This window comes from Myotis myotis, unplaced genomic scaffold (genome assembly GCF_014108235.1).
Source record: "Myotis myotis isolate mMyoMyo1 unplaced genomic scaffold, mMyoMyo1.p scaffold_m19_p_1, whole genome shotgun sequence".
NCBI lineage: Eukaryota > Metazoa > Chordata > Mammalia > Chiroptera > Vespertilionidae > Myotis > Myotis myotis.
This window is the reverse complement of record NW_023416313.1, coordinates 116,563,745-117,140,460: the sequence shown is the minus strand read 5'-3', so window position 1 is coordinate 117,140,460 and position 576,716 is coordinate 116,563,745. Positions and strand designations below refer to the sequence as shown.

Here is a 576,716-nt window from a genome sequence, read left to right as displayed (position 1 = left end):
AGTCCCCTCAGATAGGCTTCCCATACCAGGGTAGGGCCCCTCCCCCAGGGGCTGCTTCACTCACAGTGAGAACTTGAGGAGACAGTCTCCGCCCAGCACCGACCGACCCCGTGACCGAAGATAGTCCACCAGGCTCCCCTGGGGCAGGAGAGACAGACCATGGCCCACAGGTTAGACTTGCCCTCTAGTCCTTGGGAACAGTGGACCCGAGGCTGGGTAAAGGGTGACACCCAAGGAAGGTGTTAGGAAAGGAGAGGAACATGGAGGAGGTGACATGAATACTAGGTTCTACAGTTGGACACTGCTGAGCATTCTCTTAATTCTCATCACTCTCTGAGGTAAACTTTGTTAGTATCTCCATTTCACAGGTGAGAAAACGGAGCTTAGAGGCAATACAACTTGTCCAACATCGAAGTGAACAATGATGAGCCAGGACAAAAGCTGAGCTGTGGGGACTTCAGAACTCAATTGGAAAGAGGGGCCCAACGATACAGCGGGGGCCTGAGGCAGTTGGAAAGCCCACGTATTCAGCTCCAGCACAGGGGTGACTCTTGGGGCTGGTGCACACCTTGGCCATGTACTCGGTGACGATGTAGAGTCCGCCCTTCTCTTCCACAATCACGCCCAGAAGCTGTACCAGGTTGCTATGCCGAAGTTGCCTGGGGCAGGATGAAGTGATCAGAGCCTGCCGAGCCATCTCACCCTTACCCCTCATTGCAACCTTCCTATACACCCCCTACCCAACTCACGTCATGACCGAGGCTTCAGCCAGGAAGGCCTGGGCAGTGGCATCGTTCTTAATGCATTTGACAGCGACTTTGTTCCCTCGGTAATCGCCCAGCATCACATCTGTGTGGAGAGTGTTTGGTGTTATTCCCAGACTCCCCACAGTCCCTCGGCCCCTCGAAGGGCTCCCAACTCCTCTTGCTCACCTCCAAACTCCCCCTTCCCAATGGTCTGCAGCAGCTTCAGGTCCTTCATATTCAGCGCCCAGCCACCTGGTAGAAGGAAAGGGGTCCAGTGAGGGGTGATGAGCCTGGAGCAGAGTTCACAGCAGGAGAGACAGAGGCCGACTATAGTGTGTGGGGTTCCCTGGAAGTCTCCAGAGCATCTGGGATGGGAAGTGCCAAGAAGCCTGGGTAGCAGGAGGCAAGTAGGCAAGCGAGAACTGGGGATGGGGGTGGCACTCACTGCGGAAGAACTCATCCTGGGCTGCCACTGTGCCCTCCATGACCTTTGGCTTGATGAGCCGAGTGCAGAGTCCATCTGCATCTGAGGTATAGTGCTGCAGGGTACAGGACAGGCCATCATCAGCTGCTCACATGCACTGCCCTCATCTGACCACCAGAGGGAGGCAGAGGCTCATACCAACCAGCCCCACGTTGCTTTGGTTGGGGAGGGCTCTCTATTTCCGGCATGGCTTGGGGTTAGGGAGGCCCCAGACTGACAAATGACCCACTGGCCATGCCACCTCACACCCAGTTGCTGGACACATCCCCCATTGTTGCTACCACTCTGGTCCTCGCCAGCATTCCCTGACTCAGTCCAGACACCAGTCTGTAGCCAGGCATGCCCAGGACTCTTCCCTGCCAGAGGCCTAGCCAGACAGGCAGGGGAACAAGCTGAGAGTGAATTCTGGAGGCATCTGGGAGGCTGCCTGGAGCTACAGGGACACGTGGGCATATCCTTGAAGGTGCATGAGTCCAGGGGGACCCTGGCCATTAAGGTGTAGCTCATGAGGTCATGCTTATATACACACCTTGGACATGTAGTTCTGTTAAGTGGCTGGAAGGAAACTAGTTCCAGGATTTAAATCCTGGCACCTCCAATTTATAGTTATGTGACCTCAGGCAAGTATCTTAACTACTCTGAACCTGGCCAATGAAATGGGGATAGTGCCCTGGCTGGTGTGGCTTAGTTGGTTGAGCGTCATCTCATGCACCAAAAGGTTGCTGGTTTGATTCCTGGTCAGGACACATGCCCAGGTTGTGGCTCAATCTCCGTTAAGGGGCGTGTAGGAGGCAGCCAATCGGTGTTCTGTTCTCACATCAATGCTTCTCTTTCTCTATCCCTCTCCCTTCCTCTCTCTCTAAAAATAAATAAAAATATTCTTAAAAACACACAAAACTAGTACTTAAGAAAAAAGAAATGGGGCCCTGGCCAATTTTCTCAGTGGTTAGAGTATCAGCCTGAGGACTAAAGGGTCTCAGGTTCAATTCCCAGCCAAGTGCACATACCTCGGCTGCAGGTTCAATTCCTGGCCCAGTTGGGGTACATGAGGCAGGCAACCAGTCGATGTGTCTCTCTCATATCGATGTTTCTCTCTTTCTCTCCCCCTCCTCCCTCCCTTACATTTTCTCTCTAAAGATCAATGGAAAAATTATCCTCAGGTGAGGATTAAGAAAAAAAAGAAAAAGAAATGGGGATAGTGCCACCCTCCCTGTGGTGGCATTGTGGGATCAGAGATCTACCCTGGCACATAGTAAGTGCCATCCAGTCTGCATGACAGTCCCGAGGTCACAAAGCCAGAAGCAGTGGGACTGGCGCCAACATCCAGGCCTGTGGGTGCTGCAGCTCACCTCCACCAGCTGCATGAGGTTCTCGAAGTACACCTCCTCATCAATGCTGAGCTTGCTAGCGTGGTACATGATACGGTAGTGCTCCACCTTGCCATCACAGCTCACGCACAGCGTGTAGTCACCAGGGTAGTTGGTGCTCTCCCGCACTAGGAACAGGCCCGTCTCTGGTGGGCAGAGAAGCCGTTCTGCCTGCTCCCGTGTGATCTTGCCATGGAACCAACTGGGGGACGACAGGGCAGGGGTCATGGTGGCCCAAGGGTAAGGAGCCTGGTGCCCCTGCCAGTCTCCTCCTGCATCTGCCAGGCTCCACTTTCTGAAGGCCCTCCCTCTGTCCTAGACCCATCCTCCCGCTTTGAGGTCCAGCACCCATGCCCTTCCCCTTATCTTGAGAAGCCCTCAGGACATTTCAGCCCTTTCCTCTGGTCTCCCAGTTTTCCTGACTCTTTCCTGGGGGAACCAGGGTTCCTCATCCTCCCTCCTCCCCAGACTGGGAGAGGATCCCCCAGGTACTCACGGCATGAGGCTAAGTTTGGTGCCGACCTTCACGCCCTCCCGCTTTTGGACATAGTTGGCTGGAATGATGCCCTCACGGCCCACCTTGTTCTTGGCTTTGTACCAGTTGGGGTCCTGGGGGAAGGGCAGCCCAAACACGCTCTCAGGCCCACCCTCCTCTGCAGGGAACCAGGACCCAGAGGGAATGCCCAGAGGTGGGAGAGGGTGGGGGTAGACATGTGAGGTCCCTGATTACCTTGGTGACGGCCACAATGGTAAGCACATCTCCCTTACAGAAGGGAAGGTCCTGCTCAGCAGTGCCATGGAAGTTGTACTTGGCAATACATTCTGTACCAGATGGCCAGGCGGCCTGCAGGACAGGCAACAAATGGGCAGGTGCAGCCTGGGGCCCCTCTCCACCCACATGCCCACAAACCCTCGAAGTCATAGCTCTTGCGGGCCAGATGAGGTGCTACCTCCTACAAGAACTTTGGGTTCCTTCCAGTTGATATTCTCCACTGACTGAGACCTGAGGGCCCTGTGACAGTGGACCCTAGAATTCTACTTTGTTGAAAGCCAGGGTTAGGACAGAGGGCTGGGAAAAAGCGGAATGAATTGATCTGAGTCCTTTTTTTCTGCTTAGCATCCCCATGGGGGATGGGGATGCTCAACTGCCCTAGGCCCCGCCCCCATGGTACCTGTATTGCTGACATCTTCTCAGATCTGGCGTCCCGGTGTCACAGGAAGGCCAACCTGTCCCTTGGTACCATGAGAGCTGTGGGGAGAAAAGGAAGATTGAGAAGTATGAGAATATGCCCCCCGCCCAAGTCACTAAGATCCCACTCCTTTCCCATAGCAATATAAACAGATGCCAAAGCCAGCCAGAGCTGGCACTGGGAGTGAGGGAGCCACCAACCCTAGGCCCATAGACTGTCAGGCCTTACAGACTGACAGAATAGCCAACAGAGGCAAAGGAGGTTCGGGGGCTGAGTAGCACCAGTGCCACCTGCCCCAGCAGCCCCAAGCCCGATGCTAGCTAACTGGTCGGCAGGGGAAGAGGGCCTAGGGAAGTTCTGTGAACCTGGGGAAGGTGCCATCTGACTTGGGAAAGTCACCTGTCCTCTGTGAGCTTCCTAGTTTCTGTGTCTATAAAAACTTGCCCAGGCAGTATCTTTAAGCCAAGGTACACTGACCCTATAGCCTGGTAATCCCACTTCAGGGTGCACACCCAACAGAAAACAGGGCAGGTGTCCACTGAAGCAGGCACAGGGCACTCACTGCAGCACGATTTGTAATAAGCCTCAAAATGGACAGCTGCCCAGATGCCTCCGAAAAGTCAGATGGATAAACTGTGGTATACCCACGGAATATAACACTGTGCTGTGATGAACATCGATAAGCTACAGCTATGAAACAACATGGATAAGCCTCTAAACATAGTGTTAACCCATGGTGCAGGACGGTGACTGCCATGGGAGGAGGCAGTGACAGGAAGGGGCTTCTGGATGCTGTTGTGCAATTGCCTGAGCCCAGATGGGGTGGGTTCACTCTGTGGCAATTCACCGTGTTGGACCTGCCATAAACCTTGCAGGGTGCAGGGGCTTCAGATGGCAATGGGAGGAACCAGGGTTTACTTTCGGGGGTCATGGGGCCTCAGCAGCAGAGCGTGTGATCTCAGAGACCAGAAAGAGCCAGGGAGGTAGAACCGGGAGAACCACCCTACTTACAGGCCTCACTCCTGGTTCTAGAGCAGTGGTTCTCAACCTTCCTAATGCCGCGACCCTTTAATACAGTTCCTCATGTTGTGGTGACCCACAACCATAAAATTATTTTCGTTGCTACTTCATAACTATAACTTTGCTACTGTTATGAATCGTAATGTAAATATCTGATATGCAGGATGTATTTTCATTGTTACAAATTGAACATAATTAAAGCATAGTAATTAATCACAAAAACAATATGTAATTATATATGTGTTTTCCGATGGTCTTGGGTGATCCCTGTGAAAGGGTCGTTCGAACCCCAAAGGGGTCTCGACCCACAGGTTGAGAACCGCTGCTCTAGAGTCAGGCAGACCTGGCACTATCAAGTGTGCAACTCGGGTGAATGACTCAACCCTCTGAGCCTCAGATCCCTCACTCTGAAAGGTAGGGACTGGGATCCCATGCAAGCAGGCTGTGGGAGGAGTAGAATGAGGCCCTAGACTTGGAAGTGTCTGGCAGAAACACCCCACCTCTCTTCCCTTCCCCAAAGGTCAGCCTACCAACCTGTGCTGACAGGAGAATGACCCATGCGTGCGCCCCCCCGCCCCGCCCCCATTCATACAACTGAGCTGCCTGGGGTACAGAAACCACCCCTGGGCTCTTGTGGTTCACATATTGTGGGAGCTGTGAGCTTCTTACCTCCATTTTATGGAAGCAGAAACAAAGGCTCACAAGGTTGAAAACAACTTGCCTGAAGTCACACAGCCCAGACCTTGAATTGGAGCCCCCAACCTCAGGCCCTTCTAAATAGGGGCTCTGCTTACTCTCCACATCCCACACCTCCCTCTGCCCCCAAAACAAGCCACTGCAGGAGGGCTTAGAGGCTGTGGCATCATTAGTCACCCTCTCAGCTGTCAGTTTGCAAACACTCCTTTCCCAGCCTGCAGCTGCTGCCGCCTCCCCACTGACTTGATGATAATAAAAATAATAACAGGCCCTGTTTTCTGAGCACTTATTCTGTGCCAGACCTTGTCTTTGGCATGCTACGGCTTGTCAAGTCCTCTAACAACTGAGAGAGGCTACCCCATTTTATAGATGGAGACCCCAAGCGAGGCCAACAGGCAAAGTGGCTTTGCCTGAGGTCACCATCTCTCCCGGTGCCTCCCTTGCCGACCATGCCATGACCCCACTGGTCTAGGAGAGAGAGAATGTAAAGGAGAAGCAAGTGATGCTTAGAGAAGGGACAAGCCCAGGAAGCAGTAATCTGGGTGGCCTTCCTTGAGGGACTGGGCTTGGAGAGGGAGGAGCCAAGTTCTCCCCTTTGCTGTACTGGCTGCAACCTGACCACCCAGTGCTCCCATCAGTACAAAGGGTTGGCGACAACCCTGCAGCTCTGGGACTTGCCAGCTCTCCAGTGCCTCAGCTACACCTGCTTTCTACCTGCTGTTCCCATGTCCTGCTTTGGCATTTTCTTCCCACTCCCTCCCCCCAAGGAAATTCCACTCAACTTTCAGGGAGCAAAGGAAATGCTTCGGTTGGATATGTGCCTAAAAAATGTAGTGGGACAGGCCACACAGTACCGTTTGTAGTAGCAAGAGATTGGGAGACAATCTTTTTATGTCCATTAATAAGGGGCCAAGTAAATAAATGACCAGGTATCCCTAAAAGGGAACAACATATTTCAGCTAATGGGGACAGAACAGATTTGTAGCTGCCGATACACAACACTCTTCATGACAGAGTAAATAGAAAGGGCAAAAGCCAGCCCAAGTTATTATTAAAGGAAAAGCTGTTAGACACAGCTTCCAAATACCAGCCCACCAATTAATCAGAAGATAAAAAAGCCCCTTCACAATAGGGAAATCTGGCAGACATCTTGCTAACCAAATGGTCAAATTAAGCATCACCAATAATAAGAGAAGCGATGAGTGCCTTCTGCTATGATGCTGAGAAGGACACAGATTCTGGTGTAGTATCTGTAGAGCTATTGAACCTGATTCACTCAGGAGGATGCTATCAGATGGAGCCCAAATACTTGGCCTGGACTTTTTTTTCTTCTTAAATGTATTTTTATTGATTTCAGAGAAGAAGGGAGAGGAGGAGAGGGAGAGAAACATCAATGATGAGAGAGAATCATTAATCAGCTGCCTCCTGCATGTCCCCTACTGGGGATCAAGCCCGCATCCCGGGCATGTGTCCTGACCGGGAATTGAACCATGACTTCCTGGTTCATGGATCAACACTCAACCACTGAGCCACACTGGTCAGGACTGGCCTGAACTCTTAAAGTCAATGTCAAAAAAGACAAAACAGCCAAAACCGGTTTGGCTCAGTGGATGGAGCGTCAGCCTGCGGACTGAGGGGTCCCAGGTTCGATTCCGGTCAAGGGCATATACCTGGGTTGCGGGCACATCCCCAGTGGGGGATGTGCAGGAGGCAGCTGATCGATGTTTCTCTCTCATCGATGTTTCTGGCTGTCTGTCGCTCTCCCTTCCTCTCTGTGAAAAATCAATTAAAAAAAAAAAAAAAAGACAAAACAAACAAACAAAGGCTGGGGAATGTTCTAGATTAAATAAGACAGGAAAGGAGCAGGATACAACAACAAAATGATAATTATGTGAGGTGAAGGATGTGTTAACTAATCATATTGTGGTAACTTTTTGCAATATATACAAGTATCCAATCATTACACTGTACACCTTAAACTTACAATGTTATATGTCAATAAAGCTGGGGGGAAAAAAGAAAGGTGACAATATTCAATGAGTTATTCTGAATGAGATTCTGAAATAGAGGTAAAAAATAGCTATAGAAATCATTACAGGACAATTGGGAAAATGGAAATGTTCAACAATATTAAGTGTGACCATGGTACTGAGATTATGTTAGAGACCCACACTAAAATACTTCAGAGTAAGCCCTGGCTGAGTAGCTCAGTTGGCTAGTGTTGTCCCAAAATGCCAAGGTTGCAAGTTTGATCCACGGTGAGGGCACCTACAAGAATCAACCCAACCAGTGAGCCCTGGCCGGTATAACTCAGTTGGTTGGAGCGTAGTCCTATACACCAGAGGGTGGTGAGTTCAATCCTTGGTCAGGGCACTTACCCAGATTGCAGGCTTGACCCTTGTTGGGGTACATACAGGAGGCAACTGATCGATGTTTCTCTCACATCGATATTTCTCTCTCTTTCTCTTTCTTTCTCTCTCTCTCTCCCTTCCTTTCTCTAAATATCAATAGAAAATTTTAAATATCAACCAATGAATGCATAAATAAGTGGAACAACACATGGACATCTCTCTCTAAAAATCAATAAATAAAAAATAAAATAAGCCCTGGCTGCTATAGCTCAGTGGTTGGAATGTTGGCTTGTGCACTGAAGGGTCGCAGGTTTGATTCAGGTCAAGGGCATGTCCAATCCCCACTCCAGGTTGGGGCACCTGTGGCAGGCAACCAACTGATGTTCACATCATGTTTCTCTCTCTTCCTGCCACTCTCTCTAAGAATCAACGGAAAAAATATCCTCTCCTTGGGTGAGGATTAAAAGAATACTACTAATAAAATAAAAATAGAATACTTGGGGGAGTAAAAGGTATGATGCTGCAACTAACACTCAAATATATCAGCAAAAAAATACATATATACACATGTCTATGTATATAAAAGAGGTAACGCAAATGAGGCAAAATGTTTAGAACTGGTGAATCTGGGTAAAGGATATATGGGTTTTCATTATACTACTAGGGGCCTGGTGCACCAAGATTTGTGCACTGGGGGTGGGTCCCTCAGCCCGACCTGCACCCTCTCCAATCTGGGAGCCCTCAGGGGAGCCCTCTCCAATCCGGGAGTTTCTGTCTTTGCAATCATATGAGCGAATTGTCTGAGACCCCAACCCAGTTTGGTTTTGTGCTCACAGAATAATAGAGGTATTTTTTTTTTCTTTGTTTCATTGGTAGAGATTTCCTGGAAGTTTTAGGATATCTTACCTTTATTTTTTCCTAGACACTCTGCTTTTACTTATGTCTCTCACCTTTGCTTTCCCTCCATCTCCCACCAAAATAGTAACTAGCTCCAAGCTCACTTTGCTCTAGTGCAGTGGTTCTCAACCTTCCTAATGCCGCGACCCTTTAATACAGTTCCTCATGTTGTGGTGACCAACCATAAAATTATTTTCGTTGCTACTTCATAACTATAACTTTGCTACTGTTATGAATCGTAATGTAAATATCTGATTTGCAGGATGTATTTTCATTGTTACAAATTGAACATAATTAAAGCATAGTGATTAATCACAAAAACAATATGTAATTATTATATGTGTTTTCCGATGGTCTTAGGCGATCCCTGTGAAAGGGTCGTTTGACCCCCAAAGGGGTCGCAACCCACAGGTTGAGAACCGCTGCTCTAGTGTCTAGGAGATCTGTCTGCCACCAGAACTACAATTCCGTGCATTCCTGGTGCTCCCCACGCTCTGGGCTTCTGCTTCAGGTCCTGGGGCTGCCAACAGAACTACTATTCCCAGAATTCCTGGTGCTCCCCGCATTCTTGGTTTTCCCTTCCTGCTCTGTCTCAGTCCCACGGCCTTCCACTCTGCCAAGTCCTCTAAGCCACCAGCTCTCCCTCTCTGCTCTCTGTCTAGCAGCTTGGGGAGCCAAGTTCCCCAAGCCACTCCACTCCCTGCCAGCTCTCCCGCTCTGCTCTCTGCCCAGCACCTGTGTATGTAAATTAACTCACCATCTTTGTTGGGTTAATTTGCATACTCACGCCTGATTGGCTGGTGAGCATAGCGGAGGGACAGTCAATTTACATGTTTCTCTTTTATTATATAGGAGGATTATTTCAGCTTTTTGGTAGGTTTGAAATATTCAAAAGGTCATATAAAAGAGCAAAGTGCAGGGGAAAAAAAGAGCAAAATGCAGAATGTCATCCTTGGTATATTACAAGTTGTATTTTTCAAAGTGACATACAATTCCTCTCTAAACTCATATATGCATAGATTATCTTTGAAAGATAGAGGAAACTAATAAGAAAGGTTGCCTCTGAGATGGGAAGGGGGAGTATTAAGTTCAAGGGAAACTTACTTTTCACTGTATATTTGCTATTTTGTCCTTGCCTTTTTTTTTTCTTCAAACAACGCATCTATTACGCATCTATTACCTTCCCCCTAAAAATAAGACTGAAAATAACTTTTTGAAAGCCACCTCTGTCAGGAGCTTTCTGTGATCCCCCAGCTGTGCTGGCCTGGGAACTCTTAGGGGAAAAACGGGGGGCTGACTCATGTCCCCAGCATGGGCTGGGCCCAGGGTGCTGAATGAATGAACCAACAAAAGAAAGGGGGAAGCTAGGATGGCTGTACCACACTGAGGTCCCGTAACCAACAGGACTATATTTAACCCTAAAGGACAGCAGCTGTCACCCCACCCCCATAGGACTGGGGGACAGGGAACTTTGTAACTTTGTTAAGTCAATGCTTCACTTTGACTTCCTGCCCCAAACTCTGCTCCTAGCAGTACTTGTGCTGGGGTCCTGGGAACAGGCTGGGCATTGTGCCCAAATACTGAGGTCAGTGGCCACAGCCTCAGGCAGGCCTTTCTTGGGAGCCCAGGCTGGTGGGGGCGGGAGCCCAGAAATTCCTGGGCTGCCATTTCCCTGCCTTGGAGGCAGTTTTAGACCCCCATAGCCAAGCACATGCTGAGAGCCCTGGGAGGTCAAGGGGCTCCTGCCCTGCCCCCCTTCACCAAAACTCCACTGCCTAATGGGGTATGGGAGCCTTCAGTAACTGTTTATACCCAGCTAAAAATACCCACTGAAAGGGGAAGTGCACAAGAGACCTAGGGGAACTTGGGGCCATGCCCCCAGAGACTCTGATCTGCCACAGGACCCAGCTAGAGTCTGGGTGTGGGGCACGGGCAGCCACTGGAGGCAACAGACAAGTCCACCTTGCCTTCTCATTCTTTGAGTCAGTTTTTCAGGAGCCTCCTTGTGCACCCAGCCCTATGCTTGGTGGGCCAGGATGGGCAGGAGGAGGAAAGGGTCCAGGAGGTCTGCCCTTAGGGCCTCAAGAACTCCACTCAATATCCTCCTAATAGTCAATCATGGTCAAATGTGCTCAGTGCCTCAACAAACAGGATAGACCTGGGCAACCTGGGAAGGCTTTCAGGTGGTAAGGGAGGGGAGCTGCAACTGGGAGGATTTTAGGTGGAAGTGAATTGAAGGGGTGTGTGCTAGATCAGGCCAGGCTTAAGATTCCAAACTGTGGTACAGAGGGAGTTAAGGCTGAAGAAGGCTCAGCGTGGGGCACACAAAAGCTTTGAAGCCAGCCCAGAGGTTTCTGACAGGTCACAGAACAGATACAAGCAAAACTGAATTTCCGATTTGGGCATGCCCCTCCGAAAGGGCAGTGCACCTGAGAAGGGTGGGGCACTGCCAGCAGTTGGGCTGGTTTGGCAGCAGTAAAATCAGCCCCACCTCTGAAAAAGCTTTGGGCACTGGGGTGCCCCTGCCCATACACCAGGCTATGGGGGTGAAAGGTTCTGGCTGACCCAAGCAGGTGGTCCCAGAGCCCTCAGCACCCCCACTGCAGATGTCTCAGGGTTGGGCGGCAGAATTGGGCACCAGACCCTTGGAGATACTTATACTTCTCTGGGGATCAGGGAAGAGCTGGAAGGATGCTCTACTTTGGCTCCAGTGTATGTTGCCCAAACCCCATCTCTGGAGCTCCCACAGCCTTCAGCACCCCTTCCTTAAGGGGAGGTGCCAGTTTAATGGCTGAAAGTGTTAAAAAACAAAATTACAGCAACTCACTGGCTTTTTTCCTGCCTCCAATGGCTGGCTCAGTGGGACTGGTAGTCCCATCTAGAGGTTTGGGAAGTGAGAGGAGGCCAACGGGAATTTCATTCCCCAGGCCGCCTTGCAGCTGGAGGCTGATACTCATGGCTCAGAAAGGTTTCTAATTACCACTCAGGGCCTAATTATCTGCATGCACTGGGCAGCAGGGACTGGGGCCTCCCCAGGGCCCTCCTCAGTCCTGAGCTTAGGCTGTATAGTTTGCATCTTCATTTGCCTATTTTACATACAGCCTCTCAGCACTGACCTCCAACAAGCCCTTAGAAATCATAGAGTGTACTTGTTCTTCACCCAAGTTATGGATGGGGAAACTGAGGCCCAGAGGCCCATGAGCTGTCTAGAACTTTGACCTAGATTCCTGGTCTCCCAATCTCAGAAAGGGATCCTCAGAAAGGAATACAGCTCAGTAGGGAAAGCAATGGGGGTTCAACACAGAATATAAGCTTTGTTGCCCACGTGAGGGAGAAGCGGGGTTCAACACCCTCCCCCAGCAGGATGGGCTACAAAAATGAAAGCACAGAATGAGAGCCTACTGACCCACCCAGAGTTAATTACTTAATCCTCCAAAAACCCTGTGAGATTTTTCTGATCTATTTGTCAGAGGAGGAACCAGGCTATGAGCAGAGTCACCCAGCTTCCAAGAGGCAGAGCAGGGAGCTGAGCTCAGATCTGTCTGAATTTGTTCAGGGGAAAAACCTTCAACTTTTCCTTGGGCAGTACAGATGACACCCTGAAAACGGACAGATAGGTGAGGAGGGTGCTGACGGGAGGTCTGCCCAGAGGTTGGCCCTCCTGCTCAGGAAAGCACAAGTTCCATCTGTGCCCACTCCGTACGTGCCACACCCTGCCTCGCAGAGGCCAAGAGTTTGTCTAGGGCCACACTGCAACTAGAGAAGTCAGCAACCCTAGGGAGGGTAGAAGCTCCCAGCAAGGGACTCTGCCCCAACCCTGCCTCTTCTGCAAATGCTTCTTGATTTTCACGGCCCTTCCCCTCCAGGAAGCCCTCCACTATTACAGCCTACGCAGATCCTCAGCTCTGCCAGGAAGTCGGAACCACAGGCCTCCCCTAATTGACTCCTCTCTCTGTCTGGTCTCTCCTACAATAGGCCAGTAGGGGAGCTTCCAGGGTTCCTTCTTCATTCTCCCCTCCAGGCTCCCTGAAGTGTGGACAACACGGACCACAGATGCCTGAGTTTCAGTGAGGACCAGGTACTGGGCAGGACTGAAGAGCAGCAGCTGGGTGAACGGGCGTCAGAATGACACCAGATTTTCACCCACCACAAGGCTTCCAACTGTGTGGACAGCAGGACAGGCAGAGGGGGCATCAGGCAGCCTCTCTTCTGTTTGCTCCTGCAACTCTGGGTCCAGACCACAGAGGGTGAGGGTGGGGGTGGGGGAGGCGGAGGGAAGCTGCGGTTGGAGGCCCAGCCCCACCGAGGCGTACACAGCTAGTGTGCGAGAGAAACTACTCTCATCATAGTACCTCAAAACCAGGAAGAGAAACTGAGCAGGCAGAAAGGGCAAGCTGGGCTGCATGTGGCCCTCAGGTCCCCGGGGCCTGCCAAGGGTAGCTCCCGGAAAGTCACCGACCACTTCTCCCTTCTGGGCCTCAGTTTCCCCAAGGAAAGAATGGGATCTTTCCCATTCTGCCCGTCTGCCCGACTAGTGCAGGCTGCATCCCGCTTAAGAGACTCCACAATTGGTGGAGCAGTCCTGATACCCCAGTGGACTGTGGCCTCTCCCAGGAAGCAGGGCCTTGGCCTTTCGAAGCTAGCCCCGCCCTGCTCACTTCACCCCTCAGCCATGCAGGGAGCACACGAGCTCTCTCTTCACCAGCCCTTTATTTTTAGGTTTGAATTTGACTTTAATCATTACTTAGCAGATTCTATTTCCAGCCATTGGATGAAGGGACCCAGAGGAGGGGAAGAAGGGAAGCAGTGCTGCTTGTCTGGTGTGAGGGGTGGCCTGCTGCTCCGCCCATCCTGCCCAACCAAGAAGTGGGGACCGAGAAACACCCAAAGGGCTTACCCAAGCCGGACCAGCATCTTTAGAGGACCCACCCTGTGACCTCATCCCAGCCCAAGCTATGGGACAGGAGGGCAGCTGTAATACCCACTTCCCCTGTACCAAGACCAGGGAGGAGGGAAGCACTTCACAGGCAGAAGAGTGGCAGCCAGAGTTCAAGGTCACATGCGTGGGGGACCTCTGCATTGAATGGGCCATTTTGGGGAGGATCCTCTGCCTAGTTAGTCCTGAGCCATCCTACGGTCATCTGGGACAATGGTCTCCTAAGGCCTGGGAGTGACAAGCTGAGACTGGTTTCCTCCTACTGTCCATGAGGTGGCTCCAGGAGGGGCACTCCCAAATTCTCTAGTTTCCACAGAAGCAGAACAAGAGGAAGCAAGCAGTGTCCCAGCAGTGCACACCCAAGTTAGACCTGGGGAACACCTGCCAAAGAGGAGGAGGGCACTAACACACAAGACTTCCCCAGGGATTTGTGGACATCGATGTCCTCTTTCAACTCCCTTGCAGGGAGGCTCTAAAAACCCTACCTCCCCCATAGCTTTCTTTCCTCCCCCGGCCACCTGGGAAGATGAGGTTGGCATGGCTGTACCAGGTTGGGGCTCAGAATGCTTAAGTTCCTTGCCCAAGTCTGTTTTCCCAGGGAAAGTAGGCCTTTATCTCCAATGGGGAAACACAGGGCTTCCCAAAATGGCCTAGGACCATGGTTGGCAAACTGCGGCTCGCGAGCCACATGTGGCTCTTTGGCCCCTTGAGTGTGGCTCTTCCTGAGCCTTAGGAGTGCCCTAATTAAGTTAATAACAATGTACCTACCTATATAGTTTAAGTTTAAAAAATTTGGCTCTCAAAAGAAATTTCAATCATTGTACTGTTGATATTTGGCTCTGTTGACTAATGAGATTGCCGACCACTGGCTAGGAAGTAGCTGAAGGTGGAGACAAGAGGCAGCTGAGCTCACAGAGGCCTCATCCACTCAGTTCTGATGCTGGGCAAAGAGGAGAATGGGTAGGGTCAGGTTCCAGAAACCAACCAGTATCCTATCTTCCCAGAGCCAGGCCCATGATCTCAGCTGGCAAATCACACGGTGATGGGGAGGGGGAAGGCAGGGAGGCCAGAGTAGTCCAGAGCCTCAGGGACAGAAAGAGGGTTTCAGAAGTGGCTCCCCCCGCCCCCCCAGCAGAGACCAGCCCTTGGCTGGGTGAGCCATCAGCTAAGCCTGCCCCAGCTGTCTTCCCCATATGTTGAGGCAGCCTGTGGTGGGCACTCCGTCAACAGTGCCAACCCCTTCTGACAAAGTGCCTATAGAAGCCAGGGGCTGTGCCAGCACTTTCTAGCACCTTGGTTAGTTTACACTATCCACCCCCTGCCCCCCAAGCAGGTATCACCATCCCTGGTGTATATACAAAGGAACTCTGGCTCAGAGGGTGACCTCTTCAAGGCCCCTCCACCAGGCCTAAATGGCATGGCTGGGCCTGGAACCTACGTTGATTGGGAGCCAAGTTGCCCACTCTCTCCAATACTCCTGGCTGCTTTGGGGGCCTGTAGGAACTACCACTACAGCAACAGGTGGGCAACAGGTGCACATGCTCAGTAAGAAGGTCTGGGTGAGGTTGCTGTGGTAGCTACTAGTATTTGGAAAATTCTATAGTTTTTAGAGGCAAAGCTACACAGACCATGTAGCAATATGAGAAAATGCCCATAGACACAGTATTAAGTGAAAAAAGGTGTCATTGCCTGCACATTCAAATGACAATAGTGACGAAGAAACAACCAGGAAAGACTGGCAAGGAATTCCAAAATGCTACAATCTGTAAAAAAATAGTGGGTGATTTTTGTTTTGTTTTCTAAATCACCTGTAGTGAGTGCTGTTTTGTTACTTTCTAAGTTAAGAAACTAATACATACATAGTTTTCTCACAATGAGCTCAGATTTGCTTTCCTGAGCTCCACCTGCTCCCCATCTCTGGTCCTTCTTTTGCCATGGGACACCCTTCTGTTAAGAAGCAGCCCCTCAGATACATTAGGGTCTCTTCCTACCATGTCTTTCCCAGGCCAAACACCTCTGTTTTGGAGGGACTATGTGTCAAGGCTTTGAAATTCCTCAAAAGATGAAACTCAGAACTAGACCCAGGCTATCCTGCCCGCTCAGGCCTCATCCCACTGTGGATCCTTAGCCTCAATCCCTGCCTGCTCTCAGATGCTCCATAGGGCTCAACCTCTTGGGGCCTGGTGTCCCCTGCACTGGTGCTGGGGACCATTTTCTGTCCTTCCTTGCCCCCAACCCAACTCAAAGAGAAAAGGAGCCACTTCTGAGAAGGAGGGAGGCACCAAGCTTACCAGATAAAAAACACATCCCTGCACACATGCTAGCGTGAAGCCAGACCCTTTACTATGAAGGCCTTAGGACCCCAGCCACACCAGTACAGGTCATAGTTGGGTGGTATAAAAGCGCCTAACCACGTCAGGCCTCAGCTCCAGCCCCTCAGGCTGGAAAGAAAATTACGGCTAGGTGAGGGGAGCCCTCACAGGCCAACCACATCTGGATCCCTTCCACTTTGCATGTCAGGATGACCAGAAAAAACAACAACTTCAAAAATCAAGGGTAGAGGCCTGAGCTGGGCTCAGACATGGCTCAACATCCTCCAGGGAACCGCCCACCCTTTTCAGGAGCAAGAGGATCCTGCCACACTCCCAATCTCCTTCTTGCTGCCTTCACCATTCCTGCTGAGGTCCCACCTAAAAAGACACTGGAACCCTCATGGTGTGGGGAGCGTGGAAGAGGCCCCTGGTGCCCCTGACAATGCTCCTATGCCAAGGCTATAGGGTGCTCCCTTTGGAAACAGGGCTCTCACTTTCCCATCTGGATCCCATTCACATCCTGAGCCTGGCTGTCCCTGTGCTAGCTAGGACCAAGGTGTGGGACAGCTGGATTGGAGCTGACCATCAAGCTGTTTCAGCTCAACTCTAGGGCCACACTAGATGGGTGCCCCCACATATTCACCACATCCCCATCGGTGGGATCCAGCCGCAGGCACCAGCAGGGAAATCCCATGGCGGAGCAGATGCTGTCTGAGCCCTACCCAGCAGAGCTGGGGCCGGAAGTTCTCTCCCTCCTCGCCAGCCTCTGTGGGGCACATGCACACTGCATAGGGTCCCTTGGGCCAGGCTGGGAGCCTGTGTCCCTGATGGGTGAAGGTGCCTGTCTGGTTGCCCTTCAACCTACAGAAGCCCTCCACCTGCAGTGTGGGGGATGCAAGGACAGAGGGCAAAACTACCAGTAACATCCCCCTTTGAGCCTCAGTTCTCTGGTCTACAAAATGGGAGAGAAGCTGAACCTAGTTAAGCTCCAAGAATCTGGTGGCTGGACACGCCCCTTCCTAACACCTGGCCTTGGCCCTGAGAAGTCGAGGAGAATGGGCTGACCAGACTGCTAGGTGGTGGGACATGGTCCTCACACCCAGTGTTACCTCCACCTCAGACCAAGGCCCTACCCAGTGTCCCCACCCAAGGCCAGAGGTCCCTTGGCTTAGGCTGATCTGGGAGGCTCAGGGTGACAAGTTCACCCTCTGGGCCCTGGGCTTCCTGGAGCCAGCAGAGCCTCAGCTGAGGGAGGGAGGGAGTGAGGGAGCGGAGGAGGGGTCAGAACCAGACAGGCCAGGGAACCTGCAGGGGCCAGGACAGGGCACAGCAAACTGCCCTTTCCCCAGGCCCCTCCCTCCGGGTCCGGCCAGCCTCCACAGGGGAAAGAGGGGGCACTCGGGGCCGCTGAGACCAGTCTGTGGGGCGCAGAAGGCAGCAGCCCCTCTGGCGCTCCCCTCCGGCAGGCTGACAGGGACTCCCGGGAGAATTCGAACCCAGGAAGGAGGGGCAAGAGAAGTGGGGGATGGGAGTGGACGCGAAGCCAAAGCAGCGGCATGGGAGACCTACCCTCGGCCCCGGGAGGCGCTCCCACGCCCACCTCCTCCAGGCCTGCCCGGCACTCACCTCTCCGGGGAAACTGCGGTCCGAGCCACCTCGCTGCGGGCAGCATCAGCGGCCTGCGGGACGGTCCATGTGGCCCGGGAGCGGGGAGGGGAGCAGGGGTCCCGGGGTGCGCGGGGCGAGGAGGTCTCGGTGCGAAGAGGGCAAGGAGGGGAGGCCAGACGGAGGCAGGGGGCCGACCGCGCGGCTGGGGTCGGGGAGGGAAGAAAGGCGGGGGAAGGGGGCGGGAGGGAACGGGGGAGGAAACAATGTAGCCGGCTCGGCCCCGGCAGAGTTCCGCTTCCGAACGCCGCCACAAGGGTCGATTTCGGAGCGTCGGTTCCTCCGTCCGACGCTGGATCGGGGGCCGCGGGGCTCCCCGCGCTCCCCGCCGCGGAGGCTCCGGCGGCCACAGGCTGGCTGGGGCGGAGGAACTCCCGGCCGGTGACCGGCCCCGACGGCGGCGCGGCCGGGCGGACGCCCAGCTGGGACCCCGCCCCAGCAGGACCCCCAGGCACGGCGCGGGGTGGGGCGGGAGCGGGAGGGCGGCGGCGGGCTCGGCGGCGGCGGCCGAACGCGGCTGGCCCAGGGCTCGGCAGGGAGGAAGCGCGCAGGCCCGGCCGGAGGAAGCGCGGCCCGGATCCTCCGCCCGCGGCAGTGCGCCTGCGCGAGGGAGCCCGCCGGACGTGCGGCGGGGCGTGGGCCGGCGGGGCGGGAGCCGGCGGGCGGCGCCCCCTGCCGGGCGCCGGGGGCGCGGCCGGAGGTGTGTCCCCCACGCCCGGCCTCCCCCTGCCAGCGGGGTGAGGGCTGGCGGAGGACCCTCGCTGAGGGCCGCCCCGGCCGCCCCGGGGCCACCTCAGGCTTCTCTGGGCGCAGCTCCGCCGATGGAGACGGGATTGAGGCCGGGCCTGGGGCCCTCTCCTCTGATCTGCTTGTGGAGAGTGGGCCTCACTCGCAGCATTAAGCGTTTATTCATTCATTTCCAGAAATGTAATGGCGCTAACGACGTGACAGGCCCGGTTCTGGAGTCTACTAGTAGGACCACTTCATGACTGCCAAGGAGTTCTCAGCAGTAAAACTGATCGGCCAACAGACAATCTCAAAGGAATAATTGATAGAAGTGGAGAGGTGATGTACCAGGTCCACAGGAAGCAGAAAAGAGGGGCGGGCGGCGCGGGGGCGAATGGGGAGACTTCATAGAGCTGGAACTCCAGGCAGGGGAAACAGCATGGACAAAGGCAGGGAGAGATGAGAGAGCTTGATGATTTGGGGAATTGTAAATAGCTCAGGGTGGATGCGGTTTTGTAGTGCGGGTCCAGGAAAGCGGTGGGAGATGGGGTCCCTGGAAGCCACAGGGACTAGAGAGATACAAAGAGCCTCGTGGGACTTTCTTAGACTTTGTTTTCAGCCTAGAGCTAATAAAGAAATGTCAGTAGCGGTGTGGCTTTTGGAAAGTTACTTAACCTCTCTGTGCTTTAAATCCCCATTTGGTAAAATGGGGGAAATAACAGCACCACAGTTTTAAGATTATGTGAGACAGGAAATGAGTAAATACGTTTAAAATGCTTCATGTGCTGTGGCTGGCACATGGTCAGCTCTCAATAGTACCTGTTATTGCATATCATTATTAACAAGAAACAGGGAGGTGATCTGCTTTGAATTACAGGAGCAGGGTCTGTGTGGGGGGCACATGGGGGGGGGGCGGTGGACAGTGAAGGGGGAGAGATCAGAGACTCCAGTGTAGGTAGGAGGTGTCAAGGCACTTCATAGGGACTGGGTTGGGTGGACAGAGAGTAGCGGTATTCTCAAGTGGGGGAAATGAGTTGTACTGACAAAATCTTGAAATTCAAAAATTAGGGAGGGGCTGAGGGGGTGAACAGTAAAGGGCCCTGTGGGAGAGTGTGGCTGCAGATTGTAGAGGCTTACATGCCAGAAACAGGAGTTGGGTGTGCCTCCCCAGACAAACCACAGGTTGGCCCTTTGACCCAAAGCACCCCTGGGCCAGCTTCCCAGGAAGGGGCCAGCCTTTCAAGGAGGGAAGTAGTCACATCCCTGCCCTTGGAGGAGACATCCAGTAAATCTGAGAGATAGCTATGGTTGGTATAGTGGAGAAAAGCATGAATTTGGTATTCAAATCTTTTTTTTTTTTTTGCAGAATTTTATGATTTTATTAACACAAATACAATGTGTACGCAATCTGTCTATTCATTTTCTTCACTGCACAGCCTGGCATTGAGATTGGTGACTCTGGTGGCTGGGCTGCTCTTTCCACAATGGCTTTGCAGTTCTTTGAGGAGACGTTGTGAGCAGTCTCAGCACAGTGAGATCTGTTGCACATCAGCAGCACTTCAAGCTTCTTGACGTAATGGACCAGAAACTTCTGAAAGCCACGGGCAGCATGTGCTTTGTTTTCTTGTTGCTCCCATAACCAATGTTGTTCAAGATCTGGCCCTTGAATCTTTACGCACCCTATTGTCAATGCCTCTGCGTTTCGGCCAGTTCTGCTTAATTTTGACATATCGGTCTGACTGGTGCCGGATGAACTTCTTGGTCCTCTTTTTGGCAATCTTGGGTTTCACGAGGAGTCTGAGGGCAGCCATGGTGCTGAGTAGGAGACAGCTGCCACCTCCGTAGGCAGCGCTGAGGAAGAGCTAGGATTCAAATCTTAAAGTTAAATCTCAGCTGAACCATTTACTAGCTGTGTGACCTTGGGTTAGTTCTTAAGGTCTCTGAGCTTAGTTTCCTCTTCTGTAAGATCCTGCTCAAAATACACCTCTCATGAGAGATGGTGCAGATTCAGCAAGATAACAGCCTGGGGGTGAGAGGGATGGCGAGGATGCTCAGCTCCTTTGGTTCCCCTTTCTCTCCTCTGAGGTCAAGATGGAATGATAAAGTGGGGGCTGATGGGGCCACCTCTCAGCCTAAAAGAAAGCATTTCAGCAGCTCTGCAAAGGCTTCTAGAAGGAGAAGTTGACAGCTCTCCTACCCTGCCTGAATCAGCTAGCAAAATAGGAGAGGACTGCGGGGATTTGGAGAAAATGCTCTAATCCCTGTCCCAATTTTGTTACCAACCAATCTTTCCTTAAACTTAAATGCATTTGACTCCCGTGGCCCAGAGCATGAACTTTGGAGTCAAATAGACTTGCATTTGAATCCTGGCTCCACCTCTTCACAGCAGAGCAAAACAAATTTTAAATTTCCCTGAACCCCAGGCACAGGGGACAAATCAATAAAGGGCTCTGTCCCACAGAACTACCCTCTAGTGCAGCGGTCGCCAACCGGTGGTCCTTGGACCGCTGGTGGTCCGTGAGGTCCAAAAGGCTGGTGACTGCTGCTCTAGTGGAAGAGCTAATTAACTTCCAACCTCCCCATTCATTTGCTTATTCTATAAATACTGAGCACCTTCTAAGTGCTAGGCACTGTTCTGGATGCTGGAAATGGGGAAGTGAGCAAAGAGTGAGCATGAGTCTTGCTTAAGAGGATAATTCAATAAACAGGGAAATTAGACACTGTGGTAGGAAGGCAACGAGTGCTTGATGGAGGAGAGCAGACTGGGGACACAGGCGTAGATGGTTTAGCACCTTGAGGGACAGTAACAAGGCCGAGATAACAAAACCAGTAAGTGGGAGAGAGTAGTATGAGAGGAAGGGCCAGATTCTGTAGGGTGCTGTGAACCAGGACTTTTATTACACGAATTTGGGTTTTATTATATGAGCAATGGGGAGCCATTAAAGGATTTTAAGTAGAGAAGTGACATGAATGAGTGAAGGTCAAGAGACCAGAGAGGATGTTTTGAATAATCCCACCAGTGTTGATGAGAGTGGGCTCTGGTGGATAAAGGAGAGCCATGTGACTGCTCTTGGTGAGGGGCTGTGAGGGGAGTGAGTCCACAGGAGAAAGCAGGCCTGGTCCTCAGGTGTGGCTGGAGCACTGGGGGAAAGTATGGTGCTCTTTACTGAAGTGGGAGGCCTGGGAGAGGCTCAAGCTGGGAGTAATGCTCAGGAGCTGGATTTTGGGCAAACCCAGTTGAAGATGCCTCTGAGAAATGGAGGTGTCAAGCCAATGTTTGGAGCCATCTTTTATAGACCAGGCTCAGAATAGAAAGAACTTTCCCAGAGCCCACTCCCAGGACGAGGGTAGGATCTGAGGACCTCCAAAACCGGGAACACCAGCTTCCCGTGTAGTGGAAAGGAAATCATTAGAGTAGGGGCCTTAGGTTTTAGGATTTGGGAGGAAATTTAAGAGGAGCCCTGTCCCAGCCAGGTAGGTTCAAGCACTAGCTTTCTCAAGCTGGGCTACCTGTCTGGCATGAGGGAAAGGAGAAAAGAGAGGCTGGAGATCCCTGGATGTGGGAAATGGAGCTCAGGACTTTGGGCTGCATTTTTATTATAGGACCCATCTGGGCCAGCTTGATGCTAAACTGGGTTGGCTGTTGATGGCCGGAGGTCCTGAGCTTAAGCACCATTTGGGTGGGCTGCGCTCTGCTCCCAGGTTCTCCTGGATAGGGAAGGGCCTCTCCTCCCTGCTTCATTACTCCTCCCCACCCCCAGCATCTACTTTGAGATGACAGTTTAGAGAAGCTGGTGTGAAATAGCTTGAAACTCAGTCCTGTCTGTGCGTCCCCAGGGGCAGAAAACAGGAAGCCAAGATTAAAGGCAGATTTCCAGCAAAGTCCCCTCGACTTCCTGCAGAGCAGGTGCCCAGGCTGAGCTGACTGTGAACAGCTTCCCTTGCTGAAAGCACCTGGGGCACCCTGCATGGCTGGCCCTCCTGCTATGGGAGCTGTTCTTTGGCCCTGTCATCACCTTTCCCATCGGGGAGCTCTGCCAAGCCCTTGGGGAACAACCTCCACCAGAAAAATACTGTGGGAGGTGGAAGGAGCAGTCACTGGGAAAGGCCTGGTGCTGAGGACACGGGTGGGAGGGCTGGGCAGGGAGACCAAGCAGAAAGGGCATGGGCTTTGCAGTCACTCAGACCTGGTGTGAATGCCAGTTTCCTGCTGCAGGGACTCATTGACCTGTGGAGGTAGGTCAAGGGGCAAAGCAGCAGAAAGGGGGGGAGGAGGGTTTAAGGAAGGTGGCCAGGGAGCCTGGACCAATGTCCAGGGCTGAGGGTCCCTAGGGACGGCCAGAAACCAGGAGAGAGGAAGTGGTCATAGTGGCCCCTGCCATCTGCATGTCAGGGGCTCCTTGGCTGGATTACCAAGCTGATATCCACAGCTGCTAAAGGCTCAGGGAATCAGCGGGGTGGGGTGGTGGTAGGGGTGGAGGGAGAGAGCCCTGTTCTCCCCTGTGGCCTCTTCCCCTTCCTGATCTGCAGGAGAACAGGCTTCCATGAGCTTCACCTAGTTAAGAAACAGCCTGCCTCATGCTGAGGCATCATTCTCACCCATTTTATCTTAATAGCTTCTGGGTTAGAGTCCTGGTCTCCCCATGCCCAGCTGTATGCCCTTAAGCAAAAGTCACTTAACTGTTCTGAGCCTCAGTTACCTCATCTCTAAAATGGGAGTGAGAGGCCCACCTCACAGGGCACTTATAATGCTAAACTGAGATGAACTAGTGAATCGCTGGCACAGTGCCTAAGGCACACTTTCACTCGCTGGCAGTTAGGGGAATATTTTCTCTCTGACCCCTTTAATAGGCTGTGTAGTCTCAGCTCTCCCCTGCTGTCCTCTAAAGCATTCAAGTCTAGTTCCCTGAGGCCTTTGTTCAATGGAAGCCTTCTGTCATTCATTCACCCAATATGGAGGGCGTGTTCACTCCTTTCCAGGACCTAAGCCGCTAGAATTAGGCAGGCCCAGAAACTTCCTTGGTTCTTAACTGGAGTCCTGGGCTTGCAAAACCTCTTACAGGTTGAGGCTTTCCCCTGAGAGCTTCTCAGAGACCTTCACCTGCCAGGTGTCATCTCCGAGCTGGACCAACACACCCAGAAGTCCCCAAGCTCTGCCTTGTGGATTGGAAACGCCAGTTGGTGCTGTTTTGGCTTCATGGGAGCTGTTTGGAGGAAAGCAAGAAAAGGGTCCTGGGGTTCTCTGCGGATAGAAATGGCCCAGGATGGGAGGAATGAGGAGCAGGAGCAGGTTTGCCTGGCTTGAGCCTCAGGCCAACCTTTTGCAAATCACATGCAAATCCTCTTTGCCAGGTGCTGTATCTGTGAATAGGCCTGGTGCCAACATTTGTCCCTGTCAAAGGTTAGAGCAGCTTTCAAAAGTCCCCTCCCTCGGTTGGGAGGGGGGTGGAGCTGGATAGGAAGGGAACCTTCCCTGAGCCAGAGGAGGTTTCAGAAGCCAGCTGTGAGACAGGGGAGGGGCCTGGAGGGCCCTTCTTCAGGGGCTCCTGTGGGATGTGATGTGTTTCTCCCCTTTGGTTGTACAGCCCCTCAGAGTTTAGTTCTAAACAATGTGCTGGGCGGGAGGGAGCTCTCTGAGGACAGGGACTGGCTCCTTTTCCTGTCTCTGCAGTGGTGGCACTGAGCCTGTAGTAGTAAATGTATGCTGAATGTGTAAGTGAGTGACTGGATTCTCCTTGGATCTCTGCTATCATGCCTGCCACAGTCCTGGGGCTCCCATATCAAGGAGAAGGCCTTTGCCTGCTACCCCATTGTCCTTCCCCACAGCCTATCCTCTTGGACCCCTTCTCCTCTCCTCTGGGTCTCCAGGGGCACTCTCTTGACATACGGGTAGCTGCCTAGAGGTCCATGTCACCTCCTCCTCTAGCCAGGACCAGTTCTGGTTGGAGATGTGGCCCTCTTAACCCTCAAGACTTCCCTGGCCCTATGCAGCTTTAATTCCTCAGCCATGGTAGTGCCACCAGCCCTCTGCTACAACCCGCCCCCCCTCCCCCAGCTCCACCATGTGGCCAGTCACCTGTCAGCAGCCTTAGAGGGAGGGCAGGTGTCTGAGTCTGGGAACCAGGGTCCTAGGTGTTTGATGTCCACACTGACCTAATGTTGGTTGAATGAGTGAAGGATTGAAGTTGGGGTGACAGGACCAAAGCTTGGAAGAAGCTGGTTGCTTCTCTGAGCTTGTGGTGCAGAAGAAGCATAAGGTTTCAAGTCAGTTAGGGTGAGGGTTTGTGACAGAGAGAAGCAGTGACACAAAACATTAGGGACACTTGGAGATTATTTTCAGTGGCAGCTGAAGGCTAAGAAGCCAGGCGCCGCATCCTGTTCAAACCACACAGGAGGCCCAATCTTAGCTGTCTTCTTTGAGTCCTGTCTTTTCTGCCACTTCTGTGAGCAGTGCGTTTTTTAGTTTTTTTAGTTTTTGCTTATGTTAGCTGAAGGTCGGTTTCTGTTGTTTGTGACTTAGAATACTGCCTCTCAAGCCCTAGCCCCACCCCTATCGTGGTGGTGGGAGGATGAGGTAAAGTCCTGCATGGGAAGTTCCAGATTCATAACAGCGATTAGACAAAGGCCATTGTCTTCCCTTTGCACTCCCTGTGATGACTTGCCTTCCACCCTCTTTTTGAAATAGAGACCTGTGATCTCATCAGTTCTGAGGGGGAACAGTGCCTCCTGGTGGCCAGAGTGCAGACCCCAAGGAGAAGGGAAAAAATTGGGCTGCAGGCGGAGCAAAGTCACAAGGCCCGCAGCTCCAGAGTCAGGCCAGAAGAACAGGCATATGTCTGTCCTGGAAAAGGTTGGCTGTTAGGAGCCTGGGGAAGAGCCTCTCCCAGGCTCAATTAGGGCCAGAGGCAGAGCTGACCGTCTCCAACTGGGAGTGTCACAGGCCTGGCTGGGGTAGATGAGGACAGGGAAACAGGGCCGCTAGAAGGGGAGGAGATAAGGCCACTTCCTGAAAGCATGTGGATTGGTTATTCCTTCACAGAGAGGCAGTAACCAGCCTTTCTAGAAACCCCAGTGACCCATGTCTGGCTCTGCATGGTCTTTTCCAGATGGGGTGCTGGTAGGAGACAGCCAGATCAGCCCCTGGCTGCCAGGATTCCCCAGGGTTTCCCACCTTGAGCTGCTTTAGGATGCCAAGGCCCCCACCACACTGGCCTCAAAGTATTTGGCCTAGCCTCAGCATTGCTGACAATTTTCCTGAATACCAAGAGCAAGTTGAGGATGAGAAGGAAGGCATACTTTCTCTCTTTTTATATTATATCATATATATATATATATATATATATATATATATATAAAATATATATTTTTAAATATGTTCTTATTGATTTTAGAGAGAGAGGAAGGGAGAGGGAGAGAGATAGAAAAATCAATGAGAGAGAAATCTTGATTGGCTGCCTCCTGCATGCCCCCCACTGGAGATTGAGCCCACAACCTGGGCATGAACCCTGACGAAGAATCGAACTGTGACATTCAACTATTGAGCCATGCTGGCCAGGCAGGCACACTCTCTTGAACTGTGTGCTGGGTCTTTTTATATTTGATCTCATTTGGTCATTATCCTTCAAGCAACACAGTAGCATCTAGATCTTATCTGTATGGCAAGGAGGCCCACAGAGGATGATTTGCAGCACCATCCCAGTGCCTGAGCTGTCTCTTCTGGCCCATGATGGGGGCTCTCAGACAGCAGTTCCAGAGGTCCCAGGCCCCAGGTCCTGAGTTGCTTGGCAGTGAAGGGGCTGTGAGCTGGGGGAGAGGTTTCCATCTAGGCACAGAGGAGCTGCTGGTACAGAGCAAGAGGGTCTGGATGGAATGGTCCCGGGCCTCAAGGTGGTAGGCAGAACTGGGATGGAGGGACATGAGGGGCAGGTTGGGGACAAACTTCTTGCTGCACAGTCTGCTCTGAACCTTCTCGGCTGACCTGGCTTGGGCCCAGGTGTCATGTGTGGGTACAAGGAATTCTGAGCTTCAGGAGCCATCCAGCAAGCCTGAGGTCAAGCTCAACTCTGAAGATTACTGGCAGGGCCATCCTAGGCGAGTGACCTCCTCTCTGCATCCCGTCCCCATCTGCCTGGTGAGCATGAGCACACTGCTTCAACAGTGTTGTGAGGACTAACAGGGCAAAACACCAAGTGGGGCAAGTGCTCAGGGAATGAGGCTGATTCTCAAGCAGAATCAAGGGCCAGCTGGGTTCCAGACATCCCCACGATTCTAGAACTTAATTCCTTTGAATATAGGAGCCCTGAGAAGAGGTAGGTTGGGGTATATATGCATGTAGAACTGACTACTGCACCTCTGCCTGTTGGTGAACTTGTAACCTTTGTTTGCTCACCTGTTGCTCCAGGTAAGTGAGTAGTGTGAGAGTCCCAGTGCTCTTTATGCCCCAGCATAGAAAGGTGATGGGTTAATGTCGGGGGTAGTGAGCTCTCTGCCCCTGGAAGTAAGAGAAATAAGTTGGACTTTTGGCAGGGAATTGGACCAAGGATTTCTATTCAGGTGGGCTGTAATGACCAAGTCAGGGAAAGAGGGAGAGGGAGTAGGGAGAGTCCTCTGGCCGTTTTTATTGAATTCTCCAGAGTTTCTGAGTAGGAAGGACTGGAGACTTGTCTTGAAGCTGCATTTGCAAAGTAAATTCACTTTTCCTTAGATTGTCTGTTTGGAATGGGTCCTCAGGGCTGCAGCGATGGTCAGCAGCAGTGGAAAGCATGTGCTTCTCTGAGAGGCCACGAGGGGACAGACCAGACCGCACTCTCACGGCTCCAGCTCCAAGCAGTAGGGTGTGGCAGGTCTTGGCCAGAGAACTGAGAACGTGGCTGCCTGCAGGAAGAGGGCTGCCAAATTGGACTGCTACAGGGGTTGGAGTAGGAAGGGACACTCTCATCCCTGCAGGTCATAGCACCGGGACGTGGCCCCTGTACCCCAAGCAGCCTGACTTTTTCTTTTACAGAGGGGCAAGGTGGCAAGGTTTCCTTTGAACAATGAGTCCTGCTATTGGAAAAAATTTGCAGACTTTGAAGACTACAATTGTGGTGAATGTTAGGTCTGACAAAATAATTGAATTGATGCCCCTTCCCCTGGGAACTGACCTTTAGGCCACTTCACAATGAACATTCCCTTTTGCTTAGACCACATTCCACTTGCTAAGACCATTATCTCTCCCCTCTGGACTTTCCCAGCATCTGGACCCAGTCAGAGAGTTCCCTGCCAAAAAAGCCCCCTCCCCCCCAGAGTCCTTTAAAACCTCTGACTCCTCCTCCCTGGGGGCTGGCACCATTTTGGGGCTCAGCCCGTCTAGTCTTCAGATGACCTAATACATTTATAATCCCTTACCACCTTTGGCCTCGTATGTTCCTCCTTCAGTGACCCCAACATTTGGTGCTGAAGCCCGGGAGGGTTCCACAGGGAAGGGGAGCCATCATCCCGGCTTCAGTCATCCCAAGTTGCTAGTCAGAGAATGGTGGGCAGCAGCAGCTCATCCTGGGCTTATCTCCAAATCCTATTTGGGTGACTCAATCACCGGCCTCCATCCCTGGCCTCGATTAAGCCTCCCTCCCTTACACCCACTCCCAACCCCAGTCAGCCAAGGAGGATGTCAGATCAGGAACCTCTCCTTCTCCATTGCTGACCCTCCATCCCACACCGGCCAATCTTCTCTAGGTAATTGACGTTCCACAATTTCCCTTGTGTTGAGTCTTCTGCCCACTTATTCTCACTGACTTCTGGAAAGTCCTAGCGGTAGGCCAGACGACTCCTCCGCCGTTCAGCCTCTGGTCCTTCTGCACTGGGGACACTCAGTCTGGAGGGTTGGCCCTCGTTTCTCGTGGTGGTTTGTTTAGCAGTGGGGACACCTGCTCTAAGTAGTCACCTTTGGACTTGTGGTCTGTCACTCACCCTTCCCCTCGTGGGCCACACTTATCCTTCTTATCATGGGGAACACTCCCTCCACACCCCCTAAAATGACTCCTCTTGGCTGTCCCTTAAAAAATTTTGACCGCCTTAGACTCATGGGGGGCGGGGCTGAGATCAGGTCCAAACACCTCATTTTCTTTTGTAACACTGGCTACAATATAAACTAGATAATAAGTCTCAATGGCCGGAAAACAGCACTTTCAATTTAACACATTGCCCGATTTAGATAATTGCTCTCACTGCAATGGAAAAATAGATTCCTTACATCCAGGCCTTTCTCACCCTTCGGTCTTGACCCTCTCTCTGTCAGTCCAGCTCTACCCATCAAATCCTTCTTTTTCACAAACATCATACCCCTAACACTTCTGATTCTGAATCTACTTTTGACCCAGAAGACCACTGACCTCCATCCCCTTGCGCACCCTCGCTCACCTGCAGTAGAGTCCCATAACCCAGACCCTCCTAACCAGCAACCACCTTCTCCCCGGCCCCTGAGAGCCCAAGTCCTAAGAACACGAGCTCCAAAACAGCCTTATTCCACCTAATACTTGTTCTCAGGCCACCCAAAGACCACCTTCCTCAACAGCCTTTCTATTCCCGAGCCCATTCTACCCCTGAGGGAGGGAGCAGGAACTGAGGGCATAGTCCAAGTCCACGTCCCATTCTCTATGTCCGACTTTTCCCTGATTGAAAAAAGACTAGGTTCTTTTTCCACTGACCCAACCACCTTTACTAAGGAATTTGAGTACCTGACCCAGTCCTATGACCTGACCTGGCATGACATCTATGTCCTCCTGTCCTCCTCTCTCACCCAGAGGAGAAGGAGCGCACCTGGCTAGCAGCTCAGGACCATGTCCATGCCCTCCATAGACAGGACACAGTGGCAAACCCAGTTGGTGCTAACACAGCCCCCCGAACTGAGCAGAGATGGGACTATCAGGTTATTTCTCCAGGGCGCCGGATCTGTAGCCATATAATCACCTATCTCATTGCTGGATTCAGAAAGGCTGCCCATAAGACGGTCAACTATGACAAACTTAATGAAATCACTCAGGGTCCTGATGAAAACCCAGCTCTCCTCTCCCACCTCACAGAGGCCTTACAGAAATTTACCACTTTAAACCCCACCTCCCCAGAGGGAAACCTTCCTCTGAACACTTATTTTATATCCCAATCAGCCACCGACATATGCCATAAACTTTGAAAAATAAACACAGGTCCACAAAACCCTAAAAAAGACCTCTTTGACCTGGCCTTTAAGGTATTTAATAATAGAGATGAGGAGACCCAAATCCAAAAGCAAGGGTGAGATCAGGCCAAGACTGAGGCCCAGAGGAAGCCTTCCAGCTCCTAGCTAGTGCTCTCACAAACCCCAAATGAAGTGCCGGTCCTCCAACTAAGGGTAAGTCAGGAGCTAAGCCTCCTCCAGGCCCATGCTTCAAATGCAACAAGGAAGGACACGGGGACAAGTCCTGCCCAAACCTGAGACCCAAGCTTGGGCCCTGCCAAGGTATGGAAGAGAAGACCACTGGAAATCAGACTGCAGCCTGGCCTCTCCAGGTTGGACCTCAGCCAGTCCAGCAATGCTGCCCTCTGAATCCAGTTTGGAGCTCTCAGAACTCCTGGGACTGGCCACTGAAGACTGAAGCTGCCCAGGCCCTGACAAGGCCCCACAGGCTTACATCACCAGGACAGAGCCTCAGGTAAATATTGTGGTGGCAGGTAAGCTACTCACCTAATATATATATCTCCTATATAATAAAGCGCTAATATGCAAATGGTCGCCATGCCCTCACGTCTTACACCTTCATGCCCTCACGCCATCACACCGTAACTGGTAATTAGCCATACCTCCGCTACCCTTCCCATTGGCTCAGACACTCAACACTGGGGAGAGAAGAATTGGGACCAGCCAGGCACAAATGAGCTCGCAAGAGAGGAATGGGGACCAGCCAGGCTGTGGCCCGGGAGAGGGACAAGCCGCACGCCCTGTGGTCCCAGGCACCAGCGGCTGTGGCCCAGGTGAAGCCACCTGCTCATGGTCCCCTGTGGCTGCGCCAGCCTGGGCGAAGCCGGCCTGGGTCCTGGGTGCCTGTGGCTGGCCAGAGGGAGGAAATCCTGGGTCCCGGGTGCCTGCGACTGGTCAGAGGAGAGAATCCTGGGTCCCGGGTGCAGAGCGAGGCAGAGGCGGTTAGGGGTGATCAGGCCAGCAGGGGAGCAGTTAGGGGCAGTCAGGCAGGCAGAGGTGGTTAGGGGTGATCAGGCAGGCAGGCAAGCGTTTAGGAGCCAGCAGTCCCGGATTGTGAGAGGCAGTCAGACATCCCCTGAGGGGTCCTGGATTGGAGAGGGTGCAGGCCAACCTGAGGGACCCCCCCCGCCCGTGCACGAATTTTGTGCACTGGGCCTCTAATATATATATATATTTTAGAGGCCCGGTGCATGAAATTCATGCACTTAGGGGGAGGTCCCTCAGCCTGGCCTGTGCCCGCTAGCAGTCCAGGAGCCCTTGGGGGATGTCCGACTGCCACAGAGGTGGGAGAGGCTCCCACCACCGCCACTGTGCTCACCAACCATGAGTCCGGCTTCTGGCTGAGTGGTGCTCCTCCTGTGGGAGCGCACTGACCACCAGGGGGCTGCTCCTGCATTGAGCGTCTGCCCCCTGGTGGTCATGCACATCATAGTGATTGGTTGTTCCGCCGTTTGGTCGATTTGCATATTAGCCTTTTATTAGATAGGATATATATATATCCTATCTAATAAAAGAGAAACATGGTAATTAGCCATACCTCCGCTACCCTTCCCATTGGCTAATCAAGGCAATATGCAAATTAACTGCCAGCCAAGATGGCGGCCGGCAGCCAGGCAGCTTGAAACTAACATGAGGCTTGCTTGCTTCAGTGACAGAGGACTCCAACGTTCCCCGCCTGCCGCTGCAGGCCTCTGAGCTTGCAGTTTGAAACATAGTTACAAAAATAGAAGCTAAACAAAAACCCAGAAACCAGCTTTCAGCTAGCCAGGATCTCAGACCTGGAGTTGATACAGAGTTTCGATTGTAAAACCGAAACAAACCAGATACCTGCTTTCAGGAGCGGAGGCCTAAGAGTTGGAGCCTCAGAGCTAAAGATGGCTCAGAATAAAAAAAAAGGAAAAGAAAAGAAGGAGCAGTTGGGAGCTTCAGTCCCAGCCTGAAAACAGCCCTCAGCCCCTCACCCAGACTGGCCAGGAACCCCAGTGGGGACCCCCACCCTGAAGGGTGTGTGACCAGCTGCAAACAGCCATCATCCCCTCATCCAGGCTGGCCAGGCACCCCAGTGGGGACGCCCACCCTGATCCGGGACAACCTTCAGGGCAAACCAGCCAGTCCCCACCCATGCACCAGGTCTCTATTCTATATAGTAAAAGGGTAATATGCCTCCCAGCACCGGGATCAGAGGAGCCGTGAGGTCTCCTGGCACGGGGATCAGCATGACAGGGGGCAGTGCCCAAACCCCCTGATCGTCCTGTGGCTCTGTGTGTGACAGGGGGCGGGGCCACAACCTCCCTATCTGCCCTGCTCTGTTCCTGACAGGGGAAGGCGCCCCAACCCCCTGATCGGCCCTGCTCTGTACCTGATAGGGGGGAGCTCCCCAACCCCCCGATTGCCCTGCGGCTCTGTGTGTGACAGGGTGCAGCGCCCCAACCCCCCCACCCCATGGGCCCTGCTCTGTGTGTGACAGGGTAGAGCCATAACCTCCCCATCGGCCCTGCCCTGAGTGTGAGAGTGGCGGCGCCCCAACCCCCTGATTGGCCCTGCTCTGTGGGTGATAGAGGGCGGTGCCCCAACCCCCTGATCCGCCCTGCTCTGTGCGTGACAGGGGGGAGCTCCCCAACCCCCTGATTGGCCCTGCTCTGTGCGGGGTGGTGGCCGCAACCTCCCCATCGACCCTGCCTTGAGAGTAACAGGGGACGGTGCCCCAACTCCCCAATTGGCCCTACCCTGAGCGTGACTGAGGGTGGCATCGCAACCTCCCGATCCGGCCTGCTCTGTGCATGACTGGGGGCGGCGCCCCAATTCCCCAATCGGCCCTGCTCTGAGCCCGACCAGGGGCTGCACCTAGGGATTAGGCCTGCCCTCTGCCACCCGGGAGCAGGACTAAGCCAGCAGGTTGTTATCTCCTGAGGGGTCCCAGACTGCGAGAGGGCACAGGCCGGGCTGAGGGACACCCCTCCCCCCCGAGTGCACAAATTTTTGTGCACCGGGCCTCTAGTATATATATAAAATTACATAATCCTATCTAATAAAAGAGAAACATGGTAATTAGCCGTACCTTCGCTACCCTTCCCATTGGCTAATCAGGGCGATATGCAAATTAATTGCCAGCCAAGATGGCGGCCAGCAGCCAGGCAGCTTGAAGCGAACATGAGGCTTGCTTGCTTCAGTGACAGAGGACTCCAACATTCCCCGCCTGCCGCTGCTGGCCTCTGAGCTTGCAGTTTGAAACGTTGTTACAAATATAGAAGCTAAACAAAACCCCAGAAACCTGCTTTCAGCCAGCCAGGATCTCAGAGCTGGAGTTGAAACAGTGTTTTGATTATAGAACCCAAACAAACCAGATACCTGTTTTCAGCAGCCAAGGCCTAAGAGCTGGAGCCAAGCCTCAGACCTAAAGCTGGCCCAGAATAAAAAAAAAAAAGAAAAAAAGGAGCGGTTGGGAGCTTCAGTCCCCCGCCAGCCTGAAAACAGACCTCAGCCCCTCACCCAGACTGGCCAGGCACCCCAGTGGGGACCCCCACCCTGAAGGTTATGTGACCAGCTGCAAACAGCCATCATCCCCTCATCCAGGCTGGCCAGGCACCCCAGTGGGGACCCCCACCCTGATCCAAGACACCCTTCAGGGCAAACCAGCCGGCCCCCAATCAAGCACCAGGCCTCTATCCTATATAGTAAAAGGGTAATATGCCTCCCAGCACCGGGATCAGCGGAGCCGCGAGGCCTCCTGGCACCGGGATCAGCATGACAGGGGGCAGCGCCCAAACCCCCTGATCACCCTGTGGCTCTGTGTGTGACAGGGGGCAGGGCCACAACCTCCCTATCTGCCCTGCTCTGTTTCTGACAGGGGAAGGCGCCCCAACCCCCTGATCGGCCTTGCTCTGTGGGTGATAGAGGGCGGCGCCACCCCCCCCCCCCCACGGGCCCTGCTCTGTGTGTGACTGGGTAGAGCCATAACCTCCCCATCGGCCCTGCCCTGAGTGTGACAGGGTGCGGTGCCCCAACCCCCTAATCTGCCCTGCTCTGTGTGTGACAGGGGGCGGTGCCCCGACTCCCCTATTGGCCCTACTCTGTGAGTGACAGGGAGGAGCTCCTCAACCCCCTGATGGACCCTGCTCTGTGCATGACAGGGGGGAGCTCCCCAACCCCCTGATGGGCCCTGCTCTGTGCGTGATAGGGGGTGGCACCGCAACCTCCCCATGGACCCTGCCTTGAGTGTGACAGGGGGCGGTGCCCCAACTCCCCAATCAGCCCTACCCTGAGTGTGACTGAGGGTGGCATTGCAACCTTCCGATCCGCCCTGCTCTGTGCATGACAGGGGGTGGCGCCCCAACTCCCCAATCAGCCCTGCTCTGAGCCCGACCAGGGGCTGCACCTAGGGATTGGGCCTGCCCTCTGCCACCCGGGAGCAGGCCTAAGCCAGCAGGTTGTTATCTCCTGAGGGGTCCCAGACTGGGAGAGGGCACAGGCCGGGCTGAGGGACTGCCCCCCTTCCCCCCAAGTGCACAAGTTTTTGTGCACCGGGCCTCTAGTAATATATAATTGATTTCAGAGAGGACAGGAGAGGGAGAGATAGAAACATCAGTGAGGAGAGAGTACCATCAATCATCTGCTTTCTGCATGCTCCCTACAGGGGATGGAGCCCACAACCTGGGCATGTCCCCTGACTAGGAATAGAACCCTGACCTCCAGGTTCATAGGTCAACATTCAACCACTGACCCATATAGGCCAACCTCAACCTCCTTCTTAATTGACACTGGGGCCACTTATTCTGCCCTCCCCAAATTCGCTGGGACCCTTGTCCCCTCCTCAGTCTCTATTATAAGGGGGTTGATGGATTAGTCTCACAGCCATTAGCCACCTCACCTCTACACTGCATCTAACTAGACACCTCCTTTGATCCACTCTTTTCTCATTCTACCTTGGTGCCTGACAGGGGTTACAGCATATCCTCTCATAAAGCTCACTTGTCCTGAACCAGTCACCTACCTTGGTTTCACTGTTACCCCACAAAGTCATTACCTTAGATCAGTGACGGCGAACCTTTTGAGCTCGGCGTGTCAGCATTTTGAAAAACCCTAACTTAACTCTGGTACCTTGTCACATATAGAAATTTTTTGATATTTGCAACCATAGTAAAACAAAGATTTATTTATTTTTCTTTTTTTTAATTAAATCTTTATTGTTCAGATTATTACATTTGTTCCTCTTTTTTCCCCCATAACTCCCCTCCTCCCAGTTCCCGCCCCACCCTCCGCCCTCACTCCCCACCCACTGTCCTCATCCATAGGTGCACGATTTTTGTCCAGCCTCTTCCCGCATCTCCCACACCCCTTTCCCCCCCAAGAATAGTCAGTCCATTCCCTTTCTATGTCCCTGATTCTATTATAATCACAAGTTCATTCTGTTCATCAGATTATTTATTCACTTGATTCTTAGATTCACTTGTGGATAGATGCATATTTGTTGTTCATAATTTGTATCTTTACCTTTTTCTTCCTCTTCCTCTTCTTAAAGGATACCTTTCAGCATTTCATATAATCCTGGTTTGGTGGTGATGAACTCCTTTAGCTTTTCCTTATCTGTGAAGCTCTTTATCTGACCTTCAGTTCTGAATGATAGCTTTGCTGGATAAAGTAATCTTGGTTGTAGGTTCTTGGTATTCATCACTTTGAATATTTCTTGCCACTCCCTTCTGGCCTGCAAAGTTTCTGTTGAGAAATCAGCTGACAGTCGTATGGGTATTCCCTTGTAGGTAACTGAGTTTCTTTCTCTTGCTGTTTTTAAGATTCTCTCTTTATCTTTTGCTCTTGGCATTTTAATTATGATGTGTCTTGGTGTGGTCCTCTTTAGATTCCTTTTGTTTGGGGTTCTCCGCGCTTCTTGGACCTGTAAGTCCATTTCTTTCACCAGGTAGGGGAAGTTTTCTGTCATTATTTCTTCAAATAGGTTTTCAATACCTTGCTCTCTCTCATCTTCTGGCACCCCTATAATTCTGATGTTGGCACGCTTGAAGCTGTCCCAGAGGCTCCTTACACTATCCTCGCATTTTTGGATTCTTTTTTCATTTTGCTTTTCTGGTTGGGTGTTTTTTGCTTCCTCGTATTTCAAATCATTGACTTGATTCTTGCGCTCCTCTGTTCTGCTGTTGGGAGTCTGTATAATATTCGTTATTTCAGTCCGTGTATGCTTAATTTCTAGTTGGTTCCCCAATATAACATCGAGGGTCTCATTAGTTTTCTTGTAGATCTCATTAAGTTTATCTGCGGCTTCTAAACAGTTCTTGAGAGACCTTAAAAGTGTGGTTCTGAACTCTATATCTTCCATTGACAATTTTGTCCTGTTTCTTTGTCTCCGCATTTTGTTATGCTTCCTTGGTGCACCCCCTAGTGGTCTTTGTGAGCAGTCTTGTAGTTAAGCCTTGATTGTTGTAGCTAATACCAGGGAGGGTTTGACCTCCAGGCCAAGTGGCTGTGAGAATCAGCTGTGTCTGCAGTGAGAGAACTTCTGTCCTCTAGGGAGGTGCTAATCTAGCCTTTGCCTGAGGCTATCCGGCAAATGCCTCTGTGCAGAGCTTGGGCAGGGCTGGTCGCACAGGATCAACAGGGTGGGCCAGAGAGAGCAGTTATGGCGGCTCTCAGTCCCGTCCCCAGGGGCTCTGCCCCTCCGAGTCCCAGCACCCGCTGCAGACCTCGGAGAGAAAGCTGCACTCGCTCTGACCGAAGCCAGACAGTCCCGCTTCTCCCATTTGAGTCTGGGTCCCTAAAGACTCGCCTGTATCTGGAGCTCAGAGTCTGCGACTCCCTCCCGATTGAAAATGCCAACCGCGTCCTCTGCCGCCAGCCCGCTCCGCGCACTCCGCACCTCAGAACTTGACTTCAGCACTGCGCCTCCTCTGAGTGTCCGTATGCGTTTCTCTTTCCTCCTAGTTGTAGGACTTCCACTCAGCCAGCATTCCTGTGGTTCTGGGTGATGTCCGTTCCGTTTTTTAGTTTCACTTTTGAAGTAGTTGTTCAAGGCAGCAAACTCCTGCGTTAACCTATGCCGCCATCTTGGTTCTCCAAAGATTTATATTTTTATATTTATTTTATATATTTAAATGCCATTTAACAAAGAAAAATCAACCAAAAAAAAAATGAGTTCGTGTGTCACCTCTGACACATATGTCATAGGTTCGCCATCACTGCCTTAAATCATAACTGCATTACCTCCTCCATGACTGTCCCCTATTCTAGACAAGAAATACTCTCCTTTCTTGGGTTCACTGGGTACTTTCACCTCTGGGTTCCCAACTGTAGTTTTCTTGCAAAGCCCCTGTATGACACAGTGAAGGGACCCCTCATTGAACCTTTAGATCCCAAGGCCAGCATTCTCACTCTTTAATGCTCTGAATACTGCTCTCACCTCAATGCCTTCTCACCTCCTCCCCAAAGAACAACTTTTTAAAACATATATTTTTTTATTGATTTCAGAGAGGAAGGGAGTGGGAGAGAGAAATAGCAACATCAGTGATGAGAGATAATATCACTGATCAGCTGCCTCCTGCACACCCCCAACTGTGCCCTGACTGGGAATTGAACTGTGACCTCTTGGTTCATAGGTCAACACTCAACCACTGAGCCATGCTGACTGGGCAAGAACAACTTTCTTTGCAGCAAAACTGCAAACACTTAACAGTCCAGCTACTATCAGGAGCTGAACTCATTATCACCCAAACCTTAGCATGTTATCTCCAAGGAACAATGTGGCAGTTTTAAATCCACGCAGCTGGAGGCCTGGAAACTGCAGTCCTAGGACAGGCTGGGGGGCCTGCTCTCTCCTCCCCCTGCCTTTTCTCCAACCTCATATGCCTGTATATAATTTTCCAAAGTCTTTGGTAACTTAAAAGCTTTGGAGCATTGCTGGATTAAATGATAAACATCTAAATATTTTTTTTCAAAATATATTTTATTGATTTTTTACAGAGAGGAAGGGAGAGGGATAGAGAGTTAGAAACATCGATGAGAGAGAAACATCTATCAGCTGCCTCCTGCACACCCCCTACTGGGGATGTACCCACAACCAAGGTACATGTCCTTGACTGGAATTGAACCTGGGACCCTTCAGTCCGTAGGCCGACACTCTGTCCTCTGAGCCAAACCAGTTAGGGCTAAATATTTTTAAATAACATAAAATACTAAAACATTGAATACTAGATAAGTTTTAAATTCACCTGCTGAAGATACATTTTCTTGAAAGTAAGAGTGTGTTTAAAATTGTCAATCTAAGAAATGCTGGTTGTTCCCTTTTTGGCTAAAGCTGGTTATTTGTGAACTAGAGGCCTGGTGCACAGATTTGTGCACTGGTGGTGTCCCTCAGCGTGGCCTGCAGGGATTGGGCCAAAACCAGCTCTCTGACATCCCCCGAGAGGTCCCAGATTGCAGAGGGTGCAGGCCAGGCTGAGGGACCCCACCGGTGCACGATTGGGGCCAGGGAGGGACTGTGGGAGGGCTCCAGGGTGTGTCTGGCCAGTCTTGCCCAGTCCCGATTGGCCAGACCCCAGCAGCAAGCTAACCTACTGGTTGGAGCATCTGCCCCCTGGTGTAAGTGCACATCATAGCAACTGGTTGAATGGTTGGACACTTAGCATATTAGGCTTTTATTATATAGGACTAGAGGCCCAGTGCACAAAAATTTGTGCACTCGGGGGGGGGTGTCCCTCAGCCTGGCCTGTGCCCTCTTGCAGTCTGGGACGCCTCAGAGGATGTCCACTGGGGGAGCGGGCCTAAGCTGGCATCCCTCTGGCAGCCCGAGAGCCCTTGGGGGACGTCGACTTGCCAGCGAGGAGCAGGCCTAAGCTGCAGTTGGACGTCTTTAGCGCTCCTGAGGAGGCAAGAGAGGCTCCCGCCACCACCGCTGTGCTGGCAGCCGTCAGCCTGGCTTGTGGCTGAGTAGAGCTCCCGCTGTGGGAGTGCACTGAACACCAGGAGGCAGCTCCTGCATTGAGCGTCTGGCCCCTGGTGGTTAGTGTGTGTCATAGTGACCAGTCATTCCCAGTCGTTCTGCTGTTAGGGTCAATTTGCTTATTACCCTTTTATTATATAGAATGAGTAGAAAGGTTTATGAAAGTTGTAAAAAAAAAAAAGTGTGTCCAGCAAGTCAGGAGCTGATCACCCCTGACTTCTGAAGGGACCCCTTTTCTCCAAGTAAGCTCAAGCAACCCCACCCAGGTTCTCTCCTGTTGCTTATGTCCTTAGATCAGAGCCTAGACTTTCTTTATTTCCACCGCTCATTCACAGTCCTTGACACTATCATTGAAAGACTCAACAGGTCTTCCTGCTTGGTATATAGGACCTTCCTTCCCCTTTTCTAGCCTTCTTAAAAGTCATACACTGCAAAGGACACCAAGTCAGGAATGATCCCATAATACAGAGAGATAACAAAGCAGACCAAGAGACCAAGACAGCAGCTCAGAGGAAGCCTCCATCTCCCCAACTCTTAGCTATACCCCATCTAACACCCAAATACACTCCAGAGGAACTTCAGCCCCTATTAGCTCTTGGGGCCACTTAGGAAGATCCATGGTTAAAATTTCAGGGAAAATATATCCTTCCCCAGGGACAGACCCGAGATATCTTATGGGCTATCCATAATTCTCTACATATAGGATACAGACCTCTTTTACAACTCCTAAAACCCCTCATCACATGTCCTAGCCTAGCCCCCCTACTGCAAGATACACTGAAACCTATTCTACTTGTTACTCAGTATCACCCCATGGACAGGTTAGTTTAGACCTCCTTCTTACCCCACTAATCAGGCTAGGGGCCAAATCCCTGGAGAAGATGAGCAAATTGACTTCACTCACATGCCCTCTATTAAAAGAACCAAGTATCTCTAAACCCTAGTAGATACCTTCTCAGGCTGGGTAGAAACATTCCCCACTACTTCTGAAAAGTCCTCTGAGGTCACTCAAACTCTCATTCAGCATATGATTCCCAGATTTGGCCTACCCACCTCATTACAATCAGATAATGGACCTGCTTTCATATCTCAACAGGTCTTCCCCACTCTGAATATCCAGTGGAACTCACACATCCCCTACCAGCCCCAATCTTCATGCAAGGTAGAAAAGGCAAATTCCTTAATTAAGTCTCACCTAACTAAATTAACTCTCAAAACTAAAGAACCTTGGAGTACTCTCCTACCTCTAGCCTTATGCATATCAGTGCAACCCGCCCCCCCCCCCCCCACCATGCACCCTCCTTTTTTAGTCCCTTTGAACTTATGTATGGAAAACCCTTCTTATTAGGAAACTTCCCTTCCACAGAGACCCCTCTAGGAGACTATGTCCCCATTTTAAATCTCATCCAACAATTACTGGGAGAACATGCTGATCAAGTCCTCCCTCGACCTTTTACGGGAGACATCCCCCTACTCCTCTACAGCCAGGGGACTGGGTCCTCCTAAAGGAAATTCATCCACCAAATAATTTACAGCCCCGATGGCAAGCCCCTTGTCAGGTACTCCTAACTACCCCAACTGCAGCTACACTATTGGGGCACACCCCATGGTTCCACCTTTCCAGATTAAAACCCATCCCCGGAACACCACCATTGCTCGAGCTGGAGTCCCCTAAGTATCACAGACACCAGATCAGGCCCACCAGACTCCACCTTACCCGCATCCCAGAAGAAGAGGACGAATGAGCAAGCAACCCTGCACGTGCCCCCTGTGCACTGACCCCAATAACCCTGACCTCCCTGCAAGCCCACCTTCTCTCCTAATACAAACCATCCAGGTCCTAGCTACTGTCCCCTCTCCCTTTGCATCAGGACTCTCACCTTTTTTAAAAATATATATTTTATTGATTTTTTACAGAGAGGAAGGGAGAGGGATAGAGAGTTAGAAACATCGATGAGAGAGAAACATCGATCAGCTGCCTCCTGCACACCCCCTACTGAGGATGTGCCCGAAACCAAGGTACATGCCCTTGACTGGAATCGAACCTGGGACCCTTCAGTCCGCAGGCTGACGCTCTATCCACTGAATCAAACCGGTCAGGGCGGATTCTCATCTTTCTATGGAACTCCCTTCTCCAAGGGGACTTCGATTACCCATGGGCTGAGATTTCCTTCTTTCTAGATCCCAAACATACCCTTTCCCCACCGGGGGACGATCCCAACCCTGGAAGTGGGGATTAGCTCTCCTTCTCATCCTATCCCAGCCCTCCTCCCCTACTCCCGTAAGGAAATTTCTCACCTCCACTCATCTCAAATGAACACTTAACCTTACCCATTCCCTCCTAAACCAGACCAATCCAACCATAGCCAGGAATTGCTGGCTCTGCCTTTTCCTCTCCTCTTCAGCATATACCACCATCCCTATACCAATTAATAGATGGAATCAGGCAAAAATCACTCTCACTTATAAAAAGGAAAAGGGAACTATATTTCTCAAAAAGGCAGACACCCTCTAGGTAATTATTCTACAGCCCAGGCAAATCAAGCCTCCCTTTTTTCCACACTTATATTCAGTTTCTTACTAAGTAGCTCCTTCCTCCATCCTGGTCACAGGTCCTATCACTCTACACACCCCACTAATCACCTAAGACCCTTTATGCTTTACAAGGTCACAGGGCAATATAATAATAAACCATCTCTCACTATCAGCTTGTAACACCACAGTTAACCTAAAACTACTGGACAGCCATTGGTCCCAACAGGTTGACTACCAGGTCTCCCCAGAGCCAATGGTTATTTCCTACAGCCGGTCCATTTTACTTCTTATCAACCATCCAGGCCTGAGGCTTCAACTGCTCCTTACCTTCTCTTTGGCTTCTCCCTTAGATAACAGCCCATTCTAGTGTTCCCGCCCACTTTCACTGCAATAGAATCTCAACTACTCATCTGTCACCTCTTATTGGTAGCGCCATGGTGACTACCTTCTTGGTTTGGAGCATGGAACTGTGGAAAAGGAACCTCATACCCTTTTGTCCACCTCTTCTCTCTATATCTTTCAGCTTGTCTCCGTAATAAGGGATTTTTTGTCCTCTGTCGGGAAAACACATAGATCTGCCTCCCAACCAACTGGACAGGAACCTGTACCCTTGTCTATCTCTCACTCCATATAGATGTAGCCCCCAATAATCAGTCTTTACCTGTTCCTGTAACCAATCATATCTGACACAAAAGGGCAGTCCATATAATCCCTTTCCTAATAATCTTTGACATCACAGCAGGGGTTGGAACTGGCATAGGGGGCTTAACCACTGCTCTATCGTATTTCAAAATCCTATCTCAGGACCTACAAGAAAGCCTAGATGACATTGCCAAAAATTTTGTTCAAATTCAGTATCATATAGACTCACTAGCAACTGTCACCCTCCAAAATCAGAGAGGACTAGACCTCCTAACTGTGGAGAAAGGGGGTCTATTCCTCCTTCTGGAAGAAGAATGTGTGTGTGTGTGTGTGTTTTTAATTGTTTTATTGCTTAAAGTATTACAAAGGGTATTACATATGTCTCCTTTTTTCCCCCGCCCTTGACAATCCCCTGGCCTCCCCTACCCCCCAGTGTCTTGTGTCCATTGGTTATGCTTATATGCATGCATACAAGTCCTTCAGTTGATCTCTTACCCACCCCTCTCCTGCCCACCCCCCCCCCCCGCCCTCCCCGGCCTTCCCGCTGTAGTTTGACAGTCTGTTCGATGCAGCTCTGCCTCTGTATCTATTTTTGTTCATAAGTTTATAATGGTCTTTATTATCCATGAATGAGTGAAATCATGTGGTATTTTTCTTTCATTGACTGGCTTATTTCACTTAGCATAATGCTCTCCAGTTCCATCCATGCTGTTGCAAATGGTAAGAGTTCCTTCTTTTTTACAGCAGCATAGTATTCCATCGTGTAGATGTACCACATTTTTCTTTTTTTCCTTTTAAAAATTTTTTTTTTATTGCTTAAAGTATTACAAAGGGTATTACATATGTGTCCTTTTTTTAAAAAAAAAAATTTTATTGATTTTTTTACAGAGAGGAAGGGAGGGGGATAGAGAGCCAGAAACATCGATGAGAGAGAAACATCGATCAGCTGCCTCCTGCATGCCCCCCACTGGGGACGTGCCCACAACAAAGGTACATGCCCTTGACCGGAATCAAACCCGGGACCCTTGAGTCTGCAGGCCAATGCTTTATCCACTGAGCCAAACCGGTTCTGGCCATATGTGTCCTTTTTTCCCCCCCGCCCTTGACAGTCCCCTGGCCTCCCCTACCCCTCAGTGTCTTATGTCCATTGGTTATGCTTATATGCATGCATACAAATCCTTCGGTTGATCTCTTACCCCCTCCCTCCTGCCCCCCAACCCTCCCTGGCCTTCCCGCTGCAGTTTAACAATCTGTTTGAGGCAGCTCTGGCTCTGTATCTATTATTGTTCAAAAGTTTATAATGGTGTCTATTATCCATGAATGAGTGAGATCATGTGGTATTTTTCCTTCATTGACTGGCTTATTTCACTTAGCATAATGCTCTCCAGTTCCATCCATGCCGTTGCAAATGGTAAGAGTTCCTTTTTTTTTACAGCAGCATAATATTCCATCGTGTAGATGTACCACAGTTTTCTAATCCATTCATCTACTGATGGGCACTTAGGCTGTTTCCAGATCTTAGCTATGGTGAATTGTGCTGCTATGAACATAGGGGTGCATATATCCTTTCTGATTGGTGTTTCTGGTTTCTTGGGATATATTCCTAGAAGTGGGATCATTGGGTCAAATGGGAGTTCCATTTTTAGTTTTTTGCGGAAACTCCATACTGTTCTCCACAGTGGCTGCACCAGTCTGCATTCCCACCAGCAGTGCACAAGCGTTCCTTTTTCTCCACATCCTCTCCAACACTTGTCGTTTGTGGATTTGTTGATGATAGCCATTCTGACAGGTGTGAGATGGCACCTCATTGTTGTTTTGATTTGCATCTCTCAGATGATTAGTGACTTTGAGCATGTTTTCATATGTCTCTTGGCTTTCTGAATGTCCTCTTTTGAAAAGTGTCTATTTAGGTCCTTTGAAGAATGTGTTTTTTAAAAAAATACATTTTATTGATTTTTTACAGAGAGGAAGAGAGAGGGATAGAGAGTTAGAAACATCAATCAGCTGCCTCCTGCACACCTACTGGGGATGTGCCCGCAACCAAAGTCCATGCCCCTGACCGGAATCGAACCTGGGACCTTTCAGTCCGCAGGCCGATGCTCTATCCACTGAGCCAAACCAGTCAGGGCAAGAAGAATGTTTTTATATCAATCGGTCTGGCCTAGTCAGGGATGCCACCCCAAAATTAACATAAAGGGGCACAAAGATTAGAGAATGACAATCAAATTCATGGAAGTGCTGGCTAAAGAATATAAATTGGTATACCTGGCTACTTCTCTTCATAGGACCATTAACATTTTTATTCCTCATCCTCGTTTTTGGCCCATGTTTTCAGCGCCATTTTTCATCTTTCCTTCAGGATCACTTTTGAGCTTTCACCAACCAGTTTCTCATGGAAATCATATTGTTGGAACCCCTTACTCTAGCCATAAGGACTCTATACAATGTTCCAGCTGGCTACAAGGTCTATCCCCCTATGATCTTGACATACCCCTCAGCAGAAAATAACTATGGAAGATATGACTTTGTCCCTATTCCATAAAACAAAAAGGCTAGAATTTTAGGTCTGACCAAATAATTAAATCGATACCCTTCCTCTGGGAACTGACCTTTAGGCCACTTCACAATGGACATTCCCTTTCACTCAGACCACATTCCACTTGCTAAGTCCACATTCCACTTGCTAATACCAGTATCTTTCCCCTCTAGACTTTCCCAGGATCTGGACCCGCCCAGAGAGTTCCCTGCCAAAAAAGTGAAAAAGCCCACCTACAGTTCTTTAAAACCTCTGACTCCTCCTCCCTGGGTGCTGGCACCATTTTGGGGCTCAGCCCATTTGGTCTCCAGATGACCTAATCCTATCTAATAATAGACAAACATGGTAATTGACTGTACCTTCGCTATGCCTCCCATCGGCTAATCAGCATGATATGCAAATTAACCGCCAACAAAGATGGTGTCCAATTTGCATATGTAGGCTCCAAGCGGTGGAGAGAAGACTGAAGTCGAGCTGGAGCCGTGAAGACGGAAGACTGAAGGCAGCTCCGACCGGAGTGAAGGCCTGGGTCCTGGGTGCCAGAGGAAAACCTGTTCTGGCAGCCAGGAGAAGGGAAAGCCTATTGCACGAATTTCTTCATGTAACAGTCCTCTAGTAAATTTATAATCCCTTACCACTTTTGGCCTCATGCAATCCTCCTTCACTCACCTAACAGTGAGTGCCTAGGAAGCTTTCCAGCTTGGCATTTAGGGACATTTCCCCCTCCTCTGGGGAAGGAGAATGTGAGAGTATGGCTGCTGGGAGGAAGGGGCCTAGTACACAGGAGAAGAACCCTCCTACTCCCTCTCCCCAGGCCCTGCCTCTTCATGGTGGTGGCATGCCCCAGTGGAAAACATGAAGAAGGAGGGACTTCAGGAACAAGGATGAGTCTTCCTGGAGTCCTCGTCATCTCCTGGGTGTGCAGACCATTTTGCTGGCTTTCCAGTATCCTGGGCTTGCACAGCTCTCCAGGGAAACACGTTGCAGAGAAGGGAGACTCACATGGGGCACTGGAGTCTATTTGTCCATTTTTATTGGATTTTTTTGAAGGCGCTCTTTGTATATTAAGAGCATGGAGGGCAGGCCTATGTGTAGGATGTGCTCACTTCCTGGCCCGAGGCTCTGCACTGGCCTAGCACAGGCCCATTGCAGGAAAGTAGGCTCAAGAACTTCCACTCCTCTCGGGTGTAGCTTGGGGTGAAGGGAGCCCCTTGTCAGATTCCTCAGGTGCATCCCAGGTATGAGGACAAGGGTCAGAGAGTTCAACCAGACCCTGGGATGGCAAAGAGGAGATCCTGCTCAGTCCCACCTATTGTTTGCCTGCCAGGCTGTGTGGGAGCCTGGCAAAAGCGAGACAGGATCCTGCAGCCCTAAGATGGTGGTGGTGGCTGGGAGGGGGTCTGGCCAGGAAGAATGATGGCTGGGTTTTTAGCCTTGCCCATATACCAGCTTCCTAGGTGCCTATCTAGATCTCAGTTTCCCCATTTGTGCCATGGGTTTTATTTATGCACTTATTTATTGCACATTTATCTAGTGCTCAGCTAATGGCTTGGAGTCCTTCCTCTTCCACTTACTTGCTGGGCAATGTATGTGATGTCTCTGGGCCTCAGTTTCCTTATCTGTAAAAGGAGTAAATAATAAGGTTATTGTGCACTGCATAGGGTTCTTGTGAGGATTAAATTAACATGATGCAATAAGGAAACTAGGAACTGGCTGCTATCTTCAGGGAGTGCTCAGTGTAAACACACTAAAAATGCTGCACACATGAACCTGCAGGTACACAAGGACACACATACTCGCATGCACTGATGTTTGTATACAAAAGAAACAGCATTTTAGGAGAGGTACATTTCAAAGGCTGGGGCAAAGTAGTGTAGTCTGGCTCCAGGGCCAAGGTGACCATGGTAAGTTAGCAGCTCAGCTGTCTGGGCTGTGTCAGTGCTCATGGCATGTGTGTACATGCTTGTACATGCTTGCACATGCATAAAGTCTCTGATTATTTTCGTCCCTCAATCCCTGAGCTGGAAGGGGAGGGAGGGCAGAGCCAGGGCAGTGGTCAACTTCTTTCCCCTTAACCTCCTGCAAGAGGTAGGTCCTCAAATACACAGCTGAAATAGCACTGAGTTCATGGACTCAAAAAATATAAGTGACAGTTCTGGCTCATCCACCTTCCTTGGAAAGCCACCTCCCCTCTCTGAGCTTCTTTCTCTCCATCTCTAAAATGGGGTTATTTCACAGGTGAGTCTATGCTTTCCCTGAGAGGTAATTTACCCATGGGCATACAGTAAGCCATTTTCTGCCTCCAGACCTTTACACATATTGATTTCTCTGACTAGAACTCTTTTTCCTCTGCTCTTTCTATTTAATTCTACTTCTTCTGAAGCCTGCCTTGATCAACCCATCTAAAGTCATCCTCCCTATTTGTCTCTTCATAGCACCCTTTACAATTTGTAACTTGTTATTTAGTTGTATGTTTACTTTCTGTCTGCCTGCCTCTTCACTTGACCATATGCTCCCTGAAAGCAGAAGATAAACAGGTTAACACTGTTCACTGCCATATCTCCAGCACCTAGTGCATGGTAGATGTTCAATCAATATCAAATAAATTCCTTTTTTGAAATAGGAATCTATACCTGTGGTGCAAAATCCAAAAATTACAAAAGGATAAACTCTCTCAAAGACATCTATTGCCTTCTCTGGAGAAGAAACTTGCTTTTTCTTATATATTCTTGCAGGATAGTCTCTGGATATATTAGCATACTGAGGTTAAAAACATAAATGGTAACAAAACTAGTTACTCTGATCTTCCATATCAAGCATATTATTATGAATCTATCATACTTTATTTAGTCACTAGTACCCCGGTGCACGAAGTTCGTGCAGTGGGGGAGGGGTGTCCCTCAGCCCGGCCTGCACCCTCCCCAATCTGGGACATCCCTCTCACAATCTGGGGCTGCTGGTTCCTAACCGCTTACCTGCCTGCCAGCCTGCTTGCCCCCAATTGCCCCCCACTGCTGGCCTGCTCACCCCCAACTGCCCCCCCTGCCAGCCTGCTCACCCCCAACTGCCCCCCCCCACCGGCCTGATCACCCCCAACTGCCCTCCCCTCCTGTCCTGATCACCCCTAACCAGCTTTGCCTTGGCCCTGCCACCATGGCTTTGTCATGAATGACATCCGGAAGGTCTCCTGGTCTAATTAGCATATTGCCCTTTTATTAGTATATACTAGAGGCCCAGTGAATGAAAATTCATGCACTGGAGGGGGGCTCCCTCAGCCCGGCCTGCCCCCTCTTGTTGGGAGCCATTAGAGATATTGGCTTAGACAAAGCCATCTTAAAAACTATAAGTTTCTGGCTCCTCCAGAAACTCCTAATTACCAGAAACCACCTGTGTCTTGCAATTTGGCCAGCAGTTAAAAGATAAACTACCCTCACACAGCCGCTAAATCACATATCTCCACTGATAAGCACACAGCCATCCAGAGTCTGCTAAATCACACATCTCCGCTAATAAGCACAGCCATCCGGAGCCTGATAAATCACTAGTAATAGGTTACTGCCCATAGACCCCTTTACCCACCCCCCTTCCCTAAAACAGTATATATCCTGCCGCTGTGAGAATAAAGTTTGAGGCTTGATCAGAACTTGTCTTGCCTCCATTCTTTCGTGTCCCTTGTTTCATTCTCCTAGGGTGTCTCTTCGTTCCCCCGTTGTTGTCCCGCGGGTCGGGACAGTCTGGCGCCCAACATGGCAACTTGGGAACCCCCTGCGAGAACGTCTGCTTGAAGCGCCTGGCCAGGCACCCCTTAGAGTCGCCGCGCAGTATTGACTCGTGAGTGAAGACTCGGCATCTTGATCGCCAAGGTTTCACCCGCCTGTGAGACAGATCATTGTGAAGGTAAGCAGACGAAACTTTTCAAACAAGAATTTCAAAATACCTCTTGAGAGCCTTCACCCTCTTTGGCTGGCCCTTTTAGTTTTCTTGATCTCCCTCTAGTCCACTAATAAGCGCTTCACCTCGCCGTTCGGGGAAGAGTGAAGGGTACCCGAAACCGGCAGTGAAAACTCTGAATCACTTGGAAGAGTAATTTTTCTCTGGCCCGACCTGTGTCACCCTCTCTGGCAAACTCTGAGCTCGCTATGTCTTAGTGGTTGCCATCCTGGTATGGGGCTTATACATCCCAACCTATGACACGCGAGCAGAGGCCGTAAGGTAAAAGGATCACCAGAGATTTAAGAAATTTCGAGCTGACCTGGCACGGGGTTTATACGTCCCAGAGGCTTACGTGGAGGAGGAAATCTTGAGAACTACCCAGCCAAAATAATGGGCAACTCATTGAACTCTCATGAGGTATTTCTAGAGGGGCTCAGGGAGTCCCTCAGGACACGGGGAGTAAGGGTTAAGAGAAAGATTTAAGCATTTCCCAGGGGGCTCAGGGAGTTCCTCAAGGCGTGAGGATTTCGGGTTAAAAAGAAAGATTTAAGGAATTTTTTCACTTTCGTCACTGACCTTTGCTCATGGTTTATTATAGACTTTTGATTTGCATGTTTAAAGTGTTAAAATTTTAGAAGGTAATCTTTTATAGTTTTTGCATGTTATTATAGAACATAACCCTTGGTTTCTTGAAAAAGGTACATTAGATCTTAAAAGTTTGCCAAAAAGTTAATCAGAACTTGCCAAAAATTGTTTCCCCTTGTGGAACACGGCATTTCATTTCCTAGAGGCTTTAGCAGAGGTCAAGGAGGATGGATCTCCTCCCCCTTGCACCCTCCGCTCCTTAAGAGAAGCAGAAAGAAAAAAAAAAAATGGGAGAAATGGCCTTCATGGCTCCCTCCACCTCCATGTCCTAATCCTGAAATGTTTAATTTGCCGTTAATAAAATCACCTGTGCAAAAAGGCCAAATTATAAAGAAATTGGAATATTAAAAGGTACTCCTTAAAATCAGGCTGAAAAAATAGTGCCATGGTCATCTTAATGTGTTTTCTTATCTTAATTTGTATTTGGAATCTAAAATCTGTAATAAGAAATGAAACCCTGCTGTTGAATCTGCCTCTGGTGTGGAGAGATTCAAAGGTGGCAAGAGAGAGCAGAGTTACAAGCTCTCCCGCAATGAGATTACTTAATGTTTTATTTAAAAATTACCGGAGAACATCTTATGACAACCAAACCTTGACTAAGATAACTTTGGGTGCTAGCCGTGACTTTAGAAAGCAAAATAGGAAAAAATTTAAAATGTCTTTTTCTATAAGCATGACTTTGGGGAAAATACGCCATCTGAGTCATTTGCTAAAACTTCCCCCAAAGCAGGATGTGGGGGAAGGGAAGAAGGAGCAAGTGGCGATCCAGTGTGGACGCCCCCTCCCCAAGTATTCTAAAATTAAAGTCCTTCTTGTAACTGAAAAAGCTTTTACAAATTTAAAAATGCATCCGGGATTTCTGTGCACATGTAATGGGAAAAGGCCAGTTTAAAAACGAGTGCGCATAGTTTTGAGCTGAACTTGACCTTTTGCTGAGTACAGAATAAAAACCCGAGACTGTTTTGGTCTTAAAAATGGCAAAGATGAACCTGAGAAAGAAATGCAGATAGGTTTCCCAAGGCGATTTAAAGTAGCTCTTTTGAAATTTCCCACCCTAAGGCAAGTACCACCAGGAAGTTGATAGTCAAGTTTACATGTGAATAGCTATGGTTTTGTTTCTTGACTTCCCCAACAGGAAAATTGTGACCATTTTAGCAGCTATGCCAGGCTTATTGGCTGGAAACTTAAAACTTTTAAGTGCAAATCATCTAAAAGCATTGAAATTTATAATACTGAAATGTTGATCTAAATATGCCTAATATGAGGTCTAAATGATAGAAGTTAATCTGTTAATTGAAAATGCCTTTGCTTATTAATCTGATTGAGAAGAGAGGATTGATTTTGTGACCTCAACTGAAGATTTTTAATACAAAAACCAGTTTAAACTTAATTGATATTCTTTAAAATAATTATCAAGGGTATAAACAGCTAATGAGATTTCTGTTTGTCTACAATATAATGTTGGCCATCTAACTTTTAGGGGTTTTGGTTTGCTCTGTCAGAGAACAGTGGACAGCCACAATGTTGAGCTGCCTGACTTGGCAGCCGCCATGTTGGCTGCATGGCCTGCCGCGCCCCTGGGGGCTGCCATCTTGGAACAGCCCCTCCCTCTGACTTAGCCAATCACAAAAGGAGTGTCTGCTCACTGAGGCAGGATGGGATTTCAGGGGTGGAGTTTTAAGGCGGAGTTTTACTGCGGAAATGCGGATGGGGCAAAAAGTATGCTAGCCTCGCGGATTTATTTAACACTTAATAAATTAGCAATCACGGTCTTAATATAATTTCAGTGGTATGATAGCAGTAGAACCACAGTTATACATAATATCATAAACAAATTAAGAGTAATTGATTCCATGGTCAAGACTAAATCCTATTATGTTGAGAACTGTTTTTAAGTGTTGAAAATGTTTTCCTAAGTTTTACCTAGGTTACCCAAGAAAGATTTTTCTTTTTTTCTGTGTCTCTTAAAATGTATTGCTAATCACCTAAGAATTAAGGCTAAGAGTTCTAGCTACCTGGAAAGCATGGCCTTGGTGTGATAGGAAAAAAAAAAAAAAGAAATGTTAAGTGAATAATATACCAGTGAGCTGGGACTGGTCACTAATGATGGATTGTGAGAAGGGCTGAACATGGCCTAATTTCTCCTTCCTTGGTACCCCTGAAACGTCAGAGGATCCAATGTGTTTAATCCTCTTGAAGGACATTGAATGGTTCTTTCCTTCCTCTTTAACTTTTAGGGGATTGTATAAATGGATTACTGATGTAGATTATCAAGAATCTCTAGGGGTTTTAGAAAGATAGAAAAGAAGCATTCCTAGACAGTTTTCTACTGCCTCTGTTCAGGGACTTGTTCTGTATCTTGACACAACTGAAACTGATTTGTTGGTATTTTGTGGTATAAATGTGGCATGCACCTCAAAGTTCTTAATGGGGAATGTATCTAGTTATCATGTCTATTTAGTCTTGATTTCCTTGTTCAATATGAGTACCGTTTCTATCTGGATGAGACATAGGTCAAGAATCCTGTCCTGGGACGTGGGAAAGGGAGGCCCCCACATCTGTTCCTGTCAGGCCCCCATCAGGGGACTTGGGCGGTGTTCCTGTTACCTGCTCAAGATCCCAAGACTGTATTTGTTTATATAAGTGTGGAAATATCTTCTGTGCTAGGTTGGGATTTTGGAATTCTGGGGTAGATTTAAAAGATATTTGTGACTTTGCTAGTCTGATTGGGACATTTAAGGGTAGGGCTCACAGTTCCTCAGGGCAGAGATTCCATGGGCCCTTCCCCCTGCCTGTGCTGAATTAAATAATACAGGCCAGTGTCATTTAGCTTGCTGGTTAAAGGAAAACAATGGACCTTAGAATCTGTAAAGGTTGGCGGGAATGAAGCTGGTCAAATGTACTGAAAGAGTTTGGTACCTGTTGCTGCTAGCAAAGGAGGGGCTGATACCCACTTCTAGCGCACTCCCTTGAAAGAGGCCTGGTTGCTGCTCTGCCACAAAGGGAACTGGTAGAAAGACAAAAAAGCAGAGTGCTGTAACTGATAAACAGGGTTACCTAGAAACCATCAGGACTTTGAAGTTCTCCAAGAGAGGAGGAATCTGACTCAGAGACTGGTGAGGACTGGGTGGCTTTTCTTTAACAATCTCTTTCCTTGAGAGGGCTCCAGAGGGTGCACGAGGACATTTGGCCGCGCCTCCGCGCCATCTACGGGACCAGCCCAACCCCAACTCCTCATCAGCACAGACCAGGAGATTGGGTCTACATCAGAAGGCACTGCTGGGAGACCCTAGAGCCACGTTGGAAGGGTCCCTACACTGTGGTGCTGAAGACCCCCACCGCTCTCAAGGTAGACGGCGTCACGACCTGGGTCCATCCGGAAAGACTTCATCACCAAATGGAGCATCGATTGATCAAGATCAACACAACCCGCTCAAGCTCAAGCTACGGAGTGCTTGACCTGCCTGATGCCGGTAACATGACTCGCGATCGCTCCTGTCACCAGGAGCCCCCACAATACTGTGTAATACACTTAGATAATGCCTGCATCTTCATGGACATGGCTCCAAAGAGACAAGGACCATTTATAGGATCACATGTTTAGTGGTAGATTTGGCTACCTGAAGCGGCCATGATGCCAATATTATGTTTCATTGTATTGATATGTTATATTAACCTTTGATTCTTTTGCAGGTTTGAATGTATGTTGGCTGTCCTGGAAGGGAGCTGTGTGGGGTGACCCCCAAAAGTAAAGGGTGCCCATCAGGTTTTGGTCTCTGTTGAGAGACAGCTAACAGTTGACAGCCTGTAATACTGTCTTGCAGGCCTGAGTCACCATGCCCATGTCAGGGGTAGTAAAGCTGGAAAAAGCCTGTTTAGACTAGAAAGTCTGAGGCATGGTTATGCATAGAAAGAAGGTTTTATACCAACAATTACTGTTTTGTTTTAAATCCATGAAAAGAAATTAGCAAGGAAAGTCAGAAAATCTTAGAGTAAATCAGTATGTTTTTCTCCTTATGTAATTCCTCCGAAATCTGGCAATGCTAAGTAAGTACGTTTCTTTGCATAGATTCAGTAAGACTGGTTCCTAATAGTGGTTTTATTAACGGAAAACTTTGACTGGAGTATCATGTTTTAAAGAGCCCTATCTGAGCTCTAAAGACTTGAAGCCAGTAAGAATGCCACAAAGAAAGCCTGGTATCCTGCCTGGGAGCCCTGAAGACGGCTGGCGCTGGAGCGTCAGGCCCATGCCCTACCATCACTGGCGGTTAGTAAGAGTAGAATGGGAGCAGTAAAGATGCCTCTGCATCCCTGCAGAACCCCCACACACTCTGGGCCGCAACGAGTAGGAGGGCTACTGAGATGGGCCTTAAAGCCTGGAGCATGGGCTCAGGTGGAGTTGCTACAGGTGAGGGATTCACCTAACTCAGCAGATACTGCAGGCAGGCCTGATGGCAGCTGGATGGCTTGGCTTCCTGGCCCTACGGGGCACATTAAGGTTCAACCATGAAATTCCAGCAAAGGTAGTCAGTTACCATTCTTGTTGTGTTTATGCAAACATCAGGACAGTAAATAAATTAATCTTGATTTGGCTTTTTAATAGCCATGGAGGAATTTTAAGAAGAAAAATCCTATTTCAATAGAAGTTGTTAAAGCTAAAATGGTTTCTTTCCCTTCCACCGGACCATTTGTTACGTGTATAAAATAGTTCAGTTGACAATCCCAGCAACAACACAGCACTGGTAACTCTTACGCAGCCAGCTCTGGGCAGTGAACTTCCACTGGACAGAGAGGCCCTGTAGCCTCAGAGGCCAACCCCAGAACACTGCCACCCAGAGGCTGACCCACAAACTGACTCTTTGCTAAACACAAAATAAGGCAGTCTGGGAAACAAATGCGGCTTGCTTTAAAATAAGGACTGTGGTTTACAACACAGAGGAACAGTGTATCGCAGGGAAACTCAACACTCTCCTGAATACCTGGCAGGTCTAAGGCGAGCCACACTGAAGAATAGAAGAACCGAAGGACCTTCACTACTGCAATATTTTTTTTTTTCTTTTCTTTTTTCACCTTTTAACTAATAAACCAATTTTTTTTCTTTTTTTTTTTCTTTTTTTTCTTTTCCTCTTCTTCTTTTTTTTTTTTCTTCTTTTTTCCATCACCTGATTTTACCCTTTTAATTACTACCTTCTTATTTTTAACCAGTATTATTACTGCTACCATTTTACCATTTTTTTTAAAGTGCCATTTTATTTTCTCTTTATTTTATTTTGGGATTAGTGTTCTCCATTCTATTTTCATCGTTATATTATTGGTTGTTTCTAGTTTGCATTTATCTCCAGGGAGCTGTTGCTGGAATTTGTTGGGATTAATGGCTGTTCTATAGGAGCATTCTCCTCATATAAAAAGTCTTTTCCACTTCATTCTCTCTTTTCGCTCTTTTTTTTTCTTTTCCTTTCTTTTCTCGCTTTTACTTTCCCCCCTCCTTTTTCCCACTTTCATTTTTGCACTCCTCTTTTTGGTCCCTAATTTTCTTTTCTTTTTTCTCTTTTCTCTTTTTCTCTTCCTTCTTCCTTATCCCCTAATTCTCTTAATTCAGGTGGTCACCTTTATTTGGGGTTATTAATATCGTGAATATATTTGTGTATAGTGCCTGGTACGTGGTGCCTTGTTGTGTTGTATTTTGTGCCTTTAAATCAACACAGCAGATCCAAGCAACAGCAACCTCCTGAGCACCACACCCTCTGCTGAGGAACAGCAGCTGTACGTGAAACCTCGCCCCACCAGCCAGAAGAGCCACCACAGCTGTGAACAGCACCCACCAGAGGAGTTGCTGCCAACTGAAGAGCAGCTGCTACCGCAACCGCCCGAAGAGGAACCGCAGACCAAGGAGTCACTGCCACCAAGGGAGCAGCCACTGAACGACTCAACGTCTAGATATGTCAGTGAGATCAAACATGGGTAGACAAAGAAACCCCCAAAGGAAAGAGAAGGAGGACTCTCCAGAAAAGCAGCTAAGTAATACAGAGGCATGCAACATGACAGAAAAAGAATTCAGAATAAGGGTCCTAGAGTGCATAAACCGGATGGAGGAAAAAATAGACAACCTCAGCAAGAAGCAAGAAGAAACAGATGAAAAAATCGATAACATATGGAAGAAGCTAGAAGAAACAGATGAAAAAATCGATAACATATGGAAGAAGCTAGAAGAAACAGATGAAAAAATCAACAACTTAAGTAAGACCCAAGAAGATATGAAGAGTGATATAGCTGCAATGAAAAACTCCATTGAAAGTATCAACAGTAGACTAGGAGAAGCGGAGGACCGAATTAGTGATTTAGAAGACAAGGAAGCAAAACACACCCAAAATGTACTGCAATTGGAGAAAAAAATGAAAAGACAGGAGGAGAGCCTAAGGGAGCTTTGGGACAACATGAAACGAAACAACATACGAATAATAGGGGTACCAGAACAACAGAAGGATGAACAAGGATTAGAAAACCTATTAGAAGAAATAATATCAGAAAACTTCCCTGAGGTGGGGAAGAAAAAAGTCACACAAGCCCAGAGAGTCCCAAACAAGGTGAACCCAAAAAGACCCACACCAAGACACATCATAATTACCATGGCAAATGTTCAGGACAAAGAGAGAATCTTACAGGCTGCAAGAGAGAGACGGAAAGTTACATACAAGGGATCTCCCATTAGATTGTCAAATGATTTCTCAACAGAAACACATCAGGCCAGAAAAGAATGGACGGAAATTTACAAAGTGATGCAAAGCAAAGGACTGAATCCAAGAATACTCTATCCAGCAAGACTATCATTCAAACTTGAAGGGGAAATAAGAAGCTTCACAGACAAAAAAAGGCTAAGGGAGTTTATCACCACCAAGCCAGCAATGCAAGGAATGCTAAAGGGACTGGTATAAAAATAAGAAATAAAAAGCTCAGAAAGAAAACAGCCACACAAAAACAGAAATGCCTACAAACAACTACCTTTCAATAATAACTTTAAACGTAAACGGACTAAATGCTCCAAACAAAAGACATCGAGTGGCTGAATGGATAAAAAAACATGACCCATACATCTGCTGTCTACAAGAAACCCACCTCATTAGAAGGGACTCACACAGACTGAAAGTGAAAGGATGGAAAAATATCTTTCAGGCAAATGGAAAGGAAAAGAAAGCTGGGGTAGCAATACTTATATCGGACAAAATAGACCTCAAAGTGAAGGCCATAACAAGAGATAAGGAAGGCCACTTCATAATACTAAAGGGATCAATACAACAAGAAGATATAATCCTGGTAAACATATATGCACCCAATGCAGGAGCACCCAAATTCATAAAAAAACTCCTGGAAGATATCAAAGGAGACATCGACAACAATACAATCATAGTAGGGGACTTTAATACACCACTGACAGCACTGGATAAGTCCTCTAGACAAATAATCAGCAAAGATACAGCAATCCTAAATGACTCACTAGATCAGATGGACTTAATAGACATCTTCAGAACACTTCACCCGAAAGCCAGGGAATATACATTCTACTCAAATGCTCATAGGACATATTCAAAAATAGACCATATATTGGGTCACAAGCAAAGTATCCCCAAATTCAAGAAAATTGAAATCATAAAAAGCGTCTTCGCAGACCACGATGGCATAATATTAGAAATAAACTACAATAAAAACAACCCAAAATACTCAAACACCTGGAAGCTGAATAGCATGCTATTAAATATTGATTGGGTTACCAATGAAATCAAAGAAGAAATTCGAAACATCCTGGAAACTAATGACAATGAAAACACAACAATCCAAAACCTATGGGACACAATGAAAGCCGTCCTGAGAGGGAAGTTTATAGCTCTACAGGCCTATCTCAACAAACAAGAAAAAATGGTAGTAAATCATCTAACTCTACAACTCAAAGAATTAGAAAGAGAGCAACAAGAAAACCCCAGAGTGAGCAGAAGGAAGGAGATAATAAAGATTAGAGCAGAAATAAATGACATAGAGACCAAAAAAACAATACAGAAAATCAATGAAACCAAGAGCTGGTTCTTTGAAAGGATAAACAAGATTGACAAACCTCTATCCAGACTCACCAAGAAGCAAAGAGAGAGGACCCAAATAAACAAAATCAGAAACGATAGAGGCGAAATAACAACAGACCCCACAGAAATACAAATGATTGTTAAAAAATACTATGGACAGCTCTACTCCAACAAACTAGACAACCTGGAGGAAATGGACAAATTCCTAGAAAAATACAACATTCCAAAACTCAATCAGGAAGAATCTAAAAATCTCAACAGGCCAATAACTATGGAAGAAATTGAAGCAGTCATCAAAAAGCTTCCAGCAAACAAAAGCCCAGGACCAGACGGCTTCACAGGGGAGTTTTACCAAACATTCAAGGAAGAACTAAAACCTATCCTCCTCAGACTACTACAAAAAATTCAAGAGGAAGGAACACTTCCAAGCTCATTCTATGAAGCCAGCATCACCCTAATACCAAAACCAGGTAAAGACAACACAATGAAAGAGAATTACAGGCCAATATCCCTCATGAACATAGATGCCAAAATCCTCAACAAAATCTTAGCAAATCGGATCCAGCAGTACATCAGAAAGATCATACACCATGACCAAGTAGGATTTATCCCAGGGATGCAAGGATGGTACAATATCCGCAAATCAATAAACGTGATACATCACATAAACAAATTGAAAGAAAAAAACCACATGGTCATATCAATTGATGCAGAAAAAGCATTTGACAAAATTCAACACCCATTTTTGATAAAAGCTCTCAGCAAGGTGGGAGTAGAAGGATCATACCTCAACATAATAAAAGCCATATATGACAGGCCCACAGCCAACATCATACTCAATGGACAAAAACTAACACCATTTCCCCTAAGAACAGGAACAAGACAGGGATGCCCCCTCTCACCACTCCTGTTCAACATAGTACTGGAAGTGTTAGCCATTGCAATTCGGCAAGAAGAAGAAATAAAAGGCATCCAAATTGGAAAAGAGGAAGTAAAACTGTCCTTATTTGCAGACGACATGATATTATACATACAAAACCCTAGAGACTCCATCAAAAAGCTACTGGACTTAATACATGAATTTGGCAATGTAGCAGGATACAAAATTAACCCCAAGAAATCTGAGGCATTTCTATACACCAATAGTGAACTTTCAGAAAGAGAGATTATAAAAACAATCCCGTTTACCGTCGCACCAAAAAAATTAAGCTACCTAGGAATAAACTTAACTAAAGAGGTAAAAGACCTCTACTCAGAAAACTACAGGACGTTGAAAAAAGATATAGAGGAAGACATAAACAGATGGAAGAACATACCGTGTTCATGGATTGGTAGAATCAACATCATTAAAATGTCCATACTACCCAAAGCAATCTATAAATTCAACGCACTTCCCATTAAAATACCAACGGCATACTTCAGAGATCTAGAACGAACTCTCCAAAAATTCATCTGGAATAAAAAAAGACCTCGAATAGCTGCAGCAATCCTGAAAAAGACCAAAGTAGGTGGGATCTCAACACCAGATATCAAGATGTATTATAAAGCCACTGTTCTCAAAACTGCCTGGTACTGGCACAAGAATAGGCATATAGATCAATGGAATAGAATAGAGAGCCCAGAAATCGGCCCGAACCAATATGCTCAATTAATATTTGACAAAGGAGGCAAGAACATACAATGGAGCCAAGATAGTCTCTTCAATAAATGGTGCTGGGAAAATTGGACAGATATATGCAAGAAAATGAAACTAGACCACCAACTTACACCATACACAAAAATAAACTCAAAATGGATAAAGGACTTAAATGTACGACAGGAAACTATAAAAATTCTAGAAGAATCCAAAGGCAACAAAATCTCAGACATATGCCGAAGCAATTTCTTCACTGATACAGCTCCTAGGGCACTTGAAACTAAAGAGAAAATGAACAAATGGGACTACATCAAAATAAAAAGCTTCTGCACAGCAAAAGAAACCATCAACAAAACAACGAGAAAACCCACTGTGTGGGAAAACATATTTGCCAATGTCATATCCGATAAGGGCCTAATCTCCAAAATTTATAGGGAACTCATACAACTTAACAAAAGGAAGATAAACAATCCAATCAAAAAATGGGCAAAGGACCTAAATAGACACCTTTCAAAAGAGGACATTCAGAAAGCCAAGAGACATATGAAAACATGCTCAAAGTCACTAATCATCCGAGAGATGCAAATCAAAACAACAATGAGGTACCATCTCACACCTGTCAGACTGGCTATCATCAACAAATCAACAAACGACAAGTGCTGGAGAGGATGTGGAGAAAAAGGAACACTTGTGCACTGCTGGTGGGAATGCAGACTGGTGCAGCCACTGTGGAAGACAGTATGGAGTTTCCTTAAAAAACTGAAAATGGAACTCCCATTTGACCCTGTGATCCCACTTCTAGGAATATATCCCAAGAAACCAGAAACACCAATCAGAAAGGATATATGCACCCCTATGTTCATAGCAGCACAATTCACCATAGCTAAGATCTGGAAACAGCCTAAGTGCCCATCAGTAGATGAATGGATTAGAAAACTGTGGTACATCTACACGATGGAATACTATGCTGCTCTAAAAAGGAAGGAACTCTTACCATTTGCAACGTCATGGATGGAACTGGAGAGCATTATGCTAAGTGAAATAAGCCAGTCAATGAAGGAAAAATACCACATGATCTCACTCATTCATGGATAATAGGGACCATTATAAACTTTTGAACAATAATAGATACAGAGGCAGAGCTGCCTCAAACAGATTGTCAAACTGCAGCAGGAAGGCCGGGGAGGGTTGCGGGGCAGGAGGTAGGGAGGTAAGAGATCAACTAAAGGACTTGTATGCATGCATAGAAGCATAACCAGTGGACATAAGACATTGGGGGATAGGGGAGGCTAGGGGACTGTCTAGGGCGGGGGGATAAAATGGACACATATGTAATACCCTTTGTAATACTTTAAGCAATAAAAAAAAAAAATTAAAAAAAAAAAAAAAAAAAAAAAAAAAGAATAAAAATATTAAAAAAAAAAAAAAAAAAAAAAATAGTTCAGTTGATAGTTCTGTGTGCTCACTACGGGCCCCTAGCGACGGTGAAATAAAAGTGCAGTCCGTCTCATGATTGAGCCGGAAGTTCCAAGACAAGGGGGGAATGATGGGGCAGAGGCCATGTGCTCAGAAAAGTGCCTTCGTCCCGAGCCCAGGCCCCTGCTGTCCACGCCCAGGATTTAACAAGACCCGACTTGCGCCTGGCCAATCGGCAGGGCCCACAGCCGGCTCCCCTCCCCTCACTATTCTCACGGGTGGCACTCGGTTTCCGGTCGCTGCGTCGACTGGAGGCCCGGGTCGGGTTAGCTAACTCAATAAAGGACCTTCTGCTTTTGCATCGGACTGACTCCCTGGCATGGTTTCTTGGGGATCTTGAATTCTGGGCATAACACTCACTACTGCATTTTAAATTAGGCTGGAGGTGGGGCAGCGTGTGCACCTCGTGTATCAGACATAAAGCTTTACTGAATTTACTAATCCTTGTAAGCAATTGAATCCTAGTAAAGTAAAATTCTTCTAAAAACGTTACTGAAGGCTTCCCATGATCCCTCTGTATATGCAAATAAGCCGAAAGGGAACGCTGTTTAAAAACATTATTTTAAATTTAATAAAAAGAAAAAATTTTAATATTTTGAAATATCTTCCACTAATATTTACAGAATAATCTAATGATTTGCTGTTAAAATACCAGATCTGAAAATAAGTACAGTCACCATAAATGTTTAATGACTTTGACTTGGAATACATGGCCTTGTGGCACTATCAGTCAACATCCAAGAAGTAACCCTATAAGTTACTTGGTGTAAAAAAAAGAAAGATTTTTCTTTTTTAAGGTAAAGTTCTCTAAGTGTAATCCAGCAGGAGGAAGACAAACCAGACAACCAACAGCCCAGAGACCACCTGGGGCATGGTAAAGTGAAGTATGTTAACAATTAATTCAGGTAAAAACTGTAATTCAGATAACATGCCTAAGTTTTACCTAGGTTACCCAAGGACTCTAGATAATGTGTTGTAGTTTGGATGGCATGCCGTCTCTGTTTCTGTAAATTCCTTTTTTTTGCTAACTAGGTTCCTCATTCCAAACCTTGAGTTTAAAGTTAAATTGTCATGACCTAGAGCAAAGAATATTCTTACATGATATTATTCTACAAAGTTTCATTAATAATTTTTGATGCTTTACAACAGTATCTTGTGCATTTATCCCAAACAAATTTACAAATGAATTTGAATGTTTTACATGAAGGGATTTATTCCTTTCCACTGTGTGGAGGGCCTCCTGGGGAAGGCACTTAAGCATTCTGTATTGACCTCTCTTGACTTTTTTTTGCCAAAAGGAGCTGTAGCTACCGGTTCCGCCGGATTAGGGACAGCATTACACACCTATAATAAATTATCTAACCAGCTAATTGATGATGTCCAAGCTCTCTCAGGACTATCAATGATCTCCAAGATCAGATAGATTCCTTAGCTGAAGTAGTACTACAAAATAGAAGAGGGTTAGATTTGCTCACAGCAGAACAGGGAGGAATATGCTTAGCCCTACAAGAACGCTGCTTCTATGCCAACAAATCCGGGATCGTCCGAGACAAAATAAAGAAGTTACAAGAAGATCTAGTGAAAAGACGGAGAAAATTATTCGAGAACCCCCTTTGGAGCGGATTGAACGGACTCCTGCCCTACCTGCTTCCTGTTCTTGGCCCCCTATAAGCCTTCTCCTAATCCTAGCTTTCGGCCCCTGGGCTTTTAGAAAATTAACAGACTTTGTAAAACAGCAGGTTGATAGCGTCCTGGCCAAACCCATTCAGGTACACTACCATCGTCTAGCCATGTTAGACCGTGAATGTGATTATAATGAATGCCAAAGCTCCCTCCCTGCGGGGACAGCATGACGCCAGAGGGATGCTTGCCTACTCCCCATAGAAGGAGAAAGGCATGGGCACCGACCTGGGTGCACGGCAAAGCACTGCAAGGGAAGGTCACAAAAAATTTTTTCGACCTCCTCTGGATTTCCCTGTGAGCACACCTGGTTTGCATAGAGGTTGGTATCCATACATAACTATCGGCTCTGCCTCTCCTCCCCAAAAGATACCAAGAGCCACTGACGATGGGATCCCACCATCCCACGGGAGGAACCAGGTCCCTACTCCCCCAGTCGGTTAAAGCCCACCCTTAATAAAGAAAAAGGGAGGAATTGTTGGGAGCCATTAGAGATATTGGCTTAGACAAAGCCATCTTAAAAACTATAAGTTTCTGGCTCCTCCAGAAACTCCTAATTACCAGAAACCACCTGTGTCTTGCAATTTGGCCAGCAGTTAAAAGATAAACTACCCTCACACAGCCGATAAATCACATATCTCCACTGATAAGCACACAGCCATCCAGAGTCTGCTAAATCACACATCTCCGCTAATAAGCACAGCCATCCGGAGCCTGATAAATCACTAGTAATAGGTTACTGCCCATAGACCCCTTTACCCACCCCCCTTCTCTAAAACAGTATATATCCTGCCGCTGTGAGAATAAAGTTTGAGGCTTGATCAGAACTTGTCTTGCCTCCATTCTTTCGTGTCCCTTGTTTCATTCTCCTAGGGTGTCTCTTCGTTCCCCCGTTGTTGTCCCGCGGGTCGGGACACCCTCTCACAGTCCAGGAGCCCTCAGGGGCAGGAGGCGACCTGGTGATCAGGGGAAGGCGATGCCCCATCACACCTCCGCTGCTGCCACTGTCGGCAGTGCAAGACTTGGCCAGCCCTGGTTACCTGAGTCTCGGGTGGCCCTGGGCAGCTGAGCAGCTGCATCCGAGGCTTGCCTGCACCTCTGGCCAGCCCTGGGCAGCTGGGGGGCTGAGGGGACTGGAGGACTCTGGAGGCAAGTGCAGCAAGGCTGAGGGGACTGGGTGCTGCCATCTTGTGGCTGTGGGCACTGCCATCTTTGAGGGTGGGGCAGTCAATTAGCATATTCCCTCCTATTGGCTGTGGGTGTCACCATCTTTGCAATGGCACGAGGGTCAATTAGCATTTTCCCTTCTTATTAGATAGGATTTAAAGTTTATTGGAATGAATAGAATGCTGCAACAAAGATCCTTCAATGTGTTGTCATTTGTGTAAGCTTAACTGAAAGGTAAGTTTCTAGAAGTGGAATTACTGGTTCAAAGAGTATGTACTTTAAAAATTTTGACAAATATCGTCAAATTCACTTTTTAGAGGTCATAATGAATATGAGTGGCTGTTTCTCAATACCCTTGCTGACACAGTGTGTCATCAGACATTTATTTCATCTTTGCCAATCTGGTGAAAAATTGCATATAAATTTTAAACTGTATTTATCTTGTTAGACATGAGGCCAACTACTATCTCTTTATATTTTAAAATTCATTTGTATTTTCCCCTTCTGTTAACAATTCATTTTATTTGTCCATTTTTTTCCTTTCTTTTTTTATTAATTAAATCTTTATTGTTCAGATTATTACATTTGTTCCTCTTTTTTCCCTCCATAACTCCCCTCCACCCAGTTCCCACCCCACTCTCCTCCCTCACTCCCCACCCACTGTCCTCATCCATAGGTACACGATTTTTGTCCAGTCTCTTCCCACATCCTCCTCACCCCTGTCCCCACCAAGAATAGTCAGTCCACTCCATTTCTATGCCCCTGATTCTATTATAATCACCAGTTCATTCTGTTCATCAGATTATTCACTTGATTTTCAGATTCACTTGTTGATAGATGTGTATTTGTTGTTCATAATTTGTATCTTTACCTTTTTCTTCTTCTTCCTCTTCTTAAAGGATACCTTTCAGCATTTCATATAATACTGGTTTGGTGGTGATGAACTCCTTTAGCTTTTTCTTATCTGTGAAGCTCTTTATCTGACCTTCAGTTCTGAATGATAGCTTTGCTGGATAAAGTAGTCTTGGTTGTAGGTTCTTGGCATTCATCACTTTGAATATTTCTTGCCACTCTCTTCTGGCCTGCAAAGTTTCTGTTGAGAAGTCAGCTGACAGTTGTATGGGTACTCCCTTGTAGGTAACTGACTGTTTTTCTCTTGCTGCTTTTAAGATTCTCTCTTTGTCTTTTGCTCTTGGCATTTTAATGATGATGTGTCTTGGTGTGGTCCTCTTTGGATTCCTTTTGTTTGGGGTTCTCTGCACTTCCTGGACTTGTAAGTCTATTTCTTTCACCAGGTAGGGGAAGTTTTCTGTCATTATTTCTTCAAATAGGTTTTCAATATCTTGCTCTCTCTCATCTTCTGGCACCCCTATAATTCTGATGTTGGTACGCTTGAAGCTGTCCCAGAGGCTCCTTACACTGTCTTCGTATTTTTGGGTTCTTTTTTCATTTTGCTTTTCCGGTTGGGTGTTTTTTGCTTCTTCGCATTTCAAATCGTTGACTTGATTCTTGTGATCCTCTGGTCTGCTGTTGGGAGTCTGTATAAAATCCTTTATTTCAGTCAGTGTATGCTTAATTTCTAGTTGGTCCTTTATCACAACCTCGAGGGTCTCATTAGATTTCTTGTAGGTCTCATTAAGTGTATCAGCAGTTTCTAGAAAATTCTTGAAAAACCTTAAAAGTGTGGTTTTGAACTCTATATCCAGTAGTTTGCTTTCCTCCATTTCTGTCATCTGTGTCCTTTTTCTTTGTCTCTGCATTTTTTATGCTTCCCTGTGTTGATACAGTGGTTTTCTGTGCTAAGTGTCCTCTTGGGCCCAGTGGTTCAGCCTCCCCAATTACCTGAGGAGGACACTCTTGGTGCACCCCCTTGTGGTCTTTGTGCACAGTCTTGTTGTAGTTAAGCCTTGATTGTTGTAGGTATCACTGGGAGGAATTGACCTCCAGGCCAATTGGCTGTGAGAATCAGCTGTGTCTGCAGTGGGAGAACTTCTGTGCTGGAGACACCCCTCCGTGGCAAGACTTGCTTCAATGGGGCTTTGGTGCTCACTGAGTCTGCCTCCTGAGTGTGTCCTTTATGTTTCCATGGAGCTGCAAACTGGATGGTCCCACTCTGACCTCTGGGTACACTGGCTCCTGGATCTCTAAGGAGGTGCTAATCTAGCCTCTGCCTGAGGCTATTCAGCAAAAGCCTCCCTGCAGGGCTTGGGAGGGGCGGGTCCCATGGGATCAACAGGGCGGGGCTAGCAGTTATGGCTGCTCTTAGAGGCCCAGCTTCTCAGTGTCTTGGCAATCGCTGCAAGCCCCTCTGAGAGAAAGCTGCCCTCGATTTCCAACCGATGCCAGACAGTCCCGCTTCTCCCATATGAGTCTGGGTCCCCAGAGACTTGCCCAGAACTGGAGCCCAGAGCCTGAGACTCCCTCCCAATTGAAAACGACAACTGCGCCCTCAGCCCCCAGCCCGCTCCGTGTGCGCCTCTGTACCTTAGTATTTTACTTCCGCACTGCACCTCCTCTGAGTCTCCGTGTGCTTTTCTCTTTCCTTCTAGTTGTAGAATTTCCACTCAGCCAGCCTTCCTGTGGCTCTGGATGATGTCCGGTCCGTCTTTTAGTTGTATTTTTGAAGTGGTTGTTCGAGGCAACAAACTCCGGTGTTTACCTATGCCGCCATCTTGGTGTTCCTCTATTTGTCCATTTTTAATTGTTTTTTTTTGTGAAGGAGCTCTTTACATATTAAGGACATTTACCTTTTATCACTGTATCATACAGAGTCCCAGCAGGAAACCAATGACATGCTCAAATCAGTTTAATTTGAGGAAGGTTTAAAACGGGCATATTTACGGTATGTAGACAGGGAATAGGTGGAGTCTAAGTGATAGTCAGCTGCCTGAAGGATGCCACTGGAGGGAGCAGCTACTCGAGGCCCAGGGAGAAAGACCTGCATGGAGAGCCATGCCTGAGAGGATACATCTCCTGTTGTTGGAGCTTCCATCCCATGAACCTAATTAGAAACCAGACGGCAGGGGAGTCTGTGGGATGAGCCCTGCAGGTCAGCCTCTCATTACAGAGAACAGGGGAGAGAGGGAATCTGGAGGAGCAAAAGGGACGATATCCAGCACATGCCCATTGTATGTCTTTGGAGTTGATTTATGCTTCTTTTAAATTATTTATTTTTATTTAGTAGAAGCAATAGTTTCTTTTATAGCTTTTGGACTTGCGTGAAATTTAGAAAGGCCTTTTTCATTCTCAGATAATAAAAAATATGAATTCCATGTTTACTTCTGGCCTTTTATGGTTTTATTACTAACATTAAAATTTTAGTCCATTTGAATTAATTTTGATGTTAGGAGGGAGATAGACATCCAATATTCATCATTATTTATTCAATAATATATCTTTCCCCCAATGATTTGAAATGTTACCGATGAACAAAAGCTTGTGTATGAATGGATGAATGAATTGGTAGCATTGCTGGGAACAAAAACTCACTGTTATACCATCTGCTCCACAGCACTAGACCTCATAGTTACCCCTGGGCCCTGCCTGGATTTCATCCCCACAGCCCTTCCACACACATAGTGTCCTTTGAATCTCCACAGTGGAGGTGGTATGGGGTCCACAAGATAATGTAGTTCCTGGGATGGTACGAATAAGCTGGTGGAGAGTGGGAGTAGGAGTGGGCATACCTATAATGCTGCAGAAATAGGGACACCACTCTCTGGGTGCATGCACAGGGGCAAGCGTGGGCCTGAGTTAAGTGTATACATGTGCGTGACTTTGCTAGATGTTATGTTCAGGTGGATCAGCACACCAGCCAGGTATGTGCGTGCTTGCAGTTGGGTGTGTGTTTACAGGTGTGCCTGCCATGTCCTGTGCCCTTAGTGCCAAGGGAGCCACTCACTTTCCAGCCTGAGAGTCCTTGCCCTGAGATTCAAGAAATCTCAGTTCCTGGATAGGAGGTGGGGTGGATATGGGAAGGCAGGGTAATCAGGCAGGTTTACAAAACCTGTTTCTGCTCTGGCTCACCGGCAGTGGTCATACCTGAGAACCTGGAATCTGGACCCAGTGATGCCACATCTCTGGATGGGGGAGCAGAGACCCTGCTCAGAGCTTTGGAGGGCCATGCTGTGGAAAATGAGTAGCTGGTCAAGATCCAGGCAGAGCCCAGCTTCCACCTGTACATCAAACAAGGCAGTTCTCAGGGTTAGAGTGTCCACCTCACCCCAGGCCAGGAGGGCCCAGCTATAGGAAGGTCTCATTCAGTCCACTCCCCACACACAGATTCTAGGTGGGGAAACAGATGCCTAGAAGGAATCCTAGAGTCTCTGGTCAGCAGCCCACCTGGTGTGAACCCTTCGAGTTGGATGTGGACAAGCGTGGTGGAAGAGCAGCACCCCACTGTCACTTTCCTTGATGCTTCCCCTGAGGGTGGAGGCACTGGGCCCCCTAGAGGGAGGGTGATTGTGTGTGTGTGTGAGAGAGAGGGAGAAGGTGGAGATCTAGGCAGAGGTGCTGCTACACAAATGAAACCCTAAGTTCTGGAAGGACTTTGCGGGGACAGCATCCTCGCCACCCCCAGCCGTGTGCTCTGTGCTCACTGGAGGGATTTCTGGGGCCCTGACCTCATCCCTGTCTGCTGTGTAGGAATTTTAGCTGAGCCTCCAGATAGTTCCTTCTCTCTCATCTTTCCTGGCTCAGCCCCTGAGCCCCTGAACATCTCTTGACTGGCTTCCTGCACTCAGTCCCTCAGTCAGTTGGTCAATACTCATAAGACTGCTCTAGTTAGGCCACATCCTGGGGCACAGCTGAAAGAGAACAGGACCCTGGACTCTTGCAGGACTCAGCACAGACCGTGGGGAGGAGGTCAGGGATGCCCCTGAAAATGGGGGTCAGAAAGGCCAGACCAGGTGGTAGGGACAGAATGTACAAGAGTGAGAAGCGCTCCTCTTGAGGAGCCTGGGGTGGAGTGAGGGCACCAGGCTTCCCTGGGTCGGGTGTCAGGGGGGCGGGGGCCGGGGGACGGTGGCCTGTTCCACTGGGAGTTAAGTTTCCTTCTGGCAGCTCCTTCTCACGCAATGGGCCGGAAGGGTTGGGGGCCCATTGTTCCCTGGCACGCCAACAGTCCCAGCTTCTGGGTGGGGGAGCAGTGGAAGGAAGTGGGCTGAGTCCAGGCCCTGGCAAGACCCCAATAGTAAGAGGGTGCAGGGTCCTGGGAATGCCGACTTACACATGTGTTCCTGGTGTAAGCACAGTGGCACATGCCATACATGTCATGGGTTTGGTCCTATCCTGAAACTACCCTTCCCGGCCTTCCTGGTGTGTGTGTGTGTGTGTGTGTGTGTGTGTGTGTGTGTGTAACACCTGGTACTTTACACACTCATCAAGCTTCCCTTCAACCCCTGTGAGGTTAGGTTTACCTTGCACAGTAGCAAGATGAGAAAATCTAGACTCAGAAAGGTTATGCACCAGGCCCAAGGTTAGTGGAGGAGCTGGGGTTTAGGCCTCTGTGTAAGCCAGCCTCCTGCCTTAGCCTCTTTTCCTTTCCCAGACCATGCTGGGCATTGGACTCATTAATTACTGGCCCAGGATGGAGTAGGGGGTGCAGAGGTGAAGGACTAGAGGTGAAGGGGTGGCCTTGGGAAGCGTATCAAGTGTCACCATATTATCTTTCTAAAATCAGAAAAATCTGCTGGCACATGGAGCCCGCAGGGAGAGCACAGGTGGCTTCAGTGGAGACCAGAGGCTGCCTCCTTCATTAGAGTGAGGTAATGGGCACTTGCATAGCCTTAGAGCCCATCACCACAGCTGCACATGTTTGAATTACAGCCCCAACTCCAGACGGATCCTGCGAACCTGGTGTTATGTCATGATGAAGGAGTAACCAGAGTGCAGGATCTTGGGAGGCTAATTTTGAAGAGGGGATCACTGAGTGATGCGGAAGAGCTCAGGGTGTGAATACCTCAGTAATAATGATAAGGATAAGGTAGAGGGCAGATTCATAAACTGACTTTTTAAAAAACCTGTTTTTATTGATTTTTAGAGAGAGAGGAAGGGAGAGGGATAGAGAGATAGAAACATAGATGAGAGAGAAACATCATCAATTGGCTACCTCCTGCATGCCCCACACTGGGAATTGAGCCCGCAACCTGGGCATGTGCCCTGACTGGGAATGGAACCAGATTTTCTGGTGCATGGGACAATGCTCAACCAACTGAGACACACCTGTCAGGGCATGGACTGACTTTTTTTTTTTTTTAAACCACATAAGCTTTGGACTAGGAAAATACAGCTTCTGCTTGATTTCCCTCCTCCCCCACAGTGCATTCACTACCCTTCTTTCAGATAGTCTGCTACCTCCTCAGATTTCTTTGTCCATTGGAAATCCTTCTGTGAGGAGCAAGTTGCCTTAAGACTGAAACTTATCTGGGCAGATCTGGAGGGTCCTCAGGGACTGGGTACATTTGCATAGGGACCCAGGGAATCCTGGGAGAGATGCCATCCTGAGGGAAAAAGGAGCCAGACAGGACCACCTGGCCCAGTATCATAGCCTCCTTCAGTGAAGGAGTGAGTTGGTTTGGAGTAAGAACACCTGTGGTTTTTCCTCTAATTTGTGAGGAGGTCTGGGAGGACTGAGGGCAAGGTTGCTTTGCACTGAGGGTATGAGGATGGTTGGGCAAGACAGGAAAATGACAAATAGAGGCTCTTGAGTGGCTCTGCTAGTTTCCCCCTGTGCCATTGTCTCTCTTGGCAGGGCCCACCTCTGAAATCACAGTGTGTAGTGACTATTGGGACTTTTGATGGACATGGTTGCAAGGGGACTCAATTATTGACTAACATGTGACCTCTGACCTATATGGCCTGGCGCAGAAAGATGGCTTGAACTGATCAAGTGCCTCTCTCAACAACTTAAACTAAGTTATGTAAAGGGTGGTAGTGATACTTGAGATAAAAGGGTCTGAATTGGACATGCTGAGAGGCTTAGACAAGTCACTTAATTTTCTTTGTGAGGCAGAGGTGGGATTCCCAGCCCAAGGCTTTTCCCATCATTTCATCTTCACCAAATTTACCTCACCCCAGTGGGCCACCTCAAAGTTTTCCAGACCCTCAGGGGATTTTGCTTATAGTGTTAGGTGAGGCTGAGAGTGGGCTCATTGTTCGTGGCTGGACCCTCAGGTTTATAGGGCTGGAGAAGACCTAAGAGGTGGCTGAAGATGGAGAGGGCGAGGGATTTAGCCAATTTCACCCACACCTACAACTTGAGCTCAGGGCTCCGAACCCTCCAGCTAAGTTCCCTTTCCACCTCTCTACATGGTTCATTGATCATGTTGCATTTCTGACCTGCCCTGTTCTATCCAGGCAGTCCTGACTGAGGAGTGAGGCAAGGTACAAGGAGAGGTGTGCTGGGCTGCATATCTGGCGCTTTGGCCAGATGGGTCATGCTGTGCTGTCTGTTCCTAAAACACATAGATAGGAAGGTACTGACATCAGGCCAGGCCTTGAGATATGGCTTCATGGCCCCTTCCCAGCATGCTGTACTCTCTGTTCCTAGAACACATAGATAGGAAGGTAGTTACTGTAATGATGCTGTACTGTGTCAGGAACTAAGGTTTTGTAACTTTGTGGTTTTTGCAAATAAAAATGCTGTAACTCCTGTAGTCTGCACTGCAGTTCAGCCTCTGCTTCAGCAGGGTGCTGTAACTGTAGTCGCTGGCCAGCTTAATAAAGGCTCCTAAATTTAAATTCTGAGTCAGTGGTCTATCTCGCTGAGTGAACCCATAACAGAGGCTCTGCACAAGGTGTAGAGAACACCTTGTGAATCCCTCCCCCACCAACTCCCAGATCATGCTTTCTCAGCCTTGGGCTCCTTATCTCTAAAGGGGGTATAATGGCTCCCACTTCCTAGGGTTGTTGTGAGAACAGCCTGGGGTGATGAGTGTCAAGGACATGCCCAGGAAGGGGCAGGACAGAACTCTTCCAGCCTGCCTGCAGCCTGCTGTGGGGGCAGGATTGGGGAGCCGGGAGGGGAGGGAGAGCAAAGTCTCCATGTCCTACTTTGGCTCTGGCCAGAGAGAAGCCCTAGGCCAGCCTGAGTGAGTTAAATATTGGCCAGGTATGCGTGAGAAGCTTAGGTCAACGCCTGATCATAGGGAGCCAGATGGGGCAGTGACTGTTGGGTGATGACTGGGCCTGAAACTCCCCAGTGATCTGGGCCTTGGTGGAGTCTTGGATTGACAGTCTGGCAATGTCTGTCTGTTGCTTGTTGGGGTCTTTATATGTGCCACTAGGGGGCATCAATGGAGTTTTCCACTGGTTCTGGGCTCTGAAAGATAGGACCATGTCCCCTCAAACTGGAGCTCCCAGAGTAAGGCCATGTCTCCTTCCTCAGACCAGGCCATGTTTCCTGAGATTCCCAGGATTGGGCTGAGGCCCCCTCATCAGATTGGGACTCTCACGGCAGGCTTATTTCCCCTTCAGAGCCCCAGGTGGGACTGTGTCTCCTCCACAGTTTGTGATGTCCAGGACAGGGTCATGCCCTGCTCAGCCCCAGGTTCCCAGGACAGGACTCTGTCTTCTTCCTCAGATTGGGGTCTCCTAGGGCAGAGCTGTTCCTCCTCTGATTGACAGGTGAGCTGAGTCTTCTTTCAGATGGAGGAACCCTGAAGAGTTGGGTTTGGGTTTGAGGACAGGCATGAACACAGGCAGGTGGAGCTCAGGGGAGGTGCTTCCTCTCTCCAAGATTTCAGCTGATTTTACTTCTTAAATTTATTATTTTTTTCAAAGCCACAGACAGCTATGATTACTTCCAGAATGTTGGGGTAATTATGCCACTGAATGAACATGTTGGGAATGAAGGTATGGCTCATTTTCACCTAATTTCAGAGACTCATGATTTGTAGGACAGATAAAGCTTAGTCATTTTATTTTATTTTATTTTATTTTATTTTATTTTATCTTTATTGATTTCAGAGAGGAAAGGAAAGGGAGAGTGAGATAGAAACATCAATGATGAGAGAGACTCATTGATCTGCTGCCTCCGGTGTGCCTCACACTGGGGACTGAGTCCACAACCTGGGCATGTGCTCGAACTGGGAATCGAACTGCGACCTCCTGATTCACAGGTCAACACTCAAACACTGAGCCACTCAGGCCGGGAAAAGCTGAGTCTTGATTAGTAATAAAGCAAAAATAAACTGATACTATGTGGTGGAAAAAGGATCTCTTACCATTTGCGACAGCAAGGATGGATCTGGAGATTATTATTATTTTTTTTTTAATTGATTTTTTACAGAGAGGAAGGGAGAGAGATAGAGAGTTAGAAACATCTATCAGCTGCCTCCTGCACACCTCCTACTGGGGATGTGCCCGCAACCAAGGTACATGCCCTTTACCGGAATCGAACCTGGGACCTTTCATTCCGCAGGCCGACACTCTATCCACTGAGCTAAACCGGTCAGGGCGATCTGGAGATTATTATGCTAAGAGAAATAAACCAGCCAGAGAAAGACAAATATCACATGATTTCATTTATATATGGAATCTAATGAACAAAATAAACTGACGAACAACAATAGTTTATTGTTACTAGCCTTTTTGTTCTTGTAATTGATAGACTTTATTTTAAAATTCCCATCCCCCCTCCCCACCCCTTTGGCAGCCATCATCTTGTTCTATATTTCTATGACTCTGTTCATGCTTTGTTCATTCATTTGTTTTGTTGGTTTTTTTATTTTATTTTTTTATTTTTAGATTCCACATGTAAGAGGCATGGATTCATGGATCAGACTGACTGATCTCAGAGGAGGACAGAAAGAGATTAACCAAAGAACATATATGCATATATGCATAGTCCATGGACACAGATAATAGTGTAGGAAAGGCCTGGGGTGGGAACAGGGTGGAGGGGAGCAAAGGGGGGGGGATGGAGGACATCTGTAATACTGTCAGCAATAAATAAAAAATAATAACAAGCAGAAGGAAGGCTTCAGCAAGATTGGAGATGGTATATAGTAGATAACACTTCTTGCCGGTCAAAGGTGGTATTACAGTTTACCCCTATTAGTCTTTGTGGTTTCTACTCAGAGAAGTAGTAGGAAATGAGGACCAGCAGTTCTGTTTCTCATATGTAGGCAACTTAGACAGGGGTGCTGGCAGGGTCAAAACTTGGTCATGCACAGGATATAAAACATAATGAACAGCTCTCTCATTTCGTAAAGAACAACGCGAACTTACTATACACTTAGAACTTAGGGCTTTTATGAGATCAACTAATCCCACTCTCTGCTTCCATTTTGCAGATGAAAACACTGGAGGTGAAATTAGGGAGCATCAGAGTGGGAAAGGGAGGCTCTGCCACTGTGGAAGTGAGCACAGCGTGTGCTCCACCCCAGGAGTACAGAGAGGAAGTCCTGGGTCTTTTTCTTATGTTTTGGCAATAGTTTATTGTTACTAGCCTTTTTGTTTTTGTAATTGGTAGACTTTATTTTAAATTTCCCATCCCCCCACTCCTCTCCCCTTTGGCAGCCATCATCTTGTTCTGTATGTCTATGACTCTGTTTCTACTTTGTTTGCTTATTCATTTTTTTTGGGGGGGGGGGCAGGGTTTAGATTCCACATATAAGTGAAATAATTTGGTATTTGTCTTTCTCTGTCTGACTTACTTTATTTATCATAATACCCTCTTGGCCCATCCATGCTATAATAGGTAGCACGATTACATTCTTTTTTATTGCTGAACTAGGGGCCCAGTGCACGAATTTGTGCACCTTGAAAGAAACTGTGGGCTGCGAGGCTGAGGTGTGCACAGGGGCAGGTCTCAGCCTATCCTCTGCGCCCTTTCCTGGCCCCTTCCACCACAGCCCCTGGTCTCCTCTCTGCAGGCAGCCCTGCTCCCACCACCATCCCTCCCACATGCTGATGGCGCCGGCCAAGCTTGCACCCTCTGATGGCACAGAGCAATTGGGGCCCGTGCCAGCAGTGGGTGTGAACAGCAGCTGTTGCCCTGATCGCCCCTCAGGAGCAGGGGGAGGTGGAGAATCCCTCAGGGATGATTAGGGCCAGCAGCAGGTGCTGGGCACCAGCAGCAGGTGTGAGTGGCAGCTATGGTGCTGGCTGCAGGTGCAAGAGGGGCTGGCACTGGCAGTGGGTGGGAGAAGCAACTCTAGCGCTGGCAGCGGGTGCGAGTGGGGCTGTTGCCAGCAGTGGGTGTGAGAGGTGGCTGCGGCCTCAATCACCCCTCAGGAGCGGGGGCTGGGGGGGGTGGGGGTGGAAAAGTCCTGAAGGGCAATCAGGGCCGGGTGGGACCGCGGTGCATGGGAGCAAAGAATTTTCAGTAACAACCAGAGGCTCGCCTCAGTGACAACGACTGGTGCCCACCTTGGTCTGGAGCCCTGCTCACCTGCTCCACCATCCTGCTGTGGCCGAATTCCACCATGTTCTGCACGCACCCTCTGGTGGTCAGTGCATGTCATAGTGACCGGTTGTTCGGTTGTTCCATTGCTTGGTCTATTTGCGTATTAGGGTTTGATTATATATATATATATATATATATATATCACATCTTCTACTATTATTTTTTAAAAAATCTTTATTGTTGAAAGTATTACATATGTCCCCTTATTTCCCCCAATTGACCTAGCCTGCCCCCACCCCCAGGCATCCACCTCTTCTATTGATCGACATCTATATGGTTGCTTCCATATCTTGGCAGTTACTAGTAACACTGCAATAAACATAGGGATGTATATATTTTTTAATTAGTGTTTTTGTTTTCTTTGGAGAAATACTCAGAAGTGGCATTGGGTCATAAGGCAGTTCAATTTTTTTTTCCAATCTTCACCTGAGGATATTTTTTCCATTGATTTTTTTAGAGAGAGGAGAAGGGAGGGGGGAGAGAGAGAGAAACATCAATGTGAGAGAGACACATCTATTGGCTGCCTCCCGCAAGTGCCCTGGACCTGGGGGATCAAATCAGCAACCCAGGTACATACTCTTAACAGGGAATTGAATCTGTGACCCTTTGGTGTGTGGACCCATGTTCTAACCACTGAGAAACACAGGCCAGGGCTGGCAGTTATGTTTTTAATTTTTTATGGAAACTCCACAGTGGCTGCATCAATTTGAATTCCCACCAACAGTGTGAGAGGGTTCTCTTTTCTTGAACATCCTCACCAGCACTTGTTGTTTGTTAATTTATTGATGATAGCCATTCTGACAGGTGTGGCTTCAGTTTGTATTTTCCTGATAGTGATGGTCAGCATTTTTCACATGTCTGTTGGCCATTACTCCTCTTTAGAGAAATGTCAATTCAGGTCCTCTGCCCATTTTTAAATTATATATATATTTTTTGGTTTTAAGTTGTATGAGTTTTTTTATGTTCTGGATATTAACCCCTTATTGGATGCATCATTTGCGACTATCTCTCCCATTCAGCAACTGCCTTTTCATCTTGTAGATGGTTTCCTTCACTGGCAAAACTTTTTTGGTTTGTGGTTATCATGAGGTTTATGTATATTATTCTCTCTATAGCATTCTATTTTAAGCTGATAGGAATTTAAGTTCAAATATATTTTCTAAGGACTACATTTTTACTCCTCCTCCAGGCTTTGTGTTATTGATGTCATGTTTTAGATCTCTTTGTGTTGTATATCACCTAACTATTTACTGTAGTTTGAGTTTGATACATTTTTATTTTTACCTTTAACTATCTGATTCACTGTATTTATTAAATATTTGACTTTAACAGTGAGATTTTTTCCTTTTTCATATTTTTTTATTTCTTGTTATGGCCTTTCCTTTTTTGCTTAAAAAAGACCTTTTAATATTTCTTTTTTTTTAAAGGGGAGAATGATGATTTTTATTTTTATTTTTTAAAATATATTTTATTGATTTTTTACAGAGAGGAAGGGAGAGGGATAGAGAGTTAGAAATATCAATGAGAGAGAAACATCAATCAGCTGCCTCCTGCACACCTCCTACTGGGGATGTGCCTGCAACCAAGATACATGCCCTTGACTGGAATCGAATCTGGGACCCTTGACCAGTTAGGGCTAATATTTCTTGTAAACCTGGTTTAATAGTGATGAATTTGTTTAGTTTTTTTTTCTCTGGGAAACTCTTTATTGCTCCTTCAATTCTGAATAATAAACTTGCCAGCTAAATTATTCTGGGTTATAAGTTTCTTTCTTTCAGCACTTTAAAGAAGGCCTGCCACTCCCTTCTGGCCTGTAAAGTTGCTGCTGAGAAATCAGCTGATGGCCTTATGGGGTTTCCTTTATATGTAACTCGTGTTTTCCTCTTTCTTCCTCCCATTGTCTCTTTATCTTTAACTTTTGCCATTTTAATTACAATGTATCTTGGTATGGGTCTCTTTGAGTTCATCTTTTCTTGGGTGGGCGGGGAGTATTCAAAATTAGGCCTTTAATTTTTGAATTGTCACCAAAGCCTACTTGGGATTTCAGGCACATGGTTAAGTGACAGAGGAAAAGTGGTCGTAGGAGACAGGAGAAGGGCTACATGCAGTGCTGACCATTTCCTTAAGGGAAGGAGAATCAGCCACAGAAGAGAATACTGTTGGTTTTGCTGTGCTAAGTAAAGAAAAGGAAGGGGAGGTCAGCATAGAACCTGGGATGATTCTTGCACATAGAAGCATCCTGATGGTGGCGGTGATGGCTACAGCCTCTGTGCCTTCCTCACTGACCTCCACAAAGGACTTGTGCATGACCGTGGACAGAAACAGTTATCTCATGGATAACATTTTGGAAAATATGCCCTGTCCCACTCAAAGGCATTGACCATGCCCAGAGAGTAAAGGACATCCTCCATGCCGTCATTCTCCTCCAGTTTAAATCTAGAGAGGGCGAAAGCAGGGCCGGGGTGGCAAAGCCTGGCCATGCTGAAGGGACGGGTGGCAAAGGTGCTGGCGTGGTAGCAGAGGCCTCTCATCCCAGCAGAGGTGGAGGAACATCCTGCTCAGGTGATGAGGAGCCTCTGAGTACCCAGCAAGGAAGGCGCCCCTGGACGCCTTCATTGTTTGACCACAAGGGCCCATTCTCACCCAGACTTGCAAATTCGAGGATACCTCTCTCTGGAAGGTCAGAAAAGGGGATTGTAGTGCAGGGAATTCTCAGAAGGAAGGAGCCACATACCTGGAACTGGAAGAGCTTGCTTCCTGGGAACGTGCCTATCTGTTGTGTAGGAGGCAGAATGTCACACTGACTCTTCAAGGGGAGCCTGCAGGGGAAGGAGACCAACATGCAGTATCTCACCCTCTACTACAAGGTACAGCGTGCAGTCCTTTCTTTTTTTTCTTTTTTCTTTTTTGTGTGCAGTCCTTTCTTTATAAATGAAAAGTAGAAGACCATTCTACAAGAGAAGGATTCCAGGGGCTTAAAAATGCAAAGATTGAAAATCATGTGGAGGAACTCAAGGAATGTTTAGAAGATCAAAAGTCCCCAGTGACAAGCACAAAAAGCAATTATTTTTGAACTTTGTTTTTCTTCTCAGTGCTGTTTGCATTGATTTCCCACATGTAGTCCTTTTGCTCAGGAAGTCTTGTCTGTCACAGAGGTTGGAAAATAAACTACCCCAAACGTCATGGAAATGTTGAAAGAAGGCTTGAGTTTCTCATGTTTGAATTTTCTCTTGTTTGACTGGAAGGGGTTTTTGTATAACTAAAACCTCAGTGCATAAGGGAGACTTAGAAGGAACACATAATTTTGCGGGCGGTCATGAAAAAAGATGCACTTGGGGTTAAGTGGTCATTCTCTGGATTTGACTCCAGACGTGGTAAAGAAGCCTTTGGGGAGTCAGTCACCAGATTCATCAACGACTTCCTGTAGTGTCTTAGCTCTCATGTCACAGTGAAGCATTAGAAAAGCCTACACTTTTTGTTGATAGAGAGCCAGTTGAAATATTATTGATAGAGTTATAGTTTTAGGAAAAATTGGTTTGATTATTAGCTTTATTACTATTAGGTATATGAACTTGGGCAAATCACTTAGCCTCTGAGTCTAGCTTTCTCACAAAATGAGGATATTAAGCTCACCGATTTCTGAGTTTCTAGCTAGTTCTAGAGTTCTATATTTCTACATAGTTGAATTATATGCTGTTGCTGGGAGTATGACTAACATCTTTGAAGCTACTAATTTTATGTCATGCTATAAAGTCCAAAATTGTTGTTTTCAGAATATATTATTTGACCTACAGTATGTCCAAATCAATTTAACAAAAACCATCTTATAACAGAAAAAATAAATCTAGGGAGGAACACTTCCACCTCTTCTTCATCCATCATATCTGGCCTCGTCCATAATACGAATTTCTCCTGAATAAGTTATTTTCCACCATTTCCAAATTGACATTTTCATCAGGAAGCATGATGAACATCTTCAGCTCTTTGCCAACATAAGGCAGCACCATAATTTTGGTGAATATTTCTCCTGTGTAGGCCACATTAAAGGTAGTCATTTGCACAGGTTTCTCCTCATTCTTGCTGACTTTAAGTGGTCTTTCCTTGGTTTGCTGTTTGTTAAACGGATTATTCCTTAGGAGAACATGGAATTCATGAGAACTAGACACGTAACTTGACTAACTCAATTTGGAGACAGCAACTCTAATTTTACTTTCTGTCTTGTTAGCCATCTAGGTGTTTATGTGTTTTCTAGCCTCCTTTGTAGCTTTGAAGAAGTTGATCTCTTCCATCTCTGCTTCATAGAGTTTGAGGCAGGAAGATGAGTTGAATCATAAGATTTTTTTCTCCAAAGAGCCTGTTGTCAGTTCTAAGTAAGTACTACATGCCAGTCCTGTTGACTTCAACGAGAAGTGATTGGACATATTCACTTCTACCATTACTTTTACTTAAAAAAAGTGCCTGGACCATCTGGGCTGTGGTGTTTCCCTTTGCCCCCATGAAGAACATGGCCAAGGCAGAGGAGATTCTCATGGGTGAGAAAACACGTTTTTTGAGTGATCTTCAGAAGGCTTTTCAAAAGGTATGAGGCAAAAGTACCATTTGCTTCCGACATAGTATTCGTGATGGTGAGTCCCAGATGTCAGTAATGCAGCCAGAGCGAGCGGAGCAGGTTCTGAGTTCATCTTGTTGGAAACTTTCTCTTTTCCTGGACTTGGGTGTCTGTTTCCTTTCCCAGGTTAGGAAAGTTTTCAGCCATGATTTTTTAAAATAAAGTTTCTGTTCCTTTCTCCCTTTCTTCTCCTGTTGGAAATCCCTATAATGTGAACGTTTGAGTGCTTGATGTTGTCCCAGAGGTTCCTTAAACTATCCTCATTTTTTTTTTAATGTGCCTCAGGCATGAAACAGCTCTGGCCACCAAGACAGGCATCAAGCTAGGATGAACTAAGGCCTGCATGTCTGCTCTGCCCCTGATTGATATAAGAGCAACACCACCAATCAGGTGTCTCCTTGCCCATTGCCAGGGGGTTATCCTCATTTTTAAAAATTCATTTTTCTTTTTTGCTGCTCTGATTGGTTGATTGCCTTTAGTCTGCTTTCCAGGTCACTGATCCGTTCTTCTGTATTAGCTAATCTGCTATTGATTCCTTCTAATGTATTTTTTATTTCAGTTATTGTATTTTTCAGGTAGGCTTGGTTCTTTATTGTACTTTCTAACTCTGTTGAAGTTCTCCCTAAATTCCTCAATTCCACTCTCAAGTTTGGTGAGCATCCTTATGATAATTTCTTTGAATTCTTTTTTTTTCCTTTGAATTCTTTATCAGGCAAATTAATTATCTCCATTTCCCTAGGATTTTGTTTTTTTGTGTTTTTTTTTCCCCCCTGGAGATTTTTCTTGTTCCTTTATTTGAGATTCTTCTGTCTTTTCATTTTGTTTGACTTTCTATGTTTGTTTATATAAATTACACAAAATAGCTACCTCTCCCAGTCTTTAAAAAGTGGTTTTATATAGAAGCAGTCTCTGCATCAGCTAACTGTGCCAGATGGTTTTTGAAGGTTAGTTGGGGCTGAGCAGGTGCCTATGGCACACCAGAGCACTGGCCCACAGAGCCAAAGAGGCTCCAGGTGGGAGGGCCAAGTGTGTGTAGTAATGCCCGGTTGATCCTGCTTGCTGCCTTTGTTCAGGGACAAAATGGGCTTGGGAACATACTGCAGAGACCTTGCAGGTAGGTCAAAGCACCTGGATGGAGCCCATACCCACCCTATGGAGGTGAAAGGGGACATAAACAATGGTGCTCAGAGGCACCTCTGACCTTGGAGAACTCCTGTAGTCCCTGCAGAGCTCCTGTGGCTCCCAGCTTCTCTATATAGTCTCTACTTTCTTTGATGTATAGAAAGTGGTCTTGTGAAGAAGTAGGCTTTATTTATTTTTTAAATATATATATATATTTTGATTTCAGAGAGGAAGAGAGAGGGAGAGACAGAAACATCCACAAGGAGAGAAAATTATTGATCCAATTCCTCCTGCATGCCCCCTACTGGGGATTAAGCCCCAAACCTGAGCATGTGCCCAAACGGGAATCAAACTGTGACTTTCCTGTTCATAGATTGATGCTCTATCACCTTGCCACACCAGCTGGGTGTAAACTTTATTTTTTTGGTTATAGAAAAATGAGTGGAAAACAGAGATTCCAATATATTTGCTCTCCCTGCTCCCAGTTTCCCCTATTATTAACCTCTTGCATTAGTAGGTGCATATGTTAACATTGATAAAACAGTATTGATACATTTTTATTAACTAAAGTCCATAGTTTACAGTCAGGTTCACTCTTTGTGTTGTACATTTTGGGGGTTTTGGCCAATGCATAATGCCATGCATCCACCATTATAATATTATATAGAGTAGTTTCTTCACTGCACTAAAAATCCTCCGAGTTCCACCTGTTCATCTCTCCTTCCTCCCACCCCACCCCACCCTTCTCACTGGTACCCTCACCTCCTGGTAACTTCTGATCTTTTAACCGTATTCATAATTTTGTCTTTTCCAGGATGTCATATAGTTGGAATCATAAAGTAGGTAACCTTTTCAGATCAGCTTCTTTCACTTAGCAATATGCATTTAAAATTGGTCCAGAGGAAACCACAATTTGCTAAGGAGGTTGTGCAATCTCTGGAGGACATAGTTACCATAGGGAATCCTACAGTCCCTCTTCAGAAAGAAAGAAAGAAAGGAAGGAAGAAAGAAAGAAAGAAAGAAATGAAGGGAGGAAGGGAGAGGAAGAAAGAGAGGGAGGGAAGGAGGGAAGGAGGGAGGAAGGAAGGAAGGAAGAAAGGAAGGAAGAGGAAGAAAGAGGGAGAGCAAGAGAGAGAGAGAAAGAAAGTTGACCCATATGGGTCTTTTCATGGCCCTGACAGCTCATTTCTTTTCTTTTTTTTTTTTTTTAAATATATTTTATTGATTTTTTACAGAGAGGAAGGGAGAGAGATAGAGAGTTAGAAACATCGATGAGAGAGAAACATCGATCAGCTGCCTCCCGCACATCCCCTACTGGGAATATGCCTGCAATCCAGGTACATGCCCTTGACCAGAATCGAACCTGGGATCTTTCAGTCCGCAGGCCGACGCTCTATCCACTGAGCCAAACCGGTTTTGGCAGCTCATTTCTTTTTATTGCACACATTTAATTGTGATTGAGCCTTTTATTATTATTTTTATTTAAGAGTTTTATTTTTATTGATTTGGGAGAGAGAGAAAGGAAGGGGGAGGGAGGGAAGGAGGGAGAGAAAGAGAGAAACACACACACACACACACACACACACACACACACACAGAGATTTATTTCATTGGTCAATTCTTGTATGTGTCCTGATGGGGGATCGAACAACCCACAACCTTGGGGTATTGGAATAATGCTCAACCAATTGAACTACTGGGCCAGGCGTGTTACTTGCCATTTAAATATTGTCATAAGCCGTAGCTGGTTTGGCTCAGTGGATAGAGTGTCGGCTTGCGGACCAAAGGGTCCAGGTTCGATTCTGGTCAAGGACACATGCCTGGGTTGTGTAAGGAGCATACAGGAGACAGCCAATTAATGATTCTCTCTCATCATTGATGTTTCTATATCTCTTTCCCTCTCCCTTCCTCTCTGAAATCAATACAAATATATCTATTTTTTAAAAGTGTCACATTGGCAATGAAAGCTTGGCCTAGAAGTGATACAACTTAAAAAAAATTGTGGTTAAAATATACGTAACAAAATCTACCATTTAAACTGTTTTAAAGTGTATAGTTCAGTGCATTAAGTACATTCACAGTGTTGTGCAACTATCCCTACTATTCATTTCTAGAACTTGTTAAAAAATATATCTTTATTTTTTATTTTTAGATAGAGGAAGGGAGAGGGATAGAGAAATAGAAACATCAATTGGCTGCCTCTTTCACACCCCCTACTTGGCACTGAGATTGCAACCCAGGCATGTGCCCTGACCAGGAATCTAACCAGCGACCTCGAGAGAAACCAAGATGGCGGCATAGGTAGACACTGGAAATTGCTGCCTCGCACAACAACTTCAAAAATACAACTAAAAGAAAAACGGACATCATCCAGAACCACATGAAGGCTGGCTGAGTGGAAATTCTACAACTAGAAGGAAAGAGAAAAGCACACTGAGACTCAGAGGAGGTGCAGTGTGGAAGTAAAGTGCAGAGGTACCGAGGTGCATGCGGAAAGGGCTGGCAACTGAGGACACGGTTCTTTTTCAATCAGGAGGGAGTCTCAAGCTCCTGACTGCTCTGAACTCCTGTTCCAGGCGAGTCTCTGGGGACCCAGACTCATACTGGGAGAAACTGGACTGTCTGGCATTGGTCAGAACTCGAGGGCAGCTTTCTCTCAGAGGTACTTGTAGCGATTACTGGGACACTGAGAAGAGGGGCCTTTTAGGGTAGGACTGAGGAGCAGCCATAGCTGCTTACTCTGCCATGTTTATCCCCAGAGATCCCACCCCACCCAAGCTGTGCACAGAGGCTTTTGCATATGAAAGGCCTGGCCCTTTGCAATCTGAAAATTACCTAACAAACTGCAGCTGGGTCAGAGAAACCCAGAACATCCAAAAGAAGGCCCAAGGCCCCACAGCAGCTTGCATTGCTTCACAGCTGGGCTCCTGCTAGGTAGCCTCAGGCAGAGGCCAAATTAGCACCTCCTTAGAGATTCAAGAGCCAGTGTACCCAGTGGTCAGAGTGGGACCATCCAGATTACAACTCCTCAGATCCATAAGGGACACACTCAGGGAGCAGACTTGGTGAGCACCAAAGCCCCACTGAAGCAAGTCTTGCCCCAGAAGGGTGTCTCCAGCAAAGAAGTTCTCCCACTGCAGACACAGCTGATTCTCACAGCCAATTGGCCTGGAGGTCAATTCCTCACAGTGATACCTACAATCAAGGCTTAACTACAACAAGACTGTGCACAAAGCCCACAAAGGGGTGCACCAAGAGTGTCCACCTCAGGTAATTGGGGAGGCTGAGCTACTGGGCCCTATAGGACACCTAGCACAGAAAGCCACTCAATCAACACAGGGAAGCATAAAAAATGCGGAGATAAAGAAACAGGTCACAAATGACAGAAATGGAGGAAAGCAAACTACTGGATATAGAGTTCAAAACCACACTTTTAAGGTTTTTCAAGAATTTTCTAGAAACCATCAATAAATTTAGTAAAACCCTCAATAAGTCTAGTGAGACTGCCGATAAACTTAGTGAGACCCTTGAGGTTATGAAAAAGGACCAACTAGAAATTAAGTATACACTGACTGAAATAAAGAATATTATACAGAGTTCCAACAGCATACTAGAAGATTCCAAGAATCAAGTTAAAGATTTGAAAATACGAAGAAGCAAAAAACACCCAACCGGAAAAACAAAAAGAAAAAAAGAATCCAAAAATATGAAGATAGTGTAAGGAGCCTCTGGGACAACTTCAAACGTACCAACATCCAAATTATGGGGTTCCAGAAGGAGAGAGAGAGAGCAAGATATTGAAAACGTATTTGAAGAAATAATGACAGAAAACTTCCCCTACCTGGTGAAAGAAATAGACTTACAAGTCCAGGAAGTTCAGAGAACCCCATACAAGAGGAATCCAAAGAGGACCACACCAAGACACATCATCATTAAAATGCCAAGAGCAAAAGACAACGAGAGAATCTTAAAAGCAGCAAGAGAAAAACAGTCAGTTACCTACAAGGGAGTACCCATACAACTGTCAGCTGATTTCTCAATAGAAACTATGCAGGTCAGAAGGGAGTTGCAAGAAATATTCAAAGTGATGAATGCCAAGAACCTACAACCAAGATTACTTTACCCAGCAAAGCTATCATTCAGAATTGAAGGTCAGATAAAGAGCTTCACAGATAAGAAAAAGCTAAAGGAGTTCATCACCACCAAACCAGTATTATATGAAATGCTGAAAGGTATCCTTTAAGAAGAGGAAGAAGAAGAAAAAGGTAAAGATACAAATTATGAACAACAAATACACATCTATCAACAAGTGAATCAGAAAATCAAGTGAATAAATAATCTAATGAACAGAATAAACTGGTGAATATAATAGAATCAGGGGCATAGAACGGGAGTGGACTGACTATTTTCGGCGGGGGGAAAGGAGTGTGGGGGGTGCGGGAAGAGACTGGACAAAAATTGTACACCTATGGATGAGGACAGTGGGGGTAGGGGGTTAGGGCAGAGGGTGGCGTGGGAACCGGGTGGAGGGGAGCTATGTGGGGAAAAAAGAGTAACAAATGTAATAATCTGAACAATAAAGATTTAATTTAAAAACAACAACAACAACAACAAAAACCCAGCAACCTCTTGGTTCATGGGTCAATGCTCAACCACTGAGCTGCATCAGCCAAGCCATTTTTAGAACATTTTTCTTTTTTATCATTCCACACAGGAACTTTGTACTTATTAAACAATAATTCTGCATTCTACACTCCCTCACCACTCCTGGTAACCTCTATGATGCTTTTTTTCTCTATGAATTTGCCTATTCTAGGTACTTATACTAGTACTAGAGGCCCGGTGCACAAAAATTTGTGCACTCGGGGGGGGTGAGGGGGGGTCCCTCAGCCCGGCCGGTGCCCTCTCACAGTCTGGGACCCCTCGGGAGATAACGACCTGCTGGCTTAGGCCCACTCCCGGGTTGCAGAGGGCAAGCCCAATCCCTAGGTGCCTGCCCCGCACCCCTGGTCGGGCTCAGAGCAGGGCTGATTGGGGAGTTGGGGCGCGCCCCCTGTCATGCACAGAGCAGGGCGGATCAGGAGGTTGCGATGCCACCCTCAGTCACACTCAGGGTAGGGCCGATTGGGGTGTTGGGGCGCCGCCCCCGTCATACTCAAGGCAGGGTCGATAGGGAGGTTGCGGCGTCAACCCCTGTCACGCACAGAGCAGAGTGGATCAGGGGGTTGTGGTGCCACCCCTGTCACATACAGAGCCGGCCGATAAGGGGGTTGGGGCGCTGCCCCCTGTCATGCACAGAGCAGGGCCAGTCAAGGGGTTGGGGCTTCATACCCTGTCACACACAGAGCAGGGCCCATGGGGGGGTTGGGGGGCTGCACCCTGTCACACACAGAGCAGGGCCCATGGGGGGGTTGGGGAGCTCCCCCCATCAGGCACAGAGCAGGGCTGATCAGGGGGTTGGGGCGCCTTCCCCTGTCACGAACAGAGCAGGGCGGATAGGGAGGTTGTGGCCCCGCCCCCTGTCACACACAGAGCCGCAGGGCAATCAGGGGGTTTGGGCACTGCCCCCTGTCACGCTGATCCCGGTGCTGTGAGGCTTATTACCCTTTTACTATATAGGATAGAGGCCTGGTGCACGGGTGGGGGCTGGCTGGTTTGCCCTGAAGGGTGTCCTGGATCAGGGTGGGGGTCCCGCTTGGGTGCCTGGCCAGTCTGGGTGAGGGGCTGAGGGCCGTTTTCAGGCTGGCGGGTGACTGAAGCTCCCAATGGCTCCTTTTTTCCTTTTTTTTTTTTTTTATTCTTGGATTTATGGCTGTCACTGGAGCTGAGAGCCATCTTTAGCTGTGAGACCTCGCTGCTGAAAGCAGGTTTCTGGCTTTGTTTACTTTCTGTATTTGAAACTTTGTTGCAACTCCAGCTCTGAGATCCCGGCTGATTGAAAACAGGTTTCTGGGGTTTTGTTTAGTTTCTATATTTGTAACAATGTTTCTTAGCAGCTCAGAGCCCAGCAGCAGCAGGCGGGGAATGTTGGAGTCCTCCATCACTGAAGCAAGCAAGCCTCATGTTAACTTCAAGCTGCCTGGCTGCCGGCCGCCACCTTGGCTGGAAGTTAATTTGCATATCGCCCTGATTAGCCAATGGGAAGGGTAGCGGATGTATGGCTAATTACCATGTTTCTCTTTTATTAGATAGGCTAAGTGGAATCATACGATATTTGCCCTTCTGCATATGACTTATCTCATTTAGTATGTTTTTAAGGTTTATCCTGCTGCACCAGAATGCATCAGAATGTTTCTTTCTGATGGATGAATAATATTTCATTGTGTGCCTATAGCACATTTTGTTATCTGTTGTTGGACATTTGGGTTATTTCTACCTTTTAACTATAGAAAATAATGCTGCTATGAATTTACTGAACAAATTTTTTGTTTGAACAACTGTTTTTAATTCTTTGGGGTACATACCTAGGAGTGGAATTACTGGGTCATATGAATTCTATGTTCAACTTTTTGAGGAACCACCAAACCATGTTACACAGTGACTGCACCATTTTATGTTCCCATTAACAATACACAAAGGTTACAATTTCTCCCACATCCTCACTAACACATGTTATTTTCCATTTTTTAGTTTAGATATAATTAACATGTAATGTCATATTAGTTTCAGGTATATTACAAATAATTCAATATCTATAATATGCTAATTAGATGTGCTAATTAGACGGGATGACTTTTCGGATGAGCTTCTGGACGAAGCCAAGGTGGCGGGGGACAAGCCCCTTGCACGAATTTCATGCCTCTAGTTAGTATATATTGTGAAGTGATCACAATAAAGTTAGGTAAAATCCATCATCATATATAGTTACATTTTTTTTCTTTGTGATGAGAACTTTTAGTATCTATTCTCATAGCAACTTTCAAATATACAATATGGTATTATAGTATTATACTGTATTACAGTATTATAGTATTACTAGTGGCCTGGTGCATGAAATTTGTACGGGGGGGGGGGGCGGGCGGTGGTGGTGGATGTCCCTCAGCCCGGCCTGCACCCTCTCCAATCTGGGACCCCTCGAAGGATGTCCTACTTCCAGTTTACAGGGATTGGGCCTAAACTGACAGTCAGACATCCCTCTCACAATCCGGGACTGCTGGCTCCTAACCACTCACCTGCCTGCCTGCCTGCCTGTCTGATTGCCCTTAACCACTCTGCCTGCCGGCCTGCTTACCCCAACTGCCCCCTGCTGGCCTGCTCACCCCCACATCCCCTCCCCGCTGGCCTGCTTGCCCCCAACTGCCCCCCTGCTCACTCCAAATTGTCCCCCATTGCTGTCCTGATCACCTCCTACTGACCCCCACTGATGGCCTGCTTGCCCCCAACTGGCCCCCCTGCTGGTCTGCTTACCCCCAATGGCCCCGCCCCCCATCAGCCTTATTACCCACAACTGCCCTCCCCTCTTGGCTTCTAACTGCCTCTACCTAGGCCCCGCCACCATGGCTTTGTCCAGAAGAACGTCTGGAAGGTCTCCCAGTCTAATTAGCATATTACCCTTTTATTAGAATAGATAGAGACCTGGTGCACGGTTGGGGGCTGGCTGGTTTGCCCTGAAGGGTGTCCTGGATCAGGGTGGGGGTCTTGCTGGGGTGCCTGGCCAGCCTGGGTGAGGGGCTGATGGCTGTTTTCAGGCTGGTCAAGCCCCCCAGTGGGAACCCTCACCCCATGGAGGTGTGGCCAGCCTGGGTGAGGGACTGAGGGCCATTTTCAGGCTGGCCATGCCCCCTGGTGACCCAAGCTCTCAGCCTCTCCTTTTTTTGTTTTTGTTTTTGTTTGTTTTTCAGTGCCTCCTTGAGCAGAGGCCAGGCAGGCTGGAAGCAGGTATCTGGGATTTATTTATCTTCTATAATTGAAACTTTGTAGCCTTGAGTGGAGCCCAAGGCCGGCCAGGGCAGGCGGGAAGCTTGGCTTCATCCATCGCTGGGGGCAACCCAAGCCTCCTGCTCGCTCCAGCTCCATGGCCGCCGCAATCTTAGTTGGGTTAATTTGCATACTTGCTCCCGTTGGCTGGTGTGTGTAGCAGCGTGGCAGAGTGATGGTTAATTTGCATGTTTCTCTTTTATTAGTGTAGATTACTATAGTCATTAGGCTCTATATTACATCCCTATGACTAATTTATTTTATAGTTGGACGTTTATTATTTTTAACCTCCTTCACCTATTTCTCCCTCCCCCACTTCCCACCCCCTGCCTCTGGTGATCACTAATCTGTTCTCTGTATCCATGAGCTCCTTTGTTTGAGCTTTTTTTTTTTTCCTTCAATTCCACATATAAGTGAGATCATATGGTATTTTTCTTTCTCTTTGACTTATTGAATTTAGCATAAAACCCTCAAGGTTCATCCATATTGGCTCAAATGACAAAACTGCATTATTTTTAATGGCTGAATAGTATTCTATTGTAGATATACTACATTTTTTCCCCTCTTAACATTTTTAAAAAATATATTTTATTGATTTTTTACAGAGAGGAAGGAAGAGGGATAGGGAGTTAGAAACATCAATGAGAGAGAAACATCGATCAGCTGCCTCCTGCACACCCTTATTGGGGATGTGCCTCAACCAAGGTACATGCCCTTGACTGGAATCAAACCTGGGACCCTTGAGTCCACAGGCCAACGCTCTATCCACTGAGCCAAACCGGTTAGGGCCCCTCTTAACATTTTAAAAAATAAAGTTAAACAGTGAAACAAATCTCACAAGCTGCCTCCCTGTTCATCCCTCCACCTCCTTCCCTTCCCCATAGTCTTCAGCACTGACTCCCTTTCCTTCACCCCACTCACAGACACAGGGCATCCAACTGAGCAAACTAAACTGCTCTAAGTACAAGGAGACATGATGAAAGGAGGAGGTGAATTGTGTCCACATCCAAGGTTAAACGGAACAAGTCAGCATTTTATGGGTTCTAGATTGTTTCCTTTTATTAACCAAATTGAAAAAAAAGAACTTCCCTGGACAGATACTTCAAAGCTGAAGCCCCCAGGACCACCAAAGAATGCCTCGAAGATATTGTTTGCATCAAAATCACCCATATTCATGCCCTCCTCCTCCTCTAGGTCCTGTCCACTGTCATAGCGAGTCTTTTTCTTGGGATCAGAGAAGATGGTAAAAGCTTCTCCTACTTCCTTGAACTTTTTCTTCTCCTCCTTCTGAACTTCCACAATGGCTCCACTGTGCCGATGTGGACGGTGCATCAAGGCCCGTTTCCAATAAGCTTTCTTGATCTTATCCTCAGAGGCTTTCTTGTTCACTCCCAGAATCTTGTAGTAATCTTTTTTATATATTTGGGGCCTATCCCTAGGGCTTCTGTGTACAGTTCATATGCTGGCTTGTCATTTCCTTTTTTAAAGGCTTTATTCCCATCTTCTTTGCTTTCAGTGCTTTGGCGTTTGTGCAAGCAACACAGGCCTTTTCATGGTCAGGAGCCATCCTGAGAGCCTGTACAAAAAACTGAGCCACCTTCTCAATATAATCTTCATAATAAGGACAAAGACCTCATGCATACAGAGCATCCGCATGCGTGGAATCCATTCATAAAATGTCACTGGCCACATATTGTGCTTCTGGATAATGCCCCAGCATTGCTAAACATTCTGCTTTGAGGATTTTTGTTGTTGTTAATTCTTACCTGAGTTCCCCCCCGCCCCCCACTGATTTTTAGAGAAAGTGGAAGGGAAGGGGGGGGCGGGGAGAGAGAGAGAGAGAGAGAGAGAGAGAGAGAGAAACACCGATATGAGAGAGACACATTCCCCTGCACATGCCCCAATAGGGGCAGGGATTGAGCCTGCAACCGAGGTACAAGATACATGCCTTTGACCGGAATTGAACCCCAGACCCTTCAGTCCTCAGGCTGACACTCTACCCACTGAACCAAACTAGCTAAGGACTGCTTTGAGGATATTGAAGTGATGGCAAGCAAATTCTAGGCATGATCCATGCAGAAAACCACTTTCTGAAAACCCCACTTCTCAAAATCCATTTCTACTGTTCCCTCATTTCTCTGACTGCATTGGCATTCTGGAATGCCTGTGGCTCCTGAGCATTTTTGTGATCTAATTCTAGGGCTCTCTGGAAACTGCAACATGCTGCCATGGCAGTCCCTAACGATAGGTGGCATTTGCCTTCTTGTAGATGTCTCTAGATGAAACTGTCATCCAACCTCACTGACTGCTGTGCATTTCCAAGAGTTTCCTGGAACCTTCTGAGCATTATCAAGGTAGCTGCTTGATTCCCATAATAGCTAGCATTTTTAGGACACATATCTATGGCTTTTATATAATACTTACAAGCTTCACTGTAATCTTTCTTGGTATAGTATGCATTTCTTTGTTCCTTGAAAGACTCTGCTTCCCTGGAATGACCTCTGAGTAACTTCCACATCACTCAGCACTGGAGAAAGGGGACAAACATTAGTGGAGTAAGGGAGAAATGGGCTCTCAGAAGGACTCTGCATCAGACCACAAGGCACCTAGGCAGCCACTGACCATTGTTTTCCAATATTCTAAAATCTTTTTCGCTTTTCTTCATCAGGCAGCTCTGGTTTGGTCGCTGCCATTACCACATCACACCCCAGGGCAGCCACCATCTTACGGCCTAGACCAGAGAGTCCACATTTTCTTTATCCATTCATCCATGTATGGACATTTAGGTTGTTTCCATATCTTAGCTATTGTAAATAATGCAATGAATACGGGAGTGTATATGTCTTTTTGAGTCAGTGTTTTCATTTTCTTTGGATAAATATCCAGAAATGGAATTGCTGGATCATATGGTAGTTCTATTTTTTTAATTCATTTTTTCCTTTTTATTTTTTTCTTTATTGATTAAGGTATTACAAATGTGTCCTTATTCCCCTATTGTCCCCCACCCCCCAGTCCTGCCCTCACCCTCACCCCCTGTTGTCTGTGTCCATCGCTTATGCTTATATGCATTCATACAGGTCCTTTGGTTGATCTCTCCCCCTTACCCCTACTCTCCCCTACCTTCCCTCTGAGGTTTGAGCATCTGATCGATGTTTCTCTGTCTTTAGATCTGTTTTTGTTCATTGGTTTATGTTGTTCATTATAATCCACAAATGAATGAGATCATGTGATATTTATCTTTCTCTGACTGACTTATTTCACTTAGCATAATGCTCTCCAGTTCCATCCATGCTGTTGCAAATGGTAGGAGTTCCTTCCTTTTTACAGCAGCATAGTATTCTATTGTGTAGATGTACCACAGTTTTTTAACCCACTCCTCTGCTGATGGGCACTTAGGCTGTTTCCAAATCTTAGCTATTGTAAATTGTGCTGCTATGGACATAGGGGTGCATATATCCTTTCTGATTGGTGTTTCTAGTTTCTTGGGATATATTCCTAGAAGTGGGATCACTGGGTCAAATGGAAGTTCCATTTTTAGTTTTTTGCAGAAACTCCATACTGTTCTCCACAGTGGCTGCACCAGTCTGCATTCCCACCAGCAGTGTATGAGGGTTCCTTTTTCTCTGCATCCTCACCTGCACTTGTCATTTGTTGTTGATAGCCATTCTGACAGGTGTGAGATCGTACCTCATTGTTGTTTTGATTTGCATCGCTCGGATGATGAGTGACTGTGAGCATGTTTTCATATGTCTCTTGGCCTTCCTCTTTTGAAAAGTGTCTATTTAGGTCCGTTGCTCATTTTTTGATTGGGTTGTTTATCTTCCTTTTGTTAAGTTGTATGAGTTCCCTGTAAATGTTGGAGATTAAACCCTTATCGGTGATATCATTGGCAAATATGTTCTCCCATGCAGTGGGTTTTCTTATTGTTTTGTTGATGGCTTCTTTTGCTGTGCAGAAGCTTTTTATCTTGATGTAGTTCTATTTGTTTATTTTCTCTTTAATTTCCATTGCCCTAGGAGCTGTATTGGTGAAGATAATACTTCGGCATATATCTGAGATTTTGCTACCTGTGGATTCCTCTAACATTTTTATGGTTTCCTGTCTTATGTTTAAGTCCTTGGTCTATTTTGAGTTTATTTTTGTGTATGGTGTAAGTTGGTGGTCTAGTTTCATTTTTTTGCATGTGTCTGACAAAATTTCCCAGCACCATTTAATGAAGAGACTATCTTGACTCCATTGTATGTTCCTGCCTCCTTTGTCAAATATGAATTGAGCATAGTGGTTTGGGTCAATTTCTGGGTTCTTTATTCTATTCAATTGGTCTATATGTCTTTTCTTGTGCCAGTACCAGGCAGTTTTGAGAACAGTGGCTTTGTAATACATCTTGATATCTGGTATTGAGATTCCTCCTACTTTGTTCTTCTTTCTCAGGATCGCTGCAGCTATTGGGGGTCTTTTTTTTATTCCAGATGAATTTTTGGAGAGTTCTTTCTAGATCTGTGAAATATGCTGCTGGTATTTTAATGAGGAGTGCATTGAATCTATAGATTGTTTTGGGTAGTATGGACATTTTAATGATGTTGATTATACAAATCCTTGAACACGGTATGTTATTCCAACTGTTTATGTCCTCCTCTATCCCTTTTTTCAACATCATGTAGTTTTCTGAATAGACGTCTTTTACCTCCTTAGTTAAGTTAATTCCTAGGTATCTTTATTTTTGCGCAATGGTAAATGGGATTGTTTTTTTAATCTCTCTTTCTATAAGTTCACTATTGGTGTATAAAAATGCCATAGATTTCTTGGCATTAATTTTGTATCCTGCTGTGTTGCCGAATTCATTTATTAAGTCTAATAATTTTTTGATGTCTTTAGGGTTTTCTATGTACAGTATCATGTCATCTGCGAATAATGACAAATTTACTTCTTCTTTTCCAATTTGGATGCCTTTTATTTCTTCTTCTTGTCTGATTGCTCTGGCTAGCACTTCCAGTACTATGTTGAACAGGAGTGGTGAAAGTGGGCATCCCTGTCTCTTGTTCCTGTTCTTAAGGGAAATGGTTTTAGTTTTTGTCCATTGAGTATGATGTTGGCTGTAGGTTTGTCATATAAGGCTTTTATTATGTTGTGGTATGATCCTTCTATTCCCACTTTGCTGAGCGTTTTTATCAGAAAAGGGTGTTGGACTTTGTCAAATGCCTTTTCTGCATCAATTGATATGATTATGTGATTTTTGTCTCTCAATTTGTTTATGTGATATATCATGTTTATTGATTTGCAGATATTGTATACTAGCCTTGCATCCCCGGAATAAATCTCACTTGGTCATGGTGTATGATCTTTCTAATGTAATGCTGGATCCGGTTTGCTAGAATTTTGTTGAGGATTTCAGCATCTATGTTCATCAGGGATATTGGCCTGTAATTCTCTTTCTTTGTAGTGTCTTTATCTGGTTTGGGATTAGGGTAATGCTGGCTTCGTAGAAGAGCTTGGAAGTGTGCCTTCCTCTTGAATTTTTTGGAATAGTCTGAGAGGGATTGGTTTTAGTTCTTTGAATATTCGGTAAAACTCCCCTGTGAAGCCATCTGGTCCAGGGCTTTTGTTTGCTGGAAGTTTTTTGATTACTGTTTCAATTTCATCAGTAGTTATCAGCCTATTTAGATTTTTTGATTCTTCCTGATTGAGTTTTGGAAGCTTGTATTTTTCTAAGAATGTGTACATTTTGTCGAGGTTGTCCAGTTTGTTGGAGTAGAGTTGTTCATAGTATTTTTTTTTATTACCCTTTGTATATCAGTAGGATCAGTTGTTACTTCACCTCTTTCATTTCTGATTTCGTTTATTTGGGTCCTCTCTCTTTGTTTCTTGGTAAGCCTGGTTAGAGATTCATTAATCTTGTTTATACTTTCAAAGAACCAGCTCTTGGTTTCATTGATCTTTTGTATTGTTTTTTTGTTTGTTTGTTTTTTGTCTCTATGTTGTTTATTTCTGCTCTGATCTTTATTATTTCCTTCCTTCTGAATATTGTGGGCTTTTCTTGTTGCTCTCTTTCTAATTCTTTAAGTTGCAAGGTTAGATAATTTACTACCAGTTTTTATTGTTTTTGGAGGTAGGCCTGTAGAGCTATGAACTTCCCTCTCAGGATTGCTTTCACTGTGTGACATAGATTTTGGATTGTCGTGTTTTCATTGTCATTTGTTTCCAGGATGCTTTTTATTTCTTCTTGATCTCTTTGGTAACCCAATCATTGTTTCATAGCATGTTATTTAGCCTCCAAGTGTTTGATTTTTTCCCCCCATTGTTTTTATTGTAGTTAATTTCTAGTCTTATGACATTGTGATCTGAGAAGATGCTTTTTATGATTTCTATCCTCTTGAATTTGAAGAGACTTTGCCTGTGTCCTAATATGTGGTCTATTTTCGAAAATGTCTCATGTGCACTGGAGGAGAATGTATATTCTGTAGGTTTGGAGTAAAATATTCTGAAAATGTCAATTAAGTCCATCTGATCTAGTGAGTCATTTAGGATTGCTGTTTCTTTGCTGATTTTTTGTTTAGAGGATTTATCCAGTGGTGTCAGTGGGATATTAAAGTCCCCTACTATGACTGCATTGCTATCGATCTCTCCCTTGATATCTTCCAGAAGTTTTTTATGTATTTGGGTGCTCCTCTATTGGGTGCATATATGTTTACCTGAGTTATATCTTCTTGTTGAATTGCTCCCTTTAGTATTATGTATAGGCCTTCCTTATCTCTTCTTAGGGCCTTTACTTTGAGGTCTATTTTGTTAGCTATGAGTATTGCAACCCCAGCTTTTTTCTCATTTCCATTTGCCTGAAAAAATTTTTTCCATCCCTTCACTCTCAGTCTGTGTGAATCCTTTGTTCTGAGGTGGGTCTCTTGCAGACAGAAATATATGGGTCATGTTTTCTTATCCATTCAGCTTGTTTTCTTATCCATTCATCTATGTCTTTTGATTGGAGCATTTAATCTATCTACATTTAATGTTATTATTGATAAGTACTTGTTTGTCATCATTTTTATTCTTAATGTTTGTGTTTCTTCTTACCTTTCAGTTTGTTCTTTTTACAGCAGTCCCTTTAGCATTTCTTGCATTGCTGGCTTGGTGGTAATAAACTCTCTTAGCCCTTTTTTTTTGTCTGTGAAGCTATTGATTCCACCTTAAAATTTGAATGATAGCCTTTCTGGGTAAAGTATTCTTGGATTGAGTCCCTTCTTTGCATCACTTTGTATATTTCATTCCATTCCCTTCTGGCTTGGTGTGTTTCTGTTGAGAAATCAGTTGATATTCTAATAGGAGATCCCTTGTAGGTATCAACTTTCTGTCTATGTCTGGCATCCTTTAAAATTCTTACTTTGGTCCAGCTGGTGTGGCTCAACAGTTGAGCATCGACCCAGGAACCAGGAAGTCGCTGGTTCGATTCCTGGTCAGGGCACATGCCCAGGTTGCAGGCTTGATCCCCAGTGTGGGTCCGTGAAGAAAGCAGCCAATCAATGACTTTCTGTCTCATCGATGTTTCTATCTCTCTCTCCTTTTCACTTCTTCTCGCTTGAAAAATCAATAAAATTTTTTTTTTAAAAAAAATTCTTACTTTGTCGTTGGTGTTTGCCAGTTTAATTATGATGTATCTTGGTGTCAGTCTTTTGTGGTTCATCTTGTTTGGGACTCTATGTGCTTCTTGGACTTGCGCAGTTTTTTTCTTGCCAATATCAGGAAAGTTTTCTGTCATTATTTCTTCAAAACAGGTTTTCTATTCCTTGTGTCTCTTCCTCTCCTTCTGGTACCCTTATTATGCAAATGTTGTTTTGTTTTGTATTGTCCCAAAGCTCCCTTAGGCTCTCCTCTTGCTTTTTAAATTTTCTTTCCAGTTGCTGCTGTGTTTGTGTGCTTTTTCCTACCTTGTCTTCTAATAAGCTGATGCGGTCCTCAGCCTCTTCTAGTCTTCTGTTTAAGCCTTCCATCATGTTCTTTATTGCAGCTATGTCATTCTTCATTTCCTCTTGGTTCCTTTTCATGTTGGTGACATTCTCATTCAGCTCCTTATAATTCTTGTTGAGTTGTGTGTATTTGTCCTCCAGCTGTTTGAGCATCCTTATAACCATTACTATGAATTCTTTCTCTGACATGTTACTAGTCTCAATTTCATTTAACTCCCTTTCTAGTGATTCCTCTTTTTCTTTCCTTTGGGGATTGCTTTTTTGTCTTCCCATGTTTGGCTGTAATGTTTTAATTGTAGATCTGATTGCTTTGCTACCCAGGTTCTTTTGGGGATGGTGCTACTGGTGTGATCTCTCAGGTCTCCTGGGCTTGGTAATCTAGCATAGCTCCCTACTTGAGCTATTTGGGTTCTCTTGATGTAAGCCTGCGAGCTGGAAAGGCGCAACTGCAGTGTCTAGAAGTCAGCAGCCATGGAGGGCGGTGTCCCAAGTTTTGCTGTCTTGCACCCTTGGTGGAAATCTTGCATGCCCAGCGGGGACTCACAGTGGCACCCAGAAGCTATCTGTTGGGGTGGTGGGGCTCAGGTGGCCTGTGCTCTAGAGAGGCGTGACTGTGGTGTCCAGAGTTCTGTAACTGTGGGGTGGGGAGACTCAGCTTTTGCTGTTGCTGCTTCCGTGGTTGGATACACGTGCCCCCTGTGGCAGCTCACAGGGGCACCGCGGTGCGTTTGCCATCAGGGTGTACTGACGCACGCTGAAGGGCCCTGGCACTGAAGCCACTTGAGCAAGGTGTCTGTGAGCAGGTATCCCGGAAGAGGGTATTCAGAGTTTCTACAGCCCAGTATTGCACCCCTGTTTGTCCAAGATTGCACCTAGCCAGGGCTCACAGAGGCTCCCAAGTGCGCCCTGTGCATTGATGGGCACAGGGGGCCTCGGTAGTTCTATAATTAATTTTTTGAGGAGTCTCCATACTGTTTTCCATAGTGGCGGCACCAATTTACATTCCTGCCAACAGTGTGAACAAGAATTCCCTGCTCTTTCCAACACTAGCTATTTCTTATCTTTTTGATAATAGCCATTATAACAGGTGTAAGGTGATATCTTACTGTGGTTTTGGTTTACATTTTGTTGGTGGTTAGTGATGTTGAGCACCATTTCATGTACTTGTTGGCCATCTGTATGTCTTCTTGGGAAAAATGTCTCTACAGATAGCCTGCCCATTTTAAAAATTGGATATTTTTCCTCTTAAGTTGTATAAATTTTATACAACTTAGTAAATTGCTTTTCATTTTGTTGATTAGTTTTCTTTGTTGTGCAGAAGTGTTTCAGTTTAATGTAGTCCCACTTGTTTATTTTTGCTTTTGTTGCTCTTACTTGTGGTGTCAAATACAAAAAATCATTGCCAAGACTGATGTCAACAAGCTTACTGCCCATGTTTTCTTGTAGGAATTTTATGGTTTTGGGTCTTATGTTCAAGTCTTTGATCTATTTTGAGTTAACTTTTGTGTATGGTGTAAGAGAGTGGGCCAGATTTATTCTTTTGAATTATTGCTGTTCAGGTTTTCCAACATCATTTATTAAAGAGAATGTCTTTTTCCCATTGTATATTATAAATGAGTTGACCATTTATGTGTGCCTTTAATTCTGTTACATTGATCTATGTGTCTGTTTTTATGCCAATACCATAATGTTTAGATTACTATATCTTTGTGGTATAGCTTGAAATCAGGAAGCATGATGTCTCCAGATTTGTTCTTTTTTCTCAATATTGCTATGCCTATTCAGGGTCTTTTTTTGATTCTATACAAATTTAGGATTGTTTGTTCTATTTCTGTGAAAAATGGCATTGAAATTTTTATAAGGATTGCATCAAATCTGTAGTTTGTTTTGGGTAGCTAGTATGGACATTTTAACAATATCAATTCTTCCAATCCATGAGCATGCAATACCTTTTATTTATTTGTGCCTTTTTCAATTTCTTTAATCACTGAATAGTATATTAGCTGTGGGCTTGTCATATATGGCTATTATTCAGTTGAGGTGTGTTCCTTCTATATGCACTTAAGTGCCCATCATATATGAATGCATAAGGAATATATATATATATAATATCCTAATATATAAAAATCTAGGGTCCATAACGACCGACTGAAGGCTCCACCGAACACCAGAAGTCAGTCCTGAAGTCAGTGCTGGTTTGCCCTGGCGACCCAACACTGACTGCCGCTGGTGCAGGTGTGGCAACCCAGCACTGACTGCTGTGGGGGCTGCAGATCAGGCTCAGAGAGAGGCCCAGAGAGAGAGGCAGGGTCTGATCCGCAGCCTCCATGGCAGCTGTTGATCAGCTGTTGCCTCTCTCTTTCTCCCCGGACTTTTCCAGCAGCTGCGCCTCTGTTTCTCTCGGGCCTCTGTCGGGGCTGCTGATCAGCCCCACCTCTCTGATCAGGCCCGGAGATAGGACCAGAGATGATGACTGGCATAGAAACTGACCAATCAGAACCAAATCTGGGTGTATTGTGAGGAGCCAATGGCTGCCTAGGAGGTGGAGCTTTTGACGCTGACTGGCATAGAAACTGACCAATCAGAACTGACTGGCAGGGGAGGGTGGTTGGGGGCAAGATCAGGCCTGCAGGGGAGGGCAGTTAGGGGTGATCAGGTAGGCAGAGGCAGTTAGGGGCGATCAGGCTGGCAGGGGAGGGCAGTTGTGGGAGAGATCAGGCCAGCAGGGGAGGGCAGTTGGGGGCGAGATCATGCCGGCAGGGGAGGGCAGTTAGGGGCGATCAGGCGGGCAGGCAGAGGGGTTAGGGGCAATCGGGCAGGCAGAGGCAGTTAGGGGTGATCAGGCAGGCAGGCAGGTGAGCGGTTAGGAGCCAGTGGTCCCAGATTGTGAGAGGGATGTCCGACTGCTGGTTTAGGTTGGATCCCATCCCCAAGGGGTCCCCAATTGGAGAGGGTGCAGGCTGGGCTGAGGGAACACCTCCATGCATGAATTTTGTGCACCAGGCCACTAGTACTTATATATAAAACTAAGCCATAAAAAATAATGAAATCTTGCCATTTGTGACAACATGAATGACCTAGAGGATATTATGCTAAGTGAAATAAGTGAGAGAAAGATAAACTTATATGATGCAGCAGAAGCAATTCTAAGATGGAAGTTCATAGCAATAAATGCTCACATCAAGAAACAAGAAAATCTCAAATAAACAACCTAACTTTACAAATACTGTATTATTTCACTTATAGTAGAATTTGAAAAACTAAACAGATGAAAGAACAAAACAAATAGACTCATAGACAAAAACAAACTAATTGTTGCCAGAGGGTTAAGTGGTGAGAGGATGGGTGAAGGGGATTAATAAGTACAAACTCAACAAAATAACAAAGCAACCAACTGAATGGGAGAAGATATTTGCAAACAACAGCTCCCAGATATGTTATTTATTTATTTTTATAAATATTCACCGTTGAAAGTATTACATATGTCTCCCTTATCCCCCATTGACCCCCTCCTGCCCCTCCATCCCCCTAGGACAGTGGTCAGCAAACTCATTAGTCAACAGAGCCAAATATCAACAGTACAATGACTGAAATTTCTTTTGAGAGCCAAATTTTTTAAACTTAAACTGTACAGGTAGGTACATTTTTATTAACTTAATTAGGGTACTCCTAAGCTGGCCTTTGCTAAAAACGTCCTCAATCTGATTGAGGTACGTTCACTGAGGTCGACCCCTTCCAACTCTCCCATCCACACTTGTCTTGTATACTTGTTTCAGATAGACGAGTGTGGATGGGAGAGTTGGAAGGGGTCAACCTCAGCGAACATACCTCAAAACAGTGTACCTCCCTCGGGCTGCATATACCGTGGCCCTCCTGTGCCATGTCTCCCGTCGCCCGAATGACCGACACCCCCCACTTCTTCTAATGCCACTTCTTCAAAATAGACTCGCCCAGGCCGAAAACCAACTTCTGCGCATGGGCCACTAAGTTTCAATCACACTGTAGGTGTGCGCCACACATGGTATTTTGTGGAAGAGCCACTCTCAAGGGGCCAAAGAGCCGCATGTGGCTCTCGAGCCGCGGTTTGCCGACCACTGCCCTAGGCCTTTACCACCCTATAGTCTTTGTCCATGGGCCATGCATACATGCATACAAGGTCTTTGGTTGATTAACTTCCACCCACCCACCCTCCCCTGCTTTCCCTCTAAGATTCTCCACTTGTTCCATGCTTCCATTTCTCTGGATACACTTCGTTCATCAGTTTATTTTGTTACATAGATTCTACATATGAATGAGATCATGTGATACTTGTCTTTCTCTGACTGGCTTATTTCACTTAGCATGATACTCTTCAGGTCCCTCAAAGAAGGACTGTCTCAAAGAAGGATCTCTTTTTTACAGCTGCATAGTATTCCATGGTATAAATGTACCACAGTTTTTTTATCCACTCATCTACTGATGGGCACTTGGGCTGTTTCTAGATCATAGCTATTGTAAATTGTGCTGTGCATACATTCTTTCTGATTGGTGGTGTTTTTGTTTTTTAGGATATATTCCTAGAACTGGGATCAGTGGGTCAAATGGCAGTTTCATATTTAATTTTTTGAGAAAACTCCATACTGTTTTCTTTCTTTTTAAAAAAATATTTTTTATTGACTTCAGAGAGGAAGGAGAGGGAGAGATAAAAACATCAATGATGAGAGAGAAGCATTGATTGGCTGCCTCCTGCAAATGCCCTACTGGGGATTGAGCTGCAACCCAAGCATGTGCCCTTGACTGGAATTGAACCTGGGACCCTTTAGTCCACAGGTCGATGCTCTATCCACTGAGCTAAACCAGCTAGAGCCAGACTGTTCTTTTTTTTGTTTTTGTTTTTTTAGTTTTTTTTTAAATTAAATCTTTATTGTTCAGATTATTACATTTGTTCCTCTTTTTTCCCCCCATAACTCCCCTCCTCCCAGTTCCCGCCCCACCCTCCGCCCTCACTCCCCACCCACTGTCCTCATCCATAGGTGCACGATTTTTGTCCAGTCTCTTCCCACATCCCCCTCACCCCTTTCCCCCCCAAGAATAGTCAGTCCATTCCCTTTCTATGTCCCTGATTCTATTATAATCACAAGTTCATTCTGTTCATCAGATTATTTATTCACTTGATTCTTAGATTCACTTGTTGATAGATGCATATTTGTTGTTCATAATTTGTATCTTTACCTTTTTCTTCCTCTTCCTCTTCTTAAAGGATACCTTTCAGCATTTCATTTAATACTGGTTTGGTGGTGATGAACTCCTTTAGCTTTTCCTTATCTGTGAAGCTCTTTATCTGACCTTCAATTCTGAATGATAGCTTTGCTGGATAAAGTAATCTTGGTTGTAGATTCTTGGTATTCATCACTTTGAATATTTCTTGCCACTCCCTTCTGGCCTGCAATGTTTCTGTTGAGAAATCAGCTGACAGTCGTATGGGTATTCCCTTGTAGGTAACTGAGTTTCTTTCTGTGGCTGCTTTTAAGATTCTCTTTTTGTCTTTTGCTCTTGGCATTTTAATTATGATGTGTCTTGGTGTGGTCCTCTTTGGATTCCTTTTGTTTGGGGTTCTCCGCGCTTCTTGGACCTGTAAGTCCATTTCTTTCACCAGGTGGGGGAAGTTTTCTGTCATTATTTCTTCAAATAGGTTTTCAATATCTTGCTCTCTCTCATCTTCTGGCACCCCTATAATTCTGATGTTGGTACGCTTGAAGCTGTCCCAGAGGCTCCTTACACTATCCTCGCATTTCGGATTCTTTTTTCATTTTGCTTTTCCGGTTGGGTGTTTTTTGCTTCCTCGCATTTCAAATCATTGACTTGATTCTTGCGCTCCTCTGTTCTGCTGTCGGGAGTCTGTATAATATTCGTTATTTCAGTCCATGTATGCTTAATTTCTAGTTGGTTCCCCATCATAACATCGAGGGTCTCATTAGTTTTCTTGTAGATCTCATTAAGTTTATCGGCGGCTTCTAAACAGTTCTTGAGAGACCTTAAAAGTGTGGTTCTGAACTCTATATCTTCCATTGACAATTTTGTCCTATTTCTTTGTCTCCGCATTTTGTTATGCTTCCTTGGTGCACCCCCTAGTGGTCTTTGTGAGCAGTCTTGTAGTTAAGCCTTGATTGTTGTAGCTAATACCAGGGAGGGTTTGACCTCCAGGCCAAGTGGCTGTGAGAATCAGCTGTGTCTGCAGTGAGAGAACTTCTGTCCTCTAGGGAGGTGCTAATCTAGCCTTTGCCTGAGGCTATCCGGCAAATGGCTCTGTGCAGGGCTTGGGTGGGGCGGGTCGCACAGGATCAACAGGGTGGGCCGGAGAGAGCAGTTATGGCGGCTCTCAGTCCCGTCCCCAGGGGCTCTGCCTCTCTGAGTCCCAGCAACCGCTGCAAACCTCGGGGAGAAAGCTGCACTCGCTCTGACCGAAGCCAGATAGTCCCGCTTCTCCCGTTTGAGTCTGGGTCCCTAAAGACTCGCCCGTATCTGGAGCTCAGAGTCTGCGACTCCCTCCCGATTGAAAACGCCAACCGCGCCCTCCAGCCCGCTCTGCGCACTCCGCACCTCAGAATTTGACTTCAGCACTGCGCCTCCTCTGAGTGTCCGTATGCGTTTCTCTTTCCTCCTAGTTGTAGGACTTCCACTCAGCCAGCGTTCCTGTGGTTCTGGGTGATGTCCATTCCGTCTTTTAGTTTCACTTTTGAAGTAGTTGTTCAAGGCAGCAAATTCCGGCGTTAACTTATGCCGCCATCTTGGTTCTCCAAAAATAAGAGTTAATTTTTAAAAATCTAAATAAAGGCAGTCAACCTGTTTTAGTTTTCAATAGGTAGTCAATGTTTGCTGAATGATGATGTCTAAACGTTGGTGAACGCCTAGGAGTGTCTCTTTTTTGGTTTTTAAAAATATATATTTTATTGATTTTTTACAGAGAGGAAGGGAGAGGGATAGAGAGTTAGAAACATCGATGAGGAAGAAACATCGATCAGCTGCCTCCTGCACACTCCCTACTGGGGATGTGCCCGCAACCAAGGTACATGCCCTTGACCGGAATCAAACCTGGGACCCTTGAGTCTGCTGGCTGATGCTCTATCTACTGAGCCAAACCGGTTAGGGTGGCCATACTGTTTTTCACATTGGCTGCACCAGTCTGCATTCCCACCAACAGTGTACTGAAGGTTTCCTTTTCTCCACATCCTCACCAGCACCTGTCATTCTGACAGGTATGAAGTGATACCTCATTGTCATTTTTTTTTTTTTTAGAAACTATTTATTTTCCATCAACCTTATTTCCGTTCCGTTCTGTTAAGAATTTGTGGAAGAACAGCTTAGGACCACTCAGTGGTTGTTCCTACCCATTCAGTAGCCTGAGCAGTGGGAGCTGCAGACCAGTCTTCAGTGGCAGGCTGAGCACTCCAGTTTTCAGTAGGAAACTGCTGAATGGGTACAGAGGGCACCTGCAAGCCTTCAGACCAGTCTGTAACCTCAGGCTGAGCAGCAGTGAACTCAGGAGCAGGAGCAGTCCATTCACCCTGAAATTCCTCCTTGGTCAAAGCCTTTTCAGCAGCGGCCTGCTCTTCCTTTTCAATCTCTTCAGGATCTCTGTAGAAGTAAAGATCAGGCATGGCTTCCCACGGGTGTTCACGGGAGATAGTGCCACGCATGCGGAGTGCTTCCCGGGCCAGCATCCACCACATCAGACCCACTGAGTGAGCCCCCTTGTTGTTGCAAGGGATGGCGATGTCCACATAGCGCAGCGGAGAGTCTGTGTTACACAGAGCAATGGTGGGCAGATTAACGTAAGACGCCTCTGTGAGAGGCTGGTGGTCAGCCCTGGGATCAGTAACCACCAGAAGTCTTGACTCCCGGAAGGCTGCCTGCATCTGGTTGGTGAAGGTTCCAGGAGTGAAGCGGCCGGCAATAGGAGTGGCTCCAGTGGCAGCAGCAAACGTCAGCACAGCTCACTGGCCAGTATTCCTGGACGATATGACACTGACGTCAGCTGGGTTTTCGATGGCAACAATGGCACGAGCTGCCAGCAGAAGCTTCTCCCAGGTTCTCTTCAGATTGATGATGTAGATGCCATCACTTTTCCTTTTGTAGATGTACTGTTCCATTTGGAAGTCAAGGTTGGTGCCACCTAAGTGGGTTCCTGCTGCAAGGAACTTGAGGACATCCTCCTCCTTCGTTTGCAGGACATCAAGGGCTCCGGACATTGTGAAAAGTTTCCCTTTAAGTTACGTGGGAACCGAGAACAACGCCGTATGGAGCCCTCCCTGGGTAGTGCGGAAAGCTCATTGTCGTTTTAATTTGCATCTCTCTGATGATGAGTGACTTTGAGCATTTTTTCATATGTCTCTTGGCCATCTGTATGTCCACTTTGAGAAGTGTCTATTTAGGTCCTTTGCCCATTTCTTTTTTTTTTTTTTTTACAATAATAGAACTATTTTATTAAACATATGGATGTACTTATTTTGTACAAAACACGGTGACATTTCTTTCTCTCCTCTGCCACACGAGGCTACCACTCTAGAACTTCCTATTTACCAAAACACTTGGCAGCAGTCATGACAAGTTGAAGAAAAGTGCAATTCTGAAAGTAACACCACATAGCCAAAATGGGGAACAAAACCAGGCAGAAGTTAGCAGGTTTCTTGGCTAGCTCTCTGCTGACAGACCCTAATCGTACTCAGCAGGTAATATTTTAGGAATAGAGACTCCTGAGTATTTAAGTAATACTGCCCAACTCTATGGCAGCATCCCTCTTCTACTTCCATCTATCCAGATGGTATTATAACTAATAATTTGTAACTTCTTTTAAGAAATTCCAGTTTGGCTCACACACCTATGAGCTGCCTATCTCACTTTGAATTTCAAAATAACAGAAGAGCAGTAAGTTTCAAAATGATGTCAGTTGAGACATTTTATGGATGAAACCTACTTTCTAGAAGTCAACTGTTCAAAACATATGCACAGCTGGACACAACAGACTGAGAAAATAGGTCCTGCTGGAAAATATGTTGGGTACCAATTAGATCCAGTTATTCTGCATCTGTGGATTTAAAATGATCATCATCCACAGTGGAATAGATGTGTCCCTCGTTGCTTAAAAAATCCACAGCTTGCTTGATTGAGGCTATAGGCATGTGTTGAAGCTGATTCTTGAGGTCGTGAAAGTTCAACCCTTCAGGTCTTGGGCAAGCCTTAATCAAATTCAGCACCTGGTTTTGGGCCACAGTGAGGCCATTTGCCGGTATGAGGCTATTCCCACCAAAGCTCCCTGCTTCACTCATTCCGGGATTGCTGATAGGCGCTCTCCCGGCTGAGGGCTAGCTGTTAGCTTTGGTCAGCATCATGTGTTCATTCACTACTTCCAGAATATGTGCGGTGAACTCATTCATCTCCTCCAAGGGCATGATCTTAAAGGCCACCAGGCTTTTTTTGTTCTGAAAAGATCTCAGATGGCCAGTCACTTTCACATACGTTTCTGGAGGAACCACAGTGTTTTCACCACTGGCATCATCTGTGTCAACCCACTGGCGAACATCCATGGGTGCAGCTGTCATGTCATCTATTTTGTAAACAATGTTGGTTGGAGCCTTCTCAGCATGTCTGGTTATCCCCACAATAGTGACCTGTGATATCTCAACACTTCCAGTTCTGAACACTTCATCAACCAGAGTGGCAGAAAGCAGCTGAGATATGGTACAGGGTACAATGTGCTGGGCTCGGGTTCTTGTTCCACATCTTGGTCACGACTCCCTCAGGAAAGACGCTCAGAAGGCTCCGGTCCATTGGGTTAGCCGGACCCCGCAGAACCCTGTTGCGGCTGCAGCTCCTTTGCCCATTTCTTAGCTGGATTGTTTGTCTTCCTTTTGTTAAGTTGTATGAGTTCCTCATATATTTTGGATATAAACCCTGTATCAGATGTATCATTGCCAAATATGTTCTCCCATACAGTGGGCTCCCTTTTTGTTTTGTTGATGGATTCTTTTGCTGTGCAGAAGCTTTTTATTTTGATGTAGTCCTATTTGTTTATTTTCTCTTTAGTTTCCTTTGCCCTGGGAGATGTATTAGTAAACATATTGCTACGAGATATGTTTGATTTTTTTTCTGCCTAATTCTTGTAGGATTTTTATGATTTCCTGACTTATATTTAAGTCTAGTTTAGTTTTTTTTGCATGTATCTTTCCAATTTTCCCAGCACCATTTATTGAGGAGACTGTCTCTGCTCCATTGTATGCTCTTGCCTCCTATTTCAAATATTGAGTATAATAGCTTTGGTCGATTCCTGCATTCTCTGTTCAGTTCCATTGATCTATATGCCTGTTCTTGTGACAGTTCCAGGCTGTTTTGAGTACAATGGCTTTGTAGTATAACTTGATACAGTGGGACCTTGACTTACGAGTTTAATTCGTTCCGTGATGGAGCTCGTAACTCAAATTACTCGAATGTCAAATCAAAAGTGAACGAGTGAGACACATGATGCTGGGCTGAAGTTGTGGCAGTCACTGTGACATTTGCTGCGCCAACTAGCGGTGGGGTATCTGAAGCTGTCTCATAACCCGAATTTTAGCTCGCAACTCAAAGGAAAAAATTGGCCGAGAGACGGCTCATATCTAGAAAAACTCGTTAGTTGGGACACTCGTAAGTCAAGGCCCCACTGTATCTGGTATTGTGATTCCTCCAACTTTGTCCTTCTTTCTCAGAATTACAGCAGCTATTTGGGGTCTTTATTTGTTTCCTATAAATTTTTGGAGTGTTTGTTCTAGTTCTGTGATATATGCCATTGGTATTTTAATAGGGATTGCATTGAATCAATAGATTTCTTTGGGTAGTATGGACATTTTAATGATGTTGATTCTACTAATCCGTGAACATGGTATATTCTTCCACTTGTTTATATCTTCTTCTACCTCTTTTTCAATGTCCTGTTGTTTTCAGAGTACAGATCTTTTACGTTCTTGGTTAGGTTTATTCCTAAGTATCTTAATTTTTTGTTGCAATGGTAAATGGGATATTTTTTTAAAAATTTCTCTTTCTGAGAGTTCACAATTGGTGCATAAAAATGCTATGGATTATTTGGTGTTAATTTTGTATCCTGCTGCATTTCCAAATTCATTTATTAAGCCTTGTAGTTTTTTTATGGAGTCTTTAGGGTTTTTTTATGTACAGTGTCATATCATCTGTGAATAATCCATTTACATTTAAGGTTATTATTGACTAGAGGCCCAGTGCACAAGGTGTTTTCCAATAGAGTGGGTCAACTGGTCTCCCACCTCCCTCACACCCCCCACCAAGGCAAAACTGCCTAGATAACAATTGTCTGCATGAGAAAGATGACCTCCACAGCGTGAGGGAATGACTTAGCTCAGGAAACTGAGGTGCCTGCCTTCTGAGCTCTAACCCCAGTGCCCCTGATGCTGACTTTTGCTCACACAGCTCCAGTCCACTCTGCCCTCCCTCTGCTGGAGCACAAGGTGAGTGGTTCCACAGGGAATTTTGTGCATTGGCCCTTTAAGAGGATGCCTGCATTTCCGGTTGTCTCTCCCTGCCAGATAGCAACCCTGCTGCTTTTCACAGCCAGATGTTCTGTAGGTACCCTTCTCAGTTCTGGTGCCTTCTGCTGAGGGGCCCAGCTTAGAGATTAGACCCCAGAGTTCTCAGTGGCAACTCCCCACATCTGAGATATCTATCTGGAACTTCAGTTGCTGTCTGTGGGAGCCTGGCCAGCCCTTTCATGCCTCCACTCCTCCTAACAGTCTGTGCAGTCTCTACTTTCCATCCATGATTATCAGGGTTCTCTCCAGTGAGTCTTCAGTTGATTATTCAGGAAGTTTTTCTGTATTTTAGTTGTAATTCCAGTTTGGTCCAGGGAGCGTGTCTGTACAGCATACACTTACTTTGTCACCATTTTAAATCTCCCAATGGTAAAGTTTTCATTCTTTTTTTAAGGCCGAGTCATATTCCATTATATACATCCATATCCATATATAGCATAGCATTTTTATCTACTTGTCTATTCATAGGCACTTGGGTTGCTTCCATATCTTGGCTATTGTAAATAATGCTGCAGTGAACATAGGGGTGCATATATTCTTTTGAATTAGTGTTTTGGATTTATTCAGATATATACACAAAAGTGGAATCACTGGGTCTTAAGGCAGTTTCATTTTGAATTTTTTGTGGAACCTCCATACTCTTTTCCATAGTGGCTGTGCCAATCTGCATTCCCACCAGCAGTGAATGAGGGTTCCCTTTTCTCCACTTCCTCACCAACACTTGCCATTTGTGGACTTGTTGATAATAGCCATTCTGACAGGTGTGAGGTGATATCTCATTGTGGTTTTAAAATATTTATTATTTTATTTTATTTTTTTCAATAACATTTATCTCCCCTATACCATACTCCACCTCCACCCACACATCTCCCCTCCCCACAACCACCACACTGTTGTCCATGTCCATTAGTCCTTTCTCTCCCTTTTTTCCTTTTTTTTTTCAATCACAGCCTCCTACCAAACTGTCAGCCTGTTCTCTATATATGAATCTGTCTCTATTTGTCTTGTTAGTTCAGTTTGTTCACTAGATTCCACATATGAGTGAAATCATATGATACTTGTGTTTCTCTGACTGGCTTAATTCACTTAGCATAATATTCTGCAGGCCCATCCATGCAGTTGCAAAAAGTAAAATTTTCTTCTTTTTTATGGCTGAGTAGTATGTAGAAAATTTGCTCTGCTAGTCTTCCGGTCATTCCCAGAGATATCTGTTATATATGTAGTTGTTAGTTATGGTGTCAATGAGAGGAAGTGAGCTCAGGATCTTCCTACTTCACCATCTTGAACCCAAAGCCAGGAGCCTTGTTTTGGAATGCCAATTTAACTTCATAGTGATATGTTGTTTCTTGTGATTGGTACATTGCCTATGCAACAAATTTGTCTTCAGATCACTCAATCACTGCCCCCACTCCTCTTATTACAATCTTTACTTTAAAGTCTATTTTGTCTGATATAAATATAGCCACCCCAGCGCTCTTTTGGTTTTCATTTTCATGAAATATCTTTTTTTAAATATATTTTTATTGAGTTAAGAGAAGAAGGAAGAGGGAGAGAGAGATAGAAATATCAATGAATGAGAGAGAATCATAGGTCGACTGTCTCCTGCATGATGGTTCGAGCCTGTAACCCAGGCATGTGCTCTAGGAATTGAACCGTGACCTCCTAGTTCATAGATTGATGCTCAACCACTGAGCTACACCAGCCTGGCTGAAATATCTTTTTATATCTTTCACTTTCAGTATCTTCATGTCCTTATATCTGAAGTTAGTCTCTTGTAGGCAGTTTATGACGGGTCTTGTTGTTGTTGTTGTTTAAATCTCATCATCTACTCTATGCCTTTTTTTTTTTTTAAAGAGGTCTTTTTATTTGTAACATTTACAAGTAACATGTTCAGTAACATTAACATTGCATAAAAACAGAGATTAAGTGAATATTTCCCTTGGCCCTTCCTCCAAGCCCATGTCCCTCTCCAGAGGTATTCACCCAACTTGGCTTGAAATGTATTCTTTTTTTAAAAATATATTTTTTATTGATTAAGATATCACATATGTGTCCTTATCCCCACGTTATCCCCTACCCCCCCCCCCCCCCCCCCCCGCTCATGCCCTCACCCCCCCCCCGCCCCCTTGTCCATGTCCATTGGTTAGGCCTATATGCTTGCATATGAGTCCTTTGGTTGATCTCTCCCCCTTACCCCCACCCTCCCCTACCTTCCCTCCAAGGCCCAACAGTCCAATCAATGCCTCTCCGTCTCTGGATCAGTCCTTGTTCATCAGTTTATGTTGTTCATTATATTCCACAAATGAGTGAGGTCATGTGGTATTTATCCCTTAAAGGATATCCTTCAGCATTTCATATAATCCTGGTTTGGTGGTGATGAACTCCTTTAACTTTTCCTTATCTGTGAAGCTCTTTATCTGACCTTTAATTCTGAATGATAGCTTTGCTGGATAAAGTAGTCTTGGTTATAGGTTCTTGGCATTCATCACTTTGAATATTTCTTGCCACTCCTTTTTGGCCTGCATGGTTTCTGTTGAGAAATCAGCTGACAGTCGTATGGGTACTCCCTTGTAGGTAACTGACTGTTTTTCTCTTGCTGCTTTTAAGATTCTCTCTTTGTCTTTTGCTCTTGGCATTTTAATTATGATGTGTCTTGGTGTGGTCCTCTTTGGATTCCTTTTGTTTGGGGTTCTCTGTACTTCCTGGACTTGGAAGTCTATTTCTTTCATCAGGTAGGGGAAGTTTTCTGTCATGATTTCTTCAAATAGGCTTTCAGTATCTTGCTCTCTCTCTTCTTCTGGCACCCCGATAATTCCGATGTTGGTATGTTTGAAGCTGTCCCAGAGGCTCCTTACACTATCTTCATATTTTTGGATTCTTTTTTCGTTTTGCTTTGCTAGATAGGTGTTTTTTGCTTCTTCGTATTTCAGATCTCTGACTTGATTCTTGGGATCCTCTCGTCTACTGTTGGATCTCTGTATATTATTCTTTTTTTAAAAAATATATATATATTTTATTGATTTTTTTACAGAGAGGAAGGGAGAGAGATAAAGAGTTAGAAACATCGATGAGAGAGAAACATCGATCAGCTGCCTCCTGCACATCTCCTACTGGGGATATGCCCGCAACCCAGGTACATGCCCTTGACCAGAATCGAACCTGGGACCTTTCAGTCCGCAGGCCGACGCTCTATCCACTGAGCCAAACCGGTTTCGGCTGTATATTATTCTTTATTTCAGTCAGTGTATGTTTAATGTCTGACTGGTCCTTTTCCATTTTTTTGGCATTCTCATTAAGATCCTTGAAGGTCTCACTAAGTTCCTCAGAGGTTCGTAGAAGATTCTTGAGTAACCTTATAACTGTGGTTCTGAACTCTATGTCCTCCATTAGTTTGCTTTCCTCCATTTCTTTCATTTGTGACATGTTTCTTTGTCTCCACATTTTTGGCTGACTGCGAGGACCCACTGTGTCTATAAGAAGAACTGCTGTGCTGGAGACACCCTTATGAGGTAGGACTTGCTTCAGTGGGGCTTTGGTGCTCACTGAGTCTGCTTCTTGAGTGTGTCCCTTATGGATGTGAGGAGTTGAAATCTAGTATCTGACCTGGAGTACCCTGGCTCCTGGATCTCCAAGTCAACCACTGTGTGAGTCCACCCAGCAGGGGCTACAGCAATATGAACAGATTTCTCCTCTTTGTTTGGAGTTTGGAAGTTTTGGAGCTCTCTGATTCACTGCAGTTTGTTAGGCTGCAAAAGCGCAGGTGCCTCCTTTGTGCCACCGAGCACAGCTTGGGAGGGGATGTAAATTGAGTGGGGCAGTGTCTCAGAGAGTCCCCAGGGCAGAGCAAACAGCAATGGTGTCCTCAGCAACGCCGGGACTCCGACTCCGCGACTCCCCGAGTGCCGTGCGCCCCCACAGCAACAATGATCCCTGCGAGCAGCTCTGTGAGAAAGTCACCCTCGCTTTCCGACCCGCTTCTCCCCGTAGGAGCCTGGGACCTCAGGGTCTCGCTGTAAATGAGTTCACTGCATTCGAGAAGCTTGCCCCCTTCCGACTGAAAAAAACCGCACACCAATGTGCAGCAGCCTCGCACGTGCCTCCGTACCTCTGTTCTTGGAGCCTCTCCCCTCCTACTCGGTCTCAATGTGCTTTTTTCTTTCCTTCTAGTTGTAGAACTTCCACTCGGTCAGCTTTCCCATGGTTCTGGATGATAGCTGTTTTGTCTTATAGTTGTAGTTTCAATGTTGTTGTGGGGGGCAGCACGTACAGGTTTGTACCTTATGCCGCCATCTTGGTCCTCTCTACTCTATGCCTTTTGATTGAAGAATCTAGTTCATTTACATCTAAAGTAATTATTGATAGGTATGTATTTATTGCTTTTAAATATATATACACACATATATATACATATATATGTGTGCATATACACATTTATTGATTTCAGAGAGGAAGAGATGGAGAGACAGAAAGATCAATGATGAAAGATCATTGATTGACTGCCTCCTGAACACCCCCTACTGGGGACTGAGCCCGCAACCCGGGCATGTGCCCTGACCAGGAATCAAACCATGACCTCCTGGTTCATAGGTTGATGCTCAACCACTGAGTAACACTGGCTGGACTATATGATAAGACATATCACCCGAGGATATGTTTTTTTATTGATGACAGAAGAGAGACAGACAGAAACATCGATGTCAGAGAGAAACATCGATCGGTTGCCTCCTGTATGTGCCCCAACCAGGGATTAAACCCCCAACCTGGGTATGTGCCCTGACAAGGAATTGAACCTGCCCTTTTGGTGCATGAGACGATGCTCCAACCAACTAAGCCACACTGGCCAGGGCACTAATTTGTTAATTGTTTTGTAGTTTTCTGTTTCTTTCTTCTTCTCTTGCTCTCTTCCTTTGTGGTTTGATGATTTTTTTTTGTAGTTGTATGTTTAGGTTCCTTTGTCATTATTTTGTGTGTATCTATCTTAGATTTTTTTCATTGTGGTTAACATGAGGCTTACATATAACAGCTTACATTTATAATCATCCAGTTTCTGGGTTTTTTTTTCTATTATGAAATAGTTATTCTCCTAGCTTCCAAAACCTTTCCTCTTGGCCTGACTCTGCCTTTTCAAAGACCTGGTCATATCACTCCTCTGCTTAACCAGTTTAATGGAGACTCATTGACTTTAGGATTGAGTAAACACTCTGTAGAGTGGCACTTAGGAGCAAACCCCCACTAACCTCCCCATCTTCCCCCCCGCCCCACACACACACTCAGATGTCACTTTGCTCTTTAGTAATCTGCCCTCTACTCTAATCACACAGAATTCATGCAGAATTCTCCCAAATGGTTTTGGGGGAAAAACACCTAAGTGGATCATCAGGTGGGTAAGATGGAGTTGATTAAGAAGATAAGGGCAGAACTTAAAGGACAGCCAGGACCTGGACATTCTTTAGGTGGAGGGCCACAAATAGAAAGATAATCAATTTGGCCAGACAGAAAAGAGAGCAGAGAAGACGGAAATTCTCTGTTGGAAGATAATTCTTTGGTGAGCTCCACCCTCTAGAACAGGGATGGGGAACATCAGGCCCACAGGCTGTATCAGGCCTGAAAAATCATTTGGTCTGGCCCTGCCAAGGCAGCTGCAGGTGGGACTCAGAATTCAATAAATCTGGGAGCTTTTTTCATAGTAACATAAAGTTATATTAAGTGAATTATATAAGCAAACAATGTTATAATCATCCAAATGGCCCTTGGCAGAAAAAAGGTGCCCCACCCCTGCTCTAGAATGACAATAGTAGTTGAGAATAGTCCAATTTGATATTGAGGAACTCTCACAGCAGTGAAGCCATGAGTTATATGCAGGAGGCCATGAACTATAGGGTCATTTCTGACTTTTCTTTTCTTTTTTTTTTTATTGCTTAAAGTATTACAAAGAGTATTACATGTCTCCCTTTTTCCCCCCTTGACATTCCCCCGGCCTCCCCTACCCCCCAGTGTCTTGTGTCCATTGGTTATCCTTATATGCATGCATACAAGTCCTTCAGTTGATCTCTTACCGCCCCCCCCCACCCCCCAACCCTCCCCAGCCTTCCCGCTGTAGTTTGACAGTCTGTTCAATGCTGCTCTGCCTCTGTATCTATTTTTGTTCATCCTATCTAATAAAAGAGAAACATGGTAATTGGTGTACAACCGCTACCCTTTCCATTGGCTAATCAGGGCGATATGCAAATTAACTGCCAGCCAAGATGGCGGCCAGCAGCCAGGCAGCTTGAAACTAACATGAGACTTGCTTGCTTCAGTGACGGAGGACTCCAACGTTCCCTGCCTGCTGCTGAAGGCCTCTGAGCTGCAACTCTAAGAAACTATGTAACAAATATAGAAGGTAAACAAAACCCCAGAAACCTGCTTTAGTCCGCCGGGCTTTAGCCAGCAGGATCGCAACATTGTAAGCAAAGGCCAGAAACCTACTTTCAGCAGCAGAGGCCTAAGAGCTGGAGCCAAGCCTCAAAGCTAAAGCTGGCCCAGAATAAAAAAGAAAAAGAAAAAAAGGAACGGTTGGGAGCTTCAGTCACCCCCAGCCTGAAAACAGCCCTCAGCCTCTCACCCAGACTGGCCAGGCACCCCAGTGGGGACCCCCACCCTGAAGGGTGTGTGACCAGCTGCAAACAGCCATCATCCCCTCACCCAGGCTGGCCAGGCACCCCAGTGGGGACCCCCACCCTGATCCAGGACACCCTTCAGGGCAAACCAGCCGGCCCCCACCCGTGCACCAGGCCTCTACCCTATATAGTAAAAGGGTAATATGCCTCTCGGCACCGGGATCAGCGTGACAGGGGGCAGAGCCCAAACCTCCTGATCATCCTGTGGCTCTGTGTGTGACAGGGGGCGGGGGCACAACCTCCCTATCCACCCTGCTCTGTTCGTGACAGGGGAAGGTGCCCCAACCTCCTGATCAGCCCTGCTCTGTGCCTGATAGGGGGGGAGCTCCTGAATCCCCTGATCGCCCTGCGGCTCTGTGTGTGACAGGGTGCGGCGCCCCAACCCCCTGATCGGCTCTGCTCTGTGTGTGACAGGGTGCGGCGCCCCAACCCCCCCCTCCACGGGCCCTGCTCTGTGTGTGACGGGGTAGAGCCATAACCTCCCCATCAGCCCTGCCCTGAGTGTGACAATGGCGGCGTCCCAACCCCCTGATGGGCCCTGCTCTGTGAGTGACAGGGGGCAGTGCCCCAATCCCCTGATTGGCCCTGCTCTGTGCGTGACAGGAGGTGGCGCCGCAACCTCCCCATCGACCCTGCCTTGAGTGTGACAGGGGACGGTGCCCCAACCCCCCAATCGGCCCTACCCTGAGCGTGACTGAGGGTGGCATCACAATCTCCCGATAGCCCTGCTCTGTGCATGACAGGGGGTGGCGCCCCAACTCCCCAATCGGCCCTGCTCTGAGCCCGACCAGGGGCTGCACTTAGGGATTGGGCCTGTCCTCTGCCACCGAGGAGCAAGCCTAAGCCAGCAGGTCGTTATCTCCTGAGGGGTCCCAGACTGCGAGAGGGCACAGGCCAGGCTGAGGGACCCCCCTCCCCCCCGAGTGCACAAATTTTTGTGCACCGGGCCTCTAGTCAGTTTATAATGGTCTTTATTATCCATAAATGAGTGAGATCATGTGGTATTTTTCTTTCATTGACTGGCTTGTTTCACTTCGCAAAATGCTCTCCAGTTCCATCCATGCTGTTGCAAATGGTAAGAATTCCTTCTTTTTTTACAGCAGCATTGTATTCCATTGTGTAAATGTACCACAGTTTTCTAACCCATTCATCTGCTGATGGGCACTTAGGCTGTTTCCAGATCTTCGCTATGGTAAATTGTGCTGCTATGAACATAGGGATGCATATATCCTTTCTGATTGGTGTTTCTGGTTTCTTGGGATATATTCCTAGAAGTGGGATCACTGGGTCAAATGGAAGTTCCATTTTTAACTTTTTGAGGAAACTCCATACTGTCTTCGATAGTGGCTGCACCAGTCTGCATTCCCACCAGCAGTGCACAAGTGTTCCCTTTTCTCCGCATCCTCTCCAGCACTTGTCGTTTGTGGATTTGTTGATGATAGCCATTCTGACAGGTGTGAGATGATACCTCATTGTTGTTTTGAATTGCATCTCTCAGATGATTAGTGACTTTGAGCATGTTTTCATATGTCTCTTGGCTTTCTTTCTTTTTTTTTTAAATTAAATCTTTATTGTACAGATTATTACAGTTGTTCCTCTTTTTCCCCCCCATAACTCCCCTCCACCCAGTTCCCACCCCACCCTCCACCCAGTTCCCACCCCACCCTCCGCCCTCACTCCCCACCCACTGTTCTCATCCATAGGTGCACGATTATTGTCCAATCTCTTCCCTCACCCCACACCCCTTCCCCCCACCAAGAATAGTCAGTCCACTCCCTTTCTATGTCCCTGATTCTATTACAATCGCCAGTTCATACTATTCATCAGATTATTTATTCCCTTGATTTTTAGATTCACTTGTTGATAGATGTGTATTTGTTGTTCATAATTTGTATCTTTACCTTTTTCTTCTTCTTCCTCTTCTTAAAGGATAACTTTCAGCATTTCAATAATACTGGTTTGGTGGTGATGAACTCCTTTAGCTTTTTCTTATCTGTGAAGCTCTTTATCTGGCCTTCACTTCTGAATGATAGCTTTGCTGGATAAAGTAGTCTTGGTTGTAGGTTCTTGGCATTCATCACATTGAATATTTCTTGCCACTCCCTTCTGGCCTGCAAAGTTTCTGTTGAGAAATCAGCTGACAGTCGTATGGGTATTCCCTTGTAGGTAACTGATTTTCTTTCTCTTGCTGCTTTTAGGATTCTCTCGTTGTCTTTTGCTCTCAGCATTTTAATTATGATGTGTCTTGGTGTGGTCCTCTTTGGATTCCTTTTATTTGGGGTTCTCTGTGCTTCCTGGACTTGTAAGTCTATTTCTTTCACCAGGTAGGGGAAGTTTTCTATCATATTTCTTCAAATAGGTTTTCTATATCTTGCTCTCTCTCATCTTCTGGCACCCCTATAATTCGGATGTTGGTACGCTTGAAGCTGTCCCAGAGGCTCCTTACACTATCTTCATATTTTTGGATTCTTTTTTCATTTTGCTTTTCTGGTTGGGTGTTTTTTGCTTCGTATTTCAAATCTTTAACTTGATTCTTGCGATCCTCTGGTCTGCTGTTGGGAGTCTGTATAATGTTCTTTATTTCAGTCAGTGTATGCTTAATTTCTAGTTGGGCCTTTATCACAACATCAAGGGTCTCATTAGATTTCTTGAGGATCTCACTACATTTATCGGCGGTCTCACCAGTCTTCTTGAATATCTCACTACATTTATCGGCGGTCTCACCAGTCTTTTCAAAGGCCTTATTAAGTGTATCGGCGGCTTCTAGACAGTTCTTTAAAGACCTTAAAAGTGTGGTTTTGAACTCTATATCCAGCAGTTTGATTTCATCCCATTCTGTCGTTTGTGTCCTGTTTTTTTGTCTCGGCATTTTTTATGCTTTGCTGTGTCGATAGAGTGCCTTTCTGTGCTAAGTGTCCCAATTACCTGAGGTAGACACTCTTGGTGCACCCCCTTGTGGGCTTTGTGCACAGTCTTGTTGTAATTTAGCCTTGATTGTTGTAGTTATCACTGTGAGGAATTGACCTCCAGGCCAATTGGCTGTGAGAATCAGCTGTGTCTGCAGTGGGAGAACTTCTGTGCTGGAGACACCCCTCTGGGGGTAGACTTGCTTCGATGGGTCTTTGGTGCTAACTGAGTCTGCCCCCTGAGTGTGTCTTTTATGGTTCCATGGAGCTGCAAACTGAATGGTCCCACTCTGACCTCTGGGCTTCCTGGCTCCTGGATCTCTAAGGAGGTGCTAATCTAGCCTTTGCCTGAGGCTATACAGCAAAAGTCTTCCTGCAGGGCTTGGGTGGGGTGGGTCCCATGGGATCAACAGGGCGGGGTTAGCAATTATGGCTGCTCTCAGTCTTGCCCTCAGAGGCTCTGCTTCTCAGTGTCCCAGTAATCGCTGCAAGCCCCACTGAGAGAAAGCTGCCCTAGGGTTCTGAGCGATGCCAGATAGTCCTGCTTCTCCCATATGAGTCTGGGTCCCTAGAGACTTGCCCAGAGCTGGAGCTCAGAGCCTGAGACTCCCTCCCGATTGAAAACAACAACCACGCCCTCAGCCGCCAGCCTGCTCCGCATGCACTCCGCACCTTAGTATTTTACTTCAGCACTGTGCCTCCTCTGAGTCTCGGTATGTTTTTCTCTTTCCTCCTAGTTGTAGAACTTCCACTCAGCCAGCCTTCCTGTGGTTCTGGTTGATGTCCGTTCCGGCTTTTAGTTGTATTTTTGAAGTGGTTGTTCAAGGCAGCAAACTCCAGTGTTTACCTATGCCGCCATCTTGGTTTCTCCTCTCTCTCATCATTGATGTTTCTCCTCTTGGCTTTCTGAATGTCCTCTTTTGAAAAGTGTCTATTTAGGTCCTTTGCCCATTTTTTGATTGGATTGTTTATCTTCCTTTTGTTAAGTTGTATGAGTTCCCTATAAATGTTGGGGATTAAATATAATCATCCAGTTTTTAAAAATAGCTATTCCAGTAGGTGACATGGTATCTCATTGTGGTTTTGATTTGCATTTCCCTAATAACTAATGTACTTATCCATTTGTATATCTACTTTAGAGAACTGTTCATTCAGTGTTTTGCTCACTTTTGAATTGGGTTTTGGGGTTTTTGTTGTTGTTGTTGAGTTGTAGGAGTTCCTGATTATATTCTTGATATTAATCTCTTATTAGATATATTAATTGCAAATATTTTCTCCCATCCTGTGCCTTATTTTTTCATAATTTTGATAGTGTCTTTGATGAGACCTGGGACTTTTGCATGTAACCCAAGCATTTCTGGGGAGTTTATCCTCCCCTAGCTGTGGATGAACAAATCAGGACTGTGTGAGAAGTAAGATGTTCTATTTTTTGAAGATGGGACATGAGGGATCCCCATTCAGCCATCTGGGTTTGGCCCACAAGACTGGGTCCTTTCCTCCCTGTTTCCTTTAAGTGTTCAAAGACTTGGATCATACAGGAAAAAAGATAAGAGAGAGTAGGGAAAGATTTACTCTTAAATGACTGAGGAAACAAACATGAGCCCAGTCTCAGTACTCAAGAAACCATACATGCTACAACATGGATGAAACTTAAAACCATGTTAAGTAAAGAAGCCAGTCACAAAAGACCACTTTCTGTGTAATTTCATCTATATGAAATGTCCAGAGTAGCCAAATCTACAGAGACAGAAAGAAAAGTAGTAATTTCCTGGGGTTGATAGGGCAGGGAAGGTGGGTTAGGGTGGAATAGGGAGTGACTGTTAATGGGTATTCCCCCCCCCCCCCCCCCCCGGTGATGAGAAGGTTCTAAAACTGATGGTGGCTGGTAGCACAGCTCTGCAAATATACTGAGCGCCACGGACTGTACATTTTAGGGAGTGAATTCTATGGTATGTGAATGATGGGGAGCAAAATAAGCCACCCTAAAACATTCCATTTTGGCACATTGATTATTTTGAGTTAAAGATATTTAAGAAACAGCTAATAAAAAGGGCCTCTCTGCCCCTCCTTTGTCTCCCTGAAAGCAGGAAATAAATCTTCTATGTGAAGATACACTCCCTATATCAGGAGGGTAGGAGCCATTCTTATTACCAGAGATAGGGAATTCAAGGCTAAGAAGGCTTTATAAACAAACGTTGTTACTTCTTTATTAATTTGCTACCCCAAACTCAAACTCCTTTGTTTTGTCAAATCTGTACAAATAACTCTTCATTTGCTTTAAAGGTATAAAAGCTGCTTGCATTGGTGACTTCTTTGAGTCTCATATTTCTATGGGCTACTGTATGTACAAAATTAAATTTGTTTTTCTCCTCTTAATTCGTCTTATGTCAATTTAATTTTTAGACCAGCCAAGGAGCCTAGAAGAGAAGAAGGGGGAAATTCTCTTCTCCTGCATGAATTATATGTCAATAAAGCTGTTATTAAAAAAGAGAAGGAAAGGAAAAGGGCCGAGGCCCATGGGTGACTGCCATCCTTCCTTCTGCCTCAGCGTGCTGGTGTCTTCTTCACTTGATGGAGAAGCGTAGCTTTGCCTGGACATGCTCACAGTGGGCATGCTCATGGTCAACCCGTAGATGGGGGTTAGGTCCACTTTCACTCCTGGTAGCACACTGAACTCCAGCTGCTGCAGCAAAATGGCCAGAAAAAGGAAGACCTCCCACTTGGCCAGGATCTCTCCTATGCACCGGCGCTTGCCCATGCCAAAGAGCATCACCTTCTCACTCAAGGTCTTGTTGATGGTAGTGCCATCAGCAGTGAGGAATCTCTCTGGCCGGAACTCAGATGGGTCCCCCCACAGCTTCCTGCAAGAGAACCAGAGGAGTTGGGATCTTTGGACTGGGAAGCCCGGGGAGGACAGTCCTGGGTGGAGATGTCTGAACAGACTTCTGTTGATACCACCAGTGTTAGAATAGATAGCAATAAGAGGAGAGTGGGGGAAAGGGACCAAACTGTACTTTAATGCTTATTTCTTTTACATAGCTCTTTCTAAAATGATCAGCCTTGAAAATAGTGCTTTTTAATATTAAATTATCTTCATTCTAATTAATATAAAAGGGGAACCCATATTATATCCTGATTTGTGCTTATTGTTTTGGAGTAATTTTTTTAAAAATTAATTAACTCTAAAGAGAGCGAGAGGAAGGGAGAGAGAAAGAGAGAAAAACATTGACTTTTGTTGTTCCACCCATTCATGCACCCACTGTCAATTCCTGTTTGTGCCCTGACCAGGGATCAACCCACAACCTCAGTAGATGGGATGATGCTCCAACCATCTGAGCCACCTGGCCGAGGTGGAGTAATTACTGATAGCCTCCCACACTCAGAAGTATCCCTGTTTGGATGGTAAATTATGTGGTCCCCCTACCTATAGACTAAAGTGTGATTTTCCATACAGAGGTTCCTAAGCCACTCACATCAGAATCACCTGAGTATTCCACCTTAGCTACCAAAGTGGAATCTTGGGGGATGGCATGCCATAATCTGTAACTGACATCCTGGTTAATTCTTTTTTTATTAATCCTCACCTGAGAATATTTTTTTCCCACTGATTTTTAGAGAGCGTGGAAGTGAGGGAGAGAAGGAGAGAGAGAGAGAAAGAGAGAGAGAGAGAAACATTGATGTGTTTCACATCGATTGGTTGCCTCCTGCATGCACCCAACCAGGAACAGGGATCAGCCCTGAAACCCAGGTACATGCCCTTGACCAGGAATCAAACTGGCTGCCCTTTGGTGTGAAGGCTGATGCCCTAACCACTGAGCACACCTATCCAGGGCCCTGGTTAAGTCTTATTGCACTGAAGTTTGAAAAACATAGACCTAAACTTTGTCACCTAGAGAAAACTATACAGCAATTGAGGCACCATTCCTTTATTATATAACCATTTCCTAGAGGGACAAACAGCCTTCTTGACTGCTGAGCTGCATACATATTTTAGTGGGGGATGTGTACTCACTGATCATAATTGACATGCCATTGGTTTATGAAGACATAACGTTCCTTGGGGATATAGAAGCCACTCAGTGTTGTGTCCCTTGTTGTGCTGAAGAGGAAAGAGGGCTCTGTCAGGCTCAGGAGCCGGAAAACCGGGGTACATCTCTGGGTGCTTCTTGCTCCTACCTCTACCGCACCCCAAGAGCCTGCCCACCACTGGAAGGAAATGTCAGAAGGAGGGAAGAGGGGAAATTATCCTTCCCCTTCCTTGGCTCCTGTTTTTCCACTTCAACAAGTGTGTACTATACTTCTGTTTGTGCCCAGTTAATGCACTTGGCCATTCTCTGGAGTACTGGGGAGTTCCTAGCCTGGCTGAGGAGTCAGGACTCTCACTCTGAGAATAAATAGATCAATATGAGGGCAGAGGAAGTGTTCACTATCTCTCTTAACATTGTTAAAATCCCAGGACACAATCAAGGACAAATGGCTGTAAGTCCTACAAGATTTCAGAAACGAAGCTGTTTCAGCTAGATGAGTCAAGAAAGGTTCTAGAGGAGAGGAAGTTTTGTCAGGATTGACCTTGGGCAGGGATAGGATTCTGGTAGCCAGAGAAGAGATTACAAGGCATTTCAAGCAGAAGGCCCAGCATAAGCAAAATTGGAGGCTGGCTAAATTATGCTTGTAAAGGGCCAGACTGGTTACATTGAGAGTACTTAAAGGGAGAGAACGCAGCAGAGGTGAATGAGCGCTGAGGTCAGGAGTGTGATTTTCTCCTGAGAGCTGGGTAGTTTTATTGTGTTTGGACAGAATAGGGGTAGACTAGAGGCCAAGAGCCTGTGAGGAACCTGTGTCATGGTCAGGAAGGAGAGGCTGAGGTCTGAGCCAGGGCCAGAGCTGAGAAACTAGGAAGAGAGGTGGGAGGGCAGAATAGGCAGGCCTCACCTGTGGGGGATGGTGAATGGGGACGAAGGAGGAGTGTCGGAACGTCTCCAGGATGAAGGCCTCCGTATAAGGCAGCTGGGGTCTGTCAGAGAGCCAGGGACACCGTGCCCTGCCAACCACTGTGTCTGCAGGGCACAGCGGACAGACAGGGCTTAGGGGTTGCCCTGACTGCTCCATGGTGTCCCCTATTATACCAAGTGCCACTCAATGTGGCGTCACTCTATATCTATTTACATGTTGAGACCCACTAAACCTCCCTCAGCACCTCCTAGACAAGGGTGGACAACATTATATGCACAAGGTTTGCATGTAACAGCTGTATATAGATTGAACAAATGATCTGGGATCCCAAGGCTTCTCTATGCATTCCCAGTTCCTCCTGGATCTTCAGCTGTATCTCAGGATTTGTCACAAGGTACATAAGGCACCAGGAGATGGCTGTTGTGACCGAGTCAAATCCTGGGCAGCGAGGGGCAAGGTGAGGAAGGAACAAGAAACCAATATTTACCAAGCACCCACCATGTATGTAATAAGCATTATCTTCCTCTGTCTCCCTCTCTTGACCTCCTGCCCCCAACCTTGAGTCACTGGTTTCATAATTAGTTGCTGGAATTATAGGGGCTGAGACTCATAGGCCAGAGAGCCCTTTATTGTTCAAATGGGGAAACTGAGATCCAGAGAAGGAGAAGGACTTAGCTGAGTTTCCCCTGGGAGTTGGTGGCACAGCCTGGGCTCAAACCCTGAACATGGGCCAGATCTCTATGTCCTGCACCATCTGGCATGTGGTTCAATAATTATTTGATGGACTTGGGTACTGGGAAGTGCTGTGGGTGAACAGCAAACACTGATGGATGGAGGGGCAGGGGCCTGGCTCTTACCAGCCCCAAAAATGTCGTTGATAAGGTTGACAATCTTCCCCTCAGGGATGAAGCCACCACTGGGTCTGGAGTCCTTCTTGCCGTGCTTGAACAGGGCACCTGTGATATCCTGAACACTGTCCCGAGGGATCACAAGTTTACAGGCACTCCGCACGTCCAGGGCCAAAGGCTGGACCTTGCCCCCAACCCATCTGGCACTCGCTCCCTCCCCCAAAACCTCCAGTCATTGGGTTAGGCTCACAGCAGGAGGGCTTAAGGTATCATTTCATGCCCCATTGACCATCCCAATAACCGTAGGGGTCCAATTTCAAAGGAGGAGGTTAGTGTGAGTAAGGGAAGCAAAGTGACACCAGAGCTGAGTGTCAAGGTTCAGGTTCCTGCAGAACAAAAACCTTCTCTCTCTGCCCTTTGAGCTGCTCTGAGAAGGAGGCTATTGTTATGAGGAACCTGAGACCAGAGTGGGAGAAGGAATAATTAACTTCAGTTCACATAGCTGATTCCCAGGTGTCCCAGAGCCTTCCTAGGCCTTGGCTACACATCAGCTGTGTGGGTACTTTGGAGCTGGGTAAGAGAGAGCACACCCAGGCTCTGCAGAGTGCCTTCTCACTACCTGTGTGCTGGGCTAACCTTGTCGAAGTTCTGATAGTGCTTCTGGATCATTATCTGCAGGAACTGCACGATCCTCTGGTTGAAGGCCTTGAAACTCTGCAGGGTGGGGTTGGGCAGGTATTTAAGGATAGGGAAGAAGTCCACGGGGTTCCCAGTGGAGGCAGACTACACAAACTCATGGCTGTTCTTCACAAGGCTGAGCATCTCCTCACTGCTCTGGGGCAAGTGCTGCCCGAAACACATGACACCAATGACTTTGGCCACTGACACCACCACCTGATTATAGGGATCAAAGCGCCAGCCCCTGCCATCAGCTCCTGGAACTTGCTGATGAGGACCTCAGCCTCCTTGCTCACATGTTCCTCCAGGTAGCAGGAAAATGAGGAAGCTGGGTCTGAGGCAATGGAGAACCTGTTGAGGGCATTCTGGGCCAGGCGCCGGCGGGCAGCCCACACCGGTCCAGAGTCCGGCTTAAAGGCCATGCTCTGGCCATCAGTGATCAGGGTGAAGCTGTAGAGGTCAGGCCGGCCCTTGAAATCATCGCCCTGCCGCACCAGAGCCTGCCGGATGGTGTCCAGGCCACTGAGCACCAGCACAGGTGTGCAGCCAATGCGGATCTCTAGCACGTCCCCATAACGCTGGCTCAGTCGTGACAGCGCCAGGTGTGGGTTCTTCCCCAAGGTCAGCATGTGTCCAAGCAGGGGCCAGCCCCAGGGCCCTGGAGGACTCTTCAAGCCTTTGGGGACCCGAGGCTGCCAGGCTCTGAACACCCAGAATACTAGGCAGAAGGTGGTGGAAGCCAGGAGAAGTTCCATGGCCCAAAGGGAATTGAACCAGGACAATGCCATCGGTACCAACTGCAGGAGAAGAAAGAGGAACCAGACTGGATCAAGATCGAGCCCTTCTTTCCTTCCTTCACTCAGTCAATAAACACTGGCACATGTTCTGTGCGTGGCTCTCAGCTAGTCACCAGAAAGACTGTTACATGTACCATGGATTCTGCATGCCAGGAGCTCACCCTTAGTGCATCACAGAACCTAAAGGCTAGAAAGTGTCTGAATTCCCAGCCATAGCTTTCCCTTCTCCTGTCACCTCAATTTCCAATTCTGAGGCTGGGGTAGAAGCAAGTGGCCACTTCACAATGGGGAAGCACCCCCTGCGAGTCCCCAGCATAGGGTGTATGCTGAGCATTGTGTCAAAGGGGCCCCACCAGTGCTGGCTTCCTGCTGATACTGCCTCATACCCAGGAAATAGAGAGGTGTTCCTATCCAGCAAAACAGAGGGGCCAAGGTCCCAGGATTGATGCAAATGGCTTATAATTCCCCTCTCTCGGAGTAGTCTTTATCAAGAACAAGAAGTTTACCTCCTCCTAAGATGCCCCACCCATCTTGGAGGCTGAGGTTGGACTGCAGCCAGAGGGAACCTCCCCATCTCTTCACATCAATCACACTAAGGGTCCTTAGAGATGGCTTACTTAAAAATGGAGAAACTGAGGTCTGGAGCTAGGCAGCAAGGACTAGAACTCGGGCCTCCTATACCTCACCGAAGTTCCCCCCCACCCCTCCACTTCCACTGTTCCCAAGATATATGGTTGGGGTGGGGGTCCCAGAGACTGGGAATGAGCCCAAGAATGGTACCTGTAGAGGCAGGTGCTTGAGATCCGTAAGGTTATGGGGACTGGTGCAGAGCTTCTGGCTCCAGGTGTTGGTGCCTTTTATAAACACCTATATTGACCCAGCTGTCCTGGTCACCTGATAGCAATGTCACTGAATAAAGTTGGAAGGATCAGACGATGATCTCTTGGCTCCACCTACTACCCAGGCCCAGGGACAGCTCTTCAGGATAGATGCTGTGTCTCTGGGGAGGAATGTCCAGCTCCTTTCAGGGTCCCAGGTTGGGGGAGATTATTTCTCTCGAGGACAAGGCAGGGTGCTGGAAGTGAGAGGCCTCTGGACTAGTCCATCCTTCTTTCCACTGTGCCCATAGTGAAGGACCCTGTTGGGCACTGAGTCCGGGCCAGTCAGAAGGCTCACTGTTCCTCTTCAGAAGGGTGTTCTGTAGTACTCTTCCAGCAACCTGCAAAATCAGATAAGGAATAAGAGTGTTCCAGCCACCTCTGAATTTCAGCCCAAGTCCTTATTCTGAAACCAAGAGATGACAAGAGAGGCATTCTAAAGAGAGGCTCCTCACCCTCCTCCCTCCCAGTAAGAGATGGTAAAACTGAATTAAGAAAATTCATGCTGTGGGCTGTTCCTCGTGGCAATTGTCTTACACTCTTCAAAATGGTCAATGTCATTAAAAAAAGGGCAAGGGCCTTTTTCTAAGCAAAGAGACTAAAGAGACATAACCACATGCAATATGTGAACCTCAATTGAGTCCTGAATTAAAAAATATTTTTAAGCTACAAAAGACATTTTTGGGACAATTTAAGACACACAAACAAGAACTGGAGATGACATATTATGGAATTAATGTTCTTCAGTCTGAACATAGTATCATGATTATGTGGGAGAATATTTTAGAACTTCTTAGTAGATTAATGAATACTATGGTGTTTGAAGATAAAATGCCATGATTTCTGAAACATAGTTTTAAAGAATTCTGTTTTAAAATGTATATCTACCTGTATATCTATAGAAAGGAGAAAGAGAGTAGACATCACAAATGCCAGGTCTCCATGAACGTCTGTGAAAGTATGTGGGTGTTCATTGTATTTAGGTGAAAGGCTGTGGCTTGGTAAGGAGTCCCATAGCAGTTCTCTCCTCCCCCTGGGGAAGGAAGGAGGCACCTCCCCATCTCACAAAGCCAAGTGAAGGGAATCCCAGGAGGCCCAAACTTTAAGAGTGGAATGCCTGCTGGAAGGGGACTCCCCGGCCCTGAGTCCAAGTGGGTGGCATGCGGATGAGGGACACTGTGGCCTATGTGTACTTAGCACACACTTTATAGCGCTGGATACTTATGGGCCCAGCATTGTTCTAAGAGCTTAATATGTATTAACAAAACATATTCTCAGTAATCCTGTGGGATAGAAATTAATACTATTATCATGTTAAGTGAGGTAATGGAGGCATAAGGAAGTTACATTAACAGAGCGTTAGAGTTGGGAAGTCAACCTTTAGAACAGCAGTTCTCAACCTGTGGGTCGCGACCATCGGAAAACACATATAGCATATCAGATATTTACATTACGATTCATAACAGTAGCAAAATTACAGTTATGAAGTAGCAACAAAAATAATTTTATGGTTGGGGGTCACCACAACATGAGGAACTGTATTAAAGGGTCGCGGCATTAGAAAGGTTGAGAACCACTGCTTTAGAAGAATGTGCTCTGAATGATACACTCTGCTCCAGCTTGACACATATCCCTGGAATTGGAAATATGTGAACATAGAGACTGCATGGAACAACATGTGAAGGTGAGGGTAGCGGAAGGCAGCCTACATGGCCAGAACTGGGTAGCTTATCAGGATGTGAGTCTCCTGATGGGAGACTCATGCCAAAGGGAACTGGACTTCAGCTGCATGAATGAGACTTCACTGCAGAAGGGGTCACCAGCAGTGACAGACTATAGGGCAGGCCCTGTGGGAATGAGCTGAGGGCAAGCAAGAGGTCAGCACAGTTTGCACCACTGACGGCGCCAGCCCCACTCACATCCACTGCTGGAGCCAGCCCCAATCATTTCACGCTGTCAGCGTGTGTGAGCAGGGCCGGCACCATCAGCATGTGGGAGTGGAGGCAGCAGGAGTGGGGCTGCCAACAGACAGGTGACCAGGGGCCGTGGCAGGAGGGGCAGGTGCAGGCACAGAGGATGGGCCAAGACCCAGCCCATTGCCTACCATAGCCTTGCAGCCCACAGTTCCTTTCAAGGTGCACGAATCCGTGCACTGGGCCCCTAGTATGTATATAAAACCCTAATATGCAAATAGACCGAATGGCAGAACAACCCCAACAACCAAACAACTGGACGATATGACATGCACTGACCACCAGGAGGCACACGCAGAACATGGTGGGTGTCAGCCGCAGCGGGATGGTGGAGCAGGTGAATCGGGGTGCCAGACCAGGTGGGGCACTGGTTGCTGTCATCGGGGTGAGCCTCTGGTGGTTACTGAAAATTCTTTGCTCCTGTGTGCCACAGTCCTGCCCAGCACTCGCACCTGCTACCGGTGCCGGAGCCACCGCTCCCACCTGCTGCTGGCCCCAATTGCCCCTGAGGGCTTCCCCACCTCCCCCTTCTTCTGAGGGGTGATCAGGGCAGCAGCCTCAGCTTGCACCGCTGACAGTGCCGGCCCCACTCACACCCACTGCTGGTGCCAGCCCCAATCGCTTCGTGCTGTCAGTGGATGTGAGTGGGGCCCACGCTGTCAGTGTGTGGGAGCAGCGGCGGCAGCGGGAGCAGAGCTGCTGGTAGACAGGGGACCATGGGCTGCAGCGGGAGGGGCCAGGTGGGGGCACAGAGGATGGGCTGAGACCCACCCCTGTGCCCAACGCAGCCTTGTGGCCCACAATTCCTTTCAAGGTGCACAAATTTATGCAGTGGGCCCCTAGTAATCCTATCTAATAAAAGTGTAATATGCAAATTAACCATCAATCCATGACAAAGATGGCAGTGCCCATAGCAGCAGGGGGGAGGGGTGTGTGAGAGGGGGGACACTGGCGGCAGCACCCTGGTGATGCGAGCCCAGTGTCCCGCACCCCTGGCCACGTGGAGGGAGGGGCCTCTGGCCAGAGGCCAGGGCACAGGGTGCTGGGCTCATAATCACCACCAGCGACACGAGCCCAGCATCCCGCGTCCTAGTTGCATGGAGGGAGGGGTCGGGGGCACAGCATCCCACGCCCTGGTTGTGTGGAGGCAGGGGCCTCTGGCCAGAGGCCTGGTGTGGGACACTGGCATCATTGCAGGCCGGGCTGAGGGACCCCCACCTTCCCGTGCACGAATTTCATGCACCGGGCCTCTAGTATTATAATAACTACTAGTGGCCCGGGGCGCCAAAATTTGTGCACTCAGGGGGTCCCTCAGCCCGGCCTGTGCCCTCTCGCAGTCTGGGACCCCTCAGGGGATGTCTACCTGCTGGCTTAGGCCGGCTCCCCGGGGGATTGGGCCTAAGCTGGCAGTCAGACTTCCCTCTAGAAGCCTGGGAGCCCTCAGGGGATGTCCACTTGCCAGCGGGGAGCAGGCCTAAGCTGCAGTCGGACATCCTTAGCGCTGCTGAGGAGGCAGGAGAGGCTCCCACCACCACCACTGTGCTGGCAGCCGTCAGCCTGGCTTGTGGCTGAGCAGAGCTCCCCCTGTGGGAACGTACTGACCACCAGGGAGCAGCTCCTGTATTGAGCATCTGCCCCCTGGTGGTCAGTGTGTGTCATAGTGACCAGTCATTCCCAGTCATTCTGCTGTTAGGGCCAATTTGCATATTACCCTTTTATTATATAGGATGTATGGTATCAGGTGTATTTTAGAATTATTAGGTTGATCACCTGGTAAGTTATATAATGTCTAATCACTGTATTGTACACCTGAAGCTAATGTAATAGTGTATGTCAATGGTAATTGAAAAATAAAAATAAAAAACTTTAAAAAATTTACTATCTCTCCTTCACCTCTCTCTCTCTCATTTTAACTAACTAAATTCATTGTTTATTCATATTTCCTTAGTTTTTACCTAATGACCTTTTCTGTTCCAGGATCCCACCAAGCAGATAGCACATTACATTAAATTATCATGTTGCTTTAGCCCCCCCCTCTCCACTCCCCCCCCACCCTGCCCCCCAGCCCCTAGGTTTTGATGTTTCTCAGACAATCCTTTTTTGATGACCTGGACAGTTTTCAGTACTGGTTGGGTATTTTGTGGGATGTCCCACTGTTGCAATTTGTCTGTTGTTTCTCTCATGGTAAGGCTGAGGTTATGGGTTATTGGTAGGAAGACCACAGAAGTAAAGTGTCATTTTCATCACATCATGTCTAGGGTACATACTGTCAACCTAACTTAGGACGATTGATATTGGCCTTGATCAGGTGGTGGAAGTAGTGTTTACCAGGCTTCTCCACAATGAGGTGACTCCTTTCTCCCCTTTCCATTCTGTGCTCTTTGGAAGGAAGTCACTATGCATAGCCCACACCTAAGGAGTGGGAGTTCTACTCCCCTCCCTGGAGGACGGAGTCGTTTGGAATTCTATGTGAGAGACTATCTCATTATTTTTAAGATTTTCTAAAAACTTTTTATTAAATTACAAGGTATAAAAAATGCAGATATGTGCACAGTTTGATGAATTTTGACAGTTTTAACAAAGCCATGTAACCAGCCTCAGATCAAGATTCAGAACATTGTCAGCACCCTCCAGGGTAACCATGACCCCAACTGCTAAGAGCTTACACTAGTTTTGTTCTTTATATAAATGAAATCATTCTGTGTGTACTTTTTTTGGCATGGATTTTAAAACATTAATAGATTTTGTTTTTACAGCAGTTTTAGGGTTATAGGAAAATTAAGTGGAAACTCCAGAGAGCTTCCATATGCCTCCATCCCCAGCATGGTTCCCCCTAATATTAACATCTTGTATTAGGGTAATGCATTTGTTACAATTGGTGAATAAATATTCACACATTATTACTAACTAAAGTCTCTAGCTTACATTAAGGTACTCTTTGTGTTCTAAGATGTTTTTTCACCTTTTTTTATCATGGTAAAATATAAAACAAAATGAACCATTTCAACCATTTTTTAAAATCCTCACCCAAAGACATGCTTATTGCTTTAGAGAGAGGGGAAGGAAGAGAGAAAAACATCGAAGTGAGAGAGAAACATCAATCAACTGCCTGCCATAGGCGCCCTGACCAACAACCTAGGTATGTGCCCTGACCAGGAACTGAACCTGAAACCTTTCAGTGGCCAACACCCCAACCGAACCACACCGGCCAGAGCCCATTTCAACCGTTTAAATGTATGATCCAGTGGGCAGCATGCACTCCTGTATCTGGTTTCTGTCACTTATTCTTTTTTATGAGATTCATTGATAATGGTGGGTGTAGTTATAGTTGTTGTATGGTGTTTTTGTTATAATATGAATACACAACAGTTTATCCATTCAATGGTTGGTTGACATTTTGGTTGTTTTCCATGTTGAGCTGTGTTGAGCCTGGCTGCTCTGAGCATTCTTGCACGTGTTTTGTGTGTGTTTCTGCTGTATATGGACTCAGGAATTGAAATGCTGGGTCATAGGCAGGGCCTAACTTGGCAACAGTAGATTCTATCAAACAATTTCTCAAAGTTGTTTAGCCAATTTTATTCCCAGCAGCTGTGTATGAGGGTGTCAGTTGCTTTTCATTCTCACCACCACTGGATTATTTTCAACTGTTTTCATTTCAGCTGTTCTGGAGTATTATGTATTGACCATTTCCCTTTTAAAAGTTCCTCGGGTTCCCCATAAATTTCAGGATAAAAACCAAACTCCTTTGCTTAGCAGTTGAAAGCATCAACAGCTCTTGCTCGTCTATCTGGCCCTGTGTGTCACCATGTCCTCCTTGTGCCCACCTCCACTGTCCTTCTCCATATGTTGATGCCTTTACTTGAAACCCTACCCTGTATTCTCCAGCCAACTCCTGCTCATTTTAAACCCTGCTTAGCTGTCACCACATTGACTGGGTCAAAATCCCTCCTGTGAGTTTGTTCAGGCCCCTCACTGCCCTCCTCAACAGTACCCAGCATACTGTCTCCCTTTGGACTGTGAGCTCCCTGAAGGTTGAGGTAACTTCTGCTTTCCTTCATATCTCTAGTCTCTAGCACAAGGATGACACACAGCTTGTACTCAGAAAAAGACTGTTGAGTCAATTGCTGTTCATAAGTAAGAATGCTAACCTACACAGAAGCTTTGCAAAAACTCTGCTTCAGGCATTTCCTGCATTAGTTTTATGGAAATTGCAAATAATTCTTATAATTAAAATTTATTGAGCATCTACATTGGGCATCTCTGTTTTAGCTTCATAGTAACCCTATGAGGTAAGTACTACCATTAGCCTCATATTGTAGTTGATGAAATGGAGTCCTGGAGATGTTAAGTAATTTTCTTCAGAGCCAGAATGTGGGGGAAAGCAATTCAGAGGGCATGGTGCAGGGGAGAGGCACATTCAGAATTCACTATTCAGAGGCAAGGAGCCCAGGGAAAGGCAGGGTGTGACTAAGGTTAAGGGGAGAGGAAGGGTAAAGAGCACCCCTAGGTCACTCAATATATTTATTCAGTGTACATTCATCAGCCAGGCCAGGTGGCCAGATTGCAGCAATTGGCAGCCCCTTCCTCTTCTTAGTGGGGCGGGTCCTCCCTTGTGCCCTTCACCATTCTCACTATTCCATTCTTACCTCTGTCGCAGCTAGTTTTGGGCTAGCCAATCCCTAACCCAAACTCTAATCCAGGTGGAGGGCCCCTTGAGGGCAGAGGCTGAGATGCATTCATCTCAGCCCAGACCTGATACAGAGGAAGGACTTTGTGGCTATTCTTGCTGTGGGAAGCGTAGGTGAATAATTAGAGCTGGGAGTCTCACAATCTATTGGGTAGGGACCTGGAACTTCAGTCCTGGACTTCCAATTCACTCACTGCCTGTTTCAATCAGAGGCCCCCATCCTCAATATGACCAAATGGTTCATTTCATTTTCTTGCTCAAACATCTTCCCTCTGGGTCACAGCCGCAGCCAGAAACCTGGGAATCCTTGAAGATTGCTTCTCTGTCACCTCCCAACAAATTCTCAAGATTCTGCCTCCTAAGTACTTCTTGAGTCTGACCCTTTCTCTCCATTACTGTGGCATTCAGCTTCTCAGATTCTCACTTCCCACCTGGACTTTTGCAGGAACCGCCTACTTGGCCTCACTGCCTCTAGACCAGTGTTGTCCAAAAGAACTTTCTGTAATGGTGGAAATGTTCTCTGTTTGTGCTACCTGTGGTTGTTGAATGAAATGTGGCAAGTATAAGTGACATACTGAATTTTAAATTCAATTTCATTTTAAATTTAAGTAGTTTCTTGTGGCTACTGGCTACTGTATTGGCCAGCATAGCTCTAGGAGCCCTTCCCACCTCATCCCTCTCTAAACCCTGCTCCATACTACCACCCAAGTGAACTTTCTGAAATTGCATTTAAAACCAACTCCAAACATCTAAGCTCAGCATGTGAGCCATTTCCTACTCTTCTCGCCTCATTTCCTATCCTACTCCTCCCTCCCTTTCATGCATTTTTTTCCACCCATCAGAGGGAACATCTTATAATTCTTTTAGTTTTCTGCCTTTGTGCATTCGTACATGCTGTTCCCTCCCAACTACTTCTTCCCCATCCAACAAACACCCTGAAGGAAATGCATTGCTTCCAGGTTAGAAATGCTAATTCATACTGCAGTACAATGATGCATTAATGACAAAACACTCATCCATCCATTAAAATAGATCCTCCAAAAGTCAGCTCCAAGCCCATCTCCTCTGGAGTGTCCTGACCCCTACTCTGGTTCAGATCCTCTTCCTTTGGGCATAGCTCTCTCATGGCCTTTACACCACAGTGCCATATTGCTTTGGTTTTATTTCCACTGTTCTCAGAGGAAACTTACAGCAGTGAGTAAGACAGGCCTTGCTTTCAGGGAGGAGACTTACAACTAGCAGGCAGGCAGAGGGATGAGGTAATTGCAGACCCAGGTTGCGCTGAAAATCCTCTACTCCCCCTGCTTCTCTGCCCTGCTGTGTGCACTGAGAGGCTGACCTCTGCAAACTGTGTCAAGGGGCTCCCCCATATTTTGGTTTCTTGTTGCATTCAGTCAATGGACAGCATTGGCATGAGATGGAAGTAGGGGAGGAGAGTGAGAGTGGGATATTTTTTCTTTAGACCCTCCCTGCAAAGTCACCATGGTAAGCCACAGCTCCTGCAAGGCAGCTCTTCTCTTCTTACAGTTTCTCTCTCTCTGGGTTCTGGAACAGTTTCTTCTTCTTACCCCTTCAAGCCCAAGACGATGAGGGCTCCTTTCTGTTACTAATCATATGGTACCACACTATCCTGTCTTGGTTTCTCTATACCTTGCCCACACCTTTGTAAATAGTCCCCTTATTAAACTCTCCTCAATGACCAGTTTGAATGGACCTGTTTCTTGCAAGGACACTGAATAAAATAAAATGGTTCTTTGCAAATTTCTGCTCCACCATCATTGGAAGGTCAGCCTTTCTCCCAGGCTGGCTCTCTTATGGCTACTGAGTTTCAGCCATCACATCCAGACATGACAAAGGCCAGAGGGGCAAGAGTGCATCTCTTGCCATGTATCCTTTGTAAGAGTGAGAAAACCTTTCCTAAAAGCTATCCCACCAGATTTCTCCTGCATGGTCAGAATCATGTCACAGATTCCAAGTTTAATCCAAACACCAACAAGGCAACTGAGGCCACGATGACTGGTTCAGACCAGCCAGGACCACTGCCTGAGTCTGGGAGTTTGAGGACAACCTCTGCACAAAGCACATAGCTCTGGAAAGGAATATGGAGGATACCTGGATAAAATGGGAGCGGGGAGAGTGTTGGGAAGAAGGAAAAATCAAGGTGGGGAGATGGCTACTAGATGTCTACAGGTGGTGGAACAGTTGGGAGAGGGTCCCCAAGTTGGTTGAGTGGCCCTTCACTGGTTGGTGGGACAGCCAGGCTGTGCCCTGATAGGTCTAAATGACACCATCTTCTTAGCAGAGACTGAAGAAGCACATCCAGAAGCATTTGGCTGACAAAGTAGGTTCCTCAGAGACCCTGATTTGATGAGAGTTCAAGAACAGTCACTAACAGCAAACCTTTGTGTTTAATATACAAAAGGGCGTCTTTAACTTGGAACATTAGCATGGCCTTGAGCATGCCCTTCAGGAAGTCAGCATGTCCTCAGACCTGCTTTCACAACACACTGGCCTGGAAAACATTTCCCCAGCAATAAGGTATTGCCAACCTGGGCACAATTAATCAAGTTCTGATATATAATATGGGTATAATCAACCAAATTGATAGTATTGAAAGAAGAAGAGAAAAAAGGAAAAAGAAGGTCTACCTTCATCTCTACTACCCTCCATCTAGAGCCAGCCCAGAACCTCTGGGCCACTCCTCTCCCTTCTCTGAGAAGTATTCCAGGGTCTGTATCTTTGCAGCCCTTCCCACCCACCAACCCATGGAGGTCTCCTGTCTCAATCCTGCAGAGCCCTCTCTGCTGAGAGCATTTATAAAACCTGCTGTTTACTGATTATTGTTGTGGGGCCAGATTGTGGAGAGAGGAGCTGTAGTCTGTTGAGAGAAACCAGGAGGCTTTGAAATTGAAAGAGGTTGTGAATTTCTGGTGATTGTGACCATGTGCTCAGCAGTGAGGCCTAGCTCGGATGCTGATCCTGGATAGCAGTGAAGGTGGTATAAGGCAGGATGCCTAAGCTGGGCCAGGTTGTGATGAGCTTCCTAAGACAGGACTATGTCTGTCTTCTGGCAGCAAAATGACACTCACCTAGCAGATGCTGAAGAAAATATCTGGGCTGACCCAATTTGGACCCAGAATTTCACCAAGCCTCTGCTATGTCAAACTTGGTGTATTTTCCTATTTGAGAGTTTGACATGTTTCCATTCATTTATTTACCAAATATTCATTTAGCATCCACAATGTGCCAGCTTGTATTGATAAAGGATTGATAAAAAACAGGCAAAAGCCCCTGCTCTGCTGGAGCTTACATTCTAGTTGAGGGATATAGACCATACACAATATGAAAGAGTAAAGTCTGAAGTTTCTAAGTGCTACAAATAAAAATCAAGTTAAGGAAAGGGAGAGAGACTATGAGTCAGGGTAACAGTTTTACATAGAATGGTTAAGGAAGGCATATGGAAAAGGTAATATCTGAGGAAGCAAGACGTGAGGGTTTGGGGATAGTTTTCATGTGGAGGGAACAGCAAGTGCAAATGCCCTGAGGCAGAGTGCTAGATGTCTTCTACTTGCTTCTCCAGACTCACTCTCTACCCCTCTACTCTCGGTTCTGGAGGACTGACTTGTTTTTTTTAACAGTAATTATAAAAAAATATATGTTTTTATTGATTTTTTTTAGAGAGGGCAAGAGAGATAGAAACATGGAAGAGAGAGAAACATTAACACCGATCTCGGCTGCCTCCTGCCTGCCCCCTGCTGGGGATTGAGCTTGCAACCCAGGCATGTGCCCTGACTGGGAATTGAACCAGAGACCTCCTGGGGCATGGGTTGATGCTCAACCACTGAGCCACACTGGCTGGGCAGGATTGACTTCTTTGTATTATAGTAATGGGCTCCTTACCCTCTGGCTTCCAATTAGTTCAATCCATGGAAAGAAGGTACAAGTGGGACATCAGAGGGCGTGAATAGAGTGAAGTCAGAGTAGGCTCTGCTCTCTCCCTGTAGTGTCTTTGTGTGCCAGCTGCAACTCTCTACTGAAGACCACGGCTACTCTCTATAGTCCCTCTATGGCCATCTTCTCTGGGTTCTGCTTTCTGTTCCTTCCTCTTACCACATCTAGCTCTGCTGTTGCTAACCCTGGGGTGATGCATTGTCCCTTACTAACTTCTCTAAAACTTTCCCATAGCTTTGTAAATTGTCCCTTTATTAAACTCTCTTTAATAACCCAGTTGAGTCTTATGTTTCCTGTAGGAACTGACCCTGACAGAGGCTGGTAGGGATCTGCCTGGAGTATGTCAGGAACATCAAGGAGGTGTTTGTGCCTGGAGAGGAATGAACTGGGGAAGGGAGAGTAATAGGCAAGGAGGTCAGAGAGGTCATGGGAGCCACATCTGGAAGGGCCTTGCAGGCTATTGTAAGGACTATTTCATCATAAACTTCCTTCTGAAAATTTCAACTTGGCCCATCCTGAACTTGGGGAAGGAATGGCATCTCTTTTTCAGCGAGGAGCTGGGACAGCAAATGGGGCACCAGGAACTTGATGACATCTGCTTTCTTCCTGGGCATCCCCTATCCAAGGAGCTCCCAGCAGACAAGGGGGTTGAGCTCTGCTTCCAGCACAGTCTCAGCTGATAACCTCTGCTTCACTCAAGAGTTCTCCTCAGGCAATCACCAGCCAACAACTCTTCAACACCACCATGGAGTCTTCTGGAGATAAAATTTGCTTCCTACAGGGGTGCTGTTGGTGGCATTTTTGGCAGACCAGTGGGAAGCAACCAAACAAGGGTAACTTCCTTCATCTTCTGTCCAACTTGTCCAGGTTTTCTTGGGGCTGTCTCAGAGAGCACTGCGGGGTAAGCTTCTCTGGCCTGCAGGTTTGGGTTATAAGTCTTTCAGCTGTAAGTCCTCAAATCCAACTCCTACTAAAAGAAGAAGAGGAAGAAGAGGTGAAGATGGAAAGGACAGGGGATGAGGTAAGGGAGAAGGTGGTGGTGATGTTGATTCATATAACAGATATGCTCTGTGGGTGAACCTCATTGGCTTCAGAAATAACTGGATCTAGGTGCTCAATGTCATCAATTCTTTCTCTCTCTCCACCTCTCCATTTTGCTTTCCCCTGAATGGGCATCATTATAAAGTAGGCTTTCTTTAAAGGTGGCCATTGGTAAGCCCAGACTTATTTTCAAATTAGCTTAACTACCCTGCAGAAAGAGAACCTCTCTTTTCCAACAATTTCAGAAAAACCCTTGTTGGTTTCTCATTGGCCAGGCCTGGGTCATGCACCCGTATAGTCTGGGGTGTGGTCAGCTCCATCAAACCTATTGGCTAAGAATAGGTGTGGGCTAAAGAACAGAAGTGATATTACCAGAAGAAGAGAGAATGGTTGCTGGGCATACAATACCACTCAGATGGCCACTGTTACTAGCATAACCACATAATCGAATGTTCAAGACAGGACTCTTTTGAGAGTGAAAGAGGGCACTTTTAATATTTATATCAGGACAACAGGCTTAGACCAAGTCTAAGAGCCAGGGAGCTGGGGTTGGGTTGGGGACTGCCACACTGAGCCCTGGATCCTGCAAATCAAATCGTTTTGGCTCTCCTGCTCCCCAACATAAGAGGGAGAAGGCGCTTGGGGTTCAGAGGTCAAGTGGGATAGAGGGTGGCTGGTGTGTGTGTGTGAAAACACATTGGGAAGCAAGTCCTAATTCTATACAACCACTCACACTGTATTCTTCTCAAACAGCTTCACCCAGCCTCCCACGCCCATGTTTTGCTCTTGTTATGTCCTGTCCTCTTGCCAGAAATGTCCTTCCTGTACTCTTCATATTCCATAATGCTTCTCTAGTCCCCCACTCTCCCAGAGTCCCTTTACCTGCTCCCTCCATCCCAGCTTCTCACAGCTCCTGAAGTATTTCTAGATTCAACATGGGTTGTATGTCCTGCCTCCACCATGCAGTAGAGCTTTGTTGTGGGTTTTGCTTTCTCCCCATCCCCCTGCCACATAGCCCTCAATGCTGCTGACTGCAGATTCTAAGCTGGACCAGTCTGCTGGGTCAAGACCTTCAGCAGTCTCTATCCCCCCAGCCCAGAGCCGTCTCTGCTCCCTACTTTGTTTTCCTGGTATTGATCGCCAGGGAATCAGCCAAAGAGCTTCTCACGCAAAGGCATGCAAACTTTGACCCAGAATTGTCTATTCAGCTCCTGGCCAAGGTTCTCTAACCTCCTGCCTGTCTCCCTCTTTCTTTGCCCAGTGCTCCTGAGCACCCCCACCATCTGGGGAGCTGTTCTGTGGAGATAGGACTGGGTGAGAAGTGCAATGCTTTCCTTAACCCTCATTGCACCAGACTTATGTCCAGGAGTATGGGGAGATGGGAGCCCTGACCCAGGGGCTAAGGCTGTACCCCTTTGGCCTCCCAGTGTTTTGCTGGTACTCTGGGACAATAAATCATGGTGGGAAGAGCCCTGGCCTGGAAGCAAAGGCTAGAGCTCTGGACTCTGCTTTGATTTGCCATATATCCTTGGGCCTTCTCCTTCCGGTGTCAGTTTCTCCAGCTGAAAAGTGGGAAAGGAATTGGCTTAATTAGCTAATGAATTTATTTGGGATCAAGAGTCCCTTAAATGCCCTAGTCAGTTTGGCTCCGTGGATAGAACATCCGCCTGTGGACTGAAGGGTCCCAGGTTCGATTCCAGTCAAGGGCACATGCCCAGGTGTGCAGGAGGCAGCCGATCAGTGATTCTCTCTCATCATTGATGTTTCTATCTCTCTCTCCCTCTCCCTTCCCCTCTGAAATCAAGAAAAAAAAATATTTTAAAAAAGAGTCCCTTAGAGAATGTGAGCAAAACAATGCCTCTTCTATCAAACAAAGAGGTTTTTTGGATCCTTGGTCAGGAGCCTCAGCAGGTGGTCCTCTCATCCTGATGAGCAAGTTGTGATTCTCTAAAGCTTGGGAATTGGTGCGGACGCTAAGGAATCTGGGAGTGCCTTCCTCCCCACTTCCTTGTCACAGCTTCCATGCAGGTTCTTTCTCTTCTGTGGCTCTTGCTCCAACTGGGATTGAAGGGCAGAGCTTTCTTGGGTATCATCATGTTTTGTGGGCTGAGCCATAGATGTAGAGGAAGGGATGAATGGAACAATGCTGGATGAACTGGAAGCCCAGCAATAGTTCCTTTGTCTCCTGTCTGTTCTGTTGCCTAAATTCCACCATTATAGCATCAGTACTTTGGGCTCAGCATCACCCTGGTCATAATACAGTTGGATTTTTTGTTGTTAACCCTCAACCAAGGATATTTTTTCCATTGATTTTTTTTTTTTAAGATTCTTAAGTAAATCTTTATTGTTCAGATTATTACATTTGTTCCTCTTTTTTCCCCCCATAACTCCCCTCCTCCCAGTTCCCGCCCCACCATCGGCCCTCACTCCCCACCCACTGTCCTCATCCATAGGTGCACGATTTTTGTCCAGTCTCTTCCCGCATCTCCCACACCCCTTTCCCCCCCAAGAATAGTCAGTCCATTCCCTTTCTATGTCCCTGATTCTATTATGATCACAAGATTATTTATTCACTTGATTCTTAGATTCACTTGTTGATAGATGCATGTTTGTTGTTCATCCATTGATTTTTTTTAGAGAGAGTGGAAGGGGGAGAGAGAGAGAGAGAGAGAAACACCAATGTGAAAGAGATATCAATTGGTTGCCTCCTGAATGTACCTCGATAGGGGCCAGAGATGGAACCTGCAGCCAGGTGCATGTCCTTCACTGGGAATCGAACCCATGACCCTTCAGTGCAAGGGCAATGCTCTAACTTCTGAGCAGCACTGGCCAGGGCATAATACAGCTAGATTTAATTCCTTTACCAGTTATTAATATCTTGCAAGAAATTGGCTTATCAGATCAATTACCCACAGGTTGGCTTTCTGTGCTTGGGCATAGAGGAAGGAATGACAGGTTGGGTCGGAGTCATAGCAAGGGTCAAGTGTTCTGAGTATTACCATGGAGAAGCGCTGGAAACAGACCAGGGGACACCTAACTTGTTGTGGAGAGGATTCAGGGGGGCTTCCCAGAGGAAGTGGTGTTTAGTTGAGACTTAAACAAGAGGAAATTAGAAGTAGAGGTTGATAGGCCTGATAGGTTCTGCTAAAGATCCTGTTTGTACCCAGATGGGAGCTAATGAAGGGGCAAGGTGGTGATGGAATGAGATTTTGCATTTTTGAAAAGACCACTTTGGATTCGACAGGGTGGAAAAAGAATTGAGGGGAGTAAAAGGCAAATGGGAACTAGGTTTGGAGGCCATTAATACTCTGGGGAGCGATGATGAGGACCTACAGGACAATGTGGCAGCGGGGCTGGACAGATGTAGAGAAATGTGCCCTTGCCTATTCTCAGCATAGAAGCCAGAGTGACCTTCATTGACTCAGACTCTACAATGTCTCCGTCTCACACAGGAAGTTCCACTTTCTCAACAGCGTGCTCCCTGCACTTGGGGCAGGGATGTCCCATGAGCATCCCATCCCCTTGGGGGCACTAAATTTCAGCAGAACTTCCCAGTCACAAAACACTGTACATTTCCAGTGCCCATGGTACTGCCCCTCCCTCAAGAACCACTGTTCAGGGCCTTTGAACGTGCTGTTCCCTTTCCAAGGTGCGCTCTTCCTCCTGGTATCTGTGCACCTTGATTCTTGAGTCCACATTTCTCTCTCTGCCCAGTGTCATTTTCTCTGTGAGGACTTCTCTGACCACCCTATTTTCAACTGCATTCTGCCCCCGTGTGATTCCTACCCCTTCTCTGCTTTTTCTCTGTAGCATTTGTCACCCTCTGATATTCTCTGTGCTTATCTGCCCCCCTCCCGCCACCGAAATAGAATTTAAGTTCCATGTGAGCAGGAAGTTGTCAGTTTGTTCACTTGCACATCAATCGCCAGCACCCAGAACAGTACCTGGCTCACAGTAGGCGGTTGGTGAAATGTTTGTGCAATGCATTAAGTGGCATCTGGCGGAGTGGGAGGTCAGGGGCCAGGATGCGGCTGTTTTCTGGCCTGGGCCAGCACAGGGATGGTGGTGCCATTAGATGGGTAGGGGAGCATGGCTGGGCGGGGGAGGGGGGGAGGCGGTATTGTGATTAGTTGGGGACAGGTTGTGCCTGGACATTCCACATGGGAAGGATTCGGCAGGGGCCAAGGACAGCTTCGGAGGCAGCCAGACAGGCGAGCCGGGCAACGCTGGGGCTGCGTGTCCTGCTACAGGCGTGGGCCAAAAATACGGATACACGCAGGCGCCCGCCTGCAGGCAAAGGCCCAGCTCCGCACGCAAACCTGGGCCCTTTGCACCGCCCCACCTCCACATCCAATAGCACATCTGCCAGGCTCTGCCACTCCTCTCCCTCCACCCTGTAAGAGCCCGCCCCGGCTCCCCTTTCCCTGCTCGCGTGACTGTGCCGGGACCCCACCAGGGCAGCGACGATGAGCAGCTGGATGTCTGCGCGGGACTCCCAGGCTTTCTCACGCAACCGCCGGGCACCTCACCCCCGGCCAAGTGGGGCCGGGGGGGGGGGGGGGGGGGGGGATGGGCCACGTGACCTCTGCCCCCTGGAGGGAGGTTCCAGACACACGCACGCTAGCCTGGGGAGGTGTCTGTGCCCGGCGCCCCTAGCCTGGGGAGGTGTCTGTGCCCGGCGCCCCGTCCTCAGTCTCTTGGCCCATTCCCCTGCCCGGCCCCAGGGCCTCTCTCTAACCCCTTCCTCACCAACCGGGAGCTAGCCAAGCAGCCCCCCTCGCCGCCTGATTTTTCTGCCCGGCCAAAGCGCTAGCAACCCGGGAGCCGGGAGGGAACTTCGAGGGCGGGTGGGTCCCGGCGGGAGGTGGCCCCTAGAGGCGGTACCGAGTAACGTGTGAGCGCTCGGAGAGAACGCACGTTCTCCGTTCCCGCTCCCGGGGCAGGGAGCGCGGACCTTTTTGCTAGGTGCCGGGGCTCTGGGGACGCTGCGTGGGGGAAAGGGCAGCCCATCGGCGCCGCTGGCCTTCCGGCCCCGGTGACCTGGGAGCAGGGTCGCCGCGCTTCTCACGCGAGCCCGGACTCAGTAAACCGGGAAAAGGAGGTCACCACCCGGCAGCCCCGCCCCTGCTGGTTGGCCTCGGTCCGCTAGTAGTGAGGGGAGGCACTTACAGGTCCAGTGGGTACAAAAATGAGGGTGAGGCGTTCCCATGCCCTCTTTTCGGGCTGTGCTGGGACTTCTCCCCAAACCCCCGCCTCACCTGGGCTCTGCGCTGTCCAAGGGGTGCCTTGGAACTGGAGACCCCAGGTGTCCCCAGCCCTCACCCTTTTACGTGCCGGCACATGGAAGAGGCGTCCCCATAGTGGGTTCTTACCGGTCCCTGTGCCTCCGCTCCCCCACTTCCCATCCACCCTAGAGCGACTATTCCCCCTCAGGCCGCCCCTCCCTCAGTTGCATCCCTGAGCCAAGGGGCGTGGCCACGGGCAAGCTGCCTATAAAGTTGGTTGTGCCTTCACCCTCACCCTGAAGGTGACAGACAGTTGCTTGGAGCCTTCCTTGATCTTCTTTGGGGTCCTGGCTTCTGAGACAACTCTTCCCAGCTCAGTTCAGCACCTCCTCACAGCCACAGGTGAGTGCTGGGACTTCTGGCCTGCCCCTCCCTCCCAATAGAAGGAACATTTTAATGCCTCCAGGTCTTCCCAGGTAGTCACTGATCTAGCACCTCAAAAAAGGCTAGGAGTGGCCTTAGTGACTAAGCAGTCCAGCTCCCTAAAGGGGCAACTGAGGCCAAGGGAAGGGCAGAACTTGCTGAATGTCCCACAGCTAGTATCAGAACTCTAGATCCAGAAGGACCCCTTTCAGGCTCCAGGACCCAGACTCCAGCTTTATCCCCCAGTGGCTCTCTAAATGCCTGGGCCTTCCCCATCAGAGTCACCTGGTTATGTGGAATAAGAACACAGTTTACCTAAACTGGGTGCATATATAGCCTCTCCTCAGGTTGTGTGATGAGGAGGGCTTCTCCCTGGGTGGTGAGGGTGAATGGAGGGGGCAGGTTGTGTTCTTACCAGCTGTACCTGCCTTATCTAAAAGCTACCCCTGGCTGGCTCTACCCTCCCAAGGCATGGCTTGTCAGAGCCAAGATGTGCTGACTTGGACAAGAGATCTGAGCAAGAGTCCCGGGCACTGCCCAGAGGCCTTCCCTATCCCGTTGACTGTCTTCTCTGGCGTCTGTTGGGGAGCAGTGTGAGAGACTGTCAGCTTCAGGGAGCTTGACCACCAGTCCTTGGTAACTCACCCGTCACATATCTCTTGGGCTCTTACCATCTTACTAAGTATGGCTAGAGGTCCTTGGGGCACCCAATGTGTGCAAGGGGACACCATGGCATACCAAGGCCTAGCAGTGTTCCCAGTTCACTTAGGGAGCCAGGACTTTTGTATGTGTGCTTTGGGATCCAGCTCCTCCAGGAAGCCTCCCTACACAGACAGCTAAAGTACTTGAGGTAGGAACCATACAGCCAACCTCCCCGTCTTGAATGGCTCTCCAGTGAGAATTGAGCCCAACAAAGACTCTGGCCTAGATTTCTGTGACTGGGACCTTAATCTAACTGGTCTCCAAATGCTTTTAAATAGAGAGCTGGGGCTGAGAGCCATGTGGCTTAGGCAGTGGTCTTCTTATCCCCTGTTCCCTTCCCACTCTATTCCAGGGTCTGGCAGGATACCCTAGACCCTGGAGTTGAGCAGGAGAGAACTGAGGGTTCTGGGAACACTCTTCAAAGGGAGGTAGCTATGACAGGAGCTGAAAATCTCCCAGGGAACTTTGCTAAGAGGTCTGAATCCTAGCTCAGTCACTGGTTGCTGGGTAACTTTAGCCAAATCAGTGCACCCTCTGAAGATCAATTTCCCCAAAGGAGTGGATGATGCCTGGTTCTCCCCAATAGCAGTGTTTCCCTAAGTGTGGTGAGCATTACTCAAGGGCATTTAGGTGATGCATATCAATTATGTGTTTATTTTAACATATATTAGGGGGAAAATCAAACCTGTACTTTCACACAGATATGATTGTTTGGGATGATGGTAAGTGGGTAGATTTAAAGTTGATTTTAAAAAAATGTGAAGAAAATAATAGTGCAGGTGTATATGGAAATCACGAAGTGACGTTGGAAAGCGCTGTTTTAAACTGGTGCACAAATAAGAGAGGGTGTTCTGGAATTAAATAATTTGGGTTGGACATGTGGATCCAAAACTTCCTGGCTATGTGACCTTGAGCAAGTTACTTACCTTCTCTGAGCCTTACCTCAGCCTATCTCATAGGCTGTGGCCAGGACTGAATGAAGAATATGGAAATTCTTGGCACACAGTGGCAGCTCAATAGCTTCTCCCACCTCCTCCTCCCCTTCATGCTCAGTGAGCAGTTCTAGATAAGGTTTTCTCTTAATCAGCATGCTGATACTTTAGGACATGGGTTCCTCCTATGCCCCTATATGATGTCTTGATCTTTCCCTCCTGCCCACCTTTCAGTGGCCACCTTGCCATCTCTACGCTGATCATGCTTTCTGTATTTGGACTCTCCATCCCCATCTCGGCCACAGAACTTCTCCTGGCCTCCACCACCTTCTGCCTAGTATTCTGGATGTTCAGAGCCTGGAGGCCTGGGGTCCCCAAAGGCTTGAAGAGTCCTCCAGGGCCCTGGGGCTGGCCCCTGCTTGGACACATGCTGACCTTGGGGAAGAACCCACACCTGGCGCTGTCACGACTGAGCCAGCGTTATGGGGACGTGCTAGAGATCCGCATTGGCTGCACACCTGTGCTGGTGCTCAGTGGCCTGGACACCATCCGGCAGGCTCTGGTGCGGCAGGGCGACGATTTCAAGGGCCGGCCTGACCTCTACAGCTTCACCTTCATCTCTGGTGGACAGAGCATGACCTTTAACCCAGACTCTGGACCGGTGTGGGCTGCCCGCCGGCGTCTGGCCCAAAATGCCCTGAAGAGTTTCTCTATTGCTTCAGACCCGACTTCCTCATCTTCTTGCTACTTGGAGGAGCATGTGAGCAAGGAGGCTGAGGTCCTCATCAGCAAGTTCCAGGAGCTAATGGCAAGGGTTGGACACTTTGACCCCTACAGGTATGTAGTGGTGTCAGTGGCCAACGTCATATGTGCCATGTGCTTTGGTCAGCGTTATGACCATGATGATCAAGAGCTACTTAGTATAGTCAACCTGAGTAATGAGTTCGGGGAGGTGGCTGCTTCCGGAAACCCAGCTGACTTCCTCCCTATCCTCCGTTACCTGCCCAACTCTGCCCTGAGTATCTTCAAGGACGTGAATAAGAAGTTCTACATCTTCATGCAAAAGATGGTTAAGGAACACTATAAAACGTTTGAGAAGGTACAGACTGGGGAGAGGCAGGTGGGTGGTGAGGAGCAGGTAGGGTCAGGGGTCAGGTGGTCAGTGATAACTGGAGCAGCATGGGGTTTGGCAGACTCTCAGGGGCCTTCACCCTGGGATTTTGAAGTTAGTAATGGACAGGACTCCATCCATGGAGGGGAATAGAACGTTTTCTTGACCAGTCCTTTTATCCTTCTAACAGACAGCAATATTTACTGAATAGCCAGTCCATGCTGTACCCTAGGCCAGTTATAGGGACTAGGAAGAATTAAAAAGTTAGTCTCCTGGCCTCATGGGAGAGAAAAGGGTAAAGAGGCCTGGCCAGTGTAGTTCAGTGGTTGACCGTTGACCTATGAACCAGGAAGTCATTGTTTGATTCCCGGTGAAGGCACATGACCAAGTTGTGGGTTTGATCCCCTGTGGGGGGGTGTACAGGAGGCAGCCATTCAATGGTTCTCTCTCATCATTGATGTTTCTATCTCTCCCTTTCCCTTCCTCTCTGAAATCAATAGATACATACAAGGGTAAAGAGCACGTCCAGATGATAATGGTATCAGACTCTGTCTGTCAGGTTTCTCTTGAGTTGGGGCAGGAGAGAGCCTTGGTCAGGCAGAGAGAAGCTGGGATGGCAGCCTTGGGTGTGTGAGTGGGGGTGTCATCTCTTGAACAAAGATACTAGGGATAGTAAGAGACCAGATCTGGATGGAGAGGTAAGTCTGGGTTTGGGATCTTGCTCACCCGTGGGCCTTCTGTGCTCAGGGCCACATCCGAGACATCACAGACAGCCTGATCAAACATTGTCAGGACAAGAAGCTGGATAAGAACGCCAATATCCAGCTGTCAGATGAGAAGATCGTTAGTGTCGTCTTGGACCTCTTTGGAGCTGGTATGAGCTACCCCATTTGCCTTTCCTGTACTCAACTGCCCCACCCCATCAACCACCAAGCTTCTCCCTCTGTTCTTTTCTGGCCAGGGTTTGACACAGTCACAACTGCCATCTCTTGGAGCCTCATGTACCTGGTGACAAGCCCCGGTGTGCAGAGAAAGATCCAGGAGGAGCTCGGTAGGTGGTGACCTCCTTCAAAGTGCTCAGTGCAGGGGACCCAGCCGTGGTATGGGAGGCATCTTCATCTGTCCGTCCGCTGTGCCCCGCAGACACAGTGGTTGGCAGGGCACGGCAGCCACAGCTCTCTGACAGGCCCCAGCTGCCCTATCTGGAAGCCTTCATCCTGGAGACCTTCCGACACTCCTCCTTTGTCCCCTTCACCATCCCCCACAGGTGAGGCCCCATGGAACTTCTACCTGATACTGGGCCTTACTCAGTCCATGCACTTGATCAGGGCTGGTGGGAGGGACATGGTATGGGGGGTAGAGGGATCTCATTGTGGCCCTGAGCTTAACTGAGCTTCTTCCCTCCCCAGTACTACCAGAGACACAAATTTGAGTGGCTTTTACATCCCCAAGGGGCGTTGTGTCTTTGTGAACCAGTGGCAAATCAACCATGACCAGTAAGTTGAAACTCCACCCTCTTCTGAGTTTCAGACCCTGCTGTCCCTGGCCATTTGCCTATCCCCTACTCTTGTGGGCTGGGGTGCAACCTCCTGCTTCTGAGCTGCTTCTTCAGTTACTCGCTCTGATTACAGGAAACTGTGGGATGACCCATCTGAGTTCCGACCAGAACGTTTTCTCACCCCCAATGGCACTATCAACAAGGCACTGAGTGAGCAGGTGATTCTCTTTGGCCTTGGCAAGCGGAAGTGCATTGGTGAAAACATTGCCCGCTTCGAGGTCTTTCTCTTCCTGGCCATCATGCTGCAGCAGGTAGAATTCAGCATACCACCAGGCGTGAAGGTGGACATGACCCCCATCTATGGGCTGACCATGAAGCATGCCCACTGTGAGCACTTCCAGGTGCAGGTTCGCTCTTAGGTGGCTGAGAGCCCTGCAGAGCCTTGTACCTGTAAAAGCTACTCAGGCTTGTGTCTCTGGTGGTACTAACTTAATGTGATAGAAAAATTCATATCCACATATCTAGAAATGTGTAGGAAACATCTTCCTGAGCTAAATAAAGATATTATGCAGAAGTGGAGATTTTTGAATCTTGAATTAAACCATTGCTCATCTACATTCCCACCCTGCTCTCAATCTTGTGTCTAGTTTTACTGTAGGAGAAGAAAAGTAGGTGGATAGGAGGTAAAGCCACTCTTCCCAGGCAGCTCAAAATCTGGTTGGGGACAGAGCACACATTAATTAACAGCATTCTCTGGACCAGGCACTGGGGGGGTATAAAGTGAGTAAAACATGGCCCCTGCCTTTGAGCGCCTCCCAAGTTACTGACTCATAAACACATTATCCTACTCATTGTGATCAGGCAGATACATATAGGAGGGTGAGGTCCAGAGCCTTGGGGTGAGGGATGGTGGGAAAGATTACTGGGCTTTGGGGACAACTGTGAATAGTCTTCCTTGAAGGTAGTTTCCCTTGGGTAGATTCTGGTCAGTGTAGAGAGAGAGAGAGAGGTTCAAAAGTTGTGGTCTATTCCTCACTAGTCATATCTGGCTCAGGTCCTGCAGCCATATTAGAACCCAAGGCTAATCATAGATGGAGAACAAGGCCTTTGGTTGTCAGCCACATAAGCAGACTGTGGCCCAGATTTCTTTTTTTAAATATATTTTTATTGATTTCAGAGAGAAAGGGAGAGGGAGAGAGAGACAGAAACATCAATGATGAGAGAGAATCATCAATCAGCTGCCTCCTGTGTGCCTCCTACTGGGGATCGAGCCCACAACCAAGGTACATGCCCTTGACCGAAATCAAACCCGGGACCCTTCAGTCCACAGGCTCTATCCACTGAGCTAGAGATGCCCAATCATTCTTGTACTGATTTATTTTTTTACTTAAAAAATAACTTGTTTCCTGTGCTATAACACAGATGAGCCTGAGAACATCATGCTAAATGAAAGAAACCAGACACGCCGAAACCGGTTTGGCTCAGTGGATAGAGCGTCGGCCTGCGGACTGAAAGGTCCCAGGTTCGATTCCGGTCAAGGGCATGTACCTGGGTTGCGGGCACATCCCCAGTGGGAGATGTGCAGGAGGCAGCTGATTGATGTTTCTCTCTCATCGATGTTTCTAACTTTCTATCTCTCTCCCTTCCTCTCTGTGAAAAATCAATAAAATATATTTTAAAAAAAAGAAAGAAAGAAAGAAAGAAAGAAACCAGACACAAACGGCCACATATTATATAATTCCAGTTATATGAAATGTCCAGAACATGCAAATTCATAGAGACAGAAAGTACCTTAGTGGTTGCCAGGGGCCAGGGGATGGAATAAAGGAAGATACAAGGTTTCTTTTAAGAGTGATGGAAATATCCTGGAATTATATAATGGTGATGACTGTATAACCTTTTTATGCTATTTTTCAATTACAGTTTACATTCAATATTATTTTGTATTATTTTCAGGTGCACAGCATATACTAAAAACCACTGAATTATGCAGTTTAAACTAAAACACTAAAAAATGAAAGAGTTTGTCAACCTTTTTTCTAAAAAAAAAGTGAGAAAGGAATGGGGATAGTATATACACAATTTATGTAAAGTTCTCAATAATCATATTAGTAATAATATTAGTATTTCTATTTTGAGACTACATGGTAATTTAGGGTAAAATAAATGAGCAATTAATAATGAGGATATTCTAATTCATAATTCCCTGTATCCTTGAGAACCAGGATTTTTGGTATGGAAAAAAAGAGATACAGATATAATATAGAAAAGGTTAAGTTAAAAGGTATATATGTTGCCCGGCTGGTGTGGCTCAGTGGTTGAGAGTTGACCTATGAACAAGGAGGTCACAGTTCAATTCCCAGTGCGTGCCAAAGGCAGCCAACCAATAATTCTCTCTCATCATTGATGTTTCTATCTCTCTCTCTCTCTCCCTTTCTCTCTGGAATCAATAAAAAAATATTTTTTAAAAAGCATAAAAGGTATATATATAATGTATATGTATATTTCTAAGTGTTAGAAACAATGGCCAACTCATAGCAATGAGCATTCCTAATGCCTAGATTACCATCCAGGGTTTCTTGCAAGAGAAACACTGGTTACAGATATGGGGTAAGAAATGTAAAAGATGAGCTTAAAACAGTTGCACAAACCACAAAGCAAATATGCCACAATATGACCATAAGTGGATTAAGCCATTCAGGAGCCTATGGAAAAGGCTCCAACTGGCCAAAGATAGAACAATTCTGAGTGTCATAAAAATATTTCCACTGATTAAAACCCATCAAATATGTTTGAATCCATGAGCTCATAAAAAATCAGCTGATTACCTTCAGCAGAACCAACCTACTTATCTTGAAAAGTGAAAAACCAAGGCAAAAAGCAAGCATTTATTCTACCTTTTCTTTTTTTTTCTTTGATTAGTTAAATCTTTATTGTTCAGATTATTACATTTGTTCCTCTTTTTCCCCCCCATAATTCCCCTCCACCCAGTTCCCACCCCACCCTCCGCCCTCACTCCCTCCCCCCCCCCCTGCACTGTCCTCATCCATAGGTGCATGATTTTTGTCCAGTCTCTTCCCGCATCCTCCTCACCCCTTTCCCCCTCAAGAATAGTCAGTCCACTCCCTTTCTATGCCCCTGATTCTATTATAATCACCAGTTCATTCTGTTCATCAGATTCTTTATTCACTTGATTTTCAGATTCACTTGTTGATAGATGTGTATTTGTTGCTCATAATTTGTATCTTTACCTTTTTCTTCTTCTTCCTCTTCTTAAAGGATACCTTTCAGCATTTCATATAATACTGGTTTGGTGGTGATGAACTCCTTTAGCTTTTTCTTATCTGTGAAGCTCTTTATCTGACCTTCAATTCTGAATGATAGCTTTGCTGGATAAAGTAGTCTTGGTTGTAGGTTCTTGGCATTCATCACTTTGAATATTTCTTGCCACTCACTTCTGGCCTGCAAAGTTTCTGTTGAGAAGTCAGCTGACAGTCGTATGGGTACTCCCTTGTAGGTAACTGACTGTTTTTCTCTTGCTGCTTTTAAGATTCTCTCTTTGTCTTTTGCTCTTGGCATTTTAATTATGATGTGTCTTGGTGTGGTCCTCTTTGGATTCCTTTTGTTTGGGGTTCTCTGCGCTTCCTGGACTTGTAAGTCTATTTCTTTCACCAGGTAGGGGAAGTTTTCTGTCATTATTTCTTCAAATAGGTTTTCAATATCTTGCTCTCTCTCATCTTCTGGCACCCCTATAATTCTGATGTTGGTACACTTGAAGCTGTCCCAGAGGCTCCTTACACTGTCTTCGTATGTTTGGATTTTTTCATTTTGCTTTTCCGGTTGGGTGTTTTTTGCTTCTTCGCATTTCAAATCGTTGACTTGATTCTTGCGATCCTCTGGTCTGCTGTTGGGAGTCTATATAATATTCTTTATTTCAGTCAGTGTATGCTTAATTTCTAGTTGGTCCTTTATCACAACCTCGAGGGTCTCATTAGATTTCTTGTAGGTCTCATTAAGTTTATCAGCAGTTTCTAGAAAATTCTTGAAAAACCTTAAAAGTGTGGTTTTGAACTCTATATCCAGTAGTTTGCTTTCCTCCATTTCTGTCATTTGTGTCCTTTTTCTTTGTCTCTGCATTTTTTATGCTTCCCTGTGTTGATACAGTGGTTTTCTGTGCTAAGTGTCCTCTAGGGCCCAGTGGTTCAGCCTCTCCAGTTACTTGAGGAGGACACTCTTGGTGCACCCCCTTGTGGTCTTTGTGCACAGTCTTGTTGTAGTTAAGCCTTGATTGTTGTAGCTATCACTGGGAGGAATTGACCTCCAGGCCAATTGACTGTGAGAATCAGCTGTGTCTGCAGTGGGAGAAGTTCTGTGCTGGAGACCCCCCTCCGGGGCAAGACTTGCTTCAGTGGGGCTTTGGTGCTCACTGAGTCTACCCCCTGAGTGTGTCCTATAAGGGTCCAAGGAGGTGCAAATTGGATGGTCCCACTCTGACCACTGGGCACACTCACTCCTGGTTCTCTAGGGAGGTGCTAATCTAGCCTTTGCCTGAGGCTACCCAGCAAAAGCCTCCCTGCAGGGCTCGGGCGGGGCAGGTCTCACAGGATCAACAGGGTGGGGCTAGCAGTTATGGCTGCTCTCAGTCCTGCCCTCAGAGGCTCTGCTTCTCAATGTCCCAGTAATCGCTGCAAGCCCCTCGGAGAGAAAGCTGCCCTCGAGTTCTGACCATTTTTAGTGTACAGTTCAGTGGTATTAAATACATTCACAATATTATGCAATGGTCACTAACATCCATCACTATAGCACTGAAACTCTATACCCACTAACAATAACTCTTTATTCCCCTCCCCACATAGATTCTGCCTCTATGATAGTGGCTTTATTTTGTTTTATCATGTTCTCAAAATAACCCTGTATGAGAAAAAGAACTGAGAACAAAGTGGCCAATGAGTATCAGGCCAGCCTATAAAAATACTGAGGTCTAGCTGGGAGCATCAAATCAGTTCCAGAGATTAGGGTCTGTTCTTTCTCAGTCCTCTTTTTTGGTCAAGTACAAACAAAGGGAGGCCTCAGAACATTCATCCAGATTTTCATCATTGCCAGGATTTTGCTGACTAAGATCACTCTGCTGATTAAGAAGAGCATACACTTCTATAATTGACTGTAGTCTATAATTGAACCAGGGTTAATCTTTTCTTCTGTTGCGGGATGTTATTGGGCCATCTGTTGTGACAATGGCTACCCCACTAGTAGGACCCTACTTAAGATTCTAGACAGGCCATATTGGCCAATTGTAACTTAGAAAATTATCAGGATCAAAATGACTATTAGTATTTTGATAGGCCTGGAAGCCAAGGACCTACATTATTAAAACCCAGGCGATGAAAACATGTTCCAGAATTCATTTGGGCCTATTGTAGGGAGTCAGTGGCTTTTTATATTTTCCTTGTATTTATTTACATAGGTTCAGCAGGCATATTTGCTATAGCCCAGACTTCCCCTTGCTTGACCAAGAGGAAATCACAGACTGTATGATTGTCTGACAACTTTAGTCAATGAATTTAAACTAGCCTGTTGGGCTTCAGAACAGAAGTGGGATCATATATTACTCTGGTAGGTCAGAGACAACTTTGAATCTTTTCTAGTTGTGCTATTCCCACTGTGAGAATTGTAGCTGCAGAGTACCCATGAAGATGGAATCAGTTATCCTTCATCGAAGTTCTTATGAATAATTTGTGTTTGCCTCATTTTGGAGGCTTCTGAGTGTCTTTTTAAGGAAGCATGATATACTTTAGTGTCTGCAAAAATAAACACTTATGTTTGGCTGTGGAAATGTAAAATGATGTCGATGCTTTGGAAAACAGCTCCTCAAAAGTTTAAATATAGAGTTACCATGTGACCTAGAAATTCTACTCTTCGATATATAACCAAGAGAATTAAAACATATGTCTACACAAAAACTTGCTCATAAATGCTCATAACAATGTTATTCATTGCTGGAAGCTGGTCCATCCTTGCTGCTTGACACAATCGCTACAGGGAAGAAACATCTGCACAGCATATGTTTCAAGGGACCTGGCATACTGTTCTTAATATGTTTACTCCCCTTCTTAGCGCTATGTGTTCTAACCAGGGCCACCTCCCCGAGAAAGGTTGTTTCCCCAGGTGGGGATTTTTGCCTGGAGTTAGGGATTAACAGGACTAAGGAAGGGAATAAATCAGTAAAACCCCTTAACTAAGTGCCAGGCAGGTAGTTTAATCACCTTAACTATGAACAATCACGCTTAAGCTACATAATCTTTACTTAGGATAATCTACTTCAGTTACTTCCTTGTAGCTTAACAGAAGAGTAGAATAGTGACCTTGGAATGGAGATAACAAACTAGCCCTAACCTTTGGAATAGAATGGATAGGATTAAACTCAACTGAACTAGATGGAGATGGGATTTTTGGCAAAGGTCAAATGAGAAACTATAGACATGAAACAAGGAACTGTAGAAGGTCAAGGGAGGACCCAAAACATATGATGATGTAACTATAGAGGCATGCTTATAGGATCAAATGGTATAAATACAGCTGTAACAGGAGAATAAAGAGAGAACCTGGCTATGCTGATCAACTGAACGCTGTCTCCATGTCCTTCATTCTTCGCCAACTCCATCCACACCTTTGGGAACCCTTGGTCCGCTGGGGCCAGACCCTGGCAATTCATAATAGCCAAAATAACAGAAATAACTCAAATGTTATTTGAGTTATTGGATAAACAAAATGTGTAATATCCACAATGGAATATTATTCAAACTTAAAAACAATGAAGCACTGATACATGCTGTAACATGGATGAGCATTGAAAACATTATGTTAAGTGAAAGAAGCCAGACCACATATTATATGGAGGAATGGGGAATAACTGCTAATGTGTACAGAGTTTCTATTTGAGGTGAGAAAAATGATCTGGAATTAGTGGTGATAGTTGCACAACTTCATGACTATAGTAAAGAAAACACTGAATTAGAGACTTTAAAAGGGTGAATATTATGGTATATGTACTATATCTCAAATTTAAAAATTACATCAGGGACCAGGAGGCCAGGACAAATGAGTCTTATAGAATGTTGAAGCTGTTCATATTTGGTCTACGGGCCAATCAGAATCTTCTGTGCATACTAAGTGTAACATATAAGACTGGCTAAGCAGTGGTTCTCAACCTTCCTAATGCTGCGACCCTTTAAGACAGTTCCTCATGTTGTGGTGACCCCCAGCCATAAAATGATTTTCGTTGCTACTTCATAACTGTAATTTTGCTACTGTTATGAATCGTAATGTAAATATCTGATATGCTATATGTGTTTTCCGATGGTCGTGACCCATAGGTTGAGAACCGCTGGAAGAGTTATTTGGGAAAGACTGTATTTCCAAATGAAGGTCTCTATTACTTGGCAAGTTTAATAAATTCACTTTTGTCTTTCAGTTAGTCTCCATTTTAAATTTTCTTCAAAACGAAGGCCCCACATGGTGGCAATCCCACAGGACCCTCAATTCTTGAGCACTCAATTCTGACCTTGTGTGCCCTTTATTGATAACTTCCAGTTTGCTGTTGGGTGTATCTCAAGGACAATATTGAATTTCAAGTATTTCTGTTGAGTCTCACTGCTGTATTTTGTTATCCTAGGATATACTAGGCTCCTTTGTGCTTCTCTCTTTCTTTAACACTTTAGAGAGTTCATTAGGCAATCCTTTACTAAACCTGTTTATCATTTCATTGTCAAATGATTTTTTTTCATTCCTTAGTAATTCCTTAAATTACTAAGAGGAAGGGAGGGGAGAGAGAGATAGAAACATCAATGATGAGAGAGAATCATCATTTGGCTGCCTCCTGCATGCCCCCACTAGGGATCAAGCCCACAATCTGGGCATATGCCCTGACTGGGAATTGAACTGTGACCACCTGATTCATAGGTCAACATTCACCCACTGAGCCATACCAGTTAGGCCATTCCTTAGTAATTTTTGTTTTGATTGTTTTAAAGGAGCATTTTTTAGGGAACACATAACGGCACAGATCTAATAAGTCCCTTTCCAAGCTGGCCCTCAAGAGCTTTAATAACTTTTTAATATAAGTATGTCCCATGCAATATTTGGGACATACTTATAGTAAAAAAAATTTAATTGTTTATCTAAAATCCAAATTTAACTGGAAATCCTATATTTTTATTTGCTAAATCTAAAAATCTAATGGTACCCCATAAAGATTATATCATCTTCAAACAAAAGCATTTTTACTTCTTCCTTTCCAATGTGAAAGGCTCTGGCTGAATTTCCAGTACTGTGTTGAGCAGGAGTGGTGAAAGTGGGCAACTTGTGTTGTTCCTGATCTTAAAGGAAAAGTTTTTCTCCTTTCACCATTGAGTATAATGTTAGCTGTGGGCTTTACATATATGGCTCTTATTATGTTGAGGTATGTTCCTTCTATAGTCAATTTGTTGAGTGTTTTTTATTATGAAAATGAAAGGATTTTATATTTTGTCAATGCTTTTCTGCATCTATTGAGATGATTATATAATTTTCATTTTTAATTTTGTTAATGTGATGTATCACATTTATTGATTTGTATATATCAAACCATCTTTGTGTCCTAGGGATAAATCCCACTTGATCATAGTGTATTGTTATGGGTTCACTCAGTGAGATAGACCACCGACTCAGAATTCAAATTTAAGAGCCTATATTAAGCTGGCCAGCTGACTACAGTTACAGCACCCTACCAAAACAGAGTCTGAACTGCAGCCCAGACTACAGGAATTACAGCATTTTTATTTGCAAAAACCACAAAGTTACAAAACCTTAGTTCCTGACACAGTACAGCATCATTACAGTAACTACCTTCCTATCTATGTGTTCTAGGAACAGAGAGTACAGCATGCTGGGAAGGGGCCATGAGACCATATCTCAAGGCCTGGCCTGATGTCAGTACCTTCCTATTTATGTGTTTTAGGAACAGACAGCACAGCATGACCCGTCTGGCCAAAGCGCCAGATATGCAGCCCAGCACAGTATGATACTTTTAATGTGCTCTAGAATTCAGTTTGCTAATATTTTTGTATTTTTAAATCACAGTTGATGTACAATATTATATTAGTTTCAGGTGTACAAACCCACAATTAAACATTTATATAACTTAGGAAGTGATCACCCCAGTAACTGTAGTGCCCATCTGACACATGTAGTTATTACAGTATTACTGACTATATTCCCTGTGCTGCACTTTACATCTCCACGACTATTCTGTAACTACTAGAGGCCCAATGCACAAAATTCATGCAAGGCGCTCGGCCCTCACAGCCCTGGCTACCTCAGCCCTCACGGCCCCTGCCCACTGGTTGTTCCGGAAGGTCGTTCTGCCATCTGGTCTAATTAGCATATTAGTTCTTTATTATATAGAATTAATTTGTACTTCTAAATCTCTTCACCTTTTCACCCATCCCCCAACTCCCCTCCCATTTAGCAACCATCAAAATGCCCTCTGTATCTGTAAGTCTGGATTAAAAACCCAGAAGTGGAATTGTTGTGTCCTTCTTTGTTTCTTATTATAGCCTTTAAAAATATACATATTTTGCCTGGTATAAGTATTGCTACCCCAGCTTCTTTTTTCAATTTTTATGAAATATTCTTTTTCATCCCTTTACTTTCAGTCTCTGTGTGCTTTTCAATCTGCAGTGAGTCACTTGTAAACAGCATATGTAAGGGTCTTTTTTAAATTATCCATTCAGACATTGTATGCCTTTTGATTGGAGTATTTAATCCATTTGCATTTAAAGTAATTATTGATAGATATGTATTTATTGACATTTTATTATTTATATTTTAAAATGTTTTTATTGATGAGAGAGAGAGAGAGAGAGAGAGAGAGAGAGAAACATCAATGTGAGAAAGAAACATCAATCATTTGCCTCCCATATGCACCCCAGCCAGGGATCAAGTCTGCAACCTGGATATGTGCCCTGACTAGGAATTAAACCAATGACTTTTTGGTGCATGGGGCAATGCTCAGTCAACTGAGCCACACCAGCCAGGACTAATCACATTTGACCTTTTTCTTCCTTATTCTTCTTAAAGAAGACTTTTTAACATTTATTTTAATACTGGTTTGGTGGTGATGAACTCCTTTAGCTTTTTCTTATCTGGGAACCTCTTTATCTGTCCTTTAATTCTAAATGATAGCTTTGCTGGGTAGAGTAATCTTGGTTATAAGTCCTTACTTTTCAACACTTTGAATATTTCTTACCAATTCCTTATGGCCTGCAAAGTTTCTGTTGAGAAATCAGCTGACGGCCTTATGGGCGCTCCCTTGTAGGTAACTAACTGCTATTCCCTTGCTGCTCTTAATAGTCTCTATCTTCCACCGTAGGCATTTTAATTATGTATCTTGGTGTGGGCCTCTTTGGGTTCATCATTTGGGATTCTCTGTGCTTCCTGGACTTGTATGTCTATTTCCTTCACCTGGTTAGGGAAGTTTTTCCATCATTATTTTTTTTTAAATATTTTTATTGATTTCAGAGGAAGGGAGAGGGAGAGAGAGATAGAAACATCAATGATGAGAGAGAATCATTGGTTGGCTGCCTCCTGCACACCCCCACTGGGAATGGAGCCCGCAACCTGGGTATATGCCCTGACCAGAAATCTACCCTTGACCTCTTGGTTCATAGGTTGATACTCAACCACTGAGCCACGCCGGTCATGCCCATCATTATTTTTTCCACAAAGGTTTTCAATTATTTGCTCTCTTCTCTTCTCCTTCTGGCACCCTCATAGTGTGAATGTTGGTACACTTGAAGTTGTCCCAGAGACTCCTTACACTATCTTCATTCTTTTTGGTATCCTTTTTTTCTTTTCTGATTGCGTGTTTTCTGCTTTTCCAAATTACTAATTTGCGTCTGTTTCACCTACTCTACTGTGGATACCCAGTAATGTATTCTTCATTTCTGACTGGTTCTTTTTTATGCTTTCTATCTCCATTTTTATGTTTCCTATCTCTTTGTTGAAGTTCTCACTGAGATCATTGAACATCCTTATAACCAGTGCTTTGAACTCTGCATGTGGTAGATTGCTGGTCTCCATTTTGTTTAGTTCTTTTTCTGAGGTTTTGTTCTGTTCTTTCATTTGGGACATGTTTCTTTTCTTCCTCATTTTGGCTGCCTCCCTGTGTTTGTCTTTATATATTAGGTAGAGCTGCTATGTCTCCTTGTCTTGGTAGAACAACCTTATGTAGTAGGTGTCCTATAGGGCCCAGTGGCACAGTCTCCCCAGTCTCCCAAGCTGGGCACTCCAGGTGCCCCTCTCCCCACCCCCCATGGGCTGTGTGTACTCTGCTATTGTAGTTGAGCCTTGAATGCTGTTGGCACTTCAATGGGAGGGATTTACCTCCAGGCCGATCAGTGCCAAGGATTGGAAGTGATCTCCTGTGGAGGATCTGTTGTGCATGCAGGTCAGTTTCCCCGTGTGCCCAGCCTGGAGCTACCAGGCATGAGCTACAGAGCTATCTACAGGTGGCTGCTACTTGTGCTGGGCTTGGCGGTGCCTGGAAGAGGCCAAGCTGCCAACCAAAGCTGGTTGCCTCTAGTGCCAAGCCTGGGGCCACTTAGCAAGAGATATGGAGTACACAAAGGCCAGATGCTGCTTGAAAGATTTTAGGGACGTTGCAGCATGAGCCAAGATAGGCTATTGGTATGGAACAGCCACTGGAAAGGGCTTGGATGGGGCCCACAGGTTGGGTGGGGCAGATTTTCAGGGATTCACCAGGGTGGGTGAACAGTGATAGTCAAGTTGATAGAGACTCAGATATGGTGCCCTGATGGCTGTGGGGAAAAGGGGCGGGGGGGGGGTGCTCAACAAAGGAACAATGGCTCTGCCAGCACTTCTGTCTGGGAGAAAGCTGTCCTAGTTCTCGCCCTGATGCCAAACAATTCAGTTCTCCCTTGTATATCTCTGGCAACTTTGGAGTTGCAGTTGTAGCACTGAAACTCAAAGCAAGTGAGTTCAAATAAGTCCATCTGTGCCCTTTAAGAGAAATACCTGGGACTCCAGGATCCCTCAGTCTCACTCAGCCACAATCTCTGCTTGTTTTTACAGCCAGAATTATGGGGGCTCCTCTGCCTGGCACTCAGACCCTTGGCTGTGGGGTTTGGTGTGAGACTGGGCCCCCTGGCTCCTCAGAGGGGGGTTCCTCTACAGCCAAAATAACCCTCCCTATTACCACCCTACAGGGTGTGGGAACAGACAGTTTGGCATCTCTGCCCCTCCTATCAGTCTCAGTGTGGTTTCTTCTTTATATCCTTAGTTGTAGGACTTCTGTTCAGCTAGATTTTAGGCCAGGGGTGGGCAAACTTTTTGACTCGAGGGCCACAATGGGTTCTTAAACTGGACCGGAGGGCCAGAACAAAAGCATGGATGGAGTGTTTGTGTGAACTAATATAAATTCAAAGTAAACATCATTACATAAAAGGGTACGGTCTTTTTTTTTTAGTTTTATTGATTTCAAATGGGCCGTAGTTTGCCCACGGCTGTTTTAAGCAGTTCTGAATGATGGTTGTAATTTTGATGTGGTTGTGGGAGGTTCCAAGTACCACTTTTACTTATGCCACCATCTTGACTGGAAGCCCCAGTTTGTTTATATTTTTAGAAGAATTTTTGCCTCTATATTCATCAAGGATATTGGTTTGTAGTTTTATTGTAGCATCCTTTCCTGGCCTAGGTATCAGGGTAATGTTGGCCTGATGAGTTTGGGAGTGTTCCCTCCTCTTCACTATTTTGGAAGAGTTTGAGGATTGGAGTTAGTTTTTCTTAAGGTGTTTGTTAGAATTTGCCAGTGAAACCATCTGATTCTGGGCTCTTTGTTGAGAGGTTTTTGTTTACTAATCCAATCTCTTTTTTTTTAAAGATATATATTTTATTGATTTTTCACAGTGAGGGAGAGGGATAGAGAGTTCGAAACATCCATGAGAGAGAAACATCAATCAGCTGCCTCCTACACACCCCGCATTGGGGATGTGCCTGCTCCCAAGGCACATGCCCCCAATCGGAATCGAACCTGAGACCCTTCAGTCGGCAGGCTGACGCTCCATCCACTGAGCCAAACTGGCTAGGACCCAATCTCTTTATTTATTATTGATCTATTCAGATTTTCATGATTCAGTCATGTGGGTTTTATGTTTCTAGGAATTTCTCCATTTCTTTGAGATTATCTTATTTCTTGCATCTGGTCGTTGTAGTCTATTATGGTCCTTTGTATTTCTGTGGTATCAGTTACAATGTATCCTCTTTCATTTCTGATTTTATTTATTTGAGTCTTCTCTTTTTTTCTTGGTGAGTCTAGCTAAAGATTTGTCCATTTTATTTATTTGTTTGTTTTAAAACAGCTCTAGTTCCGTTTATCATTTCTATTGTTTTTCAGATCTCTGTTTCACTTATTTCTGCTCTGATCTTTGCTATTTCTTTTTGCTAACACTGGGCCTAGTTTTTTGTTTTTACTAGCTCCTGAGGCATAAATTTAAGTTGTTTATTTGAGATATGTCTTTTTTGTTGTAGGCATTTATTGCTGTGAACTTCCTTATTAGGACTACTTTTGCAGCATCACATAGGTTTTGGTTTGGTGTGTTTCCATTTCTGTTTGTTTCTAGATATATATTTTTTTCACTTCCCTTTCATTTGTTCTTTTGACCCATTGGTTGTTCAGACTTGTATTGTTTAATTCCCACATATTTTTTAATTTCCCATCTTTCATCCTTTTAATTATTTCTAGTTTCATACTGTTGTGTTTGGAGAAGACAATTGGAATTATTTTAATATTCTTAAATTTGTCATCACATGTTTTGTGACCTATTCTGGAAATGTTTCATGATTTATTCTGGAAAGTGTTTCATGGGCACTTGAGAAGAATGTGTATTCTGTTGCTGTTGGATGGAATATTCTGTTAGGTTTATTTGGTCTAAACCCGTGGTCGGCAAACTGTGGCTCATGAGCCATATGCGGCTCTTTGGCCCCTTGAGTGTGGCTCTTCCTAAGCCTTAGGAGTACCCTAATTAAGTTAATAACAATGTACCGCCCCTCCCTGAGGTCAAGGGCCTATTCTGCCTCCCTGCAGCCGCCTGCCTCCCCCCGCCTCCTGCTCCCCCCATACCCCTGCCGCCTGCCATGCCCAGGCCACCCGCAGCGCCCTGACTCCGCTCCCGCCACTGCTGCCTTGGTTCTGTTCCTGTCTCCGCTGCCTCTACTTTGCTCCCTTCTGCAGCACTTGGCTTCCTTCTACGTATGTTGTCTTCAGTCTTCACTCCCAGCCAGTATATGCAAATTAACCGCCATCTTGGTCAATTAGCATCTTTGTCTTTTATTAGTGTAGATAATCATTACATCTTCCTGATGAATTGACCCTTTTATCATTATGGAATGATGTTCTTTGTCTCTTGTTAGTGTTTTTGGCTTAAATTCCATTTTGTATAACTATCCAAATATCTTTTTCCATCCCTTAAGTTTGAGCTTATGTGTGCCTTTAAAATTGAAGTGAGTCTCTGTAAGCAGCATATAGTTGGGTCTTTAAAAAACAACAACAATTCATCGATGTCTTTGAATTGGAAAATTCAATCCATTACATTTAATTATTGACAGGTAGGAACTGTTATGTAATAATGTCCAAAACTGTAGAAAAATTTTATAAGAGTTTATTTGAGCCAAATTGTTGCCAATGTAAAAACATTTTAGAGAAATTTTTTACATTGACAAACCTGTAGAGAATTTTATTTGAACCAAACTGACAACATATGCCCAGGGAGCAAGATCTTGAATGCCCCAGAGAATAACAGTTTTGCAACCTCTTTTATGCATTTGAAATTAAGGAGGTAGCAATTTACATGGAGGTAGGAGAAAGCAAGGTGGGGATTGGATTACAGGATAGTTAACAAGATTGTGTGCTCCCTTGAGGGTGGTTACATCTTACAGCCCTCAACCCCTCACCCAGACTGGCCAGGCACCCCAGTGGGGACCCCCACCCTGAAGGCTGTGTGACCAGCTGCAAACAGCCATCATCCCCTCATCCAGGCTGGCCAGGCACCCCAGTGGGGATCCCCACCCTGATCCAGGACACCCTTCAGAGCAAACCAGCCAGCCCCACCCATGCACCAGGCCTCTATCCTATATAGTAAAAGGGTAATATGCCTCCCAGCACCGGTATCAGCGGAGCCGAGAGGCCTCCCCGGCACCGGGTTCAGCGTGACAGGGGCAGCGCCCAAACCCCCTGATTGCCCTGCAGCTGTGTGTGTGACAGGGTGCGGCGCCCCAACCCCCTGATCAGCCCTGCTCTGTGGGTGATAGAGGGTGGCACCCTAACCCCCCCTACCCCCACGGGCCCTGCTCTGTGTGATGGGGTAGAGCCATAACCTCCCCATCGGCCCTGCCCTGAGTGTGACAGTGGCGGCCCCCCAAGCCCCTGATCCACCCTGCTCTGTGTGTGACAGGGGGCGGTCCCCCAACTCCCCTATCGGCCCTACTCTGAGTGACAGGAGGGGGATCTCCTCAACCCCCTGATCGGCCCTGCTCTGTGCATGACAGGAGGGAGCTCCCCAACCCCCCTGATGGGCCCTGCTCTGTGTGTGACAGGGGGGAGCTCCCCAACCCCCTGATTGACCCTGCTCTGTGCGTGACAGGGTGAGGAGCCCCAACGCCCCTGATGGGCCCTGCTCTGTGCGTGACAGGGGCCAGCGCCCCAACCCCCTGATGGGCCCTCCTCTGTGCGTGACAAGGGGTGGCGCCGCAACCTCCCCATCGACCCTGCCTTGAGTGTGACAGGAGGCAGTGCCCCAACCCCCCAATCGGCCGTACCCTGAGCGTGACTGAGGGTGGCATCGCAACCTCCCAATCCGCCCTGCTCTGTGAATGACAGGGGGCGGCGCCCCAACTCCCCAATCGGCCCTGCTCTGAGCCCGACCAGGGGCTGCACCTAGGGATTGGGCCTGCCCTCTGCCACCTGGGAGCAGGCCTAAGCCAGCAGGGCGTTATCTCCCGAGGGGTCCCAGACTGCGAGAGGGCACAGGCCAGGCTGAGGGACCCCCCCTTCCCACCCGAGTGCACAAATTTTTGTGCACCGGGCCTCTAGTTATATAATAAAATAGGTTTTCAGAATATAATAAAGTAGGTTTCCAGAATGTGTATGTTAAAAAATTGTCAAATTTCTTAGTTTACCTATTTTTACTTATATAGACACTAGAGGCCCAGTGCACAAATTTGTGCATGGGTGGGGTCCAGCCAGCCCAGCCCCAATCAGGGCAGATCGGAGGAGATGGTGGGAGGTTGGCTGGCCTGCCCGGCCCTGACTGGGCCCAATCAGGGCTAGGCTGGCTGGGTGGAGGGGCCGAGGGCGATTGGCCTTCAGGCCTTGCCCCTGATTGGGGTGGGGGGTCAATCAGGGGCCGGCGGCCAGGAGAGGGGCCACAAGCAGTTGGCCAGTTGGCCCTGCCCCCTATTGGGATGAGGGGGGTGATCAGGGGCAGAGCCTGCTAGGGGGCCCATTGGAGGCAGGGCTGGCTGGGAAGAGGGGCTGCAGGACAATTGGGTGGGGCGGGCTGATCAGGGGAAGGGCCAGCCGGGTAAAAGGGCTGAAGGGCCATGGGAGGTTGGCCGGCCAGCCCCACTCCACAATTGGGACACTTTGCTGGCTGCAGTGGGCGTCATAGCAAGTGGTCGTTCCACTCGTTACAGCATTCTGGTCACTGGCTTTATAAATATACACTAGAGGCCTGGTGCAAAAAAAATTGTGCACTCGGGGTGGAGGAGGGGTCCCTCAGCCCAGCGTGTGCCCTCTCACAGTCTGGGACCCCTCGGGAGATAACGACCTGCTGGCTTAGGCCTGCTCCCGGGTGGCAGTGGGCAGGCCCAATCCATAGGTGCAGCCCCTGGTCGGGCTCAGAGCAGGGCCGATTGGGGAGTTGGGGCGCTGCCCCATGTCATGCACAGAGCAGGGCGGATTGGGAGGTTGCAATGCCACCCTCAGTCACGCTCAGGGTAGGGCCAATTGGGGGGTTGGGGCGCCGCCCCCTGTCACACTCAAGGCAGGGTCGATGGGGAGGTTGCGGCGCCACCCCGTCACACACAGAGCAGGGCAGATCAGGGGGTTGGGGCACCGCCCTCTATCACCCACAGAGCAGGGCCGATCAGGGGGTTGGGGCGCCGCCACTGTCACACTCAGGGCAGGGCCAATGGGGAGGTTATGGCTCTACCCCGTCACACACAGAGCAGGGCCCGAGGAGGGGGGGTTGGGCGCCGCCCTCTATCACCCACAGAGCAGGGCCGATCAGGGGGTTGTGGCGCCACCACTGTCACACTCAGGGCAGGGCCAATGGGGAGGCTATGGCTCTACCCCGTCACACACAGAGCAGGGCCCGTGGGGGGAGGGGGGGAGGAATGGGGGGTTGGGGTACCACACCCTGTCACGCACAGAGCAGGGCCGAACAGGGGGTTGGGGAACCGCACCTGTCATTTACAGAGCCGCAGGGCGATCAGGGGGTTCAGGAGCTCCCCCTATCAGGCACAGAGCAGGGCTGATCAGGGGGTTGGGGCGCGTTCCCCTGTCACGAACAGAGCAGGGCGGATAGGGAGGTTGTGGCCCCGCCCCCTGTCACACACAGAGCCACAGGGCGATCAGGGGGTTTGGGCGCTGCCCCCTCACACTGATCCCGGTGCTGGGAAGCCTCGAGGCTCTGCTGATCCCAGTGCTGGGAGGCATATTACCCTTTTACTATATAGGATAGAGGCCTGGTGCACGGGCTGGGGCCAGCTGGTTTGCCCTGAAAGGTGTCCTGGATCAGGGTGGGGGTCCCCACTGGGGTGCCTGGCCAGCCTGGGTGAGGGGATGATGGCTGTTTGCAGCTGGTCACACACCCTTCAGGGTGGGGGTCCCCACTGGGGTGCCTGGCCAGCCTGGGTGAGGGGATGATGGCTGTTTGCAGCTGGTCACACACCCTTTAGGGTGGGGGTCCCCACTGGGGTGCCTGGCCAGTCTGGGTGAGGGGCTGAGGGCTGTTTTCAGGCTGGCGGGTGACTGAAGCTCCCAACCGTTCCTTTTTTTCTTTTTCTTTTTTATTCTGGGCCAGCTTTAGCTCTGGCTCCAGCTCTGAGGCCTCTGTTGCTGAAAGCAGATATCTGGTTTGTTTGGGTTCTATAATCGAAACACTGTATCAGCTCCAGCTGAGATCCTGGCGGGCTGAACGCAGGTTTCTGGGGTTTTGTTTAGCTTCTATATTTGTAACAATGTTTCAAACTGCAAGCTCAGAGACTGGCAAGACAGGCGAGGAACGTTGGTTTCCTCTGTCACTGAAGCAAGCAAGCCGCATGTTAGCTTCAAGCTGCCTGGCTGCCGGCCACCATCTTGGCTGGCAGTTAATTTGCATATGTCGCTGATTAGCCAATGGGAAGGGTAGCGGATGTATGCTAATTACCATGTTTCTCTTTTATTAGATAGCATTAGAGGCCCGGTGCACAAAAATTTGTGCACTCAGGTGGGGGGGTCCCTCAGCCCGGCCCGTGCCCTCTTGCAGTCTGGGACCCCTCGGGAGATAACGACCTGCTGGCATAGGCCTGCTCCCGGGTGGCAGAGGGCAGGCCCAATCCCTAGGTGCAGCCCCCTGGTCAGGCTCAGAGCAGGGCCAATTGGGGAGTTGGGGCACTGCCCCGTCATGCACAGAGCAGTGCCGATCAGGGGGTTGGGGCGCCGCACCCTGTCACACACAGAGCCAAAGGGCGATCAGGGGGTTGAGGAGCTCCCCCCTATCAGGCACAGAGCAGGGCTGATCAGGGGGTTGGGGCGCCTTCCTCTGTCATGAACAGAGCAGGGTGGATAGGGAGGTTGTGACCCCGCCCCCTGTCACACACAGAGCTGCCGGGCAATCAGGGGGTTTGGGCGCTGCCCCCTGTCTCACTGATCCCGGTGCCAGGAGGCCTGGCGGCTCCGCTGATCCCGGTGCTGGGAGGCATATTACCCTTTTACTATATAGGATAGAGGCCTGGTGCACGGGTGGGGGCCGGCTGGTTTGCCCTGAAGGGTGTCCTGGATCAGGGTGGGGGTCCCCACTGGGGTGCCTGGCCAGCCTGGATGAGGGGATGATGGCTGTTTGCAGCTGGTCACACACCCTTCAAGGTGGGGGTCCCCATTGGGGTACCTGGCCAGTCTGGGTGAGGGGCTGAGGGCTGTTTTCAGGCTGGCGGGTGACTGAAGCTCCCAACCGTTCCTTTTTTTCTTTTTCTTTTTTATTCTGGGCCAGCTTTAGCTCTGCGGCTTGGCTCCAGCTTTTAGGCCTCGGCTGCTGAAAGCAGGTATCTGGTTTGTTTGGGTTCTATAATGAAAACACTGTTTCAACTCCAGCTCTGAGATCCCGGTGGGCTGAAAGCCATAACCTCACTCACAGAGCAGGGCCAATCAGGGGGTTGGGGCGCCACCACTGTCACACTCAGGGGAGGGCCGATCAGGGGTTGGGGCACCGCACCCTGTCACACACAGAGCCGCAGGGCGATCAGGGGGTTCAGGAGCTCCCCCTATCAGGCACAGAGCAGGGCTGATCAGGGGGTTGGGGTGCCTTCCCCTCTCAGGAACAGAGCAGGGCAGATAGGGAGGTTGTGGCCCTGCCCCCTGTCACACACAGAGCCACAGGGCGATCAGGGGGTTGGGGCGCCGCCCCTGTCACACTCACCACCCCCTGATTGGCCCTGCTCTGTGTGTGACAGGGTGCGGCACCCCAACCCCCCCCCCACACACACAGGCCCTGCTCTGTGTGTGACGGGGTAGAGCCATAACCTCCCCACTGAGGTTATGGCATTTTATATTAACAGGGTGTTAATTTTCAGGTTTCTGGGGTTTTGTTTAGCTTCTATATTTGTAACAATGTTTCAAACTGCAAGCTCAGAGGCCGGCAAGGCAGGTGGGGAACGTTGGAGTCCTCCGTCACTGAAGCAAGCAAGCCTCATGTTTGCTTCAAGCTGCCTGGCTGCCGGCCGCCATCTTGGCTGGCAGTTAATTTGCATATCGCCCTGATTAGCCAATGGGAAGGGTAGTGGACATATGGCTAATTACCATGTTTCTCTTTTATTAGATAGGACTAGAGGCCCGGTGCACAAAATTCATGCATTGGAGTGGGGGTCCCTCTGCTGGCCTGCGCCCTCTCGCAGTCTAAGAGCCTTCAGGGGATGTCCAATTGACGGCTTATGCTTGCTCCCTGTCTCCGTCACTGCTGCTGTGCTTGCCAGCCATGAGCCTGGCTTCTGGGAGCGCACTGCGGGAGCGCACTGACCACCAGGGGGCAGCTCCTGCATTGAGCCTCTTTGCCCTGGTGGTCAGTGCATGTCACAGCGTCAGTAGTTCCACCGTTGGGCCAAAACTGGCTCTCTGACATTCCCCAAGGGGTCCCAGATTGCAAGAGGGTGCAGGCTAGGCTGAGGGACCCCACTGGTGCATGATTGGGGCCGGGGAGGGATGTGGAAATTTGGCCAGCTGGGGAGGGGCTGCGGGAGTGCTCCAGGGCGTGTTCGGCCTGTCTTGCTCAGTCCCAATCGGCCGGACCCCAGGAGCAAGCTAAACTACCGGTCAGAGCGTCTGTCCCCTGCTGGTCAGTGCACATCATAGTGACTGGTTGACCAGTCAACTGTCTGCTCCCTGGTGGTCAGTTTACATCATAGTGAGCAGTTGAGCAGCCTTAGCATATCATTAGCATTTTATGCTTTGATTGGTTGAACAGCCAACTGGATGACCGGACACTTAGCATATTAGGCTTTTATTATATAGTATAGATGTTTATGTAATTAAAATTAAGTATGTATGAAAAGTTTAATTTCACAGAAAATTCTTCTATATGTAGTACTGTAATACTGTATTTAGACTGAATAGGTCTAGTACATGTGTGCATTCATCAGACACAGAGAGTAAACAAATGCACAGGGCTGGGGCATGGCTTAGCACAGGTGGGAACATCAGCCAGTTGTGTTAAAACTGCTGCAGAAAGTCATGCCACAGGACAACAGAATCAATTATCTTGTGCGATAAGGTGTTATCATGTGCTAATCATTTGCCAAACTGTTTACAAGGGGTAACACTTGGATTTAAATATGTTGACCACAGTTGTAAATACGTCAGAGAAGTTGCTACAGTGTTTTTCCCAAAATATGGCATATTCACTAAAATTTGTTAAAAATAACACTGAATTCATAACAAAAACAATAACCTGTTAATTATAAGCCAATCTTGGAAAAGGCATTTTTTAAAAAAATATATTTTATTGATTCTTTCATAGAAAAGAAGGAAGAGGGATAGAGAGTTAGAAACATCGATGAGAGAGAAACATCGATCAGCTGCCTCCTGCACACTCCCCGCTGGGGATATGCCCGCAACCAAGGTACATGCCCTTGACCAGAATCGAACCTGGGACCCTTGAGTCCGCAGGCCAACACTCTATCCACTGAGCCAAACTGGTTTGGGCAGAAAAAGCATTTTTATATTAACAGGGTGTTAATTTTCATATGTGACATACAGACCAGAAATGTTGCCTGTTAAATCTGAAGTCTGCTGAAACAAGGTCTGAAAAATCAAGGGTTTACTGTATCTCAAATGTGTCAACCTAAATGTACAGAAACAATGGACAGGGTTTGCTTAGAGCAAATATAAAGCTTCTACTAAAAATTTATATATGTCTGTGGTATGCCAGAGACGGAACCTGCAACCCCAGGTACGTGCCCTTGACCGGGAATAGATCTCTCGGCCCTCTGGTGTGAGGTCTGATGCTCTACCTACCGACCAGCACAGGCCAGGGCTTTTTATGTTTTGATGTCACAATTTACATGTTTTTATTTGTTTAGCCATTAACAAATTATTGTAGCTATAGCTATTTTTAATCCTTTTACCCTTTAATTTTACATTTAAGTTTAGTGGTTAATATACACAATATTACAGTATTAGAGCATTCTGAATCTGACTATATCATTACTTTATCCAATGTGTTGTATATTTTCATGTTACTAATTAGCATATTTTTATTTCAGCAAGAATTCCTTTCAGCATTTCTTGTAAGGCAGGTCACGTCCAGTGGCAAATGAACTCCTTCAGCTTGTCAGTGGAAGTCTTCATCTCATAGAAGACATTTAAAACTAGTGACCTGGTGCACAGATTCATGCACATTGAAAGGAAATTAATTAGAAGGTGGCTGGCAGGGTGGGACTGGGTGAGATGGGCTGGACATGCCCTGGAGCCAACCTCCCACGGTCCCTCCCCAGCTGGCTGCACCTGGGGTGGCATCGTGGCTCGAAGGGCATCTGTGGAGTGAGAGGGGTCCCTCCGGCAGGTAGGGTCCCTCGGCCTGGCCTGCGGGGATCAGGCTAAAACCAGCTCTCTGACATCCCCTGAGAGGTCCCAGAGCGTGATAGGGCACTCTGCAAAGTTGCTGTCATACAGGGTGTGGAACGCAAATGCAAGTGTGCAGTAAAACAGATTTGGGGACAACAATGCCCCAGCAACAACAAACCCATGGCTGAAAGTGGAACTGCGCAGCCCCACGAGGAATTGGGCTCCCTCCTCTCTGGTTTCGGGGTGTGTCACACGAGAACCGCCACTGCCAAGTCACTGCAGCTCGGCAGCTCCTGCATTGGGCATCTGCTCCCTGGTGGTCAGTGAGCATCATAGTGACCAGTTGGACAGTTGGACACTTAGCATATTAGCCTTTTATGTACTATAGAGATAGCAAAGCTGAGGGAGAACCAAGATGGTGGCATAGGTAAATGCCTGTACTTGCCATCTCCCACACCACATCAAAATTATAACTCAAATACAGAATAACCATCATTCAGAACCACCTGAAAGCTGGCTGAATAGAAGTCCTACAACTAGAGAAGAAGAAAGCACATTGAGACTAGTAGAAGGGGCAGAGGCATGGAACAGGCTCATCCAACACCCACGTGTACTGTTTTTTTTAATTGGAAGGGAGACTGTCTCTGCAAAGGCTGCCCCTGAGGAGCAAGGGGTCCCAGCCCCACACCAGACCCCCAGCCCAGGGTTCCAGAGCTGGAAAAAGACATCCCCACAACTACAGGCTGTAAAAGCCAGTGGGGATGGTGGAGACCTAGGTGTTCCATTTAAAGGGCTGGGGCACCAACTTACTCAGATTCCCAGCACTGGGAGACTTTGGGGGACCCAGACACATATGGGGAGGAACAACTATCTGGCATCAGGGCAGGAACTTGGGGGCAGCTTCTTCCAGACAGGGGTGCTCTCAGGGGTCATTGTTCCTGTGCTGGAACCAACCCTGTTGCAGGGCTAACTGGAAGTCATATCTGAGTCTCTATCAGCCTGAAGCATACTGTTTACTCAGCCCTGAGGATTCTCTGAGACCCCATCCCATCCAATTTGCAGCCCACCCAAGCAGTTTACAGCAGCTTTTCCATATGAATGCCCTGTCCTGGCTCAGGTTTCAGACTTTGCTAAAATCTCTCAAACAAGCTGCAACTGGTGACAGCATGCCCCAAACCTATCAATAAAAGGCCCAAGACCTGGAACTAGCACCAGCCTTCCTTGCTTCACAGCCCAGCCTTGACTGGGCACCTCCAAGCCCAATACCAATAACAAATAGCAGCTGTCTGCTGATCTCTCTATAGCTCCTTCTGGGTGGCCCCATGCTATGGCTGACTTTGCACCTCCCTAGAGGCCACAGAGCCAGTGCACCCCATGGACAACTTCAGACTATACCAGATTACAACTCTATACATCCACAAGACACACACTCAAGGGGCATGGAACAGGCTCATCCAACACCCACGTGTACTGTTTTTTTTAATTGGAAGGGAGACTGTCTCTGCAAAGGCTGCCCGTGAGGAGCAAGGGGTCCCAGTGGGAAACAGACAAAATGCAGAGACAAAGAAACAGGTTATAAATGAAAGAAATGAAAGCAAGCAAACTACTGGATACAGAATTCAATATCATGGTTATACCAGTAAGATTACTCAAGGACCTTCATGAGACTTTCAAGGATCTTAGTGAGAAAGTCAAAGACATGAAAAAGGACCAGTCAGAAATTAAGCATACACTAACTGAAATAGAGAATAATTTACAGGGCTTCAACAGTAGAGTAGAGGATTCCAAGAATCAAATCAATGATTGGAATATTAGGAAGCAAAAGACACCCAATCAGAAGAGCAAAAAGAAAAAAAGAATCCAAAAATATGAAGATAGTGTAAGGAGCCTCTGGGACAACTTCAAGCATACCAACATTCTCATTATAGGGGTTCCAGAAGGAGAGGAGAGAGAGCAAGATATTGAAAACCTATTTAAAGAAATAATGACAGACTAAAGTGATGGTGGCGGAATAGGCAGGTGCGTCCCGGAGCAAATAGAATGAGCAGCTGAAACAGATAACATCCACCCCCAAATTGGCGAAGTATACTCAGCTGGTGAGACAGTCTGCAGCCGGGAAGGGCAGAGTTCCCCTGGAAAGGTAAAAACCAGGGACCTGGGCAGGAAAGTTTGCCCGATCTCTGAGCCCAGAGGGTCAGAGGGAGACCGCACGACACCCAGCTGCGTTGCTTGGTACAGGCACAGCCCCTGATTGGGGAAAGGAAATCTGCAAGACTGTTGGCACCAGGGGATTTGAGATCTGGGTTCCATAATTATGGAGGACTGAGCCTAAAGGGGGCAGCCTGAAGCGCTGACCAGACCATGCAGTGGGGGTAAGAGAGGAGCTTACAGAGACTCAGTCTTCCTCGTTTCTGCGGCCGGCATTTGTTTGTTCGTTTTCACTGAACCCCGTTCATAGGACATTTCAGATACAGACACTCACCCATGCTGAGAAGCAGGAGAAGGTGCAGACGAGTGGAATCTGGGAAGAGGCTGGGGAGAGAAGGGGGTCCAGGAGAGGTGGCAGCAAATTGAGTGCTGAGTCACGCCTGAGCCCAGGACTTGGGCAGCCATTTTGTCCTGAGGATATAACTCCTCCCTCCAGACCCCAGGCAAGGAATACAGCCACACCCAGATTCTACCCTGAATGATATGAAGAATTAACAAATCTGATTAGTCCCTGGGAGTTAACAGGGTCTGGCCTATAGAGGGCCCTTCAGTCCTGGCAACAGAAAAAAAAAAATCACTGACACTCCAGAAAACTGGAATCTTAAGCCAGCCAAAGGAATGACATTTCAATTTTTCATTTTTATTTTTTTATTATTATTTTATTAGCTCTTTTTTTTTGCTTTTTTCTTTGTTTACCTTTTTTTGTTTGTTGCTCTTTTTTTGCTTTTTTCTTTGTTCTCCTTTTTTGTTTGTTGCTTTATTTTCTACTTTTCACATTATTTTTTCATCATTCAATTTTATTTTATTTTTACTTGTTATTTTCTATTTTTATACCATTTTTAAATCAATTTTTTGTAAATATATTATTTTGTTTCCTTTCTGTCTCTTCTTATCCACTCATCCCTTTTCTACCTCCACTATACTGAAGTGAGGTCCTCCCCATATTTATACTATTCTCAACCTTATTTCTTATATATCAGCTCAGCCTCTACAGATTCTGCCCCCACCCTCTTTACTGGGTGTTTGGTGTTTGTATTTGTTTGGTTTATCTATTAGTTCTGTGGTTCTCTCTCTCTCTCTCTCTCTCTCTCTCTCTCTCTCTCTATATATATATATATATATATATATGTATGTATATATATATTCCTTTTTCTTTTACCTCCTATCTTTTTTTTTCTTTTTCTCTATCTCTCTCTTAGATATCATTTGTACTCTCTTTTCTCTCCCCTAATTCTCTTTTCTCAGGTGGTCACTTATTGGGGTTATTGGTGTCATGAGTACATTCATGCTTTGTTCCCCTTGAGTCATGTCTTGTTAAGGTGAATTTTATCCTGTCTGGCTAAAGTGCTACAGAGCAAGCCACATAACCAGACACCTGGAGAGGAGGAGCAGCGACGTGTGCAGCTCACTCCCGTTCAGAGAGCAGCAGCCGTGCAAGCAGCCCACTCCCATCCAAGGAGCAGAAGATTTGCAATCAACCTGTCCAAGTCCAAGGAGCAGTAGCCCCACAAGCAGCCCACCACATCAGAGGAATAGCAGCAGCATGCAGCCAGTCCCCATTCAAGGAACAGCAGCCACGTGAGCAGTCTGCCCCAATACAAGGAGTAGCAGCTACGTGTATAGCCCGCCCCCATCCAAGGAACAGCAGCCTCATGATCAGAACACCCTCTGTCTGAGGAACAGCAGCTGTGTGAGAAGCCTCCCCCACCAGCCAGAGGAGCCACCACGGCTGTAAACAGCACCCACCAGAGGAGCTGCTGCCAACTGAGGAGCAACTGCTACCACAACTGCCTGAGAAGCAACCGCAGCCTGAGGAGACACAGCTACCCAAGGAGCATCCCCTGAACGACTCAACATCTAGATATGTCGGAGAGATCAAACATGGGTAGACAAAGAAGCCCCCAAAGGAAAGAAGAGGAGGACTCGCCAGAAAAGCAGCTAAGTGAAAGAGGCATGCAACATGACAGAAAAAGAATTCAGATTAAGGGTCCTAGAGTGCATAAACCAGATGGAGGGAAAAAATCAACAACTTATGCAAGATTCAAGAAGAAACAGATGAAAAAATCAACAACATATGTAAGAATCAAAAAGAAATGGATGAAAAAATCAATAATTTATGTAAGAACCAAGAAGAAATGAAGAATGATATAGCTGCAATAAAAAACACCATTGAAAGTTTCAACAGTAGACTAGGAGAAGCGGAGGACCCAATTAGCAAATTAGAAGACAGGGAAACAAAACACACCCAAACTGAACTGAAATTGGAAAAAAAAATTAAAAGACAGGAGGAGAGCCTAAGGGAGCTATGGGACAAAATGAAACGAAGCAACATATGAAAAATAGGGGTGCCAGAACAACAGAAAGAGGAACAAGGGTTAGAAAACCTATTGGAAAAATAATATCAGAAAACTTCCCTGAGGTGGGGAAGAAAAAAGTCACACAAGCACAGAGAGTCCCAAACAAGATGAACCTGAAAAGACCCATGCCAAGACACATCATAATTACCTTGGCAAATGTTCAGGACAAAGAGAGAATCTTAAAGGCTGCAAGAGAGAGACAGAAAGTTACATACAAGGGATCTCCCATTAGATTATCAAATGATTTCTCAACAGAAACACATCAGGCCAGAAAAGAATGGATGGAAATTTACAAAGTGGTGCAAAGCAAGGGACTGAATCCAAGAATACTCTATCCAGCAAGGCTATCATTCAAAATTGAAGAGGAAATAAGAAGCTTCACAGACAAAAAGAAGGCTAAGGGAGTTTATCACCACCAAGCCAGCAATGCAAGAAATGCTAAAGGGACTGGTGTAAAAAGAAGAAATAAAAAGCTCAGAAAGAAAACAGGCACAAAAAATAGAAATGGCTACAAACAAGTGCCTTTCAATAATAACTTTAAATGTAAATGGGCTAAATGCTCCAATCAAAAGACATCGAGTGGCTGAATGAATAAAACAACATGACCCATATATTTGCTGTCTACAAGAGACCCACCTCAGAATAAGGGACTCACACAGACTGAAAGTGAAGGGATGGAAAAATATTTTTCAGGCATATAGAAATGAAAAAATAAGCTGGGGTAGCAATACTTATATCAGACAAAATAGACATCAAAGTGAAGGCCATAACAAAAGATAAGGAAGGCCACTTCATAATACTAAAGGGATTGATACAACAAGAAGATATAACCCTGATAAACATATATGCACCCAATGCAGGAGCACCCAAATACATAAAAAAAACCAAAAAAACCTGGAAGATATCAAGGGAGAGATCGACAACAATACAATCATAGTAGGGGACTTTAATACACCACTGAAATCACTGGATAAATCCTCTAAACAAAAAATAAGCAAAGAAACAGCAATCCTAAATGACTCACTAGATCAGACGGACTTAATTGACAACTTCAGATCATTTCACCCCAAAGCCACAGAATATACGTTCTTCTCAAGTGCACATGGGACATTTTCAAAAAAAACCACATATTGGGTCACAAGCAAAGTCTCCCCAAATTCAAGAAGATTGAAATCATACCAAGCATCTTCTCAGATCACAATGGCACAATATTAGAAATAAACTACAATAAAAACAACCCAAAATACTCAAACACTTGGAAGCTGAATAGCATGTTATTAAATATTGACTGGGTTATCAATGAGATCAAAGAAGAAACTAAAAACATCCTGGAAACTAATGACAATGAAAACACAACAATCCAAAACCTATGGGACACAATGAAAGCAGTCTTGAGAGGGAAGTTTATAGCCCTACAGGCCTACCTCAAAAAACAAGAAAAAATGGTAGTAAACCATCTAACTCTGCATCTCAAAGAATTAGAAAGAGAGCAACAAGAAAAGCCCAGAGTGAGCAGAAGGAAGGAGATAATAAAGATCAGAGCAGAAATAAATGACATAGAGACCAAAAAATCAATACAGAAAATCAATGAAACCAAGAGCTGGTTCTTTGAAAGGATAAACAAGATTGATGAACCTCTAGCCAGGCTCAACAAGAAGCAGAGAGAGAGGACCCAAATAAACAAAATCAGAAATGATAGAGGTAAAATAACAACAGACCCCACAGAAATACAAATGATTGTTAAAAAATACTATGGACAACTCTACTCCAACAAACTAGACAACCTGGAGGAAATGGACATATTCCTAGAAAAATACAACCTTCCAAAACTCAATCAGGAAGAATATAAAAATCTCAACAGGCCAATAACTACGGAAGAAATTGAAGCAGTCATCAAAAAGCTTCCAGCAAACAAAAGCCCGGGGCCAGACGGCTTCACAGGGGAGTTTTACCAAACATTCAAGGAAGAACTAAAACCTATCCTCCTCAGACTACTACAAAAAATTGCAGAGGAAGGAACACTTCCAAGATCATTCTATGAAGCCAGCATCACCCTAATACCAAAACCAGGTAAAGACAACACAATGAAAGAGAATTACAGGCCAATATCCCTCATGAACATAGATGCCAATATCCTCAACAAAATCTTAGCAAATCGGATCCAGCAATACATCAGAAAGATCATACACCATGACCAAGTAGAATTTATCCTAGGGATGCAAGGATGGTACAATATCCGCAAATCAATAAACGTGATACATCACATAAACAAATTGAAAGAAAAAAAGCCACATGGTCATATCAATTGATGCACAAAAAGCATTTGACAAAATCAAACACCCATTTCTTTTTTTTGAAATATATTTTATTGATTTTTTATAGAGAGGAAGGGAGAGGGATAGAGAGTCAGAAACATTGATGAGAGAGAAGCATCGATCAGCTGCCTCCTGCACACCCCCTACTGGGAATGTGGCCAGCAACCAAGGTATATGCCCTTGACCAGAATCGAACCTTGGACCGTTGAGTCCGCAGGCCGATGCTCTTTCCACTGAGCCAAACCGGTTAGGGCAAACACCCATTTCTGATAAAAACTCTCAGCAAGGTGGGAATAGAAGGATCATACCTCAACATAATAAAAGCCATATATGACAAACCCACAGCCAACATCATACTCAATGGACAAAAACAAAAACCATTTCCCCTAAGAACAGGAACAAGACAGGGATGCCCACTCTCACCACTCCTGTTCGACATAGTACTGGAAGTATTAGCCATTGCAATTAGACAACAAGAAGAAATAAAAGGCATCCAAATTGTAAAAGAAGAAGTAAAACTGTCCTTATTTGCAGATGACATGATATTATACATAAAATAACCCTAAAGACTCCATCAAAAACTATTAGACTTAATAAATGAATTTGGTAATGTAGCAGGATACAAAATTAATGCCAAGAAATCTATAGCGTTTCTATACACCAATAGTGAACTTACAAAAGAGAGACTAAAAAAGCAATCCCATTTACCATCACACCAAAAAAAAAATTAAGATACCTAGGAATAAACTTAACTAAAGAGGTAAAAGACCTCTACTCAGAAAACTACAGGATGTTGAAAAAAGAGATAGAGGAAGACATAAACAGATGGAAGAACATACCGTGTTCATGGATTGGTAGAATCAACATCATTAAAATGTCCATACTACCCAAAGCAATCTATAAATTCAATGCACTTCCCATTAAAATACCAACGGCATATTTCACAGACCTAGAACGAACTCTCCAAAAATTCATCTGGAATAAAAAAAAGACCCCAAATAGCTGCAGCAATCCTGAGAAAGAAGAACAAAGTAGGTGCGATCTCAATACCAGATATCAAGCTGTATTACAAAGCCACTGTTCTCAAAACTGCCTGGTACTGGCACAAGAACAGACATATAGATCAATGGAATAGAATAGAGAGCCCAGAAATTGACCCGAACCAATATGCTCAATTAATATTTGGCAAAGGAGGCAAGAACATACAATGGAGTCAAGACAGTCTCTTCAATAAATGGTGTTGGGAAAATTGGACAGATACATGCAAAAAAAATGAAACTAGACCACCAACTTACACCATACACAAAAATAAACTCAAAATGGATAAAGGACTTAAATGTAAGACGGGAAACCATAAAAATACTAGAGGAATCCAAAGGCAACAAAATCTCAGACATATGCCGAAGCAATTTCTTCACTGATACTGCTCCTAGGGCATTAGAAACTAGAGAAAATGAACAAATGGGACTACATCAAAATAAAAAGCTTCTGCACAGCAAAAGAAACCATCAAGAAAACAACGAGAAAACTCACTGTGTGGGAAAACATATTTGCCAATGTCATATCTGATAAGGGCCTAATCTCCAAAATTTATAGGGAACTCATACAACTTAACAAAAGGAAGATAAACAATCCAATCAAAAAATGAGCAAAGGACCTAAATAGACACTTTTCAAAAGAGGACGTTCAGAAAGCCAAGAGACATATGAAAACATGCTCAAAGTCACTAATCATCCGAGAGATGCAAATCAAAACAACAATGAGGTACCATCTCACATCTGTCAGAATGGCTATCATCAACAAATCCACAAACGACAAGTGCTGGCAAGGATGCAGAGAAAAAGGAACCCTCATGCACTGCTGGTGGGAATACAGACTGGTGCAGCCACTTTCTTCTATTGAGAAATCAGCTGACAGTCTTATGGGCACTCCCTTTAACTGACTGCTGTTTTCTAGCTGCTTTTAAGATTCTTCTCTTTAGCACTTTAATTATGATGTGTCTTGGTGTGGTCCTCTTTGAGTTCCTCCTGTATGGGACTCTCTGTGCTTTCTGGACTTGTAAGTCTATTTCGTTCACCAGATAGGGGAAGTTTTCTGTCATTATTTCTTTTTTTTTTAATGTTTATTTTTTTAAAAAATTGTTTTATTAAAGTATTACAAAGAGTATTATATATGTCTCCATATATATATATATATATATATATATATATATATATATATATATATATATGCGGCAGCATGGATGGAACTGGTGCAGGCCAGAAGGGGATGGCAAGAAATATTCAAAGTGATGAATAGTAAGGACCTACAACCAAGATTACTCTACCCAGCAAAGCTCTTATTTAGAATTGAGGGTCAAATAAAGAGCTTCACAAACAAGAAAAAGCTAAAGGAGTTCATCACCACCAAACCAGTATTACATGAAATGTTGACGGGTAGTCTTTTAAAAAGGGAAGAAGGAGAAGGAGGAGGAGGAGGAGGAGGAGGAGGAGGAGGAGGAGGAGGAGGAGGAGGAGGAGAGAAGAAATAATATGAACAATAAAATGGCAACAAATATATATCTATCAACAATTGAATCTAAAAATAAAAATAAACAAGAAATCTAACAGGGAACTCATACAACTTAACAAAAGGAAGATAAACAACCCAATCAAAAAATGGGCAATGGAACTAAATAGATACTTTTCGAAAGAAGACAGAAAGAAGGCCAAGAGGCATATGAAAACATGCTCAAAGTCACTAATCATCCGAGAGATGCAAATCAAAACAACAATGAGGTACCATCTCACACCTGTCAGAATGGCTATCATCAACAAATCAACAAACGACAAGTGCTGGCAAGGATGCAGAGAAAAAGGAACCCTCGTGCACTGCTGGTGGGAATGTAGACTGGTGCAGCCACTATCGAAGACAGTATGGAGTTTCCTCAAAAAGTTAAAAATGGAACTTCCATTTGACCCAGTGATCCAACTTCCAGGAATATATCCCAAGAAACTAGAAACACCAATCAGAAAGGACATATGCACCCCTATGTTCATAGCGGCTCAATTCACCATATCTTAGGTTTGAAAACAGCCTGAGTGCCCATCAGCAGATGAGTGGATTAGAAAACTGTGGTACATCTACACGATGGAATACTATGCTGCCATAAAAAAGAAGGAATTCTTACCATTTGCGGCAGCATGGATGGAACTGGAGAGCATTATGCTAAGTGAAATAAGCCAGTCAGAGAAAGATAAATATCACTCATTTATGGAATATAATGAACAACATAAACTGAGGAACAAAAACAGACCCAGAGACAGAGAAGCATCGATCAGACCGTCAAACTTCAGAGGGAAGGTAGGGGAGAGTGGGGGTAAGAAGGAGAGATCAACCAAAGGACTTTTATGCATGCATATAAGCCTAACCAATGCAGGTGAGGGCATGAGCCGGGGGGTGGGGGGTAATGGGGGTATAAGGACACATATGTAATACCTTAATCAATAAAGAAATTTTTAAAAAAGGTATCTAATGAACAAAATAAGCTGATGAATAAAATAGAATCAGAGGCATGGAAGCATTGGACAAACTGATGAATCTCAGAGGTAAGGGGGAAGTGGGGAGGGAACAGATTAACCAAAGATCTTATCTATGCACACAGACAGTAGGGTGGTGGAGGCCTGGGGTCTGGCAGGAACCTGGTGGAGGGGGCCAAATGGGGGAATAAGAGGGCACATCTGTAATACTCTCAACAATAAAGATTTTAAAAGAAAAAATAAAATAGTAAAGCCTACCCACCCTGTGTGGCTCAGTGATTGAGCGTCAACCTATGAACCAGGAGGTCACGGTTCAATTCCTGCTCAGGGCCCATGCCCAGGTTGCAGGCTTAGTCCCCAGGAGGGGGCATGCAGGAGGCAGCCAATCAATAATTCTCTCTCATCATTAATGTTTCTCTCTCTCTCTCTCTCTCTCTCTCTGTCTCTCTCTCTCTCTCCCTTCCTCTCTGAAATCAATAAAAATATATTTAAAAACCTTAATAAAACAGCAAGGCCAATGTGATATACACTATCTAATAATATGTTAATAAGATTAATTATTTTTTAAGATTGAAAATTAAAACTTTTAATAATATTGTCATCCAACATTGTTGGATATGACTAAATCTTTAAATATATACATACAGTAATGTCAGTAAGCAAAAAAAATTAAATGTTATAGGAAAAGGGGGACTTATAACTAAGGAAAAATTATGGCCCAAAGTATACAATTTGTTTTAGTTATGAAGAAATAAAGAATTGTTCTTTGTCCACTGCACACTCAACTCAGATAACAAAATTTTATTTTACCTCACTTATGTACAGACCCTCAATTCTCAAAAATCTAATTTTTGTTCTTTTATGCTGCCTAGATTGTTTTATTTTTATTTATTTTTTAAATATTTTTATTGATTTCAGAGAGGAAGGGAGAGGGAAAGATAGAAACATCAATGATGAGAGAGAATCATTGATCAGCTGCCTCCTGCAAGCCCCACTCTGGGGATCGAGTCCACAACCAGGGCATGTGCCCTGACCAGGAATTGAACCGTGACCTCCGGGTTCATAGGTTGATGCTCAAACACTGAGCCATGCTGGCCAGGCTGCCTAGGTTGTTTTAAATAAAACAGCAAGAATTCTTCACTTCAGAAAAGACTAAAATTCTTAAAGATTATCATGTTAACTTTTATTATGTTTATTTTCAATAGTTATTATTATTCTGGTTAATGAGATAGCCAAGATAACATATTCATTGTTCTTGTGGCCAGTTTGTTCTAACAACATTTTTTACATTGCATTTACAAAATTCAAAATAATAAAATATTAAGAATTTTTGGGACTAGACCACCAACTTACATCATACACAAGAATAAACTAAAAATGGATTTTAAAAAAGGGCTGGGGGAAAAAAAGAATTTTTGGGATAGTGGTTGGTGGTTATACAAAATTGTGAATGTACTTAATAACATTTAATTGAGCCCTTAAAATGGTGAAGTTCATGTTCTGCATATTTTACCATAATTTTAAAAAAGAATAAGTCTTACAAAAAAAATAAAAAGAAGAGCAAGTCTTTTATACCTAAACTGACTAAGGTTTCCTCAATGTTCACTTGGGAACCAGAGAAATTTGCTTCTCATCAAAGGAAGAATAATAAAAGTTTGTGTAGTTAATTTCCAGATTTTATTTAACTTAAATTGTTGAGAAAATTATTTTGTTTTCCAAATCCAGATGAAAATAAATTAAATTTGCCACATCAAAAGAGAAGTTCAGTTTTGATATTATCTATAATAATAAAAGGGTAATATGCTAATTATACTGGACGTCCTTCCTGAGGAAGCCAGGGCCGGAGGGAAGCCAGCCATTCCCGGGTGCCTGCTGGCAGCCGGAGGAGGGAAGCCCGGGTCCTGGGTGCCGGAGGGAAGCCGGTGCCAGCAGCTGGGGGAAGGAAGGCCTACTCTTGCACAAATTTTCATGCATCGGGCCTCTATTTATAAATATTTTTCAGGGACTATGTACTTTTTTTGTTTGAGAATAGACATTGTCATGTTGACCTGTAGCAACAGAAACAATAACTACACACAGATTGATGAATAATTTTTGTTTCTAGGTTTAAATAACATTTTCCGTTGGGAACAATCATAAAAATACTTTGTGGTGTAAATGACTGACTAAAGCTTTATAAACTGGTGTGTATTATTCTCAATAGAGGATTTCACTTTCTAAGTCTAGTATTGTTGATTATTAAATTAAGCCAGAGCCATTTGGTCAAATAGTTTCCGTTTTGTTTCCTTATACTTGCCGGGTCCCTGCTATAAGTTATAGATCAGAAACCGAGTCTCCTAGAAGGAACATCTAAAAGTCTCAATAGCCAGTCAGTGTGGCTCTGGTTGAGCGTCAACCCATGAACCAAGAGTTCACCAGTTTGATTCCTAATCAGGGAACAAGCCCTCGGTTGCAGGAGGCAACTGATCAGTGTTTCTAACTCTCTATCCCTCTCCCTTCCTCTTTCTCTAAAATAATTAAAAACATTTTTTAAGTGATTTGTTTAAGAGAAAAAAATGTCTCAGTAATCATCACAGACACTTGCCAGACTATACTCAGTGTCCAAGTCAAGGTATCCAGGACCTTTTTAGTACTAGCGGCAGAGACATCATGGAAATAAAACACTCAAACCCAACACTTTTTAATCAAGACCATGCCTATAAATAGGGCTACTAATTTACCTTCTAATTATTTTAACTATTTTTAATTTTTGTGACCATCCTAATTCTAGGAATGACTCTTTATATAGAGACTAGAGGCCTGGTACATGAGATTCATGCACTGGGGGGGGAGGGGGTCCTCTCAGCCCAGCCTGTGCCCTCTCGCAGTCTGGGACCCCAGGGTGATGTCCACCTGCCAGCAGTCAGACATCCCTCTCGCAGTCCGGGACCCCTCACTCCTTACCACCCGCCTGCAGGGGAGGAGTGAGCCCAGCTTCTGGCTGAGCGGCACTCCCCCTGTAGGAGTGCACTGACCACTAGGGGGCAGCTCCTGCATTGAGCGTCTGCGCCCTGGTGGTCAGTGCACATTATAGCAACCAGTCATTCCACCGTTCAGTCAAATTGCATATTAGGGTTTTATTATATAGGACTAGAGGCCCAGTGCACAGATTCGTGCACTGGTGGGGTCCCTCAGCTTGGCCTGCAGGGATCAGTCCAAAACCGGCTCTCTGACATCCCCCGAGGGGTCCAGATTGCAAGAGGGCACAGACCAGGCCAAGGGGCCTCTAGTATGCATATAAGATCTTTGGTTGATGTCTTCCCGCCCTCCCCCTATCCCTTTGATATTCATCCGTCTGTTCCATGTTTCCATGCCTGTGGTTTCTGCTCCTGCACTGAGCGTCTGCCCCCTCAATGGGTGGTCAGTGCGCGCCATAGCTACCAGTCAGCCGGTCACTTAGGCTTTTATATATATAGATAGTTCATTTTTTAGATTCAGTAGCACCTCAGGAAATGTAACTTGTTGGGAATATCACTTGTCTCCAAGAATACTGATGAGAGATCCCTTCTATTACAATATTTTGGCGTGGCCCAGTGGTTGAGCATCGACCTATGAACCAGGAGGTCATGGTTTGATTCCAGGTCAGGGCACATGTCCGGGTTGTGAGCCTGATCCCTGACGTGGGGCATGCAGGAGGCAGCCAATCAATGATTCTCTTTCATTATTGATGTTTCAATCTCTGTCTCCCTCTCCCTTCCTCTCTGAAATCAATAAAAATATATTTAAAAAAATAAAAATGCCATCAGCTACAATTGTGATAGGGCTCATTTATGGAAATTATTTTCTGTTTCTGATTGGTCCAAAATTAATAACTTTATTGAAGAAAAAAGTATATAATATAGGCTGATTATATTGAGGGGGAAAAACTAGTTATAATAGTTCCAAAAATATTTTAGATATATAGCTTGTGTTAACTTATGCAAATATGACATAAATACTTGTTGCAAAGGTTGATAGATTTTTGTAAAGCCATGTAATATAAAATCTTTCTGATTGTGCCACATCACATGAAATACCAATAACACTTACAGTCAACTAATTGATCAAAGAAAATGTCTTTGTGTTGGCAGGACTAAGTATACTCTTTTGTCACTGAGTATATCACTTCAGGCATATTTTTTATAATAATTCCCAGACATCTAAAAAATATAAATTTAACAAAATTGCAGATTGTGTTTGTGTTTATGCCAAAGGAATATTGCTACACAATGGGGATGTGAAAGGGAGTGAGGAGCCTGATATATAGGAATTTTTTATGCCATTCTTGGATTTTAATATTTTTCCACTCTCTGATAGTATCTATAATAATGACTTAATCTGTTCTCACTGACATGCCTGTTCAAGTACAGACTATCTAGGAGGAGTCCAAAAAATTATTGTCCAACACTTTGTGAGTGTATTTGCTCCTTGGTTTGGTATACCTGCACTTGAACATTATACACAAATTTTTTCTTCATATGGCATTCATTGTATTAAATTACAGAATCAGACTGAGCTACTTGGCTGAATACGGTAGTGTCTGTTCATTAGCAAATGCCTTCTCTTGTATATTTGGATAAATATTTCTGCTCAAGTAGAAAGGTCTTTACACAAAATATAAAAATAAACTACTTTGCTTTTAAAATTACTCTTTTGGAATCAATTCTCATGATTAAGTGTTGGGAAACCTTGAATTATGGTTCAGAGGTGCTTTTCAAACCCTTCTTATAGTCTAATTGACATCTTTACATCAGAGTCATCTGATGCTAGAACTCCAGAGTTTTCAAAGCTACTGTGGAGCCACTATTTGCAGAGAAGGAAAATGGATCCACTAAATTATCAAATCAATTTAAACACCTGATGACCAACTGGACACAGAGAAGGAATACACACAGCTGTCAAGATCTAAGAACATGAATCAGAATTTTGTGGTCTCTCCTTATTTAAATTAAAAAGGATCAAAGGCCATAACCGGTTTGGCTCAGTGGATAGAGCGTCGGCCTGTGGACTGAAAGGTCCCAGGTTTGATTCCAATCAAGGGCATGTACCTTGGTTGCGGGCACATCTCCAGTAGGAGGTGTGCAGGAGGCAGCTGATTGATGTTTCTTTCTCATCGATGTTTCTAACTCTCTATCTCTCTCCCTTCCTCTCTGTAAAAAATCAATAAAATATATATTTTTAAAAAAAGAATAAAAGGACAAACAGGGTGTTGCTTCTGATAATGAACCTCAAGGCCATAATATTAGGAATCATATTTATTGAAATCATATCAACATCAGGGACAGTGCTGAGAAATATTGTTCTTTTAAATCATAAGACCCTGAGATTTTGCTGTTTAAGATCATATTGGGGGGAAAGAAGAGGAATGTTGGAGAAATTACACTACCAGATTGAGAAATTACACTACCAGATTTCAACACTTACTACAAAGCTACAATATTCAAAACAGTATGGCACTGGAATAAGGATAGACATTTAGGTCAATGGAATATAACTGAGAGTCCAGAAATAAATCCATATATCTATGGTAAATAAATTTTTAACAAGGGTGTCAAGGCAATTAAATGGGGAAAAGAATAGTCTCTGCAACAAATGGTACTTGGTATCCACATGGAAAAGGACTTGGGCCCTAGCCAGTTTGGCTCAGTGTACAGAGAATTGGCCATGGACTGAAGGGTCCTGGGTTCGATTCTAGTCAAGGGTATGTACCTCGGTTGCAGGCTCAATCCCTGGCCCTGGTCAGGGCATGTGCAGAGGCAACCAATCAATGTGTTTCTCTTTCTCTCTCTCTCTTTCCCTCCCTTCTAATTTCCTAAAAATCCATGGAAAAATATCCTTGAGTGAAGATTAACCAAAAAGAAAAAAGAAGTTGGACCCTTACCTCCACCATATACAAAAATTATCTCAAAATAGATCAAACACCTAAATATAAGGGCTAAATCATAAAGCTATTAGAAAAAAAAAGAGACAAATCTTTGACAGCAGTTTCTCGGATATGACACCAAAAACACAGTAAGAAAGACCAGATACATTGGACTCTATCAAAATTTAAAACTTTTCCCGGCCAATGTGGGTCAGTGGCTGAGTGTCAACCTATGAACCAGGAGGTCATGGTTCAATTCCTGGTCAGGGCACATGCCCGGGTTGTGGGCTCGATCCCCAGTGTGGGGTGTGAAGGAGGCAGTCAATTAATGATTCTCTTTCATCACTGAGGTTTCTATCCCTCTCTCTCCTATCCTCTCTGAAATCAATAAAAATATGTATATATTTTAAAAAGTTAAATATAGAATTACGAAATAATCCAGCAATTCCACTCCTAGATATATGCTCAAGAGAATTGAATACTGTTATTCAGATATGAACTTGTACATGAAAGTGTATATAAATGTGGTATATCCAGCCCTAGCCAGTTTGGCTCAGTGGATAGAGCATCGGCCTGCGGCCTGAAGGGTCCCAAGTTTGATTCCAATCAAGGGCACATGCTCAGGTTGTGGGCTCGATCCCCAGTAGGGGGCGTGCAGGCGGCAGCTGACAATGATTCTCTCTCATCATTGATGTTTCTCTCTCTCTCCCTCTCCCTTCTTCTCTGAAATCAATTAAAAAAATAAAATAAATAAAAAATAAAATGTGGTATATCCATACAGTGGGAGGTTATCCTATATAACCCAAATATGCAAATCAACCAAATGGCGGAATGACCGGCAGAACAACCAGTCATTATGACACACACTGACCACAAGGGGGCAGACGCTCAGCAGAGAAGCTGCCCCCTGGTGGTCAGTGTGCTCCCACAGAGGGCGTGCAGCTCAGCCAGAAGCCAGGCTCAAGGCTGGCGAGTGCAGCAGTGGTGGTGGGAGCCTCTCCCGCCTCCGCTGCAGGTGGGCGGTAAGGAGCAATGGGACCTGGACTACGAGAGCCCTGGACTATGACAGGGATGTCTGATTGCCAGCTTAGGCCTGATCCCCGGGAGGATAGGGCCTAAGCCGGCAGGCAGACATCCCCCAAGGGGTCCCAGACTGAGAGAGGGTGCAGGCCTGGCCAAGGGACACGCCCCCCAAGTGCACAAATCTCGTGCAATGGGCCTCTAGTCTACATATAAAAGCCTAAGCGGGAGGAAACCAAGATGGCGGCATAGGTAAACACCAGAAATTGCTGCCTCCCACAACAAATTCAAAAATACAACTAAAAGACAAAACGGACATTATCCAGAACCACAGGAAGGCTGGCTGAGTGGAAATTCTACAACTAGAAGGAAACAGAAAAGCACACTGAGACTCAGAGGAGGTGCGGAAGTGCAGAGGTATGGTGGCGCACGCGGCAGAGGCTGGCGAATGAGGACACGGCTGTCTTTTTGAATAAGGAAGGAGTCACAAGCCCCCGACTGCTCTGAACTCAAGGCCCGGGTGAGTCTCTGGGGACCCAGACTCATACAGGGAGAGACTGGACTGTCTGGCAGCGGGCAGAACTCAGAACTTGAGGGCGGCTTTCTCTCTGAGGTACTTGCAGTGATTACTGGGACACTGAGACGTGGGCCCCTTAGGGCTGGGCTGAGGATCAGCCATAGCTGCTTGCTCTGCCCTGTTGATTCCCTGAGACCCTGCCCAACCCAAGCTGCGGCAGAGGCTTTTGCATATGAATGCCCTGGCCCTTTGCAATCTGAAAATTACCTAAGAAACTGCAGCTGGGCCAGACAGACCCAGAACTTCCAAGAGAAGGCCCAAGGCTCCACAGCTGCTTCCATTGCTTCACAGCTAGGCCTCATTTGGGCACCTCCAAACCTCAAATAAGGAAGGGAAATCTGAAGATCTCTTCGTAGCTCCTGGTGGGTAGCCTCAGGCAGAGGCTAAATTAGCACCTCCTTAGATCCAAGAGCCAGTGTACCCAGTGGTCAGAGTGTGACCATCCAATTACAACTCCTCAGATCCATAAGGGACACACTCAGGGGGCAGACTCTGTGAGCACCAAAGCCCCACTGAAGCAAGTCGTGCCTCATAAGGGTGTTTCCAGCACAGAAGTTCTCCCACTGCAGACACAGCTGATTCTCACAGCCAATTGGCCTGGAGGTCAATTCCTCCCAGTGATACCTACAACAATCAAGGCTTAACTACAACAAGACTGTGCACAAAGCCCACAAAGGAGTGCACCAAGAGTGTCCACCTCAGGTAATTGGGGAGGCTGAGCCACTGGGCCCTATAGGACACCTAGCACACAAAGCCACTCTATCAACACAGGGAAGCATAAAAAATGTGGAGACAAAGAAACAGGTCACAAATGACAGAAATGGAGGAAAGCAAACTACCTGATATAGAGTTCAAAACCACATTTTTAAGGTTTTTCAAGAACTTTCTAGAAACCGCCGATAAATGTAGTGAGACCCTCAAGAAATCTAGTGAGATCCTCGAGGTTATGATAAAGGACCAACTAGAAATTAAGCATACACTGACTGAAATAAAGGATATTATGCAGAGTTCCAACAGCAGACTAGAGGATCACAAGAATCAAGTCAAAGATTTGAAATACGAAGAAGCAAAAAACACCCAACCGGAAAAGCAAAATGAAAAAAGAATCCAAAAATACAAAAATAGTGTAAGGAGCCTCTGGGACAGCTTCAAGTGTACCAACATCCCAATTATAGGGGTGCCAGAAGATGAGAGCGAGCAAGATATTGAAAACCTATTTGAAGAAATAATGACAGAAAACTTCCCCTACATGGTGAAAGAAATAGACTTACAAGTCCAGGAAGCGCAGAGAACCACAAACAAAAGGAACCCAAAGAGGACCACACCAAGACACATCATTATTAAAATGCCAAGAGCAAAAGACAAAGAGAGAATCTTAAAAGCAGCAAGAGAAAGATAGTCAGTGACCTACAAGGGAGTACCCATACGACTGTCAGCTGACTTCTCAACAGAAACTTTGCAGGCCAGAAGTGAGTGGCAAGAAATATTCAAAGTGATGAATGCCAAGAACCTACAACCAAGACTACTTTATCCAGCAAAGCTATCATTCAGAACTGAAGGTCAGATAAAGAGCTTCACAGATAAGGAAAAGCTAAAGGAGTTCATCACCACCAAACCAGGATTATATGAAATGCTGAAAGGTATCCTTTAAGAAGAGGAAGAAGAAGAAAAAGGTAAAGATACAAATTATGAACAACAAATACACATCTATCAACAAGTGAATCTAAAAATCAAGTGAATAAATAATCTGATGAACAGAATAAACTGGTGATTATAATAGAATCAGGGGCATAGAAAGGGAGTGGACTGACTATTCTTGGGGGGAAAGGGGTGTGGGGGATGCGTGAAGAGACTGAACAAAAATCGTGCACCTATGGATGAGGACAGTGGGGGGGGGGGGCGTTTGAGGGCGGAGGGTGGGGTGAAAACTGGGTGGAGGGGAGCTATGGGGGGGAAAAAGAGGAACAACTGTAGTAATCTGAACAATAAAGATTTAATTAAAAAAAAAAAGCCTAAGCGACCGAACAACTGGAATGACCGATCACTATGATGTGCACTGACCACCAGGGGGCAGATGCTCAATGCAGGAGCTGCCCCCTGGTGGTCAGTGCGCTCCCACAGCAGGAGTGCTGCTCAGCTCACTGACCCATCCTAGTGGCCCACTGTCCTGGTGGCCCACCAGTCTGGCAGCAGCCACTCACTCCTTCAGTAGTCCTGCAGGTCCAATCTCCAGAGAATGGGCCAGGCACCAACGGACCAGTGCTGCCAGCACGATCCTGACAGCGCTGCCAGCCTCCTGGAAGTCAGCCTCGGGCATTGTAGCCACTTCCCTTCCCTAGATGCTCCACAAGGAAGTAACAATATAAAAGCGGCTGCCAGGTGGCTTCTGACAACCAGCGTGAATGTCAGTGGGACGGATCCGGATCCCAGGCCAGCAAGGGCATCCGCCCGCCAGGAGGACCGATTGCGTCTCATCCCCCCCACCTGCAGGGCCCCACTCGTGTACAAATTCGTACACTGGGCCTCTTGTTAAGCCATAAAAAGGAATTAAGTACTAGCACATGCTATAAACACAGATGCCTTGAAAACATGCTAAGTGAAAGAAGCCAGTCACAAAAAATACATACAAATATTGTGTATATAAAATGTCTAGAATAGGCAAATCTAGAGATATCCCATATCTGTTAAGCAGTCACTTCCAATTTTCCCCTCCCCCAAGCCCATGGTAACCTCTAACTTACTTTCTGTCTCCATGTTTATCCATGCTTTTGTTGTACATTTAGGTTGTTTCCATTATTGGCCATTGTAAATATTGCTACTATGAACATTATTTTACAGTATTTTGTTTGAATATATGTTTTTAATTTGAGGGGGTCTATATCTAGAAATGAAATTGTTGGATCATATGGTTATTATGTTTAACTTTTTGATGAACTGACAAATTGTTTTAAACAGTAGCTGCACCATTTTACATTCCTACCAGCAATTCATGAGGGTTCCAATTTCTCCACATCTTCACCAACACTTATTTTCAGTTTTGTTTTTTATAATTATGGCCATTCTTGTGGGTATGAAGTAGTATCTCATTGTGGTTTTGACTTGTATTTCCTTACTCATTAAAAAACAAATAGTTATTCCAATGACTTTCCAGCTTAAATTTTGGAGGCTAACTTTCCTTAATAGTGATGTAACCGGACAACCAAGAGGTCTGGGTTACCTGTCACTACTTCAGCTAATTAAGCAGGGACAGTGTTGAATCATATATGAGCATTCATTCCAATACTGCTGGCAGTATGGGAGAGCAGCAGGTCATCCATAAAAATCTGCTCTGCCTCTCCCCATAAGCCAGCTGCTTATATTGGGTAGGACAAAGATTATATGGGAAAGTAGGAATTTCAGGTATGGGAAAGTGGGCATGGGATAATCATTACAGGTTACAAGTCATGCGAGCTGGGGTGGAGAGTGTCACAGAGAGCAGGTGCCTCGATTACAGATAACAGGGGCTGGGGATTGTAAAGAGCAGGTGACTCCAGGACTAGATTGTCTCAGCCACAAGGTTCTCAGGAGGAGGATGGACTGCATTCCAATGTTAGCTCCCATGTCCCAGGGTGTATAACTCCCAGCAAGGTTAGGATGTGCTCTTTCTAATCAGAACAGAACCATCATGGTTAACAGAGCATGATTAGTATCCTATATAATAAAAGGGTGATATGCAAATTGACCCTAACAGCAGAACAACTGGGAATGACTGGTCACTATGACACACACTGACCACCAGGGGGCAGATGCTCAATGCAGGAGCTGCCCCCTGGTGGTCAGTGTGCTCCCACAGGGGGAGCTCTGCTCAGCCACAAGCCAGGCTGATGGCTGCCAGTACAGCGGTGATGGTGGGAGCCTCTTCAGCCTCCTCAGCAGCACTAAGGATGTCCGACTGCAGCTTAGGCCTGCTCCCCGCTGGCAAGTGGACATCCTCCGAGGGCTCCCGGCTGCCAGAGGGATGTCTGACTGCTATCTTAGGCCCAATCCCGCAGGGAGCAGGCCTAAGCCAGCAGGTGGTCATCCCCCGAGGGGTCCCAGACTGCGAGAGGGCACAGGCCGGGCTGAGGGACCCCCCCCTTGAGTGCACAAATTTGTGTGCACCAGGTCTCTAGTCTATAATAATCTATAATAATAAAAGTGTAATATGCTGATTAGACCAGACAGCCAAACGACCTTTCAGATGTCATTCTGGACGTCCTTCTGGACAAAGCTGCCATGGCGGGGGCTGAGGCAGAGGTGGTTAGGGGTGATCAGGCAGGCAGGCAAGCAGTTAGGGGTGATCAGGCAGGCAGGCAGAGTGGTTAGGGGTGATCAGGCAGGCAGAGGTGGTTAGGGGTGATCAGGCAGGTGGGCAGTTAGGGGCAATGAGGCAGGCAGGCAGGTGAGCCATTAGGGGTGATGAGGCAGGCAGGAGAGTGGTTAGGAGCAATGAGGCAGGCAGGCAGAGTGGTTAGGGGTGATCAGGTAGGCAGGCAGGTGAACAGTTAGGAGCCAGCTGTCCCGGATTGCGAGAGGGATGCCTGACTGCCGATTTAAGCCTGATCGGGCCTAAATGGAGTCGGACACCCCCCGAGGGGTCCCAGATTGCGAGAGGGTGCAGGCTGGGCTGAGAGACCCATGCACGAATTTTGTGCACTGGACCTCTAGTTTCTTATAATTGCAGCCGGTCCCCAATATTCTATTTCTGCCCCTAACAGTGATACTGTTATAATAACCTGGTTACTATTTAACAGGAAAAGAGTAAAGGGAAGACTAGATAATATAGGCAAGCCATTTACACAGCTTTGACAGGAAGCTGCAGTTAACACTCTCCAAGTCAGTTTCCTGCTGATCAGTGGAGGAAGGAATTGGACAAAGGCAGTAAGGTCTGGGTAATGTGGGAAGGTGCTTACCTGTCAATCACTGGGAACAGGTAATTGCCCAGAAGAGCTGTGGCCACTGTGAGGGCTTCAAACCTGAATATTTAAACTCCTAGACAAAAGGAGTTTCCTCTCTTGGCTCTCTGGCTCACAGGCCTCCTCGTTCTCCTGTTGCAGGGGATGTGCTCTCCTGCCCCCAAATGGCTCACAGTCATGTGGGACCCACATAATGGACTAGTGGACTTTTTTTAATCCTCACCTGAGAATATTATTTCCATTGATTTTTTTTAAGAGAGAGTGAAAGGAAGGGAGGGATGGGAAGAGAGAGAGGTGGAAATATCAATATGAGAGACACATTAATTGTTTGCCTCCCACAGGCACCCACCCCACACCAGGGAGGTGGGTGTCAAACCTACAACACAGGTACATGCCCTTGACTAGGAATCAAACCCTCCACCCTTTGGTGTGCAGGCTGACACTCTAACCACTGAGCAACACCGGCCAGGGCTGAACTAATGAACCTTAATTATTTAATGCTAAATTGGACCCAGATGCAACATGGAAAAGAAACTCTGGACACTGGCTTTGTTTTTTGGCTTTGCTGAATCCACAGCTGCCCCCTTTTCAGGACTGGTTTAAGGGACATGGGACATTACAACTCAAGAAATATAACTCCATGCAAATAAAGCCTTTTACCACGTCTCATTCTCCTGTGTGAATTTTAGAAAATTCTTTTTCTGAAGATATTGCACTACCCCATGCTTACTAATGTCGGGGAAATTGGATCCCCTAATTTCTCTGGTAACAATAGAGTACCAATATATTCAAATGTTGATAATGCTGTTACATTGAAGTTCCACGAATTCACAATTTAATATCATATACACTACATAATCAAATTTTCAATTTCCACAGCACATTTAACAAAGTAACTAGGAATACTGAACACCAAAGATGTTACAGAATGTGCAGAATTCTAACAGGGAGAGCCAAGATCAAGTAGGTTTCTTTAGGAAACAATTCTACCAAAAACATGGGAATACAAGTAATTTAAAATGTTTTTTAAAAAATAAAATACTCAAGACATTAAATGCACTATTGATTCCAAATTGCCACTTAGCATGCTTTGTACTATAGTGTTATCACTGTAATTAGCCAGCTATTAATAACGGGAAAGGAGCAAAAAAGGCGGCCAGACATTATAAGCATGACCATCCAGGAAGCTACAGTTTCACACTTCCCACGGAACCACCAGTCCACTTCCTGCAAACCACTGGAGGCTGGGGTCCAAACAAAGGCGAGATGGATGCACGCACAGTGAAGCAGGTGTGACATAGGGAAGAGGCCAGTCTAGCCTGGGTAACCACGGATTGGCCTACTGAAAGCCCATGAAAATTTGGGAGTACATAATCTCCCGAACAAAGGAGCTCACTATTTTGGTTCTTGTGGCTCTTTTGCATTTGCCTGTGTTCCTAGAAGCTACATGACCCAGGATCATGAAGACCCCACACACAATGGAGCGATGGACTGCAGCTGGAAACAAACTAAGCTAGCCTGATGCTAGATTGGACTGTGCCCCCACATGGAATGGAAACTCTGGGCAATGGCGTTAATCCTAGCTCTGTTGAAAGCAAAATGGGGCTTCTTCTATAATAGTCCAGAGGGAAATGGGACCTTGGGAACTCAGGGGTGTAATTCCACAGAAATAAAGTTTTCTACAATATCTCATTCTCCTGTGCCAGTCTCAGAAAATTATTTTTTGTGACATCGCAAGAAACCCACTGTTAGGTCTGATCAAATAATTGAATCCACTTCACAATGGACATTCCACTTCACTTAGAACACATTCCACTTGCTAAGACTACATTCCACTTGCTAAGACCATTATCTCTCCCCTGCAGACCTTTCCAGGATCTGGACCTGCCCCAAGAATGCTCCGCCCAGAAAAAGCCCGCCTAGAGTCCTTTAGAATCTCTGACTCCCTGACCCTGGGTGCTGGTGCCATTTTGGGGCTCAGCCCATCTGGTCTCCGGATGACTTAATAAATTTATAATCCCTTACCACTTTGGCCTCGTGCATTCCTCCTTCGGCAACCCTAACACTCACATCCCCTTGCATCCCATGAGGAAACAGAGAGCTCCCCACTGATAATAATGAGATATAAAAACTGCCCCATCTATGGAATGCTAAACTGACACCCAATAAAAGCCTCCCATATTCAGTATACCACTATTTCCTGGTTGTACCAAAAAGATAACTAACCAGCAAATGATTTCACTTCTTAAAAAAAGCATTTACACTTAAAAAAATGGGATGAGGTGGAATTCCCTCCTTCTTAAATATGTTTCTAGAGCTACTAAAAAACTTGCATTTACAAAATAGTTGATAAAAAAAATATTCCTCTGGACTGTACAAGAAGGGAGAGAGAGACCATCAATAAGACATGGTATATGCTATGAATCAGGCTTGGCTTCTTTCTCTCCTGCTTCATCAGAGTCTGAACTCTCCTCATTTTTGTTAGGGTCACTGAAGGAGGAACACACAAGGCAAAAAGGGGTAAAGAATTATGAATTTATGAGGTCATCTGGAAAACCAGATAGGCTGAGCCCCAAATAGGGGCCAACACCCAGGGACAGGGAGTCTGAGGTTTTAAAGGACTCTAGGGGGGGCTTTTTCTGGGTGGAGAATTCACTGGGCGGGTCCTGAGGGGAAAGATAATGGTCTTAGCAAGTGGAACGTAGTCTTAGCAAGTGAAATGTGGTCTAAGCAAAAGGGAATGTTGGTTGTAACGTGGTCTAAAGGACAGTTCCCAGGGAAGGGGGTGTTGATTCAATTATTTGATCAGACCTAACAGTTTTTAATTTCTCCATTCTCTGCAGATACATCTTTAGTGTCCTGGTTGGCCACTTCAATCTGTTTTTCCTTTGCTCCTCTTTTCCCTTTTGTTTGCCTCTGTAGGTTTATCCTCTCCTACTGCCTTTTTTGGCTTTGTTTCCACTTTTGAAGGAGCAGGTTTAGCTGACAACCTCCCTGATGGCTCTTGAACTCCTCCTTCTCAGCTGAGCTGAATTTCCTCTTGGCATTGTGGAGGAGGGTGTCAGCCAGTGTCTGTGGGCCACACTCCCCTCCCCAGCCTTTGTGAACCTGGGCTGCCTAGTTGGCTGCTTCTCCTGTTGTTCACACTACTTGGATCCACCAAGGTTTACTATTCCATCTGTTTTCCTAATTTCTTAGTGATTATAAAAATGATTATGACTGAAAAACTTTAATGGCATGGAAAAATACAATAGGCTTTGAGTAAAAAAGCATGGTACAATACTAAATATATAATATAATCCTATCTAATAAAAGAGAAATATGGTAATTAGCGTACGACCGCTACCCTTCCCATTGGCTAATCAGGGCGATATGCAAATTAACTGCCAGCCAAGATGGCGGCCAGCAGCCAGGCAGCTTAAACTGAACATGAGGCTTGCTTGCTTCAGTGACGGAGGACTCCAACGTTCCCCACCTGCCGCTGCAGGCCTCTGAGCTGCAACTCTAAGCAACTATGTAACAAATACAGAAGCTAAACAAAACCCCAGAAACCTGATTTCAGCGAGCTGGGATCTCAGAGCTGGAGTTGATACAGAGTTTCGATTATAGAACCTAAACAAACCAGATACCTGCTTTCAGCAGCTGAGGCCTCAGAGCTGGAGCCAGGCTAAAGCTGGCCCAGAATAAAAAAAGAAAAAAAGAAAAAAAGGAGCAGTTGGGAGCTTCAGTCCCAGCCTGAAAACAGCCCTCAGCCCCTCACCCAGACTGGCCAGGCACCCCAGTGGGGACCCCCACCCTGAAGGGTGTGTGACCAGCTGCAAACAGCGATCATCCCCTCGTCCAGGCTGGCCAGGCACCCCAGTGGGGACCCCCACCCTGAAGGGTGTGTGATCAGCTGCAAACAGCGATCATCCCCTCATCCAGGCTGGCCAGGCACCCCAGTGGGGACCCCCACCCTGATCCAGGACACCCTTCAGGGCAAACCAGCCAGCCCCCACCCATGCACCAGGCCTCTATTCTATATAGTAAAAGGGTAATATGCCTCCCGGCACCGGGATCAGTGTGACAGGGGGCAGCACCCAAACGCCCTGATCGCTCTGCGGCTCTGTGTGTGACAGGGGGCAGGGTCACAACCTCCCTATCGCCCCTGCTCTGTTCCTGACAGGGGAAGGCGCCCCAACCCCCTGATCAGCCCTGCTCTGTGTCTGATAGGGGGGAGCTCCCCAACCCCCTGATTGCCCTGCGGCTCTGTGTGTGACAGGGTGTGGCGCCCCAACCCCCCCACCCCACGGGCCCTGCTCTGTGTGTGATGGGGTAGAGCCATAACCTCCCTATCGGCCCTGCCCTGAGTGTGAGAGTGGAGGCACCCCAAACCCCTGATCTGCCCAGCTCTGTGTGTGACAGGGGGCGGTGCCCCAACTCCCCTATCGGCCCTACTGTGAGTGACAGGGGGGAGCTCCTCAACCCCTTGATGGGCCCTGTTCTGTGCATGACAGGGGGGAGCTCCCCAACCCCCTGATGGGCCCTGCTCTGTGCATGACAGGGGGGAGCTCCCCAACCCCCTGATGGGCCCTGCTCTGTGCGTGACAGGGGGGAGGTCCCCAACCCCCTGATTGGCCCTGCTCTGTGCATGACAGGGGGTGGCGCCGCAACCTCCCCATCGACCCTGCCTTGAGTGTGACAGGGGGCGGTGCCCCAACCCCCAATCGGCCCTACCTGTGCGTGACTGAGGGTGGCATCGCAACCTCCCAATCCACCCTGCTCTGTGCATGACAGGGGGCGGCGCCCCAACTCCCCAATCGGCCCTGCTCTGAGCCCGACCAGGGGCTGCACCTAGGGATTGGGCCTGCCCTCTGCCACCTGGGAGCAGGCCTAAGCCAGCAGGGCGTTATCTCCCGAGGGGTTCCAGACTGCGAGAGGGCACAGGCTGGGCTGAGGGACCCCTCTTCCCCCCGAGTGCACAAATTTTTGTGCACCGGGCCTCTAGTCTATACTAATAAAAGGGTAATATGCTAATTAGATTGGATAGACCGGATATGTTCCGGATGTCCTTCCAAACAAAGCCATGGTGGTGGGGGCTGAACCAGAGCAGTTAGGGGCGATCAGGCCAGCAGGCAGAGGGGTTAGGGGCAATCAGGCAGGCAGGCAGAGAGGGCTAGAGGCAATCAGGCAGGCAGGCAGGCAGGCAGGCAGAGGTAGTTATGGGCGATCAGGCAGGCAGGCAGAGGCAGTTAGGGGCAATCAGGCAGGCAGGCAGAGGGGTTAGGAGTGATCAGGCAGGCAGACAGGCAGAGTGGTTAGGGGCAATCAGGCAGGCAGGCAGGTGAGTGGTTAGGAGCCAGAGGTCCTGGATTACAAGAGGGATGTCCGACTGCCAATTTAGGCCCAATCCCGCAGGGGACATCCCCCAAGGGATCCGGGACTGGAGAGGGTGCAGGCTGGGCTAAGGGAACATCCCCCATTCACGAATTTTGTGCACCAGGCCTCTAGTATCATGTATATATGTGTGGGAAATTTTCAGTAAGGCTGCATTCCAAAATGTTAACAGTTGTCATTATTTCTGAGATTTGAGATTACTGATGATTTTTCTTTCAAATTTTTTCTGAAATTTCCAAGGCTCTAAAATGAGCATTTTTAAATTTTGTAATCATGGGAGAAATTAAGGTTATTATCCTTTTTAAAATCCTAACCTTTATATAGCATTTTATAGTGTGGGATCTGATTTCATGTACATTACCTCACTTATAAAATGACATGTGACAGTTTAATACCCTTAAGTAAAAATGAGATCACATAAAAGAAAGATAATCTTATGTCAAATAACTATTAATTTAGAGCTTGCTTATCCCCGAAACCTATATCATATAAGTAGGGTGACTTAGAATTTATTGTCTAAACCAGAACATATTTGAGAGTAAACGGAGGGATACTAATCATTATGACAGAGTACTGGGCATGCACTGGGCAAACTGGGACATATGTTCCCCCTACATGTAAGTAATGAAGACCCAAATCCCAATGTTGGATCCACCGTTAACTTGCTAAACCTTCACCTATATTAATGGGCAGTAAAGTAGATAATTTCTAAGATTCCTTTCAGTTCTGTCATTCTGGAACTCTATTATATGTACTGTCAAGTCAAGGACTATAAAAAAAGAGATTGGATTAGTAAACAAAAACCTCTCAACAAAGAAGAGCCCAGAATCAGATGGTTTCACTGGCAAATTCTAACAAACATCTAAAGAAAAACTAACTCCAATCCTCAAACTCTTCCAAAATAGTGAAGAGGAGGGAACACTCCCAAACTCATCAGGCCAACATTACCCTGATACCTAGGCCAGGAAAGGATGCTACAATAAAACTGCAAACCAATATCCTTGATGAATATAGAGGCAAAAATTCTTCTAAAAATATAAACAAACTGGGGCTTCCAGTCAAGATGGTGGCATAAGTAAAAGTGGTACTTGGAACCTCCCACAACCACATCAAAATTACAACCATCATTCAGAACTGCCTAAAACAGCCGTGGGCAAACTACGGCCCGTTTGAAATCAATAAAACTAAAAATAAAAAGACCGTACCCTTTTATGTAATGATGTTTACTTTGAATGTATATTAGTTCACACAAACACTCCATCCATGCTTTTGTTCTGGCCCTCCGGTCCAGTTTAAGAACCCATTGTGGCCCTCGAGTCAAAAAGTTTGCCCACCCCTGGGATAGAGCATTGACGCCTATGGACGGAAGGGTTCCGGGTTTGAATCCTGTCAAGGGCATATGTCCGGGTTGCAAGCTCGGTCCCCAGTAGCGGGTGTGCAGGAGGCAGCCGATCAATGATTCTCTCTCATCATTGATGTTTCTATCTTCCTCTCTGAAATCAATAAAAATATTAAAATATAAACATCTTTATAATGCCTGTCTTCACTTCATAACCTCACCTGTCTGCCTTAATTTGGATTGTCATTATTTGTCATCTGGTCTTACTCCCTTGCTTAAAGTTTTCATTTGTTTCCCATTGCCTTTAGGATAAATCTAAGCTCCTTAGAAACCAGAAAGCCCGTTGGGATTTGGTTCCTGCTTATCATTCTAGATCAATCTATCATCACTTCCTCATTTTACATATATACTTTATCCAGTTGAATTACTTGTACTTCCCTGGATGGGCCAAACTTACCCACATTTCCTTGGCTATCTATGCACTTCTCCCTTTACTGGAATAACCTTTTTCACCTAATTAATTTAACCTAACTAATCCATTTTTATCCTTTGAACCTCAGCAAAATGTCACATCTAGAAAACTCTGTGCTCCTGTTAGTGTCTCCTTCCCCACTTGCTTGTTAGGGTCCCCTCCTATATGCTGTTATAGTACTTGGTGCTTTTGTATCATGCTAGTTGTAATTCTGTTTTTCCCTCTGGAATACGAGCACCTTGAAGGCAGAAACTCTGTCTTTATTCCTGTCCTAGTACCCAGCACAGAATATGACACCTAGAAGGCAGGCCCTCTATAAATGCTTACTGAATGAATCAAAGACATATGAAATGAACATTCTATTTATATATACTTTTTAAAAAATATTTTTTAAATCCTGACCCAGGGACATGTTTTTTTGTTTTTTGAAAGAGAGAGAGAGAGAGAGAGAGAGAAAATCAATCTGTTGCCCCACAATCTGGGTATGTGCCCTGACGGGGATTCGAATCTGCTATCTTTTGGTGTATGGGAGGACGCTCCACCAACTAAGCCACACCGGCCATGGCTATATATACTTTTTTTTTAATTACTGGTTTTTTTTAATGTAATTAATAAGCAATTTATGTGTCAATTACTATAAGGTAGAAGGAGTTCTGAAATCAGTTTCTAGTTTTTGCTGATAAAACTCCTTAAATATGTGTGACCATGAAAAATGCTGAGCCTGGTTTTCTCCTCTTCCAAGCTCTGTGGAACCTTTTCTGGATGCCAAGATATGTCCTGGGATTGTCATGTCCTAATGGCAGGGCCTTATTGCCAGTCTTGGGTTACTTATGCCTTTCCTCAACCTTCACTTTAAGTAATCTTTAAACAGGTACTGACTGTATTGCTATTAGGAGGTTTTGTTGTTAATACTCCCTGTAGAATGCTGGTATTCTGCTCCACTTCTTAAGCTGGGAATTTTCTCTTTGTGGGGGCACTTGGCCTTGCTAATGGTATCTGAGTTCTTAGTGTCCTGACCTGTCTCTAGTCCTGAATTCTGCCCTTCTGTATTCTTCACCATGCTGAGGTACAGGAAGGATTGCTGCAAACTCCCCTTTTTGCGGGTGTAAGTGGGAAGTAACTCTGATTGGGATCCAAGTTGTTAAAATGGGTTTCCCCACTGATTGACAGTACACATGAAATCATAATTTTTAATAGCTGTAACACACTTTTCTGCATAAGTAACCAATGCCCCATTCTGAATGGCCAGCTCTGTTTTTGGTGAAGTGGGAGCTAACTTTTCCTAGGGCAGTGGGTAGATGGAATGCTCCTAAGAAGCTCCATTTCAGAACTCTTTTAAACAATTTTAAAAGTGTTTAAACATTTTTAATTATATATAATCTTTGTAACAATTCAGAAGTATATGCAGTCATGTGCTGCTTAACAACAGGAAATGTTCTGAGAAATGCGCTGTTAGGCTATTTCGTTATTGTGTGAACATCATAGAATGCACTTCCACAAACCTACTGCGCACCTAGGTTATATGGTATACCACTATCGTTTATTTGGTCTGTCGTTGAATGAAATGTTATGTGGCTCATGACATAGTAAAAAGTGAAAATCTTCTTCACCTATTCCCGTACTCCCATTCCATACCTCTCCCCTAGGTAGCTACAGTTTAGAGGGTATCTATCCTTTCAGACTTTTCTCCATGCATTTACACATGTAGTTTTTTTGTTTGGGGAACATCACATATGTAGCTTGTTTTCACAAAAATGAGATTGTAATGTACATATTGTTCTGTGACCTTTTTTAAAACTCTTCTTTCCAGGTCAGTAGCTATTCATTAACTTATAGCAGCTGCCTACTATTCTATTGTTGATTAATTGCTCAAAGCTCCCAAAGTGAGCTAATTTTATCAAACCAGGAAGGCTACTTTTGGTTTTGTTGAGATTAGATCTCAGCCAGTTAGCTGTTTTGTTTTTCCCTACAAGTACTCTTTGAAATCTATGAATCTTTTTTTTTTACTTTCCTTACTAATTATGCTTATTTGCAGTTATAATTTGCTGTCACATTTTACTATAATAATCGTTAAATTTGATTCCAGAATGCCTCACACATGTGCCATAAACAAACACTACTACACTTTCAGTGTAATGTTAAACTTATCCCTGGCTGCTACATAGCTCAATGTGTTCCTATTTTAACCATTTCATAGCTAATATTATTTGAGCTATATTAACATATCAAATGAGGCTGCATTGGCCTTGGTAAAGCTGAACAGTGGCCAGTGTGTTTAAATATTTGTTATTTAAAAACTTCATCATGGTGGCTTTTGAACATACATAAAAGTAGACAGTATGATCTATAATAATAAAAGCATAATATGCTAATTAGACTGGTCGGAAGTGGACGACCTTCCAGACGAAGCTGGGGCTGCGAGGGAAGCCCGGGTCCCGGGTGCCAGAGGGAAGCTGGTGCCAGCAGCCGGGGGAAGGAAGGCCTACTCTTGCACGAATTTCATGCATTGGGCCTCTAGTATTATAATAAAGCCCTATATACTATAACCCAGCCCCAAGAACCATCAACCCATGACCAATCATTTGGGAATATCAACCATGTTCAGGTACACATTATCTCACTTAACTCCACAGCAACTTTGTTAGCTATTATCTTAGGTTTGTCTCGAATTGCATAGCTTGTTTGTAATAAATAAATTCAACTCAGGACTCAACCCTACTGCCAATATACCAGTGGATCCCAAACTAGAAGGAACCTTTAGCATAATAGATGCCAAGGTCTCTCCAGTCCTACTAAAACTGAATCTCTGGTAATGAGGGAGGGGAAGGGAGAGTCCTTGGAAAGTGAAAATTTTATAAAGTTCCTCAACTGATTTCGAAGAACCAGTTTTGAAACCACTACCCTACCCAGTGCTGCCTGCTCAAGCAGTGGTTCTCAAACCAGGTATCAGACTTTAAGATGATCTTGTAAATTCTAAGTTCTACAATTCCTCATTATATTTAATGTTGGCCCTAAACACTTGCGTTTCATAAAAATCAAGACTACCAAAATAAAATGCCACGGCGGGCGGGGGGAGGGGGGGCGGCGGGGGGGGGGGCGGGTGGAGAGAGGAAAGAGGGGAGGAGAGGCATTTTCTCGTGCAACTAACTAGTACTGGGGGCGGATGCGGGGGGAAGGGGGACAATCACGCACAGATTGGCTGACACTAATCCCCAAATGGGCCAAAGGTGATAAATTCTGATCAACCACAAAGGGACTTCTAGTTTCCTTTAATCCATCCCGGGGCCTACTTAATTGCGTCCCACGGCTGCAACTGACCAAAGATGGGGCTCACGTCACAACTCCTCGTCCCCAAAATTCTCTGCTCTTGCTCGGAGGTTAGCACAAGGGGAGCTAGAGGGAAAGCGGGAGCTTGTCACCAAGTCTTCCAGAAAGAGCGTAGTCCCCCAGGCATCCAGGCCGGGATGGGGGTAGGACCCCAGCCAAGCAGGTCTCCAGCCGACATAAGCAGGCGGGGCAAGCAACACCGGCCCTCCCGCGGGCTCCCAAGCTCTTCAATTTCCCGGCGACCCGCCCCTAACCGCCCGCCCTCGTTTCTAAGGCGTCCCACAGGAAGTGACCTCACGACGGTGGCGTGGATACGCAGGGACTTCCGGCGGCCGCGCCTGTGGGGGTGGGTTGAAGCAGCCCCTTGGTCTGTGGGTTCCTCCTCGAGTTTGGGCTGATTGGCGTGGTGTGCCGAGGAGGCGCGGACCTGACGGCTTGGAGGTGGGAGCCAGGGGCGGAGGCTGGTTTGTGGGTGCTGGTGGGAGAGGGCTTCCGGGGTTGCCAGGTGGGTTTGCTTTAAGGCTTCGAGATTCCAGGCTTCCTAGACTTTTATAGAGGCGCGCACGTGCTCGAGGCCGCGTCCGGCGCGCCGAGGGCCAGGTACTAGGGGTGGCCTCGGGGGCGTGGTTTGAGGTGGAGGCCAAGGACCGCGGGATTCTAAGCAGTTTGGGAATGGAGTGGGTGTGCAGCTTTAAGCGGCCTGGGCGCTTGGTTAGCCCTGTTGATGGCTGCTGCAGCTCGCCCACTCATTGCTTTGTGCCTCAGTTTCCTTTTGCACAGTAGAGTAGGGTGGCCGGGAAGAGCGCGAGTGCCACATCCATGGCTGATGGCTTGAGGACAGAGATGAACTGGGGTCTGGAAGGGAGAGGTGGCTGAGAAACTAATGGTACCTGCAGGGCCCAGTTTCTGCTGAATCCTGGGAACTTCCCCATGATTCTTTCCTGCTGTTGGAGTAAGGCTGAACTTCTTATTATCAGTGCTCTTTGTGTGATATTGGTTGACTTTAACAATAATTGACTTATAAGTGGTTAAAATATTTTGCTGTGTGGGAGGCATAGTCCTCGCCTGCTTGGCCAGTTAGTTTTCAATAAATCTCCCAATTCCAGAGCTAGCTGGAATCATAACAATCCTCTCCCCTGGTATCAGGAGAGGAGCTGAAGACCCAGAATGGTTTTGTTCTCTTTCGTAGCCATTGGCTAAAGTGATTTCATCCTGCCGTCTGTATACTTGGTCTTAATCTCATGAAAGCATAAATGACAGTTTTCTGAGTAGGTCCCTATTTCAACTGGAAACCCCCGAATGAGTCTAGTCTTTTTTTTTTTAATGAATAGCAGATTAGGTGTACTAAGCACAAAATTCCTATTTGTTGGTTTTTCTGTGAAGATGGTTACAAACAACAACTTTTGATTACCAAGAATATTTTGTTGGAGCTTCCTTGTGAGGGTAGGGCTTTGGGACTAGCAATGTCTCTCAAACAATATCTCCTTTGACTGTGACCCACAGCTAGATACATATTACATCATGACTCAGTATGTCCCCTGCATGCATAAAGTGTGTGTACACACACACACACACACAACAAAAATTTACCCTTTCTACATATGATGCACTCGGACATTACTTCATTGAAAGAAAAAAAAGTTGATTGCAACTCACTAAATTGACTGATTGCTAAAACCTATAGTTTGAAAAACATTGGACTAGAAAATGTTTAAGTTCCTCGTGATTCCTGAGATTCTGTAGTTAATTCAGAGTGGAAAATGTGTAATTTTTCTGTTGTTCTCAGCCAGAGTAGCCAGGTTACTAGAATTCTTATAAATTCAGATCAGCCGGACAGGGCATCCAAATTGGTAGCTCAAAGTGGATATAATATCCATAGTGATAGTATCAATTTTAGCAAGGCATTTAAGTCTTTTATGATGGCATGATGGGTGAGATGGGGGAATTTGCCAGATTGTGGTAAAAGTAGATGGAGTCATGACATTGAGTATCTATGTTTTGAGGGTTTGATTTATGGATACAAGACCGCTGGGATCTGATGATCTGAGTTGAGGCTCTGTCACTTTCTTTATACACAGAATGTCTTTATAGTCTTATCTGAAAGGTATGCTTAGCAAATATGTGGCCTTGATGAAGTATCATCTGGCTAATCTCAAGATTTGCCCAGTGCAACTTAATGGAATGGAAGGATCTTATAAATGTGAGGAATTCCACTTGGAGTCCAAAAAATTCAGTTATACCAGTTAATGACGGGAGAGATGTGACCTAGGAGGGGCTCATGTATAAAAAGATGTGGAATCTCAGTCATCTGAGTCAGTGGTATGGTTAGCCTGTGAGAAGAACTGGTGTGACCTGAAGTATTAGATTGCATTAGGAAAATGTAAGATCAAGGAAGGTTGTTGCATCACTTGACCCCAGCACTGGTTGGCTCACACCAGGAATTTTAGGCTTAGGTCTTAGTACTCTACAAGAATAAAGAAATTGTGAGGTTAGACATTAGAAGGAATTGGAATTTGTCAAATTATAAAAAGTAATTTTTTTATTGGTTGTCTGAGATGGTGAAGTTGCTTTGGCATGAGTGATCCTTTTCCCCATCATCATTTCATACATATTCAAGGTCAGTGTGGTCTTAAAATATTTTTGCTTGAAAGTTTCTAAAACATTGGGAAATCTCTTACTTTTAAGTTGGCATCTGAAATTTTTCATCATAAACTTAAGTAGTTTAAACATTTAATTTTTTAAAAAAAATTTTTATTGATTTCAGAGAGGAGGGGAGATGGAGAGAGAGATAGAAACATCAAGGATGAGAGAATCATTGATGGGCTACCTCCTGCATGCCCCCTACTGGGGATTGAGCCTGCATCCTGAGCTTGTGCCTTTGACCACAGTCGAACCTGGGACCCTTCATTCCTCAGGCCGAGGCTCTATCCACTGAGCCAAACCTGCTAGGGCTAAATATTTAATTTTTAAAAGTTAAAGATATGCTCTGGGTTGGAGTGTTAGCCCATGCACCTAAGGGCTGCTGGTTCAATTCCTGTTTAAGGGGACGTCCTTGGGTTGCAGGTTTGATCCCCAGTCCCCATCTGGGCACTTGCAATGTTTCTCTCTCTCTCTTCCTCTCCTCCTCCCTCCCTCCTTCCACTCTCTCTAAAAATCAATAGAAAAAATATCCTCAGGTTAGGATTAACAACAATACAAAGTTAAGGATGCAATTTCTTATATTGTAAATGTTGACTTTGTAAAAATAATACAAAGCTAAATAAAATAACAATTTGATGTTTTTAAAATATACAAATAAAGCTTTATTACATTAAAAACCCTCTAAGAGCCCAGCTGGTATTGCTCAGTGGTTGAGCATCGATCCACCCATGAACCAGAAGGTGACAGTTCAATTCTCAGGGCACATGTCTGGGTTGCAGTCTTGATCCCCCGTAGTGGGTATGCAGGAGGCAGCCAATCATGATTCTCTCTCATTATTGATGTTTCTATCTCTCTCCCTCTCCCTTCTCTGAAATCAGTAAAAACATATTTTTAAAACCTTCTAAGACAGTGGTTCTCAACCTTCCTAATGCCTCGACCCTTTAATACAGTTCCTCATGTTGTGGTGACCCCCAATTTCATTGTTACAAATTGAACATAATTAAAGCATAGTGATTAATCACAAAGACAATATGTAATTATATATGTGTTTTCCGAGGGTCTTAGGCGACCCCTGTGAAAGGGTCGTTCAACCCCCAAAGGGTCGCGACTCACAGGTTGAGAACCGCTGCTTTAAGATATATATAAATGGTATATTATATTACTGTGCTTGACTTTCAGATGTTAAGCCAGTCTTGTGTTCCTGTAATGAACCCCACTTAATCATGGTGTATAATACTTTTTATATGTTGCTGAATTCAATCGATAATAATAAAAGTGTAATATGCTAATTAGACCAGACGTCCTTCCGGACATCCTTCCGGATGAAGCCGGGGCTGCGAGGGAAGCCGGGGTGCTGGGTGCTAGAGGAAAGTCGGTGCTGGCAGCAAGGGAATGAAGGCCTACTCTTGCACGAATTTCATGCATTGGGCCTCTAGTTTACTAATATTTTGTTAAGAATTTTTGTGTGTGTTCATGAGGGATATTGATATGAGGTTTTCTTTTTGATGTCTTTGTTTGGCTTTAGTTATCAAAGTGATACAGTTGACCCTTGAACAATATAGGTTTGAACTTCGTGGATCCGCTTATACCTGAATTTTTTTCTTTTTTAAATATACTTTTACTAGAGGCCCGGTGCACAAAAATTTGTGCACTCGGGGGGCAGAGGGGGGTCCCTCAGCCCGGCCTGTGCCTTCTCATAGTCTGGGACCCCTCAGGGGATGACCACCTGCTGGCTTAGGCCCGCTCCCCGGGGGGATTGGGCCTAAGATGGCAGTCAGACATCCCTCTGGCAGCCTGGCAGCCCTCGGGGGATGTCCACTTGCCAGCGGGGAGCAGGCCTAAGCTGCAGTCGGACATCCTTAGCGCTGCTGAGGAGGCGGGAGAGGCTCCCACCACCACTGCTGTACTGGCAGCCATCAGCCTGGCTTGTGGCTGAGCAGAGCTTCTCCCGTGTGAGAGCGCCCTGACCACCAGAGGGCAGCTCCTGCATTGAGCGTCTGCCCCCTGGTGGTCAGTGTGTGTCATAGTGACCATTCATTCCCAGTCCTGCTGTAAGGGTCAGTTTGCATATTACCCTTTTACTATATAGGATAGAGGCCTAGTGCACGGGTTGGGGCCGGCTGGTTTGCCCTGAAGGGTGTCCCGGATCAGGGTGGGGGTCCCCACTGGGGTGCCTGGCCAGCCTGGATGAGGGGATGATGGCTGTTTGCAGCTGGTCACACCCCCTTCAGGGTGGGGGTCCCCACTGGGGTGCCTGTCCAGCCTGGGTGAAGGGCTGAGGGCCGTTTTCAGGCTGGTTGGTGACTGAAGCTCCCAGCCTCTCCTTTTTTTCTTTTTTCTTTTTATTCTGGGATTTATTTACTTTCGATGGCTGTCACTGGAACTGAGAGCCGGCTTTAGCTCTGAGGCCGGCTCCAGCTTGAGGCCTCGGCTGCTGAAAGCAGGTATCTGGGCTTTGTTTAGCTTCTATAATTGAAACACTGTTGCCATCACTGCCTCTCTAAGCTCCGAGGCCGGCTGGCTGAAAACAGCTATCTGGAGCTTGTTTAGCTTCTATAATTGCAACATTGTTTCTTAGATTGCAGCTCAGAGGCCGGCAGCAGCAGGCGGGGAACCTTGGCTTCCTCCATCACTGGAGCAAGCAAGCCTCCTATTCATTTCAGCTGCCTGGCTTCCCGCCGCCATCTCGGTTGGCAGTTAATTTGCATATTGCCCTGATTTGCCAATGGGAATCGTTCAGGGGCATGGTCAATTTGCATGTTTCTCTTTTATTAGATAGGATTGATTTCAGAGAGGGAGAGAGAGAGAGAGAGAGAGAGAAAGAGAAAGAAACATCAATAATGAGAATCATAGATCGGCTGCGTCCTGCACGCTCCCCTACTGGAGATCTAGCCTGCAACCCATGCATGTGCCCTGACCGGGAATTGAACTGTGACTTCCAGGTGCATAGGTCAACGCTCAGCCACTGAGCCATGTGTTTTTTCTATAAATTGGCCTCCATATACCTGGGTTTCTGCCTCCATAGATTCAATCAAGTGTGGATTGAAAACAGTATTTTCAATTCTCAGTTGGGAATCTATCAATATAAGTCAACTGTATGCATTGTTTATGCCATTTTATGTAAGGGACTTGAGCATTGGTAGATTTTGGTATCCTTGTGGGTGTGAGAGTGTCCTAGAACCAATCCCCTGTGGCTACCAAGGGACAGTGTTAAGTTTTTTGGGAATCAAAAGTTCAGAGATTTTAGACTGCCCTAACTCCCTCATTGTTCAAGATCAACTGTACTACCATGGTAAATTAGTTGGGAAATGTTCCTTCCTTTTATATTCTCTGAAAGAGTTTGTCAATTATTTCTTTCTATATGTCTGATAGTATTTACCAATGAAGTCCCTGGGAAAGGACTTTTATGGGTAGATTTTTAATTACTAAATCAATTTCTTTACTTGATATAGGTCTATCCACATTTTCTTTTATTCTTAACTCACTTTTGGTAATTTGTATCATTCTGGGAATTGGTCCATTTCATGTTTTTTTCATTTTTCTTTTTGAACTTGTATCCATCCATTTTCACAAAATTTTGTCTTAAAGCAGAAGTCAGCAAACTTCTGTAAAGGTCCAGATGGTAGGCTTTGTGAGCCATGTAGCTTTTGTCCTAACTCTTCAACTTTTTCATTGTAGTGCAAAAAACAGCCACAGACAACAAGCAAACAGCTGAGCATGGTTGTGTTCCCATAAAACTTTATTGGTAGTGAGCAAGATTTGGCCCATGCACTGTACTTTTCTGATGAAGTAATAAATGTTATGGTTAAAAATCTTTTATTGATAATTCAACTATCCAGGCAGATCAAGTTTATGAAAAGTAGTGTGGAAATTGATTCTCTTGCTTGCATATGCTCAGTGGTTAGAGTGTCAGCCCATCCATGGAAGGGTTGCAGGTTCGATTCCAAGTCAGGGGCAAGTCCCTGGGTTGCAGGTTAAATCCCCAGCCTGGGTCAGGACATGTGGGGGAGGCAACCAATCCATGTGTCTGTCTCACATCAATGTCCCTCCTTCCCTCCCTCCCTAAAAATTAATGGAAAAACATATCCTCGGATGAGGATTAACAAGAACAACAAAAAAAGAAGTAAAAGTCTTTTCACATTTGATTAATTTCTGGTATTTTAAAAATTCTTACTGTAGCTTTTCATTCTGCATCTATCCTATATAATAAAAGGGAAATATGCAAATTGACTCTAAAGGCAGAATGATCATAATGACTGCTGGACCAGTCACTGTGAGGCTCACTGACCACTTTTGGTTTTTTTCCCCGGCCGGCAGGCTCTGCTCGCCTGATAGGAACTGGGAACCACTGGCAGGAGATGTGGGTGGTGCCAGACCAAGGCCCCCACCCCCACTAGTTGCCCCACACACAGCGCAACCCACAGCAGGGTCGGGGCCGGCAAGCGGGCAGGAACAGCCAACTTCTCAGTCCCTTACCCCGGCTGTCAGGCACCGAGCACCCAATGGCGAAAGGGGAACTAGGGGTGGGTGGCAGCAGGGGGTGGGGCCAGCTGTGGGCAACCAGGGAAGATGGCCCTGATCTCAGGCCAGGCCTAGAGACTGTACCCACGCACAGTCTCTTTTAGTCTAAAATAAGCATCAGAATAGAATCATGATGGGCATAAATGATCAGAAAAGAAATTCATACTTTTGTTACATTAAGTAGTCAAAGGCTGATCAGTCTGGGGAAAATAAGCCTGAAGTACATATGTGTATTTTGTTTCGTTTACTGTCATCAGTGTTGTGGAAATTGTGTTGTATGGGAAATTTACCTGATTTATTAAATTTTTATAGATATATTGATAATTGTTGCAACTCAGTGAGGATATGTGAAGGTTTATTATGCTGTTCTACCTACATTTTTGTAGTTTGAAATTTTCTATAATAAAATGTGAAAAAAAAGTCTTATGGATAAGCCTGCTAATGCATTGCTTCTTTTATTTCTGTTCTGTCAGGATAGTTTTGTGATACTTACTCAATTAGATCACTAGAGAACTACCTGAGTTTGTCTTTAGGTTTTTATATTTTTGATTACCACAGGAGTGCTTTCTTGCTTCTTTGTATGCTTTTTTGTTATTTTTCCTTTTTTATATTTTATGTAGATATATTTCTAAAATTAATATTTAAAACCGCTTGAAATGCTACTCTATTTTTTATTTTCATGGAAAACACTAAGCCAGTGTTTCATTTTATACTTAATATTGTAAGATACATATATACTCATATACTCATCTGCTATTTCCTGACTCTGTGTCTAGGGCACTGTTAGATGTCATATCTTATATAGGATTTTGCATAGAGTATGCTTAAAGGATAATTGTATTTTTAGAACCATTTCCAAAAAACAGCAGGCATTTAAAAAAATATATTTTCATTGATTTCATAGAGGAAGGGGAGAGGGAGAGAGTGATAGAAACATCAATGATGAGAGAGAGTCACTGATCAGCTGCCTCCTGCACTGGAGATTGAGCCTACAACCCAGGCCTATGCCCTTGGCCGGAGAATCGAACCTGGGACCCTTCAGTCTGTAGGCCAACACTCTAGCCACTGAGCCAAACTGGCTAGGGCCAGCCAGGCATTTAGATACAAATATTTAGGAACTCTAGACTTTGAGTGATTAACTTCTGTCAGATTTATTATGTCTAATTCATTCATTGATTATTTATTGAGTTCCGTTTCTATTCTAGGCATTCTTATTGACTGAACAAGACAGTCAAGGTTCCTTGCCTTCATGGAGCTTACAGTCTAGTGGGGTGACACAACATAAACAAATAAATAAGATAATTCATATGGGTGATTTCTTCTGAGCTCATGCAGAAGGTAAGATGCTTTCGAGTGTTGGGGAATAGATTGGGTATCCAGGAAAGCCTCTTTGGGATGGTAACATTTTAGCAGATACCCGAAAGACAAGATAGAACTAGCCATTCACAGAGTTGGGGAGAGTGTGTTCTGAGACTACCTGGTGCAACGTTCTGGAGGGAAGGAACAAGCTTAACATGTTTGAGGAACAGTAGTAAGACCAGTGTGTCTGCAGGACAGTGGAAAGGGAATGGTGAGAGATGAAGCTGTGTGAGGTTAGCAGAAATCACATCATGTAGGGATGATAGTTTTATGGAAAAGAAGGTTGTCTTGATTACTAGTACAGTTGCTAAGCAAGATCATGACAACTGATTTACATTTGAAAATTTGCTCTGGTTGCTGTGCAGAGAAAGAATAGAAGGAGAGGCAGGAGTAGTAGAGAGACCAGTTAGGGGACATACGCAATCATGAGATTGTGGTGGTTTACAACTAGGTTTACAGTTGTAATACAAATAAATAGTACAAGATTAAACTCTGCACATATTCACAACTATAAACCTGCTTTTGCCTGCCCCTTTATGTACATTCATGTACAAGTCTTTGTGAATATGTTTTCATTTCTCTTGGATAGATCCTAGGAATGAAATTTTGGGTCATGGGAGTGTGTTTCATATTATAAGAAACTGCCAAACTATTTTCCAAAGTGGTTGTATCATTTTACGTTATCAGCATTGTAAGAGAGTCCCAGTTACTCCACATTGTCACACACTTTTGGTATTACCTGCCAGTTCCTTTTATTTTAAGTCATTGTAGTGGCTATAAAATGGTATCTTAAGGCGTGTGTTTTTTCTGATTTGATAATTTTTTTATTATAAAATTTACCATTTTAACCATATTTAACTGTTACAGTTTGGGGCATTGAGTACATTCACATTGTGCAACCATCATCACCATCCATCTTCAGAACTTTTTCATTATCACAAACTGAAACCCTGTCCTCATTAAGTCAACCTCCCATGCCCTACTCCCCCAGCCCTTGGCAGCCACCATTATATTTTCTGTCTCTCTGAGTTTGACTACTCTAGGAACCTCATATAAGTGGAATCATACTAAATTTGTCCTTTAGTATCTGGCTTATTTCACTTAATGTCTTAAAGGTTTATCTATGTTGTAACATATATCAGAACTTCCTTTTTAAGACTGAATTATATTATTCCATTCTATGTATATGCCACATTTTGTTTATTCATTCATCTCATGGACATTTGGATTGTCTGGTGTTTTAATTTGCATTTACTTAATAATTAATGATGTTGAAAAGCTTTTCATATGTTTCTTGGCCATTCAGATAACTTCCTTTGCTTGCTTTAAAAAAATGTGTCATTTTCTTATTGCTGATTTATAAGCTTTCCTTATACATTCTTTTTTTCCCCCTTATTTTTATTGATTTCAGAGAGGAAGGGAGAGGGAGAAAGAAATAGAAACATTAATGATGAGAGAGAATCATCGATGGGCTGCCTCCTGCAGGTTCCACACTGGAGATTGAGCCTGCAACCTGGGCATGTGCTCTGACTGGGAATGAGTTCCTGGTTCATAGGTCAACACTCAACCAATGAGCCACGCCGGCTGGGCTAAATTTTCCTTACATATTTTTGATACATTCCTTGGATCAGAAACTTTTGTTGTGATTATTTTTCCTTGACTGTGGCTTACCTTTTTGTTTTTTTTCTTCTCATTGTTTTGGGGTGTTTATAAAGAAGAAAGCAGGCCCATTTTTTACCATCATAAATCTGAAAGCTTTCTTGAAGTGCTTCACTGCCTGGGAGGTAGTCTCCAGTGGAGTGATTTGGGGATGAGGCAAGATGATATGGAATACCTTCTTAAATATTGCAGTACCATTATTTTAAATGTATGGCTATCTAGCCTGGTGAGCGTGGCTCAGTGATTGAGTGTCAGCCCATGAACCAGGAGGTCACGGTCCAATTCCCGGTCAGGGCACGTGCCTGGGTTGTGGGCTTGATTCCTGGTGCGGGACGTGCAAGAGGCAGCCATCAGTGATTCTCATTATTGACGTTTCTATCTCTTTCTCCCTCTCCCTTCCTGTCTGAAATCAATAAAAAATATATACTAAAAGAAAGGTATGACTATTTAAACCTATCCAGAGAATGATTTGGTTTGTAAAAAAATAGTTTTCTGCTCTGTTACATTGTAATATGACAAAAGGTGATTTTACCTTTGAACTGATTGAGCCTCTATCCTAAGACAATAATTTAAGACAAGCACTAAATGAAATTGATCATTGCTGTATTTTTTATAAATGAAAAATGGAATTATCTGAATGTGCAAAGAAAAGAAAGGAGTAGTATATACAACATAGAAAATATGCCTTTGTACTAAGAAGCTGACTTTCTTTTTAGAACCTCCCTGAGGATATGTTTTTATTAATTCTTAGAGAGAGAGAAACAGACATTGATTGGTTGCCTCCTGCCCATCACCCAACCAGGGATGGAACTCTGGACCTAGGTATGTGCCTGACCAGGAATAGAACTCGCAACCTTTCGGTGTACGGGACAATGTTCCAACCAACTAAGCCACCCAGCCAGAACCTAAGAAGCTAACATTTTGTTCTGGTTACAAGTGTGTAAAATATCCAGTATAATATCTGGGTTGCAAATACCCCATCTGTAAAATCGTATAGTAAAATAGCTACCTCATTGGGTTGTCTTGCGATTGGAAGGAAATAATGGCCCCTAACGTTTTAGCTCATGCCTGAAATGGTAAGTATGCAATAAATGCAATCTCTGCTGCTTTTTCTTACACAATATGATGGTATGTGTAAATGGTTGTGGGATTATGTGTGTAATGGTTGTGGGATTATGTGTGTTCCAATCACCTCTTATTTTCTTGAAGGTGATTTTTCCCTTTTCTGTTACCTACCACATTAAATTATCAACAAATTCTATACTAGTATAGGTCTTGAATCCATCAGCTTTATTCCACCTTCATTGATGTCATCTATTCTAGCTTACTCCTGGAGCTGTCTCCCAGCTGGTCGCACTGCATCTTTTTTTGCACCTCTTACAGTTTGTATTCTTTTTAAAAAAACAACCACCAAAAAACCCCAGAAATTTATTCTCTCACAGTTTTGAAGGACAGAAGTCTGATCTCAGAGTGCCATTTAGCAGGGTTGGTTCCTTCTTGGGGACTCTGAGGGAGAAGCTCCTCCATGCTCTTAGCCTCTGGTGATTGTGGCCATCCATGGCTTGCGGCAGCATCACTCCAGTCTCTGCCTCTTGTCTGACAGACATGGCATTCTCTCTGTATCCAGTTTGTATTCTTTTTCTTTTCTTTTTTTACATTAAATCTTTATTGTTCAGATTATTATATTTGTTCCTCTTTTTCCCCCCATAGCTCCCCTCCACCAGTTTCCCACCCCACCCTCTGCCCTCACCGCCCCCCCCACTGCCCTCATCCATAGGTGCACGATTTTTGTTCAGTCTCTTCCTGCATCCCCCGCACCCCTTTCTCCCCCAAGAATAGTCAGTCCACTCCCTTTCTATGCCCCTGATTCTTTTATAATCACCAGTTTATTCTGTTCATCAGATTATTTATTCACTTGCTTTTTAGATTTACTTGTTGATAGACGTGTATTTGTTGTTCATAGTTTGTATCTTTACCATTTTCTTCTTCCTCTTCTTTTTTTATTTTTTATTTATTTTTTATTGCTTAAAGTAATACAAAGAGTATTACATATGTGTCCATTCCCCCCCCCCCCCCGCCCTAGACAGTCCCCTAGCCTCCCCTATCCCCCAGTGTCTTGTGTACATTGGTTATGCTTATATGCATGCATACAAGTCCTTTGGTTGATCTCTTACCCCCCTACCTCCTGTCCCCCAACCCTCCCCGGCCTTCCCGCTGCAGTTTGACAATCTGTTTGAGGCAGCTCTGCCTCTGTATCTATTATTGTTCAAAAGTTTATAATGGTCTCTATTATCCATGAATGAGTGAGATCATGTGGTATTTTTCCTTCATTGACTGGCTTGTTTCACTTAGCATGATGCTCTCCAGTTCCATCCATGCCGTTGCAAATGGTAAGAGTTCCTTCCTTTTTAGAGCAGCATAGTATTCCATCGTGTAGATGTACCACAGTTTTCTAATCCATTCATCTACTGATGGGCACTTAGGCTGTTTCCAGATCTTAGCTATGGTGAATTGTGCTGCTATGAACATAGGGGTGCATATATCCTTTCTGATTGGTGTTTCTGGTTTCTTGGGATATATTCCTAGAAGAAGGATCACAGGGTCAAATGGGAGTTCCATTTTCAGTTTTTTCAGGAAACTCCATACTGTCTTCCATAGTGGCTGCACCAGTCTGCATTCCCACCAGCAGTGCACAAGTGTTCCTTTTTCTCCACATCCTCTCCAGCACTTGTCCTTTGTTGATTTGTTGATGATAGCCAGTCTGACAGGTGTGAGATGGTACCTCATTGTAGTTTTGATTTGCATCTCTCGGATGATTAGTGACTTTGAGCATGTTTTCATATGTCTCTTGGCTTTCTGAATGTCCTCTTTTGAAAGGTGTCTATTTAGGTCCTTTGCCCATTTTTTGATTGGATTGTTTATCTTCCTTTTGTTAAGTTGTATGAGTTCCCTATAAATTTTGGAGATTAGGCCCTTATCAGATATGACATTGGCAAATATGTTTTCCCACACAGTGAGTTTTCTCGTTGTTTTGTTGATGGTTTCTTTTGCTGTGCAGAAGCTTTTTATTTTGATGTAGTCCCATTTGTTCATTTTCTCTTTAGTTTCAAGTGCCCTAGGAGCTGTATCAGTGAAGAAATTGCTTCGGCATATGTCTGAGATTTTGTTGCCTTTGGATTCTTCTAGAATTTTTATGGTTTCCTGTTGTACATTTAAGTCCTTTTTCCATTTTGAGTTTATTTTTGTGTATGGTGTAAGTTCGTGGTCTAGCTTCATTTTCTTGCATATATCTGTCCAATTTTCCCAACACCATTTATTGAAGAGACTATCATGGCTTCACTGTATGTTCTTGCCTCCTTTGTCAAATATTAATTGAGCATATTGGTTCGGGCCGATTTCTGGGCTCTCTATTCTATTCCATTGATCTATATGCCTATTCTTATGCCAGTACCAGGCAGTTTTGAGAACAGTGGCTTTGTAATACATCTTGATATCTGGTATTGAGATCCCACCTACTTTGTTCTTTCTCAGGATCGCTGCAGCTATTTGGGGTCTTTTTTTATTCCAGATGAATTTTTGGAGAGTTCGTTCTAGATCTATGAAGTATGCCGTTGGTATTTTAATGGGGAGTGGGTTGAATTTATAGATTGCTTTGGGTAGTATGGACATTTTAATGATGTTGATTCTACCAATCCATGAACACGGTATGTTCTTCCATCTGTTTATGTCTTCCTCTATATCTTTTTTCAATGTCCTGTAGTTTTCTGAGTAGAGGTCTTTTACCTCTTTAGTTAAGTTTATTCCTAGGTAGCTTAATTTTTTTGGTGCGATGGTAAACGGGATTGTTTTTATAATCTCTCTTTCTGAAAGTTCACTATTGGTGTATAGAAATTCCTCAGATTTCTTGGGGTTAATTTTGTATCCTGCTACATTGCCAAGTTCATGTATTAAGTCTAGTAGCTTTTTGATGGAGTCTCTAGGGTTTTGTATGTATAATATCATGTCGTCTGCAAATAAGGACAGTTTTACTTCCTCTTTTCCAATTTGGATGCCTTTTATTTCTTCTTCTTGCCTAATTGCAATGGCTAACACTTCCAGTACTATGTTGAACAGGAGTGGTGAGAGGGGACATCCCTGTCTTGTTCCTGTTCTTAGGGGAAATGGTGTTAGTTTTTGTCCATTGAGTATGATGTTGGCTGTGGGCCTGTCATATATGGCTTTTATTATGTTGAGGTATGATCCTTCTACTCCCGCCTTACTGAGAGTTTTTATCAAAAATGGGTGTTGAATTTTGTCAGATGCTTTTTCTGCATCAATTGATATGACCATGTGGTTTTTTCTTTCAATTTGTTTATGTGATGTATCACGTTTATTGATTTGCGGATATTGTACCATCCTTGCATCCCTAGGATAAATACTACTTGGTCATGGTGTATGATCTTTCTGATGTGCTGCTGGATCCGATTTGCTAAATTTTTGTTGAGGATTTTGGCATCTATGTTCATGAGGGATATTGGCCTGTAATTCTCTTTCATTGTGTTGTCTTTACCTGGTTTTGGTATTAGGGTGATGCTGGCTTCATAGAATGAGCTTGGAAGTGTTCCTTCCTCTTGAATTTTTTGTAGTAGTCTGAGGAGGATAGGTTTTAGTTCTTCCTTGAATGTTTGGTAAAACTCCCCTGTGAAGCCGTCTGGTCCTGGGCTTTTGTTTGATGGAAGCTTTTTGATGACTGCTTCAATTTCTTCCGTAGTTATTGGCCTGTTGAGATTTTTATTTTTATTTTTATTTTTTTTTATTTTTATTTTTAAAATATATTTTATTGATTTTTTACAGAGAGGAAGGGGGAGAGAGATAGAGAGTTAGAAACATCGATGAGAGAGAAACATCGATCAGCTGCCTCCTGCACATCTCCTACTGGGGATGTGCGCGCAACCCAGGTACATGCCCTTGACCGGAATCGAACCTGGGACCTTTCAGTCCGCAGGCCGACGCTCTATCCACTGAGCCAAACCGGTTTCGGCTGTTGAGATTTTTAGATTCTTCCTGATCGAGTTTTGGAATGTTGTATTTTTCTAGGAATTTGTCCATTTCCTCCAGGTTGTCTAGTTTGTTGGAGTAGAGCTGTCCATAGTATTTTTTAACAATCATTTGTATTTCTGTGGGGTCTGTTGTTATTTCGCCTCTATCGTTTCTGATTTTGTTTATTTGGGTCCTCTCTCTTTGCTTCTTGGTGAGTCTGGCTAAAGGTTTGTCAATCTTGTTTATCCTTTCAAAGAACCAGCTCTTGGTTTCATTGATTTTCTGTATTGTTTTTTGGTCTCTATGTCATTTATTTCTGCTCTAATCTTTATTATCTCCTTCCCTCTGCTCACTCTGGGCTTTTCTTGTTGCTCTCTTTCTAATTCTTTGAGTTGTAGAGTTAGATGATTTACTACCATTTTTTCTTGTTTTTTGAGATAGGCCTGTAGAGCTATAAACTTCCCTCTCAGGACTGCTTTCATTGTGTCCCATAGGTTTTGGATTGTTGTGTTTTCATTGTCATTAGTTTCCAGGATGTTTTTAATTTCTTCTTTGATCTCATTGGTAACCCAATCAATATTTAATAGCATGCTATTCAGCTTCCAGGTGTTTGAGTATTTTGGGTTGTTTTTATTGTAGTTTATTTCTAATATTATGCCATCGTGGTCTGCAAAGATGCTTTTTATGATTTCAGTCTTCTTGAATTTGGGGATACTTTGCTTGTGACCCAATATATGGTCTATTTTTGAATATGACCTAGGAGCACATGAGTAGAATGTATATTCCCTGGCTTTGGGGTGAAGTGTTCTGAAGATGTCAGTTAAGTCCATCTGATCTAGTGAGTCATTTAGGATTGCTGTTTCTTTGCTGATTGTTTGTATAGAGGACTTATCCAGTGCTGTCAGTGGTGTATTAAAGTCCCCTACTATGATTGTATTGTTGTCGATCTCTCCTTTGATATCTTCCAGGAGTTTTTTTATGAATTTGGGTGCTCCTGCATTGGGTGCATATATGTTTACCAGGGTTATATCTTCTTGTTGTATTGATCCCTTTAGTATTATGAAGTGGCCTTCCTTATCTCTTGTTATGGCCTTCACTTTGAGGTCTATTTTGTCTGATATAAGTATTGCTACCCCAGCTTTCTTTTCCTTTCCATTTGCCTGAAAGATATTTTTCCATCCTTTCACTTTCAGTCAGTGTGAGTCCCTTCTAATGAGGTGGGTTTCTTGTAGACAGCAGATGTATGGGTCATGTTTTTTTATCCATTCAGCCACTCAATATCTTTTGGTTGGAGCATTTAGTCCGTTTATGTTTAAAGTTATTATTGAAAGGTACTTGTTTGCAGCCATTTCTTTTTGTGTGTGGCTGTTTTCTTTCTGAGCTTTTTATTTCTTCTTTTTATACCAGTCCCTTTAGCATTCCTTGCATTGCTGGCTTGGTGGTGATAAACTCCCTTAGCCTTTTTTTGTCTGTGAAGCTTCTTATTTCCCCTTCAAGTTTGAATGATAGCCTTGCTGGATAGAGTATTCTTGGATTCAGTCCTTTGCTTTGCATCACTTTGTAAATTTCCGTCCATTCTTTTCTGGCCTGATGTGTTTCTGTTGAGAAATCATTTGATAATCTAATGGGAGATCCCTTGTGTGTAACTTTCCGTCTCTCTCTTGCAGCCTGTAAGATTCTCTCTTTGTCCTGAACATTTGCCATGGTAATTATGATGTGTCTTGGTGTGGGTCTTTTCGGGTTCACCTTGTTTGGGACTCTCTGGGCTTGTGTGCTTTTTTCTTCACCACCTCAGGGAAGTTTTCTGATATTATTTCTTCGAATAGGTTTTCTAATCCTTGTTCATCTTTCTGTTGTTCTGGCACCCCTATTATTCGTATGTTGTTTCGTTTCATGTTGTCCCAAAGCTCCCTTAGGCTCTCCTCCTGTCTTTTAATTTTTTTCTCCAATTGCAGTACATTTTGGGTGTGTTTTGCTTCCTTGTCTTCTAATTCACTAATTCAGTCCTCTGCTTCTCCTAGTCTACTGTTGATACTTTCAATTGTGTTTTTTATTGCAGCTATATCACTCTTCATTTCTTCTTGGGTCTTAAGTTGTTGATTTTTTCATCTGTTTCTTCTAGCTTTTTCCATATGTTATTGATATTTTTATCTGTTTCTTCTTGCGTCTTGCATAGGTAGTTGACTTTTTCATCTGTTTCTTCTTGCATCTTGCATAGGTAGTTGACTTTTTCATCTGTTTCTTCTTGCTTCTTGTAGAAGTTGTTGATTTTTTTCTCTATCCGGTTTATGCACTCTAGGACCCTTAATCTGAATTCTTTTTCTGTCATGTTGCATGCCTCTGTATTACTTAGCTGCTTTTCTGGAGAGTCCTCCTTCTCTTTCCTTTGGGGGTTTCTTTGTCTACCCATGTTTGATCTCACTGACATATCTAGACATTGAGTCGTTCAGTGGCTGCTCCCTGGGTGGCAGTGACTCCTTGGTCTGTGGTTGTTCTTCAGGTGGTTGCGGTTGCAGCTGCTCCTCAGTTGGCAGCAGCTCCTCTGGTGGGTGCTGTTCACAGCTGTGGTGGCTCTTCTGGCTGGTGGGGGGAGGCTTCACGTACAGCTGCTGTTCCTCAGCAGAGGGTGTGGTGCTTCGGAGGCTGCTGTTGCTTGGATCTGCTGCGTTGATTTAAAGGCACAAAATACAACACAACAAGGCACCACGTACCAGGCACTAAACACAAATATATTCATGATATTAATAACCCCAAATAAAGGTGACCACCCAAATTAAGAGAATTAGGGGATAAGGAAGAAGGAAGAGGAAAAGATAAAAGAGAAAAAAGAAAAGAAAAGTAGGGACCAAAAAAAGGAGTGTAAAAATGAAATTGGGAAAAAGGAGGGGGGAAAATAAAAGCGAGAAAATAAAAGAAGAAAATAGAAAGAAGAAAAAGAGCAAAAAGAGAGAATGAAGTGGAAGAGGGGAAGAGACTTTTTATATGAGGAGAATACTCCTATAGAACCGCCACTAATCCCAACAAATTCCAGCAACAGCTCCCTGGAGATGGATGCAAACTAGAAACAACTAATAATATAACGATGAAAATAGAATGGAGGACACTAATCCCAAAATAAAATAAAGAAAAAATAAAATGGCACTTTAAAAAATGGTAAAATGGTAGCAGTAATAATACTGGTTAAAAATAAGAAGGTAGTAATTAAAAGGGTAAAATCAGGTGATGGAAAAAGAAGAAAAGAAAAAAAAAAGAAAAAAATTGGTTTCTTAGTTAAAAGGTGAAAAAAGAAAAAAAAAATTTGCAGTAGTGAAGGTCCTTCGGTTCTTCTGTTCTTCAGTCTGGCTCGCCTATAGTCCTGCCAGGTATTCAGGAGAGTGTTGAGTTTCCCTCGATACACTGTTCCCTCTTCCTCTTCTTAAAGGATACCTTTCAGCATCCTATCTAATAAAAGAGAAACATGGTAATTAGCGTACGACCGCTATCCTTCCCATTGGCTAATCAGGGAGATATGCAAATTAACTGCCAGCCAAGATGGCGGCCGGCAGCCAGGCAGCTGGAAGCGAACATGAGGCTTGCTTGCTTCAGTGACGGAGGACTCCAACGTTCCCCGCCTGCCTTGCTGGCCTCTGAGCTTGCAGTTTGAAACATTGTAACAAATATAGAAGCTAAACAAAACCCCAGAAATCTGCTTTCAGCTAGCCGGGATCTGAGAGCTGGAGTTATACATTGTTTTGATTATAGAACACAAACAAGAGAAACTAAGATGGCGGCATAGATAAACACCGGGAAATTGCTGCTTCCCACAACAATCGATAAATGCATCAAAAACACAAGGTGGACACCATCCAGAACTACAGGAGGGCTGGCTGAGTGTAAATTCTACAACTAAAAGGAAAGAAAAGCACACTGCGAGCGGGAGGAGCTGCGGAGGTGAAGTGCAGAGGTACGGGGGCTCGCGCGCGCGGAAAGGGTCTGGCACCTGAGGACGGGCTGTCTTTGTTAATCCGGAGGGAGACACAAGCTCCCGAGGGCTCTGAAATCCGGTTCCGGGAAGTCTCTGGGGACCCAGGACTCATACGGGGAGAAACTGGACTGTCTGGCAGCGGGCGAGCTTGAGAGCGGCTTTCCCTCAGAGGTGCTTGCAGCCATTGCCGGGACACTGGGACTCGCGACTCCTTAGGGCGGGGCTGAGGCTCCGCCATAGCTGCTTTCTCCGTGCTTTGATTTCTTGAGACCCCGCCCCGCCCAGGCTGCGGCAGAGGCTTTTGCATATGAATGCCCCGGCCATTGCAACCTGTAATTACCTAACCGCAGCCGGGCCAGATAGACCCAGAGCTTCCAAGAGAAGGCCCAAGGCCCCACAGCAGCTTGCATTGCTACACAACTGAGCATCATCAGGGCACTTCCAAACTCCAAAAAAAAGGAAGGGGAATCTGCAGTTCTCTTCGTAGTTCCTGCTGTGTAACCTCAGGCAGAGGCTAAATTAGCACCTCCTTAGATCCAAGAGCCACTCTACCCAGTGGTCAGAGGGGGACTATCCAGATCACAACTCCTCAGATCCATAAGGGACACACTCAGGGTGCAGTCTCAGTGAGCACCAAAGCCCCACTGAAGCAAGTCTTGCCCCAGAAGGGTGTCTCCAGCACAGAAGTTCTCCCACTGCAGACACAGCTGATTCTCGCTGCCAATTGCCCTGGAGGTCAATTCCCAGTGATCCTACAACAACCAAGGCATAGCTACAACAAGACTGTGCACAAAGCCCACGGGGGGGTGCACCAAGAGTGTCCACCTCAGGTAACTGGGGAGGCTGAGCCACTGGGCCCTACAGGACACCTAGCACACAAAGCCACTCTATCAACACAGGGAAGCAGCCAAAATGCGGAGACAAAGAAACAGGTCACAAATGGCAGAAATGGAGGAAAGCAAACAACTGGATATAGAGTTCAAGGCCACGTTTATAAGGTTTTTCAAGAATTTTATGGAAACTGCCGATAAATTTAATGAGTCCCTCAATAAGTATAGTGAGACCATGGAGGACATGAAAAAGGACCAACTAGAAATTAAGCATACACTGACTGAAATAAAGAATAATCTACGGAGATCCAACAGCAGACAAGAGGATCCCAAAAATCAAGTCAAAGTTTTGAAATACAAAGAAACAAAAAATACCCAACTGAAAAAGAAAAAAGAAAAGAGATTCCAAAAATATGAAGATAGTGTAAGGAGCCTCTGGGACAACTTCAAGCATACCAACATTAGAATTATAGGGGTACCAGAAGAAGAGAGAGGGCAAGATATTGAAAACCTATTTGAAGAAATAATGACAGAAAACTTCCCCCACCTGGTGAAAGAAATAGACTTCCAAGACCAGGAAGCGCAGAGAACCCCAAACAAAAGGAATCCAAAGAGGACCACACCAAGACACATCATAATTAAAATGCCAAGAGCAAAAGACAAAGAGAGAATCTTAAAAGCAGCAAGAGAAAGACAGTCAGTTACCTACAAGGGAGTACCCATACGACTGTCAGCTGATTTCTCAACAGAAACCATGCAGGCCAGAAGGGAGTGGCAAGAAATATTCAAAGTGATGAATAGCATGAACCTGCAACCAAGATTACTTTATCCAGCAAAGCTATCATTCAGAATAGAAGGTCAGATAAAGAGCTTCACGGATAAGAAAAAGCTAAAGGAGTTCATCACCACCAAACCAGCATTATATGAAATGCTGAAAGGTATTCTTTAAGAAGAGGAAGAAGAAAAAGGAACTCTTACCATTTGCCACAGCATGGATGGAACTGGAGAGCAGATAAATACCACATGATCTCACTCATTTGTGGAATATAATGAACAACATAAACTGATGAACAAGGACTGATCCAGAGACGGAGAGGCATTGATTGGACTGTCGGGCTTTGGAGGGAGGGTAGGGGAGGGTGGGGGTAAGTGGGAAAGATCAACCAAAGGACTTACATGCAGGCATATAGGCCTAACCAATGGACACGGACAAGGGGGGGGGGGGTGAGGGCAAGAGCGGGGGGGGGGGGTAGAGGGTAACATGGGGACAAGGACACATATGTAATATCTTAATCAATAAAAATATATTAAAAATAAATAAATAAATAAAGCAAATATGACGTTAAAAAAAAAAAGAACACAAACAAACCAGATACCTGCTTTCAGCAGCAGAGGCCTCATAGCTGGAGCCAGAGCTAAAGCTGGCCCAGAATAAAAAAGAAAAAAGAAAAAAAAAAAAGGAGCAGTTGGAAGCTTCAGTCACCCGCCCGCCTGAAAACAGCTCTCAGCCCCTCACCCAGACTGGCCAGGCACCCCAGTAGGGACCCCCACCCTGAAGGGGGTGTGACCAGCTGCAAACAGCCATCATCCCCTCATCCAGGCTGGCCAGGCACCCCAGTGGGGACCCCCACCCTGAAGGGTGTGTGACCAGCTGCAAACAGCCATCATCCCCTCACCCAGGCTGGCCAGGCACCCCAGTGGGGACCCCCACCCTGATCCAGGACACCCTTCAGGGCAAACCAGCCAGCCCCACCCATGCACCAGGCCTCTAGTCTATATAGTAAAAGGGTAATATGCCTCCCAGCACCGGGATCAGCGGAGCCGCGAGGCCTCCCAGCACCGGGATCAGCGGAGCCGAGAGGCCTCCCAGCAACGGGATCAGCGTGACAGGGGGCAGTGCCCATACCCCCTGATTGCCCTGCGGCTCTGTGTGTGACGGGGCAGGGCCACAACTCCCTTATCGGCCTTATTCTGTGAGTGACAGTGGGGAGCTCCTCAACCCCCTGATGGGCCCTGCTCTGTGCATGACAGGGGGGAGCTTCCCAACCCCCTGATGGGCCCTGCTCTGTGCGTGACAGGGTACGGAGCCCTAACCCCCTGATTGGCCCTGCTCTGTGCGTGACAGGGGGTGGTGCCCCAACCTCCCCATCGACCCTGCCTTGAGTATGATAGGGGGCGGTGCCCCAACCCCCCAATCAGCCCTACCCTGAGAGTGACTGAGGGTGGCATCGCAACCTCCCGATCCGCCCTGCTCTGTGCATGACGGGGCGGCACCCCAACTCCCCAATCGACCCTGCTCTGAGCCTGACCAGGGGCTGCACCTAGGGATTGGGCCTGCCCTCTGCCACCTGGGAACGGGCCTAAGCCAGCAGGTCGTTATCTCCCGAGGGGTCCCAGACTGCGAGAGGGCACAGGCCGGGCTGAGGTACCCCCCTCCCCTCCCGAGTGCACAAATTTTTGTGCACCGGGCCTCCAGTTTCATATAATACTGGCTTAGTGGTGATGAACTCCTTTAGCTTTTTCTTATCTGTGAAGCTCTTTATCTGACCGTCAAATCTGAATGATAGCTTTGCTGGGTAAGGTAATCTTGGTTGTAGGTTCTTGGCATTCTTCACTTTGAATATTTCTTGCCGCTCCCTTCTGGCCTGCAAAGTTTCTGTTGAGAAATCAGCTGACAGTCGTATGGGTACTCCCTTGTAGGTCACTGACTGTCTTCCTCTTGCTGCTTTTAAGATTCTCTCTTTGTCTTTTGCTCTTGGCATTTTAATGATGATGTGTCTTGGTTTGATCCTCTTTGGATTCCTTTTGTTTGGGGTTCTCAGTGCTTCCTGGACTTGTAAGTCTATTTCTTTCACCAGTAGGGGAAGTTTTCTGTCATTATTTCTTCAAATAGGTTTTCAATATCTTGCTCTCTCTCTTCTTCTGGCACCCCTATAATTGGGATGTTGGTACACTTGAAGCTGTCCCAGAGACTCCTTACACTGTCTTCGTATTTTTGGATTCTTTTTTCATTTTGCTTTTCCAGTTGGGTGTTTTTTGATTCTTTGTATTTCAAATCATTGACTTGATTCTTGCGCTCCTCTAGTCTGCTGTTGAGAGTCTGTAATATTCTTTATTTCAATCAGTGTATGCTTAATTTCTTGTTGGTCCTTTATCACAACCTCGAGGGTCTCATTAGCTTTCTTGAGGGTCTCATTAAGTTTATCGGCAGTTTCTAGAAAGTTCTTGAAAAACCTTAAAAGTGTGGTTTTGAACTCTATATCCAGTAGTTTGCTTTCCTCCATTTCTGTCATTTGTGTCCTGTTTCTTTGTCTCTGAATTTTTTTATGCTTCGCTGTGTCCATAGAATGGCTTTCTGTACTAGGTGTCCTATAGGGCCCAGTGGCTCAGGCTCCCCAATTACCTGAGGTAGACACTCTTGGTGCATCCCCTTGTGGGCTTTGTGCACAGTCGTGTTGTAGTTAAGCCTTGATTGTTGTAGGTAACACTGGGAGGGATTGACCTCCAGGCCAATTGGCTGTGAGAATCAGCTGTGTCTGTAGTGGGAGGACTTCTGTGCTGGATACACCCCTCCGGGGCAAGACTTGCTTCAGTGGGGCATTGGTGCTCACTGAGCCTGCCCCCTGAGTGTGTCCTTTATGAATCCAAGGAGCTGCAATCTGGATGGTCCCACTCTGACCACTGGGCACACTGGCTCCTGGATCTCTGAGGAGGTGCTAATCTAGCCTCTACCTGAGGTTATCCAGCAGGAACCAGCTGTGACCTAATGCAAGTTGCCCTGGGCCTTGGGCCAGCTGCAGTTTGTTAGGTAATTATCAGATTGCAAAGGGCCAGGCCTTTCATATGCAAAAGCCTCCGTGGCTTAGGCAGGGCGGGGTCCCTGGGGATCAACAGGGTGGAGCGAGCAGTTATGGCTTCTCTCAGCCCTGCTCTCAGAGGTCCTTCTTCTCAGTGTCCTGGCAATCGCTGTAAGCACCCCCGAGAGAAAACTGCCCTCCAGTTCTGACCGATGCCAGACAGTCTAGTTTCTCCCGTATGAGTCTGGGTCCCCAGAGACTCACCTGGACCTGGAGCTCAGAGCTTGAGACGCTCCCCCAATTGAAAGAGACAACCGTGTCCTCAGCCGCCAATCCTCTTCGCATGCGCCTCTGTACCTCTGTATTTTACTTCTGCACCGCGCCTCCTCTGAGTCTCGGTATGCTTTTCTCTTTCCTTCTAGTTGTAGAATTTCCACTCAGCCAGCCTTCCTTTGGTTCTGGATGATGTCCATTCTGTCTTTTAGTTGTATTTTTGAAGTGGTTGTGTGAGGCAGCAATTTTCGGTGTTTACCTATGCCACCATCTTGGTTTCTCATCTCTAGTTTGTATTCTTTAATGGTGGCCTTTGATGAACATGAATTTTTATTTGATGAAATCTAATTTATCAGATTTTTTTTTCCAGGATTAGCACTTGTGTTTTGTCTAAGAAATCTTTACCCCAAAGTCACTAAGATACTGTACATTTTGTTTTCCTAGTAGCTTTAGTTTTTGCTTTTATGTTTAGAGTAGAGGTCCGGTGCACAAAAATTTGTGCACTCAGGAGGGTCCCTCAGCCTGGCCTGTGCCCTCTCGCAATCTGGGACCACTCAAGGGGATGACCACCTGCTGGTTTAGGCCTGCTCCCCCGGGGGGATTGGGCCTAAGCTGGCAGTCAGACATCCCTCTGGCAGTCCGGGAGCCCTTGGGGGATGTCCACTTGCCAGCGGGGAGCAGGCCTAAGCTGCAGTCGGACATCCTTAGTGCTGCTGAGGAGGCAGGAGAGGCTCCCACCACCACTGCTGTACTGGCAGCCATCAGCCTGGCTTGTGGCTGAGCAGAGCTCCTCCCATGTGGGAGCACATTGATCACCAGGGGGCGGCTCCTGCATTGAACGTCTGCCCCCTGGTGGTCAGTGTATGTCATAGTGACCAGTGATTCCCAGTTGCTCTGCTGTTAGGGTCAATTTGCATATTATCCTTGTATTATATAGGATAGAGGCCTGGTGCATTGGTGGGGGCTGGCTGGTTTGCCCTGAAGGGTGTCCCGGATCAGGGTGGGGGTCCCGCTGGAGTGCCTGGCCAGCCTGGGTGAGGGGATGATGGCTGTTTGCAGGCTGGCCAAGCAACCTAGCGGGGACCCTTTCCCCATGAGGGTGTGGCCAGCCTGGGTGAGAGGTTGATGGCTGTTTTCAGGCTGGCCACACCTCCTTCAGGGTGGGGGTCCCTGCTGGGGTGCCTCGCCTGCCTGGGTGAGGGGATGATGGCTGTTTGCAGGTTGGCCAAGCCCCCCAGTGAGGACCCTCACCCCATGAGGGTGTGGCTAACCTGGGTGAGGGGCTGAGGGCTGTTTTCAAGGTGGCCACACCACCTTCAGGGTCGGGGTCCTCACTGGGGTCCCTGGCCAGCCTGGGTGAGGGGCTGATGGCTGTTTGCAGGCTGGCCACAGCCCCTTCAGGGTAGGGGTCCCCGCTGGCGTGCCTGGCCAGCCTGGATGAGGGGCTGAGGTCTGTTTTCAAGCTGGCCACACCCCCTTCAGTGTGGAGGGTCCTGCTGGGGTCCCTGGCCAGTCTTGGTGAGGGGCTTATGGCTGTTTGCAGGCTAGGCACAGCCCCCAGCCACCTAAGCTCTCAGTGGAGGCTGGCTGGAAGCAGGTATCTGGGATTTATTTATCTTCTATAATTGAAACTTTCTTGCCATTTGCAGAGTCCACAGCTGGCCAGAGCAGGCAGGAAGCTTGGCTTCCTCCATCGCCGGGCAACCAAGCCTCCTGCTTGCTCCAGCTCTGTGGCTGCCGGCCGCCATCTTGGTGGGGTTAATTTGCATATAGCCGCTCTGATTGGCTGGTGGGTGTGGCTTGGGTGTAGCGAAGGTACTGTCAATTAGTATCTTTGTCTTTTATTAGTGTAGATAGTTTATTTCAAATTAATGTTTGTATCTGGTGTGGGATAGGAATAGGTTATTTTTCTCACGTATCCATCTACTTATTCTATCACCATTCATTGAAAACTACTTTGATTTATCCATTGATTTACTTTGGTACCTTGATCAGAAGTCAGTTGACTGTATGTGAATGGGTCTACTTCTGGACTCTATTCTGTTTCATTGTCTGTCTATTCTTGCAATAATATCACACTGATTTCTACAGTTTTATAGTAAATCTTGATAGAAGGTAGTGAAACATCTAACTTTGCTTCTTTTTTTTCATAATTGTTTTGACTTTTCTATTTTGCATTTCCATATACATTTTAGGACCAGTTTTTCAGCTCCAAAAAGGCCAGATGAGATTTTTATTGATACATGTATTTGATTCACTTGGGCAGACTTGACAACAGTAAGCTCCTCAGTCTATGAATGTGGTATATTTCTCCATTTATTTAGATATTTAAAAAATTTTTCTCATCAGTCTTTCTACTGGAGATCCTGCACATTTTTCATTAGATTTATTCCTAAGTGTTTTATGTTTTTTAATACCATTATAAATAGTATTTTTAACTTTGACTTTCAGTTTTTTGTTACTATTCTATAGAATACAGTTGTCTACTTTATACTGACCATGTATCCTGTGACTTTGCTAAATTCACTTATTAATTTTAGTAGGATTTTTTATTTTTTGGTACATTCCCTAGGGTTTTTGTATACACAGTCGTATAGTTTACAAATAAAGACTGTTTTACTTTTACTTTTCCAGTAGTTATGCTTTTTAGTTCCTTTTTATTGCAGTGGCTAGGCCTGACAATATAGTTTTGAATAGAAATAGAAGTGATAAGTTTGGACATCCTTGCCTTGTCCCAGTCTTAGGGGGAAGTATTCATTATTTCACTATTAATACGTTAACTGTAATTGTTTTGTAAAAGCCAACCCCTTTTTGATATCATGAATGGAGATTGAATTTTGTCAAGTGATCTTTCTACATTTATTGATATATATAGTCATACATGATTTTCTTATTTTGTTAGTGCTGTAGAAGACATTGGTTTTTTATTATAAATTTTATTTGAGGTCATTGCACATGCATATGCATTTGTAATAAATAATACAGAGAGATTCCATATATCCTACCTGATTGCAAAAGTATAGCACAATATCACTACAAGGATATTGACATTGATATGATTAAGACACAGAACATTTTCTTTACCAGAAGGATACCTCATGTTGCTCTTTTATAGCCATACCTGTTTCCCTCCTGTTGCTGCCCCTTCCCTAACCCCTGGGAACCATTAATCTCTTCTCTATTTCTATAGTTTGTCATTTCTAGAGTGTTCTACAGATGGAATCATACAAAATGTAACCTTTTGGGGTTGGCTTTCATTTTTTCCCATGGTATGGATGTACACAGTTTGTTTAACCATTCACTTGTTAAGGTCATCTGGGTTGTTCCCAGTTTGGGGTTATTAGGAATAAACATGATAAAAACATTCATGTGCCCTAACCAGTTTGGCTCAGTGGATAGAGCGTCAGCCTGCAGACTGAAGGGTCCCAGGTTCGATTCCGGTCAAGGGCATGTACCTTGGTTGCGGGCACATCCCCAGTAGGGGGTATGTAGGAGGAGCTGATTGATGTTTCTCTCTCATCGATGTTTCTAACTCTCTATCCCTCTCCCTTCTCTGTAAAAAATCAATAATAAAAAAAAATGAACTCTGATTTCTAAAAATAAATAAATAAATAAAATTCATGTAAAGATTTTTGTGTAAACCTGAGTCATTCTTCTGAGATAAATGACCAGTAGTGCATTTTCTGAGTCATGCAGTAGTTGCATGTTTAGATTTTTTATAAGTTGCCAAATTGTTTTCCAGAATGGCTGCACTATTTAATATTCCCATCAATAATGTATGAGTAATCTAGTTTTTTCACATTCTTGTCAGCACTTGGTATGATCAGTATTTTTTAATTTAGCATAGGTGTGTAGTGATACCTCATTATGGTTTTAATTCGCATAATGGTTGATGATGTTGAACATTTTTTCATGTGCTTTTTAAAAAATACTTTTTTTAAATTGATTTCAGAGAGGTAGGGAGGAGAGAGATATAGAAACATCAGTGATGAGAGAGAATCATTGATCGGCTGCCCCCTGCGTGCCCTACACTGGGAATCAAGTCCACAACCCGAGCATGTGCCCTGACTAGTAATTGAACCGTGATCTCCCGGTTCATAGGTCGATGCTCAACCACTGAGCCACGCCAGCCGGACTCATTTGCTTTTTTCTTATCTTCACCTAAGGATATGTTTATTGACTTTAGAAAGAGTGAGAGCAAGAGTGGGAGGGAGAGATAAGGAGAGAGAAACATCGATGTAAGAGAGAAACATTGATTGAGAAACTCTTGGTGCCTCCTATATGCGCTCCGACGGGGAATTGAACCAGCAACCTTTTGGTGCACAGGAAGATGCTCCAACCAGCTGAGCAACCCAGCCACGGCTTCATGTGCTATTTGTATATCTTTGTTGAAATATCTTTTCATTTCCCTTTTGATTGGATTATTTTTGTTCTGTATTTACTATTGGGTTTTTAGACTTTAAAAAAACATATTTTAGATACTAACTAGCCCCTTGTTTTTGTCCATACGTAGTTTGCAAATCTTTTCTTCCAGTCTGTAATGTGTCCTTTTTTTCTCCTAAAGTCTTTTGCAGAATAAAAGTTTTTAATTTTCAAGAAGTCCAATTGATCCCAGCCTGTGTGGCTCAGATGGTTAAGTGTCTCCCAAACACCCGGAGGCCACTGGTTCAGTTCCTGGTCAGGGCATATATCTCGGTTGTGGGCTGGATTCCCAGTAGGGGCATGTAGGAGGCAGTCCATCGATGTTTCTCTCTGTCTCTCCCTTTCCTTCCTCTCTCTGAAGTAAATTTAAAAAATAAAATTAGTCCAGTTGATCAGTTTCTCTTTTTATGGATTGTGCTTTTGGTGTCAAGTCTTATAACTCTTTACCTCACCAAAGGTTTCTCATATCTTTTTCCTGAAAGTTTTATAGTATGATATGTAAGTTCAAGATCCATTTTGCGTAAATGTTTATTAAAGTTACGAGACTTAGGTCAAGGTTTATTTTTATTAGTGGATATCTCTTTGCTCCAGTACTATTTGTTGTAAAAGCTATGTTGCCTCCTTTGGATTACTTTTGCCAACTACTGATCTTCTTACTGTCTCCATAGTTTTGCCTTGTCCAGAATGTCATATAGTTGGAATCATACAGTACATAGCCTTTTTAGATCAGCTTCTTTTACTTAGTAATATCCATTTATATTTCCTTTCATGGCTTAATAACTCATTTCTTTTTAGGGCTGAATAATATTCCATTATCTAGATATACCACGGTTTATTTATCTGTTCACTTACATGAAGACCTTTTGGTTGTTTCCAGATTTTGGCAGTTATAGATAAGGCTTTTATAAACATCTGTGCTCAGCTTATTTATTTATTTATTTATTTACTTATTTATTTTTAAAGTATCAGTTTTTGTGGGTTTTTAAAAAATATATTTTATTGATTTTTTAAAGATAGGAAGGGAGAGAGATAGAGAGTTAGAAATATCAGTGAGAGAGAAGCATTGATCAGCTGCCTCCTGCACACCCCCTATTGGGGATGTACCCGCAACCAAGGTACATGCCCTTGACCGGAATCGAACCTGGGACCCTTCAGTCCGCAGGCTGACTGACGCTCTATCCACCGAGCCAAACCGGCTAGGGCTGTGCTCAGCTTTTAAAAAACTCATTTGGGTAAATACCAAGGAGTATGATTTCTGGACTATACAGTAAAAGTATATTTAGTATTGTAAGAAACTACTAAACTGTCTTTCAAAGTGGCTGTATGTACCATTTTGTATTCTCATCAGCAATGAATGAGAACTCCTGTTGGTCCATATCCTCACCAGCATTTGATGTTGTCACTGCTTTTAGATTTTGGCCATTCTAGTTGGTATGTAGTAGTATCTCATTGTTATTTTAATTTGCATTTCCTAAAGACATATAATGTGGAGCAACTTCTCATGCTTATTTGCCATCTACATATCTTCTTAATGAGGTTTCCTGATATTTTGCCCATTTTTAAAATCAGATTGTTCATTTTCTTTTTATTTAATCTTTCTTTTTTAATTAAAGCTTTATTGTTCAGATTATTACATTTGTTGCTCTATTTTCCCCCCATAACTCCCCTCCACCCAGTTCCCACCCCACCCTCCTCCCTCACTCCCCACCCACTGTCCTCATCCATAGGTGCATGATTTTTGTCCAGTCTCTTCCCGCATCCCCCTCACCCCTTTCCCCCCCCAAGAATAGCCAGTCCACTCCCTTTCTATTATAATCACCAGTTCATCCTGTTCATCAGATTATTCACTTGATTTTCTGGTTCACTTGTTGATAGATGCATATTTGTTGTTCATAATTTGTATCTTTACCTTTTTCTTCTTCTTCCTCTTCTTAAAGGATACCTTTCAGCATTTCATATAATACTGGTTTGGTGGTGATGAACTCCTTTAGCTTTTTCTTATCTGTAAAGCTCTTTATCTGACCTTCAATTCTGAATGATAGCTTTGCTGGGTAAAGTAATCTAGATTGTAGGTTCTTGGCATTCCTCACTTTGAATATTTCTTGCTACTCCCTTGTGGCCTGCATAGTTTCTGTTGAGAAATCAGCTGACAGTTGTATGGGTACTCCCTTGTAGGTAACTGACTGTTTTTCTCTTGCTGCTTTTAAGATTCTCTCTTTGTCTTTTGCTCTTGGCATTTTAATGATGATGTGTCTTGGTGTGATCCTCTTTGGATTCCTTTTATTTGGGGTTCTCTGTGCTTTCTGGACTTGTAAGTCCATTTCTTTCACCAGGTAGAGAAAGTTTTCTGTCATTATTTCTTCAAATAGGTTTTCAATATCTTGCTCTCTCTCTTCTTCTCGAACCCCCATAATTCGGATGTTGGTACGTTTGAGGTTGTCCCAGAGGCTCCTTACACTATCTTCATATTTTTGGATTCTTTTTTTTGTTTGTTTTTCCGGTTGGGTGATTTTTGCTTCTTTGTATTTCAAATCTTTGACTTGATTCTTGTGATCCTCTAGTCTGCTGTTGGAACTCTGCATAATATCCTTTTTTTCAGTCAGTGTATGCTTAATTTCTAGTTGGTCCTTTATCATAACCTCGAGGATCTCACTAGATTTCTTGAGGGTCTCACTAAATTTATTGGCGGTTTCTAGAAAATTCTTGAAAAACCTTAAAAGTGTGGTTTTGAACTCTATATCAGGTAGTTTGCTTTCCTCCATTTCTGTCATCTGTGACTTGTTTCTTTGTCTCCGCATTTTTTATGCTTCCCTGTGTTGATAGAGTGGCTTTCTGTGTTAGGTGTCCTGCATGGCCCGGTGGCTCAGCCTCCCCAATTACCTGAGGTGGACACTCTTGGTGCACTCCTTTGTGGGCTTTGTGCACAGTCTTGTTGTAGTTAAGCCTTGATTGTTGTAGGTATCACTGGGAGGAATTGATCTCCAGGCCAGTTGGCTGTGAGAATCAGCTGTGTCTGCAGTGGGAGAACTTCTGTGCTGGAGACACCCTTTTGGGACAAGACTTGCTTCAGTGGGGCTTTGGTGCTCACTGAGTCTGCCCCCTGAGTGTGTCCCTTATGGATCTGAGGAGTTGTAATCTGGATGGTCCCACTCTGACCACTGGGTACACTGGCTCTTGGATCTCTAAGGAGGTGCTAATTTAGCCTCTGCCTGAGGCTACCCAGCAGGAGCTATGGAGAGATTCCTTTTCTTTGTTTGGGGTTTGGAGGTGCCCAGATGAGGCCCAGCTGTGAAGCAATGCAAGCTGCTGTGGGGCCTTAGACCTTCTTTTGGAAGTTCTGGGTCTCTCTGACCCAGCAGCAGTTTGTTAGGTAATTTTAGATTGCAAAGGGCCAGGCCTTTCATATGCAAAAGCCTCTGCACACAGCTTGGGTGGGGCGGGGTCTCAGGGGATCAACAGGGCGGAGAAAGCAGGTATGGCTGCTCCTTAGTCCTACCCTAAGAGGCCCCATGTCTCAGTGTCCCGCGGTAATCGCCGCAAGCATCTCTGAGAGAAAGCTGCCCTCGAGTCTGCCCAATGCCAGACAGTCCAGTTTCTCCCCGTATGAATCTGGGTCCCAAGAGACTAACCCGGAACTGGAGTTCAGAGCATTCGGGAGCTTGAGCCTCCCTCCGGATTGAAAAAGACAACCGCGTCCTCAGCTGCCAGCCCTCTCCACATGCGCCACGTCCTCAGTTACTAGCCCTTTCAGCATGCGCTTCCGTACCTCTGCACTTTACTTCTGAACCTCCTCTGAATCTCAGTGCTTTTCTCTTTCCTTCTAGTTGTAGAATTTCCACTCAGCCAGCCTTCCTGTGGTTCTGGATGATGTCCGTTTTGTCTTTTAGTTGTATTTTTTTTTTTAATATATTTTATTGATTTTTTACAGAGAGGAAGGGAGAGGGATAGAGAGTTAGAAACATCGATGATAGTTGTATTTTTGAAGTGGTTATGCGAGGCAGCAATTTCCGGTGTTTACCTATGCTGCCATATTGGTTTCTCCTTTGTGTTTTATCTTTATTTCTTGATTAGTCTACTAGTAGTTAAAGATTTATGAACTTTATTGTTTTCAAATAACTAATATTTGGTTTTGTTTATTTTTCTGAATTGTTTCCTATATCAGTGATTTATACTTTTTATTTTCTTTCTTATTATTTTAGAGTAATTTCCTCTTTTTTTTCTAGCTTCTTAAGATGGAGTCTTCAATCTTTGGTTTTGAACTTTTTCCTTTTCTAATATAAGTACTTAAAGCTCTAATTTTCCCTTTAAGCACTGTTTTTATTTTTTTAATATGTCTTTATTGATTTTAGAGAGAGGAAGGGAGAGGGAAGAGAGATAGAAACATCGATGAGAGAGAACATTCATCTGTTGCCTTCTACATGCTCCCACCAGGGATCAAGCCTGTGTCCTGGGCATGTGCCCTGACCAGGAACTGAACTGTGACCTCCTGGTTCATAGGTCGATGCTCAACCACTGAGCCACACTGGCCAGGCTTTAAGCACTGTTTTCAGTTTATTCCACAAATGTTACATTTTCATTATCACTGAGTTTCAACTATTTTCTAACTTCTCTTTTGATTTCTTCCTCGACCCATAGGTTATTTAGAAATGTCTTGCTTAATTTCCAAATATTTGAGATCTTTTGTTTTCAATTTCAAATTGAGTTTTGTTGTGGACTGATATCAGTCCTTTGAAATGAATCGATAGTGGTTTAAGGCCCAGCATACATTGGAGAGCATTCCATGTAGACGTAAAAATAATGTATATTCTGTAATTGTTAGGTGTAGTGTTCTGTAATGCCTTCAGCCAGCTTTTAAAGAAAAATTTTGTCCAGAATTTATCATTATTTCAAGAGGGTTATTCTGATATGAGGTACTCTGATATTACTAATATTTTTTTATATATTATTTCCTCATAATAAATTCTTTTTGAAAGCATTCTAATGGCAGACATATTAAAATATAATAGGTTATAAACAGGTTATAGTTTGTGTGATTTGATAGCTGGGTAAATACGTATCTATCTAGTACATGTGCTTTAAAGTAATTGTAAAGTCTATATATATATACGTATTATATGGTACTGTTTTTTCATTAATATGCAAACTCCTTCTGGAAAAAGTTTTATTTTTTATGTTTTATTACATCAATTAAGGATATGACAGAATACTAGTATATATTATTTAGCACACATGATACAGAACCTGACATAATTCTTTACTGAATTTAATTAAAGATTTGTCTATTTCTTAAGGTATACTGCCTGGTTTCTTCTCTCCACAGTGGTCTCACATCTGAAACATGGCTACGGATTGGCTGGGCAGTATTGTGTCCATCAACTGTGGAGATAGCTTGGGTGTCTATCAGGGAAGAGTGTCAGCAGTTGATCAGGTCAGCCAGACCATTTCTCTCACCCGGCCTTTCCACAATGGAGTGAAGTGCCTTGTGCCAGAAGTCACCTTCAGGTGAGTATCCTGACTGATTCTTTCAAATCTAATCTGGTGATCTGGTGGTCTGAACCTAGGCCAGATGGCCAATATTCTCTTGTGTAGCACTGCTTTTGAGTACAGTCTTCTTGTCAAAGGTGAGATTTTGCAGTCCTGCTGCTGTTTCAGTAAGCTATCATAATTGGCTTTCAGCTAATGGTTCAGGGTTTGTGAAATGTTTTTCTTATCTCTATCAAGCACGCATATATTTAAATGGATGGGTCAAATTCAGAATAATCTTTCTGTTTCCTTTTATGGCTTCAGATTTTACTTCTCAGTTTTGTATCACTGTGCTTTCTTACTCTGAGGTTGTTACTGGTTTTCCCTTGTATAACTGCAGCTATCTGTAGATTTGTATCATAATTTATCTCCAGAAGCACAATGTAGCCAGTAGTTAAAGTTCTTAGCTACAGGGATGTATTTTTCTTAGTGTTTTCCAGCATATCTGAAGTTCAGTTGTCTTCACATCCCTCTTTTTACCAATGTGGCAAAATTATGTTAATTAAAAATAAAAATAAAAAAGACTATCAGACAAGAGCTTCCTTAACTTTCTGAATAATACCCACACATAACCTTTTCTGTAGGTGTATCCAATCTTATTTCTTACCTCCTCTGAAGTCTCAATAGAAATATCTCCTTTGTGTTCAGGACTCACCTTATCATGTGTGCTTTATATGCTATCCTTTTCTATCATCTTTGAGACCCTGTCCATCTTTTGTGTCTTTAGTTTCAACCTTTATACTATCTCTTTCCTCTCTGCATTCTAACATTCCCAGGCTTCCCCTGTAGTACACATTACCCCCCCAACCCACATACAACTTGCATTTGCAACTATCATTTCCTTCTCTTTACACCCATAGTTCTTTTCAGAGCTAAGTAGTCTGCCTTCATTCCCTTTGTGGCCTCATTCTCTAGTCCAGTGGTTCCCAACGTGGGGCACAGACCCCACAGAGGGGCAATTTGATTTTTAAGGGCGGCAATTCGAGAATGAATTATTAACAGTCAATTTTTTGCATTTCTTATGGTTCCAGGGGCCTCATATACAGTATATAAATACTATGACATATTTATGCATTTCAGTTTTCTATTATATGTTTTGAATCTTTATTTGCTATTTTTTTCATATCACTTCATATTATTTTCTAAACTATTTTTAGTGATTTCTTCCTAAGTATTTCAGCTGTCCTTTCATTCTTTTATTTTTCTCTCTCATTGATGCCATGTTCTTTGGAAGCTTGTTTAGACCAAGTTAATGGCCTTTTAGGCTTCCTCCACATGAATAGAAGTTTACTTTTTGAATAATAAGAATTATATGTCATGGGGGAGGGGAGGGCTCATCAGAATTTTAGAGATGCTTAGGTGGAGCATGCCCAAAAGAAGGTTGAGGACCACTGCTCTAGTCCCTCCTTACTTCCCCCCCCTTATCTTACTTTACCATTTTGCTGAACTAGCTCTTGCTAAGGTTACAGATGACCTAATTGCCAAATTCATTGGTAGTGTCTCAATTATAATCTGTTCCAATGCTCCCTAACTTTTGAAGTGTCCTCTTCTTTTAGTTTCTCTATCACCTCTTTGAATTTTCTTTCCATGTTTTCCTTCATTCCTTTATTATTTCTATTTTTATAGATTCTTTTTCTTCTACTCACTTTTAAGATTGGGTTACTCAAATTTCTGTCTTTGATTCTTTTCTCATGCTGTACTCTAGACAATCTCATGTGTACCTTGTTATATATTAATGAGATCCCAAATCGTTTTAGTAGTAATAATAAACATTTATTGAATTTTTAATAACTAAATACTAGACTTAAATATTTGCATATATCATGCCATTTATCCCCATGAGAATATGTATAAACTGGCCATTGTTACTGGTGACTTCTCTGTTTGCCTATATCTGTGGTGAGCAAACTGCAGCTCGCGAACCACATGCGGCTCTTTGACCCCTTGAGTGTGGCTCTTCCTAAGCCTTAGGAGTACACTAACTAAGTTAATGACAATGTATCTACCTATATAGTTTAAGTTTAAAAAATTTGGCTCTCAAAAGAAATTTCAATCGTTGTACTGTTGATATTTGGCTCTGTTGACTAATGAGTTTGCCGACCACTAGCCTATATCAAATCTTTAATTTAGACCCATTTTCTGAGCTTCATACATTTTGTCTTCTGGTCATTTTGAGGTGGCTATCCTTAAATCTTCAATTTAAGATTTTCAAAGCTGTCCTGACTGGTGTGGCTCAGTTGGTTGAGCATCGTCCCATGCACCAAAGGGTCACTGGTTCGAATCCTGGTCAGGGCATATACCTGTGATTCAGGTTTGATCCCCAGTTAGGGTACTTGAGGGAGGCAACTGATCGATGCTTCTCACATTGATGTTCCCCTCTCTATTTCTCTCTCTCTCTCTCTCAAATCAATAAAAATATATTTTTAGAAAAGATTTTCAAAGCTGAATTTGTTACCTGCAGATTTCCCCTCAAAAGATCTACCCTTAAGAGGTGACTAATGACACCTTCCACCCAAGTTAGAAACTTAAGAACCATAATAAATTGTTTCTCTTGATCTTCCTGTCACCAAATCCTGTGAATTCCAAGTGTCTCATGGCTCTCTTTTTCCTTCTCTCTTTTCATTGTCACTTGCCCTATTTATCCCCTCCTACTTCTTGCCTGGTTTCCTAACTCGTTTCTTCACCTACAGCCACCAGAAAAATCCAATGTGATTATGACTGGCCCCTGATTAATTACCTTCACAGGCCTTACCTCCACAAACATCTTTCCTTTTAGTCAAACCATAAAATTTGCAGTTCATTAAATAGGACACATTTTGTTAGTCTCTGAGCCTTGGCCTGAAATGCCTCTCTTGCTTGGGCAACTCTTATTTTCCGTACCCACCCAGACTTAACATATGTGTTTCATCGATCTCTGCCAAACCAACATCTGCATTTTCCTTTTGGGTTCTCTAGTCTCTTATGCACACTTATGTCATAGTATTTAACACTTTTAATTATCTACTTGTCTTTTCTGCTGACCAGACTGTGAGTTCTTTGTAGGCATGTATTGCTTTTCATCTCTATAATCTCATGTAGAGTGCAGGGCTTACCACATATTAAGTACTATGTATATGCCTACTGAATGAGCAAGTGCGTAAATGAATAAAAAAAAAGCTATTAAGCAATCTGGAAATCTAAGATACTAATAATAGTTTTGTGATTAACAGTAGGGTTCTTTAAAGGCTAGTGCTTTGTCTGTTGAATATTGGTGGCTGAGTCTTGTCTTTAGTGATCTACCACCTTTCCTAGTTTTTACCTTTGATAACTCATTGAAATGCAACCTTGCAAAGGTATAGCTCAAGCATGTCAAACTTGCGACCCGCCGGCCACAAGTGTGACATGCTTGGTTGCTATTGATTTCAGTTTCATCACTGTTACCACTATTATAGTTTTGAGAGTTGGATTCTTTTGTGTATTTCAGGGCAGGTGACATTATGGAGTTAAAAATTCTGGAGATACCAGGTCCTGGAGAAAACCAACATTTTGGAGACCTTCATCAGACAGAATTAGGCCCTTCTGGTATTGGGTACCAAGTGGGTATCAATCAGAATGGCACAGGCAGGTTGGTCAAGAAGCCAACCTCTTCCAGCAGTGCCCCTCAAAACATCCCTAAGAGGACAGATGTGAAGAGCCAGGATGCTGCCGTTTCCCCGCAGCAGCAGCAGTGTTCCAAGAGCTATGTGGACAGGCACGTGGAGCCTTTGAGTCAGTCCAAAAGTTTCCGTCGTCGGCACAACTCTTGTAAGTTGGAGCAAGTTGATATTTCTTCTTAACCTGATGTTTGAGGGCTGTAAGTTCTTATCTATTGCTATTCTTTAAACAAATCCTTTACAAAAGGATGCTGGCAGAACTTCACAAAAATATAGCACAGTTCTCTTATTCCAGAGCTATAAGATAATAAGGGAAAAGAAATAAGCTGTTAGATGACCTGCTGGCGTTGCTCAGTGGTTGAGTGTCCACCCAAGAACCAGGTCAGGGTTCGATTCCTGGTCAGGGCACATGCCCGGGTTGCAGGCTTAATTCCCAGTAGCGGGCGTGCAGAAGGCAACCAAACAATGATTCTCTTCATTAATGTTTCTATCACTCTCTCCCTTTTTCTGAAATCATTTTTTTTTTTTTAAAGAAAAGAAATACTCTGTTAGAGACTCATACCAGTTTCCTTTCTTTAAGAAAAAATCTGCCTGGAGTTCACATAGACAGAAGTGATATTGTTTTTAATCTGGTAACTGATGGTCATAGTGATGTCTGAGTTGGATTTGCACTGGGGCTGTTCCAAAGTATTCTTAAATAACTTTTCTTCTTGTGATTTGGCTCTAATCCTCGATAGAGGAGAGGAAGGCACTTGCCTAGAAACCTCTGTGACCTTAGTTTCTGACAGACTGACAATTTAAAATTTGCTGTACTCACTGTCCCTACTGGCACATCCAGAGAGTATGCACTGGTGTCTATTGATTTCCAGTTTTATTTAGCACTAACAAATTGTTGAATGTTATTTGCTCATTATACAACCATAGTTAATTCACTGATTTGCTCTGAAATAATCAAATCTTTTATATAATAGTGAATTATAACAGATTCACTAGAATCTGTGTGGCATTGATGTCAGGGGTCATCATTTTTAAGTTTTGAAAATATCTGATTCTGTGAATAAAATCCTGAAATTTTCAAAATTAAGAAAAATATATGTATTTCAAGGTACTTTTCTTCAGTGCTTCTTTTTTTTTTGTTTTTTTATTAATCCTCACCTGAGGATATTTTTCCATTGATTTTAAGAGTCTCATGTTCTACCGACTGAGCTAGCCGGGCACCCTTTTCCATTGATTTTAGATAGAGTGGAAGGGAGGCAGAGAGGGGAGATAAGAGAGAAGGAGAGAGAAACAATCGATGTGAGAAGGAGAGAGAAACAATCGATGTGATTGGAGGCAGCCAATCAAACAATTGATTGGCTGCCTCCCACACATGCTTTGATCAGAGCCCAAGATCAAACCTGCAATCTAGGTATGTGCCTTGACCGGGAATTGAACCCAAGACCTTCAGAGCCTGGGCTGATGCTCTAACCACTTAGAACATTGATCAGGGCTTTCAGTGCTTCTTATATAACTATCTGAATTGACAGTGATTGAAAACCTGAGACTAAAATTGAATTACTATTTTTGTTTCCTTTCAAAAACTGTAGAATGCTTGAAAAGAAAATGAGTCTTTTCTCTCTTTTTTTAATGCATATTTTTTATTGTTGATAGTATTACGAATGTCTCTTGTTTATCCCCCCTTTTTTACCTGCCTCTGCCCAGACTCAACCCCCCCCTCCCTGGTCTTCACCACCCTATTGCCTGTGTCCATGGGCTATGCATATAAGTATATAAGTTCTTTGGTTTATATCTTCTTGTCCCCCCAATCCCACATCAAGGTATGTTCGTCTGTTCCATGCCTCCATCTTCAGGTCTTATTTTATTGGTCAGTTCATTTTGTTCATTAGATTCCACAATTAAGTGAAATCATGTGATACTTGTCTTTCTCAGACTGGCTTCAGTTAGCATAATATGCTCCAGATCCATCTATGCTTTCCCAAAGGTAAGAGAGCCCCCCTTTTTTTTTAAAATATATTTTATTGATTTTTTAAAGAGAGGAAGGGAGAGGAATAGAGAGTGAGAAACATCGATCAGCTGCCTCCTGCACACTTCCTACTGGAGATGTGCCCGCAACCAAGGTACATGCCCTTGACTGGAATCGAACCTGGGACCCTTCAGTTCACAGGCCGACCCTCTGTGCACTGAGCCAAACCAGTTAGGGCAGGGGTCCTCAAACTTTTTAAACAGGGGGCCAGTTCACTGTCCCTCAGACCGTTGGAGGGCTGGACTATAGTTTAAAAAATGCTATGAACAAATTCAGCAACAGGCAGCGGCGGCAAAAACACCCGGCGGGCCGGATAAATGTTTTCAGTGGGCCGCATGTGGCCCGCGGGCCGTAGTTTGAGGACCCCTGGGTTAGGGCAAGAGAGCCTCTTTTTATAGCTGCACTAGAGGCCCAGTGCATGGATTCATGCGCTGGTGAGGTCCCTCAGCCTGGCCTGCGCCCTCTCACAACCCAGGATCCCTCGGGGATGTCAGGCTGCCAGTTTCGGCCAGGCCTGCAGGGATTGGGCCAAAACTGGCAGTCTGACATCCCCCGAGGGATGTAGTAGTGCACAAAGCGGCAGGCAGCCAGGGAGGACCCGAGCCCAGGCCAGGCACCGTGCCACTCTCACTCATCCTGGCCCTGCTGCACTTGCTGCTGCCGCCGCTGCTTGGTAGTGCTGCTGCGGAGGTGGAAGATGCTCACGCCACTGCAGCTGCACTTGTCAGCCATGAGTCCAGCATTTGGCGTCCAGCGGTCACCTGAGCAGCATGCCCCACTGCAGGAGTGCACTGACCACTAGGGGGCATTTCCTGCGTTGAGCATCTGCCCTCCGGTGGTCAGTGCGTGTCATAGCGACTGGTCAACTGGTCATTTGGTCGCTTAGGCTTTTATATATAAATGTCCCACAGCTTTTTTGTCCATTCATCTACTGATGGGTACTTGGGCTCTTTCCAAATCTTAGCTATCTATATATATATATCAAAGCCTAAGAATGACCGGTTGACCGGTTGCTATGATGCGCACTGACCACCAGAGGGCAGACGTTTAATGCAGGAGCTGCCCCCTGGTGGTCAGTGTGCTCCCACAACAGGGGTGCTGCTCAGCTGACCAACATCCAGGTGGCCCACCAGCCCAGCAGCAGCCACTCACTCTCTCAGTAGTCCTGCGGGTCCAATTTCCAGAGAATGGGCCAGGCACCGATGGACCAGCGCTACTGGCACGATCCCAACAGTGCCGCTGGCCTCCCGGAAGTCGGCCTTGGGCACCGTGGCCACTTCCCCTCCCTAGACGCTCTGTAAGAAAGAAATGATATAAAAGCGGCCGTCAGGTGGCTCCTGACAACTGGCGCGAACATCAGTGGGACGGATCTGGATCCCAGGCTGGCAAGGGCATCCCAATGCCCACCCAGAGGGCTGATCGCGTCCTGGCCCCGCCCCCATCCCATTCGGGACAGGCGCCAGACTGGGTGCAGCAGGGCCGGGATGAGCAGGAGCAGCAGGCAGTGTTGGACTGTCCGTTTCAGCCCAATTCCTACAGGACACGCCGAGTGACCCCACCCGTGCAAGAATTCATGCACCAGGCCTCTAGTTGTAAATAACACTGCTGTGAACATAGAGGTTCATATATTCTTTCTGACTGATATTTCAGGATTTTTAGGATATATTCCCAAAAGTGGGATCACTGGGTCAAACAGACATTCCATTTTTAATTTTTTCAGGAAACTCCATATTGTTTTCCATAGTGGCTACACCAATCTGCATTCCCACCAGCGGTGAACTAGTGTTGCCTTCCCCTACCCACTGCCCGCATCCTCACCAGCCAGGATGCTTGTAGATTTTTTGATGATAGCCATTCTGACTGATGTGAGGTGATATCTCATTGTAGTTTTAATTTGCATTTCTCTGATGATTAGTGACTTTGAGTATTTTTTCATGTCTCTTGGCCATTTATGTCTGTCCTCTTTGGGGAAATGTCTATTCAGATCTTCTGCGCATTTTTTTAAAATAAATTTTATTGATTTTTTACAGAGAAGAGGGGAAAGGGATAAAGAGTTAGAAACGTCAATGAGAGAAAAACATTCATCAACTGCCTCCTGCACACTCCCTACTGGGGATGTGCCTGCACCAAGGTACATGCCCTTGACTAGAATTGAACCTGGGACCCTTTCAGTCTGCAGGCTAACACTCTGTCCACTGAGCCAAAATGATTCGGGCTTCTGAGCATTTTTATTTTTTTAATCCTCACCCAAGGATATTTTTCCATTGAGTTTTAGAGGGAAGAGAGAGGAAAAGACCGAGAGAAATAGCGATGTGAGAAAAACACATCAATTGGTTGCCTCCTGCACATGTCCCAAACAGGGCCTGGGCTGGTAAGAGCCTGCAACCAAGGTATGTACTCTTGACTGGAATCGAACCCAGGACCCTTCAGTCCACAGGCTGATGTGCTATCCACTGAGCCAAACCAGCTAGGGCTCTTCTGCCCATTTTTTAATTGGATTGTTTGTTTTCCTTGTTGAGTTGTATGAGTGCTTTTTATATTTTGAACTAGAGGCCCAGTGCACAAAAATTTGTGCACTCGGGGGTGGGGGGTCCCTCAGCCCAGCCTGTGCCCTCTCGCAGTCTGGGACCCCTCAGGGGATGACCACCTGCTGGCTTAGGCCTGCTCCCCGGGGGGATTGGGCCTAAGATGGCAATCAGACATCCCTCTGGCAGCCCAGCAGCCCTCGGGGGATGTCCACTTGCCAGCGGGGAGCAGGCCTAAGCTGCAGTCGGACATCATTAGTGCTGCTGAGGAGGCAGGAGAGGCTCCTACCACCACCACTGTACTGGCAGCCATCAGCCTGGCTTGTGGCTGAGCAGAGCTCCTCCCATGTGGAAGCGCACTGACCACCAGGGGTCAGCTCCTGCATTGAGCATCTGCCCCCTGGTGGTCAGTGTGTGTCATAGTGACCAGTCATTCCCAGTCTTTCTGCTGTTAGGGCCAGTTTGCATATTACCCTTTTACTATATAGGATAGAGGCCTGGTGCACGGGTACAGGCCAGCTGGTTTGCCCTGAAGGGTGTCCCAGATCAGGGTTGGGGTCCTGCTTGGGTGCCTGGCCAGCCTGGGTGAGGGGCTGATGGCTGTTTTCAGGCTGGCCACACCCCCTTCAGGGTGGGGGTCCCCACTGGGGTGCCTGGCCACTCTGGGTGAGGGGCTGAGGGCCGTATTCAGGCTGGCCAGCGACTGAAGCTCCCAGCTTCTCCTTTTTTTCTTTTTTTTTTATTCTGAGATTTATTTACCTTTTATAATTGAAACATTGTTGCTGTCACTGGCGCTCTCAGCTCTGAGGCCGCAGCTGGCTGAAAGCAGGTATCTGGGGTTTGTTTAGCTTCTATAATTGAAACATTGTTGCTTTGGGGCTCAGAGCCGGGCCACGGCAGGCGGGTAACCTTGGCTTCCTCCATCACTGGAGCAAGCAAGCCTCATGTTCGCTTCAGCTGCATGGCTGCCGGCCGCCATCTTTTTTGGCAGTTAATTTGCATATCACCCTGATTAGCCAATGGGAGGCGTAGCGGAGGTACGGTTAATTACCCTTTTTGTCTTTTATTAGATAGGATATTAACCCTTATCAGATGTATCATTAGCAAAAATATTCTCCCATACAGTGGGTTCCTTCTTCATTTTGATAGTGGTTTCTTTTGCTGTGCAGAAGCTTTTTATTTTGATGTAATCCCATTTATTTTCTCCTTTATTTCTTTTACCCTAGGGCAGTGGTCGGCAAACTCATTAGTCAACAGAGCCAAATATCAACAGTACAACGATTGAAATTTCTTTTGAGAGCCAAATCTTTTAAACTTAAACTATATAGGTAGGTACATTGTTATTAAATTAATTAGGGCACTCCTAAGGCTTAGGAAGAGCCACACTCAAGGGGCCAAAGAGTGGCATGTGGCTCACGAGCTGCAGTTTGCCGACCACAGCCCTAGGGGATGTATCAGCAAAAATTCTGCTATGCGAGATATCTGAGATTTTACTGTCTATGTTTTCTTCTAAGATTTGTATGGTTTCATGGCTTATATTTAAGTCTTTTATCCATTTTGAGTTTATTCTTGTGTATAGTGTAAGTTGGTGGTCTAGTTTCATCTTTTTGCATGTGTCTGTCCAGTTTTCCTAACACCATTTGTTGAAGAAGCTTTACTCCATTGTATGTTCTTGCCTCCTTTGTCAAATAATGGATTATAATGGTCTGGGTCAATTTCTGGGGTTTCTGTTCTGATCCGTTGGTCTGTATGGCTGTTCTTGTGCCACTTCGAGGCTGTTTTGGTTATAATGGTTTCGTAGTATCCTATATAATAAAAGGGTAATATCCAAATAGACTGAACGGCAGAACAACTAACTGAACAACCAATCAAAGCGTAATATGCTAATGATACGTAAGGCTGCTCAACTGCTCGCTATGACATGCACTGACCACCAGGGGGCAGACAGTCACTGGTCGACCAGTTGCAATGACGTGCACTGAGCACCAGGGAGCAGATGCTCCGACCAGTAGGTTAGCTTGCTGCTGGGGTCCGGCCAATCGGAACTGAGCAGGATGGGCCGGACACACCCTGGAACCCTCCCATGGTCCCTCCCCATCCCAATTATGCACCAGTGAGGTCCCTCAGCCTGGCCTGCACACTCTCACAATCTGGGACCCCTCGGGGGATGTGGGAGAGCTGGTTTCAGCCCAATCCCACAGGCCATTCCCCTTGGGAGGGCACCAGATGCAAGGCTCATGGCTGGTGAGTGCTACTGCAGCAGTGTGAGCCTCTCCCGATCGATCAGGACTGATTGGGCGCAAGCCCTCGGCAGGCACAATGGGGCCAGGATGAGCAGGAGTGGCAGGTAGGAGCTGCAGGCGGCGTTGGACTGTGGGTTTTGGCTTGATCCCTGCAGGCCACCCAGAGGGACCCCACCCGTGCACGATTTCGTGCACTGGGCCTCTAGTAGTTTAATAATCTGGTATTCTGATCCTTCCAATTTTGTTCTTTCTTGTGATTGCTTTTGTGGTTCCATATAAAGTTTTGGAGTATTCATTCTAATTCTGTGATGTATGCCATTGGTATTTTAATAGGGATTGGGTTGAATCTAGATTCCTTTGGGTTATATAGACATTTTAATGATTTTAATTCTTCCAATCCATGAACATGGTATACATTTCCATTTTTTTGTATCTTCCTCTATTTCTTTTTTCAATGTCCTATAGTTTTCCAAGTACAGGTCTTTTACCTGCTTGGTTAAGTTTATTCCTAGGTATTTTATTTTTTGTTGTTGCAATGATAAATGGGATTGTTTGTTTAGCTTCTCTTTTGGAGAGTTCATTATTGGTGTAAAAATGCCATCGATTTTTGGATGTTGATTTTGTATCCTGATACCTTGCCAAATTCATTTATTAAGTCTAATAGTTTCCTGGTGGAGTCTTTAGGGTTTTCTATGTACAATATCATGACATCTGCGAATAATGAAAGTTTTACTTCCTCCTTTCTAATTTGGATGCCTTTTATCTCTTCTTCTTGTCTAATTGCTGTGGCTATGACATTTAGACTTTAACTTCATTACTTTGCTTTATTCTCTCTTTAAAAATAGACTTTTCTTTCTTTACCAAAAATGTTTACTTTTTTGTTTTTTGTGTTTTTTTTTTTAAATAAGCCTTTATTGTTGAAAGTATTACGTATGTTCCCCTTTTTCCCCCCTTAACCCCCTCCAGCCTGCCCCCATACTTTTTTTGTTAAAAGTTTAAATACTGAAGCAATTTATAATCTCATATACTTGGAGATCATCTTTATTAACCATTTATATATTATTTTTCTACATATTTTCTCCCTGTCATTAGCATGGTGCATTTTTTACAATTAATGAACCAGTGTTGGTACATTATTATTAATTAAAATCTATATTATTCAAACTGCCTTAGTTTTTGTTGTTATTGTTATTTTGTTAATCCTCACCTGAGGATATTTTTTCCATTGATTTTTTTGGAGAGAGTGGAAGGGAGGGAGGAACACAGAGAGAGGGAAAGACATTGATGTGAGACACATTGATTGGTTGCCTCTCGCACACGCCTGCAACCCTTCTGTGCAGAGTATGGTGCTCTAACCATTGAACACATCGGCCAGGTTACCTTAGTTTTTTCTTGTTGTTTTTTTTTTTAATATATTTTATTGATTTTTTTACAGAGAGGAAGAGAGAGGGATAGAGAGTTAGAAACATCGATGAGAGAGAAACATCAATCAGCTGCCTCCTGCACACCCCCTACTGGGGATGTGCCCGCAACCAAGGTACATGCCTTGACCGGAATCGAACCTGGGACCCTTCAGTCCGCAGACTGACACTCTATCCACCAAGCTAAACTGGTCAGGGCCCTTAGTTTTTTGTTAATGTCCTTGTTACATGTTCCTACCCAGCATACCACATTACATTTAGTAGCCATGTCTCCTCTTGGCTCTGATGGTTTCTCAGACTTCTGTTGTTTTTGATGACCTAAATAGTTTTGGTAAGTACTGGTCAGATATTTTGTAGAATATCACTCAATTGATATTTGATGTTTTTCTCATTATTTGACTGGTATTTTGGGGAGGAGATCACAGAGATAATGTCATTTCATTAACATCACATCAAAGGTATCTACTATGAAAATGGTTTATGACTTTTGATGTTGACTTTGATTGCCTGGCTGAGGTAGTATGTGTCGTGTTTCTTCTGTAAAGTGACTTCTTTTCCCCCCTTTACAAACTGTGCTCTGTGTAAGGAAGCCACTCTGTGCAGCCCACACCTAAGGAACGGGGAGTTATGCAGAGAATCTACATAAATTTTTTGGAATTCTTCTGTACCAGACATTTCTCCCCTATGTATTTATTCAGTCACCTATTTTTATCAACATGGACTACATTTAATACTGCTTTATTTTAGTGCTCTTCGTTTTAGCTTTGGCCACTAGGAAACAAATAACAACAAACAAACTAGTTTTTTTACCAGTAGTTCTTTACTTTCTGGCACTACAAGAGTCTCCAGGTTTATCTTCTGTATTTCCTGTCCCAGCTCTAGAATCAGCCATGTCTCTAAGGAGCCCTATTTTCTTTTATTGAACAATGTACTAGAAACCATGATCTGGGTGCTGGGCATGTGCATTGCTACTGGGTGTTGCCCTTTAAGCTGACAGAGCACGGAAATATATATGCATATTTAACCAGTGTATATACACATACCATAAGTATTTACATATGTAACTTCTCTACTATATATGAAGCTAAACATGAGTCTGTATAGAATAGATACCTGCAATTTTAATCTATTAGCATGTAGGTCATTCTAGCCTCCTTTTCTTATGTGTAACTCCCAACAGTGAAACACCTGTCTCCTACCTTCTGCCATCCATTGACTTAAATTATCCTCCAAAAAGGAAAAATATATATTAAATTCCAGTATACATGTATAGCAGTATCAGAATTATTAATCCATACCTCCATTGACTTGTTTCATGTTTGTAACAGATTCTGTCACATTCTGCATTCCATCCTTAGATCCTCCAATCTCTGTAGTTTTGTCTTTTCCAGAATATCACATAATATTCTTTAATTTTTATTTTTCAATTACAGTTTACAATCAATATTATTTTAGTTTCAGGTAAACAGCATAGTGGTTAGACCAGTGGTTCTCAACCTCCTGGCCTTTTAAATACAGTTTCTCATGTTGTGACCCAACCATAAAATTATTTTCGTTGCTACTGTTATGAATCGTAATGTAAATATCTGATATGCAGGATGGTCTTAGGCGACCCCTGTGAAAGAGTCGTTTGACCACCAAAGCCCAAAGGGGTCGCGACCCACAGGTTGAGAACCGCTGGGTTAGACAATCATACTTTACAAAGTGTTCAATACACATGCTTATTGAAATATTATCAACTATATTCCCTATGCTGTACTTTACATCCCTGTGACTGTTTTGTAACTATTAATTTGTGCTTTTTTAAAAAATATATTTTATTGATTTTTTACACAGAGGAAGGGAGAGGGATAGAGAGTTAGAAACATCGATGAGAGAGAAACATCGTTCAGCTGCCTCCTGCACACCTCCTACTGGGGATGTGCCCGCAACCAAGGTACATGCCCTTGACCGGAATCGAACCTGGGACCTTTCAGTCCGCAGGCCGACGCTCTTTCCACTGAACCAAACCAGTTAGGGCTAATTTGTACTTCTTAATCCCTTCATCTTTTTCATCCAATCTGCCCCCAGTTCAGATTATAACATAATTAAAATCATACAGTATGTAGCTTTTTTAGACTGTCTTTTTTTGTTGTTGTTAATCCTTACCCAAGGATATTTTTCCATTGATTTTTAGAGAGAGTGGAAGGAAGGGGGAGACACAGAGAGAGAGGAACATCGATGTGAAAGAGACACATCGATTAGTTGCCTCCCACACATGCTCTGACCAGGGCTTTGGATCGAGCCTACAACCAAGGTACGTGTCCTTGAACAGAACTGAACCCGAGACCCTTCAGTTTGCGGGCCGATGCTCTATCCACTGAGCCAAACCAGCGAGGGCCAGACTGTCTTCTTTCACTTAACAGTATGTATTTAAGAGTCTTACATGTCCTTTTGTGCCTTGATAGCTCATTTTCTTTTATTGTTGAACAACATTTTGTTGTATAGATGTTTGTTTACTCATTTACCTATTAAAGGATATCTTGGTTGCTTTTAGCTTTTGGTGATTATGAATAAAGCTGCCATAAACATTTGTGTGCAGGTTTTATGTGGATACTAGAGGCCCAGTGCAAAAAATTCATGCACGGGGGTGGGGGGGGCATCCTCAGCCTGGCCTGCCCTCTCCAATCCAGGACCCCTCAGGGGATGTCCGACTGCCTCTCCCAATCCAAGACCGCTGGCTCCTAAACGCTCACCTGCCTGCCTGCCTGATCGCCCCTAACCTCCTCTGCCTGCCTGATCACCTCTAACCACCTCTGCCTGCCCTGCCTGATCGCCCCTAACTGCTCCCCTGTTGGCCTGATTGCCCCTAACTGCCTCTGCCTTGCCCCACACCCGGGACTCAGGATTCCCTCTAGCCAGTCGCAGGCACCTGGGACCTGGGCTTCCCTCCCTCTGGCTGGCTGCAGGCACCCAGGACCCAGGTCAGTTTCGCCTGGACCGGCCGCAGCCGCAGGGGACTGTGGTGGGCATCTTCGCCTGGGCCGCAAGCGCTGGCGCCTGGGACCACGGAATGGGTGGCTTGTCCCTCTCCCAGGCCACAGGCACTGGCGCCCGAGACTGGCGGGTGGGCAGCTTGTCCCTCTCTCAGGCCACAGGTGCAGCCACTGGCACCTAGGACCACGGGTGGGCAGCTTGTCCCTCTCCCAGACCGCAGGCGCAGCCCCTGGCGCCCAGGACTACTGGGCATGCAGCTTGTCCCTCTCCCGGGCTGGTCCCCATTCCTCTCTCACGAGCTCATTTGTGCCTAGCTGATCCCCATTCTTCTCTCCCCAGTGTTGAGTGTCTGAGCCATTACGGTGTGAGGACATGACGACCATTTGCATATTTGCTCTTTATTATATAGGATAAGTTTTCAGATAAATTACATAAATCCCTAGAAGTGTGATTGCTGGTTGTTCGTAAGACTCAGTTTTTTCTATTTTTGTTTAATACTAACCATTATAGCAACTCTCTTTGAGGACTGCAGTTTACTTCAAAACAAGTAATTTATTTCATCTTTAACAATTGCGTGGGAAATGTCTGTGGCCTGGGAATTTGATCATGAAATGTGGCTCAGGATTGGTTTGTGATAGAAGATAGAATTACATCTATTTATCTGTTCAGTGGCCCTGTAAGATGAGTAGAAAGGTATACCAGAGATTGACTTACTTGGCATTTATTTAGCATAGTAAGGATTCCAAGGAAGTAGATTGGTTTCTTCCCACCACAATTGTAATGTAGATTATCAGTATTTTCCTCATTTAGATTTAGATTTCTTAGTAGAAATCTATAAATAGAATTCCTTCTGATATATGTACAGATATTAATATTGAGACTAGTAGATTGATAAAACTATTGGAATATAGTAATTCCAATTCTGGCTTGTAAGTGTCCTTTCAAGGTTAGTAAGAATTGTTAAGGGATTACCTTTCAGCCAGCCGGGATCTCAGAGCTGGAGTTGAAACAGTGTTTCGATTATAGAACCCAAACAAACCAGATGCCTGCTTTCAGCAGCGGAGGCCTAAGAGCTGGAGGCAAGCCTCAGAGCTAAAGCTGGCCCAGAATAAAAAATTTAAAAAATTAAAAAAGGAGCGGTTGGGAGCTTCAGTCACCCGCAAGCCTGAAAACAGCCCTCAGCCCCTCACCCAGAGTGGCCAGGCACCCCAATGGGGACCCCCACCCTGAAGGGTGTGTGACCAGCTGCAAACAGCCATCAGCCTATCACCCAGGCTGGCCAGGCACCCAAGCGGGACCCCCACCCTGATCCAGGACACACTTCAGGGCAAACCAACTGACCTGCACCCGTGCACCAGGTCTCTATCTTATATAGTAAAAGGGTAATATGCCTCCCAGCACCAGGATCAGCGGAGCCGCGGGGCCTCCCGGCACTGGGATCAGCATGACAGGGGGCAGCACCCAAACCCCCTGATCGCCCTGCGGCTCTGTGTGTGACAGGAGGCGGGGCCACAACCTCCCTATCCGCCCTGCTCTGTTTATGACGGGAAGGTGCCCAACCCCCTGATCACTCTGCGGCTCTTAGTATGACAGGGTGCGGCGCCCCAACCCCCTGATCGGCCCTCCTCTGTGTGTGACAGGGTGCGGCGCCCCCCCCCCCCCCACGGGCCCTGCTCTGTGTGTGACGGGGTAGAGCCATAACCTCCCCATCGGCCCTGCCCTGAGGTGACAGTGGCAGCGCCCCAACCCCTTGATCGGCCCTGCTCTGTGGGTGATAGAGGGCGGTGCCCCAACTGCCCCCCACGGGCCCTGCTCTGTATGTGACGGGGTAGAGCCATAACCTCCCCATCGGCCCTGCCTTGAGTGTGGCAGGGTGTGGCGCCCCAACCCCCTGATCTGCCCTGCTCTGTGTGTAACGGGGCGGTGCCCCAACTCCCCTATCGGCCCTACTCTGTGAGTGACAAGGGGGAGCTCCTCAATCCCCTGATGGGCCCTGCTCTGTGTGTGAAGGGGGGAGCTCCCTAACCCCCTGATGGGCCCTGCTCTGTGCGTGATGGGGGGAGCTCTCCAACCCCCTGATCGACCCTGCTCTGTGCATGACAGGGTATGGAGCCCCAACCCCCTGATTGGCCCTGCTCTGTGCGTGACAGGGGGTGGCGCCACAACCTCCCCATCGACCCTGCCTTGAGTGTGATAGGGGTCAGTGCCCCAACCCCCCAATCAGCCCTACCCTGAGTGTGACTGAGGGTGGCATCGCAACCTCCCAATCCGCCCTGCTCTATGCATGACAGGGGGCGGTGCCCCAACTCCCCAGTTGGCCCTGCTCCTAGCCCGACCAGGAGCTGCACCTAGGGATTGGGCCTGCCCTCTGCCACCCGGGAGCAGGCCTAAGCCAGCAGGTCGTTATCTCCTGAGGGGTCCCAGACTGCGAGAGGACACAGGCCAGGCTGAGGGGCCCTCCCCACCCCCCTGAGTGCACAAATTTTTGTGCCCCGGGCCTCTAGTAGTATCATAAAATAAAATACAAAATATTTTAATATCACTATTCACCATTTTTCTATAGTAAAATTGTCAGAGATGAAAGAAAATTAGTAAAATGTATATGAAAATAATATATAAATTGATTAAAAAATAAACAACATAAAAACAATAGACATGATATAAAAATAACAAAAACATAAAAACAACATTGATAAAAACAATGATTGATAAATTGATTAGTAAACCAACAACAACATAATATAACAACAAAGACATGATATAAAAATAAAAAAAATAAAAACAACATTGATAAAAAAAATTGATAAATTGATCAAAATTATCTAATATCTCCCTATACACCACATTAAGAGTAAAAACACTTTCAGAATGCTTGACTAATTTCCCTTGTGATGAAGTATTTACAACTTTAACTTCACACGCTCTTCGAACTTGAGAGAAAGGAACATATAACTCACCATGTCGGAAAATGGGTTCAGGTAGGAATATTCCTACTCTAACTAGAGTTTGTCCTTGTGATTTATTAATAGTCTCGAAAATGCTGGCATCACGGGAAACTGTCTTCAAATTAATTTAAATGGGAGGCCAGTGTTAGATGAGGACAAATCAATTTTTAGAATCAGAACAACCTCTCCTTCTGCAGGTGCTGTTAATACATCAGCTTCGATTATGTTAGCTTGCAATCTTTTGATAATAAATCTAGTACCATTACAAACACCCCATTTACTATTCAGATTTCTCAGTAGCATGATGATGGGGAAATTTTCCTTTTCAGCATCATCTGTTGAATCAATGGAATCATCACTCAAATATGTGTGAAAATCTCCATCGAGTATATCCCAAATTTCTTCATTTAATTTATGAACGTGCTCATTTTTAGGACAAAGAATCGCACGTTTATATATATTTTTAATATTATCTATAGATATACTATTTCCAAAGATAGCTTCAATAATAGACCCGTTACAAATCATTCCACGGGGGATTTCAATAATACCCATTCCTAAATGGAAACTGCTATCAAGTTTGTCATCTCCAAGTTTTACTAACCATTCACTATAAGCAAAATCCTCTGATCTCATATTTGTTTTCAGAGACAACTGTCTGAAACATCCCCAGACACTACAGTACTTTAAACTTGTTTGTACTATAGCTGATCACAACACTGAGGCATTGTCGAAAATCCCCTCTGAGAAGGAGAACTTTCCCACCAAATGCAACATTCAAATTCATAATCTCTTAGTAGTCTATCTATGGCATTTATAGCATGACTGGATGCCATGGTGCATTCATCAATAATGAAAAGTTGGGCCTTTTTAATGGGTTTAGCAACTTCACTCTTTATATCAAGTCTAGAAATTGAAGTTTCATTTCATGGAATTTGTAATTTATATTGGGAATGAAAGGTTCTTCCATCGAGAAGTAAATTTGCAGCAATTCCTATAGGCACTCTAGGTAAAACAGTACCACCATGACCTTTAATATAATGTTTTAAAACTTTATAAAGATAGGTTTTTCCACTATTGCCTGGACCATCCAAGAAAAAGCATTTGGGGTGTACAATTTTGCCGGAGTCCAACCCCAGCAGGTCCAGGGGTTCCCAAAGGTGTGGATGGAGTCGGCGAAGAAGGAATGACACGGAGACAGTGTTCAGTTGATCAGCAGCCTAGCCAGGTTCTCTAGTCAGGTTTTCCAGCCAGGTTCTGGTCTGGATCTCCAGCGAAGTTCTGCTGCTGTTTATTGTCTTGTTACATCCGTATTTATCCCAGTTGATTTTAATCCTGTCAATTTCTATTACAAAGGTTAGGGCGTTTCTTATCTCCATTCCAGGGAGTAAAGATTATGTAGCTTAAGCATGATTGTTTATAGTGATTAACTACCCGCCTGGCACTTAGTTAAGGAGTTTCATCCCCTCCCTGACTTCAGGGAAAAATTCCTACCTGGGGAAACAACCTTTCTAGGAGAGGCATCCCCTCCCTGACTTCAGGGAAAAATTCCTACCTGGGGAAACAACCTTTCTCGGAGAGGTGACCTTGGTTAAAACACACAGCGCTAAGGGGAGCAAACATATTAAGAACAGTATGCTATATACACCAGGTCCCTTGAAACATATGCTGTGCAGATGTTTCTTTCCTGCAGCGACTGTGTCAAGCAGCAAGGATGGAACGGCTTCCGGCACAATTTGATCTTCGATGGCTGAAGTTATAGTCTGAAAGGCTGCCAACTGTTCATCATTTGGAGTGTACAGTTTGACCTTCGATGGCTGAAGTTATAGTCTGAAAGGCTGCCAACTGTTCATCATTCAGAGAATTGATCAATGTTTATTTTTAAACTAGAGGCCTGGTGCACGAAATTCGTGCACTGGCGCAGGCGGGGGGCGGGGTGTCCCTTAGCCCAGCCTGCACCCTCACCAATCTAGGACCCCTTGGGGAATGTCCGACTGCCCTGTGGGATTGGGCCTAAACCAGCAGTCAGACATCCCTCTCACAATCTGGAACTGCTGGCTCCCAACCACTTGGCTGCCTGCCTGCCTGATTGCTCCTAACCACTTCTGCCTGCAAACCTGATCACCCCCTACCACTCCCCTGCCCACTTGATCTATGCCTAACTGCCCCATGCTGGCCCAGGCACCCCTAACTGCCGTCCCCTGCTGGCCTGGTCCCCCCCAACTGCCCTCCCCTGAAGGCCTGGTCCCCCCCCCTCCAACTGCCCTCCCCTGCTGGCCCGGTTTCCCCCAACTGTCCTCTGTAAGCCTGGTTGCCCCAATTGCCCTCCCCTGCAGGCCTTGTCGCCCCACAACAGCCCTCCCCTGCAGGCCTGATTGCCCCTAACTGCCCCCCCTGCCATCCTGATCACCCCTCACTGCCTCTGCGTGCCGGCCTGATAACCCCTAACAGCCCCCCCCCCGCCAGCCTGGTTGCTCCTAACTGCCCCCCCTGCTGACCTGGTCACCCCTAACTGCACCCCCCTACCAGCCTGGTCACCCCTAACTGACCCCACACCCCCCGCCGAACTGGTTGCCTCTTACTGTCCCCCCCCACCCCCTGCCGGCCTGGTTGCCCCACGCAGCCTGCTGTTCAGTCATTTGGTCATCCCTCATTAACCCCCCTGCTGGCCTGGTCGCCCCACGCAGCCTGCTGTTCAGTTGTTTGTTCATTCCTCATTAGCCCCCCGCCGGCCTGGTCGTAGGCAGCCATGTTGTGAGGGCATGAGGGTTAATTTGCATATCACCTCTTTATTATATAGGACTAGAGGCCCGGTGCACAAAAATTTGTGCACTGAGGGCGGGAGGGGGTTCCCTCAGCCCGGCCTGTGCCCTCCCGCAGTCTGGGACCCTTGTGAGATAACGACCTGCTGACTTAGGCCTGCTCCCGGGTGGCAGAGGGACAGCCAAACCCTAGGTGCAGCCCCTGGTCAGGCTCAGAGCAGGACCAGTTGGGGAGTTGGGGCACCGCCCCCTGTCATCCACAGAGCAGAGCGGATTGGGAGGTTGCGATGCCACCCTCAGTAACACTCAGGGTAGGGCCGATTGGGGGGTTGGGGCACAGCCCCCTGTCACACTCAAGGCAGGGTCGATGTGGAGGTTGCGGCACCACCCCCTGTCACGCACAGAGTAGGGCCAATCACGGGGTTGGGGTGCTGCCCCCTGTCACGCACAGAGCAGGGTCGATCAGGGGGTTGGGGAGCTCCCCCCTGTCACGCACAGAGCAGGGTCAATCAGGGGGTTGGGGAGCTCCCCCCTGTCACGCACAGAGCAGGGTCGATCAGGGGGTTGGGGAGCTCCCCCCTGTCATGCACAGAGCAGGGCCCATTAGGAGGTTGGGGAGCTCCCCCCTGTCACTCACAGAGTAGGGCCGATAGGGGAGTTGGGGCACCGCCCCCTGTCACACACAGAGCAGGGCAGATCAGGGGGTTGGGGCGCCTTCCCCTGTCACGAATAGAGCAGGGCGGATAGGGAGGTTTGAGGCCCCGCCCCCTGTCACACACAGAGCCGCAGGGCAATCGGGGTTTGTGCGCTGCCCCCTGTCACGCTGATCCCGGTGCCGGGGGGCCTCTCGGCTCCACTGATCCCGGTGCTGGGAGGCATATTACCCTTTTACTATATAGGATAGAGGCCTGGTGCATGGGTGGGGCTGGCTGGTTTGCCCTGAAGGGTGTCCTGGATCAGGGTGGGGGTCCCCACTGGGGTGCCTGGTCACCCTGGGTGAGGGGATGATGGCTGTTTGCAGCTGGTCACACACCCTTCAGGGTGGGGGTCCCCACTGGGGTGCCTGGCCAGTCTGGGTGAGGGGCTAAGGGCTGTTTTCAGGCTGACTGAAGCTCCCAACTGCTCCTTTTTTTCTTTTCTTTTTTTATTCTGGGCCAGCTTTAGCTCTGGCTCCAGCTCTGAGGCTTCTGCTCCTGAAAGCAAGTATCTGGTTTGTTTCGGTTCTATAATCGAAACAATGTATAACTCCAGCTCTGAGATCCCGGGCTCGCTGAAAGCAGGTTTCTGGGGTTTTGTTTAGTTTCTATATTTGTTACAATGTTTCTTAAACTGCAGGCTCAGAGGCCGGCAAAACAGGCGGGGAACGTTGGTTTCTTCGGTCACTGAAGCAAGCAAGCCTCATGTTAGTTTCAAGCTGCCTGGCTGCCAGCCGCCATCTTGGCTGGCAGTTAATTTGCATATCTCGCTGATTAGCCAATGGGAAGGGTAGCGGTTGTACGCCAATTACCATGTTTCTCTTTTATTATATAGGATTGTATTACTTTCCGTATAAACAACTGTTATCCCACTTTTGCCCCACCCTATATCAATGTGATATCTATAATTTATACAGCCACAAAAAAAATATTTGGAGAAATCTTTTATGAAACAGTAAGATGCTCTACTAACTAAGAAGGCAGGATACAAAACTTCATAAGATTAATGCGTATTTTTAAATAAATGGAAGTACATCAAAATGTGAAGTGAATAGCTGTAATTTTCTATATATTTCATGCATTATCCACTATGAATATTAACAAAATGTTATTTTTTAAAAAGGAATACTTGTTTGCTGTTGCTTTCTAATTTCATTTTTTACCATTGTGCTTTGTTGAATAGGTTTTTTGCTTTTGCCTTGTATGCTCATTTTATAGATATAACTAGAGGCCCGGTGCACAAAATTCATGCACTGGCGGAGGGGGGGCGGTCCTTCAGCCCACCCTGTGCCCTCTCACAGTCTGGGAGCCCCGCGATTGATCACCTCAAAGAGGTAGGCCCCACCCACCCAGCTGGGGCTCTGTGATGGATCACCCCTGCAGACGGAGGCCCCGCCCACCCACCACAATACCACCACTGGTAGCCTGGGCCTCCCTCTTTGGGGTGATTGATCATGGAGCTCCACCATTGATCACCACCCCTGCCCACCCGGCCAGGGCTCCGCGATGGATCGGCCCCACAGAGGGAGGCCCTGCCCACCCGCCGCAGCACCACCGTGGGGTAGCCTGGGCCTCCTTCTTTGGAGCAATTGATCATGCCCTGCAGAGGGAGGCCCGCCCATCTGCCGCAGCCCACCAGTTGGTGGCCTCAGCCTACCTCTTTGGGGTGATTGTGGAGCCCCCCAATTGATCGATCACCGCACTGGCCAGTTCAGGTATCAATTGTGACCCGCAGAGGTAGGCCCCCACCCACCACAGCCCACCAGTCGGTGGCCTGGGCCTACCTCTTCGGGGTGATTATGGAGCCCTACGATTGATCGATCTCCTTGCCAGCTGGTGGCCTGGGCCTCCCTCTGCAGGGCAATAATGCAATCGATCGCACCACCCAGTGGGAGGCCCTGCCCACCCACCGCAGCCCACTGGTCGGTGCCTGGGCCTCCCTCTTTGGGGCGATAGTGGAGCCCTTTGATCAGAGATATACGGTATCCCTCCTCTTTATTCCACATTTTTATATGTAGAAATAGTGCAGAATTGGGAATCTGACAGATTAAAGTTCAAATCCCAACTCAGACATTGTTAACTATGTAAATTTAAGGCACCCTTAGTTTCCTCATTTGTAGAATGGTAAGTTTATTTTTATTTTTTATTTATTTATTTTTAAATCTTTAAATTCTTTATTAGTTAAGGAATTACAAATATGTCCTCATTCCCCCCCATTAACCCCCATCCTCCCCCCTGGGCCCCCCCCCCCCCCCCCCGTGCTCTCATCCCCCTGTTGTCCATGTCCATTGGTTTGGCTTATATGCATGCATACAAGTCCTTTGGTTGATCTCTTCCCCTTACCCCCACCCTCTCCTACTTTCCCTCTGGGGATTAATAGTCTGATTGCTGTTTCTCTGTCTTTGGATCTGTCACTGTTCATCAGTCTATGTTGTTCTCTATAGTCCACAAATGAGTGAGATCATGTGGTATTTATCTTTCTCTGACTGGCTTATTTCACGTCCCATCGGAGCTGTTGCAAAAGGCAAGAGTTCCTTCTTTTTTACCGCAGCATAGTATTCCATTGTGTAGATGTACCACAGTTTTTTAATCCACTCATCTACTATTGGGCACTTAGGCTGTTTCCAGATCTTTGCTATGGTGAATTGTGCTGCTATGAACATAGGGGTGCATATATCCTTTCTGATTGGTGTTTCTGGCTTCTTGGGATATATTCCTAGAAGTGGGATCACTGGGTCGAATGGGAGTTCCATTTTTAGTTTTTTGAGGAAACTCCATACTGTTCTCCACAGTGGCTGCACCAGTCTGCATTCCCACCAGCAGTGCAGAAGGGTTCCTTTTTCTCCACATCCTCTCCCGCACTTGTTGTTTGTTGATTTGTCGATGATAGCCATTCTGAGAGGTGTGAGGTGATACCGCATAGTCGTTTTGATTTGCATCTCTCGTATAATTAGTGACTTTGAGCATGTTTTCATATGTCTTTCGGTCCTCAGTATGTCCTCTTTCGAAAAGTGTCTATCTAGGTCCATTGCCCATTTGTTGATTGGATTGTTTATCTTCCTATTATTAAGTTTCATGAGTTCCTTGTAAATGTTGGAGATTAAACCCTTATCGGTGATATCATTTGCAAATATGTTCTCCCATGCAGTGGGTCTTCTTGTTTGGTTGATGGTTTCCTTTGCTGTGCAAAAGCTTTTTATTTTGATGTAGTCCCATTTGTTTATTTTCTCTTTAGTTTCCATTGCCCTAGGAGCATTATCAGAGAAGAAATTCCTTTGACATATGTTTGCTATTTCACTGCCTATGGATTCCTCTAGTATTTTTATGGTTTCTCATCTTACGTCTAAGTCTTTTATCCATTTTGAGTTTATTTTTGTGTATGGTGTGAGTTGGTGGTCTAGTTTCATCTTTTTGCATATATCTGTCCAATTTTCCCAACACCATTTATTGAAGAGACTGTCTTGACTCCATCGTATGCTCTTGCCTCCTTTGTCGAATATTAATTGGACATAGTGCTTTGGGTCAATTTCTGGGTTCTCTATTCTATTCCATTGATCTATATGTCTGTTCTTGTGCCAGTACCAAGCTGTTTTAAGAACAGTGGCTTTGTAATACAGTTTGATATCTGGTATTGAGATCCCACCTACTTTGTTCTTCTTTCTCAGGATTGCTGCAGCTATTCGAGGTCTTTTTTTATTCCAGATGAATTTTTGTAATGTTCGTTCTAGATCTGTGAAATATGCTGTTGGTAATTTAATGGGGATTGCATTGAATCTATAGATTGCTTTGGGTAGTATGGACATTTTGATGATGTTGATTCTACCAATCCATGAACATGGTATGTTCTTCCATCTGGTTATGTCTTCTTCTATCTCTTTTTTCAGTGTCCTGTAGTTTTTCGCATATAAGTCTTTTACCTCCTTAGTTAAGTTTATTCCTAGGTATCTTAATTTTTTTGGTGTGATGGTAAATGGGATTGCTTTTTTAGTCTCCCTTTCTGTAAGTTCACTATTTGTATAAAGAAATGCCTTAGATTTCTTGGCATTAATTTTGTATGCTGCTACATTGCCGAATTCATTTATTAACTCTAATAATTTTTTGATGGAGTCTTTAGGGTTTTCTATGTACAGTATCATGTCATCTGCAAATAAGGACAGTTTTACTTCTTCTTTTCCAATTTGGATGCCTTTTATTTCTTCTTCTTGTCTGATCGCAATGGCTAGTACTTCCAGTACTATGTTGAACAGCAGTGGTGAGAGGGGGCATCCCTGTCTTGTTCCTGTTCTCAAGGGAAATGGTTTTAGTTTTTGCCCATTGATTATGATGTTGGCTGTGGGTTTGTCATATATGGCTTTTATTATGTTGAGGAATGATCCTTCTATTCCTACCTTGCTGAGAGTTTTTATCAAGAAAGGGTGTTGAATTTTGTCGAAAGGTTTTTCTGCATTAATTGATATGACTATGTGGTTTTTATCTCTCAATTTGTTTATGTGATGAATCACGTTTATTGATTTGCAGATATTGTACCATCCTTGCATCCCTGGGATGAATCCTACTTGGTCATGGTGTATGATCTTTCTGATGTACTGCTGGATCCGATTTGCTAGAATTTTGTTTGAGTATTTTGGTGTCTATGTTCATGAGGGATATTGGCCTATAATTCTCTTTCATTGTGTTGTCTCTATCTGGTTTTGGTGTTAGGTTGATGCTGGCTTCATAGAATGAGCTGGGAAGTGTTCCTTCTTGAATTTTTTGGAATAGTCTGATGAGGATAGGTTTTAGTTCTTCCTTGAATGTTTGGTAAAACTCCCCTGTGAAGCTGTCTGGCCCCTGGCTTTTGTTTGCTGGGAGCTTTTTGATGACTGCTTCAATTTCTTCTATCATTATTGACCTGTTGAGATTTTTAGAATCCTCTGGATTGAGTTTTGGAAGATTGTATTTTTCTAGGAATATGTCCATTTCCTCCGGGTTGTCTAGTTTGTTAGAGTAGAGTTGTTCATAGTATTTTTTAACAATTCTTTGAATTTCTGAGGTGCCTGTTGTTATTTCACCTCTTTCATTTCTGATTTTGTTTATTTGGCTCCTCTCTCGTTGCTTCTTCTTGAGCCTGGTTAGAGGCTCATCAATCTTGTTTATCCTTTCAATGAACCAGCTCTTGCTTTCATTGATCTTTTGTATTGTTTTTTTGGTCTCTGTGTCATTTATATCTGCTCTGATCTTTATTATCTCCTTTCTTCTGCTCACTCTGGGCTTTTTTTTTTTGTTCTCTGTCTAATTCTTTGAGTTGTAGAGTTAAATGATTTACTATCATTTTTTTTGTTTTTTGAGATAGGCCTGTAGTGCTATAAACTTCCCTCTCAGGACTGCTTTCATTGTGTCCCATAGATTTTGGGTTGTTGTACTGTTATTGTCATTAGTTTCCAGGGTGTTTTTAATTTCTACTTTGATCTCACTGGTAACCCAATCATTATTTAATAACATACTATTTAGCTTCCAAGTGTTTGAGTTTTTTGGATTGTTTTTATTGTGGTTTATTTCTAATACTATAGGCCCGGTGCACAAAAATTTGTGCACTCATGGGAGATGGGGGGGGGGTCCCTCAGCCCGGCCTGTGCCCTCTCGCAGTCTGGGCCCCCTTGGGAGATAATGACCTGCTGGCTTAGGCCTACTCCCGGGTGGCAGAGGTCAGGCCCAATCCCTAGGTGCAGCCCCTGCTCGGGCTCAGAGCAGGGCTGATTGGGTAGTTGGGGCACCGCCCCCTGTCATGCACAGAGCTGGGCGGATTGGGAGGTTGCGATGCCACCCTCAGTCATGCTCAGGGTAGGGCTGATTGGGGGATTGGGGCACGGCCCCCTGTCACACTCAGGGCAGGGTCGATGGGGAGGTTGCGGCGCCACCCCTTGTCACACACAGAGCAGGGCCCATCAGGGGGTTTGGGAGCTCCCACCTGTCATGCACAGAGCAGGGCTGATCACGGGGTTAAGGAGCTCCCCCCTGTCACTCACAGAGTAGGGCCGATTGGGGAGTTGGGGCACCGCCCCCTGTCACACACAGAGCAGGGCGGATCAGGGGCTTGGGGCGCCGCCCTCTATCACACACAGAGCAGGGCCGATCAGGGGGTTGGGGCGCCGCCACTGACACACTCAGTGCAGGGCCGATGGGGAGGTTATGGCTCTACCCCGTCACACACAGAGCAGGGCCGATCAGGGGTTTGGGGCGCTGCCCCTTGTCACACACAGAGCAGGGCCGATCAGGGAGTTGGGGCGCTTCACCCTGTCACACACAGAGCCGCAGGGCGATCACGGGGTTGGGGAGCTCCCTCTATCAGGCACAGAGCAGGGCTGATCAGGGGGTTGGGGTGCCTTCCCCTGTCACGAACTGAGCAGGGCGGATAGGGAGGTTGTGGCTCCTCCCCCTGTCACACACAGAGCCGCAGGGCAATCAGGGTGTTTGGGCGCTGCCCCCTGTCACACTGATCACGGTGCCGGGAGGCCTCTCAGCTCCGCTGATCCCGGTGCTGGGAGGCATATTACCCTTTTATTATATAGGATAGAGGCCTGGTGCACGGGCGGGGCCGGCTGGTTTGCCCTGAAAGGTGTCCTGGATCAGGGTCGGGGTCCCCACTGGGGTGCCTGGCCAGTCTGGGTGAGGGGCTGTGGGCTGTTTTCAGGCTGGCTGGTGACTGAAGCTCCCAACCGCTCCTTTTTTTCTTTTTTTTTTATTCTGGGCCAGCTTTAGCTTTGAGGCTTGGCTCCAGCTCTTATGCCTCCGCTGCTGAAAGCAGGTTTCTGGCCTTTGTTTACCTTCTGTATTTGAAACAATGTTGCGATCCTGCTGGCTGGGCCAACTAAAGCAGGTTTCTGGGGTTTTGTTTAGCTTCTATATTTGTAACATAGTTGCTTAGAGTTGCAACTCAAAGGCCGGCAGCAGCAGGCAGGGAACGTTGGAGTCCTCCATCACTGAAGCAAGCAAGCCTCATGTTCGCTTTAAGTTGCCTGGCTCCCGGCCGCCATCTTGGCTGGCAGTTAATTTGCATATTGCCCTGATTAGCCAATGGGAAGGGTAGGGGTCGTATGCTAATTACCATGTTTCTCTTTTATTAGATAGGATTATGTCCTTGTGATCTGAGAAGATGCTTGGTATGATTTCAGTCTTCTTATATTTGGGGAGACTTTGCTTGTGACCCAATATGTGTTCTATTTTTGAAGATGCCCCATGTGCTCTTGAGAAGAGCGTATATTCCGTGGCTTTGGGGTGAAATGTTCTGAAGATGTCAATTAAGTCCATCTGATCTAGTGAGTCATTTAGGATTGCTGTTTCTTTGCTGATTTTTTGTCTAGAGGATTTGTCCAGTGATGTCAGTGGTGTGTTTAAGTCCCCTACTATGATTGTGTTGTTGTTGATCTCTCCCTTGTTATTTTCCAGGAGGTTTTTTATGTATTTGGGTGCTCCTGCATTGGGTGCATATATGTTTATCAGGGTTATATCCTCTTGTTGTATCGATCCCTTTAATATTATGAAGTGGCCTTCCTTATCTCTTGTTATGGCCTTCACTTTGAGGTCTATTTTGTCAGATATAAGTATTGTTACCCCAGCTTTTTTTTTTTTTTCATTTCCATTTCCCTGAAAGATATTTTTCCATCCCTTCACTTTCAGTCTTTGCGAGTCCCTTTTTCTGAGGTGGGTCTCTTGTAGACAGCATATATATGGGTCATGTCTTTTTATCCATTCGGCCACTCGATGTCTTTTGATTGGAGCGTTTAGTCTGTTTACATTTAAAGTTATTATTGAAAGGTACGTGCTTGGATTCATTTCTATTTTCGTGCCTGTGTTCTATCTTACCTTTATATTTCTTCTTTTTACAGCATTCCTTTTAGCATTTCTTGCATTGCTGGCTTGGTAGTGATGAACTCCCCTAGCCTTTTTTTGTCTGCAAAGCTCCTGATTTCCCCTTCAATTTTGATTGACAGTCTTGCTGGATATAGTATTCTTGGATTCAGTCCTTTGCTTTGCAACACTTTGTATACCTCCTTCTATTCCCTTCTAGCTTGATGTGTTTCTGTTGAGAAATCATTTGATAATCTGATGGGGGATCCTTTGTAGATAACTCTCTGTTTCTCTCTTGCAGCCTTTAAGATTCTCTCTTTGTCTTGTACATTTGCCATCGTTATTATGACTTTTCTTGTTGTGGGTCTTTTGGGGTTCATCTTGCTTGGGACTCTCTGTACATGTGTAACTTTTTTCTTCCCCATATCTGGGAAGTTTTCTGTCATTATTTCTTCAAATAGATGTTCTAATCCTTGCTGCTCTTCTTGTCCTTCTTGAAGTCCTATTATGCGTATGTTACTTTGTTTCATGTTGTCCCAAAGCTCCCTTTGACTGTCCTCCTGCTTTTTAATTTTTTTTCTCCAGTTGTTGTTCAGATTGAGCTTGTTTCTCTGCCTTTATCTTCTAACTCACTAATTCGGTCCTCTGTTTCTTCTAGTCTGCTGTTGAAACTTTCCATGGTGTTGTTGCTTGCAGCTATATCACTTTTCATTTCTTCCTGATTCTTGCATAGGTTGTTGATTTTCTCATCCATCCGGTGAATGAATTGTACAACCATTATTCTGAATTCTTTTTCTGTCATGTTGCATGCTTCAACTTCATTAAATTCCTTTCTTGGCGACTCCTCATTGTCTTTCCTCTGGGTGTTGTGTCTTTCTTGGCGACTCTCATTGTCTTTCCTCTGGGTGTTGTGTTGTCTCTTCATTCTGATTATCTCCCGATGGTTCAAACGTCGAGTTGTGTGGGCCTGGGCCATGTGCAGTGGGAGCCTCACACCACCCTAGTGTCACTGAAGAGCTCTGACACTAAGATGTGTTGTTGTTGTGGGTTGGTGGGAACCAGGCTCGCTCAGAGACAGTGTTGCCAGCGCTCAATGTGGCCTCGTGCGCGCCCTTAGAATCAGGGACCCTGCCTGCATCGTGCTGAAACAGAGACCCCCCCGGAGCGTGTTGAAAATCAGCGCCCCCTAGCGTGCGCCAGGAGTCAGAGTTCCCCAAGAATCCAGTATCAGAGTCTCTGTTGCTTCACGCGACCTCACATTGAGAATCAGGGTCCCTGTGTGCCCTTGCACCAAGAATTGGAGTCACTGGCTCTTAGTATGAATGCACAGGGAATCAGGGATCTCAGGCGCAGGTGATAAGAAACACAGTCAAGTCACTGGTGCTTGGTGCTGCCTCCTGCCCAGAGAATCGGGGTCCCTGGTCCCGGGCTACGCGAGACAAATTCCCGGTGTTCGCGCAGTTGCTCCCAGCCCAGGGCTCCGAAGGCAGCAGTGCGCGCAGGATCAGTTCCCAGTGTTTGCTCCCAGCCCAGGACTCCTGAAACTGGCACTACATGGGACCAGTTCCAAGGTGCTCGTGCACTTCCAGGCTTAAGTTTCTGTGGCAGCACTCAGGCCCGGGCAAGGGGTGGGTCTATCAGTTACTATGGCGCTGCTCGCGAGCCTGCGGGGAGTGGGGATGGGCTCTGTTACTCACGGATCTGCCGCGGGGATTTCTGAACTTTTGGTGTCCGCAGGTCTGTAGCTGTGGTCACAGGTCTCTGTCCCCAGTGGCTGCAGGGTCCTGGTATGGGTCTGAGATCAGACTGGGTGGTGCTGAGGCCAGGATTCTAGTCTCAAGCAGCTCTGTTTCTCCAGATGGCGTGGTCGTTGTGCCCGTGCTGGCCGCCCACGAGTGTCCGTGCAGGGAGCGGGGCTCCGTCGTCTAAGACTGCCCAGTTTATCAGCCCCTTAGAAGACCTGCAGAATCTAACTGTCCCTAGCTCATACACACACACACACCACACACACCACACACATCCACACACTCCTCTATCACTTCCTTGCGCTCTCACACTCTCTCCTTCCCTACCTCTAAAATGGTAAGTTTAATCAGGTTGTTTTAAAGACAAACTGAGATAATGTGTATATCAAAGCCTAAGATGGTGCCAGTTACACAGGCTCTGCAAGATAACAAGGGGACCCTGGCCCTGGCCTGGTTTCTCAGTTGGTAGGAGCATTGTCCTGTAAACCAAAAGGTTTTGGTTTTGATACCTGGTCGGGTGTGTATGGGGGAGACAACTGATGGATGTTTCTCTCACATTGATGGGGTCTTTCTCTCTCTCTCCCTCCTCCCCTCCCTCTCTCCTTCTCCCTCTCTTCCCCTTCTTCTTTCTGTAAAAATCAATAGAAACATATCCTCAGGTGAAAATTTTTAAAAAAGATAACAAGCGGGGAGTCCTTAGTGTCTTTCTTCCTTTACTCTCAGCTAGTAAATGACTGTAGAAAATAACCATCTTAAAGTATTTCCATGTTTTTTAGAGTATTATAAGAATTAATAAAGTAATCTTTGTGAAAAAGTTCACGATAAACATTCAGGTACTAGACAGATGTCAGTTAGGATGCTCTAGATCAGTGGTTCTCAACTTTCCAATTGCCGCGACCCTTTAATACAGTTCCTCATGTTGTGGTGACCCCCAACCATAAAATTATTTTCATTGCTACCTCATAACTGTAATTTTCCTACTGTTATGAATCGTAATGTAAATATCTGATATGCAGGATGTATTTTCATTGTTTCAAATTGAACATAACTAAAGCATAGTGATTAATCACAAAAACAATATGTAATTATATATGGTTTCGATACCTGGTCGGGGTGTGTATGGGGGAGACAACTAATGGATGGTCTTAGGCAACCCCTGTGAAAGGGTCATTTGACCCCCAAAGGGGTCGCGACCCACAGGTTGAGAACCACTGCTCTAGATGTAATAGGAAACCCTACTCAGTGGCTCAAATAGTAAAGAAATGTCACAGTAGAGGTTTGACATTTTCTGGTATACTATATAATAAAAGCCTAATATGCTAAGTGTCCGGTCGTCCATTCAACCAAAGCATAATATGTTAATGATATGCTAAGGCCGCTCAACCACTAGCTATGACATGCACTGACCACCAGGGGGCAGACAGTTGACCAGTTGCTATGACGTGCACTGACCACCAGGGGGCAGACGCTCTGACTGGTAGGTTAGCTTGCTGCTGGGGTCCGGCCAATCAGTTCCTCCCAGACTGGACAACCTCCCACATCCCTCTCTGGCCCCGATCGTGCACCGGTGGGGTCCCTTGGCCTGGCCTGCGCTCTCTCTCAATCCAGGACCCCTCAGGGGATGTCAGAGAGCTGGTTTCAGCCTAATCCAGCAGACCAGGCTGAGGGACCCCCCACTGGTGCAGAATTTGTGCACTGGGCCTCTAGTAGTACAATAAGGGCTTCAGCCTTGTTTCTCTGAAGCTCTTCTTTGTGTGTTAGCTTTGTCCTCGAATTGATACTGGCTGGCTTCAGTAGTTCCATGTGTCTCATCCAGATTTAACATTCTTCAAAAGAGGAAAAGACACCATCTCTTCCAGTTTATCATCTTTAGCATCATTTCTCAACCTCAATACTCTTGGTATTTTGGGCCAGATCATTTTTTAAAATATATTTTTATTTATTTCAGAGAGGAAGGGAGAGGGAAAGAGAGATAGAAACATTAATGATGAGAATCACCAATCGACTGCATCCTGCATGCCCCCTACTGGGGATTGAGCCCACAACCCGGGCATGTGCCCTTAGCTGGAATCAAACCCAGGACCCTTCTATCCACTGAGCCAAACCAGCCACGTCCCAGATAATTTTTTTTTTGAGTGGGATACTGTCCTGTGCATTGTAAGATGTTTAGCAGCATTGTCTTGACTCTACCTACATGCCAATAGTACACCCAAACAATACCAGTTGAAAACAAAAATGTTTTCAGACATTATCAAATGTCCCTTGGGAGGCAAAATTGCCCCATTGAGAACTAGGAGTTCCTCAGAAGTGAGGAAACCTTTATTAGAAACTGCTGCAGTATCTTTTTCCTGTTAGCCCCTGCCCTATCATGTCTGCTTAGCCATACCCATATTGCTTTGCATACCCATGCTTAAATCAGTTATTGACCACCACCATGATTGATTTAGGAATTAGTCAGCTTTCTATCCTGAGAGGAGGTTATCTAAACAAAAATGGGTTTTGTTGTGAGGGTAGAGGGGTCTGAATGTTGGGTAGGTAACAACAGTCTACTAAGAGGGGGGAAAAACTATTTACTCTAAAAATTGCTTACCCATGGCAAGGGCCTATTGAAGGTGCTACGTTGGAAAATGCAGGCAATTTAACTATTGGGTCTGCTGGAGTGATTTGGAATGATAGTATAACATTAGTTTAAGACTGGGGTTAAGTTAATATTGTTCAACATTATCCTCTAATACCAAGCACAGATCCCAGTAGATAGCTGTAGATGCTTAATGAAAAGTTTTTGAGTGATTACCCATAGGAAAAGGCCAATCAGAATGCTCCCATGTGTAAAATGGTGTTTTGGATTCATTGAGCAGGCAGTGTGATTATAAATGCAGTTGGCTGAGCCCTGGCTGGTTTGGCTCAGTGGATAGGCTTGCGAACTGAAGGGTCCCAGGTTTGATTCCTATCAGTGGAAAATGCCTGGGTTTCGGGCTCAATCCCCAGTAGGGGGTGTGCAAGAGGCAGCTGATTAATGATTCTCTCTCATCATTGATGTTTTTATCTTTCCCTCTCCTCTCATCTCTGAAATCAATAAAAATATAAGTGAATGAATGAATGAATGAATGAATGAATAAATAAATAAATAAATAAATGCAGTTGGCTGGAAATCAGAGACTTGAATAGACCACCCCCATTCCTTTCTTCAAAATAAACTATATTTAGCTTTAGAGCAGCGGTTCTCAACCTGCAGGTCACGACCTCTTTGGGGGTTGAACGACCCTTTCACAGGGGTCGCCTAAGATCATCGGAAAACACATATATAATTACATATTGTTTTTGTGATTAATCACTATGCTTTAATTATGTTCAGTTTGTAACAATGAAAATACATTTTGCATATCAGATATTTACATTACGATTCATAACAGTAGCAAAATTACAGTTATGAAGTAGCAATGAAAATAATTTTATGGTTGGTGGTCACCACAACATGAGGAATTTTATTAAAGGGTCGTAGCATTAGGAAGGTTGAGAACCACTGCTTTAGAGGAAACTATGATTTGACCTAAATAGTGCCTTAAAATAAGCATGAAGTATTTGACTCATAATATTGATATTATTTCATTTGGTTTCTTGTATTTCCTCCTTTAGAACTAACCATTTCACCCTGGCTGGTGTCGCTCAGTGGTTAGAGTGTTGGCCTGTGCACTGAAGGTCCTGGGTTTGATTCCTGGTCAAGGGCACGTATCTCGGTTACAGGTTTGATAGGTCAGGGCATGTGCAGGAGCCAATCGATCTCTCTCTCTCTCCCTCTCTGTCATTTGCCCCCTCCCTTCCACTAAAAAGCAGTGGAAAAAATATCCTAGGTGAGGATTAACAGCCACAACAAAATAGAATTAACAGTTTCTATGACATTGATAATAACTCTTGATTGGATCATCAGTTTATTTACTTAATATACCTGCATATTATATACATTAGATATGAGACAAAAGTACAAATTTAAAAGGATTAGATAAACATGAAGTGAACTATATTAAAGTAATATTTTACAAGTTCAAATATGGTTTAATGGTTCAGAATATTTTTTGCTTTATAAAAAACTAACATTTGTCATAAAAACTAAAAATGGAACTTCCATTTGACCCAGTGATCCCACTTCTAGGAATATATCCCAAGAAACTAGAAACACCAGTCAGAAAGGATATATACACCCCTATGTTCATAGCTGCACAATTTACAATAGCTAAGATCGGGAAACAGCCTTAGTGCACATCAGCAGATGAGTGGATTAAAAAACGTTGGGACATCTACACAATGGAATACTACGCTGCTGTATAAAGGAAGAAGCTCCTACCATTTGCAACAGCATGGATGGAGCTGGAGAGCATTATGCTAAGTGAAATAAGTCAGTCAGAGAAAGATAAATATCACATGATCTCACTCATTTGTGGATTATAACGAACATAAATCGATGAACAAAACAGATCTGGAGACAGAAGCATCGATCAGATGCTCAAACCTCAGAGGGAAGGTAGGGGAGGGTGGGGTAAGGAGGAGAGATCAACCAAAGGACTTGTATGCATGCATATAAGCATAAGCGATGGACGCAGACAACAGAGGGCAGGACTGGGGGGATGGGAGGGACAATGGGAGGATAAGGACACATTTGTAATACCTTAATCAATAAAGAAAAAAAAGATGCCATTGACGCTTAAAATCCTGAAAAACAAAAACAAAACCTAACATTTGATTAGAACAGAGTGAATGACTCTGAGTCATTGACTTTTGCAGGGTGGAGGGGAATGATGGACCTGTTCATTATCTTGATTGTGATGATGGTATCACAGTGTATACATATGTTCAAATTAATCAAATTGAATACATTAAGTATGGCAGGTTTTTATATACAAGTTATACCTCAGTAAATCTGCTTAAAAAAAATTACCAGTAATGCAACTCATGAGCAGGTGGACCACAGGTGCATCTTTTCTGAGCTCCTAGGTGTGAGTCCAAAGCAGCAATAGAACTTGGCTGACCTTCTGTTTCTTTAGTATTTTCCCTTTCTATTAATATTGTGTTTTTCCGTTGATTTTTAGAGAGAGGAAGTGGGGGGGAGACAGAGAGAGAGAAACATTGATGTGAAAGAGACACATTGATTTGTTGTCTTCTGTGCACGCCCTGACCAGGGCCAGGGATCAAGCCTGCAACCGAGGTACATGCCCTTGACCAGAATCAAACCCGGGACCCTTCAATCCAAGGACTGATGTTCTATCCATTGAGCCAAATCAGCTAGGGCTTCTGTCTGAGATTTTAGAATTGAAAATATATGCTCTATTTCTCTGTATGTGTAGGTATCTGTAAATCAGAAATGTCTTTACTTGTACAAATTAAAAAGGATTAGATAAACATGAACTATTTTTACAGTAATATTCAAATATTTCAAAATAATTTTTCTATTTAGCATTATTTGGTTAGAACAGACTGATTCTCTGTGAGTCATTTTTAAAATTTTGGTATAACCCTAAGGAAAATAGTAACTGCTGGTTCTTAGAGAAAAAATTTAATGTAAGGAAATGGTTGAGTAAGTGTTAGAATATTTAAAAAAAGCAAAAAGGGAAGAGGTTGGAGTTATCAGAACCTCAAATTTCAGAGAAGGGGCTTCAGAGAGCTGATGCCAGTACTTCTGAGGGGAGCAATGAAGCTGGTTGTGTCTATAGATGTCAGAAAGTAATGCTGGAGACTAGAACCAACTGCTAGGGCAGTGATGGTGCAAATAGCAAGCAAAGGAAGAAATAGTCCCTTCCAGCCTCTTCAGGTACCTACTGCTGGTGGTGGAACCTGACAGGAAGCCAACTAAGGAAAGAAAAATGTAGTTTGCAGAGTTCCAGTCCCGATTCACAAAGGGAATCGGGACTGGAGTTCAAAGAGATAGTTTAAAAAGTGACACATTTAACACTTCGAATGAAACAGATATTCAAAGAACTGGTCCCAGGTTCCGTTAATTAAATTTTTATTTTATTTTCATGGCAATCATAGCAAGAAAGAATACCTGAGAGGCATGATGTAGAGCAGGGTGAGCAAATTTCCTATAAGGATCAGATTTTAAATATTTGAGGCTTGCAGGCCATAAGATCTGTCTCTAATACTTGGCTTTGCCTTTGTAGCACAAAAGCAACCTTAGACAATATGTAACAAATCCTATATAATAAAAGCCTAATATGCTAAGTGTCCGGTCATCCAGTTGTCCATTCAACCAATTAAAGTGTAATATGCTAAGGATATGCTAAGGCTGCTCAACTGCTCACTATGATATGCAGTGACCACCAGGGGGTAGACGCTCAATGCAGGAGCTGCCCCCTGGTGGTCAGTGCACTCCCACAGGGGGAGCGCTGCTCAGCCAGAAGCCAGGCTCACAGCTGTCGAGCGCAGCAGCGGTGGCGGGAGCCTCTCCCGCCTCCACTGCAGTGCTAAAGATGTCCGACTGACGGCTTAGGCCCGCTCCCCGCGGGGTTTAGGCCCAGCAGTTGGACATCCCTCTCACAATCCGGGACTGCTGGCTTCTAACTGCTCACCTGCCTGCCTTCCTGATTGCCCCCAACCACTTCTGCCTGCCAGCCTAACCCCTAACCGCTTCTCTGCTGGCCTGATTGATGCCTTACTGTTTCCCTGCCGGCCCGATCACCCCCAACTTCCCTCCCCTCCCAGCCTGGTCGCCCCCAACTGCCCTCCCCTGTTGGCCCAATCGCCCCCAACTGCCCTCCCCTGTAGGCCTGCTCGCCCACAACTGCCCTCCCCTGCTAGCCTGATCGCCCACAACTGCTGTCCCCTGCCGGCCATCTTGTAGCAGCATCTTGTGATGACGTGTGGGCGGCCATCTTGTGGTGACGTCGCGCCAGGGCATGACACCACCTAGGCTTTTATTATATAGGATATTTTACCACACACAAAAAAATGATGTAACTTTACTTGCATCTATAACTTCTTGTTATAGAGCATCACTCTTTGCTCAGATATCTCAAATACTGGCATGAAACCTCATAAGGTGTCAGTTAACCATCCATACATTAAATTCATAAAGATTGATTTCTTGTTGGTTTTAGTAAAAAGAATGTAAATAGAATATTTAGTACAGTCTCTCTACTCCCAGTAGACCATCCTGTGCACACCTGGGTATGCACACACCCACTGTATTAGAGACCTGTTTCCTAATAGAATGGTTTTACTTAATATTGAGGCAGTACATTAATAATTTTGCAAACCGGACTTTTTCTCTAGTTCTTTCCTTGCCAACATACATTGCTGATGGAGTTATCCTGACTTTGTGTTTTCATGCCTACTCTCCCGTTCCTAATCCAGCTCTGCTTTTCATCCATATTTCTTGAACACTTTATATAAGCTTCTATTATAACACTCATCACATCATATTTTATTTATTTGCTTATATATCTCTCCTCCTCCCTTTTTGAGTAGCATGTCTTGGTTATATACTATATTCCCAGCACCTAGCTGTGGCACACAACATGCTCTGACTAAATTATTGGAATCAGAACTTACCCAGCCATTGACAACCTTCTTAGTAGTTCATAATTAATCTGAGCTATTTTTGGTGGTTCAGCCAGCTCTTCCTTCCAAGTGTAATTTTGGTCAGCTTTAGTTTTTTTCCAGAGGTCTAAATCTCATTTTTACTGCCAGCCACAGCCCTTTTTCATACCAGTATTTGGCAGTTAGGAAGATTAGAACACCAGTTACATTTGCATAGTCGATAGCTTTCAGAATAATTATTGTAAGTAATCTTGCTGGTGCTGGTTAATTCATTAAATACCCACTGACTCTGTGCTATGTGCTAGAAATCCTGCTGGGGATACAGAGTGAGCATTTTACATACAAGGGAACTGAGAAGTTGGATGACAGGTATAAGATTCTATATCGAGTGAACTGACAGAACTGTGACTAGATCCTAGGTCTCCTGACTCATGGCCCATTGGGTGGAAGGGAGTTGCTCTGAGAAGAGTTAGAGCAGATAGTTGGGATGGTACTTGTAAGAGGGTTTGTTTATGATCATCCTAACCTCTACTTGTGTATTTTCAGTAATTGAGGAGCCTAGTGTCTTCAAGGAAGTACCTTACATTTATTTAGACCATGTTGGAGGTTCAGTTTGGCATACCGGGCACCTGGTCCAACCTTTCAGGTAGTCAGATGAGGATCAGAGTACAAACTCAATTCAGGATTCTCTTGGAATGAATGGTTTGGAGAATTCTGTGGGGTCTTATGCCTTTGCTGCCAGGAGAGTAATTGACTGATGTGTGTCAGCCAAATGGAGTCTTAGAGACAAAGGGTGCCTGGCTGCCCTGTTGCTGATGTGTATCTTGGTGTGGCCTCTGCAGGATCAGGTCGATATGGTCCTTGTCATTATTTGATGTTTCAGAAATTGTTTACTCAGAAGTGATAATTTTTGAGAAAAGAGATCACATCAATCCAAAGATCTAAGGACAGGTTTATAAGTCAAAATACCGACTTAGCCCGGCCAGTGTGGCTCATTGGTTGAGAATTAACCTATGAACCAGGAGGTCACAGGTTCGATTCCCCGTCAGAGTACGTGCCCGGGTTGCAGGCCCGATCCCCAGGGAGAGGCATGCAGGAAGTAGCTGATTGATGATTCTCTCTTATCGTTGATGTTTCTATCTCTCCCTCTCCCTTCCTCTTTGAAATCAATAAAAATATATTTTAAAATAATGATGTATAGTGGGAGATGTATATCTGGCTCAGAATCTGGAATTTGTCTAACCCAGGGATTCTAACCCACTGGGCTCTAGCCTGGTGCCAAATTAAAAATCAGAAGGTTGCTTGCTTGCTAAGAAAGAATTAAGAGCTGGTTGAATAGTATCTTCCTATGAGTGTCTGTCACATTGAAGTATTCTTTCTTAATTGCTTAACATTCAGAATCAAACCACCCAGACTTGTAGGAGGAGACTACTGTATTTTTGCCCTTTCACTTTTTGATATTCAGTCATCAAAAAAGCCTCTCTTAGCCCCGGCCTGTGTGGTTCAGTTGGTTGGAGCATTGTCCCATACACGGAAAGGTGGCAGTTTTGATTTCTGATCAGGGCACATACCTATGTTTTGGGTTTAATCCCTAGTCAGGGTACAGGATATGTTAAGGAGGCAACTGACCAAGTTTCTCTCACATCGATGTTTTTTACTCTCTCTCTCAAATGAATTTTTAAAAAATTAAGCCCTGGCCATTGTTGCTCAGTAGTTGGAGTGTCATCCTGCGTATTGAAGGGTGGTGGGTTTGATTCCCTGTCAAGGGCACATACCTGGATTGCAAGTTCAATCCCCTGCCTGGTTGGGGCGCCTGCAGAAGGCAACCAATCAGTGTGTCTTTCTCACATCAATGTTTGTGTGTGTGTGTGTGTGTGTGTGTGTGTGTGTGTGTGTGTGTGTGTCTCCCCTCCCCCGCCCCCCCTCCGCCACCATCCCTCCCTCCATTCCACTCGCTAAAAATCAATGGGGCGGGGGAATATCCTCAGGTAAGGATTGCAACAGCAACACAATTTTTTTTAAAAGCCTGTCATTACCAGTTTCCTTCGGGAGAGAGAACTGGTTTAAACTTCCAGGAGTACCACTTATTTTCTTGTTATTATTATTATTTAATCCTCTCCCAAAGATACGTTTTTCATTGATTCTAGAAGGAGGGAGGGAGGGGGGGAGGGAGGGAGGGAGGGAGAGAGAGAGAGAGAGAGAGAGAGAGAGAGAGAGAGAGAGAGAGAAACATTGATTGGCGGCTGCCTTTCGTTCACACCCCGACCAGGGATTGAACCCGTAACCTGGGCATGTGTCCTGACCAGGAATTTGGTATTATGCTGTAGTCAACTGAGCCACACCAGCCAGGGCAGTACTGCTTATTTTATATTCACTATTACTTGGGTAATATATAAAATCTATTATTTCATGAAATTTGTGGTAGTTTGTGCTACTTAATATGATTGAAGAATAGCTTACCATCTTCACTTTGATTCCTGTAACGCTCTCCACAAAGGACTGATGCATTTTCTACTTCCACTGAGCACTTTTCTGTGGGCACACTGAATTTAGTTCCTATTTTTTTCTCCAGGGTCATCTAGTAGCAGGCACCCAAATCAGGCAACTCCAAAGAAAAGTGGTTTAAAGAATGGCCAAATGAAGAATAAAGATGACGAGTGCTTTGGGGATGATATTGAAGAGATCCCAGACACAGATTTTGATTTTGAAGGGAACCTAGCCCTATTTGACAAGGCAGCTGTGTTTGAGGAGATTGATACATATGAGAGGAGAAGTGGTACCCGTTCCAGGGGTATCCCAAATGAAAGGCCTACTCGGTACCGCCATGATGAGAACATCCTGGAGTCAGAGCCCATAGTCTACCGACGGATCACAGTGCCCCACAATGTGAGCAAGGAGTTCTGCACAGGTGAGTTTTGCACGAGATCCCACATCCTCCTGGCTGCTCTCCCCTTCCTGTTATGCTTGGAACAGAATGACCCAGATTCTGACTTAGAGTCTTATAGTAGGAATTAATTAAAGTGGCTTGGTGGTTGGCGATTATTATTGTCTCTTGGGGGTTATGGCCAATACAACATAATTACCTATCATTGTGAGGGAGTTGATTTCTCTACATGTCCATTTATATCCTGCATCTGGCAGAATCTGTTCTGCAGTTTATTTAGTACTAAAGGCTGGTGCACGAAATTCATGCATGGGTAGGGTCCCTAGGCCTGGCTGGCAATCAGGGCTGATCTGTGGGGTGACTGGTGGGGCGATTGGGGCCCCCTTGCACCCACCTGGGCTGGCCTAGTGCCGCTGGTCTCCTCCCTCTGCAGAGTGACGGGTGGGGTGATGGGGGGGGGGGGGGAAGGCACTGGCACCTGCCTTGGCTGGTGGCCTGATGCCGCCTGCTCACTGGCCCCACCCCCCACTGCCACTGCTGGTCAGAGCCTGCGGGCTGGGGGCAGCTCCTGTGTTGAGCATCTGCCCCCTGTTGGTCAGTGCACATCATAGCGACTGGTCGTTCCACCATTCAGTTGATTTGCATATTAGGGTTTTATTATATACGACTAGAGGCCCAGTGCACAAAAATTTGTGCACTCAGGGGGGTGGGGAGGGCCCCTCAGCCTGGCCTGTGCCCTCGCGCAGTCTGGAACCCCTCGGGAGATAATGCATTGCTGGCTTAGGCCTGCTCCCGGGTGGCAGAGGGCAGGCCCAATCCCTAGGTGCAGCCCCTGGTCAGGCTCAGAGCAGGGCTGATTGGGGAGTTGGGGCGCTGCCCCCTGTCATGCACAGAGCAGGGCGCTGCCCTCTGTCATGCACAGAGCAGGGCAGATCGGGAGGTTGCAATGCCACCCTCAGTCACTCTCAGGGTAGGGCCGATTGGGGGGTTGGGGCACCGTCCCCTGTCACACTCAAGGCAGGGTCGATGGGGAGGTTGCGGCACCACCCCCTGTCACGCACAGAGCAGGGCCAATCAGGGGGGTTGGGGCTCCGTACCCTGTCACGCACAGAGCAGGGCCGATCAGGGGGTTGGAGAGCTCCCCCTGGTCACTCACAGAGTAAGGCCGATAGGGGAGTTGGGGCGCCGCCACTGTCACACTCAGGGCAGGGCGGATCAGGGGGTTGGGGCGCCGCACCCTGTCACACTCAGGGCAGGGCCGATGGAGAGGCTATGGCTCTACCCCATCACACACACAGCAGGGCCCGTGGGGGGCGGTCGGGGCGCCACCCTCTATCACCCACAGAGCAGGGCCGATCAGAGGGTTGGGGTGCTGCCACTGTCACACTCAGGGCAGGGCCAATGGGGAGGTTATGGCTCTACCCTGTCACACACAGAGCAGGGCCTGTGGGGGCGGGTGGGACCGCACCCTATCACACACAGAGCCGCAGGGCGATCATGGGGTTGGGGAGCTCCCCCCTATGAGGCACAGAGCAGGGCTGATCAGGGGGTTGGGGCGCCTTCCCCTGTCACGAACAGAGCAGGGCGGATAGGGAGGTTGTGGCCCTGCCCCCTGTCACACATAGAGCCGCAGGCCGATCAGGGGGTTTGGGCGCTGCCCCCTGTCAACGCTGATCTCGGTGCCGGGAGGCCTCGCGGCTCCACTGATCCCGATGCTGGGAGGCATGTTACCCTTTTACTATATAGGATAGAGGCCTGGTGCACAGGTGGGGGCCGGCTGGTTTGCCCTGAAGGGTGTCCCGGATCAGGGTGGGAGTCCCCACTGGGGTGCCTGGCCAGTCTGGGTGAGGGGCTGAGGGCTGTTTTCAGGCTGGTGGGTGACTGAAGCTCCCAACCACTCCTTTTTTTCTTTTTTTTTTTTATTCTGGGCCAGCTTTAGCTCTGAGTCTTGGCTCCAGCTCTTAGGCCTCGGCTGCTGAAAGCAGGTATCTGGTTTGTTTGGGTTCTATAATCGAAACACTGTTTCAACTCCAGCTCTGAGATCCCGGCTGGCTGAAAGCAGGTTTCTGGGGTTTTGTTTAGGTTTTATATTTGTAAAAATGTTTCAAACTGCAAGCTCAGAGGCCGGCAGCGGCAGGCGGGGAACGTTAGCTTCCTCCGTCACTGAAGCAAGCAAGCCTCATGTTCGCCTCAAGCTGCCTGGCTGCTGGCCGCCATCTTGACTGGCAGTTAATTTGCATATCATCCTAATTAGCCAATGGGAAGGGTAGTGGTCGTATGCTAATTACCATGTTTCTCTTTTATTAGATAGGATTTTATGATTAATAACTAAAGGCATATGGGCTAACTATCTAGATTCACATAATCCAATCTATTTTCACCTTGGCTTCCCTGTTACTGCCTGAACATTTTAGCAGAAGTTTAACTCTTCATTATTTGCTGTGGTAAAAAACAGTTGGAGATGAATGTTTGAAACCACTGGTTAAAATTAGGGTTTCAGTAAATTACATTTGTTTACTACACTGTCTTCATCTCCTGCTAGCCCTGGTCATTGAGGGTTGACTAGTCATAATTGTCATATAACAAAACAGTACCTTGGTAATTGTGTATATCACTGTATATGATAATCTAGAGCAGGGGTGGGCAAACTTTTTGACTCAAGGGCCACAATGGGTTCCTAAACTGGACCGTAGGGCTGGAACAAAAGCATGGATGGAGTGTTTGTGTGAACTAATATAAATTCAAAGTAAACATCATTACATAAAAGAGTACGGTCTTTTTTTCCAATAGTTTTATTCATTTCAAACGGGCCGGATCCGGCCCGCGGGCCGTAGTTTGCCCACGGCTGGTCTAGAGTCTATTACCCCAGTGCTTTTTAAGTTTCTTTCTTTTCTTTTTTTTTTTAGCAGTAGAGTCTTCAAACATATAAAAGCAGGTAAAAGCAGCTGTGGGAGAGGTGTTCTTCCTCATCTCTGTCCCTTCCTCCCAAACCACATTCTTAACTGGGCTTCTTGGAATATAGTTTGAAAACCATTGTTATAGAATTATCTTAAGCTAAAGTGGGAATCATAATCATTTTAATAGGTAGAGAAGAAACTGAGTAATTGGTTTGAAGTTTTGAATGTAAATTTTGAATGCTAGTAGTGCTTATAGGGAGAATTATGGAGCCAGCTTAATTATATGGAAAAGAATCAGATCTGACATGGCTTTTTTTTTTTTTTAATATGTTTTTATTGATTTCAGAGAGAGGAAGGGATAGGGAGAGAGAGAAACATCAATGATGAAAAACATCAATCGGCTGCCTCCTGCACAGCTCCTACTGGGGATCAAGCCTGCACCCCAGGCATGTGCCCTGACTAGGAACTGAACTGTTCATGGTGGATGCTCAACCACTGAGCAACACCAGCCAGGCTGGCAATGGCTTTTTGTAGACAGCTATAGAGCTCTATTGTATTTGGTTTTGCTGTGTGTAGAAGTTTGTACCTGCTTTTCATGTGAAGAAAAAAAAAAAGACTGTCAAGCTAAGAACGACTCCTAAATTGTTTCCATCTATCACTAGCAGACTCTGGCAGAGATGCCTCTTTACTAAGGTAGTTTCCTAAGTGTCATTGAGTGTATCTTGCTGAACTTTGATTTTTACCACCTATGTAAAGGCAAACAGCGTAGTTCAGAATCAGGCTTAATTTAACCTGCCATGTTTTAAGTTTTTCAAAGGCAGCTCTCATCCAGCAGTTCAGGTAGTATCACCTCAGATCTGCCATTCCTCTACCTCTGACTGCTCCCCTCTTACTGCCTCTGCTGGTAGCTCTTTGGAGTGAGGTTGTTGGTCATTCAGTATGTGGTTTCCCTGGAATTCCTAAGCTCAGGGAGATGATAGCCTGCCTTGGAGTGAAGTAACTAACTGGGAGAGAATAACAGGGAGAATCAGTAAAGTGTCAACAATGCTAAGGCATGGAAATGAAGCCCTTTTGCCTAGCAGGGTTTATGTTGGAAAAGGAGTCAGCAAACAGTTATATTCCTGAGCAGTTTCTACCCATGATTTTTTTTTTTTTTAATATATTTTATTGATTTTTCACAGAGAGGAAGCGAGAGAGATAGAAAGTTAGAAACATCGATGAGAGAGTAACATCTATCAGCTGCCTCCTGCACATCTCCCACTGGGGATGTGCCCGCAACCCAGGCACATGCCCCCGACCGGAATCGAACCTGGGACCCTTCAGTCCGCAGGCCGATGCTCTATCCACTGAGCCAAACCGGTTTCGGCACTACCCGTGATTTTTATCTCAGCTTCAGATCCTAGGCATAAATAAGCCTCAAAGCAGGTTTTACTGAATGTTATTCAGATATTGCATAGATGGGGACACTTTTCCAATTGGATCGACTACCCGAATGTTAGGATCAGAATAAGGCAAACTATCTGGAATACGTGGGGAAACAACCTAGGTTCATACAATGTTAGTGTTAGGTTACTTGCTTACCTAGTATAATTCTTTGATTTTACAGATGAGGCTCTTAAAAACCTTATCCTATATACTTTCCTCTTCTGAATGCAGTTAACAGGAAGGAGAATATAGTATGAGAAGGTCAATTTAATGGCAAAATAGACTATAGTCTTTTCTCTTTAGTATGCCCTCAGAAATTGGCCAACTTAGATCAGCCATTACACGAAAAGTGGTTTGGATAGCTACTCAATCTAGCCTTGTGGCATTCATGTTCTAGAACAGTGATGGCGAACCTTTTGAGCTCGGCGTGTCAGCATTTTGAAAAACCCTAACTTAACTCTAGTGCCGTGTCACATATAGAAATTTTTTGATATTTGCAACCATAGTAAAACAAAGATTTATATTTTTGATATTTATTTTATATATTTAAATGCCATTTAACAAAAAAAAATCAACCAAAAAAATGAGTTCGCGTGTCACCTCTGACATGCGTGTCATAGGTTCGCCATCACTGTTCTAGAACCTCAAATACCTTGTTTTCTACTAATCCCCAGACCCAGAGAGGCAACAGAAGAAAAGTAACTACCCATTTGGTGGTGGCTGGGGTTTTAGGTTCTGAGAGCTCGCTGCTGGTATTCCATACACTACTGCATGCCAAGTGGTGTTAACAGTTTATAAGACATTACTATTGATTATACTTCTTCTCTTGGCAATACTCTTCACCAACTGTGGGTGCTAAGAGGGAACAATGGTATAAAAGTTCTGTTGATTGGGGAAACACATTCAGGAAGCAACTAAATTTAACTCTTGATTTAAACAAGTCTTTTCTCTCTGGAAAGCCCTTTTGAGTCTTTTGACAGTACAGGAAGTCCTCGGGTTACGTCAGACTTGATGCACCTTGTTTCATGATTATATCGCCATCTCCCATCCTATCTAATAATAGACAAACATGGTAATTAACCATACCTCCGACACGCATCCCATTGGCTAATCAGGGCAATATGCAGATTAACTGCCAACCAAGATGGCGGCTGGCAGCCAGGCAGCTGAAGCGAACAGGAGGCTTGCTTGCTCCAGTGATGGAGGAAGCCAAGGTTTCCTGCCTGCTGCTGCCGGCCTCTGAGCTGCACTTTAAGAAACAATGTTGCAGTTATAGAAGCTAAACAAACCCCAGAAACCTGCTTTCAGGCAGCCGGGCCTCAGACCTGGAGCTGCAACAGTGTTTCAATTATAGAAGCCAAACAAACCCACATACCTGCTTTCAGCAGCCGAGGTCTCAGAGCTGGAGCTGAGCCTCAGAGCTAAAGCCAGCTCTCAGTTCCAGTGATAGCCATAGAAGGTAAATAAATCCCAGAATAAAAAATAAAGAAAAAAAGGAGAGGTTGGGAGCTTCAGTCACCCGCCAGCCTAAAAACGGGAGCCTGAAAAGAGCCCTCAGCCCTCACCCAGACTGGCCAGGCACCCCAGTGGGGACCCCCACCCTGAAGGGGGTGTGACCAGCTGCAAACAGCCATCATGCCCTCATCCAGGCTGGCCAGGCACCCAAGCGGGACCCCCACCCTGATCCGGGACACCCTTCAGGGCAAACCAGCCAGCCCCCACCCATGCACCAGGCCTCTATCCTATATAGTAAAAGGGTAATATGCAAACTAACCCTAACAGCAGAAGGACTGGGAATGACTGGTCACTATGACACAGACTGACCACCAGGGGGCAGACGCTCAATGCAGGAGCTGCCCTCTAGTGGTCAGGGCACTCTCACAGGGGAGGAGCTCTGCTCAGCCACAAGCCAGGCTGATGACTGCCAGTACAGCCATCACCCTGGCTTGTGGCTGAGAGGTGGTGGTGGGAGCCTCTCCTGCCTCCTCAGTAGCGCTAAGGATGCCCGACTGCAGTTTAGGCCTGCTCCCCGCTTGCAAGTGGGCATCCCCTGAGGGCTGCCGGGCTGCCAGAGGGATGTCTGATTGCCATCTTTGGCCCAATCCCCCGGAGAGCGGGCCTAAGCCAGCAGGTGGTCATCCCCTGATGGGTCCCAGACTTCGAGAGGGCACAGGCCGGGCTGAGGGACCCCCCTCCCCCGCCCCCCAAGTGCACAAATTTTTGTGCACTGGGCCTCTAGTTTATTTATTTAAAAAAAGTTCCTTCATTTCGATGTATGTACATATGTGCTTTATGTTTTTTATTATCTACCACTAGTAAAGGTCAGGAATTCTTATCTTTTTTTAAAATTTTTCTTACTGTTTCACTTCATTACTGCTGTGTTTGCGCTCCATGTGAGTGACATAGGTGATTATGTAGGCAGGTTCCAACTTACAGTGAAAATTGCGTTACGTCGCTCCGTAGGAATAGATCTCTGACATAACCCAAGGACCTATTGTTCTGTCGTCTCCAGCAGTCACAGCCTATCAGATATTCCTCCAGCTTGGACCTACTCTGCTAAATAATGATATCAGAGGCCACATCCGTGTGTGTTAGGTTTGGCTATAAAATGCTAGATGCATGTGAACACTCGAGAGGTCCCCAAAGAACACTGGTAAGGAGAGTGGTAAGGCCTCAGAGAATCTTTGCTCAACACTCATAATATTCTAAACAAAATATTTAAGACACTTTGGATCAGTCAAAATTCTGTGTGTCGAGTATGTTTCCCTCCACGTCCCGCGTGGATTAGGGTTCGGGATTTGAAAGAGGAGCCGCACACAAATGAGAGAGAAAAGAGACAAGAGACAATTTGGAAATGTTGGGGAGCCAGGCGGGCAAGTCCAACTCAAGGAGAGGAACTTCCCCCAATGCTCAGGCTGCTCCAACCTTTTATTTGATCTGGGGTAGCCCTAGGATAAGGAGGTTTGTCTGGGGTAGCCCTAGGGTAAGGAGGTGTATCTGGGGTAGCCCAAGGAGAGGAACTTCCCCCAATGCTCAGGCTGCTCCAACCTTTTATTTGATCTGGGGTAGCCCTAGGGTAAGGAGGTTTGTCTGGGGTAGCCCTAGGGTAAGGAGGTGTATCTGGGGTAGCCCTAGGGTAAGGAGGTTTCAATGACACACAGATACCGTCATGATTAAAGGTAGGGAGGTTGCTTCAGCTATTTACAGGAATAAAGGTAGGGAGGTTGCTTCAGCTACCATTATCTAGATCAGGGGTGGGCAAACTTTTTGACTCGAGGGCCACAATGGGTTCTTAAACTGGACCGGAGGGCCGGAACAAAAGCATGGATGGAGTGTTTGTGTGAACTAATACATGTTAACACTGCTGCTGGTGAAGGAGCGGAGGGGAGAGCAAGAGAACCCTCCGCTCTTTCGGCTCCGCGGGCCGGATAGAACAGCCGAACGGGCCGGATCTGGCCCGCGGGCCGTAGTTTGCCCACGGCTAGTAGTTTGCCCACGGCTGATCTAGATTGACTGGGTGGTGCACAGCCCTGACCTTTGCTAGGGCTTCAAGGTTACTAACTCTGTCTATACTCAGCTAGTGAAGACAATAAATGGACTTCGGCATCAGCTGTGCTTATTGAAAGTTATTCAAAGACAGTCCTTGTGTTCAGGTTATTAAAATGTACTGGGAAATGGCAGTCTATTTATATAAAAACTCTGGGTATAATGCCCGTCATGTCCAAGGCTTGACTAACCGGAAGGAAGTCAGTCCTGCAGGGGGTGCCTTTGCACCGGCTGAGCCCTCCCTGAGCTGTTTCCCGCAAGGGGGAGGTTTGAGGCAGGAACCCGCCCTAAGAGCATGGACACACTGAGTCCTGGGTCACCTTGCAAAGGACTGCACCCACACCGAGCTGTTTCCCTCGAGGGTGGGGTTTGAGGCAGGAACCCACCCTCGGAACGTAGATACACTGAGTCGTGGGTCTCCTTGCCAAGGACTGTGCCCTCCCTGAGCTGTTTCCTGTGAGGCCTGAGGGAAGTACCCACCCTCGGAGCACCAGGAGTGCCCAGCGGCAGTCAGTTCTGGATTGCTGAGGCGGAGGGCACAGCGTGGTAGAATTCTGGGTCTGGCCCAGGAGGGGGTGTGGTCGGCCTTCAAACCAGACCCTGACAGTAGGGAGGAGGGAGCCCCATTCCTCTCAAAATCTGCTGTTGGATAGCTTGCTGTCAGTGGCCTGCCAGCCAGGAAACCCATTCTCCTACACCCCAGACCCTGACAGGAGTGAGGAGGGAGCCCCATTCCTCACGGAATCCACAGGTGGCCAGCTTGCTGTCAGGGGCCTGCCAGTTAGGAATCCTATTCACCTGCATATCTGTATAAAGTTTTAATACATTATATTAGAGGTCTTGGTGGTACTGTTTTACCCACAGCGTCTACAGGAATTGCTGCAAATTTACTTCCCAGTGGAAGGACCTTTCATTCCCAATATAAATTACCAATTCCATTAAATGAAACTTCAATTTCTAGACTCGATATAAACAGTGAAGTTGCTAAAACTATTAAAAAGGCCCAACTTCTCATTGATGAATGCACAATGGCATCCAATCATGCTATAAACGCCATAGACAGATTACTAAGAGAATTACGAATTTGAATGTTGCATTTGGTAGGAAAGTTCTCCTTCTTGGAGGGGATTTTTGACAATGTGTCAGTATTGTACCACATGCTATGCGATCGGCCATAGTACAAACGAGTTTAAAGTACTCTAGTGTCTGGGGATGTTTCAGAAAGTTGTCTCCTAAAACAAATATGAGATCAGAGGAATCTGCTTATAGTGGATGGTTAGTAAAACTTGGAGATGACAAACTTGATAGCAGTTTCCATTTAGGAATGGATATTATTGAAATCCCCTGTGAAATGATATGTAACGGATTATTGAAGCTACCTTTGGAAATACAATATCTATAGATAATATTAAAAGTATATCAAAACGTGCAATTCTTTGTCCAAAAAAATGAACACGTTCAAAAATCAAATGAAGAAATTTTGGATATACTCGATGGAGATTTTCACACACATCTGAGTGATGGTTCCATTGATTCAACAGATGATGCTGAAAGGAAAATTTTCCCATCAAGTTTCTTAATAGTATTACTCTTTTGGGAATGCCGTGTCATAAATTAAAATTGAAAGTGGGTGCAATCATCATGCTATTGAGAAATCTTAATAGTAAATGAGGTCTTCGTCATGGTACCAGTTTTATTATCAAAAGATTACAACCTAACATTATCGAAGCTGAAGTATTAACAGGATCTGCAGAGGGAGAGGTTGTTCTGATTCCAAGAATTGATTTGTCCCCATCTGACACTGGGCTCCCATTTAAAGTAATTTGACAACAGTTTTCCATGATGCCAGCATTTGCGATGACTATTAATAAATCACAAGGACAAACTCTAGACAGAGTAGGAATATTTCTACCTGAACCCGTTTTCCGACATGATCAGTTATATGTTGCTTTCTCTCGAGTTCGAAGAGCATGTGACGTTAAAGTTGTAAATAGTTTATCCTAAGGGAAATTAGTCAAGCACTCTGAAAGTGTTTTTACTCTTAATGTGGTGTACAGGGAGATATTAGAATAAGTTTAATCACTTTAACAGTCATTGTTTGCATCACTGTTGTTTTTATATCATGCTTTTATTGTTTTTATGTCATGTTTTTATTGTTTTCATATCATGGTTTTGTTGTTTTTATATCATGCCTCTGTTGTTATATTCTTTTGTTACTGTTTGTTTATTAAAATTTATAAATTATTTTCATATACATTTTACTAATTTCCTTTCATCTCTCACACTTCTATTATAGAGAAAGGGCAAATAGCAATATTAAAATATTTCCTCTAATTCATTCCCTTTTAATGTGCACGAACTTTTTGCACTGGGCCATTAGTATACTATATATGCCTAGCGTCCAATGAGAGTGTACTGCGTGTTGAGAAGCAGGAGAGGTCTGGAAGACTAGGCTGATCAGAGCAGAACAGGACAAAAGCCCTGAACCATGGGCAGGATTTCATCAGACAAACATGAAGAGGATATTCATGAGTAGGCTGGGCAGGTGCTGGTGAGGAACGGTCCTCTATTGGCTGGTTTGGCCAAGGCAAAAAGTTTGTGTTGGGGAGGAGAAGGAATTAAAAATAGCTTTGGACAAAAGCACAGAGAGCCCTGTGTGCCAATGCTGTCCTTGTCCTGTGGCCATGGGGAACAACTGAAAGATTCTAAAAATGACATAATCCAAATTTCTTTTTGGAAGACTTTGAGTCTATTTAGACTCAAACCTGTGAGGCAGGAAAAACATCAGTGAGAGTCTAGTTGCAGTGAGATTGCCTGATTGACGCCTAACTCCTCCCCTGCTGGCCCGATTGCCCTCCCCTGCTGGCCTGGTCCCCCCCAACTTCCCTCCACTGCTGCCTGGTCCCCCCCCAACTTCCCTCCCCTGCCAGCCTGGTTCCCCCCAACTTCCCTGCTCAGCCACACTTAACAGAATCAGCCGTTGTTCACACAGCTCTCAGCGGCCTGACAGCCAGGACTCTCATTCACCTGCATCTCAGGCTGTGACAGTAGAGAGGTGTGGACTATGTCCACCTATCTATCTATTTAGACTGGTCTCATGATAGAATTCAGGGTAGAATTCAGAGAATTTGATAGGTAATATGCAATAGGTAATAGGTCAGGACACTCTCACATGGGAGGAGCTCTGCTCAGCCACACTTAACAGCCTCACTATAACCCAGTTTGATTATTGAAAACAAGTGGGAAAGGATCAGGTGACCAAGAAGATTGAAAGGCATTAAACCTGTGAGGCAGGAAAACCATCAGTGAGAGTCTAGTTCAGCCGTGGGCAAACTATGGCCCGCGGGCCGGATCTGGCCCGTTTGAAATGAATAAAACTAAAAAAAAAAAAAAAGACCGTACCCTTTTATGTAATGATGGTTACTTTGAATTTATATTAGTTCACACGAACACTCCATCCTTGCTTTTGTTCCGGCCCTCTGGTCCAGTTTAAGAACCCATTGTGGCTCTCGAGTCAAAAAGTTTGCCCACCCCTGGTCTAGTTGCAGTGAGATTGCATGGATTTATAGCAGCTGTTCTCAACCTGTGGGTCGCAACCCCTTTGGTGGTCGAACAACCCTTTCACAGGGGTCGCCTAAGACCATCCTGCATATCAGATATTTACATTACGATTCATAACAGTAGCAACATTACAGTTATAAAGTAGCAACAAAAATTATTTTATGGGTGGGTCACAACATGAGGAACTGTATTTAAAGGTCCAGAAGGTTGAGAACCACTGATTTATAGTGGGCTGAGTCCACTGACCTGTAATGCTTTGTGTCTGAGCCCAGAGAAAGCAGATACTAGAGTTACCACACTGAGGAATAGTGGTGAAGGAGTTACTAACTATTAAAGGTTTCAACAAGGAAGCTTCTGTAGAGTCAGAGAATTGAGATCCATAGCTGAAAGGGGGCTGCTGAGCCTGTTCCCTTATCTGTAAATTGGGATAATACTTTTAAAATGAGATCATGTAGAAAAGCAGCTAGTACATTGCCCTATTCATAATTGTTACTAGAGGCCCAGTGCACGAAATTCATGCACGGGGGTGGGGGAGGCAGTGTTCCTCAGCCCAGCCTGCACCCTCTCCAATCTGTGACCCAGGGATCGGGCCTAAACTGGCAGTTGGACATCCCTCTTACAATCTGGGACTGCTGGCTCCTAACCGCTCGCCTGCCTGCCTGATTGATGCCTAACTCCTCCCCTGCTGGCCCGATTGCCCTCCCCTGCTGGCCCGGTCCCCCCCAACTTCCCTCCCTTGCTGCCTGGTCTCCCCCCAATTTCCCTCCCCTGCCGGCCTGGTCCCCTGCAACTTCCCTCCCCTGCTGGCCTGGTCGCCCCCAACTGCCCTCCCCTGCTGGCCTGGTCGCCCCCAACTGCCCTACCCTGCTGGCCTGGTCTCCCCCAACTGCCCTACCCTGCCAGCCATCTTGTGACCACATGGGGCCGGCCACCTTGTGCAAGGGCATGATGGTAATTTGCCTATTACCTCTTTATTATATAGGATTTGTCAATATGTGACTTCAAATGTGAATTTCAAAGGCTGCCTCAGTAGTGTAATTTCAAAGTGTCAACTTCTACAAAATTTCTATTATGTATCAGACACCGTTCTAGATACTCTGGTCAGTCATTGTCCAGCACCTCAGGGTCTTAGAGTATAGGATAATCAGATGTATTTGGGGTGACAGGAAGGTGAGGTGAAAGTCTGGTTCAGAAGCAGCATCACTATAAGCAACATCATAATATTGACTGTTTATTGCGTATTTATTCTGTTCACATGCTTATGTCAGTTAATTTTCATGGCATTGCTGTGAGGTTACACTGTTACCTCCATTTTTTTTGTTATCCCCATTTTTCTGGAGTTAAATGTTCCAGTATATCTTTCATTGGGAATGACTTTTAAAGTTTTTTGAATTCTTCATTCCCAGGTTCTATTAAATTCCTCTCAGGTTTTTCTATTCAAGAACCTTTTCTTTTGGGTAGAATTTTTATTTCTACCATTTGTTTGCCACCTTGTAGCCTTCTTCTGTCCTCAAGTACTTGGACACCCAGATGGGAGGCTGGGGATTGTTATTGGTGCAGGCACTGAATCTGCGCAATTAACCCACCTGCTTGGCCTAAGGGTGTACTCTGCCTCTACACTACGTGTCTGCTAAGATTTGGAGAGCAGCAAGTGTATGAAATGACCTGAAGTACACTAGTTACTGTCTTCCAAGAGGATCAAGTCAAAGTTCGAGTGAGGCACTCTAGTCTGGACTCTCTTTGAGTGTAGAACTACTTACCCCACTTATGCACACCCATTTCTCTTGGTGAAAACAGTTTTCCTTCCTACTCTGAAGGGGAGCAGCTGATGAAGTCACAGTTGTTTTGTAGCTTGCCTTTCTACTTTTCCCACCATAACTAGTTAGGTCTTTGAGCTTCAGGGAAGATGATCTCATTGTCTTCTTAAACATTGACCCAGCCTATGTGGTTCCTGCCTTGATCTCCTCACGACCCCAATTCCCCATCCTTTGTTTACAGGTTAGACCACATGCTATAGGGATACCATTTCCAGGGAGGCACCTCTCCTACATTACTTATTTTAAAAGAGCCACAGAGACATATCTACACTAATAAAAGAAAGATGCTAATTGACCATACCTTTGCTACACCCACAAGCCAATCAGGAGAGTATGCAAATTAACCCAACAAAGATGGCGGTTAAATTTGCATACTGCAGGTGGGGCAGGCAGTGCCAGATGCTGCCAGGCGGTCTGGGCCCCTAGATCGGGGACCGGGGAGGCGGGCCAGGCAGCACCAGATGCCACTGCGGGTCCAGGCCTCCAATCGGGGAACACGGGAAGGCAGGACAGGCAATGCCAGACACTGCCCACGGGGTCCAAGCCCCAGATTGGGGATGGGGGAGGCGGGACGGGCAGCGCCAGACGCCACTCGGGGAGGTGGAGCAGGCAGTGCCAGACGCCACCCGCATGGTCCGGTCCCCAAATTGGGGACCGGGGAGGCGGAGCAGGCAGTGCCAGACACCACCGCGGGTCCAGGCCTCCAATTTGGGACCCGGGGAGCCAGGGTGGCAGCGCCAGATGCCGCCTGGGGGTCCAGGCCCCAGATCTGGGACGGGGGAGGCAGGGTGGGCAGCTCCAGACGCCACCCGCGGGGTCTGGGCTCCAGATCGGGGACGGGAGAAGGTGGGGTGGGCAGCACAAGATGCCGCCCGCAGAGTCCGGGCCCTGATCAGGGACCCAGGGAGGTGGGGCGGGCAGCGCAAGATGCCACCCGGGGAGGCGGAGCAGGCAGCGTCAGATGCCATCCGTGGGGTCCGGGCCCCAGATCGGGGACAGGGGAGGTGGGGCAGGCAGCGCCAGATGCCGCCTGCGGGGTCCGGGCCCCAGATGAGGGACCCAGGGAGGTGTGGCGGGCAGCGACAGATGCTGCTGTGGGGTCCAGCAGAGTGAGAAAGCTGGTGGCTTGGAGGGCGTGGCTCCTCTGCCACCCCAGCTTCTTCATCATAGCTGTGGAAACTGACAGCAGGAAGGAGGAAGTCCCACCGCCACAGAATCAGCCAGAATCAGCCGTTGGTCACACAGCTCTCAGTGGCCTGACAGCCAGGACTCTCATTCATCTGCATCTCAGGCTGTGACAGTAGAGAGGTGGGACTATGTCCAAAGAAAAACTGTTGATACAACGTAGCTCTGCAGCCGAAAGATGCCTGCGCTATCAACAGAAAATGTCTGCAGAGCAACATGCGTCTGATCTTGAAAGAAGGCGGTGCCTGCGACAGAATGTACCTGAAAAGCAGCTACTGGAAAAACGCTGCTCTGAAGCCGAAAAACACCGGCGTCATCGACAGAAAATGTCTAAAGACCAATGTGCCTTTGAAGTTGAAAGAAGGCGGTGGTTACGACAGAATATGTCTAGAGAACAGTCATCAACAAGTACTACCAATACCGGTAGGAACTGCCTTCTCAGCAAAAATGGAGTACATGAGGATGCAATCCTCGAACATAGTTGTGGTGGAATGATTGTTCGATGTGAATTTTGCCTATCCCTAAATTTCTCTGATGAAAAACCATCTGATGGGAAATTGACTCGATGTTGTAGCAAAGGGAAAGTCTGTCCAAATGATATACATTTTCCAGATTACCTGGCATATTTAAAAAGATTAATGACAAACAAAGATTCTGACAGTAACAATTTCATGGAAAATATTCAATCCATAAATAGTTCTTTTGCTTTTGCTTCCATGGGTGCTAATATTGCATCGCCATCAGGGTATGGGCCATACTGTTTTAGAATACATGGACAAGTTTATCACCGTAATGGAACTTTACATCCTTCGGATGGTGTTTCTCAGAAGTTTGTTCAACTTTATATTTTGGATACAGCCGAAGCTACAAGTAAAAGATTAGCAATGCCAGAAAACCAGGGCTTCTCAGAAAGACTCATGATCAACATCAACAACCTCATGCATGAAATAAATGAATTAACAAAATCGTACAAGATGCTACATGAGGTAGAAAAGGAAGCCCAATTTGAAGCAGCAGCAAAAGGTATTGCTCCCACAGAAGTAACAATGGCAATTAAATACAATCGTAACAGTGACCCAGGTAGATATAATTCTCCCCATGTAACCGAGGTTGCTGTCATATTCAGAAACGAAGATGGAGAACCTCCTTTTGAAAGGGACTTGCTCATTCATTGTAAACCAGATCCCAGTAATCCAGGTGCCACTAAAATGAAACAAATCAGTATCCTGTTTCCTACATTAGATGCAATGACATATCCTATTCTTTTTCCACATGGTGAAAAAGGCTGGGAATAGATATTGCATTAAGACTTGACAACAGGCCCTGGCTGGTTTGGCTCAGTGGATAGAGCATCAGCCTGCGGACTGAAGGGTCCCAGGTTCGATTCCAGTCAAGGGCATGTACCTTGGTTGTGGGCACATCCCCAGTGGGGAGTGTGCAGGAGGCAGCTGGTCGATGTTTCTCTCTCATCAGTGTTTCTAACTCTCTATCCCTCTCCCTTCCTCTCTGTGAAAAATCAATAAAATATGTTAAAAAAAAATAGACTCGACAACAGTGTAATCAATAATAATACTAGACAAAATGTACGGACACAAGTCACACAAATGCAGTATTATGGATTTCATCTCACTGTGAGGGACAAGTTCAACCCTATTTTAAATGCAGGAAAATTAACAGTTTATTGTGGATTCATATTTAAAAATGGAGGCCAAACCTAACCCTAGGCCTAACCCTAGCCCTAACCCTAACCCTAACCCTAAAAAAGAAAAAAAAAAAAATGGAGGCCAATCAGATAAATTTCATCAAAGCAAACCAATCTAAGTTGAGAGTTGAAAAATATAGTGATTTGATGGATTATCTCAAATCTAGATCTGAAAAGGACAATGTGCCGATTGGTAAAATAATAATACTTCCATCATCTTTTGAGGATAGTCCCAGAAATATGCAGCAGCGGTATCAGGATGCTATGGCAACTGTAACGAGGTATGGCAAGCCCGATTTATTCGTAACCATGACATGTAACCCCAAATGGGCAGATATTGCAAACAATTTACAACACTGGCAAAAAGTTGAAAACAGACCTGACTTGGTAGCCAGAGTTTTTAATATTAAGCTGAATGCTCTTTTACATGACATCTGTAAATTCCATTTATTTGGCAAAGTAATAGCTAAAATTCATGTCATTGAATTTCAGAAATGCAGACTGCCTCACACTCACATGTTATTGATATTAGATAGTGAGTCCAAATTACGTTTAGAAGATGACATTGTGACCATATAGTTAAGGCAGAAATTCTAGATGAGGACCATTGTCCTTGACTTTTTCAAATTGTAAAATCAAATATGGTACATGGACCATGTGGAATACAAAATCCAAATAGTCCATGTATGGAAAATGTTCAAAGGGATATCCAAAAGAATTTCAAAATGCGACCATTGGAAATAGTGATGGATATCCCAAATATAAACGAAGATCTGGTAGCACCATTTCTATTGGAAATAAAATTGTCAATAATACTTGGATTGTCCCTTATAACCCATATTTGTGCCTCAAATATAACTGTCATATAAATGTTGAAGTCTGTGCATCAATTAGAAGTGTCAAATATCTATTTAAATACATCTATAAAGGGCACGATTGTGAAAATATTCAAGTTTTTGAAAAAAATATGATCAATCATGACAAAGTACAGGACTTTATTGACTCCAGGTATGTGAGTGCTCCCGAGGCTGTTTGGAGACTTTTGGGAATGCGAATGCATGACCAATCTCATGCAATCACAAGATTAGCTATTCATTTGCCAAATGATCAGAATTTATATTTTCATACTGATAATTTTGCTGAAGTTTTAGATAGGGCTAAAAGGCATAACTCAACTTTGATGGCTTGGTTCTTATTAAATAGAGAAGACTCTGATGCACGTAATTATTATTATTGGGAGATTCTACAGCAATATGTGTTTAATAATTCTTTGTGGACAAAACGCCGAAAGGGTGTGAATAAAGTATTAGGTAGACTGTTCACTGTGAGCTTTCGAGAACCAGAACAATACTAACTTAGACTTTTGCTTCTGCATGTAAAAGGTGAGATAAGTTTTGAGCATCTGCGAACTGTAGGAGGTGTAACTTATGATACATTTCATGAAGCTGCTAAACACCGAGGACTATTACTTGACACTATCTGGAAAGATACGCTTGACGATGCAATCATCCTTAATATGCCCAAACAACTACGGCAACTTTTTGCATACACATGTGTGTTTGGATGTTGTTCTGCTGCAGACAAATTATGGGATGAGAATAAACCTTGAAAGTTCCTATTGGAAATTACACCAAAGAGAAGGTACCTGTGTAAACTGAAACACTTGCCCTTAACGAAATTCAGGAGGTATTCACATTACATGGAATGAAATGTTCACATTTCAAACTTCTGGACTATCCTTTATTAATGAATGCAAATACATGTGATGAATTGTATGAGCAACAACAGGCAGAGGTTTTGATAAATTCTCTGAATGATGAACAGTTGGCAGCCTTTCAGACTATAACTTCAGCCATTGAAGATCAAACTGTACACCCAAATGCTTTTTCTTGGATGGTCCAGGTGGTAGTGGAAAAACATATCTGTATAAAGTTTAAACACATTATATTAGAGGTCATGGTGGTACTGTTTTACCCACAGCATCTACAGGAATTGCTGCAAATTCACTTCTTGGTGGAAGAACCTTTCATTCCCAATATAAATTACCAATTCCATTAAATGAAACTTCAATTTCTAGACTCGATATAAAGAGCGAAGTTGCTAAAACCATTAAAAAGGCCCAACTTCTTATTGATGAATGCACCATGGCATCCAGTCATGCTATAAACACCATAGACAGATGACTAAGAGAAATTATGAATTTGAATGTTCCGTTTGGTAGGAAAGTTCTCATTCTCGGAGGGGATTTTCAACAATGTCTCAGTATTTACCACATGCTATGCGATCGGCCGTAGTACAAACGAGTTTAAAGTACTGTAGTGTCTGGGGATGTTTTAGAAAGTTGTCTCTTAAAACAAATATGATATCAGAGGAATCTGCTTATAGTGAATGGTTAGTAAAACTTGGAGATGGCAAACTTGATAGCAGTTTTTATTTAGGAATGGATATTATTGAAATCCCCCGTGAAATGATTTGTAACAGACCTATTATTGAAGCCACTTTTGGAAATAGTATGTCTATAGATAATATTAAAAATATATCTAAATGTGCAATTCTTTGTCCAAAAAATGAACACGTTCAAAAATTAAATGAAGAAATTTTGGATATATTTGATGGAGAGTTTCACACATATTTGAGTGATGATTCCATTGACTGAACAGATGATGCCGAAAAGGAAAATTTTCCCATCAAATTTCTTAATAGTATTACTCCTTCAGGAATGCTGTGTCATAAATTAAAATTGAAAGTGGGTGCAATCATCAGGCTATTGAGAAATCTCAGTAGTAAATGGGGTCTTTGTAATGGTACCAGATTTATTATCGAAAGACTAGAGGCCCAGTGCACAAAAATTTGTGCACTCGTGGGGAGGGGAGGCCCCTCAGCCCGGCCTGTGCCCTCTTGCAATCTGGGACCCCTCAGGTGATGACCACCTGCTGGCTTAGGCCCGCTCCCCGCAGGATTGGGCCTAAGATGGCAATCAGACATCCCTCTGGCAGCCCGGCAGCCCTTGGGGGATGTCCACTTGCCAGCAGGGAGCAGGCCTAAACTGCAGTCGGACATCCTTAGCACTGCTGAGGAGGCGGGAGAGGCTCCCACCACCACCACTGTACTGGCAGCCATCAGCCTGGCTTGTGGCTGAGCAGAGCTCCTCCCATGTGAGAGTGCCCTGACCACCAGAGGGCAGCTCCTGCATTGAGCGTCTGCCCCCTGGTGGTCAGTCTGTGTCATAGTGACCAGTCATTCCCAGTCCTTCTGCTGTTAGGATCAGTTTGCATATTATATTACCCTTTTACTATATAGGATAGAGGCCTGGTGCACGGGTGGGGTCCGGCTGGTTTGCCCTGAAGGGTGTCCCGGATCAGGGTGGGGGTCCCGCTGGGGTGCCTGGCCAGTCTGGGTGAGGGGCTGAGGGCCATTTTCAGGCTGGCGGGTGACTGAAGCTCCCAACCTCTCCTTTTTTTCTTTATTTTTTATTCTGGGATTTATTTACCTTCTATGGCTATCACTGGAACTGAGAGCCGGCTTTAGCTCTGAGGCTCAGCTCCAGCTCTGAGACCTCGGCTGCTGAAAGCAGATATGTGGGTTTGTTTGGCTTCTATAATTGAAACACTGTTGCAGCTCCAGCTCTGAGGCCCAGCTGGCTGAAAGCAGGTTTCTGGGGTGTGTTTAGCTTCTATAATTGCAACATTGTTTCTTAGAGTGCAGCTCAGAGGCCAGCAGCAGCAGGCGGGGAACCTTGGCTTCCTCCATCACTGGAGCAAGCAAGCCTCCTGTTCGTTTCAGCTGCCTGGCTGCTGGCCACCATCTTGGTTGGCAGTTAATTTGCATATCGCACTGATTAGCTAATGGGAAGTGTGTCAGCGGTACGGTTAATTACCATGTTTGTCTGTTATTAGATAGGATTACAACCTAACATTATCGAAGCTGAAGTATTAACCGGATCTGCAGAGGGAGAGGTTGTTCTGATTCCAAGAATTGATTTGCCTCCCATTTAAATTAATTTGACGACAGTTTCCCATGATGTCAGCATTTGCAATGACTATTAATAAATCACAAGGACAAACTCTAGACAGAGTAGGAATATTCCTACCTGAACCCGTTTTCGCACATAGTCAGTTGCTTTCTCTCGAGTTCGAAGAACGTGTGACATTAAAGTTAAAGTTGTAAATAGTTTATCCTAAGGGAAATTAGTCAAGCACTCTGAAAGTGTTTTCACTTTTTTTTTTAATATATTTGATTAATTTTGTACAGAGAGGAAGGGAGAGGGATAGAGAGTTAGAAACATCGATGAGTTGCCTCCTGCACACCTCCTACTGGGGATGTGCCCGCAACCAAGGCCCTTGACCAGAATCAAACCTGGGACCTTTCAGTCCGCAGGCCGGCGCTCTGTCCACTGAGCCAAACTGGTTAGGGCTGTTTTCACTCTTAATGTGGTATACAGGGAGATATTAAAATAAGTTTAATCACTTTAACAGTCATTATTTGCATCAATGTTTTTATATCATGAGTTCATCGTTGTTATATCATTTTATTGTTTATTAATAAAATTATGTATTATTCTCATATACATTGTAGTCATTTCCTTTTATCTCTCACACTTTTATTATAGAGAAAGGGCAAATAGCAATATTAAAATATTTCCTCTAATTAATTCCCTTTCAGTGTGCACAAATTTCATGCACCGGGCCACTAGTCAAGAGATAAATTCTAGGAGGCGTTTTGGATTAGAACACCTGTGCTCCTGCATTAAGTGCCACTACAACTTTTCATTGAGCAAGAGCATGAACCTGTTTTCTGAAATTGTGTCTCTGCAGGCAGACTTCCTTGACAGTGACGTGGTGAGTTTGGGGAACCTTAGATTTTAGCAGATCCTCCAGTGCCAGGAGTGGAGGGAGTGGTCAGTCACTTTAACATGGAATCCTTCAGACTTTCTGAGCCTGGATAATCAGGTGCACACTTATCGTAAGCCTGGAGGTCTGGTTGTAAGTGATGGCAATCTCATGAGGTTTTAGAGTAGTACTCTTAAGGCAGATGTCTTGGCTAGAGAATTCCCCTAGTGATGAACACTTGTGCTTCCTAAAGTCTTTCACTGGAAAGGGTTTCATGGCAATTTGTTTCCAGAGTATTAATTAAAGAGTTAAAGCTCAAACTGAGGTCTGAGGGTCTGGAGCCTAGCTTGTTGTGGTCCGAACACCTAAGTTTTTTTTTATGAATTTGTCAGTTGGTCATTCTAGAAACTGAGTTAGTCTCTACAAACATGACCACTTTGACAATATGTGCCCTTTTGCCATTTCAGAGCCAAATGGCAGAGGAAAGAGTGAGGAAAGAGTTTGATTTCAATGTATCCACCATCCTCCTTAAATTCAACATATCACAGCTAAGTCAGTCATTCATACCCTTGACTCCTTGCCATTCCTATTTCTTTCAGTGGGATCACCATTCTTTAAGTGTCCAGCATGAATTTGCAGCCATCTTTGCCACTTCCTTATCATAAAATAGGAGACCATATTTTCTCATTTAACAGTAGACGTGGTGATTCCTTTGGTAGCAGCTCTGGCAAGGACTTTTACTTTATCTTCAATATTCATTTCTGGTTCCAGATTCTCTTCTTCCTTCAGAATCACCCATGAAATTATGAGCTTTTAGTTTCTTGTTTTATCTCACAGGTTTCCTTTGTCACTTGAAATCAATTCTATAAGATCATTCTGCCCTCATTTTTTAGCACTGTCAACTTTATCCTGAATAAAACAACTTGGCTTTTAATTTTTTAAGTGTTTCTTTTAGAGAGAAAGGAAGGGAAAGGGAGAAATAGAAACATCAGTGAGAGAGAAACATCGATTGGCTGCCTCCTATGTGTCCCCTACTGGGAATTGAGCTCTCAACCAGGGTATGTGCCCTGACTGGTATTCGAAACAGCAACCTCTTGGTGCATGGGATGATACTTACCCAACTGAGCCACACCAGCCTGAATTACTTGGCTTTTAAAACCTTCTGATGTGTGATCCTGCCTCTACTCTAAGGTAGCCTTCATCTCATCAGCCTCTGGGCTCCAGGCAGCCACTAAAATTTTGTTTAAGTTTCTTCCCCATTCCACCTGGAGTTTTCTTTCTTTCTTTCTCTCTCTCTCTCTCTTTCTCTCTCTCTCTCGCTATCTCTCTATCTCTATCTCTCTATCTCTCTATCTCTATCTCTCTCTCCATTGTGACTACAATCCTGCCTGTTTAGATTTAGAATTTGATGCCTGCCTGCAGCTCCTGACTTGAAATTCATACTTTGCACTGTGCTCAGTATATCACAATTTAGTTTGTGTATTCTCAGATACTTATACATATACTAGTGGCCTGGTGCATGAAATTTGTGCACATTAAAAGGGAATTAATTAGGGGAAATATTTTAATATTGCTATTTGCCCTTTCTCTATAATAGAAGTGTCAGAGTTAAAAAAAAATTTGTAAAATGTATATGAAAAGCTTCCTCTTGTCAGAGTCTGGGGCATGCTGGGGGACCCAGAGTCAAGTCCCTGCACACCCACGGTGCCTCAAAATTGCGGGAGACCCAGACCCAGCTGGCCCCACCCCCACTTGGCGAGACCCAGACCCAGCTGGCCCCACCCCCACTGGGCGAGATCCAGACCCAGCTGGCCCCACCCTTGTCAAGCCCCGCCAGTTGGGGGCACAGACTCAGGTCCCCCGTCAAGCCCCGCAGGGTGGGGGGCAGAGCCTCAGGTCCCCCAGCCTGGTGCCAGGGTGGGGGTCGCAGCCTCAGGTCCTCCGGCCTGGCACCGGGGCGGGGGGTGCGGCCTGAGGTCCCCCATCAAGCCCTGCTGGGTGGAGGGCATGGCCTGAGGTCCCCTGTCAAGCCCTGCCAGGCGGGGTGGGCGGACGCGGCCTCAGGTCCCACGGCTGGGCACCAGGGCATGGGGCATGGCCTCAGGTCCCCTGGCCCGGTGCTGGGGTGGGGGGGCATTGCTGGACATCCCCCAGCCTGGCACTGGGGCGACGGGCACAGCCCAAGGTCCCCCAGCCTGGCACCAGGGTGGGGAGTGTGGCCTGAGGTCCACTGGCCTGGTGCCGGGGCGGGAGGCACAGCCTGCGGTCCCCTGTCAAGCCCTACAAGGCAGGGGGACAGCCTCAGGTCCCTGCTGATTGCTCGTTAAGGCTCCTTACGGGAACTCGGCCTCTGCTGTGGGCACAGCCATCTTGACCGTTCCGGCATGATGGTCAATTTGCATATTCCCTCTGTTAGATATTTTTTGTCTCTAGCTAAATTTCAAGATTGTGGGAACAGGATCTATTTTTATATACTTTTTTTTTTTTAAATATATTTTATTGATTTTTTACAGAGAGGAAGGTAGAGGGAGAGGGATACAGAGTTAGAAACATCGATGAGAGAGAAACATCAATCAGCTGCCTTATGCACGCCCCTTACTGGGGATATGCCCGCAATCCAGGTACATTCCCCTGACCGGAATCGAACCTGGGACCCTTGAGTCCACAGGCCGACGCTCTATCCGCTGAGCTAAACCGGTTAGGGCATATATACTTTTTATTTACTCTATCTCCTGCCATTCCCCACCCACCACCAACTTGAAACATTATTGTTCTGTAAACATTTCTTGATCATGTCCGGAGTCACTTATCTCTTTCTCTTTATTCCCAACTTGTTATATTAAAAAACAAGTTTCAAAAAGTTGCTATGCTAGGATAATTAACAACCATACACCCTTCATTTAGATTCACCAGTTAACATTTTGTCACATTGACTTTTTTTTTAATACATTGTAAATCAGTACATGTAATCTTTTTTTAAAAATTTATATTTTTTGTTGAGAGTATTACATATGCTCCCCATTGCCCCCTTCCACCCAGTGCCTGTCCCATCCAGGCCTTCACCATATTATTGTCTGTGTCCATGGGATATGCGTATATATATATAAAGAAGTAATATGCAAATGAGGTTGGGACTCTGTAAAGGTCACGACCAGGGCCCGAGCCTGAGAGAACAACATACAGGCGTGGCTGGGAGCCTGAGAGATCAACACAGAGGTGTGCCTGCTCCAAGCCTCTGACACGGCTGGGGGCAGGCCCCCATCGGACGGACACACACACACACACACACACACACACACACACACAAACACAGGGCACCTTCTCCAAGCCGCTGTGGCACAGTTGGTGGCAGGCCCCAAACAGACACACAAACACACATACGGGGTGCCTGCTCCAAGCCTCTGCGGCCAGACTGAGGCTTAGGCCTGGGCTCCTGGACTGTGAGAGGGGGCAGGCTGGGCTGAGGGGCCCCCCACCCCCAGTGCATGAATTTCGTGCACCGGGCCTCTAGTATGCATATAAAGCTCTTTGGTTAATCTCTGCCTGTCCCCTTCCCCCTTTTCTCTGAGGTCCATCCGTCTGCTTCCAGGACTCTGGATCTATTTTTTAAATAAATCTTTATTGTTGAAAGTATTAACTATGTCCCCTTTTTTCTCCCCATTGACCTCTTCTAGCATGCCCCATCCCCCACCCTAGGCCTTCACCACCATATTGTCTGTGTCCATGGGTTATGCATATATGCATACAAGTTCTTTGGTTTTTCTCTTACCACCCACCCACTCTCCCCTGCCTTCCCTCTGAGATTCTGCATTCTGTTCTGTGCTTCTGTGTCTCAATCTATTCTGTTCAACAGTTTATTTTGTTCATTAGATTCCACATATAAGTGAGATCATGTGATACTTGTCTTTCTCTGACTGGCTTATTTCACTTACTCTCCAGGTCCCTCCATGCTGTCTCAAAGGGTAAGGGATCCTTCATTTTTACTGCTGCATAGTATTCCATGGTAAAAATGTACCACAGCTTTTTTATCTATCTACTGATGAGCACTTAGGCTGTTTCCAGATCTAAGCTATTATAAATAGTGACGCTATGAACATAGGGGTGCATACATTCTTTCTGATTGGTGTTTCAAGTTTCTTAGGCTATATTCCTAGAAATGGGGTCACTGGGTCAAATGGCAGTTCCATATTTAATTTTTGGAGGAAACTCCATACTGTTTTCCATAATGGCTGCATCAGTCTGCATTCCCACCAGCAGTGTATTAGGGTTCCCTTTTCTCCACATCAGCACTTGTCATTTGTTGATGGTAGCCATTCTGACAGGTGTGAGGTGATACCTCATTGTTGTTTTAATTTACATCTCTTTGATGACCAGTGACTTTGACCATTTTTTCATATATCTCTTAGCCATCTGTATGTCCACTTCAAAGAAGTGTCTATTTAGGTCCTTTGCCCATTTTGTAATTGGATTGTTTCTCTTCCTTTTGTTAAGTTGTATGAATTCCTTATATATTTTGGATAGTAACCCTTTATCAGATGTATCATTGCCAAATATGTTCTCCCATACAGTGGCCTCCCTTTTCATTTTTTTTCTTTGAGCAATAAATAGTGTAATTTATTGAATAGTTTGCTAGTTATATTTTCCATCAGCCCAGGTATATTTTGAACAGTCTGCTCAGTGAATGTGACCTAATTTAATAGTCAGTTTATTAAAAACAACAACCTGGGCATAAAGGTTGCAAGAAACAGAAACAAAGGGAGAGTGAAGGGGTCAGTCCCTTTTCATTTTATTGATGGTTTCTTTTGCTATGCAAAAGCTTTTTATTTTTATTTTGATGTAGTCCCACTTGTTTATTTTCTTTTTTGTTTCTCTTGCTCTAGGAGATATATCTGCAAACATATTGCCGCCACAAGAAATATCTGAGATTTTGTTGCCTATGGTTTCTTCTAGAATTTTTATGGTTTCCTGACTTACATTTAAGTGTTTTATCCATTTTGAGTTTATTCTTGTGTATGGTGTAAATTGGTGGTTTAGTTTCATTTTTTGCATATATCTGTCCAATTTTCCCAAAACCATTTATTGAAGAGACTGTCTTGACTCCATTATATGCCCTTGCCTCCTTTTTCAAATATTAATTGAATGTAATGGTTTGGGTCTATTTCTGGGTTCTCTGTTTTGTTCCATTGATCTATATGCCTGTTCTTGTGCCAATACCAGGCTGTTTTGATTACAGTGGCTTTGTAGTATAACTTGATATTTGGTATTGTGATCCCTCCAACTTTGTTCTTCTTTCTCAAGATTGCTGTAGCTTTTCAGGGTCTTTTTGGAGTATTAGTTCAAATCTGTAAAATATGCTGTTGGTATTTTTATTTTTTTAAATAATATATTTTATTGATTTTTTACAAGAGAGGAAGGAGGAAGGGAGAGGGATAGAGAGTTAGAAACATCGATGAGAGAGAATCATCGATCGATCAGCTGCCTCCTGCACACCCCCTACTAGGGATGTGCCCACAGCCAAGGTACATATACTTGGCTGGAATCGAACCCGGGACCGTTCAGTTCGCAGGCTGACGCTCTATCCATTGAGCCAAACCGGTTAGGGCCTGTTGGTATTTTAATAGGGATTGCATTAAATCTATAGGTTGCTTTGGGTTAGTGTGGACATTTTAATTATATTAATTCTACCAATCCATGAGCATGGTATATGCTTCCACTTGTTTATATCTCTTCTGTCTCTTTTTACAACATTCTGTAGTTTTCCAAGTACAAGACTTTTACCTCCTTGGTTAAGTTTATTCCTAAGTATCTTATTTTTTTTTTTGTTTTTTGTTACAATGGTAAATGGGATTGTTTTTATAGTTTCTCTTTCTGAGAGTTCATTATTGGTATGTAAAAATGCCATCGATATCTGGGTGTTAATTTTGTATCTTGCTACATTACTGAATTAATTTATTAAATCTAGTAGATTTTGGTGGCATCTTTAACATTGATGTGTCTTCTATAAATAATGAGAGTTTTACTTCCTCCTTTCCAATTTGGATGCCTTTTATTTCTTCTTCTTATCTAATGACTATGGCCAGGACTTCCAGAACTATGTTGACTAAGAGTGGTGAAAGCAGTCATCTATATCTTCTTCCTCTTCTTAGGGGAAATGCTTATAGTTTTTGCCTATTCAGTATGATGTTTGCTGTAGGTTCGTTATATATGGCCTTTATTATGTTGTGGTGTGCTCCCTCTATTCCCACTTTGCTGAGAGTGGGTGTCAAAAATGGGTGTTGGATTTTGTCGAATGCTTTTTCTGCATCTATTGATATGATCATGTGAGTTTTGTCTTTCACTTTGTTTATGTGATGTATCACATTTATTGATTTGTGACTATTGAACCAGCCTTGCATTCCTGGAATAAATTCTACTTGGTCATGTGTATGATCTTTTTAATATACTAAAGGCCCAGCGTGCGAAATCGCATGAGACTCAGACCCGGCGTGCTGCAGGATCCAGTGTCAAGTCCCGCCAGCGCTGCAGGACCCAGCGTCAAGTCCCACCCATGCTGTGGGACCCATCAATGCACCTCCTGGTGACCGCTCTTTGGTTGTTATGTCTTTAAGACCACTGGGTTTTTATTATATAGATTGCTGGTTTCGATTTGGTAATACTTTGTTGAGGATTTTAGCATCTATGTTCATCAGGGATATTGGCCTATAATTCTCTTTCTTTATAGTGTCTTTATCTGGTTTTGGAATTAGGATAACATTGACCTCATGAAAAGAGCTTAAAAGTGTTTCTTCCTCTTGGATTTTTTTGAATAGTTTGAGAAGTATAGGTGTTAGTTTTCTTTGAATGTTCGGTAAAATGGGCCTGTGAAAACATCTGTACAGGGCTTTTGTTTGCTGGGAGGTTTTTGTTGTTTGTTGTTGTTGTTGTTGTTGTTTGTTTAATTATGCATGTGGTTTTTTGTTTTTGTTTTTTAATATATTTTATTGATTTTTTTTACAGAGAGGAAGGGAGAGAGATAGTTAGAAACATCGATGAGAGAGAAACATCAATCAGCTGCCTCCTGCACATCTCCTGGGGATGTGCCCACAACCCAGGTACATGCCCTTGACCGGGATCGAACCCAGGACCTTTCAGTCCGCAGGCCGACGCTCTATCCACTGAGCCAAACCGGTTTCAGCAATTATGCATGTGTTTTTTAAAATATATTTTATTGATTTGAGAGAGAGGGAGGGAGAGACAGAAACACCAATGATGAGAGAGAATCATTGATCAGCTGCCTCCTGCATGCCCCCCACTGGGGATCGAGCCCATAACTCAGGCATGTGCCCTTGATTGGAATCAAGCCCAGGACCCTTCAGTACACAGGCTGACGCTATCCACTGAACCAAACCAGCTGGTGCTGCTGGGAGTTTTTTTGATTATTGCTTCTATTTCCTCAGTTGTTATTGGCCTATTCAGGTTTTTTGATTCTTCCTGATTCACTTTTGGAAGATTGTATTTTTTTAGGAATTTGTCCATTTCATCCACATCATCCAGCTGGTTGGCATATAGTTATTCATAGTATTTTCTTACAATCCTTTGTATTTCTGTGGTGTCAGTTGTTACTTTACCACTTTTATTTCTGATTTTATTTATTTTGGACCTTCCTCAATCTTGTTTATCTTTTCAAAGAACCAGCTCTTGGTTTCATTGATCTTTTGTTTGTTTGTTTGTTTTGTTTTGTTTTTAGGCTCTATGTCATTTATTTCTGCTCTGGTCTTTATTCTTTCCGTCCTTCTACTTAACTGAGAGATTTTCTTGTTGTTCCCTTTCTAATTCTTTAAGTTAGGGTTAAATAATTTATTAATAATTTTTCCTGGTTTTTGAGGTAAGCTTGTAGTGCTCTGAACTTCCCTCTCGGGACTGCTTTCACTGTGACCCATAGATTTGGGGTTGTTGTGTGTTCATTTTCATTTGTTTACAGGAAGCTTGAACTCACTGGTAGCCCATTCATTGTTTAATAACATGCTATTTAATCTCCATGTGTTTGAATGTTTTTGAGTGTTTTTACTGTAGTTGATTTCTAATTTCAGGCCATTGTGATTCACGAAGGTGCTTGATATGATTTCAGTCTTCTTGAATCTCTAGAGACTTAGCTTGTGTCCTAGCATGTGGTCTATCTTTGAGAATGACCCATGTGCACTTGAGAAGAATGTATATTCTGCATCTTTGGGGTGAAATGTTCTTTAAATGTCAGTTAAATCCATCTGATCCAGTGTGTCATTTAGAGTCACTGTTTCCTTGTTGATTTTTTTTTTTTTTTCTGAAAGATCTATGCAGTGAAGTCTTTGAATTTGCTATTTCTTTTGTGTCCTGGTTTTCTGGGCCCTGAAATGGCACATCTTTGTTGATACTGATGCATATAACACATTGGAAGGAAATTAATTAGAAGAAATATTTTAATATCACTATTCACCCTTTCTCTATTAATAGAAGTGTCAACCAAATTCACAATCAACAGTGACAGATCAAAACACACGTGTGCGATTGGCGCCAGCGAGGGCTTTATATGTATCATGCATGCACAAGTTAATTTGGCCATTTATATATATAAAATAAACTTGCTTAATTAGACCTGCTTTCTGATTTAGCTAAACTTTTTCCAGCCCAGTGAAGCACCCCAACTTCTCTTTCAGTTAATTGTCAGCAACATAGCAGTAAATATCAACATGAACCAGATTTTTATTGTAGATCACGCAGGGAGAACAAAGGGTAAAATATTTAACTGCAGCAGTGTTTGACTATATTTTGCTCAGTGAGAAAACCTGAAGTCCTTTTCAAGGTCCACCATTTCTTACTTCTTTACAGTCAGGTCAAGTTTCTAAGCTTTCTAAATCTCCGTTTTCTGGCTAATGAAAAGAAAATAGGATTCCACCGAGTCTCCTATCTACCTATTCCAGGACTTCTGGGAGGATCAAATGAGATAAAGCATGGGAAAACGCTTCACAGACATTTGGTTAAAGTGTGAAATGTTTCCACCTGGCTATAAAGCTAGTCGGGTTCCTGGGCTGAAGAAACTGCAAGGAGGCTAGTTGCTAAGGAGAGGAAGCTGGGCGTTGCTATATGACATCATTACCTGGTGCCCACAGCCACTATTGCTGGGCTGGGCTGGGATGTGGGCCGCATTTTCCACCATGGGGCCTCAGCAGCGTTGGCTGCGATTTAGTGGGCTGTCACTCCGGGGTGGTTGCTTTGTGGGCACCAGGTTTGTAGTGCCCTTTATTGTTAAACTAGGAGCCTGCGGGAATCGGGCTGAAACTGGCACTTCGACATCCCCCAAGGGGTCCCGGATTGTGAGAGGCCACATAGGCCAGGCCCAGGGTCCCCACTGGCAGGGAGGCACTGCAGGAGGGCTCCAGGGCGTGTCCAGCCTGTCTCGCCCCATTCTGATCGGGCCTGGCCAGTCAGGAAGGGACTGTGGGAGGTTTCCAGGGCATGTCTGGCTCGTCTCGCCCAGTCCCGATCTGCCAGACTCCAGCAGCAAGCTAACCTACTGGTTAGATCATCTGCCCCCTGGTGGTCCGTTTTCATCATAGCGAATGGTCGAACGGTTGGAGGGACAATTCACATATTAGGCTTTTATATATATAGATGGCCTGCCGCTAGGGAGAGGAAGTTGAGCGTTGCTACATGACGTCATTACCCAGCACTCACAGCCACCATTTCCGGGCTGGGCTGGGCTGTGGGCCGCATTTTGTGCCATGGGTCTTGGCAGCATCGGCAGTGATTTGGTGGTCTGTTGCTCCAGGGTGGTGGTGGGGCCTGTGTCCCATTTGGGGGAAGCCGAGTGTTGCTTTGTCGACGCCAGGTTCATGCTGTTTCTCTGTAAATGGCAAGTGCACATCACAGCAGCTCCTGTGTTGAGCGTCTGCCCCCTGGTTGTCAGTGCACATCATAGCAGCCAGTCAGATGGTGGGAGGAACACTTAGCATATTAGCCTTTTATATATATACTAGAGGCCTGGTGCACAAAAATTGGTGCACTTGGGAGGGTCCCTCAGCCCGGCCTGTGCCCTCTCGCAGTCAGGGACCCCTCGGGGAATGACCACCTGCTGACTTAGGCCCGCTCCCCGGGGGGGGGGGGGGGGTTGGGCCTAAGCTGGCCGTCAGACATCCCTCTGGCAGACCAGGAGCCCTTGGAGGATGTCCACTTGCCAGCCGGGAGCAGGCCTAATTGCAGTCGGACATCCTTATCACTGCTGAGGAGGCAGGAGAGGCTCCCACCACCACTGCTGTACTGGTAGCCATCAGCCTGGCTTGTGGCTGAACAGAGCTCCCCCTGTGGGAGCACACTGACCACCAGGGGGCATCTCCTGCATTGAGCGTCTGCCCCCTGGTGGTCAGTGTGTGTCATAGTAACCAGTGATTCCCAATCACTCTGCTGTTAGGGTCAGTTTGCATATTACCCTTTTATTATATAGGATAGAGGCCTGGTGCATGGGTGGGGGCTGACTGGTTTGCCCTGAAGGATGTCCCGGATCCAGGTGGGGTTCCCACTGGGGTGCCTGGCCAGCCTGGATGAGGGGCTGATGGCTGTTTGCAGGCTAGTCACACCCACTTCAGGGTGGGGGTCCCCACTGGGGTGCCTGGCCAGCCTGGGTGAGGGGCTGATGGCTGTTTGCAGGCTGGTCACACCCACTTCAGGTTGGGGGTCCCCACTGGGGTGCTTGGCCAGCCTGGGTGAGGGGCTGAGGGCCGTTTTCAGGCTGGCCAAGCCCCCCAGGCGACGGAAGCTCCCAGCCTCTCCTTTTTTCTTTTCTTCTTTTTTTTATTCTGGGATTTATTTACCTTCTATAATTGAAACTTTGTAGCCTTGAAAGGAGCTCAGAGCTGGCCTGGGCAGGCGGGAGGGAAGCTTGGCTTCCTCCATCACCAGGGGCAACCCAGCCTCCTACTCACTCCAGCTCCGTGGCCACGGCCGGCTGAAAGCAGGTATCTGGGGTTTATTTTTCTGCTATCATTGAAACTTTGTTGCTTTGAGTGGAGCTCAGAGGCAGGCCACAGCAGGCAGGAAGCTTGGCTTCCTCCATCATTGGGGCAACCAAGCCTCCTGCTTGCTCCAGCTCTTGGCTGCTGGCCACCATCTTGGTTGGGCTAATTTGCATATAGTCACTCTGATTGGCTGGTGGGCATGGCTTAAGGCGTAGTGAAGGTACGGTCAATTTGCGTGTTTGTCTTTTATTAGTGTAGACGCTAGAAGCCCGGTGCACAAAATTTGTGTGAGGGGTGGGGTCCCCTCAGCCTAGCCTGCACCCTCTCCAATCCGGGACCCCTTGGATCCTGAGGATCAGGCCTAAACTGGCAGTCAGACATCCCTCTCACAATCCTGGGCCGCTGGCTCCTAACTGCTCACCTGCCTGCCTGCCTGATTGCCCCTAACTGCCCCCCCCCTGCCAGCCTGATCACCCCTAATTGCCTCTGCCTGCCGTCCTGGTTGCCCCTAACTGCCCCCTCCCCCCCCCCCCCCCGCTGGCCTGGTCACCCCTTAGTGCCCCCCCCCCCCCCGCCGGCCTATTTGTCCCCAACTGCCCCCCTCTTCTGGCCTGGTCGCTCCTAACTTCCCCCCTCCCCCCCACCAGCCTGGTTGTCCCTTACTGCCCCTCCTGCCGGCCTGGTTGCCCCACGCAGCCTGCTGTTCAGTCATTTGGTCGTCCCCCACTAAGCCCCTGCCAGCCTGGTTGCCCCATGCAGCCTGCTGTTTGGTCATTACTGTTACTGTGACAGTGTCCCAGACAATTTGCATATTCATCTATTATTAGTATAGACTAGAGGCCTGATGCACAAAATTCATTCAAGGGGCTCAGCCCTCACAGCCCTGGCTTCGTCTGGAAGGTCGTCTGGAAGGACATCTGGAATGTCGTCTGGCTGTCTGGTCTAATTAGCATATTACTCTTATTATTACAGATAGACTTCAGGAGTATCGGCTGCTGCCCTAACCGGTTTGACTCAGTGGAGAGAGCATCGGCCTGCGGACTCAAGGGTCCCAGGTTCGATTCCAGTCAAGGGCATGTACCTTGGTTGCGGGCACATCCCCAGTAGGGAGTGTGCAGGAGGCAGCTGATTGATGTTTTTCTCTCATCGATGTTTCTAACTCTCTCTCCCTCTCCCTTCCTCTCTGTAAAAAATCAATAAGAAGTATTTTTTAAAAAAGAGTATCAGCTGCTGCAGACTTTGGCCTTTTAAAACCAACTACTTCCAGTGACTGTGAGTCTCTCTAACCGTTATAGAGTTCTCTTTATTTAGGGTGAATAAAATGTTCAAGATTCTTCTGAGTAGTCTAAAGCAAGCACTAGGTTATTTTCCATATACTCTTTCCCTGCGGTATGATTATTGGGTCACATTCAACCAATATAGGCAGAAAATGACAAATTCTTTGAGAAAACAAGTTGCTAATTGAAATTTTTTACAAAGAGGAGGGTAAGTGGAAGAGAGGACAAGGAAGAAGTGGGGAGTAGATGGGGTGAACAAGTCATCCTGCCTTGAAATTGAATAATGGGACCAGAGGATCAGGAGGGTTAGGTCATGTTTGTTCCCCTTCTGGGGAAGGATAAGGGGTTTGCTTGCAAGAAAAACCTCACTGCCAGGACAGCTTTTCTCCCACTTTGGGACAAGCATGTTCTCTTCTAATGTGGTTCATAGGTTGCTATTACGTACTCTATGCTGGCCTTTTCTTGGTAGTACCTAATGTATCTTACTGGATTTGGTCTTTTTGGTCAAAGCTTCACAAACCCTGCTCTGTGGTAACCTGATCAAGCTGTTTCTCAGTTTCCCATCTACTGCCTGAGCCTCTGGGGCTGCATAGCATGTCTCATTCTCAGATGAGGCAGATGGGTCAGGGAAGGTCAGTCTAAAAGTCCTGGCTTTCACAAAATTCTGGATTGAGTACACGCATTTGTGAACCTGATTTCCTGTAATCACTGCCCTTTTCTCTCCACACCTCCTTTTGAACTGCAGACTCTGGCTTGGTTGTCCCAAGTGTTTCCTATGAGCTACATAAAAAGCTGTTGTCTGTGGCTGAAAAGCATGGGTTGACTCTGGAGCGGAGACTGGAGATGACAGGCGTGTGCGCCAGTCAGATGGCACTGACTCTACTTGGAGGACCCAACAGGTAAATGCCTCTAGATTGGCGGGGGATGAGTGTGGGTTGATGCTGCTCTCTTGGGCCCCACCACAGAGCCTCACACAAGAGGCATTCATAGATAGTTGCTGCTTGTCTAATAGGAATGCCTTTATGAAGTAACTTTCCTGAATGCTAGAGGTTTTTGTTTGTTTCTCTAATCCCTCTCTTGTGAGTCCTCATTTTTCTCCCAGCAAGCCACACTTTGACTTTCTTTCCTGATAAGAGCTGGCTTTGAGAATGATGCTGACTACCAGAGGCCTGCCTTCTAAGAACCTTCAGAGATCCAGCCTTTGGCACTTGTCATTCAAAGGGGCTGGGGTACAAATCAATCCTGAGTTTCATACCTGAGAACTTCCAAAACCACCCTGACAGTTGGGTGAGAGAGCTGGAATTTGTTATCTTTGCACCTATCATTTTGGTTTATGTATCAGGAGCAGTGCTTAATTTTATTTGTGGACATTTACTGATACAATGTACTAGCCTTGTGCTAGGACTAGGGATACAGAGAAGGAGAAAACACTGCTTCTGCCCTCTAGTAGCTTAATGGGGCCCCCAAAAAGTACTATGCTGTGGTAGAGGAAAAAGATTCTCCAGCAAGCCACCTTTTTTCCTACTCCAGGAAGAAGCCAATCACCCTTCCTAGAGCAGGGCATCCAAGCTGAGCCCTGCAGAGGAAGGGCCATTTAACAGGGACAGCAGGGAGGGAGAAAAGTTGTCTAGATCTATGGAGTAGCATGTGCCAAGAGCAGAGAGAATTGAGAGACCATGAAAGGTGAGGGGAGCTGTAAGTCATTAAGTATGGCTGGAAAATAGGGCTTGGTGCGACTGAGCAGTAGGGAGCTGCTGAAGGAATTTTAGTAGGGATGTGACATGAATAGTCTTGGGTTTTACAAAGATGACTTTGGCTGAGTAGATTAAGTGGAGGCAAGACTGGAGACATTGAGACCAGTTAGCAAACTGTAACAGAAAACGGAGCCAGGGGCTAAATGATAGTGGCCTCAACCAGGGAAGTAGAGATCAGAGAAGGGGAGATAGGTGGGGGATTTTTTTTTTTTTTTTTCGGATAAAATCAACAGGGCAGGGCCATTGAATGGATGTGGGAGGTGATGGAAAGTGGAGAGTCTGTAGTCACTGAACTTTAAGCTTTCCAACATGGATATCTTGTTGGATGGTGATAACATTCACTGTGATAGGGAATGTGAGAAGAGCAAGTTTGGAGGAGATGGTGGATCTTGTTTTGGATAGGTTAGGTTTGAGAGGGCTGTGAAATAGCCAAACAGACTATTAGCAGTCTGGATCTGTGGTTTAAAAGACAGCCTGAGCAAAAGATAGAGATCTGGAGGTCATCAGCTCATAAATGGTATAGAATAGAGGAGGTCCTATAAGGAGAGTATAAAGGATGGGCTTAGGGTGGAATTCTGGGAAACATCAGCACCAAAGGCATAGTTAGGTGAGGAGCCTTCCAAAATGGCTGAAAGAGAGTTAAGAAAACTAAGAGGATAGTGCTTCAGAACCCAAGAAATAGTGTTTGAAGAATAAAGGAATGGTCAACATTGGTACTGCTGAGATATCAAGCAAAATTAGAGTTGAGAAGTGTCTGCTGGATTTGTGTCCTCAATAAAGAGGACAGTGGCAACCTTGTGGGAGAAAGGTGTCTAAAATGAACCAATCTGGACGTGATTGCTCTTCCACTCACCTTGTCCTATAGGTGTGTTTATTCCTCCTTGTCCTTGATTTAGGCTTGTTTCTCTATCGTGTTGGATTTCTGGCCTCTCCTGTGCAGCAAAGAGGCAACAGAGACCCTGTTCCTCACCCCCACCTACACACACACACACACACCTGTCCCCAAGGAAGGAAATAGTGCAAGCTACCCTCTGATGGAGTACCAGGCCCTTGGTTCTCGTGACTGCCACACCTTCCCCAAAGTGGCCACTGGGGCAGCTCCTGGAATAAGTTCTTCCTAGGAATATTTGAGGCCATTAAGTGGCTTCCCAGAAATAGTAGTTATACTCTCAAGCCAGCTTCTTGGAGCTGGCTGTCCTTGTGCCTATCTGAACTCTCAGAAGGACTGTCTCCTGTCCTTTGCAGCATTTGCTGGTTTTCCTTTGAGAAAGATTACCACTTAGTAAGCATTTTCATGTATGTCAAGGACCATGTATTTTTCGTTGTTGTTGTTGTTGTTAATCCTCACCCAAGGATATTTTTCCATTGATTTTTAGAGAGAGTAGAAGGGGGTGGGGGAGAGACAGAGAAACATTGATGTGAGGGAGACACATCGATTGGTTGTCTCCTGCACGTACCCAACCAAGGCCAGGATGGAGCCTACAACTGAGGTACATGCCCTTGACCAAAATTGAACCTGGGACCCTTCAGTCCATGGGCCGATACTCTATCCACTGAGCCAAACCGGCTAGAACGACTTTTTCACTGTGCTTTCACAACAGCAGTGAATTGGATACTCATAACTTCACCTCAAAGGTAAATAGTAGTCTAGAGTTCTAAGATGAGCTAGCTAAGGCTCAGAGAGCTAGAGCCAAAAGACTTGCCCATGTGACCCTGCTCATACATGGAGCCAGGTGTCCAATATAGATAGATCTGTTTCCAGTGCCTGTGCTCTGCTCCCTACTATTGTGTGTGTTGGTACCATGGTCTGCTTTGAGTCCTCTGATGGGGGATGCCTCTGTGAGAGGGAGAGTCCATTTAGGAAAAAGACATAGGTGAGTCATATGCCAGAACTATGCAGTGCCTGTCTGAAGATGCAAATATAGTAGAAGAAATGAATGGTATTCCCCCAAATTTATTTGGAGGGTAGGGATTTCCTCTTTGGTTTGACAGCACTGTCAACTTCCTCCCTTTGGGAGACCAGTAAGTAACTGTCACTGCTCCACCCCATGCAGGGACCTAAGCCTGTTTCTGTACATTCCCCCTACCTTCCTGCCCTGGGGGCAGACTGTACTGCCTTTGGGTTGGGCACAGCTCCAGGGCTAATCCTCCAACCTTACCTGTGGCTTCTCTGAGACCTGAGAGGAAACTGAAAGTGATGTCATCAAGAAGTGGGTGTCCAAGTCAATTGCCAGCCTAGGAGGCTGGAAAGCCCCTAGCTTGCTGCCTCCTCTATGACCAGTACTATGATAGTGCCAACATCTAGGAGCACTTTTTGTGTGTTGGGCTCTGTTCTCAAAACTGATCCACACAGCATCCTATGAAGTTGGTCCTATTAGTATCTACAAAGTTGCCCTTATTAATGCTTACTGGAAGCTCAGTAGAGAGAACGTGGACTGGTAACCGATTTAGAACTATCCGTCTGGTGCTTACTGTGAGTTTCTTAGAAGCTGAGCCAGAGTAATCCTGGAAAAGGTGAGCCTTGAGCTGGATCTCAAAGAAAAGGTGGGCTTTCTGGGCAGGGAACACAGTTTGAGCAGAATCAAGAAAGAGCTTTACGAGTGCAGGAGAGAATGATGAGACCAGACTTACTGCAGTGGGGCAGGCATGTTGGGGAAGAAAAGTAAAGAAGGCTGCTGAGGTTAAGCAGATTTTGGACCTAATAGGTTCACACTGTGAGAACAGTAAATGTTCTTGGTAAGAAAACAGTGTTCTATGGAACAAGATCTGGATGAACTACCTAGTGAGAAGATCCAGCAGATGAAGTGACTGACACTGGGGTATGGAACATGCTGTAGACCTCTGCAACCTGGGAGCATCAGGAACTCTGAGAGCAACAGGTGCCAAGGTACTCGCTTGGTTTAGGGTGCAAGGGATTGCCAGGTCTGCAATTGAGAATGCGTCTTTACTTCTGTTCCAGGTTGAATCCCAAAAATGTTCACCAGAGGCCTACAGTAGCTTTGCTATGTGGGCCGCATGTGAAGGGGGCTCAGGGTATCAGCTGTGGAAGGCACCTAGCCAACCATGATGTCCAGGTGATCCTCTTCCTGCCCAACTTTGTCAAGATGCTCGAGTCCATCACCAATGAGTTGTCTCTCTTCAGCAAGACCCAAGGCCAACAAGTGTCTAGTCTCAAAGGTGAGCACTTGCACAAGGCTGGGCTGAGGCTGCCTCCCTCCTCAGTAGTTTGATGGTCTGGTTGTACTGCCCAGTGGCGACAGGTGGAAAAACACCATGTGTATAGGCTGCTCTGCCTGTTGTAAGGAGTCATAGTACAAATGGGAACTACTTTGGTGTTGACTTGCCTACTTCCCATCCCTTTACCCTCCTTGTCCCAAACTCAGATAGAGAGCTGTTGATCCATTTGTTCATTTCAAAAATATTAATGGAGCAGGCACTGTTCCTGACAGTAGGGATAAGGCAATAGTTCTTGTGTTTTGTTTTTCTTAAATCCATGCTTCCATGGAGCTTAACATTCTGGTTAGGACAGATGAATAAGTAACATTTTTTGTAGTATTTTGGAAACAAATAAAGCAGAGAAGAGAGTGTTGGGTAAGGAGTAACAGACGTAGATATTCCCACGTCAGGTCGACAAGAGCCTATGGATGGATCACTGTAGGGGTTTGAACTTTTACTAGGGTGAGATAGAAAGTCACTGGAGGAATAAATAGAAGAAAGGTATAATCCAGCTCACGGTCCACATCAAAATTAACTAAATCACAGAACAACTGTCATTCAGAATCACCTGAAATCTGGCTGAATGGAGGTCCTACAACCAGGGAATTAAAGAAAGTACATTGAGATTGGTAGGAGGGGTGGAGGCATGGAATAGTGTAGTCCAACACCCAGGTGTGGCATGTTTTTAACCAGGAGGGATATGTTGGCCACAGAGGCCCTCCCGTGTGGAGCAAGGGGTCCCAGCCCCACACCAGACCACTCCGCCCAGGATACCAGTCCTGGGAAGAGAAGTCTCTATAACTTCAGGCTGTAAAAACCAGCAGGAATTGTGGCTGAGTGACACGGAGGCTGCTGGAATCCCAGGCAGTTCCTCTTAAAGGGCTGGTGCACAAACTTAGACTCATTCCCTCTTGAGCTCCAGTGCTGGGGCAGCAGCTTGAAAGAATCCAGGGACATACGGGGAGGAACTAAATTGTGTGGCAGCTTTCTTCCAGACAGAAGTGCTGGCAGAGGCCATTGTTCCTTTGCTGAGACCTACCTTCCCACCACAGTGCCAAAGGCATCACCATATCTGAGTCTCCATCAACCTGGCCCATACTGTTCATCCCACCCATTCCCTGCGACCCTGCCTCACCCAAACTGTTTGCAGTGGCTTTTCCATATGAATGGGTTGTCCTGGCTCAGGCTTCAGACTTTTCTAAAATTAAATAAGCAGCAGCTGGCCTCAGTGTGCCCCATACCTCTCAATCATTGGCTCCAGGCCTGGCACTAGCAGCAGCCTGCCTTGCTTCACAGCTGGGTCTCGCCTGCGCACTTCCTAGCCCAATACAAAATACCAGCCATCTGTAGATCTCTCTGTAGCTCCTGCTGGGTGGCCCAGGGTAGAGGCTGACTTTTCACTTCTCTGGAGGCCCTAGAGTCAGTGCACCTGGTGGACAGCTTCAGACCATATCAGATTACAACTCTACACATCCACAAGAAACATACTCAAGGAGCAGACTCAGTGAGCACCAAAGCCCCACTGAAGCAAGTCCTGCTCCATAGGGGTGTTTCCTGCACAGCAGCTCTCCCACTGTAGTTGCAGCTGGTCCTTACGGCCGATTGGCCTGGAGGTCATTTCCTCCCAGTGACGCCAATAGCAATCAAGGCTCAACTACAACAAGACTGTGCACACAGCCACCCAGGGGCACACCTAGAGTGCCCAGCTCAGGTGACTGGGGAGGCTGAGCCACTGGGCTCTACAGGATTCCTACTACACAAGGCCACACTACCAATTCCAGGAAACGTAGCAGCTCTACCTAATACATAGAAACAAACATATAGAAGCTGCCAAAATTCGGAGAAAAACATGTTACAAATGAAAGAAATGGAAGCAAACAAACTACTAGATACAGAGTTCAAAACCATGGTTATAAGGTTACTCAAGGATCCTAGTGAGATCTTCAAGGGACTCAAAGAGCTTCGGGGAACTTAGTGAGACATTCAAGGATCTTAATGAGAATGTCAAAGACAAAAAAAGTCCAGTCAGAAATCAAGAATAATTTACAGGGCTTCATCAGTAGATGATTTTGAGAATCAAATCAATGATTTGGAATATGAGGAAGCATAAACAATCAGAAGAGCAAAAAGAAAAAAGAATCCTAAAATATGAAGATAGTGTAAGGAGCCTCTGGGACAACTTCAAGCGTCCCAACATTTGAATTATGGGGGTGCCAGAGAAAAAGAGGGCAAGATATTGAAAACCTATTTGGAGAAATAATGACAGAAAACTTCCCCTACCTGGAGAAAAAAATAGACTTACATATCCAGGAAGCTGAGAGAGTTCCAAACAAGAGGAACCCAAAGGGGCCCACACCGAGACACATCTATATAATAAAGAGCCAGGGTCCTAACAACCCTTACGACCAACGGCTTGACCAGACCAGAAGTCAGTGCTGGGTTGCCATGGCAACCCAGACTGGGGCCGCTGCAGGCGCCCCGGCCCAGCACTGACTGCCTAGGGCAGTGGTTGGCAAACTACAGCCCCTTGAGTGTGGTTCTTCCACAAAATACCACATGTGGGCGCACATGTACAGTGCGATTGAAACTTCAGGCCACACTCAAGGGGCCAAAGAGCTGCATGTGGCTCGCAAGCCGCAGTTTGCCAACCACTGGCCTAGGGAGCTGTGGATCAGGCCCAGAGAGAGGCCTGCAGAGAAAGATGCAGGGTCTGACCCATAGCCTCTGTGGCAGCTATTGATCAGAACTTGCCTCTCTTTCTCTCCCAGCCCGGCCAACAGCCCCGCCTCCATTTCTCTCCAGGCCTCCACCAGGGCTGCTGATTAGCCTGGCCTTTCTGATCAGGCCCCGTTGATAGGCCCAGAGATGCTGATTGGCATAGAAACTGACCAATCAGAACCAAATCTGGGTCAACTGTGAGGAGCCAATGGCTGCCTAGGAGGCGGAGCTTTTGACACTGACTGGCATAGAAACTGACCAATCAGAAACACATCTGGGTCAACTGTGAGGAGCCAGTGGCTGCCTAGGAGGCAGAGCTTTTGATGCTGACTGGCATAAAAACTGACCAATCAGAAACAAATTGGCAGGCAGAGGAGGGTAGTAGGGGGCGAGGTCAGGCCTGCAGGGGAGGGCAGTTGGGAGTGAGATCAGGCCTGCAGGGGAGGGCAGTTAGGGGTGAGATCAGGCTGGCAGGGGAGGGCAGTTGGGGGCAACCAGGCTGGCAAGGGAGGGCAGTTGGGGGTGAGATCAGGACAGCAGGGGAGGGCAGTTGGGGGCAACCAGGCTGGCAGGGGAGGTCAGTTGGGGGTGAGATCAGGCCGGCATGGGAGAACAGTTGGGGGGGCAATCAGGCAGGCAGGCAGGCAGGTGAGTGGTTAGGAGCCAGTGGTCCCAGTTTGTGAGAGGGGTGTCCAACTGCCGGTTTAGGCCTGATCCCACATATCGGGCCTAAACCAGCGGTTGGACTTCCCCGGAGAGGTCCCCGATTGGAGTAGGTGCAGGCTGGGCTGAGGGAACCCCACCCCCTCCGTGCATGAATTTCGTGCACTGGGCCTCTAGTCATAATTAAAATGCCAAGGGTTAAAGACAAAGAATCTTAAAAGCAGCAAGAGAAAAGCAGTCACTTACCTACAAGGGAGCACCCATATGACTGTCAGATGATTTTTCAACAGAAACTTTGCAGACCAGAAGGGAGTGGCAAGAAATACTCAAGGTAATGAATAGCAAGGACCTACAACCAAGATTACCCAGCAAAGCTTTCATTTAGAATTGAGGGTCAGATAAAGATAAAGAGCTTCACAGACAAGAAAAAGCTAAAGGAGTTCATCACCACCAAACCAGCATTACATGAAATGTTAAAGGGTCTTGAAGAAGAAGAAAAAAAAAGGATTAAAAACAAACAATAAAATGGCAACAAATATATATCAGTAATTGAATCTAAAACTCAGAACAAATGAACAAGGAATCCAATGAACAAAATAAACTAGTGAATAAAATGGAACCAGAGGCATGGAAACATGGAACACACTGATGAATCTCTAAGGGGAGAGGGGAGGAAGAGATTAACCAAAGAATTCATATTGGACACACACGATAAATAGGGTGGTGAGGGCCTGGGGCGGGACTGGATCATGTTGGAGGCGGACGATGGGGAGGGAAAGGGGAACATCTGTAATACTCTCAACAATGAAGAGTTTTGTTTTTTTTAAATGAGTGACTCCAAGGTCTTCAGCCTAAGTAACTGTAAGGATGGAGGTGCCATCACTGAAATAGGAAGACTTGAGGGACGAGGTTTTTGGGGAAAGAGCAGAAGCTCAGAGGTGCCGCTAGATAAACAGGTGGAAATTTATATATGTAAATAAGAGTCTGGAGTTTAGTGAAGGGATCAACTCTGGAGTTATAAGTGTGTATGTGGTATTTAAAGCCATTATGAGTCTGGATAAGGTATCTCCTAGGAAGGGAGAGTAGATAGAGAAGTTGTTAGACTATTTTCTTTGTTTACAAGTCAAGGAATCAGAGACCAGAGAAGGAGTGATCAGTGAAGGAGAAGGGAAACTAGGAGAGTCTGGTACCTGAAATACAAGTGAACAGAGGTGAGTATATTCTAGGTTGTCTAAAGAATGAGAATTGACCACTGGATTTAGCAGTGTGGAAGAGCAGTTTCAAGTGGAGTAGCGGGGGGTAAAATCTTATCAGAGTGAGTTTAAGTGGGAAAAGTGGAGAGAACAAATGTGGCCCACAGAAAGGGCTTTGCCAGGGGTCAGATGGCGAGTTGGGGCCAGAGCTTGAGCCAGTTTCTTAACTTTCAGGCCTATGGGTACTCAGACCTATGGTGCCCTGTCTTAAGTAAGGAAGCCAAAGGTCTCTTTGTAAAAAGTCATTACTTTAGGCTGAGAGCTGGGAAGGGGGCTTGCTATGAGTTCCCCTTCTTATAATCTGTAACATGATGCCCATTTCAGGCAGTTCTTTCTCTGGTTGCCCTAACGCAGTGGTTCTCAACCTTCCTAATGCCACGACACTTTAATACAGTTCCTCATGTTGTGGTGACCCCCAACCATAAAATTATTTTCGTTGCTACTGCATAACTGTAATTTCGCTGTTATAAATCATAATGTAAATATCTGATATGCAGGATGTATTTTCATTGTTTGCAACCCACAGGTTGAGAACCGCTGTCCCAATTGTGCAAGCCTGAGGATGCCAACCCTTGAGTTTGGTCTGATTTCTGCTATTCGCAGTTTAACCTCTTACCTTGGTCAAGAGTTACATGCTTACTAAAAAAACATCTGTTACTAGTATACTGTCCCAGAGGCCTGGTTATAGAAGAGAAGCCTTTGTAAATGCCTGGGAGAAGTGATAGGTTCCCTCCCCATTCTTAAGTTGGGCTGCAAGGAAGACCCATTTCCATGAGACTAGTAAAGAGACCAGCTAGATCAGGTGGCTCTAGCAGGGTGAGTAGGCTAGCCCAGAGTAGAGTAAGTGAGCATGCGCTTGCCTGCTCATTTCTAGGGCCAGTCAGCAAATGGCAGTCAGGGCCTCCCTGTGAGTGCTGACTTGGCAGTAGACCCCACCTTTCTAGAGCTCATAATATTCCCAGGAAGTTAGTCAGATTATGCTGTGAGAAGGTCTGCACACCCAGCAGGACTGTGCTTCAGCCTGTGAGTTCCATGAGGAGAGCGGTCCATCTTGCTGACATGCTGTTGGTCTCTAGCATCCATCCCTCCAAGCCTTGGAACTTCCCAGACCTCAGGCCTGGCCCAGCCTTAGAAGGTTGGCCTATGGAGAGGCACTGAAGTAGTGTCTGAACAAGACACTTGAAGGGCCACCTGGATTCTACTCCCAACCTAGGTTCTCTGCTTAGAGCAGTGGTTCTCAACCTTCTGGCCCTTTAAATACAGTTCCTCATGTTGTGACCCAACCATAAAATTATTTTCGTTGCTACTTCATAACTGTAATGTTGTTACTGTTATGAATCGTAATGATGGTCTTAGGCGACCCCTGTGAAAGGGTCGTTTGACTGCCAAAGGGGTCGCGACCCACAGGTTGAGAACCTCTGGCTTAGAGGGATTTTCAGATGATATTTTTTTCCACCTGCAGATCTGCCCACTAGTCCCGTGGACCTGGTGATCAACTGTCTGGATTGTCCTGAGAACGCCTTCTTGCGGGATCAGCCCTGGTACAAGGCAGCTGTGGCTTGGGCCAACCAGAACCGGGCACCAGTACTCAGCATAGATCCTCCAGTGCATGAAGTCGAACAGGGCATTGATGCCAAGTGGTCACTGGCTCTGGGCCTGCCTCTCCCACTAGGAGAGCATGCGGGACGCGTCTATTTGTGCGACATTGGCATTCCCCAGCAGGTATTCCAGGAGGTGGGGATCAACTACCACTCACCCTTTGGCTGCAAGTTTGTAATCCCACTACACTCTGCCTAGAGGGACTCTGGACAGGCTGGACCCAGTAGTCCCCTGCTGCTCCTGACATTGAACTAGACAACGAATGCCTTAAGAGGATGTGAAGCTTCATGGACCTTATTGTTAAAATTTTCTCTTTTGGGTTTGTTTCTTCTGTGAGAGGACAGATCATATATATTTTTTCTTTTGAGAATATGTATTTAAAGCTGACCTGTCACCTGCCCTTCGCCAGGAAAGGCTTTCCCACTGGGTGTGTGAGTCAGGTGGCAGGCTGAGTGTGCAATGGCTCCAGGCATTTCTACACTCGGTCCCCTGCATGGCCAGGTCGGGCTTTGTTTACAGACCGTAGGCAGCTTACAAACTGTTTCAGGTTTACAGCCACTGGGCCTGGAAGAACGTCTTGCAGGGTTGGGTAGGTCCTGTTTGGGGGCCTGTACTTCCTCTATTTCAGAGCTGGTGGCTTTGTCTCCTCTCTGATCATGTACAGCTGACTGCACTGCAGCTATCCACTAAAGGACAGAGTTGCACTCCCCATTCGTTTTGAGCGCTGTGAGGCCTCCCCTAAACCCCACCACAAGTAGATTTGAGGGCTTTTTACCCTTTCTCCTTAGCTGATCAAGTTTTATGCTGGGATTTTCCCCCAAGGGTCCTTCCTCCTTTCTAAACCACTCTTGAGAGGCAAGGAAAAGGGTGGCATCATCGCAGGTAATATAAGGTTATGTTACTGTAGAACCACAATGCCCATCTTGCCAGCATTGCTCCTTAACCCCGTACCCTCTCTAGCTGTGGGGGGAGGGGAGGGGGAGCATCTGCTTAGTCTGAGGCAAGGCCCCTGGTGCTGAGCCAGTAGAGGCTCCCTGGTGCTTCTGTCCTAGGCCACTCTTTGCCAGCATATACATAGCCCTGTTTTTCCCCCCCTGTAGCTATCATCCAAGAGCAGGGCACATGTCCCTCCCTTGTTGGAACCCTTTTTGGTTGTCCTGTCTGAATAGGCTTGGGACCAGAGCCTTATCTCAGAGATGCCAAAATGAGGCCAGTTCTGGGTAAGCTAGCTAATGGGGCTCAGCCATAGAAACACACTGTTGCTCAGATCCTAAGGCACTAAGCCCCTACCAAGCATATCAAACTCACGGCTGGCTTAAATAAGGCATGAGGCCTGCCGGCCTTGAGTTTGACGTTTGCCCTACCTTCGCAGGCCTAGGCCCTGAGGGCTGATAGAAGCCATGCCCTGGAGTTCCTGGCAGCAGTCCTTGCAAAAGACTTGTGCTTTAATGCCTTTCTCAGGGCTTCAGACTGCCTTATGTTTTGTGCCTACCCAGTCTGATTAAAGGGGTGAGTGGGAAAGCTCACCAAGGATCATGGACACCGGTAGGCAGGCACTGGTTTCAGGCTGCTTATCACTTTCCTATAGGAGCATAGCCAGGAACAAATGAGGCAGGGCAGAGAGGGCTGGTCCCTCTTCCTCCCATCCTTCCACAAATGTTCAATTGTTTCCAGCAGCGGGAGGACAGACTGTCAGCCCTGTGCTGTGTATCTTCCCTTGGCCTCTGCTCACTCTCAGGACCAAGCAGCTCCCAAGATTGGGCCCCCTTTTTAGTCACAGGGCCATAATCTGTGCTGGATTACAGGCATTTTAGTAAGCAATCACTAAGCAGTTCTGGCTGCCTATTACTGTGGTTAGGTCCCTTGACTGGGTACAGTGGAAAATGAGCTAGGACAACCCTGGCCCCAAAGAGCTTGCTCTGGTAAATTGCTGTGGCCTAGGGGGGATGGCCTTGAGGGGCCACTGGGAATTTATGCTCAAGCCTCTTTTTTCTCCCCCGGTGGCACTGCCCTCAGCTGGGCATTTCCCAGTCAGAGGCATCCTGCCCACAGTGCCCAGTCCCCAAGGGGCCCCAATCAGGTAGTCAAGATTCATTCAAGTAGTTCTTGGGGGACCAAAAACCAGCACTAAAATAAAGCTGAATGACACAGTCCTGTGCTCTGGTAAGTTCTGCTCTATGGGCTGCAGGGAGATACTGCACCGAAGCCCTAGGAGCCCGCTTTGTCCCATGCTTGACAGCCTTCATAAGCCATAGTTCTGGGGCACATACAGCCAGTAAAACTAGATGCCCCCTGGTGAATTACAGCAGGTCTTTCCCCTTAAAGGCCTTTATATAAAGGCCAGTGGGAAACGGGTGCAAGGCAGGGCCTACGTGCAGCAGGCTAAAGGCTAAAATTGCCCTTCTGGGCCCAAAGGAACACCCCAGCTTCTGGTCTTTTCACTGGTTGGTCCTGTGCCTGGCCCAGTTCATACTTAGCTCTCCACAAGCTGCACTGCTAAGAAAGACTTTATTAATAAGATGGGGAAGGGAGAAGGCAAGGAGCCTGGAGACGACGCACTGGTACCAGGGGTTACAAACAGTAAGAAACACTTTATTATAACTTTACAACATATAAATAGCTTGGGTCAAATCTGTGCTTTCTGGCAGCTGGGCATGTCTCCGCCCTTGCAGGCACCTGCCTTCCTTCACATTGCACTGTTCATTGGGTGGCTCTGGCCCTGGGGCCCGGTGGTTAGAAGTTGGAGAAAGAGGGCCAGGCAGCCCAGTTCCATCTCCTCATGTAGTGGCCTGTGCCTGTCATCTGCTGGGGTTGCGGCTGGTGTGGAAGGACCGCTCCTCAGGGGTCAGGCCAGCAAAGAAGGGGTGCAGCAGGGCCTCCGCCAGTGTGATGCGCTGGGCAGGGTCAAACTCTAACATCCTCCTCATCAGGTCAAACAGCTGCACGTGCTCCAGGGAGTCTTGGAGCATGTAACTCTGCTCAGGGACACAAGGTATCTCAGTGTGATGGCAGGGGCGTGGCAAGCCTTGCTGCATGAGTTGAGGCACTGATGCCTCCTGGAGGCCTGACTGCCCTCTTGGACAGTGAGTGGCTCCATTCTTTTATGCCTGTTAAAGCATTTTGCTCTGAACTTGTCAGGCTGTTTTGCTGGTTTGGTGCCTCTGCCCACACATGCAAAGTCCTCACAGGTAGGTAGAAATCACCTGTCAATGCACCAAATGCAGTTGACAGAGGCTTCCTGGTCATGTCTAGTCTTCCCTCCCCCTCACCTCAGTCCTGCCTAGTTCTTCCCAAAATTGAGAGAAGAGGGGGGCTGGAAGTAGTACGGTCTCTGGTGTTCTGGTGTTCCCCAATTATATTCATAGCCACCCTGTTGGGAAGGGGTAGGCTAAGAACCCCTCTGGAGCAATTTGAAAGAAGCCCCATTGCCAGCACCCAGCAGCCTCTCATTGTGCCAGGCAAAGGGGCAGCCTTTAGCTGCCTGGCCTGTCTCTCTGCTATATGTGTGCCCTGTGCCTTGGCATGAGTTGAGCTGGGGGAAGCCAGAAACTGACCTTCAGAGGTTTGCAGTTCTCCTTCACATACCGGCCATCAGAGCTGTTCTCATCCCAAACCAGGCCCCCTTTGTAAAAATATTTCTGCTTCCTGAAAGGGAAGGAACGGAGGGAATCGTTTGTGGGTGTGGGTGTGGGTGTGGAGATAGCAGGAGCCTGGGGAATGGCAGCAAAGCCAGGCAGGGAGTCCTGGTCTGACCCAGCAGGGCAGCAGGTTTGTCAGGTCACTCGGAGGAGCATACAGGGAAAGCTATGAGCCTGGGTGAGCCACAGCATCTTCTGCAAAGACTGTGCAGTAGCTTTTTGACCCACAAGCAAGATGGGAAAGATCTATGGGCCAGGGGTCCTTACCTGGTACGGTGGATCATGTGTGATGGGATGGGCCCTAGGATCTTCTCCATCATCACCAAATGCTCTCGGTTTTCGTGGGTCTATGGAAGGTCGGGGATAGAGCAAGCAGGGTTCAGTACAAGCCTCAGCCCCTCAGGGAGGACAAGAGAAAAAAAGTGCCTTCCCAGTTTCTGTGGCCTTGCAGCAGCCTGCTACCATTTGCCAAGGATAAGGCCATGTTTCTCGCTCTCAAGAACGCAAACTGCCCCAGCCCATCTCCACACCCTCACTTATGCTGTGCCTCATGCCTCAAATATTCACTCTTTGAGCCCCTACCCTTCTTCCTTGATGGCTGAGCTTAAGACTCCCTGAGTGCTTCAGCTATCCCTACCTCTTCCTTTCTCTGAGCATCTATGACTCTCAATCCTGGTGGGTCTCAGATGGTCTTCCCACACCAGGCCCCTGTGGCCTGCTAAAGTATGAGCACCCAGGGTAGCAGGGCAGTGTGGGAGGGGCCTTACCTGGAAAAGTGTGAAGCCCCGGTAGTACTCAAAGAGAATGCAGCCAATGCTCCAGACGTCACAGGGCTGTGCCCAGCCCAGCTCTGAAAGCCAAAATGGAGAAGCTATGAGGCTCTGTGCTCTCACCCTAGAGGTCACAAGGCAGCTGCCACACTGGTTGACAGGACTCTTGCCCAAACCCCAGTACAGGTCCCTTTCTCTGCCAGGCCAAGTTGACAACCATAGTGGCTGCTTGCCAGTGGGCGGCAGGCAGGCAGGCACACTGTTGCCTCTGTTCATTCCCTCCCAGCAAGAGCCCACTTTATCTGGGTGGGGGGCTGTATAGCCACTCACCAAGGATCACCTCAGGTGGGCGGTAATGACGAGTGGCCACAATGGTTGTGTGATGCTCATGGTCAAAGGTAGCACTGCCGAAGTCAGCAACTCGGATGCTGGTGTTCTTCACTGACTTCTCCTCACAGCTCTGAGAGGCAAGGAAGGAGAGCCAGATCAGAACTCTGTCCCAGGGGGAACCTCGCTCTGCAGTGGGGCCTCCCCCTCTCCCCATCAATACCTTGTGCTCATTGTAGAGCGTTTCAAACTCAGAATTCACAAACAGGATGTTCTCTGGCTTCAAGTCTGTGTGGGTCAGCTGGTTCTCATGTAGAACTGGAGAGGCAGGAGAGAGGGGGAAGCAGGCTCTGAGAACCTGGGCTTCTCTGGCTCCTGCCAGCTCTAGGCCAGATCCATCCTCCAAAGCCAGTCTGCCAGAGACCCTCACACCATTACCTCAGCAGTGGGCTGAGGGAACAGACACAGCTCTGCCTCTACACTGGCTTCCTTCTCAAAGATTCTCTGTGCTTGGGGTCTTGGAGGGTTCAAATGCTTGAGAAGATGGGGGCGGGGGGACTTTCAATTCAAAACACCTTCCACCTCTCCCTGCAGGGACCAGTCCTCCTCAGCCTGGTCTCTCACCAAAGCTACAGCATCAGCCTTGGGGTGGTTCCCTCTCCCCAGCACTAGCTACATCCTTTGCGGGGGCTGCTGAATGAAAATGCAGGTCCCTTTATTAATAAATTAGGTGTCAAGCTGGTGGCAACAGAGTATTAAACCAAATTCAGTAACATCCATGAAGCCAGCCTTGCCTCTTCTCATCCCTAGCCCTAAGCAGGGAATCTTCCTTTTTCCTCCAATCCCTATCCCACTAAACCCTATCCCAGCACTTTCAGACTCCAGCTCTCATCTGGCACTCAAGACCCCCATAGCAGTGTGGCCCATCTCTCCCCAACATGGGCCCTTTTTCATGAGAGAGTGTCACCATGTGCTAGATCCAAGCCATCACTGAGCTACTTGCCTTGCTTGGAGTGCTCTTCACCATCCCCTCCATCTACACAGTCCCTGTTCTAGGTCTATCTACCTCCTGTCCTGCTCCAACCACCACAAATTCTGCAATGCTGGTTGCGGTCAAAGTAGGCAGATGGGAAGTAGTAGTGTCCATGTGGGCAGGAGCTGTGGGTGGATCTCCCAGGTCACCTGGACCTTTTCATCCTTTGCAGGAAGGTGGGAACAGGATTGGCAGCTAGGAAAATTCTAGAGCAGCTCTTTCTTTCCTCCTGAGTGTTGGTGGGCAGAGGCTGGCTCAAAAGGTCCCTAGAGGACCTCTCCACCTACAGATTCATACCTAAATGCCTTTCAGTCAAAGGGGCCCTGATATGTCCCAGGCTCAGCAGAATGGTTAGCAGTGTGCCCGAGTGAATGGGAAGAGCAAGACCACCAGGTGACTTTCCTGCCAGGCATGTAGCCACCTCATGCTCCATTTGAGTGTAGATACTTACATCTCAGGGCGTGGCAGAGCTGGTAGGCCATGTGCCGGACGTGTGGGAGGGGGTAAGGCTGGAAATTATTCTCCTTCAGGAATTCAAAGGTGTTCTTGCCCAGGAGCTCAAAGGCGATGCACATGTGACCGTGGAAGTTAAACCAGTCAGACATCAAGACGCACAAGCTAGGGGAGAAAGATGGATGGGGCTCAGGCTCTGTGCTGAGGGGGCTGGCTGCCCCACCCCTTCCCTCAGATGAAGCCAGTCCCCACTCCCTCCCAGGCCACGGTGCAGATACACAAAGAGAACCAGTTAACAGCAAGAGTACATCTCCCACCAGCCATCACCCAGATCAGCTTTGAGCAAGGACTAAACTTAATGCTATGAGGGGGGTGGGCTAGGGGGGCATTTTGATTTGAGGTCTCCTGCCTACCTACATAAGATATTGGGCATAATCCCTGCATCTCCAAGAAAGAATGATGCCAGGATACTCCACAGGACTAGCAGTGCCTTTTTCAACTCTCTCAATGGAAATTCCTGAGTCTGTATGCCAAAGGTGGCTCTCCTTTGGGTGTCTGATTATGTGAGCCCCAGCTTCCAGTTTATATCTTGTCTAATGCTCAGTAAGGCCCACAAATGCAGGGGTGAGAGGCCTGCTTCAGAACTCTGAGCTGGTTGTGGTAAAACCTGGGCTGGAATCCAAAGGCTCCTTCCAGCAAGAATCACTTACCCAACTCCCCTAGTTCTGAATGCACAGAGAAGTTATGATGCCAACCAAGTGAGAGGATACTACTGCTCAGCCCCAGAAGGGTCCAGGGAATTAGGGTTAGAGAGGATGCTTTCCTCACTCCTTGCTGACACTCACAACTTGTTCTCTTTGTCCTTTTCCTTGATCTTTTTGAGAACATTGATTTCTAGTCGGGCAGCCTCCCGGTACTTGCCCACGTTGCGAATGATCTTCAGGGCAACTTGAGACTTCCCTCTGGCACCAGGGAAGGAAGCAGAGGTTCTCATGAAAAGCTGCCCAGCTCTTCCCCCACCTTCCACACCAACCCAGCAACTCTTGGCAGACACCACCCAGTACTCAAGAGACAGGGCCTATCCTGAGGAGAACAGACAACGGACGCCCAGCCTGTCCCATGCAACATCAGACCTCTGCTCTCCTAACAGCACGCTCCTCTAGCACCTTAGGCTTTTATGGTCTCAGCTACCTCCCAGCTCCCCAAGAAAGAGTGGGCAGAGGGGCAGAGGCCTCTCCCACTGACCAACACCAGCCCCAGAGCTCACTCAGTAATAACTCAACCTGTAGGCGAGTCAGCTCCGATCCCTGTCAGGCTGTCTCTTGACCTTCCTAATCACGTCTGCAAAAATGGACAAATGGTTCCCTGGCAAGAGCTAAGGGTGCCCGGAGTAAGGGCCTCTCACTAGGAGGCCAAGGGCTGTTCCCTTTACCACACTCCCTCCACCCCCACCTGCCTGCCTACCAGCCACAGGTCATTGAGTGTCCAGTGAGAATTTTAACAATTCCTGTTCTGCATCCCCCCAGCCCCACCCCTACCCCCAGAGGTGACTTGTAGGATGATCTACTGAGGCTGGAACAGCCAGAATTCAGATGCTGAGTGGGGAACGAGCAATCGGCTCTCCTGCAAGGGTGTAGCCTCTGAGACCTCTGGGAGGCTTACCTTGGTAACTTAGGAAAGGCTCACAGGCCCCAGAGAAGAGGTATCTTATAGAGCAGGGGTGGGGAACCTTTTTTCTGCCAAGGGCCACTTGGATATTTATAACATCACTGGCAGGCCATACAAAATTATCAACTTAAAACATTAGCCTGCTATATTTGGTCGAACATTTAATTAACTTACCCTTAATGCCTTGAGAGGGCCAGACCAAATGATTTCACAGGCTTCATACAGCCCGAGGGTCAGATATTCCCCACCCTGCTTTTCTCTCCCTATCTCATATTCTCAGATTTTCAGGACCTCATAGGAATGGCCACCAGCCTCCTCCTAGAACAGGATCTCCTGATGGCCTTCCAACCTTCAACACAGGGAGGCTGCCTGTGGAAGCATTCAGGGTTCAAAGGCCCTTTTCGTGAGCTGAATTCTACCTCTTCACAACCCCAATGGCTGATTCCCTTTGAGTCCCTTGAAGGACCCTGAGCCCTGCCCCATAATGACTCCAGAAGTTAATTTTCCCTCTAGCTACTCAGAGTGGCACAGCTCAGAGAGCTTAGCTGCCACCATGTGCCACATCTCTCAGATCTGCCAGTTCTCTCTCTGGTCACAGTATAGTCTACATGACCCTATGCTCACTAATCCCAACCCTAACCTCTTGGGTCCAAGGTGTTTAAACTGGAACTGGGAGGCTTCCTTTCAGTCACCGTCACTATCTTATCTTGGGGCTCCATGACCAACTGGACTGCTGAGACTAACTGTCCCCTCCAAGCACGCCTCTGAATGAGGGAGCACTGCCCCACCACAAGAGCTAAGGAATATGGGCAACCCCTGAGCATGTTTCTTCATCTCTAAAACAGTAGAAGAATCATGTATGGGCAGCACATGGCTCAACTGAGACAGCTAGGATAAGCACTTCGCAGCTACAGCTCACCTGGCATGGTCCAAGCACTCCACCACCTTGCCAAAGGTGCCTTCTCCCAGGTTCCCCACAATCTCATCTAGGAGAGAAAAGAAGCAGGGCGTGAGGGACTGGAGGGCAGAGGGTCGGCAGCTCCTGCAAGTTCACAGCATTCAAATTCTCAAAAACAAAAAAGGTTTCTCTCTCACTGCTACACTCTTAAAAACAGAAGTTGCTAGTGTTTGTGTCATTCAGGCAATTACTGGTGGCCCCACTAAGGCACCACGCGCACTAGAGGCCCCTCCGGGCAGGAGAGGTCTGGTCTAACAAGGGGGTAGAAAGTAGAGAGGTAAAGTTTTACGAAAGGTGGCTGTACATCGCTCTTGGAGCCAATCGCCGATCCGGCACACCAGGTGGCCCTCCTTGTCATCTTCCACACTCCGGCTGCTGCGCTTACTGCTCTGTTGGCTTCTCTGCATGCACCGCCCCCCGAAACGCCATCCGACCAATCGCATGGTAGGCGGTTCCGATTGACAGATTGAGGTGTCAGTCAAAGGCAGAGGTGGAGACGGTGAGGAGCCGGTGGGTTGGTTGGTTGGATTTTCCAGATCCCAGCATTTCATAAGGCACACAGCATATATAACGATAGGGATATTGCAAGGGACACGTCAAGACACAAACTGACTTCAAAAACAGAAAAGTAAAAACAGCTACAGGTATGTAAAGACAACTTGGACGCTCAGAAAGATGACCAGCCTCTGCTGCTGAGGGGCCGGGCCATGCGGAGAGCCACAGCCTTGACACCCTTCTCTACTAAGTGTTCCCCTCCCAGACCCTCCCAGTATGCTTCGGCCAGGGTGGAGACGCAGTGAAAACGGCGCAAGAGTGTGGCTGTCCCAAGCCTTGGTCCATCATCCAGAATGGTCGGAAGCCACGCTGGCTTCAGCTGCAGAATGCCCAGCCTGTCTTTGCTTGCCTCTCTCTTGCCCACACAGCCCTGCACATACTCGACAGCTGCCACTCAGAGCCAAGCTACTACAGGCCTCCAGACAGCATCCATGGCCAGACTTAACATCATCACCAGATATGGCCTTCATTAGCAACCTTTTTACCACCAACCTCAAACAGGGAAGGAGCCAGGGATTCTCTGGGCTGGTCAACCTCCAGGCCTCCTACCATGATGGCCCACACAGGCCCCAAGCCAGCTTCTGCCATGGCACCCATGCTATTTCATAGGCCAGGCACATCCTGAGCCTCATGACAATAGAGGGCACCAAAAGAGACACAGAGCCACAGATCTGCACTGCCCTCCTGTGGCAGTGTGTGGCAGTGTGCAGAGAGGCCACCACGCCATGATGGGTGCACACAGTCAACCTGCAACCCATGGCCACTCAAAGTAGTCACCAGAGAGCTCAGCAGAGAAGACGCCTGGCCCCTCCATTGGTTCCGCCACTACTCCTCAGGGGCCTCATGGCTGGCAAAGGGAGGGAGGGAGGGGAGCGGGGGAGGGGGAGAAGACAGCACATAACCTTGGAGACACACAATAGGCTTTCCTTCCCAGAGGTGTGATTACAGTGTGGGCTCCTGGTCTCAGCAGAGATCTACACAACCTTGCACACTAGAAACACCACCAGGCCCTGTTCCTGGCAAGTGGCCTTCAACTAGACAAGGCCTAGAGCTGTAGGCCTTTCTGTCATTTCTTTACATGTCCCATCACACAGGCAGCTCATCCCTCGTCTTGACTGCCTCTCATGCGAAGAGGCTAGGACAATGATGGCGAACCTTTTGAGCTCAGCGTGTCAGCATTTTGAAAAACCCTAACTTAACTCTGGTGCCGTGTCACGTAGAAATTTGTTGATATTTGCAACCATAGTAAAACAAAGACTTTTTTTTTTAATTGATATTTATTTTATATATTTAAATGCCATTTAACAAAGAAAAATCAACCAAAAAAATGAGTTTGCGTGTCACCTCTGACACGCGTGTCATAGGTTCACCATCACTGGGCTAGGCTGAAGAAGGCCTGGCTGGAGGGCAAAAGGGAAGCTCCAGCCTGAGCTGATAAGAAGACCCTCCCCTACCCGTAGGCACTCCAGCCTCCGGGCCTTTGGGGAGGGGCGTGGAAGTGAGACTGCAGAAGTTGGTACAATCCACACCAGTCAGAGCACTGAGCTGTGTGGAGGCAATCTCTCAGTGGGAAGGACCAGGCCATACAGCTCCAGACCACACACCAGCAATCCTGTTAGGATCTCTAAGAGGTATCCCTGGCCTCTTGCACCCAAGCAGCCTGAACCTGGGGCAATGTGGAGACAAGACAGGCCAGGAGCCTGCCAGCGCCGCAACCAGAGCCCCTTCAGCTGACACCGCCAATGGGCCAGAAGATAGAGAAGCCAGGCCCTTTGCTCAGCCCTGTACCTAAAGCAGACGACACACACAAACACACGCACGCACACACACCAAATGCACGTGTGCAGGGCTAGCAGTACTCACCCAGACCAGCCAACCTGAGAAAAGGCTACGGACAGATGAGGCCTTAAAGCCCCAGCAAGCACACTCTGGCCACCACTCACCGAGGAGGCACTGCTACAAGACCTGGTGCGGCGTTTGTGGCAATGGTGGGCATGTTTGCGAGTCCGGTACGGCTCTCTATCCCTGGACCGTCGACGATGATGGGAACGTGAAGATCCATAGTAGTCCTCTCCAAAAGATGGGCTCCGCTCTTCACATCGGTATGTGTCGCTATCACGGCGCTCCCGGTACCGCCTCTGGTAGGGTAAGCGGTCATGGCTGCCAACAGGGTGATGGGGACATTGGTCAGATAGGGCCCTTCCTCCCACCAGCCAGGTTCCTGCTATAAGGCAAGAGGTATGTGGTGAGGCCCCTGCAAAAGACTCATAAGGGTAGCCTGTTGGAGCAGAGGCAGTGAGACTGAGGGAAGTGGGGGAGGGGGAGTATATGTATATGAAGTCCAACCTCCAGAACCTGAGCTACTGACGGCATCCCTTCAGTGGCACAGGAGGCAGAGCGCTGGGGAGTGATCACAGTGGAGGGCCTCCAAGGGTTCCAATGCATCGGAACTCCCTGTGGCCTGCTGAGGCTATCATTTTGGTCTGGGGTTGAGATAGGACTAGGGGCCAACCTCTGGAAAGAACTAAAGTTTCTAATCCCCACTGAGGAAGGCTCAGAGGTTGGCAGGAGAGATGCTGGCCTAGCCTAGAAAATCGAGTGTGTGCCAGGAAAAGAAGTCTCAAGGGCAGAGAAAGAAGGGGCAGCAAGAATGGAAGTAAACACTGAGGCCAGGGAATGCAGCTGAAATCAGGGAGGAATCCAAAGAGGACAGGGCAGTGATCTAGCCAAGCAGAGGCAGCAGTCACTTAAAGGAGACCAGGGCTGCCACAAGCCTCCACTGTCTCCCAGGCCCAGTGAGGGAAGGAGCCCTTCCTTTTGACCCAGTTCTCTCTCACCTTCTGGACCGAGATCTCCGGGGTGGAGGCTCCCTTCGAGATGGGTATCGCAGTCTCCCTTCGTGCTCCCGACTGTAAGACCTCCTTCTCTTCCATCGGTAGCTCAGGTATGGGTCTGGCTCAGGGGAGCGGTATCGCTTACAGTGATGCATCTAGGCCACAAGAAATGGACAGCCCTGCTAAACATGCAGCCAGCCACCTGGTTGCCTGAGCAGCCTAGGCACTCCTGAAGAAGAGGTTCATTGTTCCATTTGAGGCAGCCCCTCCAGGGGTTTATGAAGTGAAAAAGAACTCTGAGGTCACAGTGGTCAAAGAGCAGACAATAGAACAAACAAATGAACAAACAAAAAGCTGCTTCCCCAGCACAGCATCACTGATTGGCCTGATGGCCTGAGCACTTGGGGAACCAGGTGAGCCAGGACAGGTGCTGAGATGGAACACAGGGCGGGGTTGGTAAGCACCATCCATCACAAGAGACAGGGAGAAAGGGAAGCCTCCTATGCTCAATTCCCTCTTGCCTTACTGTGGGGTCCTACGAAGCACCTGCTCTGTCAAGCCAGAGTCAGATGGCTGTTGGCAGGGTGCCAACACGTAGGAGCCAAGGGTGAAAGTGCTCAAGTTGAACAGCCTGTGGAGGCCCTGAATTGGACCCCACTCAAAGCTGCAAGGACACAAGTTGTATGAGGAGCTACAGGCATAAACAAGACCAGCTTTTGGAGGAAAAGGTGTCCAAGGGTCTCACAAACATTCCCTAGCCCACCTGAGGGTCTGGCCCAGCAGATATGGGGGTCTGGCCGGCCCTTGCTGGTCCATACTCGGGGTCAGCACCAGTAAAGATGCTAAGACAGAGCACCCAAGTGTTTTGCCCAACACCCATTCAGCACCATCCAGACATCTTCAGTGCCATACTGGGCAATGCTTCACCTCTAGCCAACAGTACTGTCCCTCTTCTAGATCCTCTGCTCTAGAACCTTTCTCCTGCACCCATCTCAGGCTGATGTGCTCAAGGAGGCATACCAAAAGTGCCCACATCACTATCCTTGCTCAGCAAGGACCAATATCCACTACAGGAAATTGCCAGGCTGTATCAGCCACCAGCGGAGAAAGATAGCTATGTGAGGCCAGCTCCCTATTCCACCCACCCCAAAAACTCTGACAATGCTTGCCTCCATGGGAAGGCTGGGCCAGAGACCATGGCCACCCTGACTCCCAACCCTTCACTTGGACATAGCCAACCTCCAAAGGTGGTCGGTCAGTCTTGGGTTTGCCTGACCAAGCACATTTTGGACAAACTCACTGAGACTGGCCCATCTCATGAGAAGTCTGTCAGGAAAAGAGCAAAATGGAATGCGCAGAGCAGCAAGGCATATCTGACAAAACTCCTGGGAGCTTCTCTGTGATTCTAAGAAAGTCTCTGCCCTCAAGTCACCCATGAGCAGGTATCTTCCCGTCTACCTGGAAGTCCAGGTCCCAGCAATCCTTGGAGGTAAATACTATGTAAAATTACTCATAGCTCCTCAAGTACTTAGAATGTTGTTCTGTTTTGATGATCAGCTGACTAATGTTTCACTGTCTTCCTGCAATTACCCTGGGTCAGGTGCCCAAGCTATGAAATGAAGGTGGTATCTCACATCTCCCTAAGTGACACAGATGATGCTCCAGTGGCAAGGATAGATGCCCTGCCCATCCTTACTGGGCAGACAAAGCACCAGAGCTGGAGGCCATGGTCTAGTCCACATCAAGCCAAAGACTCCCTCCTGGGATCTAGATGATTCTTAAGTCAACACATGTTCATGTTAGAGGAAAGAGCACAGCTTCAGTGTCAGACAGATGTCAATCTGAATCTTGGCACTGCCACTTCTATATGTGTACCTTAGGCAAGTTATTCAACTACTGACCTTCAGCTTCTGTGCGGATTACATTATGTCATCCCTTTACTAAGATGTCTAGCATATCTTTTTAGGTCAAATGCCTAACCCAAGACTGTGCCCACAAGAGGCACTGAAGGGAGTTCTTCATTAATGTTAAAAAGGTTCCAGGTAGCCCAGCTGGCATGGTTCGGTGGTTGGGCGTCAACCTACCAGGAGGTCAGAGTTCAATTCCCAGGCAGGGCACATAGGGCACAGGCTCAATAGGGGGTGCGGGGGGTGCGTGCAGGAGGCAGCCAATCAGTGATTCTCTCTCATCATTGATGTTTCTGTCTCTCTCTGCTTCTTCCTTCCTCTCTGAAATTATATATATATAAAAGATTCCAGGTAACACCAAAGTCTGTGTTAAATGCCTTACGGGCATTTTATAAGTCTCTTCCAAGGGACCATGGGGGGAGAACTCTGGGTAGAAAACCCTACAGTGCTGGCCTCCTGACCAAGCCACTCTAGGTCTTGGTTACCATGTACTATACCTGGAAAATGCAGATAACATCTCCCAGCCAACTTGGCAAAGGAGATGATAAGCTATAAAGTACTTCACATAAGGCAATCATAGAGGAAATAACCTCTCCTTCAACACATTCTAGGCAGGTAAGTACTAGGTCTATCTAGTGCCCCTCATTATATTCCCAGCCAGAGCTTTAGGGCCCATTTCTCTTCAATTATCTCTCTCTGAAACCCCAGCAAACAGGTTATTTAAAGAAGCTAAGGGCCACAATCATGCTCAAGAAGACTCTGCTCTACACAATGAAGGAAACCAGGCGGAGATGCCAGCTTTTCTCTGAGCACAGACCTAGTCGGCTTCTCATTTGCTCTCCTGGCCAGTGAACTGGGCTGACAAGAGCAGCCAGCCAGGTCAGCGGCTGCCCTCCCGGATCCAGCCACCCCAGCGCCCCACGGTTATTTTTGGCTGACGCTCTCCACCACTGCAATTTCAAACCCGCCACCTTGCAAGCCGCCACCGAGTGAAACACTCCTTTTCAAGGGCATGGAGGAGGGAAGCTGGAAGGCCGCCAACTCCTCCGCGTCAAGGGGCCTGGCTCAGGCAACTCCCACCCCAGCTCCACACCAGAGTGCCCGCACCCGGAACTACAGCACAGACGCCCGGACGGGCGCAGCTCGGGCACTGGTACTGTCAGCTGGGCCTAGCCCCTCCCCCGGGCTGGAGCGGCTCCGTCAACACAATAAAACACGCGGGAGCCTGTGGCCCTAGCTCGCGGCCCTTCCTGCCGCCCCGGGTCCCGGAGATCTCAAAGCTTCGTCCCCCGTAACCGCCGCCCACGGCGGCGAGCAAAGACCGGGGCGGGCGGAGGAACGCCAGCCTGGGTCGGAATCAAACTCCAGGCCGCGAGGGGAGGAGAGTGGGACCCAGCCTCGAGCCGGGGGCAGGGGAGGGACCTGAAAGCCCCTCCAGGAGATCTAGGTAGCAACCGACCCCATTCCGCGGACAGTTGCAGGGCCGAAACGGAATCCCTTCAGGGGCCTCAGAGGCCGCGCAGGCTCGGCCTCCAACACCGCGGAAACGAGAGGTCGGGGTCTATGGTGACCGCCCCCCGGGGGAAAAGCGGCGGGTCAGGGGTGAGAGGTCGGGGACCCGGGGCGTCAGGACTCGGGGCCTGCGGTGGCCAAGGAGAAGAAGGGGCAGGCCGGCACCAGCTCGGGAAGCCAGGGACCTGCATCCGGCGAGCCTATCGTGCTGCGGTGGGTCTGGGACCACACTTACCGTCTCCCAGGCTCCGGCGGCGACTAGGCCCCACTTCCCGCTCCCAGCGCCTCTTCCGCTTCCGGCCCCAGCCTCCGCCCGCGGCGGGCCCGCCCCTCGCGTGACGCAGCTGTCTCCAGCCCCAGCTCGCTAGCCTGGCTGCTCTAGCTCCCGACTCGAAGGCTCTGGAGGACCCGCCTTCTCCGCCCAGGTCCGTGCGGAGTCTGTAGAGACTGGTTCCGAGAAAGCCTAAGGGCATCCCTGGCCCGCCCCCTGCCGTGTCGCAAAGCACGTAGGCTTCCGAGACTTGGTGAGGGAGCTGTCCCAGGCCAGCGGGCGCTCGGAGCCGAAAGACGGAGCCACGACTTGGACCCAGGGCTCAGCCCGCTCGGCCGCCCCGACGCCGACGGCGCACGCCCAGCTCGCGCGCAGGAAGGCATTGTTACGCCGTCGCCTCCGTGAAGACCCGGCGAGCTCCGAGGCCCGGGAAGGCAGTCGTAACTCCCGCTTACATGAAGAAACGAGACCACATTCTTTTTGGGGGGTGGGGGCAGTGGCAGCACGCCCAGTGCCCGTAGGCCCGCCGAGCAGTGTTATGGGGAGACGCCCAGGACCCCAGAGGCGGGCCGCCGGCGAAGGAGGCTCTCCCGCGAGCAACGCAGCAGGTTGGAGCCTTGTTGCTCTGGCGTAGACCCCGCGCCCCGCCGCAGTCAGGCCCCACTGGCCATTTCTCTCCGAGTCACTCGGCGACCCCGGGAGCAACAAAACCCTCCCACCCACTGCCCCGCGCTTGGTCGGGGCGGGATAACGAGGCCGTTTCCCAGAATAGAAAACCCTAGGTCGAGCCCTTCGGGAGACCTCGCGGTTTGTGAGCGTGCACTCCCCACAGCTCGCAGGCGCGGTTCAGCCGAGCGGACCGGAGGGGCCCTAATCGCTCCCACGCCCGGCCCGGGCGGCGGCGGGAGAAGCGAAACGCCCCTCCGGCCCCGCCCACGCCACGCCCCTCCCGGCGCCCAGGGTTTCCCCGGCCCCGCAGGCGCGGTCCGAGCGGAGCCATCCCCTCCCGAGTGGCAGAGGCCCCTCAAGTCCTAGGTCTCTGGCTCCCCCTTAGACGGCCCTGACGGCGTGGCTTGAGGAGCTGCCCAATTCTCCGCCAGCTCCACCATTTTCAGCCGAAGCTAAGTAAAAACGGGATGCGTTAAGGCACCCTCAAGGTCGGTTCCTAGTCCCCTGCCAACCAAATGCACCCACTCCCCAATAGAGAGTTCTGGGGCCTTTTCAAGTGTCAGAGACGACCGAGCCCGGATGTCCCCGTCCCTAGATGTCCTCCCCCCCAACCCCCTTAGCGTGGCCTCCGGGGCCAGAGATTGAGTTGCCAGTTTTTGCCGGGACCCAATGCTTGGCCTGCGGTCGCGTCCACGCCACCATTTCAACCATTGCGACGAGGTTGGGAGGACCCTGTGGTGTCCCCTCCTCCCACCGCTTAGTGTTGCCACGGTTTCCATGGCTCCTGGAAGCAGAGGCTCTCAGGCTCCTATCCCGGGCGCTAAGTTCTAAGGGGTAAGTCGGGTCCACCTTCCTACCAGCTCTCCCACCATCCACCATGGAGAACCCGGAAGCCCTTGCCTCCTAGTAACAAAACAGCTCTCTTTTTCTTGAATAGAATAGGAGCAGTCTCCCTCGCCAAAGCCTGCAGTCCAACCGCTGTTACGCCTGAGATTCTACCATTTAGGATTTCTCATTCCTAAAAGAAAGCCTGAGAAGAGACCTGGTATCCTGGACTGAATGTATCTGCAGGAGACACTGGAGCCAGGCCTGCAGGGCCAGGCGCAGAGCTGGGATGGAAAAGGGAGTCTCCATGGGGCCAGCTGAGACCCCCTGCCCAGGCTCACTACACAACCTTACTGCAGGAGTGGCTGCTGAAGCTCACCAGGAATGGGTCAAGCAGCTGGCAGGGTCAGCCCCATAGGAAACCCAGGGCACCAACTGAGCCAGGCTGTGCCCACCTGTGCCAGTGACAGAGATGCAGGGGAGCCTGGGCACTGTCCTTGGGGGATTCCAAAGTTGGGTGAGGGACTCTAGGGACACCATAGTAAAGAGAATAACCAAGAGGGACAGATTAGAGCAGGGCCTCCACACAGCACATTCACATTGTAGTCTGGGTGGGAGCCCTGCTTTCACATTGGGTGAGGTGGCCCTGTGAGCACGAGGTAAGCCAGCCTCTGTCACCAAACCCTGAAACATGCCCAAAGCCAGACAGCCCCCCTTCCCCAAGTATTAGCACTCCTGTTTGTCACAGTCTGGCTTTTTATGGGAGCATTTGAGCATTTCAGCTTCAACAAGCCCTGTCTCCACTACACATGGCTGAGCCCCTCCTGCTGGCCCAGGGCCAGCCTGGGGGGACTTGAATAACCTTATCTACCAGGCTCTGTCAGGATGCTGAGGAGTAGAAGTGCCCAGGGCAGAGAGTTCTGTGTGTGCAAGGAGCTGTGAAAGAGGCATCTCTGCCCCAGTCCCCATCCCAACCAACAAGACAATGTGACATCCATGCAACTTGAAATCATTGAGAATGGGGTAAGGCGATCTAGGGTCCAGGCTGTGTCCATATTGCTGTTTCTACTAGCATACTTCAGGTCCAGGAGGTACAGTGCCTCTTAGTGAAGAGTTTCAGAAGATGGCTGAGTATTGGAAAGCAGATGGGGGAGGTGGTAGTTGCATTGAAATTTAAAGAGGAGGAACTGCAGAGACTCCAGAAATATAATGAGGACTGGCTTCCCCAGGTGTATGCTCCTCCTTCCTCTCTCTCCCCTCAACCCCTTCTTCCCCATGCTCTTCCCCACTGCCCTGTCTTTTCTGCAAGCCAATTAGTCTCCCTCCTCCTTAGGATGCTTTATCCTACACTTCCTCCCCTTCTTCTGCCCCTTTCTCATTATGTTCCATCATCCATTCATTTATTCACTGAGCATCTACTATGCCTGGCCCTCTTCTGTGCAGGGGAGAACAAAATTCAGGTCAGAACACGCCCTATCCCCAAGCTTATGGTTTGGGGCCACACAGTCATCAAGCTGGCAATTACAATTTAAGTGCCTAATGAGGAGAAGCACAAGGGGGCAGCAGATAGGAAGGTCCTCCCCATATTGAGGGTTTCTGGGCCACTGAACTTTAATGAAAGATGAACAGGAGCATTTTCCAGGAGTGAAGGAACAAAGCTTTTACCAAGGCCCAGAGAGGAGAGACATGGAGGTGGGATGTACATAGTCCCTGAACCAAACGAGAGGGAGGGTGGGGGGGTTACTGTGAAATGTAGGACAGGGGCCAGAGCAAGGGCTTAAGTGTCCCAGGCCCTGTCCACCTGACTTGAACTCCAGCTTAGTGACTGCCACTCCTGGCCAGTAACCTCTCCTAGTCTCTTGGGCAAATATGTATGTGCACAGGCAGACAGACATATGGACACACATCCGGAGACACAGAGAAGCACACCAAAGAGATGGCTTGGAGTCACAGGGATGGAGAGTTGTAAGAACCCAGAATGGAACCCTGCTGTGCTGCAGGAACCCCTACTGAAGCAAATCTGTTGATCTGGCTGGAAAGGGAGGTGGGAGGGGGGGGTCTCAGCAGCAGTGCCTTGCTGGCCTTGAGCCTTACAAAAGGTGGAATTGGTCTAAATCAATTTATCTCAAACTGGGGTCTCTGAGAAGGCTGTTAGCTGCTCAAGAAAGCCGGCAACTACACATTTGTAAGAAACAAAATCTCAGTTTTTGTATTTCTCAACCCAGACCCTTGAGGATTGTAGATTGTCCTCCTCGGGTCGAGATGGACTATTTTTATGGGGTGTGCATGCTGGTTAAGTTGGGGGCCTACAGTGGACAATGTCAGCGAGAAGGCAGGGCACACAGTGACCTGGGGCTGGGCCCTCTGGGCATTCAGACTCCTGGAAGCAAATGGCACCAAGTGAGTCCTATACGAACAACACCCCAAACCAATGCCAACTCAGGCCCCAACTCTAGGGCCTTCTTGTCCCTTAGGGACTGCCCGGGTAATTTCTCCCCTCTCCCTAGCCCAAGAGATGCCCTTCCAGGGCTCACCTTCTTTGAGCAAGTGGGTATTTCCAGGCCCTGGGCCTGTCCAGGGAGGGTGACTTAAAATTCGACCCTGGGTCATGGGCAGGGGTCCTATGGGGAGTGGCTGATGGGAAGAGGTTCTCAGAGAGAGGGGGAAGCAGCTGGATAGGGTCTGGATGCTGCTTCCAGCCAGATAGGGTCTGGATGCTGCTTCATCAGACTGGTGGGAGGGGCTCCCAGGGCCTCCAGCATGCTCCACCTCCAGTCCCATTCCCAACCTCCAACTCCTTCCACTCTGACACTTTGTGTCTCTACCTCAGTCTGTCTTCCTCATCATTCCCAGGATTCTATGGTCTTCACCAGGGGTCCTTAAACTTTTTATTTTTTTTAAAATATATTTTATTGATTTTTTTACAGAGAGGAAGGGAGAGGGATTGGGAGTTAGAAACATGGATGAGAAATATCAATCAGCTGCCTCCTGCACACTCCCCACTGGGGATGTGCCTGCAACCAAGGTACATGCCCCTGACCGGAATCGAACCTGGGACCCTTGAGTCCACAGGCCGATGCTCTATCCACTGAGCCAAACCGGTTAGGGCCCTTAAACTTTTTAAACAGGGGGCCAGTTCACTGTCCCTCAGACTGTTGGAGGGCCGGACTATAGTTTAAAAAAAACTATGAACAAATTCCTATGCACACGACACATATCTTATTTTTGAAGTAAAAAAACAAAACGGGAACAAATACAATATTTGTATTTGCATGTGGCCCGCGGGCAGTAGTTGGAGGACCCCTGGTCTTCACTGTCCCCAAATTAGTGGTTGAGACTATGGGTTCAAGGAGGGGGTTGGGAGGCTGAAAGAAAAAGGTAAAGGGATTAAGACGTACAAATTGCCATTTATATAAATGGTCACGGGGATGTAAAGCACAGCATATGAAATATAGTCAATACTATTATAATAACTACTAGTGGCCCAGTGCACAAATTCGTGCACATTGAAAGGAAATTAATTAGAAGAAATATTTTAATATCGCTATTTGCCTTTTCTCTATAATAGAAGTATCAACCAAATTCACGATCAATAATGACAGATCAAAACACACGCGTTTGACTGACGCCAGCGAGAACTTCATATGTATCGCACATGCACAAGTCAATTTGGCCTTTTATATATATACTAGAGGCCCGGTGCACAAAAATTTGTGCACTCGGGGGGAAGGGGGGGGTCCCTGAGCCCAGCCTGTGCTCTCTCACAGTCTGGGACCCCTCTGGAGATAACGACCTGCTGGCTTAGGCCTGCTCCCGGGTGGCAGAGGGCAGGCCCAATCCCTAGAGCAGGGCCGATTGGGGAGTTGGGGCGCCGCCCCCTGTCATGCACAGAGCAGGGCCAATCAGGGGGTTGGGGCGCTGCCCCCTGTCACAGAGCAGGGCCCATCAGGGGGGTTGAGGCTCTGTACCCTGTCACGCACAGAGCAGGGTCTATCAGGGGGTTGGGGAGCTCCCCACTGTCACTCACAGAGTAGGGCCGATAGGGGAGTTGGGGCACTGCCCCCTGTCACACACAGAGCAGGGCAGATCAGGGGGTTGGGGAGCTCCCCACTGTCACTCACAGAGTAGGGCCGATAGGGGAGTTGGGGCACTGCCCCCTGTCACACACAGAGCAGGGCAGATCAGGGGGTTGGGGTGCCACACCCTGTCACACTCAGGGCAGGACCAATGGGGAGGTTATGGCTCTATCCCAACACACACAGAGCAGGGCCCGTGGGGGGCGGTTGGGGTGTTGCCCTCTATCACCCCCAGAGCAGGGCCGATCAGGGGGTTGGGGCACCGCCCCCTGTCACTCACAGAGTAGGGCCAATAGGGGAGTTGGGGCACCGCCCGCTGTCACACACAGAACAGGGCGGATCAGGGGGTTGGGGCGCTGCCCTCTATCACCCACAGAGCAGGGCTGATCAGGGGGTTGGGGCGCCACCACTCTCACACTCAGGGCAGGGCCGATGGGGAGGTTATGGCTCTACCACGTCACACACAGAGCAGGGCCGATCAGGGGGTTGGGGCACTGCCCCCTGTCACACACAGAGCAGGGCCGATCAGGCAGTTGGGGCGCTGCACCCTGTCACACACAGAGCTGCAGGGCGATCAGGGGGTTGGGGAGCTCCCCCTATCAGGCACAGAGCAGGGCTAATCAGGGGGTTGGGGTGCCTTCCCCTGTCACAGAGCAGGGTGGATAGGGAGGTTGTGGCCCCGCCCCCTGTCACACACAGAGCCGCAGGGCGATCAGGGGGTTTGGGCGCTGCCCCCTGTCACACTGATCCCGGTGCTGGGAGGCATATTACCCTTTTACTATATAGAATAGAGGCCTGATGCATGGGTGGGGCCGGCTGGTTTGCCCTGAAGGGTGTCCTGGATCAGGGTGGAGGTCCCCACTGGGGTGCCTGGCCAGTCTGGGTGAGGGGATGATGGCTGTTTGCAGCTGGTCACACAGCCTTCAGGGTGGGGGTCCCCACTGGGGTGCCTGGCCAGTCTGGGTGAGGGGCTGAGGGCTGTTTTCAGGCTGGCGGGTGACTGAAGCTCCCAACCGCTCCTTTTTTTCTTTTTTTTTTATTCTGGGCCAGCTTTAGCTTTGAGGCTTGGCTCCAGCTCTTAGGCCTCCGCTGCTGAAAGCAGGTTTCTGGCCTTTGTTTACCTTCTGTATTTGAAACAATGTTGCGATCCTGCTGGCTGAAGCCCCATGGACTAAAGCACGTTTCTGGGGTTTTTGTTTAGCTTCTATATTTGTAACATAGTTGCTGAGAGTTGCAGCTCAGAGGCCGGCAGTGGCAGGTGGGGAACGTTGGAGTCCTCTGTCACTGAAGCAAGGAAGCCTCATGTTCGCTTTAAGCTGCCTGGCTGCCGGCCGCCATCTTGGCTGGCAGTTAATTTGCATAGCGCCCTGATTAGCCAATGGGAAGGGTGGCAGTCATACACTAATTACCATGTTTCTCTTTTATTAGATAGGATAGAATAAACTTGCTTAATTAGACCTGCTTTCTGATTTAGCTAAACTTTTTCCAGCCCAGTGAAGCACCCCAACTTCTCTTTCAGGTAATTGTCAGCAACACAGCAGTAAATATCAACATGAAGCAGATAATTATTGTAGATCATGCAGGGAGAGCAAAGCTTAAAATATTTAACTACAGCAGTGTTTGACTATATTCTGTGCAGTGAGAAACCTGAAGTCATTTTTTTTTAAATATATTTTTGACTTAAGAGAGGAAGGGAGAGGGGGAGAGGTAGAAACATCAATGATGAGAGAGAATCATTAATTGATCGGCTGTTTTCTGCACTCCCCCTACTGGGGGTCAAGCCTGCAACCCAGGCATATGCCCTTGACTGGTATTGAACCCAGGACCTTTCAGTCTACAGGCTGATGCTCTATCCACTGAGCCAAACCCAGGTAGGGCTTGCTGAAGTCATTTTCAAGGCCCGCCATTTCTTAATTCTTTACAGTCGGGTCAAGTTTCTAGGCTTTCTAAATCTCCGTTTTCCAGCTAATGAAAAGAAAATAGGATTCCACCGACTCTCCTACCTACCTACTCCAGGACTTCTGTGAGGATCAAATGAGATGAGGCATGGGAAAACGCTTCACAGACATTTGGTTAAAGTGTAAAATGTTTGCACTTGACTATAAAGCAAGTCGTGGTCCTAGGCTGAAGAAACCTCAAGAAGGCTAGTCGCTATGGAGAGGACGAGGGGTAGAAACATCAATGATGAGAATCATTCATTGATCGGCTGCCTCCTGCACTCCCCCTACTGGGGGTCAAGCCTGCAACCCAGGCATATGCCCTTGACTGGCATTGCTATGTGATGCCATTACCTGGTGCCCACAGCAACCATTTTCAGGCTGGGCTGGGCTGTGGGCCGCATTTTGCACTATGGGGTCTCAGCAGCGTTGGCTGCAATTTGGTGGGCTGTTGCTCTGGGGTGATGACAGGGCCTGTGTCCCACTTAGGGGAAGCTGAGTATTGCTTGGTCGGCACGAGGTACATGGTGCTGTTTTTTAAGTGGCCAGTTTGCATCATGGCAGATCCTGCGTTGAGCATCTGCCCTCTAGTGGTCAGTGCACATCATAGTGACTGGTTGGATGGTTGGAGGACACTTAGCATATTAGCCTTTTATATAGATAGATATGTGGTGCCAGGTGGGATTACTTTATAAGGTATGTAAATGTCTAATTTCTGTGCTGTACACCTGAAACTAAAAATTGAAAAATAAATTTTAAGGTAAAAAAATGACTGTGGGCTCAGGCACCTAAAATCTGGGCTTAAATCCTGGCCCCACATTATACTAGCTGGTGACCTTGGGAAAGTTACTCAACCTCTGTGGGCATCATCTGTAAAAACGAACAAAAAAAGCAAGAACAATAACAGTTTTCCTTCCCCATCAGCGGGCTGAAAAGGTGAAATTCAATAGCCCTATAACAGACTCAGTGCTGTGCTGGGCACGGCATGCAGTCATGAAACATTAACTATTACTGCACACCTCGCGCTGCTACAGGCATGACAGCTTTGAGGTAAGAGTCCCCTTGTACATCAGGGTCAAATGAGATGAGGCCCTTTGGAGTCAGAGAGTTGCCAATGGGGTTTGATCCAGTTCACCTATTCGCCTTTTGTATTAGTTTGCTAGGGCTGCCATAACCAAGTACCACATAGCGGGTGGCTTACGCAACAGGAACAGTTCTGAAGGTTTGAAGTCTGAGATCAAGCTGTTGGCAACGTTGGTTACTTCTGAGGGCTGTGAGGGACAATCTATTCCTGCCTCTCCCCCAGCTTTCTGGTGGTCACTGGCAGTCTCTGACGTTCTTTGGTTCATAGATGCATCACTCCAATCTCTGCCTACATGTTCACAAGGTGCTCCCCGCTTGCCTGGCTGGTGTGACTCTGTTAGCCATCTGGTTTAATACCCGGTCAGGGCACATGCCTTGGTTGCAGGCTTGATCTCCATGTAGGGGACTGCAGAAGGCAGCTGATTGATGTTTGGCTCTCACATCGATGTTTCTGTCTCCCTCTCCCTTCTTCTCTCTCTAAAAACCAACCAGGTGCACCCCCTGTGTGCATGTTTGTTGTGGCCAAATTTCCCCTTTTCATAAGGACACCAGTTATAATGGATTAGGGGTCACTCTAATTCTCTCATTTTAACTTGATCACCTCTGTGAAGACCCCATCTCCAAATAAGGTGACATTTAAGATACTAGGGGTTAGGACGCAAATCTTTTTTTGTAGGGAACACAGTTCAACCCATAACAGCTCCCAGTTTGATTACCTTCCTGATGGGTGCATTGAGTGTGTCTTGGGATCTCGTTTCCCCCTCATTTAATCTCAGGACCCTGACACAGCTACAGAGAGGCTAGAGCAGCCGTGGGCAAACTACGGCCCGCGGGCCAGATCCGGCCCGTTTGAAATGAATAAAACTAAAAAAAAAAAAAAAAAAAAAAGACCGTACCCTTTTATGTAATGATGTTTACTTTGAATGTATATTAGTTCACACAAACACTCCATCCATGCTTTTATTCCGGCCCTCCGGTCCAGTTTAAGAACCCATTGTGGCCCTTGAGTCAAAAAGTTTGCCCACCCCTGGGCTAGAGTGTCAGAGGGACACAGTGAGTATGGGGGTGCCGCTCATTGAGCCTCAGGCACCTCCTCCACATCAAATGAGGGAGGCAAGCCATGCTCTACTCAGACCCAAGATTCTGTGAGGGAGGCAACTGTGGAATCCTTCCTGGGCATCAGGCAGCAGGGTTTCCAAGATGATGTAGATGGGGTTGTGGCCTGTGGCCCTGGTGAAGCCCCTTGCTATTTCCGGGCTCTGGTCCTGGCTATATACTGGGAGCAGTACTGGCAGGACTCAGGGGTTCTAACCCTCAGTGATCCTATCACCCTAGTCAGTTTACCTAGCGGGTCACTGTCTATAGGTCACACTCTCTTCAGCCCTTTAGAACTGTGCCACGGTCCCAGCTGAGTAGCCCACTGGCCTTGGTTGGACTAATGATGCTCAGGATGGGATAGTCCCCAGGAGTGGCCAAGGCCCAAAGAGGAGTCCTCTGCCTGGCCCCCACCAGAGGCAGAGGGGAGAACTCAGGGACAGGCAGGGGCCAAGCTGCTGCCCTCCCACAGAAAGTGAGAGCTGGTTTGGGTGATCCTGGCTGTCCCCCAACCCAGATCAAGCTGGGGGTGGGGTTGGAGGAGGGGTCTGTCTTTGCCTTGTGGACCAGGCCCTCTGACTGAGCCTGTGACCAGGAACCAGAGGAGTTGATACTGAGGCCACCTGAAGAGGTAAAGGTAGAGCTGAACCTGAGAGGTGTGTGTGTGTGTGTGTGCGCGCGTGTGCGGGGATGGGGGGTGGGGGGGTGCCTGGCTTGATGGAATCAGTGAGTCAGGATCAGGTTGTCTCTACCAAGGACCAAGAGCAGAGTCTAGATGTAACTGAGGCCGCCTTGCCCATGTACCATATATAGGTGGCCCTGGGAGGGGACCAGACCAGTAGATGGCAAGGCACCTCACCTATCAATGAAAAGCTTTTGAGTTCCAAACTCTTTTTTAATCTTTATTGTTCAGATTATTACAGGTGTCCCTCTTTTTCCCCCCCATAGCTCCCCCACCCAGTTCCCATCCCACCCCAGGCCCTCCCCACCCCACTGTCTGTATCCATAGGTACTGCATACATGCATATAAGATCTTTATCCAATCTCTTCCGCACCCCCCGAAACCCCCTTAACCCAAGAATTGTCAGTCCACTCCATTTCTATGCCCCTGATTCTATTACATTCACCAGTTTATTCTGTTCATCAGATATTCATTTGATTTTTAGATTCACTTGATATGTATTTGTTGTCACTTTGTTGTTCATAAATTTTTATCTTTACCTTTTTCTTCTTCTTCCTCTTCTTAAAAAAAATGCCTTTGATCTCTGGGTCCCATCATCACCAGGCGCCGGGCCCTGCCTCCCGCCCCCCTTTCTCCTCCCTCCCGCCCCCTTTCTCCTCCCTCCCGCCCCCTTTCTCCTCCCTCCTTCCTTGCCTGCCTTCCTCCTACTCTCCCTCCCTCCAAGCTCCTGAAAAAATAAAATAAAAAAAAATGCCCTTCAGCATCTGCACTAATAAAAGACAAAGATGCTAATTGACCATACCTTTGCTACACCCTAAGCCATGCCACCAGCCAATCAGACAATATGCAAATTAACCCAACCAAGATGGCTGCCGGCAGCCACGGAGCTGGAGCAAGCAGAAGGCTTGGGTGCCCAGGTGATAGAGGAAGCCAAGCTTCCAGCCTGCCCTGAGCCGGCTGTGGCCTCCGCTCATTGCAACAAAGTTTCAATTATAGAAGGTAAACAAATCCCAGATACCTGCTTCCAGCCAGCCTCCACTGAGAGCTTGGGTGGCTGGGGGCTGTGGCCAGCCTGCAAACAGCCATTAGCCCCTCACCGAGGCCGGCCAGGCACCCCAGTAGGACCCCCCCACCCTGAAGGGGCTGTGGCCAGCCTGCAAACGGCCCTCAGCCCCTCACCTAGGATGGCCAGATACCCCAGCGGGGACCCCCCCCAAAGGGGCTGTGGCCAGCATGCAAACAGCCATCAGTCACTCACCCAGGCTGGCCACACCCTCATGGGGTGAGGGTCCCTGGTGGGGGGCTTGGCCAGCCTGAAAATGACCCTCAGCCCCTCACCCATGTTGGCCAGGCACCCCAGGGGGAACCCCCACCCTGACGGGGCTGTGGCCAGCCTGCAAACAGTCATCAGCCCCTCACCCAGGATGGCCAGGCACTCCTATATAATAAAAGGGTAATATGCAAATTGACCCTAACAGCAGAACTACTGGGAATGACTGGTCACTATGACACACACTGACCACCAGGGGGCAGATGCTCAATGCAGGAGCTGCCCCCTGGTGGTCAGGGCGCTCCCACAGGGGGAGCTCTGTTTAGCCACAAGACAGGCTGATGGCTGCCAGTACAGTGGTGGTGGTGGGAGCCTCTCCCGCCTTCTCAGCAGCGCTAAGGATGTCCGACTGCAGCTTAGGCCTGCTCCCCGCTGGCAAGTGGACATCCCCCGAGGGCTGCCGGGCTGCCAGAGGGATGTCGGAATGCCAGCTTAGGCCCAATTCCTCCCCCCCCCCCGGGGAGCGGGCCTAAGCCAGCAGGTGGTCATCCCCCAAGTGGTCATCCCCCATGAGGGCACAGGCCGGGCTGAGGGACCCCCCGAGTGCACAAATTTTTGTGCATTGGGCCTCTAGTTTCATATAATACTGGTTTGGTGGTGATGAACTCCTTTAGCTGTTTCTTGTCTATGAAGCTCTTTATCTGACCTTCAATTCAAAATAATAGCTTTGCTGGGTAGAGTAATCTTGGTTGTAGGTTCTTGCTGTTCATCACTGTTTCTTGCCACTCCCTTCTGGCCTGCATAGTTTCTGTTGAGAAATCAGCTGACAGTCATATGGGTGCTCTCTTGTAGGTAACTAACTGTTTTTCTCTTCCTGCTTTTAAGATTCTCTCTTTGTCTTTTGCCCTTGGCATTTTAATTATGATGTGTCTTGGTGTGGTCCTCTTTGGGTTCCTCTTGTTTCGGGTTCTCTGCATTTCCTGGACTTGTAAGTCTATTTCTTTCACTAGGCAGGGGAAGTTTTCTGTCATTATTTTTCAAATAGGTTTTCAATATCTTGCGCTCTCTCTCTTCTTCCAGCACCCCGATAATTCGGATGTTGGTACGTTCGAAGTTGTCCCAGAGGCTCCTTACACTATCTTCATATTTTTGGATTCCTTTTTCTTTTTAAAGCTCTTCCGATTGGGTGTTTTTTGCTTCCTCGTATTTCAAATCTTTGACTTGATTCTTGCGATCCTCTAATCTACTGTTGAATTTCTGTATATTATTCTTTTTTTAAATATATTTTTTATTAAGATATTACATATGTGTCCTTGTCCCCACGTTACCCTCCTCCCCCCCACCCCACATGCCCTCTCCCCCCCCGTTGTCCGTGTCCATTGGTTAGGCCTATATGCTTGCATGTAAGTCCTTTGGTTGATATTTCCCCCTTACCCCCACCCTCCCCTACCTTCCCTCCAAGGCCCGACAGTCCAATCAATGCCTCTCCGTCTCTGGATCAGTCCTTGTTCATCAGTTTATGTTGTTCATTATATTCCACAAATGAGTGAGATCATGTGGTATTTATCCGCTCTCTAGTTCCATCCATGCTGTGGCAAATGGTAAGAGTTCCTTTTTCTTCTTCCTCTTCTTAAAGAATACCTTTCAGCATTTCATATAATGCTGGTTTGGTGGTGATGAACTCCTTTAGCTTTGTCTTATCCGTGAAGCTCTTTATCTGACCTTCTATTCTGAATGATAGCTTTGCTGGATAAAGTAATCTTGGTTGCAGGTTGTTGCTATTCATCACTTTGAATATTTCTTGCCACTCTCTTCTGGCCTGCATGGTTTCTGTTGAGAAATCAGCTGACAGTCATATGGGTACTCCCTTGTAGGTAACTGACTGTCTTTCTCTTGCTGCTTTTAAGATTCTCTCTTTGTCTTTTGCTCTTGGCATTTTAATTATGATGTGTCTTGGTGTGGTCCTCTTTGGATTCCTTTTGTTTGGGGTTCTCTGTGCGTCCTGGACTTGTAAGTCTATTTCTTTCACCAGGTAGGGGAAGTTTTCTGTTATTATTTCTTCAAATAGGTTTTCAATATCTTGCCCTCTCTCTTCTTCTGGCACCCCTATAATTCTGATATTGGTACGCTTGAAGTTGTCCCAGAGGCTCCTTACACTATCTTCATATTTTTGGAATCTCTTTTCTTTTTTCTTTTTCGGTTGGGTATTTTTTGTTTCTTTGTATTTCAAATCTTTGACTTGATTCTTGGGATCCTCTTGTCTGCTGTTGGATCTCTGTAAATTATTCTTTATTTCAGTCAGTGTATGCTTAATTTCTAGTTGGTCCTTTTTCATGTCCTCCAGGGTCTCACTATACTTATTGAGGGACTCACTAAATTTATCGGCGATTTCCATAAAATTCTTGAAAAACCTTATAAACGTGGCCTTGAACTCTATATCCAGTCGTTTGCTTTCCTGCATTTCTGCCATCTGTGACCTGTTTCTTTGTCTCCGCATTTTGGCTGCTTCCCTGTGTTGATAGAGTGGCTTTGTGTGCTAGGTGTCCTGTAGGGCCCAGTATCTCAGTCTCCCCAGTTACCTGAGGTGGACACTATTGGTGCACCCCCTTGGGGGCTTTGTGCACAGTCTTGTTGTAGTTATGCCTTGGTTGTTGTAGGATCACTGGGAGGAATTGACCTCCAGGCCAATTGGCTGTGAGAATCAGCTGTGTCTGCAGTGGGAGAACTTCTGTGCTGGAGACACCTTTATGGGACAAGACTTGTTTCAGTGGGGTTTTGGTGCTCACTGAGTCTGCCCCTTGAGTGTGTCCCTTATGGATCTGAGGAGTTGTAATCTGGATGGTCCCACTCTGACCACTGGGTACACTGGCTCTTGGATCTCTAAGGAGGTGCTAATTTAGCCTCTGCCTGAGGCTACCCAGCAGGAGCTACGGAGAGATCTGCAGATTCCTCTTCTTTGTTTGGGGTTTGGAGGTGCCCAGATGAGGCCCAGCTGTGAAGCAGTGCAAGCTGCTGTGGGGCCTTGGGCCTTCTTTTGGATATTCTGGGTTTCTCTGACCCAGCTGCAGTTTGTTAGGTAATTTTAGATTGTAAAGGGCCAGGCCATTCAAATGCAAAAGCTCTGCGCACAGCTTGGGTGGGCGGGGGTCTCAGGGAATCAACAGGGTGGAGCAAACAGCTATGGCTGACCCTCAGCCCTGCCCCGGGTCTCAGTGTCCTGCGGTAATCGCTGCAAGCACCTCTGAGAGAAAGCCACCCTTGAGTTCCGCCCAATGCCAGACAGTCCAGTTTCTCCCCGTATGAGTCTGGGTCCCCAGAGACTTGCCCAGAACTGGAGTTCCAAGCAGCCGGGAGCTTGTGACTCCCTCCCGACTGAAAAAGACAATGGCATCCTCAGTTGCCAGCCCTTTCCACGTGCGCCTCCGTACCTCTGCACTTTACTTCCATACCTCCTCTGAGTCTCCGTGTGCTTTTCTCTTTCCTTCTAGTTGCAGAATTTCCACTCAGCCAGCCTTCCTGTGGTTCTGGATGATGTCCGTTTTGTCTTTTAGTTGTATTTTTGAAGTGGTTGTGTGAGGCAGCAATTTCCGGTGTTTACCTATGCCGCCATCTTGGTTACTCCTTATGATGTCTTTTGATTAACTTTTGGGGAGGGTCTGGTTTGAGAAATTTTTCCTTTTCTTAGTCTTTAAGATAATCTGTATTTTCTTTTGAGAACTGAAATGGGATGGAGTTGCCATGGCCTGGTGTCTTATTCTCCCCATTTTCTCACTAACCTGCCCCTTCTCTCTCAGCAATGCCTCCTGGTTCATAGGTTGATGCTCAAACACTGAGCCACCAAAAGATTTTTAAAAACCAGTGAGATGTTCAAGACTGTCCCATTGTCACCCTCCTTTTCTAGCACTTCAAAATGGCAGAGAAAGGGATCCTTGCTTTGCAACCAGAGGGTTGAGACAAACGAGGTGCATGGAGTGGGATGGAGGAGGGCAATTACAAACCTACCCAATCCTTTACCTCTGCTCATTTCTTTTGGTTTTGCCAAAACTAGGTTGGGACCATAAAATGTACATCATGGTAGCCCGGCTGGTATGGCCCAGTGGTTGAACATCAACCCATGCACCAAGAGGTTGCAGGTTCGATTTCTGGTCAGGGCACATTCCCCAATTGCTGGCTCGATCCCCAGCAGGGGGCATGCAGGAGGCAGCACATCAATGTATTTCTCTCTTCCTCAATCTCTAAAAATTATTAACATTTTTTTAAAGGAACATGGAAAAGAGCTCTATTAAAAAATGAGCATCATGGCAGAGAAAAGGACTGAGCACTCAGTCTAGACCTGAGTTCCAGAGGGTATTCTAGGTATTCACACTCAGAATGTCTCCCTGCTCCAGATCAACCTTCTAGAAAAGTGGGTTTCCTAAAAAACACAGGCTGTGCCCTCATGCTATGAGAATGGAGCACAAATCCATTAGCTTGGGATACTCTCTGGTACCAGCTACACTTCTTCCCACTTCCCCTCCACCCCACCCACCAACCCCAGGACTGGCCAGGGCCATAATACCCGGTCTTTTGATGCCACTACATTTCCATACATACATAAAGATACATATATATCAGTTCCTCTGCTGAGACTTCTTCCTCATGTCTTCAGTCGGCAAATCTTATTTTTCCAGCTTAAACGTCACCACCTCTGAGACTCCCTAGTGAGCTGCCCCAGCATCTATCGGCCCTTCAATCGTCTACTGTCTCAGTCATGCTGTATTTAAAAGAATTGGTTTTTGTCCAGATAAGTGTGTATACCTCCCAGATAAGATTGTGACCTCCACATGCATGGGGACCACTTATTCAGCAGGAGCTCAAAAGAGCTTTCCAGGTCCTGGAAGGGAAGTTCAGTTGGTTAGAGCATCAGCCCGACACATCAATGTTGCGGTTCAACCTTGAGTCAGGGAACATATAAGAAAAAAACAATGAATGCATAGATAAGTGGAACAACAAATCAACGCTTCTCTTCTTTCTTTCTAAAGTCAATCAATAAAAAAATTGTTTTAACAGGGGGGCTTGTTAAATGGAGGCTACCCCCCAGGCCTGTGCCTGCCAGGACACTGATGTGACACCACTGGAGTCAGTTTTGGTGATCAGGCATCATCAGAGGTCCCTGCTGATACAGAAGACAGGTGAGTGAGTGCTTAGGGGAAAGGATGGGTGAGCAGTGAAGGGGTAAGGGCTCAGGAAAAGTCAGTGGATCGGAGGAGCAGTTTCCTCAGTCCCTTTTTATTCTGAAGGCTTTGGCCTCTCCCCTAGTACTGTCCATGGAAGAGTCACTGAAAACACCCACCCGCTTGTGTGAAGAGGTAGAGGTTTATTGAAATATAAACATTCAAGAACATGTAAGATAGAAAATAATCACAACATATACAGACACTTGCTGCAAGAAGACGTCTGAGGTATTTATCCATTGCCTGGGCTACCCATGTGCTATCACGTTTTTCTGTCTAGAATACACCTAAGATGGGGAGGGCAAGGGGACAGAGCTGCCCGGGCTGCCTGCCTGTGGGGCCTTCAGGGTTCCTCATGGCCCAGGCCCTGTTCCTAGAGACACCTACTGGTGCCTCCACTCCCAGGCTTTCAGGCTGAGACCCTGCTGCTGTCCTGAGGACAGCAAGGGTTCACTGAGAGGGGAGGCCGGGCCAGCTGCCTAAGGGATCGAATCCAATGACCAGAAAGACAGTGTGCTATCCCTGTGTCCTCTGGGTGGGAAGAGTCCATTCTTCATGACCAAACCCCTGAGAAACACACTGGCAAATGTCTGTAACACCTTCAGGTGGGCCCAGTGCCAGCCAACTGGGCTCCTCCCGGGCACCAGGTCCCAAATGCCCTTCTCTGCCCACACCCGCACTTGCCTGGTAAGAGGGTCAGCCCTGGTGGAGGGCCAGGGAATGGGGGAGAGAAGACAAGGTCCAGCAGAGCTGCAGCACATTTTGTGCTCAAGCTCTGGAATTCTCTTTCCTTTCCTAGACAGGACTGAATGTTAGCCAGGTGTGGGCTCGAGCCAGTACGGGCTCCTACAGCCCAGCAACGTCAAGTGCGTGTTGTCTACGACATACCGCAGGGCTTATCCATTTCCAGGAGAGCCTTGTGTGAGAACCAGCTCTTCCTTACAACACAGGAGCAGCCCACTCCACTCCAGGGTTCAAGAGAAGATAAAGCTCTCTCATCTTCTAAGGGCCATGGCTTGCCTGTCCTGAGGTGGGAGTGTAAAATGAAGGGGAGATATACTACCCCCACTGGAGAGTAGGGGGTAGGGGTTGGGACTAGGCCTGTTATGGCAGGAAATGGATGGAGGACCATCTTCAGAACTGGTATGGTTTCAGGACCCAGCCAGGCTTCCACTCCACCTCCTCCCTGCCGCTCTGATCCCTGAGTCATCTCTCCTGCCTGCCTCCCGCTTCCTCACTAAGGTTGCAAGGAAGGGCCAGAGGGGCTGGGGTACCAAATCATTTGTTTGGCTTTGGGGTGATCTGCTCTCATATCTTTGGTGCTATAATAATAAAAAATTTTAAATAAAAAATCAGGTCAGCAAAACACATATAAAAAGACTTCAGAGATGCAAATACTTCCTGAAGAATCAAACATCAACAATTACAAATCTGAGGTATTTCAATGAACCTGATGTTAGCAGGCTTGGGGGTGTTGGGCTAAGATGGCCCCAAGAGAAGACCGGTCAAGGGACAAGTGGGCTTTTCTTGGCACAGCTGACCAACAAGGGCAAGTGGGAAGCATAGGGTCCAAGAGGGTCAGAAAAGGGTCAGTTTGAAGTGGGTGCTAGGGCCTGCCTGGGCAGCCCTGTAAGGCTCTGCCTCTCCCTTAGCAGATGTCCAATGGGCCTTGGGAACTGAGGACTGCTTCAAGACTTGAATTGGAGGGACCCCTGCCCCAGGAACCAATGTTAGGTAAGGAAAGCCCCATCTCATCCTCAGCAGGTAGGGATAGGAAGGCATGGGCTTGGCTCCTAGCAGACCCACATGAAAGTTAAAGATTGGGGCACTGAGCAGGGGAAGGGACCAGTGACCCTGGGGTCATGGCAGAAGGCAGGGGAAGGAAAATAAATTAAAGGAGAAAGGATATGGAGGGCCTCCAGCCTTGTGTCGGTTTACAGATTGTCAATACACTGTGCCCAGGATGGGAGGTGGCCTGGGAATCCCCAGGAAGCTGGCTGTCCACAGACCCCACCCATTTCTCCAGGACAATCTCTGATTGGACAACGCTGCTCTGTCTGCCCCTCCAGCCTCTCCCTGTCCCCCGAGTACAGCAGGACCTGAATGGAGCCTGGACAAGTGGACATGTCCAAACTTGCAACATCTGGTATGTGACATGGGATCCATGAGATGAGGTAAATTTTGTGCATCAACTTCCTGCACTCTCGACAGAAGAGTGGGGAGTGGAAGCTGGGTCCTGCCCCTCAGAGGGACCAACTGGTGGAGGGCTCTGTACTGGGGGTGCCCCGTGATGAGGTAGGACTTGGTGAGCAGTGAGAACTGCTGTTGCTGCTGCTGATGCTCTGGGGAGCAGACCCTGCGATGAGGTGGACCACAGGCTTCTGGGCAAACAGCACACCTGGGGTGGGGAGGAGAAGCAAGTGTGAGCAGACCAAGAGAGAAGGGTGGTTCCACTGATTCCACTGATTTAACTGGGTCAGGTCCCATTCTGGACACTGTGCTGGGTGCTAACCTAAGTCCCAAACACTGTCCTGCTTCCAGATGCTTATAGGCTGGTGGCAAAGACACTAGTGGGCAGAGTAATTTTGCTGAAATGTCACAAATGCTCCGAGGAAAGTGTCCCCAGGGTGCTGTGGGAACAAACAGGTTTCAGAGAGCAGGGGAAAACTGGTCAGGAAAGGCTCCAGGGGAAGGCTATGCCTGCACTATTTGAAAAAGTGGCCAAATGAAGAAGGGAAATGGTGTGCCAGGCAGAGGAGCTCTGAGAGAACAAAGAGCAGAGAGAGGTGGCAAACGTTCTGCAGGCCATGCCGTCGTGTGGTCTGGAGGCAGATGAGGCTAGAGAGATGGGAGAGCAAGGTAGTGGAGGTCTGTATACCCTTAAGGAAGCCAGTTCCTACCCTGTAGGTGTCAATGAGGCCCCTCAAAGTTTTAAGAAGGGAGGGGTCTCATGATATGTACATTTTAGAATGCTCTGTGGGTTTGGGAGGAATAGGGGTGATGGAGGTCTGCAAGAGCTGAGAGGCTTGACCCAGGCACTGGCAGTGAGGAGAGCAGGAGCGGAGGAGAGAGCACAGAGTAGCGAAGTCTGCTCAGCTCTGAGGGGCCAGGATGAGCATGAGGGGCTCTCAGGAAAGACTTTCAGGTTCCTGGTCTGGGTGTCTGCAAACTCACTGAGAAAGGGCACTGGTGAAACAGAAACTGAGGCAGTTGAGGTTTGGGGAACTTTCAACTCTCTTCTGAGTGCTCCCCATTTTGAGAGAAAAGCTTTATCTTCTCCTTTCTCCCAAAAGGGGACAAAAGGATGTGGAGATCAGGCCCCAATATCCTCCTTCCCTGCTTTTTCCATGAATCCACTCTCCCAACCCCAAACCTCCTAGAGCAGCAGTCGCCAACTTTCGGACCTCATGGACCACCAGTGGTCTGCAGACCACCAGTTGGCGCCCGATGCTCAAAATGTTTCCTTAAACTAGCGGTTGCCAACCTTTTGAACCTCATGGACCACCAGTGGTCTGCGGACCATCGGTTGGCGACCGCTGTCCTAGACCATCAAAGCACCACCAAAAGGCAAAGAGCACCCCAGCCCTACTCACTGGCTCACCCAGCCTCCTCGATGGCCCCCCATATCAGGCAGAGCCCTCTGTAATGCTGTATTTGGTGATGGGGAGACAGCCTGGCATGGCTACCTCTCTGCAGACTGCTCCCAGGAACTCTGTCCCTTTCTGGCCCGACCCTGATGCCCGTAGCAGGTAGCCCAGTAGATACCCAGAGCATTAGGCCTGCCGGGTGGTGCCGAGGGGGCCCTTCCCTCTAGCATAGGAGAATTCAAAGGACCAAAAGCATGCCCTGAGGAAATACCCCCCCTTTTTGATGTCAAGGGCACCTCTCATGCCCTCTGTAAAACAGGTGGCTAATGCTGAGGCTCCTGGCAGAAGGCCACTGGCCAGATTGTCTGAACTTTTTAGCCCCAACTCATCAAGCTGTGCTTAACAAGTCGCTGGGTTTATTCCCAAACTCAACGGAAAACCAACGAAACAGGAGTGGGAAGAGGTTTGCTGCTATGAAAACTAAGTTGACGGCCTTGGGAAGACTGGTTAAACCAACCAATCAACTAACCAATCAACCACTACTGCCAAATTAGACTAAGGGAGAGAAAACTGTAAGTGATAGGAAAAATCATACACATATACAGGCCAATTCTCCACACTCAGATCCCTTTGCCTGTGTCTGTCCTTGATCTATCTTAAAGGAAAGGAATGACAGGTTTAGAAAGAGAACAGTTGAAGCACAAAGAAAGGAGGCCCAAATATTAGAAGACCATAATGGTGGATTTAGAATACAATGTTTAAGGCATGGATATAGAATTGATTATGATTCTTCACATTAAGTGATTTTTTTTCAATTAGCAAGCCAACCACTGGTCCAAAAAGGTTCAGTGTAGGGTTTCTATCATTCTGTCAAAGGTGGAGGGGGATCTGTCATCATGTTAGCAATCCTCAGCCTCTGCCAGTCCAGAAGAACCACTTTACCTATGGAGCCCCAAGATTACCTACAAGGAAGCCACCCCGGCAAAGTGTGCAGCAGGAGGGTGACAAGTGGGGCCCGCTGGGCAGCTGCGCTGGTGCTGGCCACCACGCTGGGCCGCCCTCAAGCTCCGAGAGCCTCACCTGCATAGGTGGTGCCATCGATATCCACAGACATGTTAATGCTCCCGATGCTGCCCGAGGTCAGATTCAGTGCTGTCGCCGAGGCCTCTGATCTGTCTTCTGCTGAGGACAAAGGAGAGAGGGCCTGGTCAAGCCTTCTGGCACTTCTGTTGTCCTTTCTGTGGTGCTCCCATGCCCCCGGGTCTGGCCACAGCAGGCCGAGGCCCACTGTTAGAAAGCATCTACATAACCTTCTCCTGAGCATAAGGTCTGGCAGGAGGACTCTGACTTGCTAATGTCCTGTTGCTGCTTTCTCCATTGAGCCACTTCACCTCCCCAACTCTCTCTGATTGAAGAAAAAAGGGATCACCATCAGCAAGGAGGCTTCTCTTGGCTCACAGCTGTATGCTGGCGCTTTCAAAGAAATGTGGCAAATGTCCCTGAGCATACTATAGATCAGCTGGGGAACCAGAGATCAGGAAGATCCAGTCTCTGCCTGAGGCCTCACCTTGCTGCCACCGCCTTCCCCTTCACTGGGGTGGGAGGTCCTCAAGGAAAGGTGTTTCATCTCAGCTGGGCAATGGGGGCTTGTGGAAGGCCTCTGCCCAGCTCACTTCTGCCCGCTCACTACACACAGGGCCAAGAATTCCTCCAGGTAAGTTGTTCTGTTAGCCTCTGGCACGTGCAGGACCAGGGCACCTGGCCTTGAATGGGTAGCAGCAGAGCCCTGCTGTCTGGTCGTCACCCCAGACTCCTTCTGCTCCTCAACCATGGGAAGGTGGGAGAGAGACAGGCTGCCTGGGAATATGCACAGCTCCCTCCCTCCACACCTGGTTTCTTCCGCACACACACTTATTTCATGTTTGTTCTGAGACAGCATCAAGGGCAATAAATGGCAAAGAAAATGTGTGTGAGGAGAGAAGGGTGGGGAGAGGAACAAGGGACATGGAGTATGTGGTTCAGGGGATATGAAAGTGGGGCACCTGAAAAATGCAAAGAGGAAGGGAAAGGTTGTCAATTTTGCTGCCAAACTGTGCTTCCTCCTTCCCACTTGATCTGAGAGACACTGGCAGCTTGGCCGGAGGCATCTCGGCCCCTCAGAGTCTCAGGAACAGAGGTGCTGACTTTGTCCCAGATCTGCCTTGCACTTGCCTACAATCCCTACATCTGGTAAGGTCCTGGAGTGAAGGTTGAGCCCTTTCATTTAGACAGATCAAAAGGCTGGGGGGGGCGCGGCAGAGGGGGGAGATACAGCTACTGTCCCTGAAGTTCTCTAGTTCCTCCTCTAGAAAGCACTGCTTCTTCTTATTGCTAAAGAATAGGGCACTGCCTGAGGCAATTTCTGCTCCTCTAGAAAATGACCTTGGCTTGGTGAACTGAGATCTATCTGGAGGAGCGCCACTCCAGTCCTATGGGATGTGATGGGCCCCTGAAAGGGTCCAAGCCACACTCACCCCTGCCGGTGACCCGGATCTTCATGGGTAGCTGCCGGGCCATGCTGAAAAAGTTGCGCTGGAAGGCCTGCTGCACTAGGCGCTGCTCCTCCTCCGACAGCCTGGAAGCCTTCTTCTCCGGGGGCTCTCCTGACTCCAGCCGTTCCCGCAGCTGCTCCAGCGTGGCCATCCGGGTGCTAGCCTGCTGGCCTGTCAAGGTCACAGGCACAGCCAGACGATTTGGCACAGGTACTGTTGTCACCGGGACTCCATCACCTGGCAAAGGCACCAGAGCTAGACAGACCCACAATCCACCCTCCCACCCAGGTCCTACACACAGAAACTTGGTGCCATTCCTCCGTCCTTCCCCCTCCTTCAGAGCCCTGCAAACCTTTCCTGAGAGTAGTTGCTGGGGGTATCCGAGGGCTGCTGCCACTGGTACCACTGCTGGAGCCCAGCCCAAGGACAGGGAAGCGGATCTTGGGTGTCGAGAGAAGGGCAGGGGCCCTGGTGGCAGCAGCCGTGGCAGTGGGCGAGTAGCCAAAGAGGGAAGAGCTGTAGCTGGGCCGGCGGCCCTCCCGCCGGTTGCCATCAATGGCTGCCTGGAGCTCAGCTGGGGAGCTCAAGGCTTTCTTCTCACACTCGTAAGCATAGAGGTACTTCATGTACCTGGAAGGAATCAAGCAAGCAAGGGTAATCAAAACATGCACCAGAGACCGCCCGTCTGAGCTGTGTGGTCTGTGGGAGTAGCCTCTAGGACAGAGGACCACCACCTGGAGCACCCAGCGGAAGAGAGAGCCTGGGACTGCTGACCGCCCTGGTCCAGGCCCCTCTAACTGCTACTCAGTTCTGAGCACTGCTCAAAGTGGAGGCATCATTCACTAAGGGAAATAAAGGGCAACTCCGCCAATGGTCATTTTGGCACCTTTTTAGAGCCCTGGTAGAAACCAAGCCCGTGCTATGACATGACTGTCTTGCTCCTTATCTCCTAATCATCCCAAGTCAGGCTGGTCAGACAGGGGCAATTCTCTACCCAAGAACCTTGAAAGAAGGCCTGCTATACTGGTTTGGTGCTATCCCCCTTCTGCTGGAACAGTTCCAATAGATAAACCCTTCCAACTTTTCAACAAGGACATGACATGCTACCTAACTGGTATGTCAGTTGCTCGTCACAGAGCAACTTCCAGAGTGTTATGAAGGCAACAGAATGCTGCAGCAGCAGCATGCAGCCAACTCGGGAAATGACGGCTCTCATCATTACTTTGGTCTAGTGAGGGATTCACCTCCGAAAGCTCCTGGCTGTCTCAGGAATCCCACACATTTTGTTCACTGTACAGTGGAATTTTCTTCTTTTCTCTCCTCTAAGGTGATACATCCCCTTCTCCAGTCCCAGTCTCCTTTCCCCAAGGCCCTGGCCACTCACTGGGTCCTCAGGGTGAAGGCGGCACTGGTGATGGATGTGGGCAGGTTCAGGCCTTTGGTGATCTCCCTCCATATCTTCTTGTTGATGATCTCCACCAGGCCACCCTTCTCTGTCACCAGCTTGTACAGCATGTACAGGTCTAGGATCTGCTTGGCCATGATAGGGATTCGGTTGATAGGGGTCCCTGTGATTGTCCAAAGAGAGAAACAGAGGGCTGCGTCATCCTCAAGCAGAGGAAAAAAGACACCTGTGTATGCCCACTTTTTGTTCAGTTGGAAATGTGTTCATGAATCTGCTTAGAAGTATAATTTAACTCAAACTCCCAAAGCCTAGAAGCTATCAGACTAGCTGCCACTTCTCTTGGGATGAACAGAAAGACAGGTCCTACTCACAGGCTGTGTGGCCTTGGGTAAAACACGGAGCCTCTCTGGATCTGTTTTCCATCTACAAATAAGAGGGTTGGACTGGATTTTTAAAATTTTCCTAGCAGTACTGAGTCCAGATTCTTCCTTAATGATGTGGCAGCTCACTCCTCTGCAGCCTTCACGTGCCAGTCAGCCCCTTCTCAAGGGGCCCTGACTCCCTTGACAGGGGAGCTCCTGCCTGGTTCATCTCCCTGGATAACTGCTTCCTCCTTCCTCTCCTGCTGTGTCCCAACCATATCAAAGGAGCTGCAGGAAACACAAGTTTCCAGGGCTGTGAAAAGCCACTCAACAATTCTCTCTTCACTAATCACTCCACCCCCTGGCCTTTGAAAGGGAGGGGCAGCTTCCACCCCTTGGCCTTGAAGGTAAGTAAGAGGAGCCAGAGCTGTGACTAGGAAACCTGGCACTGAGCAGGAAGGCCCACTAATGAGGCGGCGGGATGCAGGGAGGGCGGAGCCAAGTGCCTTTCACAGGCACTAGTCAGGAGGCGTGATGGATGACTGTCATTTGGCAGCCTTAGGATTAATGATCTGGAGGTCAGAGGGGAGAATTCCAAAGGGAAGGGTCACGGTCCAGGGCAGGGTATGAGACTTGTTGCCTTTTAATGGCAAATTCCTTGTACTGTACAGGCTGCTCCTCCTCTGGCCCCTCCCACTGTCCCAACCTCACTGACTGCCTGGTAGATGTTGGGCCAGCCGGATTAGAGAAGGGCTGTTTGTTTCGGCTCCTCCTGCTTCTTATCCCTCAAGGAATGGCATTCTCTTCTCAGCCCTGGAATGTTGGCCTCACCAACTCAAGCAGCGTGAGCGTGAACAAGTGGAACTGTTATGGCAAGACCAGGCCTCTTTCTCAGTGTGGGGAGGGAGGGAGAGGCCTCCAAAGCCTTTGTCTTGACCAAGCAGTCTTTGGAGGGTCAAGGGCAAAGTCATAGAATTAGATTCAAAATCTCATAGGTAAACTCTCAAGGATTGCTGGTATGTTCCTAAGACACAGCTTGTATGTTAGTTAACTTTTCTCTCTGTGCTGTTCTGGACAGTCAACCTTACTCCTGTCATAAGACAAGAGCCTGAGGATGCAGCAGAGCTAGTCTCCTGGCAGCATAGGACCAAGGTCCATCTCCTCTCGACGCCTGTCTGCCTGAGCTCACTGAAGGCCTTGGCGAGGTCATCCCCCTCCCCCCATGGCATTGCCTGGAGACTCAATGAAGACCACTCACAGGTCCCCTCACATAGGCCCCCTAAACTCATATTTCCAGAAGCTTCCAGGACATCTTCACGTGTGACCTGCTCACTCCAAGTCAGAGTGTTCGCAATGAGCTCACCTTTATCCCCTAAGCTAGTTCCCTTTTCCCATTACTTCCTTCTTCCAATAACACATCATTCTTTGAGGTTTTAGGCAGGAAGCTCAGAGGCAGCACTGGCTCCTCTTCTCTCCTCTATCACCAACCTTTAGGTTGTTAGGAAGCTGCACCGATTCTTCCGCTGAGGTACCTTGCAAAGGTGTCTTCCTTTCCAGCCTGCAGCCACCACACTGGACCAGGCCCTCACTGGCTCCCAATGAGATGCCTGCAGCAGCCTCTTATCCATGCACTCAACTGCCTCTGAAGGCCAACTCCCAGAGAGGAATTGTAAATTTACTCTGCATAGTCACTGCACTAAACGTCTAGCCATCTTGAGATGGCTTCTTTGAAAGACAATAATGTTATAGATGTAGAAATTTCATTAAAAATTCACCTTTTTATAGTCACATAGAGTGTGACTGCATTCGGCTTAGAACTGTTTGGGTGCAAAGGAAACAAAAGGTAGAGACAGGACCTGAGAAGGCAAGGAAGGGGCAAAGTGGCGTTTGAAGTCAAGGCCATAAACCTAACCAAAGTGACCTCTTCCCAGCACCTTCGCAGAGAAATCACAGGCTAGGCTGCACTGGAACCCTGGTGGAGGGTACCATCTGCGCTGGCCCAGCCTTACTCTGGGCATACAAGCATCTTGTGTTTCCTCACACAGGCCCGTGTGTGGCTCCAGAGATTAGTGGATGAGGAAAAGGAGTGCATTTTTCATTGTGGTGGGCCCTCAGCAAAACAGCTAAAAGTAGCTCCCAGTGCAGGTGGATACCTTGGAACTGTGAGAAACAAAGCTGAGCCTACTCTAAGCACAAGCTCTGGACAAGGTCTGGTTTTCTCACATTATCCAGATAATCCAGACACAAATCCTGCCCTGGCCTCATTCTCCTGATAACTAAGAGAGAAGCAAGACACTCAGAATAGTCTGTCTCTGCAGTCCGCTCTGTCCCTAATGGACCTGGTAGCCATTTCCTTTGTCCCAAGGAGACTCAACTACAACAAGAGACGGGGAGAGGCCTTTTAGCTGAGTTTACCCTGCCTGAATAAAAAAGAGAATAATACATCATACTGGTGTGGGGTGGGAGAGTGACATAGTCATGCCTCATTTTCTCCATCTGTGAAATGACGATTTTGGATTAGATGACTTTCAGCTCTAAAGTCCTACGAGACCATGAATAAAAACTTAAAAACAAAAATTGATAGTTGTGATTATTACCAAAGGAAGGGTGACCTGATTTTAGGAGTTGCCTGAATTATGAAATAATGTTGCCAAGTGACCTTGAGACGGAGGGTTTGAGATCTTCTGTGCAGACCTTTGGGGTGGCTTAGGACCATCTGTGAAGTTCAAGGCCACAAGCAATGTTCCTTTCCCAGCCTTGAGGGGAAGGGGCTCATTTCTTTGTCTCAGGACTGCTCTCTGGCTGGATTATAACTAAGGAGGCTCTTCACCTGAGAGGGGACAGGCCTCTTCCCATGACAAATACAAGAGCATCCTGCCTAGAACCAGGAAAGAAGCAAACCGCCAATGCAAAGAGCTCCTTGCAGGTCACTAGTGTTGGCCTAGCAGGAGGCTGAATCTCAGCCCCATCTAGCCTCTCAGAAGGGGCATGAGCATCTGATGGGGAAGCCTGTGAACTGTCAGTCACTGGTATCAAAGCAAAGAGCCAGGATTCAGAGTAATTAATCACTCTCCCTCTGACAGGAATCCAGGGCCTTATCAGTATCCCAACCCCAAGAAATGCTGCGGTTCTCCAGTTCCCTTCTCAATAAAGGAGACTGACAGTCCCAACAAAGAGGACCCTTATCAGATTTCTGCCAGGGAGCCTGAGGCAGCCCAGGGGCTATGTAGAAAAGGCTTTTATGAGGACCTGGATGCAGGGAAGCTGTGGGGCTCCTGGGCTTTAACCCTTGGTGGTGGGAATGCTGGTGGGCATTGCACCAGCAGGCCAAAGCCATGATCAGGAACTTCCTGTGCAGATGAGCCAAACACTATCCCCTGGCACTTGGCACTCCTTCCTACCACTCAGACTATGAAGACAGAGCTGGGGAAAGAGGTGGGAAGAGAGAGAAAACGGCCTCCTCTGGCTCTAGAGATAAAGACGGGGATGGTGAGAGTGCTGGAGGGAGGGCCACTTCCTCCCCAGGAGAGAATGGGCACTTTCCAATGAAGAGGAGAAGCCATCAGGGAGCAGGATCCCAGACAGTCACATGGCTGCCTTCCTGCCTACTGGTCAGGGGCGAGGGCTCAGGAACTAGAGCAGTGATGGCGAACCTTTTGAGCTCAGCATGTCAGCATTTTGAAAAACCCTAACTTAACTCTGGTGCCGTGTCACATATAGAAATTTTTTGATATTTGCAACCATAGTAAAACAAAGACTTATATTTTTGATATTTATTTTATATATTTAAATGCCACTTAACAAAGAAAAATCAACCAAAAAAATGAGTTCATAGGTTCGCCATCACTGACTTGGGGTGTAGCCCTACCAGGGACCCTCACTGCTTCTTCCTGGTTTTGTCATTTCCATAGCTCACTTCTTCTACCTCTGTGACTTTCTAAATTAACTTTCTCTTATTAAAAAAAATAAATGTGGAAAAAAGATAAACAGCATATCAACAGTACTTGGATCACCAGGGGAGAGAAAAAGATCAGGCTGCAGACAAAGGGCTAATCCTATGACAAAGATTTGCATTTTAGCCTGACCAGCGTGGCTCAGTGGTTGAATGTCTACCTATAAATCAGGTCACGGTTTGATTCCCAGTCAAGGCACATGCCCGGGTTGCGGGCTCGATCCCCAATGTGGGTGTGCGGAGGCAGCTAATCAATGATTCTCTCTTATCATTGATGTTTCTATCTCTCTTTCCCTCTGAAATCAATAAAAATATATTTTTTTAAAGATTTGCATTTTAGACTTTCATTTGGGGATAAAGTTAGGAAATGAAGCTCCAAAGCCTATTTCATCTGACAAAAACAACATATTTTAGTCTACCAGGATAGAGTATCCACAGCACAGACCATTTACCACAAGATACAAAGAATGAAAAACAAACAAACAAAAAAACCCTGCCTCCACCAAAAGGCAAAGCAATATATGTCATGAACATTTCTTTGCCTAAGATGGATAGATAAATATACAACAGAAGGAAAAACACTCAAATTGTACTTTGAGGTAGATCAAGCCCTTTTCCCACAGTAAATTCTTTGTATATACACATCAAAAACAGATCCAACAATCCTTTGAGAAAACCAAGGTCAGTTTGCAGCCTTGAACAGAACTGGTGGAGGAGAGATGGAGGTCTTGACAAAACTTTTCTACATAACCAAGCGGTTCCTTACCTGTTGTACTCAGCTGGGGCAGGGTCTGGAGAGGATCCTGCTGTGGGTGCTCTTCGTGTGTGCAAGACCTTGCTGTTGGGGGTTCTGTCTCCTGTGCTAACCCATCTTGCCTTGACAGATGGCAGCCTCTGTGCCACTGGGAATCTGCCCTTCCCTGAGAGACAGGCCTTGCACAAAGAGTTCCACCCTATGTTAATCAGCTAGATGTTATTAGATCCTACCGGATAGTGGCCTGTGGAGACAGACCAGCATTCTCTGTAGGAAGGCTGGAGAAACAAGGCTTATCCACTGCCCCAACAGGAAGTGATGGAGCTGCTGGTGCTAGGGCCCAGTTTCACAAAGGCAGTGCTGAGAAGAAAGAGCACAGGCCTGGTAGTTAGGAAACCAAGTGCTAAATCTGCTCTGTGGCCTCAGGTAAGTTACTTAAGGGGGGAGGGGGGAATTCTTCATTGGCTAAATGATAACCTTTGGTCTCTCTACCCCAGAGCTGGAGCTGTGGGGAGTAGCAAGTCAGATAATGGGTTGAGAGGGTTCTGAAAAGGGCATGGGATGATAATAATAAAAACAACAGCAAAACCACAGTCCTCCTCCTCTTCAGAGACCACACTTCTTTCTGTTTCACTGCCTAGGGAATAAGAGAACAAACCTTTCTTCCTCACTGATAAAGGAAGGGTGGAATTGTTTATAAATGTTTGCTTATCAGACTTCCAAATTAGCACTCCCCACCCGCATTTCCTCCTAGAAAATCTACCAGGGAATGCCATCTCAGAAACCACATACAGTGAGTTCAATTAACCACAGAATTTTATCTACAACTGTTTGACTTTATTTTTGGCAGAGAAACGTGTGTACACATGCATGTGCACATGACAAAAGGTGAGCAAAAAGGAATAACTAGAGTTCTGAAATCTAAGCAATCATTCTAGAGAAACATTTGGGGGAACAGAAGCAAGGCAAATTGTTTAATTCAATTTGGCTTCAGTCAGCAAAAGAGGAAACACAGTCAGCAAGAAAAGGGGAGAAGCATTTGGTCTTAGGGATCCTTGGTCTAGTTTTTACATAACTACTTTAATAGAAATTGCTTTTAAAGGTTTTTTTTTTTTTTGTTTTTAAGCATGAATCTTCTTTGTTGGTAGCTCAACAGACACAACCATGGGCACATAATAAAGAACATAGAACTTGGAAGAAACTTCCAGATTAACTCTAACTGGACCCTCTCATTTTATAGATCAACAAATCATGGCCCCAGAAAGGGAAGGATTTGCTCAAGATCATGGGGCAGGGTGGGATGATAGCCCTGACTTTATACTTAGTGTAGAGCCCTTTCCAGAGGCAGGCAGGAGATAGTGAGCCCGCCTGGGCCCAGCCTGGGCCTCTTCTCAGGCTCCTCCTAGAACAGTTTGCTCTGTTGGTGGGGGAGGGTCACCAGGGCGCAAGTCACCCAAGTCTGGCCTAGAAACCAAGATGCCTGACAGGCCCATCTGTTATAGTCAATTTACCCAAATGCATTAACAAGCAAAAGAGCCAGCACAAAGCAGCAGTTATAGCTGGCAACCTCCTACTGAACAGCAGGTTCATCGCCTGCAATTGTCTGGGGAAGTCTGCTGTGTGCTGACTCCCAGGGAGCCCTGTCCACTTCCTCTGAGGTGCAGCCTGATGTGTCAAAGCTGCCCAGCCTCACTCACAGCCTAGGTGGGCATCACCGGGCCTTTCAAACTCAGGCAGTTTTCAGTGGCTCCTGTGAAATCTACCACTTATCCTTCATATTAGCTCCGGAGGATGATCTGCTCCCAAGGTCTATAAGGCTTTTCCTGGGACCCAGCTAACAAGATCTGGTTCCTGACTGCCTCACACACTCCAATTTGGGAGTGACAAGTAAATCACAAATGTCTAGGAGCCCTTGTTTTCACCATTGTATGAAGAGCAAATGACAGGAAGCTTCACGTTAAAAGTTCAATCTGCTCCCAGCCCTCTTGAACCGCCCACTCTAATTCAGATGATCAGACATGAATTTGCCAAGGAGATCACTGAATTTAAGGGAACAACCTCCACACTGTCCCCCTGCCTCAGTCTCCCTGCTCCATCCCAACTATACACTGCTCACCACAGCAAGTGAACTAAAGGCACAGCTTTGGTCCATCCCCTCACCACCGCCCCCGTGTTTTAACTTCAGTAACTCCACTATGTACATAGACAGGAGTGCTAACTTCTTGGACAAACATGGCTCTTCACAGTTTGGTAACAAATGACATCCAGGACACAGACAAGGATTCTTCCAGCTGTGCCTGGGCTGTGAACACCCCTGTATTTCCGCCTCCACTCCCATGACCCTGATACACTGGAGCTCAGTTCCTCTCTGAGGCCTGCCTTGCACTCCAGACCAGGATTGGGGGCCCAGCAACCTTGCCTTTGGCATTCAGCCACAGAAGGGGCAATTGCAATATGGCTTGATACAGGCCTTGCCGCCCGAAGTGGAAGTAAGAAGGTTTCCATAACAGTTTCTCTGCAGAGGAAATTTTAGATCTTTACCCACTTTCCCATCTGGTCTCATCAGGCGAAAGGGGGTGGGGGGTGGCAATTTTGTCCCACAGGGAAATTTACAATATCTGGAGACATTTTTGGTTACGACAACTGGGGGAGGGTACTCCCACAACGAAAGATTATCCAGTACCGCAAGTTATATGCTAAGGCTGAGAAATCTTGTATTAGAGTAATTAACAAATAGCAAAACCGACTTAACCAGTTCCCTTCTATTGGTGATGCCAGCAAATAGTGAAATACTTAACATAAGTGCTGAAGACAGGAAAAAGGTTTACTGAGGGCCTGAATAACCATAAATTGACACCTACTTTGGATTCATCCAGAAATACACCAGACGGCAGTCTGGCAGCCCCCAGTGCTGCAGAGTAGCAGGAGACTTGGCACTCGCTGCTCTCTACTGATGACCTCCAATTATGGCCTGAGCACCTCCCTGTCTAGCCCTGAGCTAGCAGTGGGGGCACAAAGAAATGACAAACTGGCTGTCCTCACATGGATGTGAGAGAGAAACATCGGTGGGCTACCTCCATACACATCCTAGTCTCGTGGGGACATACAGTGCTAAAGAAGCAATTAAGAATTTTCATTCTTGGGTAGGCTGATATAACTTCCACTATCTTTCAAAAATCCTTCACCCTGGTCAGGGTGTGCATGGAGGTAACCCACTGATGTTTCTCTCTCCTCCCCCTTCCTTTTTCTAAAATCAATTTTAAAAAAACCTTCTGGGAAGGGAGAAAAACAATAAAGTGGAAAATAAAGCAGTGGTAACTACAGCATCAATTAAAACTATATTATGCTCAGCCGGTGTGGCCCAGTGGTTGAGTGTTGATCTATGAACCTGAAGGTCACGGTTTGATTTGTGGTTGGACATGTGCCTGGGTTGCTGGCTCGATCCCCGGTGGGGGTATGGGAGCAGCCAATCAATGATTCTCTCTCATCATTGATGTTTCTATCTCCCTCTCCCTCTCCCTTACTCTCTGAAGTCAATAAAAATATAGTTTTAAAAATCTATATTGCTATAGCAGCCCCTGAGATGAGATCAGCTCCTGGGTTTGCACCAGCTGGGCTTATGGGGCTTGTAAATAATTAAAAAGCAATTGAAAGGGGAGATCAAAGTGTTAAGTGGATTTCTCCCTCTCAGGGCAACCAGGGTGTTTCACTGCTGCTAGTCACATTATCTTTAGGATTATATTCTTGGTTTTCACTGGCACAGGCAGCTCCAGACAACAGTTGAAGGAGTAAACTATGAGGGCTGCTTTGACTATTTTGATGTGCATGGAGATGGGGGACACACACCAAACCTCAAACCTGTGACTGTCTTTTGTGAACAAAGAAATGACAAAGTAAGTAATAGGCATGCTACTAAGAAGGCAATTCGGATTTGGAAGGTAAAGAAAGGGGAAGGAGAAGAAAAGACAGGGGAATGAGGGTGATTGGAGATGGAAGGAGGGAGAGTTCACTTAGAATATTTAGCAGCTGGGGCTGCCATTATAGCTCACCCTTGGATAAGAGGAGCATTTCATTGCCAGATCTTAATGAAGGAGCTGACACAAAAATCAAGGGTTGCATAATCATGGGGAAGAGGCTAGTGGGAGTAGCCTTCTCCCATGGCTTTGTCCTGAGGAGCTACACAGGTTGCTGAGGACCTTCTCCTAGAGAGGCTGGGGTTCTGGCCATGCTTCCTGAGGGCTGTCCCAGATGGTGAACCCATTGCTATGAAGGGCTATAAAGACAGGAGGTTGAGTCACTGGGCTCAAGACTCAGTCATGCCATGGTCCATAGTGAGATGATTGGGGGTAGGTGAGGGAGAGTGAAAGGAGAGGAGAGAAGTGTAAGGTGTAATCAAGCAGACACCTATGTACCTACAGTTAAACTGCAGGAATGCCCCCCACCAAGCCAGTGGATGCAAAAATCAATGAGACAATGGGTTAGAAAAAGAGTTAGCTTATCCTTTTCACGGGTTTCCGACCCTCCCAACAAATCCTGAGGGGCCTCTATTCTCTCACTGGCCCTTTTCAGTCTCTCTAAGGCTAGATGTATCATCAGGAAGCCTCACATACCAGTTTACATGTGATGAAGCTATAAGGATAAGAAAAAAGTATATTTAAATTCATAATAACTCCAGAGACCAGTTAGTCAGAAGAATGACAAAAATAAGACAGGATCAAGTCTGAATGATCAGTCCCTTCATTTTCTGCAAGGCCCTCTCCAATCTGGTTGTCAGTTGTTCAGCTAAGTTCATAACCAATCAGCAGTAAATGCCTTGTCTTCCTGAACTGACTCTGGCACTCTATGGGGAGGAGTTAAACCAAAGTGAATTGCACATGGTAGGCACTCAATAAATATTAACAGAACTGAAATAATGCACACTCACCCCTCTTCTGCATAAAGATGAAGAGGTCATCCAGGAATTCTTTCCTTTCCGGATCACCGTCCAGTTCATACAGCTGCAATCCGAGTTCCCCCACCCCCCCAAAAAAACACAATGAAAAAAATCCGTCTTATGCAGGAAGCCTTACACCAGAGATACACAACCATTTGAATGACTACAAATATGACTCATAGGCCACTCCTGTCCTATTCTTTGGGGATCAGATACAACGACCCACTGCAGAACTGCCCTTTTGTTATCACAAAGGAAACATTACAGACCTTGGCAAAATCTCGAGAGATCTCTCTTCCTCGGCCTCCATCTGCATCATCACTCCAAGCCAAACCACCATTCTAAAGGGGAACAAAGCACAGAATTCAGAAGCGAGTAAGAAGAGAGCATTAGAAAACAAGGCAATCCTTTAGGAGGAAGAAGAACATTAGCAATTGTGCTATCCTGGCTTACACTGCTCAGGTCCGTATCTCTGCCACCCTTATAGGGAGAGCTTGTTGTTGTTTTTATTTCCAATTATGGTTCCAAAATGAGAGGAAATCAGGTGGAAGAATCATCTCCATTTGTTGAAGGAGGGTAGGCATTACTTATACGTAAGAATTTTGGAAGAGGACACAAAGGCCCAATTTCCTGAGAAACTGCTCACTCAGCTGTTCTTCCGAAAGAAGTCACCGCTCTGAGATGTACCACTTTTCTGCAGGTTCTTTATGGTATACTAGTGTCCCAGTGCATGGTTTTGTGCACATTGAAAGGAAATTAATTGGAAGAAATATTTTAATATCGCTATTCGCCCTTTCTCTAAAATAGAAGTGTCAACCAAATTCACAATTGACAATGACAGACTGAAACACACGCATGCAATTGGCACCAGCGAGAGCTTTATATGTATTTATATGTATCATGCATGCATGAGTCAAATTAGCCATTTATATATATATACTTGCTTAATTAGTATATATAAACTTGCTTAATTAGACCTGCTTTCTTTTTTTTTTTATATGTATTTTATTGAGTTTTTACAGAGAGGAAGGGAGAGAGATAGAGAGTTAGAAACATCGATGAGAGAGAAACATCGATCAGCTGCCTCCTGCACATCTCCTACTGGGGATGTGCCCGCAACCCAGGTGCATGCCCTTGACCGGAACTGAACCTGGGACCTTTCAGTCCGCAGGCTGACGCTCTATCCACTGAGCCAAACCGGTTTCGGCTAGACCTGCTTTCTGATTTAGCTAAACTTTTTCCAGTCCAAGCACCCCAACTTCTCTTTCAGGTAACTGTCAGCAACACAGAAGTAAATATCAACATGAAGCAGATTATTATTGTAGATCACACAGGGAGAACAAAGGGTAAAATATTTAACTGTAGCAGTGTTTGACTATATTCTGCACAGTGAGAAAACCTGAAGTCATTTTCAAGATCCTCCATTTCTTTCTTGTTTTCAGTCAGGTCAAGTTTCTAAACTTTCTAAATCTCCATTTTCCAACTAATGAAAAGAAAATAGGATTCCACCGGGTCTCCTATCTACCTACTCCAGGACTTCTGTGAGGATCAAATGAGATGAGGCACAGGAAAATGCATCACAAACATTTGGTTAAATTGTAAAATGCTGCACCTGGCTATAAAGCAAGTTGGGTTCCTGGGCTGAAGAAACTGCAAGGAGGCTAGTTGCTAGGGAGAGGAAGCTGGGCGTTGCTATGTGATGTCATTACCTGGCGCCCACAGTCACTGTTTCCAGGCTGAGCTGGGCTGTGGACCGCATTTTGCGCCATGGGGTCTTGGCAGTGTTGGCTGCAATTTGGTGCACTGTTGCTCCATGGTGGTAGTGGGACTTGTGTCCCACTTGGAGGAAGCCAAGTGTTGGTTTGTCAGCACCAGGTCCATGGTGCCGTTTATTTTTAAATGGCCCAGTCCACGTCATGGCAGCCACTGTGTTTGTACATTTTATGTAATGTTATAAAGATAGCTAGCCTGGCTTTCCATACAACACTCTAAGTGGGGGTTAAGGGGTCAAAGGCAGCAGGCCACAGGCCACAGATACCAAAGTTGTGATATCTCAGCCAAGACTCACTACTAGAAGCCCTAAGTCTAGCAATAAGAACTCCCTAGTGATGTGAGGATCCCCAGAGCCGGAAATTATTCCCAAGATACAGAGACCCTATGCCACTTGGTTGATGTTCATTTTTTAAAATACATTTTTATTGATTTCCAGAGAGGAAGGGAGAGGGAGAGAGAGAGAGAAACATCAATGATGAGAGAGAATCATTGATTGGCTGCCTCCTGCATGCCCCCTACCAGGGATTAAGCCCACAACCCAGGCTTGTGCCCTTGACCAGAATCGAACCCAGGATCTTTCAGTCCATAGGCCAATACTCTATCTACTGAGCCAAACCAGCTTGGGCAATTGTTCATTTTCATTAGAGAAATAGCGAAAACCTAATCATAATTCAACTGATTAGGTTAAATACCACTCAACGGAAGGAAGGAAATGGCAAATATAAATATGCCTTTGTTTATGTTCTTGAAATTTGCTTCTTAGCCTTATTCAGTTGGATAACACTTATTCCTCAAATCAGGCATTGTTTTCCATGGGCAGCCTCCTCTTCACCCCGAGCTGTGCTAAGTACTCTGGAAATAATCTCTGTACATTTTGAGCTCAGAAATTCACATTACAATTTAGCTAAACTTTTTCCAGCCTGTATTATAAGCTCCTTGAGAGAAAAGGTGTCTTATTCATCTTTGTATCGCAAGCACACAGCACATTGCCTGGCACTTATTAGGCCCCAGTGGATGCTTGATGAACCACAATCATTGTTAAAAGGCTATTTGAGCCAATTAAGCATCTTTTAAAAATATACAAAAAACCACATATACCATACCGGAGAGTAAAAACCACCTTCTGCTAGGGGGATATATAAAATGTCATATTAGCCCTAGCTGGTTTTGCTCAGGGGATAGGGCATTGGCCTGTGGACTGAAAGGTCCCGGGTTCGATTCCAGGCAAGGGCATGTACCTTGGTTGCAGGCTCCTCCCTGGCCCAGGCCCTGGTCGGGGCACATGCAGGAGGCAACCAATCGATGTGTTTCTCTCACATCAATATTTCTCTCTCTTTCCCTCTCCCTTCTACTCTCTCTAAAAAATTCAATGAAAATATCCTCAGGTGAGGATTTAAAAGGAAAACAAAGATTAAAAGACTGAATTTTTAAAAAATTTAAAATGTCATATTAGAAGCCTCCTGTTCACCCCTGACACAGTGGGACACAGGGAGTCTATCACATTCTCTCATTGCTTCCCCAGGATCACAGGTGCACGCACTCACACAAAGTGCACATGTAGGCAAATGCCACCCAACTGGCTGGGGTGTTAAAGAGGTTGGGGAGGGGCATCTGGGAACGCAGAGCAGAGGTTTCTTGGAGGACAGTCTTTGGACTGCATAAGGATCTTGCTGTGAAGCTATGCCAATAAAACTGAAGCCTGGTCAAATTCCATTCTCTCTCTCTTCTCCCTTTAATAAAGCTTGCCTGAAAGCAGGAGATCTTAGCGGTTATATTTGGGGGCCATCCTTTTCTTCTCTTACTCCAAGTGGGATCTGAGGTGTAGACCTACTTTCTGACAAGGTCAGCATAATCAAGAAGTGACACTCTGTCAGCTGAAATGAATAGGCTACACTGAATTGTTTCCCTGCTGAAGTGCTCAGGAAATGCTATCTGACTATGCACTCCTCATGTCCGCAGCAGATGCGGTGGAAGTCTGCCTACCGCACCTTCAACTCAGGGAGTCAGATAACCAAATTTGTGGAACACTATAAATAAAAAAATTTCAAAACCCAAAACTTACCCCCATGTTGTAATTACAGTCAACAGAAATCTGGTGGCAACTAGGATAATGAATAATCAAGATGAATGATGTCTGTCAGGTCAGCAAAACCAGTCCTCCTTTCAAAGGATGCAGCAGCTTCCCTAATGCCCAGTGATTTCACTTGAGCCAGAAATTCCTGCTGGAAAGTCAATTATCCTGGGAGCTCCTATAGGCTGAAAGACATTTACTTAACCAGGGATCACTGCCACTTCTGTTATGTCAGCTGTTTACTGTGGCAGCTGAATTCCCAACTCTCTTGCTAGCTGGAGATGTGAAGCTGGTTCTTCACAGGATTCTTTATCAGGAGAGATGAAAACACAGCTGTTTTGGTTTTTTTTTTTTTTTTTTTGCTAATTACTGTAACTCCCACCACTGTGAATACTCACTCAAAAACTATTTAACACTCAGTTAGGTGGAGAGGATGGAATCCACAACGTAGAATCTCAGACAGTATTTTCCACAGCAGGAGAGGAGTGTAAAAGCAGGCAGGCCAGTCCAACCACTGTATGCCTAGTATGATAATAAACACCTAAGTGTGACAGCTCTCCATTCTAGGAACAGAAGAGAATGCCTTGTAGGATGGGAGTTGGGGGTCACTTGCTTCAGCTCTGCCTACTAAGTGTGAACCACTTAGTTTAAAAACCTGCTTAATGATGGGATTTTAGTCTGAAACGCCCCTACCTCTATGACCAGAGAGGACAAGGAGACCTGCCCAAACAGCAGAGAAATGGTACACTAAACTCTTTGACCCATAATACAGATAAGACAGTCAGTTATTAAAGAAATGCAGGGAGGGGAAACAAGATGGAGGCATAGGTAAACACCTGTACTTGCTGCCTCTCACAACCACATCAAAACTACAACTAAACGGCAAAATAAATATCACCCAGAACCACGGGAAAGCTGGCTGAGTGGAAGTTCTACAACTAGAAGGAAAGAAAAAAGCACAAAAAAGAAAAAAGCACACTGAGACTGGTAGGAGGTGCAGAGGTGTGGAAGTATGGAGGCACGTGCAAAACAGGCTGGCAACTGGATGCGCTGCTGTTTTTTTCAATCGGGAGGGAGATACAAGCTCCTGATTGCTCTGAAGTCCAGTTCCGGGCGAGACTCTAGAGCAGTGATGGCGAACCTTTTGAGCTAGGCGTGTCAGCATTTTGAAAAACCCTAACTTAACTCTGGTGCCGTGTCACATATAGAAATGTTTTGACATTTGCAACCATAGTAAAACAAAGACTCTTTTTTAAATTGATATTTATTTTATATATTTAAATGCCATTTAACAAAGAAAAATCAACCAAAAAAATGAGTTCGCATGTCACCTCTGACAGGCTTGTCATAGGTTTGCCATCACTGCTCTAGAGACCCAGACTCATTCGGGGAGAAACTGGACTGTCTGGCATTGGGCTGGAACACGAGGTGACTTTCTCTCAGAGGTGCTCACAGCAATCATTGTTCCTGCATGGGGGTGTGGGATGCGGAGACACAGGGACCTCCCTGGTGCAGGGCTGACTGGCAGCCATTGCTGTTTGCTCTGCCCTGGTGATTCCCTGAGACCCCGCCCCAACCAATTTACAACCCCACCCAAGCTGTGCAAAGTGGCTTTTGCATATGAATGGCCTGTCCTTTCTCAGCCTAAAACCTAACAAACTGCAGTTGGGTCAGAGAGCTCCAAAGTTTCCAAAAGAAGGCCCAAGGCTCGGCAGCAGCAGCCTGCCTTGCTTCACAGCTGAGCCTCGTCTGGGCACTTCCAAACCTCAAACAAAGAGGAGGAATCTGCAGATCTCTCTGTAGCTCCTGCTGGGTGGCCTCAGGCAGTGACTGACTTTGCACCTCCTTGGAGAGCCAGTATACCCAGTGGTCAGTGTGAGACCATACCAGATTACAACTCTTCACATCCATAAGCGACACACTCAAGGGGCAGACTCAGTGAGCAACAAAGCCCCACTGAAGCAAGTCCTGTCCCATAAGGGTGTCTCCAGCACAGCAGTTCTTCTGCTGTAGACACAGCTGGTCCTCACAGCCAATTGGCCTGGAGGTCAATTCCTCCCAGTGATACCAAAAGCAATCAAAGCTCAACTATAACAAGACTGTGCACACAGCCCACAAAGGGGTGCACCAAGAGTGTCTACCTCAGGTGATTGGGGAGGCTGAGCCACTGGGCCTTATAGGACACCTAGCACAGAAAGCCATTCTATTAACACAGGGAAGCAGCCAAAATGCGGAGACAAAGAAACATGTCACAAATGAAAGAAATGGAAGGGAACAAACTACTGGATATAGAATTCAAAACCACAGTTATAAGGTTACTCAAGAATCTTCTAGAAACCTCCGAGGAATTTAGTGAGACCTTCAAGGATCTTAGTGAGAATGCCAAAAAAAATGGAAAAGGACCCGTCAGAAATTAAGCTACACAGACTGAAATAAAGAATAATATACAGAAATTCAATAGTAGACTAGAGGATCCCAAGAATCATGCCAAAGATTTGAAATACAAGGAAGCAAAAAACACCCAACTGGAAGAGCAAGAAGAAAAAAGAATCCAAAAATATGAAGATAGTGTAAGGAGCCTCTGGGGCAACTTCAAACGTACCAACATCCGAATTATGGGGGTGCCGGAAGAAGAGAGAGAGAGCGCAAGATATTGAAAACCTATTTGAAGAAATAATGACAGAAAGATCCCCCTACCTGGTGAAAGAAATAGACTTACAAGTCCAGGAAGTGCAGAGAACCCCAAACAATAGGAATCCAAAGAGGACCACACCAAGACACATCATAATTAAAATGTCAAGAACAAAAGACAAAGAGAGAATCTTAAAAGCAGCAAGAGAAAAACAGTTAGTTACCTACAAGGGAATACCCATACGACTGTCAGCTGATTTCTCAACAGAAACTATGCAGGCCAGAAGGGAGTTGCAAGAAATATTCAAAGTGATGAATACCAAGAACCTACAACCAAGATTACTCTATCCAGCAAAGCTATCATTTAGAATTGAAGGTCAGATAAAGAGCTTCACAGACAAGAAAAAGCTAAAGGAGTTCATCACTGCCAAACCAATATTATATGAAATGCTTAAGGGTATTCTTTAAGAGGAAGAAGAAGAAAAAGGTAAAGATAAAATTATGAATAACAAATACATATCTATCAACAAGTGAATCTAAAAATCAAGTGAATAAAAAATCTGATGAACAGAATAAACTGGTGAATATAACAGAATCAGGGGCATAGAAAGGGAGCAGACTGACAATTCTCAGGGGGAAGGGGTGTGGGGGGTGAGGGAAGAGATTGGATACAAATCTTACACCTATGGATGAGGACAGTGGGGGGGGGGGGTAAGGGGATGGGGTGGGGTGGGAACTGGGTGGAGGAGAGCTATGGGAAGAAAAAGGAGGAACATCTGTAATAATCTGAACAATAAAGATTTACTTAAAAAAAATGCAGGGAAAACAGCTGGCCAGGAGAGAGGTGTTCCCTGTTGCCCAGTTCCAAAGCCAGGACAGTCCATTACTTAATTTAAAATATTCAGTTTGGCCCATGGCCAGTGTTGTTCACTGGTTAGAACACTGGCCCACACATCAAAGGGTATCAGGTTAGATTCTGGGCCCCTGTCAGGACATGTAGGGAAGGCAACCAATCAACATCTCTCTTTCTCTCTCTCTACTCCTCCCCCCTCTAAACATCAATGGGAAAAATATTCTTGGGTAAGGACTAACAAAAAAAATTCAGTTGGGGCTGATGGGGAAATGTTTACTCTCTTCAAATTACTCTCTTTGTATTGTAGTAGTTAAACTTCCACCCTGTTTCACATGATTTTCTGGCTGAGGTGAGAGTAATTCCTGAACCCTGCTCACCCTTTACAGTCCAGCTGAAATGCTCCATGAAGCCTCCACCTCTGCACACCACGCAGAATTAACAGCGTTCTCCTCTGGGCTGTGTCATTTGGGTTCTGGTTACCTGTGCCCCTGTCTATGTCCCCAGTCTGTCCTGTCCCAGGCCCCAGCATATAAGAAGCATTGACACAGCTGCTGAAAGACCAGGATGGGCTCCCCCATGAGGGCTCAGACGCCACAGTTCTGCTCTCCTTCCTCCTTTCATTGGGAGAATTACAGGCTTCAGCAATTATTTTCTTGGTTCTTAACTAACTGCTTGTGGGCAGCATGTTTGTGGGCAGTAGGTTTCTTGGCCTATCAACAGGGTATGAGTGTGACGGCTGGAAAGTTATCAGCCTAGAAATGATTTTTTTCTTGAATGCTGAGTATGGCTGACTGAGAACCTAGGATGGAGAAAAGCAGGGGGCAAGAGAGGCGAGTATGGAGAAAAAAAGCCAGCTCAACAGTTTAGGGATCAAGAGGGTGTCCCTGAGAAAAGCCTTCCAGTTGAAAGTCTGCATGCAAGTCTAATGGCCAGAGGACCAGCCTCTGTCAGCCGATGGGCACCAGGCAGTATTCAATAGCCTAGAATATGTGCCTGAGGTAACAGCAGGCAGAATGACACTTACTTCATTTACAACCATCTCAGCTTCTCCTATTTGAGAAATCTCTTAACAGCTTTGATCTCACTAGGAACTCACAAGAAAATGACAATTTGGTTCCAAATACCTGACCAAGTCAAGCTCTGGCTACTATACACACATTCAGCTCATCTTCCCCAGGAAGCCACAGAGCATTTTACCTTTAAATCCCTCAAAAATGGTGGTGAAAGGTTGGGGAAGGAGAAAAGGGAGCAGGAAACTAGTGTTTATGCATCTTCTACATAGCAAGTACTGGGACAAAAGCTTACAAAATATTTTCTTACTTAATTCTATAATGTAGAGGTGGTGGTTTTAGAAATAGAAAAACAACAGCTCAAAGAGCTCAAGTAACTTGCCCCAGGCCTCAGAGCATATCTGGCTCTCTTTATTACACCATGCTGCCTGGTTGCTTAAAAGAACAGTAGAAAGTGTTCTGGGTTGGGATATCAGCAAAGGGGGGAAAAGAAGAACCAAATCCTCTGTCCATAGAATGCCTACAATGCCCAGTTATGGCCCTGGGCGGCTCCTATCAATGGGAGGCCTTTTATTCCGCAATTCATCTCATGGGCTTAAAAGTCAGTTCTAATACAACACTTGTCTAGGAGACTTCCCTGGGGTACTGGAATAAGAACTGCTAACCTCCAAATCACAACATCCTGAGTAGGATGGGCCCTCATCTTCCCCCTGGAGGATTAGAAGGTAGAAAGACCAATGATTTCACCTCTAAGGGGACTGGAAGAATATGGCACATAGCACTGTGACATGCACATAAAAGGCCTTCAAAAATAGAGTTTAAGCTGACTGCTACTCAAAGTTAAAATACCTCAACACCCCAACGCTGGAAGATGGAAAATACAGAGGGGGAAGAGGAAGCAGGTAGTTTCTCGTTGTTTTGTTTTGTTTCCTCTAAAGCCCCAGAGGGCAGAACTATAATCACTGGGCAGAGTAACCAGGAAGAAGATTGCAGGTCAAAGAAGGACTTTTCTATCAATCAGAACTGCCCCGTAATGGAGGGGGGCAGCTTCCTGTCCCTAGATGACTATCTGTCTGGGATATCATAGTGTGAAATCCAACATGAGATAGGGCTGGACAAGAGGGCCTCCATAAGTCATTTCTGTCCTGAGAAGGGAAGATTCTTTGACAAATTCATTCAATACTGTTTTCCTGAGAACCCACCCCAGATTGAGAGCATTGTGCAAACTGCCCCTTATAGATGGAAAAGCAAGCTGAGCAGACACAGCATTTAATAGAGCAAGGCAACAAATACCAAAACACAAAGCGCACAGGAAGGGGGTGGGGAAGGATCAGAGGTGGACATAAACCTGGCCTGGAAGAAAGGGTCCAGGGGAAGTTTACAGTTTAAATGAGCTTCAATCCTCACGGAGTGAAGGATAAACAAGGTATGTTTGGGCAGGGAGGATACAAGTCTGAATAGTTAAGGTGAAAACAGGTTGTGAGATGCCTTGAATACCAGAAGGAAATTTAAATTCTGAACTGTGAGCAACAAAACAAATGATTACATTAGCATTTCAGATGATTTTTGTTAGAAAAAATATAATATACACATACAAATGTATGTAGACACCTAATTGGATTGAGATTATGGGGAACTTTTACTTTCCTTTTTCTTTTTCATTATATTCATTCATGTACAAACATTTGATCCCTTAGGATATACTAGATACTGTGAAAAGTTCTGAGGGAAAAAGAGCACAGACAAGAGCCTCTGACACCTCATGGAGCTTACAATTTAATGGAAAGAGACAATTTAAAAAATTGTTTATTTTTTCTAGATTTACTTTTGAATCTTTTGTCAAGACACATCACATGTTCTCACCCCTAACAAAGAAAATTTGGATTGCACTGAAATTATAGAATAATTTTAGCAAACTGGCCCTAACTGGTTTGGCTTAGTGGAGAGCGTCAGCCTGCGGACTGAAGGGTCCCAGGTTCGATTCCGGTCAAGGGCATATACCTTGGTTGCGGGCATATCCCCCAGTAGGCAGCTGATCGATGTTTCTAACTCTCTATCCCTCTCCCTACCTCTTTGCAAAAAATCAATATATTAAAAAAAAAATTTTAGCAAACTGATGACATCTCCACAATATTTAGTCTTTCTCTTTTTTTTAAAAAAATATATTTTTATTGATTTCAGTGAGGAAGGGAGAGGGAGAGAGACAGAAACATCAGTGATGAGAGAGAATCATTGATCAGCTGCTTCCTGCACTCCCCACACTGGGGATGGAGCCCGTAACTCAGGCATGTGCCCTGACCAGGAATCGAACCTCGACCTACCACCTGGTTCATAGGTCAATGCTCAACCACTGAGCCATGCAGCTGGGCTTAGTCTTTCTAATAACAGAACAGTATGACTCTTCATTTAAAAATATTTTTAGTGCCCCTCAGTAATGATTTACAATGTCAACATATTACTTACGCAAACAGTATTGAAGATCTGAGAGGGAAAGCTGGCACAGGGGCTGGCCAACACTGGTCAGCAGCCCACACAGAATCTGGGTGAGCAATGGGGGGTGTTAGCAGAACCAGGGAGAAATTACTGTCTTAAGATGCAGCCAAGTCAGAGAATCAAGGGATCTGGAGTGAGGGCGTGAAAGAGAGAGAAGGATGAATCTGGATCTTTTCGTGAGAAAGGTATGTTCTGATGGAAATGAGAGACACGGAGCAGGGGATCAAGCAAGAAGAAAGCCTTTGGCACTAATGAAAACAGATCACTGTCTCTGGATATTTGTGTGTATGTGTGTGTTGGGGGGGGGGGGGGGGAGACGACGATGAGACCAATCCCACAGCTCTGGAGGAAGCCAGGTTATGTCAGCTGGCAGCAGCAGGAGCCGAAGACTTACTGCCAACCTTTCAAATTTAACCAGTGTCTCCTGACCCAAGAAGGCTGCCACAGGCCTTTCTTTTTTACTGGGATTTGGAAAAAAAGGCCAACCAGATCACGCCTCTAAGATCTTAGGAGCCAGCACTGCATTCCTTAGAACTGTACCTCCCCAGAGACAGGAGTGCCTGACTTTAAAAGCCATTAAGTATCCAGGCTATTTTAGGATTACTTCTTAGCCACCTGGAATATTTTATTAAAGCACAGTTCAGAATCCAAAGCAATTTTAGTTCCTATTCCTCACTCCTTTCCTCAGGTATAAAGTACAGAGGCTATTCGACCAATGCAGCACTTGGGCTCCCGTATTCTGAAATATTGAAGAAATTGTCCTGTCCTTCGAACACTGTCATACACTGACAACTTTTATAGAGATTCTTGAGTGTTCTCTGAAGACACAGAACAGTAATGTTTTTCCTCCCTGTCTATTCTCTATAATCTAATAGATTCTGAACCCCAAAGTCAAGGATCTGGGCAAATTCCTAGGACCTGCCTCAAAGTAGTCTTTAGCAAAATCACTAAACTTCTAAGGGGCAGATCCCAAGCCCATGGACACCAATTACTTTGGCATAAAAAATGTAACTAAAACATTTGCACTAATTATTATGTTGTTGTTGCTATGATTGTGTTTTTTAAATAAGAAATGCACAGCCAAAACCGGTTTGGCTCAGTGGATAGAGCGTCGGCTTGCGGACTGAAAGGTCCCAGGTTCAATTCCGGTCAAGGGCATGTACCTGGGTTGCGGGCACATCCCCAGTAGGAGATGTGCAGGAGGCAGCTGATCGATGTTTCTCTCTCATCGATGTTTCTAACTCTCTATCTCTCTCCCTTCCTCTCTGTAAAAAATCAATAAAATATATTAAAAAAAAAAATTCTCAATAGGGAAACTGTCTGAGAAAAGGGAAATATAAGAAAATAATACAGAAAATAAATAAGATAATTTAAAAAATAAATAAATAAATAAATAAATAAGAAATGCACAAACTATCTTCCCTTTGGCTGCTAGACCAAGCATGTCAAACTCAAAGGCTAACACGGGCCAAAAAAACAAGGTTTAAGTTTATGTGGGCCACAAAAAAACCTTCAATTTTCATAGAAACATAGGTTTATTTCAATACAGACATGCTGAATACAAAGGGCTGAAATAAATGAGTAATCATTAACATAAAATAATAGAACATTTTATTTCTTTTTTAATATTTTTATTGATTTTTTACAGAGAGGAAGGGAGAGGGATAGAGAGTTAGAAACATCGATGAGAGAGAAACATCGATTCAGCTGCCTCCTGCACACTCCCCACTGGGGATGTGCCTGCAACCAAGGTACATGCCCTTGACCGGAATCGAACATTAGGGGAATAATAGAACATTTTAATAAAAATTAATATTTTTTCTTGAACATTAACTTACCAGACACTGAATAACTGCACAAATTAATAAGCATAACGCAAATAAACCTATTTTTCTTGTTCTCCGAAAGCGAAATGTTCCCTGTTGCGCACACCGAACAAGTCAGTACAAGACTAATGACACAGCAATCGGCTGCTATAATATTCGCAGTGGAGAGAAATGGTGCGCCTGTGCGTAGGGCGTGTAAGGGAAATAAATGCAACATGATTATAGTAATCAGTCATTAGCGAACGTTGTAGTTCGTTATTAATAATTATGTATGACAGGATAGTGTAAAAATAAAGTTATGAAATTTTTATTAAAACGTTTCTTACATACCGTTATATTGGCTGGGGCACAAAAATATTCGCTGTGGGCCACATGTGGCCCGTGGGCCGCGAGTTTGACATGCTTGGGGTAGACCCATGACTTTGCAGGTATTACCTGTACCACACTTGTAACTGTTCCACTGCTGGCCGGGTTGAAGATGTAATGTTAAAGTCTGATTCCTAGATCTTGATAGGAAGAAAACAAAAATATATTTTCCCTTCCTCCCAGTTTTAACTGATTCCAAGAGGTAATGAGACATGCACAAGAGGATGGATAACAGGCAAGATTATAAGAGAATCCTAAAAGGAGAAGGGAGTCCCAGGAAGTAAAGCAGATACTGTTATAAGCAACACCACTGGACTATAAAACCCTCCTGATAAGATCAGGATTACTGCTCTTAGCTAAATGGCTCAGGCCATGGAGGCACCAGAGTTATAATTATCAGATGCATACCTTCCGCAGTCAGGTAACCTTAGCAGGAACCAGAAAGCACCTCCTACCTCTTACTAGCAACAAAGATCAATTCAAACTCGGTGGCTTGGAAAAAGAGTTAAGGGACACTTTTCTGATTAAGCTGTAGAAAGGAGAATGGGTGGGGGAGGGGAGAGAGGGTGCAGTTCTACCTTCCCACCTAGGCATACACTCACTCCATGCAATAAGCAAGAAGACTGCCCAGAAATGGGGTAGTCCTACAGACGGAGGAAGAAAAACTAAAATGCAATGTTGGTGATGAAGCCACCTCTCTGCCAGAGTGAATGAAATGGCCGAGTCAAGCCTAAGTCTGAGAGTGAGAGCCACAGGGGGAAGCCCAGTTCTCTATTTTTGCAGAATATGAGTTGGCAGCATTGCTCATTTAACCCCATGAACTACCTACCACTTAAAACTTCACAATGGTTGCTGACATACAGTCACACCACAGGGCTAAGTCAGAACTGGAGAGCCAGGTGGGAGAGCCAAGAGGGAAAATGAGACCTGAAGAGGTCAGGAAACCTGCCCAAAGTCAATACTTCAAAGAAGTTTCATAAGACTTCTTTTTTTCAGCTCTGACTGGGTAGTTCATCTGATTGGAGTATCATCCGGATGCGCCAAGGTTGCAGTTCAATTCCCAGTCAGGGTCCATACAAGAATCAACCAATGAATGCATAAATAAGTGGAATAATAGATCAATGTTTCTCTCTCACCCTTTTCCTTCCTCTCTCTAAAATCAATAAGTAAAAAAAAATTTTTTTAAAGACCTCCTTTATTCAAACTGCGTATTTTAAATGTATAGGAAGAACATATTTATTTGTTTGTTTGCTTCTTGTTTGTTAATCCTTACCCCAGGATATTTTTTCCATTGATTTTTTTTAGAGAGAGTGGAAAAAGGGGAGGGGGGAGAGAGAGAAATATCGATGTGAGAGACACATCAATTGGTTGCCTTCCGCACGTGCCAAATCGGAACTGGGGATTGAACCTTGAACAGAATGCAACCTGTGACCCATTGGTCTGTGGGCCAGCACTCTAACAACTGAACACACCAGCTAGGGCAGAACACATTTTTTTTTAAATGCTGTGATGAATTATTATATAAAGTAAAAAAAAAAAAAATCCCTCTTTTATGTTTAAGTTCAGGATTGCACAGAGCAGGTTTCTTTGGACAGAACAACAGCTGCACGCTGTGTTTCAGTCAGCCTCATTTGAAATTCTAAGAGCTCCTTCTAGGGCTTTTCCCAAGCCCACACCCCATTCGCGGGTTGGTACAATAGTATACACATTCCAACTCTGATGCCATCTGCCCCTGTGCTTCCTGCCACCTCTCCCGAGACATGAGTTTCTGTCTTATAAGAAGGGTGACTTACTCCTCTGTGAGGCTTGTGCACCTGGCATTGGGGCTCAAATAAATGTCAGGACTTGAAGAACAAACCACAGGAGTAAACTGAGGAGAATCACGCAGGCAGGCTAAATGATGAATTTGGGGGAGATCACATAATTAAAAGAAGGTGGGTTTCATGTTCTAAAACACAAATCCATAAAAGGGAACTAGAACTAAATATAAACTATTTCCTAAAGATAGCAGTTTAATTTTAAGGTTTAAGAAGATAAGAGGAGTATGCATTAAAAAAAACCGAAGTCCATCCCTGGCTGGTGTGGCTCAGCTGGATGGAGCACCGATTCCCCATCAGGGCACCTACCCAGGTTGTGGGTTTGATCCCTGGTTGGGACGTGTACTGGAGGCAATCGGTCAATGTTTCTCTCTCTCTCTCCCCCCTCCTCTAAAATTAATTTTAAAAATGCATATTAAAAAAAGTGAAAAAAATTAGCAAAGCTTTAAAAAATGATAACACTCAATGATTACAAGGGTTGGGACAATGGAGTCATCTATATTTCTATACTGGAAATATAAAAATGGCATAACCTTCCCAGAACATCACAATAAAAACAGCAGCAGCAACAATTAATAATGATAGAGTACTTATTATGTGCCAGGCCCTATTCCAGGTTTTATGTGTATTAAACATTTAAATTTCAGCACAATGCTCTGAGGCAGGTACTATTATTACCACTATTTTTCAGATGACAAAACCAAGGCACAAGGAAGTTGAGTGACTTGCAGAAGGTCGCAAAGCAACTAAAACAGTGCAGCTGAGAATCAAAAGTAGGCACTACAGCTTTAAGACTCTGTTGGTAACTGTCTCACTTTCTTAGTCTTCTGATCTCATAATTCTGGTCTATGAATCTGCTGCCCTAAGGAAAAAACTAGAAATCCAGTACAATTTTACTTATAACAGTAAAAAAAAATCAGAACTAGTCTAAATTTCAGACATTAAGGGAACAGGCAAAACACAAAGCTGCTATCCACTTGCTAGAAAATAACATTGCTTTTTAAAAAACTAGCCGGTTTTGCTCAGTGGATAGAGTATCAGCCTGCGGACTGAAGGGTCTCAGGTTCGATTCTGGTGAAGGGCACATGCCCAGGTTGCAGGCTTGATCCCCAGTAGGGGGACTGCAGGAGGCAGCCGATCAATGATATTCTCTCACCACTGTTATTTCTCTCTATCTCTCCCCCTTCCTTCTACTTTCTCTAAAAATCAATGGGAAAATATCCTTGGTTGAGAATTAACAACAACAACAAAAAGTTCAGTCCCTACTTCTCATCCTACCCATTAATTCAAGATGGAGTAATGATCTACATATAAAAATACAACTACAAAATAATACGAATTTTTAAAAAATCCTAGAGAGGGAAGTATGACAGAAACCATAAAGGGAAAGATCAGTTTTTAGCTACATCAAAATTTTAAATTCTTACCTGATGGAAGAACTACAAATCAAGCTGAAAGACCAACAACTGTAAAAAATAGAAACAATGACGAGACAATGCACAAGAGCAATAAAAAATCAGATCAATGTGAATAAGAAAAACAACACAGAAAAATGAGGAAAGGCCAAAAAATACAACATTCCAAAACTCACAGAATGCATCAAAAGCAGTTATTAAAAGGGAAATGATAAACACCTACATTACAAACAAAGATCTCAAATAAGCCCAAAGCTTAGCAGAAGGAAGGAAATAAAGATCAGAGCAGAAATAAAACAGAATAGAAAAACATGAACAAAACTAATAGTTGGAGTTATTTTGTTGTTTTTTTTTTTTTAAATCAACAAAATTGGCACACTTTTAGCTAAACTAAGGAAAAAAAGAAAGGTCTCAAATCAGAAATGAAAGAGGAGACATTATAATGATTGCCACAGAAATAAAAGGAACATAAGAGATTACTATGAACAATTAGACGCTAACAATCTGGATAACCTAGAATAGCAATTTCACCCCTTTTCATCTCATGGCTCACATAAACTACTAAAATTCTGCAGCTGAAATATATATATATATATTGCTGATCTGACCCCCCCCCCCCCCAAAAGGTATAATTTTGATTTATTCACACCAAAGGGCTATTGTTGTGTTGGCTGTTGTCATTTTGAAATTTACAATCTAAGGAAAAAGAGGTCAGTGCTCCTGACTAGTCAGGTAGTATTGCATGTTTTAAAAATTCTTGCAGCATATTGGTTGAAAATCACTGACCTTGAAGAAAAGGATAAATTCTTAGAACCTGACAACTTGCCAAGACCGAGTCACGAAGAAATAGAAAATCTGAACAGACCAATAAACTGGTAAGGAGGACTGAGGGGGGGCGGGGGGGGGGGGCAGTGCTGTCAGTGTGTGGGAGGGGCGGCAGAAGGAGCAGGGCTGCCGGCAGACAGGGGGCCAGGGGCCGCGGCGGGAGGGACCAGGCGGAGGCGTGGAGGATGGGTGCCCCTGTGCCTACCACAGCCTCGAGGCCCACAGTTCCTTTCAAGGTGCACGAATTCATGCACTGGGCCTTAGTATATACGTAAAATGGAGTATTTAGTCATTAAAAAAAGGAAATTCTACAATGTGTGATAACATTTATGAACCTGGAGGACATATTAAAAATGTAAATAAACAAAAACTTAAATAAGTGTAAATAAAGTGAACTAAGCCATGATTCCATTTATATGAGGTATCTACAGTAGCCAACTCACTGAAGCAGAAGATAATTGCCAGAGGCTGGGAAGAGGGAGCTATGAGGAGTTACTGTTCAATGGGTAGAAGTTTCAGTCATGCAAGATCAGAAAGTTCTACAGAGCTGCTGTACAACATTGCGCTTATAGTTAACAACGTGTACCATGCATTTAAAAATCTGTTAAATGTATTTTCTACAATAAAAAAAAGAAAAAAATTGACAAGGCTACAAAAGCAGATAACTCACAGAACAAATATAAAAAGCAACATATGAAAAGATAGTAATATGATGATACAGCAAATTGAATCTTCAGAATAATTTATTCTACCACAGAAATAGACACAAAGGCATAGATAGGGTTACAAAGCATCTACAAAGACAGTCTGTACTTATATTACATACACACACACACACATACATACACACACACACACACTGTGACTGCACACTTAAATGGGTAAATATATAGAAACTAGTGGGGGAGTGTCCCTCAGCCTGGCCTGCATCCTCTCCAATCTGGGACCCCTAGGGGGACATCCCTCTGGCAATCCGGGACCACTGGCTCCTAACCGCTCACCTGCCTGCCTGCCTGATCGCCCCTAATCACTCTGCCTGCCGGCCTGCTTGCCCCCAACTGCCTCCCCCACCCCCCGCTGCCGGCCTGCTCACCCTCAACTGCTCCCCGCCCCGCTGGCCTGATCACCCCCAACTTCCCTCCCTGGCCGGGCCTCATGGCCCCCAACTGCCCACCCCCCAGCTGGCCTGCTTGCCCCAAAATGCCACCACCCCCCGCCAGCCTGCTCGCCCCCAACTGCCCTCCCTGTTGGTCTGCTCTCCCCCACCTGTCTCCCAACGCCGGCCTGATCACCCCCACCTGCCCCCCAACGCTGGCCTGATCACCCCAACTGCCCTCCCCTCCTGGCCTGATCGCCTCTAACCGCCTCTGCCTTGGCCCTGCCACCATGGTTTTGTCCAGAAGGTTTCCTGGTCTAATTAGCATATTACCCTTTTATTGGTATAGATCAGTGATGGTGAACCTATGACATGCGTGTCAGAGGTGACATGCGAACTCATTTTTTTTGGTTGATTTTTCTTTGTTAAATGGCATTTAAATATATAAAATAAATATCAATTTTAAAAAAAAGTCTTTGTTTTACTATGGTTGCAAATATCAAAACATTTCTATATGTGACACGGCACCAGAGTTAAGTTAGGGTTTTTCAAAATGCTGACACGGCCCTGGCCGGTTTGGCTCAGTGGATAGAGCGTCAGCCCTCGGACTGAAGGGTCCCGGGTTCGATTCCGGTCAAGGGCATGTACTTGGTTGCGGGCACATCCCCAGTAGGGGGTGTGCACGAGGCAGCTGATCGATGTTTCTAACTCTCTGTCCTTCTCCCTTACTCTCTGTAAAAAATCAATAAAATGTATAAAAAAAAAAAAATGCTGACACGCCGAGCTCAAAAGGTTCGCCATCACTGGTATAGATAGCCCTAGAAAACCGATTCATGCCTAACTGTGGCCTCCTTTGGGAAGGAAGGGGGGAGGGTGGGAGAAAGCACTATAATATATTTTTTTAAGTATACATCTATTGCTTTTAATTTTTCAGGAGCATCTATTCATCTTACGTAATTGAAGTACGTGATTATAAAAATATTAATAAAGAGATCTTTATGAACACATATGAAGGAATAGCCATATCATTGAGGAAAAAAAATAATGTAGAATAATACATAGAGTTTCAATATATGTTTGTGAAGAAAAAAAGCTCTGAAAAGGTTTAGACCAAATTGTTAACAACAATGACTCTTGGTGGGTCAGGCTGACTTTTACCTTATACATTTCTACATTTCTAAAATTATTTGAGTCAAAATAATTTCTATAATATATTTTTTTAAATTAAGCTACTTAAAAATAATACTTAAAAATAAATTTTAATGATAAAAATTGCCTGTGGTCTCTTAGGTGATAAAAGTTAGACACAAGCTGTAACCGGTTTGGCTCAGTGGATAGAGCATCGGCCTGGGGACTGAAGGGTCCCAGGTTCGATTCCGGCCAAGGGCATGTACCTTGGTTGTGGGCACATCTCCAGTAGGGGGTGTGCAGGAGGCAACTGATCGATGTTTCTCTCTCATCGATGTTTCTAACTCTCTATCCCTCTCCCTTCCTCTCTGTAAAAAAATCAATAAAACATATTTTAAAAAAAGTTAGACACAAAAGTAAAAAATATGCCTGTAATAGGCATTTTTTAAAAACACAAATGGAAGTCCTAGCCAGTGTGGGCACATGCCCAGGTTGTGAGCTTGATCTCCAATAGGCAGCTGATCAATGATTCTCTCTCATCATTGATGTTTCTATCTCTCTCCCTCTTCTTTTCTCTGAAATGAATAAAAAATATGTAAAGAATGGCAGAATGTTGGTAATTGTTGAGAAAGCTGGGTAAAGGACACAGATGATTCATTACCATTCTTCCTTTTTTGCATGCTTGAGATTTCCATAATGAAAAGTTTCAGGGGAGATAGAAGAGGATATAGGGGGTATAAATGGTGATGGAAGGAGATTTGAGTGGAGGTGGTAAACACAATATACAGATGATGTATTATAGAATTGTACACCTGAAACCTATACAATTTTATTATCCAACTAGAGGCCTGGTGCATGAAATTCGTACATAGGTAGGGTCCCTAGCAGCTGCCAGCTGGGGGCACCTCCCTTCCCCCAACCACCTGCCACTACTGGCCCCGTCCCGTAGTCGAACTCCTGGCCAAACTCCCAGTTGAACTCCCAGTCGAGGGGACAATTTGCATATTAGACTTTTATTATATAGGCTGTCGCCCCAATAAATTTTTTTAAAAACCTTATTCACCTGTATGTTCCAATGGAGAAGACTCTAGAAAGGCAGGAGAGTTTCAAGGAAGTAGGAGGAAGTTCCCACTTGCCCTTTCCAAAGTGAACCTTCTTTGTTAAGGAACTGATGAGCCCTATTAATCCAAACCATCACAAGAACACAAGAAACTCGAAGAAATGACTATGGAAAATGCTAACTTGCCTTTCCTTTTGGAGCTATTTTCTTGGAGCTGAAAGTAAAGGATTTTAGTGGCATGGGAGCAGAGACAGGAAGATACTCTTTCCTTGAACCACTGTACCTTTAACTGACACATTCTTAGAATTTTTGTGGATTTCCTTGCAGTTTTTAGCAGCTTGGATACAAAGAGTCCCTATTAGCATTCTCATTTTTGGCCAAAAAAAAAAAAAGTTTCAACAATTCCATAATATAAAGTTTTTTAAAAGTTAAAGATGTTCAAAGAGCTAAAGGAAGGAATAGAAACCATGAGATAAGAACAGGCAGATTTTGAAAGCCAAAAAAATGTATAAAAATTAGACACAATACTAAGATAAGCAATTTTTTAAAAACTTATAAAATAGAACAGACAGAACTGAAGATAATTAAAAATTGTAAAATAGAATGTGAAAATATCCCAGAATATGGGTGGATGACATCTATACTAATAAAAGGGTAATATGCTAATTAGACTGGGAGACCTTCCAGACAAAGCCATGGTGGCAGGACCGAGGCAATAGCAGGTTAGGGGCGATCAGGCCGGCAGGAGTGGCAGTTGGAGGCAAGCAGGCCGGCGGCGGCGGGGGACAGTTAGGGGTAAGCGGGCCGGCAAGGGGGGCAGTTGTGGGCAATCAGGCCAGCAGGGGGTAGCAGTTGGGGGCAAGCAGGTCAGAAGGGGGGCAGTTGGGGGCGATCAGGTTGGCAGAGGGGGCAGTTGGGGGTGAGCAGGCCAGCAGGGGGGGCAGGTGGGGGTGAGAAGGCCGGCAGGGGAGAGGCAGTTGGGGGTGATCAGGCCCTATGGGATTGGGCCTAAACTGGTAGTCAGACATCCCCAGAGGGATCCCAGATTGGAAAGTATGCAGGCCGGGCTGAGGCACACCCCGCCACCCTGTGCACGAATTTCATGCACCGGGCCACTAGTCTATAATAATAAAAGCGTAATATGCTAATTAGGCTGAACGACCTTCCAGATGAAGCCAGGGCTGCAAGGGAAGCCTGGGTCTTGGGTACCAGCTGGCGGCTGGAGGGAAGCCCGGGTCCTGGGTGCCAGAGAGAAGCTGGTGCAGACAGCCAGGGGAAGGAAGGACTACTCTTGCATGAATTTCATGCATTGGGCCTCTAGTAAGGTTATAAAAGAAAAGGTACATAGAAGATTGAATGAGAAGGTTCAAATACTTCTATTATTGTAATGGTCAAAAAAAAAAAAAGCAGTCATGAAAGAACTACCCAACTCCCCCAACACACACAAACACATATCAGGTTGAAGGAGCAGACCAAGGTCCAAGTGGGATAAATACAATTAAGTCCAAACCTAAAATACTGTGGTCGGTACAAAAAAAAGAGTCAAAAAGAAAATATTTTAGGTGGAGAAAAATGGTGACTGGCAGGAAGGTAGGGAGGGAAAGAGTGTGAGAGCGCAAGGAAGTGATAGAGGAGTGTGTGGACGTGTGTGGTGTGTGTGTGTATGAGCTAGGGACAGTTAGATTCTGCAGGTCTTCTAAGGGGCTGCTAAACCGGCAGTCTTAGGCAGCGGAGCCCCGCTCCCTGCGAGGACACTCCTGGGCGGCCAGCATGGGCACAGCGACCACGCCATCTTGGGAAACAGAGCTGCTTGAGACTAGGATCCTGGCCTCAGCACCACCCAGTCTAATCTCAGACCTATAACAGGACCCTGCAGCCACTGGGGACAGAGACCTGTGACCACAGCTACAGACCTGCGGACACCAAAAGTTCAGAAATCCCCGAAGCGGATCCGTGAGTAACAGAGCCCATCCCTCTCCCTGCAGGCGTGCGGGTGGCGCCATAGTAACTGATAGACCAGGGGTGGGCAAACTTTTTGACTCGAGGGCCACAATGGGTTCTTAAACTGGACCGGAGGGCCAGAACAAAAGCATGGATGGAGTGTTTGTGTGAACTAATATAAATTCAAAGTAAACATCATTACATAAAAGGGTACGGTCTTTTTTTTTTTTTTTTTTTAGTTTTATTCATTTCAAACGGGCCGGATCTGGCCCGCGGGCCGTAGTTTGCCCACGGCTGTGATAGACCCACCCCTTGCCCGGGCCTCAGTGCTGCCACAGAAACTATAGCCTGGAAGTGCGCGAGCACCTTGGAACTGGTCCCGCGTAGCGCCCGCTTCAGGAGCCCTGGGCTGGGAGCAATCGCGCGAACACCGGGAATTTGTCCCGTGTAGCGCAGGGCCCAGGGACCCTGATTCTCTGGGCAGGAGGCATAACCAAGCACCAGTGACTTGACTGTGTTTCTTATCACCTGCGCCTGAGATCCCTGACTCCCTGTGCATTCATACTAAGAGCCAGTGACTCCAATTCTTGGTGCAAGGGCGCACAGGGACGCTGATTCTCAATGTGAGGTCGAGTGAAGCAAAAGAGACTCTTGATACTGGATTCATGGGGAACTCTGACTCCTGGCGCACTCTAGGGGGCAATGATTTTCAACACGCTCCAAGGTGGGTCTCTGTTTCAGCACGGGGCAGGCAGGGTCCCTGATTCTAAGGGCGCGCACGAGGCCACATTGAGCGCTGGCAACACTGACTCTGAGCGAGCCTGGTTCCCACCAACCCACAACAACAACACATCTTAGTGTCAGAGCTCTTCAGTGACACTAGGGTGGTGTGAGGTTCCCACTGCACATGGCCCAGGCCCACGCAACTCGACATTTGAACCGTCGGGAGATAATCAGAATGAAGAGACAAAACAACCCCCAGAGGAAAGACAATGAGGAGTCGCCAAGAAAGGAAATTAATGAAGTTGAAGCATGCAACATGACAGAAAAAGAATTCAGAATAATGGTTGTACAATTCATTCACCGGATGGATGAGAAAATCAACAACCTATGCAAGAATCAGGAAGAAATGAAAAGTGATATAGCTGCAAGCAACAACACCATGGAAAGTTTCAACAGCAGACTAGAAGAAGCAGAGGACTGAATTAGTGAGTTAGAAGATAAGGCAGAGAAACAAGCTCAATCTGAACAGCAACTGGAGAAAAAACTTAAAAAGCAGTAGGAGAGCCTAAGGGAGCTTTGGGACAACATGAAACAAAGTAACATACGCATAATAGGGCTTCAAGAAGGACAAGAAGAGCAGCAAGGATTAGAACATCTATTTGAAGAAATAATGACAGAAAACTTCCCAGATATGGGGAAGAAAAAAGTTACACATGTACAGAGAGTCCCAAGCAAGAGTAACCCCAAAAGACCACATCATAATAACGATGGCAAATGTACAAGACAAAGAGAGAATCTTAAAGGCTGCAAGAGAGAAACAGAGAGTTACCTACAAAGGATCTCCCATCAGATTATCAAATGATTTCTCAACAGAAACACATCAAGCTAGAAGGGAATGGAAGGAGGTATACAAAGTGTTGCAAAGCAAAGGACCGAATCCAAGAATACTATATCCAGCAAGACTATCAATCAAAATTGAAAGGGAAATCAGGAGCTTTGCAGACAAAAAAAGGCTAAGGGAGTTTATCACTACCAAGCCAGCAATGCAAGAAATGTTAAAAGGAATGCTGTAAAAAGAAGAAATATAAAGGTAAGAAAGAACCCAGGCACGAAAATAGAAATGAATCCAAGCCTTTCAATACCTTTCAATAATAACTTTAAATGTAAACGGACCAAACGCTCCAATCAAAAGACATCGAGTGGCTGAATGGATAAAAAGACATGACCCATATATATGCTGTCTACAAGAGACCCACCTCAGAAAAAGGGACTCGCACAGACTGAAAGTGAAGGGGTGGGAAAATATCTTTCAGGGAGATGGAAATGAAAAAAAATCTGGGGTAGCAATACTTATATCTGACAAAATAGACATCAAAGTGAAGGCCATAACAAGAGATAAGGAAGGCCACTTCATAATATTAAAGGGATCGATACAACAAGAGGATATAACCCTGATAAACATATATGCACCCAATGCAGGAGCACCCAAATACATAAAAAACCTCCTGGAAAATAACAAGGGAGAGATCAACAACAACACAATCATAGTAGGGGACTTAAACACACCACTGACATCACTGGACAAATCCTCTAGACAAAAAATCAGCAAAGAAACAGCAATCCTAAATGACTCACTAGGTCAAATGGACTTAATTGACATCTTCAGAACATTTCACCCCAAAGCGAAGGAATATACGTTCTTCTCAAGTGCACATGGGACATCTTCAAAAATAGACCACATATTGGGTCACAAGCAAAGTCTCCCCAAATATAAGAAGATTGAAATCGTACCAAGCATCTTCTCAGATCACAAGGGCATAATATTAGAAATAAACCACAATAAAAACAATCCAAAAAACTCAAACACTTGGAAGCTGAATAGCATGTTATTAAATAATGATTGGGTTACCAGTGAGGTCAAAGTAGAAATTAAAAACACCCTGGAAACTAATGACAATAACAGTACAACAACCCAAAATCTACGAGACACAATGAAAGCAGTCCTGAGAGGGGAGTTTATAGCACTACAGGCCTACCTCAAAAAACAAAAAAAATGATAGTAAATCATTTAACTCTACAACTCAAAGAATTAGAAAGAGAACAACAAAAAATGCCCAGAGTGAGCAGAAGAAAGGAGATAATAAAGATCAGGGCAGAAATAAATGACATAGAGACAAAAAAAAAAAAATAAAATAAATACAAAAGATCAATGAAAGCAAGAGCTGGTTCTTTGAAAGGATAAACAAGATTGATGAGCCTCTAGCCAGGCTCACCAAGAAGCAACGAGAGAGGACTCAAATAAACAAAATCAGAAATGAAAGAGGCGAAATAACAACAGACCCCTCAGAAATTCAAAGAATTGTTAAAAAATACTATGAACAACTCTACTCTAACAAACTAGACAACCTGGAGGAAATGGACATATTCCTAGAAAAATACAATCTTCCAAAACTCAATCTAGAGGATTCTAAAAATCTCAAAAGGCCAATAACGATGGAAGAAATTGAAGCAGTCGTCAAAAAGCTCCCCGCAAACAAAAGCCCGGGGCCAGACGGCTTCACAGGGGAGTTTTACCAAACATTCAAGGAAGAACTAAAACATATTCTCCTCAGACTATTCCAAAAAATTCAAGAAGAAGGAACACTTCCCAGCTCATTCTATGAAGCCAGCATCACCCTAATACCAAAACCAGAGAGAGACAACACAATGAAAGAGAATTATAGGCCAATATACCTCATGAACATAGATGCCAAAATACTCAACAAAATTCTAGCAAATCGGATCCAGCAATACATCAGAAAGATTATACACCATGACCAAGTAGGATTCATCCCAGGGATGCAAGGATGGTACAATATCTGCAAATCAATAAACGTGATTCATCACATAAACAAATTGAGAGATAAAAACCACATAGTCATATCAATTGATGCAGAAAATCCTTTCGACAAAATTCAACACCCTTTCTTGATAAAAACTCTCAGCAAGGTAGGACTAGAAGGATCATACCTCAACATAATAAAAGCCATATATGACAAACCCACAGCCAACATCATAATCAATGGGCAAAAACTAAAACCATTTCCCCTGAGAACAGGAACAAGACAGGGATGCCCCCTCTCACCACTCCTGTTCAACATAGTACTGGAAGTACTAGCCATTGCGATCAGACAAGAAGAAGAAATAAAAGGCATCCAAATTGGAAAAGAGGAAGTAAAACTGTCCTTATTTGCAGATGACATGATACTGTACATAGAAAACCCTAAAGACTCCATCAAAAAATTATTAGAGTTAATAAATGAATTCGGCAATGTAGCAGCATACAAAATTAATGCCAAGAAATCTAAGGCATTTCTTTACACCAATAGTGAACTTACAGAAAGGGAGACTAAAATAGCAAACCCATTTACCATCGCACCAAAAAAATTAAGATACCTAGGAATAAACTTAACTAAGGAGGTAAAAGACTTATATGTGAAAAACTACAGGACACTGAAAAAAGAGATAGAGGAAGACATAAACAGATGGAAGAACATACCATGTTCATGGATTGGTAGAATCAACATCATCAAAATGTCCATACTACCCAAAGCAATCTATAGATTCAATGCAATCCCCATTAAATTACCAATGGCATATTTCACAGATCTAGAACGAACGTTCCAAAAATTCATCTGGAATAAAAAAAGACCTCGAATAGCTGCAGCAATCCTGAGAAAGAAGAACAAAGTAGGTGGGATCTCAATACCAGATATCAAACTGTATTACAAAGCCACTGTTCTTAAAACAGCTTGGTACTGGCACAAGAACAGACATATAGATCAATGGAATAGAACAGAGAACCCAGAAATCGACCCAAAGCACTATGCCCAATTAACATTCGACAAAGGGGGCAAGAGCATACAATGGAGTCAAGACAGTCTCTTCAATAAATGGTGTTGGGAAAATTGGACAGATATATGCAAAAAGATGAAACTAGACCACCAACTCACACCATACACAAAAATAAACTCAAAATGGATAAAAGACTTAGACGTAAGATGAGAAACCATAAAAATACTAGAGGAATCCATAGGCAGCGAAATAACAAACATATGTCGAAGGAATTTCTTCTCTGATAATGCTCCTAGGGCAATGGAAACTAAAGAGAAAATAAACAAATGGGACTACATTAAAATAAAAAGCTTTTGCACAGCAAAGGAAACCATCAACCAAACAACAAGAAGACCCACTGCATGGGAGAACATATTTGCAAATGATATCACCGATAAGGGTTTAATCTCCAACATTTACAAGGAACTCATGAAACTTAATAATAGGAAGATAAACAATCCAATCAACAAATGGGCAATGGACCTAGATAGACACTTTTCGAAAGAGGACATACTGAGGACCGAAAGACATATGAAAACATGCTCAAAGTCACTAATTATATGAGAGATGCAAATCAAAACGACTATGCGGTATCACCTCACACCTCTCAGAATGGCTATCATCGACAAATCAACAAACAACAAGTGCGGGAGAGGATGTGGAGAAAAAGGAACCCTTCTGCACTGCTGGTGGGAATGCAGACTGGTGCAGCCACTGTGGAGAACAATATGGAGTTTCCTCAAAAAACTAAAAATGGAACTCCCATTCGACCCAGTGATCCCACTTCTAGGAATATATCCCAAGAAGCCAGAAACACCAATCAGAAAGGATATATGCACCCCTATGTTCATAGCAGCACAATTCACCATAGCAAAGATCTGGAAACAGCCTAAGTGCCCAATAGTAGATGAGTGGATTAAAAAACTGTGGTACATCTACACAATGGAATACTATGCTGCGGTAAAAAAGAAGGAACTCTTGCCTTTTGCAACAGCTCCGATGGGACTGGAGAGCATTATGCTAAGTGAAATAAGCCAGTCAGAGAAAGATAAATACCACATGATCTCACTCATTTGTGGACTATAGAGAACAACATAGACTGATGAACAGGGACAGATCCAAAGACAGAGAAACAGCAATCAGACTATTAATCCCCAGAGGGAAAGTAGGGGAGGGTGGGGGTAAGGGGAAGAGATCAACCAAAGGACTTGTATGCATGCATATAAGCCAAACCAATGGACATGGACAACAGGGGGATGAGAATATGAGTGGTGGTGGGGGGGGGGGGGGGATAGGGGTTAATGGGGGGGAATGAGGACACATTTGTAATTCCTTAACTAATAAAGACTTTAAAGATAAAAAAAAGAAAGAAAAAAAAAGAAAAGAAAATATTTTAAAGCTCCAAGGTAGAAAAAGATTCACAAAGATGACCATTAGAGTTACAATAAATAGACTTCTCTACAACAAAAATAGTTGCTGGAGATAATGGAATCTTATCATTATAGTGTTAAGAAAACTAATGGTCAAACTAGAATCTAAAGCTACAAATAATTGTACAAAATAAAAGTATAATTTAAGTAAGGGCAAAATAAAGGCATATATTTTAAAAACTCTTTTCAGACATACCAAGACTGAGTTTACTACATACAAATCACTAAAAGAGTTAGTAAAAAAAGAAAAGACAGAGCCAGCCCAAAGGGAAACAGGGGCATATAAGAAGTAATGATGAGAAAAGAAATGGGTAAACTCCTGGGAAGTCTAAATAAATACTGACCATGGGGAAAGCACAGGGACTAATTTGGAGGAGGGGTTAAAACAAATTGAAAGTAAAATACTGGCAGAAAAACTAGAATTCCTAGCATTATTTGAAAGTAGTGTTAAAAAATCAAAAATGCAAGTTAAAATATAAAAGTAGCTAACAAATATATCACTAATCCTAATAACTAACCTAATTAAATTAACCTAATAAAAAAGATAGAGATTATAGGTCTTTTAAATGTGATCTCATAAAGACTGGAATGTGAATAGGGTGGTGAAAAGCTGGGGGTAGGTAGGGAGTGGGAGGAGGGGAGTAAAAGGGTGGAAATGGGAGACATCTGTAATACTACTAACAACAAAATATATATGTACATATATATTTTTTTAAAAAAAGACTGGAATGTGTAAGAAAAAATGTACATCAGAAGATGAGTTAAATACACTAATCAAAACAAGGCCAGTCTTAAACTGGAGTATTTTGATTCACCTCTCTGAAACTGATCACACAAACAAAACTTAGTAAGGATTAGGAAGATTTAAATAATAATGAGCTTGATCCAACAGAAAGATTTACAACCCATATCTATCAAATAAAGAATATACATTCTTTCCAAGCACACATGGAGAGTTTTAAGAAATTGATCAAAGGATATCCTTACAAATTACAGAAAATTAATACCATTCCAGTTATCTAAGCATGTTTAGAGCTTAACATATTTATACTAATAAAAGGGTAATATGCTAATTAACCGGACATCTTCCATATGTCCTTCTGGACAAAGCCACAGTGGCAGTGGCCAAGGCAGAGGCGGTTAGGGGCTATCAGGTCGGCAGGGGAAGGCAGTTAGGGGGTGATCAGCCCAGCAGGCAGGTGAGTGGTTAGGAGCCAGTGGTCCCGGATTGTGAGAGGGATGTCCGACTGTCGGGGGGATCGGGCCTAAATCAGCAGTCGGACATCCCCCGAGGGGTTCTGGATTGGAGAGGGTGCAGGAGAGGGTGCACCGGGCCTCTAGTCTATACTAATAAAAGGGTAATATGCTAATTAGATCGGGTCAACTGGACATCTTCTGGTCGCCCGGTCTAGACAAAGCCATGGCGGCAGGGACCGAGGCAGAGGCAGTTAGGGGCGATCAGGCCAGCAGGGGAGGGCAGTTAGGGGCAATCAGGCAGGCAGGCAGGTGAGTGGTTAGGAGCCAGCGGTCCTAGATTGTGAGAGGGATGTCCTACTGCCGGTTTAGGCCCGAGTGCCGCTCAGCCAGGAGCCAGGGTCACGGCTGGCGAGCGCAGTGGTGGTGGTGGGAGTCTCTCCCGCCTCCGTGGCAGCGCTAAGAAGCAGTGAGTCAAGTGGTTAGGAGCAGTGAGTCAAGTGGTAAGGAGCAGTGAGCAGATGGACGGATATCCCCCCAAGGGTCCCGGACTGTGTGCGAGAGGGTGCAGGACAGGCTGAGGGACCCCCCCCCCCCCAAACTCTGGTGCACAAATCTCGTGCACTGGGCCTCTAGTACATAAATCATTTTTTAAAAAAGATAAACACTGGCCCTACTGGGTAGCTTAACCAGCACATACCTGGGCTGCAGATTCAATCCCTAACCCCAGCTGCAATGCATGCAGGAGGCAACCAATCAATGTGTCTCACGTTGATATTTCTCTCCCCCGCCACCACCTCCACACTCTAAAAAAATACCAATGTAAAAAATATCCTCAGGTGAGGATTAACAAAACAACAACAAAAACACTCTGGAATAACTTAAGGGTTAAAGAAGCAATCACAAATAAAATTAAGAAATGTTTAGGGAGAAACCAAGATGGCAGCATAGGTAAACACCGGAGATTGCTGCCTTGCACAACCACTTCAAAAATACAACTAAAAGAAGGAATGGACATCACCCAGAACCACAGGAAGGCTGGCTGAGGAGAAATTCTACAACTAGAAGGAAAGAGAAAAGCATACCGAGACTCAGAGGAGGCGCGGTGCGGAAGTAAAATACAAAGGTGCAGAGGTGCCTGCGGAGCGGGCTGGTGGTTGAGGGCGCGGTTGTCTGTTTCACTCGGGAGGGAGTCTCAGGCTCTGAGTTCCAGTTCTGGGCGAGTCTCTGGGGACCCAGACTCATATGGGAGAAGTGGGACTGTCTGGCATTGGTCGGAACTTGAGGGCAGCTTTCTCTCTGAGGTACTTGCAGCGGTTGCTGGGACACTGAGAAGCAGAGCCTCTGAAGGCAGGACTGAGAGCAGCCATAACTGCTCGCTCCGCCCGCCCTGCTGATCCCCTGGGACCCGCCCCGCCCAAGCCTCGCACAGAGGCATTTGCTGGATAGCCTCAGGCAAAGGCTAGATTAGCACCTCCCTAGAGGACAGAAGTTCTCCAACTGTAGACACAGCTGATTCTCACAGCCAGTTGGCCTGGAGGTCAAATCCCCCCCAGTGTTACCTACAACAATCAAGGCTTAACTACAACAAGACTGTGCACAAAGACCACTAGGGGGTGCACCAAGAAAGCATAAAAAATGCAGAGACAAAGAAACAGGACACAAATGACAGAAATGGAGGAAAGCAAACTACTGGATATAGAGTTCAAAACCACACTTTTAAGGTTTTTCAAGAACTTTCTAGAAACCGCCGATAAACTTAATGAGACCCTCAAGAAATCTAATGAGACCCTCGAGGTTGTGATAAAGGACCAACTAGAAATTAAGAATACACTGACTGAAATAAAGAATATTATACAGACTCTCAACAGCAGACTAGAGGAGCGCAAGAATCAAGTCAAAGATTTGAAATACGAAGAAGCAAAAAACACCCAACCGGAAAAGCAAAATGAAAAAAGAATCCAAAAATACGAAGACAGTGTAAGGATCCTCTGGGACAGCTTCAAGTGTACCAACATCCGAATTATAGGGGTGCCAGAAGATGAGAGAGAGCAAGATATTGAAAACCTATTTGAAGAAATAATAACAGAAAACTTCCCCTACCTGGTGAAAGAAATAGACTTACAAGTCCAGGAAGCGCAGACAACCCCAAACAAAAGGAATCCAAAGAGGGCCACACCAAGACACATCATAATTAAAATGCCAAGAGCAAAAGACAAAGAGAGAATCTTAAAAGCAGCAAGAGAAAGAAACTCAGTTACCTACAAGGGAATACCCATACGACTGTCAGCGGATTTCTCAACAGAAACTTTGCAGGCCAGAAGGGAGTGGCAAGAAATAGTCAAAGTGATGAATACCAAGAACCTACAACCAAGATTACTTTATCCAGCAAAGCTTATCATTCAGAATCGAAGGTCAGATAAAGAGCTTCACAGATAAGGAAAAGCTAAAGGACTTCATCACCACCAAACCAGTATTATATGAAATGCTGAAAGGTATCCTTTAAGAAGAGGAAGAAGAAGAAAAAGGTAAAGATACAAATTATGAATAACAAATACGCATCTATCAACAAGTGAATCTAAGAATCAAGTGAATAAATAATCTGATGAACAGAATGAACTGGTGATTATAATAGAATGAGGGGCATAGAAAGGGAGTGGACTGACTATTCTTGGGGGGGACAGGGGTGAAGAGGATGTGGGAAGCGACTGGACAAAAATCGTGCATCTATGGATGAGAACAGTAGGTGGGGAGTGAGGGTGGAGGGTGGGGTGGGAACTGGGAGGAGGGGAGTTATGGGAGGAAAAAAGAGGAACAAATGTAATAATCTGAACAATAAAAATTTAAATTAAAAAAAAAAGAAATGTTTAGTACTAATAAATGAAAGCATTACATATCAGATCTTATGGGATAGAGCTAAAGTGTGACCTTAACAAAAATCTACAGCTTCAAATGCATTTATCAAGTAATGAGAATTTCACATGTGTTAAACATACAACTAAATAGAATTAAAAACAGAATACACACCCAAAGTACTAGTAAAACTTGAGAAACCTAAATAAGAGCAATGGATCTTATCAATGTCAAATCCCAGGTTGTGATTGTTTACTGTAATTTTATAAAATGTTACCTTTGGGGAAAACTGGGCAAAGTGTACAGGGATCTCTCTAAATTACTTCTTACAACTACATGTGAATCTCCCATTATCTCAATGAAAATTTTAATTAAAAAAAAAAAAAAAAAAAAAGAAAGCATGGCCAAAATCCCAAACCCTAACACCATCAAATGCTGGCAAGAATGTGGAAAAACAGGGACTCTCTTTCTTTGTTGGTGGGAATGCAAAATGGTACAGACATATTAGAAGACAGTTTGGTAGTTTCTTACAAAGCTAAACATACTCTTACCATGCAATTCAGCAATCGTGCTCCTTGGTATTTACCCATATGAGTTGAAAACTTAATTTTTACACAAAAACCTATATACAAATATTTTATCTCAGATTTGTTTATACTTGCAAATACTTTAAGCAACCTAGATGTCATTCAGTTGGTGAAATGGAAAAACTGTAGTACCTCCAGACAATAGACTATTATTCATACATAAAAAGAAATGAGCTATCAAGCTATGAAAAGACATGGAGGAATCATACATGCATATTACTAAGTGAAAGAAGCCAATCTCAGATAGCTACATACTATATAATTCCAAGGCAAAACCATGGTTGCCAAGATTAGGTTGCCAAGTGTTGGGAGAGAGTTGAGCAAAAAGTATTTTTAGGCAGTGAAACTCTTAGGTATGAGACTATAATGGTGGAGACATATTAGTATACACTTTTTCAAATGCAAAGAATGTACACCAACAGTGAACCCTAATATTATGGATTTTAGGTAATAATGATTTGTTAATATAGGTTAAGCAATTGCAACAAATGTATGAACACTCTGTTGAAGAGATTTGATAATGAGGGTGGCTATGCATATGTTGGGGCAGAGAGTATATGGGAAATCACTGTACACATTCTGCTCAATTTTTAAAAAATATATTTTTACTTATATCAGAGAGAAAGGGGAGAGGGAGAGAGAGAGAGAGAGATAGAAACATCAATGATGAGAGATAATCATTGATTGGCTGCCTCCTGCACACCCCCTACTGGGGATCGAGCATGCAACCTCGGCATGTGCCCTTGACTAGAATCAAACCAAGAACCCTTGAGTCCATAAACTGATGCTCTATCCACTGAGCCAAACCAGCCAGGGCCATTCTGCTCAATTTTGTAATGAACCTAAAAATGCTCTAGAAAATAAAATCTGGTTTTTTGAAGAAACAAAATGGTGCCATTCACATGAAAAACAAGACAAAAGTAGAAGAACCTAATATTTATTCAGCACCTATTATCTGCCATCACTCTGCTGAGTACTGGGATACAATGATAATGATATGGTCCTTGTCCTCTTAGAGCTTATCATCTAGTATACGAATGAGATAACAAACAAACCACACAAATATCCTCCTATACAATAAAAGAGAAACATGCAAATTAGCTGCCCCTCTGCTACGCTCAAGCCACGCCCACAAGCCAATCAGAGTGACTATGCAAATTAACCCAGCAAAGATGGCGGTTAATTTGCATACGCAGGTGTCAGGCACCCTAGGAGGCAACAGCAGCGGCATGCTCCCAGGACCTTCGCCGGTCTGGGAAGTGAGGCCGCCCATGCCTAGCCATGCCCATGGGCTCCTGGGACCTGGCTGGTGGAGAGGAGAGCGGGAGAGGAGCCGGCGGAGAGCGGGAGGTTTGGAGGACTTGGCAGGGCAGGAGACCGCTAGACATAGAGCAGAGCAAGAGAAAGGGCGGCTTGGAGGGCACGGCTCCCTCTGTCACCCCAGCTTTCTCATCATATCTGTGGAAACTGACAGCAGGGAGGAGGAAGTCCCACCCCCACAGAATCAGCCAGAATTAGCCATTGGTCACACAGCTCTCAGCAGACTGATAGCCAGGACTCTCATTCACCTGCATCTCAGGCTGTGACAGTAGAGAGGTGGGACTATGTCCAAAGAAAAACTGTTGATACAACGTAGCTCTGCAGCCGAAAGATGCCTGCGCTATCAACAGAAAATGTCTGCAGAGCAACATGCGTCTGATCTTGAAAGAAGGCAGCGCCTGCGACAGAATGTACCTGAAAAGCAGCTACTGGAAAAACGCCGCTCTGAAGCCGAAAAACACTGGCGTCATCGACAGAAAATGTCTAAAGACCAATGTGCCTTTGAAGTTGATAGAAGGCGGTGGTTATGACAGAATATGTCTAGAGAACAGTCATCAACAAGTACTACCCAATACCAGTAGGAACTGCCTTCTCAGCAAAAATGGAGTACATGAGGATGCAATCCTCGAACATAGTTGTGGTGGAATGATTGTTCGATGTGAATTTTGCCTATCCCTAAATTTCTCTGATGAAAAACCATCCGATGGGAAATTGACTCGATGTTGTAGCAAAGGGAAAGTCTGTCCAAATGATATACATTTTCCAGATTACCCAGCATATTTAAAAAGATTAATGACAAACGAAGATTCTGACAGTAACAATTTCATGGAAAATATTCAATCCATAAATAGTTCTTTTGCTTTTGCTTCCATGGGTGCTAATATTGCATCGCCATCAGGGTATGGGCCATACTGTTTTAGAATACATGGACAAGTTTATCACCGTAATGGAACTTTACATCCTTCGGATGGTGTTTCTCAGAAGTTTGCTCAACTTTATATTTTGGATACAGCCGAAGCTACAAGTAAAAGATTAGCAATGCCAGAAAACCAGGGCTTCTCAGAAAGACTCATGATCAACATCAACAACCTCATGCATGAAATAAATGAATTAACAAAATCGTACAAGATGCTACATGAGGTAGAAAAGAAAGCCCAATTTGAAGCAGCAGCAAAAGGTATTGCTCCCACAGAAGTAACAATGGCAATTAAATACAATCGTAACAGTGACCCAGGTAGATATAATTCTCCCCATGTAACCGAGGTTGCTGTCATATTCAGAAACGAAGATGGAGAACCTCCTTTTGAAAGGGACTTGCTCACTCATTGTAAACAAGATCCCAATAATCCAAGTGCCACTAAAATGAAACAAATCAGTATCCTGTTTCCTACATTAGATGCAATGACATATCCTATTCTTTTTCCACATGGTGAAAAAGGCTGGGGAACAGATATTGCATTAGACTCAGAGACAACAGCGTCATTGACAATAATACTAGACAAAATGTAAGGACACGAGTCACACAAATGCAGTATTATGGATTTCATCTCTCTGTGCAGGACACGTTTAATACTATTTTAAATGCAGGGAAATTAACTCAACAGTTTATTGTGGATTTGTATTAAAAAATGGAGGCCAATTGGATAAATTCATCAAAGCAAACCAATCTAAGTTGAGAGTTGAAAAATATAGTGGTTTGATGGATTATCTCAAATCTAGATCTAAAAATGACAATGTGCCAATTGGTAAAATAATACTTCCATCATCTTCTGAGGGTAGTCCCAGAAATATGCAGCAGCAATATCAGGATGCTATGGCAACTGTAACGAAGTATGGCAAGCCCGATTTATTTATAACCATGACATGCAACCCCAAATGGGCAGATATTGCAAACAATTTACAACGCTGGCAAAAAGTTGAAAACAGACCTGACTTGGTAGCCAAAGTTTTTAATATTAAGCTGAATGCTCGTCTAAGTGTAATCTGTAAATTCCATTTATTTGGCAAATAGCTAAAATTCATGTCATTGAATTTCAGAAACGCGGACTACCTCATGCTCACATATTATTGATATTAGATAGTGAGTCCAAATTACGTTCCTCTAATTACAGTGGGGCCTTGACTTATGAGTTTAATTCGTTCCGTGACAGAGCTCGTAACTCAAATTACTCGTATATCAAATCTTAAAGTGAACGAGTGAGACACATGATGCTGGGCTGATGTTGTGGCGTTCACTGTGACATCCGTCAACTAGCGGTGGGGTATCTGAAGCTGGCTCGTAACCCGAATTTTAGCTCGCAACTCAAAGCAAAAAATCGGCGGAGAGACAGCTTGTATCTCGAAAAACTCGTTAGTCCGGACACTCGTAAGTCAAGGCTCCACAAGAATTTCATACACCGGGCTACTAGTCCTATCTAATAAAAGAGAAACATGATAATTGGCGTACGACCACTACCCTTCCCTTTGGCTAATCAGGGCAATATGCATATTAACTGCCAGCCAAGATGGCGGCCAGCAGCCAGGCAGCTTGAAACTAACATGAGGCTTGCTTGCTTCAGTGACGGAGGACTCCAACGTTCCCCGCCTGCCGCTACTGGCCTCTAAGCTGCAACTCTAAGCAACTATGTTACAAATATAGAAGCTAAACAAAACCCCAGAAACCTGCTTTAGTCCACCGGGCTTCAGCCAGCAGGATCGCAACATTGTTTCAAATACAGAAGGTAAACAAAGGCCAGAAACTTGCTTTCAGCAGCGGAGGTCTAAGAGCTGGAGCTAAGCCTCAAAGCTAAAGCTGGCCCAGAATAAAAAAAAAAGAATAAAAGGAGCGGTGAGAGCTTCAGTCACCCGCCAGCCTGAAAACAGCCCTCAGCCCCTCACCCAGACTGGCCAGGCACCCCAGTGGGGACCCCCACCCTGAAGGGTGTGTGACCAGCTGCAAACAACCAGGCCTCTATCCTATATAGTAAAAGGGTAATATGCCCCCAGCACCGGGATCAGGGGAGCCACGAGGCCACCCGGCACTGGGATCAGCGTGACAGGGGGCAGCGCCCAAAACTCCTGATCGCCCTGCTCTGTGCCTGATAGGGGGGAGCTCCCCAACCCCCTGATCGCCCCGCGGCTCTATGTGTGACAGGGCGCGGCGCCCAACCCCCTGATCGGGCCTGCTCTGTTTGTGATGGGGTAGAGCCATTACCTCCCCATCGGCCCTGCCCTGAGTGTAAGAGTGGCGGCGCCCCAACCCCCTGATTGGCCTTGCTTTGTGGGTGATAGAGGGCGGCGCCCCAACCCCCACCCCACGGGCCCTGCTCTGTGTGTGATGGGGTAGAGCAGGGGTGGGCAAACTTTTTGACTCGAGGGCCACAATGGGTTCTTAAACTGGACCGGAGGGCCGGAACAAAAGCATGGATGGAGTGTTTGTGTGAACTAATATAAATTCAAAGTAAGCATCATTACATAAAAGGGTACGGTCTCTTTTTTTTTTTTAGTTTTATTCATTTCAAACAGGCCGGATCCGGCCCACGGGCCGTAGTTTGCCCACAGCTGGGGTAGAGCCATAACCTCTCCATCGGCCCTGCCCTGAGTGTGACAGTGGCGGCGCCCCAACCCCCTGATCCGCCCTGCTCTGAATGTGACAGGGTGCAGTGCCCCAACTCCCCTATCGGCCCTACTCTGTGAGTGACAGGGGGGAGCTCCTCAACCACCTGATCGGCCCTGCTCTGTGCGTGACCGGGGGGAGCTCCCCAACCCCCTGATGGGCCCTGCTCTGTGCGTGACAGGGTAAGGAGCCACAACCCCCCTGATGGGCCCTGCTCTGTGAGTGACAGGGGGCAGCACCCCAACCCCCTGATTGGCCCTGCTCTGTGCATGACAGGGGGTGGCGCCACAACTTGCCCATCGACCCTGCCTTGAGTGTGACAGGGGGCAGTGCCCCAACCCCCCAATCGGCCCTACCCTGAGCGTGACTGAGGGTGGCATCACAACCTCCCCATCGCCCTGCTCTGTGCATGACAGGGGGCGGCGCCCCAACTCCCCAATCGGCCCTGCTCTGAGCCCGACCAGGGGCTGCACCTAGGGATTGGGCCTGCCCTCTGCCACCCAGGAGCGGGCCTAAGCCAGCAGGCTGTTATCTCCCGAGGGGTCCCAGACTGCGAGAGGGCACAGGCCGGGCTGAGGGACCCCCCTCCCCCCCGAGTGCACAAATTTTTGTGAACTGGGGCTCTAGTCTGTAATAATAAAAGCACAATATGCAAATCAACCGAACGACCCAACAGCAGAATGACCATCTGGACGACCATGCTATGACATGCACTGGCACCAGGCCAGCCAAGGCTGGTGTCATGCGATTAGTCAGGGGGCCCCGCCATCACCCTACAGAGGGAAGCCCATGCCAGCCAAGCGATTGCACCCCATGCCTGTTGCCCGCAGAGGGAGGTGACCAGTGGCGGGGAAGACGGGGGGTAGCGCCGCACAGATGACAAACAGTGACAGCGGTGGGGGCAGGGCCAGCTGCCGGCAGCCGGGGCAAGGAAAGCCCCAATAGGCCCTGATCGCTGACCAGGCCTAGGGACCCTCCCTACCTGAGGGGTCCCGGATTGTGAGAGGATGTAGGCCGGGCTGAAGGACACCCCCTTTTCCCCCCATGCATGAATTTCATGCACCAGGCCTCTAGTAAAAGTATAATGTTCAATAATGGCATACAACCTGATCTACCCTAAAGGTAAAGATAGTGCCTCTGAAGAATTTTTTTAATTTAAAATTATTTTTTATTTTTCAATTACAGTTGACATACATTATTAGTTTCAGGTGTACACTCGAGATTAGACATTATATAACTTACCAAGTGTTCATCCCGATAAATGTAGTAATCCTCTGACACCATACGTAGCTATTAGAATATTATTGACTACTAGAGGCCCAATGCACGAAGATTCATGCAAGAATGGGCCTTCCTTCCCCTGGCTGCCAGCACTGTCTTTGCTCCGGCCAGAGCCACCTTTCTGCCTTCACTCCAGCCCAGAGCTGCCTTTCTGCCTTCTCACGCTGCCCAGAGGCCCGGAAAGGGTGGGGCAGTACATAATACCTGCATTGTTGCCATGGTGACGATGCAAGTGTCCCACCCCACCACTTGGCACCTGCATATGCAAATTAACCCACCATCTTTGTTGAGTTAATTTGCACACTCATGCCTGATTGGCTGGTGGTCGTCACAAAGGTACTGTCAATTTGCACCTTTCTCTTTTATTAGTGTAGATATTCGCTTTGCTGTGTTTTACATCCCCATGACTCTTCTGTAACTACCAATTTGTATTTCTTTTTTTAAAATATATTCTTATTGATTTCAATTTCAGAGAGGAAAAGGGAGAGAGAAATGAGAATCATTGATTGGCTGCCTCCTGCACGTCCCCCACTGGGGATCGAGCCCGCAACCTGGGCATGTGCCCTTCACCAGAACTGAACCTGGGACCCTTCAGTCCGCAGCCTGACGCTCTATCCACCAAGCCAAACTGGCTAGGGCCAATTTGTATTTCTTAATCCCTTCACCTTTTTACTCATATCCCTAACCCCCTCCCATCTGGCAACCATCAAAATGTTCTCCATATCTGTGAGCCTGCTTCTTTTTTGCTTCTTTGTTATTTTGCTTTTTTAGATTCATTTGATAGATATGTATTTATTGCCATTTTACTGTTCTTTTTTTTTTTAATCCTCACCAGAGGATGTTTTTCCAGATTTTAGGAAGGGGGGGGGGGAGGGGGAGAGAAACATTGATGTATAAGAGAAACATTGATCAGTTGTCTCCTAAATGCACCCCCACTGGGGATTAAACCTATAACCTAGGTATATGCCCTGACCAGGAATTGAACTGGCAATCCTTTGGTGCATGAGACGTTCCCACCAACTAAGCCACACTGGCAAGGGTTTACTGTTCATATTTTTTATCTTTTTCTCCCCTGCTTAAGAAGACCTTTTAATATTTCATATAATGCTAGTTTGGTAGTGATGAATTCTAGTTTTTTCTTATCTGGGAACCTCTTTATCTGTCCTTCAATTCTAAATAAAAGCTTTGCTGGGTAGAGTAATTTTGGTTGTAGGTCCTTGTTCTTCATCACTTTGAATACTTCTTGCCAATTCCCTCTGGCCTGCAAAGCTCCCTTGTAGGTAACCAATTGCTTTTCTTTTGTTGCTTTTAAAATTCTCTTTGTCTTTTACCTTTTGCACTTTAACTATGATGTATCTTGGTGTGGGTCTCTTTGGGTTCATCTTGTTTGAGACTCTTGGCACTTTCTGGACTTGTATGTCTATTTCCTTCACCAGGTTAGGAAATTTTTCTGTCATTATTTTTTCAAATAGGTTTTTAATTTCTTGCTCTTCTTGCAGCAGTCCTATGATGCAAATGTTGGTATGTTTGAAGTTGTTCCATAGTTCCTTACACCATCATCATTTTTTTGGATTCTATTTTCTTTTTGCTGCTCTGTTTGGTTGTTTTGTTTCCTTATAATCCAAATTGCTGATTTGATTCTCAGCTTTATCTACTCTACTCTTGATTCCCTGTAAATTATTCTTCATTTCTGTTAGTGTAGCCTTTGTTTCTGACTGGTTTTTATGATTTCCATGTCCTTTTTTATGCTACTGAAGTTCTAAGTTCAAGTACTCTTCCTTTAAATTCATTGAACATCCGTATAACCAGTGTTTAGAACTCTGAATGTGGCAGATTGCTGGTCTCCACTTTGTTTGGTTCTTTTCTTGAAGTTTTGTTCTGTTCTTTCATTTGGGACGTGTTCCTTTTTCTCCTCATTTTGGCAACCCCCCTGTGTTTGTTTTTTTTTTTTTTTTTTTATATATTTTATTGATTTTTTTACAGAGAGGAAGGGAGAGGGATAGAGAGTTAGAAACATCGATGAGAGAGAAACATCAATCAGCTGCCTCCTGCACACTCCCTACTGGGGATGTGCCTGCAACCAAGGTACAGGCCCTTGCCCAGAATCGAACCTGGGACCCTTGAGTCTGCAGGCCGACGCTCTATCCACTGTGCCAAACGGGCTAGGGCTCCCTGTGTTTGTTTCTATGTATTAGGTAGAGCTGCTACATTCCTTGGACTTGGCCTAATGTAGTAGGTGTCCTGTAGGATCCAATGGCACAGCCATCTCCAGGCCCATCTGCTGCAAGGACTGTCTGTGACCACTGATATTGGAAGATCAACTGTGCAGGGCCCACTCCACAGAGTAGGACTTACTTCAGAGGGGCTGTGGTACCCACTTAGTCCACCCCTGAGTGTGTCACTGTAAAGGTGGTCAAGCAGTGTTTCAACATGGTCTGAAGCTGTCCACTGGGTGCACTGGCTGGCTCTGGGATCCCCCAGGAGTTGCAGTCCAAGGTTACCCACTGCAACTTGGCTTGAGCAGGGCCACCAGGCTTGAGCTACAAAGTGATCTATAGATGGCTGCCACTTGTGCTGGGCTTGGAGGTGCACAGGAGAGGCCAAGCTGCAAACTATGGCTGGCTGCTGCTAGTGCTGGAACTGAGACACCTACTTTGTGAGAGGTAGAGGGCACAATGTAGCTAGATGCTACTTGTTTGAGAGATTTTAGGAAAGTGTGAAGTGCAAGCCAAGATGGGTAACTCATATGGAAAAGGCAGTGGAAACAACCTGGGTGGGCCCACAAATTTGGTAGGGCAGGGTCTCAGGGATTCACCAGGGCAAACAGTGATAGCTAGGTTGAGGAGACTCAGATATGGTGCCCGCCTACCACCTCTGTGGGGGAAGGACTCATCAAAGAAACAATGGCCGCTGCTACTACTTTTGTCTGGGAGAGAGCTGCCTCCCCCAGCTCTCATCCTAATGCCAAACACTTCAGTTTCTCCCCATATGTCCCTGGTGCCTTTTGAGCTGCTATCCCAGCACTGGAGTTCAGAAAGAGTGAGTCAGAGTAAGTCCAGATGCAGGCCCTTTAAGAGGAACATTTGCCCTAGCTGGTGTGGCTCAGTTGGTTGGAGTATCGTCCTATACACCAAAAGGTGGCGAGTTCAATCCCCAGTCGGGGCAAGTATGGAAAGCAACCAATCAATGTTTCTCTCTTTCTCCCTTCCTCTCTCTAAAACCAATTAAAAAAAAAAATTTAAAAGGTCTGGGACTCCAGCAGCCCTCTGTCTCACTTAGCTTTAATTTCCACTGGCTTTTACAGCCAGAAGTTATGGGGACTTCTCTTCCCAGCACTGCAACCCTGGGCTTGGGGCCTGGTGTGGGCTGGGACCCCTTGCTCCTCAGGGGGTACCCCTTTAGCCAAAATATACCTCCCGATTTTTATCCACCACACATGGGTGTGAAACCAGTCCATTTCTTGCATTTCCGCCCCTCCTACCAGTCTCGATGTGGCTTCTTTAAATCCCTTGTTGTAGGACTTCTATTCAGCTAGATTTCACGCAGTTCTGAATAATGGTTGTTCTATGGTTTATTTGTAATTTTACATGGTTGTGGGAGGATACCAGTACCATATGTACATATCTGGCCATCTTGACAGGAAGTGAGGAAGTTTTGTTAAAGTGAGAACTAAGTCTGGGTAAGAGGCTGGAGGAGTGCTCTAGGCCAGGGGTGGGCAAACTTTTTGACTCGAGGGCCACAATGGGTTCTTAAACTGGACTGGAGGGCCGGAACAAAAGCATGGATGGAGTGTCTGTGTGAACTAATATAAATTCAAAGTAAACATCATTACATAAAAGGGTACAGTCTTTTTTTTCAATAGTTTTATTCATTTCAAACGGGCCGGATCTGGCCCGCGGGCCGTAGTTTGCCCACGGCTGCTCTAGGCAGACGAGTAGCATATACAAAGGCCAGGGTAGTTGGAGCACAGTGATAGGTTAGGACATTGGCAAAAATAAGGCTGGAGAAGCAGGCAGGGATCAGATTATGCAGATTTGGGGCCTTTAGAATTAGAAGGGAGAGGGAAGTCAAGCTAGTTGATATCTATAGCAGTAGGTAGATAGCTTGGATTAGGTAGGTGATAGTGGGGACAAAAGAAGTGGGAGGATTTTAGATATTTACTGTATATAGAACAATTGATAAGACTTTGTGATGGATTGAACATCTCCAGATGGAATAACAGAGTAAGAGGTATGAAAGGCAGTAAATGCTAAGGTTTCTGATTGAATAACCAACTCAATAGAAATGTATTTGCAGAGAAGAAAAATAAAGGAGCAAATAATTGTGGGGGAGTAAGTTGGAAACCAAGTGTTCAATTTTATATGTGTTAAACTTGAGATGCCAATAAAACATCTAAGTGGAATGTCAAGAAAATAGGTGGGACCTGGCCGGTGGGGCTCAGTGGTTGATCATTGACCTATGAACCAGCAGGTCAAAGTTTGATTCCTGGTCAGGGCACATGCCCAGGTTGCAGGCTCGATCCCCAGTAGAGGACGTGCAGGAGGCAGCTGATCAATGATTCTCTCTCATCACTGATGTTTCTCTCTCTCCTTCCTTCCTTTCTGAAATCTATAAAAATATTTTAAATAAATAAATAAATACATACATACATAAAAAAGGTGGGAATATATCCATTGGAACATGGGCTCAATGAGTACAGGAATCAAAGGCTTGCAGAGTAGTAGTTAAAACCATGAAAGTGAAAGAAACTGCCCAGAGGGAACATAAAGAGAAAGGAGTTAGAGACTGAGCCCTGGAAAACTTGGAGTTCTAGGTCAGATGAAAAGGAAAGAGATAAGGAAAATAAGCTAATAGTGGGGCTCTAGAAAGCTAAAAGGAAATATTTTAAGGAGAGGGGTCAACTATATCTGATAATGCTGAGAGATCAAATGAAGTGAGGGCAGGCTGGGCTTACCAACATGGTGGTCACTGGGCAGCCTTATGAAGAGTAACTTCAGGGACATGGAAGAGAGAGTCCAGACTGAAGAATGTTGAGAAGTGAGTAGGAGGTGACAAAGTGCAAGCAATTCCTCTGAAAAGCTTTGCTGTTGGGAATGGGTAGACAGGACTATAGAACAAGCTGGAAGGAAAAGATTTTTAAGTGACCTCTCATTTCCTTATAACAATCAAATCAGGCAGATTTACTAAGGAGCTGTTGTTTTTTTTTAAATTTGGGAAATAGCAGAACATTTGTGAATGTGGAAAAGGCTTCAGAAGAGAGTCAGTCCAAAGAGTCAGGGAAATGGAAGTTCACTAGTACAGCAAGTCCCTAAAAATTAAGAAAGCATGAGATTTGGGACATGGGTGCAAGAATTAGGACCCAAATCACTGATTTTGTATTTATAAGACTTTAATATAAAGTTTACCTCTACCTAAAGAAGAAATATGCACACATCCCTATTTTAATATTGAAGAAGCAGCTACAAAAGTGCAATGGATTCAGCTCACACAATCCTAAAATGTATCAGAGAATTCTAGAATACTAGAATTTGGTCACAGCTCTAGAAAAAAGAAGTTGTTTTAGAGTACTGTCTAGGATTTATGAAGCATCTAACCTACAAAGGTAATAAAGACTGAAAAGTTATAGCTCCAAAAAGTATTCAGATGCTAATGACAATTCAACCTAACTTTTGTATGATAAAGTTAATTTTAAAAAGTTCTTTCACACTCATATTCTTTTTTTTTTTTTTCCAGATCAAATGGTAGATTTATTGGCTGTCTGTCTCCGTTACACGAGGTGAGAACTTTCGAAGCCTTGTTTCTGTTTTGGCTTCCCTCTGTGTGGAGCCCAGGGACAGGCACAGACTGGCAGTGCACAACACAAGCAACTGCCACTGGTTCACTTTGCACAATGATTCATTCCGCAGGCTTAGGGCACTTTCTGTTTTCCCTTTCATAGCATCTTCCGCTTTTCAAACTCCTTGTAGATGGTGTTTCCCAGCTGTGCAGGCGACATGCTGACCACAACCCCTGCGCTCTGAAGGGCAGAGATCTCCTTTGCGCCACCTTTTCCTCCAGCAGTAATGGCACCTGCGTGACCCATTCTCCTGCCGGGAGGAGCCGTTAACCAGCAATGAAGGACACCACAGGCTTGACTTCGGGGCCTGAATTACGTTGCTTCAAAAATTCTGCAGCGTTTTCTTCTGCCTTACCACCAATTTCACCGATCAGGATGATGCCTTCTGTCGCTGGGTCATTAAGAAAGACTTCTAGGCAGTCGATAAAATCTGTTCCATTAAAAGGATCACCTCCAATGCCAATGCACAAAGACTGCCCCAGTCCAACTTGTGTTGTTTGGTGAACCGCTTCATAAGTCAGGGTGCCAGATCTGGACACAATACCAATTCTTCCTTTCTTGTGAATATGGCCAGGCATGATAACAATTTTACATTCTCCAGGATTGATGACTCCGGGGCAGTTTGGCCCAATCAGCCTTGTCTTTCCCTGGCGCAGTATTTTGTGTTTGACCTGTACCATGTCCTGCTTTGGGATACCTTCAGTAATGCACACTACCAAGGGCATTTTCGCCTCCACAGCTTCGTCAATGGCAGCAGCGAAAGGAGGAGGGACATAAATGACAGAAGCTGTGGCTCCTGTCTGTGCTGTGGCCTCCTTTACAGTATTAAAGACCGGTAAGCCTAGGTGCGTCTTGCCTCCTTTCCCTGGAGTGGTTCCTCAGACGAGTTTGGTGCCATACGTTTGGTGCCATACTCCAATGCCTGCTGGCTGTGAAAGGTGCCCTGCTTACCAGTGAAACCCTGACAAATAACCTTTGTATTTTTATCAACGTAGAGATGTTTCCGGGAAGCTACATAGGCACAATGCCGAATTCCATTCTGTTGCCAAGAGGAAGGAATGCGACAGGAGGAGGGCGGCGGCGAGCCCACTGCTACCGGAGGCCATGGTCGCCACGGCGCAGCTGCGGTCACCACCAATGACCCACACTCATATTCTTTTGTTTGTTTGTTCATTTTGTTAATCCTCACCTGAGGATATTTTTCCATTGATATTTTAGAGAGTGGAAGGGAGAAAGAGACAGAGAGAGTAACATCGATGTGAAAGAGACACATCAATTGGTTGCCTCTCACACTCATCCCAACCAGGGCTGAGGAATCAAGCCTGCAACCAAGGTACGTGCCCTTCAGCCCACAGCTGAAGTCTATCCACTGAGCCAAACTGGCTAGGGCCACACTCATATTCTTCTTCCACCTTTGAAATATCTTTATTTTTTAAACATAGGATCTAGAGCAGTGGTTCTCAACCATCCTAATGCCGCGACCCTTTAATACAGTTCCTTATTTTGTTGTGACCCCCAACTATAAAATTATTTTCATTGCTACTGTTATGAATCGTAATGTAAATATCTGATATGCAGGATGTATTTTCATTGTTACAAATTGAACATAATTAAAGCAAAGTGATTAATCACAAAAACAATATGTAATTATATATGTGTTTTCTGATGGTCTTAGGCGACCCCGTGAAAGGGTCGTTCGACCCCCAAAGGCAGTGATGGCGAACCTATGACACGAGTGTCAGAGGTGACACGCGAACTCATTTTTTTGGTTGATTTTTCTTTGTTAAATGGCATTTAAATATATAAAGTAAATATAAAAAATATAAATCTTTGTTTTACTATGGTTGCAAATATCAAAAAATTTCTATACGTGACACGGCACCAGAGTTAAGTTAAGGTTTTTCAAAATGCTGACACGCCGAGCTCAAAAGGTTCGCCATCACTGCCCAAAGGGGTCGCGACCCACAGGTTGAAAACCGCTGATCTAGAGCTTAATGAAAAAAATATATCAAAATGTCTGATTCCAGATAATTTTGAACTCTTGGGGAAAAAGTCTAATGGATCCAATACAGAAGAAATTTTAGCCCTAACCAGTCTGGCTCAGTGGAGAGAGCATCGGCCTGTGGACTGAAGGGTCCCAGGTTCGATTCCGGTCAAGGGCAGGTACCTTGGTTGCGGGCACATTCCCAGCAGAAGGTATGCAGGAGGCAGCTGATTGATGTTTCTCTCTCATCGATGTTTCTAACTCTCTACCCCTCTCCCTTCCTCTCTGTAAAAAATCAATAAATATATTTTTTTTAAAAAAGAAGAAATTTTAGGAAGATCTGAAATGACTGAGAGGGTGCAGATAAATGGCCAACAAGCTTGGGTATTAGCAAATATAAAGAGACATTATCATTTGTGTTTATAGGAAGATGGCTTTTAGTTGCTTGCTATACCTTGGGAGGAAGGAGTTAATAAATCAAAACAAGTAACACCGCATCTGTGTAATATCTTTAAAATCATTCCCTGATGATGGTGGGAGAGGTTTACCATCCTCTGGGACATTTTGGACCAGATAATTCTTTGTTGTGGGAGACTGTCCTGTGTATTGTAGGCTGCTTAATACTATCCCTGGTCTCTAGCCACCATTGGCCAGTGGCACATGCCCTAATCCCAACCTCATCCCAGTCATGATAACCAAACATGTTCCTGACATTGCCAAACAACCCCTGGAATTAGGAAGAGGTGGAGAATCACCTCCAATTGAAAACCACTGACCTAGATGGATTCACTGTGATTCTAGATTTGAAGGCAGGCAATATAATCCTACAAAGAAAGTGGGGAAAGCTTTGACCTTACTTTTTTTTTTTAATATATTTTATTGATTTTTTACAGAGATGAGGGGAGAGGGATAGAGAGTTAGAAACATCGATGAGAGAGAAACATAGATCAGTTGCCTCTTGCACGCCCCCTTCTGGGGATGTGCCAGCAACCAAGGTACATGCCCTTGACCGGAATCGAACCTGGGACCCTTGAGTCTGCAGGCTGACGCTCTATCCGCTGAGCCAAACCAGTTAGGACTTAACCTTACTTTTTTCCAGGCAATAGTTGGCACAATCTTTACAAAAAGCATCTTATGTTCCAAAGACATGCAGTATGCACCAAGAAAAGCACACTGAACCCAAGAGAACACACCTTACTACTTAGAGGGACTCTTTGTAACAGGTTCTCAAGACCAAGCAGTCAGTCATCCTTTTTTTCCCCTACTCAGTAACTGAAGTGACTGCCAAAATCATGCAGAAAATCAGACCCCACACTCTGGCTCCCACATGCCTATCAAGCCATCACTCATGTTTCTACTTTATGGGAGGGATTCTATGCTCCCTTTGGAAACCTGGCTCTACTAATGAGCTTAAGACAAACAAAGCCTGTACTACCCTCTTTTCAGGAGGACAGAAAACCAACCCTAAGAAGGCCAGGAATAGCCCCCAGTCAGTTGTATGCTGACAGGGCTCTTCTGGTCTCCCTTGAGAGAAGAGCCACTTGGCTCTTTGTCTCTTGACTTGTTTTACAATTATTTACTCTGCCCACTGAAATCTGATTGGCTTTAGCACTCTGGGCTCAGTGGCATTATTCATCTTGCCATCACTCTGGTGTCAGAGAATCCTACACTCTTTCTAAGGATCCAGGCTTGAGAAGCAATATTTTCTAAAAGTCTTTTCAAAGAGAATTCATTAAATTATTTTGACTTCACATGTTCTAAAAAAGAGATTTCATTGATGTCTCTCTCTCTCTCCCTTCCTCTCTCTTTCTAAAATCAATAAAAACATATTAAAAAATAAAAAATTTAAAAATTAAAGTATCTGTAGCATAGCCCAGAGTGAGCAGCTGGGCTTCAGCTGACTCAAGAAAGAGTGAAATTGTTGCAACCCAAAACCCAACCCCTGTTGAGGTTCCCACACTGCCTCTGCTAGACCATGATGAGGACCTTGAGGGAGAAGCATGCCTTAGTCCATGGAGCACAGGCCTGGCCCAGAGAAGCCTCTCTAAAAGTTTGTTGTGTCAAAGAACAAAATGAACACTGCAGCACATTAACAATAAGATTATTTGTGTCAATCTTTGTAATAATCACTGGAACAAGAGATCCTTTATTTCTGTTCTCTACTAAGTAACTGCTTAAGAAACAAAAAACTTTGAACACTTAAAAAAAAAACTAGTCTCATGGATCCTAATGGTTTCTATAGGCTCTCCCAATATTATCTTTTTAGCCCCTCTTTCAAAGCACAACTTATAAAAGGTTTTTAAATCCCCACATTGTTTACTGCTTCAAAAGCAGGATCAGAAAAAGGAGGGCACAGACCAACTTGATTTTGTAAAATTAAATTCAGAAGGAAAAAAAGGTACATGTCTAAGGTTTTAAGTCACTGTTACCCAATTCCTAATCTCCAGATCCAGGGGGAAGGTAAATTCAGGGGGTGAGATAAGGCCTCGGCTAAGCTGGCATTTATAAAACATTTTGGCAGTGCTCTGCCAGGCAGTCTATAATTAGTGAGTATGCATCAGAGGCTTAAAATGAACTCAGAGTTTCAGAAGCCGATAGCCAGTCCCCCCAAGCACTGAGCTGTGTAGCCATGAGGCTACTGTTGTCTAGAAAACAGCGCTGGGTGCCTGCCACTGAGTGCACGTGTGCACGCACACGCCAGTTCTGAAGAATCTTTTTTCAAAGCTCTAATGGCTTGACCTCAACACCTGCCGCACTTCCTGAAGACAGACAGGCTTGGGAGTTCCACTTGTTCCTCGCACGCGGCTGCACTTTCTAAGAACAACTGCACACACGCGAAGGCTGGCCAGCTGCCAAGGCAGGGGCAGCCCAGACGCTCTGGCCTGAACTTTCCCAGCGCTGTCAGGGCGGGATCCCACTATAAGCTGACTCATCGGCCAGCATGGAACCCTGCCAACCACCCAGCAGTGTGGGGGCTGCTGGCAACTCACAGATGTTTTGCTAAACCAGAGCAATCAGCTGGGAGGCAAGTCTGGGCTGGCGGCCAGGTTGCTGCTGTCGTGGAAGCTGGGCTTTTCTGATCCTTGTCCTATCTCTGTCACTTCCTCCCTGGAGATCTGAGGGAAAACCTCGGTGTGTCTCAGCATCTTCCCTCAGAGCAGGTCTGTACAGAATCAGCAGAGGTGGCACTGATATCATTAAAGAGCACCTGGAACCCAGGCTGGTTGCTCAGTATTTAGAGCGTTGGCCTGCTGACAAAAGGGTTTGATTCCCAGTTAACGACACGTACCTCAGTTGCAGGCTCGATCCCTGGCCCCGGTAGGTGCCAATGGGAGGCAACCAATCAATGAGTCTCTCTCACATTGATGTTTCTCTTCCCTGCTTCCACTCCCTAAAAACAATTAACGGGGGAAATAGAGGATTTAAAAAAAAAAAAAAAAAAAGCACTACTACTAACCACATGCTAGCTCAGTTAATCCTCACGACATACTCCTGTCCTCCTATTCCCACAGCAGGCCTGATAGAAGTCCTTCGAATGAAAGAACTTTCGGTTACAGACTCTCCCCAGCAGCCCATTCTAGGCTCCCTACAGACTGTATCAGAATAATACATGAAAATTCAAAGTCTGTAAAGCATTACAGTGTGCTGTCATAAGTCAGGAAAGAGAAGAGAGAAAGGCCAGAAACCTTTTATTTTATTAATATTTTTTGCTAGCCCTCGCTGGTTTAGCTCAGTGGATAGAGCGTCAGCCTGTGGACTGAAGGGTCCCAGGTTCGATTCTGGTCAAGGACACATGCCTAGGTTGTGGCTTGATCCCCAGTAGGGGACGTGCAGGAGGCAGCCAGTCAATGATTCTCTCTCATCATTGATGTTTCTATCTCTCTCTCCCTCTCCCTTCCTCTCTGAAATCAATAAAGATATATTTAAAAAATATATATATATATTTGCTATCTCTCTCATTTTACATTTCTTTTCAATTAACAAAGAAGGTGCCATCTTTCAGGCGTGAGACCTGTCAGGATGTGCTGTCCCCTAGTACACTCTGTACTCTGTTCTGCATGTGTTAGTCACTCTTGCACAATGTGGCACTTCTTTACCAATGGGTTCAGCACTGGATCGCACAAGAGAAAAGGTATGTCAACAGGAGAATGACGCCGAAACCGGTTTGGCTCAGTGGATAGAGCGTCCGTCTGTGGACTGAAAGGTCCCAGGTTCGATTCCGGTCAAGGGCATGTACCTGGGTTGCAGGCACATCCCCAGTAGATGTGCAGGAGGCAGCTGATCGATGTTTCTAACTCTCTATCTCTCTCCCTTCCTCTCTGTAAAAATCAATAAAATATATTAAAAAAAAAAAAAAAAAAAAAAAAACCAGGAGAATGAAAACATTATGAAGCCATAAAATGCCTTTACGCACCTTCTAAATTTTTTTTTCTTCTGTTGTCAAGTAAATTCACAAAATATTTAAATATCTGTTAGCAAGTAAGTTTGATAACTTCTGTAAATTTTTCATAAGGGTGTTATGATTGCCACTGCACAATCAGTGATTACAATAAAATTTCCCTTTTAAGCCACTAAAAAATTTAAAAATCTGTGAGAAGACACAGGCTCAGAGAGATGAAGAGTCCTAGCCAGCCCTAGCCAGTTTGACTCAGTGGATAGAGTGTCAGCCTGCAAACTGAAGGGTCCCAGGTTCGATTCCATCCAGGGCACATGCCTGGGTTGCGGGCTCAATCCCCAGTGGGGGGCGTGCAGGAGGCAGCCGATCAATGATTCTCTCTCATCATTGATGTTTCTATCTCTCTCTCCCTCTTCCTTCCTCTCTGAAATCAATAAAGAAAAGTATTAAAAAAAAAAAAAAAAGAGTCTTAGCCAGTGTGGCTCCAAGGTGGAGTGTCAACCTATGAACCAGGAGGTCATGGTTCAATTCCCAGTCAGGGCACATGCTTGGGTTGCGGGTTCAATGCAGGAGGCAACCAATCAATGATTCTCTCTCATTATTGATGTTTCTATCTATCTCTTCCTCTCCCTTCCTCTCTGAAATCAATAAAAATATTTTTTTTTCAAAAATCACAGGGTAGCCCTAACCGGTTTGGCTCAGTGGATAGATAGTCAGCCTGCAGCCTGAAGGGTCCCAGGTTCAATTCCGGTCAAGGGCATGTACCTTGGTTGCAGGCACATCCCCAGAGAAATCAATGTTTCTCTCTCATTGATGTTTCTAACTCTCTATCCCTCTCCCTTCCTCTCTGTAAAATATCAATAAAATATATTTAAAAAAAGATCACAGGGTAATAAATGGAAGAGATGGGAGTTGAACCCCACTTTGTTGGCTCTGGAAATCTCCTGCCAACACCGCTATTATAAACTCAGATGAACTGCACAGGTTCCTTTATACAAAGAGGCTGATTTTTCAGGTTCCAAAGAACTTTCCTTATGTGACTTCTAGTTGCCCGTGAAAATGCACAGCTTTTCAAAACTGATTCCTAAACAGCACCACTGGACCACATGAAGAATATGTGCTTATGGGGAATATGCAGATATTACTAGCTTTATCATGAGCTCCCTGCCTAAGCACCAATAAGTCACTTTACCTGGAACAACTTAACTTTGCTCCCATTCTTTGTGAGAGGAAAAATTGCTTTGAGGGTCGGAAAGAAAAGAGGAATTAGAATCAAAGGCTGGATTGAGAACAGATTCCATAGGCCCATCTCCAGATATAATTCATTAGGACCCTGTAATCTACCTATACACATATATTATAAAATATATTTTTATTGATACTAGAGAGGAAAAGAGAGGGAGAGAGAGATAGAAACATCAATGAGAGAATCATTGGCTGTTTTGCACACCCCACACTGGTGATTGAGCCCACAACCCGGGCGTATGCCCTTGACCAGAATTGAACCCAGGACCCTTGAGTCTGCAGGTCAACGTTCTATCTACTAAGCTAAACCGGCTAGGGTTATATTTTTTTTAAAGCTCCCTAGATGATACTAATGCTCAGCTATGTTTAAAAATCACAAGCTAGCCTTGGCTAAAATGGAAATTTTGAGGTCTGCCCTTTCCTGTGAAATGAAATCTTGTCTACAAGGCTCTTTGTTAGAAAACATAAACAATGCAAGTTCTTCTTATCAGCTACATTTAGTGGCAAAACAACAAAACTGTCTTTAAAAAGCATGATCCCCTCCCCCCCAAAAAAACACAAAAACACACACACAAAAGAACAAGATCCTGGGTTAGCTTAGAGCTAAGAAACTGTCTTAGGCAAGATTGTTCTTTTACATTATTACTAGAAAAGCTGTAATTAGAGTTATGCACCTCATTTTTAGATATCCCTCTTAACTGTTGCAACCATATCCTTCCTTAAAAAAAAGAAAAAGAGAGAGAGAGATTCTATTGACATTCTTTTACTTCAAACTTGGAGCAATCTATATGAGCAGTACCTTACACATTTCTTTGCTTTAATCAAGAAAACAAGTATGACGAAAAAATTTAAAGTCAGATGATGCCTAGGCTGCTGGTCACTGAAGTAGGGTGAGAAGGCACAGACTGGCACAGACCCTGTCCTTGACAGTCCAGTACCCCTCCCTGGCTAGCCTTTTGGAAGAACAAATGACCCCCACACCAGAAAGACTGACCTGCTTGAGATGCTCATCCTGATTCCAGCCTGGCTGCCCGGCTGTGGAGACTGAAGGTGGGGCCTTGGCAGCATCTTTGGTATGGTCTTCTTGAGCTTGCTGTCCATGTGGTGGGAGCCCTGGTGCTGGAAGGAGACCAGATTTGGGTGCCACTCTGGGGTCTTGGCGAGCAACTTTCTGCCCATGAAAATATTTTGAAGCAGCCTGGGCCTCTTTCTCAGCCTCTACAATGTCATCATCCCCATCCTCATCTTCGAAGCCTCCCTCCTCTTCCTTAGGCTCTGAGTTTGCGTTGCTCCGTTCAAAAACTCGGGTCACTGCTGTGGCTGGAGGAACTCTGGCTAAGGGACCCAGGGAAGGGCTGCCAGAAGGCCGCCCAGGTGTGGCAGAAAGGAGAGTCTGTGTGACCAGCTTCTGGGCAAACAAGAACTGGGCTTCTCTTATCTGCTGTCCCTGCTTCTCTCTGGCATCCATTCCCAGAGGAGCTAGGTTTGGTGGCTGCTGCTGCGGTGGCTGCTGCTGCAGCGGTTCCATCAGGGCCTCAAGTGCTTCACCCACCGATTGGCATGGCTCTGAACCTGGGCACAGCCCAGCAGGCACACTGGTTCTAAACCTTAAGTGATTAATAGAAACCACAAAGAAGGAGAAAAAAGGGGAAAAAAAACAACTATGTAAAACAGGTATAAAAGGCTTTCTTTTCTCCAGTAAAGGGTGTATGAGTTCTGAACACTAAACATATGCTCTTAAATCTGAATTTTAAGATGAGTGAGTGGTGGGAATTTCAGGGTGGGTGGGTAAGTAGGGAAAGGTGTGAAGAAGAAGAACAGAATTTAAGAGGGGAATATGGGATGAATCTCAGTAGTGATATACTGCAGGTTTAAAAAGAAGTAAATCCAGACAAAATCAAGTCTATAAACAGCTGTGTTCTGATTTCTCTCCTTCAGCATTACAAAACAGTAATCTGTTTATTACTGGAAAGGCAACTGGTTCACACTGTACAAAGGGTCTCAGATTCATCTGATCCCCAGTCCTGATTGGGGTGTGTACAGAAGGCAACCAATCTATGAGTTTCTCTCACATCAATGTTTCTTTCTTTCTCTATCTCTCCCTCCCCCGTTCCCTCTCTCCTTTCCACTCTCTCTAAAAATCAATGGAAAAAATATCCTCGGGTGAGGATTATCAACAACAACAAAAAGGTTGTGTGTATGAAAATCATAATAATAAAGGAAAAGAAGGGCTTACTTACAAAAGAGAAAATACTGCTTATGTTCTCAAGCCCATTAGAGAAAGAAATTATCATCCAAGCTAGACACAGAGCTATCAGGCAGACAGAATGATTTCTTTCCATAGAAAAGAAGAATTAGCAAACTGCTCTTGAATCTAAACTTTTCAAATTTTCCAGATCAAACTGCCAGCCTGCTGTACAAGTGGGCTAGGCCATGACAACTGGACATTATAGCCTCAAAAAGTATCCAACTTCAACAACAAAAGAATGTATGCCCCCACCAAGGAGGCAAGAACAAATGGGAGAATTCCTCTGGAGATTTTAAAGTTAATCGATTTAAAACAGATATCAATATTATATAAAGAAGTTAATGGTTCTTTTTTATAAACAGCCAAGTAAATGCTTCACATCCCCTTTCTTTCTGATTCACTTCTACTATATTCTGTGACGAATACAAAAAGAAAAGTCTTTTAGGTCAAACATATTCTGGGGACTGGTTCATCAGCCTTCTTACCAATCAGTCTCCAAATACACACCCCTGTTTTCCAGGCTCTTTTCCTCTCACTCCCCAGTCCCTTCTCTCCAAATCCCTACCCCCAATAATAGTCACTTGAGTTGTTTTCTCGGCAGGGATCCATAACTGAATGGGGATTACTCTTATGCCTGGGCAAAATTTAGGTGAACAGGGCTTGCAATATGGCGTACAATGTTATCATCACATGAAAGGAGAATGCACTGAACAAGTTGGGACTTGATATATGCATTGTTCCGTTGTTTTAGGATTGGGTGTAAAGGTTAAAAAAACTAAATGCCTAGCATCTTCAAAAATTCATGGGGAAGCAATCACATCCCCACCAATAAAAACTGCTTGAATTTATAAATATTTTAATGGGTTAGAGAAAAAAAGGTCTAATTTTTAAAGCTAGGCATAAAATAGAGATAAAAGTCGAATTTTCTGTTTATCTTAGAAGCACTGCTTTTGCCTTTTGTATTCTGAGAAAGAGTCAAATTCCAATTTGCCTCCTACTACCTTTAATTCTCTCATAGCCCTTAGAAAGTGTGTCATGCCTGTAGCATAATTTCATTCTGCTTTAGCCCTTTTTATAGTGTAACAAAACAGAAAAAGATTTACACCCACATTAAATCCAGTTAGCCAAGGTGTTCATTTAAAATAAAAACAATTTGCATCAAAGAAAATTAAACAAAAGAATAAAGGAAATAATTCGTTGACCATTTAAAATTTATTTATAATCGTTACAATCACGAGCAGGAAATTTTTCAACCAAGTCCTGCCAGTCACTGAACAAACTGCTTCTGGTGGCACCATCTTTTCTGTATGCTGTTCCCAGCAGAGGAGGATGTGTCTCAGCCTCTTTAGTAAAAATGAAATGATTTCAATACACACACCACCCCCCAAAAGCCCATCTTTCCCCGTTCCTAAGCAGCCAGTGGGCCCAAGCAACAATACCACCTACCTACACTGAGAAACTTGTCTCGGATATCTCAGCCACTCCATCCCTTCACACGGCCCCCTCCCCCATTTCCCCTAAAGTTCCCGGACCACCCGAAGCAACGGACTGTTCGCAGCTCTGAACCCTTCCCTCCACCTTCGCCGCCGCTTTCTCCAGCCTCGGTCCCCTTCAAGCCCCATCCCTCCCTCCCCGGTTACTCGCCCGCCCCGGTTCTTTATTGCCCCCACCCCAGCCCCAGCACTTTTACCTCTGCCAAGCCCTCCCCGCCAACCCGCGGGCTCTTCTCGGATCGCCCAATCCCACCTCTCGTCTCCTCAGTCCTGCGGGCCTTTACTCGGCTCATCCCTTTACCTCCAATCACCCTAATGGGCCCTGGGCGTCTCCGCTCTCTTCCCAGCACTCACTTTCCCGACGCAGCCCCGCAGCCCCCGCGCTCCTCCGCTGGCGCCTCCACGTCTACCCCTGCACACCTGCCTCCCTCTCCTCCCTCGGCGCCACCTGCTACAGCCCTTGCGCCCGCGCGGCGGAGGGACCCGGGCCCGCGCGGCTTACCTATGCCGGGCGCTCCAGAACCCGCAGCGGAGGAGGCGGCATCGGCTCTGGCCGCGGCGCGGCGGCAGCGGCTCGGACTGGTCCGCAGCCGGGGCCACAGCCGGGGCGGGGCCCGCACCGGAAGCGGCGCCGCGGGGCCCGCCTGTCGGCCCCGGGCGGGGGGAAGGGCGGGACCGCAGGGAATGGGGGGCGGCCTGAAGCCAGAGGCCGCCAAAAAAGGGATTGGGGGGGCGGAGTCAGACGGAAGTGGCTTTTAAGGAAGGCTCCGCCCACCAAAGACGTGAGCGGAAGCGGGTCGGAGCTGGCGGAAGCTGCTGCCAATGGGAAAGCGCGGACACCCGAGAGAGCCGCGGAGAGCACTTCCGCGGGGAGTGGAAAGAGAACCGTGGTTCCTACAAGTTTTCCCTGCGCGTTTTCTGGGTGGTGGAGGCTGGTGTGGCGCGCGCGCAGGTTGGGAGGAAGGTACATAAAGGACAAGGAGTGTCAGTGTTTTCTATTGCTTCGGTCCCCTTTCGGTCTTCCTCTGAGATTTCCGCTTTCAGATCAACTTTTCTCTGAGCCCCATTCCTTGGTGGACTGAGACCTGGCTGTCCTTTGGGGCATCCCTTGGAACCCCCTCACATGGATTAGTGCCCTCACTTCCCAGGTTCCCAAGGTGGGGATTATGTGCCGAACACTGCCACCTCGTAAAAACCGTTACTTCTCCGATGCTTATTCTCAGGACTCTTCACCCACGTAACCGCCTCTGTCGAGAGCATCTGCTTATTTGTGCATCCAGCCCCTTACTTTCTCTTGTCTCCCACCTTGATAATTTCATAGTCAATGTGTACAACACCTTTAACACCCATGCGTCATCTCTAGCGCCTTATATCCGCCTCCCAACCCCAGTCAAAAACCTGGACCTTATCACCAGAAACGCTATTACGTCAGGAATCAATAATTGGAACATCCCTCTGTCCAACCACAGCCTGATATCCTTTCAGCTTGATTGCTCAAGAACTTCACCAAAGCCCTGGCAGGTGTGGCTCAGTGGTTGGACGTGCCCCCTCCCCCCGACACACACAAGGGTCATGGGCTCACACACAAGGGTCATGGGCTCGATTATCCGAACCCCGGTCATCTCTCTTTGGCTCTTCTCCCCGCCCCCCCCCCCGCCCCCGCTTCCCTCCACCCTCCCTCCCTCCCTCCCTTCCATTCTCTCTAAAAATCCACGGAAAAGAATATATCCTCAGGGGAGGATTAACAAGAAAAAAGAACTTCACCATAACTGTTGTGTGTTTTTCCACTTTATCAGGACTGCCAATCTGTTGAAAGCCTGTACTTAAGCTTCACTCTTCACTTCCCTCCTTATCCATCTTAGATTCAATGGTACATTCCTGCTCTAATTTACCCTTAAGCCTGCCCAACACTCCTTTTTCCCCAACTAAGTCCTCTACCCTGGATGTACTAAAATGCTTCTCCATGCCTGTGCCTTATCACAGAAAATTGTCCTGCTGAACAGATTGGCATCACTAAGTTAATAATTTCAACCTTAAATGGACTGTGAACAGTGCCTGGAAATTTCATTATATTTTTCTACTTAACTTGCTCTCCACTATCTATCTCTGCAGATCTCTAACCCAACACTTACTGTACCCCTTCCTCTGATTATCTTACTGTGCATATAAGTAACAGAAAATGTAGAATGCCCTAAAATCTAGAAATCTACATGTATTCCCATCCTGTCCTTTCTTCCTATAATTTATTCAATCAAAAATGTTCACTCAGCCCTAGCCGGTTTGGCTCAGTGGATAGAGCGTCGGCCTGCGGACTGAAGGGTCCCAGGTTCAATTCCGGTCAGGGGCATGTACCTTGGTTGCAAGCACATCCCCAGTGGGGGGTGTGCAGGAGGCAGCTGATCCATGTTTCTCTCTCATAGATGTTTCTAACTCTCCCTCTCCCTTCCTCTCTGTAAAAAATCAATAAAATATATTTTTAAAAAATGCTCACTGAACTCCCACTATATTCCAGGCAAGGCACTCATGTAGGTGCTTGTTGAGCACTGAACAAATACGTTCCTGTCCTAAAGTATAGGGAGACAGAGAAGCAAATATATATCTGCTATGAAGGAATATGTGCTAAGAATAAGAACAAAGTAAAGTTTGACAGTGGTATCAGGTAACTGGTATTTTAAATGTTTGAGAAGAACTCATTGGTAAGGGAATTTAAGCAGAAACTAGACTTGATGGGAGTGAGCCATGTGGACAGCTAGGGAAAGAGTGTTCCAGACAGAGGTGACAGAAAATTCAAATAATCTGAGGCAGGAATATGCTTGACATGCTATAGGAATAGCAAGGAGACCACTATAATTGATAGAGAGTGATGGGGAGTTGGCAGGAGATGAAATCAGAGAGGGAGTCAGGGGCCCAGTCATCTTGTAGGCTATGATGACATCTTTGGGTTGTTACCACTGAACTCACTTAAGAGTTTTTAGCATAAAAGTACCTTGATCAGACTTAAGTCTCTGAAAGGATAATTCTATTGTGTGGAGAATAGACTGTGTGTGTGGCGGGGTGGGGGTGGGGGTCAGGTAAGTGTGAAGCACTAGTCTTGACAAAAGATGATGGTAGCCTGAACTAGATGACAGCATGGGGTGGTAAGAAGATTTTAGGTGTGTTTTGGAAGGCAGCTATGCTCACCACTATACCACCAACGCAACTTTTTAGGTGTGTTTTGAAAATCCATCAGAATTTGCTAATGGATTGGATGCACAGGTTAGAAAAGAGTCAAGGATGATCCCAAGGTTTTTGTCCCAAGTAACTGGTAGAATAGTGATATCATTTATTGACCCAGGAAATACTATCAGAAGCTGATCCCAATGGAATAAAAAGAAAGTACTGATGTACCCAACAACTTAGGGTTATAACAGCAGACATTATACTGATGAAAGAACCTAGTCTCAAAATGACACTCTTGAAAAGATTGAAATGTAATGATGGAGAATAAGTCAGTGGTTGCCAGGAGTTAGGAGTGGAGGAATGACTATAAAGGGATAGTATTATAGGGTTTGGGGTGGTGGATCTCTTCTGTACCCTGATTTTGGTGACAGTTACATGAATTTACACATGTTAAAATCAATAGAACTATACAACAAAAATGCAATCAATTTTATTGTATGATAAATTTTTTGTTTTTAGCCAACTCTCATGTATGCTGAAGTTTCTCTTCCCAATTCTCTGGGCTTTTCCTTTAACCTTTTACAATATTGGATCTTTTCATCAGTATTCAAACAAGCTCTAGTTTAAACCATCTTTTGCTGAAAAAATAACAAACAAAAAACCACCTCCAAATAAAACAAAACACCTGGCCCTGACCAGCTCAGTTGGTTGGGCATTATCCTGTGCACCAAAGTTGCAGGTTCAATTACCAGTCAGGGCACAGGCTGGTGTTGAGGGCTCCATACCATATTGGAGGTGTGCAGGAGGCAGCCGATGATATTACACTTTCACATCAATGTTTCTCTCTCTTCCTCTCCCTTCCTCACTCTCTAAAAAGCAATAAACTATTCTTTAAAAAATAATAAAAATAACACCTGTCCCTTGACCCCATATTCTGTGACTTAAGCCTTATTTCACTATTCCCCTTCCTAGCAAAACTTCTAGAATTACTGTTCTCAATGCAGCCCAAATGATCTTATCTCCCTCGTTCCTAAAATGTTTTATGTCTTCCCATTGCTCTTGGGATCAAGACCTAAATTTCTTCATGTAGCCTATAGAGCCCAAGCCTATGCCTACCTCTAGTTTTATCTTTGCCTAAGGCAGTGATGGCGAACCTTTTGAGCTCGGCGTGTCGGCATTTTGAAAAACCCTAACTTAACTCTGGTGCTGTGTCACATATAGAAATTTTCTGATATTTGCAACCATAGTAAAACAAAAACTTATATTTTTGATATTTATTTTATATATTTAAATGCCATTTAACAAAGAAAAATCAACCAAAAAAATGAGTTCGTGTATCACCTCTGACACGCGTGTCATAGGTTCACCATCACTGGCCTAAGGTATAATAGAAGACCCAAGAGAGCAGCCTTATTAGATGAACTCAGTAGTTAAATCAGAAGAGCCTCCACCCACTTCATAGAAATATGTTTCAACCAGAGATATACACCCATTCTGGTCACAAGGAATATCATTTAATCTCTCTACTTTGGCTTCCAAGGTATGGTAGATTAAACAGAAGAGCCACAGTACAGCATGTCCTTGAATAACATTTCATTATAATGTTGTTGAGGTGCTGTGGGAACTTAATTCTTGTTTATATCAATTAGCTTATGGTAAAATTGGTTTAGCTATATGTTGTTTCACTTAAAGTCACAGAACCTATTAACATTAATTATTGTATTTTTTCAGTTTTTTCCATCAAGAGGCTGAGTCTATTTCTCCATTCTCTGAATCTAGGATTGGCCATGTTACTTGGCTTGTTCTATGGGACATTAGCAAATCTGATATGAGCAAAGTCTTAAAAAATGCTTACAATTATGACTTGCTCTCTCGTGCTGCTGGGAACTCTTGGACCACCTTGTGAAAAACTCCTGCTAACCTGATGGATGATGATACACATGTGGTCATCATCCCATCTGACAAATCAACCGCCAGATGAGTGTGGCCCCTTTGATCAACTAGCCTGCCAACCACCAGGTATGTGAACCAGGCCACTGTAGATCTTTTAGGCTCTGCTAGGCTGGCCCAGAACAATAGAAACCCCCAGAGAACCCACAGAACAGTGACAGATAATGTTTATTGTTTTAAAGTTAAACCAGTAAGTTTTGAGATGATTTGTTTTGAAATCAAAGATAACTGCTTCTCAAGACATTTCTTTGCATCTATTGGGCTGGTTTTCTTTGGGTATACTTCTTGGAGCCACTGAGCACCTAAAGAAGAGAACTGCAATGCATCATCATCATCATATAGTTGGCATATGTTACCTTAAGTTCCTCCATCAGATTTATCATACATAGTTTTTCTTATTTATAACAAGGATGATCATACACATTGTGTTTGTTGCATTTCAACTTGTTCAGTAAAAGTAGTATTTGCAGGTCTTAAAAATGGCAGTGGAGTAAGTGGAAGCTACACTGACACTCTCCCAGGACCAAACTGGAATTACAACTAAAATACAGAAAAACCACCCTGAAAAAATCAACTGAAGACTAGCTGGAGAGAACCCTGATAACCAAAGATGGAAAGTTGAGACCACATAGAGCCTGGTAGGAAGTAGAGACTGGTAGGAAGTCTTAGCCGTGAGGGGTTCCTGCTGAGAACCCTGGGGTCTAAACCCCAAGCTGGGCTCCCCAGCCCACAGAACTGGAACTGAGAAAGGTGGCCACAGGTCATATGGCTGTAAAAAGCAGCACTGTTGCTATCTGCCAGCTAGAGATGGCTGGAAATGCAGGCACCCTCTTAAAGGGCCAACATGCAAAATTTTGTGTGCAGCCACTCACCTTGGGCTCTGGCAGAGGGAGGGCAGAGTGGACTGGAGCTATGTGAGGAGAGTCTAGGGCAGTGATGGCGAACCTATGACACGAGTGTCAGAGGTGACACACGAACTCATTTTTTTGGTTGATTTTTCTTTGTTAAATGGCATTTAAATATATAAAATAAATATATAAAATATAAATCTTTGTTTTACTGTGGTTGTAAATATCAAAAAAAATTCTATATGTGACACGGCAGCAGAGTTAAGTTAGGGTTTTTCAAAATGCCGACATGCCGAGCTCAAAAGGTTCGCCATCACTGGTCTAGGGCTAGCGGCTCTGGGGTTGGAGCTTGGAGGGCAGCCACCCCAGAGTCCTGTGCTGAGTCATTCCCTCACACTGTGGAGGACATCTTTCTCCATGGACCTTTGCTATTCAGGCACTTTTTGCTTGGGGAAAAGGCACTTTCCCCACCCTGTTGGAAGACCTCAAGCTCCACCCTGTGGTCAATAGTCTGAGGCTAATCAAGCCTGGATAAAATCAGATTGAAGGCAGAGGTAGATCTCTGGAGGCTTTGAGTCTTTGCTTGATCTCCTTATGGGCCTGGGGCTAGGAAAAGCAGATCCTAGTGCACATCTTGGTTCTTTCCAAAGACACTCAGCCCCAGCAGAGGGAGTCACAAGCTGTGGATTGCTGATAGCTCCAAACAGGGTACTCAGGGCCAATCAGAAAAAGAGTCTGACATTGTCTTGCAGTAGAGATGGGGAGTCATAGCAGAGCTACCAAATACATAGACACAAACCCAAAAAGGCAACCAAAATGGGGAGACAAAAAAAAAAAGAAAGAATAAGCGATTTCTCCAGAAGAAGAGATAAACAAAATGGAGATAAGAAATTTATCTGATACAGCGTTCAGAATAATGATGGTAAAGATGTTCAACAGCATGAGTTACTATTTCATAGTAACTATGAAATAAAGAATGACTTAGAACTAATAAAGAACACATGGTGGGGGAGGGGGGAGAACACATTGGAAGGAATACACAACAGATTAGGGGAAGCCAAAGATCGGATCAGTGAATTAGAAGACAGGGTAGAAAAAAAATTAATCAGAGAACCAAAAAGAAAAAACAATTACAAAACAGGAGGACAGTTTAAGGGAGCTGTGGAACAACATGAAATATAACAATATTCACATAATAAGAGTGCCAGAAGGAGAAAAACGTAAGGAATTGAGAACTGTTTGAAGAAATAATGGCAGAAAACTTCCCTAACCTGATGAAAGAAAAAATCACACAAGTCCAGGAGGCACAGAGAGTCCCAAGCAAGAAAAACTGAAACAGACCCATGCCCAGACATATTATACTTAAAATGCCAAAAATTAAAGACAGAGAATCTTAAAGGCAGCAAGAGAAAAGCAATTTGTTACCTACAATGGAGCTGTCATAAGGCTGTCAGCTGATTTCACATTAGAAACTCTATAGGCCAGAAGAAATGACATGAAGTATTCAAGGGAATAAAAAGCAAGGATCTGAACCCAAGATTACTATATCCAGCAAGGCTATCATTCAAAATAGATGGTGAAATAAAGAGCTTTCCAGACAAACAAAAGAGCTAAAGGAATTTATCACTACCAAACCAGCATTGCAGGAAATGCTAAAGGGACTGCTGTAATGAGAAGAAGAAATGGAGAGAGAAACGGAGGCATACAAAATAAAAATGGCAATAATAATCTTAAATGTAAATGGATTAAATGCATCAATCAAAAGACATAGGGTAGCTGAATGGATAAGAAATCATGACCCATATATATGCTGTCTACAAGAGACCTACCTCAGGACAAAAGATTCACACAGGATGAGAGTGAAGGGATAGAAAAAGTTTCCATACAAATGGAAATGAAATAAAAGAGCTGGGGTTTCAATATTGATATATGACAAAATGGACTTCAAAATGAAGGCCATCACAAGAGACAATCAAGGTCACTATATGCCCTAGATGGTTTGGCTCAGAGGATAGAGCATTGGCCTGTGGACTAAAGGGTCCCAGGTTCAATTCTGGTCAAGGGCACATGCTTTTGGGGATGGCGGGCTCAATCCCCAGTGTGGGGCATGCAGGAGACAGCCAATTAATGATTCTCATCATTGATATTTCTTTCTCTCTCTCCCTCTCCCTTCCTCTCTGAAATCAATAAAAAATATATTTTTAAAAAAGGTCATTATATAATACTGAAGGAATCGATCCAACAAGAGGATATAACCGTGTAAACATATTTGCACCCAATATAGGAGCACCTAAATATATTTAAAATTTTCTAGAGGACTTTAAAGGAGAGATCGGCAACAATGCAGTCATGGTAGGGGACTTTAACAACCCTCTGACTTCACTGGATTGATCTTCCAGACAAAAAATTAATAAGGAAACAGTGGCCCTAAAGGACACACTGGATCAGGTGGATTTAATTGGCATTTATAGAACATTTCACACCAAAGCTGCAGAATATACATTCTTCTCTAGTGCACATGGGTCATTCACAAAGATAGACCACATGTTAGGACACAAAACAAGTCTCTACAAGTTCAAGAAGATTGAAATAATATCAAGAATTTTCTCAGATCACAGTGGAATGAAATTAGAAGTCAACTACAATAAAAACATTAAAACACATGGAGGCTAAATAGCATGTTATTAAACAATAAATACATTACCAATGAGATCAACAAAGAAATCAGAAAATTCCTGGAAACAAATGATAATGAACACACAACAACCCCAAATCTCTGAGACACAGCAAAAGCAGTCCTGAGAGGGTACATAACACTACAGACCTACCTCAAAAAATAAGAAAAATTAATAATAAACTATTTAACCCTACAACTTAAAGAATTAGAAAGAGAACAACAAGAAAAGCCTAGGGTAAGTTCAAGGAAGGAAATAATAAAGATTAGAGCAGAAATAAATGAAATAGAGACTGAAAAAACAATACAAAAAAAATCAATAAAACCAAGAGCTGGTTCTTTGAAAAGGTAAACAACATTGATAAACCTTAAGCCAGACTCCTCAAGAAACAGAGAGAGGACATAAATAAATAGAATCAGAAATGAAAATGGTGATGTAACATCTGACACCACAGAAATGCAAAGGATTGTAAAAAAAAAAAAAATGAAAAACTATATGCCAACAAGCTGGACAATATAGATGAAATGGGAAAATTCCTGAAAAAAATACACTCTACCAAAACTGAATCAGGAGGAATCAGAAAACCTGAATAGGCAAATAACAACTAATGAAATAGAAGCAGAAATTAAAAAAAACTCCCAGCAAACAAAAACCCTGATCTAGATGGCTTCATAGGGAAGTTGTTGTTTTTTCTTTCTTTCTTTCTTTTTTTTTTTTTTTGGTTTTTTGTTTGCACAGTGATATTTGCATTTATTTAACTTTTAAAAAATATATATATTTTATTGATTTTTTACAGAGAGGAAGGGAGAGGGATAGAGAGCTAGAAACATCCATGAGAGAGAAACATTGATCAGCTGCCTCCTGCACACTCCCTACTGGGGATGTACCCGCAACCAAGGTACATGCCCTTGACTGGAATCGAGCCTGGGACTCTTCAGTCCACAGGCTGACGCTCTAGTCACTGAGCCAAACTGGTCAGGGCCATTTATTTAACTTTTAGAAATAAAATTTTTCTATCTCATTCATGATTGAACACATATTTTGCTTTAAAATTAATAGTCACAATTAAAGAAACAATGGTTTATTTTTCCAATCAAGTGACTAAGCTCCTGAATCATAAAGACTCAACAAATGTTGCATCTTACTATTTTGATTGGACAATAAGACCTTCTATTTTGATTATCCCTGGTAAATAGCAATTTTGTTTCTCCAGTGGTTTCCATTTGCCACAGTCATGACAGATGGTAAACATGGTGGCTACTGCTTTCAGGGGATTCTATCAGATGAATCCTCACTTCCAGTGCAAAGCTATTGGCAACCTTTCAGGGAAAGTCCACCCATCAGGATGTCTCTATGGTGGCTGGCCAAGGAGTCCTGCTTTGGATGCCAGGGCTTCATTCTGCTGAATATGATATTCCTTTGCGTCATTTTTAAGTATTTCTGTAAGCAATATTCTGAACAGGCAGTCTCTTCAGGTTTTACTTCTCTTGTTGTGAAGTGTTTAACACAGTCCAAAAAGCAGGTTTCTGTAAGTTCTTTAAACTGTTTTATTTTCAGGTTCTGGAATTTGTGCAGCCATATTCTTTTGGTACCTTTATTAGTTACCTTTTCTGATGCACGAGTTTCCTTTCTGTTCTGGAAAAGTAGTTGTCCAATTTTTGCTTGAATGTCTCCAGTGAGGCCTTATATCTCATTGAAGCACAGGCTCTCTCTCCTGACAACAGTAACAGGTGGGGGACTGCTCTGTCAGTCTTGTCCGGGGGTGGAGGGTTGGGGTCACAGCGGGTGCCTCCGTTGCTGGAGCTTCATAGGGGAGTTTTACCAAATATTCAAAGAGGAACTAACACCTATACTCCTCAAACTGTTCCAAAAATTTCAAGAAGAAAGAACACTTCCAAGCTCTTTTCATGAGGCCAGCATTATTCTAATTCTAAAACCAGAAAAAGACACCACAAAGAAAGAGATTACAGGCCAATATCCCTGATGGACATAGATGCTAAAATCCTCAACAAAATATTAGCAAATTATATCCAACAGTATATTAAAAAGATCATACACTATGACCAAGTGGGATTTATTCCAAGGATGCAAGGCTGGTACAATATTCACAAATCAACAAATGTGATACATCACATAAACAAACTGAAAGACAAAACTCACCTGATCATATCAATAGATACAGAAAAAGCATTCAACAAAATCCAACACCCATTTTTGATGAAAACTCTCAACAAAGTGGGTGTAAAAGGATCATACCTCAGCATAATAAAGGTCATATATGCCAAATCTTCAGCGAACATCATGCTCAATGGGCAAAAACTAAAATCATTTTCTGTAAGAACATGAGCAAGACAGGGTTGTCCAATTTCACCACTCTTATTCAACATAGCACTGGAAGTCCTAGCCACAGCTATCAGACAAGAAGAAGAAATTAAAGCCATCCAAATTGGATGTAAAATTCTCACATGCACAGATGACATGGTATTGTACATAGAAAACCCTAAGGACTCCACCAAAAAAACTACCAGATTTAATAAATGAATTTGGCAATGTAGCAGGATACAAAATCAACACCCAAATATCTATGGCTTTTTATACACCAATAATGAATTCTCAGAAAGAGAAACTAAACACACAATCCCATTTACCATTGCAACAAAAAAAATTAAGATACTTAGGAATAAACTTAAACAAGGAGGTAAAACACTTGTACTCAGAAAACTACAGGACATTGAAAAAGGAGATATTGGAAGATATAAACAAGCGGAAGCATACAACATGTTCATGGATTGGTAGAATTAGCATCATTAAAATGTGCATACTACCCAAAGTAATCTACAGATTCAATGCAATCCCTATTAAAATACCAACAGCATATTTCACAGATCTAGAACTAATACTCCAAAAATTTATAGGGAAACAAAAAGGGCCCCAAATAGCTGCAGTAATCATGAGAAAGAACAAAGTTGGAGGGATCACAATATCAGATATCAAATTATACTACAAAGCCACTGTACTCAAAACAGCCTGGTACTGGCACAAGAATAGGCATATAGATCAATGGAACAGAACAGAGACCTCAGAAATTGACTCAAGCCATTACACTCAATATTTCACAAAGGAGGCAAGAACATTCAATGGAGTTAAGACAGTCTCTTCAATAAATGGTGTTGAGAAAATTGGATAAATACATGCAAAAAAAGGAAACTAAACCACCAACTTACATCATACCTAAGATTAAACTCAAAATGGATAAAAGACTTAAATGTAAGTCATGAAACCATAAAAATCCTAGAAGAAACCATAGACAGCAAAATCTCAGACATCTCTTGTATCAATATGTTTACGGCTACATCTCCTAGGGCAAAGGAAACTAAGGAGAAAATAAACAAATGGAACTACATCAAAATAAAAAGTTTCTGCATTGCAAAAGAAACCATCAACAAAATGAAAAGGCATCCCACTGTATGGGAGAACATATTTGGGAATAATACACCTGATAAAGGGTTACTATCCAAAAAATATAAGGAACTCATACAACTCAACAAAAGGAAGACAAACGGTCCAATTAAAAAATGGGCAACCCTAGCAGGTTTTGCTCAGCGGATAGAGCATCGACCTGTGGACTGAAGGGTCCCAGGTTCGATTCCGGTCAAGGGCACATGCCCGGGTTGTGGGCTCAATCCCCAGTGTGGGGTGTGCAGGAGGCAGCCAATCAATGATTCTCTCTCATCATTGATGTTTCTATCTCTCTCTTCCTCTCCCTTCTTCTCTGAAATAAATAAAAATATATTTTTAAAAAATGTGCAGAGGACATAGACATTTTTCCAAAGTGGACATACGGAAGGACAGGAGACATATGAAAAAATGCTCAAAGTCACTGATCATCAGAGAAATGCAAATTAAAATGACAATGAGGTATCACCTCACACCTGTCACAATGGCTACCACCAACAAATCAGCAAATGACAAGTGTTGGCAAGGATGTGGAGAAAAGGGAACCCTCAGTACACTGCTGGTGGGAATGCAGACTGGTGCAGCCATTATGGAAAACAGTATGGAGTTTCCTTAAATAAGGAATCTATATCCTAAGAAATATATCCTAAGAAACCCAAAGCACCAATCAGAAAGAATGTATGCATTCCCTATCTTCATAGCAACACAATTTACAATAGCTAAGATCTGGAAACAGCCCAAGTGCCCATCAGTAGATGATTGGATAAAAAAGCTGTGGTACATTTATACCATGGAATACTACACAACAGTAAAAAAGAAGAATCTCTTACCCTTTCAGATAGCATGGAGAGACCTGGAGACTATCATGCTAAGTGAGATAAGCCAGCCAGAGAAAGACAAGTATCACATGATCTCACTCATATGTGGAATCTAATGAACAAAATAAACTAATGAATGGAATGGATCCAGAGACATAGAACCATGGAACAGACTGTGGAATCTCAGAGGGACGGCAGGGGGAGGGTGAGTGGGTGGGAAGAGGTCAACCAAGAATTTGTATGCATATATGCAAAATCTATGGACATAGACAATGGGGTGGTGAAGGCCTGGGGTGAGAGGTTCTAGAAGGGGTCAATGGAAGAAAAGGGGACATATGTAATGCTTTCAACAATAAGTAATTTTAAAAAATAATATGTGCTTAGTTTCATTGATTTTATTTTTATTTTTTTAAAAATATATTTTTATTAATTTCAGAGAAGAAGGGAGAGGGAGGGAGAGATAAAACATCAATGAAGAGAATCATTGACTGGCTGCCTCCTGCATGCCCCCTACTGGAGGTCAAGCCCCCAACCCAGGTTTGTGCCTTTGACCGGAATTGAACCCAGGACCATTGAGTCCACAGGCTGATGCTCTATCCACTGAGCCAAACCAGCTAGGGAATTGATTTTATTTTTTAAAATAAAGGTTGAATTATATAAATATTGGGTATCATTTGTATGTGTATTCTTATAAATTTAGTCTTTAATGTGTATATAAAAACTAAGAAACAACATGTAAATGGCCATATTATCCTATATAATAAAAGGCCAGAGGCATCACTACCAAAACGACCAGAGACCAGACCACCACGTCCCCTTGCAGGCTGGCCCCGCCCCCAAGGAAGCTGTTGGGGCAATCAGGCAGGCAGGCAGCAGAGTGGTTAGGGGAGATCAGGTAGAGAGACCAGTGGTTAGGGACAATCAGGTAGGCAGAGCCCCTCTCGCAGGGCTGGCCCCGCCCCCCAGCAAAGAAAGAGGGAGGCCCAGGCCAGTCAAGCCATCGCACCCTAGCCTGTTGCGTGCAGAAGGAGGCCACTGATGGCAGGGGAGGGGGGGCAGTGCTGCACAGATGGCAAGCAGTGGCAGCAACGGGGGTGGGGCCAGCTGCCTGCAGCGGGGGGAAGGAAACCTGGATAGGCCCTGATCTCAGGCCAGGCCTAGGGACCCTACCCAAGGGGTCCCAGATTGTGAGAGGGTGCAGGCCAGCTGAGGGACCACCCCCCCCATTCCCCACCACCCAAGTGCACAAATTTTCATGCATCAGGCATCTAGGTGAATAATATTAATCATAACTAGTGAAGGGAAAATGCCCTTAGTTTGTGTGTATGATAGCCAATGTTAATTATTGATGTAATTGTGCCCATCTTAATCATATTTAGTGTTTTAGCATGAAATGGTATCAATTTTGGAACTCAGGGAACATATAAAATGTGTTTGTTGAAATGAATGATGATTACATTTTCAACTTGCATTGGCCCCACAAGATCTTTTTTAGAATTGATTACCCTGAGTACTGTCCTACAGTTACTTACGTTTTACTGCCATGGAAAATTAAAATGTAACCTGATGAGTAAGGTTTCTTCTTGTCCAGAGATTAAGGTATAACCTCAGGGAGGCTCAATTAGCATGTGTAACTCTGCTGACCAAATGGTATTAGCAGGGTAAAGAAAAAATGTGACAGACCAAAGGGGAGCCTGAAAGGGGGTGTATCAAGTCTACACATTCCTGAGAGGACCTCTTTCAGTGTCTGGTGTATTTTCCTGGGGATAGGGAAAGTGTGAGAAATGCTCACCTGTCCGAATTCAAATAATGGACTCAGAGACAGAAGTTTGGCGAAAACGAGACTTTTAATACATTCTCGAGAGCAGTTGTCTGTCCAATTGTACCGGCATACCTGGGGTAGCAAACACAGCTGATTTATTCAGTCCCTCCTCTGGATCCTCATTGGCTGAGTACTATGGCTGCTTCCTCATACTTCACCTAGGTCTTATTGTTTCCCATTGGGCCATTTAAAAATTGGGCTGAGGCCTTTTCTAGTTGCTTCCACCTTACCCTATCTAGTTGAGGCAGGTGCTTGTGGCAGAGGGGTTGGTTTCCACCGTGATGCTGGCCCATGTCCACAGTTCCTTGCTCTTACCTCCCTTCCTCCCTACGTTCTGTTTGCTCTGGGGAAATTCAGCAACAGTTTCCATCAAAAGTGGACTATGCTGGAGATGGACCACAGAGGCCCACTTCCTACAGGGGAGATATGCCCATCAGACTGACTCCTGGATCCTTTCTTTCATATTTTGAATCAGGCAATTGGTATTTGGTGTCTGATGTTTTGAGTTACATGATGTGTCAGCCTCCACAAGCCGGTCAATCCTGGGGCTTCCTGGCAGTAGGCAGCCAACATTCCCCTGCAGGTAGCTGCTCTCACTGCAAAGGTCCTTTCCAATTCCATGACTCTGGGATTTGCCAACATTCTGAAAACTACCTTGACTATATTACTCTTTCCCTTACCTGGGAATAGAAAAGGTCAGACCTCTAAGGCAAGTAAAAAGACTAATCCCAAAGTGACTCATCTTTGAAAACATTGGATCATTTCTTTGTCCTTGATATTTAATTGAAAGCTATCTTTGTAAAGCTCCACCCAGATTTCTGTGGTGTACCCAGCACTCAGCTCTCCCACAGACTGCCAGGACAAAAGGGAGCAGGAGGCAGTGTAAGCCATCTGTCCCAGAGCAAGACATCTGCACAGGTCTGTGTCTCTGGTTGGGGCTCTTTGGGAGCCATCTGGCCCATCTGACAGAGCTGTTATAAACCAGACTTATAACAAGTGCTGGTGAGACTAAGGAGAGGGTGCCTGAGCAGTAAGCTTGGTTAGCAGGAAGAATCATGGGGACACATTACTGCAAATGTTTCCACAGACACCTCACATGCCCCGGGGCTTCACATCCTTCAAAAACTGTTACTTCTGAAATACCAATCAGAAAGGACACAGACACCCCTTTATTCATAACAGCACAATTCACCATAGCTCAGATTTGGAAAGAGCCTAAGTGCCCATCAGCAGATGAGTGGATCAAAAAATTGTGGTACATCTACACAATGGAATACTAACTACCCTGCTACAAAAAAGAAGGAACTTTTACCATTTGCAACAGCATGGATGGACCTGGAGAGCATTATGCTAAGCGAAATAAGCCAATCGGAGAAAGATAAGTATCACATGATCTCACTAATTTGTGGAATATAATGAACAACATAAACTGATGAACAAAAAATAGATCCAGGAATGGAGAAGCATTGATCAGACCATCAAACCTCAGAGGGAAGGCAGGTGAGGGCGGGGTGGTGTGTAAGAGATCAACCAAAGGATTTGTGTTCATGCATATTTGCATAACCAATGGACAGGACACTGGGGTGGTGGGGGCTTGTCCTGGGGGGTGGGAATGGCTGGGGAGGGGTCAATGGGGGAAAAAGGAGATCTATGTAATACTTGAAATAATAATTTTTAAAAAACCGTTACTTTCACACACCAACTCTGAATGCTGAGTTAACAAGGATGGTAATATGCAAAAAGTTTGTCTTCTCTGAGTTAAAAAAAACCCACACAAAACAAGTCAATTTTAAGAGAAAAGCATAGAGAAGTTATGGAGATACCAGGCAAGGTGTTCTGGGAGAACTTAAGTAGAAAAAAGTTTCTTTTTTTTTTTTTTTTTTTTTTTTTTTTAGGATCCGTTGTTTTTTTTGTTTTTTTTTTTTTTAATGACTAAAATTAAGATCTGCTATTTATAGCTCCTCTCTCTCTCTCTCTCTCTCTCTCTCTCTCTCTCTCTCTCTCTCTCTCAATTGCAGGCTCACCTCTTGCACAATTAAATCCTTTGCATGAGCCGCTGATGGGACTCATCGGAATATTAATCAAAAGCCAGTGAAGGGGGGCTCAGTCAGACTGCCCTTATGCAGATGAGCCATTTAAAAAACGTAGACTTTTAATCGATCTCAGAGAGGAAGGGAGAGGGAGAGAGAGAAACATCAGCGATGAGAGGGAATCATGGATCGGCTGCCTCCTGCACGCCCTCCCCCCCTGGGGGTGGAGCCCGCAACCCAGGCATGTGCCCTGAATGGGAATCGAACCCGGGACCCTCAGTCCGCAGGCCGACACTCCATCCACTGAGCCACACCAGCCAGGGCCCCACCCATTATAATATAAGCAAATTACATTTTAAAAAATTCACCTGAGGCTGTGAATCCTCACAGGACCATTCCCACCTGTGCGCCTATATTAACTTTCAGTGCTGACAGCCACTAACGCAGCCATTGGGATCTCGCCTGCACTCGGGTAACCATATATCTTCTTTTCAGCCGGGGGTTGGATGGGAGGGAGTGAACACCGTGATTTGAAAGGTGGGAATTGTCCTGGACACGCGGGGGATTGGAGCAGTTCCCTTTCCAGGCGACAGGGATGCAGACGCAGGGGACAGGGGCTGGGAAGCCGGGATCGCCTCTCCCCGGCCCCGCGTTCCTCTCCGGGGCCGTTTTCCCCACAAGGATATTATTTTCTGGAGGGTCAGATTTCCGTCCTGGAGAGCCATTGGCCTGTTGGGGTCCAACCCCAGCAGGTCCAGGGGTCCCCAAAGGTGTGGACGGAGTCGGCGAAGAATGAGGGACATGGAGAGAACGTTCAGTTGATCAGCAGCCTAGCCAGGTTCTAGCCAGGATCTCCAGCCGGGCTCTGTCAAAAGTTTCTTAAATAGAGTGTGGGAGCACTTGCTTCTGTTAGGTTTGAGGCTCATAGTGTCTTTATTGCCCCCACATAGCACATGCCACACAGCTATGCTCCTGTTGAAACTTAATGCTATTTTATCCCTGATTCTTAACTAAAGGAAACTGAATATGCGCATATACACTGAGTGGCCAGATTATTATGACCACCTGACGTTTGTAGGCAAATTAGCTATAATTTCACGCTGAAGTTGCTAGAGGGCCAGATCATAATAAATGTCTGAATAGCACAACATACCTAAGTATCGTTGCTGGTCAGGTTCATCCTATCATATTGATGGCATATCCCAATGGAGATGGCTTCTTCCAACAAGACAATGCGCCATGCCACGGTGCTCGTACTGTGCAGGAGTGGTTTCAAGAACATGAGGGAGACTTTACCTTGCTTAGGTGGCCCCACAATCACCAGATCTTAATCCAATTGAGCATCTGGTGATTGTGGGGCAAAGTTATAAGAGCCATCAGGCAGCTGGTTCCACAACCATCAAATCTCACAGAACTGGACAGTGCTATTCATCAGGCATGGTGTCAGATTCCTCACATCACCTTTCAACATCTCGTGGAGTCAATGCCAAGAAGAATCGCCGCAGTATTGAAGGCAAAAGGTGGCCCAACGAAGTACTGATGGGTGGTCATAATAATCTGGCCACTCAGTGTATAAAAAATGGGAGTTCCTGATATTTTATTAAGGTGAAATATATTCAGTGCCAGAGAGGTTGAAAAGGTTGTTTATACACCAGGCCCTCATTTACTACTTTATAGCAAGGGCACATGTTGAATGCTTTGATTGATTCAAACCAATCTTAACACATGTTTTTAACCCTGCTGCAATTTCAGGGATTAACATATAACCTCATTTGGGAATCGGATTCAGAAATTTCATTGTTAAAAACTAAGCTGGGCCCTGACGGGTTTGGCTCAGTGGATGGAGCGTCAGCCTGCAGACTCAAGGGTCCCAGGTTCGATTCCGGTCAGGGGCATGTGCCTTGGTTGCAGGCACGTCCCCAGTGGGGAGTGTGCAGGAGGCAGCTGATCGATGTTTCTAACTCTCTATCCCTCTCCCTTTCTCTCTGTGAAAAATCAATAAAATATACTTTAAAAACAAAAACAGCCGAAACCAGTTTGGCTCAGTGGATAGAGCGTTGGCTTGCGGACTGAAAGGTCCCGGGTTCGATTCCGGTCAAGGGCATGTACCTGGGTTGCGGGCACATCCCCAGTAGGAGATGTGCAGAAGGCAGCTGATCGATGTTTCTCTCTCATCGATGTTTCTAGCTCTCTATCTCTCTCCCTTCCTCTCTGTAAAAAATCAATAAAATATATTAAAACAAAAACAAAAACAAAAAAAAAATTAAGCTGGATCTTTTCAGTCTCTCCAATTAAGGTGAAAATTTGATTTTAGAGTGCTTACAACTACCCTGAGATTATGTTGGAAGAGAATAGAGTGGATATAAAACTAACTGACCTATAATAATAATATCTTCCTGACCAATTCCCTTCCATGCTTCTCCTCACCCCCATCCCGGTCCACTGCCCCGCCCACTGCCGGTGGGCAAAATACTTAGCTTAACACTGTGGTCATCAAACAATCAGTTATTTCCTAATATGGACAGTTCAGCCCTCCAGTTTCATTTCTGGAATTCAAGTGTTAGGAAAATGGCATTTACATTTGTGTGTTTTCTACAATCCCTTCCCTCCTACCTCCTAAGGCTAATGAAGCCTGTGTTTGCTTTAACATTGATTATGGCATGTGCAATGACTGAATTTCCTGCATCTACAATATAGGATCAGCCCTGGCCCAATACTAACCCCAATAATTTGATACAAAATTAAAATGGCCATAGCCGGTTTGGCACAGTGGATAGAGCGTCAGCCTGCAGTCGTGGGTTTGATTCTAGTCAAGGGCACATAACTTGGTTGCAGGAGGCAACCAATAGATGTGTTTCTGTCACACTGATGTTTCTCTCTGTCTTTTCCTCTTCCACTCTCCCTAAAAAAAAAAAAAAAAAAAAAAAAAAAAAATCAATGGAAAAATATACTCTGGTGAAGATTAACAACAACAACAACAACAACAACAACAAACCCAAGGAAACAAAAATATTAAAATAAATTATCACAAAATTTGAGGATTCTCTTCTTAAAAAGAATGAAAAAAAAAATGGAATGATTTAATCTTTTGAAAAACATTCTCCCATCTTGACAATAAAGATAGTTATCATACATGACATGTCTTAACCATAGACTCAAATTTAATTTTTGCTTTCTTTGGTAATTAGAAAAAAATACATATTAAAGAAAAATCTAGGGGATTGGGAGTGGCCAGGGAGAGGTCAATGGGGGGGGGGGGGGGAAATGGAGACATAGTAATACTTTAAATAATAAAGATCTTAAATTAAAAAAATCTACAGTATTTATTAATCGATAGTTATCATGCACTAACACTTCACTTAAATTTTTATTATTTAATCCTCACAACATCCCCATTTTACAGGTGAGAAAACTAATACAGGAGTTAAGTAACTTGCTCAAGATTAAGTTGTATGTTATAGGTCGCAGAGCTGAGATTTGAACCCAGGGCTGTCTGACTGCAATTCATGCTTTTAACCACCATGTTATATTTCTCCTATCAATGTAAATATTTGACTTGTAACTATTTGAGTTTATTTTTCAATATACACTTTACAATAGTGGGCCACAGAGAATGGATATGGTTGCATATTAGCTTTGTGATTTGGCTGAAAGAAGCTATATGAAGTCCTAAACTAGAGAGTAAAACCAGATCATGCTGGACATAAAGCTGACCTGTACCTTGCATTTGCAGAGTACCAACTGAAAGAACTGGAACACAGGACACTAGCAAAAAATTAGGAAGAACTGGATTATTCCCATTGAGGGCATGCTTCCCACTTCACTATAGCCAAGGAGAACAATGGCTGAGAAAGGACTTGCCAGAGGGAGAACCAAGGAATAAAGAGAACAATGACAAGATAATTTTTCCTAAAGAGCAAAATTGGATTTAATCTAGGAACTTTCCAGAAAGGGAGTCTTCATAATGTACATCTACCAGGATTTTATAATTGCGTTGGACATGACTTGGTCATGTTTCCCATTCTCCCTTTTCCATTTCTTTCTCTTTTTTAAAAATTGATTTTAGAGAGAGAGGAAGGGAGAGGGAAAGAGAGAGAAACATCCATCAGCTGCCTCCTGCGTGTCCCCTACTGGGGACTGAGCCCACAACCCTCAACCAGGGCATGTGCCCTGACTAGGAATCTAACTGGCAACCTCTCAGTGCACAGAAGGACACTCAACCAACTGAGTTACACTGGCCAGGGCTTTCATTTATTTCTTTATTTCTTTACTCCATGCCTGCCTCTCCCTTCCAACTCCATGGAAGTTACAGTGAAGCCACGTGAAAGCTTTTAAACTGTTATTTGCAATAGTGCTGAATTTCTCTGTTTAACTGAAATATCTTAGTGTATCTTTGTTTCTCAAAGCCTTTTCAAATCTTTTCTCCTGCTGTTGGGGTTCAGTGTCTTCTCCAACCTTTCAAGGCCCCACTCTTGGACTCCTTATTCCTTTTCATTTCTGCTGCAAACCAGTATGTTCTTGCCTGAGCTTATCTCTTACAATATCTTGTTAAACACAGTAAGGAACAACCAACACACTCTAACATTCTGACTCGTGGTCCATAATTTCAGAATATCATGGAAAGAAAGAGTTGTGTGTGTGTTTTTAACCTTCCCAAGTATCCCTATTAAAAATGGACACCAAATAAATGAGTTTCCTGATATCTTGGAAATTGCTGTCATTAAGGAGAGGTTCATACTAAAGAGAATTAGAGGAAACACTGTAGCAGAACAAGCTGTAGCAGAACATGCTTACAAGCTGCTGTCTGAAATCTTTAAACAGTGACTTCTTTTATTTGTTTGAAAAATTAAAAAAAAAAAAAAAAAAGGAAATTTAAGCCCGGCTACTGGTGTGTCTCAGTGGTTGAGCATTGACCCATAACAAGCCCTGGTTGCAGGCTCAATCCCCAATTGGGGGTGTGCAGGAGGCAGCGAATTGATTGATGATGTTTCTCTCTCAATGTTTCTATCTCTCTATCCATCTCCCTTCCTCTCTCTCTAAAAAATCAATAATAAAAAAACACATTAAAAATCAAAGACATTTTGTCCCTAGCTGGTTTGGCTCAGTGGATAGAGCATCGGCCTGCGGACTGAAAGGTCCCAGGTTTGATTCCGGTCAAGGGCATGTACCTAGGTTGCGTGCACATCCCCAGTAGGGGGTATGCAAGAGGCAGCTGGTCGATGTTTCTCTCTCATCGATGTTTCTAACTCTCTATCCCTCTCCCTTCCTCTCTGTAAAAAATCAATAAAATATATTTTTAAAAAATCAAAGACATTTTCTTATATAACCACAATGCAAATGCATCAAAATCAGGAAATTGACATTGATAAAACACTGTTATTCAACCAACAGACTATTTAGATTTCACTCATTGTCCTACTTGTCTTCTGCAATAAATATTTTTCAGGTCCAGGATCCAATCCAGGATCATCTGTTGCATTTCAGCTGTCATGTCTCCTGAGCTGTCTTTCTTTCTTTTTTTTTTTTTTAAATATATATTTTATTGATTTTTTTTTACAGAGAGGAAGGGAGAGGAATAGAGAGTTAGAAAGATCGATGAGAGAGAAACATCGATCAGCTGCCTCCTGCACACTCCCTATTGGGGATGTGCCCACAACCAAGGTACATGCCCTTGACCAGAATCGAACCTGGGACCCTTCAGTCCGCAGGCTGATGCTCTATCCACGGAGCCAAACCGGTCAGGGCCTGAGCTGTCTTTCATCTGGATCAGTCTTAGTCTTTTTTTGTCCTCTCAACTTTGACATTTTGAAGAGTTGGGGCCAGTTATTTTGTAGAATGTCCCTCAATTTGGGTTTGTCTGATACTTCATTAGCTTCAGGTTATGCATAGGTGGCAGGAATACCTCAGAAGACGCTGTGTTCTCATTGATCCTATAGGCAGGAGATTGTGGCTTGTTCCCATATTAGTGATGTTAACTTTGATCCCCAAGTCCTAGACATGTCCTCTAAGTTTCTCTACTGTAAAGTTACTATTTTCCCCTTTGTAATAAATAACTAACCTGTGGAGAGATTATTTGACATTTTTTAAATATCCTGCTCCTTACAGTACTTTGATGGCTCTTGCTAGAATCAAATTATCATGATTGCCAGATAGTGATTTTTAAACTCTATCATCCCTTCTGCATTTATTACTTAACATTTACTATAGGGTCTTTCCTTCTCCCTTATCTATTTATCTCTGTCAATATGGATCCATTAATTTTGATTTTATTCAATGGATTATAATCCATTACTACTGTTATTTTGATGGCCAGATTTAGCTAGTGGGAACTCCTTTAATCTGGCTTCTGTGCCTGACATTCTTTGAGCACATTCTTACTTCTGGCACAAGATGGAGCAGTCATTTCTTTAAAAAACAAATTGATAAGCCCTGGCTGGTGTGACTCAGTTGGTTGGAGGATTGTCCCCTACACCAAAAGGAAGCGGGTTCAATTCCTGGGTAGGGCATATACCCAGGTTGCAGCCCAATCCCTGGTCGGGTGCATGCGGGAGGCAACTAATCAATGTTTCTCTCTCTCTCTCAAAATCAATTAAAAAATTGACACCCCCCCCACACACACACACAGATAAGCCTATGGAGAAGCTCAAGAATTTCATCATATATGCACAAGATTGTTTGTAAGATCTATGAGGACAGCCTCCAGTAACACCAGAAAACTTCAAGTGGACGCTTACTACCACAGAGGGGAAAAGTTGGTCATGATATTAAGCACTGGTGGAGAAACAACAAAGGACATGGCCAGCGCATGCCTCACCTGTGAACAGTATAAGCCAGGAAACTTATAAAGGTGGGATTTATATTAGAACCGTGTCCTAAGGGACCCTCGGAACATCTCTGAAGAGACCTCACACAATTACTTCCCTTTACGAGTTAAGAATATTTATTGGTAATAGTGTGTGCACACTTTTCTTTTCTGGATGAGTTGAAGCATCCCCCTGTCAAAAGTTACAGCACTCACAGTGACTAAGAAACTAACAGTGGACTTTGTATTCTTACAACTGAACAAAAGCCAGAGGCTTGGCTGCCTACTACCAAGAAAGCCAAACTCATGAGGCAGGTGTTGGTGCAAAAGGAAAGAGGTTTTATTTAGGAGGCACACAGCCTGGAATGATGGACTTCCATCTCAAAGACCAATCTCATCTCCCTCTGTCTCAAAGATCATCCCTTTTCTTGCTCAAATTTGAGCATCTTATAAGGATAGGGAGGGAAGGGCTTTTTTTTCTTCTTCTATTCACATATCTTTCTAGCTTTTGGCAGCTCAGTGAAAGAACTTCCCCTTGCCACCATCTTTGTCAATGGGGGAGACTCCCTGGCACTCTGACTGACTCCCTGCTATAACAATTCCCTCCTTCAAAACTTTGTTTTTTTTTTATTATTTTTTTTGTTTTTGTTTTTGTTTTTATTTTAAATTAAATCTTTATTGTTCAGATTATTACATTTGTTCCTCATTTTTTTCCCCCCATAACTCCCCTCCTCCCAGTTCCCGCCCCACCCTCTGCCCTCACTCCCCACCCACTGTCCTCTTCCATAGGTGCACGATTTTTGTCCAGTCTCTTCCCGCATCTCCCACACCCCTTTCCCCCCCAAGAATAGTCAGTCCATTCCCTTTCTATGTCCCTGATTCTATTATGATCACCAGATTATTTATTCACTTGATTCTTAGATTCACTTGTTGATAGGTGCATATTTGTTGTTCATAATTTGTATCTTTACCTTTTTTTTTCTTCTTCCTCTTCTTAAAGGATACCTTTCAGCATTTCATATAATACTGGTTTGGTGGTGATGAACTCCTTTAGCTTTTCCTTATCTGTGAAGCTCTTTATCTGACCTTCCGTTCTGAATGATAGCTTTGCTGGATAAAGTAATCTTGGTTGTAGGTTCTTGGTATTCATCACTTTGAATATTTCTTGCCATTCCCTTCTGGCCTGCAAAGTTTCTGTTGAGAAATCAGCTGACAGTCGTATGGGTATTCCCTTGTAGGTAACTGGGTTTCTTTCTCTTGCTGCTTTTAAGATTCTCTCTTTGTCTTTTGCTCTTGGCATTTTAATTATGATGTGTCTTGGTGTGGTCCTCTTTGGATTCCTTTTGTTTGGGGTTCTCTGCGCTTCCTGGACCTGTAGGTCTATTTCTTTCACCAGGTGGGGGAAGTTTTCTGTCATTATTTCTTTAAATAGGTTTTCAATATCTTGCTCTCTCTCATCCTCTGGCACCCCTATAATTCTGATGTTGGTGCGCTTGAAGCTGTCCCAGAGGCTCCTTACACTATCTTCATATTTTCGGATTCTTTTTTCATTTTGCTTTTCCAGTTGGGTGTTTTTTGCTTCTTCGCATTTCGAATCTTTGACTTGATTCTTGCGCTCCTCTGGTCTGCTGTTGGGTGTCTGTATAATATTCTTTATTTCAGTCAGTGTATGCTTAATTTCTAGTTGGTTCTTTATCACAACATCGAGGGTCTCATTAGATTTCTTGAGGATCTCACTACATTTATCGGCGGTCTCACCAGTCTTTTCGAGGGCCTTACTAAGTTTATCGGCAGCTTCTAGACAGTTCTTAAGAGACCTTAAAAGTGTGGTTCTGAACTCAATATCCTCCATTGACAGTTTTGTCCTGTTTCTTTGTCTCCGCATTTTTTATGCTTTCTTGGTGCACCCCCTAGTGGTCTTTGTGCGCAGTCTTGTTGCCTTTAAGCCTTGATTGATGTCGGCAATACCGGGGTGATTTGACCTCCAGGCTAACTGGCTATGATAGTCTGCTGTGTCTGTAGTGGGAGGGCTTCTGTGCTGGATCTCTAGGGCGGTGCTAATCTAGCGTTTGCCTGAGGCTATCCGGCAAATGGCTCTGCGCAGGGCTTGGGCGGGGCAGGTCCCCGGGGATCTACAGGGCGGGCGGAACAAGCAGTTATGGCGACTCTCAGTTCCTTCCCCAGGGACTCTGCCTCTCAGAGCCCCAGCAATGGCTGCAAACCTCGGAGAGAAAGCTGCCTTCGAGTTCCGACCGAAGCCAGACAGTCCCGTTTCTCCAGTTTGAGTCTCGGTCCCCAGAGACTCGCCCGGATCTGGAGCTCAGAGTCTGAAACTCCCTCCCGATTGAAAACAACAACCACGCCCTCCGCCGCCAGCCCGCTCCGTGCGCACACTCCGCACCTGAGTATTTCACTTCAGCACTATGCCTCCTCTGAGTCTGGGTATGATATTCTCTTTCCTCCTAGTTGTAGAATTTCCACTCAGCCAGCCTTCCCGTGGTTCTGGGTGATGTCCGTTCTGTCCTTTAGTTATATCTCTGAAGTGGTTGTTTGAGGCAGCGATCTCCGGCGTTAACCTATGCCGCCATCTTGGTTTCTCCCTCCTTCAAAACTTTGGATCCTTCTAATCTTACAAGGGGAAATGGATAAAGATCTCATTTTCTGTAGTTTCATTCATCTGTCACAGGGCATAGTCTTACCTATCCCTGGCTCCGGAGATTCTTACTATGTACTAAAAGAAGAAGGGAAGCCTCACTCTAGCCAGTTTTTCTCAGTGGATAGAGTTTTGGCCCATGGACTGAAGGATCCCGGGTTCAATTCCCGTCATGTGCACATACCTTGGTTGCAGGCTTGATCCCTGGCCCTGGTCAGGGCACGTGTCGGAGGCAACCAATCAATGTGCCTTTCTTACATCAATGTTTTTCTCTCTGTCTCTCCCCCTCTCTTCCACTCTCTCTAAAAATTAGTGGAAAAATATCCTCAGGTGAGGATTAACAACAGCAACAAAAAAGAATAAAGGGAAGCCTTTACGTGAGGGAGGAGGATTGCTGTCCTTGGAAGGCAGCATACACGGTGTGTAGAGGATGGCACTGCTGAACAAGCCAAGCTGGTAGACTGCTTCATATTTCAGGAGACGGTGTTGCCAATGAGCTTCCAAAGTAAGACCTACTGTGTAGACAATCAAGTGTTCAGTGAGGGGTATGCCTAGTAGTACAGGGGAAATTGTAGTAAAATCAGAAACTGGAGAGACTAACAGATCCCCATGATCTAATCCTGAGCAGGGCTTTGGGTGGCACACACAACAGCAGAATAAATTTGCTGAGGAAGCCATTATCTGGGAAATGCGGAATAAAATAAAAAGTAACATTGTCAATTAGCTATGGGAGGCATTGTCCTTTTCCAAGAGAGGAATTTTAAACCTCCTTCAGGAGTGCAGGTCCAGCTTTCCCTTGCAGTATCAACAGCAGCAACAAGATCAGAGTTTTCCTCAGGTGGCACCTGCTTTATCCATGTGTGATGGATCCCATGCTTGATTCCCGTGAGTTTTAGGGAAGAGTGTGTTGTCAGCAGGACATCATAGTGACCAGTCCATTGCTCAGCTAACTGATGTTCAGGACCTTGAGTCTTCCAGGTCTTTATTAGACTCTATCTCCTGGCTGGAACAAGTGTAAGGGCTCATCAGACAGGTAGATGGACCTGCAATGAGCAAACTTTTGCAAAATAGTTAGTGTCTGCCCTAGATGTTGTACATGTTGTTTGATTTTTGATTCGTGTTATAAATCTAAAGGGGGTGTCCCTAAAACAGGAACTTGGAAGGGTCTCCCATAAACTATTTTAAAGGGGCTTAATTTAAGCCCACTTCGGGGCACTAGCCTAACCCGGAGCAAGGCAATAGGGAAGGCCTAGTCCCATTTCAAATGTGTTTTCTGGCATATTTTTGCCAAGGTCTTCTTTATTGTATGGTTCATTTTCTCAGTCTTTTTGGTAGATTGGGGTCTCCAAGATGCATGTAGTTTCCATTAAATCTGTAATTCCTGTCCTATCTTCTAGGTGATTCCTGGAGTGAATAAGGGTCCAATGTTGCTTTGAATGCTGTAAGGAAGTCCAAACCTAGGGATTATTTCTTTGAGTAGAAATTTTTCTACCTTAGTTAGCTTTTCTTCTCAGTTCTAGGGACATATGCTTCTACCCACCCAGAAAAAGTGTCTACAAAAAATAATGAAATTTAAAAGTTTTCTAAGGTTTTAGACATCTGTGTAAAGTCAACTTGCCAGTCCCCAAGTGGGCATATTCCTTTATATTGTATTCCCTTTCCTATTGGGGCATGTTCTGTCTTAGGATTGTTTTTGGCACATATATGACAGGTTTGGATAATTTTTTAATATATATATATTTTTTCCTTTTTTAAATCTCTTTTTTCCCCCATTGACCCCCTTCAGCCCACCTCAGGCCCTCACCACCCCATAGTCTGTGTCCATGGGCCATGCATATATGCATACAAGGTCCTTGGTTGATTACCTCCCACCCACCCATCCTGTCTCGCCTTCTCTCCGAGATTCTGCGCTCTGCTCCATGCTTCCATGTCTCTGGATCCATTCCATTCATCAGTTTATTTTGTTACTAAATTCCACATATGAGTGAGATCATGTGATTCTTGTCTTTCTCTGAGTGACTTATTTCACTTAGCATGATACTCTCCAGGTCCCTTCATGCTGTCTCCAAGGGTAAGAGATTCTTCTTTTTAACTGCTGCATAGTATCCATGGTATAAATGTACCACAGCTTTTTTATTCACTCATCTACTGATGGGCACTTGAGTTGTTTCCAGATCTCAGCTATTGTAAATTGTGCTGCTATGAACATAAGAGTGCATACATTCTTTCTGATTGATGCTTTGGGTTTCTTAGGATATATTCCTAGAAGTAAAATCACTGGGTCAAATGGCAGTTACATATTTAATTTTAAAAATATTTTTATTGATTTCAGAGAGGAAGAGAGAGGGATAAAGAGAGATAGAAACATCAATGATGAAAGAGAATAATTGATCAACTGCCTCCTGCACACCTCCCTTGGGGATCGAGCCTGCAACCCGGGCCTGTGCCCTGACTGAGAATCGAATTGTCACCTCCTGGTTTATAGGTTGATGCTCAACCACTGGCCAGGCTTGGATAATCTTCTGAATGGTTCTTTGTAAATGAGGGCCCTTCAAATGTGGTCTAATGAGGTCATTAAAGCATCCCTTCTATAAGGGTCCCTTCATGTAGGTGTTTGAGAATGGGATATTCTAGAGCTTCAGAAAGTAAGATCGTAGTATGAGTATTGATCTTCCATACAGAATTAGGGTCAGTGTTAGAGAATCCCCATTCACTGGCCCTGTCCTCATCTGGTTCTGTGTATTGGGTTTTAAATTCTGATAAGTTCAGGTGGGAAATTAAAGATCCAAGAAGTGGCAGCCCTCAGGAAGCCTGTCTTGCTGCTTTATGGGCAGTTTGGTGTCCCTGGCTTGTTGGAAACCTTTCTTCTGGTGTCCTGGGCAGTGCACTATGGCAATCTGGTTCAGTAGATTCACTGCTTCTAACAATTTAAAAATCTAATTTTCATGTTATTTTTTTGCCTTTAATCATATTTTTATTCAAAACTTAGCTGTCCAAAGTGATTTGACTTTATGGAATAAACAAATTTAAGTTTACGTCACAGGCTTCTTTCTTCTGTGGTGGGTTTCTTTTCTTCGGGCTTCTTCTCAGCTGCTGGTTTCTTGGTAGCTGCAGCCTTTTTCCCACCAAAGGCTTCTTCTGCTTCTTAAGGCCCACAGTCTTCTGTCCTTTCTTCCCGACCACAGGCTTCTTGCCTGGAACCCCCTTCTCATCTGATTTGGCTTTATCCACCCGGAGCTTGTGGTTCTTGGCCTGGCGAAGAACGGTGTTCCGGCGCATGGTCTTTGCATATGAGTTTAGCTTCAACATGATCCTCAAGATTTTCAGTGGCTTCTTCTTCAGGACTCTACTGTGAATCTTCTTGCATGGTACTCGGAGGGCTCTTTGGATCTCTGGGCTTTTCAAGATTTTGCTAAGGGTTATATTGAGCATCGCATGCATGGGGGGGGTTGCAGTTACTCTTGAGGGAGGCAGCTCTATACCAAGGTCCATACAGCTCATCTAACTTGTGGAAAGCACTTTCAGTCCAAATGCAGAAACGGCCCACATTCCCTCCAGGAGCAAGTTTCAAAATGTTCAGTTTGCTTACATTAAGCAGAGTACTTCCAGGGATGTTTCTGAAGGCTTTGATGATACCATTGTCTCATGGTAGATGATGCGAGGTGCCCTGCGCTGGATACTATGACGGTTTCTCATTTTGCCCTTGCCAGTTCTCCTTTGCTGAGAAGCACAGACCTTTTTTTCTCATTCCAGGTTTTGAGTTTCTTAAGAAGCAAAACAGCCTCCTTGGGTTTCTTGTAGCCTTCAACTTTATCTTCAACCACCAAAGGAAGTTCAGGTACTTCCTCAATACAGTGACCTTTAGATATGACCAGTGCTGGTAAGGCTGAGGCAGCTAGGGCAGAGCAGATGGCATGATGTTTCTGTGTTGTGTTCACTCTGGGTTCCAATGGCGCCAGGTTTTGGTTGGTGCAAACATGTGGCCCCATGACACATATTTCCAAAAGCACCCTGGCCAGAACGATTAGTTCCACCACCTTGGACTCTAGGAATTCAAGCCACAGCTCTGCCAGCACCCCAGACTCAGCACTGGTTTGATGACTTGCCAATTCACTGATATCATAGGGCTGTCTATTGTTTTTGCACAAGTTGGTGTGAACAAAGTTCACAGTATCTGGTCAGCTGGGAGACTTGAACACTGTAGGCAAAGTGACATTTTTTATTTTTGCCAGATGTTTATCCTTGTCAGAGTACACAGATATCAGTGGACGAGCACATGCCATGGCAGGGGGTGGGGAGAAGGGGTGGGAGGAGGGGGGCGGGGGTGGGGGGTTGAGAAGGCTACACTCCTCTCAACCCAGCAGCTCCCACAGGAAAGGCTCATTTGTATGTTTTGATGTCCTAATTCCCTGAGGTTAAGACCCTTTTTCTTTCCATATTGCCCATGGCCTAGATTACCATGAAGGCATATTTAGAGTCAGTGTCGAAGTCAACATTCTTTCCCTGGGATAATTCTAAGACTCTGGTGAGGTCTATGAGTTCAGCCTTTTGTGCCGAGGTTAGTCATCAGAGTGATACTTTTTGACCAGAAAAATAGGGATGTTATAGGGAGACTGGCATGGCTGAATTAATCCTGATTTTAAGAATTTCTGCAATACTGGTTGAATTCCCTTTAAAGTTTCCTTTTTAAGGAGGTATTGTTTCTTCTGTGGGATATATGCCCCTTCTTTAGGTTAATTTTTATGGGCTGGATGTTAACCACCATACCCAGGGTTCCATCAGCCCAAACAGCTCAATCAACCTGTTTGTAGATCTCAGGTGGGAAGAGTTCACCTCCGGGCTCTTCAGAGCAAGTCAGGAGCACCTGGAGCTGGAGAGCATGTTCCGGCGGGGCTCCTGAGCATAGCTGCTGCTTCTCAGGGTAAGAGGCTATTTGTGAATGTCATTTACAAAGTAAATCTCAGGCCAACAATGGAATGGGGCAGTCTGGCATGTAGAGAAAACTATGTGTAAGTTTTTGATCCCTAAGCTGGTATTCTAGAGGTTGAAGGAATGCCTATTTTTTGTAATTTTCCAGTCACTCCAGTAACCATCACTGCAGCTGAACTTTTCTTGGTAGTTTTATATTTAGCACCGAATGTGTAGCTCCCATATACACGAGGAAGTCAATTAACTTGTTTTCCACTGTCAATTGTACCCAGGGCTCCTGTGGGGAAATAGTAATAGGTCGGGAGGTATCTAGGGCCTCCTCGTTTGTCATCAGATTCATCATTCCTTTCTAACATTTCTCCACAAGGGTTTCTATCCTTTTTATTTTTATTTTTGAGTTCCAGGCAGTCCTTTGTCCAAAGGCCTTCTTTGCAATATGTGCATTGATTGGTGCTTAGTGAGTGGGTCTTTCCCTTTTCTTTCAGGTCCCACCTCTCCTTCTGTTTTCCCTGCACTGTTTCTAAGAAAATGGCAGCCTGCTTTAATTTCCTTGTTTCCCAGGCATGGTAAACTTTCAAGGCTATGTCCACCAGCTGAGGGGGATTTATTCCTAACAGCCCCTCTAAATGTTGGAGCTTCCTCTGATATCCAGGACACTTTGCCCAATAAAAGTCATGTCTACCATCTGGAAATTTTCTGGTTCCTGTGGGTCAGCATCAGTGTGCTTTCGATAGGCCTAATAGATCCTTTCTAAAGGATCTTGGCTTTGTTTCTGTTGAATGGCCTTATCATATTCAGGCTCTTGTTCAGGCACTCCTTCTTAAGTTCTTCCAATATGCACTAGGTCTCTGCTATTCGGGTCCCAGTTGGGCTCTGTCAAGGGAATTGCCCCAGATAGGTTGGGGGTCCCATTGGAAATCTCTTGATGGAGGCAACCAGCCTCTTCATCAGCCTTATATATAACTAGCTGCCTTACATCTGTCGTTAACAGGTTATTAAGGAGAGCCTGTACATCTGTCCAGTTTGCATGGCGAATGGCAAAAATAAAGGTAATAAGATCTACCATTTCTGAGGATCCTCCCTATATGAGGGGTTGGAATTCTTCCAATCAGTAAATTTGAAGTGGAAAATGGAGTGCGGGCTCAGTAGTGGCCAGCGGGCTGGTTTCTAGGTTTATTCCACCTGTAGGGTATTGCCTCAAAGGGAATTGTCCTGTTCTGGACAGGGATGCTCCCTGACCAAATTGGATGCTCTGCTGGGTCTTGAAGGGGGAGACCATTCCTTCATCATATGGGGTGGGGTTGTCCCCCCTCTGGCCCTATCTCAGGGATATCTAGCAGTGGAGGTGGTGGCAGGGAAAATCTTCCTGCTGATAATCCTGGGTTCCCTGGGTTCAGGGCATTAAAGAGACTCATTTTCTCATGTTCCTTCTCATCCTGTGTCTTACTATCAGGGAGGGCTTTTGAAGCCAGTTCCCTTCTCTGCATCATTAATTGTTCCCTTTCTTTGCAGAATCCTTATTGTGTAAAGACATAAAGGCTTGGACATAAGGGGTTTTGTCCCATTTCTCTCACCATTGGCAAAACAATTCCAATTGTATGATGGTGTAGTAATTTTCCCACATAGTCTAAAGTATACACAGGCCAAGCAGTGTTACACTAGAAAACCAGTTCCTTCTTAGTCACTGGATCCCAGCTGTACATGGACCGATCTGCTAAAATTCAGCACAGTGGGCTCCCTTTAGAAGTAGAAACACAATAACCCCTGATGCATGAAACTATAAACCCCAAACCATAACCATAGCAAGACCCCAGACAAAGTAGGAACATATGAACAAAAATTGGATCCATAATTCCATTATTCCAAATGAGTGCTCACAAGCAAGTCCTAACGTCTTATCTCCTTCCAATTGATACCGCAAGCAGTCCTGACCAGACCCAAATGGCACGAAGCCTAAACAGCAGGGATAACCGAGCAACTGGTAATGTAAATGGTCCTAACTAGACTGAAGTGAGCCCAAATGGCACAAAGTCCAAGCAGCAGGATGGAGGACCCCTGGTGTCCACCCCAGTTTGACTTACCTAGTCTTGGAGTCCACCTGCTCTCCCACGGATGGCCTGCCACAGGCAGCGGGACCCCAGCCTGAGCCCTCCATGACTTACCAAGGTCCACACTGTCCCACCAGAGTCACCAAAAACTGTAACCCAACAAAAAAAACAGAGGTTCAGCTGCCCACTACAAAGAAAGCCAAACTGGTGAGGCAGGTGCTGCTGCAAAAGGAAAGAGGTTTTATTTAGGAGCCACACAACCTGGGAGAATGGTGGACTCCCATCTCAAAGACCAATCTCATCTCACTCCGTCTCAAAGATTATTCCCTTCCTGCTCAAGCCCAGGGGGTCTTAGAGGGATAGAGAGGAGAGGTGTTTTTTTTCTATCCAATTATCTTGCTAGCTTTTTGTGGGTTCAGGCCTTATCCATTCATCTTTCTAGCACTCAGTGTAAGAACCCTCTCTGCACCATCTTGTCCAATGGGGGAAACTCCCCAGCACTCTTACTATCTATGATCACATTCTCTTTGTAGGATATTCCAACTTAGTTGTTTAATAATAGAGGAACATTTTACTGGGGTAATTATCCTTGAACTATGTAAAGTGTTGCCCCTTATGTAGAAGTCTTACTGCCCTTAACCCTCTCAATTACCTAGAAAAGTGGAGAGAACAAGAGGAATATTAAAACCTATTAGCTAAAATCATCAGACACATTTGAGTTGCCATGGCCTTAAGTACTACGCTTGGCTCTTAAAACTTTGTGTTCTTCCCCTTCAGGAACTCATAAGTTGTCTTGCTATGCATTGGTCACTGGCAGGGCAGGTAGGCAGGCCCATGTGACTAGGAATCTCTCCACCTATACTTGATTCAACCTCTTATAGGCTGAGTTGACTAAATGTTGTAAAGTCTTAACCCAGTATACTCAGTCTTATCACCAATAGGTATAGGCCACATTCCCTTGCCAGCCACCTATCTGGCTTCTAAATGACCTTAGACCAGATGATTGGGTATTCTGGCAATATGAGAAAAACTTAGACCTTGTTAAGAAGAAAAAGAAGACAAAAAGGACCTTATCATAGCAAACTCTAAAGGACTGATCTTTGGATTCATGTTACTCAGCTAAAGTGACATTATCCATTGCACAATAAATATGAGACAATTGCACTTACTGGCAAAAGCAGTGATCCTTAGAAATTGTTACAGATTACAAGAACCTTGGCACAAGCATGAAGTAGGAAGCCTGTATCCAAGAGCCACTGACTGACCTGCCCTTCTTTTCATGCTTTTGTTCTTTATCCTATTAGCCATAATTTTCCATTTTATGTGTTTAAGTTTATATAATTAAAAAGTTATTTTGTAATTTCAGTTTTATAGAAAAGTTGCAAAGAATTCTTCAAACTCTGCCTCCAGACTCCAGAAATGTTACCATTTTACCACATTTGCTTTACCATTCTTTTTTTTTTAGAGGGAGAGTGAGAAAGGAATGGAGAGGCAGAGAGAGAGAGAGAGAGAGAGAGAGAGAGAGAGAGAGAGAGAGAGAGAGAGAGAGAGAAACATTGATGTGAGAGTGAAGAACTGATGGGCTACTTTCTCCACACCCCCTATCTGGGATGGAGCTGGAAACCTAGGTATATACCCTGACTGGAAATTGAACTGGCAAACTTTCAGGGCATGGGATGACACCCAATCAACAGAGCCACACCGGCCAGGGTACTTTGTCATTCCTTATCTCTCTGTATCCATATTGTTACCATTTTCTGTGAACCATGTGAGAGTGACTTGCTGACCTAATGTCCCATTATACCTAAATATTTTAGTGTGTATTTCATAAATACAAGTATATTTTCCTACATAACCATAGTATAATTATCAAAACCTAAAAATTAACATGGATATAATACTATTATCTAATTTACAGCTCATATTCCTATTTTTTCAAATGTCCCCAAAATGTACTTTATGTCAAAATAAAATAAAGAATTATTTTTCTGATCTGGTCCAGATAACACATTGCTTATAAAATTGTCATCTCTTTATTTTCCTTTAAGGCAATATTCTACAGTCTTTGTCTTCTATAACTTTGACATTTTTGAGTATACATATTTCTGGCAGAAAAATTTCAGAAGTGATGTCATTTTTTTTCCTTGGTGCATCGTGCCAGGAGGCATATGATGTCAAATTTTCTCATGAGTGATGATGTTAACTTTGATCATTTGGTTAAAGTGGTGTCTGTGTTTTCTCCACGATTAAAGTTCCTCTTTTTCCTTTTGTAATTAATATTTTATATGGAGAGACATTGAGATGCTATAAAAATATTTTGTTTCTCACCACCTCTTATCAACTAGTGTTAGCATCCATGCATACTTCTTGCCTAAAACAATTATTACATTAGTTGCCAAATGGTAATTTTTCTAATTCAATTTTATAATTCTTGTTACATTTATTAGTTGGAATTCTATTGTAAGGACGAGTGCTCCCCACTGTATATTTTAATTAATTCATTTATTTGTATAAATATGAACTCATGAATTTTTATTTTATTCCATTACTATAATTATTTTAATTATCAAAATGGTCCATATTTGGTCATTAGGAGCCTTTTCAAGCTGTCTTCTGTGTTATTTTGAGCACTTTCTGAAAGAACATCTTGTACCTTTTCTGGACTTACCTGTTTCTACAAAGAGCCCTGGTTCCTTTTAGTGGAGACTGGTATTTAAACGAACAAGATATGGATTATTAGTATGGTGTTATTGCATTGTTGCTTTTAGGCCCTCGCAACATAGAGCCAGGAAATTATATATAGTAAAAATTATTTTGAATCATATCTGAGTGTTTATTCCAATAATCAACAGTTTGGGAGAGCAGTAGGTCATCCACAAAAATCTGCTCTGCTCCCACCATAAGCCAGTTGCTTATATTGAGTAGAAGGACAAAGATTACATGGGGAAGTAGGCAAAAGGGATAAGAATGTGTATGCAAAGTGGGCAGTGTATAGGTAATACAGGCTGGGGGTTTGCAAAGGCTTGTGGGTATACAAAGGGCTAGGGGTGTTCAAAGGGCTGGCACCTTTGGTTTCTGCAACAAGGTTGTTAATCTTTCCATGATAATAGGTACCCTTTCCTTCTGCGAGGGGCCAGAGGGCCAGGCTCCACCACCAAGTTAATTCTTGTCTTTCATTTTTCCATATTTGTAACTCCCTTGAACAGTGAGAAACCTGGCTCTCATTCTCCACAATATATCTATTTTCTCAGTCCTAGAATACACATAAAGTAGCTTCAGAATTATAACCCATTCCTCTGTGAAAAACAAACATGTTAACTAGAGTTGAATATTGGTTTCCAGGTTTTTTGAAGGTTTTTGGTCTTTAGCCTCAGAGTATGTAGTCAACATACTGTGTTCAAAAGTTAGTTTTTTCCCTTTCAGTGTAGTTATTTATTTAAAAATGCAGATGGGTCACATGCTATATTACATTTGGGAGTCCCCACCCCCGCTCCCAGCCTTAGTGATTTCATTTTTTGAGGATTTGAGACACTAACATGACTCTAAAAATCTGAACTATACAAAAAGGTATAGGTATTCAGAGAAGTGCCCCTCTTTCAATCTGTTCCCATCTCCCTTTCTCTCCATCCTATTATCACCACCTCCTGTAGGCAATCAACCTCATTAGTTTTCAGTTTATCCATCTTGTGGGGTTTTTTTGTACAAAATATATGCCTGTATATTTTCTTATATCCTCTTGTATCAAACCCTTTAGTATTATAAAGCGACCTTCCTTATCTCTTGTTATGGCCTTCACTTTGAGGTCTATTTTGTCAGATATAAGTATTGCTACCACAGCTTTTTTTTCATTTTCATTTGCCTGGAAGATATTTTTCCATGCCTTCACTTTCAGTCTGTGTGAGTCCCTTGTTCTGAGGTGGGTCTCTTGCAGACAGCATATCTATGGGTCATGTTTTCTTATCCATTCAGCCACTCAATGTCTTTTGATTGGAGCATTTAGTACGTTTACGTTTAAAGTTATTATTGATAGGTACTTGTTTGTAGCCATCTTTATTTTTTTGTGCCCGTGTTCCTTCTTCCCTTTTTATTTCTTCTTTTTACACCAGTCCCTTTAGCATGTCTTGCATTGCTGGCTTGGTAGTGATAAAGTCCCTTAGCCTTTTTTTTTTTTTTTTTGTCTGTGAAGCTTCTTATTTCCCCTTCCATTTTGAATGATAGCCTTGCTGTATTCTTGGATTCAGTCCCTGGCTTTGCATCACTTTGTAAACTTCCTTCCATTCCTTTCTGGCCTGATGTGTTTCTGTTGAGAAATCATTTGATAATCTAATGGGAGATCCCTTGTATGTAAGTTTCTGTCTCTCTCTTGCAGCCTTTAAGATTCTCTCTTTGTCCTGAATGTTTGCCATCATAATTATGACATGTTTTGGTGTGGGGGTTTTTTGAGTTCATCTTGTTTGGGACTCTCTGTGCTTGGGGAACTTTTTCTTCCCCAAATCAGGGAAGTTTTCTGAAATTATTTCTTCAAATAGGTTTTCTAACCTTTGTTCCTCTTCTTGTCATTCTGGCACCCCTGTTATTTGTATTTTGCTTCGTTTAAAAGCTCACATAGGCTCTCCTCCTGTCTTTTAATTTTTTTCTCCAATTGCAGTTCCCGTTTGGGTGTGTTTTGCTTCCCTGTCTTCTAATTTGCTAATTCGGTCCTTTGCTTCTCCTACTCTACTGTTGAAACTTCCCATGGTGTTTTTTATTGTAGCTACATCACTTTTTATTTCTTCTTGATTCTTACATAAGTTGTTGATTTTTTTCATCCATCCAGTTTATGAACTGTAGGACCCTTATTCTGAATTCTTTTTCTGAAATATTACATGCCTCCGTTTCACTTAGCTCCTTTTCTGGCGAGTCATCCTTTTCTTCCTTTGGGTTTTGTTTTTTTTTTTTTTTACATAAAATACTCCTTTATTATTATTATTATTTTTTATTGCTTAAAGTATTACAAAGGGTATTACATATGTGTCCATTTTATCCCCCCGCCCTAGACAGTCCCCTAGCCTCCCCTATCCCCCAATGTCTTATGTCCACTGGTTATGCTTATATGCATGCATACAAGTCCTTTAGTTGATCTCTTACCCCCCTACCTCCTGCCCCGCAACCCTCCCCGGCCTTCCTGCTGCAGTTTGACAATCTGTTTGAGGCAGCTCTGCCTCTGTATCTATTATTGTTCAAAAGTTTATAATGGTCTCTATTATCCATGAATGAGTGAGATCATGTGGTATTTTTCCTTCATTGACTGGCTTATTTCGCTTAGCATAATGCTCTCCAGTTCCATCCATGACGTTGCAAATGGTAAGAATTCCTTCCTTTTTAGAGCAGCATAGTATTCCATCATGTAGATGTACCACAGTTTTCTGATCCATTCATCTACTGATGGGCACTTAGGCTGTTTCCAGATCTTAGCTATGGTGAATTGTGCTGCTATGAACATAGGGGTGCATATATCCTTTCTGATTGGTGTTTCTGGTTTCTTGGGATATATTCCTAGAAGTGGGATCACAGGGTCAAATGGGAGTTCCATTTTCAGTTTTTTAAGGAAACTCCATACTGTCTTCCATAGTGGCTGCACCAGTCTGCATTCCCACCAGCAGTGCACAAGTGTTCCTTTTTCTCCACATCCTCTCCAGCACTTGTCGTTTGTTGATTTGTTGATGATAGCCAGTCTGACAGGTGTGAGATGGTACCTCATTGTTGTTTTGATTTGCATCTCTCGGATGATTAGTGACTTTGAGCATGTTTTCATATGTCTCTTGGCTTTCTGAATGTCCTCTTTTGAAAGGTGTCTATTTAGGTCCTTTGCCCATTTTTTGATTGGATTGTTTATCTTCCTTTTGTTAAGTTGTATGAGTTCCCTATAAATTTTGGAGATTAGGCCCCTATCAGATATGACATTGGCAAATATGTTTTCCCACACAGTGGGTTTTCTCGTTGTTTTGTTGATGGTTTCTTTTGCTGTGCAGAAGCTTTTTATTTTGATGTAGTCCCATTTGTTCATTTTCTCTTTCGTTTCAAGTGCCCTAGGAGCTGTATCAGTGAAGAAATTGCTTCGGCATATGTCTGAGATTTTGTTGCCTTTGGATTCTTCTAGAATTTTTACGGTTTCCTGTGGTACATTTAAATCCTTCATCCATTTTGAGTTTATTTTTGTGTATGGTGTAATTTGGTGGTCTAGTTTCATTTTCTTGCATATATCTGTCCAATTTTCCCAACACCATTTATTGAAGAGACTATCTTGGCTCCATTGTATGTTCTTGCCTCCTTTGTCAAATATTAATTGAGCATATTGGTTCGGGCCGATTTCTGGGTTCTCTATTCTATTCCATTGATCTATATGCCTATTCTTGTGCCAGTACCAGGCAGTTTTGAGAACAGTGGCTTTGTAATACATCTTGATATCTGGTATTGAGATCCCACCTACTTTGGTCTTTTTCAGGATTGCTGCAGCTATTCGGGGTCTTTTTTTATTCCAGATGAATTTTTGGAGAGTTCGTTCTAGATCTCTGAAGTATGCCGTTGGTATTTTAATGGGAAGTGCGTTGAATTTATAGATTGCTTTGGGTAGTATGGACATTTTAATGATGTTGATTCTACCAATCCATGAACACGGTATGTTCTTCCATCTGTTTATGTCTTCCTCTATATCTTTTTTCAACGTCCTGTAGTTTTCTGAGTAGAGGTCTTTTACCTCTTTAGTTAAGTTTATTCCTAGGTAGCTTAATTTTTTTGGTGCGATGGTAAACGGGATTGTTTTTATAATCTCTCTTTCTGAAAGTTCACTATTGGTGTATAGAAATGCCTCGGATTTCTTGGGGTTAATTTTGTATCCTGCTACATTGCCAAATTCATGTATTAAGTCCAGTAGCTTTTTGATGGAGTCTCTAGGGTTTTGTATGTATAATATCATGTCGTCTGCAAATAAGGACAGTTTTACTTCCTCTTTTCCAATTTGGATGCCTTTTATTTCTTCTTCTTGCCTAATTGCAATGGCTAACACTTCCAGTACTATGTTGAACAGGAGTGGTGAGAGGGGGCATCCCTGTCTTGTTCCTGTTCTTAGGGGAAATGGTGTTAGTTTTTGTCCATTGAGTATGGTGTTGGCTGTGGGCCTGTCATATATGGCTTTTATTATGTTGAGGTATGATCCTTCTACTCCCACCTTGCTGAGAGCTTTTATCAAAAATGGGTGTTGAATTTTGTCAAATGCTTTTTCTGCATCAATTGATATGACCATGTGGTTTTTTTCTTTCAATTTGTTTATGTGATGTATCACGTTTATTGATTTGCGGATATTGTACCATCCTTGCATCCCTGGGATAAATCCTACTTGGTCATGGTGTATGATCTTTCTGATGTACTGCTGGATCCGATTTGCTAAGATTTTGTTGAGGATTTTGGCATCTATGTTCATGAGGGATATTGGCCTGTAATTCTCTTTCATTGTGTTGTCTTTACCTGGTTTTGGTATTAGGGTGATGCTGGCTTCATAGAATGATCTTGGAAGTGTTCCTTCCTCTTGAATTTTTTGTAGTAGTCTGAGGAGGATAGGTTTTAGTTCTTCCTTGAATGTTTGGTAAAACTCCCCTGTGAAGCCGTCTGGTCCTGGGCTTTTGTTTGCTGGAAGCTTTTTGATGACTGCTTCAATTTCTTCCATAGTTATTGGCCTGCTGAGATTTTTAGATTCTTCCTGATTGAGTTTTGGAATGTTGTATTTTTCTAGGAATTTGTCCATTTCCTCCAGGTTGTCTAGTTTGTTGGAGTAGAGCTGTCCATAGTATTTTTTAACAATCATTTGTATTTCTGTGGGGTCTGTTGTTATTTCGCCTCTATCGTTTCTGATTTTGTTTATTTGGGTCCTCTCTCTTTGCTTCTTGGTGAGTCTGGCTAGAGGTTTGTCAATCTTGTTTATCCTTTCAAAGAACCAGCTCTTGGTTTCATTGATTTTCTGTATTGTTTTTTTGGTCTCTATGTCATTTATTTCTGCTCTAATCTTTATTATCTCCTTCCTTCTGCTCACTCTGGGGTTTTCTTGTTGCTCTCTTTCTAATTCTTTGAGTTGTAGAGTTAGATGATTTACTACCATTTTTTCTTGTTTTTTGAGATAGGCCTGTAGAGCTATAAACTTCCCTCTCAGGACTGCTTTCATTGTGTCCCATAGGTTTTGGATTGTTGTGTTTTCATTGTCATTAGTTTCCAGGATGTTTCGAATTTCTTCTTTGATTTCATTGGTAACCCAATCAATATTTAATAGCATGCTATTCAGCTTCCAGGTGTTTGAGTATTTTGGGTTGTTTTTATTGTAGTTTATTTCTAATATTATGCCATCGTGGTCTGCGAAGACGCTTTTTATGATTTCAATTTTCTTGAATTTGGGGATACTTTGCTTGTGACCCAATATATGGTCTATTTTTGAATATGTCCTATGAGCATTTGAGTAGAATGTATATTCCCTGGCTTTCGGGTGAAGTGTTCTGAAGATGTCTATTAAGTCCATCTGATCTAGTGAGTCATTTAGGATTGCTGTATCTTTGCTGATTATTTGTCTAGAGGACTTATCCAGTGCTGTCAGTGGTGTATTAAAGTCCCCTACTATGATTGTATTGTTGTCGATCTCTCCTTTGATATCTTCCAGGAGTTTTTTTATGAATTTGGGTGCTCCTGCATTGGGTGCATATATGTTTACCAGGGTTATATCTTCTTGTTGTATTGATCCCTTTAGTATTATGAAGTGGCCTTCCTTATCTCTTGTTATGGCCTTCACTTTGAGGTCTATTTTGTCCGATATAAGTATTGCTACCCCAGCTTTCTTTTCCTTTCCATTTGCCTGAAAGATATTTTTCCATCCTTTCACTTTCAGTCTGTGTGAGTCCCTTCTAATGAGGTGGGTTTCTTGTAGACAGCAGATGTATGGGTCATGTTTTTTTATCCATTCAGCCACTCGATGTCTCCTGTTTGGAGCATTTAGTCCGTTTACGTTTAAAGTTATTATTGAAAGGTACTTGTTTGTAGGCATTTCTGTTTTTGTGTGGCTGTTTTCTTTCTGAGCTTTTTATTTCTTCTTTTTATACCAGTCCCTTTAGCATTCCTTGCATTGCTGGCTTGGTGGTGATAAACTCCCTTAGCCTTTTTTTTGTCTGTGAAGCTTCTTATTTCCCCTTCAAGTTTGAATGATAGCCTTGCTGGATAGAGTATTCTTGGATTCAGTCCTTTGCTTTGCATCACTTTGTAAATTTCCGTCCATTCTTTTCTGGCCTGATGTGTTTCTGTTGAGAAATCATTTGACAATCTAATGGGAGATCCCTTGTATGTAACTTTCCGTCTCTCTCTTGCAGCCTGTAAGATTCTCTCTTTGTCCTGAACATTTGCCATGGTAATTATGATGTGTCTTGGTGTGGGTCTTTTTGGGTTCACCTTGTTTGGGACTCTCTGGGCTTGTGTGACTTTTTTCTTCCCCACCTCAGGGAAGTTTTCTGATATTATTTCTTCTAATAGGTTTTCTAATCCTTGTTCATCCTTCTGTTGTTCTGGTACCCCTATTATTCGTATGTTGTTTCGTTTCATGTTGTCCCAAAGCTCCCTTAGGCTCTCCTCCTGTCTTTTCATTTTTTTCTCCAATTGCAGTACGTTTTGGGTGTGTTTTGCTTCCTTGTCTTCTAAATCACTAATTCGGTCCTCCGCTTCTCCTAGTCTACTGTTGATACTTTTAATGGAGTTTTTCATTGCAGCTATATCACTCTTCATTTCTTCTTGGGTCTTACTTAAGTTGTTGATTTTTTCATCTGTTTCTTCTAGCTTCTTCCATATGTTATCGATTTTTTCATCTGTTTCTTCTTGCTTCTTGGAGAGGTTGTCGATTTTTTCCTCCATCCGGTTTATGCACTCTAGGACCCTTATTCTTAATTCTTTTTCTGTCATGTTGCATGCCTCTGTATTACTTAGCTGCTTTTCTGGAGAGTCCTCCTTCTCTTTCCTTTGGGGGTTTCTTTGTCTACCCATGTTTGATCTCGCTGACATATCTAGACGTTGAGTCGTTCAGTGGCTGCTCCCTTGGTGGCAGTGACTCCTTGGTCTGTGGTTGCTCTTCGGGCGGTTGCGGTAGCAGCTGCTCTTCAGTTGGCAGCAGCTCCTCTGGTGGGTGCTGTTCACAGCTGTGGTGGCTCTTCTGGCTGGTGGGGCAAGGTTTCACGTACAGCTGCTGTTCCTCAGCAGAGGGTGTGGTGCTCAGGAGGTTGCTGTTGCTTGGATCTGCTGCGTTGTTTTAAAGGCACAAAATACAGCACAACAAGGCACCACGTACCAGGCACTATACACAAATATATTCACGATATTAATACCCCCAAATAAAGGTGACCACCTGAATTAAGAGAATTAGGGGATAAGGAAGAAGGAAGAGAAAAAGAGAAAAGAGAAAAAAGAAAAGAAAATTAGGGACCAAAAAAAGGAGTGCAAAAATGAAATTGGGAAAAAGGAGGGGGGAAAGTAAAAGCGAGAAAAGAAAAGAAAAGAAAAAAAAAAGAGCGAAAAGAGAGAATGAAGTGGAAGAGGGGAAGAGACTTTTTTATATGAGGAGAATACTCCTATAGAACAGCCATTAATCCCAACAAATTCCAGCAACAGCTCCCTGGAGATGAATGCAAACTAGAAACAACCAATAATATAACAATGAAAATAGAATGGAGAACACTAATCCCAAAATAAAATAAAGAGAAAATAAAATGGCACTTTAAAAAAAATGGTAAAATGGTAGCAGTAATAATGCTGGTTAAAAATAAGAAGGTAGTAATTAAAAGGGTAAAATCAGGTGATGGAAAAAAGAAGAGGAAAAAAAAGAAGAAAAAAAAAGAAAAAAAAAGAAAAAAGATTGGTTTCTTAGTTAAAAGGTGAAAAAAGAAAAAAAAATATTGCAGTAGTGAAGGTCCTTCGGTTCTTCTATTCTTCAGTGTGGCTCGCCTTAGACCTGCCAGGTATTCAGGAGAGTGTTGAGTTTCCCTGCGATACCCTGTTCCTCTGTGTTGTAAACCACAGTCCTTATTTTAAAGCAGGCCGCATTTGTTTCCCAGACTGCCTTATTTTGTGTTTAGCAAAGAGTCAGTTTGTGGGTCAGCCTCTGGGTGGCAGTGCTCTGGGGTTGGCCTCTGAGGCTATAGGGCCTCTCTGTCCAGTGGAAGTTCACTGCCCAGAGCTGGCTGCGTAAGAGTTACCAGTGCTGTGTTCCCTTTGGGGTTTTCTATGTCTCCCCATTTTTGCTCTCACTGAAGGATCTAGGTGTTGAGTCATGTGGGGGCTGCTCCTCAGGCAGCAGCGGGTACTCGGGTGGTGGATGCTCCTTAGGTGGTCGCAGCAGCGGCTGCTCCTCAGTTGGTGGTAGTTCCTCAGGTGGGCGCTGCTCATGCAGCTGCTTGCAGCAGTGGTGCCTCCTCCAGCTGGCGGGAACAGCGTGCTGACGTGGCTGCTGCTCCTCAGGCAGGGGCAGGCTGCTCATGTGGCTGCTGCTCCTTGGCTGGGGGCAAGCTGTGTGCAGCTGCTGCTCCACAGATGGAGGCAGGCTGCTCACACAGCTGCTGCTCCTCAGACAGGGGCAGGCTGGGTGAGGCTGCTGCTCGCATTGTTGTGGTGCTCTGGGCTAAAGCGTTGGGCTGGCCAGAGGGGAGAGCACTTCAGAACTCACAGAAGCCCATGGCCAGAGTGGCTGGAGTCTCGGTGTCCATGGAACCACAGCCGAGGCAGCAGGTCCCTGGAGAGGGTGGCTGTAGAGTCCCAGGTGGTGTCCGAGGGCACCCTGGGTGGAGGTGAGGCTGGGCTCCCAGTCATAGCAGCCCTCCCCTTCAAGAAGGTGTGGCCTCTGTGGTAGAGCCTGCTGCCCCAGGGCTGTTTGCAATGGTAGCAGAGGCTGTCCGGCTAGGCAAGCCCAATCCACCTGCCCCTGATGGTCCTGCGGGATCTAACTGTCCCTCACTCATGTCCACACACACCCCCACACACATCCACACACTTCCCTTTCACTCCCTCCCTCACCCATGCTCTCTTCCTCACTGCCACCATCTTCCTGCCTTTGTAGGTGGGTCAGGAGTGTTACTGACCCATTCGTGGATGAAGTCTCCTCTTTGGGTGTCTGGTTATGTGGTTCGCTCTCTACCACATTGACCAAACAGGACAAAATGCAACTTGACAAGACATGACACAAAGGGAACAAAACATGAATGTACTCATGACACCAATAACCCCAATATAAGTGACCACCAGAGAAAAGAGAATTAAGGGAGAGAAAAGAGAGCGCAAATGATATCAGGGAGCCTCTCCCCAGGCTCCACAAGTCCACACATCCACCTGCACCTCAGCCATGGGCGAGTGTTTGTATTTGAAAGGTCCTATGAACTGGATTTAGCGAATAAAAGCAAACACCAAAAAAGAGGGAAAGAACTGTGCCACTGCGAGTTTCTCTCCTCTTGGCACGGCATGGCTTGTGCAGTTGTTCAGGTTGGCCCCTTGGGCTCAGCCTCTCATGGCTGTGGGCTTAGATCTAGAATCCTGGCCCCAGAAGCCCTGTGGACTTCCTTTCCACAGTCAGATGTTACACTTGTCCCAAGAGATGCGGCCTTGGTGCCGTGGAGATCTCACAATTCTCTCCAGCCCAGATCCCTGACTTTACTGTTCTCCAGGCATCCTCCGCCCTTCCTGGCTGCGAATTCTCTCACCAGCTGTGTCTACTTTGCCAATTCTGGGTGGATGTTATTTAATTACTCCTTCTATCTGCTCCGGGGTAAGGCTTGGGACACATCTGCCTATTCCACTGCAATTTTGTCTCTCAATGTTCTTTTTTTTTTTTTAATTAAATCTTTATTGTTCAGATTATTACATTTGTTCCTCTTTCCCCCCCCCCCCATAGCTCCGCTCCACCCGGTTCCCACCCCACCCTCTGCCCTTACCCGACCCCCACTGTCCTCATCCATAGGTGTACGATTTTTGTCCAGTGTCTTCCCGCACCCCCCACACTCCTTTCCCCCCCCCCCCCCGAGAATAGTCAGTCCACTCCCTTTCTATACCCCTGATTCTGTTATATTCACCAGTTTATTCTGTTCATCAGATTATTTATTCACTTGATTTTTAGATTCACTTGTTGATAGATGTGTATTTGTTGTTCATAATTTATATCTTTACCTTTTTCTTCTTCTTCCCCTTCTTAAAGGATACCTTTCAGCATTTCATATAATACTGGTTTGGTGGTGATGAAGTCCTTTAGCTTTTCCTTATCTGTGAAGCTCTTTAACTGACCTTCAATTCTGAATGATAGCTTTGCTGGATAAAGTAATCTTGGTTGTAGGTTCTTGGCATTCATCACTTTGAATATTTCTTGCCACTCCCTTCTGGCCTGCAAAGTTTCTGTTGAGAAATCAGATGACAGTCATATGGATACTCCCTTGTAGGTAATTGAGTTTCTTTCTCTTTCTGCTTTTAAGATTCTCTCTTTGTCTTTTGCTCTTGGCATTTTAATTATGATGTGTCTTGGTGTGGTCCTCTTTGGATTCCTTTTGTTTGGGGTTCTCTGTGCTTTCTGGACTTGTAAGTCTATTTCTTTCACCAGGAGGGGGAAGTTTTCTGTCATTATTTCTTCAAATAGGTTTTCAATATCTTGCTCTCTCTCTTCTTCTGGCACCCCCATAATTCAGATGTTTGTATGCTTGAAGGTGTCCCAGAGGCTCCTTACACTATCTTCGTATTTTTGGATTCTTTTTTCTTTTTGTTTTTCCGGTTGGGTGTTTTTTGCTTCTTTGTATTTCAAATCTTTGACTTGATTCTTGTGATCCTCTAGTCTGCTGTTGGAACTCTGTATAATATTCTTTATTTCAGTCAGTGTATGCTTAATTTCTAGTTGGTCCTTTTTCATATCATCGAGGGTCTCACTAGATTTCTTGAGGGTCTCACTAAGTTTATCAGCGGTTTCTAGAAAATTCTAGAAAAACCTTATAAGTGTGGTTTTGAACTCTATATCCAGTAGTTTGCTTTCCTCCATTTCTGTCATTTGTGACCTGTTTCTTTGTCTCCGCATTTTTTATGCTTCCCTGTGTTGATAGAGTGGCTTTCTGTACTAGGTGTCCTATAAGGCCCAGTGGCTCAGCCGCTTGTACCCAATTACCTGAGGTGAACACTCTTGGTGAACCCCTTTGTGGGCTTTGTGCATAGTCTTGTTGTAGTTGAGCCTTGATTGTTGTAGGTAACACTGGGAGGCATTGACCTCCAGGCCAATTGGCTGTGAGAATCAGCTGTGTCTACAGTGGGAGAACTTCTGTGCTGGAGACACCCTTCTGGGGCAAGACTTGTTTCAGTGGGGCTTTGGTGCTCACTGAGTCTGCCCCCTGAGTGTGTCCCTTATGGATCTGAGGAGTTGTAATCCGGATGGTCTCACTCTGACCGCTGGGTACACTGGCTCTTAGATCTCTAAGGAGGTGCTAATTTAGCCTCTGCCTGAGGCTACCCAGCAGGAGCTATGGAGAGATCTGCAGATTCCTCTTCTCTGTTTGGGGTTTGGAGGTGCCCAGATGAGGCCCAGCTGTGAAGCAGTGCAAGCTGCTGTGGGGCCTTGGGCTTTCTTTTGGAAGTTCTGGGTCTCTCTGACCCAGCTGCAGTTTGTTAGGTAATTTTCAGATTGTAAAGGGCCAGGCCTTTCATATGCAAAAGCCTCTGCACACAGCTTGGATGGGGCGGGATCTCAGGGGATCAACAGGGCAGAGCAAGCAGCTATGGTTGCTCCTCAGTCCTACCCTAAGAGGCCCCGCGTCTCAGTGTCCCAGTAATTGCTGCAAGCACCTCTGAGAGAAAGCCACCCTTGAGTTCTGACCAATGCCAGAGAGTCCAATTTCTCCCCATATGAGTCTGGGTCCCCAGAATCTCGCCCGGAACTGGAGTTCAGAGCAGTCGGGAGATTGAGACTCCCTCCAGATTGAAAAAGACAACCGTGTCCTCAGTTGCCAGCCCTTTCCACCTGTGCCTCCATACCTCTGCACTTTACTTCCGCACCTCCTCTGCGTCTCAGTGTGCTTTTCTCTTTTCTTCTAGTTGTAGAATTTCCACTCATCCAGCCTTCCTGTGGTTCTGGATGATGTCCATTTTGTCTTTTAGTTGTATTTTTGAAGTGGTTGTGCAAGGCAGCAATTTCCAGTGTTTATCTATGCTGCCATCTTGGTTTCACTTTCTCAATGTTCTTTTTAAGACCTTGATAGTTGATTAGTCTTGCCATTTCCTGGTGAGATTAACAGTATCAGGATTTCTGTTTGTCTTCTAACTATCACAATAGTGCTGATGTTCAATGAAGTAATATTCTGGGTGGTAATACAGGATGCAAAATAAGCTTCTTCTTCAACCTGTACTAGAAAAGATGAACTATGGCTTATTAGTAGATTGGGGCCCATAACAAAGACATAGGGGTGAGTGGTACAAATCAGGCTATTGTCAGTAAGATTATTAGTAAAAGTTATACTATATTGGCCAAAGGAGTTCTGGTAGTTACTGTGCCACATTTCAAAGGCTGAAAACATGGCTTAATCTGCATAAAATTTCCTAAATTGGCAAGCCTACTACTTGAGGTAGTGGGGAACTTATTCCTTCCTCAATCCAAACCTTAGTCATGTCTGCATGACTGATGTAATTAGCATTAGATGTACTGTGTACCAGAATGTCAATGGGGTTGGCCTGCAAATGACCATGGGGCCTTCAATTTATAATTTGTTGGTCCCCTAGGACCATCAAATGGGCATGATTTCCTTCACAAACTTCCCAATGGAATGTCTCAGTAGAGGGGTCCCATCATTTATTTTGTTTACACGGAGTGATGGGAGGCACAGTAGTATTAGATTATCACAGGCCAGACTGCCTGCTGAGAGAAATATTTAATTTATCAAATTGCTTTAAAAATGCTTTCTTATATCTGTAAAACAAAAAGTTTAAGAATTAGTAATATTTTAAACAAAAGTTACAAAAACAATATAATTATTTTATATTTATTTAGCTTTATATTTTTTCTGTTAGTATTTCTATAAATTTAGAAACTTTATGGAGTAATGTAAATTATATGGAACCTTGTTCTTTCTGTAAAACATATTTTGTAATATTATAATTTATAACAATTAGTTATACATAAAAGCATATTAGAAACTATTTAACATGCATATATAAATAGAATATAATTATCATTTTCTTATTTGACAGAGCTTCCCATATACCTTAATATAAAATTTTTCTTCATAAGGAGAGAAAGCAATTCTTAAAATTCAAAACCTGGAAGGTAGGCAAATATATTACATTATTATATATTACTAGGGGCCCAGTGCATAAATTTGTGCACCTTGAAAGGAACTGTGGGCTGCGAGGCTGCGGTGGGCCCAGGGGTGGGTCTTGGCCCATCCTCCATGCCCCTGACCAGCCCCTCCCGCTGCGGCCCCCAGTCCCCTCTGCTGGCAGCCTTGCTCCTGCTGCCACTGCCACTCCCACACGCTGATGGCCTTGGCCCTGCTTGTACCCACTGATGGCACCAAGTGATTGGGGCCAGCGCCAGCAGCAGGTGTGAGCGGTGGCTGCTGCCCTGACACCCCTCAGGAGCAGGGGGAGGTAGAGAAGCCCTTAGGGGCGATCAGGGCCAGCAGCCACCACTCACACCTGCCGATGGCGCCGAACGATCGGGACCAGCATCAGGCGCTGGCAGTGGGTGCAAGCGGTGGCTCTGGCACCAGCAGCGGTGTGAGTGGTGGCCGCTGGCCCTGGTTGCCCCTCAGGAGCAGGGAGGGTGGAGAAGCCCTGATGGGTGATCAGGGCCAGCAGCCGCCGCTTGTACGCGCTGACAGCGCCAATCCATCAGGGCCAGTGCTGGGCACCAGCAGTAGGTGCGAGAGGCAGCTCCGGTGCCAGCAGCTGGTGCGAGTGGGGATGGCACCTGCAGCTGGTGCGAGCACCAGGTGGGACCACAGCGCGTGGGAGCAAAGAATTTTTAGTAACCACCAGAGGCTCTCCTCAATGACAGTGACCGGCACCCCACCTTGGTCTGGTGCCCTTGCTCACCTGCTCCACCATCCCATCATGGCCGACACCTGCCATGTTCTGCATGCGCCCCCCGATGGTCATCACATATCATAGCAACCGGTTGTCCGGTTGTTCGGTTGTTCCACTGTTTGGTCTATTTGCATATTCAGATTTTATATATATATACTAGAGGCCCGGTGCACAAATATTTGTGCACTCGGGGGAGGGGGGTCCCTCAGCCCGGCCTGTGCCCTCTTGCGGTCTGGGACCCCTCGGAAGATAATGACCTGCTGGCTTAGGCCCTCTTCCGGGTGGCAGAGGGCAGGCCTAATCCCTAGGTGCAGCCCCTGATTGGGCTCAGAGCAGGGCCAACTGGGGAGTTGGGGCGCCGCCCCCTGTCATGCACAGAGCAGGGCAGATTGGGAGGTTGCGATGCCACCCTCAGTCACGCTCAGGGTAGGACCGATTGGGGGGTTGGGGCACCGCCCCCTGTCACACTCAAGGCAGGGTCGATGGGGAGGTTGCGGCGCCACCCCCTGTCATGCACAGAGCAGGGCCAATCAGGGGGTTGGGTGCTGCCCCCTGTCACGCACAGAGCAGGGTCAATCAGGGGGTTGGGGAGCTCCCCCTGTCACGCACAGAGCAGGGACAATCAGGGGGTTGGGGAGCTCCCCCCGTCAAACACAGAGCAGGGTCGATCAGGGGGTTGGGGAGCTCCCCCCTGTCACGCACAGAGTAGGGCGGATCAGGGGGTTGGGGCGCCGCCCTCTATCACCCACAGAGCAGGGCTGATCAGGGGGTTGGGGCGCCGCCACTCTCACACTCAGGGCAGGGCCGATGGGGAGGTTATGGCTCTACTGCGTCACACACAGAGCAGGGCCCGTGGGGTGGGGGGTTTGTGGCCCCGCCCCCTGTCACACACAGAGCCGCAGGGCGATCAGGGGGTTGGGGAGCTCCCCCTATCAGGCACAGAGCAGGGCTGATCAGGGGGTTGGGGCGCCTTCCCCTGTCAGGAACAGAGCAGGGCCGATAGGGAGGTTGTGGCCCCGCCCTCTGTCACACACAGAGCTGCAGGGCGATCAGGGGGTTTGGGCGCTGCCCCCTGTCATGCTGATCCCGGTGCCGGGATGCCTCAGGCTCCGCTGATCCTGGTGCTGGGAGGCATATTACCCTTTTACTATATAGAATAAAGGCCTGGTGCATGGGTGGGGGCTGGCTGGTTTGCCCTGAAGGGTGTCCTGGATCAGGGTGGGGGTCCCCACTGGGGTGCCTTGCCAGCCTGGATGAGGGGATGATGGCTGTTTGCAGCTGGTCACATACCCTTCAGGGTGGGGGTCCCCACTGGGATGCCTGGCCAGTCTGGGTGAGGGGCTGAGGGCTGTTTTCAGGCTGGGACTGAAGCTCCCAACTGCTCCTTTTTTTCTTTCTTTTTTTTATTCTGGGTCAGCTTTAGCTCTGGCTCTAGCTCTGAAGCCTCAGCTGCTGAAAGCAGGTATCTGGTTTGTTTAGGTTCTATAATCAAAACTCTGTATCAACTCCAGCTCTGAGATCCCAGCCGGCTGAAAGCTGGTTTCTGGGGTTTTGTTTAGCTTCTATATTTGTTACAATGTTTCAAACTGCAAGCTCAGAGGTGGGCAAGGCAGGCGGGGAACGTTGGTTTCCTCCGTCACTGAAGCGAGCAAGCCTCATGTTAGTTTCAAGCTGCCTGGCTGCCGGCCGCCATCTTGGCTGGCAGTTAATTTGCATATCGCCCTGATTAGCCAATGGGAAGGGTAGCGGTCGTAAACTAATTACCATGTTTCTCTTTTATTAGATAGGATATATTATTATTATTATTATTATTATTATTATTATTAAACAGTATTAAGTAACCTATTCATTTAAAGTAATCAACTTCCTGGGAGGAAACCAAGATGGCGGCATAGGTAAACACCGGATATTGCTGCCTCGCACAACCACTTTCAAGAATACAACTAAAAGACAGAACGGGCATCATCCAGAACCACAGGAAGGCAGGCTGAGTGGAAATACTACAACTAGAAGGAAAGAGAAAAGCACACTGAGACTCAGAGGAGCTGCGGTGCGGAAGTTAAGTGCACAGGTATGGAGGCGGATGCGGAAAGGGCTGGTGGCTGAGGACACGGTTGGCTTTTTCAATCGAGAGGGAGTCTTTTTTTAAAAAAAAATATATTTTATTGATTTTTTTACAGAGAGGAAGGGAGAGAGATAGAGAGTTAGAAACAGATGAGAGAGAAACATCGATCAGCTGCCCCCTGCACATCTCCTACTGGGGATGTGTCAGCAACCAAGGTACATGCCCTTGACCGGAATCGAACCCGGGACCCTTCAGTCCGCAGGCCGACGCTCTGTCCACTGAGCCAAACCGGTTTCGGCGAGAGGGAGTCTTAAACTCCCTACTGCTCTGAACTCCAGTTCGGGCGAATCTCTGGGGACCCTGACTGATATGGGGAGAGGCTAGACCAGCTGTGGGCAAACTACGGCCCGCGGGCCCGTTTGAAATGAATAAAACTAAAAGAAAAAAAGACCGTACCCTTTTATGTAATGATGTTTACTTTGAATTTATAGTAGTTCACACAAACACTCCATCCATGCTTTTGTTCCGGCCCTCCGGTCCAGTTTAAGAACCCATTGTGGCCCTCGAGTCAAAAAGTTTGCCAACCCCTGGGCTAGAGTGTCTGGCATCATTCGCATCTCGAGGGCGGCTTTCTCTCAGAGGTGCTTGCAGCGATTACCGTGGGACACTGAGACTCGGGGCCTCTTCGGGAAGGACTGATGATCAGCCATAGCTGTTTGCTCCGCCCTATTGATCCCCTGGGACCCCGCCCCGCCCAAGCTGTGCACAGAGGCTTTTGCAATCTGAAAATTACCTAACAAACTTGCAGCTGGCCCAAGGCCCCAGGGCAACTTGCATTCCTTCACAGCTGAGCTCTGGCTGAATAGCCTCAGGCAAAGGCTAGATTAGCACCTCCTGAAAGATCCAGGAGCCAGTATACCCGGTGGTCAGAATGACTCAGTGAGCACCAAAGCCCCACTGAAGCAAGTCTTGCCCCGGAGGGGTGTCTCCAGCACAGAAGTTCTCCCACTGCAGACACAGCTGATTCTCACAGTCAATTGGTCAATTCCTCCCAGTGATACCTACAACAATCAAGGCTTAACTACAACAGGACTGTGCACACGGCCCACAAGGGGGTGTACCAAGAGAGTCCACCTCAGGTAATTGGGGAGGCTGAGCCACTGGGTCCTATAAGACATCTAGCACAGAAAGCCACTCCATCAACACAGGGAAGCACAAAAAATGCGGAGACAAAGAAATAGGACACAAATGACAGAAATGGAGGAAAGCAAACGACTGGATATAGAGTTCAAAACCACACTTTTAAGGTTTTTCAAGAACTGTCTAGAAACCACTGATAAATTTAGTAAGACCCTCAAAAAGACAGGTGAGACCGCCGATAAATGTAGTGAGATTGTCAAGAAATCTAGTCAGACCCTCGATGTTATGATAAAGGACCAACTGGAAATTAAGCATACACTGACTGAAATGAAGGATATTATACAGGCTCCCAACAGCAGACTAGAGGATCACAAGAACCAAGTCAAAGATTTGAAATACGAAGAAGCAAAAAACACCCAACCGGAAAAGCAAAATGAAAAAAGAATCCAAAAATATGAAGATAGTGTAAGGAGCCTCTGGGACAGCTTCAAGCATACCAACATCCGAATTATGGGGTGTCAGAAGAAGAGATAGGGCAAGATATTGAAAACCTATTTGAAGAAATAATGACAGAAAACTTCCCCCTCCTGGTGAAAGAAATAGACTTACAAGTCCAGGAAGCACAGAGAACCCCAAACAAAAGGAATCCAAAGAGGACCACACCAAGACACATCATAATTAAAATGCCAAGAGCAAAAGACAAAGAGAGAATCTTAAAAGCAGCAAGAGAAAGAAAGTCAGTTACCTACAAGGGAGTACCCATACGACTGTCAGCTGATTTCTCAACAGAAACTTTGCAGGCCAGAAGGGAGTGGCAAGAAATATTCAAAGTGATGAATGCCAAGAACCTACAACCAAGATTACTTTACCCAGGAAAGCTATCATTCAGAACTGAAGGTCAGATAACAAGCTTCACAGATAAGAAAAAGCTAAAAGAGTTCATCACCACCAAACCAGTATTATATGAAATGCTGAAAGGTATCCCCTAAGAAGAGGAAGAAGAAAAAGGTAAAGATACAAATTATGAACAACAAACATGCATCTATCAACAAGTGAATCTAAGAATCAAGTGAATAAATAATCTGGTGATCATAATAGAATCAGGGACATAGAAAGGGAATGGACTGACTATTCTTGGGGGGGAAAGGGGTGTGGGAGATGCGGGAAGAGACTGGACAAAAATCGTGCACCTATGGATGAGGACAGTGGGTGGGGAGTGAGGACGGATGGTGGGGCGGGAACTGGGAGGAGGGGAGTTATGGGGGGAAAGAAGAGGAACAAATGTAATAATCTGAACAATAAAGATTTAATTAAGAATCTTAAAAAAAAAAATAAAAATAAAAAAGAAATTAAAAAAAGAGAAATATTCAACGTGATGAATGCCAAGAACCTACAACCAAGAATACTTTGTCCAGCAAAGTTATCATTCAGAATTGAAGGTCAGATAACAAGCTTCACAGATAAGAAAAAGCTAAAAGAGTTCATCACCACCAAACCAGTATTATATGAAATGCTGAAAGGTATCCTTTAAGAAGAGGAAGAAGGAGAAAAAGGTACAGATACAAATTATGAACAACAAATACAGATCTGTCAACAAGTGAATCTAAAAATCAGGTGAATAGGAGAAACTAAGATGGCGGCATAGGTAAACACCGGGAAATTGCCGCCTCTCACAACAATTGAAAATTACCGCAAAGGACAAAGCAAACATCATCCAGAACAACAGGAAGGCTGGCTGAGTGTAAATTCTACAACTAGAAGGAAAGAAAAGCACGCTGAGAGCCAGAGGAGCTGCAGAGGTGAAGTGCAGAGGTACAAGTGCAGAGGTACGGCGGCTCGCGCGCGCGAGTAAAGGGGGTGGCACCTGAGGACGCGGCTGTCTTTTTGAATCACAAGCTCCCGACTGCTCTGAACTCTGGTTCTGGGAAGTCTCTGGGGACCTAGGACTCATACGGGGAGAAGCTGGTCTGTCCGGCAGCGGGCGAACTTGAAGGCGGCTTTCCCTCAGAGGTGCTTGCAGCAATTAGTGGGTCGCTGAGACGGGAGACTCCGGGCGGAGAATCAGCCATAGCTCCTTGATCCGCCCTTTGATTCCCTGAGACCCCGCCCCACCCAGGCTGCGGCAGAGGCTTTTGCATGTGAATGTACCTAACTGCAGCCGAGCCAGGCAGACCCGGAACTTCCAAGAGAAGGCCCAAGGCCCCGCAGCGGCTTGCATTGCTTCACAGCTGAGCCTCTTCGTGGCTCCTGCTGTGTGGCCTCAGGCAGAGGCTGAATTAGCACCTCCTTAGATCCAAGAGCCACTGTACCCAGTGGTCAGAGGGGGACCATCCAGATTGCAACTCCTCAGATCCATAAGGGACACACTCAGGGAGCAGACTCAGTGAGCACCAAAGCCCCACTGAAGCAAGTCTTGCCCCAGAAGGGTGTCTTCAGCACAGAAGTTCTCCCACTTTAGACACAGCTGATTCTCACAGCCAATTGGCCTGGAGGTCAATTCCTCCCAGTGACCCTACAACAACCAAGGCACCAAGAGTGTCCACCCCAGGTAACTGGGGAGGCTGAGCTACTGGGCCCTACAGGACACCTGGCGCGCAGGGCCACTATATCAACACAGGGAAGCTGCCAAAATGCGGAGACAAAGAAACAGGTCACAAATGGCAGAAATGGAGGAAAGCAAACGACTGGATATAGAGTTCAAGGCCACGTTTATAAGGTTTTTCAAGAATTTTATGGAAACCGCCGATAAATTTAATGAATCCCTCAATAAGTATAGTGAGACCATGGAGGACATGAAAAAGGACCAACTAGAAATTAAGCATACACTGACTGAAATAAAGAATAATTTACAGAGATCCAAAAGCAGACAAGAGGATCCCAAGAATCAAGTCAAAGATTTTAAATACAAAGAAACAAAAAATACCCAACCGAAAAAGAAAAAAGAAAAGAGATTCCAAAAATATGAAGATAGTGTAAGGAACCTCTGGGACAACTTCAAGCGTACCAACATCAGAATTATAGCGGTACCAGAAGGAGAGAGAGGGCAAGATATTGAAAACCTTTTTGAAGAAATAATGACAGAAAACTTCCCCTACCTGGTGAAAGAAATGGACTTACAAGTCCAGGAAGTGCAGAGAACCCCAAACAAAAGGAATCCAAAGAGGACCACACCAAGACACATCCTAATTAAAATGCCAAGAGCAAAAGATAAAGAGAGAATCTTAAAAGCAGCAAGAGAAAGACAGTCAGTTACCTACAAGGGAGTACCCATACGACTGTCAGCTGATTTCTCAACAGAAACCATGCAGGCCAGAAGAGAGTGGCAAGAAATATTCAAAGTGATGAATAGCAAGAACCTGCAACCAAGATTACTTTATCCAGCAAAGCTATCATTCAGAATAGAAGGTCAGATAAAGAGCTTCACGGATAAGAAAAAGCTAAAGGAGTTCATCACCACCAAACCAGCATTATATGAAATGCTGAAAGGTATTCTTTAAGAAGAGGAAGAAGAAGAAAAAGGAACTCTTACCATTTGCCACAGCATGGATGGAACTGGAGAGCGGATAAATACCACATGATCTCACTCATTTGTGGAATATAATGAACAACATAAACTGATGAACAAGGTCTGATCCAGAGACGGAGAGGCATTGATTGGACTGTCGGGACTTGGAGGGAAGGTAGGGGAGGGTGGGGGGAAGGGGGAAAGATCAACCAAAGGACTTATATGCAAGCATATAGGCCTAATCAATGGACATGGACAACGGGGGGGGGGGGGGGTGAGGGCATGAGCGGGGGGTGGGGGGGGGTGGAGGGGTAGAGGGTAACGTGGGGACAAGGACACATATGTAATATCTTAATCAATAAAAAATATATTAAAAATAAATAAATAAAAATCAGGTGAATAATCTGATGAACAGAATGAACTGGTGATTATAATAGAATCAGGGTCATAGAAAGGGAGTGGGCTGACTATTCTTGGGGTGGAAAGGGGTGAGGGGGATGCGGGAAGAGACTGGACAAAAATCGTGCACCTATGGATGAGGACAGTGGGTGAGGAGTGAGGGTGGAGGGTGGGGTGGAAACTGGGTGGAGGGGAGTTATGGGGGGAAAAAAGAGGAACAAATGTAATAGTCTGAGCAATAAAGATTTAATTAAAAAAATAAAGTAATCAACTTCCTTATTAAAATAACATAATTATTTTAATAATACATATAAAACCTTTGCTTACTAGGCAAATATAGGAAAAAACTTTTTTTCCTTATTTTTAGAAATAGGCTTATTTCTCTAATGGAAAACATACTAGCATTCTTTTTTTAAAAAAATATATTTTATTGATTTTTAAAAAAAAATATATTTTATTAATTTTTTACAGAGAGGAAGGGAGAGAGATAGAGAGTTAGAAACATCGATGAGAGAGAAACATCGATCAGCCGCCTCCTGCACACTCCCCGCTGGGGATGTGCCTGCAACCAAGGTACATGTCCTTGACCGGAATCGAACCTGGGACCTTTCAGTCCGCAGGCCGACGCTCTATCCACTAAGCCAAACCGGTTTTGGCTATTTTATTGATTTTTTACAGAGAGGAAGGGAGAGGGATAGAGAGCTAGAAACATCAATGAGAGAGAAACATCGATCAGCTGCCTCCTGCACACTCCCCACTGGGGATGTGCCCGAAACCAAGGTACATGCCCCTGACCGGAATCGAACCCGGGACCATTCAATCCTCAGTCCGACGCTCTATCCACTGAGCCAAACCGGACAGGGCCATACTAAGATTCTTAAGAAGCATAACAGAGATAGTGAATTCTTTAGCTGAGAATCAATTACCTCAAACTTGGAAATCCCAAGTGAGCTCCAATGACATACTGTGCAGTTACTTTCGTTTTCTTCCTCTTTGTTTTCAAGGGTTCCACCACATTTCGTTGCATTCCTGGCCTCCTCACATGGGGCACCAGCTGCCAGGGCTGACTAGCAGACCCTGAGCGATGGGCGAACAGATTGTTCTGACACACGTTTCTGTGAAAGAGAGGGCGAAGGGACTATTTTACTTTAGAAGTAAAAAGCAGTCCTGTTCATCTGCCTTCTTAGGCTTTTATTGTCACAACAGCTTGAACTAAAATTAATCTCTAGATACAATCAGCAGGGCAAATATCCTCAAGAAAGTATATGTTTCTACAAGCTCGGGTTTTTAAAGACTAAACATAGAGATTCTAGCACCAACACTCTGGGGGATCAGACTTGTTCGAAAAGTCAAGGTAGGGGCTGCCACCTTTGGTAAGGTCTCCTCAGAGGCCCCCAACCTTTTGGAGATTCCTCCTTACAGACATTCCTTAGTTTCCTTTGCCTTAGGAAATGTATCTGTAAACATATTGATAGGACAGATGTCTGAGATTTTTCTGCCTATTGTTTTTTCTAGAACTTTTATGGTTTCACATCATACATTAAAATCTTTTATCCATTTTGAGTTTATTCTTGTATATGGTGTGAGTTGGTGGTCTAGTTTCATTTTTTTGCATATATCTGTCCAATTTTCCCAACACCATTTATTGAAGAGACTGTCTCTGCTCCAGTGTATACTCTTGCCTCCTTTGTCAAATATTAATTGAGCATAGTGGCATGGGTCACCTAAGACCATCAGAAAACACATATATGATTACATATTGTTTTTGTGATTAATCACTATGCTTTAATTATGTTCAATTTGTAACAATGAAATTGGGGGTCACCACAACATGAGGAACTGTATTAAAGGGTTGCAGCATTAGGAAGGTTGAGAACCGCTGTTCTATCTCTTTCTTCAAAGTCCTGTATTTTTCAGAGTACAGGTCTTTTTACCTCCTTGGTTAAGTTTATTCCTAAGTATCTTAATTTTTTTGTTGCAATGATAAATGGGATTGTTTTTCAGTTTCTCTTTTTGAGAGTTCCCTATTGATGTATAAAAATGCTATGGAGCCCTGATCGGTTTGGCTCAGTGGATAGAGTGTTGGCCTGCGGACTGAAGGGTCCCAGGTTCGATTCTGGTCAAGGGCATGTACCTTGGTTGTGGGCACATGCCCAGTGGGGAGTGTGCAGGAGGCAGCTGATAGATGTTTCTCTCTCATTGATGTTTCTGACTCTCTGTCCCTCTTCCTTCCTCTCTGTAAAAAAATCAATAAAATATATTTTTAAAAATGCTATGGATTTTTGGGTGTTAAATTTGTATCCTGATACATTGCCAAATTCATTTATTAAATCTAGTATTTTTTTTTTGACGGAGTCTTTAGGATTTTCTATGTTCAGTATCGTGTCATCTGAGAATAATGAGTTTTACTTCCTCCTTTCCAATTTGGACGCATTTTATTTCTTCTTCTTGTCTGATCACCATGGCCAGGACTTCCAGAACTATGTTGAGCAAGAGTGGTGAAAGTGGGTATCCCTTTCTTGTTCCTGTTCTTAGAGCAAATGGTTTTAGTTTTTGCCCATTGAGTATGATATTGCTTGTAGGTTTATCATATATGGCCTTTATTATGTTGAGGTATGTTCCCTCTATTCCCACTTTGCTGAGGGTTTTATCAAGAAAGGGTGTTGGATTTTGTTGAATATTTTTTCTGCATCGATTGATATGATCATGTGATTTTTTCTTGCAATCTGCTATGTGCTATATCATATTGATTGATTTGAAAATATTGTACCATCCTGTATTTCTGGAATAAATACCACTTGGTCATGATGTGTGATCTATTTAGTGTATTGCTGGATCTGGTTTGCTAAAAATTTGTTGATCAGTGAAATTGGCCTGTAGTTCTCTTTCTTTTGTCATGTTTTTATCTGGTTTTGGAATTAGGGTAATGCTGGCCTTATACAAAGAGTTTGGAAGTATTCCTTTCTCTTGAATTTTTTCAATAGTTTGAGGAATAGAGGTGTTAGTTCTTCTTTGAATATTTGGTAAAACTCCCCTGGGAATCTATCTGGACCAGGGCTTTTGTTTGCTGGGAGTTTTTTATTTTTATTATTATTATTACTGCTTCAATTTCATCAGTAGTTATTGGACTATTTGGTTTTTTTATTCTTCCTGATTGAGTTTTGGAAGGTTGTATTTATCTAGGAATATGTCCATTTAGTCCAGGTTGTCCCATTTGTTGGAAGAAAGTTATTCATCATATTTTATTACAATCCTTTGCATTTCTGTGGGATCAGTTGTTAACCTCTTTTGTTTCTGATTTTGTTTATTTGGGTCCTCTCTTTTTTAAAAAAAAAAAAAATTTTTTTTTTTATTGATTTTTTACAGAGGAAGGGAGAGGGATAGAGAGTTAGAAACATCCATGAGAGAGAAACATCTATCAGCTGCCTCCTGCACACCTCCTACTGAGGATGTGCCTGCAACCAAGTCACATGCCCTTAACCGGAATCGAACCTGGGATCCCTCAGTCCGCAGGCTGATGCTCTATCTACTGAGCCAAACCGGTTAGGGCTGGGTCCTCTCTTTTTGTTTCCTGGTGAGCCTGGCTAGAGGGTCATCAATCTTGTTTATCCTTTCTAAGAACCAGCGTTTGGTTTTATTGATCTTTTGTATTTTTTTTTTTTTTTTTTTTTTTTTGGTCTCTATGTCATGTATTTCCACTTTGATCTTTAGTATTTCCTTCCTTCTACTTGTTCTGGGCTTTTCTTGTTCTCTTTCTAATTCTGTAAGTTGAAGTGTTAGATAAATTATTTCCAGTTTTTCTTTTTATTTTGAGGCAGACCTCTCAGGACTGCTTTCACTGTGTCCCATAGGTTTTTTGATTATTGTGTGTTCATTTTCATTTGTTTCCAGAATGTTTTTTATTTCTTTTTTTAAAAAATACATATTTAAAAAAATTTTTAAGTTGATTTCAGAGAAGAAGGGAGAGGGAGAGAGAGATAGAAACATCATTGCATGCCCCCCACTGGGGATCGAGCTCACAACCTGGGTATGTGCCCTTGACTGGAATGGAACCTGGGACCCTTCAGTCCGCAGGCCGACACTTTATCCACTGAGCCAAACCAGCTAGGACTATTTCTTCTTTGATCTCTTTGATAACCCATTCATTGTTCGGTAGCATGCTATTTAGCCTCCATGTATTTGATTTATGAGGGTTTTTATTCTAGCTGATTTCTAATTTCATGCCATTATGGTCTGAGAAGATGCTTGATATTATTTCAATCTTCTTGACTTTGTAGAGACTTAGCTTGTGTCCTAGCATGTGGTCTATCTTTGAAAATGTCCCATGTGCACTTGAGAAGAATGTATATTCCATAGCTTTGGGGTGGAATGTTCTGAAGGTATCAATTAGTTCCATCTGTTCTAGAGTGTCATTTAGGATTGCTGTTTTCTTATTGATTTTTTGTCTAGAAGATTTATCCAGTGATGTCAGTGGGGTATTAAAGTCCCCTGCTATGATTGCATTGCTGTCGGTCTCTCCCTTGGTATCCTCCAGAAATTTTTGTTATATATTTAGACTAGAGGCCCAATGCACAGATTCATGCAGGGGGGTGGGCCCTCAGAAGTCTGGGCTTGGCTGGGTTTTCTACTTAGGGTCTCACAGGGCTGAAGTCAATGTGTCCACTGGGCTGGGCTTTTTTCTGGAAGCTCTGGGGAAGAACCTGCTTCTAAACTTACTCAGGTTATTGGCAGAATCCAGTTCCTTGTGGCAATGGGTCTGAGGTCCTGTTTCCTTGCTGTAAGCTGGGGACTGCTCTCTGTTCCTAGAAGCTGCCTGGACTCCTTCTTATGCAGCCTCCTATATCTTTAAAGCAGCAACAGGAGAGGAATGGTGGTATGAGAGATCCCCTTGGCCTCTCCAACTGAAACTTTAACAAGTTGATCAACAAAGGATAACTCAACAAAGGATTCCTTGCATAACGCAGAAGCATACCTGAGAGACCCGTGCACTGAAGCACCTAAAGGTGGACAACCAGGAATAAAAGGGGAGGTGAGAAAGGAGGCGAGACCATGGACATAGCCCTGCAGTTGGGAGCTGGCAACCAGCTTGGCCGAAGAGCAGAGGAAGCCAGTGGTAGAAGACGCTTCCTTCGGCTAGGAGGAACAGAGTCCGGTGGGTTTTCCGTCAGGATGAGTGGTGCGAATAGTGGCTGACCCAGCAGAGACTCCTGGGCAAGAACACAGCATAGGGGTTCTGCCAGGGCTGTCCACTTTCAGGTGGTGGCGTTTCAGACAAATAAACCAGCCACAGAGCCCTGCTGTCCCTTGGACTCCCAAAACTCACCTCCAGATGCCACTGGTGTGGGGTCAAGTAGCATGTTATCTGTAACCCGAGAGCTATTACAGTAGAATCGCTGTTTCCCTCTGTGATTGATCCCTAGGTGGGGAGACCCCATAGAGGTCCAGTGTTACCATTATGGTAAGAGCAAAACAAATCCTACCCCCAAGCAGTGCTGCTGTACTGAGGAAAGAGGTGGAGGTCAGCTCTGAGAGGTTATAGAGGTAAAAATCTTGTGATTCAGCACCACCTACTGGAAAGTAGTAGAAAAATCTCTTCAGAGAAAGCTGCTAGAGAAAGGTCCAGAATACAATAGATGCTTAGACAGAGGAGACTAGCAAATACCATGAATAGCCACAGTAATGAGGAAACTCAGAAAGAAAATGAAAAATATCCAGAAAGCAAGCTGGAACACATGGAAATGTGTGATATAAATAACAGTTCTGAAATACTCAACTAGATGTGAGAAAATACAGACAATTCAATGCACTCGAGTGCTTTACCAAAGTGAGTACTTTACCAAAGAGATTGAAACTTTACAAAAGAACCAATCAGAAATCCTGGTAATGAAGGATGCAATTAAAGAGATTAGAAGTGAACTACTGAGTATAGAAAACAGAGCTGACTAGATGGAGAAAAGGATTAGTGACATCAAAAATAGAAATCTAGAAATGATGCAGAGAGAAGAGAGAGACCTGAACATTAAAAAAAAAAAAAAAAGAGCTCTACAAGAACTATCTGAGGGGCTGCAAAGGGCCAGTGTCTCCGAGACTCTATTGATTCAGCAACAAGGTTGTTTATCTTTCCATGGTAATAGGCAATTCTCAGATAAGGAGAATGGATCACATTCCAGTTTAACTCCTTTGCCCCCAGGTGCACAACTCTCAGCCAGGTTAGAATATGCTTTCTCTAATAAGTACAGAACAATCACAGTTAATAGAGCATGATTAATATTTCTGCCCCTAACACTCCCAGGGCCAGACTGAAAATAAAAATAAATTGGGGAACATTCACCTGGAATTACTATCTGAGGTCCAGCTGAGGAGGAGAGTTATATCAAGGAAGGACAGAAAACACCTGGAGAATGATAGGAAGGGCAAGTGTGAGGAGGGATCTTTTGGCTACAGGAGGGTTATTTCCCTGAGAAGATCAAGGTCTAGAACCCAGGCTGGGCTCCACATCTGGGACCACCAGAGTCGAGACCAGTGGCCCATAAAACATCCAGCCATGAAAGGCATCAGGGCTTCTGGCTGCCCAGAAAATTGGAGCCTGTAGACTGGAGCTGGTCAGAGAGTCATGGGTTCGATTCCAGGTCATGAACATGTACCTCAGTTGCAGACCCAATCCCCAGCCCTTAGTAGAGGCAAGTGCGGGAGGCAACCAATCCATGCATCTCTTTCACATAGGTGTTTCTCTCCCCCTCACTCCCTCTCCTCCACTCTCTCTAAAAAAACCAATGGGAAAAAAAATATCCTAGAGTGAGGATTAAAAACCCCCCACAAAACCAAGAAAAATGTCTAACTATCTAACATGACAATTTAAAGAATTAGAAAGAGAACAACAAGAAAAGTCCTGAGCAAGTAGAAAGAAGGAAAGAATAAAAATCAGAACGGAGAGTAAATGACACAGAGACTTAAAAAAATACAAAAGATTAATGAAATTAAGAGCTGGTTCTTTGAAAATGTAAATGACATTGATGAACCTTTAGCCAGACTAGAAACAGAGAAAGGACCCAAATAAATAGAATCAGAAACAAAAGAGGTGAAATGAAGTAACAACTGACACCGCAGAAATACAAAGGATTATAAGAAAATACTATGAACAACTATATGCCAACAAGCTGGGACAAAATGGACAAATTCTTAGAAAAATACAACCTTCCAGTCAATACTGAATCAAGAAGAAAACCTGAATAGGCTAATAACAACTGGTGGAATTGAAGCAGTAATAAAAAAAACAAAACAAAACTCTCAGCAAACAAAATCCCTGGACTGGATGGATTCACAGGGGAGTTTTAACAAATATTCAATTTACCATAGCGAAGATCTGGAAACAGCCTAAGTGCCCATCAGCAGATGAACAGATTAGAAAACTGTGGTATATCTACACAATGGAATACTATGCTGCTGTAAAAAAGAAGGAATTCTTACCATTTGCAACAGCATGGATGGAACTGGAGAGCATTATGCTAAGTGAAATAAGCCAGTCAATGAAAGAAAAATACCACATGATCTCACTCATTTATGGATAAAAAAGACCATTATAAACTGATGAACAAAAATAGATACAGAGGCAGAGCAGCATCAAACAGACTGTCAAACTACAGTGGGAAGGCCGGGGAGGGTTGGGAGGCGGGAGGGGGTAAGAGATCAACCGAAGGACTTGTATGCATGCATATAAGCATAACCAATGGACACAAGACACTGGGGGGTAGGGGAGGCCGGGGGAATGTCAAGGGGGAAGAAAAAAGGAGACATATGTAATACTCTTTGTAATACTTTAAGCAATAAAACAACATATATATATATATATGATACTACAAAGAAAGAGAATTACAGGCCAATAGATGCTAAAATCCTCAACAAAATATTAGCAAATCAGAACCAGCAATATATTAAAAAGATCATATGCATGACCAAGTGGGATTTATTCCACTGATGCAAAAATGGTATAATATTTGTAAATCAATAAATGTGATACACCACATAAACAAATTGAAAGACACAAATCACATGATCATATCAATAGATGCAGAAAAAGCATTCGACAAAATCTAACATCCATTTTTAAAAAAATATATATTTTATTGATTTTTTACAGAGAGGAAGGGAGACGGATAGAGTCAGAAACATTGATGAGAGAGAAACATCAATCAGCTGCCTCCCGCACACCTCCCACTGGGGATGTGCCCACAACCAAGGCACATGCCCTTGACCGGAATCGAACCTGGGATCTTTTAGTCCGCAGGCCGATGCTCCATCCACTGAGCCAAACTGGTTACGGGTCCAACATCCATTTTTTATAAAAATTCTAAGTAAAGTGGGAATAAAGGGATCATACCTCAACATAATAATGGCCATATATGCCAAACCTACAGTGAATATCATACTCAATGGGCAAAAACTAAAACCATTTTTCCTAAAAACAGGAGCAAGACAGGGTTGTCCACTGTGGGGCACGGCTACAGTGTTTTGGCCAAGTTCAAGCCTCGGACTAATGAAAGGACAGGGTCCTCTCACTGCCACGTGCAAGTCCCAGCTGGAGGGCAGGGCCCCCCCAGCACAATCATAGCCAACGGCTGTGGTTGTAAGCTTGAACCTATGGTCCGAACACGTGGCCCCACGTGCCTTGTGGTAGAGTTCAGGTGCATGTAGTTGAGTGAGGTTGAAACTCATGAGAATGCTGTAAACAACGTGATCACGCCCCTACTTTGCCTCGTGGCATCTGCTATAAAATAAAGACACAGCTTGTGGGCACTGGCACTGTCTCCTCATCAGGGAGCAGCATCCCACTGAGACCCAGCTTTCATACTCTTGTCTGTCTTTTCTCAATCCTTTCACCCCCCCACTCAGGATCACCTTTGGCCATAACAGTCCACTTTCACCACTCTTGTTCAACATAGTACTGGAAGTCCTAGCCACAGCGATCAGACAAGAAGAAAAATTAAAGGCATCCAAATGAGAAAGGAGGATGTTGCCCTAACCGGATTGGCTCAGTGGGTAGAGCAGAAGCCCACGGACTAAAGAGTCCAGGTTTGATTCTGGTCAAGGGCATGTACCTTTGTTGTGGGCTTGATGCCCAGTAGGGAGTGTGCAGGAGGCAGCTGCCAGATGTTTCTCTCTCATTGATGTTTCTAACTCTCTATCCCTGATGAACAAAACAGATCCAGAGCCCAGCTGGTCTAGCTCAGTGGTTGAACGTCGACCTATGAACCATGAGGTCTTGGTTCAATTCCTGGTCAGGGCTACATGCTGGCATTTCAGGCTCAAACCCCAGTGGGGGCATGCAGGAGACAGCCAATCAATGATTCTCTCTTATCTTTGTTTCTCTCTCTCTCTCCCTCTCCCTTCTTCTCTGAAATCAATAAAAATATATATTTTAAAAAAATAGATCCAGAGACATTGAAGTATGCAACAGACTGCTGTGTTTCAGAGGGAAGCAGAGGAGGAGAAGGGATTAACCAATGAACTTATATGCATATATGCATAGCCCAGGGACAGACAATAGTGCAGGGAAGGCCTGGAGAGGGTTAGGGAGCAAGGTGGAGGGGGTCAATGGGGGTCAAAGTATTACAAAGGGGACATCTGTAATACTTTCAACAATAAAGATAAATTAACCCTTTGAGTGCCAACCAATATCCTAGGAACTATGCTAAAATTGCCAAGGCATTTTTGATGACTTTACAGCAGTTTAGGAAAAAAATTATGAATCGCAAGTAAATGAAGTTACATATCCAAAAACTTAAGGAAACCTTTACTACATTTGTTTTCATCTTTGACATATATTGTTTGCTGACTGTATTATAAAATACTAGTAGAAAAAAAATTGCCGATAGCGCTCTCGGCACTTTTGGCGAAAGACAGGAGGAGCGCGATTGCGCTCCCCGGCACTCAAAGGGTTAAAAAAACACACACAAAAGAATAAGCCAAAAAAAAAAAAAAAAAAAAAAAGATTTACCCTAAATGTAAATGGACCGAATTCACTAATAAAGTGGCACAGAGTTGCAGATTGGATCAAAAAACAAAATCCAGCCAGGCCATTTTTGCTCAGCAGTTGAGCTTTGACCCCTGTTGGGGGCATGTAGAAGGCAGCTGATGTTTCTATCTCTCTGTCACTCTCTTCCTCTCTCTCTCAAATCAATAAAAACATATTAAAAAATAAAACAAACCAACCCAACCATATGCTGCCTTCAAGAGACACATCTAAGCTGCAAAGACAAAGGTATTTTCAAAATAAAAGGATAGAAAATGATTCTCCAAGCAAATAACATCCACAGAAAAGCATGTGTAGCCATACTTATATCTGACAAAATAGATTTCAAGATAACAGGAGACAAAGATGGACATTTTATAATGCTAAAGGGGCACTACATAAGAAAACAGAACACTTCTTAATATATGTGAACCCAATCAGGGAGCACCGAAATATCTAAAGCAAGTATACACAGAACCTAAGGGAGAAACAGATCAATACACAATCACAGTTGGGGACCTTAACACTCCATCAACAGCTGTAGATACATCATCCAAACAGAAAATCAATAAAGGAATATCGGCCTTAAATGACACACTAGACCAGTGGTCGGCAAACTGCGGCTCGTGAGCCACATGCAGCTCTTTGGCCTTTGAGTGTGGCTCTTCCACAAAATATCACGTGAGGGCGTGCACGTACAGTGCGATTGAAACTTCGTGGCCCATGCACAGAAGTCGGTTTTCGGCCTGGGAGAGTCTATTTTGAAGAAGTGACTTTAGAAGAAGTGGGGGGTGACGGGAGACAAGGTGCGGGGGAGCCGCGCGATTCATGTACGTGTTGAGTGAGCCAGTCAGTCAGCAGTCTCATTGTGCAGTGGTTAGTGCTAGTCACGTCGGCAAATCGCGAGCGGGTGACAAAAGTATAAAGTCACCTATGTTTTTCCAACCAGCTGCAAATCCTACAGGTATTTTTGTCATCAATTTAAGAATTGTAATTATTTTGTGTTGGTGGCTTTATTATTATTTTAGCAAAGGCAAGCTTAGGAGTACCCTAATTAAGTTAATAACAATGTACCTACCTATATAGTTTAAGTTTAAAAAATTTGGCTCTCAAAAGAAATTTCAATCGTTGTACTGTTGATATTTGGCTCTGTTGACTAATGAGTTTGCCGACCCCTGCACTAGACCAAATGGGCATAACTGACATTTATAGAGACTTTCATTCCAGTACATCAGGTTATACATTCTTCTCCAGTGCACATGAAACATACTCAAGGATAGACCATATATTAGATCACAAAACTAGCCTCAACAAATTCAAGAAGCTTAAGCTTTGCCCTAGCTGGTTTGGCTCAGTGGATAGAGTGTCAGCCTGTGGATTAAAGGGTCCTGGGTTCGATTCCAGCCAAGGGCACATGCCTGGGTTGTGGGCTTGAACCCCCAGTGTGGAATATACAGGAGGCAGCCAGTCAATGATTCTCTCTCATCATTGATGTTTCTATCTCTCCTTTCCTCTCTGAAAGCAATAAAAAAAGAAGCTTAAGCTTATACCAAGCATATTTTCTCACCAGGATGCCTAGAAATTAGAAATCAACTGCAAAAAGGAAGTAAAGAAACTCACAAACACACTACTAAAAAATGACTGGGTCAAAGAAGAAATAAAAGGTGAGATCAAAAGATACATAGAAACAAATGAGAATGACAATACGACATATCAAAACTTCTGAGATGCAGCAAAAGCACTAATAAGAGGGAAGTTGACATCATTACAAGCCTATCTCAAGAATCAAGAGAAATCACAAGTAAACAACCTAACATTACATCTTAAAGTACTAGAAAAAGAAGAACAAAAGCAACCCAAAGTCGGCAGAAGAAAGGAAATAAAACTGCAAATGTGCATTCTTATAATTTGTTTTCCTATAGTTACTGATTGACCTGAGGGTTTAATGAATAATTGTCCACCACTGTCTCACAGATGGTTAATGTATCAGTCTCCAAATGTGGACTGGCTGAAGGACAGGGTCTGGACACTTTTCTTTTTACCACTTCTCTGGTCATCCATCTTTGTTTGGTGTCCAGGTTTCTAATTTTCTCTAGAATCTGTCCTTTGATTCTTAGCTCAAGTCCTATTTGGTAAATTGGCTCTCAAAGAACCTATTTGGCATAGGGTTATTCCTTTATTCATTTAGTAACTTATCATTACAATGTTTCTAACATTGTAATGATTCAGAATTTAGGTTTACCTCCTCTCCTGGAAGCAAAAAGCTATAGTAGCAAAAAGCTATCTACATTTGGTAGATAGCTTCAGTCTGAATTATTCATTCAACACGTATTTATTGTCACCTATTATGTGCTAGGCCAAGGTCAACTACTGAAGATAAAGTGGAGTACAAGATAGTCATTGTCCATTCCCCTATGGAGATTATAATGAAATCAATAAAAACAAGATATTAATGAGTACCTAGTATCTCAGATACACTCCGAGGAAAACAAAATGAAGACAGGGTCCCTGCTTTCTTCTGCAGGTAGTTAAGGCACAATACTGAACAAAATTTAACACCAAAATCACGTGGCTCAGGTGCAAGTGCCTTAGTAGATAGGAGAGGAAGGAAGGCCGGATAGTGAGAAAGGATTTCTGAAAGGGAAAACATATCTAAGGGTGAGTAGGATGGGGAAGGGGGTACTTTGAGGACAGCCACGAGGAACCTGGACTTGAGTCTGAAAATGGAGACAGACATTGCAAACCTCTCCACTAGCCTGCTCAGTGGCTGCCCTGGCCCCAGGCTCTACACTGGGATGTTCCAAAATTATGCTTTTACATGTGGGTACACAGAATCAGCCTTTAGCTCCTATGATCTACCTCATTATTTCCTTATATTCACTTTTTTCTTTACTTGATTAGAGTTCAATTTAGAAGTAGCCCTCTTCAACTTTTAGCTAATCCTATCTTCTGTTGCAAACATAATCCAATTCTAACTGGGAAGCTAAAATATAGTTCACCTGTGAGGGTTCCGCGGGAAATTCCTCTCCCCAAACTGATTATATGAAAGACCATTATATAAACCCCACCAAGGCACGCGCGGCGTACCGAAACCCGACTTAGTAACTCCCCTCTGTGAACCCACGTTCCCGGTCGGCCCGAATCGGTAGGTTCGCGAGAAGTTGTGGCAAGGAACACAAAGAGGCTGACTTCACCGAGGGCACCCGATTTCAAAGTGAGGGCTGCAAAGAACCGTTGTGGGGTGTCTGAAGAAGCCGCTAGGGAAAGGGTCCTCATGGACCGGGGTAAAGGGACTGGCACCCGCCGTCTGGGCTAGGGTCTCGCAGCCTGCGTTGTAACATCTGCAGCGCTGTAACAACCCGGCGCGACCGACCGACTCTGCATGCTTCCCAGGACGGCTCGGGAGCCGCAGGGCTGTGCGCGCCACACGGGGCAGGTCTCTCGCGACTCGTGCCCTGGAACACTGACTAGGAACAGGAAGCAGCGGCTAAATCACCTAGACACCCTAGCGCAGGGGATCTCTAATGACCCAGAAGCCACGCCCTCCCCGGAACCGGAAGTTTTCACCCAGCACCAACTTATTGGCCTGTTAATAAGGGGCGGGGTATCAGAGGAAACTGCAACTCCCAGCATGCAGCGCGGAGCTTCCGGTTTCCGGCCAGAGAACCGGAGTGAGTGTTTACCCCGGCGGCCGTGCGGCCGGGTTCTTTCCGCGGGACGGGTGAGGGCACTGGGCCCCGGGCCGCGTGGGCCCGACTTACGTTGACAAGTTAGCTGGTCCCATGGGAGCGGTGGGGTCGTCGCCAAAGAGATAGTGTCTTCCCCAGTACTAGCTGCTTGTGACCTTGTGCAGGTGACTTTCTGGGTCTTGGTTGCTCGGTTTGTAATAGGTGGACGATAATGCCTGCCTCAGGGAACGATTGTGAGGATTAAATGAGATGTGGTATGTAAAAAAACCTATTCCCTCCCCTGTCATGAATCTGGAGATGGAAGGTACCTTGAGGATGGCTTGGGGCCTGTTGAGCAGCCTGCCAACCTCACAACCTTTTCTTTCCTCGTCCCTACTAGAGCCTTTTGAAGCAGTGGTGATTATAACCAGGGTTTTTCTTGCCCTAAAAGGTTATTCCACCCTCAGAATTTCTGATACATTTTTTGGTACCCATATGTGCCAGGCACTGGGACAGTAATGGCAAAAGAAAAAAAATCTAACCTTTGCTTTCAAGGGCCCCCAAGAAAGGGTTGGGGTGGTGTGAGATTGGGAAGTAAATAGATATTTGTAACTCTTTGCCCTGAAAGAATGTGAGGACAACAGAGGAAAGGGAGAGAGGATAGAAGAGGTGGTATTTGTGTTGGTCTTGGTAGGAGTTTGCTCTTTTGCAAAGAGGACAAAGAGAAGAGGAATTACAAGCAGTGTTAACAGTTGATTGGGAGTGTAAAGTGGGGGAGCTTTGTTTTGAATGGATGCTTAGTGGGAGTCGGACAAGGTTCTGCTGGCAGAGGGAATAGATACGAATGTTTTTGTAATGTAAGCCAGGTTGTGGAGTTTAGATTTATTCATAGAGGTGATTTAGAGTCATTGGAGGATTTCTAAGCAGAGGAGTAACTTGATCAGATCTGTGTTTTTAAATGTGTTGGGTGGCAGCATGGATGCTTGATAACAAGAGGCAAGAGTCAGATAACTTGTTATAAAGCTCTTGTAATAGTTCAAGCAAGGTATGTGATGGAAATCAGAAATGAGGAGTGCACATAAGGGAGAGGGTTGGATGATCTCATTTGAACCTCACAATATTCCTATTAGGTGGGCTGGTGTTTTTATGTCTACTTTAAAGATGGAGAAACTGAGGCCTACAGAGCTGAAGTTCCTTGCTGCCCATCATAGAATGAGTAAAGAGAGGGACCCCAGATTCTAGTTCTGGCTTGGTGCTGCATCCTGTGCTTTTCCAGCAGTGTCACACTGAATTAACTCTCATTCAGCCTTTTGGTGGGGTGTGGGTGGAGTAGAGTGGTGATCTGTCCTTTAACCACTAAGGGCTCATTTTCTTTACAGGGAGAAAGAGAGAGCGTGAAAGAGAGAGGATGTCTCTCTCAGATTGGCACCTGGCAGTGAAACTGGCTGACCAGCCACTTGCCCCAAAGTCTATTCTTCGGTTGCCAGAGACAGAGCTGGGAGAATACTCACTGGGGGGCTATAGTATTTCATTTCTGAAGCAGCTTATTGCTGGCAAACTCCAGGAGTCAGTTCCAGACCCTGAGCTGATTGGTGAGTCTCAGTGAACTAGAGATGGGCTGCTGCTCTGATCTCTTATTGGGGAGGATACTTCAGGAATTACAAGGGTAAATTAAGAATTTGGGATTTGTTGCCTCATGATGTTAATACTAAAGAGAAGTGAATTTTGGGTGAAAAGAAGCACAAATCAAGTAATAAAACTAGCCCTGGCCAGTTTTGCTCAGTGGTACAGGGGTGGGCAAACTTTTTGACTCGAGGGCCACAATGGGTTCTTAAACTGGACCGGAGGGCCGGAACAAAAGCATGGGTGGAGTGTTTGTGTGAACTAATACATGTTAACACTGCTGCTGGTGAAGGAGCGGAGGGGAGAGCAAGAGAACCCTCCGCTCTTTCTGCTCTGCGGGCCGGATAGAACAGCCGAACGGGCCGGATCCGGCCCGCGGGCTGTAGTTTGCCCACGGCTGGGTTAGAATGTCAGCCTGGGGACTGAAGGGTCACAGATTTGATTCCTGGTCAAAGGCATGTACCTCAGTTGCAGGTTCAACCCCTAGCCCTGGCTGGGGCAAGGTGGGAGGCAACCAATTAATTTGACTCTCTCATGTCGATATTTCTCTCTCTCATCCTCTTGCTTCCCTTCCACTCTGTCTAAAAATCAATGGAAAAAGTGTACTCGGGTAAGGATTTAAAAGTAAAACTATTGGTTGCCATTTTAGTAGTGTTTTTATACTGAACTACTTTATCACAGTTTTTAACCATGATGTTGAATTCTTTCTCTGAAAGAGCAAGAATTTGGGGTGGGATAGGGAAGGAGGAGATGGTTAGGGAAAGCCCTTCAGCATATGGCATTTTGAGTTTGGTCCTAAGGAATTATGAAAAAGATTTTTGTTTGGTTGATTAGTTAGAGGAAAGCAGTAAAAAGGAAAGGAAGGTAGCAAGGCCATTCTAGGTGGAGGAAGAAGGAATTAAATATAACAAATTATATTATAAAAATTTATAATAGCGAAGCGATCCAACAGACAAAAAGTGTGTTTTTAGTCATAAAAACACTTCGTTCAGCCCAGTCAGTGTGGCTTAGTGGTTGTGGGTTGATCCATGAACCAGGAGGTCACAGTTCGCTTCCTGGTCAAGGCAGGGGCTTGGGTTGCAGCCAGGCCCAATCCCCAGTAGGGGGCATGGAGGCAGACCATCCATGATTCTCTCTTACTGATGTTTCTATCTCTTTCCCTCTCCCTTCCTCTCTGAAATTAATAAAATACATTTAAAAAACAAAATACTGGGTTTATCCTTTTTTGTTGTTGCATTTTCCCATTTATCTAAGTTGAGCAGTCTCCACAATGTTAAGCTCTAGAGTTTTCTTAAAGTACATAGATCCTGTATTTTATGAGTTTGTACTTGCTAACAATTGTTATTAAAATGTATTTATTAAGACTACTTTGTAAGCATTTATTATTCTCCAGCAATTTGTCTAATCAAAATAAGATTCTTAGGGGACAGAAAACACCTAAATTGTTTTGAGGGGCAAAGTATAAATGGACAGTTCTTTTTTTTTTAGATCTGATCTACTGTGGCCGGAAGCTAAAAGATGACCAGACCCTTGACTTCTATGGCATTCAACCTGGGTCCACAGTCCATGTTCTTCGCAAGTCCTGGCCAGAGCCTGATCAGAAACCAGGTGACTGGCAGTTGGTCCTTAGGCAGGCAGAGCTTCAGTAGTGTCAAGGGAAGCGTCTGTAGGTTTTTGAGGCACAGGTCTGGGTGGATAGAATAAAGGAGTGATTTACTGAAATGGTAATAGAGAATATCTTTATTACCTATTGGGTTGGACGGCATTGATAAAACAAAATGCAGTTTTGATCTTGTGGCCAACACCACTAACAGATGGGAATTTCGTTTCTCTACTTTTTAAGTTCATTATCCACTGTTTTAGTGGGGTGAGAAGTGTATGTATATTTAAACTCCTTTAGGTTAATAGTTTACTTCTCGGTGAACTTTGTATCTTTTTGTTATTGTTCTTATTAGAAAAAAGCTTGGGCCCTGGTCAAGGTTGCGGGTTTGATCCCCGGTCAGGGGACATAAAGAATCAATCAGCCGTGACCGGTTTGGCTCAGTGGATAGAGCGTCGGCCTGTGGACTGAGAGGTCCCAGGTTTGATTCCAGTCAGGGGCATGTGCCTTGGTTGCGGGCACATCCCCAGTGGGGGGGTGTGCAGGAGGTGGCTGATCGATGTTTCTCTCTCATCGATGTTTCTGGCTGTCTATCTCTCTCCCTTCCACTCTGTAGAAAATCAATAAAATATATTAAAAAAAAAGAAAAGAATCAATCAAGGAATATATAAATAAGTGGGACAAATTGATGTTTCTTTCTCCCTTTCCCTCTCTTAAATCAATAAATAAAAAAGAGAAAAATAAAAAAGCTGGGAAATCTTGGCATTCCTCTAATGCAGCATTTTCAACCAGTGTGCCACAAGAATTTTTAAAACATGCAATACCTGACTGACTTCTTTTTTTTTAGATTGTCAAATGAAAAAATGACAATAGCCAACACAACAATAGCCATCCAGTTGAATGGATCAATTACACAGGAGTGAGCAAAAGTGGGTTTACAGTTGTTCATGGGGAAAAAGATATAAAAATATATAACACAACTGCAAGTCTACTTTTGTCCATCCCCATACCTTTTTTTTTGGTCGGATTAGCAAAAAATACATTTTTTAGTGTGCCGCAGAATTTTAGTTTGTGTGCCATCAGATGGCACAGGTTGAAAATCACTGCTCCAATGCCGTAGTTCTCTTGTTGGCAAATTTTCCAGCAAACTTCTTCAGGCAGTGACTTGTTTAGTCAGCTCATTTCCTCCTGCTATAGTGGGAATGTATTTTTCTGAAACTTGAAAATATTCGAACAGTATTAAAGTAGCTCTTAGAGAAAACATACAAAACCTCTAATATATTTTGGATTTATTAATAAAAGGTGCTGCTTGGAATTTATAATTTAAATTTTACATCTGTGTTTTAAAAGCCTCCCCAACAGTAAAGCTATGTTATATAAACTGTTAAACTTTCAGTTTGATATTTTTATAATGTTCATGATTGCTATGACTAGTTCTCAGCTGGAAATTTACCCTCTTTTCAATTCTAAACATAAAGGAGAAAGACCTTACGCACACTGATGGGAAGTGAGAAAGAGAAAGGTAGTCTTTGAAATCCAGAGGTTGGCCTGATCCTCAGTTAGGCCTTGGAACATTAACCATTTCCGATCACCAATATCTGCAAGGCCACTCAGGGACCATAGTGGAGCAAGACAAAAATAAGAGCCCTCTCATTTACCTGAACATTGTCCAGATCACAAAATTACAAAATATCCCTGTATCCTAGCTATTATGAGTGATTACTGCTTCTTTCCAATTATACTTTGCCCTTCTCTAGTTTCCCTTTAGGTAAGAATTATTAAGATACCCAGTCATAAAATCACCTCACTTCCTGACAGCATCCAATTTAAAGCAAAATTCCACTTCCTTAATCTTCCCCCAGGGAATCTGAGAGCATTCTCTGTAAGAAGCAGTAAGTTCAATTTGTGCAACTGCAAGAGAGCCCCTCTGGTCTTTGGCTGGAGAGCATTGACAGAAGGAAAGTAACATTTGTTGCTTCTTCCAGCCAGATTGTGTCTCCTTGCTTTTTCATTTCATAATTACAGTGGCCCTGCAGGATAGGTAACAAAATTAGCATTTTATAGATGAGCAAAAAGAGGATTAAAAGGACAGTTATTCAAGGGCACCTACTTAGAAAATGAATGCAAGAGCTGGGATGTTAATGCAGGTTTTCCTGGCTCAAGAGGCCATGTTCTTTTTACCGGGCTGGCTGCCTCCCACTTCCAAAAAGTGAGATTAGCTCAGAGATGTCATAGAGACAACCATGACTCTTAGCTGATTATCAGTTTAAGATATTAAGAGTCCCACCCTAACCGGTTTGGCTCAGGGGATAGAGCGTCGGCCTTTGGACTGGTCCCAGGTTCGATTCTGGTCAAGCGCATGTACCTTGGTTGTGGGCACATCCCCAGTAGGAGGTGTGCAGGAGGCAGCTGATCAATGTTTCTCTCTCATCGATGTTTCTACCTCTCTATACCTCTCCCTTCCTCTCTGTAAAAAATCAACTATATATATATATATATATATATATATATATATATATATTTTTTTTTTAAAGTGTTTTCTTAAAAAAAAGAAATTAAGAGTCCTTTTCCTCCCCCCTCTGCCTGGAGATTTATTTTGGAAACAAATGGACTTCTTGTTAGGAAGTAAAAATAACTTTTAGACCTGGAAAAAAAACTGTTTTGTGACAGCATTTTAGATTTTGTATCCTTGAGTGCTCTTCCAAAAGGAAGCACATTTTGTTTCCCTGCCAGATTAGCACCTGTAGAAGGAGAATCTGTCAGACCTTCCTTTCCCACCTGGATCCCTTTGGTGTTTCTTCCTGTAAGGTTACAAATCTCTTCAGGATCTCCTTTAGCCTCCTGTTTGAGCAGGGATGTGTACCCCAAGCTCTAGCCACAACAAAAGACTTGCTGTTTCTTCAGAGCACCTCATATTATTTCTCCATGCCTTTACACATGTTCTTGCTTAAACGTGGACTACCTTCTCTCCCTAATAAACATCAGCTCTTCCTTAAATACTCTCTCAAATGGTCTCTCCTGGGAGACAGCTCTGTGTCCTAGCTGTCCCTCTCAGTAATGGCTATCTGCCTCCTGTTCCTAGTGCTGGATCCGCATCTTTGCTGAGGTCCTCAGCATGGTATTTTGTAATAGTGTGGTTTTTGTTTGGTCTAGCCCTAAGAGTTCCCTGATGTCAAGGACTCTTATTTTTTACATTCTTGTAACTTGCCCAAAACAAAGCATGGAGTAAATGCTTAGTATGTGTTTGTTGAATGAATAAATTAGGTAATTTACTTAAGATAAATATTTTCAGGAGAGATAATTCTCAACAATTAGAACTATAGGTAAAGATGTAGTTCTACATGGTGATGCCCCTGGAGTTTGACACAATCTACACAATCACTAGTATCTATCCTAGGTGAGGGTAACCACACTTTTAAAAGTGTGACCCAGAGTGAACTTTTTACATACTCCCCCTTCTTTTACCTACATTTCTACACTTATGAAATGGGCTGATGTCCTAGGTAGTAAAGCAACCAAGTAAAACTAAGACAACTGCTAAACTTTCCCATATATGTGATTCATAGTGTCCAGAAATAAAAGAAAGAACTTTGAGTCCTAGTGAAACGCGATATCAAGCATGTGATGAAAGTTAGTTAAGAATCCTAGAAGTACAGTGTATATTCTTGGTCCCTCTTGTATTTTTTTAAAATATATTTTATTGATTTTTTACAGAGAGGAAGGGAGAGGGATAGAGAGTTAGAAACATCAATGAGAGAGAAGCATTGATCAGCTGCCTCCTGCACACCCCCTACTGGGGATGTGCCTGCAACCAAGGTACATGCCCTTGGCCGGAATTGAACCTGGGACCCTTCAGTCCTCAGGCCGACGCTCTATCCACTGAGCCAAACCAGCTAGGGCTCCGTCTTGTATTTTTTAAAAAATTAAAAATATTAAGGAAGCCTGAAAGAAAATATCAAAGAGAAAACAATATTTCTTTTAACATATTGTGTCAGTGTAGCTCAAGCATGTCAAACTTGCAGCCTGTGGGCCGCATGTGATCCACAACGAATATTTTTGCGCCCCAGCCAATACAACGGTATGTAAGAAACATTTTAATAAAAATTTCATAATTTTTACAATATCCTGTTATATATAGTTATTAATAACAAACTAAAATGTTCGCTAATGACTGATTACTATAATGGTGTTTCATTCATTTCCCATACATGCCTTATGGGCAGGCACACCATTTCTCTCCACTAATACTAGCAGCGAATATTTTAGCAGCTGATTGCCACGCCGTTAGTCTTGTACTGAATTGTTTGGTGTGCGCAACAGGAAATATTTCACTTTTGGAGAACAAGAAACATGTTTATTTCCATTACGCTTATTAATTTGTGTAATTCAGTGTCTGGTAAGTTAATGTTTAAGAAAAAATATTAATTTTTATTAAAATGTTCTATTATATGTTAACGATTACTCATTTATTTCAGCCCTTTGTATTCAGCATGTCTTGATCGAAATAAACCTACGTTTCTATGAAAATTGAAGCTTTTTTTTTTGCGGCCCATATAAACTTAAACCTTGTTTATTTGGCCCATGTTAGCCTTTGAGTTTGACATGCGTGGTGTAGCTCTATATTGTTCAAATGGCTTGCAGCACTTAGTATTTTATTTTATTTTTTTTTAATTAAATCTTTATTGTTCAGATTATTACATTTGTTCCTCTTTTTCCCCCCATAACTCCCCTCCTCCCAGTTCCCGCCCCACCCTCTGCCCTCACTCCCCACCCACTGTCCTCATCCATAGGTGCACGATTTTTGTCCAGTCTCTTCCCGCATCTCTCACACCCCTTTCCCCCCTAAGAATAGTCAGTCCATTCCCTTTCTATGTCCCTGATTCAATTATAATCACCAGTTCATTCTGTTCACCAGATTATTTATTCACTTGATTCTTAGATTCACTTGTTGATAGATGCGTATTTGTTGTTCATAATTTGTATCTTTACCTTTTTCTTCTTCTTCCTCTTCTTAAAGGATACCTTTCAGCATTTCATATAATACTGGTTTGGTGGTGATGAACTCCTTTAGCTTTTTCTTATCTGTGAAGCTCTTTATCTGACCTTCAGTTCTGAATGATAGCTTTGCTGGATAAAGTAATCTTGGTTGTAGGTTCTTGGTATTCATCACTTTGAGTATTTCTTGCCATTCCCTTCTGGCCTGCAAAGTTTCTGTTGAGAAATCAGCTGACAGTCGTATGGGTATTCCCTTGTAGGTAACTGAGTTTCTTTCTCTTGCTGCTTTTAAGATTCTCTCTTTGTCTTTTGCTCTTGGCATTTTAATTATGATGTGTCTTGGTGTGGTCTTCTTTGGATTCCTTTTGTTTGGGGTTCTCTGCGCTTCCTGGACTTGTAAGTTTATTTCTTTCACCAGGTGGGGGAAGTTTTCTGTCATTATTTCTTCAAATAGGTTTTCAATATCTTGCTCTCTCTCATCCTCTGGCACCCCTATAATTCTGATGTTGGTACGCTTGAAGCTGTCCCAGAGGCTCCTTACACTATCTTCATATTTTCGGATTCTTTTTTCATTTTGCTTTTCTGGTTGGGTGTTTTTTGCTTCTTCGCATTTCAAATCTTTGCCTTGATCCTTGCGCTCCTCTGGTCTGCTGTTGGGAGTCTGTATAAGTATTCGTTATTTCAGTCCGTGTATGCTTAATTTCTAGTTGGTTCTTTATCATAACATCGAGGGTCTCATTAGATTTCTTGAGGATCTCACTACATTTATCGGCGGCTTCTAGACAGTTCTTAAGAGACCTTAAAAGTGTGGTTCTGAACTCAATATCCTCCATTGACAGTTTTGTCCTGTTTCTTTGTCTCCGCATTTTTTATGCTTTCTTGGTGCACCCCCTAGTGGTCTTTGTGCGCAGTCTTGTTGTAGTTAAGCCTTGATTGTTGGCAATACCGGGGGTGATTTGACCTCCAGGCTAACTGGCTATGAGAGTCCGCTGTGTCTGCAGTGGGAGAGCTTCTGTGCTGGATCTCTAGGGCGGTGCTAATCTAGCGTTTGCCTGAGGCTATCCGGCAAATGGCTCTGCGCAGGGCTTGGGCGGGGCGGGTCCCGGGGGCCTACAGGGCGGGCCGGAGGGAGCAGTTATGGCTGCTCTCAGTTCCGTCCCTAGGGGCTCTGCCTCACAGAGTCCCAGCAACCGCTGCAAACCTCGGAGAGAAAGCTGCCTTCGAGTTCCGACCGAAGCCAGACAGTCCCGCTTCTCCCGTTTGAGTCTGGGTCCCTAGAGACTTGCCCAGATCTGGAGCTCAGAGTCTGAAACTCCCTCCCGATTGAAAACAACAACCACGCCCTCCGCCGCCAGCCCGCTCTGCGCGCACTCCGCACCTGAGTATTTCACTTCAGCACTGTGCCTCCTCTGAGTCTGGGTATGATATTCTCTTTCCTCCTAGTTGTAGAATTTCCACTCAGCCAGCCTTCCTGTGGTTCTGGATGATGTCCGTTCCGTCGTTTAGTTGTTTTTTGAAGTGGTTGTTCGAGGCAGCAATCTCCGGTGTTAACCTATGCCGCCATCTTGGTTTCTCACTGTATTTTAAAGTATTGTATAAAGTACTGAGTTGGTTATACCTATGTAAGAAGTCTAGAATTCCTGCAGTGGGGTGTTGATCAGAACAGTTTCTTTCATGTGATAAGATTCCCCTCTCTGCTGAAGCCCGTTTGGCTCAGTGGATAGAGCGTCGGCCTGTGGACTGAAGGGTCCCAGGTTCGATTCCGGTCAAGGGCATGTACCTGGGTTGCGGGCACATCCCCAGTGGGAGATGTGCAGGAGGCGGCTGATCGATGTTTCTCTCTCGTTGATGTTTCTAACTCTCTATCTCTCCCCCTTCCTCTCTGTGAAAAATCAATAAAATATATTTAAAAAAAAAAAAAAAAAAGCGAGATAAGGCAGATTATTTAAAAAAAAAAATAAAAAATTCCCCTCTCCTAGAACTTGGACTAATTATCACTGAAGATGCTTAAAAGGGCAGTTTTTATATCTGTGTCATAAGTGGGTTTTCTTGAATGGGCATTCACATTCTTAGTGGGATGATGAGGGAGGGAACCTGCAGACCAAGCTGTACCTGGACGCATGTTCTGTGTCTGTAGCACTGGCAGGGCCTGGGCTGTAGGTTAATTGTGTGTCTTATCCACAGAACCTGTGGACAAAGTGGCTGCCCTGCGGGAGTTCCGGGTGCTGCACACTGCCTTGCACAGCAGCTCTTCCTACAGGGAGGCGGTGAGTTTGTAGTACAGCCCCCTGCCTAAGACTCTTGCCAGGCCTGCAAGAGAGAATGTGAATGTTGGAGAGTGGGAGCTGGGAGCCCGTTGCCATGGCTACGAAGAGTTCCTTGAGGAGTTTTTGCCATGTGTGTGGGTCTCAGTAGAGTCCCCTCCAACCCCCATCTTCCCCCAAGGAGGCTGTATCAGCTAGGTATTGTTGATTTCCATCTAATGAAAATGATACAACCTCTCCTGATATTGGCCTCACAGAATGAATATGATTACAGCCAAAGGATCCGCATATGGTTTCTGCTGGGCCTCATTCTTGGAATTTGTCTGAACTGCTTTCCCGTTGCTCCTTCCCTGGATTTCCTTACTGGGAAATACACTGATGTCTTTCTATAGGAGAGTTGATAAGCAAAAAGTAAGACAGCTGAAACTTCCCTATGAATATGAAATGATAATTCTACAGTGATTAAAAAGAACTTGGGCCCTAGCTGATTTGGCTCAGTGGATAGAGCATCGGCCTGCGGACTGAAGGGTCCTGGGCTTGATTCCGGTCAAGGGCACGCACTTTGGTTGCAGGCCAGACCTGGAAGGCAACCAGTCGGTGTGTCTCTCACATCTATGCTTCTCTCTTTGTTTCTCCCCTTCCCTTCCAAAAATGAATGGAAAAATATCCTCGGGAGAGGATTAACCAAATAAAATAAAATAACTTGGGACCAAAAGAAGCTTTGTTATTGGCTTGTAACGAGAGTTTTTAATTTTGGAAGCTTTAGAAGTATAGATGGGGGAAAGACTAGAGATGGAAGGTTTTCTGTGATAGTGCCTTTTTTAAAAAAATTGTTTCCCCTCCAGTAAGCTGAAATCTCAGAGAAGTGAAGAGGTTCATTTATTTCCTGGGGCTGTTGTTTTACTGTGGTGGTGCATATGTAGCACTTAGAGGGATGGAACACTTCAGCGGAGGGTGGGAGTTTGCTGAGTGGATTGAGCTGGTTGGAGTACTCAGTCCTCCTCATTTCTCCTGCAGGTCTTTAAGATGCTCAGCAATAAGGAATCTCTGGATCAGATCATTGTGGCCACCCCAGGCCTCAGCAGTGATCCCATTGCTCTTGGTAAGTACAGAACTGAACTTGAGGCTATAGGAGTTGTTGGAGAAACAGGAACCAGAAAGTGGCAGTCACCCTAAAGAGACTCTTGACCATCTTTTGAAGAATCACTGGTCTTGTTGGGGGAGGGGAGAACCAAGATGTGTTCCATATATCTAGCCTTCCAAGAGCTGTCAGCCCCTCAGAGAAATCATGGCCTGACTAACATCATAAATCAGACTATAAGGATGTCAGATGAGGGCAGCAGTTAGCCCAAACCACAGTAATCAGGGAAGGTTTCCTGCACACCTTGATGGATAAGGAAGAACCCAGAGATATGGGGAAAAGAAGCTGGCGTGTCAGCACACAGTATGTGACTTAAGTGCAGGGAGGGTGGCGGGCACTCAGTCGTGCTGCTTGGTGTTTTGTTTCTTCCACTTCTCACATGGGTGCTTTGTGTCCCCGAGGAGCCAGTTCTCTGAGGCTCTTCTTCCTCCTGGATCTGGCTAAGTGTCAGTCTCTGAGGTGAATCCTGTTCTCCTTAGGGGTTCTCCAGGACAAGGACCTTTTCTCTGTCTTTGCTGATCCCAACATGCTTGATACGTAAGTATACCCATCTTACTACAGAGTTCCCTATTTCTCCTCCCATGGTTGCGCCAGAGCCTGATTGTTGCCCTGGATTCTGCTCGTGGGACCCAGTCCCTGTCTATCCCCAAGTCTACCTTCAAATATGTCAGGAGTTGAGAAAGAGCAGGAATGCTATGTGGGAACAACAAGACCAAGGGCAGGAACACCTATTGCTGTGGAGGTGAAGCAGGGTCTGAGGGAGGTGGCCTTGTGGGCTAGGCTTAGATTAGCTCTCATTCAGTAGCTATGAAGGATTCTTTAAAGGACAAGAAGCTGGGGAAGGAAGCAGGTGTATCAATCCTTATTGTCTTAGAGCTGTAAGGGCTGGCAGAGGTTATGTCTCTGTTTTGCAAGTGAAGAAAACAGCTTTCCCCCTCCTCCCCAAGGGAAGAGAAGGGATCTGTCAAAGATGGCCCAGGGAAGTAGTGCTAGAGTTGAGACCAGAAACTGACCCCTGAGCCTCTGAGGCTGTCTTATCCTATCATGCCCAAGGGAAGGTGAGGCATCTACAATAGATCCCAGGACTGAAGGCCTTGCCACTGTTGCTAGGGACAGAGCAGAAGAGGACAAAGTGAACTGGAAGGAGGTGCTGAAGACTGAGGAATTTAAGGGCAGGCACAGGTGGTCTGATAGTTCGGAGGGCCACCCAGACTTTTGTCATGATGAGGGTGCCCTCCTTACTCACACTTGGGTTTCTTCCTGCTCCTGTTCCAGGTTGGTACCTGCTCACCCAGCCCTAGTCAATGCCATTGTCCTGGTTCTGCACTCGGTGGCAGGCAGCACGCCGCTGCCGGGGGCGGACTCCTCTTCCCGGAGCACGCCCTCCAGCTCTTACCGGGACATGCCAGGTGAGTCCCAGGAGGTATGCAGGCCCCCTCAGGAGCCGGCAGTAGCTCAGGAAAATGCTTTACTCAGCAGCTATGTATAGCACTGGCAGAGGGTGTTCCTTGGGAATTCTCGGTTTGAGTCTGGGAGTGCATCTGTCCTGTCATTTTCCAAGGGGAGAGATGAAAATATGAATTTGGAGAGTATCTGAACTGAGATTCTGGAGCTATGCCTGGGCCTTTCTGTTCTTCTTCCTGAAATCTGTTCTCCCTCCTCCAGGTGGTTTCCTGTTTGAGGGGCTCTCTGATGATGAAGACGACTTTCACCCAGTAAGTGGCCTGGCTGCCTGCCCTTTGGGGAACCTGGTGCCAGGGATGCTGTCCTCCCTGGGACCTGGAGCCCAAGCTCTGAGGTAGTCATAGGCCCTTTAGTGGCCAAGTCTATGTCATACTATTGCTTCGGAACTTGGCAGCGGGGGCTGAGAGGGTATCTGAGATTGTCACAGGGCCACTTTCCTGATTCTGTGTGCCTCTCTTCTCCAGAGAGCCAGGTCCATGCCCTCTAGCAGCACACCCAACTCCCGCCCAGCGTCCTTGGGGTACAGTGGAGCTGCTGGACCCCGGCCCATCACCCAGAGCGAGCTGGCCACTGCCCTGGCTCTGGCCAGCACTCCAGAGAGCAGCTCTCACACACCGACTCCTGGCACCCAGGTATGGAGAGAGGGCGGGAAGATGGAGGCTGGGCCCCAGGGGAGAGACTCCCCAGTGGCAGAATGGATTTGCCCTTGCTGAACCTGGTCCTAGATCTGGTTTGAGCTGAACTCTGCCTGGACTCTCATTTCTCACTGTGAGACCTTTTTCTCACTTGCCTTTAGGGCTCAGATGTCGGGGTGTAGCACAGTCCTGATTGATCTTCCTCTTAGTAGTTCAGGACAACCTCCCTCACATAAAGTACGCTTCCCCACCCCTGAGAGGGACCAGCCCTCAGTGGCCTAAGTGTTCCTAGTGATAGTCACTCCAGCTTCCAGTGCTGGGGTCCTAGGTTAGGTTGGGGGCTCAATTTCATTTCCCTGGAGCGGAAAAGAATGGAGCCCTTTTTGTCCATCTAACGAGCCTTTAGGTACCTCTGTGTGGTTGTCTCATGCAGGCCCCTATTGGGAGGCAATAGTTGGACACCCAGGACCACCGCGAGGTGATGTGACAGCAGTGGGTATGTGCTGGGAGATTGAGATGGTTCTGAAGGTGGCCTTGACCACTGTTTTGTCTCTAGGGCCATTCCTCGGGGACCTCACCACTGTCCTCTGGTGTCCAGTCAGGGACTCCCATCACCAATGACCTCTTCAGCCAAGCCCTGCAGCATGCCCTGCAGGCCTCTGGGCAGCCCAGCCTTCAGGTCAGTCTTCCCACTCCTGGTGCCCAGGTGGCTTTCCTGGTTACTTTGGATACCAGGCTTTTTTCTGCTCTCTGGGGGCCTTCCCACTTGGCATGCTTCACTCCAGGAACAGCCCGGGCGTGGTAGTGTAACAGGAGGATACTCCAAGCAGGGGCAGTTGTCCCTGTGACTTCTCCCGCACCCAGTGACCTTGGCCTGACTCCACCAATCACCTGGCTTGGATACTTACGGTAGTTTTGGTCAGTTGTCATTCTGTGAGCGTTGCCTGAGCACTGAGCATGTAAATACTGAGCCTGGGCCTGGGTCCCATTCCGAGGTAGAGATGAGCTATCCTCATTCCTGCCACAGAAGGGCGTCAGGCAGTTAGTTACTGAGCTTGGGGAGCATCAGAGCAACAGGGTGAGAAGCTTGCCCCAGGCTTGAGGTGATAGCCTAGGTCAGACAAAACTTGTCTGAAGAAGGGGTGTTTAAGCTGATTATCAAAGAACTAGTTAGAGCAGTGGTTCTCAACCTTCCTAATGCCACGACCCTTTAATACAGTTCCTCATGTTGTGGTGACCCCCAACCATAAAATTATTTTCGTTGCTACTTCATAACTGTAATTTTGCTACTGTTATGAATCGTAATGTAAATATCTGATATGCAGGATGTATTTTCATTGTTACAAATTGAACATAAAGCATAGTGATTAATCACAAAAACAATATGTAATTATATATGTGTTTTCTGATGGTCTTAGGCGACCCCTGTGAAAGGATTGTTCGACCCCCAAAGGGGTCGAGACCCACAGGTTGAGAACCGCTGAGTTAGAGACTAACCAGGCAGGGAAGGGGGTGTTTGGGGTGGAGGGATGGTGTCCAGGCATGTGTGGAACAGGGACATGTGACAAACTCAGAACTGCAAGGCCCTAGGCAGTGTCCTCGTGGAGAAGATCTTGAGATATAGAGCCAGAGAAAAGGACAGCAGGTGCCTGCCTGAGTGTGAGGACCAGAGTGCCTGGTAAGGTAACTAGGCTTGATCCAGTAATCACTAGGGAGCCGTGGGAGGTTTCAAGCAGGGAGTGACACCGTCTGCTGTGCTTCATGGCATGGTCACCTTAGCAGCTAACTGGAAGATCAGGTTTTGCATGTTTTCATACACATCTGTCTGCTTCACTGTTTTCTTTGCTGCTCACAGTGTTGGGATGAGCATCATTTCTGGAACGTGTCAGGGTCGATAAGCCAGGAAGCAGTGGAGAGTAGGTTCAAGCCATGTGGTTTTGTCTATTCCATGCGGCCCAGGTGGACAGTGAGGGGAATGGGAGCAGGACCCATGGATAGCTTATCTTTTCCATTTATTATTATTTTAAAATATATTTTTATTGATTTCAGAGAGGAAGGGAGAGGGAGTGAGAGAAAAACATCAATGATAAGAGAGAATCATCGATTGATTGCCTCCTGCAGGCCCCTTATTGGGGATTGAGCCCACAACTTGGACATGTTCCCTGACCTGGAATCGAACCTTGACCTCCTGGTTCATAGGTCACCTCTGAACCACGCCGACTAGGCTGTTTTCCATTTCTTTATCTTCCCCAGCTAGAAGCCTGTTCACCTCGCTCTCCAGCTCAGGAGCTTTGAATGGTTCCATCAGGCCTGTAAACTGAGTCAGAATTGGTTTGTGTGGGTTTTTTAAAAGCCTTCCACATCTTCCGCCTTCCTGGCTGCGTGGATTTACATTCCTTTCCCACTGCCTTCTTCCCACAGTATGAACACATAATTTTTCCTAAGTTGTTCACTTACCTCCTTCATGAGATAGAATAAAGCTTTGAGAGTACTGAGAAAAAAAAAAATGTGGGTTAATTTCTTTAAACTCTTAAATTTGAGAAGGCTTTTCATAACTGAAAGTCAAAATCCAGGAGTTTATAAAAGTGAAAATTTATGCATAGCAATCCTAACAAACAAACAAAAATAGGCAAAGTCTGGCCTTAACCGGTTTGGCTCAGTAGATAGAGCTTTGGCCTGCAGACTGAAGGGTCCCAGGTTCGATTCCGGTCAAGGGCATGTACCTTGATTGCGGGCACATCCCCAGTAGGAGGTGTGCAGGGGGCAGCTGATGGATGTTTCTAACTCTCTATCCCTCTCCCTTCCTCTGTTAAAAAAAATAAAAAGTAAAATAAAATCAATAAAATATATTTTAAAAAAATAGGCAAAGTAACAACAATTTGGGGGAAAATCTGTTAACACATCTCATACAGTGAGGGAAAAAACCCTGATACATAGAGGGTCCAGTAAATTAGGACCAACAGCTACATATTGACTATTCATGGAAGTGCAGTGCAGATGGCATCCTCAGGATGTGCCTAAGGCTGGAGCAAGGCTGCCACCCAGTCTACATAGAAAAAAGGGGAGAGGCCATGAATAGACTATTCATGGAAGCGCAGTACAGATGGCCCTTAAGCCATGCAATTCCTTGCAGTCTCACTTTTCAGAATTTATCCTGGAGATGTATATATATGAAGAAGAAGACATTTGTACAGAGTCAGCCACTGCCATTGTCGTTTCAATGGCAAAGAGTTGGAAATAGCCCAGTTATGGTACATGCCCTCAGTGCCTGGGAGCTGGGCGGTGGCCCTGCCACCACCTCCCTCTTCCCCCCAACCCCCCAAACACACACCCCGCTGCTGCCGGCTCCCACTCGCACCCACCTTGGCCTGGTGCTGCCCACTCACCTGTTCCACCATCCTGCTGCACCTCCACTGTTGCCCGCTGCCAGCACCATGTCGCCAAAGCCTGCCATGTTCTGCGCCACCCCCTGGTGGTCAGCACATGTCATAGCAAGCAGTTGAACTCCCCGTCAAACAATTTGCATATTGGGCTTTTATTATATAGGATTAAAAAGTTCTTTATGTCCTTGGCTGGGTGGCTCGGTTGGTTGCAGTGTAGTTCCATGCACCAAAAGGTTGCTGTTCCATTCCCAGTGAGGGCACATACCTATTGTGGGTTTGTTCCCCAGGCAGGGTGCATATTTGGTAGGCAACTGATCAAAGTTTCTCTCTCTCCCCCCCTTCTCCCCTCTCTCTCCCCCCTCTCTTCCTTCCCTCTCTCTTCCTCTCTCTCCTCCTCTCTCTCTTTCTCTCCTTCCCTCTCTCCTTCCTTTCTCTAAAAAAAGGAAAGAGTAAAAGTTCTTTATTTTCTGGCATAGAGAGATGTCCACGATACATTGAGAATGTTAAAAAGAGGGGTATAGATATAGAAGAGGAATATAAGAAAAGTATAAATATAGGAATATATATTTGTCTTCTCAAAATATAATTGGTTATCAGGGATGAGGGGAGTGGATGAGATTAAGACTTTTCACTATTTATTATGCTAGAAAACAATCTTAAAATTTATCTTCACTCCTCCTTATGCATGTGCGTGTTTATTTCTGTTTATACATAGAGTAGGAGAGAGAAAGTAATCTTTTGAACTTCAGACATTGAGTAATTTATGCTTTTGATCCTTATGTTAAAATTTTCATTTTTTTTTAATTTTCATTTTTTTATTGGATAAACTTTTTAATTTGTTCTCTGAACCCACAGCCTCTCTTGTAGTCTTATTAGAAACCCTGTGTTCTTGCATATAAGCCAAACCAATAGAAACCCTGTGTTCTATGGAACTTCAAATCAGCGAGTTTGCAATAGGAACCCACCCTTTTTTCTCATCTCAAAGGATAGCCCTAAGTGAATCTCCGTAGGATCCCAACTAACAGTTTTTCCCTCATCCTGTCTTTCTGCAGAGCCAGTGGCAGCCCCAGCTGCAGCAGCTGCGTGACATGGGCATTCAGGACGATGAACTGAGCCTGCGGGCCCTACAGGCCACTGGGGGGGACATCCAAGCGGCTCTGGAACTCATCTTTGCCGGAGGAGCCCCATGAACTCCTCTTTAACCCCCAACAAACTACCAAGGTGGCTGTCCATGGGAGGCACTCCTGGAGGTTCCCCATCTCTCCTTAATACACCTGATGGTTGATCTTTGCTTTGTCCAGTGCTTGGCCTTTCTGGCTGATCCGTGTTGGTGGGAACAGTGGGGCAAGCATGATATGTGGGTCTTGGTACTGCAGTATCAGGGAGCAGGGCTGGCCCCTGCTTGTGGGCCCTGGGTGGAGATTTTTAGTTCCATGTCATGGGATTCTGTGTGATGCCCACATTCTCTTTCGGGAGAAGTTTCCAGTGATAGTCCCCAGACCCCTTTGGTACTCTGGGCTGTGGCATCCTCAGGATATGCCTAAGGCTGGAGCAAGGCTGCTGCCCAGTTTCCAGAGTGTCTGCTGTGTTACTGCTGTGGCCAGAAGAGGTTTGTGTTTCTGAGATGACTACAGTCTAGGCAGGGGCCATGTGCACTTTCAGAGAAGCAGGTAGGGGCAGCTTACCCTCCGTAGCAATTCCTCTCTCAGAGGCTTCTAAAAAAATTCTTGGTCCCTCTCCCAGCCTAGTCTCACCAGACACTCTTTTTTTTTTTTTTTTTTAAGACTTTTTCTTTTTTTGTTTTTGTTAATCCTGACCTGAGGATATTTTTCCATTAATTTTTAGAAAGAGTGGAAGGGGGAGAGACAGAAACATGAATGTGTGAGAGAGAGACATTGATTGGTTGCCTTTGCACATTTCCAACTAGGTACATGCCCTTGACTGGAATCGAACCCGGGACCCTTCAGTCCGCAGAATGACACTCTTTCCACTGAGCCAAACTGGCCAGGGCTCACCAGGCATTCTTTGATGCCTGTTCTGTAATGATGCCTGAATACAGGCCTCAGAACTGTGCCAGGAGGCAGGTCACTCTTCTCTGTCCTGAAGGCATAAATACAAGAGCACTTACATAACAATACTATACTAAACAACAATACAACAGGCATCGGTCTCAGCTTTTATGTTGCAGAGAGGGCACCAACCCCAAGCTGCTGTTCCATCTGCCCGAGCTCTCGTTCCCCTTGGCACTGCATTCCTTGCCGCACTGCAGATTTGTCTGAGTTGAATGAGTGGGTTTCATGTGCTTTGACTACTTTGTCAGGAGAAAAACTCTTCCCTTCAGATTGTGTTTGCTCTTGCCTGGTGCCTTTGGCAGGTGTTCGTTCCATTCATAGAATCACAACCAATTTGGCTTCTGCTTGTCACCTGGGACAAAAGGTTTGCCACTTATAAAGACTGCCTACTGTGAACTTTGTTCCCAGTCTTTACCCCTCAGCCCCCTTTCTGCTCCCTCTGCTTCACTAGCATGGCTTCCATCAAGGAGACCAGTGCGATTCACTTGCTCCTTGACCTCCAGTGTTGGTCCCCAGCACATTCTGTTCTCTTTGGATGACCTCCAGTGTATCAGTGATATTCCTAAAGGGAGATAGGAGGATGCACTATTCCAGAAATAGCCTAAATGGCACAATGTTCTTCCCTTCCTCCAGAAAATGTAAACTCTCTCCACACTTCCCTCTCAGTCCTAGAATTCATATTGAGAGGTGTTTGCTTTGCGTTGGCTGAGAAGACAGAATAAACCCACCAGGGGCCAGACCCATTTGTGCCTCAGTGGACTGCCTAGAGCCCAACTGCCTCTTGTGGTTGGGACAGAAACCAGGAAGACCTGTCTTTGAACCCAATGTCTCTGGCTGGTTTGTGGTAGAAACAAGGGCCAGTTCCATCTTAATGGCCTGCCTTGGTTAAATGGGGCTGACAGCCCACTTGCCCCCATGATACAGCTGACCTAGAGCTGGTTTCCTTTCTGTGGCATCTCACCCCCTGCCCCCAAGTGACTGCCTTCAAAGACACCAGGGGTCCTTAATTCCCTGCCCTATTATGCTGTGGAACATTTGGGTAACCCTGCCCTGTCCCTGAAACCGACCCCTAAATATCAGTTATACTGTTTCCCAGAACTAAGCATCCCCACTACTACCTTTTCCCTTCTTTGCCAGCTCTTTCCTCCAGGGTCTTGGCAAGTTGCATTGCTCCCTGTGGCCATGTTTTAAATACATTGAGTTTGATAAGTGCCCCTGCTGAGCCTGTGCTTTCCATGGGCGAAGGACTTCTTTCTCACTATTTCCCCTTCACCCTGTCAACAAACATTCGGCCTCTATTTTGTGCCAAGTGAGAAAGATGAGATCCTTGTGCTCCCAGAAACAGTCAACAGTTAAACAGACAAACAGAGTTTATGCTAATGTCTGATGAGAACCAAGCCCGGCTGGTCCAGTGGGCATGAGACTCACTGGTAGGGGAGCTAACTTGGGTTAGGGGCTCTGTGTGTGATGGAGAGTTTCTTGGAGAAAGTGACATCTAAAGCTGAGACCTAAAAGGTGAGGGGGAATTGGGCAGGAAGGTGTACGTGCTGTGTGGGCTGGTAGTGGAGGAGCAGGAGGTGGTGCAGAGTCTGATCAGGCTGAGAAGCTTGAGCTTAGTCTTGAGGGCAAAGAGCACCCTGTGGATGGCTTTAGGAAGGGCAGTGGGAGACCGGATGTGTGTATGAGATAATCTGACAGCTGCATGGAGGCTGGATTTTTGGGAAGTGAGGCTGGGATTGGGAGACCAACTAAGAGGTTCCCTGCCTCCAGATGAAACATGGTAGGGCCTAGACTAGACTCTAGCAGGGGAACTGGGAGGAGAGGAAGGATGTGAGATGTGAAAAACTAGATAGGGAGAGAGAGGAGGCAGGTAGGATGTGAGTATAGATGGTAGTGCAACAAGAACAAGGGGTTGGGGTTGGAATTTGGAATGCAAGTCCAGTTTTGGACAAGTTAAGCTTGAGGTGCCATGGGACAGCCATGTGAGGATGTCTTATAGACAGTTGGGTGTTTCTAGGATGTAGCTAGTGATCAGGAAGTTTTAAGTTGAAGACTGGGCCTGTGTCATGTGAGAAGAGGCCCAAGGAAGTAGGCATACCCACTTTATAGGAAATGGTGACTAATGGACATGGAACATGGAAGAGGCCGGCATCTGCTGCTTTTGAAAAGGTGAGAGCAGGAGAAGCTGATGGAGTGGAAGGCCTGGACCGAGGGGAAGGCTTGGCCAGTGGTGTGAGATGCCACAGAGAAACCTAGTAACAAAAGGGCTAACCTTGGGCTTGCTAACTTGAGCCATGGTGACCTTGGGGAGATGCCACAGTGGAACTGGAGTCCAGTTGCAGGAGTTGAGACCTGAATTGGGGAGTGGGGGTGGGGGAGGACAGTGGAAGCAGGGAGGACTGAGAACTCTAGTTGGTAGTTGGAGTGGAGAGGGGACTGAGTGAGCTTTTGCGGTTCAGCAGAGGTGAAATTGGAATTGATCACAAAAACTTCTAGGAAGCTAAGGGGTGGGGGGGTAAGAGACCCCGAAATAGAATATGCAAATATCTAGAGATGGGTGTTTTCTGAACAGATCCCTTCTCCTGATATAACTCAAATTTGGGCTGGCACAGCTTGTTGGGCACATGGGCCCTGGTTCTCCTCCTCAGCCCCATCTGGCCTGGGCCCCAGATCAAGCTTTCAGAGCCCTACCCTGAGGTGGCCACATTGCCTCTGCCACAGGCCTTGATAATAAATGTTTGGTGAGGATGAGTGTGGTGGGGGTTATTTAGGCCTCCCTCCCTCTGCTTACCCAGCCTGTCCAAGCCCTTCTGGCTCTGGGCTGGGATTAGGTCACTTTGGCTGTGCCCCTCATTTCCTTGGACCTGTCCCTGTCTGGCTCCTGTAGTCTCTGCAGTAACAGGATTCAGCTTCCTCCATGCTTGAGACCCAGTCACTGCCCTACTCTACCTTGGCAAAAATGGCTAACAGCAATGCGGTACAATAGTGCTCATTTATCAAGTACCCTCTCTGTGCCAGCCATTGAGCTAAGCACTCACATATGCCATCTCAGTTGATCCTGAGAAGTAGATATTATTTCCATTTACAGATAAGTGCTTCCTGTTAATGGGACGTGACTATGCTGGGAAACTGGCCTTTCCAGAGCTTGGGTGGGATTGTATCAGCGCAGTCCCATCAATGCACCCACCTGGGGCCTTGTGCCTGGCGGTCCTGGTAGCCACTCAAAGGGTGAAGGGTCTGCTCACCACCCATCCATCCTGGAAATACAGCTGGAATTTTGGAGGGGAATCAGGCTTCTAAGTCAGACCCACTGAGGTTATGATCTCCCATAGACACTCTAACCTCTTGGAGCCTCAGTTGTGTCCTGTTTTACAGTTTCCTCAATTTATATGAATGGATATTGACCATTTTTATATCAGTGATGTCAGGACACTCAGCTGACAGGTGAATAGGTGACTAACAGAATCAGGATCCTAAAAACAAGGCAATCCTAACAAGAGGGACAGGAACAAGAACAGTCCAGGGTCCTGTGATGGGGACTAGAAAACCAATTGCTCTCATGGAGGATGGGGTCTCATTTCTTCTCCTGGGCTCAGATTCAAACTCAATCTTTTGCACCGTGTTCCAGAAAGCTACTACAGGATGGGCGTTGGCCCAAGGATGAGGACCCTGGGCTAAAATCAACAGGATTTAACAGCCTGGTATCTCAGCTCAATAAGGCAATGCCTTTGTAATCAGGAGGGATGAGGGTCAGTCTTTCCAGCCCTCTTACTGCCCAGTCTCCTCTAGCTGTGGCATTCTGGTCCAACAGTATGTTTTTGAAGGAGATGGACACAAATTGGGCTGCTTAGCACCTAGGAGGATCTCAGTAGAAGTTTTTGTTAAATGACTGACTGATACCTTAGGAATCAAGCAGGATTAAAGAGACCAAGCAAAGCCCCATGAAGGACATAGTTGGAACTGGGATTATTTACCCTGAAAAAGTAGATTTAGAAGGATATGGCTTCTGTGTTGAAATCCCCAAAGGGCTCTATTCCAGGAAGACAGATTAGACATGGTCTGTGTGGCCTTGGAGGACAGATTTAGGACCACTGCAAGAAGGAGGTATCTCCCTCTGGACAGAAGGCTTTGTGTCAGAGCTAAACAAGATGGGCCAGGCTGCCGTGGGGATAAGCTCATCGTCAATGGAGGTATGAAAGCAGTGGCTGCATGACCACCATAAAGGCTGTTGTAAGGCACTCCCAGTTTGGACTGGATGATAGCTGAGAATTCTAATCTCAAGAATTGGGTTTCTTAGATCACTGTATTTATGAAAGAAAGTGAACTGTTTGTGGGAGATCACATGTCTGCATGCATTTCTTTTCCTCGCTCAGGTGGCCCCAGCAGGCCCAAGTATCACATCAGAGCTGGAAGGGTTTTGGGATACCTTGTATGTTGCAGGGATAGTTTAAAAAGCATATTTATTTCAACCTACAAACCAGAAGTGCAGAAGATAGAATGAGAAAGCTTTGTCTATCTCTGGCTTAGATAAGAGATAGCCCGGAGGAAGAACTGCTATTTTAGCTCCTCTTTCTCTGTTTGTAAACAAAGAAATGGAGGCCTGGGCTAGGGCAGGGCCTTGCTTAACTTGGATCAGTGGCCAAGCTGGGGATTTGTTTTTGGCCTCCCAGCCATATCTAAGTGTCAGGAGACTTTGTTTTCTTAGATAGCTTCCACATGGTTCCCACGAGATCCTGCTCTGCCTCAGGTCTTGGGCACAGAATGGAGGCTCAGAGATGGATTGTGGGGTGGAGGGAGGAGTTTGTCTCCAGAAAGACTTGGGAATATACGCAAGGTATGTCTGTCTACACACTCTGCTAAATTGCCGCTCTGTATGGGGTGGCCACCAGATGGCGCGCCTGCCACAAGCTCAATGCCATGTGGGCTGGCACTGAGCAGCAACTGCCCTGTAGACAGGGCATGTGTCCTCTCAGGGTTCCCAGCCCCACCTGACCTGCTTCACTATTTTCAGGATCTCCCTGGTCTCTGCCCCCTGCAGTGAGTGGGGTGGGGGCAGTAAGAGTTGCTGTTGATAGTAGTAGCCAGAAGGCGTAGGTGGGCACCACGCTCTGAGGCCTCATAGCGGGGATGGATCTAGCAGGAGGGGTCTGTGGGCCTGAGTTCCTTATATCTCCATTTTTAACCTCCCACATGCCTCTTGTTAGGGGTGGGTTACTCCTTTGAAACCAAGTGTAGCCATGAAATTAGGGATGAGGAGGGTGTCAGAGGAAGCTTGGAGAATGGAGGAATACTCTGAATAGGGCTCTGAAAGGCTTTGCTTGGAAGGCTGAGGAAGGCTCCCAGGGCCTCTGCTGCTTCAGGCCTGTGAACCTCAGAGCTGTGTGTGTCCATTTCTCTGATTCCCCAAGGAGCCTTCTTGGATTTGACTGTGCCTTAGCTGCCATTCAGGGAAGACCCTGTCAAGGTATTTTTTTTCTTAGAGAGGAACCCCCACATCATTTCTTATCTTGGCTTCCTTTCTGCGATCCCTCATATTTGGAGTCATGGGGAAGAGGAGGACAGGAATGGCCTCTTCCTCAGACCTGTCAGCATCCACATCTGTTGCTTCCTTTGCTGATCCATTGCCCATCACTGTCTGGGAGTGTGGGTTGTGGCCCTGTTCTTGTTTAAGGTTCCTGTCACCACCTGTTCCATTCTTATTTTATTTCCCTATGCTGCCTCAGGCAGGGAGGCCACACACAAACACTGGTCCTGTGCTCTCCCCACCCCATAGAGGGGTACCTGCTCTCCTCTATGTCCATAGTCTAGCTGCCCTCTCTTTCTGTGGGCCTGGTTCTCACCTCCTCTGGCTGTCTGTAGTGAAGTAGGAGTGGGCTGCCATCTGGCCCTGGCCCTTTGCCCCTAGATTGGCTGGCTCAGGGATGCCTGCTGGTGGTAAAGCAGGTGCTGAGCTGGCCATGCAGGAGCCCAGCCAGAGGCCCACCCTGGGACATGAGGTGGGTTGATCTTTAGCACTACCCGCTCACCCCCACCCCAGCCTAGAAAAAAAAAAAAATCCCTGGCATCTGCCCCGGTTTCCATCTGCTGCCTTGTTGCTTGGAGGGCTGAACCTAGACCCTAGCCTACCCTCCTGCCTAGCACCTGGTAACCTGGGACCTTGTCTGGGTTTTTCCAAGGGTCATTCAGATCCAGAATCCAGCCTAATACGAGGCAGCAGCAAAAGGGTGCATTGCTTTAAGAGCTTTATGATGTAGAAGAGTGTCAGCCCCAGAGACTGCCTGAGCATTAATCTCAGCCTTTCTCTAACTGTGACCTTGGGGACATCACATTCTCTCTCTTTTCCTTGGTTTACTTGCTTGCAAAAGGAGCCAAATACTAGCACCCATCTCATAAGATTGTGAAGATGAAATAAGTTAAAATGAGACTAAGAAACGTGCACAGAATATAGTAACCTCAGTGTTAGCTATTGCCATTGGAGTCAGAAAACCCAGGTTCCCATCTTGGCTCCACTAGCTGACCTTGAGCAGGTCCCTCTCCCTCTCTGTGCCTCAGTTTCCTTCTCTAGCATGGAATTATGCTCTCTCACTGAGGGGAGAATATAGGATTGCAGGGAGAATGTAGGTGGAAATGGGTTGTGTGTTGTGAGTTGCTGTGCACATGAGTAGTGTTATCATTAATTCTGAATTTGCTTACCTTTGCAGAGAGGGCAGACACTGTGGACCATACAGCTCAGCAGATGAGGCCCTGGGCTGGAAACAAAGTCAGTCTTGAAGGCTAGCCTGGGCCAGGACATGCTGCTGGCTTCTGGGCCTGGGGAGGGGCTCTTGAACCATCCTCTCTATGGGGCAGTGTGAAGCCCACCCAGTCTACCGGGAACCTAGTCCTGCACTATCTGTGGAGGCATCTTGATTTACCCTTTTGGCCTGTTGGGTTATCTTGGGGCCCTTAAGGAAGATGGAGGTGATAGCTGGAAACAAAATTTGGAATGTTAAAGCAAAACTTGCTGGTAACAATACTTTCCTGGCTGTAGATCAGAGCAGAGAGCTGGAGCTGAGGCTGGGATGAGGGTATCTTGCTCCCTGTCTTAGCTGGTGTCTGCAGTGTGTGTGAATCAAGTCCAGGTAGGTGTGTGGGTCCTGGAAGCTCACATGCATCTCTGCTTTCTCCTCACATCTCTTAAGCAATGGATAAGTGGGTTTCCCATCCATGGCTCCTTCAGGCACAAGCCAAGGTAAAGGGTCTGGTCCTCTTTGGGCAGAATTGATGGGAGAGTTCCTCGGCTGCTCAGGTGACTGCAGAGGGACTGGGCCTAGACCCTGCAGGGGATCACCAGGTTGCCTTCAGTAGCTCAACCCTATGTAGCTGGTGAGCAGAGAAACCCTATAGCTTGTCTGACTCTGCCTCTTCACAGTGAGTCCTAAGCATGCAGGATGTTCCCTCTCTTTCTGCTTGGGTAAGGGGCCTTGTTGATTATATCCCCCTGCACACACATGGAAATGAGTTTGGATTTTCTGAGCACACACCAGCTGGCTGGGGGGAGGCAGCCCAGAAGGCTGCTGGCTAGGGAAAGGGGAGAAGAGAGAAGGGAGGAGAGGGAGCCAGGCCAAGATGAAAATTCCACCTTCTCACAGCAGAGCAATGATGGGGTGCTGAGTGCTCCCCACAGCTCATCAATTCCCCCCTCCCCCCGCCACTCACCTACGGTGCTTATAGGCTCAGAGGGAGCCATGTCCACTCAGGCCAGCCTATCCTATGAGAACTATAGTCTTCAGGGTGCAAAACACTGAGCTGGCCATTAGCGAGGTTGCCTGGTAGTAGACTTCTCTGTGCCCTCAGAGAGGTCCTCCCCTCTTCTAGGCCAACCCTTTCATTGGGGGGTGGGGGTGGGGGTGGATCTAAGGCCCTAAGAGGGAACCAGCACTACCTCGGAGCACAGAATACCACAAGTCTGTCTTGTCCCGGTCCACTCAGGTTCTCCTGTGGAACTGCCTGGGAGGGAATGACTAAGGTTCCACTGGCGGTGGGCACTGCGCCCCACTTGGGGAGCCCAGAGGCGAGAAAGGCTCCGAGGGGCGGGGGAGGGGTGGGGTGGGGTCAGGCGTTTGACTCCGCCTCTTCGTGCTGGTATCGGTCTGTGCTCGGGTGCTGGCTCAGTCTCCGCAGCTCTCTGCTGTCGCTCCGGGTCCACGAGATGACACCGCCTCCGCCCAGATGCACCTCCCTCGGTGTCCCGCGTTACCGCATTTCTGGCCCACAGGCTCGGTCTGGACTCCCGCTGCAGTTGCTACTGCTGCTGCTCTGGGCGGCCGCCGACACCCAAGGCCACCCGAAGAGTGGACCCCGCATCTCCGCTGTCTGGAAAGGTAGGTGGCACGCGGTGGGGGGGGGGGGGGGGGCGGAGCGCAGGATCCGATGCTTCGCGGGTGGGTGCAGAGTGTGCGGCACCGGAGGGGGTGCGTGCGCGAGGCTCTGTGGGTCCCGGGTGCTACTCTCGGGGAGAGTATGGGTCTGGATGAGGGTGAGTGTGCGCGCTGGCACACTGGAGCCGCTGGAACACTGAGGGGAAGCGGGTGGTGGGGCTGGAACCCGGGCTAAGTCGCTCCAAGTCCGCCCGCAGCTGGGAGCCGCAACGCTGGGGCACCAGAGAAGGGAGCCGGCACCTCTCTCCGCCCAGAGGCGCTCTCTGTCCTCCAGCACAGGGCCTCTGTGCAAGACTCTTCTTGGGCTGGGACCTCCACCCAAGTCCTTCCTGAGCTGAGGACTCCGCTGTTGCAAGGAGCCCTGGCTGGGCCAGAGACGGGGGCGCGGACTCCTTGCTGCCGCTGCTCCGCTCTGGCTGTGGGAACAAAGACCCTGCTGCCTGCCCCAGCCCCGGGCCCAGGACCCAGACCGGTCAAGGGGTGGGCACCCTGTGGTGTGCTGGGACTTGGTATGGTGCTGCGGAGGCTTGGGGCACCTGGGCGCTACCTCTGCAATGCCGGCACTGGCCCCAGCCCGGCCGATCCCCCACCCTACCGGTCCGCACGTGGCAGTTGTTACCAGGGATAGGTGCCAGCGCTGTGGGCACAGCACTGGGTGGGGTGCGGCTGTTGGGACCCCACGCAGCGGATCTGGGGTGTAGCTTTTAGGATGCGGTGGATATGCGAGTCTGAAGAACAGGGGTCTCCCTCAGGGGTGCCTTAGTTAAACAATGGGTCCGAAAGCCGGTTAGGTGGGGTTTGAGGCTTTATGCCATGAGGGATTGAACTCCCCTCCTCTGCATTGCACGCAAATGCTTCCCACTCCCAGGACAACTGGGTTCTGTCCCCAAATTTGGTGGTGCTGTGGCCCCCTGTGTTGGAGATGGACTCAGGGTGGGGGTTGGAGAAGCTGCCTGGTCTGGCCCTGACAGGGCCCTTTGATGACTGAGGCGGTTTGCAGGGATTGCCAGAGCCTGAACATTATCTGGGGCAGGTATTCTTAGCAGAGAGAAGGAAAAACCCCCACACAAAACCAATGGCATGAACTGCAGCTGCAGCAGAGAGAATGTGACTCGCCCAAGGTCACTGGACAAAGTGCAGACAGGGCTTGGATCTGGCACAGGTCCAGTGCTAGCACTGGGTTAGGGAGTGGAGAAGGATTTAGGCAACTTCTTGGCCACAAAGGAGGGACTCTGGGGGCCAGCTCTGTAACCCAGCCCCAGATATTCTGTTGGGAGTGCAGCAGAGTAGGTGGACCTCTGGCACCTACTCATGATAGACACCTCCAGCGCAGGCTTCCTCTGCCTTCCCAACATCTTGGCCTTGAGTCAAACCTCTTGACTGTCCTGGACAGCCCAGCATTTGGGCCCTCTCAAGGGGATAAATGGCCATGTCTAAGTGTTCTAGCTTCTCCCCCTGCGCCCACCCCGTTGCATTCGGCTCTCTTGCCTCCACTCCCCCAGACTTCTGAAGACCCTTCCCCCCACATATTTAATGCACACCCATTTCTTAGTACTTAATGTGTACCTCCCCCTCTCAGACACTTAGTCTTTCCACCCTGAGGCTATTTGAAGCTGCTTTCAGTTCTTTTGCCCACTTTTCAAAGCTCCCAACCCAGCTCCACCTCTCTTTTCCCTCCATGCAGTTCACTATAATAGCCACTCTGGCTGTGCCCTCTGCTTGGCAATACACTAATATCCCCCCGCTGGGGTCTGCCAACCCCTCACTTGTCTCGTTCTAGGGCAGCCTGTAGTCTCCTTCATCAGTGCCAGGCACCCCACTGGCCAGACAGACCCTGCCATTTGCCTGTCCCTCAGGACCACCAGCTGGTGATGGTATGCCTGGCTGACAGCTGCCTTCCATTTCCTGTGGGGTGACACATGGACAGAAGTGGGCTTGGGCAGGGCAACCCCAGAAGTGGGGTGAGAGGAGGATCCCCTTGGCCTTGCTGTAGTATAAGCCTAGGTTTCTGTCTACCAGTGGGTGGTTGTGGGTGGATGGTAGCCTCCAGGAACAACCAGATCTAGGATAATGGTGATTCTGGAGCCACTTCTCTATGAGGCATAGTTTGGCGTTAAGTTTTAAGCCAAGACAGGTGTGGGACTAGGTATGGAGCTCCAGCTCTTCTTTGTAATTTATTTTTTGCTCTATGGACCCCTATACCCTAGGGCAGTGGTCGGCAAACTGCAGCTCACGAGCTACATGCGGCTCTTTGGCCCTTGAGCGTGGCTCTTCCACAAAATACCACGTGCAGGCGCGCGCGCAGGCGAGCACATACAGTGCGACTGAAACTTTGTGTCCCGTGCGCAGAAGTCGGTATTTTGTGGAAGAGCCACACTCAAGGGGCCAAAGAGCCACATGTAGCTCGTGAGCTGCAGTTTGCCGACCACTACCCTAGGGAAAGATTAGATTAGGGAGTTCTGGGAGGGTCCTAGCCTGCACTTGTCAGAGGTTGAGAACTCTCCAACATATTGAGTCCGGGTCTAGCAGTTCTGGGCAGAGAGGGATGTGCTAGCACTGCTGGGTGCCCTTGAGCTCCACACTGTGTCTGACTCTCAGAGCTCACCAGAGCAGGAAGGGCTCTGAGATTGTCCCCTGAGGGCTGTCACTGACACATGGGCCAGTCAGAGATATGACTGTTTGGGCCTGCCCTTCCTGCAAGCAGGGGCTGGAGAAGAGTGGGTCATAGGTGAGGGCAGGAGATTGGCATGCCTGTGGAAGCTATGTACCCCTCTCTCATTTCATCCCCAGTTAGAGGAGATGGAGAAGCTCAGGAAGGTCCTGACCCCCAAGGTCAGAGATGAGCCAACCTGCCCCCAAGGAGAAACAGAGCTACTTGCCCAGCCGGTTCTGCCTCTCCCTTGTCCAATTAAACAACAGGATGTTATTGTTGACTTGAGGCTGCTGGGGGAGCCATTATGGAGCTTCTCCCCAGGGCAGGGGATGAGGTCACAGCTGGGGCTCCCTAAGCATCAGCATTTTCAGTGGAAATCCTTGCCCCCTTGGGGACTTAGATGTGCTCCTCACCTTCAGGGTGAACCCCCTGCAGAACAGAGAGGGGGCAATTCCCAGGAGGAGATGGGGGGTGGTCCTAGGCTGGGAGAGAGAAGCTCTGTGATGCCTCTAGGAGCTTCCTGCCAAGCTCTGTGACCCCTCTGTCCTGAATAGTGAAGGTTCTGAGAGCAGGCTGGATGGAGTGAGTGCAGGCACAGGCTCAAGATGACCGTGGTGTCAGGGAAAGAGATCCCAGCTCTGGCCTGATTTTATGTGTGACTCTAGGCAAGGGTTTATTTTTTTCTGAGCCTCAGTTTCCTCAAATGTCCAACGTGAATGGAGGGAGGAGTTATACTTATCAGAGCACTAATCTCCTGCGATCCCTACCTTTCTGGGATGAGCAGAGTCTGTGGTGGCCCATTCAGATCTTAGCTGTGAAGAGAAATTGAAACCTGGGAAATCAGGGGAAATCCTTGAGTTTCGTGTTCTTTTCTTTTTCTCTCATGAGCGGAGGATCAGCTGGAGGAAGTGGCGTATTGGTCTGTGGCCTGAAAGGTAGACAGTATTTCAGCATTTTTGACATTTGACATTTGCTGGGGCCAACCTGTGATGGTCCTGGGGCTGTGCTTGGGGATCGATCCAGGGATGAGAAACTAGACAAGTCTAGACTTCTCAGTGTAGGTGGAGAAATAGGAAGTCAACTTGCAGTTACAATGAAATGTGGCAGAGGGCAGCTGTGGGGGTTGAGGAGGTACATAATCCAGTATCCCCAATTAGGGAAGGCTTCCTGAAAGAGGTGGTATGCCATGATGGCAGGAGGAGCAGGAGACAGCTGGGGGATGGGAGGGACAGGAGGAAGCACCTGGCATGACAAGATTTCTGACCCTAAAACTTACAACTAGGACCAGGGAGAGGAGGAGGCAATGAGTGGGAGACATTGAGTCGGCCTTGGCCTCTGGGTTTTGGGAAGGTTTCTTGTAGGAGGTGACATGTGAGCTCAGTCACCTGACTTCCATAACCGGCCCTGTGTGGGGAGGAAGGACCATGGCTGTCAGGAAAGTCCTCCCCGGAGTCACAGCTTGCTGATGGGAAGCTGGGCCTGCGTCCTGGGAGACCAATGCTTCCCCCTACCCACAGCCCTCTTGATTGTGGGGGACAGTTGAGGCCTGAGGCCCACCCCTTGGCAGAGACTCTTCATGGAAGGGAGGGAGCTCCCCCAGCACCAGCCAGGCCCTGTGGGGGGAGGAGGGACAGGCAGATGCCCTTCCTCTGACCTTCCAGGAACCTTCACCTTCTTAAGGGGGTTGGGGGAGGAGGGTGTAGGTCACTCCCCGGGTGGGAGACAGGGAGAGCTGGACACTCTTCTATGAGGAAGGCCAGGCTCAGCCCAGGGAATAGGGTCCAGTTGCCTGCAGGGGGTAGTGGTGGGAGTGGGTGGTCCTTATGATAGCTGAGGCCCCGTCTGATATCCTGTCCTCCTCCCCCAGCTCCTTGTCACTCATTTCAGCCACTATAGGGCCTGTGTCACAGGAGACTGACCACACTTCCCCTGCTTTGGTTGGCAGTTCTGGGGCTAGATACTTCCTCTTCTCTTGGTTTCCTTTTTTGGCAAGGCCTGGCTGCCCCGGAAACCTCCTCTCTCTCAGGGCAGGGGAGGAAGTGGTCCTACAGCATGGAGGACTCGTTGGTTCCGGCAAAATGGGCTTCCACCTTCTCTAGCCAGCCTAAGCCACGAGAGACCAGGAGATCCATCCCCTCCCTGCCCCCTATGGTATGAGGGAGGGGAGTGGTTCTCCCCCTCCAAGCCCTTTATTCCCCAGCCTTGGCCTGGGACCCGCTGTGTCTCCAGGACTGTGCCCTGGCCTCTGTGAGGCTCCTCCATCCCTCTGCGTCATTGTGTTGAGAGCTTCTGCTGGGACACACAGAGGCAGAGCTGCCACTTCCCCAGTCCTACATGGCAGCCTGGCCCCACTCCCACCTTATCTTCCACACTCTTCCCTCACCACTCCCCAGTTCCCCACCTTTTCTTGCCTCAGGGCTGTTGCCCTGCACCCCATTCACCCTCTTCTTCCTTTCTGCCAGTGCCATCTCCCTTCCTCCAAGGAGCCTTCTTGGATAACTTCAGCCCACACAGCCTGACTGGACAGAGTTTAGGATGTCCAAAAAAAAAAAAAAATCAGATCAGCTGAGCTAACCACAAGTTCCACAGATGGAAAATTGAGGACAATGACGACAGGGACTTGCCCAAGGTCACCCAGTGAGACTGGCATAGCTGGGACCAGAGCTGTGTCTTCTGCTCCTGGCCTCAGTTCTTGGCTTCCCTCCATTTGCGTCTGCCTTCACGCTCTGTCCCAGGCTTAGGGTTCCATGAGCCCCTTTCCTCCTTGGCTGGCTCAGCTTGAGCCCAGCTCTTACTGCCCCAGCACTGTCTGCTGACATGAGCCCCACTGTCATGACCTTCCTCCATTGGGATCTTAGATTTGGGCTGGCTCAATGCACCTCTTCTGCTTTTTTCCTCAGGGCAGCTGGGCCTCGGAGGGTCTCTGCCAGGGCAGGTTGAACTGTGTCATGACTTGGGCTAATCTGGGTTTAACCTTCACAGCATCCTGGGATTAGGCTGATCTTGAGTATCTCCTGCACACCCTGCTTCCAATCAGGGGTTCGGGCTCTGTGCCAGCAGCCCTAAGCAGTCCTTATCGTGGAGGGCAGCTAACCCCTGCCCCGTGCCTAGGTCTGTGTGCTGCCCATCTGAGGAGGAGGAGAAGCCCTGGGCAGCACTCAGGTGCCCAGAGTAAGGCCTGCTGCCAGTGACTAGGGAGGGCACCTGGAGAGATCAGGAAGGACCAGTAGATACAGCCAAGGACTGTGACAGCAAGAAAGGTCACTGTGGAGTGTTACAACTGGGGAAGACTTCCTGGGGAAGGGGGAAGAACCAGGCGAGGGCCAGGGACAGGGTGTGGGGTGCGGGCAGAGAGCTGCTCATGTTGTTTGTCGTCTGGGCCTGAAGGAGAAAGGAAGGTCACCATGATAAGCTCAGCACCCTGTCAGTGGCTGGGGAACCTATTTTAAGATGTCTCCTTGTCTGACATGGGGTTTAACCTACCCCAGTCCTGGCTCTCCCTGCTATCTCATCTGCCGCCACTTGCCCAGCCCTAGCCTTGGCTTGGCCTGGGGATGACAGGGACTTGCCCAAGGCTACTCAGTGAGACAGGCATGTCTTGGACCATGCCTACCCCTGGCCTCAGCTCTTGGCCTCCCTCTACTTGTCTGTCTGGCCTTGCCTACAGGACTCCACACCGGACAGTGTGATCTGAAAGACGATGGTGTGTGCCAGCATAAGGTCAGAGGGAAGACTGAGCAGTGAGGGCTGGAGCAGTCTGAACACTTCCTGGAGCCACGGGGATTGAGACTAGATCTTTAAGGACAGATAAGACCACATGCACAGAGAAAGGGGAGGACAGATAAGACCATGTACACAGAGAAAGGGGAGAGGACAGTCAGAGGAGGGAAGAGAACCTGCAAAGGTGTGGCCATGAGAAGGAGCCATGGCAGAAATGGGTAGGCCTTGCCTGCCAGCTAGAGGTATTGGGCCCTGCTGGGATGGGCAGTGGGGAGACATAGTGGGTTCTTGAACTGAGGAGCCAGGGGTAGAGGTGAGTATTTTTATAATTTATTTTAAAAATATTTTCAATTACAGTTGTCATTCAATATTATATTAGTTTCAGGTGTACAGCATAGTGATTAGACATTTATATTTCTTATTAAGTAATCACCTTAGTCTAGTACCCACCTGGCACCATGCATAGTTATTACAATATTATTGACTATATTCCCTATGTTGTACTTCATAGCCCTTGACTGTTTTGTAACTACCAGTTCGTTCTTAATCCCTTCACCTTTTTCACCCAGAACCCCAAACCCCTTCCCCCTTGGTAACCATCAGTTTGTTCTCTATACTTATGAATTTGTTTCTGTTTGGTTTGTTCATTTATTTATTTTTTCTTTAGTTTATACATATAAGCGAAATAATATGATATTTGTCTTCCTCTGTCTGACTTATTTCACCTAGCATAATACTCTCTAGATCCATCCATGTTGTGGCAAATGTTAAGATTTCATTCTTTTTTATGGCCAAGTAAGAGTCCAGTGTGTATGTACCACATCCTCTTTATTTAATGGTCCACTGATGGGCACTTAGGGTGCTTCCATATTTTGGCTAGTGTAAATAATGCTGCAGTGAACACAGAGGTGCATATATCTTTTTGAAATAGTGATTTGTGTTTCTCCGGATAAATACCCAGAGGTGGAATTGCTGGGTCATATGGTAGTTATATTTTTAAGTTTTTGAGGAACCTCCATACTGTTTTCCATGGTGGCTGCACCAATCTGCATTCCAACCAACAATGCATGAGGGTTTCCTTTTCTCTATACCCCAGAGGGGAGTGTTTTTGGCCAGTGCTGGCTGGTGGGAAACTTGCTGGGCGTGTGTTAAAGAAGGGTTTGTGAGTATACCCTGCACTTTGCTGTGGTCTGCCCAAGACCACAGAATATGTTCTATTTCTGGGCAGAGATCTCAGAAAACTTACCTTCTCAGTTAGTCATGCTGGTCATCACTCAGTGCTGTGCTGCACCCCTAGATCCACCCACACCACCGCATTAGGCCTGTATACCCATGCTCACTTAAACACACTCTCCTTAGGGCATCGTGATGGAGGTCAGGGCTTCATTGGCCAAGAGGCATCTGAGCAGGCTGTACCCTCTCTGGGCCTTAGTCTCCTCATCTGTATGGAAGGGGCTGGCCTGGAAGCTTCGAAGGGCCCATCTATGAAGCACAGAGTCATAAGCACAGATTCCAGAGTCAGTCTGCCTGAGTGTCAACCTTCTCTCCACCTTAATAGCTGTGTGATCCTGGGCAAGTTACTCAACTTTTTTGTGTCTCGGTGCCCTCATCTGTAAAATGGGGACAATAAGAGAACCCACCTTGTAAGAGTTCAGTGATTATTAAATGAATTAATATACCCCCAAATCACTTAGAATAGTGCCCGGCACATGGTGAATGCTATGGAGTAGTTAGGTGGTAGGTAGGGGTATCACTGTCATCATTGTCATCCTCTTCCTCCTTTGGCATCTCCCCTTTGGTTTCTGATGAAATAAAGCTCTGGCAGCCCAGCCCCAAACCAGCTCTCCCTAACTGCTGCCCTTCTACTGCTTCCCCCACCCACCCATTGCTGGCCCAGTCTGTGCTCGCCTGGGAACCTTCTTTTTCTCAACAGTCTTCCCATCCTGCTTCCCTGCCTCCACTAACCATCTTTTGCCCTCTCTGCCACCTTTGCCCTGGCTCTGGGCCCAAGGGCAGGCCCTGCAGCTCTACTCATTGTTTCCTTTGAAGGAGCCACCAGCTGACCTTGGCCTCACTGGGGCTTTTGGAACCTGCTGGGCTGAGAACAGGTGAAGGTCGATGGGACATAGTGTTCATCTGGGCTTCCTGCCTTCCCTGGGTGTGTTGCTTCCTCTCTGCTCCAGTTGGGTCTCAGTGCCAACCTTCCCTCCCTGAGCCCCTGAATCTGACTCAGCTTAGCTTCCCCACAGCTTGCTTTTCAACTGCCCCGTTCCCTCCAAACCTTTGCCCTCGCTGGTCTCCTCACCAGCCAAGCCTCCTGTCCTTTGAGCACAGTGGCTCAGAGCTGGCTTGGAAGGGCCTTTGTTTTCCTGTCTATAAGATGGTCATGCACCCCTTGCCCTGCCTTTTCTGCAGGGTGGTTGGGGAATTTGGTGGGCTAGTCAGTGGGCGCGGATGAGGATGTGGCTTCTGCTGCCTCTACCTCCAGAAAGTTGTCTCTCACTTTGCCAAAAGTGACCCATGAACCTAGCCCTGATTGCTTTGTGATTTTTCCAAGATTGATGGTGGGTCATAAAACTTAGACCGTAGCAGGTACTAGCTGTTCCAGTCCACAGAGGAGGAAACTGAAGTCAGGAAGGCCCAGCCCCTGGTCATGGTCATACCCAGCCAGCCGCCCGGCTGCCAAAGGGAGAACATTACTTCTTGCTGATAAAGACGAGGCAGACCTCTCATTTCCCATGACTAAGAACCATTTCAAGAGCCTGCTACCTGTCTAGTGCATGGCTCTGCCCCTGCCAGGCAGCTGGCTGGAACCTTGTCCTGCCAAATGTCAAATGTCACCAGCACCCCAGTAACAACCACAGCTCCTCTTTAGCATGAGCCAGTGCCACCCTGGAAACTGGGCTTCTGGGTATGAAGAGTAGCTTCTCACACCCTCATCCCGGGCCATATCAGGAGAGACAAAATCAATGCAACATTTGTCCCTTTGACTCCATTCATCCCAGTAGAAAGGTTTCCCTCCACTGCTCTGACGCAGTGCTACATTCCACCTTTAGTCACTTCTTAGAGTTTAAGGCTTTGGTTGCTAAAAGTCCCTGGAGATCAGGACCCCACCTGGAAGGTAGGTGTGTGGGTGATTCCTGTCAGTCATCAAGTTAGTGACTTCTCAACTAATAGGGAGGGGGACGGTGGAGAACAGGAGATGACTCAGGGAAGGGGAGAGAAGATGATATACAGCTTTTTGCAAATCCAGAGGCTCTCAAGAAAGCTCAGGATATGGTTCCAGAGGGCTAAGCTGGGTGCTGGGTACCAGAAACCCTGGGCTGTGACTTTGCCCTGCCCCTGTCTCCTTTGCTGTGTGCCTTGGGCCATTGACACAGCCTCTCTCTGGTCTCTATGCCCCCTCAGCTCAATGTTGTTCAGATCCCCTCCCTTCCACCTTGACCTATAGGGTGTGGGTTCCAAAGGGTGGAGAGGCTGCCGGCTAATTCCTGGGCTCCACGTGGGTCTTTCCTCTTCTCTCTGCCAGCTGTGTGGTAGGCAAGGGTGTGAGGTGGGTAGGGGTGGGGCGTAGCTCCTGTCACCTGTGGCTGGAGTCCCAACTGGAGGTTGGCCTGGCTTCTGCTGGGTGTCTGAATTCCTACCATTCTCAGAGCCAACCTCAATACCTACTTTCAAAGGACTCTTTGACGTTAGCATTCAAGACCTGTCGGGTCAGTGGGTCAGGTTGAAAGGCTGTCCCTCCCCAGACCAGACTATGAGGCCTGTCCCTTCAGGGACAACAGTACCCACTCCCCATTCTAGCTCTTACTTTGCCCTCCCCTTGGGCTATCCTCTTTCACAAGCAAAGAGGAAATGGGAACAGCATCCAGGGAGTATGAGAGAAGGAATGGTGTTCAACCCGGCAGGCCTGCTTTACAGAAGTCCAGACTTACCCCGGCTAATTGGCTGCTGGGACAGTGGTGGGAAGGTGGCGAGTATGAGAGGAATCAGCTCTGACTGGTTTCAACAGGATCAGGCTTTAGGGACAACTCGACTTGTGGGGGCTATGGCTGAGGGAGATTGCCTCCCATACCCAGCCATCTTCTTGACCTTTGTTTCAGTTTGGGCTGGGCCTGGGCCTTGCCAGTCCTAACACTGTGAGGAGGGTGGGGACTCAGCGAGGGCCATGGTGACCTGCTGGGTATGGGGCAGCCTGAGTGTGCTCTTCCTTGATCCAAAAGGAGTAAGGGTTGGAATCACATGGGGTAGGAGGAGGGGGTCTTGTACCAGGTTGCCTCTGGGGCTATGCCCACCCTGTGTTCCCCTAGCCCCCTCCCCTGCCTGAACTCATGGTTATTCTGGGAGCTTTTAGCTACCACTTAGTCAGCCACTAATGCATCAGGCTGGAGAGTGAGGGGGGAGACACGGTGGTGCCAGACGGTGCTCCTTTTAGATATCCAGGATGGGAAGCAGAGGGGGCTGGGCAGGCAAGGGAGCCCGGAGGTGGGATGCTAGAGGAGGGGTGGCTTTCGGGACACTGGCCCTGCTCTAGGAAGGAGGGGAAGCACCAGAGACTGCTGGGCAGTGGGTTGGTGTATCTTTGGGGGGCTGCAGCACCTCCTCTCCCCATCACACAGGTCCTTAGCCCGCCTTCCTGATCTCTGGTTAGTTCTCTGCACTTACCATCCAGTCAGCTTCCCTGCTTTGCTCAGCCTGTTTCCCTTGTGAAGTTTATTCTCTTTCTGCCTGTTCCTGATCCATCTAGCTTGAATCTGCCTTCCCCATCTCTTTGATTTCATAAGGAAGCAAAAAGATGTGTTTAAGGATGTGACTGTTGTTCCCTTGGCTGGGCCTTTTTAGGGGTAGTCCCAGCCTTGCTTTGCATGGGCAGAGCCTTGAAGGCTGACCCCTCCCTGGCCCATGTTGGTGCCATGGGGCTACGGATCCTGGCCCCAAAGGCCTGGTGCTGCCTTCACTTCCAGGCAGCCCTCCTGCCCCTGAGCCCCCAGCCCCTGCTCCTGCCAACCTGAACAAAGCTTTCTTTCATGTATTCATCGAGCTCAGACACTTCCCAGGCACAATCAGGCCCTTTGAGGGCTTTGGGCTGTGCAGGAGCAGGGGTGGGGCTGGGGTGGAGAATGGGCCAGATCCAGGTCCTGGTGCCAGACTGGTGCTATCCCCTGCAACATATCACCAGGCACAGAGCAGTGAGGGGCGAGAGCCTGGGGGTCAGTGGAGGCAATGCTCCTGGGCTCCTGTTTGATCTTCTGCAAAATGGGGCCAGGAGCCCCTGCCTCCCCTGCACCCCAGGGGCTGCAGCCAGGATTTGAGAGGAATAGGGCTCAGGCTTGCAAATCTGTCCTGGCCCTGATGCTGCAGTCCCCTCACATGGAGCTGCAGCAGCTCTCACCCGCCCTCTGTGTCCTCAGAAATTCTTTGTGAGCAGCTCTGGGGGCTGCACCTAGACAGTTTTGCTTGAGCATTGTGGAGGCTTGCTTTGATGTGGCTGACTCCCCCCTCCAACTGAATTCCAGGGTAGGGCCAGCTTCCCTTCAGACCTTGCTCTTCAGGACCAGGCTACTGCCTCTCCCATCAGACTAGACTTCCCTGGGCGGGACTTCAGATGCCCAGACAAGGGCTCCTTCAGGGCCCCCTCTGGTGCTTCTTTCCAGGGGCGAGAGCTGTGCCTTGGTTGTGGCCTTGTTGCTGGTGCAGGCTGAGGTGACTGGTAGAGATGGCCAGCATGGCCCAAGGGTTGGGGCTCCTCCCCTTTAGCCTTGAGGTGGGGAGTTCAGAGCTTCTGTCCCAGTCCAACATCTCTAGATGCAGACACACAGCTTTTCCTGGCCCCTGGCTGGCTGGGGATGTGGGAGGGGAGCTGGGGCTGCTGACTGTCTGGATCCCAGGCTGGGCTCTGGGCTCTGGGCTGTGGGGTGGTGGCTGCTGCTCAGGCTGCAGGTGCAAGATGAGCTGTGGGAGCTGAGTCAGGAAGGCCTGTATCTTCCGGCTGCTGACCCCAGCACTCTAATTTTATCCCAGCTGGAAAGGAGGCCCTGCACAGCTGGGACTGATGGGGAGTGGGCCTCACGGTGCAGGGAGGCTGCTTGGGCTGTTTGTGGAGCGCCCAGGGAAAGCCAGGTGAACCAGAGGCAGTGAGTTCAGCACTTCTCTGTGGCCCACAGTGCTGCATCTTCCTAAATGCTCCTGAGAACCAATACTCAGTTATGGACTAGGCCAGGGGTGGGCAAACTTTTTGACTCGAGGGCCACAATGGGTTCTTAAACTGGACCGGAGGGCCGGAACAAAAGCATGGATGGAGTGTTTGTGTGAACTAATATAAATTCAAAGTAAACATCATTACATAAAAGGGTACGGTCTTTTTTTTTTTTGTTTGTTTTTTAGTTTTATTCATTTCAAACGGGCCGGATCCGGCCCGTGGGCCGTAGTTTGCCCACGGCTGGACTAGGCAGTCTGTCCTGCCACCTAGTGTATCCTTGGCCTGGCTTGTCCCCAAGGAGCCCTCAGTTTCCACCTCTGCAGTGAGCCAGGCTACAGCTGAGGTGGAGAGTGTGTTACCCCCCTCCAGAGTGACTTGGCCACACAGGGATGTATCTTAAGGAAAGGGAGTGAAGGTGTGTTGCTCTCCTTGCCCCGTTGAATGCAGAATCAGTAGGAATGGCTCAAATGGCAGCAAGAAGGATTTGGGGTAGATTCCGGAAAGGGCAGTTCTTTTCTGTCTGGGCTGGAGTGTGTCTTCCTTGGTATCACTGCTAAGCTGGCTACCCCTGAGTTTGCTGTAGCTGAATAAACAGTGGTCAGGCCAAGTTCCTGCATGAGGCCTCAGGATGGTCGGAGGTGGGAAGATGTGAGCTGTCCCATCCCTGGAATTTAGTTCTGCATCCAGGACAAGCTCAGCAATGTCACTGGAGATGAGACATCTCCCCAGAGGCAGTATCTGCAGAGAGTTTCCTTTTTGGGCAAATTTGCCCAGATCAGCCCTCCTGTTTAAAGGCCCAGGCTGTGCTCTGTGAAGGACATCCTATCCCAGAGTTGCTGGGGAGGGAGGGTGGAACTTTACTCCTGGGGTGAGCTGGCACCTCCATGAAACCAGGCCATAGTGGGCCAGGCCAGAGTCTAGCTGTGGGCAGGAGCTTGGTTCTCGTTAAGGGACTGCTGCTGACTTTACAACCTTGTGCTATACCCGCTCTGGGCCTCTGTTTTTCCATTTGTGAAATGGGAGGGAATGGACATTTAGATTCCTTTCCATCTCTGATCTGAGCTGACCTACTCACTGAAGGCCTGGGATGGGCCAGGAGGAGTTGGAGAAGGCTTCTTGAAGGAGGGGATAGGGTGCTGAACAAAGTGATTCCAGGGAACCTGGACTTTAAGTGGGGTGCTTAGAACCCTGCTACCTGCACGGGGTGGAGGAAGTATCTGCTTGCTGTGTTGTGGGTTGCAGAGAGCCTCAAACAGCACCGCCGGAGGTCCTGGTCCCTCTTGCCTAAGTTCAGCCTCTTGGAAATAGCCAAGTGTGTGGGAGGGTGGGGGGTGGAGGAGGAAGCCTGCTCACCTAGGGGTCCTTACTCTGAGGTCACATATTATAGGGTAGGGGCCAGGGCTTTGGGGTGAGGACAGCTATTTGCTAGACCCTACCAGGGTACCCCTCACTTCCTCCACTTGTGGCTCCGAGTCCTGGTGCTGCCCCAGCCCAGACCCAAGCACTAGTTGCCAGGCAGGTGCTGGTGTGCCTGAGAGGGAGGATAGGATCTCCCTGCCCATGGCCCAGCCTCAAGTTTTTTGCCAATTGCCTCCTCCTCAGGCCGCGCAGGGAAGGACCGGGTGGATTTTGGCTCGGCAGAGCCACACACCGTGCTTTTCCATGAGCCAGGCAGCGATTCTGTGTGGGTGGGTGGACGTGGCAAGGTCTACCTCTTCAACTTCCCCGAGGGCAAGAACGCCTCTGTGCACACGGTGAGCCTGGGGCCCTTACTGCCCCTTACCCCCATTTCTCCCCTTATTTCCCTTCTGGCCTTGGTGAGGGGCCTCAGGGAATTAGGGGATGGGAGCTGGCATCTCCTCCTAAACTGGTCTACCTCCCCCTTTATCCCATAAACGGTCCCTGGGGGAGGCTCCCTAAAGGTAGTCCAGATGGGGTGGGTGTTGGTCAGTGTGGAGAAAAGCCTGGAGCTAACCCACCTGACCATGTGGGCTGCACTGATGGGGGAGGCCTGGGCTGGAAGCTGAGCTCCAGAACCCCATCGCCCCGGCCTCTGAGATCTCTGGCCTGGTGCTCTGGGCTTGGCTCTGGGTATCAGGCCAAGCAGCCTGTGTGACCTTGGTGAATCACTCACCTTCTCAGAGCCCTGGTTGCTCACCTGTGCTGTAAAATGAACTTGTCCTGAGGGCACATGGACAGTGCTTGCAGGGCATCTGACCCCTGGCAGGTGGACTAATGTTTCCTCTCCTCTCCCCCAGGTGAACATTGGCTCCACCAAGGGATCCTGCCTGGGCAAGCAGGTGAGTGGAGGAGAGGGAGTGTAGAGGGGAGGCTGTCGCCTTGGAAAAGGGATGGGAGTCCCTGGGAGTCTGAGGAAGGAGGCATGGCCCTGCCTTGGGAGCCCCAGTCTGGGAGGAATGAGGCAGCCCTGCCTGAGGGTTCCCAGTCTGAGTGGGAGACATAGTTCTTCTCCAAGGTCCCTGTGTTCTTCCTTTGCTCTGAGGGGAGTTGGGATCAGCTGCATCCCCTCTAGGCTCTCCTTGGAGACTGCCTCCATGCTCAGCCTTCTGATTCTGTCTTCCCCAAGACTAAGGGTTCTGGTTCGAGTCCTGCCAGGGCCTTTGACCAACCTCTCTTCTTCCCCTTCTGGGCAGGACTGTGAGAACTACATAACACTCCTGGAGAGACAGGGCGAGGGGTTGCTGGCCTGCGGCACCAATGCCCGGCACCCCAGCTGCTGGAGCCTGGTGAGAAGGCCCCTTCCCATATGCCTCGTCAGCTTACCATTGCATGGGTGGGCTTCTGCCTCCCAAGGTGGGAAGGAGGTGGGAGACTCAGAGGCTGGCTCACTTTGTATAGAATGCTTGGGAGGAGGGGAAGCTGGCACCCATGGGAAGCAGTAGTCATGGGATTATGTGGCTGTCTAACCCCCTTTGCCTCCCCCAGGTGAATGGCACTGTGGAGTCACTTGGTGAGAGGAGAGGTTATGCCCCCTTCAGCCCGGACGAGAACTCCCTGGTTCTGTTTGACGGTAGGGCTGCTGCCCTTGTCTGGGGGAGGGTGATCAAATCAGTGCCCAGGCCCAGGGAAGGGACTTCTAGGAGCTGTCTGCCCTTACCCATGCCCCTTCCACCATGCCCAGGGGATGAGGTGTACTCTACAATCCGGAAGCAGGAATACAACGGGAAGATCCCTCGGTTCCGCCGCATCCAGGGCGAGATTGAGCTGTACACCAGTGACACCGTCATGCAGAGTGAGTGAGGCTCCAGCTGGGCTGGGGTGGACCAGGGTGTGAATGCCCACGGCGGCTCATGAGATCCTCAGGTCCCTTGGGAGGGCTCCCCAAGGGCGACTGGGGCCACAGGCCAGTTAGGAAAGTGGGAGCTTGGGACAGGTCTGAGCAGCCAGAGCTGAGGACGTTGGCCTGGCAGGGAGCAGGGGAACAGCAGAGGCAAAGGTACAGAGACAGATGGGCCCTACACACTGTGGTAACAAAACAGAGGAAGCCCCAGGCCCAGAGTGGGGTCCCTGGGAGCCATAGTGTATCCCTCTGCTGAGCTCATGTGGGGGCAACTCTCCTTTCCTCCTCATTAGGGCTCTGCCAATTAGGCAGAAGTGACATAAAGGCCCAGGGACCTTCCTAGTCCCCAGGCATGAAGTCATTGCTCCTGGGCTGATGACATCTTTGTAGGGGGAGAGCAAAACAGATGTGGGATGGGGTGCTGAGTCTCAGACACCTTGGGGTGTTGGGCCTGATGTTCTGAGTTTTATTCCAGGTCTGATTTGCTCCAGGTTTGTTTGTGCAGAGTTGGGAGGGTGTGGTGCAGGGTTGGAATGGGTCTCCCGAGCAGGCTCCCCCGACACCAATTCACATGTATCACTGGTAGATCCACAGTTCATTAAGGCCACCATCGTGCACCAAGACCAGGCCTATGATGACAAAATCTACTACTTCTTCCGGGAGGACAACCCTGACAAGAATCCTGAGGCTCCTCTCAATGTGTCCCGCGTGGCCCAGCTGTGCAGGGTGAGTGGGTGGCTGAATGGGCAAGAGTGTGTGTCTCTGCGTGAATAGGTGTGAGTGTGTGAGTTCCTGTTTATCTGAAGGAGTGTGTGAAATATATGAGTAAGTCTGTGTGTGGGATGTATATGCACAAGAGTGTCTGTGCATCTGTGAGTGGGTAAAGATGGTTGAGCTCATGTGCATGTGTGGCAGTGTGAAGTGTATAGTCATCTAAGGTGTGTATGAGTGTGAGTGGGAGTATGAAAATGTGTTCACATGTGTTTTTCACCAGTGTGAAGGTGCTAGGATATTCGAGTGTGTCACCTGTGTGCGTGTGTGAGAATGGACAAATGTGTGTCTGAGTCTATCTGCTCTGTAGGGAAAGACCAAGCACCCTCACCCTGCAGGCTCCCACTGCTGGCCCTGTGCCCTCGGTCAGCCAGGCCTTCTAGCTGGAACCTGGCTCAGGAACCTGGCTTGAGTCATGGGGCACCTCTGCCTGGTCCCCTAGCAGGTCTCTGCACCTTTCAGAGCCTACCTTCCTCCTCTGAAGTCTGGGTGCTGACATTCCTGGCAGCAGGTGCCCAAGGGGTACTGAGGGGCCTCCTTTTCGCTCCACCCTTTCAGGGGGACCAGGGTGGTGAGAGTTCGCTGTCGGTCTCCAAGTGGAATACCTTCCTGAAGGCCATGCTGGTGTGCAGCGACCCCGTCACCAACAAGAACTTCAACAGGCTACAGGATGTCTTCCTACTCCCTGACCCTAACGGCCAGTGGAGGGACACTAGGGTCTATGGCGTTTTCTCCAACCCCTGGTGAGTGACCCTTGTCCTGGGGCTGAGCCTGGCATTAGTTATGTGTCTAGTAGGGATCGGAGGGCTTGGGCCCTGCTGAGGGGATGGCTGATGATGAGCAGGGACTCCAGGCTCAAGGGGCAGGGTTGTTGCCGGGCCTGGGTGGGACATGGTGCTTGGAGAGATTTTTGTGCTGGTATGTTTTTGAGTTTGTACAGCTAGTGTACATGCATGTACTGTATACACGTTCATGGCAGTGCCTGTGTGTCTACCAGCTGTGTGCTCAGAGTGGGTGGTGGGCCCTGGAAAAAGGCTGCTGAGGCCTCACAGGGTGCTATCACACCCATTCAGACACTGCCTGCATCTGACAATTCACATCTCTTAATCACTCTCATTGATTGAAAATAAGGCAGGCAGAAGTGTTGGGTGCGGGGGGAGGTGGGACAGGGTAGGGAAGCCAACACCCTGCTCTCTGGCTCCCATATGGGTGGATCCAGCCAGGCTGGGGCGGGCACGGGGTCTGGCCTTGGGCATCAGCATCCTGCAGCTGTGCCCAGAGAGGCGGGAGAATTACCCAACAGGATGCACGTGGGGATCCTTCTGCCCTGGGGCTGGCCTCTGAACCCTGCGATCCTATCAGGTTGTGGTTTTAGATTGTAGCAGAAAGAAATTAGGTTGAATTTCTCTTTCTCCCTTCTGCCTTCAATGGTGACTGATGACTCTTAGGCACTGGTCGTGGCCCCTAGGATAGTCCCTGTCTTCATGGAGCTCGTAGGCTGGGGAGCTTGGTTAGAATGCTCTAGTTGTGCCCTGTGTGGTGTTGAGCTGGCCTGGGTGAATGGAGGTGGGTGAGTACTGAGGTGGGTGGGCCCCTCACTGAGGTCGTCTCTGTGTCCCCCCAGGAACTACTCAGCTGTCTGTGTATATTCCCTTGGTGACATTGACAAGGTCTTCCGTACTTCCTCACTCAAGGGCTACCACACAGGCCTTCCCACCCCTCGGCCTGGCAAGGTGAGCACTGACATCTGCCATGACCCAGGCCCCTACCCCACTTCCCAGCCACCCACTGACCTGGGCCTACTCTTCTTGTCCAGTGCCTCCCAGGCCGGAAGCCGATACCCACGGAGACCTTCCAGGTGGCCGACAGTCACCCTGAGGTGGCACAGAGGGTGGAGCCCATGGGGCCTCTGAAGACACCACTGTTTCACTCTAAGTACCACTACCAGAAAGTAGTTGTCCACCGCATGCACGCCAGCCATGGGGAGACCTTCCACGTGCTTTACCTAACTACAGGTGAGCGACTATCCCGTGACCCCTAGTCTGCCTTGTGAAAATGGATATGAAAGGTATAAATAATAATGTAATTAACATGTGGTTGGATCTTTATACCTGGAAGGAAGAATTGAATGACTAAGAGCTGTCAGGAGTTAGTATGTGTGGCTGTGGAAGAATCAGGCAGGGGGGTGGGGGCAGAGACGAAGAGGGGAAGGCATCCTAGGGTGGGAGAATAGCAGGTTCCAGGATTCCAGAGCAGAAAGGTGGCCAGTCTGAGCAAAGCCAGGTGCAGGTTTGGTCCTGATATCTGATTCATGAAGCTGGGAGGAAGAGATGTGGAAAGCCAGGAGGAAGGATCTGGTCACTGGGTATCCTGTGGCCCCCTGCTAGACAGAATGAGGAAATCGAACCCCTTTCCCTGTCTTTGGGATTATGCAGGTGAGAGGAAACATTTGATGTGGAATGCACAGTATTTAGTGAAACATGAGGAAGGGCTTCCAGGTAGCAGAGCCTTTGCAGTCTTGCAGAGGCACCTCCTCTTCCCAGGGAGAGCAGGGTCTGGCTGACCCCTGAAGCTGGGTGGAATGCCCTGGGAGATGCCCCTGCATCCCAAGAAGCCACTGGCCATGGAAGAGCCAGCCCTGAGCAGGTTTATGGCAGCTTCCTGGTCCCAGCTGTGGGCAAAGTGGACTCCTGGGAGTGAACATGGAGATCAGTGTAGGCTACAGCATGTCTTTGAGACCTGGTGTGCAGTGACGCCATAAAAAGGGCAGTGTTTCCCCCAGGTGCTAGCACCTGGGGCTCCAGGGCTCAGGCCCCACCCCTCCTTCTGTGTGATTTCTGCTGTTGCTTCATGTTGGGACCTTCTCAGGGCCACAGTGGCCATATCAGTTCCCATGGAGCAGGGTCTGGTTTCTGGGTCCTGAGATCATACCTCTTTGCTCCTCCATTCATCTTCACTGCACCAATGGGCTCTTGTCCTTGCTCTGCTCCAGCAGTGGCTGGCCTAGCTGTTGCGGTCAGACAGGGGACGACAGGCAATGGGGTGCAGCAGAGGAGAGGTCACACAATGGGAGACTGGGAGCAGGAGCCAAGGACAGAAGGGTGGGGCCTGGGCCAAGGGAACCGTGGACTCCTTTCCTGCAGACCTGGGAGGTGAGCACACTTGAATGATGAGGGTAGTTGTCTTGGTTCTCCCTGAGGACCGTTGGAGAGATGCCATTTGGAACCTGCAGCAGGAAGAATTGGAGCCAGATAAGAACTAGAGCTTTCTGGGCCCTCTGCAGAGAACGAAAGGCTCTCACAGCTGGGAGAAGCTATGGGCGGCTCTCACTGGGCTGCTGTGGAAGGAGGTGAAGGGCTGTGAGTGGGTTGGGAGCTTGTCAGGCCAAAGAAGCATTGGGCCACATCCCAGAGCCTGCAAGAGGCATCACAGAACTAAAAGACATGTCCTAGGCAAGCTACCATCTTATCATCTGATTGTTGTTTTGGAACAAGCAATGCCTTGGGGAATTGAGAGGGAGGGAGGCTATTCTAGAAACTGGGACAGCAGGTGATGTGGGATTGGGAGGACCCAGGGGTCAGGATGCCCATTAGACCCCCAACAGGTGTGAATGGATAAAGCATTGGCCTTGGAGGCAGGCAGCCATTATGTGACCTTGAAAATCCCTGTCCAGAATCTAAGGTTCTTTTCAGATTTTATAAAAATTTAAAAATTCCCTAAGACTAAATGCAACGTGGAGTCCTCGATTGGATCCTGGAACAAAGGACACAAATGGAAAAACAAAACAAAAACATGAAATCCCAATGAAGTCTGTAGTTGAGTTAATAATACTATACTGCTCAGTTGTGATGAATGTGCCATCTATATATATAAAAGCCCAGCGACTGGAACGGCGAAACAACCAGAGGCTATGACACTCATTGCAGCAGCCAACAAGCCTGATTCAGGCCCTGATCGGGGGGCAGGGCCGGCCAGCCAACCGCCCATGGCTCCTCTTCCTCCCCCCGCCCCCGCACCACTGGCCTGGCCCAATGGGCCCCCATCGGGGTGGGCCAGCAAGACCCCACCCGTGCATGAATTTGTCTGTACTAATAAAAGGGTAATATGCTAATTAGACTGGATGTCTTCTGGATGTCCTTCCAAACAAAAGCCACGGTAGCAGGAGCTGAGGCAGAGGTGGTTAGGGGTGACCAGGCCAGCAGTGGAGGGCAGTTAAGGGCAACCAGGCTGGCAGGGGAGGGCAGTTAGGGGCGACCAGGCTGGCAGGGGAGGGCAGTTAGGGGCGACCAGGCCAGCAGGGGAGCAGTTAGGGGCATCAGGCTGGCAGGTAGAGGCAGTTAGGGGTGATCAGGCAGGCAGGCAGGCGAGCAGTTAGGAGCCAGTGGTCCTGGATTGCAAGAGGGACCCCAGATTGGAGAGGGTGCAGGCCAGGCTGAGGGACACCCCCTGCCTCCCCCGACTCCCCCACCCCTGTGCACGAATTTTGTGCACTGGGCCTTTAGTAGTTATATAAGATGGTAGCATTAGGGGAAATTGGGTGAATGGTATACAGCAAATCTCTGTGCTATCTTTGTATTTTTTATGTAAATCTGAAATTACTCCAAAATAAAAGGTATAGTTAAAGAAAACATATTCTTAAGTTGTCCAGGAGGCAAGGCAGTTATGGAAGAAGCTGAGGGGTGAGATTCTGACATCTCTGTGTTGCAGTCACCAGCTATGTGATCTTAAACAAGTTGCTTAGACTTTCTGAGCCTCATTGCCTTATCTGGGAAGTGGGGAAGATAATACTCACAAGCAGGGATGCGGAGGGAAAAAGTAATGAAGGGTCAGCATAGTAATTTGGTGTGCAGGACTGCTGGTTCTGTTAGTCATGCTCCAGCTTGCCAGGGCCTCACGGAGCTCTGGGCCAGCCTTGGAAACTTCCTGGGCTGCCCTCTGACTCCCACGTCCCTCACACTCACCTTACCTAGTCTTGTGACCCTTGCCTGAGCCATGACTTCCCAGCCCTCCCCACCCATGTCTTTCCTGGTTGGTCCTACGTAGAGGGAGACTGCTTGTCTCTGAGGTGGGATGCCCATCTGCTGACCCTCTGCCCACCACCCACAGACAGGGGCACCATCCACAAGGTGGTGAAGTCAGAGGAGTGGGAACACAGCCTCGTCTTCAACATCATGGAGATCCAGCCCTTCCGTCGTGCAGCAGCCATCCAGGCCATGTCACTGGACCCTGACCGGGTGAGCCTCCACACCCCCAGCCCTGCCCTGGGAGGCTAGCCAGTGATGGCAACTGAGGACAGAGCTCTTTTGCATGCAATTCACATGTCCTTTTCAGAGCTTCTGGGCCATAGGGCAGCCGGCCATGGTCTGGGAGTTTAAAACTCAGTGTTGGAGATGGGGGCCCTGGTCTGACCTAGTCTCTCATTCCAGCGGAAACTGTACGTAAGCTCCCAATGGGAGGTGAGCCAGGTGCCCCTGGACCTGTGTGACATCTATGGTGGGGGCTGCCATGGCTGCCTCATGGCCCGAGACCCATACTGTGGCTGGGACCAGGGCCACTGTGTCTCCATCTTTAGCTCCCAAAGGTATGTTGGCTGGGAACCCTTCTCCCTGGGAGAAGGTGGACACAGGGGTGGGAGTGATGTAAACAGGCCACAAGAGGAGTCAGTGCTGGGTACTGAGCCATTCTGGCCAGACCCTCCTCTTGGTAGGCACTGTGGCAGATACTGGGTGCGGGATGAGGACGGGGAAGGGCCAGGGGTCTGGCCTCCTGTCTGTCTAGCCTCTCTCTTCCCTACTCCAGGTCAGTGCTGCAGTCTATTAATCCAGATGAGCCACACAAAGAGTGCCCCAGCCCAAAGCCAGGTACCTGATTTAGCCCTGCCCAGGGCCCCAGTCCAATGAGGGTGGTACAGCCTTGCCTCGCTTGCTCTCTGAGGGAAACCTGGTCTATTCCTGGGGGCCCCAGATAGTCCTGTGGAGGGAGCCCCCTTGGTGTGGGGGTGGTATAAGAAGGGTGGGGTGAGGGAGGCAGGGGAGAATAAGGAGACTGGGTGCTTAGGTTATTGTGTTCATTTAGAAGCCTTGGCCTTAGAGGCCTGGGGGAGGACACAGCCTGCCCTGGGAGCTCTCAGCCTCTTCTCACAGCTGCCTACCCATCCCTCCCAGATGAGGCCCCACCTCAGAAGGTCTCCTTAGCCCGGAACTCTCGCTACTACCTGAGCTGCCCCATGGAGTCCCGCCATGCCACCTACTGGTGGCGCCACGGAGAGAAGGTGGAGCAGAGATGCGAGCCCGGCCACCAGAGTCCCAACTGCATCCTGTTCATCGAGAACCTCACGGATGGTCACTATGGCCACTACTACTGCGAGGCCCAGGAGGGCTCCTACGTCCGCAAGGCCCAGCACTGGCAGCTGCTGTCTGAGGACGAGGCCAAGGCCCAGCACTTGCTGGGCTGTGCCCATGCCCTTTTGGCCTCCCTCTGGCTGGGGGTCCTGCCAACACTCATTCTTGGCCTACTGGTTCATTAGGGCCTCCTGGGGCTGGGCATGCTGTGGGCATCTGCAGTTCCAGGGCACTAGAAAAGTCTCACACCCAGAGCCACCCGGCTGGGAGCTCCTTGCCCACCACTGGTTCCAGGGGGATTGCATAGCTTGCCAGGGGACACCAGGCCTGGAGATGGCCAGCCACAGGCAGCTGCTGAGCCCAGGTGGGGCAGGGTGGTGGGGGCTGGAGAATGAAGGCACTGACTATGAAGCTGGGGCATTGATGGCCCAAGACTTTATCTTCTGGAGACTATTTTTCAAAAGTTCTTCCTCAAACTTGCCCAAATTCAGTGATGCTCCTGGCCCAAGAGCCCGTAGGCCAGAGAGGGGTTGGGAAAAGGGAGCTGGGATCCCATTTCTGGACCTTCAAGCTCTCTATTGCCTCCTCATCCTCTCTCCTGCCACTGCAGGGGCTGGCTGGTGTTCCTGCAGGCCCAGGCTGCCCTCTGTGGCCCTCACCAGCCCTGGGTCCCACTAAGGCAGCCTCCTTGCATGTTTATTGAAGGATGTTTGCTTTCCGGACAGGAGGACGGAAAGGGCTCTATTTTTATGTTAGGCTTATTTCATGTACTGCTACTTCCGACTGCATCTGTATGAAAATACCAAAACTACATGCTGGGGGTGGGTGGGGAAGGGAGGGGCTAGAAAGGAATGGGTTGGGGGGAGGGGGGTCCCAGCCTGAGGCTCTTGGGCATGGGATAAGAGTCCAGGGATATGGTGGCATGGGTTCAAAGAGATGGCATGAGCTGGCTCTGCCCTGGAAGCCCAGGCTAAGGGGTACATTGTCCAAGTACCCCTGTTGGTTATGGGAGGGGGTGGGGTGAGGGAGACGGGAAAATGAAGGAGAAAACTGAGCCCTAGGTTCACACATTCATATAGGAGTCAGGTCCTCAGTGGGAGGTTCCAGGACTCTGCCCTTGGCATTGGGGGTTTGGGGGCGGGGCCCCCTCCCCTCAGTCCCCTTGCGCAGGGGCTGTGCTTCCATGCTCCTAGCCTCCCACCTTCAGCTCAGGACATGCTATAACTAAGGCTAAACTGTGAATTCCAGTGGGGACAGCCTGGGCCAAGCTCTCCAGGTGGGTAGCTCTGCCCAACTCTGTCCCTGGATTTCAGCAGAGAGCTGGGCCTTCTCTGGTGTGTCTGGCCAGCCCCCAGCAGGGCCTGGGGCTGGCGACCTTCCAGCTTTGGTCCCTGCATCTCTTTTCAATGCACTTTAATGATGTAACATATTATTAATAAACGAGCTATTTATTTACCTGTGCCTGCTCCTTCCCTTCAAAGCCATTCCGGGGGCGGGGGTGAGGGTGAGGGCTCTTGTTTGTAACTCCATCTCCTGCCTGTGTGAGCATCACCCACCCCGCACTAGCCCTCTCCGTAGAGCCTTGGAGGGAGGACACCCTCAGCAAGGCTCCTAGCTAGTGAGAGGCAGGAGCAGGATCTGAACCCAATGCTCCTGAGCAGTGCAGTGCCTGCCAAGCCATTGACCCTGGAGCCCAGACAACTCCTGCAGTCCACCTCCTCTCCTCACCTTTTCCCCTTCCCAGCCTCCATCTCCCATACTTGCCAGGGAGGCCTGGCCATGCTAAAAACAGCCTCAGGCCTCCCTGCCTTCTATGTTCCCATTCTAGGGAGTAAGCTGGTTAAATAAGAGCCCATGGGATAAACCTGTGATGATAGAAGGAAGCTAGAGGGCAGCTGTAGGGTGTGTCTAAGTGGAGTGAGGTACTCCAGGCTCAGCCCACCAGGCAGGGGAGGTGTTGGTTTGCATGTAGAGGGGACAGAAGGGATAGTGGTTTGTGAGCTAGCCTGGAGCTTGACCTTTCAACCCCAAAGCAGTGACAGGGCTGGGGTGGGATTTGAAACATAGACGCTCTTGAATTCTCTCAAAGGTAAAGCAAATAGGTTTTAGAACCCAGAAGGTTGTGTGAAAAATGGCCCCTGAAGCTGGGTGAGAGGTGGGGAAGCTGTCCAGGGGTATGAGTGGGTGGGTCCAGGGATGAAGGGTAGGGTTAGTGGGGGATTTGGAGAGAAACCTGGATGTCCTCCAGGGGCCTCCCTCCATTTTTATCTCCCCTCCTCTTCGTTCCCTTCTCACCTATGCCTTGTGGCAGGGGCCCGTGCCTTTTGGGGCTTGCTGGGAGGTTTTCCTGAGCAGTAACTTTTGGAGGGGGGTATAGAACTTGAGACAGCTCTCTCTGAGTCTGAGCTCAGCTTCTGGAGGGGCTCTGGCAGACCCCACAGGGCTGGAATCGCCCCCACCTACCGCACTGCCCTGTGATCTGGGCCAGCCCCACACTGAAGATTCTGCCTGGTTCTTTCCTCTCCCACACCCAAGATGGCAGCAGGTGCTGGAGCCAGGAGTCCAGGAGTTTGAGGGACCAGGATGAGCACTGGGCTGGGGGCAGAGACTCTGGGCTGCCATCACCTTTCATGATCCCAGGCAGACCTTGCCTTTCCTAAGCCTCGTTCTCTTATGTAAGAGGTAAGGGCAGGATTCTGACACACTGTTCTGGGTTATAAGACTAATTTACTTTGTCTTGGAAGGAGTTCGGAGTCTCTATATTGGCCCCATCTCTCTGTTTTCCCAGCTCATAGCCACGCAACAGCAGCACAGGGGCTTCCTGGGCTCTCCCTACCCCCAAGCAAGTCCCTCTAAAGCAGTGGTTCTCAGCCTTGGCTGCACATTAGAATCACCTGGGAATCTTTTTAAAATCTTTTTAAAATCCTGATTTCTGGCCCTCATCCTCCGGAAATTCTGTTTCTTTGTTACTAATGTTGTGGCCCCACCCCATAACGAAGAAACAGAATTTCCGGAGGATGAGGCCCAGAAATCAGATTTTAAAAAGATTCCCAGGTGATACTAATGTGCAGCCAAGGTTGAGAACCACTGCTCTAAAGGGAAAGGACAGAAGGAGTGGGTTTAGGAATGGTTGGTAAAGAAAGTGTGGGCTCAAGCCCTGGCCCACCTGGATTGCTGAGTGACCTTCTGTGAGGTCTTTGTCTTCTCTGGACCTCAACAGGCCTCCTCTTTCCTGCAGGGATGCTCTTGGTTCCCCTTGAGCTTACAGCAAGAAACTTGAGGGACAGAACACACTCCTTTGTACCGGAGGCACCAGGAAGGGCCAGGCTGGCGGCTGGGCAGGAAGCCGTGTGCAGGAAGGCATGAAATGAGTCCTTGTAAATCCATGTGAATGAGCCAGTGAAATGGCCAAGCACAAACCTCCCTCCCTCTGGCTTTCCCATGACACACAAGCAGCCCAGTGAACCTGGGGCAGAGTGGGTGCTGGGCCATTAGGCTGCAATTGGGGGCATGGAGATCCACACAGTATGGCACCAACATTGGCTCTTGGGGACCAGGCTAGGGCCAGGACACAGGCCCAGCCTTCTCCACTCTGTCTTGTGCATCCTCTGCACATACCCCAACCAGGGGAGAAGTGGGGGTGCAAAAGGGAGCAAGACTGAAAAATCAAAGCTCAGCTTTCCTGAGCAAGCCAGAGGGAATGGGAAACTACTTTGTCTCCCTCGCTTCATAAATCTCAAGGGCCACTAAGGTTTACCTTGAGTAGGTCCATGCTTGCCAACCTATCTCTCTTGGGGGAAGGCCACTGCCTTCTCTTCCTGCCGTTGAAACCCGTCAACATCCCCTTCCATGTGCAGATCTGATGTCCTGACCCAGTGCTCATAGCCCTGTGCACCCCCTGTCTTCTCCGTCCGGTCTCCCCTCAGTCCTTCACCTGCCTATGCTGGAAGCACTCTGTGCCGTTGCTCCTATGCGGCTTTCCCCTGGGAGGCCAGGAGTAGGATGATCCCAGGCAGAGGTTCCAGAATGACCTTGAATTCTTCAGAGGCGTCCTGGACACCCACCCCCACCCCCCATGCCTCTCCTGCTCAGCCCGGAGTTGGGGTTAGGGAATGGAGCCTTGTGGCCGGTGCATCTAGAATCAGGCCCTGGGTTACAGCCCTTTCCCTCAAGCCCCTCAGAGCCTGGTAGGGGAGGCAGGTATATATGTGGAGCTGGATGGTGGTCATCTGTGTGATGATCCTCTGTGGTACCCAACCCATGGGCAGATCAGGCTGAGTCCCCCAGGTGGAGAAGGCACTAAAGAATAGAAGCGGGAACAGCCTTTGCCGAGGCCTGGGAGTGTGCAAGAGCTTGGAGCGCTATGGGCTTGGCTGGAGTAATATGAGCTCCAAGAAGGCAGAGAGACCCTTCTCAGTTTTGGTCACAGCTGCAACTCTATCACTGAGAACAGTGCCCGTATAACCCACCCCTCCATTCTTTTAATATTGTTTCTGTAAAAAATGTTTTTGTAAAAGGTGAGCTGTTAGCTAATATGTAACACATAGATAAATAGCATATTTGTGTAAGAGTTCAAAGGAAGCTGACTCCAGTACCTGGACGTTCTGGCTCTAGGAGACTTGTTGATGGTCAATCATAAAAACTAGAACAATTTCGAGATAATCATCAGAATGGACTGTGCTGACTTACACATAAAAAATTTTCAACTCCCTTCTCCCCTGATTTTTTTGTTCTGCTTTCCCTATCCCTCCCAATAAAAACCCCACCTGCACTGAGATGTAAAGATGGTCTTTTTTGTCGTTGTTAATCCTCACCCAGGGATATTTTTTCCTTTTTTTTAATGTTTTTTTTCTTTCTTTTTTTAAAAGAGAGAGTTGAAGAGAGGGAGGGTGAGAGGGAGCGAGGAAGAGAGAGAGAGAGAGAGAGAGAGAGAGAGAGAGAGAGAGAGAGAGAGAGACATCAATTGGTTGCCTCCCACATGCTCCCTGACCCAGTATATGCCTTTGACCAGAAATCAAACCACAGACCCTTTAGTGTATGGGTGGATGCTCTAACCATTGATCACACCTGCCAGGGCTGAAGATCTTTAGGACAGGAGTCCGCCATCTTCTCAGGCTGCCGGCATTTGAATAAACTATCTTTCCTTACATCAGAACCTGTGTCTCAAGTATTGGCTTTTAAAACAGCAGGTAGTCGAACCTGAGTTTGGTATCATCTGGAATACATTCTTATTGAATGAATGAATAAGATGAAAGAGGGAAGAGTATCTGGAAGTGAGATTGAATAAGTTTGTTTGTTCCAGCTCCTGGGAACTAAGGCCCTAGATCTTTATCCTGCCAGTTATAGGGCGCCATTAAAGAGTTTTGAGCCCTAACCGGTTTGGCTCAGTGGATAGAGCATCAGCTTGCGGACTCAAGGGTCCCAGGTTCGATTCTGGTCAAGGCCATGTACCTTGGTTGTGGGCACATCCCCAGTAGGGAGTGTGCAGGAGGCAGCTGATCGATGTTTCTAACTCTCTATCTCTTTCCCAGGCCCGGGGGGTGGAATGGGGGACTGGGGGCGGTGATGATGACAATGCTAATATGGATGATGGGAGCCTGAGATCCAATTTTTCTCACACCTCATCCCTGCCTGCCTCATTGCAAGCTCAGCCCCTCCCCCATTCTCAGGCCTTTCCGGCTGCCTACACAGTCCAATTTTAGCCTCATTGTCTGGAAAAGCAAATGGAGAATCTGGGTTGGGCCATTCCAGTAAGGGTTCTGGCCAGGAGGTCTGCAGATGTGGGTTGGTGAAATGGGGCTGGAACCGCTAACTTAGGCTCAGGAAACACTTTTATGTTGGTATTGGTTAACATTGGGAAAAAAGGCCTTGGGGGAAAAACAAAAACAAAACCAAACCCACATTCCCAGAGTGAAGGAAGGAACATGGGACCACACCCAGGAGGCACTTGCCCTCTCAGTGTGGTGGTGACTTTCTGGAGGATGGTGCCCATGCCAGAACTGACTCAAGACCCAGAAGTCAGACTGGCAGTTTTTTTCACATTGGGCAAAATGAATGTGCTCAGAAGGGCTCTGGGGACTCTCCTGATACCCAGGAGAGGGTTCCTGGAGGAAGAAAACACATGCTTGGGGTCAGCCCTGTAATACAGGGGCAAACACATGGTCTGCAACTTTATCCAGCTCCAAGACATGCCCATGCTCATAGCAGACATCACTAATCAATCGTCCTTTCTCAGGTGAGTGATTTCCTCCGAAACTGCATTCTTCAAGGGCTACTGATTGAGATTTGAAGACGTAATATGAAAAAAAGAGTTTATCTTATTAATAAATGGTTATATTGATTACACAGACATTAAAATGTTTTTGACATAGTGGGTTAATCTTTTGACATAGTGGGTTATTGTAATTGTTAATCTTATTTGTTTCTTTTCATTTCTATGTCATGTGGCTGCTAGAACATTTAAAAGTATCTGTGTGATTCACATATCTTTCTATTGGCCAGCACTGCTGTAGAAATATGTCCCACCAGGGCAGAAAATTTTGTCCTTTTCTTTTTTTTATCTTTCTTTTTTAATATATTTTATTGATTTTTTTACAGGGAGGAAGGGAGAGGGAGAGAGAGTTAGAAACATCGATGAGAGAGAAACATCGATCAGCTGCCTCCTGCACACCCCACACTGGGGATGTTCCCGCAACCAAGGTACATGCCCTTGACCAGAATCGAACTTGGGACCCTTGAGTCCACAGGCTGATGCTCTATCCACTGAGCCAAACTGGTTAGGGCAATTTTGTCCTTTTTTGTTCACAGCTAAATCTCCAGCATCTAAATAGTGTCTGGAACATAGTAGGTGCTCAGTAATTATTTCTGTAATGAATGAATGAACCCTCATAAACACTGCTTTTCAGGGATCCCCCAGATGGACTGTCTTTGCTACTCTGAGCCTATGTAGTAGTTCCAGCATCATGCAAAAATCCCCTGTGTGTGCTTTCCGATTTTAGAGCTGGTATCACCCTCTGGGGACTCTCCTGATACCCAGGAGAGGGTAGCTGGAGATGGACTCTGGTGAATACACTGCTCCCCAGAGGGTCCTCTGAAAGGGGACTTTCTGTTCCTTCTCATGAGGAAGCAGGGCAGCATGGAAATGATATGGAAATCACCTCTCATGTGCATTTGCATGCCTGGGGGTTGCTGGGGATGTTCCTGTTCACATCCTGACCCTAACCCTTGATCCTAAGGACAAAATAAGTAGTTCTGGAGACCTTAAGCTCCTGGGGAAAGCAAGACCACCTTAAGTCTTTCCCCAGTGACAAGGGCTGTAGCCCACAGCATCCTTGTCTCACCCATCCAGCAGGAGCCTAAAAATACTCTGCTGTTCCAGCCTCCCCCACAGCTGCCCTCCCTGAGCTGGGCCCTGTGCCTGCCAGCTCCTACAAAGCCCAGACTGTCTGCATAGTCCTGTCTCAGCCACCAACCCCGACTCTTCGCCCTCTGTCCCATCCTGGCCCCTGGGGACCCTGAACTCAGTGCTCCCACTGTAAGGCCTGCTGAGGGTCTGCCTATTGCCCTGCCCTCCTAAGCAGACTGGGCTCTGATCCCCTGGACCTCCAAATCCCAGGCTCTGTCCACTCTCCTGTTCTTAAGGGCATACTAGCCAGATGCAGAGGTAGGTGAGGGAGTTCCAGGCAGTGGAACTCAGGCCATTAAGCCAGGGCAAGCAAAATAGGGAAACTGAGACAGATAGCTGAACTAACCAGCTGAGCAATTTACAGCAGATACAGAAGTCCACCTCCCTAGAGATAACATCTAGGCCTCAGTTGTATTTCAGCTCCAGGCCCAGAAAAGCAGCAAAATCAGGTGAGTGAAGCCAGGACCAGCTGCGATGACTAATGACTCCCTGCCCTGGAATTGATCCATCAGTGGAGACCATGACCCTCAAAGGAGCCACCTGGGAAGCTATTGAGATTCTCCCCTGGGACCTCCCCTAAGATCTCAACCCTTAAAAGCTTTTAGGCTCTGGCTGGTGTGGCTCAGTTGTATACCAAAAGGTGGCAGGTTTGATTCCTGGTCAGGGCACATACCCAGGTTGTGGGTTCAATCCCCAGTCGGGGCTTGTGTGGAAGGCAATTGATCGATGTTTCTCTCTCATATCAGTGTTTCTCTCTCTTTAAAAATCAATAAAATTTAAAAAAAAAAGAAAAAGGCTTTTAGGATGGAAGACACAGCGTGTGGAGCACTCTTGCTCCATTCCCTTGCCCCTCCTCTTCCCCCACTTCTCCCGCCACAGGCCTACATCTCCAAAATTCTAAGGGTCCCCACGAGATTTGCAACCAGAGCAGCAACCTTGTCCCAGGCCAAACCCCAGAACCTATCCCCAAGGCCCCCTTTTCTCTGAATTCCTAGCGAGCTAAGAGGGGCAGCCCAGCCTAGGCTCTCCTGTTACTTCTTCTATGCTAAGCCCTTCCTTGTTTTATTGTTCCCAGCTTTAATAAATGTACCCTCATAGTCACCTGGACTTGTGTTGTGAAATCTTTCCTACACGAAGTCAAGAATCTACATACTACTGGCTGACCCTAGACACACCCGCTCAAAGCTAGGTCCCTTGTATGGGAACAGAACCAGCATATGCAAAACCAAGTGGACAGACCATGGCAGTTGGCGAGTCCTTTGGAAGGGCTTGTTGAACAGGATGGAGTGGTGGGACCAGGCACAGGCTGGAAGGCAATAGGGCAGGTCTGCTGGCACATGCATGGGTCCTCTAGGCATCTTTGTTGTGCTTCATGGGAAGGGAACTGCCATTCTCAGATCTGAACCTCCCTCTCCCCTCCCCTCCAAGGTAGAGCTATTGCTGTTCTGTCCATACCGCCTATAGAACCAACGGGAACTCTCAGTGCCAGGGCTCCTCAGTTTGGGCCTTCCACACCTCTGATTTGTGGGCAGCCCTGGTGCCTTCCAGATCTGAGCTTTGGGACTTCCTGTCTGCTCATCAGGGCTGCGGGTAGGCAAGCAGGGCTACTCACTGGACCCTTAGAAAGAAGGTCCTCAAGGCAACATGGAGCATCTGGCAGAGCTGGGGCCAGAACCTCTAAATCCTGATACCCAGCTGGGACCCAGCTCCTCAGCCTGAGGTCGGGCCATCACTGTTGGAGGCACATCCTGGTCTGAGTGAAGAATGGAATTTGGGGACCCACGCTATGGAGAGCTTCCTGGTGGCAAGAATGAATGTACAGGTGACACCGCTAACCCATGACAGTTTCCCCACTCTGAACTGATCAGGGTCGCAGCTGCAGGAAGTGAGGGCATCGGAAATCATACTTTCCTCTTCTCGGGGGTGACTTTGGAGGAAACACTGAGTTCATGGGGTGGTTGTTTCCACAGCTGGTGCTGGAGATTCTATTACCAAAGCCCCTTCTAGCCCCAGCATCTCCTGGTAGGCCAGCCATAGTCCTTGGTGGCAGAGTGCCAGTGTGAGCATTATTGTCCCCATTGTCCCCAGTAGACAGATGGGGGATGAGGCCAGAGGAAGGGAGCTTCTTGCCCAGAGCGACCTGGCCCATCAGAATCTGGCCTAGAACCCAAGACTCTTGCCTCTTCCCGTCCCCACACAGCACCTCCCCCAAGGAAGTAGCTGTGAACTAGATGCTTCTTGGCTGAGGTGTAGGTGTTGGGGAGGTTTTCAGACTCTTGAGGTTTTCTCACCCACTAGACCCCTCATTTCTGAGCACATAGGAGCCCTCCTCAGAGTGCACATTGGCCACTGTGGAGAGTTAGACAATCTTAGGACATTTGGTTCTGGCTCTGGGGCCTGTCAGAGGTGGCTCCCCCACCCCAGCCACCTCAAAGCTCAGAGACACCTGGAGCTCCTCTGTACCCTGGATAGCATCCCTGGGACCCTAGAGCCATTTCTCAGCACGAGGAAACTACAGCCCTTGGAGGAAGCCCAGACTGGCTGTGTGAGCGGGGAGGTTCGGGTTGTGAATTCCTGGACCTGATACAGCCCTTTCTGCTGCCTGATCACCTCCTCTGTGCCCAGCTCAATCATGGATAGAAACACAGGTGTAGGAGGAGGAGGGCTTGTACCAGGGAAGATGGAATTGTGGGGTTCTCTATCTCTACCTATGCTTTTCTGTATCTCAGTCTTATTTCTTCTCTGTTGGCCTCTTTGTCTCTTCATGTCCCTCCTGATTCTCTCTGTGACTTGTTCTCTTGTGTTCACTCACATGGAACTATGGTAGGCAGTTAGATAGACATGAGCAAAGCCAGGACGATGGACCAGGTGGAAAGCCCCAGGTGCCTAGCAAAGGACAATTGTAGGGTGAGACCTCACCCCCGGGGTGACCTTTCCTTCCCTAGCAGATCACTGGTCATGGGGTTTGGACCCCCTGACCTTTCCTCCCTAGAGACAACATCTAGACCTCAGTTGTATTTCAGCTCCAGGCTCAGAGAATCAGCAAAACCAGACAAGTGACCCCATGGCTGACCTCAGGACCAGCTGCATTGGATAATGACCCCCTGCACTGGCACTGACCAGCCAATCAGTGGAGACAGACCCTGAAAGGACACCTGGAAAGCTGCTGAATACTCTATTGAGATTTTCCCCTGGGACCCCCTTAAACTCTCCACCCTTAAAACCCTTAGGACAGAGGACCCAGACCCTATCCCTCCCAGGAGAACACCCGTGCCTTTCCTCTCCTCCTTCCCCTCCCACTTCCCTCAGGCCTGCATCACCTTTACCTTCTTCACTCCTAAGCTCTAGGGCCCTTCCTTTATCTCTATAACTTGTGTCCTAAGCCCATTTCGGCTACAAATTACTTTTACCTCTTTGATTTTCCAAATAAATGTTCTTTTATAGCTTGAGTCTTGGCTTTGAATTCTTTCCTAGCCAGAACTCAAGTACTGAGGCTGCTGACCCAGGTCCAGTCTGACCCCACCTAACACCTGGTGCCGTTCCCACCACCCACAACAGAACAAGCATGTATACACATAACACACAGGCACAGAGGACCACACACATGACCTGCTCACACATACGCACATGCAGGCATGCACATCTGTGCACATATGCACTCCCCGCAGAGTTTTCACTCCCAGATCCTGACCACATATTCAGAGAAGGGAGGCTATGAAACTTTCTGTGTCCACAGGCTCAAGGCAAACCCACAGCTGATGTCCAGGCTGTCCCTGTCTCCCTGGCACTGGCAACTGGGAACTTGAAGGCCTAGGCTGAAACCGCCTCTGGTATCTGAGGAATCTAGTGGGGTCACTGGGCCAGTAGGAACTGCAGAGAGAGAAGGAGAGAGAGAGAGAGAGAGAGAGAGAGAGAGAGAGAGAGAGAGAGAGAGAGAGAGAGAGATTGCTCTTCAGGTGAGCGCAGAGAGTGGAACATGAAGATATGATGTGGATTTAATGATGAACTAGCCCAGGTCTCCAGCCCCTGCCCCATTTGATGCACCTTCCCTGTGGTCCTGCTGAGATGCCCTATGACCCGCCTGGGAGCTGGGGACAGGGGTGACTAGACCACGGGAAGTTCTAGGGGAGGTGGCTGTAGGGAGGAAGTGAGACTGTATTCCTAGGGGAGGTCATGGTCATAGTGGCAAGGCCTTTGTTCCTTTCTTTTCAGGACAATGGGCCGGATGAGGCCCTGACAAGTACTTAAATTTCCTGGGCGTGTTGGAGCTTTCCTGGAATGCCCAACTTTCCTGGTCTCCCCATGTCAAAATCATATAACACATATAACAGGGGTGCAGGGAAAGAGGCTGTGCAGGCAGGAAGCCCTAGCATCTGGACTGAAGCCTGCCTCCATCGACCACCCTCAACGCATGGGCCCGTCTCTGTCCAGACCAGCCTACTTCTGAGCACCTACCTCTTAAGTGCAGGTTCTGAGTGCAGGAGGCTTGCAAGGGGCAGGAGGAGTCATGGCTGAGCACTTGGGAAAGGGCACCTCTCACTGCTGGGGCAGAATTCAAAGCCCCTCCAGGGACTGAGGCTAACCCAGCAGGAGCCCAGAGGTCTTTCTGAAAGGTGTCACTATCTCCACCCTCTTTGTCAGAGACTCACATTGGCTTCAATGGGCAAGACCATAAAGACAATATCACAAATAGTGATAGCGGTGACTGTACAGCATATATCCTGTGAGTGTCAGGACTGTTCTAAAAGTTTCACATGAATTATTTTAATTTTCTCACCATCCCTATGAGGTTGATACCATTATTATTTCCATTTTATACTTAAAAGAAGTGAGGTGCAGAAAGTGTAATCAGTTTACCAACATTTTGCAGCAAAAAGATTCTTCTAATCTTTGTCATCAAGAAACTGGGGTTTGGGAGAACCAAGATGGCGGCATAGGTTAACGCCGGAGTTTGCTGCTCTGAACAACTACTTCAAAAGTGAAACCAAAAAACGGAAGGGACATCACCCAGAACCACAGGAACGCTGGCTGAGTGGAAGTCCTACAACTAGGAGGAAAGAGAAACGCATACGGACACTCAGAGGAGGCGCAGTGCTGAAGTCAAATTCTGAGGTGCGGAGTGCACGGAGCAGGCTGGCGGCGAAGGGCGCGGTTGGCGTTTTCAATCGGGAGGGAGTCGCAGACTCTGAGCTCCAGATCCGGGCGAGTCTTTAGGGACCCAGACTCAAACGGGAGAAGCGGGACTGTCTGGCTTCGGTCAGAGTGAGTGCAGCTTTCTCTCTGAGCTTTGCAGCAGGTGCTGGGACTCAGAGAGGCAGAGCCCCTGGGGACAGGACTGAGAGCCGCCATAACTGCTCTCTCCGGCCCACCCTGTTGATCCTGTGCGACCCGCCCCGCCCAAGCCCTGCACACAGGCATTTGCCGGATAGCCTCAGGCAAACGCCAGATTAGCACCTCCCTAGAGGACAGAAGTTCTCTCACTGCTGACACAGCTGATTCTCATAGCCACTTGGCCTGGAGGTCAAACCCTCCCTGGAATTAGCTACAACAATCAAGATTTAACTATAAGACTGCGAACAAAGACCACTAGGGGGTGCACCAAGGAAGCATAACAAAATGCGGAGACAAAGAAACAGGACAAAATTGTCAATGGAAGATATAGAGTTCAGAACCACACTTTTAAGGTCTCTCAAGAACTGTTTAGAAGCTGCCGATAAACTTAATGAGATCTACAAGAAAACTAATGAGACCCTCGATCTTATATTGGGGAACCAACTAGAAATTAAGCATACACGGACTGAAATAACGAATATTATACAGACTCCCAACAGCAGACCAGAGGAGCGCAAGAATCAAGTCAATGATTTGAAATGCGAGGAAGCAAAAAACACCCAACCGGAAAAGCAAAATGAAAAAAGAATCCAAAAATGCGAGGATAGTGTAAGGAGCCTCTGGGACAGCTTCAAGCGTACCAACATCAGAATTATAGGGGTGCCAGAAGATGAGAGAGAGCAAGATATTGAAAACCTATTTGAAGAAATAATGACAGAAAACTTCCCCCACCTGGTGAAAGAAATGGACTTACAGGTCCAAGAAGCGCGGAGAACCCCAAACAAAAGGAATCCAAAGAGGACCACACCAAGACACATCATAATTAAAATGCCAAGAGCAAAAGATAAAGAGAGAATCTTAAAAACAGCAAGAGAAAGAAACTCAGTTACCTACAAGGGAATACCCATACGACTGTCAGCTGATTTCTCAACAGAAACTTTGCAGGCCAGAAGGGAGTGGCAAGAAATATTCAAAGTGATGAATGCCAAGAACCTACAACCAAGACTACTTTATCCAGCAAAGCTATCATTCAGAATTGAAGGTCAGATAAAGAGCTTCACAGATAAGGAAAAGCTAAAGGAGTTCATCACCACCAAACCAGGATTATATGAAATGCTGAAAGGTATCCTTTAAGAAGAGGAAGAGGAAGAAAAAGGTAAAGATACAAATTATGAACAACAAATATGCATCTATCAACAAGTGAATCTAAGAATCAAGTGAATAAATAATCTGATGAACAGAATGAACTGGTGATTATAATAGAATCAGGGACATAGAAAGGGAATGGACTGACTATTCCTGGGGGGGAAAGGGGTGTGGGAGATGCGGGAAGAGACTGGACAAAAATCGTGCACCTATGGATGAGGACAGTGGGTGGGGAGTGAGGGCGGAGGGTGGGGCGGGAACTGGGAGGAGGGGAGTTATGGGGGTGAAAAAAAGAGGAACAAATGTAATAATCTGAACAATAAAGATTTAATTAAAAAAAAAAAAAGAAACTGGGGTTTGAGACCACTTTATTTGATCACATTCACTCATCTTACAGGTGTTTAAGCTCCTCTTCTTTGCTGGCTCTCGGTTGACACGGGTTATACGGGGAGAGGTAAGCAGACAGCGGGATCACTCTGATGCTCGGACCTCTGAGAAAGGTCATGGAAGCACCAGTCCCAAGAAGCTCAGATAGGAGAGGGCCACTTGCCAACCTGTCTATCCTCTTAGTGATCAGAAGCAGGCTGGGTGGTGGCCCAGTCCCTCTGCTCTGGCTGGGAGGTGGGGTGGGTGGGGAGGGGGTGGGGAGGATGGGGAGGGGACAGCCTTCTCCTTTCACTGGCTCCCGCCAGAATCATTCAGGGAGCAACTGCTTTGGGGGCCTGAGGGAGCCCACCTCCTGCTCCATCACTATGAAGTGAGCATCCAAGGACAGGGATCCCCACAGGGAATGAATCAAGCTGACTCGGTGGAAACCTCTCCAAGCCAGATACCGCAGTCAGACCAAAGGATGAACTTCCCAATTGTTTGCAAATGAGAGGCCTTTGGGAGGATACCAGTGCCCAGGCTGTGTCACACTCATCCTGTCCTGTGAGGCACATTGCTGATGGAAACACGGAGGGCGGGGCAGGCCCTGTGCCAGAGCCGAGACCAGAGCCACACCTTGGTTTTACTTGTGGGAGCACCTGCCCTGAAGCTGAGGGTACAGAGAGGGTTTCATCCCATAACAAGGCCCAAGGTTTCCTTGGGGCCCTTCCCCTCCCACTACTCCTCACAGGCTACTCTGGAGGCAGGATTGGGTGGGAGGTGGGACCTCCCCAGGACAAAGAATGCCTCCTGTGGGATGATGTTTTCAGAGACAGAAATAGACAAGCAAACCAACCAGACAGACAAGTTTGGCCTTCTAGCTCTTCCCTAGAGGGAGGTAGGTTGCCTTTATTTTATTTTATTGAGATTTTTAAAAATCACCATTTTAAAATGTACAATCCAGCCCTGGCCAGTATGGTTAAGTGGTTAGAATGTTGGCCCATGAACCGAAGGGTCTTGGGTTCAATTTCTGGTCAAGGTCATGTACCTGGGTTGCAGGTTTGATCCCCAGCCCAGTCAGGGTGCCTATGGGAGGCAACCAATTAATGTGTCTTTCTCAAATTGAAGATGTGTGTGTGTGTGTGTGTGTGTGTGTGTGTGTGTGTGTGTCCCTCCCTCCCTCCCTCTCTCCCCCTGTTCCATTCTCTCTAATAATCAATGGAAAAATATATCCTTGGGTGAGGATTAACAAAACAAAACAAAACAAAACCTAAAATGTACAATCCAGTGGATTCCAGTTTATGCACATTCACCACTATCTACTTCAGAGCAATTCATCACCCAAACTAAACTTTATACCTGTTGTCCGTTCCTCCCTCTTCCCTCTGCCCCCACTAATTTACTCTGTCTCTGGATTTGACCATTCTAGACATTTAATATGAGTGGAATCATACACTATGTGGTCTTTGTGTCTGGTTTTCTTTCACTTACCATAATGTTTTCAAGGTTCATCCATGTTGTAGTGTCATGTATCAGTACCTGCCGTCTTTTTATTGCTGAATAATATTCTATTGTGTGGATATCAGTCACTGTTCATAGACCATGGGGTTGTTTACACCGTTTGGCTATTATGAATGATGCTGTATGAACATTGGTGTCTGTGTTTTTGTGTGGACATATATATTTTTTTATTCTTTTGGGTCTATCTATCTAGGAGTGAAACTGTGGAATAATATGGTAATTTTATGTTTAACTCGTGGGGAACTGCTTTCTACCTCCTCACCAACACTTGATTTCTATGCCTTTATTCTTTTAACACACATTTTGTAGAGAACCTACTTGGTGTGAAGCCTGCGCTTGGGGTAGGGGATGCAGAGGGACTGAGATTCAGGCTGCTCGTGCAGGGTCAGGGGACATAGACAGGAAACAGTGGCTGCTGGTTATGAGTGAAGTGAAGGATGGGGAATGGGTGCCTGATCCATGAGGGATGTGGGGCGGACTTCAAAGGAGGCAATGTTTACGCTGTGGTTGCTGGTCCCTGCCGTTGCTCCCTTCCCAGCACCCATGGCCCTGGGAGGGCTGGTGGCCAAGGTGCCAAGTATTGCCATCTGAAACGTCCCATCCTTTCCTGAAAGCCACCCATTAGAGCCTGTTTCTTGGTGTTGAAAAGATCATATGCCAGCAACACAAACCAGATGAGGAAACTGAGGCTCAGAGGGGATGATGTGCCAAAGGTCACTTGAGAAGACCAGAGCTCTGAGCTCCAGAACCCAGCCTGGGGTCCTTTGAACTCTGATGGGATGAGCCACAAGGTGGATGGAATGAGGCTGGCGGTAGGGAAGGGGAGGTAGCAGGAGGCTTAAAGGAAGGGGGAGGGGAGGCCCAGGTAGGAGGAAGCCAAGCTTCAAAGACTTTCCCAGGCTTGCAGGAAGGGGTTCTGGGCAGGGTGTGTGGGGAGAAGGGGTAAGCAATAGAGGCTCCTGGGGCCTGTTCTGACCTATTTCTCTTCTGTCCAGTTTCAGTTCTGCCTCGCTTGCCCCCTGAGGCCCCAGGGTTGGGGTGAGTTTGGTGTATGGGGGATGGCTCTTAGTCAATCCCATCTTGGTCCCTAGAGGGTGGGAATGGAGGGATGAGCCCAACACTAGTCATCAAGCCACCTCCCTCAGCCTGCCTTGTCTCTGACAGGTCTGAGGGAAGAGGCTGGAGGCCTGGCTGGGTTCTATCCTCACTGGGTAAGAGTGAGCTAGGGCTGGGACAATGTCAACGGCCTCTCCTATTTTGGAGATTGAAGCATCCAGTGGGTGGTGACTGGCCCCAAAAGTAGACTTGGGAAATGTTTGTTCAATTAACTAATAAAAAAAAAAATATATATATATATATATATATATATATATATATATATATATATATATAACTAATAATATATATTATTATATATAACTAATTTTATATATATATAGTTGATTTCAGAGAGGAAGGGAGAGGGAGAGAGAGACAGAAACATCAATGATGAGAGAATCATCAATCGGCTGCCTCCTGCACCCCCCACACTGGGGATCAAGTCCGCAACCAGGGCATGTGCCCTGACCAGGAATTGAACTATGACCTCCTGGTTCATAGATTGATGCTCAACCTTTGAGCCATGCCAGTGGGCAATGAATTAATACTTCATAGGACTAAGTTGAAATTCACTCACTCACTTACTCTTAGTGACTCACAGGTCCTCAGGGTACGTCCCTGGCCACATCAGTTGCGGTAAGTATGTGGGGGAGGGGTAGGACCCAGCCCCTGCCTTCCTGGACAGCAGAAGAGGTCCTGATCCTCCTATGACCAGTGTGCTCAGTGGCAATGGCTCTGATGGGGTTGCAGATAGGAGGGACCAGCCTCACCTGGCGCTCAGGTGGGTGGGCTGGCAGCCCCAGGCCCTGTCTGAGCCTGGAGGAAGACTTTCTATTCCACCATGGAGTGTGAGCTCAGAGATCATGCACCAGATTTACCAAATATGGTGCCAATTCAAGGTCTTGGACCACCTTTGGGTTTGCAGGGGTCTTTGTGGCCCTGTGGGGGAGGTGTCTGTGGCTGCTTTCATGTCTTTTGTTCACTTGAATCTCTCCAGGGTTGGGGTACTTCCTTCAGGGGCTCTGGCCACTGACAGAGAGAGCTCAGACCTTCCTCCTCTGGGGCTTAGCTCACTCAGGCTGATGTTATCTTTTGATCTTGTTCCCTGGTAGCCTCCAGGCCTGTCCCAGCAGCTGCTGTGAAGAAATGTGAGTAAAACTGGAGTCGTGGGGGGAAGTCCAGATGACGATGTCCTTGAAGTGCCTCTTGCCACTCTGGCCTCCTGAAGGCCTCACTTCCCCATCATGTGGGGCTTTGAGGGCACTTTTTAGATCTTTAGCAAAGGGCCTCTGAGGGACTGGCTTTTCCTTGGGGCTGCCCTGGTGTGTGGCACTGTGGGGTGGGGGATTTTGGTAACTCCAGGGGCTCAGTGTGGCTGAAACTCCTGGAGATGGCTTAGCTGCCCAAGTATAAGCCTCCATGCTGTGCCAGCCAAGCCTGTGCCACTGTGAGGACAGATATCAGGACATCATTCATGCCTTTGGGCCAAATCCAGGGAGAGGGCATTAAAACCAACTAGGTACTGTAAGTACAGGAAGTGATTCTTGCATTCTGTTCTTGTGTAAAAGCAGGACTTAGCTGGGCAAAGAAAGAGCTGAGGGAAACTACATGGTCAGAGGCACAGAGGTAGGGAGTGTTTCCATAAGACTGGAGAGGAGTGGATATAGGGGGATAGGAGGGCAGGGCAGCTCAGAGGGGACCCCGAGGGCTCAGGCAAGGAGCAGCAACCTTCCCTGAAGCCAGCAGTGGGGTGAAGAGCTGGGAGGCCTCCCGCATGAAGCTGGCATGGACAGCCCCACCCTGTGGCTGATGGCAGCCAACTCAGCTCTGCCTCTGTGAGGGCCAGGGGCTGGTGGCCCACATGAGCAAGTGGGATAGCCTGGGCTGGCTCCACAGGGCTGCCCTCGGTCCCTCCATGGCTCAGGCCCTACTTCTGAGGGAGGTAGGTTGGTACAGAGGGGAGGGCATGAGTTTGGAGTTACCCAGCCCTGGGTCCAAATCTGGACTCTGCTGGGATACACACCAGGTTGGTAAGGCTGTGGGAAAGAGGCACCTCACACCTTGCTATCCCACTTCTGGAGTCTGTCCTACAGCAACACCTGCATGCATACGCAGTAGGCAGAAGTATGTTCACAGTTATCTGTATTGAAAAAGGCACGTGAGTTATGATTAATACAATAGCTTTGCTAACTCAGAAGAATGTCACTCACAACTGTAACCCTACTTGTACCCTGTATGCACAAGATGATTCACAAGATTGGAAATGCCCTCTATACCCATCCACATGGAACTGGTTTAGACTGTGGTATATTCACATGATGGAATACTACACAGCAGTAAAAAATATAGATGCTTTCTATGTATGAACGTCCAAAAAGCCCTGGGATTTTTGTCAAGTTAAAAAGCAAATGTGAGCCCTAGCTGGTTTGGCTCAGCTGATAAAGTCTTGGCCTGTGGACTGAAGCGTCCCTAGTTCGATTCTGGCCAAAGGGCACATGCCTGGGTTGCGGGCTCAATCCCCAGTAGAAGACGAGCAGCCAATCAATGATTCTCTCTCATCACTGATGTTTCTCTCTCTCTCCCTTCCTCTCTGAAATCAATAAAAATATATTATAAAATAAAATAATAAAATCCTTTCTGCTTTCTGTGAGATGCCTTTCGCTTAAAAAAAAAAAAAAAAAAAAAAAGCAAGTGTGAGTTTGTGAAGAGCAGAGAGCAGCTCATTCCAAGGCCAGGCTGGAAGCTCAGGAGACTGGGGAGTTCAGTGACGGAAAGAAGGAACGTGCCAGGGCGGTGAGATGGAGACCAGCTTTGGGGGGCCCCTGGCTCAGAGAAGAAACTGGAAACTACCAGGAGTGAAGCAACAGTGTTCAGCAGGTGCTGACTGGCTTTACGTGGCCCAAGATCCGGCATCAGTAAAGCAATAACCACATGTGAACTGTGCTCTGTGTGCACTGTCTCACTGAACTTCTCGACAGCTCCAAACCCCACGAGGGAGGTGCTGTCCTTATCCTGCTGGGCAGAGGCTGGAGGTGGGGTGAGCGGCTCTGAGAGGGCTCCTGACGGCTGCGAAGACATGAAAAAGGGTTTGATGTTAAGAGGCAGCAACGGAAGGTCAAGGAGGTTGGGACATGTGAGACAGGATGAATGTCATTTTCTCTGGGGCCTTTCTGGAAGAAGGCTGAGGTGACTTTCTTACTTCACTCTGGCTCCTGAGTCCTGAGTCCTGAGAAAAGGAGACTATGGGAGGGGAATGTGGTCAGAGCTAAAGGAGGGACAAAGGCCCAAAGGCAGAAGTGTCAACATCTCTTACACATAACCTGATGATTGTTTCCACTGCGGTGAGAAGACCATACAGGAAACCCATTTAAGGAGGGGAATCTTTTGAAATACTTTTCTGAAGTGAGGGTGTGAATCCCTTTCCCAGCCTGGCCCTACCTTCAGGCCTAAACCTGGCTGTTCTCAGAGGACCCCAAACAGAAGGGCTTTCGAATGGGGCAACTGTGCAGGCACAGAGGTGAGAGGAGACTGGCAGGGCCAGAGGCAGTCTGGGTCAAGACAAGGAGGCAGGGAAGCCATATGGCATCTGGGAGAGAGGCTGAGGCTTAACTGCAGAGACCAGCTGGCCAAGTAGGGGCAGGTGGGTGCTGCTCGGCAGGCGTGGGTGCTGAGAGTCTTTGCTGAGTGTGACCTGACCAGCGATGCCTACAGTCGCTCAGCACCCTCTCCAGGTCCTGGGCGGAAGGTCTCAGGAGAGAATGGATGTCTGGAGGCGGGGCTGGGGCCCACCGGAATTTAGCAGACAGGTGCTGGGTTTGCTAGCTCCTGTCTGGTCACCTGTTCCTTTCTGGGCCTACCTGGACCTCACCTATTGAATCATCAGAGCTAGACACTTGCCTGGGGGTGGATATTCCCCTCTGGCTTATCATTTCTCAGGAATCCACCTATTTCCTCTTTTCTGAAAATCGGAAATGACTTTACCTTCAGAAAGAGGAATTAATCTTTGTTGACAGCTCTCCCCACACTCGCCCCTCCCCCCGACACACGCACTAACACATGGTGTGTGAGCAGGTACCAGGCCTGAGCTGGTACCCACCTGGTGTTATCCTCATAAAGCCTCACAGAGAGGACACTGTTGTTGTCCCAGGTGGGGAAGCTGAGGTCATGCATAGGAGGTGCAGTGACACCCAAGGCTGCACTATGTGGGGAGTCTAGTGAGGCCGTTGGTATGAGTTGAGTATGGAGAGGCCTGGCCATAGCATTATCTGTCCCCTGCACCCCATGTGGCCGGGTAAATTCCTACTCTTCCCTCCTATCTGGAGTGCTCATTTCATGTATGCCTGGGGCTTCTCATGGATAAGAGTTCCTCCATCTCTGGTGACAGGCACTCAGGGCCTGAGAGAGGCTAGAAGGGGGGACTTGGTCCACAACCTGCTTCCCAATAAACTGAGGGGGCTGGCGGCCAGAGCATGGGGTCCACGCATAGTGGCTGGACCTGACTCCCCAGTGGTGACCCACAGATCCTTCTCTCTGCTTCTACCCAGCTCCCTACAAATGCCCCACACTTCTCTCTGACTGCTCAAGTGCAAAGAGCACAGGTCCTGGGCTCAGAGATGGGGCTTCAAAGCCACCTGTGTGACCTTGGGCAAGTCCTGTGAACCTACAAAGCAGGCCTCCCCAGAGGGTTACTGAGGGCTGTGGAGCCGGTTAGAGCCTGGCTAATTGGAGGTGTGCAGTAAGGACTACTTTCTTCCCCTCAGACGCCCAGCCTCCTGGGACCAACCTGATTGTCAGCCCCTTGGTGCCTAGACAGCCAGCTCTGAAAAGAACTGCGGACTAGAGCTTTAGGACTGCCTCTGGTTGCTGGGAGTTTTGGCATTTACATGCCTTCCAGGGCCTCACAGGAGGCCACGAGCTTCAGAGCAAGAATGAGGAGGCACCTGCACTCCAGGCATTTGTGGGGCTCGGGGCAGAAGTACAAATGGACGCCCACATAACAAATGTGTAGATATTTAAAGGCTATAAATCAAGCAAGTAAAAGGCTAAATAGAATATGTTCTAGCCCGGCTGGGGTTGCTCAGTGGTTCAGCATCAACCTATGAATCTGGTTCAATTCCCAGTCAGGGCATATGCCTGGGTTGCGAGCTCGATCCTGGGTGTCCAGGAGGCAACAGATAGATGATTATATCTCATCATTGATGTTTCTATCTCTCTCTCCCTTCCTCTCTCTGAAATCAATAAAAATATATTAAAAAAAATAGAATATGTTCTAGCTTCCCACATTGACAAGTCTACTTTCACAACCTGGAAGGCCAGGTTGCATTTAGAACTCTTGGTCTCCTGGATTCGGTGCTGCAATGTGGCAGCACAGAGAGAGCCATCTCCAGCCCCTCCTCCAGGTCAAACCTTGGGAAGCACATGTGGCCACCTCAGGCCATTTGTCCATGGTCCATTCACACAGCTGGAGCAGCTGCCCTTGGTCACACCGTAGCCTGGGGTATGCACACCAGCCAGAGGCCCAGAGGAATTGGGCTCTGGACCTTGTGGGCAGGGAATTCTGGGGTCCTGCATTTGGGTAGGCATGCACCCTCCCCGCCGTGAGAGAGCGACTGAAGCCAGAGGAGGGCCGGAGTGGGTTCCTCTACAGGGGGGGTCCAGAGCAAGGACGCTTCTTGCCTGGGTCTAAGTTCTATGCCCTGGGGGTACTGCCAGGATCCGGTTCCAGAGTGAATGCCACCCCCTGCCCCCTGCTTACACCCCAGCCCTTGAGCCCCACTGGGCCATGGTGACTCAGGCCACATTCCTTGCTGAGCTCACAGTCTAGGGAGCTGCCCCTCCGTCCCCTGGACAGCAGGGCTTCTCTCCAGCACCAGTCATCCCTTCCTAACCAGGATGACTCACTTTTATCATGGAGGAGGGGGGAGGGGTTTCCACCACCATCTGCTCCCCACCTCTCTGGAACCCTGATATTGCCCTGCCTAGTCTGGCTCTGCGGACTGCTCAGTGCTGGGTGCTGCAGCCAGTGGGCAGCTCTCCCTAGCTTCTGCCAGGAAAGTGGGGCACCAACTCCACTTTAGCCAATGTTTCTTGCTCACTCAGCTGAAAAGCTACAGCTTTCTAACCCTCAGGCTCCCAACCCTCACTGGGAGCTAGCTGCTTCTTCCCTGATCCTGTGTGACAGTCCCAGTCAGGGCTCCTGCCCCTGTCCTGCTCCTGAGTGCCTCTCTCATGGGAGCACATCTGCCACAAGGCTATTGGTGCCTACACACCCTCTCCCACTGGTGCCGGTGGCTCTTTCTGGGCTCCCTTGCCACCACCCTAGAGAGTGTGGGGTGGAGAGGGCAGGGGAGGTAGAGGTAGTGAGCAGATTCTTCTGTCAGGGTCGAGAGGAAATTCAGAGACCTTTTCCATTGAGAGAGAAAGGCCAGGGCTCTGGGCGGGTGGGGGGCGGGGGAGTGTTGACAGGGTTTTCCCAGAAGGCTGAAGCGTGCCCTAAACTTCAGCCATGAAGGGCCTGTACCACTATTTGATCAGGAACACACTGAACTGAACACCCAGGGAGAGTCTATTTTGTGCATCCTTCCAGTGTAGCCACTGTCCTGTGGCCAACACAGCTCCCATGGGGTGGGGGCTCCCTGTTGGTGGGGACCAGACCTGGAATCTGGTGAGGAAGTGCCAACCTCATCCTGCCAGGTAAAGGAGGGAGAGCACCTGTCACCCTCTGGCAGCGGAGCCACCCTGGATGGTCTCTTCTCCTTTTTCATCGGCTATCCCTTGTCTCCCTCCTGGCAAGCTGCCCCCTTCCCAGCTGGCCTGACAGGGACCAGTAGCCCAACCTGTCAGTCAGTGAAGAGACTTCAGGATGAGGGGAAGTGCCCAGGACAGTTAACACAGTAAGGGGGCGGGGGGCATTCAGGCCAAACCTGTGGTGGACCATGTGCCCAGATTCTTCCCCTGTGGGCCAGCCTACCTGGATGAGATGGGACACGGGCCAGGGTACTCTGATCTGAGTGGGAACCACTGAGCCCCTCCTTTCCTTCACACCTTTACACCTGTGGTGTCCCAGCCTCCATGCCATCCTCCTGCCTCACTGCCCTTGAGGTCCCCCAGCCCCTTTCTGAGAAAACCTCCCGACTGCAGAGCTCCCAGCTGAGGTCCAGACAAGGACCCAGCACAGGCCTTTGTTTTGTGAGCTGAGACTCCAGGGAACTGGCCCAGGTACCCTCCTCAGCAGGTGCTGGGTCCCAGGGCTCAGCGCAGGCGAGGGAGGGGTTCATGGTGCTCACCAGGTTCAGGGGTGAGTCTCAGTGTGTCACACACTGGCTCACCTCATTTCCCTGACAGAATAGCCCAGCTGCATCCGGATGGGAAGCACCTCCCTCCTCTGGGAAGGGCTCAGGAAGCAATCCAGGGTCTGACCTTATGTTTGTGTCTATCCAGCCTTGTTGGTGCCACAGGATATCCCAGAAGCTTGTACAGGACGGGGGGCGGGGGTGGGGGGAGGGGGGAGGGGTTTAAGAGGAGGGTAGGGAGCAGGAGATGGAGCTGCAGGATTAGGGACTGGACGCAACCCAGGCCCCTCCTGGAAAGAAATTGTCCTCCATTCTAACTAGGGTTCCAAGTTGAGGGATGGCTCAAACTGGGCCGCCATGCCTCCTTGCCCTGAATTATCCTGGCACATCCTAGAGACCTTCAAGAAAAACCACCAGCAGATACCAGGCCTCAGGACTGCCTGAGGCTCAGGAGCTGCCAGGGGCAGGGAGGGACCAGAAGCTGACTTTAGCTGGGTGGGTGGGGTAGGGGACCCCCTGAGGAGAGCAGACTACCTGAGTGAGAGGCTCTAAGCCAGGCCCTGGGGAGGGGAGCCTCTGGGACACTGCATTCCTCTGGAGCATCTCTGAGTCCCGCTGGTGGGCTGGGCTGGAGGACTAGTCACTTCCTTTTTCTGGACCACACCTTTTGAATGAGATCACCTCCTACTTCACTACTAGACTACCTGGCTATCGCAGGATCAAATAAGGTAATGAAAAGGCTAAAAAGCATAAAGGTGGTATTATTAGCAGGAGTCATATTTGACTTGCTAATTAGCTTCCTAAAAATAGCCACATTTATTATAGCGCAGGGAGAACCTTAAACGAGCCAGCGCCTGGATTCTTGATGTGGTGCTGTGGCAGCCTTGCTGTGTGAATTTGGCTTGGACCCTGACCCTCCCTGGGCATCTGGTTCCAGATGGAGACTGGACAGTCTCTGAAGGCCATAGGCCTGAGTCTAAAACAGTAGCCAGATGCAAACTCGGGGAGGAGGTCTCCTCCCATCTGGGGCTGGGTTCTGGAAGACTGGCTTCCTCTGAGTCACTAGGTCAGAGCAATTGGTGACGCTGAGGCTGGCTATCCCTGGCACCTGTTAGGGAATCTAAAGGGGTCCTGAGTCTGGCCTTGATCTTGGAGTCTGGGGGCAGGCTGCCCACTTTCCATTACAGAGCCCAACCATTAGCAGGGGCTGCAGACAAGAAGGCTCACAGAGAGGAGTGGGGCCTGGGGAGGCAGGGTTAGAGATAGGAGGAGAGGGGCTGCAGACTTAGTGGGACATCTAGCTGGCTGGATTGCTTCCTGAGCCCTTCCCAGAGGAGGTAGGTACTTCCCATCCGGATGCAGCTGGGCTATTCTGTCAGGGAAATGAGGCGAGCCAGTGTGTGACACACTGAGACTCACCCCTGAACCTGGTGAGCACCATGAACCCCTCTCTCGCCTGCGCTGAGCCCTGGGACCCAGCACCTGCTGAGGAGGGTACCTGGGCCAGTTCCCTGGAGTCTCAGCTCACAGAACAAAGGCCTGTGCTGGGTCCTTGTTTGGACCTCAGCTGGGAGCTCTGCAGTCGGGAGGTTTTCTCAGAAAGGGGCTGGGGGTCCTCAAGGGCAGCGGGACATCCAGCTGGCTGGGAAATCCATTCACTCAGTGCATGTTTATTGAGCACGTACTATGTGCCAGGTACTGTGCCACATGTTACAGAGATAATATAAGGCTAATTAGATCCAGTTTCAATCTAGTGGGGGAGGCAGGCACTCATTGCTAAGCACTCAACTAAACCTCACAAAATATGTGCAACTCTGACAAGTGCTACGAAGAGGCATGTATGGTGCCAGGAGCATGTGTAATGGGGAATCTGACTTAGTTGAAAGGTCAGGGAAGGCTTTCTGGAGGAGGTGACATGGGTTGAAACCTAAAGGATGACTAGGCACTCTCTAAGCCATGCAAGAAGTGGGAGGGGAATTCTGAGCAGAGGGTGCAGAGGAGCAAAGATGTTGGTGAGCAGGTGCATTCAAGGGGCTGAAGAAGAGCTGGGGTGGCTGGAGTGGAGATGGGGGCACCAGAAGGCCTGCTTTTACCTTTAGTGTGATGAAAGCCCCAGAGCGGGGGAGATTTCAATTTGAAGAAGTCTTACTGTGGTCCAGGCCAGAGGTGGCGGCGGCTATGGGACCGGGTGGGTATTCAGGCGGTAAGATCGAGA

The 576,716-nt window shown here is 46.3% G+C and overlaps 8 protein-coding genes and 7 pseudogenes across 24 annotated transcripts in view; 4 read left to right on the top strand and 11 right to left on the bottom strand.

The window, feature by feature from the left end:
• CSK (C-terminal Src kinase) overlaps nucleotides 1–17,781 on the bottom strand; it is a 19,271-nt gene extending 1,490 nt beyond the window's left edge. Inside the window, exons 1-10 of the mRNA XM_036348908.1 lie at nucleotides 17,626–17,781; nucleotides 3,770–3,846; nucleotides 3,328–3,441; nucleotides 3,094–3,206; nucleotides 2,580–2,799; nucleotides 1,192–1,285; nucleotides 933–998; nucleotides 750–849; nucleotides 569–659; nucleotides 65–138 (exon numbers count right to left, since the gene is read on the bottom strand). Coding sequence (XP_036204801.1) covers nucleotides 65–138; nucleotides 569–659; nucleotides 750–849; nucleotides 933–998; nucleotides 1,192–1,285; nucleotides 2,580–2,799; nucleotides 3,094–3,206; nucleotides 3,328–3,441; nucleotides 3,770–3,784 — 887 coding nt within the window. The 5' untranslated portion in view covers nucleotides 3,785–3,846; nucleotides 17,626–17,781. The remainder of the gene's footprint in view (nucleotides 1–64; nucleotides 139–568; nucleotides 660–749; nucleotides 850–932; nucleotides 999–1,191; nucleotides 1,286–2,579; nucleotides 2,800–3,093; nucleotides 3,207–3,327; nucleotides 3,442–3,769; nucleotides 3,847–17,625) is intronic.
• Nucleotides 17,782–19,802: 2,021 nt separating this feature from the next.
• Nucleotides 19,803–20,229, bottom strand: LOC118660443 (annotated as a pseudogene).
• Nucleotides 20,230–76,400: 56,171 nt separating this feature from the next.
• LOC118668954 lies at nucleotides 76,401–90,649 on the bottom strand (annotated as a pseudogene).
• On the bottom strand, nucleotides 79,160–79,304 carry LOC118662122 (annotated as a pseudogene).
• A 12,543-nt stretch (nucleotides 90,650–103,192) lies between the features above and the next one.
• On the bottom strand, nucleotides 103,193–104,180 carry LOC118675922 (annotated as a pseudogene).
• A 696-nt stretch (nucleotides 104,181–104,876) lies between these two features.
• On the bottom strand, nucleotides 104,877–107,807 carry LOC118668906 (replication protein A 32 kDa subunit-like). Its single transcript, XM_036334319.1, is given in 2 exon segments — nucleotides 104,877–105,640; nucleotides 107,797–107,807. Coding segments are annotated over 2 exon segments (717 nt in total). The 3' UTR covers nucleotides 104,877–104,934.
• An 11,654-nt stretch (nucleotides 107,808–119,461) lies between these two features.
• On the bottom strand, nucleotides 119,462–125,124 carry LOC118675919 (cytochrome P450 1A2). Its single transcript, XM_036348882.1, is given in 11 exon segments — nucleotides 119,462–119,636; nucleotides 119,639–119,880; nucleotides 121,032–121,118; nucleotides 121,952–121,971; nucleotides 121,973–122,074; nucleotides 122,319–122,410; nucleotides 122,830–122,945; nucleotides 123,222–123,226; nucleotides 123,457–123,734; nucleotides 123,737–124,295; nucleotides 125,076–125,124. Coding segments are annotated over 10 exon segments (1,545 nt in total). The 5' UTR covers nucleotides 124,287–124,295; nucleotides 125,076–125,124; the 3' UTR covers nucleotides 119,462–119,583.
• A 16,913-nt stretch (nucleotides 125,125–142,037) lies between these two features.
• Nucleotides 142,038–147,295, top strand: LOC118675915 (cytochrome P450 1A1). Of its 2 annotated transcripts, XM_036348868.1 has the most exons (8): nucleotides 142,038–142,452; nucleotides 142,943–143,109; nucleotides 144,342–145,206; nucleotides 145,966–146,092; nucleotides 146,180–146,269; nucleotides 146,362–146,485; nucleotides 146,628–146,714; nucleotides 146,850–147,295. In XM_036348868.1, the coding sequence occupies exons 3-8, from the start codon at nucleotides 144,370–144,372 to the stop codon at nucleotides 147,133–147,135; spliced, it is 1,551 nt and encodes a 516-aa protein (XP_036204761.1). In that variant the 5' UTR covers nucleotides 142,038–142,452; nucleotides 142,943–143,109; nucleotides 144,342–144,369; the 3' UTR covers nucleotides 147,136–147,295. The 2 variants fall into 2 exon arrangements, with proteins under 2 accessions (XP_036204761.1, XP_036204751.1); XM_036348858.1 differs by lacking the exon at nucleotides 142,943–143,109.
• Nucleotides 147,296–202,718: 55,423 nt separating this feature from the next.
• EDC3 (enhancer of mRNA decapping 3) lies at nucleotides 202,719–324,184 on the top strand. 3 transcript variants are annotated; one of them, XM_036348806.1, is made up of 8 exons: nucleotides 202,722–202,850; nucleotides 210,776–210,908; nucleotides 236,214–236,395; nucleotides 239,880–240,199; nucleotides 277,313–277,648; nucleotides 311,576–311,729; nucleotides 315,544–315,761; nucleotides 321,897–324,184. In XM_036348806.1, exons 3-8 carry the CDS (start codon nucleotides 236,232–236,234, stop codon nucleotides 322,229–322,231), a joined length of 1,527 nt encoding a protein of 508 aa, XP_036204699.1. In that variant the 5' UTR covers nucleotides 202,722–202,850; nucleotides 210,776–210,908; nucleotides 236,214–236,231; the 3' UTR covers nucleotides 322,232–324,184. The 3 variants fall into 3 exon arrangements, with proteins under 3 accessions (XP_036204714.1, XP_036204699.1, XP_036204707.1); XM_036348814.1 differs by lacking the exon at nucleotides 202,722–202,850 and adding an exon at nucleotides 205,011–205,026; XM_036348821.1 differs by lacking the exon at nucleotides 210,776–210,908 and having other exon boundaries at nucleotides 202,719–202,850.
• Nucleotides 324,185–324,604: 420 nt separating this feature from the next.
• LOC118675872 (dual specificity protein kinase CLK3) lies at nucleotides 324,605–429,559 on the bottom strand. 9 transcript variants are annotated; one of them, XM_036348777.1, is made up of 14 exons: nucleotides 360,910–361,048; nucleotides 359,477–359,575; nucleotides 334,273–334,424; nucleotides 333,379–333,595; nucleotides 331,185–331,281; nucleotides 330,842–330,908; nucleotides 329,100–329,216; nucleotides 328,253–328,419; nucleotides 326,992–327,086; nucleotides 326,772–326,901; nucleotides 326,439–326,521; nucleotides 325,939–326,018; nucleotides 325,588–325,678; nucleotides 324,605–325,008 (listed from the first exon to the last, which is right to left on the bottom strand). In XM_036348777.1, the coding sequence occupies exons 2-14, from the start codon at nucleotides 359,492–359,494 to the stop codon at nucleotides 324,832–324,834; spliced, it is 1,491 nt and encodes a 496-aa protein (XP_036204670.1). In that variant the 5' UTR covers nucleotides 359,495–359,575; nucleotides 360,910–361,048; the 3' UTR covers nucleotides 324,605–324,831. The 9 variants fall into 9 exon arrangements, with proteins under 9 accessions (XP_036204670.1, XP_036204679.1, XP_036204686.1 ...); XM_036348786.1 differs by lacking the exons at nucleotides 359,477–359,575; nucleotides 360,910–361,048 and adding an exon at nucleotides 337,924–338,079; XM_036348793.1 differs by lacking the exons at nucleotides 359,477–359,575; nucleotides 360,910–361,048 and adding an exon at nucleotides 337,636–337,917.
• On the bottom strand, nucleotides 416,136–418,451 carry LOC118675906 (annotated as a pseudogene).
• Nucleotides 429,560–438,679: 9,120 nt separating the features above from the next.
• Nucleotides 438,680–438,907, bottom strand: LOC118668867 (annotated as a pseudogene).
• Nucleotides 438,908–457,946: 19,039 nt separating this feature from the next.
• LOC118668814 lies at nucleotides 457,947–459,192 on the bottom strand (annotated as a pseudogene).
• A 40,456-nt stretch (nucleotides 459,193–499,648) lies between these two features.
• UBL7 (ubiquitin like 7) lies at nucleotides 499,649–518,155 on the top strand. 4 transcript variants are annotated; one of them, XM_036348677.1, is made up of 11 exons: nucleotides 499,712–499,813; nucleotides 501,140–501,352; nucleotides 502,872–502,991; nucleotides 510,163–510,245; nucleotides 511,260–511,344; nucleotides 511,863–511,920; nucleotides 512,659–512,792; nucleotides 513,049–513,098; nucleotides 513,312–513,479; nucleotides 514,039–514,161; nucleotides 517,918–518,155. In XM_036348677.1, exons 2-11 carry the CDS (start codon nucleotides 501,169–501,171, stop codon nucleotides 518,053–518,055), a joined length of 1,143 nt encoding a protein of 380 aa, XP_036204570.1. In that variant the 5' UTR covers nucleotides 499,712–499,813; nucleotides 501,140–501,168; the 3' UTR covers nucleotides 518,056–518,155. The 4 variants fall into 4 exon arrangements, with proteins under 4 accessions (XP_036204589.1, XP_036204570.1, XP_036204578.1 ...); XM_036348685.1 differs by having other exon boundaries at nucleotides 499,808–499,945; XM_036348696.1 differs by lacking the exon at nucleotides 501,140–501,352 and having other exon boundaries at nucleotides 499,649–499,763.
• An 8,882-nt stretch (nucleotides 518,156–527,037) lies between these two features.
• Nucleotides 527,038–551,797, top strand: SEMA7A (semaphorin 7A (John Milton Hagen blood group)). Of its 3 annotated transcripts, none has more exons than XM_036348646.1 (14): nucleotides 527,039–527,300; nucleotides 541,532–541,683; nucleotides 542,188–542,229; nucleotides 542,584–542,676; nucleotides 542,876–542,960; nucleotides 543,072–543,182; nucleotides 543,817–543,956; nucleotides 544,560–544,744; nucleotides 545,626–545,734; nucleotides 545,818–546,016; nucleotides 549,045–549,235; nucleotides 549,428–549,582; nucleotides 549,801–549,862; nucleotides 550,166–551,797. In XM_036348646.1, the coding sequence occupies exons 1-14, from the start codon at nucleotides 527,129–527,131 to the stop codon at nucleotides 550,525–550,527; spliced, it is 2,058 nt and encodes a 685-aa protein (XP_036204539.1). In that variant the 5' UTR covers nucleotides 527,039–527,128; the 3' UTR covers nucleotides 550,528–551,797. The 3 variants fall into 3 exon arrangements, with proteins under 3 accessions (XP_036204554.1, XP_036204539.1, XP_036204546.1); XM_036348653.1 differs by having other exon boundaries at nucleotides 527,040–527,300; nucleotides 549,108–549,235; XM_036348661.1 differs by lacking the exon at nucleotides 542,584–542,676 and having other exon boundaries at nucleotides 527,038–527,300.
• The last annotated feature ends 24,919 nt before the right edge of the window (nucleotides 551,798–576,716 follow it).

Coding starts and splice junctions, on each gene's coding strand:
- LOC118675915 (XM_036348858.1), top strand. CDS start 144,370: ATGCTTTCTGTATTTGGACTCTCCATCCCCATCTCGGCCACAGAACTT. Junction 145,207..145,965: donor ACTATAAAACGTTTGAGAAG/GTACAGACTGGG, acceptor TTCTGTGCTCAG/GGCCACATCCGAGACATCAC. Junction 146,715..146,849: donor TGGCAAATCAACCATGACCA/GTAAGTTGAAAC, acceptor CTCTGATTACAG/GAAACTGTGGGATGACCCAT.
- EDC3 (XM_036348821.1), top strand. CDS start 236,232: ATGGCTACGGATTGGCTGGGCAGTATTGTGTCCATCAACTGTGGAGAT. Junction 236,396..239,879: donor GTGCCAGAAGTCACCTTCAG/GTGAGTATCCTG, acceptor TGTGTATTTCAG/GGCAGGTGACATTATGGAGT. Junction 240,200..277,312: donor CCGTCGTCGGCACAACTCTT/GTAAGTTGGAGC, acceptor TTTTTTCTCCAG/GGTCATCTAGTAGCAGGCAC.
- LOC118675872 (XM_036348717.1), bottom strand. CDS start 426,483: ATGGAACCGCTGCAGCAGCAGCCACCGCAGCAGCAGCCACCAAACCTA. Junction 372,398..372,602: donor TCTCTCGAGATTTTGCCAAG/GTCTGTAATGTT, acceptor CTCGGATTGCAG/CTGTATGAACTGGACGGTGA. Junction 361,165..361,279: donor AGCAACTACTCTCAGGAAAG/GTTTGCAGGGCT, acceptor TGCCTTTGCCAG/GTGATGGAGTCCCGGTGACA.
- UBL7 (XM_036348677.1), top strand. CDS start 501,169: ATGTCTCTCTCAGATTGGCACCTGGCAGTGAAACTGGCTGACCAGCCA. Junction 502,992..510,162: donor AGAGCCTGATCAGAAACCAG/GTGACTGGCAGT, acceptor TCTTATCCACAG/AACCTGTGGACAAAGTGGCT. Junction 511,345..511,862: donor CAGTGATCCCATTGCTCTTG/GTAAGTACAGAA, acceptor TGTTCTCCTTAG/GGGTTCTCCAGGACAAGGAC.
- SEMA7A (XM_036348646.1), top strand. CDS start 527,129: ATGACACCGCCTCCGCCCAGATGCACCTCCCTCGGTGTCCCGCGTTAC. Junction 542,230..542,583: donor GATCCTGCCTGGGCAAGCAG/GTGAGTGGAGGA, acceptor CCTTCTGGGCAG/GACTGTGAGAACTACATAAC. Junction 549,583..549,800: donor TCCATCTTTAGCTCCCAAAG/GTATGTTGGCTG, acceptor TCCCTACTCCAG/GTCAGTGCTGCAGTCTATTA.